Source organism: Mirounga angustirostris, unplaced genomic scaffold, assembly GCF_029215605.1.
Source record: "Mirounga angustirostris isolate CCGP_5_RB_7025 unplaced genomic scaffold, mMirAng1.0.hap1 SCAF_10, whole genome shotgun sequence".
NCBI lineage: Eukaryota > Metazoa > Chordata > Mammalia > Carnivora > Phocidae > Mirounga > Mirounga angustirostris.
Window position 1 is genome coordinate 32,066,381 of NW_026991718.1, and position 576,716 is coordinate 32,643,096.

At 39.2% G+C, this 576,716-nt stretch overlaps 1 protein-coding gene, 1 long non-coding RNA gene and 1 pseudogene across 12 annotated transcripts; 2 read left to right on the forward strand and 1 right to left on the reverse strand.

Moving 5' to 3' along the window:
• Positions 1–42,785: 42,785 nt before the first annotated feature.
• LOC123852266 (U4 spliceosomal RNA) lies at positions 42,786–42,866 on the forward strand (annotated as a pseudogene).
• Positions 42,867–47,298: 4,432 nt separating this feature from the next.
• Positions 47,299–426,575, reverse strand: SLC8A1 (solute carrier family 8 member A1). Of its 10 annotated transcripts, XM_064572156.1 has the most exons (10): positions 371,641–371,783; positions 353,293–355,124; positions 124,701–124,807; positions 121,456–121,476; positions 121,002–121,019; positions 117,063–117,131; positions 112,444–112,574; positions 108,433–108,532; positions 86,893–87,168; positions 47,299–63,466 (listed from the first exon to the last, which is right to left on the reverse strand). In XM_064572156.1, the coding sequence occupies exons 2-10, from the start codon at positions 355,089–355,091 to the stop codon at positions 63,090–63,092; spliced, it is 2,898 nt and encodes a 965-aa protein (XP_064428226.1). In that variant the 5' UTR covers positions 355,092–355,124; positions 371,641–371,783; the 3' UTR covers positions 47,299–63,089. The 10 variants fall into 10 exon arrangements, with proteins under 10 accessions (XP_064428226.1, XP_064428224.1, XP_064428223.1 ...); XM_064572154.1 differs by lacking the exons at positions 121,456–121,476; positions 124,701–124,807; positions 371,641–371,783 and adding exons at positions 124,054–124,157; positions 426,476–426,575 and having other exon boundaries at positions 353,293–355,127; XM_064572153.1 differs by lacking the exons at positions 121,456–121,476; positions 124,701–124,807; positions 371,641–371,783 and adding exons at positions 124,054–124,157; positions 426,476–426,561.
• On the forward strand, positions 425,788–447,008 carry LOC123851015 (uncharacterized). Of its 2 annotated transcripts, XR_010405538.1 has the most exons (5): positions 425,788–426,186; positions 432,153–432,240; positions 442,402–442,664; positions 445,181–445,333; positions 445,809–447,008. It is a non-coding gene; the product is annotated as an uncharacterized LOC123851015 (long non-coding RNA). The 2 variants fall into 2 exon arrangements; XR_008506850.2 differs by lacking the exon at positions 425,788–426,186 and having other exon boundaries at positions 428,201–432,240.
• Positions 447,009–576,716: the final 129,708 nt, after the last annotated feature.

Genomic DNA, 576,716 nt, shown 5'->3' on the forward strand with positions numbered 1-576,716 from the left:
TAACCAATTCCACAACCTTAGAGGTTGAAAGTTTATTCAATTAACAAATATTTATTGAGGTCCTACTATGTGCTACATGCTTATAATTCAGTAATAAGTATAAATATAACTTGGTTTTTGCTCTCAGGGCACTTATAGCCTGGTCATAACCCTCTGGAAATGAGACTAATTAATTATCCAAGACGATATAAAAATATAACCATAATAATTGCTATAAAGGGAACTGTATGTTGCTATGAAAGTTAATACAGTCTGGAAATGGGAGCTGGGATCTAGAGATGGGAAAGTTATAGATTACTGGATATTTAAAAAATATTTGGTTACAGCAGCATTTCTGACGTGAGTTACTAGTAGGAGGTGTGGTAACAGGAGGAAAGGCAACATATATTCACTAAACACCATTCTCTTGATAATTGCTTGTGATGTCACCTGATCTTTTGATTCTTTTTTTTTTTTTAAGATTTTATTTATTTGAGAGAGAGAGAGAGGGAGAACGAGTGTGGGCAGAAGGAGAGGGAGAAGTAGACTCCCCGCTGAGCAGGGACCCTGACTCAGGGCTCGATCCCAGGACCCCAGATCATGATCTGAGCCAAAGGTAGACACTCAACTGACTGAGGTACCCAGGTGCCCCCCTGATCTTTTGATTCTTAAATAGACTTTTCTCAGTAAAACCTCTACATGTTAAGGATTATTCACTAGTCCACTATCAACATGTATCATTCTCCCCAATTTTATGGATAAGCAGAAGACAGATTCATATTACTCTTATTTCTAGGTTCTAACATATAAAGTGCATGACCTACAGACCATGGTTCTGCTGCTTTCATTAAGGGAAATCCTAACAGTTCTATATTTCTTCCATGATGCCTGTTGGCTTTTAACTGAGTTAGCTTGGGAAAAGTAATAAAGGCTCTCTGATTCCTTCACTTATTATTATCAATACAGTTTCTGATTTTGATGGGCTGGCCTTTGTGTACCTTCTAGTTTATGAAAGCTCTTTTTCCCATCTCTGTCTTCTCCCCTATCGCTTGCGATATATTTTTATGCACAAGTGTGGCTCCTTCAAGAGCCTCCTGCTAAAAAAAATTAATAAAAAAGCAAGTGAACATTTTTTGGCTTCTTTTAAACCCATAAAATTTTCAGACCCATAGGGCCAGAAGAGAAAAACTAAATTGGTCCAAGCTAGCAGGCAACCTACTTCAGTTCTCTGGTGGTAGAGATTTTGCTTTGTTCAGCATTGTATCACAGCATCCTGAAGAGTGCCTGTTCTATAGAAGGCACTTAAATAATTGAATGATTAACAAGCTCCAAATTTGATTTGCTCATAGGCTTATTGGCAAGTTTTACTTCTTTCCTTTGGGATTGTGAAGATCTTAAAATATAACACAACACAGAAATTTGCACTTATTTTCTGTCTCAGCTATGTTGTATTTTTTTTCTCTACCTATTCACTGTTGATTTTTTATGTGTGTATCATGTCAGACTTTCCATTGTCCTTGGCTGCTTTATCAACTCACTCCCTATTTCCTCATTACCCTCCAGTTTCTCAAATTGAGCTGAAACTGGGCAGCATTTCAGGCTGGTTTTACTGAGGTAGAGAGCTAGAGGGTAGGGCTCATAAATACCATGATGGGAGCATGGGAGTGTGAGGTAGGAAAATGCATAATCAGGATGCCACTGGCTGGAGAAAACTAGTCAGTGCCTTTGAAGACAGCTCTAGTTAAGGTTCAAGAGCAGCCACTGCTGTCAGCATAATTACTATCAATGAAAGTGGCAACACCCATGGTGAATCAGGCCTTGTTTCCCAGAATGGCTGAGATTCTAATTGATAACACACAGAGAACACAAGCATATCAGGAAGGAAAGAAGGCTATTAATTTTAAGTATAAACTACATGAAAGGAAAATGAAGAGAAGGAAAATGAATTTTAACAGAAAGAAATGACTCTGTGCTCAGAATCAGCTTCTCCCTTTTATGGATAATTACGTTTTAGGATTATGCTAAGTGTTTTATAAGCATTATCTCATGTGATCGTTTAGCACTGCTATGGCCTAGGATTACTGGGTCTCCCTTTACTTGATAAGGAAACTGAGGCTTAGAAACTTTAAGTAGTGGACAGTGGGAGCTGGCAACCTAACTAAAAAAACCCAGATTGTAGCCACTCTGCCATTCTGGGTACCTTATCTGGGTCACTCACAGCTACAGTAGTACTTGATCACAGCTATAATAGCACTTTTCTTTCAGTTATTTCTTGTTGCTCATTGAGGATGACGTAGTTGTACATATTTTTGGTTCTTTTGAATTCATAGTTGCTTTTGGATTTAACCTCAAAATGGGTACTTGGGCAAAAGAAGTACAAGGGCATTTTTACTAGTTAACTTTGACTACCTTTCACTTAATAATTTTGGGTAGAGAACATAATACTCAATTTAGAGGATGGAGAACTGGGGTTTGAATGTAAACAGATGCACTAAGGTGTTACATATGAAAATATCTTGAATGGTGCCTGGCACATAATAAGACTAAGAGAAGGTGAAGTAGTGATAGCAATAGGAGGGAAAAGAAAGGAAACTGGAACATACGTCCAAAGATGTAGGACTCTATAAGGTAGGAGTCCATCAGCCTTCTCTGTCACTCCTTCACTGTTGTCTTCGCCAGCTCCTGTCTCAAGTCAGACATAAACACAACTGAAACATGAATCTCTTTTCATCTAGTAAAGATTCACGGTGAAATATAATTTTGAACTAAACTCCAAATGAAGGTGGTGGTCTGTGGAGCAAAGTTCCATGTTTGTAATCTACCCCCTCTTCCCTGATAGGGGAGCACTCAAGAGGAAGAGTGAAAAGAAGGCAGAGTGGGAGACTGAGGGCACCAGAAGAGAGACGAAATTTTGCTGACTTTCTTTCGGCAAGATCAGTCCTAAATGAATCCCGTGCTTCAAGTGCAATGGGAGATGGGAAGCATTTTCTGGAAGTTCTCAGTGCCACCAAGTGCCTGAGACTCTTTTCTGGGTGTTTAAAAAGCCATGAAAATGCTCACCTTATTTGTCAAGTATCTATTAGGTCATAATGAGCTAGTTTAAATGTGGAAACAAAAATTATAAATGTGTGTCTGACTCCAAAGTCAAAGCCATTATAGACTCCCCTCTCTTCTACTCAGCCTCCTTTGCTTTCAGGATGCCAAGCTGAAAGGCTCAAGTTACACACTAGCCATGGGGCAGAGGGACAGGACTGTTAAGTGGCTTCTGTGGTAGTCCGTATACTTCAGATTGCTCAGCATGCTTGGGGGCTTGCTCTAATAAAATGTCCTGGTTAACTGAGAGGTACTAGTTGTCCCCAGATGGACTGCCAATTTTTGAAAAATGCTACAATCAAACTTAATTCAATTTTTCTTTGATAGCACTTGAAGATCATGCAATTAGTGTTTCTGTCATCATTAGGAAGATAAATTCTCCTCATAGCAGCAAATTGTGGAAGCAGTGGCTCCTGGAGAGTTTATTATATTAAGGGAATGTCAATGAACCGGTATTTACTCTCTGAGGGTAGCTGACATTGGGGAGATTCTGCTGGTGGCAAAGGACGTGACAACTCTAGAGGGGATGGGCAGGAGAGGCCTCTTCTAATGTTTGCCATCATTGAAATGGTGCCCACTTGAACTGATTTGTAAACTAACAACATTGACTTCAGCCATCTTGTGTTCCTGGGTACTGTGATGAGTTACAAAAATTCACTGTCACTACACAGTGCCCTTCTAAGGTGCACACTTTGGTTGTGCTGCGAACAGTGACTCAAAGACCTGATTTTGAATCAGTGTTGGTGCTGGCTCATTGAAGAGAGCATTCAAGTTTCTGTTATGGCAATGGTGAATTAAGACCTAATTGACTTATTTCACTTAGCATAATCCCCTCCAGTTCCATCCACGTCGATGCAGAGAAAGACAATTATCATATGGTTTCACTCATATGTGGAACATAAGGAATAGCATGGAGGACCATAGGGGAAGGGAGGGAAAAATGAAGTGGGGGAAATCAGAGAGGGAGACAAACCATGAGAGACTATGGACCCCAGGGGAGGCGGTGGCAGGGGTGGGGTAACCGGGTGATGGGTATTAAGGAGGGCATGTGTTGTGATGAGCTGTGGGTATTATATGCAACTAATGAATTGTTGAACACTACATCAAAAACTAATGATGTACTATATGGTGGCTAACTGAACATAATAAAATTTAAAAAAATTTAAAAAAACATAAAAAATAAAATCTAATTGAATTCCACAGGCGTTGAATAGTGCCTCTAATGTGGGCAAGGCTCTATACTAGATGATGTAGAGGTACAGAGATAAAGGATAAGGGGTAGTGCTTGGTAATCCAGGTTTCCTGGTTCTGTGAAGCTCTTAGCAGAGCCCCCTGCATTATAGACACATGCAAACAAGCTCATGATTGTGAAATGTTGACTTTCTCTCTGTCTTAGTTCACCTTCCCCCCAAAGCAGACCCTGCTGGGAGTAGTTTATCTGGGAAGAGATCTCAGGAAACACAGCTGAGGAAATGGGGAAGGGAGAAAAGCCAATAAAAGGTATGTTGATGAGCAGGTCCCAGTCTGGACAGGTGGGGGTGGATCCCACTGGAGCTCTCTGAAGTACCCTGTGGTACACACGCCAGACTTGTCCTACCAGAGGATGGGGAGTTTAGATATTTACTGACTCCCATTCCCCATTAGTTGGGGATTGGCCCTGAGCTCAGCAACTCCAGAGCACTTCCACAGGCTGAGCAGGTGCTCCAGGGCTTTGAGAAGGCTTCCTGACAGATAAGCAGGAGCTGGAGGTGGGAGCTGTGGCAGGCTGGAAACCGTTTGTCGGTGAACTCACCTCAGCCTGGGAGATTGCTGTTTATTATAGCAGTTACATGTGTTCACCACAGAAAGTTTGGAAAATATAAAGCACATTTCATAATCCCACTTCTCAGAAGTAACTTCTGTCATCATTCTGCTGGACTTCCTGTGAAAAATTTTTTCCTAGTGTATGTGTGTATTCTATATATGTATATTGATGGGGTTTTCCTTTGTTTTGAGCTTTTACTTTGTTTTTCTTTTTCTCCACTCTTTAAAGCAGCTAATTCTTGATATTTACTTATCTCAAAGTTCTGAAGAATTGAAAGTAGACAATATGTGAGGTTAGGGCATCTTCCTGTCTTTTGTTAAAGACCTAAAAATGTTGTGGAGGTTATTTTGGATGTTCTGGAGGAAACGGTGGGGTGGTGGTGGGGGAACCAGGGAGCCCCTGGGTCTTAGTTTGGGCTATTATAACAGAATACACAGAATGGGTGGCTTATACTGAGAAATTTCTCTGTTTTGGGGGCTGGAAGTCTGGGATCGGGGTGCTAGCATGGTTGAGTTCTGGTGAGGGCCCTTGCTCGGTATGTAGGCTGCCAACCTGTAGTATCCTCACATAGTAGAGAGTTGTCTAGGGTCTCTTTTATAAGGCACTTATAAAATTCCATTTCATGAGAGCTAATCCCATTCATCAGAGCTCCATCCTCATGATCTATTCACCTCCCAAAGACCCCACCTCAAAATACCATCACTTTCAGTGGTAAGATTACCGTATGAAGTTGGGAGAGGCACAAACTTTCAGTCTATAGCACCTTGGCAGTAGCAAGGGAGAAGGAGATTCAACCAAAGACTGGAGGGATGTTACAGGCCTGAGATTCTCAGATACATCAGACCTCTTCCCAGGCTATGGCTCTACCCTGGGTAAATGACCAGGGTGGAAAGACTGGCCTGGGGCACAGTGGCTCTCAGCCAGACCAATGCCCCCAGGACCCCACAAGAGGTACAGAAGAAATAGATTTGCCTTTCTAAAAGGCTCAGACGTGTAGGTCAGTAGCATCCGGGGGTGGGGTGAGTGACTGATGCAGGCCAAGAGTGGTGAGTGATGACCTCAGAGGGCTCCCTGGTGCTTGGCTCTGCATAATGCTCTAAGACTTTGCCAAACTCCTGAGGAGGGGGACCCCTATAAATGACTGATACGAGTTATATCATCACCCCTATGGATGTGAGCTTATGATCAGCTTTAGTTTGATTAAGAGATAGAACAAAGTAAGGATTTAAATTTTAGATTTCTGTTGTTTCCTGAGGGATTACTTTCTCATGGCCTCTTTGGCTTCTGTCTTCTGAGTCCAGCCTACTGCCGCTGACGCAGCTCACAGTGACCCAGATATGTAACTCTCATCATTTTCCACCAAAAAATAAAAATCGCTTATTCTACTTCATCTGGTCAACTTTATTAAAGACTTGGGGAGTCAGAGGAAGATCACATTATCTGAAGTCCCATGCCATCTCTCCAACTATCTTTTTTCTTTCTATGTCTCCCCTTTCCTCTGGTAGCAAGAATGGGTTCCTATGGCTACCCCTGACTCTTTAGGCTGGTGTTTGTTCCTATTTGGTCTGTTCTGATTAGTTATTAAATATATTGTTCTTTCTTTTTTAAGATTTATTTCTTTATCTCAGAGAGCATACACCAGCGGGAGGGGGGAAGGAGAGAGAATCTCAAGCAGACTCCACACTGAGCCCGCCCAATCTCATGACCCTGAGATCATGACCTGAGCCAAAACCAAGAGTTGGACGCTTAACCAGCTGCGCCATTCAGGTGCCCCATACTGCATATTCTTGATCATCCTTCTAAGAAGCAAAACAAATTTCTCTTTTTCATTTTATTATAAGTTACTAATGACTTTTTGGAGCTTGATCATGCCCTTGAGAGTCTCCTATTCTTTCACAGTTACCTTAAGGAAATAGTTCTAGACCCTTCTTAAAAGGCATTCTGTTGATTAAAGTTACATTTATCCTATATAAAACAGCCTCTTTAAGAATTTTCAAGGTAAGTGATAGAGAGCATTATGGCAGAGACACCAAATCCCATTTCATTTTTCTCTTCTTGGGCACTCAGGAAGATGTTCTTTGGCTCCCCTTGTAGGTAGGTTGTAGCTTTGTGATTAGTCTGAGCTATGAGCCAGGAGCCAAGAGGACATGTGTCACTTCCAGGCGGAGTATTTACCAGGCAGTGTGCCGCCCTCCAGCGATCCCTCTGCCGCAGTGCCTGTGAAAGCTATGTGCTGAGATGGTAGAGCTGCAAAATGGAAGCAACCTGGGACCACAGGGCTGCCTTCCGGAGAACTGCTTGGCTGAATTGGACTTGGTGATCTAACTGGGAAATAAACTGTTATCTCAGGTCACTAAGATTTAGGGGCTATCTTATAATAGCATATTCTAAAGTAATGGTTAAGCCTTAATCTGATGAACATGACCAACTCTGGAATCAGACTTACTAGGCTCCATTCCATGCCCTACCATTTTCTAGCTGTTTGACCTTAAAAAAGTTAATCTTACTAAGCTTCAGTTTCTTCATTCTTCCATAGCAGGACCTTACTTACAGAGTTGCAAGGAGGCAACCAATATGAGGTGCTTAAAATACTGTCTGGCACATAAAAAATGTTCAAGAAGTAATAGCTTTTTGATGACAGTTATGCGTAAGGATGATTAAAACCTAAGACAAAATTGTTAGAATAAGCATGTAAATACTCCCAAGCAATTTCAGTGTCCATGTTTCTTGTTTATATTTAGAACCAATTATTCATCATAAGAAACGGCATCGGGAAAGTTATTGGTTGAGTCAGTGTATGTTTACTGAAGGCAGTAATCAAATGTTTGAGCCTGAGTTTTTCATATTTGTTGCCACAGAGTTGCACGTAGCACTATTATAAATATTTTAATCTTTTGCAGCTCTCACAGTGATGTGTCTTTATCATTTCTGAGCTAGCCTATTTTTGCTAATTTTTTTCTCTCTAAATCTGGCTGTTTTTCACCAGCTCCTTTTTCCATAAGTAGATAGCCTGTCTTGCCTTTTTTATGGGAGTGCACATGGCAGTACGTCCCTGATTGTCCACCTCCCTTTTTTTTTTAATGGTGGTTGTAGGGGTGATCAAGAGAGTTGGGGAGGCACCAGACAAGATGCTTCCATGGCTTAATGCTTGGGGTTGGGGGGAGGCTTGAGGTTTGGCAGTGACCGTAGTGTGAAGTAAAGGAGACGATGAGCTAGGTTTGTGTCTATTGGGTGAGAGTGGGCACTCGGGGGGAGTGGGATTTCTTAAACAGAGCAGTTTTGTCACATGAGTTTGTGGTGCTGGCTGAACATTAAGGTGGAGACATCCCTTGGCCTTTTAGAAATAAAGAACTCGAAGTTTGGAGAGGTTGTTCCTGTATTTAGGAATTACTTATTTTAGAAGCTAAAAACAAAGGGATTAAGAGAGAACACAAAAAGATTGCTTAAGGTATGGAAGAAGGAACAGGAACCAATTAAGAGGATAGAGGAGGAGCATCATAAGAAGAGATTGCTCTGAAAGCTAAGGAGGGAAAAGTTCATGTCTGGCACACGGCACTAAATATTTAATTATTAAAATAAATGGAAGGGCATTCGACCGTGCTAAATGGTACAGGCTATTTAAGAAGAATGCAGTCAAATCATCCTCACTCCTGCCTCTATTTTACATCCTTTTGTGTTCATTTGCTAATTTTGTTTCTTGTTTGGTTTGGTGTTTTCCCCCCACTTAGTTCTAATTTATTTTACTTGCTGTATTAACTCATTCTGGAATAAAGTAAGATATTTATAAAAGTATTTGTTCCCTAAGTAATTCTTTTAAGATTTTTTTAATTCATTTTTGCAAGAGAGAGGAGAGAGAGAGAGAGTGTGTGCACGCGAGAGCGCATGAGCAGGGGGAGGAGCAGAGGGAGAAGCAGACTCCCCTCTGAGCAGGGAGCCTGATGTGGGACTCAATCCCAGGACCCTGAGATCATGACCTGAACTGAAGGCAGATACTTAACTGACTGAGCCACCCAGGCACCCTCCCCTAAGTAATTCTATATTAGCAGGATTTGAGAAAAATAAATATTTACTATTCTAACCTCACCAAGAGATTTCTACTGAAAAGGACATTATTATAAAGCTCTGAGTAAGCACATTGTCATAAGGATTATACCCCAGATGCATCTGGATAGCAGTCATCATTATAAAAATAGATGTTCATTCATAAAATATTCCCACATAATTTCTATTCCAGTGAATGAATATAGTATTATTACATAAAGGTCTGTGTTTAATGCCTTGTTAATAAGAGTGTGGAAAATAAGTGATAATAGTGGTGATATATATATAATCTACATATATAGAGAAAGATAAAATTAATAAATCTATATATTGAGCATTTCTGGGAGAATCAAGACGTGACTGTTTATCCATACCTTGAAAATTTTCTTTCCTAGATATTGAAGTTAGGATTTTTATTTTGGCTGCTGCCAGTCCTAAGTCTTTCCTAACTCCCTCTCCACAAGCTGCCTCTCCTGCCTTTCTTTTGACTTAAAATCAAAGACCTTGCCTCCAGCCAGCTGAGTCTACAGACTTAGTCATTTCCCTCCCTTGCCGCACACAGGGGGCAGCTCCAGTTGGGCAGCGGCTAAGGGCTGCAGAACGAGTAGCTCTACCACTGGAGGCTGCTAGCTATCTACTTCCAGCCAGGGGCACTGTGCATTTTTATGTTTTAGATTTTTTTTTATATTTTATTATGTTATGTTAATCACCATACATTACATCATTAGTTTTTTTAAATTTAATTTTATTATGTTATGTAATCACCATACATTACATCATTAGTTGTTGATGTAGGGTTCCATGATTCATTGTTTGCGTATAACACCCAGTGCTCCATTCAATACGTGCCCTCTTTAATACCCATCACTGGGCTAACCCATCCCCCCACCTCCCTCCCCTCTAGAACCCTCAGTTTGAGGCACTGTGCATTTTGCTGCCAGAGGCCAGTTTCTCTCTCTCTGAAGGCTGTTATGCTCCTTTGGCATCAAGACCCAGAAGTTGGGTGCACTGGTAATGGGCATGGGGTGGATTGGAAGGGAGTGGGACTCTGGAGAGGGAGTCTCAGCCACACCCACAGAACCTCTTAAGCTTGAGGCTGTTCTCATTGACTTGGTATTCCCATTCATATCTGACATAAACAGCAGAAAGATGGGCTGGAGAGATCAAACTAGGAAGTGCCTATTCCTTTGATAGCAGATACTGCATCTCTGCCATTTTATGTTTTCAATGTACTGTTGACAGATATTAGCTTGAATAAATGTTTCTAATTCAACATATGAGTCGATACAAATGCCAACAGATATGACTGAATAAATGCAGGAGACGGTGAAATTAAAAGTATTTTACAAATATTCAAGATCTATATACTCTCATCTTTTTCCCAATTTGGGGTGGGTGAGAAACAGATAACATGTAGGAAAAGCACCCAAAATGAAAGAATATGATTTCATTCACATTTAACACTAGATAAGAATTTTTTCAAAGACCAAAATTACAAGTAAGTATTGTATATTACTAAATGATTCAAACTATAAGTTCCCAGAGTTCTTTAGTAATGGAGCTTTGAATGTGATAACTGAGCAGTCCCTGTTGCTGTTTAATTTACAAAAATTCCTTAGTGTTGGCAGTGATCTACCTGTTAATTCATCTTTTCTGTACTGAGTAATCAGCTGTTTAGCTTTCACATGGTATCCTTGGAATTAATAAACCAATGTCAGTACCTTGATGGATGGGCTGCTGTTTGACTTTTAATTTACGTGGTTAGTTACAGTGGCCTAATTGAAAACCAACTATTGCCATATTGTTTAACTTGGCAAATGGCTCTCTTATTACCCTCTTCTAGGAAGCATGTCTTCTCTAGATCATTTCAACTGAAATTTTTTTTTCTGACCTCTGGATCTTTTGCTGGCTGATATCACACCTGTCATTTTATGTTGGATCTACATTTTTTCAAGATTTTAGTATTTTTCTTTAAATAAAAGCTATTAACTTTAGAATTTTCACTAGTAAGCACAGTCTTATATATCAATGTGAAATAAGAGAGAGATGGATTGGAATCTCTCTGTGGTGCCTAGGATGGTTTTGGAATCCCAAAGAATTTGAGTGATCTATCTGCTCCTTTTGTCTATACGTTCCAGGATTTTTGAATATTTTTTTCTTCCATTGCACTTTTCAGTTATTCTGCACCAGTTAATCTCTCTGAATTCTGATAACAGTTGATTATATATGATTATCTGAGATAATCCAAGTAGTTAATCTTATAGAATATATTTTATGTTGGAAAGTAATTTTGTGATTAAATTTTAATTGCTGTATCGGGAGTCATTGGAATTCTCAGTATTTCCTCAAAAATAATGTCACCAACACAGAAGAATGCTAGGAAACATCGTGGTTCTCCTATCTCAACATTACTCAACAAATCCATTCTCTCTCATTTGTATTGGGAGTAGATCATACTATTCTTAGAAATAATGCACAGAACCAGTCCAACTCCTAAGTGATCTATACTCCTCTTCCTCTGTCCTCATCCTCATCCCAACTCCACTTTTTTTGTGTATGTGTATTTTTTTTCTTTTCAAATTTTTGTTTAAATTCTAGTTAGTTAACATATGGTGTAATACTGGTTTCAGGAGTAGAATTTAGTGATTCATTACTTACATATAACGCCCAGTGCTCATCATAACAAATTCCCTCCCAACTCAACTTTTTATTGGAATAGGGGAGAATATCAAATGTTGTTTCTTGAGTATTTTGACTGATGAGCTAAAAAGGCTTCATAGAAGATATAACAGGTTTCTGACTGTAAGCAAACCACCTTAACAAAAAGGATGCTTGCCATCATGTTGCTAGGAGGGAGTCCCTGAAGTGACAGGCAACTCATGAGCCAAGACTGGCAAATGGACAGCAGACCAAGGGAGTCCTAGAGGTATAACAGCCAGATACCCATGTGGGGTCACACTGCAAAGCCACTTTGGCCCAAGTGACACTGCTCTTCCGTCACTTCTGATCAATTTGACATCTAAATGTCCTTCCGCCTTGGTTATAGTTACTCAAGATTCTGGGTCCCAGGAGCAAGTCTCCAATTGATTGATCATAGATCCTATGAGTTTCCATAAGAGCCTGCTGGGGCAGGCAGGTGTTAGAAATTACCCTTCCACAAGGCCCCACAGAAAGATGGCGTGCTGATTGGAAGGGATATAGATAGATGCTAGACAAACACAAAGAAGTTAATATCCAATAAATAACTATATCAACTAAGAACAAAGACAAAATAATCTTCAGAAGCAAAAGTCTAGCAAACAGTACTTGAGGAAAAAATCTAAACTGTACAGCACTCAGAGTATTACAGCTAGCTGCCCAGCAGAGATTCCTCCTCAGGGCTGATCCAAACTCAGAGTTAAACCCAAACTGTAGTTGAGGAATATGGAGAGGAATCTTATCCACCCACATGTACAGGGTATCAAGGTTCCTGCTTAACCTTTTAAGCCATGCATCTGCTGGTCTTTCATTGAACCAAGAGGCAAAGGAGCCCCTTGCTCTGTTTCAAAGCCCTACTGCCTCCTCAGCAAGGACACTGTGAGGTCTGGCTCCCACCATCCCAACTCTCGTGCTTCATCTCACTATCCCAGGCATCCTCCCAAAGACAACCCAATCTGCACTTCTATGCTTTCCAGTAGAACGAGATTAAGGGGCATGTCAAAATTCTTAGAAATGTTGGAAATATGGGGCTAGTTAACTCAGATTTCCTTATAGGAAATACAGATTTACCCCATTTCAGGTAGGTCTCCAAATAACAGTCTTCGATGAGGGGCACCTGGGTGGCTCAGTTGGTTAAGTGTCCAACTCATGATTTCAGCTCTGGTTGTAATCTCAGAGTAAGATGGGGCCCTGCCTTGGGCTCCCTGCTCAGCAAGGAGTCTGAGATTCTCTCCCTCTCCCTGCCCCTCTTCCTGCTTATACCCTCACATGCTCTCTCTCTCAAATAAATCTTTAAAAAACAATCTTTGATGAAAACACTTTAAAAATATTTTTTCATTTCTACTAATCTCATCTCTGTGCCTACATATTATACTCATCAGCCTTAAGATCAGCCAGCTGGCATCTCATATCTCAGTTGGCTAGAAAAACTGAACAATGTATGGCATTGTTCCACATACTAAAAATGAGTAATTTATTATTTAAAATTCAGATAACTTAATATGCTTTCTAAGAAATTGTCTGGTTTAGACAATCATGAAGGAAAACTGAAGGAGAAAAACCACAAATAGGAAATGTTTCTGACATAAAAAGGAGAATAAAAGTTGAGCTTATTTTGATTAGATCTCTCTAATGAGGATTCAGAAAATGGGAGAAGGGCCTTTGGTCCTCCAATCTGTTCTAGGCACTGTGGCATTATCTCAGGTTCTGAGATTGTGTGGCCTTATTTTCATTCCTTTAGGCTTCCAAAGCATGATTCTGCTACTTCATTTCTCTGAGGCTTCTGTGTTTTGATTCCAGCACCCTCTAATCTCTATCTGTCTTTGCTATTATCTACTGACCATCTAGTTGCTCTCCTCATTGAGATTTTAATCCTGACTGTGGTCTCCCTCTGCTTCCAAAGTTCAGTCTTTATCCAGAGTGATTTTCATGCTGTGTAGATGACCCATCCAACACCTTGGTCTCTGTTTTTTTCTCTCCAAGGACCTCTACCTCCATTCAGTTTCACCCTTGCACACCTACAGTCTGGAGCCTGTCATCAGCCAAACCTGTTCCGAACTCATAATTCAGACTCATCATGACATTTATTCCACTACATCAGGACTTCTCATTCATTGACTCCTTTACCCTCTGCCTTTCCCATACTCTTATTCAGCTTCTACGCAATATTCTATCATTTCATCCACTCTCTTCTAACAACCTAACGTCCCATGTCTTATGTTCATTATAACCACTTGATGAAATCCCAAATCCCAGATGAATCTAACCACCCACTTCTCATGTACTTGTGTCTGTTCTCTTGGGTATCTCTTGAGAAAATGATTGGCACTGCTATAAATTGATGGTCATCATCTGAGTGTACAATACTACCCAGAATATTTTTTGAAAACTGCAAGTCTGATTATATTCCTCCTCCTATTGTAGTTTAAATGCCTTCAATGACATATATTTGCTCCTAAGATTAAATCTAAAACTTGCTTAAGCAACCTTTGCCCTCCTTTCCAATCTCAGTGCCCCCTGCTCCCATTTAGCCACTTGGTTACCTACTGGATATCTTTTAGTTCCCCTCTCTCTAGATGTTTAACATGCTCTTTCCTACAACACTCTTCGCCATGCTGTTCTACTTTGCTAACTTCTGTTAATTCTTTATGTTTGGTACTACTGTCTCCTTGCTCAGATAAGCCTGACTTGACCTCCAGGCAACTTTTGCCATTACATGCTTCCATAGCACTCTGCTGCCCATTTCATAGTACTTTTCACACCTTTAAAAATGTATGTAGTGCCTATATTCCACACTAGCATAAGATCTGGGACTCTTGCTCACTATAGTTTCTATTATACAGCATATATAATAGAAATCTTTGCTGAATGAAAGGATGGATGGATGAATGAAATATTGACCAATATGAATAATTCACACCATCCCACCGTACTAATATAGTTGACTTGTATATTCCCTTTGTTTTTTCTCCCTCTTTCTTTTCAATTTCTGAATTCTTATTTTGCCAGTCTATGGAGTGTGAAATAAGATGAGATAGACACAGGAATTGGAGATGTGATGTCTGTTTTTATGTTAGTAACCAAGATTTTTTTTTTTTTAATTCCTTGCAAGTCCTCTACTGAGACAGATTCTTCTGATCTTGGGCATAATCAGATCTGGAAGACCCTTGATTCTGTCGACTGATTCTTAATGCAAAGCACCTTCTATCCCTTTGTATGTGGTTGGCAAACTAAGGGTGAGTTTTTGAAATTTTGATAAATCCATCCATTTCGATTGTGGTTTAGATTAAATCATTTCCTGAAGGTTTCATTTTTACTGCTGGTTTCATTGGCAAATTGGCAAATTTGTCCTTGTATTAAACTATGTAAAAACAGTTCTAAAGGAATTGGCTTCAGAGGTCATTTTAATATTTTTCATACGAGAGGCAATTATTGGTCACATTGAACAAATAATTGGCCAACGTCTCTACTTAATGTACATCTCCAATGTTACCTTTGGAGCATTTTAAAGAATAGAAAGTTGAAAAATCTCTTGAGTATGATATATAGGTTTCCTTTTAGCCTCTTGGAAATGTCAGTGAAAAAGAAATTGGAAAGAGAAACAGAAAAGAAATTGTGAGAGGATAAAGAGATTATTTTTCTTTGTATAGTTGGCCAAATATCTTAACCTGACATTCTAAACCTTCTTTCAAAATGATTATGGAACTTTACCAGTAGATGAGTTTTCAGAAAAATGTGGGTATTGAGGCAGCTGGGGGGACTGATCAATCTTACCTTGAGGCATCAGGCTAAACATAGAGAAGTTTAGAGACTATTTCCCAGACTGGGAATCAGTAATGTGATGTGACTTCAGGGGAATCATCTATGAGCAGATTTCCCCCCCAAACTACTGCCATCACAAACCTACTATAGTGCCAGGAATTTAGCCATTAATTATTTATTCCTCTGGGATTAAGGGATTATATACTTAGGAGTCTTTGAAGATGCAGGCTTTTTTCCCTATGAGGTCTTAGGGGTGTGCACATATGTGTACATGCACCCCACTTACCAGTTATAGACTGGGAATTAATCAAATAGCTATCTTTATGGGAGGGAAACAATGGGAAGGACGTTCTGATAGGTGAGACCAGCACACAACAGTTCTTTGGATGGAAGCAAAAGAAAGTTATCTCTGTTAATAATAACTTATTGGAAAGACACTGGTGGTGCCCAGCATTAGAGGAAGAGGCAGGCAATCAGGCCTTAAGAAGGACAAAAATCAGAGTAAATCTGGGAACTTAGGTGAGATGACTACCTCCTCGTGCCTCAGATTCCTCATTTAGGGACTTTGGAGATAAATATAGTGCTGACTTTGTGAAGTTGCTATTAGGATGAAATGAGTTAATACTCATGAAATTCTTAGAACAGGGGCTCACATGTAGTAAGCACTCAATAAAAATTATCTCTTAGCCCGAACACAGAAAATCTGTGGGGCTGCCAATGGAAAGACTGGCTAATGGAGAGATGGCATGGGCCAGGGAGATATAGTAGTAGAGGTGATAATCAGATTCTGGACTTACATAGAGGTTAGAATGCCAATTGTATTTGCTAATGGATCAAATATGAAGTGCAAGAAAAAGAAGAATTAAAATGATGTCATGGTTTTGGGCCACAGCAAATGGAAAGCTGGTGGTTGCCACCTATTGAAATGTACATGATTGGGACAGATAAAGAGGCTGTCTTTAGATATATTAAATCTCAAATGCTTATGAGACTTCTAAGAGCAGGTATCAAGGTCAACAGGATATAGGAGTCTGGTGTTCATTAGAGAGATCCAGGCTTGAGTGGCAAACATAAGATGGAAGAAGAATACATATAGATGCTGAAATAATTCTTTACAAACTACTTGCAAGGGTCTAGCTGTTATTAATGAATTTTCTCTGACATTAGTGGTTCTATGTTCTCCCCACCTTTTAGCCAAAGCTTTAACTGGTTGGGTTTCTTTGTCTAATAAAGTGATCTAGACCTTTATTTCAGAGGTTTCTGGGACTTTGATGGAGCTGTAAGTAGTACATTAGCTAGAGTCCTCCATTAACATTTCCTGCTGGACATGGTAGATCAAGGTGGTACCCAGACGATCCTGCTGGTTGGAAATGTCTCACGCAATTTTCCAGAGGGGAGCTTGGCAAAATAAGGCCACAGGAAGCACCTTGGGAAAAAAGTGCTGGTAGTGGGAAAGGAGGAGGACAATGAGAAGGGAATGTTCTAAAGACAGGTTTTGTCTACTCTACTGATCACTGCTCAGTGTCTTCAGGGAACTGAAACAGTCTCAGACTACACCCAGTATTCTTTCTCTCCCCACCTCTGGTGCTCAATGGGAGACATGGCTGAGGGAATCACAGGAAGACCTGCCTCAGCCACCCTCCACTTCAGCACATAAGGTCAAAGCATGTTGTGCTTGACTCTTCTGCTATTAATCTTCATTACCCAAACAGTCATTAAATGAAACTCAGCCCACGTTTTTTTTTTCTGTTCAGTTTTTATTACCACCACCTGACTAATTATTAAAAAGCAAGCAAGCATCAATTAGCTCCAGACACATACATGACAGTTACACTGGGGAGACACGACAGGGTTGAACAACACATCCCCCTGGAGTGCATAATAATCTGGCAGAGACCAGAGCTCTATGTATAAGCAACAAATGCGTCTAATTGACTTCCTGGGAAGTGAGGTCCTCATGTCAAAACATCTGGGTACAATTTTCTGGGCATTTAAGCAACTCTGACTCTAGAGAGACATAGAGTAGGCCCCGGGCTGCATCTTGGCTGGATTTACACAACCCCCTAGCACCTTATCCTTGGTCCTTGCCCCACATATGCCCTTTTCTTTAGCTGTTGGTCCAATTCACCTGTTGTAGTTTGAAGTAATGGGCTTTTCTTCCTACATCTCATCAGCCAGTCCTGTGCCACACTGAATTTCTGGCCATTCTATGGACAGGAAAAGAGGGTCGGTAGGCACTTTGCACCTGTTCTTTGCCCCTTGTTTTGCTGAAAATGTGCACTTATTCTTCAACTCCTGGCCTAAATGTCACTGACTTAATGTGGGTTTTACTGACTGCCTCCAAGCAGTTAGCTGTCTCCCACTTTCTATCTCTGATAATACTTAACAAATTTGTGCTGTAATTTAACTGCTCAGGCATCTGTCTTTTCAACTAACATGTGAGCTGCTCGAGTTTACGGAATATGTGGTTCTGATTTTGTGGTCTAAGATCCCAGTACTTGAGCCATTCAGTGAATTTTATAGCATTAAGGAACTAGCTTTAGCTTGGTTAACTAAAGTAATTGTCAGGAAATATGGCTGAAATAAGTTTTTATTCAATAGTTGGCCAGTTTCCTGTCAGTGGCCCACTAGGAAATATTGATAGGTTTCATACCCTCCTCACATTTGCACTTGTGATACATGACAGATGAATGGTTCTCTGCGTTGTCAGAGGACCATCAGAATCATCGAGGGGCTTGATGGGCATGCAGATTCCTGAGCCCTATTTCAGACTACAGAATCAGATCCTTAGGAAGTGGGGACTGGGAGTCTGGATGTTCAAAAAAATTCCCTCAATGAGTCTTACAGACATATAAGTTTGAAAACCACTGTAGTAGAAGAGAGCGAGAGATAAGATGTTCCTTCATAAATGAAGTCAGGATGCACTATGGTATAAAACCATCAGAGGCCAGAAATTGAGGTGAAAAACCATATTACATCCTATGACAGAAGAGAGAGATCCTTTTATCCCCAACCTCTCTTACCTGTATTCTCATTCCCCACCCCTTCAGCCCTGATGCTGTGCATATATACTCAGGTCTATGTGCTTCATAAAATTTTTCATGAATGCTCCTAATAAAGGAAAATGAGGTTATACTTCTGGGGTTCTGAGGGTGGGGAGGTAACCCAAAGCAGCCTCCCAGAAAAAAAAAAATCTGTAGTCTTCAGTTTTATCTCACATATTCATGTTGCTTTTACATTCTACTCCATAATATACATATTTGTTTTAAAATAATGCTTTAAAGCACTATTGAATAAAATTTAAACTTCAAGAGGTTGTATCTGTTTGTCCTTTGCCGTAACTGCAGAGTTACTTTTTCTCTGTTTGAGAAGGGCATCAACTTAAAATATCAGTGGCTAAGGATTCTGGTAAGAGGAAAAATAGAGTTATAAAACAAATGTAACTATAACTTAGACACCTGGGTGGCTCAGTTGGTTAAGTGTCTGATTCTTGATTTTGGCTCAGGTCATGATTTCAGGGTTGTGAGATCAAGCCCCGTGTCAGGCTCCATACTCAGGAGTCTCCTTGAGATCCTCTCCCTCTCCCTCTGCCCATCCACCTGATCATGTGCTCGCTCACATGTGCTCTCTCTCCTAAAATAAATCTGAAAAAAAGATAATGTAGTGTAAATAGAAGAGCAAAATCCATAAAATATAAATGACCAGTCATGATGATCTTTGCTAAAGAACAAAACATCAAAAAGAGAGCCAATACTTAATGGAGAATCACAGTTGTTAAAATATACTATTCATTTAGCACTATTCAACCCTGTGAGGATAGACAGTATTAAATCACTTTAAAGGTGTGGAAATTAGGTTCAAAGAAATAGTGATTTATGCAGTTACCCAGCCATGTTAATAGCAGAATAAGGATTTAAACTCAGTCATCTGACTCCAAAGCCAGTGCCCCTCCTAGTCATCTTGCTCCACAAGAGTGATCAAGCTCATTCCTGTAGGCTCTTCTGCCACTTGGGGGTCTTACACCATGAGGACGTGCTCCTTCCTTAAATTCCTTTGTATGTATCTGGTTTTCTCTTTCTCCTTTGAGGACATCTTTGTTCATCTCACTGGGGGGGGGGCGGTGATTTTGTAGGATTATGGATGTTTAGACTTGATAACTTCAAACATGTAGTCCAGGGGTTTCTACTTCTGTTTTGTGGGATTTGGGTGGCATGGTAAGTGGGGACTCCACTCAATGTCTCCTAAAAAAGATCTGATTTTACTCAATATACTGGAATTCTGTGTTAAGATTTCATTTACAGAAAATAAAAGGGCGCTGCTGCTGGGAAATTAATCTATTCCAACTACCAGAATGACTCACCAGAGGGAAACAATTGGTGAGTGGTACAACCAGGAAGAGAAGTCAGATCGCTTTCATAGTTTCTACTGGAGTTTGCTGCTTTCTGGGATTCTATTTGCTGAATACCTGTAACCCTTTGGCCATAAATGTGGCACTACCTCATTTCTTTCCAGATTGATTTTTGCCTGTGTTTTTTCCTAAGTATAATGTCTTTGAGGGCATGTCGCTTATCTTGGTGTCTCCCTCTGGATAAGGACACAATGTTTGCATGTTTGACGGTTCGTTCATTCATTCCTTCCATATTGCAGTTACTTGTTATGTACCTGCCAATTATATGAATACAGTGATTACAATTTCAAACCCAGGTAGTCATTAACCTCGATCTCCTGTTGTTATGCTTGTCAGAGGCAAGAAATACAGGCAAGCCTTGAAAGTCAGAGAATTTTTAGAGCAGTTTCATTGTTAAAAAGTATAATTAACTGGAATATGTTCCCATGGTGAAAATGAAACTTGGCTCCTTGTCTGTATGGCTCTTTGGTGAAAACAGAGGGAGGGAAGTGGAAGATGGGGACTCTGGGGAATCTGTCTGGAGAGGGCTCCGTCTGGAGAGCTACATTTCGGGAATGTTCCACCTGGCAAACACCTTGTCAGGTGTTTCAGATTCAGTGAACTCTGGATGTATTTTTGCTTAACTGCCTTTTCCACTTGCTTCTCAACTCCTTGTGCACTTAAGTGGCAATTTAATCCATCTGCTTCATACTCATTTACACCTAACTCCTCTAAATGTTTGGAGGGAAAGCTGAGAAGCATCTTCTGGATTTAGTTAATACAGATTGACTTTCAATTCCAGAAAGGAAAGGCATAAACAAATACCAGGATCCTTTAGTCTAATTCATAGCATGGGAGCCCTCTCTTCAAGCCCTAGGCAACATTGTGACTAAAGCATCTAACTTTTACTATCTCTGGGTGTCCTCCTCCTCTGGGCCCCTTGTATGTCCATTTTCACGAAGTGCTCCAACCTCGTGATCCCCTAACGCAGTTCCCCATATTTTTGTAACTCATGCTTTACTCACTGGCAGACTATTCATCTGATAGAGGATTTCATGCTTACTTAGGTGTTCATGAAAAATACTGGGATGGAACTAGCAATACTCAAATTTTATTGAACATTTACTACATGTCAGAAATGGGATTAGTTCATTATACTCTCATAACCACTCTAAAAGAAGGTAGTCTTGCTATCCTTGTTCCAAAAATGGAACTTAGGCATGGAGAAGTTGAGTGACTTGCCCTTGGCCATATTGCTTGCACATTGTAGAATAGAAATTGAAAGGCCATCTGACTTCAGGCCTGCACTCCTAATCCCCATGCTCACTGCCTCTTATTGACTTACCACCTTCTCAATGTGTTTGCATTGAACTGGCACTTCTAGGATCTTTAATCTTAAAGAATGACTCTGATGGGTGTGGAGAGGAACAGGCACTAGGAGCTATAAAATAACTCCCCAGGACTCTTGAACCATAAAAGTTGGATAGGAGGATGAGAGAATTACTCCACATTCACCTGAGATTGACTCATAAGATGCAAAGATACAAAAATATTTTCCTTTGTGGGTACAAATCTACTTGTTTGAAGAATCTGCCCTGGTACTTTCACTGTAGACAATAAACATTAAATAATTTTAAAATGTGCACTGGATTTCCCAGGTGGTTTGAGTTTTTGCAACCTGAACTTGCCTGCCTTCCAACCTCCCCAGGATATCACAACCCTCTCCAACCCCCCACCCCAGCATGGTTATGTCAGTGTTGTGGTTCTCAAAGTGTGGCATCTTAAGTCAGCAGCACCTCGGAACTTGTTGAAAATGAAAATATTTAGGCCCTGTCGCAGACCTACTGACTCAGAGACTCTGGAGCTAGAGCTTAATAACCTATGTTTCAATCAGTCTGTCTTCCAGGTGATTCTGATCAATGCTCAAGTTTGCAAATCAGTGTCTCTGTGGCAGGAGTCAATAAAGTAAAATATGGATCCTTATTAACCTCACACTGTACTAAGAATGGTGGATCAACCAGAATATGGCTAGGTCTAGCTCTATTGGCAGCAAGTATACTTGAAATATCAACTATCAGATAGGAATCCAGATAGGAACATTAGAAATCAACATGAGGGAGGTAGAAAAAGCTTTAGCAGCAATAAAATACAAAGAAGTGAAACCTCTGCAGAGTCCTTATGGACCAGAACAAGTCTGACCTCTGACCCCAGATACCCAAGGTTGGGGTGGGAACCCAAGAGGAGGCAGTGTATGGCAGGAAAAGGCACATGGGCCAGAATACCAATGTATGGCAAACTGGGTAACCTAAACAGAGTTTGCGTCCCACAGTTCTGGAGGCCAGAAATCTAAAATCAAGTTGTCATCAGGGCCACACTCCCTCTGAAGGCACAAGGGAATGAACTGTTCATGCTTCTCTCCTAGCCTCTGGTAGCCTCAGGCATTCCATAGCTTCTAGATGCCCTCCTCCAATCCCCCATTTTCACATGGCATTCTCTATATGTCTTCACATTTTCTTCCCTCTGTGCATGTCTGTGTCCAAATTTCCCCCTTTTTATAAGGACATCAATTACACTGCATTAGGGCCCATTCTAATGACCTCATGTTAAACTGATTACTTTTGTAAAGACCTTATTTCCAAATGAGGTCACATTTTAAGGTAGTGGGGTTAAGACTTAAATGTATCTTTGTAGGAGAACACAGTTCAACCCATAACAGTGTTCATAGGAGGAAAGCAAAGAATCAGGACAGGAGAAGGTGTGGGGAGCATAGAGTGTGGTCCCTTGGTGGATATAGCTCAGAGAACAAGAACAAGGATCTCCCCAAAGACTGTGCCTTTAGAGCTTTAGTTGACCCCTTTTGTGCTTTTTTCCTGCTATACTTTATATGCTACACATTTTGGATCAACCCCACTAAAGGCACTGTATTACCCCTTCCCACAGTTTACAATACAGTTGTGAGAACACTGCATTAGGGACAAAGGGTACTAAACGGATACTTACTCTCAGCCTGTTTTCTCATCTGTAGAAAGAGAATAATACCTACCCTACCTCTTGATTATCTGTGGAATTGTGAATTTTGCTTATGGTAAACCCTATAAACTCTCTAAAGAATTTCATCATGTGAAAGTATCATGCAAACTGATAGCAGCTTAATGAGCCCTTCCCTATCTTCGGTTCCCCTCCTCACTCTGCAGGGGATGTTTAAGGGACATTGAGGTTTCATGCTAAAACCTGTATGGTGGAGGTATGGGTGGATGAGACAGGTCTGCTTCTTCAGAGTGCAAAGTTTTTTCAACTGCTTCTAGAACTCTTGAGAAGCCATGGAGAGTTAATCAAATAGTAGAGTAGGTTGCTAGAAGAATAACATCTGTTGCATCACCAATGTGTCCTTAACCCCTGAGGCCCCTACCTTTCTGATTGCCTGTGGAGATGGGACTCTATCCTAGCAAAAGAATGTCATCAATTGCTCAAGGACAACCAGTGAATTATCAACCATGACAGACTCACTGAGAAAATAACAATCCTATTCTCTGTTCTCCTTTTTCATCTAGGAACTTCTTTGAATTAAAGATTCTCTTCTAATCTGGGAAGAATGACAAATGCGAGCTTTAATTCTATCTCTTGCACTTACCACATTACATGATAATGTGCAAGAAGAAAGTAACTTCTCTGAGACCATTTATTAGAAAAAAAAAAGATAAAATATTTATAGATATTGGCAGAGGGATATGGGGCCTCATCTATCTGCAAATTTCAGTTTTGTGATGGAATTGTTCTTCTCAGGGTGTATATTGAGCATTACAGCATCCCCTAATTCCAGGTAAGGCCGTTAGAAATCCTGTCTCTAAGGGAATTTACTGTAAGCAGGGGCCTTCTTGATTCATGTGACCTAGATGGTCCTTCTTGATTCATGTGACCTAGATGGAATCATAACTGTGGTCAGGAGAGGGAGATACTCTCATGGGCCTGACCAAGTCATTTACCTCTCCTGTCATTTAGGGCACAATTCCATGGTAGATACCCCTGACAATAGTTTATTACTTTTTTTTTTTTAACTGAAAAAGTCTTTTGGACTTTTCTCGTCTCTTTCCAACATCCTACAGAACCTCTCAATTTACTGTCCTCACTACTTTCTCCTCCCACCACACTTGCTCCTGTCTCTGTGATGTTGCTCTGATTGAAAGGAGCATGTGACCTACACAGAGAACAGGGTTCTAATCCAATCTCTGCCATTAACTACTCTTGAGTCTTGATGATAACACCATCTCCTTGGGCCTCAGTTCTCTTAAATATGTGAGCACATGAGATGAGGAGGGTCTCAAATGACTACTATACAAGCATAAATATGAGGAGATTCCAAATATGGTGTTTCCCATTTTCCCATTGGGAAGTATCACAGGCACACAAAACAGGTTTTGTTCAATTATAATAAGTACATTTTTCAGGATGCAAGTGAATGTCAAAATATATTTTAGTTATGCAGACATATTAAAATAGCATATTTTATAAAGATTAGTCACGTAGTATTTTTACTCTCATGTTTCATAAATTTTAAACACACAAAATATTCAGCATTGGCATCATCATGACTAGAGGCACTTTTGAACCATCTCAGTTTTCCAGAGTATGCCGTCTTCACTTCCGTCTAAGACGTAGTCCCTTTTGAATCTGTATATGATGATTTAATTGGCATTTATTGTCCCTCATCACAAATACTCTTTCAAAAGACATTAGTATACCTGATTTTTATTTCTTTTGTGTGTGTTTGATAGTTACAATGTAACTTATTATGTTGATTTTTCAAATCTTTAAAAAGCTTGTTTATAATGGCATCTAACACTCACAATTATGAGCTCATGCCCTAGGAATAATTACTACACCTTTATTAGATTTCTTGTTTCCTCATTGTATGCAAGCTAATCTGTCATGTGACCTCTATAAACATTTAACTAATATTGGTTATGGGCATTTCAGGCTAGTGTCTTTAATTAAAAGATACTTTATTCCAAATAAAGTTTTGTAGAGTGTGCCCCCCTTTTTTGAGAATTTTTAAGGATGGGGTAATGTGACTCCCTCTTTACTAAGGAAAATTTGGGGGGGAAAAACCCTCACCTTAATATTTGTGATGGAAAGGGGAAAGAAGAGAGACAGCTGATTAAAGCCAACTTTAAAACTGCACGTGGTAGAGGAGAGGCAGGTATGATGCCAGAGGAGGACTCAATCATGCAGAGAATTAATCTAGAGTGACCTGCCTATGGACTGGTACAAAGGCAGGTATGCGCTGTGTTTAGCCAGCAGAAGCCTCAGAGGGACCACTGCCCCTGGAAGTATAGTTGGCATGAGTTAAAGGAAAAGGAAGAGAAGGTTTTACTCTCTAAGATCTCTCTGCATGGAGTAAGAACAGGAGAGAAACAAGTCACCCGTTACACCTCAATTTACTTCAATATTAACAAGTCCTTTCTGTAGGGCACTTGCTATTCATGAAATGTCAAATTTCAAATATGAAACAGTGTGGAAACTTTTGATGAATATCACTGAGAAAACTGAGTAGATGAATAGTGAATATAAGGAATATAATGAATAATCTATCTCATTTTCTGAGAAGCTATATGAAATTGCTTCCTGGATGTGGGGGGAGATACATGATCATCCACAAATGCCTGCTGTGTCTGAAAGTTAAGGCTGTTGAAACTCATATTTCACATAGGATGAAAGAACAATGGGCTGGACTTGCCTTGGTTAATTAGTACAAGCAAGGGAGGCATTTCTGTGACATCAGATGACCTATTGTACATGTAAGCTAGTGTTTTTTGAAAACTATTTCAGGGACCTAAATGAATAAAACAAATGATGATGTTTGTTGAAACATTTTCAGGAACATGATTTCATTTCATCACACAAACCTCTGAAGTAGGCAGGCATTATCATTCCCAGTTTGCAGATGAAGAGAAAACAGAGATGTGGAGTAGTTAAGGGCTTAAATCTACCTTTCAGGAGAACCCAAAGAATATTGGACTAGTGATGTTCCCTCTTATGTTGAAAGTTCAGAACCATTATATAGCCTGGCATCCAACACCAGGTAATAGCAACATTTTCCCCACCTCCTTTCCTCAGCAAAGTCCAGGTAGTCCAACTGCTAGGAACAACTTCAATTCTGAGGGAAAAATGCCCAGATAATAAAACTTCTACAGATTCAAAGGCAAGAAAATTACTGTATTTCAGAGTTTCTTTGTTTTGCTGTTGTTGGTTTTAGTAAGACATAGATGTGGCATATTTCAAGTAGTACAAGATGTTACGGTGAAAAATGTTTTTGTCTTATGTGCTCCTGACCTTACTCTTCCAGTCCCAAGAGGTAACTCTCAAAACACTCTTGTGAATGGTTCCAGAGAAATTCTCTGTATATCTGAGGACATCATTGCTTATCCCTCCTGACAATATAGTTTTTTTTTAAGCACAATTGGCAGCATATTGAATTCTACACCTTCTATTATATCTTGGAGGTTATTCCATATCATTAACCAAAAATTGACCTTATTCTTTATAGGGACTACTTAGTATTCCATTACATTTGTTCCACTGAATAGATGTAACATTATTTATGGACATTTGGATTTGTAAACAGTGCTGAACCAAATGTTCATATGTGGCCATATCATTTCAGAAAAAAATCTAGGAGTATAAATCCTGTATCAGAATGTCTGCACTTAAAATTTGGAAATTACCGAATTGTCATCCAAAGATGGTAAACTAACTTGCACTCCTATCATTTAGGATTAGAGTAATTGTCTCTTTCATCAATGTTGCACATTATGAAACTTTTGATTATGGCCAATTTGCTAAGTGAAAATTTAGTTTTAATTTGTATTTCATATATTAAGAGCATATCTGAAGATCTGTTTAACAACATGAATATATACACTGAACTGTACACCTCAATAACTAAGATGGTAAAAGTATAAATTTATATATTTTAATACAGTAAACCCTATAAGCATTTTTCCTGTCCTTTGTCCATTTTTCTATTGGTTTAATGCATTTTCCTTATTGGTTTTTAAGAGCTCTTTTTATATTAAGGATAATAGCTCTTTGCCATCTGCTGTGAATAGTTTTCCCAGTTTTTAATTTTTATGAAGTTTATAGCATTTTTTCAACTTAGATTAAAATTTGCATGTGTAATTCAAAACACCAGTTTGACATTTGATCTTTCAGAAATATTTTTGTGATTATATATTTTTTCTTTAATTTTACATTTAAATACTTAATCCACCCAAAATATTTTTGTTTTAGAGAGTGAGGCAAGAATCTAACATGTTTGTAACAAGAATCTAACATGAATGTGCAGTTGTTCCAATTTGTCCTATTCGATTTTTCCCCTGCCGAGTTAGAATGCTACCAGATTTCCACATGTAATTGACTTTATTTCTGGACTGATTTATTTACACATCCTACACACACTGTTTTTATTGTGATTTTATACATTTTATATACTTAAAAATTCAATATTTTTATTTAGTAAGTTATTAAGTGTTTTACTATGGATAAAAACCAAAATGGAGGCCACAATTTGAGTATACCTGTAAGCCAAGCTCCCATAGTCAAGTAATTAAAACTGCCCTGATTTCCCTGAAATCCTGACTCTCACCTTAAACAATAATGCTTCTTCATGTCAGCATGGCCTTGCAGTTTACTAGCTAATCAGCTACAAGCAAGTAAACTTAGTGCTATTAACACTAAAAAGAATGTAAATTTCAGGGGGCTTCTGAAAGATGGTGGAGTAGGAGGATCCTAGGCTCACCTAGTCCCAAGGATACACATAGATAACACCCACATCAGTGTAAAAAACCCAGAAAATCACCTGAAAACTGGCAGAACAGACTCCCCACAGCTAAATATATAGAAGAGGCCAGGAAGGATAAAGATGTGATCAGGAGCCAAACAAACCCTCAGGACTGTCCCTAGGAGGGAGGGATGTTGCATGGAGAAGCTAAAGGAGCAGACCCCACACCAGGCACCCCAGGCACAGGGGACCCATCCTGGGAAGATGAATCCCCATGACATTTGGCTTTGAAAACCAGAGGGGTCTAATTTTGTGAGCTATTACAATCAGTGGGACTTAACACCTGGAACTTAAAAAAAAAAAAAAAGTGGGCTCAGTTCTGGGAGAGCTGGAGGGTGATAGGAAACTGAGTTCCTGCTTTTAAAAAGCACAACAGCCCCACTGAGATACAGCATAGAAGAGGCAGTTTGAAAAACACCTGGGTGGGGGTGGGGGGCACCTGCGTGGCTCAGGCATTAAGCGTCTGCCTTCAGCTCAGGTCATGATCCCAGGGTCCTGGGATCGAGCCCTACATTGGGCACCCTGCTCCGCGGGAAGCCTGCTTCTCCCTCTCCCGCTCCCCCTGCTTGTGTTCCCTCTCTCCCTGTGTCTCTCTCTGTCAAATAAATAAATAAAAATCTTTAAAAAAGAAAGAAAAACACCTGGGGTACACAGGAAGGAGATTTATTTACTAATCTGTGTGCTGGAGGGGTAGGGAACTTTGGGAGACTCCTCTAAGAACAAAAGAGCTACCGGTGCCATTTCCCTCCCCCAGCCTGAGTTGCAGGAACCAGGACAGCACATATACTCTCCAGTTAGCTTGTTAACAGCATGTCCTGTCCCTGTGCTCTTAGAGGACTTGCCCTCTCCATCCCAGTCTGGGCAGTGTCCTGAGGGGCTGCAAGTTCCCTCCTGCAGCTGATGGCACAGACTTGCTGGATTCTTATGCCTTGCCCTTGTATTCTGTGCACCTGCCCCCCTTCAAGACACTCTTGGCCAGAGCCCATCCAAAGTGATGCCACAAGCCAGGCAATGTGTAAGCAGCCCCTACTGGGGCTGGCACCATTCCATTATGACTCCTGCCTCAGGGAGAGGGAAAGATAACCACACACACCAGCCCAACTCTATCCCCAGGGGTGGGCTGGAGGAAAACACGTCGTCTGACTGCAGGTCCCACCCACCAGTGAAAGCTCAGCGGAAAGTGCCCTGTAATTCGGTGCTACTGCATTTCTGGCAGATACCTGGTCTGACTCAACTCAAGCCCAAGGAGGCCTCAGACTGGCCCACTAACAACACAGGGACCAAATCCTGCCTATAATAGGCAATGAGAGACATTGCAGATGACTAGACTAAAGGCAAACACAGCTCAGCCACAATAGTAGGGTGCATGCAACACACACAGATGATACCCCTGGAGTGCTGGGTTCTGGTGAACAGGGAACATTGCAGTACAGGGCACTACAGGACCTCTTCTTCATAAGGCCACTACTTTCAAGATCAGAAGACATGTAGCTGACTTTCTTAACCCATAGAAACAGATACAGTGAGCTAGACAAAATGAAACAGGAATATATCCCAAATGAAAGAACAAGACAAAAATCACAGCAAGAGAGCTAAATGAAATGGAGATAATATGCCTGATAGAGGATTGGAAGTAATGGTCATAAAATACTCACTGGACTTAAGAGTGGAGGATCCCAGTGAGATCCTCAACAAAGAGAAAACATTAAGAAGAACTAATCAGATGAACAACTCAACAACTGAAATTAAAAATACTCTAGATGGAATAAATAGTAGACTAGAGGAAGCAGGAGAATGGATCAGCAAGCTGGAGGACAGAGAATGGAAAGCAATCAAGCTGAACAGGAGAGAAAAAAATGAAAATAGACTAAAGGAACTCAGTGACTCCATCAAGCATAATAACATTCGCATTAGAGGCATCCCAGAAGGAAAGGAGAGAAAAGGGGGCAGAAATTTTATTTGAAGGAATAGAAGAAAACCTCCCATATCTGAGGAAGGAAACAGAAATCCAGATCCAGGAGGCACAGAGAGCCCACAATAAAATCCACCCCAGGAGTTGACACACAGTAACTAAAATGGCAAAAGTAGTGATAGAGAATTTTTAAAGCAACAAGAGAAAAGAAAATGGTTACACAAAAGGGAAACCCCATAAGACTGTCAGCTTATTTTTCAGCAGAAATTTTGTAGGCCAGAGGAGAGTGGCATGATCTATTCAAAGTGCTGAAAGAAGAAAATGTGTAACCAAGAACATTCTATCTAGCAAGGCTAGCATTCAAAATAGGAGGAGAGAGAGTTTTCCAGACAAAAGTTAAAGGAATTCATCATGACTAAACCAGCCATATAAGAAATGTTATATGGGACTTGCTGAGTGGAAAGGAAAGACCATATGCAAGAGTAAGAAAGGTAGGAAGCACAAAAGCAGTAAAAATATATCTATAAATATCAGTCAAGGGATTCCCAAAAGGATGTAAAGTATAACACACTATACCTAAAACATGGTGGTGGTGGTGGGGGGAGGAATAAAGAATGAGTTCAAACTTCAGTAACCATCAACTTAACATATTCTGTTATATGCATAAGATGTTATATATAAACCTAATGGTAATAGATGAGCGAAATTAAAGAGAAAGCAATCTAATTAGATCATAAAGTCAGCAAATCATGAGAGAAGAGAGCAAGAGAAGAACAGAGAGAAACTACAAAAATAACCATAAAACAAGTAACAAAATGGCAATAAGTACATACCTAACAATAATGACTTTGTAAATGGACTAAATGTTCCAACCAAAAGACATAGAATGATGGAATGGATAAAAAAAGGACGACCCATCAGTATGCTGCTTGCCAGAGATCCATTTCAGACCTAAATGCACACTGAAAGTGAAGGGATGGAAAGCATTTATCATGCAAACGGAAGTGAAAAGAAAGCCATGGTAGCAATACTTAATATCAGACAAAATAGACTTTAAAACAAAGACTGTAATAGGACTCAAAGAGGACAATATATGATCACAAAGGGAACAACCCAACTAGAAGATATAACAATTATAAATATGCACCCAACATGGGAGCATCCAGATCTATAAAGCAGCTAAAAACAAACATAAAGGAAGTAATCGACAGTAATACTATAATAGTAGGGGACTTGAACACCCCACTTACATCAATGGACAATCCGAATAGAAAATCAATGGCTTTGAATGACACATTGGACCAGATGATCTAACAGATGTATTCAGAACATTCTATCCTAAAACAGCAGAATACACATTCTTTTCAATTGCACATGGAACATTCTTCAGAATAGCTCACATGTTAGACTATCAATCAAAAAGATTGAAGTTCTACCATGCATCTTTTCCAACCACAATGCTATGGAACTAGAAATCAGCCATAAGAAAAAATCTGGAAAGAACATAAATTCATGGAAGTTAAATAACATGTTAATAATGAATGGGTCAATTGTGAAATCAAAGAGGAAATGAAAAATATATGGAGACAAATGAAAATTACAACACAATAGTCCAAAAATCTTTGGGATGCTGCAGAAGCTAGTCTAAGAAGGACGTTTATAGCATTACAGGCCTACCTCAAGAAGCAAAAGAAATCTCAAACAACCTAACCTTATACCTAAACAAGCTAGGAAAAAAAAACCCAAAACCAGTAGAAGAAAGAAAATAAATATTAGAGCAGTAATAAATGAAATAGAAACTAAAAACACAATAGAACAGATCAACAAAGCTGGGAGCTGGTTATTTGAAAAGATCAACAAAACTGACCAGAGTCATTAGGAAAAAAAAAAAAAAAGACTGAAACAAAAGTAGAAGAGAATAAATAAGCAACACCACAGAAATATAAAGAATTATAAAAGAACATTTTGAAAAGCATATGCCAACAAATTGAACAACCTAGAAGAAATGGATAAGCTCCTAGAAACATATAACCTCCCAAAACAGAAGTAGGAAGAAATAGAAAATTTGAACAGAGTACCAGCAATGAAATTGAACAGTAATCAAAAAATTCCCAACAAACAGAAGCCTGGAACCAGATGGCTTCACAGGTGAATTCTAGCAAACATTTACAATAGAGTTAATACCTATTCTTCTCAAACTATTAAAAAAATAGAAGAGGAAGGAAAGATTCCAAATTTATTCTATGAGGGCAGCATCACCTTGACACCAAAATCACTTAAAGACATTATAAAAAGAAAAAGAAAACCACAGGCTAATATCTCTGATGAACATAGATGCAAAAATATTTCCTCAACAAAATATTAGTAAACCAAATCCAATGATATATTTTTAAAAAATCATTCACCACAATCAAGTGGGATTTATTCCTGAGAAGTAAGGCTGGCTCAATATTTGCCAATCAATGTGTTATATCAAGAGAAAGGATAAAAACCATCATTTCACTAGATGCAAAAAAAGCATTTGACAAAGTACACTACCCATTCATGATAAATATCCTCAACAAAGTAGATTTAGAGGGAACATGCTTCAACATAATAAAAACCATATCTGAAAAACCCAGAGCTAATAGCATACTCAGTGGTGAAAAACAGAGTTTTTCCCCTAAGGTCAGGAACAAGACAAGGATGTCCACTCTCCCCACTTTTATTCAACGTAGTACTGGAAAGCCTAAGCACAGCAATCAGATGACAAAACGCAACAAAAGACATCCAGACTGGTAAAGAAGTAAAACTTTCACTATTTGCACATGGCATGATACTAAATATAGAAAATCCTAACAACTCTATTAATAAAATACTAGAACTGATAAATGAATTCAGTAAGGTCATAGGATTATAAAATCAATATACAGAAATCCATTGCATTGCTATACACTGATGATGAAGTAGCAGGAAGAGAGGAAAACAATCCCATTTACATTCGCACCAAAAATAATAGGAATAAGCTTAACCAAGGAGGTGTGAAGGACCTGTACTCTGAAAGCTATAAACACTGATGAAAGAAATTAAAGATGACACACGCAAATGGAAAGATATTCCATGCTCATGGCTTGGAAGAACAAATATTGTTAAAATGTCCATTACTACCCAAAGCAATCTGCAGATTTAATGTAATCTCTACTAAAATACCAATAGCATTTTTCACAGAACTAGAATAAATAATCCTAAAATTTGTATGGTCCACAGAAGACCCCAAATAGCCAAAGCAGCCTTGAAAAAGAAGAACAAAACAGGAGGTACCACAATCCTAGATTTCAAGATATACTATGAAGCTGTAGTAATCAAAACAGTAGGGTACTGGCACAAAAATAGACACATAGATCAATGGTACCAAATAGAGAGCCCAGAAATCCACAATTATGTGGTCAATCTTTGACAAAGGATGCAAGAATATGCAATGGGAAAAAGTCTCTTCAGCAAACGGTTGGGAAAACTGGACCACTTTCTTATACCATACACAAAAATAATCTTGAAATGGATTAAAGACCTAAATGTGAGACCTGACATAAAAGTCTTAGAAAAGCACACAGGCAATAATTTCTCTGACATAAGCCATAACAATGTTTTTCTAGGCATGTCTCCTGAGGCAAGGGAAACAAAAGGAGAAATAAACTATTGGGACTGCGTCAAAATTAAAAGTTTATGCACGGCACAGGAAACAATCTGAAAGGAAGATGATATTTGCAAATGACATATCTGGTAAAGGGTTAGTATTCAAAATACATAAAGAACTTCTACAATGTCAAAAATCCAAATAAAAATGGGCAGAAGACATGAACAGACATTTCTCCAAAGAAGATGTATAGATGGCAAACAGACACATGCAAATGTGCTCAACATCACTCATCATCTGGGAAATGCAAATCAAAACCACAGTGAGATCACCTCACATGTGTCAGAATGGCTAAAATCAAAAACAGAAGAAACAATCATTGGAGAGGATGTGGAGAAGAAGGACCCCATGCACTGTTGGTACAAATGCAAACTGGTGCACCTGCTATGGAAAATAATATAAAGATTCCCCAAAAAATTAAAAATAGAATTACTGTACGATCCAGTAATTTGACTACTGGGTATTATCTTTTTGAATTAGTATTTTCATATTCTTTGGGTAATACCCAGTAGTCAAATAATGGAAAAAATATTTGAGATGCTGATAATGTTCTGTTTATTCACCTGATGGTAGTTACATGGGTATGTTAACTTTGATAAATGTATGCTCACTTTACTTTTCTCTGTGTACTATATTTTAACAAAAAGCTTTTAAAAATTAATGAGTTATGACGGGAACTAAAAGAATATTTGCATATATGGAAATGCCCTAGTCGTGTATAGGAAAACTCAGTAATAAGGTAAATTATACTTAACTAATCTGTAACTATAATATAATCCCAATCAAAATACCAACAGTTCTTTAGGCTAAGGGGAGGGTCAGTAGATAAAACTTAAATTCTCATGAAAAATACAGAATAGGGTAGGCTCAGGGTACTTTAAAAGAAAAATGAGATAGTTCTTCCTAGACAATAGCATCAAAAGAAAATTGAGAGAGCTGTACTTAATATGATTATTTTATTTATTGAGAAACAAACTCTGCTCTCAGCAATTACACCTCAGTTTAATAAAGCATAATGGGGAAGTACATTGTTTTCCATTGTGATCCATTACTAGAAACTCACATACTTTATATTTTTATTTTTATTTTAAATTCCAGTATAGTTAACATACAGTGTTATATTAGTTTTGGGTATACAATATAGTGATTCAACAATTCTATACATTACTCAGTGCTCACCAGAATAAGTGTATTCTTAGATCCCTTCACTTATTTCACCCATTCCCCAACCCAACTCACCTCAGGTAACCATCAGTTTGTTCTCTATAGTTAAGAGTGTGTTTTGCGGGGGCACCTGGTTAAGCCTCTGCCTTTGGCTCAGGTCATGATCCCAGGACCCTGGCTCAGGCTGAGCAAGGAGCCTGCTTCTCCCTCTCTCTCTGCCTGCCACTCCCTTTACTTGTGCTCTGTCAAATAAATAAAATCTTAAAAAAAAAAAGTCTGTTTTTTGGTTTGTCTTTTGTTTCTTAAATTCCACATATGTGTCCAATCATATGGTATTTGTCTTTCTCTGGCTGACTTATTTCACTTAGCATTATACTCTCTAGCTCCATCCATGTTGTTCCAATGGCAAGATCTCATTCTTTCTTACTGCTGAGTAATACTCCATCATATATATAAACCACCTCTCCTTTATCCATTCCTCTATAGATGGACACTTGGGCTGCTTCCAAAATTTGGCTATTGTAAATACTGCAATTAATATAGTAGTAAGTTTTATCTACTGACCCTCCCCTTAGCCTAAAGAACTGTTGGTATTTTGATTGGGATTATATTATAGTTACAGATTAGTTAAGTATAATTTACCTTATTACTGAGTTTTCCTATACAAGACTAGGGCATTTCCATATATGCAAATATTCTTTTAGTTCCCGTCATAACTCATTAATTTTTAAAAGCTTTTTGTTAAAATATAGTACACAGAGAAAAGTAAAGTGAGCATACATTTATCAAAGTTAACATACCCATGTAACTACCATCAGGTGAATAAACAGAACATTATCAGCATCTCAAATATTTTTATCTTATTTCTCCCAGTTACTACTCTGCATCTTCCTCCAAGATAATTTGTGTTCTGACTTGTAGCATTAAAACTATTTTACTTGTTCTTGGACTTATACAAATGAAATCATACAGAATATGTTCTTTTATGTCTGGCTTCTTCAACCTTATGTTTGGGAGATTCATCAAATCTTTGAATAGCTTTAGTTTATTCAATTTCATTTCTGTATTTGTATCCACTGCATAAATATACCACAATCTATGGAACCATTCTCTAAGAGAATCACACATTTTTTCCCCAGTCTGGGTTATTAATATACGTATGTATGAGTTTTGGTTAATATTGCACACATTTTTGTTGAGTACTGAGGTATAAAATCACTGGGCCATAGGATATGCATATTTATAAATATAATAGGTAGTGCTGAATGATATTCTGAAGTGATTCATCTAATATATACTCCTACCAACAGTGCATGAGTTTCAATTAACTCATGTTCTCACCAACACTTGACATTGTTCTTTTAATTTTAGGCATTTTGGGGGCTATGTAGTAGTACTACTGTGTAGTTTTAATACGCAATTTTCTGGTTGCTAAAGTAGTTGAGTGCCTTTTTGTGTTTTGTTTTTGCTAACTTGGATACCCTATTTTGCAAGTGCTTGTTCATACACTCATGTCCATTTTTCTGTTAATGTCTCTCTTTTTCATATTTACACATAGAAGTTATTGAGTTTTCAAAGATATATATTTGTTAAGGTTATTCTTATATTTTTAAACTGGCATTCCAAATAAGATACATTCTACTGTTATATATTCTGATTTTTTTTTTTTTTGCCAGAGTATCTTTGGATTTTTTAAGGGGTAGCAAGTATCCTTAAATCTTTTTCCTTTGATAGTTCCATTCGTGTCAAAATCTATTTTTATTTCACCATCTTCAGTTTGTAAAAGGAAACTCTTAGAAGTAGTGACTGACATTTATCTTGCTCAAGGCTTAACTTCTTCATACTATCCTCATCTGGACTGTTGTTTGACACGCATACCAGTCAATAGAGACACTTTTAGGAGTTTTTGATGTGAATGTTGGCTTACTCGCTGATTCTGCCATAATGGAATGTCCAACTCTCAACCCAACATGCCTCCAGTCACAGAACTAAGGTCACTTCAGAGCTCTCTTGGAATTACACACCCTAGTCTCTGGAATGAATTCATTCCTTAGCAGAGAAAACACTAAGTCTCTTGGATCCATAATTTGGTGCCAGAGTGAAGGATTTTACTTATTTGTGAATTCTGTTCTCACCTTCCTGCTCTCCTTCCACAGCAGTATTCTGTCCATCAAAACACCCATAGTGTATCATAGTAAACAGTTGGGTCCCTGTCTTGTTTACTTGAACTTGAGTTTTCTGTCTAAGTGGCTTATTAGATGCCCCAATTTCTCTGAAACTGGGGATTTTCTTTGACCCCCATAAATCTTTCCATGATAAGGTACTGCTTTGAAACCCGTATCCCCACTGTTGTTTGCCAAATCCTGGGTGTCCTGGGCATCCTTGTTTGTTGCTGTTGTATTTTCTTGATGTCACGCTCCACCCACTTATCTTAGTGTAATTCAATGGTTCTAAGTACTGTACATTAGAATGTATTGGGGAATAAGGTTGCAGATATAATAAGGACTCCCAGTTAAATATGAATTTCACAAAAACACATAGTTTTTAGTATAAGTATATTCTGTATAATATCTGGGGCATACTTAAACAAAAAATTCTTTAAGATTTTATTTATTTGAAAGAGAGAGAGCATGAGCGGGAGGCAGAGGGGGAGGGAGAAGCAGACCCCCCACTGAGCAGGGACCCCCCCCCAATGTATGGTCAATCCTAGCACCCTGAGATCATGACTAAGCTGAAGGCAGATGCTTAACTGACTGAGCCACCCAGGCACCCCTAAAAATGATTATTGTATTTATATTATAGAACTTGTTAACTCTACTAGGGAAAGTTTTTGAAAAATGCTTGTACCTAAGTTGTACCATTTACCCTTATATGTCAAGATTTTGATTTAATTGGTCTGTAGTGGGTTCTAAGCCAAGTATTTATATAAACATTCCCCTAGTGCTATTAATGTGTAGCCAGAGTTAAAACCATTTCTCTAATTGTATAGGACTGAAATCTTCCCAATAACCTGATCCACCACAGTGGCTCTCATCTTATCCTTAGATCCTGTCTCTTCCTGGGCTATCCATCCATCCACCCTTCCATCCTTCATTCATTCATCCATTCAATACACGAGTACCAACCCTAGGTCAAGCATATGGCTTTGGCTTAATTTCCTGAACATCTTCAGTGTGACTAAATAAGGCAAATTAGTAAAATTATCCCCCGGAGGTAGTCAAGAAGGACTTCTATACTCTGGCATATGGGGGGTGGGGGGGCGGGGAGTAAATCTTCTATTGGTTCTAAGATGTTTTAACTCATGTTCAGTTCCATTTAATCAGTTACATAAAGACAATAGTTTATTCAATGTTTCTAATTATAAGTAGATCAAAAGGAAATGCCCTATCCTGGTCAGAGATTTAGTCCTAAATTCGTATAAGCAGTCTTTGATGCAAAGTAATTAACCTTAAAGCACTTCAGCAATTAAACACATGTTATTCCTAAGAGATTCTCATATGCAGCATGTAAGGGATCATTTGTCATCTTGCTGGTTGGAGGAAATTAATCCCAACTTTGAACAATGACTTGCTCTCTTGTGCCTGCCATGGATATAGTGTCATCCCGTGGAAAGAAGGGGACACTGTGTAAGTTTCTGTGGATGATTAGTGACTCTGCATCTTTCTCAGGGATTTCCGTTAAGTTGCTTCCCAAAACATACTTCATGAATTTTATGATCACAGTAAACATGTTCTTTTACCTTCTGACCTGGTGCTATGGAAATATTGAAGGAGCTATGAAAAATTCCTAAGATAAGAACTCTGTCAGGTATGCCATGATGCAGTGTTAACTTTGACATAATTTTCTGCAATTAGTTTTCTTGTGAAAAAGATTTATATGCGTTTTAGAAAACCATGCATTTCAGCTTAGAAAACGATGTATTTCAGTCTTCTGGAATGTAATCATTTATCAAGCCTAAGTGCCTGTGGTTATAAACCTAACTTCCCATTTTTCACATTTTTCCCCATGTGGGAAAGTTAGGCTTGATTTACAATATTTTGATGTGTGGGACTAAAATATATACACACACACACACACATATATTTGTAATGTGAAGATTACTTTTATTCTGCTCATAGTAGAGGCCTGGTTCTGCAATTATGCTGCTTTCTGAAACACTGCTGGTTTTTTTTTTTTTTTTGCATAAATGCAGTAACAAATATAATGTATCCACAGATTCATTAAGACCATCAAAGAGGAAAAGTTCTTTGCTACTGGTGGAGTTTCACAATATAAAACTATTAATATAACACACACACATACAAACCTACAAGGAGGAGAACAGGAAAGAAGAGTTCAGGAGCAGGGTTTTTTTAATGGCTGTTTCCATCGAGCTCAACATTTGGATTTTTCCAGAACCGGATCCGTGTCCTGGTGCCTGCGTGGGAGCGCGTGCAGCCCAGTGGGTAGGGGTGCAGCCTCTGGAGTCACACTGATCTTCACGCTGGCTCTGCATTGATTATCACAGAAGCTCCGCACATTGGGAGCCTCTTTAATTGTCAAGTTTTTCATGTGAAATATGGGGGTAATACTATCGGACTCATGGGGAGACTTTTTGGGAGGGGTGAATGAGGTAATGTATGCGAAGTACCTAGCAGTGGCTGGCACTTACTAAACGTGAGCTCTTGGTATTATTTCTGTTTATTATACAATGATAAAAGTCATGGGGTACCCTAGCAGGCATCACTAATTGTATCAGTACTTTAAACCCACCAAGTTTCCCTCGTCACTTCACCCCCCTTTCCTTCTTTTACATTAAAGTGCATCCCTTTGGTGTCCATAGCATGTCACTGTTTTCTCTCACTTTTGTATTTTTCTTTTTGGCTCTTCCCAGTTGCGTCTCAGTGGCTTCTGTTCTTCTCTGCTTCCATTTTCCTAAACATTAAGAGTCAAATCCTACTTCACTATGGATGGAGAGTAAATAGAACCAATTACAGCTCTCCGTCTTCTGGCAGAGAAGGGCACTATGTGACATTTACCTGGCACGCTCTAAGGATTCTGGGTATCTTAACTCATTTCATTTTTACAAGAACTCCATGAGATAGGTGCCATTATTTTCCCATTTTACTGATGAAGAAACTGAGGCACAAAGTAAGTAACTTGCCCATGACCACAGAGCTTAGCAGACCCGGGATTTGAACCCAAGTACTGTGGTTTCAGAATTTATGCTCTGAGCCGTTACTCGATCGTGCCCCTCTGGAGGAATATTAGGAGTTAGGCACCCGCAATACGGTGACACTTGGACTCATGTGTTCCCCCCACACAGAACTGAGGCACAGCAATTTTTCAAAGGTCACAGCAGGTCAAGCACTAGTGCTTCCTGTGACTACAAAATTTGTTGCTCCCTCTCAGGCTTCCTCTGACCGAAATGAAATGAAGTGCCCTGGTTGACTGACCTTAAAGGGTCTGACGTTTGCCAATTTTTTTTCTATTTCATCCGTCACCAATTCTTAAAAGGCTCTGATATATATGTTTTTTGTTCTACTTGTAGCCATATGTAAATGTGTGTGTCTTGATTGTTTTTTGACAGTTGGACTTTCTGGGGTTTTTTTGACATCGGACTTTGCTACTGATCAGCTTTGGAAAGACATGGGCACTCTGGTTATTTTTCTATTGAATTGATAAGCCTTTGGCTAAGGATGCTTGAGAGAAGTCTCTGTTCTGATCTGTCAACAGAGGGAGATTAGTTAAGAATTTTGAGTTAATCTTTCCCTTGGAATTTATGGAACTCTGGCTTAGAAAGAACCCTCACAAATGTGTTGAGGAATGAGGCATTATGGAGGCTTCAGTCACAAAAATACAGATTTTCTGTAATCAATAACAGGAACCATAATTTTTACCCCATTTTTTTTTCTTGCAGTGTCCCCAAACATGAGTGAGCTCTGATCAATAAAGATGTGATTTTTTTTTTTTTTTTTTCCGTCTTTAGGTTCTGGCTTCTTTCGGGCTGGGACTTACATACGCTTGGAATTTGTTGGCTAAAATTTTAAAACAGATGGCCACATTCTTTTTTCCCTCTAGGAAACTTGCTTGGTTGTTTGTCCTCTAGTTCTCATGGTAACCAGAGAAGGCTGTTAACATTTTTCCTCACAAAGTAAAACCAGCAGAACTGTCAGAATAGGTGCAGCTGTTTGATGAGGGCTAGACCTTTTGTTGTATTTTCTAGTTTGTGTCGCTGGACTCTTATTGCACGTGGACCTTATTTTTAGTTACGTAGAGTAAGAAAAGAACATAGAATAAATTTTTTATTACATGTAGCCTATTTAATAATTTTTCATCACTATATGGAAATAAAAATTTCCCTGCAATATCAGATCTTTGGTGATGTAGGCCAGTGTTATTGCTCAGATGAAATGATCTCCTTTCAGTAGATGGGATATGCATGGGACCACTATAGATAACCTGCATATATTACAGATTTGTTATCTCAGAATTTCTGGTAATATTTTATGGAACTCTACTTTTAATCTGTAGTTGAAATGTGGAAGCAAAGGCCCTTAACAATCATCTGACTCAGGTGCCAAGTAAGGATCGAATATGAACTACTAAATGTATACTTACAGCGCATCCACCATTATTCCTCAAAATGTGGTGAGGTTTTATCTGCCATCGTATGGCTGAGCACAGATCCTGGTTCCACATACACAAGCAGGTAAAGTTGTAGGATCTTGAGAGTCTTCACTTAAACGTGTTTAATTATTGAAATTGAAAAGAAAACCAAAGGTTTACCGGCCCATCTCTGGATCTGCTTATATTGTCCTTCCCTGTCGGGGTGGCTCCATGTTATGCAGCCAGTCACAAAGAGACTGGACACAACTGGAGAATCACAGCTGTTCACAGATGACGGAAGTGGTGTTGCACTGTGGCCGCTGTTATGGACAGTCTTAGAACGAAATGGTCATTTACAGTAAGGGAGAACTCGTGGTATACCCAAGCACGTTTTGGACTGGTAATCGTGCCCATTCATGGATTATGCACATAGACATGGCCTTCTTGTTGCTCTGGATAATCTTGTAACTTGATTTCTTAAAAGAATTGTGCTTAGGGCGCCTGGGTGGTTCAGTTGGTTAAGCGACTGCCTTCGGCTCAGGTCGTGATCCTGGAGTCCCGGGATCGAGTCCCGCATCGGGCTCCCTGCTCGGCGGGGAGTCTGCTTCTCCCTCTGACCCTCCTCCCTCTCATGCTCTCTGTCTCTCATTCTCTCTGTCTCAAATAAATAAATAAAATCTTTTTAAAAAAAAGAAAAGAAAATATTTTAAAATAATAAAAAAAAGAATTGTGCTTAAATTTGTGAGCAAAATTAGACTTAGTTTTGTTCCCAAATCAGATGTCTACAGACAAGCATGCCAAAAGAGCAAGAAATAAGTATCTCTGTTCTCCATGGTTGTCTGAAATATTGAAGGTGATGTTGGATGATCTGTGTCTAAGGTGACTTTGATGAGGCATGAAAAGCTTAGTGAACTTTCCTTGCATCTGGGGGCTATTAGCTAGAGTCTCTTTACTGATACGACATTCTATAGGATTTCTTGTCACAAGTTATAAGACCTGTGATAATAATGATGTAGGATTGTTACTGTGGAGTTGTATATCAAATCTATGTGGAAATTTTTGACCTATTCATAGTGATTGCGTAGGTCGCATATATTGGTAGATATTGCTATCATTTTATGTCATCTTGGGAGTTTGTTCAAACCAAGTAGATACGTTAAAGATTAATAGAGGCAGAATAGCCCAATGATCATAGATTTGAGCTTTGGGGTCAGACAGACTTGAATTCAAATTCTGGTTCTGCCACTTAGTAGCTATGTGATTTGTGGCAAATATGTAAGTTCTCTCAGCTTCAAGTTTTCATGTGTAAAAGGCAGCAGAAATTATACTCTTTTCAGAGGTTTTTTCATGAGGAACAGGGATATAATACATTGCTTGGTTGATAGCAAGCACTCAATAAATGTTGGCTAAAGCTACTTGTAGTTAGAATTAGTTAGTAGTTAGAGTTAGAATTAATCTCATTTGGTCTTTTCGTCTCTCAGCATGGAAGATGTTGCTAGTGTTAAAGAAAAAATTATCAGACACTTGTTAAAGACAGGAAAGCTTTATTCAAGAAGGGGACTGCTGCAATGGGGAGTGGGGGAGAGAGACTGAGCTCAGCTCTGAATAGAATGAGGACAGTGGGGATGTATAGCCAAGAAGCAAGGAGGGGGTCAGTGGAAGGAACATTACTAAGAGGATACACCCAAGCTAGGTAGATTTTCGCTAGACTGACTCAACAGGATTCTCGCTGAAGGCAGGCCAGGGTGTTAAGATATCAAGGGTGAGGGATGATGAATTTGATCAGCTATCAAGGTGGGAGGATTTTCACTAAAATGACCCAGCAGGATTTTTGCTAAGATTGGACTAAGCTTAGCGCAGTGACAGTATCGTAGCCAATGAGGTTTATCCGAGGCGCGATTATTGCTAATTGAAAACTAAGACTGGACTAAGTGGGCCAGGGACAGATCCCAAGGTCAGGGCCTTCTCAAGAAGAGGTCTCACGGGCGCCTGGGTGGCTCAGTTGGTTAAGCGACTGCCTTCGGCTCAGGTCATGATCCTGGAGTCCCTGGATCGAGTCCCACATCGGGCTCCCTGCTCGGCAGGGAGCCTGCTTCTGCCTCTGACCCTCCCCCTGCTCATGTGCTCTCTCTATCTCATTCTCTCTGTCTCAAATAAATAAATAAAAAAAATCTTAAAAAAAAAAAGAGGTCTCACAGGAGTGCGACTTAAGTTTGGTCAAGGAGAGAAATTTTATCACTGGTATAAGGGACATAAATATTGTATAGGGCATAAATATCAACTAATATTTATTGAGTGGCTTATGCATATCAGGTACTGTGCCAGGCATTTAGTAAATGTTAATTATTTCATTGAACCCTTAGGATAGTCCTGAAGAGCAGGTGCTATTAGTCTGATTTTCTACACCAGGAAATTGAGGTTCTGAATGGTGATGGGATTTTCACAAGGCTAGACTACAAAGCTGGAATTTGAATCCAGAGTTTTCTGATTCTGCAAACCAGCATCTGTGAGCGCTGCTTTATCTTGTACATGCGTGGCTGTATGGATAGATCTACTCTTACCTCCAGTGAGTAGCACACATTTACTGCAAATGAATGACTGAATGAATATCTGTGAGAATGGCAAGTTACAATTGGTTTCAACAGGTTCAGAGGAACTTCAGATGCTGCCAAAATTAATTTGTGATACAGGGTCAAGGCATACAGCACCTGTCAACCTTATTACCCTAAGCACCACAGTGGAAGGAATCACGAAGTTTTATATTTCTTCCAAGTTATTCCATTGCCTTGGAACTTTGGGCTTCATTCTTTGACCATGCTTGATCTCCTGCCTTCTGACTTGGATGGATCTGAAGCGCCCTTATCTCTGTCATAGCAACAATTCACCCTGAAAGACAGAGGCAGCATCTCCTTGAATAAGAAAAATGAAAATGTGTCACATTTCAAATGTGAATCTGGCTGCAAGTGAGTGGGTGACACACACAAGCACTTTTAAAAAGTGGGAAACAGACATGGTACATGTAAGGAAATATGTCATTGAGCAAACATCCTAGGCGTGTTCCCTTCTGTGGTATTATGTAGATAAATATCCCTTCATCAGCCATTTTCCTCCTCTTTCACAGAATTTCTTAATCCCCTGCAGGGACACCATTTTAGGAAACGTTAACAAAGAACCTTAATGTTTTAAAACCAACACAATATACAGGTTTCAAGGGGAGACCTTTTAAGCATTTCTTCCAGAGGCAGGGTTAAATCCCTTAAATTGAGTTTTATTTTAATTTATTTTTAAATATGACTTTAAGACATTACTTCTGTGATAGTTGCATTTTCTTGAGCCAGATGGACTGTGTTTTAATACAAGATCTTTCCTTGGGTAATTTCTATCTTTGTTATAATGTAGGAGAAACAAAATAATTTCTTAATTCCATGGAGATTATGGAAGAATGGTCTAGGCGGAGGTCAGGAATTTTTCACTGGGAGATAGAGGTCTGTGATTTCTCTGGTTCTTGAGAATTCTCCTAATATTTGGTATAGAGCCTAATTCACAGTAGATGCTCGACAAATATTTGCTGGATGAATGAATGGATTTTTGCCTAGCTGAACTGTCCCTGAGCCTTGGACTGGACTATGACAAGGAAGGCTTTGATTCTTCTTTGTTTCAGGTTAGTTAATGGAATCACACTGAAGATAAATAAAAGTTGATTAAAAAAATGAATGGCTAATTTACAAACATTTATATTTAAGTGTTAGGAAATATGGTTAAGATTAGGAAAACAGTTAAGACAATGATTTGTACAGAATTGACTAGTTCAGGCAGCAACTACCTCGCAGATTACAGTTTAACAAGATTAAATGTCACATAGAACATGTATGACAGACAGTGCTTCTGATTTCATCAATTATACACATGAGAAATATTGCCGGTTCGATTTTGGGTTAAGAAATATGTAGGTTTTTTTTTTTTATAAGACATTTCAAATTACAACATATCTCAGGCAGCATGCAGGAAAAGTCATTTATTGTACATTTGTTAGGACACACCTTGCAATAAGCTTCCAGTTTTGGGTAGTTAGATCAAGAATATAGAAACCGTTGAAATGATAGTATGGTTGAAATCAGCAGTTGTATTTACTGACTGAGAGAGAGCATTTCTGGTAAAAATAAAACTCTCTGAATTCATTCATTAGGAAAATGCACAGTGAGCATAAACTCAATTCTTTAAAAATTTTTTTTTCCACAATTCTCATTTATTGGTGATACAGCAGCTGCAGGAAATCTCAATTCTGAGAGCTGGTTGTACATAACAGCAGGAATTTTGTGGGCTCACATGATTACAACAAAGATGCTTACCATTTGAAATCACATATTAGAACAACGGTGCTATACAAACATCACAAATATTTGGTGTTTAAGAGTCTTAACAAATATTATGCTGTGGTTATTTCACAAAGAGACTAGATTAACAGGCAGTGTAAATCACATATATCTTAAGATTTTAAAAATACATTTTATACAATAGGTTTCTAATTTCTTCACTAGTATTTAATTTTGGTTTTGTCTCATACTTAGAGTCCTTAAAGAAACTATGAATCTCTGGCTCATGCCAAGAAAGTCAATAGAACTGATATTTCCCCACAGGAATATGGCTGAGTGTACATTGAATTACAGAGTCAAAAAGCAACATCTAACTTATAACAGATTATTTTCAAAATTCAAATAAAATCTAAGTATTTTAAAAGATAGCAGTTTGAACAAAACTATAGGAATCAAAATTTTTATTTACAAATAGTTGAATATATTTTGTAAATGGCTAGTTCTTGCTAACTGCACAAATTAAATGTCCCTGGTACACATAGTCTGTCAGCCTTCTATGCAACACTGTTAGACCTTGGAGTTAACTTACACGAGATGATTAGGTGAGAAGATTAGATGGTAATTTCTATCCAGTCACGACAGTGCTTGAAAGGGAACATGTTAATGCCTTCCATGTTAGACAATGTTAGACAAGGTCATTCACGTTGGTGCCTTTCATTTAAAAGGATTAGCTGAAATTCCCAAAAGTGATTCATTGCAGTGTAAGAATTATAGGGAAGACTGATATATGTGCCCTTGAATGTTGGAATGCTAATCAGTATTATGCAGGTAATCCAAGTTACTGTACCTTTCATTCCCGAGGTGTCCATGTATTACACTGGTTTAAAGAGTATTTTCCTTGGCCCTCAGGAATACAAAACATTGATTTTCAAAAGATAGAGGATGATAGGGTGAGCGTTTCTTATAATTACATTCATAATGAAAGAAATGAACCTACATTTTCATTAAACAATGCTCTTTGGCAGAAGACTATAAATAACCTCCCCTTTTACTTTTCATTTAGAACATTTTCCCTCTTGGTAGTATCAGGGGGTGTGGTCACTTGTTCACTACTGTAAGTTAATAGGAAAACACCACAGATACAAAAATATTTAAGTTTAGCACTTATTTTTGAAAGTTGAATTCAAAATATATCGATTCATTGATACTAGAGAAGATATCTTACACAGGCATTTTTAACAGTGTTGCTTAAGATTATAATTTTAACAATATGGTCGGCAAGGAGGATATGAGAGTACCTTTATTCCCCACTACATGTTATCATTAACATACACTGAACGAATCCACTGGAATCTTTTTATACATAGTGTTTCCTACAAAATGAGTAATAGATGATGCATTTACCTTAATATCTGTGTGCATGTAGTTGCGTGTGTTTGTGCGTGTGTACTCAGAATGGCAAGTTTAGAGATAACATTCATTGGCATTAAGAATAAAACCCGAAAAACTCAAGTATCCAAATGTATTACTGCCATCCACCACTCAGGAATTTCTAAGTGCAGTGAAGTTACTTTATAAATAGCTTTAGACATGTGAACATTTTCAGGATCAACTAGAGGAGTATTAGGATTGCTTATTTCATTTTTCAGGGTAAAATCACCTCCTCTCCATTTTTAATCTCTCCTTCCCACTCTCCCCCTCTCTGTCTTTGAAGGTTATTTGTAATGGGTCCTTTAAACTGCACATACAAGATGTGAACAAGTGGTTTTTCCTTTTTTTGCCCTGTGCAGGTGATTTGTGATTACCTCCTCAGGAGAGGTGGTTTCTTACCCAATGGTCTGCCACTTTTTTCTTTATGGATTGCCTGTTCTGCCTCAGGATGAGTTCGGTTTACTATAGAAGTCTTTACCAGGCTTATTCAGTGGGAACGACTTGCCATCAGTAACCATCAAAGGCAAGAGAAAAGTTCTAAATTAGGTTCCTGCCTAAATCCTCTTTTCTCATTGGCCCCTCTTTAGAATACTTGCAGTGGTACAGAGCAGAGCATATATACAGTATGGACAATAGTCTAGTTCCTTTCCTTGCCCTTGTCTGGGAAGCTACCAATGTCTTCTCAGCGTGAGCTTACTACTGTCTACAAAAATTAATGGATGAAACCCAGGAAAGTCCCATTGTAATAAGTTGTGCCAACAATTATTATGGCTTATTGGAATAGTGAATTGCACCACTGACCTAGGAAAATCACCGAGAATGGCCCTGAAAGGCAAAACTGTTGGGAGATGAAAACAATTCTCTGTTACCTTCTAATATCAAGGCCTTTTGGATGTGCCTCATGAGTAAGAGTCTTTAGAGCATATAACTTTTCCCCCTACTCTTTCTGAAAGAAATTTTTATTCCAGGTTTTTTTTCGAGGTTTTAGGACTCGAGCCAATAACACAAACCATGGGTTGTGGACTAAAGCAAAGCCACCACTGTAACTTTGCCCTGGGTTTAAGAGTGTAAAAATAACACAATAGACTCTCAAGTTCTGGAAGAAGGTCAAGGCCCTCTGGAGAGGCTGAATCCCAGGCAATCTGATTCAGTGTGGCCGCCCCCCCCCCCCCCAAAGGTGTGCTTCCCATTACCAACGTCTTGACATTGGTGATTATTCTAGAAAGCATCCTCTTAGACTTTAACTTTTAGTAAAAGAATATGTAAATGGATACTATACAATTGTGGAGATGGAGGAAGGAGGGACTGCTTTAGCCGGAGCTATTTGGTGATCAGGTATGAAAGAGAAATAGGATAATGGGGAAAGAGCCAATGAGGAAATATTCTTGGAGACAGAACACAGACACTCAAATGCTCAAATTTTGACCAGCAACAGGAGAGGAGCACATATTTTTAGAGAAGCAGGCAGAACACATTATGATGTATCAGTTATTCTTTTTCAGTAATTCCTGAAAAAGCAGTCATTCCAAAATATCTGACAAACTGACTCCTTTGAAGGGAGGCCTGGAGTGAATGACAGTTATAGAATTCTCCAGAATATCATGGTTAAGCCTCCATTTTAGGCTGCCTTTTGTACACTTTGAATTACTTTTCTGGATCCCTCAAAAAGGGGGGCAAAATGTATATGGATGTTTTAAGTACCTATACGTGTGATCTTTACAGGTGAGATTTTAGGAAACATACACACATGTACACACACAATAACAATCTTAAGTTCTATTTTGCAAGACCTCTTTGCAAGACCTGACTATAAACGAAGTCACTTGCTGACTCTCCACTCCATTCCTGCACCAATTCAAATGACAGAGCCTAGAAAGGAGCTCCTGAGGGACTTGGGATGGTGTCTACACTGTCTGTGGTTTCCGGGTTTGATAAGCCATACTGACCTTTGGACCTATCTTCTAAACCAAAACTCACTCATAACCAGTAGTCATTTTAGGTTAATCAGTTTACACCCAGTCTTTAAACCAGTAGAATGTGTCATTAAGTATAACTTAGTACTGGTACATGGTGGTGTAGCATTAAGGCAAATGGTCCAGAGCTCGTCAATCAAGAGAAAAGTGTCCAAGGTCATTCTAGGGGCCCTGGGCCAGTCAAACAAAGCAGATTAGTTGTTGGTTTTTTGAAAGAACTAGAAAAGTTGATTAGAAATCTCTCTGGAGAGCCTGCCTGAAACTCAGTTATGCCAGGAAAGAATATTTGTAAGGAATAATTTGCCTCCAAATTATACTTTAAGTCCAAACAGTGAACATTTCTGTCCATATATCAGAATGTTTTGGGCCCACATGGAACTTGCCATTTTAGCTTTTAAGCTTTTTCCTCTGAGGAAGCAGAGTTTATTGGCAACATTAACTTTCCTGGACCTCTCAGAGCATTGTTCAGTAGCTCTCAAACTTGAATATGCACCAGAATCATCCTTAAGGGCTTGTCAGAGGCCACATTGCTGGGCCCACTTCTAGAATTTGATTCATAGGTCTGGGCTGGGGTACCTGGTAAGACCAGAGAATTTACATAAATAACAAATTTCAAGGTTTTTGCTGATACTGCTTTGTTGGGGACCAAATGTTAAGAATCACTGCAGTAGCTTATTCTAAAACACACTGTAGTTACCCAAATCACCTTAATGTGCTCCCAGGACAAAGCTTTTCCACGTGGAAGGTGAAGGTCGGTATTAGATCCCCCACCCCCCACAAGACATTTTTATAATGTAGGTAAGGGACAGATTCAATAGATGCTAATTTAATATTAGAGAAAGAGAGGTTCAGCAGTTTAAGTGCAAACCTTTAAGTAAAATGTGCATCAAACTTGTGCTCTAACCTATGACCTGCCTCTGAAGGGAATATTTTTCCATACCATTAAATTTGAGTCTCTAAAAGGCTTTTTTTTTTTTTTTTTTTGAGAAGGGGCAGAGGGAGAGAAAGAATCTTTTTTTTATTTTATTTTTTAAAGATTTTATTTATTTATTTGTGAGAGAGAGAATGAGAGAGAGCACATGAGAGGGGGGAGGGTCAGAGGGAGAAGCAGGCTCCCTGCCGAGCAGGGAGCCCGACGCGGGACTCGATCCAGGGACTCCGGGATCATGACCTGAGCCGAAGGCAGTCGCTTAACCAACTGAACCACCCAGGCGCCCGAGAGAAAGAATCTTAAGCAGGCTCCACCCCAGCACGGAGCATGACATGGGGCTTGATCTCACAACCCTGAGATCATTACCTGAGCCAAAATCAAGAGTTGAATGCTCAACTGACTGAGCTAGCCAGGCCGCCTTTGAAAGGCTTTGTAGGCGACTTTACAGTTTCCCTGCAGAGGGTATTATTTTAGTAATAGCATTAAGGTTCTCTCTTGCCACACAGGTGATATTCTCCCTATTACCTCAAGGTGATTAACATAATAGTAAAGTTTGTTCACAGCTTCTTCACTAAGCACAAAGTTTTGTTGATTTTTTTTTTCTAGTAAAATCTTTTTTAAAGTATATCAAATGTAAGGACCTACCTACATGAGTAAAGAGAGGGCAAGAACGTCAGAGAAATTCAGTTGATGAGGAATTAAGTTGAACAAACTGTCAGCGCACGTAGAGACTGCCATTTGTTTGACAGGTGGAGCTGGGTCAGTTCAAGAGACCGGATTGGTACAAGGACTTGAGGGGGAAGAGACATGAGGGTCTGAATGAGCAGGTGCCTATGCATAAGGGAGTCTCAATCTATTCACAGCTTCTCTGCCTTACACTAAGCACCTACCACTGATTGACAGAGCCACTTAGATGGCTTAAGGCAGTCATCTTTAGAAAATGCTTATGGTGCAGATTTGTTTAAAAAAAAGACAGAAAATCCTACCTTTCCAATTTAGGATCTCCTGATCAAACGTGAAATAGGGGTCAAAGTCAATATGAGGGACTTATCAAAATATAAAAATACCATGCCTACTGCAACTGAACAGCAGCTCTATATAAAGATTAGTAATGAGAAGGAAAAAATCATTCTCTCCCTAGGTGGAAGTCATAGACATTAATATAGTTACAGAAAAATATTACCTATTTTTTTTCTCTCAACAGGGAGGTTCATGAGATCACTTTATCTGTTACAGTGCTGGGAACGTTTGTTTACCTTTCCCCCTGACAAATTTGGCCCCCTCAGTGCTAATAAAGCTGGAATATATGACTGTTATGATGTTGAAATGGTTTTGCCATTTCTAATGACATTCTAACTGGGATTCCTTCAAGAGAAAGCTTACGTTTATTCCACTAAGACATTTTTTTGTTTATATAAGCAGAGTTCACCATGGTTGCTTTTTCTTTTCCCCATGGCAATGCCTACATTCTCTTGCTATATTTTCTCCAACTGTGTGTAATTTCAGATTGCTAATGAGGCAGTTGCACTATGGGCAAACCAGATGATTGCTAGGGGTGGGATTTAAGTCTTTAAAAGCTTTTTGAGTGGTCATTTTCTCTGTAACAAGGGAGGCTTGAGAAAGAGTTGAATTTGGAGCAAATAAAATTCCTTTTTCATCTTCCTTTACAGTCTTTTAATATCTTTCTCTCTGGTCAACACATATCCTGTTTGTATTCACTTACTTTAGTATAAAATAACTGCTGTCAGTCTCTCTCCTAAAAGGTTGTCATTGAGTACAAAGAATGAAAAGTAAGTGGAATTATTATGGGAAATTATGTGAACTTAAAGTTTACATTTAGAAGGATAGTGGATTCAGCCTTATAAAGGTCACTAATGTGGAATCCATTCCAATCTCATTAAATTTTCTATTGTAAGTTTACCCCAAAGGGAGAAACTTTTCACTCCCTCTTTGGGAAGGGAAATTTTTTTCTAGCAACTCACAAGAATTATTTCAAAATAAACCTTTAAATTCCCATCAGACTTAATGTTTTATTGGCTTGACACTTGTAATCAAGTATTATGAGGAGAAACTGATTCACAGTGGAAAGCACCTTCATCCATACCCAGTGGATGATAACAGGGAACCACAGATTATGTAGGGCTTGATGTGTTCTGGGAAAGCAAGCTAAAGGTAAAGTCCCTCCTTTAATGATGAGGGAATTCAAGTTCAGAAAGAGCCGAAGATTCATAACCCTCTGAAACAAATACTAATTTTCAAAAGAGGAGAGCCTTTGGGTCTCTTCTCTGATGACTATTTGATTTTGAAATGAAGAGAACCTTGTGTATTCAGATGTGGGGACTGAAGTCTCTTCTAGTTGGCTGTTAAAATATGACAGCTGGAGTTGTAACTGAAATATAGCCAGATGCCTCAAAGTCAAAAGAGCAATAGGCAGAGTAAAGAAAATCCAGTGATGTCTTAGTATCAACACCCAATAGAAAAAAATTCAGGAATGGGGAGACAAATGATCTTTGTAATCAGCTTTTTTCAACTGGAAATGTGAAAGACCATAGGTCAACTTCACACAGAGTTTGGCTCATTGTAGACTCAGGATCTGTTAGTTGAGTCTGAAATCATTTATCTCATTGGTGAAAGATTATGAAGTTAAGAAAATTAGTATTTCTATTTCTATTAAAGAAAAGCTTCTTGAAAGATTTCAGAATGGCTCCATTAAGCAGCCTGAAATTGGTAAAATGTCTCCAACAAAATGGAAGGTTAATTTGAGTGCTACATGGCCTCTTCTTAACTGAATTCAGGACTAGTGTTAATTTTCTTTCTTTCTTTTTAAAAATATTTAATTTATTTTTTGACAGAGAAACAGTGAGACAGTGAGAGAGGGAACACAAGCAGGGGGAGTGGGAGAGGGAGAAGCAGACTTTCCACCGAGCAGGGAGCCCGATGCGGGGCTCGATCCCAGAACCCTGGGATCATGACCTGAGCCGAAGGCAGACGCTTAACTATTGAGCCACCCAGGCGCCCCTAGTGTTAATTTTCTTAAAACTACTTTGTCTTGAATTCTTCATATCTTCTCAGGGTGCCTAATACAATACTTTGCACACAATAAATGCTTGAGGTTTGTAGAATTGTAGGATTGAAAAAAATAGACTCTGCCATTTGATTTAAAAATTGTTTCACAGCCTTGACTATATAGATGTTTGTTTTGTTTTTTTTTTTTAAAGTTTTGACTGGATATAAAGTGAATCAACAATTCTGGAAGACATATTTGCTAAGTTGACTAATTTTCTGCCCTCTTTGGTTTAACTTTTGATTTTTTTTTTCTCAGGTAATTTGCCATTTGATATTTATCTAGCCCCAGTATCCAGATCTGAATTTTAATTGATTAGCACCGTCCAAACACACTCTGCATCTCTCAACCCTTATTGATTTGTGAGGACCAGGCAGGAAGATAAAGTGACATTTAAGATCCTAGTGTCAAAGCAATTTCTGACTTTTGATTAGGAGTTGGAAATGTTTCCTCAAATACTTTATAAAGATCCTCTGAATGGTCTCCACTTCTGTACAAAACTTGTGAGTCAACCAGTGAGGCAGCTGTCATTTCTTTCTTGTTTCTTTGTATTAGAAGCTAAGGAAAGGCTGTTTCTCCTGGGAGAATTAGGAAATAAAAGGCAAAGTCTGGAGCTATGTTAGTATCCTCCCACAGAATAAGTGTGGGGAAATACTCCACTGGGAACCATGACAGATAAAAACTTACAAGGAAGAACAAAACATCAAGAGAGCCTGTCAGAAGCTCTGCCCTCCCCTTTAACCCAGAAGCCTGTGCCGAACCTTTTTCATTGTCTTCGAATGTTATTAAATATCTTGTCTGTTTTAAAGGGACCCAAACCAGTTCTGGTTTCTCTCAAGTTCTAAAGAGGTATGATTCCTAAATAGCAACAAAACTATTATTTTCATCTTACTAATGAAACGAGCTCTAGAGTTGGAGGGTTAGAGTACTGGCCAGGAAGAAAAAATACAAGATTGCACTCCTTTAAGTTTAGACTCCTTGCTAGGTCCAATCCACTTGGCTATGCTGCTTTCTTAGTGTTTTTGAAAATTGGGTCCATGGCAACCAGTTTGAAAAGACCAGTTCATTCTCCAGCCAGGCAACAAGTATCTGATTGAGCTGTATGACTCTGGAAAGATTTGCATCAAACAAAACAGCCTGGCTCAGAGCAGAGAGGAATCACTGTAGGTAATATTCACATGAAGTGAAAAGAATACTCTGGCATTGTTCTAATGTTCACAGACCATATCCATAATGGGGGTGAGCAAGGGTGGTGGTCAGACTCGAGAACTAGTATTGGTCCCATCTATTTTGTCTAGTTCCTGACCCCATCTAGTAACTGAATGGTGATATGACTTAGGACATTGATAGTGATTTCTCTCCCCTTCCCAACTGCTTGTTTGCCTCTAAATACTGTATGAATGGGATGCAGGGAGAGCAAGGGTTGGGCACTGATGTTACTAAATCCCATGTCTCAATAATTAACATACATTTTCCTTATGGCTTTGCAAAAAATGTGATCTTGACTTCAGAATTGGCATTTAAAAGCATCCCTCTTGGTGTTTAAAGTTTCAAAATTTAAGTAAAAGTTTCAAGGTGATAAGCAGATTTAGTCCATTTTGAAAGTGAGCACAACCCTTTTCTTTTGGCTTTCCCATCACCTACAGTTGTTTCTGAAAGCTGTGCCACAGGGATTAAGAGTCAGGAATATGCAAAGGGGCACAGAAGAAGGGTTGTGGATGCAACCCTACTGTTCACAGCTTCTTTGGGTGCTAGACTCTTTTTTTCAACAAAATGAAACCAGTGGTTGGAGAACTTCCCAATCCATTTTGATGAGAAAGAGACTCATTTTTTAAAAAGTAAATCTATGCAGATCTGTGAGGACAACCTGAGACTATCAAGAATATTTTAAGCCACATGCATACATTACCACAGTATCATCTGTCTCAAAGAAGACTTGAAGTGTCAAATTTCCGAAGGGATTACTAATGGCAGCACAATCCTTGTTGTTCTTAAGAACTTTAGGTTACAACTTCAAAGATAATATTTTCTTAGAAAATGTAACAATAACAGAGCTAATAAAGGACTTTCAGTTTTTGCATGATGTTATCCTTTACTTAGATCCAATGCCACAAAAATTTTGTTGAAATAGCAATAAGATAAAGTCCTTCCAGTATTTCTAATAGTCAGAGTCCCAAACGAGGTCCAATATGTAATGAAGCAGTTGGTTAAATAGGCTCCAATGACCTGACATCAATATTACTACCCCTCTCTCTACTCACTCCTCACCCTGACTGGACCCCTTGGAGAAATTTCATTACTCCTTAGTTGAAAGGGTTAGTTTGCCTATTAATAAGATCTTGGAGGGAAAATGCTAGGCACCACACAACCAGTGTATATGAAAGTTGAGGGTTGCTTCAGTGAAAATATCTAAGGTAAATTATAGCTAGTGGAGAATCTGTGGTGGTAAATGATTAGGATTTTATGGCAGAAGTGGGTAGGAGTCTCATTCCTTTGTTCCTGTTGTGCCAAAACACATTTCTAGAAAATGTCAAGTGATGTATGGGAGCCTGCCTGCTCAGTGCTATGTTGCCAGGGAAAATACAAAATCTCAGCCTTTTAGTCCCCCAGGATTTGACCTAGACGAGCATAATTTTTTTCAAGAGCGGTTTTCAACACCCTCCAAATAACAGAGGGTAATTGGAAAAGTCAGGGGGGTGCCCTAATTGATCCTAAAGACTTTCTATCAGAAATGCTTGCTAAATGAAGGGAAGAAAAATGATTTTTTTTTCTTTGAAAGATCTACTTATGTTTTTAGAAGGATCCATATAATTAATATTCTAGGCAGTTTTCAAACAACTTTGAATTTGCATCTTTCACAAAAAAGAAAATCAGGAATGTGTTTCCTTCTGTATTTCTCTCCCTTTTTTCATTTATAAAAGACATGTGATAAAAGGAATACTTAACCTGACATGACCTTTTAGGGTAATCTTAGACATCCAAAAATGTAGTTCAAGTTATTTGACATACATTGTCTGTTTTTGTATTTATGTATGTATCTCTGTGCCCTAGGAAAAGATGGGATAGAGGAGATTTAATGCAGAAACTGTGTCTAATTCTTATTAAAAAAATCTTCAAACTACCATTTCAAATACTTTTTGTTTTTATACTCATTAAAATGGTAACCTCTGGTAGAAAAAAAGAGGTCAAAACAGCCCTTCTATTTGCTTTGCATGAAAAGGCCAGTGTTTAAGAAGCCTTTTAACTACTGGTAGGTCTTTTTTGGGCTTTATTGTTTATTTGGGTTAGACTCAAGCTCAATATCCCATCTGATGATTATTTAAAATATTAAAATTCTGAAATGTTAATAACATCAAAATGGAGTCAGCCTTTTATAAATTAAATTGTCAAGTTCTAAAATTTAGAAACTTCTTGGCCTAAAAAAAAAAAGGGAAATCATTGAAGGCATTTTTATGAGACACCTGTATAGATCCAGTGTATTCCACAAAATGACTCAATAATATGGAAAAGGGCCAAAAGCATACTTTTTTGGGGGGGGTTTGCCAAAGTCAAAAGTTATGTATGCCCAGCTTTGATTTTCATATAAAAACAGATCACAAGCTGAAATTGTACTACTGTTTTTGGAAACTGGAAATTTATCTTCCTTAGGGTTAATGATATTCAAATATTTTAGACAAGAGTAATCTGTGATGAAATATTACCTCACACATTTGTGCTAAATTCTCTCATTTTTAAGTGTGTTCTGTCAAAACATAGATAATTGTCACCTAAAACACTATTTTAGCCATATTATTCACTTACACGAACATTATTAGAATGTAAAATCTTTCAAGATTTCTTCTTTGGAGCATTTTTCAAAGTTTAATGTTAAGATAAGTGTAAGAAGGTAGAGAAATGTACGTATAGAGAAAATTATTTTTCTCTGAACTGGCTAGGTCATATAACTTTTATCTTAAGTATTTATAAAGTTAATTTTTTAAGTGAAACATTTTGAAAAGCGGTTTTATATTTGGTTATTAGAATTGTTCCTTCCAATTGGAAAGAATAGGATCTTCACATGAGAAAATAGGGCCATAACAAACAGAATCACATTTTTAAGAAAGCTCTCCCTAGAGAATTGATCTCTTGTCCTACCATGTGGGTTCAAGGGGTCTAATAAAAAGTTCTGTGAATTTAAAGTGGGTTATTTCAACTTGGGAATGTAGAGAGAGGTCTTTGGAAGTCTCTGGGCCAGATCCTCCTCGGTGAATAAACAATTTCCAATATAGAGGGCTGCTAGTGTATTAAGTCCCCTGTCACCCCCAGTACATTCTTGGATTTGGCTAGGTAGATCTGTCTTTGCGGTCAACAAATTAGGGAGGGCTGGGCTGTTCATTAACTGTCAAAATCGAGTCGGTAAATTGAAGTTAGCTAATTTCTCTTTTGGTGTGTTTGCTTATTGTGAAATTTTACTATCATTTGCATATCAGGAATATAATACCCACAGATAAACATTTGACCCACTCATATTTTTTGGAGGCATGGAAGCTATACATTATGTTTTTCTATGTTTACATACTTCTTTGTAGAAACTTTCATAGGAGTTGAGTGTGAGTGTGAGTGTGTTAGGGCGGGCTCCTTAATCCTGATCCATACCTACATCTATCAATAGGATAAAAGGCGAGGTAGATGGCACTGAAGCATGAAAAATGTGATCCAGAAAGGAAAATCAATACTGCTGTAGTGGGTAGGTATAGGGTATAATCTCTCCTAAACAAACATGTAGAGATACATACCAAATGATTGTTTTCCAAGTAGAATGCCATTATATTTGTTTCTTCCTATGATAAGTTCACTTTCAGAAAAACATGCCCAGAGCACTTTATCATGAGCCTCTCTCCATTGCTGAGAGGTAATAGTGAGCATTACTAAGGGTGATGAATAGGATGGGAATAAGCATGGAAGAAATACAAATGTTTGGAATTAGGGAAAAGAAAGACTAAGATTGCTTATTTCAAAGTGAATCCCTCTCCAGATCTTTGATAAAGTTAGGACAGCATGATTCTAAAGAATGTGAGTAGGTCAAGTACTTCACTGATTACAGATAGGGTGATTCTGGGCAAGCGAGTCTTCCTTGTAAAGATATGAGTTGTGGTTTGACCTACAAAGTCCTGTTGCCTTTTGAAGTTATGAAGTAATGTTCTTTCCTACAAATACATCAAAATAGTAATATATAGAATGAGTGTTTATTTAAAGGTCCCTTAGATTAAATCAGAGGAACTTTGGCGAAAGTGAAAATTGGTAGAGCCTCTGAGGACATCTTTTTGGACATCTTGGCAGGCAGGGGGAGAAGTCATAGGAAGCTACTCACTAGTTCTTGTGGGCTGGAAAGCTGAAGTGTGCTCTCCCTTGGGAGACCTAGCTCTCAGTGGTTGTTCTTTCTATAGGACATTCTCTGCCTTGGGAGGTCATTAACCATGGCCTGATTAAGCTCCAACAATGAAATACCTAACTAGTGCAATTGTTTCCCCTCCCTATGTCCTTGTAGGTGGAATACCATCTGGACCACGGAACACTTACAATGTGTTGGGTGGAAGACAACATAGCTAGAAGTGATTGAAATGTAATATTGAAGAGCAGAAATACAGTCCATTAACAAAAATCTGTAGGTAGATCTGAATGAAAGCTAATAAATGCACTCATAGCAGCATCTTTCTTTCTCTGTAAGAAAAATATGATTGTGTGAAGCTCTTCTACATAATTCACTCGTTTATCAGTTAAAATGCTACATTTTACCAACAGCTACAATGCTTTTGCCGAGGGAATTGATTATTATAACAAAAGCTGTGAGTGCCACTTGTAAATTTGGGAGAGATTTAAGGTTGTGCATTGTCAATCATGAAACGGCCAAATGTTCTTGAAGTTACGAAACTATACTTGCTCTAAATGCAACTGCCCAAGATCAGAGACAGAAAACCAGAATCAAAAGAGACACTCTACTTCTTGAACCAGGAAACACTTTTTAAAAGAAGTCTTAAAGGGGCTGATTTACATTCTTGAGAAGGTGATGTTTTGTCGCTGTTAGAGAATGGAAGGCTTCATCATCTACGGGAGGAAATTTATTGTTTTTCTAATTGCAGATATGTGTAGAACAAACCAGTCAATCTCTATTTTGACAGATTAGGATCAGGGATCCTGGGCTGGGGAATCAACAAGGAATCTAGCCCTGTGTGGAAAAGGCAAAGTGCTTCTGTTACCTGTGAGACCACTGGGGGAAAGACGCTGTGTTAGGGATTGTCATTGTGAATGGGATCCACCTATCAGAATACCTGCAGGGTGGTTTAAAAGAACATATTTTTTTTTCTTTGAAAAACAGTTTTACTTGTTGCTTTTATTCTGTATAGAAAGCAAAGCTCTCTGAAATCTTCACTGGTGGTGGGCTTGAATCATTCATTATCTTTGAACTAAAATTAGCTTATAAGAGGTTGCGAATCATTGAGCCATGACATTTTGTTGAAGGGTAGTTAAACAGTGAAGACTACTCTGGTCATTGAATTACTGTCTTTGGTATTTAAAGAAATAAATGTTGGCTGCTCATTTTGTGTTAAACCAAAGATTGGTAACTAGGAGACATTAATTGTTGATCCAAGAAAATATTTAAATTATACCTTATTTCCTTCATATGTGAAAGCGTGCCACACATAATCATATATAGACATAATGAATTCAAAGCAAATTTTAAAAAGATGATCAAATGAATAAATTATCATTTACATGTATACAGTGGACGGATTCTATTATAAGAACTGAATCCACTGATATTAATGTAGACTTGCAAATAAGTACACAAACGAGAGGTCACTTTTTTTTTTTCACAAATGCTGATTTCTGGTGTCGCCTCTTCCTATACTATAGACTATATGATACATAAAGTCAATAACAGGTAATTAATCAGAAATTATTACAGGAAGTTCTTTTGGGAATCAAGAGGAATATAGTATATGATACTAAGTATCCCTTAGGAAACAACTAGTTACTTCTGATCAATTTCATTGGGCTTGATTTATTTGCTGTAATATTCTGCTAAAAAGTGGTCTGATGTGTAACTGTTTATAGGTTCATGTTCTGGGATGCAGAAAGGATAAAGTGGTACTAAAAGATGTAAAAAAAAAAAAAAAACAATTCGTGAAATGGAGAAACATCCAACATTTATCTCTGTACCATCAGATAGACACATATTCTCACACTCTGCTCTCTTGGGACATTAAAAAGGAAACCTTGTATGACCAAAGGATTGACATTTGCAAGTCTGAATACTGGGATCTATTTCTTTCTTTCTTTTGGATGAGGATACCAACTGCACAATAATACCTTTTTGGTCTTTATTTCTTCAAAACATGAAAACAAAAATGAAGTCAATGACAATGAGAGGAAACATTCCATACAGATTATGCTATATCACTAGTGATTAAATCAGAAACAATTAGAAACTTTATTTGTCTGTGTCAATAATGTGTACCATTTATAAGGAACGGCACAATTCGTGCACTTCCCCCCTAAAGCTGTGCACAATACACACAAAATAAAATGAAGTAATTTTACACAACTACAATTATTAACAACTCTGAACAATCAGAATCATATTTTCCCTATAACATGAAACTTGAAAAAGCAAACAAACCAAAAAGCTTTGAAATTAAAATTCAATGGTAAGAATTTCTGAAAGTCCTCTGTGAAAATTTGCTATGGGATTATCGACGTTCCAAATATGGCTAAAATTGAGTGCAAAATCTAATGTTTAAATAACCTACATCCTTGGACTATATTTACTTGGTGTTTTCTAGGCTAGCTTTCCATTTAATAAATCTTAAAAAAAAAAAAATGGGTTAGAATGTGCCCCCAAAAGACTTAGACCCACAGTGTTGGGCCATGGCCTGCTGGGGTGAGTCTCCTGGAGATATGAGGAACTGTAGACTGTGGGGTGTAGAAAAGTACTGTTGACCAACAAAGATAAAAGCTGGGGTTAATTGGACCTTTTCAGTCATCTGGATCACCAACATGATTGCCTTTCTTGGCTTACAATGGGGAGGTGTATATAGCTGCAAGATCAGCCAGGGATACATAGGATGCTTCCCCTAACCTGTGCTTTACCTCTTGGTTAAAATCTTAGATATTTGGACAACTATATTGGTACATTTTCAACATGTTTATGTTAAGAGTTTTGTAATTGTGTTTTTCCTTGCAAGATAAAACTGTTTCCATATGGCTGTGCTAACTTTTACCCATGGAAATAGCAATCACATTAGCTGTGAGCCCCCTGAGGGCAGGGATCTGGACTATCTTGTTCATGGTTTAGGCCCCAAGAGTAGCACAGTACCTGGCATATTGAGTAGTAACCAGCATTTAATTATTCAGTCACCAAATGTTTATTAAATGATGAATGATCATGATTACTGAGTAGAAAAAGAGGAAATAACTCTGAACAGCTTTTATCTCTTAAGCATCTTTGAATCAAAACAAAGGGCCAGTGGTGTCTCTGGCCTGGGATTCTTTATAGATAGAGAAGTCTCTGAGACGGGACCAACGTCTTTCCATTTTTCCTCATTATTGGATTCACTACTTTGGAATGTTGGGTTTATCCTTGCTCTTTGGTATTTTGAGATAGAAAGAGCCATTCCTTTTCCAGGGTGAAAAACCTCCCAGCGCAATCCTCCTGGGAGGCACTAATCTCATTTAATTGCTTATTCCTTAGTCATAAGTACAGAAGATGCACTTGTAAAGGCCCATTGGTCTCCCTGGCTCCTTTCCTACTCAGGAACTGCAGATACAATCAGAGGAGTCTGGGTGATGAAAGAAACAGGGCTCAAAATAGCCTTTTACATAAAAAAATAAAATGAACAAACCACTATCTACCATCTGTGCCAGACAGAGCAGAAGTGAAATAAATACTTTAGGGGCAGGGGTGTCATGGATATGGAGGCTCTCAAAGCCCGGGCACATAGAATCCAGCCACTGCTCTATACCTCTCTTCTTGGCCTTCCAGAATCAACAGGTGACTGTTTAGAGGCCTCTGGTGTATTCCGCATGGCTAATTTTCCATGAAGATACTTGGTAGTTTGCCTGCTGTCCTCTCAATAGCTTTAACTTCCCAGTGAACTGTTATTGCTTCTTAGAAATGAATGTGCAGGTCCATGAACAATAAGCCATTTTCTCCTTTTATCCCTAGTAAAATCAAACTCAGTAACAACACGAACGTTACAACTCAGGTGAAAAGGAAACTCACAAACTCACTTATGTCTTCAATGTCCAGTCAACATTGCTGAATGGGAGAACAGTATGCGCTATACTCTACTATATACAGATACGCTTATTTTGTTTTTCATCCATGCACTGTGTAACAGGTATCACAACAACATTCCCAAACAGGCACATGAAGAAGGAGCCAATGTTCAGTCATGACTGGAACAGGACTGTGCAAGCCATGGATGCTTTTGAAAATAAAACCGATGAATGATCCCAGGCAACAGCAAACATGGGACTGGGACACAGTGATGCAAATGGAAAAGGATGATATGCTTTTTGAGTGGGGTTATTCCTGTTTGCATGAGAGGTGGTGGGCAGGAGGAGGAGGTTTGGGATGGGGGCCTGGGCAGGGGGCGGTTAGCCAGGCTGGAAAACCAGAATAAGGGCCTTGCTAATCACAGTCCAGAGCTAAAGAGATAAGAAATAAATGATTTTGCATGTTCTTGGGAATCGAGGCACATTATTCCTGTACCTGTTGAACAAGAGTGCCAGGCATCGTATCTTTAAATATCCGACTGTATCTAGAACCATCACTCTTCCTGGCTGCATTCGAGCTCCCATGCTTCTTCTCAGAGGCAGCTTTACCTCTGCTCATGTTCCAGAGATAAGCATGAAATTTAGTGACCTAGTGAAGACATGCTGCTTTTCCATGCCCATATCCTTTCTTAACCCAAAATAATTTTTCAAAGTGTTTGGAGAGAGTAATTGTAATGATTTAAATTTTTACCAAAAACCCATTTGCATTTAGATTGGTCATCACCTCCCACAAGAGAAACAAAAACTTTGACCCTCCCAACAAAACGACAGAACACAAAAGTCAAACATCAGCCACCTCCCAGCCCCCACCCAAACCAAGCAGAAACAGAAAACAAAATCAAAGACTTAACGATTTATGAACCTGGAGGGAACACAGTCCTTCTAGGCTGAGCTGCACAGATGCCCCTGCCTCCACGCCTTTGTTCAATGTGACGATGCCCCTGGGAGTGGGAGGTGATGGTTTCTCACTTCGGCCCTAGCACAGTCTGCTCTTGAAGCTGGATTCCATCAGCAGGTAAAGTGAACATGACAAATGTCAGTTTCCTCTGTTCATTATACATAATATTTTATGTATATATATGTATATATATATATATAAATTTACTATATCTGATTGTTCCTTTAGAAGCCTTTTATGTGGCAGTAGGCCTCCAGGGAGGAGAAGAAAATGTACAAGAGCCATAGGAGCACAAAGAGGCAGGACGTGAGGAGCTTGGCAGTCCGGGGCCCACCCAGCTCACCTCCGATTTCCGGCCTCCTCCGATACAGCAGCACCCCCACATTGATGAAAGCAAAAATGGTGAAGAGAGTGACAGAGAAAGCTAGCGTGCCAGGGGACACTTTGAACTGTTCCCCATTGGCTGCATGGTAGATGGCCGCGATGGACCAGGCTACGCCGATCCCCAGGAAGACGTTCACCGCGTTGCTGCCGGTGACGTTCCCTATGGACGCATCTGCATACTGGTCCTGCGTGGCTGCCACTTTGCTTGCAAATGTGTCTGTGGAGGAAAAAGAAAAAAGGCGGTGACACTCGGTACTTTAAAGAGGCCCGTGGTGTGCTGGAAGGTTCAGCCACGTCCTATAGGATCCAATCCCCCCGTGGAAACCCAGTGGCCAGGAGAGGGTTTTGCTGTTCTCTGAAGTCCCGGTCCTGTGGTCAGGATGACAGGGTCGAGCCCTCAGAAATCAAAGGTTTGGTGTTGGCTGTGTTACTGACCAGATGATCTTGGTCAAGTTCTTCACCCACAAGTACCACAGTTCTTTGTCATATTGCTCTTGCAGGGCACTATTTTTCAGAGTGATCATGGCCCATCGACATCAGAATCATAGGAGTGAACAGCACAAGTCTCCATCCAGCTGCGATGGAGCAGGATCACCAGGGCCCAGGAATCCAGTTTTAACAACCTCCCAAAAGATGGTAGGTCGCCAAAGTTTGTGAATGGCTGCTGGAGGGTATTACTAAAAGGTTCTGTATCATCAGCTCTAGTTCACGGATGAGAAAGGTTGAGGCATCAGGAGATCTTTCCAAAAATTCAAGAGCAAATCAGCGGTGGAACTGAAGCTAATTGAACCATAGTAATAGCTGGCGTTTGCCTAGAGCCTTAGGGATAGGAAAGCTGACTCACCTATATTATTGCATGGATTGTGACAATTCTATAAGGCGAGGGCACTTTGTAGGTGATGACATTGGCCTTGGGACAATAAGTAATGGGTGCAACATCACGCAACAAGGAAGAAGCCATTTTAGGGCTGGCGCTTGGGTCTCCTGCCTTCACTACAAATGCTTTATCACTGTGCCATCTTACCTTTCACTATGCCATGCATACCAATGGCCATCCTCAAAGCTTTGTTCACCAATAATCCCGAGTACATCTTTTTCTGAAGGTAGGAAAATCATGGCCCATGCAAGGAGTAGGATAAGAAGTTTCTTGATGAGGAGAGCATAGGGATTTGGAGCATGTTTGAGCCACAAGGTTTCAAGTCCTGCCTTCACAATGGAATGTGTGATCCCGGGCAGATTACTTAATTTCTCCGAGCCTCCAATTTTTTAATCTGTGAAATGGGGATAGTGACACCCACTTCAGGGGGCTGTTAACCCGAAATACTATATGTGAACTGTTTATCTTTCTTGGTACAAAGTAAGAGTAGCTCTTTTTTGTTGCTTTGCAAAGACAATGTAAAGCAGGCTAGATCAGTTTACTAAAAGTTGAGGCAGGATCTGATATGGCTCCCTTTATTAAGCACGTAGATAGAGCTTGCAAGATATTCCGTTTCTTTTCTATATAATTGTCTCGTTAATAATGTCAAAGTCCTCTCAGCTACCTTGGCAGAATCCCTTGCACAGAAGGTTTATGGAAGATGTGAATAACTGTCAAATCGAACCCACATTTGCAGAGCCAGGAATGGCAGGGATGATATTACAGCAAGGTATCGTTGTGCCATCTGCTCTGGTCCTCTGGAGGTTCTCGGGATGCTCTGAGCACGCACGGGCTTGTGGGCCATCGGGACTACTTTTCTCCCCTCTGTTGCTATTCTGTTGCCACCACTGACCTTCGGTAAATCCCCAATGGGGATGATACATAAGGCATGTGAGCTTCTATCAGCTTGTAGATTTTTGTGCTTTACTCTGGTAAGTAAGTTATTTAGGCTGCTCAGAGGTTACTGCAGAAGCAGTATCCACCCCCCACCCCCCGTTTTTTGAAAGGAAGTCAGGCAACATGGAGGGCCCATCTCATTAATCCTGACCTTTGCAATGGAAAAGCAGGTTTTACTTACTGTTCTATAATTAAACTAAGGCAAACGCTGCTTCCTCTGTACCAGGCACCATCCTACACATAGTATACGTGCGTTCCCATTCAACCCCCTTCTCAGCTTTAAAGAGGCTGCTGTTCCCCTTCTATGATTTGGGAGCACCTCTGGGACAGGTCGGTAGAAGAAGGGTGATTTTAAGCCACACTGATTCGCTTGTGGAGCCCATTCTCCGTCCGCACCACACTGCAGCCCCCAGAAGATGAAAGTTCCCCTTCCTCGGTTCAGACTGCCCTGTTCCTCCCACTCGGAAGCTCCAACACAGGTTCTTGCAGGCTGCTCTTTCCTGCCTCGGAGCAAAGGCTGCACAAGGGGTCGGCAGTCTGCTCAGCCACCCGCCGGGACGTGCGCGGCTCTGTGTGTTCAGATCACACGCTGCAGCCCAGTGAGGACTGTTTTGGAGGCTGGTGAGTCAAAGCCCAAGCGAGACCAATCTTAATGGTCCCTTGCACTTCGTTATGAAGAGTTATCAGAAGCCGCAGGAGCAGCCTCCAAAAAAAAAAGAAGTCGTCCTGCTTTTCTTTTTCAAGGCAGTTGAGCAAGGAAAGTAAAGGAGAAGAGTGGAAGGCGGGAGAAGGCAGCTCACAGCTCAGCTGCTGCTGAGGAACACCTGAGATGCTGTTCTGCGCTGACATGGCAGCCGGCACCTGCTGGTGGTGAACAGATGGCCGGGTTAGGCTGGGCCGTCGGGACGGGGATGTCCCCTGCCCATGCTTGCAGGGGCAGGCGGCCTGGCGCTGGGCCACGCCTGCTTACCTCCCCTGGCAGGTGCTACAGGGCACACTGGACTTCCTGGGTGCCCAGTCTCCGCTCAACCCCTCGACTTTCTGGAGGTTTCTGCCACTGTGCCAGAAGGGAATGAGGCATAACATCAAAAATTCCTGGGCCCGGGGACCCTGAACACCCAGACCGGTCCTTTTGCCTGAAACGCAGGGCACACCTGGGTCTGCAGGGGTGTCTCCCTGCCTCATTTTCCCCATAGCCCGTTGTGAATATTGAAGGAATTCTTGTCATAACAGGCTCCTGTTTTCAAATGCCTTTCTCTGGCTTCCCTACAAAATTAGTGGCCAAAGTAACTAGCTTGTCACATAAATGAAACCTATTTGGGGCCTTCTGGAGTCTGGTAGGTTTTATTTACCTGGGTTCTACATCAGGCCTTTTGTCTGTTTTAATTCACAAGCTACGCAAAATTATAGAGACACATGCAAATCCAAACCATTAACCTTGGCTCCATCAGAGACAACTCTGTTTTTCAGATAAAGTATGATGGAATCTCCCCAAATTACCTTCTATCACTGCTTTGCTGCTTCGTGCAAAGAGCAACATGTCACGCACCATATGTCAGGCGCTGCCAAGCCTTACCCTGAACACTAAGCCCATAACCTGCTTACGGTTGAACAAGGCAAAAGCCACTTATATGCCATTCCCCAAAGTAAAATCCAAGCAGTAATGACCGCTGTGGTCTCAGAGGGGTTGTAATCATATGCAGAACTTGCCCATTAAACAAATCTGTACAAATCAGATTTCCCATGTGATTGGCACAAACTAAGACATGTTGATAATTATATATACATTTATATATATAATATGTACATATTATATACATATACACCTTAGATCAGATTTCTAGTAGGAATTTTTGCTTTTAACTCTCGCCTTGAATTCTAATAAATTTTGAATTAGCCATACAGTCTTAGACTTTTGGTTCTGCCTCCCGGTACCTATGACCATAAATCAGTAACAGGGAATATTCGGCTGGGAGACAGTGTGGCTGGAGCTAAACCATACGTCACAGAGTCAGGACATCACTGTTCTCTGCAGACCTATCTTGAGTTTATTGTGTGTAACCTTGGCCACGTCATCTGGTCAATGAGCACAAGAGGTCAGTACACTCCCCTTTCCTCCAGAAATTATTTTTTACTTGAATTTCTCAAACTTTACAGCTACATACAGACTTAAGTGTCTCCTCTGTGAGAAGGATACTTATTATATTCCTACAGGTCACACATAGGGTTTATGATCTAGAGCAAGGGTTTCATCTCAGATGATTTATTCTTTTTTTTTTTTTAAAGATTTTATTTTTTATTTATTTATTTGAGACAGAGAGAATGAGAGACAGAGAGCACGAGAGGGAGGAGGGTCAGAGCGAGAAGCAGACTCCCCGCTGAGCAGGGAGCCCGATGCGGGACTCGATCCCGGGACTCCAGGATCATGACCTGAGCCGAAGGCAGCCGCTCAACCAACTGAGCCACCCAGGCGCCCTCAGATGATTTATTCTTGACTCTGCATATTTGGGGGGGCAGCTATTCAACTCTAAGGCAGTCTGTGCTCAGGAACTGACACTGACAGTGATTTTAACTGGGATCTCGCCTGCTCCTGCCCAGCCACCTGTGAATTCCTGACAATATAAAGACAGACCAGGGGATACGGAGCTTCATTAAGGAGACAGTTTTAGCTCTTCTGTGTGTTCTTGGGCAAGACAGTTCACTTTTTCTAGGTTCTAGTTTCTTCATCTAAAATAAAGGCTTTAGACTAGAATATCTCTAAGACTGTCCCTATTGTTTGGGTGGTACACAGAACACATCAAAATGCTAAATTCACATGTATGATTTCGGTGTTTCTCTTTTTTTGTAGGAGTTGGTACGCGGGCACCCTTATTCATTAGACTTGATTAACGATAATATCTTCTCCTTTTAAAGAACGGCCTAAATGAAATCTTCAAAGATCCTAGGAAGATCTCTAGAGCTGAAGAAGTTATTGCCATTGATCAAATTGTGACAGTATTTATGAGATTAAACCATACCGCACAGAGTCATTTACTTTTTCCAAATAGAGAAATGTTGGCAAAATTATTTACTTGAAGTCACTTTGACCAGCCGTCCACCTATAGGAGCAAAACCGTGGTATACACGGTGGCAGTGACGACTGGTGGAAACAATGCGTGTAATGTCAAGTTTGCACACCCCTGGCATGGGGAATACTGGGAGAGCCTGGTTATAAGATCTGGGGCTCCACCCTCAACCCACGTAATCAGACTCTGAAGAAAGGACACAGGAATATTCATTTTAACAAGTGCATCAGGTGATGCTCCTTGACACCAATGTTTGAGAACATGGCTCTAAGGCATGGAAATGGCTATTGTTCCAAATGCCCAGTCTGCCTTGCTGAGAGGGATAGATGTTTCAGTTCTGAGGAAGCAGCTAATTTCTCTTAGAAACAGTGATGCCCTCAGATATAGGGAGGGGCCACTTGGGTCGGCTTGGTGGAGGGGCCGGGGCTGCTTAACCGTAATGTCCTCCCACTCTCACGTTATGCTATGCTCTTATTACTATTTTTTAAAGGTTGGTTTGTTTTAGCGCAAAAGAGCGCATGGGTGGGGGAGGGGCAGAGGGAGAGAATCTTCAAGCAGACTCCCTACTGAGTGCAGAGCCCCTGGGCTCCATCCTGGGACCCATGAGATCATGACCTGAGCCAAAACCAAACCAAGTGTTGCACGCTCAACTGAGCCACTCAGGTGCCTTAATGCTCTTATTATCTTTAAACCTTGTTCTAGCATAGATGCTCCGAAAGGCCAGAGGAGGAGGGAAATTTACTTTAGTTGAATTCTGGCTCTGTCATTTGCCAGGTAAGAAGCTTACCTACTTCATAGGGTTTTGAAAGAAATGTGTTAACATGAACAGCACTCAGATGAGGGCCTGGTAACTAAGGAGTGTTCAGTATTATCAGCTATTTTTATAATACAACAGCACCAGATCCCAAGAGAATCAATAAGTGGTAAGGAATTCTGACTTAATGTGCTAATTCTAAACTTTTAGGGAGTTATTGTATCCTTTAAAGACTTACTCTATGATCCTATGCATTTAAAAATGTGGTAGAGCATAAAATTATCCTTAAAAATCAAAGAAATTTTTTATTTTGAAAATTCTATGTCACCTAAGTCATAAAATGACATTGGAGATGTTCTGGTTTCTAAGGCCCTAATCTTACTGAAAGGCAGGCATCTCTGCTGAAACAGTGCTCCTATTCCTCTCTCGCTCCTCTCCTCTACACATGTTGTTCTCTTGCTCTTTTAGAATTCAAATGGAAATAGTTTATGTACTAATTCTTCTGTCACTAAGGACTTTGAACAAGGTTTTGTCTTTACTTGTGACATTTACCCAAGTAAATACGAAAACCACACTGCCTCACACACTCCGCTGGTTCATCTCAAAACAATCCTTATTTGACTTCCAAGCGAAGTTCAAGAGATCAAGGAATTACTAATGTTTTATTGACTAATGACCAGTTAGGAGTTGTAAAAACAGAAAAAGGGAAAAACACATAAAAGAGATTTCTGCCCATAAAAGCTGCTCCTGAAAGAGAGAAAGAGATAGAGACGGTGACATGACCTATTTTTAGAAAAGAAGAAAACGGAGGTAAGTAAAAAAACCTCCAGAGGACTCGTGTTGGCAGATCAGAACACCTGCTTCTAGTCATTTTTATCCCCAACTGCAAATCAAGCAGCAGGGCAACTTCTGAAAAATACCAGCTTTCTAGCCCCAGCAGAGTTTCTGCTTCATTGGTCTGAACACCAGTGTTTTAAAAAATTATTTATTCATTTATTTATTTACGGAGGGATTGGGGGCGGGCAGAGTGGGGGAGAGAATCCTCAGCAGGCTCCACGCCCAGTGCAGAGCTTGACGTGGGGCTCGATCCCACAATCCTGAGATCATGACCTGAGCCAAAATCAAGAGTCAGACACTTAACTGAACCGAGCCACCCAGGCATCCCTGGACACCCCAGTATTTTTTAAAGCTCCCCCAACTAGATTGAGATCCACTAACAACTCAGAGCCTTTGTTTCTTCATCTGTGTAAGGACAATGGCAACTCTTACAGATTAGCCCAGATAACCTATGGAATAGCCCTGATACCATTTTTTTTGTTGTTGTTATTGAATAACTTTTTGTTTTGATATGTTAATGTGAATGTTTGCACTTTGCAAGGGTACCCTGGGACTTAATTTTCCTATTATGTATTTGAAATCCTGGTAGATTTTAGGGGTGCCTCATTTGGTTAAGCATCTGCCTTTGGCTTGGGTCGTGAACCAGGAGTCCTGGAATTGAGCCCTGCATTGGGCTCCCTGCTCAGCTCTAAAATTTTCTAGAATCCCTGGTTCTAAATCTTTGAGGTCAATAAAAATATGTGAGTCTCTCAAAGAACTCTGTCTGAGATGGAGCTTATTCTATTCAATCACTCCATCACTCTCCCCACCCCAACTCTTGATCCTGAAAAAAGCCCCAAGCCACTAGCTGGGTGTGGAGCAAAGAAGTGGTGGTCTGACCTGGTTGTCTCTTGAGACTTGGTTTAACATAGCTCTGGAGTGGACTGGATTATGTATGTTGAGCAGGGTGGGTCCTTTCACTTTGGGAGTCCTGCTTGTTTCCTTCCCCAAATTAAAAGGTTCATGCATATTACTGTGGTGGAAGTTCCAATGTGTGCCTGAAAAACTAAAGGGTACAGGGTTGACTGACTTGAGAAAAGTCTCCTGTCTCTGGTCAAGTGGTGAACAGGCAGCTTGAGGATGGCCATAATATTGCACAGTTCCCAGTGAATTCCTGTGAATCAGAGGTTCTGCTTGGCATTGAGATATGTAGCAAGCTGAAGTTACTGTAAGTAGCTCATTTGGTCACCTGGTTCCATGTTACTCTGTAGTTAACCATGGTCATGACTGAAGAATACTGGTCCTGGTTCCTGTAGACTGCATAATGTCTCTAGTTACAGTAGTAAGGAGCCTAAGCTATGGAGTAAGACCTGGTCCTAGTCCCATTTGCCATGTGCTGGCACTGTGGCCTTGAGATAACCTCTCTTTAAGCCTCTGATATCAGTAAAATAGGGAAAATAAAAGTCCCCATTTATATAGCCATGAAGATAATCAAAAGTGCTGCAAAACAGCTTAGCATGGTATCCGGAAATTAGTAGGTGCACAGCAAATGTAGTTATATTTCAGAATTCTTTGTTCTGGTGATAACAAAGGGAATGTTAATGATATTAAAATCTTTCATTATGGTTTCCTTCAGCTAGGTGATTTAAGCTTCATAGATCTTACGTAGGATTTGGGGAGAATGTGTGTCTCTTTGATGTCCAGAAATAATGGTGGTGAGAAGGCAATAATAGTTACCATTTATGGGGCTCCTACATGCAGCTCTACATACGGCTTCTCATTTAATCTACAAAACAACCATATGAGGTAGGAACTTCTATTATCTTCATATGATGAGAAAACTGAATCCCTGAGTATAAGAAATTTGTCCAAAGTTATATAGCCAGTAAGAAGCGAAACTTGGATTGAGACCAAATGAATGTGATCCTAGCTAGAGTTTGTGTTCTTAACCACAGGTCCATGGTGGTTTATTTTCTATGATTTATTTATTTTAGGGAGAGTGAGCATGCAGGGGAAGGAGCAGAGGGAGAGAGAGAATCTTAAGCAGACTCCGTGCCGAGCACAGAGCTGGACACAGGGCTCAATCTTATGACCTTGAGATCATGATCTGAAATGAAACCAAGAGTCGGATGCTCAACAGACTGAGCCACCCAGATGCCCCAGAGCACAAGAGCATGGGTATTAACAAGGACTAAATAATATATCTGAAATTTGAAAATGGACAGAGGTTCAAAGAACATATCCAGAAACTTCATCATGTTCACCTCTGACTATAACTACACAGTATTAAAATAGCTGATCAGTTGAAAGAAAAGGATTAAAATCATTGTACAGAGAAACATCTGCCTGACTCCTTTTTTTTTTTTTAAATTTTTTTTTAAAGATTTTATTTATTTGACAGAGAGAGACACAGTGAGAGAGGGAACACAAGCAGGGGGAGTGGGAGAGGGAGAAGCAGGCTTCCCGCTGAGCAGGGAGCCCGATGCGGGGCTTGATCCCTGAGCCGAAGGCAGACGCTTAACGACTGAGCCACCCAGGTGCCCCCACCTGACTCCTTTAGAAAAATATTTGCATGGGTCAGAAACAGATTAAAGAAGGGGCTATTTTCATGGACGACCTTTCATTCCTTTAGAACAATGTTAGAGATCACTGACAAAGTAATTTTTTCAATTCCTTAAGTTCCTGGTTTCTCTCGGGTATTACATTTACACTATCTTTCTAGTACATAAAAATAGGCTTGAGAGAACCTACTTTTAAAATAACATCATGGTTCTGATATTTTCAATTTTGAGCCATAATTCTGTTATTTGTATAATAAACCTTTATTTTTTTTAAAGATTGATTTGAGAGAGAGCCTGAGTATGGGAAGGGTCAGAGGGAGAGAATATCCAAGCAGACCCCCGCTGGACATGGAGCCCAACTGAGGGCTGATCTCGTAAGGCATGAGATAAGAACCTGAGCCAAAACCAAGAGTTGGATGCTTAATGGACTGAGCCACTCAGGTGCCCCTATAATAAACCTTTATTCTATTAATCCTCAGTCCATGAGGGTAAAATATTGTTGAGATTTAGTCAAGCAACATTTTGCTAATTTTGAAAAGCAAAAAAAGGGCATGTTTGGGGCTAAAACAAATAGCTGTCATTTTCCCAAACCATTTTGTTATTAGATACAACTGGAAGTGCTTGCCTCAAACACAGAACAGGGCTGCCCTGCACGAAACAGGGTCCTTCCAACTCGCTTCTTCCTTCCTTCCCCATAATCTCCCTCTTTCGCTAAACCCTCTTTGCCTTTGAAGCCTGGTTTGTTCTTTTATACTTTGTTCTATTTCTGGAACATCCATCTCTTCTCTGAATCTTCTCAAGTCCTACTTTAGAGATGATGAAGCCATAGGTGTTCCAAGTCTTGCCGGAACTAGAGGTGGCTGAGTGGGATGTGATAGACTGTACTATAACTTGGAGAAAACAGACACCCTTACTCTCACTTCCAAGTAGCCTTACTAGGTTAAAAGAGAACTTCCCAGTCAGCTGGGCTATACTGGTGTAATTCAAAGTCTACTGAAGTAATCCTGCAAGTGTGAAAGTTTATGTAGAGGGGTGGTCAGTGCAGAATTTTTATGTTAGAGAAAAATTAGAAACCTATTGTTTCTGGTAAAATTACAACTTTAATGTGCAACTGTTAAAATTATGGTTAAAGGTACAGTAACGAAGTAAAATGTTCATGACACTGCTAAGTGAAAAAGGTTCTGAAACTATGCCAAATGTAAGTCCATTAAAAAGTGTGGGTAATTAGATATATCCTTGTATATATTTTTTTGTGCAGTTTATTTGAATGTCCCAGGATTTTAAAATGAAATATAGATATAAGAATGCAAATGGATGGTGGGATTGCTGGATGATTTTTTTTATTCTGTGTTTATTAATATTTCCCATTTTATTTGCAAAGATTTTGTTTATTGCATTATTAAAGGGCTAATCTACATTTTTAAAAAAGTCTCATCTACATAATAGAGTCTGGGAAGGGATGAAAGCTGATTTTCAGACTTTTGTGGTCCTTTCAGTGGTCAGGGCTGTGGTAGCGGGATGCTAAGAGGGAAGGTATCATACGTATGACACACAAAGCAAATGCATTTTAACGGGCGTCAGGGTTGGCGGGGGTGGGGTGGGGGGGGGATGGAGGGGGGTGGAGTGATGAAGAGATTTCCTGGCCGTCAGGGGCTGGCCTGGAGTTCAGAGTCAGGAGGGTGCCCAGGACAGGCCATAAAGTGGAACAAGGATTCTGAAAACAAACTTCACCCATTATAAAAGTTTTCTGAGGGCCAACTGGGAAGGGAAGAGATGTGTAGGTCTTAGTTTCCTTCCAACCATTCCTGTCAGGTACAGATGGACTGTAGAGCAAGGCCAAAATCCTCTCAGTTTTGTATTTTTGTTCCAGCAACACCATATTGTATTTACTAATAGTATATTCCATTGACTTCAACCCACAAAACTACCTCGCATATTCATTTGTTAAGAGCTCTGTCCCCTTGAGATTTCCGGGAAGGGACATGATACCCAAGAGTTCATTTGTCCTTGGGCTCTTAATAGAGATGGAATCTGTAATGCAGAGACTAGAAAAGAAGGTGTAGAGCTGTATCCAAGCTGCTAAGGATACGTGACAAGGTCTGAACTCTAATGTCAAGTTTTGTCCTTGTCTCCCAGGCACCTTGTATAGCTCTTGGTAGATACTTTTAAAATGTCTTTTGACAAAAATTTCTTATTTTTACATCTTAGAATTTTCAGAGCACTTCCATAGATGTTACACTATCCGCTCTTTCTGACAATTCAGTGGGTGGGTGGATGGGAGCAGCTACCATTAGCCATGATCTTTTCAGGGGAGAAAGCTGAAGCTCCCTAGGAGTCAGATGGGGTGGGGATGCAGGTCCTCATGCTGTAGGCTTGTTTCCAGGACCCTTCATCAAATCCCGTTCCTTGTCAGATATTATCCCATGCTCTGAACCGGATAACACATCTAAATTGCCTAACTTCTAGGGCTGCTGTGGATATCGAAGAAATAAATTATCCAAATGTACTTTTTAAACAGTGAAACTATGCAAATTGGTTCCTGTTGAAACACTTTTTGTGTTAAATGCAAATGCTCTGCCCTTATGAAATCATCATGAATCACTGATGCCTTTATGCATCCATTTGTTGGATATTCTGAAGTAATAACTAACACGGAACATTTCCAAGGGGAGGGGAAGAAGTGTTGGGGAGAAAAAGCCAGGGCACTTGGGTACTCTCCCGTAAGAACAGATGTGGTAGGAGGTAAGAAGAGAGTCACAGCTGCCCAGAGAGAGAAGTAAACCACCAAATAACTCAAAGGGATTATTTAAAGGGATAGGCCAGGAAGAAGTAACACCTTATCATAATTTCTAAGATTAGAACTGCCTGGTGAATTTGCAAGGGGATAACTAGAGGTTTGAGTGAGTAGGTATTTTGCTGAAGATTCGTGGTATAAGGAGTCATACCACCCTATTAAAATCCTCCTCCATGTGTGCAGAACATACGTGCTCTTGACGCCAGGATTCCATGATTCTGCTTTATTTTTCTTCTCAACAGTGTTCATCCTCATTGCGGTCTGAAACTTTATCCTATCTTTGTGAAGCATCCATTTTCTTCCACTGGAGTATGAACTTCGTGGATTCAACATAACAGAGGTCTTGTTTATCCCTCTATCTTTACTGTGTCAAACAGGGCCTACTGCTTAGTGGGTACTCACTAAATATTTGTAGAATCAACAAAACTGAGTGCAGAATGGTTCTGGATCCTATGCTATGCCCCTTAGCATACTGCTTCCTTTAATTTAATGTTTAAAAAATGGCATTAATCTCCTTTTTAAGGCCTGATGACTAGTGTAGAGAGAAGCACTTGAATATTTGATGATCAAGAATGCCATATTGTCTCACTCAGTTTGCACATCTTGGCTCCTGGCATCATCTGTCAGAACATAGCTTTTTATTTTGAAGATTACTTTTCACTAATATCCCGCTGTGGACTCAACCCAGGTGTAGAAGTTATAGAAGAAAGGGCTTAATCCACATTCTCAGGACAAGAAGACTGGATACTGAAGTTACCAATGGCAGGTTCTTCTGGGTGGTTTGACCCTTGTCTCCCTAAATGTGAAATTCTAGAAGCACAGAAGAAAGGACAGACAGCACTTGAGCCACTTCTGAGGCAACCTCACCCTGAGTGTTGATCCCTCTCTGAGCAGCCTGACCTGCAGTCCTCTAGTGTGACAATTGGGTTAGTTAGGGGTTTTGGCTTGCCATATTTCAGCCATCTGAAATATCATCATACACGGAATCCTTCAGAGAAGGACGTTTTATGATCCTTTTGCACATTTGTGGCTATGTGTTGTTTTACAACTGGAATGCAGGAATGAAAAGGTATAATTAGTGCTCTGCTGGGTCCATTTGTAGACCCCACTGGGGATCTTTGCAGTTCGGGACTGCAGCAAGTCTTGCTTGTTGTCTCGACCAACGATTTTTTATAGTGATAACCTAATAATCATTTACAGTTTACGGAGGACCATGTCAAAAAGCCCCCTGGGCTCCAGAGGGCAGGGGAGGGGAGAAAGAAAACAAACACCACACATAGTTTCCTGGTTATAAATAATGGAACCAAAGTAAGCTATTTTCTCCTTAGCACAAAATATAGGATTTCTATGTGCTGAGCTAAACAAAGGTTATCAAATATGGTCACCAATAGATCTGGCATTTCTGGGTCACATGCCAGGAAAGGTGGCCGAAGAATGTAAGGCGTTTTATGGATTTACATCCCTTTCTGGAATGAAGCAGAATATGAACTAATAATACATAGTTTATGTTTCATTCTTGGGGAGAGGCAGGATGGGAGGTCTGAGTGCTCAGGAGTGTTGATGGCATTCCAGCTGGCATTGTGCACAAATGCCAAGGACCACGATTTCATGTCTATAATATGCACCATCCCCAACAGATAGTAAAATGCTTTTACAGTCACATGTAAGATTTGCTTTTTAAATTGAGTCACACTTTATTTGCCTTCTTTTCTAAAAATACCAATGGGCCTTAAATGTGTTGCTCATGCAGTACTCATGACATGGCAATTAAGTTCTGCTCTTTTATAGCACGCTTTTTTTTCTTTTGAATTTATTAATAATATGTCATTCTGTGCGTAGGGAGATGGTGCACATGGCCTCTGTTCAAGGCCCTGGTCTCTACTCTCTTCCTAATGGATCCAGGGGCCAATGACCGGTATCTACAGGGTGACATGCTGGGGCCAGGGACAAGGGTCAGAAGGTGAACCCATGAGAGTTGCCTCCTTAGCACTGTGTTATGGTTACCTGACTGGGCCAAGGATATTTAGGCCCTATAGGTCATTAAACAGGGTATTACCCCACAATTCATAATGCTAATTCAGAATACCATTGTGTGATATTTTCCCCCAGCGATTTTGAATATATGAGCCAAGATTACCGTTGGGGGGAGGATAGTGGGATTGCTTTAAAGGGTGCACAAATCCATATATGCACAAAGCAATGAAGACCAAAAGCATCTCACACTTGTAGTTTGCAAATGTCTATGGAGATTTTGTGGTGGACGAAACAAAAATTATTTTAAAATCTTACAGAATCTGAGGTAAATTCCTACATTTTGTATTAGTAAAATATAATTTCTATCATGTAGAGAATCCATGACCTTTTTACATTAAAATTGGTCCTTGTAAAATGTTGAAAAAAGACAAATCTGTGGGTCAGGAAGTTACATTAGTGGTTGCCTGGGGCAGGAGGTAGAAGTGGGAATTACCTCTCAGTAGGCAAGAGGGATCTTATTGGGGTGATGAAATGTTCTAAAACTGGATTAGGGTAGTGGTTGCAGGACATTGTAGATTTGCTAAGAAAATCACTAAACTGTATCCCTCATTTCTGGCATATAAGTTATGTCTCAATAAAGTTCTTAAAAAAAAAATGCAGCCCGAGGCCTGAATTTGAAAGAAAAGAAATGCAAAAGAGTGGTTCTTGAAATTTTTCATTTTCATTATCTTATTTTCAAATGGGAGAAGGGAGAAATGAAAGTTACCACCTCAACATTATTTACAAATCACTTGTAAGAGATCCGTGCTCTTGTTAATCCCCTTGGAGCAAACAGGCCTAAGGCCTTCAGTGCACTTGATGTTTGCTCCCTTTGGAATACACCTTGAGACTAAAAAGGAGAGGAAATTTACATTCATTCACATTGCACGTTCATAACACCAGCTCTCTGAACACACACACATACACACACACCCCCCTGAACGGGGTGATGTTTCTGCCAATGTCCTTGCTTTGGCTGACCTGGACTCTTATAAGAAGGCCCAGATATGACCAGGATGAAATATTTTTAGCTTCCCTTCTTTTACACTGTGATTTTTGTGGGACCGAGTGAAGGTGGCTGGTATGGGATTGGGCCACTAAGGACTGTGGAGCTTCAGATTGGTCATGACACGTGCTGAATTCTCAGCTTCCTGGACCACCTCCCAGTAGGGGACCTCATGGTTAGCATCTTGGTCCCCCTCCAGCCTTGTGTTCCATGCCTGCTGCCCCTGGAGACAAATCAAGGATTGTAACTGTCAATAAGAAAACTTGAAAGTACTGAATACAAACTCTTCTTTTGCGCCATAAGAACAAAGGATGCAAATAGTTGTGAAATGGGTCTTTCCCAGGTTTTTACAAGATGCTTTGGGTCTGCTGCGTGTAGTCTATTCCCCGGTGTTTTTTCAGTTTCAGATAACAGGCAGTTCTTGTGCCATTTATGGAACAAATCTTGTGAAATCTGGTATCCAGCCTTCCTTTGTTTTGCTCTGTCCTTATGTTTGCTTTTGTAAGCTGCTTTCAACTCCTATGACATCACCTATTCGTAAGAAAGTGTGCTGAAACATACTGAGTGTTTGACCTCCAGCTAGCTGGTCCCTGGCATGAGGTTGAGATAAGGTCCTAGGGAAAGCCCTCTGATGGATTAGGGCTGCCTGGTGCTGCACTCTGGGCATGTCCCTGGGTGGCTCTGCCTCTTGGCCTGACTACGATCAGAGAGCCCATTTTCAGCAGTGCTGACCTTTCTTGGTGGCAAAGAAACTGACTGCTTATTAGGGTATCTAGAAACGAAATATATCTGCCCTTTAGGATCCTCTTGGGGGAACAGACATTAAAGCCATGGGGAAATCGTGGTGTAGAGTAAAGCGATTCTGTTTTCATTCCCATTTAAGCTGATGTGAAATGTTAATCATCCAATTAAATATGTATACACACTGTAGCTATGGCACTTCCTCTTCAACCTGTGGCTGAGTCGAAATGCCAGTGTTCAGAGGATTAAGCTCACAGAGAGTAAAATTGCAGGAAACCGGAACACAACTGGGAATGTCTACCTCACCAGAATTCCTAACATAGGACCATAATGAAGATAGGCTGAGAATTTACTTGGTTTGCTATTTTCACTTGCTGTGATATAGCTGAGCTAAGTACTGACAGGCCTAAACCTACTTATCAGTCTACTTAGGTAGAAAAGAAAAGAGATCTAACATCTTTTTGAGCAGCAGTCATATGCGAGGCCCTGTGCTGGGTGCTTGGTAAAGGTGCTCTCGTGTCATCCTCACTACAACTCTGAGACAGATTTTCATGTCCCCATTATTCAGGTTAAGGAACTAAGGTTGACAGGAGTTAAGCAATTGGCCTCTAGGGGTGTCGTACATTTTGTAAGTGGTGTGGGTGGGTTTGAACTCCTGTCTATCTGACTCTAAAGCTCATGTTCTTTTATACCTCCTTGTGGATATCCATTAACGCTGCACTAAGAAGATTTTGCATAATTTTTCTGATATTGAGTTAACCAGTTCATCTGTGAGCCCAGAAATGAGAACACTAAATCTGTCTCGAGTAGGATGGAAGGAGAGGAAATGATTGCATCAGTCGGATTCCTTGTTGTTCTCCAGGGTAGATCAGATGGCTGTGGGATTTCAGAATGGATACAATTTCCCCTGAGAAGAATATCTGATTTGCGCGGGGTGCTGTGTTTCCTTTTGACCCCATCTCTCTTGGTAAGTAAGGGGTAGGCTGAGTGTGTGTACTGATAGATGCCTTGGACAGTTACCTCTAGTGATCCTATTCCTGGGCTCCTACTTCTTTCTGCTCAGACACTTAGAAGACTGGGCTTGATTTCCAGAATTGTCAGTAAGTCTTTCCAGAACATGACTGCTGGAAGAACATCCTCAATATGTCCTTCTTGGGTCCCACTGACCCCAGTGCCTGGTCAGCCATGTATCACAGGAATCTTTGGTCTTGGCGCAGAATGACCAAACCTTGTGGTCACTTCCATTAGCAACACATGGCTATGCTGATGAGATTATCTTGGCATTCTTTTTTTTTTTTTGACAGGTCAGAGCTGAATATGTTTAAAAGGGTTTCCGTGGTCTTAGTGTTTTCATTTTTACATGTAGGAAATGCTAAGTGTATATTGGTATAGAAATAGGCCTTTATCGTTTCTGAAATTTTTTGAAGCTTGTACCCTACTAGGTGTTTTCCATGCCAAAGGGAATAATGATAGTGCTTAACCTCAAAGAGCTTGAATATAATTCTGCATGCTTTAAAAGTAGGGAATACTAAATTGAAGCAGAGAGAGAAGTAATTTCCTCAAAATTATAAGATATGTGGGAAAGAATGTATGGATGCTTACTTTAAAAATGAATCCAGGTGGAATGACAGAGTGGTTAAGTACAGATTATAATAGAGACACAATTTATCATTGATTTAAATTTGAACTGAATACGAGCAAATCATTTGTTCTCTTGGAGCCTTAATTTCCTCATGTAACTGAAGATATTGGTGCTCCCTTTCTTTATGTGATAAAGTGACTTTTAGACAGGACCACCACTATATTCATCCATGGGTATGATACCCCATACATCTCCAGGGGTATCATTTAGATTATACTGCAATCTCAAAGGACAACCATACAAGTTACTTTAGGATCCACTGAGAAATAAAGCAGCAAGATATAATAAATTGCAATGTCCGATTACCCAAGTGTACTATACAGTATTGTAATTTTTAGAGTTATTAGAGGTCAGGAAACTAAAAACTAAAATATGTTAACCATCCATAGTGAACTTTTTTCTGCAAAGACAAATGTTTTCTAGCACAGTGTCAAAGAGGTAAAAAATAAAACTCATTTTTAGGAGAAGGGTCTAAGGAACAACAAAAAAATAAACCTCAGAGAGACAAAACCACTTCATATCACTTAATGATATAACCTAAATAAGATAATATAAATACAGGGTGCATGCCTAGCACACAGTGATGTGGTAAATATTTTAAAATTTCCACCTCTGCTCATAAAACATTTCCCATTCATTCTCATTTTGTGGTGGTTTCTATTCCTTTCGACATTTTGAGAGTTGATGTCAGTGTAGTCAATGATAATTATTTCCTGGATTTATACCAATTTTCAGTTGACCAAGTGCTCTGAGGTCCATAGTATTTAATCCTCTCATCAACTCTGCTTAAATTGCCATGTATTATCATGCCTGTTTTACAGGCAAGAAAACCAAGGCTGAGTCAAAAAATTGATCCCAGTCATACAGTGAGTAATGGTTGGAAGTTGGGCTTTCCTGGATTCAGTTCTAATGTTCTCATCCTTATACCCCCTCGATGTGCTGTCATTGACACTGCCCTAAGAGAACATAGTGAACAGCTAGGATAACCAGTTTTTTGTCAAATTCTTCCTATGATAGTTAGAAAGCTGGAAGTAATGTAACTTAAAAATAGCACACATTTTCTCTAAAATAAGGCTTTATTTTTAACATAAGTCTCTATATACAGAGTGGGGAAAATGCCTAAAATCATCTATTTTCATGACTTAAAATTTCTACAGTGAAATAATTCCTACTTGACAAAACTCAAAGGATATTCAAAACACTGGAAATTAACAGAAAACCTAACAATGCCAGAGGCTAAGAAACAGCCATAGGATACCCAATTTTTAAAGTGTTGTGGTCCCAGGAGTGAACAACTCATAACGGGAAGTTACAGGGGGTAGCAGGCAAGATTCAGGCAAAAGCCTTAATCAAGATGTATGGAGAAAGGCCAAGGTAGAACTGAGTGAGGTAAAAATATTCCCAACTCATAAACATCTAAGAGTTTTCTCTGTAATTAAGGAAGAATGCTTGATTCCATTAGGAGCAACAGATGAAAGGAAAATCCATGTTTCAAATGTGATATAGAAGCTGGAATGTCTTGACCCAATATACCCAGTTTTAGCCAAGTAAATAATTGTAAGCTAAAAGAGTGTGTGAAATAGGTAGTCCCTAGTACAAAAATGGCTGGGTTCTAAACTTCTTGCATTAATTTCTCTTGAATTTTGAGCCTGTTTTCTTTAGAAACAATCTGATATAACATAGTTATGGACCCAGGTCAGACTACTGCAAAATGCCTATTTAGCACTACCCAGAGTATATCTAAAGTTTTAAAAGTATTGGCCTGAGTTCTGGATCTCAAAAGCAGGGATGATAGCAGACAAAAGAATGAAGAAGAGACAACATATCTCGCTCCTCATCACACTTTCCACCATAGCCAAATTGTGAAAGAGGGGACTCAGTGCTCTTAAGTTATGCTTGCCCTTCTTGCTACAATAAACTACCCACATATATTCCTCAAGAATAAGCCACACTATAAAAGCATCTACTGCTCATCTCCCTCAACCATAACTTTAATTCTTTGCTGTCTCTAGAAGGTGTTAAGAAAGCCATCTGATTTAAGTAACTCATACTAATGTGTTAATGACTGATTTGTACATTCATTTATAGACACAGCTCTCACACACACACACACACACACACACGCAAACACATGGGCATATACAACTGCATTACTTATGTATTTTAGGAGCCAAAGATATGAGAGATTGGAAGGGCAGGGTTTCTGCTCCCATGAAGCCTACGTTTCAGTGGGGAGAGGTAGACAATAACATTCAAAAACAAACTAAATTGTCCGGAAAGTAATAAAGACTCTACAGAAAATAGGGTGATATAACATACTTCACATTGGTGGTTAGGAAAGGTCTCTTTGATGAAGTGACATTTAAGATGAGATATACTTGAAGACAAAGAGCCAGTCTTGTGTAAATGAAGGGAAAGAGCATTTTAGACAGCTAGTGCAACCTTTTTTTTTTTTTTTTTAAAGATTTTTATTTATTTATTTATTTGACAGAGAGAGACAGTGAGAGAGGGAACACAAGCAGGCAGAGTAGGAGAGGGAGAAGCAGGCTCCCCGCTGAGCAGAGAGCCCGATGTGGGGCTCGATCCCAGGACCCTGGGATCATGACCTGAGCCAAAGGCAGACGCTTAACGACTGAGCCACCCAGGCGCCCCGACAGCTAGCGCAACCTTGAGAAAGGAGTGAACCTGGGGCATGGAGGACAGTGTACAGGCCAGTGGGGCTGAAGAACAGTGGGCAAGGGGGGAAAACAGAATGGAAAGACGGGCAGGGGCCAAATCACATAGGTCTTTGTAAGCCTGGGGGATACTTCTGAAGTTTATCCTAAGTAGGGAGCCCTTGGAAGACTGTAGGCAGAAATGTGGTCTGATTTACAACTTAAAACAATCCTTAGCAGAAGCATGAAGAGAGACAGGAGGCCCCTGCAGAGGTCTGAGAGAACGGCCTACCCGTTCTCTCAGAGAGAGATGCAATGTAGGGGTAAGATCTGCAGGAGTTATGAATGGTTTGACTGTGGGGATGAGAAAAAAGGAATCAAGGACACTGGCTAGATGATGATATTGTTTTCCAGAAAAAAAGGCAAGATCTGGAAGGAATAGGTTTGGTTGAAGGATGAGGCCGTGGGCAGTGGAAATAAGCAGTTCTACTTTGGACATGGTGATTCGGAGCCCCACATTACACATCCAGCATCAATAGAGGGAAGGAAGTTGGCATGTGAATCTAGAACTCGGGAAAATTGAGGCTTGGGATAAACATCTGGTAATCATTGGCGTGTTGGCGGCATTTAAGTCATGGAGACTGGTGTGATGGGCCAGGGAGTGAGCCCAGATGGGGAAGAGAAGAGAGCTGGAGACCAGGCTCTACTTACTTCAACATTGAAAAGTGGAAGGAAACTATTCAGGAAGCCCCTCTTCTCCAGACAAGGAGCTCTGCAGAGGGTGATTCTGGAAAAGAAGGCTCTTGCTCTTTTAACAAGTGTGAGTCTTTAAGGTTGAGCCCCCTCATTCCCCATGAAGACCCTCAGGAGTCCTCCTCTGCCAACAGATTATAATGAGCACTTGATTACCAGTGGTAGGAGGAAGAAGCTCTGTCTCACCCGGAAAGGCATAGCTCTTTTCCCCATAGACTTTGAATATGATAAAAAAAAAAAAAAAAACTTTAAATGAGATATTTAAATATTTAATCCTGCCTTAGGGCAGGCCATCGGAAGCTGAGAATCCAAGGGTCTCACCTACCAAGAGGCAGCAATACAACAATGCTAGCTCGGAGCCCTTCTACTTTAGGAAAAGGTCAAGACATCAGCCTAGAGAAAAAGCTGGGCCTCAGGACCAATGATTAGTAGTAAGCTTTGAGTGAAAAGAATTAGTCTTTTTTGTTCTTCCACCTGTAGCAACTGGGCTTTGTCATCTGGGAATAATAGCATTTTTTTTTTTTTTTTAGGAGTCAGGAGATAAAAAAAAGCACTGCTCTGAATCATCAGGGTTCAAGAATAAAGTCAGAAATATGTTTGTTCAGCATCTTGTTCAATTTGCACAGCTTTTGGGGGGATGTATGTTTATATATATATGACTATGAGATTACCTACAACTATATCGTGTGGGGAACATGCTGCACAGCTCATATCATAGCAAATTACAGGAATTCTCCTGATAACAGAGCATAGAAATCTGTTTCCTGATGGGAAGAATTTATGGAGGTGAAGGGAAACCATTTTGACAGCTAATGATTCTGTTGTATTCTCCCCAACAGGCTTTCTTACCTCTTGATGCCCCTACCTGGGTTCTGAGCCAGTTTTAAGTGGCAGAACAAATGAGGTTTGTACGCTAAGGTTTAGTGTAATCCACATTTCATGTACAGAAAAAAAAAAAAAGTTAATGATATGGTATGGCTGCCACACTTTTCAAGAGAGTTTAATACAAGAGATGCACAGAGCTACTTTGGAAGACTAGTATACAGGAAAAGGAGCCAGTTTTGAGGTATTGAGATGAGGAGCAGGGAAATTTAAAAAACATATATATTTTTAGAAACAAGGATTTGATGTAGTAAAAGCATTTTTTTGATCATTTGGAAAACAAGAGATGCATTAGGTAGGACCAACTGCTGACTTTCCAGAGAAGTAGGTTGATTTTGAGTCCCTCTAATGAGAGACCTAATTTTGCTCTCATTATCATAATTTGCACATATTCTCCTTAAGGGTTAAACCTGGGGCCAGAAGTGTGTGCTAACTTGGGTACCATTTGATACAGTGATTTCAGCCTTAGGGAGAGTAGACTCCAAAACATATTCCTACAGTAACCTGAGAGTGATGGGTATAGTAACCTGAGATAGAGGAACTGTTATGTTTAGTTTCTTTGGGTATATATGTTCTCTAAACAAAATAACTCACAGTATGAATATTTTAAGGTTTTCCTCCTGCTTGCTAAATTTCTGGTTATTTTCGGAAAAAGAATCAAAATAAAGACCAAAATTGGAACTGCTAGAAACAGCTGGTGTTGAGAGGGAGTCTGATCTCCTCTGAGGATCAGCAGTCAACTGGAAGACTTTGCATAGTTCTACTCACTAAGACTAAGTCGGACAAGGACCCCCTAAATCCCCTGAGTCCTCCATTAACTCACTTACACCAGAACCCCGTCAGGCCTCTTGACCAGGACTCCCACGTGGTCGATCATTTGGATAGCACCATGGGCAATGGCTCACCACTATAAATCTGGACACTTTATTTCTGGTTATTCAAGGATGAAGTATCCAAATCTATACTGGTCAGATCATCTGCAGCTATTCATAAATAATAACAAAAGCTGTTGTTTTAATCAAATTCCTTCTATGTTTCAAATGCTTTACTAGATGCATAATTTATAGGTGTTTTCTCCAGTCCTTGCCACGATTCTGCAAGTTCAATATGATTATCTCTATTTTACAAATAAAGAAAGACTCAGAGACACTGAAGTGATAAATACCTGAATGGAGAAGAACAACTAGTGAATTCCATTGAAGAGATATATGCATGATTTAAACTGCACTTCTTTTCAGAGTCAAAACCAAAAGCCAGGGTTAGCTGTATATCTGTCAAGATGTCAACTAGCACTGGGCCTGCATCCAGAACTTTGGTTACAGTAGGCTCCCATGTGCACCAGAATCACCTGTGAGCTTAAAACACGCATGTCTGGGTCCTTCCTCTAGATCTTCTGATTCCACATGTTGATGGTGGGTTGCAGGCATTTGTATTTTTTAAACAAGCTCCCAGGTAATTTTGATGCTCACCCAAGCTTGAAAATTACTGCTGTCAAGGTCATGTCTGGGAGGATGATTTCTTAGAAGTCTGGGCAAATATAATGAGCTACAGTTGTAGATTGGAAGAAAAATTTAGCTTATAAGGAATGCATGAAGGGACATCCACGAAATGTGTCCTTGGCCTGCTTGCTTTGGCTGGGATTACTTTTGCCCTGATCAATGTCTACCTTTATTTTTTTTTAATTTACTCACATTAACTTTTGGGTCAAGAGACTATTTTATCAGGTCTTCAGTAGGTACTTATCTCAGTTACTCAACCAATAGAGTTTCATGGAAATTATCCAAACGTTAGTAAATATAAAAAAGACAGATTTTGTGCTTGAAGAGGATTCTGTAATTTTGTTTTGTGTTTTAGAAAGTGCTAACTGTAATGGGAAGCTGATCTGTCAATCTAGCCATCAAACCAATCTATTCTCACCAGGCAGTCCCTCTGGGAATGCTTTTCTGTCATCAAGATGATACTGACCAGCCTTCTAACCTTGAAAAATGCCATGACAGTCTTCTGGCAGTGACATTATTTATATCTCTGGGCTCTTGCCTTTCATAGGCCTGTTTGTTATCACAGTCCTTGAAACTGTGAGAAAGAAAAGGTCAAGAAGGCGAACGGGCTGCCACGGCTGGGGGAAATCATATACAAATGTATTCTCTACCTGGTACCGAAGTGCCGAGGGCGACGAACACTACTGCGGTCACAGAATCTTTCAGGCCAATGGTGCATCCGAAGTGGGAAGCCAGGTCTCCGATGAAAGCTGTCAGTATGCCGATCATGAGGATGGAGACAATGAAACAGGCCCAGCCATTCCAGTATTCTGTAGGGGGGACGAAGGCGAAGAGGACCTTCCAGAACACGGTCAGAAAATGCATCACGTAATCGAAACAGGAGGGCAGCTTCTCCTCTCCACATTCATCGTCGTCATCATCTTCCCCTGGAGGGAGGAACGAAGCACATACTGTCACAACCCGGGCTCAGCGGGGTCTTCTTCTCTCCGTCTCCCTCCTTCCTCGGCCTTGTCATCCCTCCCCCATAAGCAGGAGGTCATTAGAGGTGATTGAAGCTTAGGGTTTTCTAAGAGTCCATCATAATTAACCAATTAATTATTAAGCTACTGACATACCCCCTCACTGTGGTTGACGGGTCAATGGCAAAAACTTAAGCCCCCAACCAGTTTTGGTTATATGCAGTCAACACACCCTTTCTAAGGTCCTATCAACTCCAGGGTGAGTTGTCATTTCAGGGAAATGAAAAAGATTTCTTCCAAAAGACTGGGAAGCCCTGTGTCAGGCTCAGAAAGAAGGCTCTTTTGACAAAAGATAACAATGACAGAGTTTTCCTCACCAAGGTTCTTCCAGCCTGGAGCCTGGCTCTGGGGATTCACCGTTAAATAAGCACCCATAGGACAGTGTTCAGACAAGGTCTTCAAGCACAGCTCTGGGCCCTACAGATTTCTCCAGCTTTATCTCTTGCAATTACTTCAAACTCAAACTTCATCCTAGCCAACGGAATTATCTGCATTTTTTTTTTCCAAACTGTAAGTACTTTCTCCTACTTTTATCCGTTAGAACTAAATGTGTTTGGCATGTCCTAATCCCTCCCTCCCTCCCCTTCCCCACTCAACCTTTAAAACTCACTTCCTTCGTGAAACCTCTGACGGCACCCTTGCCCTCCAGCCAGGGCTGGAAATTCCTCCTCAGAGCTTCCGTAGCCTTCTGACACTTGTGACGCTGAGTCAGTGGTTCTCCGACTGGTCCCCAGACCAGCGGTATCAGCCTCACCAGGGAACTTGTTGGAAGAGCAAATTCCTGGCCCCACTGAATCAGAAACTAGAGGCCTGGGGGTGATTCTGATGCATACGCAACTTGGGAACCAACCTCTCTCTAGACTGCCCGTTCATTTTCTTCTCCAGTTGACCGTGAGCCCAGCGAGGTCAGGAGTTTGTTCATTTTTGTGTCCCTAGTGTTTGGTCCAATCTCCTGCACATGGAATAAGCTGGCTAAGGGCTTATTAAATGAATGAATGCATGCATGAATTTCCACTGACTTTATATAACTGCTTAATTATGTAACATACACACATATAACCCAATTCTGCCAATTACATCATATAATCAGTGCATAAAGAAATGCACCAAGCTTACTACTGAAAGGAACCAGGAAATCAATAATAGTATCCTAAAACAGAGACTTCATTTATAATGGGATATAATCCCCACTCACATATTTTAACATTGGGGTACTGAATGTCAACTCTTCTTGAAGTGGTGGCAAAGAAATTTCGTGTGTTTTGTGCCATTTTGGAAAGAACCCCTTGAGGACTTTGTTCACTCCCCCACCCCCAAACCTTGTCACCAGGGATCTACTTTCCTTTGTCCAAGTAATGCCGTTGGCAGGTGAGGCTGTCAGACTTTCCAGCTGATCGTGTGACCTGAGATTACCAGCAAGGAGCAAATATGTGTGTTCTCTGTGAGGCACTCAGTGGTGAGGCCATCTGGTGCAAATCATTACTGGGAAAACCTTAAGGCAGAGGAGCTTTGAGGGAAAAGTGCCTCTCGCAAAACACGAAAAGAGGAATATCTCCATTTGTCACCTGTCATGTCACAGGAAGAGAGACGAGGCTATGGCTTGCTCTGCCGTGAGCACATGGTCAGAATTATTATGCAAACAAACTTTGGGGGTCTGTGGAGAAAACAGCTCCCCTTTCAGGCTTTGGACTGTCTCCAGCGAAGTCTTGGGAGGAAGCCCCCAGCAGATGAATAGAATGACCTTTGGAGACTAGGTAGGTAGGGAACTCAAGTCAGGCCAGCTGGTAGAAAAGTGTGTGACTCACTGGAGTAAGAAAGCATTGTTGACCATGTTAAGTAACTGAGATGGCCCTGATGCCTTGGTGATCTATGAAGGCAAATCACAGCCTAAACCACATCAATTTCATTCAATACACTTGCATCCGAGAAAACACAATTTTAGAGCAACCAATCACAAGCAGCCACCTAGGCTTTACCAAATAAGGCACCCACTTAAGCTACAGCCAATCAAATAATTTCCTTGCTTTGCTTCTGCCTCTGCTCCACAAAAAGCCTTTCCCCTCGCTCCTGTCCCTAAACCACTTTGGTGTGGCTCTGCCTGATCTGAATACATATTTGCTCAAATAAACTCTTAAAAGTTTTAATGTGCCTCAGTTTCCCTTTTGATAACTGTTTCCTATAGTGTCATGCTGTATGGCTATTACATATTTCTAATATCTTGCCTGAAAGCAGAAGATGATTTTAAACCAAAGCACACATTATGGGCTGAATTATCTCCCCCAGATTCACCTGGTGAAGCCCTAAGCTCAGAATATGACTATTTGGAAATAGGGCCTTAAAGAGATAAGTTAAAATGAGGCTGTTAGGGTGGAACCCTAATCTAATCAGGCTGGTATCCTTGGAAGAGGAGGGTACTGGGACATATTGACACCAGGGGTGCATGCATATAAAGGGAAGACCACGTGAAGACACAGCAAGAAGGCAGCCCTTCTCCCAAATCAAGGAGAGAGGCTTCCGGAGAAACCAAACCCGCCCACATGTTGGTCTTGGGACATTTATCTTCTGGACCTGTGAGAAACTAAATTTCGACTGTTTAAGCTACCCAGGCTGTGGTCTTTTGTTACGCAGCCCTAGCAACCTCACACCGTCCCTTCAGAAGCCTCCTGCGGTGTGACACTGATACTTAAGGCCAACCACTTGGTGTTTCTATCACCCATTCCTTTCTTGTTTGCTCGTCCATTGCTTCTTTGCTCCTTCTTTTACTTTTCTTCCCATTTCCCTTTCGCCCTATGCTTTAGCTCCAGAAGAACTTACTGTGAGAGCTGCAGTTGTTAGGGCTTATTGGAGAGAAAGAAGAAGAGAATCATGTTAATCCTTCCTCTCACTTCTCTCCTCCCCCACTCCCCATCCCAAAGAGGGGAGAGTTGCTCATACCCTACAAAAGTTTGGGGAAAGCACTAGACCTTATGGTTATATTTATTTTGAATATGATCCCTATAAGTTCCTATATTCTATATTTTTGGACATTTTGTAACTTCATATGGTATATGATTAAAACAATTTGGAAAACACTGAATTTTAATCGTTTATGGAAACAGATCATTCTGCCTCTAATTCTACGAAATTGCTTAATCTGGGGTGTCTAAGACTCACAGTGTGAAGATGAGCAAGAAAGCAAATAGTGAAGCTTCTCAGAAGAAATGACACTTATAAATTGAGAGTAGATATTACATTTGTTTTCAAGATGGAAATAATAACACCTTTCCCATGAGGGATGTGCAAGGGAATAATTAGATCATCTCTTCAAAGTGAGGATAGTTCAAGATAATGATGAGCGTGGTAGTTAGCGTTATTGTCCTCCACTTAGGATTGTACTGTGTTTCCCTGTCATTACATAATTGCTTAGTCAACATGCTGGGTCCTACGGTTACAGCCTAGGCTTTTAGAAACAAAAGTTAATCTTGCCCTCTGGAATTAGCTTCATGATCTATATGTGTGCAATGCAAAATACGTGTGTGTGTGTGCAAGAGAGAGAGAGGGACAGAGGGACAAAGAAATTTCCTTCTGTAGGTTTCCAGCATTACAAGGTATCTGAAATATTTTAGCACTTCAGTCTGGAATGGGAGGCCCATCTGTTTTATTACATTTGAAAGTAGAAATGCCCTCCTATCCTCTTCCCTGGGATCACACTGTTCTTTATAAATTTTAATCTCCAACTCAGATGTCATTTAAATATTAAAAATGACCATGGGCTGCCACGTATGATGCACAATTACCTTGTCTTGGAGAAGGAAAAAGAAATGGGATGTTCATCCGCCACCATCAGGACTATACTTAAAAGTTTGTTCTTTGCAAAGAGCAGTGGAAGATTAAAAACAAAACATCTGGAGCATTTTTATGTGATGGCAAAGATAGTGATCTGCCAGTTCTGTCTGTACGCCAGCTCGGGCTTACTGGAGGCTAGTAATGCTTTCAAGTCCCTCCTCCGCATTAGCAAAGAAACAGGCAATGGGGGAGGGGGCTTCCTTTTATAGGATCCCAAGCGAAGGATCTTCTTACCTCAGAATCCTTCTTTCCAGCTTTATGGATTCCCCTAATGGAAAGATAAGAAGCTGCATTCGGTTAACCCTTCCCATGGCCCTTCAAATGGTTTCCTTGAGACATGTTGGGACTTCCTAAATATAACTACAAAAATAGCCAAATCCTTAAAACCACCAATAGAAAGAAGAGAGAGCATCACTTCAACTACTGACCTAACAGAACCTGCACTGACCTCGCTCTGGAGCATGAGAACAAAGGTGGCGTGAGCACAATTGACCATGAAAGGGAACCCTGGGCTTGGCACCTGCAGATAACCGAGCATCTAATGTAGACCAGGTGTTGGTGGGCATCCCTCCGGAGGCACTCAGGGTTTGGCCTCAGGGAGAGCTTTGACAACCGGAAAAAGAGGCGACTGAGGTGTAGTGGACATTTAGGTCAGAAAACTTAACAAAATTTCTAGTTCTCAGAGCTTGTTTGGGAGCAGGACTTGACCTTCCTGAGCCTCAGCTCCTCGTCTGTCAACTGAGTTTCTTAACTCCCACATTACTGATCTGTTGTGAGGACCGGAAGAGGAAATGTGAAAGGCTTTTGTAAAACTGTGAACCCCTTTACAGACAGCTGTGCCATAGTCCATCACTGTTACTTGTCAGAAGGCAGGCAGCAAATCAATACGATCTGAGTATCCTGATTTCACAGAATCTATATTCTGTTTGAATGAGTCATTATCACCACTGCTTCCCCAAGCCCTTGATTTAAAAAAAAAAAAGAAAGAAAGGAAGGAAGGAACAGAGGGAGGGAACATGATAGGGTGTCTTCTAAGTGACGGGCACTAAACTTTTTCACATACCTGATCTTATTTAATCCTTACAATAATGCTGCAAGGTAAGCATTATTAATCCCATTGTACACAGAAAAAACCTGAAGTTCGGACAGTTTATGACTTTCTAAAATAATCACATAGTTGGTAAGTGGCTGAGTTGGGATTTGATCTAACAGCCCGGGGAATATTCTGCTGCACATGATGTCTTGCTGAAGCAAGTTGAATATAATATTCACATCTTGATTCAAAGTTTGAATTTGAGAATACTTTCAATGCCTAGTGCCATATAGATACAATGTTGCCTTTTTTAGGAATTTGAAAACACTGATGCACCATGTTTGTATTGTAATTTCTTTTTTTTAACCAATCCATTTTTTAATTTTTAAATTCTTGACATTACAGAACTAAACTGGAATTTATTAACATTCCACTCTTACATTTCTTCTCGACAAACAGAAATAAAATTCATGAGCCAAAAACCCAAAACAAAACTAAAAACAGGGAAAAGCTTATAAAACTAAATATGGATCCCAGCATTAACAGCTGAACAGAGAATGTGATTTTTAAATTCTTAGCGGATGATAAAGTTGTGTAGAAACTGAACACTTAAAAATTATTTAAAACCTGGAATCACTGACCAGAAATTACACAGGTGGATCATGGGAAAACAGCAGAAAGGGGTTATAAGTGAACCTACACTGTTCTAGCTGCACCCCATGCCCTTCTCAGAGGAAAGCCTGGCATTGATTAGATACTGGGCCAGACTAATACTAGCAGCAGAACCAGTGATAGTAACCTGCCTACCAGAGGAGCCTTCCACTGGATTGGCAATTTTGATCTGGGCCCCGGACATCTGGCGGATCTCATTAATGTTGGCGCCTTGGCGCCCAATTATGCAGCCAATTAAGTTATTTGGAATGGTGAGTTCATGGGTGGTTTGAGTAGATGCATCCAAACTTGCCCAACAGCCTTTCACCTCTGGAGAGCTGGAGTCAATTCCGGCGAATCTGGTCCCGCCGTGCATCATGGCAAAGTGAGACTGTTGTCTTGCCTGTAATTTATTTTCTAGATATGATACATTTTTGGTACAGTCAGCCATATGATCTTTCTCAAGACCTTGGGGACCAACTAAACACAGAAAACAATAAATGAATGGAGGGCATCATGGCTGTGACCATTTTGGAATCTCTACTTGAGTAGAGCAAGTTCTTATTTCCATTTCTAGTTGTCAAAGGTCAACCATGTAGTTTTGAATCAAACACCCTGGTTTACATCCAGCTCTTCACTCTAGAATTTGGGAAACTGGCCTACATTGTCACAAGTCTGTAATGGAAAGCAGTTTGGGGAATCCTTGCTGCTGTTAATCTGAGGAAGGGTCTGACTTTCAATTACTTTTAGGTATTTACCTATAATTAGTCCATTTTTATTTTGCAAGAGTATCCTCCAACTAAGGGATTAATGAGAATGATCAGATGCTTTCCAGGAGTATGACAGAATGGATATAGAATGACATCTGCCAACCACACTGTCATCCATATGATCCGAGCCCAGCAAATGTTACTCAACTGACTCCACACAGAGCACCAAGACTGACACGGGGCTTGATATCATGACCCTGAGATCATGACCTGAGCTGGAAACCAAGAGTCAGATGCTTAACTGACTGAGCCACCCAGGCACCCCGCAACTGTACAATGTTGAATCTGTGCTTATTAGGCTCTTTAAGAGAAGAGACTCCTTACTGTCTTTTCAGAACAGTAGAACTGTTATTAGAATACCTGTAACGTTGATATCACGCCAGCTCTTTCTAAGAACTTTCCTTCTTGAAGCTTTCTCCGAAATGGATGTGGACTGTGGAAAAGTTCCTAGGAAGCTAGTCGTCCTTGGGGAAGGTATGAGGCTCGCTGTTGGTCTCCCATCTTTCTGCCCTAGTGCCTGCAGGCAAAAGCCTGTGAGCGAGCCTAGGGGTATACCAAGGGCTCCTTCTTCACTAGCTAGTGGGGATTTGAATTAGTGTGGATACTCGATGCCTAGACTACAGTGTGTCTGCATGCCCACATCTAAGTGTATGTAGTTTACTCCTGGATACTTGACTCATCTCTAGTTTTTATTCTATGTCCCTAGGTAAAGAAATACATTGGACAGCAACACCACTGTGCATGAAATGTGAGTTCAAGATTGCTATAGATTTGTTACTTGGACTGATGGCCTGTTCTGGGATGGAGAGGACACCTACACAGTCCCTGTTAATCATCCCCATCCCCCAATTCCAAGTCAGAGACAGCTATGGGCCATTCTGTTCTATAGGACCAGTGCTGGTTTCAGTCCATACTTGGGGGGCTAGGGACCTGTGATGTGTGACAGGGTTGGAAGGGACACAAGAAGGCCACTCACTCTCTGTGAATAACTTTCCACCATGTCTGGAACAAATGAACCCCCGGATGAAAGAACAGAATCCTTACCAGCTTAGGCCATTGTGGACCTTGTTAGGATGGCTGAAGCAAGAGATACCTAACGTATCAGAAATATTTCTCAGCAAATGTGGCCAGTGTCAAAGCGAAAAACGATCCCCTAAGGAGTTTCAGTTCTATGTAAGTTTGATTTTAGCAAAACGAATCAGTTTAAAGCTGAAAACTGTGTGCCTTCTTTCTCTTCTTAAAGACTTCTTCTGTGTGAACTGAGTGTTCCTAAATGATTGTAGGTTGACATAATTAGTCATGTGGTTTTGCCCCAAGCTTTGTTTTTGCAAAATAACTCCAAGTCAGGCTAAATATCTTGAAATTCAGTGCACCCTTACCCTTTATTGATTGTAGGATTAACAGAATTCCAGGCTCCTGCAATAGGGAAGCATATTCCCTACAGACGTGAGCACCTAAGAAATACACCTTCAACAAGTAGAACTGATACTCAGCAAGTGTAGATGCCTCCTGCTCGTTTCGATGGTTTAGTTATAGTGGGTGGTTTGTGTGCACACCAGGTTCTAAGATGGGCCTGAGGGCTCTGATAACACTTTGTAAATAGCAGCAGCTGCGTCTGAATTAGCCTCCTAGAGTGTAGGCAGTTGAGCTTTGGAGGACCTGTTTGGGCAGCAATAACCCTGTACTTTTCAACAAAGAGCTCAATCTTATGTCCTAGGAAAATGCTGAAATTTATGTAAGGTTAGATGTGTACTAAAGTCTGCCCCACATGCAGAGCAGCATAGAGACTGTCCAGATTCTCTTAAGATGCTGCTATGATCAAGCTAAGAGGTCTGGTTCCCTTACTGAGTGCTTATCCCCAGCACGTGGGTAAATATATGCATCCCACCTAATCTTCATCCTCCTAGCAACCTGCTCAAGTGGGTATTACTTTCTCCATTTTAAAGATGAAACCAAGGCTCGAAGGCTTTAAGTGACTTGCTTATGAGAGCTAAACCTCTTTCCACCACTTCGCTGAAATTACTTGATCCACTGTTGCCAGAGAAAAAATTCTCTGTGGTTTGTCCAGCAGAAATCCATTCTGATAAAATCTAAGCTCATTTGGCATTGTTTTATGAAAAGTTTAATTAGAAAATAACTACCCTTCTTTTTTTGAGAGAGAAAGCGAGCATGTGTGTGAGGGCAAGGCGGGGGAGGGGCAAAGGAAGATAGAGAATCTCAGGCAGACTCCATGCTGAGCGTGGAGCTGAATTCTGGGCTCGATCTCACGGCCCTGAGATCATGACCTGAGTTGGATGCTCAACCGACTGAGCCACCCAGGCACCCCAAATAACAACCCTTCTTTAAAATAATCCTTTGCATATATAATTTTTAAAAGATTTATTTATTTATTTTAGAGAGAGAGAGCACGAGTAGGGGAGGGGCAGAGGGAGAGGGAGAGAGAAGATCTCCAGAAGACTCCCCCCTGACTGTGGAGCCCCAGATGGGGCTCAGTCTCATGACTCTGGGATCATGACCCTGAGATCATGACCTGAGCCAAAATCAAGGGTCGGACGCCATCCAGGCGTCCCTGCATATATCATGTGTAAAATACTGAATGTTCTTTCAGGGAATGAATGGATGGCTCTAGTTTCTGCTTTCCCAACAGTCTGAATGTCCTTTCATCTTAGGCAAAATCCTCAATGGGTGGTTTATATTGGTCCTATTGAGAAGTGGGATCCATTTCATTCTGGTGGCTAACATCTCTCTCTCTGCATAGCCAACAGAAGGAATCCAGCTCCTCAGCAACTGCTCCCCACCCCCAGCACCCCTGCTCCTTGCTTGCCTTCCTGGTCTCAGGATCACCTGACCAGACTTTGTTCTGATCGTGAGGCTTGTGAGTTGATGTGCTGGCCAAGTGGCAATGTAAGTTGAGTATCTAAGATTTTTTTTTTTAATTTAATTTTATTATTATATTATATTAGTCACCATACAATACATCATTATTTTTTGATGTAGTGATCCACGATTCATTGTTTTTGTATAACACCCAGTGCTCCATGCAGTAGGTGCCCTCCTTAATACCCATCACCGGGCTAACCCATCCCCCCACCACCCTCCCCTCTAAAACCCTCAGTTTGTTTCTCAGAGTCCATAATCTCTCATGGTTCATCTCTCCCTCCGATTTCCCGCCCTTCATTTTTCCCTCCCTTCTCCTAATGTCCTCCATGCTATTCCTTATGTTCCACAAATAAGTGAAACCATATGATAATTGACTTTATCTGCTTGACTTATTTCACTTAGCATAATCTCCTCCAGTCCCATCCATGTTGATGTAAAAGTTGGGTATTCATCCTTTCTGATGGCTGAGTATCTAAGATTCTAATCGTGGCTTTGGTTTACACAATCCAGAGTGATTGCAGTGACTGGGCACCCCTCATCTGCTCTCCAGGGTCCCCTTCTCTCTGTTGTGATTTTCAGTGAGCCCCTAGTAAAGAGGCCTGCCACTGACAACAAAGGGACTTCAGTGATTTACATGTTCTTGGGCACTTCACAGATTCTCTGTGTGATTTGTCTCCTAGAAACTGAGGAGAGCCATTACTAACTCCTTAGTGCTGAGGAAAAGATAAACGAGATTTTTAAGAGAGGTTATATGCTTATATGTAGTACAATCTGTTTTGGATGGAGGATTAGCTCATTCAGACAGAGCATGCTCATGTACACTTCTCTTAGAGGGCAGGCTGGCCACTACGGAGGTTGACAATCAAGTCTGTCTGCCATTGGCTTTTTAATCTCTCATAAATAATAACCTTGAATGGAGCTGTTGTGATGGTTTTCTTCCATATAAACTATCTTAAAAATATCTCTTTCCCTCTCATCATCTGTAAGTCTATGGCCTGTTTTTCTTATCTGGTTAAAGCACGCAACAATGCTATTAAGTTTATAGGTCAGAACTCTAAAAATATTTTAAGTCACTCTTTTGTACCACAAGCCTGGGCTGAACCCCTCACCTGGACCAATATCGGCAGTAAATCTTTAAAGGGAATGGAGTGGTTGAAAGAGTGACTTTATCTGTACCGTTCATTTTTTTCAGTGAATAGTAATAATTTATGTGTCAGGCACAGTTCCAGGCATTGGAAATGCAGACAAATACTCCATAGAACTTCCATTCCATCCAGGAGAGATCGATAGCGATCAAGTAAAACAAACGAACAAACATGATGATTTCAGATACCGATGTGGGCTATGAAGACAGTGAAGTCAAGTGGCGTACTTGTGCATGGGTGGTTGAGAAACTCCTCTGAAGAGGTGACTTGTGAGCTGAGACCTTAATGGTGAGAACATCCAGACAGAGGGAAAGCCTTCCTTGGGATGGGGCAGGGTGGGGGTGGGTGCAGCTTGTGCAAAGGCCCTGAGGCAAGAGCATATTGTGAAGAATAAGAATAAGCCTATGGCTTACAGGCATTAAACTCTGGGAGGCACAAGTGTGACAAGATGGAAGGAGGATTGAGCTTGGAATCAGAACCTGTAGGTCGGGGTCTGAATTCCAGTTTCTGTTTCCCCATCTCATAAATGGGTTCATGAATACCTAATGCACAGGGTTGCCGTGAGGCTTGTGTGATCAGGAAACTGTCCACCAAGGGTGAGACCATTCACTCATTCTGTGCTGCTAAGTAGTTGGCTCAGGAAAGTTTTGGTCTTTGCTCAGAGGTCCTTAGGGAAGATCAGGGGCCAGGCATGGATGGACCAAGGGCTAAGGTGCTGGTTCTACAAATGCCAACTTGAAAAGAAAAATGAGAGCAATGCTGTAAAGTCTGGCAAGAACCAAGGATTCTAAAACAGGTCCTGTGTGACCTTGGATGAGACACTTTTCCTCTCTGGTCTCAGTTTCTTTATCAAAATAAGGGGAAGTTGGAATAGCTGATCAGTAAGCTCTTGTTTTGTTCTGTGCTGGCTTCTGGTCTAAGATGCTCTAACAGGGCATAAGACACGACCCCCAGCCAGATGTGGTCAGGCAACTGCAAGGTAGGAGAGATGAATGGGGTGGGGGGTCAGGGGTTGGTGTCAAAGCCTGTTCGTTCAGATAAGTGGCTTCTGGTTGCAGGAATCAGAATGACAAGGTCTTTATCAAGAGAGCAGACTGTGAACAGCAAGAATTGATGTTGCAAGTCACTTTGAGGAGGCTCCCCTCTGCCTTTGGGGTGCGTGTATGTGGTGGGGGGTGGCTGTGTTTTCTCCTCCTTCCACCTCTTTGGATTATACTGAAATGTTTCTCCCACTGTAAACTGTGTACAAAGGCCTTGCCTGGGGAAGAAAAGCCCCCCACGCCTCCAGCATTGATTTGTAAGCAACCACTAAAACTGTATTCACAGCGAAGCAGCCGGCGCCAACAAAAGAGCTACTGGATCCAGTGATGGCTCATTGTTTGCAGAGCAGCTCGGATGCCACTCCACACAAAAGCTGCATCAGAGGAGAGACTCTGGCTTACAAATAAGAGCGCCGAATCATTCTGGAGCCCTTCAGCACAGTGTTTCCCTCAAGGTTTTGTAATAAGCAATTTAAGAGAAAAACAGCTCAACAAGCCAATAGTCTTTTCAGAAATATCAGCTAAAGCATATCCAAGGGCCAGAAGATAATTGCCAGTTTCTCCTGCCCTCTTGGACTCCCACCCCTGTGTGGCTGGCCTGCCTCTTTCAGAAACAGAGTTGAAGCTACCTGATTTAACATTTTATCCTGCTACCACTGACATTTTTAAGTTGATGGATATTCTAGAGTTGCCTTGCCTACCTACCAATATGGCCCCAAATAGTTTTCTCTCTGTAACTTACTATAACCCTTTCTTCCTCAAGCCCTCTGCTTTTCCTCTTTCTCAGTTAGCATCATGATTATCAGCTAAACACCTTTGAATCTTTGGCTTCTCTGGAAACTTGAGTTCAAGGGGTCAAAGACCCACCAACTAGTTGGATAGCTCTGGACAAGTAGTCCTCTCACTTCCCATGTGAAATTGGGGGATTTGGGTAGGTGACCTCTATCTCTGGAACATGGAAATACTGAAGGGTCCTCTGAAGGACCCTTTGTTTTCAGCAATAGATGTCAACTTGCTTTCCCTGGTCCTACTCCTTGAAATTTAGGGCTCTGACTTTAATCAAGTGGACTATCTGCCTTACAGTACCTGTTCGATAAATTGGGTAATTACGCCAACTCGGCTAAAGCTCATTTAAGACATCTAACGCTTAAGACACACCATTGGGGGTCACATTAACTAACTTTAGTAGCTGCTCTTCCTTGCTTTAAAGTAGATATTAAGAAAGTAAAGCTTTCACTAAGAAATTTCACTAAGGAAAACTGATAGACAAGGCCACTGTAAAATACAGATTTGCAGATCCAATTTGCACATACAAAAAGAGTATTTTATGTGTACAGATACATGCATCTGAGTATCTGCATGTCCTGTGCATATGTATTCATTATACCTGAATTACATATGTCTGGAACTTTTTGAAACATGGCATATGTCTGTGTGAGAGCATGTATTTATACAGATTTTCTTCTAGATCAGACATAGCTGTATGATGTAGTGAAAACAGGCTTTTAATCCAGTTACATGTGGATTGAAAAACACTGACACATAAATTCATTCATTCTTTTCCCACAAATAACTTATCATTGCTGAATACTGACTTAAGTGCTAGGGAAATAATGGTTAACAGGACAGATTTGCTGTTATTTTTTATTTTTTATTTTTTTTAGATTTGCTGTTATTTAAAACAAAAAAGGACTTTAATTTAGATTCTTACTACTTCTTAGAGGACTTGAACAGATCTGTACCTACCAATATAGCATAACATACTTTAAGATAAAATGGGACACAAATGTCTGAAGAAAACAGAAATAAAGGATGCTTTCAGACATCTGAATTGAGTGAATTTTGACCAGTTGGGCAAAAAAAAAAAAACAAAACAAAACTGAGTAAGCTTTCTGATGGCGAAAGCAAATAAAAAAATATTGAATTATACACTTATGATTTTCTAACTGCCAAAGTGATAAGAATTAACTTGCTGGAAAAACTTCTTTTCTTTAAACTAAAGTAGGAATTGATCATGTTTTCTTTATAGTGAGTGACATCATGAATAATTATCATAACTCTAAGGAAAGATAAAATAACACTTTTCAAATACTATATTTTAAAGATAAAAATTAAAACTGTAACTAAATTATAATTCAGTGAAGTCCCTTTTGAAAAGGGCTCTGATAAAAAGTTAAAGCAGCTTTACTTTCTTAATATCTACTTCAAAGCAAGGAAGAGCAGCTACTGAAGTTAGTTAATGTGACCCCTGATGGTGTGTCTTAAGTGTTAGACGTCTTAAATGAGCTTTAGCCGAATTGCCGTAATTACCCAATTTATCAAACAGGTACTGTAAGGCAGATAGTCCACTTGCTTAAAGTCAGAGCCCTAAATTTCAAGGAGTAGGACCAGGGAAAGCAAGTTGACATCTATTGCTGAAAACAAAGGGTCCTTCAGAGGACCCTTCAGTATTTCCATGTTCCAGAGATAGAGGTCACCTACCCAAATCCCCCAATTTCACATGGGAAGTGAGAGGACTTGTCCAGAGCTATCCAACTAGTTGGTGGGTCTTTGACTGCTTGAACTCAAGTCTCCAGAGAAGCCACAGATTCCAACATATGATTTTTACATGAAATGCTTTGTCATCCATGTTACATGCACTCTCTATCACAATGAATATAAATATTTTAGCTGTATACTAGAAAAAGGAACGAAAACCAAGTTGGATGACAGCAGTGAGGTTCACATCTCCTGTTAGAGTTTAAAATAATTGCTATTCCTCTTAGTTCAAGCATGCTAGTGATTCAGAGCATGGAAAACCTACCTGAATAACTAATCATACCACCAGGAAACAGCAGGAGCTCAAAAAGAACAAAAGAAAAAAAAAAAAAAAGGATGTGCATTGATTCTTTTTATTTCTGAAGACCTGACATGATTTCTAGCAGTAGATATAACTACAGTTCCAAGATCACAAAAAGAATCAAGAAGTGCTTCTGGCTTCCTCATGATGGGATTAACCTTGCAGTGACGGATCCTGTCCACTTTCCACAACTGGTATGCTTTCTGGTCCTTCGGCACCTCTGTCCAGTGCTTTCACGCTCAGTTCCAAACCCTTAACTTCACAATGTGTAACTGAGAGTGAAGGACTCATCAACGTTGTCTCTTTCTCCTGAATTAACTCATTTGAAATCTGGCCACTTAAGCCCTGAATTAAGATGGTAGGAGGGACACCCAGGGTTGCACTAAAAGCTTACAAGCTTTGGACTGACAATAATGGGGCTTCCTATTCTAGCTGACCACATGCTAGTTGTGTGACCCTAACTAAATATGTTTATGTAAGCACCCTGGGCCTCAGAGTTACCAATTCAGGAAAAAAACCCCAAAAAAACAAAAAAACAACTTACCTCAGGGTATAGCTGTGAGGGATAGAAATAATATAAATAGAGGATTGGCCATGTAGAAGACAGTCAACAAATGATAACATTATTGAAGCAGAATGTGAGCCATAATTTCATACACAGGTATTTGATAGACTTTCTTTAAGGCTGTTGTACCTACTGAAAAACCAGCATGAAAATAACACCCTTGTTCATGAAATGAAAAAGTCAGCTTATGATTTTTAGATAAAGGATAATTAGGAATCTGTATAGTCACATAAGAAACAGGGCAAAATGAAAACTCCTACTAATCTCTAGCACCTTCTCCCTCCACTTTGCTTGCCCTTTCTTCCTTCCTTCCTTCCTTCCTTCCTTCCTTCCTTCCTTCCTTCCTTCCTTCCTTCCTTCCTTTCCTTCCTCCTTCCCTCCCTCCCTCCCTCCCTCCCTCCCTCCCTCCCTCCCTCCCTCCCTCCCTTCCTTCCTTGTCTTATAGTTATGCTGAGGCTGTGCCAATGATGAGCAGCATTTTCCCTAACTGCTTAAATGGGATTTTCAAATGACCCAGGGTTAACACATTAAGTAACGAGAGTGTCTCCTCTGTAATGATGTTCAATAACAGAAAAGATGCTAGAAAGATTCCTGCTTAGACCCGGTTGCATGGCAATCCCGTGAACCTCATTTGAGGCACCATTTTTATTACTTATTATTTAGGCTTCTGGAGTGGGTCAGTCTTCAGGTTGACAGTATTTTCTAGTGAATTATTTTCTGGGGCACCATCGAGTTGACAGTTTCTGCTATTAAATAATTCAATTTAATTGATAGCACTATTTCTCCACATAGCCATGGATGATGACCTGATGATAGAAACATCCCCCAAACCGAACTAGCCTCCAAGTTGGTTTGGTAGACTTGGGAGAGCATGCCCTCATTATGTGGCTGAAGTCGGGTCTCTGGCTATAATCCACCGAAGCAGGGTGAGTGTGGACAGGCCAGCTGCATCTACCAGCCTGGCCTTGTGTTGAATGTCTGCCCTTCTACTGTAGAGGATTTCGCAGGGCTTTCTGATTTCCAGTTAAGGAGCAGGAAGAAAATTAGGCATTTTCAAAGCATCATCTCACTTCGTTTTTTTGAGGCTACCTTTGAAAACTATCCTCCCATCCCTTTCCTTCTAGGAGGATAGATGTGAACCGGATGCTGCTATTGTGCTAAATACCTAACGTAAGAAAGCTGGGTGGGTGGGAAGAGTAGACGTGTCCATGCCAAAATCAGATGGGCCACGAAGCACAAAGTCATCAGGGATATCACAGAACGATACCGGCCACTGACAGAACTCCCAAATTTCAATACTAGATGGGATCTTAGAACTCACCTAGTCCAACCCTCTCATTCTGCCGCTGCTGAAACAAAAATTCAGAAAGGTGAAATACTCTGTCAAAGTTTTACAGTTGGTCAAAGACAGAACCAAGACCACAAAAAGGCTTTTTTTTTTTTTGCCACTTTGAGGTGTTCCTTCATTATGAGAACGCCAATAGATGCTCTGTCAGGCAAACTCTGTACCAGAAGTAGTAAAAGAATTTCAGAAAAAACTTTGGTGCTGGATACCTAAAATTATCAGGGAAAAGAGAGGGCAGTGTGTTGACTTTCTTTAAAGAATGTCACTAATTACTGGGCAGGAGAAGACTATGGATGCATTAGGCAAAGGCTTCCCTTGGTACTTTAGGGAACTGGCTGGTATTCTCCATGGGGGCCTCTGAATGAGGCTTAAGGAGACTGAATGAATATTAAAGGAAAATAGCCCTTCATATTTTAAGCTGTGGCTCAATTGTCCAAATGAATAAAGATACATGCTAAATAAGATAATGTGCATGTCCCTGTGCGTGAATTGTGTGTCTGTGTGTGCACAAGCATGTCTGGGCATGTGTGTCTCTGTGTGTTCATGCGTGTTTGCGTGCACACATGCATGTCTGTGTGTATCGAAGTATGTGTGCATTTGTGTGTTCTACATGTGTGTCCCTGTGTGTATTGCACGGGCACATACTCAGCCCCCGGCTGCAGCAGGTGAGTGCACTCTTGACACTGGAGAGAATTCTGGGCTGATTTGTATTGTCATTTACCCGCTTTGCTTCTTGAGCAAGTTACGTTGTTTTTTTTTTTTTCGTTGTTTTTCTGAACCTCAGTTTTTTACCTATAAAATGGTGTGTGTATGTGTGTGACTCTCACTATAAAAGGGAAAAGCAGTGTGTTTAGTCACTTAGTCATTTTAGTAATTAAACTGAATTGACTCTATTCACACAAGATTTGGTTATCTTTTATTGTAGATTCTTCAACAAGATTGGCCTCCCAAAGAGCCAATTGTGATATCTAAACTTATCGACAGCCCTCATGAAAATATGAATTGCCTTGATTAATCCTTACAGCAACTCCATGAATGAGGAGCAGTTGTCTCTGCTTTACATCTGAGGGAACAGAGATTGAGAGGGGAGGTAATCTGTCCTGAGTCACCCAGAGAATTTCTGGAGATCTGGGACACAAACACCTGACTCCAAAGCCAAGCTTGCAACCGTTCTCCTTCACCTCACCACAGCCCAAGACTGTTGGTGGTTGTGCAGTCGGCAGCATTGGTATCTGGTTCTCTTTACCCAGCTAATGTTTGCCCTCTTCCTTGACACATCCGTTTCTCCTCTATATCCCGGCTCATCCACAATTTCTTAAGGTCATCCCTCCATTCTGCCTGGGTGGCTCAGTCGGTTGAGCGTCTGACTCTTGGTTTTGGCTCAGGTCATGATCTCAGGGTCATGAGATCGAGCCCTGCATTGGGTTTGGCACTCAGCGCTGAGTCTGCTTGAGATTCCCTCTCCCTCCGCCCCTCACCCTGCTCCTGCATGTGTGCATGCGCACGCTCTCTCTCTCTTCTAAAATAAATAATTTTTTTTTTTTTTTAAAGGAGGACTTGGGGACAATTCAAACTGGACATACAGTGAATGCTAGCCTCACTTGTCAGTGCATCTGCTGACACATCTTAGAAGCACCTGATGGTACTGGACTCGCCTCGCAAGTATCTGACAGCTGCCTACCTGGCTGCGGGCTACTGCTCCTGGCGTTCTACCCAGGAGGCCACCGAAGGAGAACCGCCGGGACAGGACTGTTGGATCCCTACCGAATCTCCAGAGTCTCATGAATCCTTGAACTCTTCAAACATTAGACTCTACCATTTGGGTTCCCAGAAACAGTACGGTCCTCGGAGGCCCAGATACTGGGCTATGAAGTTTAGGAAAAGCAGGGGAACAAAAAGACTGCCGGGGCGGGGCGGGGGGGGGCGGTTACCTCGAAACTAATTTAAATATAATCAGTGAGAAATAGAAGCAAAATCCTATTTCCAAAATTATTATTTTTGTTTAGCAAGATACATAGACTCAATTTCGCACAGAAAATTCTGTAGGGAAAAGCCTCTCAGTAGAGCTGTTTAAAAGCAATTTAATATTTTTAATAAGGCAAACGGTTCTGATTCTCAACTCTTTAGCCATGAAATCTTAAAATCTAATGAAAGTCCGTTTTCAATAAATGCTGCTTTACAAATTTTATTGCCCATTTAACAACTAAAGAATATTAACATTCTTTAGACACTTAAATTTAATCATAATGACAAATATTGAGCTCTCTAACTGCCCTTCATGTGATTTAGTGCCCATAAAATATGGGTTTGCTTTTCTGATATTTTGTCTCAAAATTGTAAATAAGGTCAATTTACCCAGCAGCCTGCAAATTTCTGAGCAATTTTGTATTATCCCCAAGCAGTCATTTAGAAACATAAAACACAACATACTGCATGACAAATAAGAACACTTGAGAGGTTTTACATTTCATTCATTAACAACAGTTCTTCAAAGGATTTGGGCAAGAACTTGTCCCATAGAGAGAGTGCTGAGACTGTGGTACCAGAGAGGTGACAAGACCAGTGTCCCTCAAGGAGACACAGGTGGCAGAGGTGGGGAGCAATTTTCCTCATTTTGAAACCTCTCTCTCTTAAGGGAGGTAGTCAGCCCACTGGACTGGTACGTGGTAGATTAGGACTGAGCGCTCTTCCAAAGCGAATACTGCCTCACCAGTCAATGCTCAGGTTCTAGAAGATAAGGATAATCATAACACCTATGACCCATGATGTGGAGAGGATTTAATTCAACATTATATATGGAAGTGTTTGCAAACCCAAATCCGCCCCCTTAAAGTAAGGGAGTATTAACATCTTTAGCATTGTTTCACTCTATACCTATTTTGACCAGGATCACAACTTTGGTCTTGTGCCTGGCATAATCTCTCTCACTGTTTAAAGCTGCCCTTTGCCACCATAAAATGTCTCCTCTGGTCTCTGGGAGTTACTAGAATGTGTAAATAAAGCAACACAAACCCACTCCACTGCTAGAAAACAAATTGCATCATTAATGGGTCTGTCGATGGTGTCTTCTTGGCCACAGCCCAGTGCGGCCCCTACACATACTTCTTGTCTCTCTCCACAGCTTTGTTGTTCTCCACGACAAGCTCACCGTCATACATACACTTTATTTCCCTATTTGCCTTATTCGCTATCTCCTTCAGCAGGATATAAGCTCCACTTGGGTAGGGCTGTCTTTCTGTTTCACGCGCTGTCGTATCTCTTCCACCAAGAACAACGATTGACATATAGAAACATGAATTAATGATCTCCAGCTTGTGACCATTATATAAATGCTCATATATCTTCAGCCCAAGGAAACCTGGGAACCATTGGGAATGGTTCATTAAAGTTTGTGTTGCTTTTAATGTTTTTAATGTGCTGATTCTGGTATATCAAAGCTCATAAAACAATTTTATTATTTTTAATGTTTTCAACTGGCCTCATCAGCACTTTCTTATTTGAGCCAGTTTTGTCCTTTTAGTTTTTGTCTCTGTGAAGATGGAGTATAGCTCGTATCTCAGATACTAATGTTAGATTTCTAGAAAAACATAAGCCATAGTGAGGGAGTGCTGTAGACTGACTGTGGCCCCCCCACCCCCAAATTCATATGTTGAAACCTAGTCTCCAATATGATGGTATTAGGAGGTGGGGCCTTTGAGAGGTGATTAGGCCATGAGGACAAAGCCCTATGGATGAGATTGGTATCTTTATAAAAAAGACCTCAGAGATCTCTCTTGCACACTCTTCCATGTGAGGACACAGTAAGAAGACAGCTGTCTATGAACCAGGAAGTGGCTTCTCACCAGACACCAAATTTGTCAGTGTCTTGATCTTGGATTTTCCAGCCTCTTGAGCTGTGAGCTTGTTTATATGCCATCCATTCTCTGGTATTTGGTAATGGCAGCCCAGAGGGACTAAGACAGGGAGTTTTCCCCTCCCCTAAGTAGAATTTGCAGGTAAACTCTAAATCTATTCTCCAAGCAGTTTCCCACCATTTAATGTTCATAAATTTCCTTTGTATACTCAATCTCAAGAAACCAAAGTGTGATTATAAACAGCACTAATAATAAAGAGGCATGAAAGTTTTACCACCCTCTGTTCCCACAGTGCTTCAGAGATCTGTCAAATGGTTCTGTGGCAGATTGGAAAGAGGGGGTTGGGTTAGGAGTCATGGCCCAACCACCAGTGATGCTGGCTCCGTACTTTACGGTGGGAATCACTATTTTAAAAGTTCTAGTTTTGTTCATTAGTTGCACCAGAAGATGAACCTGTGGGGAATGTTAAAGAGAAAGAACGAGTAGAGATAGAGCAGAAGAACTGGGGGGTAGTGGAGCCCATAACGGTGTTGCTTTCATGTATCTTGGAGAGAGACTTTCCTCTGTCTTTATAAAATCACACAGACAAGGGACAAGGTTTGACAATCCAGGAAAAAGACGCTTCTTTCTGTTTTTAATTCCCTCAGGTCTCTGACTCCTTGAGCTTGAAAACAACTTCATTTTTGTAGGATTTTCCTAAATAAGACTCTGCTTGTAGAGGAAGAAACAGAATGTGATTCTATTTCCACTTCTAGAGCCAGTGCAGAGGCTTATTTGTTAGACGTTGTTGAAGAGTGTAAAATGACACAGATGGGAGTGGTGAAGGGTCTTAAAGTCCCCTCATCCCACCTGGGAGTTTGCTGCCTCCTTTGTGACCTTCACTTGGCCACTTCTCCTGCCTTCAGGGAATTTTCCAGACAAAGCCTCGTGATTGGCTATCTGTGAGGTAGAGACAACAAAAGCCTTTAAATTTATCTCGTCTATTTCCAGAGAGAAAGACACAGCGTAGATGGAGAAGAATGCCACGTTTGAAGACATTTGCTTCATCTAGAAAGTCTAAATCAGTCTCCGAAATGTGCAGCTGTGCTACAAATACATTTATTTCCCTTTTCATTTTATCCTGGAAGTTCTCCGGTGCTTTGACACAGACCAAGTGATCACAGTGGGAAAAGCAAGTGCAGTTTGGGTGGTGGTAATTGATAGCATGCAGAGAAAGGCACTCACCAGCACTGACAGTGATTGCTTCAATAAACTGCTCCCTCCAGCTGTTTGTCCCCACCACAAGGGCTAAGTTTGTCTTCTTAATAAGTTTGTCCACGGTACTCTAGAAAGGTTGGAAAGAATAAGATAATAACTGCTGGGTTGGTTAAGGCCTCGGGAAATCTAAGGCCTTGTTAATTCTGAAACCCCAGAGTTCTACAAGGGATGGCGGATGTTAAGCTCGGAACAAGTGTTGACATCAAACACTGTCACGATTATGCAAACAAGCATAGTCCTTGCTTGGAACCCTTCTGAAATAGAAATTTCTTCATAGCAGATATGAGCTTCCTTCACTGTCTAATGGCCAAGGAAGAATGGCCTCAGTGTTTAAGAACAGCAGATGTTGCAAAAGCCCACCCCTTCCCCTTGAATGCTTTATGGATTGGCTTCTCTCCTGGCTTCATCTGTAGGATGCTGCCTACAACTGAATTAAGATATGACCTGCTCAGCATTACATATCTCAGAATAGCCGCAGTTGGTAGATAGATTATGAAACTAAAAACCATTATTATTGTACTTTTGTTTGTCAATGGAATGCAGCCAGACAGAAGAGCTCCAAGGTTGCTCCTGCATGCTCATCAATAAATAGATTTTTCTTTGGCTACTGATTTTGTCAGCCAGGCAGCTGTTAGAGAATTCACTCTAACTCTACTTCTGTTGCAAGCAAGAAAAGAGGAGACAAGAACAGGTGAATTCATAGGGCTTAGGGCCCATGGCAATTGGCGTAGCTCTGAATTTCCCCATGCTTTACTCTTCTTTTTAGACTTTATTTTCTCTTTAGACTTTTTTTTTTCTTAGACTTTTTTTTAAGCACTTGGTTTTATACAATTAGCACTCTCTAGCTTTCTAAATGTCAGTTAAGGGAACAACAGGAATAGCCAAACGTTCACAGGAAAACTAAGCAAGCAGATGCACCCAAAGCGCTACCACAAATCATAGTGACTAGAGGGAGAAGGGTCACTTCCAGGACATGAGGCCACTCTTCCCAGAGAAACTACCACACGGACTAGTCTACCACACATCTACACTTATTGTCAGAGCATCCTCGAATTCCCACTAATTGCAAAGAGGCAGAAAACACATATTATTTGTCTGAGGTCAAACTCTGTACATGTTTAATGCAGTGTACCTGAATTGACTACGGTTTGGGAATAGAGCAAGTTATCAGCAAACTGGGAGCAAGGAAAATGGGATCTGAGCAGCCTGTATGGAAGGCCAAAGCTCAATCAGAATGTTAAGTGGGTTCGTTCAACAAGGGTCTTGTGAACATAGAGATGATAAGCACCAAAAGGCCCATCTCCCACTGGCCCACTCTGTATTTTCAACATTCTTTGCTCAGTTGTTTCCTCAGGGCGGTGACCTCTCCACTCTGAGCATGTGTCTCGAAATGCCAGTGCCCCTGATAACAGCTCTGTCACTGCTCTTGGCCACGATAACTTAAAGCACATGACAAGCATGTCTTTTCTCTCTGGCCTCAGCCCCATTTCATCAAGCACTCTGAGTATCTTGGCTGATGCCAGTTCAAAGTTCTGTGGAGAATGTAGCAAGAAATGACCTTGATCTTTCCTAAATGTCTTGAAAACGTGGAACAGGCCTCCCCAAGGGAGCCCTCTGTTCTGATGCCAAGGCAGAGAATCCCATCACCTGGCAGATAAACAATGAAGAGAGAAACTGCTGTAAGAGCTCAACACACAGACTTGCCTCAGGAAATCTCTCTAAAGAACAAAGTTTTAAAATAAATGAAAGTTAAAATTTATGTGGAGGAAAAACCCAGGGTAGATTATAAACTTTAGTTCATGTTGACCCTGGGGGACTATGGGATAGCCTGGGTTCTACCTGGGACTTAATTTGCATATGTGTCCTCCCTTGACCTATGGGAGGAGGGGGACTGACTAAGATGAATTTGAACTTGGACCTGTTCATCTATATTCTCCTGGAGGTTTCCTATATGCCAATGATCAACTCTCACTGCCCTAGACCTGGAAGCGACTGTTGTAACCTCACCCTCAACGGTGGGTATTAGGAAAGTCAAGCCCTTAGTCACAACATAGTAAAGAACCCAGTGGGCAAAGACAGAGTGGGACATTGTGAGGTATCACCCAGATTTGGGTCTTCAAGCAGTTCTGAGAGCTTTGAAAAAGGTCTTTAAAAGAGCTATGGTCTAGAAAAAGAAATTTCTTAAAAGGATGACATAATATCAAAATTGATATCTGAGGGCACCTCAGGGACATGCTCCCAATTTCCCTTTTGTGTTAACAGTAACTACTGATGAACTTCGAGGAGGTGGGAGGAAATAGTCTATGGGAGCTATTCTAGGAAGATAAGAACCCTGAACAAGCGAACTTAGGTAAAGAGACTGGGGGACTTTGAAATGTTCAGGCCATTGGAGTGGTTACCAGAGAGAACTCTGGACCCAAGAAAGCTTTGCTGCCTAGGAGACTGTGCCCTGCCATGCCCAACCCAATGCTTCCTCCAGAAATTTCTGTGATTGCTCCTCTTAGTCATGGGTACGTGGAAGGGGAAGGTTGAGGGTTGTCCCATAAGGGAGAGAACACACAATTACTCCCCATGAGAGCCCTGGGGGTGGGGGCAAGCTTGCACCAGGCCCTCTGATTCCAGATGAAAAGAGGGTGAATGAGGAAGAGGGAGGTTGAATACGTCTGGACAGACTGGTCCATAGAAATGGACAGTCTGAGTCATCTGTACCCCGCGATCACACGGAACCTGTGTGTGTATGTGTGCCAGTCTTACGTGTAGAGTGAGGCAGGTTCTAGATCGAACAACAGCTGAGCTCTGATAGTTGGGGTCTGCCTAGAAAGCACTGGTCCCGGTCTTTACCCCTGCTCCTTCTTTCCGTGGGAATGAGTGAAAGAAACAGTGATTTGTAGCAGCCTGAAGGGGGAAGTTTAATTGCATTTTTATCTTAAAAATTCCACTTTGATTGCAAAAGACATTTTTTCTTTCTACCTGTCTCCTATCAGGCACCTCACTTTGTGGACCAATTTTAAAAAATAATTAATGGATCCAGCTAAAGGAAAAGAGACCACTGATATGAAATATCTAAGATAAAATACTGAGGCTTTCAAGTTTCTGGCCTGCTTCTTTCTTTTGAGATCCTCATTCTGGTTTTGCAAAGAGGAGCAGAGTCTGCTTTTGAAAAATAAGTGGGGAAAATACATCTGCCATCTGGGTTTGTGGTTCTGGAAAACCAGAGAACAACGTTCCTTTTCATGTCCCACTGCAGAAGTCAAGTGTGGCTCTCCTGAAGGGTCTTCTCAGACATCAGGGCTGTGTGCACGCAGTGGGATGGAAGGTGGGATAGGGGGCAGAGGGAGCACCTAAGATGGACAGGAAGTTTCACCTCAAAATGCTAAGCTTACCCTAAGGTCCATCTGATTAACTTCTGAAAAATTACTTTCATCACCCAGAGAACCAGGAACCCAATTTTATCAGCTCAATTGTAAACTCTCTGGTTATAGGCACTATATACCTTCGGTATGTTGACTGTGCTAATAGGCCCTAGGATCTGAAGAGGACTAAATATAAATGAGAACTTGTCAATGGGATGGATGTGCTATAGGGAGAGCTTACCATCTCCCCTCCACAACAAAAGCCTCCTAATTGTCAGCAGTGCGAATGCTTTGCTTCTGATAGATTTATTCCCTTCAAATACAGCCTGGTCCCTTCCACACAGAACAATCTCTACCTTTGCTTCTTCCTTGCTATCCCCTCGGACAACGTCCTCCCTTTGGGGCACCCCTGACCCTATGCAGGGACAGATGCCACCCTCTGGACCCTGGTTCTGATACTGTTTGGTTTGCAGGACCTCTTGGTTTCCTACCAACTTTCCAATTCTAGTTCTGCTCTGAAAAGCTTCTCGGTTAATGAGCCGGTTCCCGAAATTGCTAACACTATGAGTAGTCTTGGTTCCAAACTAGGCCTGGCCTCCCCTGTGGGCAGTGTTGGTAAGCATACCTTGAATTCATAGGATTCTTCAATGATCACTTCCAGCTTGGTGTGTTCTCCCAGAATGGGGCGCCCCATTTCTGCAATGCGCCTCTCCTCTTCCTCTTTGCTGGTCAGTGGTTGCCTGTCATCACATTCCTCTGTGAAAGGGAAGGGCAAGAAAGTTAGCAGTGTGCTCAATCCTCTTTGGAAATCCCTGTTTTCTGCTACAAGAAAACCAAGAAGGAAGGAAGCCCTGATGACCCACTAAAAGTCCCTCGGGCGAGATCATCAGTCGAGGGGAGAATTGGACAGAGGCTCTGGGCAGGTCAGGCAGCACATCACTGTTGTGCTTGTTGACCGCAAGTGGATATGATGACCCACAACCTGAGCATAAGCCAATGTGCAGATCAGGAAAGCAAGATATAGACGCATGTCACCGAGAAAGTCTCTGCCTGCACATTGTCCCTGTTGAGGGAATCACCTAATTGTCCCCTGTGATGCTGGGTCATCTGGCTGTTTGCACACATTCCCTTAGCAGGTGACCAAAGGAACCACAATGAAAAATGCTAGAGTCACACAAGGGATGGAGGAATCTGGCCTCTTCCTCTCCACTTTCTAGAGGCAACAGAAAATGCCCCAGGGCCCACGAGTTGGAGGAAGGGAAATTCTGATCTTAGCCAGAGCCCCTGTTGCAAGTTAAGAAGCAAAACATCCATTCCATTTCACCAAGATGCCTGTTTGCTCTAGTGCTTCCTCTCTCTGGTGGAAAGTTTGCATTTGTTAGGAAGACCTTGACCACGTTCATCTTAAAGTAAATAGGGAGGGCAAAGGTGAGGCCTTTGGGAGTTAATACTACTCACCATGTAAGCGTGATTATTTCCAGAACCACCATGTAGCTGACACTCCAGGAGAGGCTAGTGGGTGTTAAGAAAATGTTAATGGACTTGAGAGTCCATTAATGAGAGGAAGCTCACAGTTGGCTCCTCTCTGTGTGAAGATCATTAGGATAAATCCCAGACTGAAAAGGCCATGCACATGTGAAGGGCAAACAATGTTCCTATAATCACGCTACCTCCTTATCCTTCAGGCCCAGGATGCTGGAACAAGACAGGCTACTTTCCCTCAGAGTCAAGTCAAATGTACTTCATCTCCAAGGAAGTAGTATGGTGGTATGGAAAGACCTCAGCCCTGATGCTTTTGCTTCTAGAACTTTCCAGGCAAACCGCCTGCAGTAGGAATCTGTTGACTGAGGAAAACATGAGAAAGGGAGGGACTTCTAGCCCACCCTTCTTGCCTTTTGCCTTTAGGCATCAGCTCTGTAGGAGTCCACACCTCTCATTCCCTCCAAAGACATGGTTTCCCTCTGCTGAGGACCTTGCTGTGGTGGTTCCATTTGATGCTCTAGCAAATTTTGTAGAGAACTGGTTCCTAGGCAGGTGGTTCACTGCTAGGGCACGGAGCAGAGGGGCTAGGGATACCGCTAGCATTTTATATACCAAGTGTCAAAACCTACCCAAGGCAGAAGCAGAATGGAGCATATTAATTAATTCTTTAGTATGTACTCAATAGTGTCTTCCTAAAGGAATATTTTAGAATCTGCTTTTCTATTCCCAGTTTTTACGGGGCCCCAAGGAAATTAGATAAAGACTAAAAAATACGTGATTTTGAACTGGCCAGAAACTGCTGAAAGTTAGTATATGCAAAGGAGAGGAGATTACTTTTAACTGTAAAAGTAGTAATGTGTTTTATAGTAGGCTCGGGAAGTTATGACCCAAGAGAGGGCAAAGGGTTACAACTGGTGTGCGTAGGATTTGTCCTTGAAATTATGTGTAGTCAAGGAAGTGGGACGCTGGGATATGTGATGTCCAATCTACCCAGTGCTCAAATCAATCATATTGTGATTCCCACTGCTTTCTGATCCTTGAACCCAGGATAAGGTTGTTGGTAGTTTCTTAGCAGCAGGTCACATTAGTGTCTTTGGTCAAAACCTTGGCTGAACATGGATGTCTTAGAGACGTACATCAAATGAAAATTATTTTTCCAGAAGAACAACTGGGTTTATTTTTGATTTGCAAAGCCATTGGGAGAGAATATTTATTATGGCTTCCTTTTCTGTCATTTACTTATAAATGGTAAGTTGCTTTAAATGGGGTTCAAGGCAATTTAGGTAGAAAACTGGGGAAATTACAAAAGAAAGGTGACGTGGTAGCAGTGTTTAATACCATATTTCACAAAATGAAATTATTTGGAACATGGTATTAGATAAATGGACATGGTAGTAAATGAAATCAAATCACAGTGATTAAAAAGGTTATTCCCTTTTTAATCATCTTTCAGTCCTTTGGATCAGGAAGAAATGCTTCGTTTGGTACCATTATGCCTGTAACTAGTTCCTGACATTTGTTCTATGCATATAAAGATCCTTTGTTCATTGCTCACATGGGAGGTGAGGCAAAGAGATGGGACAACTTCTAGTGCAGCAAGGTAAGGGCTGAGGGGTCAGGGTGGGGAAGCAGCTTGCTCTGCCTAAGGGAGTCAGGGAAGACTTCAGGAAAGAGGACATATTTAAAACTGGCGTTGAAACCTGCAGAGAAGCTTGCCAGGGGAAGGTGGTGCTAAGGTTGGGGTAGGAGGTGGTAGAGTAAGAAGGGGCATTCCACAGACAGAAGTCAAAGCACAAAGGCATAATGTCATGGAGGGGTCAGGGCTATTTTCACTTAGTAAATGTCACGAACATTTAAGGGAAAATTCTATGTAATGGAGAGGAGACAACTGGATCGTTGCTCCACAACGATCCTGATAAATTAGTATCTATGGTGCAGATTTTTGATACTGGCAAAGAAGAGAGCTGGGACTATGTTTTAAAAAGTGTCCTCTCGGGCGCCTGGGTGGCTCAGTTGGTTAAGTGACTGCCTTCGGCTCAGGTCATGATCCTGGAGTCCTGGGATCGAGTCCGGCATCGGGCTCCCTGCTCGGCAGGGAGCCTGCTTCTCCCTCTGACCCTCCCCCCTCTCGTGTGCTCTTTCTCTCTCTCTCTCTCTCATTCTCTCTGGCTCAAATAAATAAATAAAATCTTTAAAAAAAAAAAGTGTCCTCTCTTTAGTATCTTTTATTGATTGGGGAAATAGTTGAACACCATTTTTTGGGATCGTCTATTATGTTTGCTTCCTTTTCACTTTATTTTTGTTTGTTTTGTTTTGTTTCCTTTTCACTTTGAACGCTGGATCAAATGCAGCCCATTTCACTCTGGCCACGTCAGTTTCACCTCCTTATTTATGCCCCAGTGACAACATGCTGCCGTTTTAGTTTTGCTTCTCAGACAGAAAAGTCATTCTCTGTTTCTGTCTCTCCATACAGATACATGTACGCTTTTTAAATTCACCATATTTTACTGAGAAGTTGATAATCAATCACATAACATCACGGTCTTAACTAACTAACACAACCTAAAGATCAAATGGATAATTCATACCCCCTGCCAAAATCTGTATTGACAGGACATAAAACCAGCCTGTGATAAAACCACCAGTAGAGGACGTCCCTTCTTTTGAGTAATTGATTTTGCAAATGACAAATTACAGAAGCTCCTAGGTACCTGGGATGTCTGAAAAGGCTGCTGCTAATGCTTTCTGGCTCAGCTGCTCTTTGAAGGGGAAGGGCTCAGAGGGAGAATCCCTATTAGAAAACAGAACAACCACAGGCAGATCTGCACCTGAGGAGCTACTGTTGCTATTCTTTCACGTCGTGGCAATCTTTAATCTTAACCAACAATGTCAAATTCGGAAAGGGGTACAAGGCCAGCGGTGGGACACTTTGCTCAAGGTTATTTTAATCCTTCACTCAGATCTGTGCTGTGACAAGTCTGAGAGTAGAGACCTCTTGACAGTTTTCAGCACCTGACTGGCCTTGCTGGTTAGAGCCTAAGGAGACTGGTCTATTTATTTCCACTAGGAATATTCTGGAACAAGTCTGCAGTCAGGTCTTGGTATCATGATTATCGAGTAGGGAAGTGGCATGTGAGGATGAGGAAAGGAAGAAATGTGTCTCCCACCATGGCCAGTGACGGCAATGGGGATGACTGAGGAATGACCATCCCTGTCCTCACGCAGACTTGGAGATGCTGCCTGGGCTCTAAGCTTACAGTAGACCCGGGATGGTTGTGTGATCCTCTAGTCACCCTGGCGATGTTCCCTCTGAAGAACCCCCACAGATGTACTATCACCCATGCATATGTGGCTAACATTGCCTGGAGGCAAGAGGGCAAGTTCTAGAAAGAAGTACAGCTTGCTTTTAAAGAAACGCCATTATACTTGGAAGGAAAGACCCGTGTTTGAGGAGGGAAATTTGGAAGAAATCTGGAATCTATTGAAACTTGAGAGCGAGAGGTCATGGCGGTCAACCTTCTTTGCAGGCCCGTGCTGCTCCCTCCACCAGGCCTCCTGTCCTGCGTGGATGCGCGTGTGTTTTGTTACGGACCCACCATGCTCGGAGCTTCAGAGAAACCACTGCACCATTTAGCAATGTTCTAGTGGGGACACGGGCCAAACTGTGCTACTTTAATGTCTAAAGACTTAAAGGACACTTGAAGGCAGTTAACTTCAAGCAAATTAAACCGTGGTTTTCAAAGACCATGATGCACTGAGTACCTGCAATGATGATTACAGTAGAGGGAATAGGATGTTCTCTAGCATGAACTTTCCGGAAGACAGGTTGGCCTAGCGAAAAGGACAGGCAGAAAATCGTTAGAATGGACTGCGTTGGTTTGCTACCAGAGCTCTGTGGAATTAGTCGGCTAAACATCGCACCCAGATGCACACATCACAAGCAGTGTTAGTTTGGGGGTTGAGTGGTTAGAGGCCACTCCTATGGAGGCCACAGAAGTGAGCAAATAAATGGGTCAAGTGTGCTATGAGCCAAACCAGATTATGTGAATGAACCACACACTCCTCAAGAGGGGGTGCAGCTAGGTTCCTGCAGGCCTCTGAAGTGGGTCCTTGTCCTTCAAGTTACTGCTTCCAGAGGCCTCGTGAAACAATGGAAAGCACTTAGTGTGATGACAGGTAACTTGGTTTTGAAGCCTACTGTTGCCAATGACATAACCTTGAGCAGGCCATTTCCCCAGTTTCCCCACAGGTAAATGGGGATATTAGCACCTGCTCCATCCATATTACAGGTTTGTTTGAGGGTTGAGTAACTTAGCATCTGGGAACATACTTATCTATTTCCTGAGCAGTCCGACTGGGAGAAGATTTCATACACTGGTAGGCTTTGCAAGGGTCTGCCATCATCACAGTAACCATTGGGTTACCTAGGCCGAGGGTTTTCATTAAACTTCTGGCTCAGTTGACTGCCAAATCTACCTGCTGTTGGCTTCTACCAAGAGCTACCTTGAACTGATCTGAGAATCATGAGATTGGGACTTCGTGCCAACTCTGCCATATGTTTGCCATCGAAATTTGGGTAGAGCAGAGCATTTCTCTTCTCTGAGACTCAGTTTCCTCAATTGTAAATGAAGTTAAAGTTGAAGGGGATTTGTTCCTCTACCCCGGATACTGGAGTGATTGAAATGTTTTAAAAAAGCCATGTACCTTGTTAAAGTCTATTATATGATGAGCATAATATAATTGGGAAAGCAACTTTTAAAGAAGTATATTGACTTTTAATATATAACTCTATGGCTGCCTGTTTGGGGAATCAGACATGCCTTTCTCCTCTCCAAATTGAACCAGAACCCTTAATTTTTTTAAACAATACAAATTAAGGTGCTCTAGTTTCCCTCTTCCAGGGTCCCCCTCATTTCTCATTTGACTGGCATTCACACTGATGGCATTTATGTGGCATAGCTGGGCTTTGGATTGCCAAGGGGTTAAGATGAAGGTAGGAATAAAGAGACTGAAAGGGAGGAGATGAAAGTGCTGGGGTTAGAACACTCATCAAATGGCTGTGGACTTAAAGTCAGAGGGCCAGGCTCTGAATCCTGGATGGGTGATTTGGGGTAGATTAATTAATCGCTTTCAACCTTCATTTCCTCCCTATAAGTGAGAAAAATAAAATCGTACTCCATAAGGCTGAAGATTAAATGATATAATGAATACGAAATGCTTTACAAACTCTAATGAGCTATAATGTATAGGGGGTTATCATGTTATATGCCGAAAAGGTCAAGGGACAATGAGATCATAGGTTCCAACAAGGGCCTTTCAAAGAGGCAAGGTCTAGGAGCAACACGTAAAGATTTGCAAATTCCAAAATCACCTCCAGCACTTAATGTCCACCACTAATGAAATCTCTGAAATATATTGGGCTGTGGACCAAATGACTTTTTCAATTTCCATATATCCTGTTTCAAATTTAGATTTTCACACTCAGCTGCACAAAACCATATAAAAGCCGCAGGCAGAGTCCAAGGGCTAGATTAATTCTTCTCTATTGCCCCTGCATCTCAAAGCCTTGACTTCAAAGCCTCAAATTGACTTCAAAGAAAAGTTCTTTAGACTTAAAGCTGCTTTTCACTGTGTAGACCTAAGTTTTTGAACCTTCCCCAGGGCATCTATAGAGAGTGGATCCCAGGCATTCTGACCTGGATTGGGAGAAGAAGGGTCATATACTGTGAGAAGAACAGGCCAATGTAGAGATTCCCAGAGAGTTTTTGGAACATTGACTTGTTCTAACTGTATCAATTTCAAGTGTTGGGAAAAGGTGGTAACAATAGACAAACATTATTTCAAATTGAAGCCATAAGAAAGAACTTAATGAAGTAAGTACACGAAATGATAGGAATCTTTGGAAGAAGCGATTCGGTTCTCTTGAATGCAAGATGTGTCCTAGGCAGGGAATGTTGGACATTACCAGACAGATATTCTAGAACATGATATGAAGAATTCCTGAGAAAAGAAAAATAGGATTCTGTTACTACCTAGATACTTCAAGTGATAGGGAAGGAAGACCCTAAAAGCAAAATCCTGACATAGTCAATAAGGAAAATAGGAAAATATCTAAATATATCAATGCATTTTAACAAAGCATTCTATAGCCCAAGATTTTTGGTGAGGATCTCAGTATCAGGCTGCGTAAGGCTGAACGTGTTGCTAGACACTGTACTATTTCTAAAATGGTTGACTTTTTCTTTCTAATTACTTCAGAAGCCATGAAGGTTGTCTTCCCCAATTTCTACCTTCCTCAAATCTCACAAGGATAACCAACTTAAAATAAATGGAAATTCCTGCATTAGATTCAAAAATAGCGTCTTCAGCAGTGCACAGTGAGGGAGACTTGACCTGGGAGAACTTCAGATGGCTCAGATTTTAAAAATCCTCTATGAGGACTTGTCCTGTTTAACGTTTTTATCCTTTTCAATTTCTGTGTCTCTGAGAGTCTTTGGATCATTTCGTCATTAGATGCCATGTCTGGAGGGAAGCAGTGGAGAGCCAACAGCCCCTGTGAAATTGCTCGTATTCAGAAAGTTCTACTTGGGATAGAATCATCCTGGAACTACCTGATCATGAGTTTACAAGAACAGTGGTTTAATTAACCCCCAACTCCCTTACCACAGCCTTTGCAAAATTGGAATCTGGGGGAATATTTCCTCCTTTAAGTATTTTGGTTCAGCTGATTGCAGAAAAAAGATAATTACAGTAGTGTTATCTGCACAATATATAGGAAAATGCCGTGGCCAGTAGGATGCCCTTAGGGACATCTTTAACCTGCAGTTTCAGACACATCACGCTGACCATTTGATATTTCTCTCTCTCTCTCTAAATCTGCCTAGATGATTCTGAAAGGGTGGGAATAAACTTAGGGTCAAAAGGGAGGATACCATAAGGAGACACCTTCTTCCCTCTGTACACAAGAAAATAGCTTTAGAGTTGTGTTAAGTGACGTGATCAACGCAGGATGGATGCCAATATGAATTTAAGAGTTTTAAACCCTTTGAGTGGCGTTTTGGGTTTGTATAGATCACTGTGTAATGCACTTCTAGGGGTCATGTTAATAATGCTCAAACCGAAGTCCCAAAAGAGGGGCTCAGACTGGTGTCGTGGAATGAAGAGAAGGGACGGCTCTGCCCTCTGCTATCAGGGCATCATATAGTATTAGGAGACCGAGCTTGGTCCTGGATGTCAATCCCTATGTTTCCTTGAGGCCAGCGATTGTCTTATCTAATCTGGTACCCTGGAGCATCTAGCAGAATACACTGCACATCATCAGCACTACATGAACATTTTCAAATCGACCAGTATCAAAATGTGAACAGTTACAGGTTCTCCATACAGATTTGCTTGTACATAAACACAACACACACATTGTTAATGTGTACAATGTTAAGTGTGTAAAATCAGCAAGAGCACACCTTGTGCCACAGCTAAATGTTAACACAGGTTACATAAAATGTGGTTTTGGTTTGATTTTTAAGGGCATTTGGGGGAAAATGAAGAACATTAAAAAAAAATCTGTCTTACCATATAGGTATTTTCCTTCGTTCAAAGCAAATAAAAAAGAGAAACAATTTTTTAAAATGTAAACAACATATGGCGAAGACAGAAAGCAAAAAAATAAAAATTGACGTCATTAGCTTTAAAAATTCATACCTGTTATTGTGAAGCCACCTAAAAAAGAAAAAAAAAGAAGAAATGTTACAATTTATTTAACTTACATTCTAAATGACAAATACCAGTGACATCGGACTGCCTGGCCACCCATCCAAGATACAACAACTTGCCAAATTACATTTACAATTAAGAAAAATCGGGTAACATCCATTCGTGATTTAATCACTACTCATTCTTTTAAGATTATGGGACTTAGTGCACACATTTCATTCTTGTGCAGACCTAAGCAATCACTGGTTTTTAAAAAGATCATACTAAGCTAAAAATGGAATATTAACTATCTAACCTACACAAAAAGGAGGCCAATGGCCCTACACAACAATCCTGCCAGTAAATCAATAGAAATAAAGGTCAGAAAACTACTGTACCACCTGATATTCATGGAAAATCACCTAGAGAAATGGAAAGGAAATGGAAGAAATGAAATGCTTACCAAGCTCATTCAATAACAGGGCTGTGGAGGAAACAGACAAAGACAACACAGAATAAGAGACCAGATGAATAATGAAAGTAAGAGGAATATCAGCAGAAAGAAATCCAGGCAGATCTGATTCCAGTGGTGGGAAGGCCCTGCTAACGTGGGTGCCTCCGAGGGAAATGTGGCATTGGGAATAATTTCTAATAAACAATCCCAACACTAAGTTTTTGCAAATGTGTGTGACTTATTATATATGGATACAATTCCCCTTATCTGTTATTTCTTGGCATTTAATAAAACATTTCTACTATATATGTTTACATATAGTAAATGTATCTAGTTTACCAAATAGAGTAGAAATGTTTTATGAAGTTAATCTTAACTTCATTTGAGTGAGTCTTCCTCATTAAATATTGCCCAGGAGTTACTGAATTCAACATATGGAAGTCTTAAATCATCCAGGATCTCAGGTGTGACACCTTTCGTTCAATGAAAACAGATAAAACATCTTCGGAAATTCCATTTTGGCTGCCCTGCCTGAAGGAGACTTTGGTCCAACGTAAAGCTCTCCCTGGAGGTTCTATTTGCATGGTATTCCTTGGCCGTCAAGGGATGCTTATGTTTTTTAAATCCTCAAAATTTGGGTGCCAGGAATTTGCATTTACTTGTGTGTCCTCTATGACTTCTGCATGTTATAATTAGACAATCACAATTCTTCTTGTGGACACATAATTCCATGGAAACTGACAAGGCAGGTGGTGGGGAGGGGGCATCGCATCCCATAATTTGTCTTCCAAGTTATGTGCTTTAAACCCAGACTATACAGTAGCACTTTATTTTGGTGAAAGCTCCCTAGCTAAACATATTATATAAATTTCTTCAGGAGCTGTGGAGGGGAATGCTACAATTCTGTTTTCCGCCCCATTTTCCTGCTAACGGTTAGTGGCATTAGAGGATACTTTCTAAAACAAGTCAGTAATTTTATTTATAGTGACAAGAATCCACTTGGAGGGTGTGAAACCAGATAGTGCTATCAAGGAATTTTAATTTGCTTTTACATGAGGGCATATTTTACTAAAACGACAATTGAAAGAGCTGTATCCAAGATGCTCTTCCTTTAGATAAAAGACAGTGTTTTGGAGGAATACATTTAGAAGTAAGTGCTTTTTTCCTGTATGCTAATGACGCATTTTTGATCCCATCTTTGTAAGAAATCAGCTCAGTTTTCTAGTGCCTTTTCCTTCTGCCTACTGCCTATGAAACATATTAAATAGCCGCATTAAAATGGGTCCCCAGTGCTCCATTCTCCATCATTCCAAACGGCTCCTGTTACCATTTGGGACATGATTAGGTCAGAGACATACATTTTTTTTTTTTCCTTTTTCTGATGGACTCTGAAGTCAGCGAGTTCTTACAAATGTGAGATTAAATTCCCCCAAATGTTGGGTCCATATAGGAATTAGTCCTATATATTTGATATTTTTCCTTACATGTAAAAGTATAAATTTCTTACAAAGTGGTCCATCTAATCATCTTCTATGCCAGTCATCAATTGTTTGGTTGCAATGAGTAAGAGCTATTAATGTGTAGTAAGCTCATTTTACATGTATAATTATGTAATCCCTTTAAAGTGGCCACTGTTAGAGGATAATTGTAGGAAGCCCTTGTAAAAATTCAGAATAAAAAATTATCTTTAAGGGTGGTATAAAATTCTTGTCCTTCCTTATCAAAAATAGGTGGCAGAAAATAGAAATAAAATCAAAGAGGACAAAGAAATTGGCTTCTTTGTTCAAATATTTTCCTAAAAATATATAAGTACAAATCAACTAAAAGAAATCTAGTTATGAGGATACTGCTGTTTATTTCTTTTCTTTTTTTATTACACGTATTAGAAATTTGTAGATTCTATAAGGATCAAAACACTTCAGAGCATAAGGCTGGTTAGGCCTTAAGCAAGGGCTAAATTCTTCCTAAAGGACTATATCCTTCCTACTAAAGAAAATTTGTATGACTGTAATTTCCTACATCTGGTCCCTTTTAAATGTCATATTTGATGATATAAAAAAATCTCAGGCCAAAATGAATGCTAGAATGTGGGTAACACTACTCTTCAAGGATCTTTGTTCTTATTAAGTATATATTTTTTGAAAATTGGGTTGTCTAAAGAAGCCTAATTATTGAATTCTTCTGAAAGTTCCCATTAGTTGCCATTAGACTCATCGGTCAGTACTAATAGGTATTAAGTAGTCTTTATCATGAACGTTCAAGGGGAGATTTAGTAGTTGGAAGTACATTTTAGAACGATCCCTGAGTAGTAAATACCTGAACACAGAAATCATGCTTTTAGATCATCACTTCTGAATCACAGAAATCTCTTCTAGTATTTCTTCAATCTGCTTTCAATCAAAGTTAGTGGGCATTTCCTTGAGGAAAATGGGCATTGTTTTGGTGCATTTGTGAATTAGGGAAGGGAGATGAAACTGTTAAAGCTTCAAAGGAAATGAAGGATAGTACTTGGAGCCAAGGAAGAGGAGAGAGTTAAGTGTGAGAGTAGGAGACACGGAGAGAGAAGAGTACAATTTCTCGCTGGTATGTCTTTGTATACTCTCACACCTTTCATTCCTCTTCTTATCCATTTTGGTTCCTCAAGCACAAGGGAGAAACTGCACTCTTTCTCATATTCCTCACGGTCAAATATTCTAATGGTAATGATCTTCCTGTGGGAACACAAGACAAAGGCAAAACAAATGGTTGGAGTCACACGCTCATGCTAGGTGTTCACCAAGCTGCATGTTACCGTGATGTTATGGAAGGGAGAACTGGCAACACATGGACCTCGCAAGTATGTAATAGGGCATGGCAGCTACTCTCAGTGGGCCCCCATGACCTTGTCTCCTCGTTTGCCACTTTCACAAATGCTTCCTGCTTCAATGAGCTGGCAGGAAGCACCCCGACTTAGGAAGAGAAATCAGAACGTGGGCTTCATTTTGGTATGGCCAGCATCAGGACCACCCTTCCCAGAAACAGGCCGGATTGACTGCCCTGAAAATTGGTCTCTCGGATCTGCCATGTGCAGAGTGGCCAGAATTGGCCGATGGAGCTACAGGCTGGGCCCGCTGGGGCCCGGGGGTGAGATCTATGCCCTGTTACATAGGTGGAGGGATGTGTGTGTTGTGAGCCACGTCTGAAGAGTGCAGGCATCCAGGGGTGGCACAGGCCAGCAGAAGCTGTTGGGCTCAGCCCTGGAGCAGCTTCCCCACCTTTCTTCTCACTCATCTCCACCAGGCGGGGCTCTCCAATCTCAAGGAAGAAGGTCTTGTTTTTCTCATACTCCTCATCATCAATTACCTTGACTGATATTGTTTTGCTGAAACAGAGAGAATAGAAATTGACGAACAAGGGGAAGAGGAAAGAGAAGAGAAGGAACATAGAGAAGAGGAAAGCAAGGTTAACAAGTTGCACTTCCAGACAAATGGCAACTGAGAAACTTCTGTACTGTGACTCTCTTCTTCCAGGAGGGGTATGGGATAGGTCTGGAAGATTGGAGAGGTCACCCAAAGCACAGCTCCCCTGCCCAAGGCCATGGAATGATTTTAGGTAACATAGAGCACTCAGGACTCATAGGTTTATCATCACCATGAGAAGGAAAAGCAGAAGAACACAGATCACAATAATAAGAAAAGAAAAATATATTTATTTAGTAAATGCCTTAACCGTAGGATTGTCTGAACCATGCCCTGGAATTTACTCGATTAGAACAAATCAGTAAATCACATCAAAATATCAGAAGAGGTTATCTGTGAGTGATAGGCTTATGGGTCATTTTTCTTGGCCTTCATTCTGCTTTACTGTATTTCCAAACATAGTATTTTTGTACTAAAATGTTAGTAAAGTAATAAATGTATAAGACCATCACAAAATAAAATCAAACTCTTTAATCTTACCCCACCCAATGTCCCAGAATCGAACTCTTATTCAGGCTAGTCAGATTTTCCACCTAGATCACAAAGGGAAAATGTTCAGGTTTTATTTGTCTTTCTAAACATGGAAGCTGAGGCTTCCCAGTAGCTATTTTGAAAGGTGGGGGATGGGGAGTCATGATGCTATAGTGATTTTCAACCCTCCAAAGCTGAGTTTCAACTTTGACAAAATATACTATTTACACCACTTTCAAACCCCACCCACACACCAAGGCATTTAGTTAAGAATTTTTCCCGTAATCCATCTGTTAGCACTTCTAGCCTTAGGGTCCTCTGGTTGTGAGTGAAATGGCAGACTGTAGGACAAATGCAAATATTATGCAAATCTCAATTTCCCATAAGCCTGATGACTCTGAAGATATATCTAATGTTACCTTCTAATTAATAAGGGCTTAATCACTTCCTATATTACCACTTACTCAGAGCCCCCTAAACACTTATTTGTCCTTGAAAAAATTTTTTTTTCCAGTAACACTGGCCAAGAACATTTCTGACTAAAGATTTTGAAACACTGAGTTTACACAGACGCGTAGTTTTAGTCATCGACATTATTTAGTTTGGGTGGAATTTTCTAGGTCTTCTGGAAGGAAATTAGTTTGTAACCCCCCCCCTTTTTTTTTAAAGAGAGGGAGAGTGAGGTGGGAAGGGTGTGAGGGGGAGGGAGAGAGGATCTAAGTGGGCTCCACCCTGAGATCATGACCTGAGCTGAAATCCAGAGTTGGACACTTAACTCACTGAGCCACCCAGGTGCCCCCCCTCTTTTTAAAAAATTATTGATCAAAGCCACCAAGTTTTATTTATACCTATATATGCCAAAGAGCATTGGTCTTCTTTCCTAGTATAAAGGAGAAGAAAGGTAGAAGTTGCTTTTAATTCTCTGAATTTCCTAGCCCCTAATGCTAAATGCTTTAGTCTTGCTTTCTTGGGTTAATACTGTAGAAGTGAGATCAAATGCTTGCTTCTGGTCCTCTGGAGCCCCATAGCCAGCTCTCTGCTCCTCAGCTTACGAACATCCCCATATGATGCCCATATCCGATTTCTCATTACTAAGGAGTTGGACTCATGACAGTGCCTTTTCTTTCCTATCTCAGCTGCGTCCTCAAAGACTGAAATACTAAGGCCAGATGAGCAGCTGTATATGACTAAAGCAATAATCATTTTTTCAGAGTAGTCAGATATTTACAAACTTCCAACGGTGTGACAAAGTCCAACTACATGTACGTAGTGAACAGTTGCTGTCTAACTTCTGAAACTATTCTCTGGAATTGATTATTTACTATTGATTGATTATTTACACTATTTACTCAGTGTGTGTATGTATGTGTGTGTGTGTATAAATGTATATAAAATCACTCTACCCTGACTACACTAGGATATCTGATCATTCCTCAATCTCCAAAAGTTACAAATTATTAAAGAAAGCGCAAGAAGATATAAGAAGTGATGATACATGTGCTCTTTATTTCAGAACTAGATTTGATGTTATAAGTGAAATCAAATTTATTCTACAAAAACCTGCCAAAAGTTTATCCTTTTTGTCATCAAACTTATGCATTTTGGATTTCTATCTTCCTGCCTTATAATCATAAACTACAGTTGTTCAGCTCTACTAAAGCAATCAGCCATAAGACCAAGTGTGGAAAAGCATTAATGGGCATCAGAAGGGCCATGCTACCATCTTTTGGAGCTCATGGCCCAGCATTTGTTATCACTTCATGATAGGGTACACAAAGGTGGATGCCATGTTGCAATGTTCTTGCTTATATTACCTAAAAACATTTGACTTCTCTTTCTCCATCTTGTGCTCCCAACCCAACCTACATCACATCACATGTTTTATTAGATTGAAGAAATAGAGTACAGTAGAGATGGCTGGTGGAGCCTGGCTAATAGGGTGCCTTTGTTTAGAAAAAGCTTCCAGTTTTATTCCCAAAGAGCAACATGACAACTCATTCAGAAATAAATAGAAGCAACCAAATAACATTGTTTCTTATTCTTGGCAAATTTAATCCTCTATTGTCCTAACAGCTTTATTTTCTATACTCTGAGTAGCTGATGAGTGTGAGATATATGAAGCCCCACACAATTTGTTTGCATAATAAAATAAGCACTGAAAGTTTATCTTTAGATTATCACTATTTACTAGGATAATAATCCTTAGAAAATGTTTCAGTATTTGATAACTGTGACACTGGAAAATCAAAGAAGAAGAAAAAGAAACCAGTATTTCTGTAGGTGCCTGGCCAAGACACCTAAAATAGATGGGATTTGCATAATGGCATATTTCAAAATCATTAATAATACCATCAGTAGTGCCCCTGACAGGGGGAGCCATTAAATTAGAAATTGATTTTGGTGCTCTTGCATAGTAAAATGATTAATAGGAAGCTTGCTTATTAAAGAACATTTCAGTCCATTTAAAGAGGCAGGATAAAGTCAATCCTTATGAATTAGCCCTTTGAATCAAGAGAGGTAAAAATCAGAAGGGATTGCTAATGCTCAACTTTCGCTTCTCCCCCCAGCAAAGGTAGCAAAGTTGAAATTAACCAATGTAATTTTTAAAGGAACAGATCCTTAGGCTGTCCCTAGCTCACTTCCCAGAGCCTAATGCCACCTCTTTCATCACATGGGAAGTTACAGGAGATGGGGCACATTTGGTGAGGACTCCAGGTATAGTATGATAATCAGCAGAGGCATGCCTCTGTTCCTCACAATTCCACAGTGGATATAAATCTCAAGGATTGAAGGGACCTTAGAGGTTCCCTCCATTGGCACCCTCTCCGCCTCCCCCCTCCCCCATTGCCACACCAATCCCACAGTCACTGAGCTTTTGCTCTGTCATAAGGACTCCTTCTCCCTGAGAACACAGATTCATGCTGGCTATCTTTTGTTCTCTTTACCAACGGGATGAAGTCATGTTTTTTTTCTTTAGATTGACAGGTTAACCCAAACAAGACTGGAACAGTAAGGCAGACACAGCCCTTCATCCAATGGCAACTCTTATGCTCTTATTGCCCCAATAAGGAACAAATAGAAAAATTGATGTCATGCAATTTTCAACTACCATAATTATGAAGAAGGTAATGAGAACTTTTCACTTGATTTTTTCTAAAAAGTTCTAAAGTTGAATAGTGTACTATAAAAATGATGTTTTCTGGAAACTAGCAAAGCAGTTAACAAATCTTATGATAACACTAAATAATTTCTCAATGTGGCCAAAGTTTTTATGGAAATCCATCTTGGTTCCATTTCTAGGGGGAAAAAAGGATTTGATTAAGAAAGACCAGTTTATTGAGTGGAAAAATGCAGGTCATTCCTTTGATTTTTTTTCTTTTTTTTTTTTTTTGCAGTGCTTTTCCTTTGGTAATACTAAACCAACATCTATCCTTGACTTCTCAGTCTCTCTCTTATCTGACGGGTCTCAAAGACCTGAGAACCTTCCAACATTTTACCAAGGAGTTCGTATGTCTGGTGGTGACTCAGGCAGATGGTGGAAAGGAAAGAAAGAGGTGGTTTTATTAGTGGAGGTAAAGAAAAGAAAAGAAAATTTTGTTAAAATATACTCCGATCTCTCCTCAGTAAGCCAAAGTAGCATCTGGGCCTCTTTTTCTATTTCTGCCTTGATTTGCCCTTCTGTGGTTTCTTTTTCTCAAGACTGCCCTTGATGTTAGAAGACGTGAGACAAAGATAAGTTTGGAACGTTAAAGTGAAGAGACTCTTCTTTTAAATCCCCGTGCAAAAGATTTTAGTGAGGATTTCACATATTTAGATGCTGCAATGGCTGCTTTAAAAATTATTATTAAAAAAATTAAACTCTCTTTAGGCATACTGAGAGGTCAATGGACCTATGAGCACTTTACATTTCTTAATTCACCTGTCTTCATAACAGCCCTAGAAGTAGCTTCTGCTACTTACCATTCACAGAGGAAACAATGACTCAGAAGTTAAATAACTCCCAAGGTCACACAGTGAGATTCCTGTAACTGGCTCCACAGACTGATACCTTCAATTATATGACCCACAAAGTTCCTTATTCATTCAGCTGTGCAGTATTTTTATGACCACTTTAAAGGATCTGGATCATTATTTTAAATTAATATAAAGGTTTATTGTTTTATCCTTATGTTAACAAGGACTGCCTAGATTAGCAATGATAGAATTTCAACTCTGTTTTTAAAAGGAGAGGAGCACATCTATTTTATGACGGCTGTCCTAAAAAGTTGAATCCTTGAGGAGATAGAGGTCCTATTAGAAGTAATTGAAAAGTGCCATGAATATGTAGGGGCTCAGCAATTCTGAGAACTTTGAGGCACTAACCAGTAGCCTCCACTTCCCGGGGGGCTTGTTAGAACTACAGAATCTCCAGGTCCGCCCCAGACCCACCAAATCAGATCTACATATTAACAGGATACCCAGATGATGCAATGCATGTGAAAGTTTGGGAAGCATGGATCTAGAGAGGACAATGTGTTCTTTTATTAAGTCAGAGAATGAATTAAGAGGCTGGTAAAAGCTGGGCTTGTGTTTTGGACCTGTCTGCATATTAGAATCACATCTGGAGCTCTGCAAACTTTGAGTGTGGGGCAGGACCCACTCAAAACCAGTGACATCAAACTCTCTGGTTATGGGGCCCCAACATGAAGATAGTTTTTAAACAATTTTCAGGTGGTTCCAGTAGGCAGCAGGGACTGGCAGCTGGCTAATGGGGGGCAAGAATGTATGCCTGATGTTTCAAAGAATGTATTAAATAAAGAACAGAATTGTGAGAAAGTCTGTCAAAACTAAATTTCAGCTCTAATTAGCAATCTAGACTGAAACATGGGAGAACCATTTTGCTTTGTTCTTCACCAGTGTTCTTTTCTGGATTACACAGAGTATTAAAATTGTTGTTTTCTCCCCTGAGGAAAGGCTGGTCTCCCCAGGCCACCTTCAGAGTATAGGTGAGAAAACACTGTCGGCTTTCTGGCAGCAGCGTTTACACTCACCCAAAGTGACTTCCTTCCCCCCAAAGTGACAGGAAGTCTGCTGATAGGCTTTTACACAATGGAAGTTCTATTTGGAGAGTAGAAAAACTAAGGATTCCAACAGCCACAGAGGACAGTAACGCCTCATATCCCCGCGCTCAGCGAACCTCTGAGCTACGTCAGCGAGAGGCCACGTTTGTGGAACTGGAAACTTTCCCCTTCAGGGCCACCACACTTAGACTCAAGAAAGAAATGACCCAGGATTGATCACATCTGAAGGCAAGAGATCTGGCAACTTCTCTGACCGCACGGTGATGTCATCAGGTGAGGCAAATTTGAAATTTCATCCCCAGTACACCTGGTGTTAAAAGCTTCAGGATAAACTCCTATTACCCAAAAAGACAAGCCAACTTAAAAATGGGCTAAAGATCTGAATGGACACTTCTCCAGAGAAGATCAACAAATGGCCAATATGTATGTGAAGAGATGCTCAACATCATTAGTTAGCGGGGAAATGCAAATGAAAGCCACAATGAGATACCAATTCAAACCCACTAAGATGGCTAGAATCAAAAAGATAATAACAAGGGTCGTAGAGAACATAGAGTGATTAGAACTCTCTTACACTGCTGGTAGGAATGTAAAATGCTTGCAGCTGCTTTGGAAAAACCTAGCAGTTCCTCAGAAATTGAAAGATAGAGTGAACTTATGACCCAGCAATTCCACTTCTAGGCATATAAGAGATTTAAAAACATATGTCCACATAAAAACTTGTAAATCAATACTCATAGCAGCATTATTCATGAGAGCCCCCAAATGGAAACAACCTAAATATCCACCAACTAATGAATGAATAAACATAATGTGGTCTATCTACACAACGGAATATTATTCAACAATGAAAAGAAATGAAATTTTGACACACATTACTGAAGGATAGCAGAACACGCCGTCCCAAAATATGCCACTTTGGTATAATGATAATTTGGAGCTCTAGGCACCTGAAAAACAGCAGATGTAGGGAGAGGCTTTCTCTGAACTCCCCTGTCTGCCTAAAGACCAATGCTCCAAAATGAACTTGATTATCACAGATCCTCTCCCTGGGAATGTCGTCAGCCGTTATCACAGGAGAGGAGACTAGAAGTAGACGCCACATCCTGACAAACTTTGTCACAGTCATACCTCCCATCTGTTCTTCTAAGGATCTCTTCATCTTTCCTAAAAATCATCTACTTTCTCCTAAGAGGCCTTCATCCCCCACCCCATTTCCTACTAAGATGGTATTGAAGCCTACATTTCAGCTACCTTAGAGAGTGACTAATTTTTCCCTGGGTGTCTCTCACGTATGCATGAGGTGTACGTGTTAATAAATTCGGGTTTTTCCCTCTTGTTTATCTTTCTTTTATTACCTGGTCTCAGCTATAAACTCTAAAAGGTAGAGGGAAATTTATATTTCCTCCCCTACACTACGACACAGATGAACCTTGAAAACATTACATTGAATGAAAGAAGCCAGACACAAAAATTCTCATATTATATAATTCCATTTATATGAAAAGTCCGGAATAGGCAAATCCACAGGGACAGAAACTAGCTTAGTGGTTGCCTAGGGCTGACGGTTGGGGGGTAAATGGGTGGTGACGATCAATGGGTATGCGTTTTCCTTTGGGGGTGATGAAAATGTTCTACAGTTGATCGTAGCAATGGTTACACAATTCCAAAAATACACTAAAACTCATTGAATCGCATATTTTAATTAAGTGAATCTATGACATGTGAATTATATCTTAACAAAGCTGTTATTTTTTAAAAAAGCAAGCTTCCACATAAGTCCCTTAGAAAGAACTGTTTCTTGGGTGAGAAAAGGTGGTGTGAACGTTTAGGCTTTTCAGTATGGAGTTACAAAGTTTGCCAGCCCTCCAGAGGGCCGCATGCCCCAGACTGGGAGAGCCACGGGCCCCAAAGCTAAGTGCCACTGCTCAGCCTGTCAGCTCTGCTGGCCTCAGTCCATCCCTTCCCCCAGGTTCCCCGCAGAATCCATCCCTCCAGCATCAAGGGCTACTGACGTTGTACTTTAACATGCTAAGCATTTCTGGTGGCTCCGGCCTCAGGCTTGCTTCCTTGGCTGGTTTCTTTTCCCCAAAGTACAGAGTGTTATAGAAATGTCAGAAGTGGTATTTCCTTCATGGCATTTATTTAAAAAGAGAAGGAAAGGGCTGTAATCCTAGGTCATGCTGCTGCCCCCTCACAGAGTCCCCAGCTCCGTTCGCATCACCTCGGGCATTTCCAGTGCCCTTGCTGGCATTCATTTCTCTCGGCCTGTGAGGAAAGATGGGCTCACTGTGGATGGCCTTTTTATCCCTTGGTTTACATGCCTGGCCCATTTTCAGCTTTTTTTTTTTTTTTTTCTTAAAAAATTGGTTTGAGGGCGCCTGGGTGGCTCAGTTGGTTAAGCGACTGCCTTCGGCTCAGGTCATGATCCTGGAGTCCCGGGATCGAGTCCCGCATCGGGCTCCCTGCTCGGCGGGGAGTCTGCTTCTCCCTCTGACCCTCCCCCTCTCATGCTCTCTCTCTCTCATTCTCTCTCTCAAATAAATAAATAAAATCTTTAAAAAAAAAAATTGGTTTGATGAGTGGCTTGGAAATTTGGAGTTAGGGGAAGAAAGGGGCAGTCAGAGAAGACCCAGGCATTATTCTCCTCATTTTCTGTAAGTGACCCAAATCAACTCCCCTGTCCAATGAACATTCCAAATTAGGATAAAACAGGCTGCTATTCATATTATTTCTAATAACATTCTCCCATCATTTTTAGCTTAAGAGAAACTTTGGGCATGGACTCACTTGGGAATTTGCTCAAGATCCCATGTTAAGATGGGTCATAGAGGAGGGGCCAGGCCATGACTCAATCTGTTGTGTCCTTTGATGACATGTCAGGAGCATCAGACCGGGATGCAGATTACCCAAGTTCTTCTCTTGGTTCTGCCACTTTCTAGCTGAGGTTTTTGGACCAGTTCTAGCATCTTTCTAAACATCAGTGTTACCATCTATCAAATGCGGGTAATACAACTCACTTCACAGTGATGGTGAAGATCAAATCACAGGTGTCATCATTCATCAACTGTAGATGATACAACTTCACAGCGTGTTGACAAGATCAAATAATGCAATGCATGCCAAATAATTTTGCAAAGGACTGTGAGATATTAGGAACAGTTGTTATTATTAGTTGAAAAGGAGTGGTTTACTCTCTAGTTCTTACTTGCATGTTCTCCCAGCCACCAAAAAGGGTAGCAGGCTGATGGCAGAGGTGGGGGTCAGGAAATATTTGATGGAGTGATGGGCCATAAGCTCAAGTTCACTCTCAAATGTAGCGAGGGATTATATCCCATATAATGGGCTACCCAAGTCAGGACCCTAAATTCAGAGAAGCAAGGGGCACAAGGGCTACTGGTCAGCTTCTCAGTCCCAGCTCCTCTAGGTCCCCTTTGACCACATCACTAGTTATGCGGAGGGGATTGAAATCATGCTTTTCCTGGAGCTCCTGCTATGAAGCAGAGCCTGATGAACAGGGATAGTACTATTCTGTAATTTAAATAGACTTTGAGGTTCAGAGTTGCTAAAGTAGCTAAACCAAAGTAATTCTCCAGAAGGCCTTGTCCTCCGTGCACTGAGCTCTGCGTTATCAAGTGGTAATTGAAATGATTGCTTCAAGCAAGGCAAGAGGCAGGGACAGCGAAAATCCTGCTGTTCTCTGGGGTCACCAGGAGAATTTTACAGAGTACTGGAGTGGGGCTTTTCCAATAGAAACTTGCTCTATTTCCTTTTCTTCTGCTTACTTTTGTAACTGAAAGGCCACCAATTTCTTTTTTCCAAATGCAAAATAGGAACCACTGTAATTCATTTTTGGTCTCTCCCCCTTTAGCATTGTCAACTTTAGTCTCCAAAGAAAAACCTGTGAGCTACTTTCCTGTTCCTAGAAGACTCCCTGGTTGACCACTTGAAAGAGACACTGCAGGGATCCTAGAGTTATTGTTCCAATTAAGAATATGCTAACAATTCTAGTATCCTCCAAAGTTCTAGCCTATTATGGCAGGCTAGTGTGGAAACCACATGAGTAGAGTGTTTAAGAGAAAATGATACGAATGTGTTAAAAAGTGACCATCATTTTGTGATATATAAAATCTACACCTGACTATTGCCCTGCTTCTCTGCAGTCAATAAACTACAGTCTTAAGGAGGGTAGAGTCATAAAAATCCTGGGTTTGTTACCTAAATGTGCATGCTGAGACAATTTGTCAACTTAGTGAAAAATAAAGTGGATCAAGCACTGGACATCATGCTGACTACAGATCTTTGTCTAGATTTTTAAAAATTGTTTAATAATATTGGCATTGTGCCATTTCCATGAGAGAGAAACTTTTAACCAAACGGTGGAGGGTCCTCATCATCTTAAAACTGCTTCCTTAACTTCCTTAAAAAACTTCCATAATTGTCTATAATCTGAGATCTTTGCTGTACTCCTTAAAGGGAATGAGAAAGGTCAAACTCTCTAGAAAATGTTGTTTTGACAAATCCCTCAAAGGTGAGGATAATGTTGAATACTTTGTGGCATGAAGCATCTTTTCGTTAAACTGAACACAAACATCTTTGGTTCCATTTTAGAAGCTTCTGTGAAGTCCTCGACTTGCCACTGCCCTTTATAAGAATATGGAATTCAGTGGAATTGATGCGGTTGAAATGCAAAGAAGCTTTTGGAGTCCCATCCTTTTCAAAAGCTCTCTTCATATTGGACATTTTATTTTATTTTATTTTAAGATTTTATTTATTTGCGAGAGAGAGAATGAGAAACAGAGAGCATGAGAGGGAGGAGGGTCAGAGGGAGAAGCAGACTCCCCGCTGAGCAGGGAGCCCGATGCGGGACTCGATCCCGGGACTCCAGGATCATGACCTGAGCCGAAGGCAGTCGCTTAACCAACTGAGCCACCCAGGCGCCCCATATTGGACATTTTAAACATTCCTGGGTTTTACTGAACTCCCTCCAGAGATTATTTATGCATTTGGACCTTCCTCCTTTGTCAAGATTCTTTGTTCAAAGTGGAGTACCCCTGGAAGACAGTGGAAAGATTTCACTCCCAGAATGTTATAGAACAGCGGATAGCGTATGCCGAAAGCATCTCTATCCAAGAGAGGCCAGCTTTAAAAATAGAACACCCAGAAAGAAAGCCAAGCTTTCTTCAGCTTTTTTTATTCACATTCTTTCTCTCTTTTCCTTCCTCCCCTTCTTTCTCGATGGCCACAAAATATTCGACGGCAAATCAGTCTCTCTCTGCATGCATTCATATAAAATACTCTAAAAGACAAGATGCCACATATTTTCTTGAACAGAGCCAAACGAAATCAATAATTAGTGAATTGTTGCTGATTTTTTTATTTCACGTTTCTGTTGCACGTCTAACGTTTTATTGCTATTTTACATTAGATTAAGCAATCAACCCTTATGTGTTCATACTATATATTCTATAAATATGTTTTGGTTTTAATTTTGCATTTCACAATGGGGGCTTTGGGTTTACAAAAAATCAAAAACGGCAAATAATAATAATATTTATTGACTACCTACTCAGTGGGGTGTAATGTTAGAAATGCAGATTGGGCTCAGGTTTGTTTATACCGAAGATGTCATGTAAGAAGCTTCCCAGAAAGTCTATTAAACTATTACAATGTTCATTTTTTTCCAAAAATAACAATTATTAAGGCGAATCAGGACTCTGTGACCCTATCCATGGCTCTGAGTCATTGTCATTCCACAATATGGGTAGAGAAAATGACCTCCTAAAATGCTTTCTTACGAAAGAGAATGAGGGGGCGCCTGGGTGGCTCAGTCGTTAAGCATCTGCCTTCGGCTCAGGTCATGATCCCAGCATCCTGGGATCCAGCCCCTCATTGGGCTCCATTGGGCTCCCTGCTCCATGGGAAGCCTGCTTCTCCCTCTCCCACTTCCCCTGCTTGTGTTCCCTCTCTCGCTGTCTCTCTCTCTCTCTCTCCGTCAAATAAATAAATAAAATCTTAAAAAAAAAAATAAAGAAAGGGAATCAGGTTGCGAAATTCTCCCTCTGCCATTTACTAGCTGCACCTATATGAATTACTTATTCTTTCTAAGGCTCAAACTCCTGCTCTGCAAAGTGGTTAAAATGATGGTATTTATCTCATCTGATTGCTGCAAACAGTAATTGTGATACTGCATACAAAATGCTTAACACAGAGGTTGGCATATATTAAGTGCTAAATGAATATTAGCTATTTCTATTATGACCATGATCAATATTGTATCAAGTTAAGAACTGGGACTTTTGGGAATGAACTGCCTATAACTCTTGCAAGTGGCTTAATCTACGCATTCGTTTTCTCCTCTATAAAAATGGAATAATTAGATCTATATTATAAGGTTGTTGAGAGGATTAGAGAGGAAAACAGAATAGTAAGCAATCAATAAGTGATGGTTATCAAAATTATTATTATGGAGAGCAAGGAGAACTAAAGTATTTCAGTGAAGCTTATTTACTAACATGAAGGGGTAGGTTAGTAGAAATCGATAATACAGTCCTTTTAAAAAAAAAATCAAATTTTCAGTGTCTATCTTTGGCTTTTGCTTTCCCCGATAATCTAGAAAAAAAAAAACCACTTGATTCTGAACAGAATTCTGTCCTTGTTCATGTGAAATATCAGCAAGCCTGTATTTCATGGGCTTTTTTCACTAAATACAGCTAAAATAATATGAATTGCTTTCAGATAATGTGTGTTATTTCTCTTAAATTGCTTTTCCTGCTTATTAAAGTAATCTTTGCTCATTGTTGAGAATTTGACAAATGCAGAAATGAAAAAAAAAATAAAATTTACCCGTAAGGTTACCACTAGAGATCACCATTTAACATTTAAAAATGTTCGCTTTTTGCTTTTAAAATACACAACTACAGAATTTGGACTATATTGCGTTTGTGTGTGTGTAAATAAAATTCGGTGTCATGATTTTTCACCCAATGTATTTTGAGTATTTCCTGTGGCACAAAATTTTTAAACCTTTCCTTTAGAATGGCACAAGGTATTCCATGAAATGTCTTTACAATACTATAACTCTTTATGAATAGATTGTGAGTCATTGTTTTTCTCTTTGCTGTCCCTATCCATCTAGACTGATCTCTATTTTATAGGGGGAAATAAATAAAACAAGCCAAAAATATTATGAACATTTGATGCTTTCCTGTGGATGCACTACTTGGGATTAGTTTTGTTAGAGGTGAATGGTTATTTTCCCTATAATCTTCCTTACATGTGTGGGTTCCACTCTGGACTCCTACTCTAGGTGGTAACCTTCCTCAGCTCCATCTTCTGTTGGCCTTTTTTGAAGTTCTTGTCTGCCCTGTAGAAAAATTGTACATCCATTTTTAAACAGGGAAATTCTCTTCTCAGTCATTACTAACCGTCTGGCTAGTTTTGCTGGAAAATTTTTTCAGGAATCATCTGCCAATGTTGTTTCCCTAGAAGGCCATTCTGGCTACCTCACTAAGCTCCTGTTCATTCCGTAGCAAATAATTCCTCATGCTAAATAACTCACAAATACCCACGATTATGCCCTTCTCCTAATCATCCACTCCCGTTTGTCATCAAAATGGCATTAGTCATTTTCTACTCAAATTCAGCCCTTGCTTTCACAAACCCCCCACCCTCCAGTCTAGAAGCACAATCTTCCAATCCTCGATCACAGAAAGGCACGTCTCATGATACAGATGAGCAAACAGACGCAATGACATTGGCCAACACCTCAAAACTAGATAGCAGAGTCAGGATTAAAATTCATCTCCAGACTTTCAGTCCACATCTGGCATTTGTTTATTCTGTTATTATCCTAGTGTTTTTCTTCTCTGGTGCTTAGCTGGAATCCTATTCACCCCTCTGAGGGAAATCTTTCTTTCCCTACTCTCTTTTTAATGAAGTAAAAGCTGATGCTGATAATAGAAGGAAATGCATGATTTTCTTTGTTAACTCTCTGCCTTTTTATTGTCTGTCATGCGGATGAATGCTTTATGAAGTAAATGGCCCATACATTGGGAACACGGACTTCCTTTAGTAAGGATGGCTGTGTATAACCGTGACCTGGTGAGTCTCTGACATGGAAACAATCTGCAACATCCACAGAAACACTCAGTGAAGAAGAAATCAAAACAAACCCATGGTCTTAATTGTATCCCAAATCTTCTGGGCCTCACCGTTAGCAGCCGTCCATCTTGGCCTTTGTCTCTGTTTCCTTCCTTCTTCCCACCAGAGTCACGGCGTACCCCGAGTAGCTACTAGATAAGGAACCCGAAGATCTCTTTGTACCGAGATGAGAATGTTCAATAATTATGTGTAATTTTTTTCCACTTCAGAAGATCAATTTTAAAGGGTCCCCATTTTCTTAATTCAAAGAGAGTAATTATGGAAGGCCTTGGTTTTGCAGCAATGTGGTGAGCCGTAAATGCTCAGAATCGTGTGCCTCTGTGTGGTGAAGTCCTTCCTCAGTGTCTAATCCAACCAGGCAAAAATTAAAAGTGATATAAACTATGAATCAAAAATTATTACCAGCAAAATATCAAGGGCCTCAGTATGCCCCCTGCTGCTTTCCACTCTGTGCAAAACACGATTCACTGGCTGTGGACGCTCGCTGAACTTTTCAGTGTACTTGGATGTTTAAATCTTTCAGGTATCCCACTTGGTTTAAAACTGCTCCACACAGTTATTGTTTGGAGCTCATATTCTTAACAGAAGGGACCCAAGGCACTTTACAGGTAATCATCGCAAGAGAAAATCAGCAAGAAGACAATTTAGCTTCCTATTGATGTCAGCAATTTAAAGCTTAAAATCAAAATTAACCGAAAGCAGAATAGAGTTTATTGGCTTTGAACTGAAAATGCGTTTTGCCTTTTTCCCTTTTATGTTTTTTTGTTTGTAATGGAAGTTTTCCAGTTAGACTTTCCAGAACCAGAACAGGTTTACAGAACGTGAATAATGCCATTGTTTAGCAAAATTGAACCGCTAGGCCAAACACAGTGAGAAAGTACTTGGTGAGCAATTCTTGGATTAATTACAGGGCTTCTGATGAGATGCGTTTAAAAATGCACATCGATTTTGGGAGGAAATCTGTAAGTAGGCTTTTACATTTTTTTTTTTAATTTTTAATTTTGTGATGGATTGTATGTTGTTCACGGTTAGCGCTCAAAGAGCAAATCCTCATCATTATTTCATCTTAGGTGTAATCTTCTTACAGGGAAAGGTTATTGTTGTGATTTGTGCTATTTGACAAATTCTCTAGAAAGTCTGCACTTTTGTTCAGAGACTCTGGTAGGTGGAGAGGACATACAATATCTTGACCCGTACTGGTGGCACTGATGGACTTGACTTTGTAGCTGTTAGCTGTAACTATATAAACGTAGCAGCTCTTAGCACCATGACCTTGGTCAATTCACTTTCCCTCTCCAAATTTCTTTTTTTTATAAAGATTTTATTTCATTCATTTGAGAGAGAGAATGAGAGAGAGAGCACATGAGAGGGGGGAGGGTCAGAGGGAAAAGCAGACTCTCCGCTGAGCAGGGAGCCCGATGTGGGACTCGATCCTGGGACTCCGGGATCATGACCTGAGCCGAAGGCAGACAACTTAACCGACTGAGCCACCCAGGTGCCCTCCCTCTCCAAATTTCAATTTCATCAAGTGTAAAGTGTGAACCCCCCAGGGCTGACATGAAAAACAAATGAAGGGTGGGGTGGCTGGGTGATGGACATTGGGGAGGGGTATGTGCTATGGTGAGCGCTGTGAATTGTGTAAGACTGATGAGTCACAGAGCTGTACCCCTGAAATAAATAATACATAATATGTTAATTAAAAAAAAGAAAAACAAATGAAATACTGTATATGAAAGAGCCTTTCCCACTGGAAGCATTTTCAAACGTCAGGTGCTTTTATTATTACTACCTAGTTTCATCTTCTTATTTCACAACTGAGCAAACTTGGGTCTCTTGATTCCAACCAACCATTTTTCCATTAGAGCTTCCTCAGCTCCACTCTAAAATATGGATAGGGTATTAATATTAATCTTCCAATATTCATTTTGGAAAATAACAGTTTACTGTGTGAAAAGTCAGGCACTAATATCAGATGCCTATCCATGGATCTCCTTTCAGAGTTGTTTTATATTTATATCACTAAAACATAGAAATTATAGCAGCAGATAAAATTGACTGCTAGAACATGAGCTAATACTTTATTACATATGTATTATGATACTGTCCTATTGGATTTTAACACTTCTATTAACTTTTATTATATAGAATTAGATTTAACTCATTATTAATTATAATATATGGTTCATTTAATAAAATGGAGAAATAAGGGAGGCATGAGAGTACATCTCACAGACTGACCTATGTATCCTGAGTAAATCTTACTAATTCAGTAGAAATAAGAATTTTTTAGTATTTTGTACTAATTAGATCAGAGAAGCCTTAAAAGTTTATTTATGGATTTTCCTCGTTATATTAACTTGCTGTCTCGGTGTAACATTCCTAGGGCCGGAATACTTTTTTCTATTAAATCATCTTTGAGTTTCTAGAATAATCAAAATGTTCTCCGTAGTTTTAACTAAATTTCCTTCATGAGGTCAGACTTCCTGATATAGGTATTCAAAGTTTAGTGAAGATGGTGGTAAATTGAAGAGAATCCATAAAAACACAGTTCTGGGTCTTCAGAGCCCCCCAGATGTAAAATTTTTTGTCCAAGCCACCCATGCTCTATAGCAACGCAGGTGCCAAGGGCCAGGATACCAGTAGGTATGTCACGTGCGTCCCTCATGACAGTGAGCCCAGTGCCTGCATGAGTGAGGTATTTGCTTAATAGACATTTGTGATGACACAGCTATTCTCACTGTCACACATTTGTACTTGAGTCTGTATTGCTCTATCAAGGTCTCTGAGATTTCTTGGTAAAAAGCAGCCCACATATTTTTTAGATGAAAAGACAGGCTCCTTCGTGTGGATTTGGCCATGAGAGTGAGCAAAATGGGCAGCGTGTAGGTGATTCATGCTCATGACTTGGACCTCACCATGAAGGGCCAGGTGAAGTTATCAGGCATACTTCAGATTCCTATGGCATGTTATTCCATCCAGCCATTCCACAGACCTTTACCTAGTATTCAACTATGTGTCAGATCCACAATTGGTGTCAGGGACAGAAAGAAGAATAGGAAGCCACAGCTTAGAGAGGGGACAGGCATGGAAACCAAAGGTCACCTACCTCCTTATGTGCTACGTAGAAGCCAGGGCTTTGTGCAGAGGGAGCTCAGAGCGTGGGGAATTTCACAAATGACAGGAATAAGTGGACTGGGTCTTAAAGGAAGAGTAGAGTTTTGCCAGGCAGAAATACATTTAGGCTCAAAAAGAGGAAACACAAACAAACCTGGTGCAAATAACAGAGAAATGAAAAAGCATGAGAAGTGTGAGGTGCTGCTGGGCTCCTCTTTTGGTGCTCATGTAGGTGGAGGAGGATTGATGGGAGACGAACCAGGAAAGAGGGCTTGGAGTCAGAAGAAATGCTGTCATGTGGGCACAATCTTGTAACAAAGAGCCAATGGACCTTTTTGATTATGGACTGCCATGATCAATTTTGACCTTAAGGACAATCAGTCTTACTGAGTTGAGCTTATGTTGTAGGGGAATAGAATGAAAGTGAAGGAGAGCACAGAGAAGCAGCCATGGAGAAAATGCCATGGATTTCTGGATGGGCAGAATCTAACGTCCCTGCCAGATTAGCTGGCCAGGTACCCTGCCTGCAGCACGTTTTGAGAAATTGGCCCCCAGCCTCTAGTCTACATCTGTCAGAGCTGAGGAAATAGAAATTGTTTTAATGTTTTAATTTCTTTTCTGCAACCTCTCCTTCCTGAAAACTTGTCTGTGGGTTAGAGAAAACAAATTGAAATTCCATGAAATGGTCTCTCTGAGCTCCTCCTTCCTCATGCAACAATCAATTTCTTACAGCAAGGAGGGCGTCATAAAGTACAAATTCTGCTGGAGAAAACATTAGATCGTAAAGCTGACCTGATTTTCATGAACAGAAAATCTAATTATCTGCCATCAATTCAGGTCTGGGCACATATTTCATTTTATTTTTATCAGGTGTGAGCGGTTTTGGCAAGCTTTATGACAAAATATCTAGATGTACACATTGAGTTTTTAAATGAAAGTATCAAAAACTAAAGTCTCAGGTTAATGAATTACATGGAAAATTGCTGTCACATTACATTATCTTATACAGTATTGGCAGGAGGATTGGTGAGAGAATTACAACCAAAATGATGTAATGAATTAGAAATTTACAAGTTGGGGTGTGGAAAGGGTAAAAAGAATATGATTCTGCTGCTACAGTGAGCAGTCACTAAGAAAAGTGATTGATTCTTAAGTTACTTAGGAGGCTGTGTGTGTGTGTGTGCGCGCACACGTGCATACAAGTGCACACAGAGAGAAGAGAGAGAGGGAGACAGAGAAAGAGGAAACAGAAAGAATAAAGTGTCTTGAGGTTTCTGATGAGAAATTGCGATTTACTCTAGGAGGCAAATGAGATGTAAGAAGATGGAAGGCATGAATAAAATGACATCTGCTCCTTGCTCTTCTTTGTTTAGGCAGACAGGAGCAGTGAGAGGTTGAAGGCAAAAGAGGTAACAAGGGTTCAGCAGCAGTAGTTGGGGTCATGTCCGAGGGCCTGACTTGATCACAGACTGGACTATTGGGACTGGGGAAGAGGTCAGAATCTGATGATCAACAAGCTTATTGTGATGCTAGGCTAGGCTAGGCTAGAGGGCTAGGCTAGGGTTTCTAAAATCCCTCCTACTTCAGGTGGGGGTGGGGCGGGGGCTGAGAAAGCCCTTTGGGGTCAGCCCAGGGGTGTGGAGAACTGAAGAAAGAGATAAAGCTGAGAAAGAATTTGGCCACCACAATGCCTTCTCTTGGACTCTTTCTACCTGCTGCCTCTCAAATCTCTTCTATGTGGTTATATCTTTCTTTGTGATTGTTTAATAACTATAAGATATTTATATAAATGGTGTTTTCAAGGGTCTGAGCACCGGAGATAGCTGACATAATAATATGGAAGGCTAAGGAATTTTGTGGGGAGGAGATAATAAACTCTGATCTTGATATATTTAATCTAAGCTATTATGGGAAATATCTTATTCTATGTGTGGAATATGGGCCTTCAGTAAAGATGAAGTGTCTAAATGAGGGGTCTCTGTCATGCCTATTGAAATAGAAACTGAAGCCCTTCATGTGCGCTGATGGACTTTCCTTTAAAGAGTGAGCTCAGAAAAAAAAAAGCCAAGGAATGTAGAACCTGATACTGTAATCTCTTTGGTAACAGTGTGAAAAAGAGGAGACACTCGCACACGCACACACACACACACATCAAGGCACAACAGTCATGGGAAGGTGGGAAATTGAAGCTTTAGGTAGGATGTCCTTTAACTTGAACAGGGAAACTCTAGCATGTCAAAATCAGAAGATCCACAATTGTAGAGAAAAAAAAAAAAAGAGGTCATGGTTTGGGCCAAGGCGAGACTATTGGAAATAAAGCCGAAGAGCTGGTTTGTGTAGTGATTTGAAGGGAGATAGGAAAGATTTTGAGTTAGTAATGTTCGTGGTTTCAACACAAAAGAGAAAGGGAATGAGATGGCATATAGCAGGGGTAGTCATAGTGAATGGTGACTTTCTACATAGGAAGTGACCTGAAATGGATTCCTAGTGAAAAGAAGACTTGTGGCATCTTGAGAAATCAGATTGTAAACTTGTGTGGTTCTGAGGCCTATGGAAGGAATATTATATTAGACCAATAGGTCCTCAGCTCCAGCTGACCATTAGAATTTCCTGCAAAGTTTTAAAAAAACAAACACTTAGATTTCTTGTCCTTACCATAGACTCAGATTCTCTGGATGTGTAGGGCAAGGGTGAGTGGGGGGCTCTCTAGAGTTAAAAAGCTCCCCTAATAATTCTACAGCAATGATCCATTCACTGGCATGAGGAACATATTTTACTAGCCCTGCTCCCATCCTCAGCTTAAGGGACCCAACAGCAAACATCATTAAGAGAAGAGCTTTTAAAAACCCATCTTTCATATCATCTCACTTTCCATATTTCAACAGTTCATGAAATTTATCCTCTTCTGTAACAATTTCTTAGATTGATCGGATCTCGTATTATCTAGTGTTCAGGGTAGAAGCAAAAGGTGGTCCTTTACAGCCTTTGTGGATTCTGCCCACTGTAACATAGCAGGTAATTTTTCTATCAAGTCTACTCTCAGTACATTGATTAGTGGTAACATCCATTTATTATCTCATTGAATTCCTAAGTCTATAAAGCATTCTGCAGAGGGGGTATTCTTTCTGGTAGACCAATTGGTTCTGTAACCTGTATAATTGTCGCTTAGAAGCTCTCATGGAAATGCTCCTGGAGGTATCGCGCACATCAGTGGCTACAAATAAAATGAAGTCTGGCATTTATTATTGTGAAGTTGTACCAAGCTTGTCGGGCATGACTCCACACAGTCATTTGCCCCAGTTCCTACTTGGGGCCAGATGAAATAACAGTCAGTGTGTTTCAGTAGTGATATCCTTCCTGATAAATTTAGCATTTACTGAGGGATCCACTTTCCACACATGCGGTAACGGCACCATTTTCTCTGATTTTTGGCAGAAGTAACAGCTGGTGCCTCAGGATGGAGCTATAATTTTATGGTGTGGTGTCCAAGGCTGGAAATGGAAGTAGTAAACCACAAATGCCAAAGACAGCATAAAGAAAAATGTTCCTTAGGAAGAACGTGCCAATTTCCGAGCAATCAATTATCCCCTAACCTACACACTGACTTTTATGAATAAAACAGCCCAGGAAAGGCATTTAATTAAGCAGACAGTTATGATAAAATGAGGTGCTTTTCCTCTTTAGCACGAAACCTCTCTTTCATCTCCTCCTCTGGCTTGCACCCTTGCTCTCTGGTAGATACGCTCTTGGGTTCCTTCCATTTCACAAACTCTTTTATAAACAAGGACTGTCAGGCCAAAGTGAGTGTTTGGGAGAACGGGAGAGAATGGGGTCTTGAGAGTGAAACGGATTGTCTCCAAGACTCTTTCCCCTTTGGAAATCTTCTCATCTGGCTCTTTTTTTCCCCCACCTCTGTGGAACCAAGAGAGTGGTGTTATCTGTGAGGTTCAAAACTGGATCTATTGCCAAAGTTCCAGGAGAGAAAGACTGCCTAAGAGTGCTTCTTGGGGATGGCTTTCGTAGGGGAAAAGTAGTGCCTCTCTCCTGTATCTTCGGCTCTCTCACTTGCCTTCTAGTGCCAAATAGAAGCCAGGTCAGATGAGGGCCCATTGGCACCAGCCAGAGGGGGATAAGCAGTGGACCATACGATTTAGGTCAGCTCCAAACTTCTAGAAGGACTTGCCAACTCTAGTTGGGCCTTTGAGAAGAAGGAAATATTAAGGATCTTTGAGTCTATTACTGTGAAAATAGAAGATGAAATTATATAACTAAAATTTATTGCTACCTTAAACAACTGACAAAGTTGTGTGTGTTAACTTCTCAAATGAATTTGTGGTAGTTTCAATGAAAGATATAGGTACAAAGAAACCATGTCAACATGGGTAAAACATAAAAATGAGAAATAAATGAGTTAGTGGTAGAGAAGATAATGGTAGCAAAAAAATCCCTTCACTTGGGAAACAGTTGTGCTTGAAATGGAGGCTTAGTCACATGCACACTGGCTTAACTGGGTGGACATTCTTCCAGGGGATGCTACTAACCAGAGATGGTACCTACATTTCCCTAGCCTAGAAAGATGACAAATAAGTATCAGCATTCTATATTTACGGACTATAATTTCTTAAATCCCCCAAACACTTGGTGACATATTTAACTCATAGAAGTTCTATAAAATATTTCAAGTGTTATTAATTTCATTTGCTATGAGAAAATTATTTATTGATTTTTTTTTTTTTGGCCAGATGGCATGTAGTAAAACTGACTCAAGGTGTAAATATAGAACGTAACTCACAGTGAAAAATGAATTCCACAGTGGTATGGAAAGTAAGGAGAATAAGACACCAAGTCCGAGACCTTGATGTCGGATCTACTCTCCAGTTTTCACCGGAAGCAAGCTTTGGAAGTATGTTAATTACACAGGCGTCGTGTTAAATAGTGCCCTATTTCAGGCACTAACCACGCTGAAGTTTAGACTGCCTCTAACGTGGAGCTCCCAGACCCTTACGCCTGTGGCAAAATTCACATCAACTCAATCGTCAGTCCTTTTCATTACGGACATAGGGTTGAAGGAATTTCTCAGTGCTCTGCGCTTTGAGCTTCTAGAGGAACTGCACAGGTTTATGGAAAGCCAGTTTTCATCATCAGATTTAAGGTCTGTGATGAGGCCTGCTTGGAATCCTGGAAAACAGAGGAATTAAATAATATAATGTGCATTACACAGCTCCACAGCAGCGGTGGAACTGGAAGCTACTCACTTTGGAACCTTGATTGCATTAACATTGGGTCAGTGGTTTGCTTAGGATGGAGCTTGGGGTGCAGGAGCTGGGTCTCCTGAAGTAGCACTCCTCTAGACCAACACATGATGCTCTTCATCCGTCATGGTCAGACTACAGAGAATAGGCCTCCATAAGGATAATAAGTAGAGTCTGTCCATACTAGACCACATGTGATCAAAACGTTGGCAGCCAATAGGATTTCTTTTCCAAGGGATAGATTCTACTCCAGAATAATGATGAGATGACGAAGGAAGGCTTTAATGATTAGGCAAACTTGTTTAAGGAGCAAATCCTTAGGCAGTCTTTCTCTCCTTTCCCAAAACATTTGAATTAGGATTCTGGAAACAACCAGAGCAAATTCTCCTATACTACTTGCCAGGAAACTCTGTCCTCAAACTTCCTCTCATTTAGAAAAGCACAACTACAGAAATTCAGCTTCAAGGTTTGTGCGTTTTGATACATGTTGATGATTTTACATGGGAATTGATCACTTGGAAATTGACAGGACTTACATTAGGCTCTTGTTCTTAGTTCCAGTCTTAACAGGAGAACAAGGAGAGGCATAAAGCATTACTCATCAGTGGCCGTATTTGGCAAAGGCAGGTCTCTCTCCCCTTCTATTATCATCCATCCTGATAGAGCTGTGACACAGACCAGATGTCATTTCAATGTTAAAATTACATTGTTTTCATAACAAAGTCAGCTTACATCACTCTTAAATAGATCACACTAATGTTCCTCTGTATACTGTCATGGAGAGAGTGAGCTAGATCTTTCCAGAGGACTTGCCAAGCACAAACTATAGGAGGAGTTAAGATTTTCTCAGGGCACTCAGCAGCTGGCTCAAAGCCTATATATCTCCATATCTCTCTGCAGCATATTTCAGGTCATTGCAATATAAAATGCCCTTTCTACTGATTTCTTTGATTCCTGGAGGAAATTACAGGTACTTGTTCTTGTGGTAGGTAGAAGGCCAAAGTTTTCATTGGCTGGAGCTCTTTTATTGCCTGTTTCCTTTGCCCTTCCTTCTTGGGCCCTGAATTAATTTATAGTCCAATACTTAAGAGTATCGTGTGCACTATCTTTCCCATTTAACAGTTGGAACTTGGAAGATAACAACTTTAAATCCAGGGTCAGAACACATATTTTTTGAATCAGAATATCTCATGAGAGCCATACATATGTATTTTTTCTTCTAGGCTAATACCATCCCCCCCACCCCCACCCTCACCCCGCCATTCTAAAAAAAGCATTTGCAGAAAGCACTGAGGCTCACAACATGACAGTGGCAAGGTTTAGAAGTACACTGGACAGCCAATGTGTCACTTCATTAAAAAGTCACTGTTCATGAATTGCAATTACCATTTGGTTTGAAAGCATAATGTTCATGACTAAGAAACTGTCTCTAGGCCCAGAGAAAGTGTCTTGCTGGCTTTTCTCGAGGAAGGGAATGCCAACCAGAATGGCATCTCTGTAAGCAACTTTAGGCATTTTTAAAAAAGTGCCCCCACGAATGAGCCACGAGAGCGGACACGCTATGTGAAAGGACTCAGGGACCCTACAGCCGTGCTCTGCTCGGAGTCGGCTCAGACATCTCGGGACTGTTGCCCTTCCGCCAACTGCTCACATTTGATAAAACAAAAGGGTAACTTTAGGCAGCCTTCCCTCATTCTCCGTAATTGACTGATGTTATTAGTGCTGCTTTTTGCCCAGGCCCCCCGAAGCATGTTTCCTTGCAATTCCTTCCAAATGTCCCTTATTAGAAATTCTGCATTCCTGATCCTGGAGGTAATAAACCTGGACACACAGCTTTCATTAGCAAATGGAAAGATGCTCAGAATGTATCCAGAGACAAACAAGTCAAAGGGCGGGGAAGATTGGGGCAGCCTGAGGCTACAGAGCATCACTGTCATCGATTCAGAAAAATCAGGCATTCTGCTCCCCCATAATGTTTCACCACTACTAGCTCTTTATGCTTGCCCGGCTGGGTTGCCAGCAAACCTAAACAGAAAGTGTTGCACATCCATGAACCATTCCCAAATCACTGGCCTGAAAAAAATGCCATTCTGTAGGATGCCTACTGCTAAGGCTTCCCTTTGTTGCCCAAGAGAGCTGCAAGAAGAGCTCAGAGAAGTCGTGGCCAAAAATACACAATTACAACAGAGGGAGGAAACCAAAAGAGCAGCGAATGGCAAAAGATGAACAAATTCACTGCGGCTAATGGGGCGGGGGGAGCTTTAACCTAAGTTCCTTCATTCTGACACGATGAGGGTCCAAGGCAATTTTATAAACCTAAGTTTAAGGGTGGAAGGGAAACAATTCAGAAAGATCTGTGTGTTCTTTAGATGACATCTGAAACACACTTGCATGTTTTTAAAAGCCATCTGTTGCTGTTGCTACTCAGGTGGTATGCTCGAATGTTCAGAAAACATCTTAAATGTGGGATTTGTTGTTCTGTCCTTTAAGATTGCTTTAGATGGCTACTTTATAATAATTGGGGACTTATTCCAGGTGCAACATTTATATATAATAAATTATATAAATAAATTATATATTATTTATAAATAATAAATATATAATAAATTCCAGAATTTATAGACAATTCTAAGGTCTGAAAATTCCTGTAAGGAATTTTAAATTTGTCCTAATTCCCATGATCCTTTAACAAAATCAACTACAGATTTTCAGATCGTTTTTCCATCCCAACTAAGGGCAACCACAATAACAACTACGTACTTCAGTTTTTAGCAGAAGCGACCACACGTTTTTGCCCTTAACTGAAGGGAAAACAACCATATGGACCTTGTTCTTAGCCAGCACTCCATTAGCTAATTAAATTTACAAAGCCCAACCAGTGAGAGACCACGGATTAGCTGCATTTTAATGATTCCACCCCTCTGGCCGAGCTAATGGTATCTTGTTTCAGAGCAACCTGGAGAAGTTTGCCTCATTTTGAACAGGTTGGACGGATGAGTGCAAATCACATATATAACTTTTCTTAAGAAAAAAGAAAAGGCAAAGTTAATTATAGTCACATATTTTATTTACCCAAAGTGTCCAAAATATTATCATTCTAACAGAGAATCAATATAAAATTTGTTAATGAGATATGTTATATTCTTTTTTTCGCATGAACTCTTTGAAATCAGGTATACGTTCTACAGTTATGACATCTCTTAATGTGGACTGGCCACATTTCAGTTATTTCATTTTTAGTAGCCACCTAGGATTAGTGGCTAATGTATCGGATGGCATAGGATTGAGTGGTAAGATGCAGCACTCTGTATCTTTCTATTGCTCATACCCATAGTCTTTTTCAAGAGTTTAATCCTTCACTCTTCACACCTGAACATTAGCTAGACGTCTAGCCATTCATAGTGGTAAGTTAACCTAAAGATACAAGAATAAAAGCTAGCCTGCTCCCTATTAAGGAAAACATCTCTAATGAAAACCACATCGTATTTTTTTTTTTAGGTCTAAAAAGTGCTAGGGACAGAATACGGCCCAACCCTTTAGCTTGCTGACCCATTCTGAAGTAAGGGATTACAGAACGCTTCAAGCACCTTAAGGCATGTTGTGGAAGTTTGAGTTTGAATAAGTCTTTTCCAAAATTTTGTCAACTTTCTGCTTCAGTTGTGTATAACTCGCCTGTGGGTATTGTGATCATAGTTTCCTACCTAGAAGTAGGGAAACATGATCTGACAAAGGAATGAATTGTGCCTGTGTGATTTGTTGACATAAAAATCCTCATCCAGACATGGGAATAAAATATATTTAGTGAAAAGATTTGACTGGAGCAAACAAAATTATAGAAAATTAGTTTGTTTTCAGAGAGTTCGCCAAACTTAGGGAGAAGAAATAACTAAGCTTGTACTTGGCAGTGATAATGGGACAAAAGAATTGGGGCTATGAAGAACCAAGATAGAACCCATTAGATTGCATCCTCACCTAATTTCTGGAAGGCCAGTGTTAGTACAAATACCAGAGCTGTGGAAAACCGTTGAATTTTAGTCTTAAAGTCAGGGTACCTGCCACTTCCCTCAATATCTACTTCTAGAATTAAAAGATGTCATCTCATCACCTTGGGACATTTATTTTAATCTGTCCTGAATGTAATTATTCCATCAAGCTATTGTCACAAAATCCTATTAACTCAGAGAGTGATTGCATTATTCACTCCCTACTCATTCCTTGATTTCAATGCCTATTAAGTGCAAGTTTCAGGCAGCCAATATGAAGGATCACCTTAAGGATTCTTAACATCTTTTTGATTTTTAAGAATTGTTTTCTACCTGATGTTCTGAACATCAGCCTCAAAATGAGAATCGGATAATATTACCGTTCATCATAACGATATATCTAGGCTTAAGAAATTCAGAGAAGGTCTGAGGGTTTTAATACGAATCAAAAATTAGATTCATCAAATGACCTAAATACTGCCTTTGATTATCCTAAAAGGCAATCATCAAAAGCACGAGATTAGAACCAGTATAATGATGGATGCCTACACAAACAATGGGATTCTACTTCTTGAATAAGCTCAACAGAAATCAGGATTACACTACCTTAAACCTCAACAAGTGATCCAAGGTAAGACAAAAGAACTTTTTATTTCAATTTTCTAATCTAATTACTTGAAATGACTTTGAATACTATACAAAATGGATTCTATTTATACATTTAACAAAAATAATATGACATGATTGCTCAAGAAAATAGGAGACATGAGGTCCCCCTGTCATAGATGCTGGTTCCAAGTTTCTAAATTAGAATATGGAATCATGACTTCTGGAATGTTTGGTTTAATCATCTATACGGCTTGTCCTAGGAAATGTGTTAAGTTGGTGAAATGTAACCTCCCTTTCCCTTTTTTAGGATCGATGGGGTACTGCTCTCTGGAGCTCCCACTAGTTGCAACTTATTTTATTTGAAAGGTTTCCAAGGACAAGACCTGAAAATATGTGCTAGACCTCTTTTCAAAGTATGTTGCAGCTCTTTTAAATTGGCCAGATTGAAGTAACCTTAAGGTTTATGAACCAGACCTCCTTCATTGCCACGTCACTGGAAAGACTTTCTCTCTAGAATCCAACCTGTCCAAAAGAACTGTTGTAAATGTTTTATGCACCTTGAGTACCCACAGCCAAGGAAAGAGAAGAGAACGTGGAGGATGAAGGGAGGGGCAGGAATAAGAAAGACAGTAATAGTGTCTATTTTATAGAAAGAACCAATTTATGCCATAAGCCAGTAAGTATTGTAGCACATTCAAAAGTTGGTCTCCTGGGCCTCTCACTTTCTAGTTCTAGACCTCTCTCCCTGGTCAAGGTCCCAAAGGCCCACCTCCTGTCTTGCTTATCAAATCCTTCTTACAAGAATAGATCTAAATATCATTTACACACATGACAGGTAACTGCTTAAATCTCTCCTGGGAATCACTAGGCACTTGTACCTCAAAAGGGAGTGAAATTGAAGTCAAGTCAATACTCTGAGTGTTAGTCTTTCACGTACCACTGGTCAGGAAGGAAGGGATGGGAAAGAGATCCTGACACTGTTTCAGAGAATATGGCAGCTTGTCTGGGAATGCAACAGGAACCGCACCCCCCCCCCCCCTTTTATTTTCATGCTGGGGCTTTGGTTGCTATACTTGGAAGTAAAATTATACAGAGGGCAACAGGTTTCTCTTTGGCACATTAATCAATCAGCTCTGCTTAGAAGGTCCCATAAACAGGGAAGAGCGAACAAATTTGGGTACCAGAGGAATCCTCTGGGCCTCAGCAGTCAACTCCTCTTACCTGATGGGAAGCAAACAGGAGCTGAAATGAGAAACCAGGGAGCAATGAGGGTCTGTTTCCTCTTCTCCTCTCATATGCCCACTTAGGCTTAAATGTCTTTAAAGAATTCAGAACTCTGCACACTAAATGCATGCTTACTTTTGAGGGGAAAAGAATCAGAGAATGTCAAATTTAGGAGGCTTTGAGATTGTTCATTCCAGAGATGAATGCTTCCATTTTCCCTTCCCCCACTCATGCCAGATATCATCCATTGATTCATTCATTTAGCAGCCATAGAGACTGTTCTTGGAGCTGGATACAGATCAGCAAAACAAAAGAGGAAAAGGTCCTTGCCTTCTCCTTGAGGTGAGACAGATGTAGACAATATATATAATAAATAATTAAACTACAGAGTATGCTAGAAGTGCTATGGAAACCATAGAGGAGAGTTAGAGAGAGGAGTGCTGGGCAGGGGGTGGCAGTTGTGATTTTAAATAGAACAGTCAGGGTAGGCCCTATTGAAAATATGGCATTTAAGAAAAGACTTCAAAGAAACAAAGGAGTTCGCTCTCCAGATTTTTTCCAGCGGGGTGTGGGGGGGGGGGGCGGGAAGCAGAGGTGAAGAAGGTCCAGCCAGTACACATATGTCTTAGGGTAGGAAAATGCTTGCCTTGTTTATGGTTTAAGGAGGTTTCTGTAAATGATCCAGAGGTAAGAGCACAGTTGGGGAGGAGGGTGTTTGGTGAGGCCAGACCAAGTGGGCCATATAGACTTTTTTTTTTAAGTTTTTATTTATTTATTTGAGAGAGAGAGAACGATTGCACCCAAGAGCAGGGGGAGGGGCAAAAGGAGAGGGAGAAGCAGACTCCCGCTGAGCAGGGAGCCCGATGTAGGGCTTGATCCCAGGACCCCAAGATCATGACCTGAGCCAAAGGCAGATGCTTAACCAACTGAGCCACCCGGGTGCCCCCCCCACAGACTCTTGAAAGGACTTTGGTCCTGAGTGAAATCAGGAACACTGTTTTGAGCCGAGAAGGGATTTAATTTGACTTGAGCTTTAATGGATCACTCTGGCAATTTGTTGAGAATAGATTGTTGAGATAAGGATGGTAACCAGGAGGCTACGGTAGCTTCAGGCAAAAGACAATGGTGCCTCAGAAGGGAATAGCAACATTTAGGAGGGCAAAGTGCAGAGCTCTAGATGCTGGCAGATGGGTTGGCATGGTGGTGGGAGTCTATGGAAAGTCTATTCTGATTGCTTCTCTTTCCTCTGGGAGATAGGGAGCCAGATCATCAGCTGGGGGTGGGGACAGAAGAGGGGAGGCCCTGGACATACGAGTAAGGAAAGGGCTGGACTGAAATAGCTGGATGGTGGAGAGGAAATGAAAACTAGGGAAATACAGAGTGACTGATGGCATCATCAATGCTTACTACTCAGTATTGCCTCCGTTCCCACAGGTATCAAAATCTTTCTCCACCGCAGAACCTTTAAACAGCCCTGTTGATTGATCTGAGTTGGCAGATGAGAGAACGTGTATTTGCCGGTTTTGATCTCATCTAACCTACTTCTTTGGTAAACTGAAGTCCGGAGAGTATGTTTTAAATTTCCATCTTTGAGGATCCTTTGAATTACCAATTAGCAAGTGCCCTAGTAAGGAAAACAATTAGAATGCCTATCTAAATATCATACACCATGGGGGGCTTGATAACTATGACTTTGGGAAATTCAGGCTATAGGATAAGGGTACCAAGGGCTGCAGCTGAGTGTCTGAACCAGGTTTCTGTTAATGCCACAGGAAGAAGACACTTGCTCGACGGATTTCTCCGTAACTCTTAGCTCTTTACATTCTGGTTCAAAGTTATATCTTCTGCATATATGGGCTTCATTTTTCAAAAGGTGCCAGGGAGATCAGCCAGGGTTTTTTTTGTCTTTTGAATTGACTGGCATGACTTTTAAACAGGACCCAATAGTCACATCTGATTTCAAGAAACTGAGGAGACAATTAAGAATGCGGTAATCACTACTGAATGTAGAGTGGATATGCTTGCTTCTGCAATTTGGGGGCGGGGGGGGAGGTCTATTTAAGTCATCCTAAAAGGGTTCCTGCTATAAAATAGAAGTTAGGGAAGGGGTCAATCTGAAACACAAATAACCTTCCTGCTTTACCAGTAATTTAGTCTTACCTAATGAATGCTGAATAACCAAAGCATTTATTGACATTTCTGCACCCACACTGGGAATTGGTTTGTGACCTTCAGAACTCCCCACTCTTCTGAATTGCTTCTCATCAGTTCTCTCCCTACTCTCCTTCCCACTCAGTTTACTTCTTGGAAGGCTTGTTGACCTTTACAATCATTTCCTCTCTCGCACCTGATCTCAGTCAGCTCATAAGTCTGTCCCTTTTCTCATAGAGAGTTTCTTAGAATGGGTAAGTTCACAAGGCACCATTAACCCCATAAAGCCGCATGCAGTTCTAAACAGATGCCCAGGGGCTAGCTCACACATGGCAGAGCCCTTGTTGGATTTTACCAAGACCCTCATTTTCAAGTGGTCTATCACTTTTAGAAAAATCAGGCCATTCTTAAGTAGATCTTTTCTTTGTTTTTCCAGTCTGGAAATAATTGCCGTGTCAAGTTCAATAATAAAATGAATGGCTGCTGTTGACTGAGGACCCGCTCTGGGGTGTGGAGCTAGTGAGAGTGTCTCCAGCCACCCCCCCAACAACCATGCCAGCCTTGTCCCTTTCCATTTTTTTTTACTGTGGATACTCATTGGATCTGAAATTCATGCAGACTGGCACCTCTAAATTAACTGCCATAGTTTGTCCTATAAAAATTGTTAATGATGTTGGGACTTTTAAATTCGGTTTTTGACATGTTGTTTGTCACGGTGAAGAGCCAGTGGGACCCATAGTCGGGTCAAAGTAGACAAATACTAATGTGAACCTGACGTTTACCACAAAGACTGGGGCTAAAGAGATAGATGAGCAAATCGTTAATGCTAAGCAGAGAGTGGGAGGTGTAGGTCTAGCAAAGGAAAAAGACCCTGGGAGGCACAAGATGTGGCTGACAGCAGCATCTTGGGAGATTTTCATATTTAGGTAGTAGGAAGAGAAAGACAAGCCATAAAAGGATCCGTTAGGGGCAATGGAAAAAGCTAAGCAGCGGACTTCTGAAACTGTTATGAAAGTCAAAGGAATAGCTCTTGAAGGTACTTCAAATGGTCGGGGCTCTAGGGGTCAGTACTGTGGAACTCTTACAGATCTGGAACAGGAAAAAAAATCAAATCATCCTTAAGAGGGTTAACTCAGCAACATGATGGGTGAAAAAGCCCCATTCCAAGGGACTAATAATCCTCTTTTATTTCACAGGAGTGGACAGAATCGTGGGGACAGGTGAAAGAATGTTACTTTTAGAAAATCAGTGAAGTGTTGAGCGATTCATGAATACCACCATAAAAGCCTAAAAAGTGACACATGAATAAAATATGGAACTGTATATAATAACATGATTCTATACTAAATTAAAATTCAATGAGCAAAATTTAAAGCAGAAATCAAAGATGTGGCATATACACACAATGGAATATTACTCAGCCATAAAAAAGAATGAGATCTTGCCATTTGCAACAACATGGCTAGAACTAGACTATAATGCTAAGCAAAATAAGTCAGTCAGAGAAAGACAAATACCATATGATTTCACTCATACGTGGAATTTAAGAAACAAAACAAATGAACAAAGGGAAAAAAAAGAGACAAACCACGAAACAGACTCTTAACTATAGAGAAGAAGCTGACAGTTACCAGAGGGGAGGTGGGTGGGGGATGGGTGAAATAGGTGATGGGGATTAAGGAGTGCACTTGTCCTGATGAGCACTGGGTGCTGTATGAAAGTGCTGAATCACTGGACTGGACACCTGAAACTAATATAACACTGTATGTTACCTCTACTGGAATTAAAATTAAAAACTTAAAAAAAAAAGATATAAAAGGAATTTTGAATGAATTCATAATATATTCTCCAGCACATTGCATTTGTCTTAGTTTTTAAAATCTATAAATATTTTATGTAATTTAAATAAGGAATGAAGAAGAGGAGGAGGAGGAGATAAGAATTTCAATACGACCCAGAAAGGGGCCTGAGGAGAGGACATAATTCCTAGGCATCCTAAGGGAGGACATGTAAGGGATAGCGCCTTTTCCTCATGACTATCTGCTACTTATCACCAAGTGTTAGTGAGAAGACATGCAGGATCTTGAAGGCATCATGAGCATCTCGAAGAAGGAAGGAAGGATTTAGAAGCACTAAAGAGTAAATACCTCTAGCCCCTTTCTTTCCTCTAGGAAACATTAACATTTTTCAAATTCCTAAGCAAAGTGTCTTGGATTCAGAGTTCCTCTTTATTCGGCTGTGCTGTCTCCTTCCAGCAGCCACATGTCCCATGGATGGATCTATAAGTTTGGGACAACAAAGTGTATGTGTGGAGGCAGGGTTGGGGGTGGACAAGAGAGGTAAGACTCAGTCAGGGCCAGCAGCTGCCTCCAGTTAGCTCAACAGAACACTCACGTCTGATTTGTGGAAGTGACACCATCATTAGCTCCAGATCAATACTGGCCAAAATTTAAGAACTCAACTGTGGTTTGCCAGCTTTAAATCTTTATAATCTAAAGTAGATGACCAAGTTGACTCTTCCCTGCAGGCCCCCTCTTTGACTTCAGAATCGATGGCACATTTTCATTTCTAATTTCCAGCCTCATCCAGTTCCTGGTGATATTAGCATGTGTAGATCATTTGCTGGGGCGATCACAAAGTGACTCAGGAATGAAGGCTACTGCTAAAGGTTCAAGAGGTCTATTTAGAACTGTATTCCTTGCTCTCCCCCATCCCACCCCACCCCACCCCACCCCACCCCCACCGTACATATGGTCTACAGCCGAGAGAACCGGCCTTTTCAAGACAGAATGTGTTTTACCAGTAGATGGAGTAAGTGGTTCCCAGAACCCTGTACTTGCTAGTTACTGCTGTAGTCTTTCAAAAAGAGACAAAGCCCTCACCAACAACTAATTATGGAACTTAATGTATAATGTATAATTGCAGCTGGTGAATGTAATCAATGACATAGATGGCTCTTGCCTGCAATGTTTTGTAAGAGGGAGGCATTCATTCTGTCATATCGATATCTGTATCTGTATGGATGTATGAGTATATATCCATATATATATATATATATATATATATATATATATATATATATAGATATATGAGTAAATGAAGGGAAGTAGTAGGGCACAGAGTAAACTTGGGGTACCAAAATCCCTTCATTTCTACACAATTTTGCCTAACTCCAGCCCAGCATCTGGGAAACAACGCCAAGTGCATTTCCCCCCCCCTTCATCTTAATGTTTTTCAAAAGTGATCATTTTATTCTGTGGTTTGGTAAAAGGGCGGGATGGGGGGAAGTCCTCTTCGCAGCTGGTACGACACAGAAGAGAGCTGCGTCAACTCTCAAAGGCTGCCAAGCCTTTCTTTTGGCAGAAGCACTGGGGATATTACACTGGGGATAATTTATCATGCTTGCTTTGGATGTTCCAAATTTGCAAGCTGTGGCTAATTTCCAGAGACAGCAGGGCAATAAACTCCACTTTCCTAAAAGAAAAACAGTAACCGCACCACCTTTCAATTAAATGGGCCATGGAAAATGAACAGCCACAGATGATCATGGATATTCAGAAATCCTCAGAAAGCCTGAGTGTGGCCACTAGTGGTGGGAATAATGACTGTGTGCCCGGAGAACCCGGAGAAGCCTGGTTTCATGGGTATTAGGAATTGGCACGCGCATCTGCTTCCACATCTGTCTCTTTCTGTACATGTCCCTACATGACTATGTACACACATGCACATGTGAGCCCTCACACGTGCAAGACCAAAACACACCAGTGTTGGATGCTGATGGAGGAATTACAGCCTCTTCTGTTATGAATCAGGTGAAGTTTTCCTCACCGTCTCTGGGGTCTGCTCTTTCCTCAATCTCCCGGTGCTCTCAATGTGTCTCCTTGATCATCCAAGGCCCCTTGGAGCAGGAACCAAACAGCACCTCCCTCTAGATCAGTGAGCCCTGGTGGGGAGTTGTCCTCAACCCCTCAACTCTCCCTACATATGTCTGTTGTCTTTTGTGTTTCCTGAGCCAGGTGTTCAGAAACTGCTTAGCAGGTCATCTATTGGTATATTATGTTAATGGATCAGTATTTTACAGAGGATTTCCAGGCCAACATTCAAAGGAATGCAGTTGGTGGGCATTTTGAATGGGTGATTAGTGGGTAAATGGAAGGATATCAGGGGCTCAGAGTCTAATCCTGAGTAGGAAGTCACTTTCAGATGCTCCTACTACTTTTGTGATCCAGGACCATGTCATCTGATTATGTTAACATGCCAAGTATGTGTTCATTACAGAATCCAGACCAGGACCACACTATGCCTCTAACTTCAGAGAAAGCAAAGCAACCCCAGCAGTGTGAGGTTTGCACAATAGAACACAAATGTCAGCTAGGAGTCCATTGTTCCTCTCCCCTCTCCAGTTCACACAGGGTAGGCTGCTGGCTTACTTTTTGTCTCCTCATTTTTTGTTTCTATGGATGTGTTGATGATTACAGGATCAGTTGCTGGGGTGCAGAGGAGTAGCTTGGGTCAGTCTCTACTTTCAAATTCAGGAATGCTGTAAAGTTAGGCAGGGTCTCATGAATTCTGAAATGCACTAGAAATATTTTCCTAATTTCTTTTTTGTGCTGATTAATATGGGTACTTCAATGGTTTCCCTTTCTTGCCCTGCTAAAACATTTATAAAAGTATGCATATAGAAAGAGCTCAATATAGGTTAGTTCTTATTATTTTTATCCAATAATTGCTGAAGCTAATCATATTTCATGGCTCCCAGCCCCCAAACCAATGGAAGTTCCCTTCTGTTCCTCATGATCCTTTTTGTTTTTAAAGATTTTATTTATTTATTTGTCAGAGAGAAAGAGAGAGCATGGGCGGTGGGGGGGGAGAGGGGAGGGGCAGAGGGAGAGGGAGAAGTAGGCTCCCCACTCAGCAAGGAGCCCGACGTGGGCCTCAATCCCAGTACCCTGGGATTATGACCTGAGCCAAAAGCAGACGCTTAACCGACTGAGCCACCCAGGCTCCCTGTCCTTCATGATCCTAACAAACTCCTCTGTGCTGGTCTGATACCTGACAAAATAACTTGCCCTAAGGTGTTAATGGGTGATGGTGGGTTGACATCCATGCCTTCCTAGTGCATGTTATTTCACGACCTGACCTCTCCTTCAGGCTTCCACTGCTTTCCGGCTTCTCTTCTGTCCTGTATAGTTTCTCAGATGCCTCTCTTCCTGGCCCTAAAGCTTCTAATGTTTAGGTAAGTAGCCGTCATCTTCTGAGTTCAGAGGATTCACACTGTAGAGGGAACTGTGATCCCAACCTCCACCCTAGACCATGTGCGGAAGCCAACTTAAATAGAACAACAAGGTAAGGCTCTGCTAAAATTATCCCATCTGTCAGTCTGTGAAACCACTAGTTTGAAGATTTTAATCATAACATTGACACACATAATGCTAATTTCATACAGTTATGTAACTTAACTGAGAAGCCCATCGAAGTCATACCTGCATGGCAACAGACCTGAGGTTGAAAAGTGAAGCATGTTAAGTAACCATATGGTTAATTTATATTTACCTACCAGCAAGCATTTCTGTATTCTGAAACAAACATGTGGTGAATGGATTGCATGAAGGCGTGTCCTCACATCGAGAACCAGTATTAAGAGGGAGGGAACAACTAAATTATCTCATTGGGGTAGCAAAGGGACAAACACTTCAGAATGTCATGGGAGGTCATATTTCAACTACTTACGGTTCATTTGAAAACTGACTTAATTCTGGCACTGTTATTAATGAAAGTTTCAATTAATAACCATTTTGGATCTAAATTTCACATTATTGGTATTTCTCCCCTCTTCTACTTATTAGGATGCCTAGACTACTTGACTTACATTAAAAATATCCTATTTCCTGATGCTAGTTGTGTTTTGCTTTGATAAACTCGTTGCAAATTGTGTGTAATTACTGCATTGTGAACAAGGGCATGGCAATAAATTAGGCATAGCATTTCTGAATAAAATATAAGCAGCTTGAAAAAACGGTCTCTGAATGACAACAAATTTGGCATGACCAAGTAGGTTAGGATTACCACTATACATTTTTATTTATTGAATGTTATGTCTATAGAGCAAAGGGGAAAAAAGAGGAAGCATACTGCAGGCATTAGCCTGTGTACTTTTCCGATTTTATGGATGATCACATTTATCTAGGGCCTAGAATGCTTTATAAAAGATGAAAACATTCTTGTGGGAGGAAAAAACCAATTAAATTCCTTGCTTGCAGAGATTGGTAACCTTGTTTCTTGTATCTTAGATTTCACCAGGACACCCCCATCTTTGGATGAAAAATGCTGACCAGTGTGTTCTGGGAATCTTGGCTCACCCCAAGGCTAATGAGCACAGTGTCCTGGCTGCGTGCCCAGCTTTTGTGAAAGGGAGTTACCCCCGAGTGCTTTTTTTAACTTACGCTAAAGTTTTGACTTAGAAAGCAAGATCTGCCAGTGCATCAGAGGGAAACTGGGCTTTCCTTTCTATAACCGTCAAACTCAAATCCTATTTCCACCTGCAGTCAGGGATCAGCCTGCTTGGGCTGATATCATCGCCATACTCACACAAATCTCTGTTGGCGCAGCTAAAGAGGGAGGAGTGCAGATAGGTCCCTCCTAGTTTGGGGGAACCCAATCGATGTACCCCTTTCAAAAGGGATGCAGGAGAGGGGTGGGGTGGTAGAGATGAATCCTAAGGGGGTGTGTATGTCCACAGAGGAGGAACAGCAGAGCATGCCAAAAAAGGGAAAGTGAAGAAGAGTAGCTCTCACTTGACCTTGTAGGCTTCCTGCATGGAATTGAATTTCAGAAACTGGCAGAGGCTTACAAGGAATAATCGTAGCAATTGCCTCATCCCCTCCTGTCAGCACATGGCAAGTTCGCTGTGGGTAGGACAGCAGGGAGTTCTTTCCAAACATTCAAAATATCGGCAACATTTTCTTAAACTTCTCATCAACCCGTAGAGATGACTGGACACATCAGAAATTCTCTGTCCAATTCAATGCTCACGAAATTTTCCCAAGCAGCAGAATGACAAATGCAGTTGAAGTGTATGCTTACAGTCTCCTTCAGCGACGCTTGCTGATCTACGATAGAACTTACTGGCATTTTTTAAAAGGCCTCAAAGACCCCCATTACAAGGCATTTTTTCCCCTTTGGTCTTCATTCTAAATAAATTATTAGCCTATCTCACAAGTAACGTCTTCTGAAGTCACTTCAGCCCGTTTTCTTTTAAGTTTTAGAATAGCCATAAAAGAGTCAAATCAGTATTTTCACTAGTCTTACTAAGTCCATAGGAGAGATGTCATCTAAGTCAGTTTGCCATCCACGAGATGGCTTGGAAACTGGGATGCAGCCCCAGCACAGCTCCCCTATGACAGCATGATTTTTTATCTATCTTTCTGGCCAAGTTTGGTTAGGCAGAATTTGACCGAAATTGCAAGTAAATAAGATGATTTTTGTCTTTTTTTTTTTTTAAGATTTTATTTATTTATTTGACACAGAAAGACAAAGCGAGAGAAGGAACACAAGCAGGGGGAGCGGGAGAGGGAGAAGCAGGCTTCCCACGGAGCAGGGAGCCCGATGCGGGGCTCGATCTCAGGACCCTGGGATCATGACCTGAGCCGAAGGCAGATGCTTAACGACTGAGCCACCCAGGCACCCCAAGATGATTTTTGTCTTGCCTGAGAGAGAGGGATCACTATTTCTTATGTTTCCTTTTTTCATCTCAGGCAAATGAGGCCAAAGTCCCTTGGCTGTTCTTATATCTTTGAACCTGTGACCTTGCAACTGGCTAATAATGAACCAAAAAGAGTATCCATGGCCATGCCTTGAGAGGCTTTTCTTGAAGAAAAAGAAGAGACTGGGGCGCCTGAGTGGTTCAGTTGGTTAAGTGTCTGCCTTCAGCTCAGGTCATGATCCCAGGGTCCTGGGATCGAGCCCCACATTGGGCTCCCTGCTCAATGGAAAGTCTGCTTCTCCCTCTTCTTCTGCTGCTCCCCCTGCTTGTGTTCCCCCTGCTTGTGCTCTCTCTCTCTCTCTCTCTCACTCTATCTCAAATAAATAAATAAAATCTTCAAAAAAAAAAAAAAGAAAAAGAAGAGACAGAAACAAAGGACGAGGAGAGAGGCAGGGAGCGAGGAAGAGGGAAGAAAGCGGTGGAGAGAAGAGAAGATGGAGAGGCAGGGAGGTAAGAGAGAGGCAGGTTAGAAAGGAGGACAAAAAAAACCAACTGTGGCCTCAGGGCTCCCAGGGGAGTGGAGCTCTGACTCCTGAGGAGGGGTCTCCAACGTGGCTCCTTCACTCCCCGACCTCCACCCCAAGTGAGAGAAGAACAGCAGTGTTTCGGAAGGACATTAGTGAGTCAGGCTCAGGCTTGAGGCTCTAGCCATCAGGGCTGGGGTGCCTGCTGGGAGGGCCCTAAGCTGGGCACAGGTCTTCATGCATTTGGCTTGCCACTTGCAGGCCAGCTAGCCAGCTGATCCAGAGACGGGTTTCATCTCCCGGCCCTTCTGTTTTTTTTTTTTTTTTCCTGACAGAGCAGTACTTCATTAAGAAAAAGGCACTCAGCTATTAATTTCTGCTCACTCTTAACCTGGCCAATGAAATATAAGCATGTGCCATTTTGCGTCTATTTTAGGGCCTGGATGTGGGGGCGGTTAAAACTCTGCTTGGCTTACAGCTCTCTGCATTCATCTCCCTCTTCCCCGATCTGTCTTCTTTGTTCCTCCTTCTTCTGACAGGCTGCCTGATGGGTATAAGAACGGTGTAACAGGCTCAGACTGGATGAAGGAGGGAGAGAGTTCAGGAAGAGCCCCCTTTCTTCTTAATAGTTTAAAAAAGAATGTATATATATATAATGTTTTCTTAAGAGAAGGTCTGAGCGCACTTAAGTATTAGTCGCTGCTATTTGAATGCTCTTATCTTCCTAGGGGAAAAATTAAAATCCTCTTGCGCCCCTTACACCCTCCATCTCTTCCTAGGTTATGCAGATGACTGGGGGGGTGGGGCATTGGCAAAGACCCATTTGTAACTAGTCCCTGGTGCGGTACTAATCACTACCTCAGATTATCTAATGCATTAAATGTTGGCCTCAGGAAAGCAAGCAGCAGTGAATGGGTTATATATACAAATGATTAAATATCTGTTTGATTCATTTCCATTAAGTATTTTTATCGCAAGAACGACTTTTTCGCTGATCTGTTGGATTGTCAGTGTATTCGAAGTGAGCATATTCTGATTTACACTAGGAAAATTGGGGGAGGATGCGCAAGAGGTTTGCCCTGTCTCTGGAACTGTCAGAGAAAAAGCAGGAACAAGCCTCCAAGAACCAGAGTGGGTCTTGCCCAGAAACTACACAGAGAGCCACCTAAGTTGGTATGGGTCCAAAGTAGCTCAGCTATAAATACATCCACCACAAAGAAGAAAGGGCCTGAAATTTTCATTTCACGGGAACTCATACATGATATTTGGCAGGGAAATGATAGCTAATTGTCTAGTGAGATAGAGTCATTTTAACGGATCACTTAGCTCTATTTTAACTGAACGGCAAAGATCTGGGCTTAGCATGAGATGACGCTACGTCCTAGAGTCTGGTTGGGGTCCTGGGGAGGTTAAAAAAGACTGAGACTCTGTTAATGAGAGGTTTCAAGAGAGGCAGAGTCAGAGAAGAGAGGCTGTGCCTTGCCTCTCTTGCAGATTTGGCACAAATCAGGCTTTCCAAAAAGCCCTTCATAACTTCACTATTTAGAACTGGAAGATACCAAGAGCTACAACTCCATCACTTTATGAGAAAGGGAGCTGAATCTCATGCAGGTGTTAAAGAAGTCACAGCTGGAAAAGAGGAATATTTTATACGTGCTTGGCACTGGGCTAAGTGGTTTGAGGTGCGCATACCTCATCTAATCCAGTGATTACCAGCCATGGTGGTGCATCTTAATCACCCATGGCAACGAGAAAATACCTAGTTGCTTATGTGTTCCAATCCACCACCCACTAGACACTCAGATTCCTTAGGCTTTGGGTTAGAGCTAGGACAGTATAGCGTTTTGGTTTTTTTGTTTTGTTTTTAGTTGTGCAAATGATTCTGAGTCACTGCAGGGTTGAAGACTATTTGTTTAATTCTGACAATTCTTTGAGGCAGGAATATTACCCTATCTTCTCCAGAAGATGAAAGTGTAGTTCATGTCTTCGGGGGACTAGAACCCAGGTCTATAATTTCTCGTTCCTTGGTTTTTTCCATTTAACACAACAGCTTCCCAGGAGGTTTGAAGTCTTAGGTTTAGAGCGGATAACAGTTGGACTTCCAACTGTATCCCAGTTTATCCTCTGAGTGATTGTTTCATGAGAAACCAAGGAATATATTTGCCAGCAGCAGGGTATACAGAAAAGAGCATAAGCATTTGCATTGTGGTGCTTCTAATTTTGGTTTGTTGGGTGACTTAATGACATGCCACCTTGCTAAGCCTCAGTTTTTCATTTGTATAATGGGAATGGAAAACAATATCTCAGATTGCATCAGAATATTAAATGAGAAAAAAAATGTATAAAATAGTTAAAATAATGCCCGGAACATAGTAGTAGTGTGCAGACAGTTCACAGCACCGAACAGGTCCTAGTGCTTATTGCTATGTTTATGGCTACTAATAACTCTCTCTTTGCCAGACAATGGCGTTTAGCCCATTCTCTTATTCTTCCCCTTTTTCTGTAAATAAAAGAATGTGGTGACTGGGGAGAAGGCATGAGAGGTGGGATGGAGTCAGAGATCCCAAAGAATCCTGCAGAATCTCTCTTAGACCCAGTGCAGGATGCATAATTTCTCTCCATGGGGTTCAATGGGAAAATCAGGTGGGACGCATCTTGAAGCTGCTGTCTGTCTCTGCCTATCAAACCCTTTATTTTTTTCTCAGATGGAAACTGGTGTGGGGAGGTGAAAGTCCCTCCCAAAGATGGCGCCTCTCCTTAAGCATCACACTTTACCTCTGCCTCACTTGGATAAACAGATTCATCTGGTGTCATCCTGGGAGCTGCTAGACATAGACAAGTACGTTCATCACTTGAACGGTGAGCTTCGGTGTTAGCATTACTCTATTTATACTTTGCCAATCCTGATGCTTTCACAGAATTGGTGAGCTCCACTAGCTCAGCGGAGAAGAAAGTAAGATGGGAAACAGTACTCTCTTTTCCGTATAGGTGTATGATGAATTCATGAGCCAGCTCCCCTTCTAATTATTCTGGCTAACTTGCCTGTTTTAAAGTACATGAGATGACAGTGGGTTTTATTGTTTTCCCTCTAAAAGTTGGGCCTTGATAAGATGGTTCATTTACAAACACAGGGGAGCCTGCTGGATGATAGGTGGGGCAAGGGACGGCCTATCAGTCTGGTTCAACTCTCGAAACATAATTGCTCAAACATAGCCTTGCTGAGACTAGACTCAAGACTCCAAGACTCAAGAAGATGGAGGTTTGGAGGCATTATATACCATGTGTACTCTCTATACTGCAAACTTCTATGGTTTCAAGGGTTAGCTTTGTGTTCCATACAAAACTGAAATACAAAACAAAACATAGACCGCATGTGGGAGCCACACCCCTGCTCAGGCACAGGAAAGGCCTAGAATGTCAAGGTACTTGAGAAAAACCTGGTTTCTGCATACAGACCTTACCTCTGGATCCTTCCTCCACAGAGGAGTCAGGTATAGACACTTAGGATTCTGGAAAAGACCTGGATTCTCCTACCCTAATCCCTTCCACTCTGGGGGCAGAGGAGAACCAACAGTGTGGGTATTAGACTGACTTGCATTTTGTTTCCTTGTTAGACATGAAGTGGAAGCATCCCTCACTAATGTGTCCACACTCGAATGTCCATAAAAAGTAGCAAATGCCGGCGTCCCACTGTTAATGAATGATCTAAAAGATTACTTGGTGGCTTTTAGTCTAATCCTGAAATTAGTTAATGGAAGTGCCACTAATGAACATCTATTAATAGGGGCAACTGATGTAACACAGCTAATGTAATGGCCAGGAGGTGTAATAAAACATGTGGATAAAGCAAATCTAATACTGTTTTGTATCAAAGTAGCTCGCTTGAAAAATGCAAACCTGGAAAATGACCACAACGGGGAGATATTTTAACAACAGGGTCATTGCTTGGAGGGCGCTCACCATTGAGTTTTAAATGAAGTAGCGGACAGCTATACTTTGAGACCCTTATTCTCCGTAGGACCTTTCTTGATTATTCTTACTGGGTGTCAAAGCTCTGATCATTTCTTTGAACTCTTATTACATAACAAGGAGCTCATGCCTTTTAATGCAACACTTAAGTTTCTTTATGGTTCTTTGTTTTATGGGTGTTGTAAATTATTAGCAATAGAAACTAGGGACTCTATCCATAATAGGATGTCCTCCCTCACTCTTTTCCTTCTCACCAAACTGCAGCTCAGGCTTGAGTGAGTTCCATACTCTGTGTTCTCATAGAGTGGTTTGTTTCTTTCTTTATAGCTCAATCATACCATGTGCAAATAACCATTAATGTATCTCCGTGATGAGGTTCTTTGGAATCAGGGATTGGGTCTTTTATCTCTGATCCCCTACACCCAGCACCAGGCTCTGCAACAAGGCCAGGGCCGTGCTGATTACTGTGACCAAAGAGATAATTGTGTTGTTTAGACTCAGTTTGTGCCTAGTTTGTAGGCAACTCAGAGAACAAGGAGCTGCTCCCTGCCTTCAAAAGGCTTAGGGTCTAGCCATACATATATGGAATTCAGCTTATGCTGGCACATGAATACCCTAAAGAGGAAATGTAACTAGCATATTTGTAATGCATGCTTACAATGACTTTTCTCTCTCCAAATGCAATCATTTATTTAAAAAAAAATTGCCTTGATTACTGCTCTTAGCAAATAAAATTATTGACAAAGCCCTGATATAGCTCTCTGCTATGAAATACGGAACTCTTGAAAGTCAGTCATTCTCCATCTAATTTCATAATGTAAAGGATACCCAAGTTCTGGGATCATGTATGTGTTATCTTTTTTTCTTCCCACAAGAGATCCTGGCTTTAGCTATGGCTGCGTATAGACAACCTACACACAAAACAAGAAAGAACCAGAGATGCCTACATGAGAATTCACATACATAAAGCAGCAAGATGGAGTTAGTTTTAGCTCTTAGGGATATGCGACAATGTGGAAAAGGCTGCCGTCTACACTGGCATGACGCTGGAATTAGAGCCAACTGGAAGCAGCTGCAGCTGCCTGAGAAACAAAGCGGGGTAATTTGACAGCAGGGGCCAACGGTTGCAGCCCAAACCCCAGGGTGTCGAAAGCTCCGCTGCAGGGCCTGGCAAAGGCACTGGTGGATTGGCATCACTGAACTGCACTTAATGAAAAGACCCCTAGGTCTTCATCGTGGGCCAACTCCAATATTGCCATATTCTGGTCCTCATTAAAAGTTTGGGCGGCAGGGAGCTTTTCACATTCGCAGAACTACTGGGGTCTATATGGAGAGCACAAATGGGGGTGTGTGGCTAGAAGTGGTTTAAAACAAACCTGTTTTGCTGCACAAATAACAGAATTCTAGACTATATCACCAAACCATGGTGGGGATGGCGGTGATGGAATGAAGTGACACCTAGACTTACAGACATTATTTGCTAAGTATTTTCCATGAAGGGTGCTCACTTTTTAGTTCTTGCAAATAACGTGTTGTGCTAAATTGCTTCCCTTTTATTAATCTTTAAGGAAGGGAAAGCAATTGCTCTTTCACGTATGCACGCCATTACTGATTGAAAGGCTACGATGTGGCAGTCATGATTAATTTCATAACGGTTATATGCTACAATGTTCACATGTTAATATGTTGTATTTATTTTTATATGTAACCTAATAACCATAATCACCAAGCTGACTGATTTTAACCTTTCATTTTGACTGTGTTCCAGAAAGCTGTTTACCTGGCTACTGTTCATGTATCACTGAATTTGTTCCATGTGCAATTAACAGGGATAAAACTTGAGTTGAAAAGGTGCCAATTAGAGATAGCTAATGGCCTCTGACCCCACTAAGTTGCAAGAATACCATTTACATAATTATAAAAAATAGGAAAATAAAAATGCCACTTCCGAGAAATCTATTTTCCCATAAATAAATATAATCTGTATTTAAGAACACAACTTGGGAACGAATTAAACAGAGAAACACTTCAAAAAAATCCATTGTCCAAGAAACCCCTTAATTCTTTTCAAAGCTAGGAGAACTTGTCCTTGTATTTCTCTCTCTTTGGTTCTTTCTATGCAGCTACAAAACTTTATTTGTGTAGTCAGTCAGGAGTCTGCAAGATGCTCTGCTGACAAATCTCCGAAGCAAATACTGATAGATCTCTGTTTCCACAGCACTGCATCATTGTTGTCCCTGCATTTCGGAACATGAAGCCATACACACTATCTTTTTGCCCCGTTGTATTCTGTGTTTGCTCCCTTAAGGAGCAATTATTCATGGGTAAAAGAAAGAGCATTAGGAAAAAGTATGTAGGTTGAAGTTGTGAATAACATACATCCATGACAGTCCAGTTACTAATGACTGTGACATTGGTACAAAAAGCTGTGTTAGTTCCTGTCTTACTCGATGGATTCAGACACTTTTGATCTGTAAAAAGTCTTAAGAGAACAGCCAAACAAAACTCATTATTCAGATTTGGAATTAAGGTCTAGGAAGATGAACTGATTTTTTTTTTTTTTTTTTTAATAAGTTCCAAAGTTGGCAACAGAGCTGCAGCTACAATATATCTCTAGGTCCCCAGTTTGGGACCTTTTTTGCAGACTCCAGGCTCAAAGACAAACCACTGTATTATGAGAAGGGTACTTGCTTATGGTGAGTCCCAGCAAGTTCAGAAACATTATGGGTTCCTTTAAAGATTCAGCTTTTGCTAGGTTTGCCCTGTTTCCCCCATTTTGTATACAAATCCTCAGCTCTAAACAAACCCGGGGCACTCCTGCCTTCCTGTTGTTTTGACTTTGTGCCTTTCCCACTTCCTAGAATGCTCTGACCCTCATTAGTTCATTCTAGTTCCCTTAATGTACATTCCAGAGGATGGCTTTCATCCTAACAACTCATGCATTACATCTCAGGTCAGATGAGAAGCACTACTTCGATCTACAATGTAAAACAAGATAAACACTTGCCCTTATCTGTTTTACAATCTTAGCTCAACAAATGAGGTAATTATAACTTTCCATCTCCACTTTTACTTGATCACTAAAAGGATGTGCGTGACAGGCCGGAGCACGTTATGAATGACTCAGTTAATGGGAAATGTTCATGCATTGTTCAATTTTCCTTTAAAATTATAATTAATTGAATGCTGTTTAGGATTAATGAGCCTATATAGATATTTAATATAAAATTCAATGCAAATCTGGTATATAAATGAAATCTGGCTCTTTACCATATTTACTTTATAGCCTACAAGAACAAGAGCTAAATGTACTTTTATAAATAAATTAAAAGGATGACTTTGCTCTCCATTTAGAAGAGTCCCTTTGTCTTTGTTTGAAAGCTTCATGTGGGAGGGAGTTTTCCATATGCAGATATCTGCTGCCATATATATGGAAGGCAGAAATGATGGATATGGCTAGAGGCAGTTTAAAACAAACCTGTTTGGAGATGCAAGTAGTGAAATGATCAGACTGTATCACCAAACAAAGAGGGAAGGTGGAAATCAAGCCTGAACTTTAATGATCTGCCAACTTTCAAGTCTTGCTTGATTCTCTGAACTGGACCCACCACTGCTTGCTAAAATCTTCCTGGTCTGTTTCATCTTAGGACACATGATAAAGAATACTCAGTATTTCCACAAGAGTAGTAAATGCCACTTATGCAAGAGACGTACTGGTTCTTGGTAGTTTTTTTCTGAACTGAAAAAAGGTGGTATGAAAAATATAAAGCAAAAATTGAGTTAAATTTTTGAAGAGTTTAACATACATAAAAGAAATGGAAAATATCCATTACCCTTTTAGCATTAACCTCTAATTTTGGTGGGAGTACCTGATACACAACTACAGATCTTTTTGGTGGCTCAGGACTCCGAATCTTCCCACTTTATCTTCATGGGTGACACATAAGAGGAGTGACTGTCTATTTCTCTCAAAATGGCTGTATCCGTGCTGTTTTCATCCCCTCTTTTTCTTTCTTCTTGATTCGAGGTCAAAACACCCATTCTTTTCTTCCGGGATTCGCTTCAGATGGGTTTCCCCATCTATTGTGAATCTGGTACTCTCACTTTTCTCTTAACATTCATTCTTCTGCAGAGCTCCTTACACGGGTCTCCTCCCCCGAGCTTTGGACAATTACATTCTCTCATCTCCTTCACATAAATCTCACTTGGAAGACAAACCCCTCGGGTTAGACTGCTGTCGGGTGTGTGCATTTCTCATGGAGCACCAGCAGCACCTACCTTCACTGACACCTGAGAAAGCATCTTACACTTTGGGAAACCTATCTTCTTTTCTTCAGCATTCCTGTTTGAGTGTGAATCTGGCCCAGGACAGGGACACTGGAGCCAGGTCTGGCTGTCCCTGGGCTCTGGCCTGGGCCCCCTATAATGTGGGAGGCACTGGACTAGGAACTAGAGGGGTGTGGTCAACAGGAGTAAGATAAAGTTTCTGAGATGCAGAAGCTCACAGTCTAATAGAATGATTCTGTGTCCTAAGAGCAGGCCAGAAAGGTGTTAGCAAGCAATGAATGGGTCCAGTTCAAAGAGTAAAGCAAGGCTTGAGAGAGGTGGTAGATCGTTAAAAGTCAAGTACAGGAAGGGTCAGAATCTAGTTAGGGGTTTGTGGAAGTAGGCACCCTGAGGAGACCTTGGATGTGACCCAAAAGACTATTTGTGCTCCGTCTTTTGAACCTTCAACTCTATCTGGGCACCTAAGTCATAGGATAGTAATGAAAGGCAAAGAAAATCAGGGGCATATAGGTAGGGGGGGTCCACTTTTGGTGGGCACATAGATGTTCCAATTACAGACAAAGTATGTTATTTTAAGAGAGATGGAGCATGTGAATATGGCACAGGTCACTATTGTTTTGGTCTCCAACTTATTTTCAAGGAATGACAAGGTATATATATTCAGAATGATGTGCTGTTTAGATGGCATCTATCTATGCACACAGACTGAAGATTAGGAGAGTAAGATTAGATAGAAAAACAGAGACTTGATGCATATCCTCAAACTGAATGGCCTTTGTAGAAGCTGCCCTAATCACTTTGTTACTGTCCAACTTCCTCTTCTGTTTCTTGCCGGCAATACCCCGAGTCGCAGCAATGCAGTAAGTCTTCCAAATTCCTTAAATCTGCATATTCTATGAAGTTAAGTGTGTTTCTATTACATAAAGTAACTCGAATATTGTTCAAAGAATTTCTTTTGTGAAAAATTTTTTTCTTCTTGAAGAGATTAATGTATGTCATTAGCTCTAGAAGCCCTTCTCTCCTAAGAGTAACAATGTAGTTACTTAGGTGTTATTTGCAATGCAATTTACCTTACAGTGATAATTGCAGTAGCTTTTTAAAGGAACATATGCATACACCAGAACTTGCACCTGTCATTGTTGCCATGGAAACAGCTCCAAAACATAAGACACAATTCTATTATTGAGGCCCGTATAGTTTCCCAAATAAATTTTAATGAAACTGTAAGAGGAAAAAAAGGAAGAATTTTATGGAGACTAATTTTAAACTATTTAGTGAAGTTTGTGACTAAAATCTTACTAAAACCACACCGGTAGCCTTCGTCTGAATAGGAAACAACAATCAGTAAATGTCAAGCATACATAAAGGAACATCAAGGCGGTTTGTTTAAAGGTAAGTGAAGCACCCAAATGCTACCTTTTTAATGTTTATCTTTAACATTGTCTGTTTTCAATCACTACCCCTATCATTGGTTGAAGCATAGCCTTAGCTGTCAGGTGGCGCATACTGAGATCACGGAGTTATCTGAAGATTTTTCTAGTTTCTGTCTTCTTTGGTCTTTCTGTTATTAGAAAGTAAACAAATCTAGAGCTACAATGTTTTCAGAGCTGAGAGACCTAAAAGATGTCTATTCTAGCCCCTTACTTTCCAGATGAGGGAACCAAGGTCCACAAAGGTAAATGACTTGTCCACGGTACACAAGTTCGTGTGGCTGGACCAAAACGCAGGTCCCTGACTCTCCTCCCCGCACTCAATCACTGTGCCGCCTTGGGAATACTGCCCACCTCCCCACCAGTTAAAGCTGGTGCGTTCTTTCATGGAGCGAGAAAATCAAGCTCTGGATTTGAATATCTGGACCTTTATTGCCCACTTCTGTCTTCAAATGAACTAGTCCAATTTGCTAAATGAAATAAAATTTCAACTACTCCCTTAAAGTATGTGTCTCCTCACAAAATCTATTGATTACGTGGGGATTACTACTTTGCACTTTAGAAACTGAACTAATACCTTAATATAATAAAAAAGGGAACAGTTTTTTTGATTTGTAATCATTGCTTCACCTCTTCTGTACTTTGATGTTGTGTGAATCAAAAGTCCCAGGCTCATAACAAAGCCAACTGTGAAATCGGTGTTCACTTCCAAGTCAAGAGCCTGGGAAACCCATCGGTAGGGCTGAATTTAAAGCTATCTGATCATGGTTGGGATTTCAGTATATTATTTTGAGTGCATAGTTATGGCATTATATGTGGGGAAAGAAAGCCCTCATGGTCATAAATTATGAGTAGGAAATGGGTATTCCCAGAGACAGAGAATACTTATTATGTAACGCTCATTAAGGGCTGACGGTGAGGCAGGCTCTGGGCTGAGTCTCTGGCAGAGCGGAGGACTCCCCAGGCTCTAGGAGGCTCCTGAGACAGTGTGTCATGTGGTGATGATGGGTGGAAAATACTCTCACTGTTCAAGATGTGGATTGTTCTGGCTTCCTTTGGGTTTGGCTTTTGGCACTTGAACTGGCCCCAATGTAACACCACAGCTGGAAAATGATATTATTTGGATTGGTTAAGAGGAGTTTTTGAATTGAACTCCACTGCAGCAGTGGAGAAGGAAAAATGTGCCGGCCACATTCAGCAAGGCTCAGAGGAGACATCTTTCTATCGTTCACGTGTTTGCAGATGAATGTGAGTATAAACACTTTTTGTATAGATATAGAGGTATAGACGATGCTCAAAGTTATATAAATCTATATTCCTAGCATAGTTCATCCCATAAATATGTATTGAGCACATACTCAATGGAACACTGTTCCAGTATGTACTTGCATCTACACACACATACAGATGCACATGTGTGTCACTTTTAAAACAGAGATAATGAATTCTTTCCTCACAGGTATTATAAGACATAGCCTGAGTAAAGTATACGGGGTGTAGAAGGCTGCCATAAATATTAATTCCCTTTACATTTCCTTTTTTTTTTTTTAAAGATTTTATTTATTTATTTGAGAGAGGGAATGAGAGACACAGACAGCAGGAAAGGGAGGAGGGTCAGAGGGAGAAGCAGACTCCCTGCTGAGCAGGAAGCCCGATGCGGGACTCGATCCCAGGACTCCAGGATCATGACCTGAGCCGAAGGCAGTCGCTTAACCAACTGAGCCACCCAGGCGCCCTCCCTTTACATTTCTTCTTTGCCATCCCCCAGCTTTGGGATATGAATAACCTTTCTATCCTTCCAAATTCTGCAAACTACCCTCCACATGGGAGACAGGGATGGGTGTGAGGGTGATCTGTTGTAAGCCCAATTCCGAGCCTGTGACAGCTATGAGAAACCTTCTACTTCTAAAGAAGGTGCCCACAGACTCTGGCTTGTCACCTTTCAGATTCAGAAGGGGTGGGAGTTTTTCCAGCATAAATATCTGCTAATTTGTCCAAATCCAGTGAGACCAGACAGATATAGGTATTTTTTTTTTCTAACTATGAAATTAATACATTTGTGTTGTTGAATATTTGGGATAGAAAAAAAATTATGTATAATTCTACAATTCAAGCAATGTTCCACTCAACAGTTTGGTGTATTTCTTATAGCTTGCTCTTGACTTTGGGGCAGACTCCCAAGAAATGAACATAAAGGGACTATACAGTCTCAATTTTGACTACAGATATTGTTCTATTACTGAGTGCAGAAGGTTCTGGAGTCGGAGGGCCAACTCTCCATCAGCAGCCCGCCTTCTCTGATACGAAAAATGAACATTTGAGCAATTTAATGGAAAGCAGCAAGGTCTTATGACTTCCTTAAGCAGAGGAAAAGATGTGTAGTGTGTGTGTGAGAGAGAGAGAGAGAGAAAAGAGAGAGTGAGAGAGGTGAGGAGAGAACGTTTATGTGACTATTGAGGAGAAATGAGTCCACTAGAATTTCACGACAAGCCAGAACTGAAAACATCAAAGACATTTAAGTAGGCCTGTCTAGGTCTTTGTAGATATCATTTTAGGAAATGAACTAAGACAGAAGGGTAAAAAGTCTACATTTCATTTCATATTTGCAAATAAAGCCCATTCCATCAGTAGTAAAATGGCCTTGTGTAACTTGGAATTTCACTGTCGTCCTGGATATTCCCCCGTCAGGCTGCCTGAGTTTACGTAGCTTCTCCCTGTGGCATGCACTCGGAGCAGAAAAGGATATCATTATAAATCTCCATCCACTACCAAGAACAATGGCTGCCCCCAGCAATGGGACGCTCCCTCTGTGAAGCTCTACATAGGAAACAGAATGGCGTAGATACTGCTTTGAATGTCAAAGGCCTAAAAATGTTAGGAAACCAGCTGCTGCTGGTTCTTTGCGCCAGGCGCCTCTTTTAACATTTACTCATGGTATCACTTTATCCATCCTGTCAGGAGCAAACTGAAGAGCAGAGATTTTTAAGAGACCATGCCTGTAATTACTCAGTAACAGCAAAAGACAAAGAGGGATGCAACCATCACGCGTTTCAAGACTTGCTAGGCTCGCTTAGAAAGAAAAGAAGCTAAATTTGTGGCTCTGAGCCAAGTTAGCCAGACTGGAAGGAGAAACTTGAAATGCAGAGGCTACTTTATGCTATCTCCATTTGAGAAAAGCAAAGCTAAACGGGCTCTGCTCTTTATTCCACGGGGGTTAAGATTATTTTTCTAAATCTGGGATCTCCGAAGAGATAGATAGTGCAATTATGACAAATCATTTGTTCCTTCAACGAACATGCATACAAGTGCCTACTGAATGTCAGTAGGAGCAGGGCCAGTGACATGGAGGAGTCATTTCACGACCTGTAGTCTCTACAGTAAGTAACCACAATGCTTTGGATACCAAGGTAGCCCCTAAATTTTAAGACCAAACTAAGTCAGTTACTTACTGGAGTTCTTTTTGACTCGTGGAAAGAAACTAGGACAATTTCTGAACTCTAAATTTCAATATCAAAATATTAGGGACATCATGGCTTTAGGGTTGTTTTTACCTGTTTTAGACTAAGAAGTCGATTCAAATGGAGCCTGCGGCCCATAACCTCACTCTGGGAAAACCATCAAAGGAATGCAAAATGACACCAGGCCTTATATCTCCTGAAGGGAAGTCTTGAGCTTCTCCTTTGTGATGGATCGGCCCGTGAACCTGAAATATATTCACCATGGAGAAGGCACCAGCTCTGCTGTGCATTATAGTTGAATCTATTTTTCTTTCCCTGGCAGATAAAGATATTCAGATGGGAGAAGAATTTCCATGCTCTAGGGCCTCCCTCTGACATGTCTAAGTGCTGGAGAAGCATTTCCAAGACCTCAAGAGGACCACTTGAATCAGGAGCAATGCAAAAGGAAAGTAAGAAAGTAGAATGGGGACAGCTTGCAGGCAGATTGTGACCTTTCGGAATAATTACTGAGTGCAGAAGGTTCTGGAGTCGGAGGGCCAACTCTCCATCAGCAGCCCGCCCTCTCTGATACGACAAATGAACATTTGAGCAATTTAATGGAAAGCTGTGAAAACGCAGCTGCAAGCGTTACATTCCAGGGAGATTGCTTCCTCTAAGATTTCCGATTTAGAAAATCTGAAGCCTTCCAGACCTTTTCCCTAGGGGATTAGAATGTAAGTAGAAGCTCTGGGCCCCTGGATTAACAGTGGGAGGTGAATCAGAAGAGAGTCAATGTGAACTAGGAGGGCCCCAGGCTAACCACCACCGTTTCATTCATTGAGCACCTACTATGTGAGAGTCTCATTCTGAGCGTTTCACATCTGTTATCTCTTTAAATTTCCCAACAACGCTAAGGTAATGACCGCCTTTCCTGCCAACCTATGAAGCCCAGGCTGGGAGTTGTCCAGTGACTTTTCCTGTATAATCTCGCCCTAAGGGAAGACGTTACTCTGATTTTTCCACCTCATGTTTTTCCCTGGCAACTGCTGTGAGAGAATGTTGTTTTTGGAGTTGGGTAGGCAAGTGTGGTGCATGATATGAACAACCAAAAAAAAAAAAAGAGAGAGAGAGAGAGAGAAATCTGACACAAAGCACTAGTCAGTTTCAGCCTCTCTACTCATGATCAAGGCCTTTTTCCTACTGCAGGGTATTTTTAAAGATCAGTTACACTGTAGAGCAGCCACAGGGGGGCACTCCTGAGATCCTGAGGCAGCTTCCTCCCCAGGAAAGAGTCACTAGAGTCCCAGAGGAGACTGTGGGTGTGTTTAACAAAGGGAAGGAATGTCTGGAGGATAAGACTCGGTGTGCTCATTCTTTGGAAAATGTCTGTTTTATATATTGGCCAAGTGATAAGGAATCTAGGAAATCTAGTAAATCAAAGGCCACTTGACTATTTACAGTGTTCAAAGGTAGCTTCCTAGCTCTTGAAAGAATTATATAAATGGCTATGTTAAAAATAGGCAACCAGGGCGCCTGGGTGGCTCAGTTGGTTAAGCGACTGCCTTCGGCTCAGGTCATGATCCTGGAGTCTTGGGATCGAGTCCCACATCGGGCTCCCTGCTCGGCAGGGAGTCTGCTTCTCCCTCTGACCCTCCTCCCTCTCATGCTCTCTGTCTCTCATTCTCTCTCTCGCAAAAAAATAAAGTCTTAAAAAAAAAATAGGCAACCAATATAATGGAGTAACCTGAAATAGGCTGTGATACACATCATATGAAACGGCCATGGAAAATCAAAAGAAAAGGAATTCAGTATCAGTTGAGAATCATTCCCGCTTGAATTGACCCAATCTCATGGAAGTGGCACATTGATTGGAATTCTATGCCTTGTGCTGTTCTACGTACAGATCTTTCTCCCCAGTATGACACCCCCCTCTTTAAGTTTTGAGAGTCTATTGCCTGATCCCTCCTCTACCCCTCCCCGCTCCCAACACATATTACATAGTCACATTAAGTGCCTGTAAATGAAGAGAAATGTTCAAGCCATTTTTATCTTGTGACAGAATTAACAGTAAAAGTAAACATAAATAGTAAATGCCCACCTGGAAAGAATAATGTGTAAATTTAAAGTAGATTAGTGAGAATTTCTCAAGACAGAGTGCTTGGGAGGAAAATTTAGCAAGCATGGAATTTGACAAGGTAAAATTTTTGCACGTTCTGACTGTATGCTCTACATATCTATTTGTTTCTGCTTGGGAAAGAACCATTAATATACGAGACCCACTTGAACCACGTAATTTAGCAGAAGAAACCAAACCAAAGAAGGCATGTCTTTGCATTAATATTTTCATTTGGTTTCCTCTTATTTATAAAGGTAACTCATTTTTAATAAAATAATCACTCCTTATATGTATGCACCCCTATGTTTTTTACAGCATTATTTATAATAGCCAAAATGGGGAAGTAACCCACAGGTCCATCCATAGATGGATGGATAAAGAAGATATATATATATACATATACACACATATATATATACATGGACTATTATTCAACCATAGAAACGGATGAGATCTTGTCATTTGTGACAAAATGGATGGACCTGGAGGGTAATATGTTAAGTGAAATAAGTCAGACAGAGAAAGACAAATGCCATATCATTTCATTTATATGTGGAATCTATGGGGCGCCTGAGTGGCTCAGTCAGTTAAGGATCTGACTCTTGGTTTTGGCTCAGGTCATGATCTCAGGGATCTCAGGGTGGTGAGATTAGCCCTGAGTTGGGCTCTCCACTCAGCAGGGAGTCTGCTTCCCCACCTCTCTCTCCCTCTGCCCCTTCTCCCACTCGTGAACTCTCTCTCTCAAATAATAAGTATTTAAAAAATTTTTAAAAATAAAAAACAAGCAAACAAAAAGCAGTATCAGACCTATAAATACAGAGAACAAACTGATGGTTGCCAGAGGGAAGCAAGGGAAGGGACAGGGCAAAATGGGAAGGAGAGTAAGAGATATAGGCTTCCAGTTATGTTATGAATAAATCATGGGAATAAAAGGTACAGCATAGGGAATATAGTCAATGATATTGTAATAGTGTTGTATGGTGACAGATGGGAGCTACACTTGTGGTGAGCATAGCATAATGTATAAACTTATTGAATCACTATGTTGTATGCCTGAAACTAATGTAACATTGTGTGTCAACTACATTCAGATTTTTAAAAATAAATAAATCACTCCTTCCCTGCACTATTTGCTGCTCTCTTGAGATGTACATTGTGATAAACGCAAATAAATGTTTTAATAATGCCAAATGTCCCCAAACAGACATCATGTCCGGTTTCTAAGCTGCAATGATGCCTTACATTTTAGTATAATACTTAATATAATTACATAATTATGTGTCAGAGAGATGTTGAATGTTTTATACATATTACCTTATTTTATTCCATAAAACCCATTTTATAAATGAGGAAACTGATGTTTACAGAGCTCAAGCAACTTGTCCAAGTTTGCACAGTAAGGAAGTAGCTGAATTGGGACTTGATAGGTTTGTCTCAGCAGCCCAAGATTGTATTTGTTATCCTACATGACCTATCTTGGACTGGTTCATAAAATAGCTCTTCAGTTAACCTCTCTTCTTTTAACAGTTTTAGCAGATTTTAAGTATTTCTTTTCCTCGCTAGTCAATAATTTAATTTTTAAGCTGCACACACACGTTAAGTTCAGATGGGGGCAAAACAAAAATAAACCACCAAACACCTGCTCCAGATAGAGAGTATAGTTGCATTTCTTGCTGACGGGCGCTTACACCCACACTACAAGCACATGATACACATCCATCCAGACCTTCCTTTAGAAACCCATTTTGAACAGGGAAAACTTGAACTATGCAGACTCTGGTCTTGACACCATTTAATAATGTCTGCTTTTATTGGGTTTACCCTGTAATCATGAAACTTTTAGCCAGAGTCCAATAGAGCAATGATGTTTTTCTACTTGGATTTTATTCAATATGGTTCCTTTGTCAATGCTTCCAACCAGCCCCCATGACCGATTTTGCTCATTGCAGTTCCTCTTGACTTTCCGTAAGCAGAACCTCAGATCAGAGCAGGAGGGCCCAGACACTGGGCTGATCAGTCTGCTCAGCAGTCGATCCCTCTGCCCATCACCCTTAAGATCTGCCAGTTGAGTGTGTGGTGTTTCCATTACTGCCTTCCAAACAGACCTTTTATATGGAAAAGTAGCTGCTGTTTAATTCATTTCAGAAAGAAGATGGTGAACGCATATTGCTTTGATATGCTTCCACACTCAGTCTGTTCACGGGAGGTTTGGGTTCTCTTAAGCATACCAGTTTTTAAAAATTCTGACTACTTGTTCATGGGCTTCTATTACGACACTTTTGAGAACATACTTTTTTATTTGTTTTTAATTCTGTCACTTCCGAGGAAAATGGTCAGAGGTGACTAGGGCTGTGCAGACCCAGTCTTGCTGCGAGTGCCCGACAAAGCCTGCAGCCTAACAGATTTCTGTTGGAAAAAAAAATGAGCATTTTCCATCATTGCCTCAGAGTCTTCCTTCTTTCCCCACATTTTCTGAAATGTAATATCTAAAGGGTAGAAAGCTGTCATTTTTGTGTGAAAACATGCTGGAGTGGAAAGGCCATTTCCTATAGATTACCCCTAGAGGAGAATTTGGTCATCATTCTGGGCAGCAGTGGGGAGTTGGTACCTTAGAATCAGCTCTGAACTATGTGAAAGCTTTGAGCCTTGGGGAATTTTCAAAGCACAGGTCATTGGCTTTCTGTAGCCTGGAAGGAAGAAGTCTATTGCCCCCAGAAAGCATGGCAGGTGCATGAGAGGTACACTGCTTAGCTGAGGCCCACCATGGTCCCGACCAGTCAGTCTCCAGGTTAGGCCAAATCCCAGAGGGGCTTTGTTTCACACCGATTGACAGGTGATTGAAAATGCTTCATGTCAGAATGCAGAAGAAGCCTGACCGAAGCAACTTTAGAACACAGCAAAGGTATGGTGAGCGCTGTGAATTGTGTAAGACTGATGAATCACAGACCTGTACCTCTGAAACAAATAATACATTATATGTTAAAAAAAAAAAAAAAAAGGAAGAAGATAGTAGGAAGGAAAAAATGAAGGGGGGAAATCGGAGGGAGAGACGACATGAGAGACTATGGACTCTGAGAAACAAACTGAGGGTTCTAGAGGGGAGGGGGGTGGGGGATGGGTTAGCCTGGTGATGGGTATTAAGGAGGGCACATATTGAATGGAGCCCTGGATGTTATACGCAAACAATGAATCATGGAACCCTACATCAACAACTAATGATGTAATAATGAATGGTGGCTAACATAACATAATAAAATAAAATAAAATAAATAAAAAAAATAGAACAAAACAAAGGTGTGTGTATATGTGTATGTGTGTTTCTTGGGGGTGTGTGTGTGTGTGTGTGTGTGTAGAGATGGGTCTGAGGCATGGATTTCACTAATGTGATTATTTCAATAAACTCTCCCAAATGCTACAGTGGCAGATGGTGCTACAAAAATGAAGAAAAAAGACTCAGGGCATATATGTCACATTAGCTATATTGGCCTGCATTCAAATGATAAACATTTTAATCACTCCAGATTATAGCTCTGTTTTAAATTTTTTGTTAATATGTTAATAGAAAATGCAAATTCGCACACAGAATTCTAATAAAAATGCATAAATAACTAGACTTAACAAGAGAAAAGGATCTTAGGGATTATTAGCTCCTCCAGCCCTCATTTTAAAGGTGAGGTCAAGAATTAAACCAAATTGCAGAGAAGTTCAGAGACTCGCTAAAGGTCTTACAGGTAATAAAGGGTAGAACGGTGATTAAAATATAGATTCTCTGACTCCATGTTCAGTGCTATTTCCACTATCACCTGTAATAGATTTAGAGGCGAAAAAATTAACTTCTGTCAACTATGTTCAATTCCCATAAAATGCTACAACAATATTTTGTAAGTGTGTATTCCCTGACTTCAAACTTGTTGCAAGGTAGTGATTCTGAGTCCATTAAAACAGATTGCTTGATTTTTTTGAATCTTAGTTCTCTATTCCACCAAAACTATTTACAGAATTTTTTTAAAAAATCACTTTCTAGGGGATAAATAAATAAAATCTTCAGTTTTTGAGGACACTCAGGCATATTAAGCAAACAAAATGTTCCAGAATGTAGATTAAAAATAAAATACAAACTATGGGGTGCCTTTTTTGTGGTCATTTGAAATTTATTATAAGGTTTTCCTATTGAGGTCTTCCTGGGGGGATTAAAAAAAAGTCAGTTTTTTTCCTAGGTTTAATAAATTTCCTTTTAGTGATATGTAGCTGGGAATAAATTGCATATATATAAGCAAATTAAGACGATGGTAGCCAGGGAGAAACCTGAAGGTGGGCCTACTGCTTACTGATAGAGAAGATCTAGCTCTAATCTTAGGAACCTTAGGTTATTTCTGGTTTTGAAAGTATTATATTATTTGTTCATTGTAAAGTAACATTTTGGTCATAAGCAATTTCAAAACAAACAAATCTATACCTGATGATGTCTTCTATCTTGATTCCACATTACCAGGGCAAAAGATTTTTATTTCTAGGGACATTCAGCAAGAACAAGAGGACTAGCAGAGCTGAAGATGGGATAAGCTTGCCAATTGTCCCAGGACTGGGTCCTGGAGGCCTTTGTGACCTGCTGCAATACCTCTAGGAAACACACACAGATGAAACCCGAACTTCACAAAACTCTATTGCTCTGGAGATGGAATTATGGCTCCTTCCAATTTTCTTCATGATTTTATAGACAGATGAAAAAAATTATTTTTGAAAAAAAATTTTAATAAAGCAAAACAATGACTGCTGAAGGAGACCAAGCTAAGAGCTGCATACCACCCTGACAACTTAAGCAGATGGATTCATTTGGTGTGGCGCCTCTCAGGGCTGCCATTAGCTCATCAGAAATATCTCTGTTACAATGTCATCCAAATGGAAAACAGGCCTATTGCTCTACAAATGCCCATACATTCTTGGAAGTAGTTTCTCTCAATACCTTTTGAAATAAATAGAATACCAGTTATAAAATTTTAAGAATCTTTACTTGGGATAAGTGCTAACAAGTAAAAAAAAAAAAAAAAACCAATGTGTCCCATTACACACTGGTTAGTGCCTGTGTGGTTCTTTCCCATCGTTCACCATGTTTCATATTTTCATAAGCCTTCGTGCTTCTCAGGTAGGTGGAGAGGCCTGGGCTCACCCTCCCAGTCTCCAACAAGGTGGTAAGAGGCAGAGGAGGTGTTGCTCTTCTTCCATTTCCCACCCTGAGAAGCATTTTTCTAGATGAATCCTCCAAAAATATCTAAGCTTTTAAAAAACTGGTTTTTAAAAAAATGTTTTTATGTAAAGTTAGGGTGAATATTACCATTCTTTTGTTTCTCAGGTCGTATGGTAGTGAAAATTGCCTAAGAATCATTTAAATACTGAGAGTACTGACAAACTATAATGTATTCTGTGGCTCAAAATGCTTCCCGATCTGATCAGCTACCAAGACCTTATTTAAGACAAGGAAGGGTGGAGACTTCACTGGACATGACTCATGATGTTCAATTTGTGGATTTTATTTGAACAAAAAAAAAAAAGGTGTTTTGATAAGTACCAATATTTGTTTTAAAGAAAAGTATTGAGCCTGTATTAAAAGTACACATCCAAATCTATTAATCTAGGTATCTACTCTCAAAACGTGTGTGTGCATGTGTGTGACATTTTTAAAGTAATTCAAACCGAGCCATTTTTCTGTACCCCGACTTAACAACTTATGAAACAACTCCTTAATTGTTAAATGGATATTGTGATGAATATTAAAAATGTTAGCAGAATAAATATTGTCTGGAAATATAGAGAAGGGCTTCTTTGGTATTGCTTTGTTGTTGGGGGTGGAAGAAATTTAATATAGTGTAAAGAGAATAGAATTTTGGAATTAGGTTGAGTTAAAATACTTGCCCTATCAGTAAGTGACATTAGACAAATCACTTACCATCTTGAAGCTCAATTTCTTAATCTAGAAAGTGAAAACAACATACACATTATGAAGAGATTATAAGTACTAACTAGGTGAAACTATGTAAGACATACTTGGCCAAAAACAGGTACTTAGCATTATCACTGTCATTAAAATTGGTGATTATTAACTAGTGCTTTACACTAAAATAATCTGGACAAATTTTCAACATACACATGCCCTGGTTCAACGACAGGAGAATCTGAATCCCAAGCGTTACTTATGTGTTTGGAGAAAGCTCCCCAGATAATTCTGATGTGTGCTTCTGGTTAAGAATGACCGGTCCAGTTAATTTCCATCTTTTCAATAGAGATGCATTTGGAATATTTTTTGGTCACCACTGCAGTGATCTGCTACTGAAGAAACTTTCTCCTAACCAAGTCTCTCTATGGCCTGGATTTAACTTGGAGTTTGGGGAAGGACAGACAGGATGTTTTCTCAGAGTACTTCAGTGCTAGATAGTTGAAAAAAACCCTGAACTATATTTGTATGCAAAAAAGTGCCTATGGCTATCCAGTAGTTCCACTAATGGGATGATAGAACTGAGGGAGGTAAGAGTTTGATTCCCACTAAGGCTCTTCCATTTTCTCGGCTTCTCGGGCCCTGGGCCCTATAAGCCATTGCATGAAGGCATCAGGAAGCAGAATAGGTGCCGATCTACAGAACCTCCTGAAATTACTGGGAAGAGTTCAACATTAGCAAGTTGTAATAAGGAAGAAATGTGTTATTCCATAAACATTTTGCAGGTTTCGTTTTAAGGAACTCCCTAAACTACTGGATGTCTGAATGGGATATTACTAAAATACTAGGGTGTGAAAATAATTCTCTTCTTAAAATTAAAAAAAGAAAAAAAATCCCACTAGAAAAAACTCAGTGTGTGAGGTGGATAAGCTTCAGACAAAGGGAAAACCAAACCTGCTAGTCAGTGATTAAAAAAAAAAAAAAAAAAATCAATTTCTACTTCATGTTGCCAAAGAGACCGTGTAAACAGACTTAAACAAAGAGAAGTGGCTGGCTGGCATCAGGCTAACGTGGACAACCTCCTCCTTGTCGTGGGGCGTGCTTCTTTTCAGAAGAGCAGGAACAGGTGGCCAGCAGAAAGGGAGAAAAACAAGAATAGAAGAGTCTTTCTTCCAAAGAGGGGCATTGGAGTCCCTGAGGGATAAACTTAGCCCACCCGGGTTGACATCTTGGTCAATCACTTGGAAGGTCTACGGATTATCTCACGATTCCCCTATTACTTGAACCTCTCTTCTTTAATCAGCTGCACGAGGAAGCAGTCTCATAGGGGATTTTTTCTTTCTTTCTTCTTTCTTTCTCTCTCTCTCTTTTTTTTTTTTTTTTGAGAGGCGGGGGGGGGGGAAGAACAGAGGGGGAGGGAGAGAGAATCTCAAGCTGACTCCTCACTGAGTGCAGAGCCCAAGAGCCTCAATCTCACGAACCTGAGATCATGACCTGAGCCAAAATCAAGAGTCAGATGTTTCACTGACCCAGTCACCCAGCCACCCACTTCCCACATGGGGGATCTTTTAATTCGAGCTTTCAGCCTATGTTTACTTTGTGTTTTCCAAATAGGGGCAATGGCTGGAGGTTGGGGGAAAGGGTGAGTAACTGAGTCTGTCTGACTGATGGAGGTCACCATTTAATAAGTAAATACAAAGTAAGCCTCATCTGACTTACATCTCTTTCCTCTTGGAAGTTTATCTAATCCAACCACATATCCAAATACAATTATTTCCCCTGCGTTAACTTCAACACATACCGGGTATTACACACAAATGCAGTGGAGTTTCAGATGATCCTGTTCAAGACATTTATAGTATATGGTATAGAAAAATGCTCCCGTTATAAGCTCTAGCGAGAAGAATGTTGTGTTTTTCCACCACCATATATGCAGTATGATTACACATCTGTAAAACTCTTTAGCAAACAATCAATAAGTAAATAGGGATCATTAATGATGGATAGGAAAACTAGGGATTCTTGTTTTCTTCCTTCTTTTAATTTCTGTCTCCAAATTTTCTATAATGTGCCCATATAAGAATTTATAGTTTCTTAATGTGAATCTGGTTTCAGATGTTGAACTTAGTAGTTTATTCTTGTATTAAGTCTGAGGCGAGCACAATGAAGTTTGACAAAACCAATATATAAAACAGTTCTTTCTACACCTGTAAGTTTGTTTGCAAGTTGTTTTTTTTTTTTTTAAAGAAAAATGCCTTTTTCTAATGTGTCTCTTCAAACCTGTCACCGTAGAAGTTGCTTGTTTTGAAGGGGGATAAAATGAGATTGCAAACCAGCTCTAACTTCCTTGGAAAGTTTGCACCTAATCAGAAGGCAAATGTTAGCACTAGTAATTACACATTAAAAAGAAAAAAAGAAGAGTTCTTTCCAATTGCTAAGTCATCAATAGATTAAAAATAGAAATGAGATTGGGGTCTTAAGTCATTTCCCTTCATGGGAAGGATCAAAAAGAACACCACTTTGTAAGAAGGCAGCCAACGCTCAGTGCCCAGACTTGGCAAGTTGAATTAATAACACTGCCTATCAAGCTGCTCTTAACTTGAGTTGTTAAATAAGATGCTTTTTTCCTTGCAGGCTGTTCTGCTGCCCCATCATACAGACGGCCTCTTCAGAAAGGTCATCAGAAAACATGAAGTTAAATGTAACAAAGAATTACTGTTTTCAACTCTCAAAAATATCATTTTCTTTATACCACAGGGTGAAACATTACCTTGTTTTTTGTATTTCAAATTTCACTCCAGAAAATTGTGTTTTAACCATCAAGACACACACTCCAACGTAATGCCACCCTTGTGAGATCTAGTCAGTCTGCATAGTTGGTAAACGTCTCAGATCCACCCAACTCTCAGGAGACTGTGAACTTCTGTGGGCATAATGGTTTCTGTTCATTTGCAGCAAGATTGACAGGCTCATTATGGTAATATGGACATCTCTACTTGAGAGCTCACACTGTGCAACTGTAATTTTGCATATGTTAGTGAGGAGACAATTATATCAAAGAGTGAACATTTGGGCTGATGCGCAAGGCACCATTTAATTTTAAGAAGAGTATGGGATTGAGCTCTGTCATTCCTTCTTCCATTCCTTCCATCTTGTCTTTCTTCAAATTCTTCTATTTCTTCCTAGATTTCCTTTCTTTTCTGCTTTCTTTCTCTTATTCCCCCCCCAATAAATGACAGATTTTTTTTTTTTTAATGCCATCTCTATGGCTGCACTTGAAACAAGAAGTCTTTCCTCCTAGTTGTTGGTTAACATCTGCAAATGTGAGAGGATTTTAACATGACAAACAACAAGGAATTAGAAATAAACTGACACGAAACAGTGGCTCTTCTCTCCCCCACCTCCATGGTGGAAATGATGATATCCTCACCATCTGCACATTCGCAGGCTGTGAGTGGGCAGAAAACCAGCTGGAGATGCAGCCCATGGCAGGGATCCAGAGCCTCAGCTTCTGGGAGGTCCTAGAAGCTCACGATGCCTCCCAGCTATTGGAATATCTTTTGTCATGTACATTCAAAGGGACAATGTGAAACATTTTCCAACCAATTGTGTATAGAGAGGATCTCCACTAAACAGAAGGCTAAGGTAGAGTAGGGGATGGTGTTCTGGACTCAATGTCAGGGAACCGAGTCCTGGGGGTCTTCTGTTCGCAATTTTGGGATCTTAGGTCTGTCGCTTCACCTCTCTGGAGTTTGGTTTTCTCATTTCAAAAGGGACAGCTTCCAGCTTTAAAATTCCATGATTTTGTTATGGAAAAGATGTGCAGAATTAAGAGAAGAATGAAAATAATTTAGGGATGTTTCCTTTGCCTTGGTTGACAAATTATGTTAAGAGTAACTTCCAAAATATGGCTTTGAGGCAAGGGTTGTGGCCAAAAAGTAAACAAAATGCCATACTCTTCCCATCAATTAATTGAGGAAATGTGATTACTATGAGCCCAAGAGACTCCACTAAAAAGATGGAGGCAGTGACTCCATTTGGTGTCCTCAGTGGCGCCAACTTGTGTCCATGTGTGTGTCAGAATGGAAGTTCGGGCCATGGTACGGTCATCCCTGTTTGCAAGCAGGGAGAGTGGGGCTGACAGGCCCTAGGCGCTGTTTCTGGTGCTAGGCTGGAACATAAAAATCTAACATAAGCCACAGGGGGGATAACCACAATGGAGTAGCGACATGGCAATATTTGTATGAAAAGTCACCTTGTAATCTTGTAAGAAATTTAATAAAACCATAAGATACACAACATTTTAATTTAATTCCTAAAAGGCACATCCAGTGATATTGGTCCCTCCCGCTCCTAACTAAATGTCACGTCAACATTCAACACAGTCTTAAGGACACTTCACAAGTTCTGGTGAAGAAGCCAGGAGAGATAAGGAATATAAAATTACTTTTTGGGGTGGCTGCTTGGAGTTCTAAGGGGGTAACTCTAATATGTTTTAAAACCAAGGCTCATTGGTCCAGATATGCTTTCCTGAGTTTGAGAATATACAATGGTTATGACATAGCCCTCTACGTGTGCATGCATTTATATGACAAAAATGCCCAAGTGAATGTAAAAGACAACCCTTGTTTCAAATGCTCTTTTTTTTTTTTAATTTTATTTATTTATTTGATAGAGAGAGACACAGCGAGAGAGGGAACACAAGCAGGGGGAGCGGGAGAAGCAGGCTTCCCGCCGAGCAGGGAGCCCAATGTGGGACTCGATCCCAGGACCCTGGGATCATGACCTGAGCCGAAGGCAGACGCCTAATGACTGAGCCACCCAGGCATCCCTCAAATGCTCTTTAATGGAAATAATTCTGTTTTTACCATCTATAGTCTTTTATTGGATCTATGTGGTATTCTTGTTTCTTCTTTATTAAATTATACATTCCCTTTTGGGCACATTTTGTTCTATACTTGGTAAGTTTTTTTTTGTTTTTTGTTTTTGTTTTTGACACACTCAAAGTTTCCTTTTTTTTTAAAAAATTTACTTATTTATTTATTTATTTTAAAGATTTTATTTATTTATTTGACAGAGAGAGATAGTGAGAGCAGGAACACAAGCAGGGGGAGTGGGAGAGGGAGAAGCAGGCCTCCCGCCGAGCAGGAAGCCCGATGCGGGGCTCGATCCCAGGACCCCGGGATCATGACCTGAGCCGAAGGCAGACACTTAACGACTGAGCCACCCAGGCACCCCAACACACTCAAAGTTTCCTCATTTTTAAGCCAAGCAATCAAGGGAAACATATAGTCTGTAGAGAAGCCAGAGAGCCTGCCCTCAGTCCTGAGCTGGGCTTTCTCCAGAACACACCCAGACCTACTGTATCAGTGAGGCCAAAGGCACTTCCTGCATCCACAGGGTTGGGAACACTGGGTCTGTTCCTCCAACATGCCACCTGAGACGGGACGGCCTGTCAGACCACACTCTGGTGTTGCCCTCTCTGTTGTTGGGGGTAGCAATGGGGGTGGTGGTGGAGGAAAAATAGTGCTACAATTTAGAACAGTAGATGAGCCCATCGAAAGTCCAGCCCGACCATCCACCTGCCCAAAAATGGGACTGAGTCCATCAATAAAAAAATACATTACTTATATGTATGTGTATATGTATATATGTGCCCATATAATTTATATATATGTGGGCATATAACATATTCATAGTTCTCAGCCTAAATTTTATAGTCTGTTATAATCTTTCTAGTTGCATTTTAGCTAAAGGCATGGTGAAAACTGCTTGCAAATCTTAGCTCATTTTATTTTATTATTTTTTAAAGATTTATTTATTTTAGAGAGAGAGAGAGAGCATATGAGTGGGGGGAGGGGCAGAGAGAGAGGAAGAGAAGCAGACTCCCCGTTGTGAAGGGAGCCCCAGGGGCTTCATCCCAGGACCCTGAGATCATGACCTGCGCCGAAATCAAGAGTCTGCTGCTTAACCGACTGAGCCACCCAGGTTCCCCAAACTTAGCTCATTTTAAATGAACGCTGGTGTACTATGGAGGCTTCCTAACACACCCACACTCTTTCATGTATTTCAGAAAACCTTTTGAGATATACTGCAGGGGAATGTCTTTTAAACAAGTTCCCTTCATGCAGCTCCTAAACAGATGATGGCATTTGACTCATTATGTCCCATTCACTTGTCATCAGCTCCTGGGGGAGAATTAGATGGGCCAAAGTCAGAGGAAAAGTTAGAAATAATAACAAAACTCCTGGTTAAAAAAAAAAATCAACGAATCAATGACAATTACGGAAATGAGCTCTTTACCACCCTTTCTGTGACCTTTCTTTCCTTCTTGTTTTTTTTTTTTTTTGATCCTCCTCATAGGAAGCCTTAGTTTATGGCAGGAACATCATCAAGTGAGGTCCCAGAGAAAGAAAAGTGATTAGAGAGATAGCTACTATTTCCAAGAGCATATCAGATCATGGCCAAGCACATTATGTCAATACTCCCCCTGCGACAATCTAGTTTTTACTGGAGTTAATTAAAGCAATTAATTCCCTTCCCTTTCAAAGCAGGGTGATTACATAAATAGATAATTTCCCAATCCATACCCATAAGGCAAGTGATTTCTCCACACTTCCCTCAGTGTGTCAAAGAACATAACTGAACTGAATTATCCTTTTTTAAAATAGGACCTTGTGGAAATTCTCCATTAACTTTTTCTGCTTTGTCCTCCTATCTGGTGGGACGGTAGAACCACATCCACACATGGACACAGGACTCCAAGGTTAATTAAGCCTTTCACATAGCAAAGACCAGTGACGTGCAAAAGCTAACCCCAGTGACAGGAGCAGAATGGCAGATGCACACTCTGACAGTCACCACTGAGCTCTCTTCAACAACAATTTACCAGTGTGGGTGATGCTGACAATAATTAGGCAAACAGAATGCCAAACAATTGTAAGAAAAGCTGTCAAACATTTTGTGTTATTATCCCCTGCGCAGGCCTGTGATTTATCATCCAGAAAAAGTGCATTAAAAAAAAATCTCTATAAACAGTGACATTTTGTTCAAATTACAACCTCCAGCCTTCCTGACTGCCTGCAGGCTGACATCTTCAATGTCGGATGCAATGCTCAGCAATTTTTTCCCTCATTCATTGAGCAGGTCGCTGGAGTGGGTTCTAGCCCTGTCGGGGAGAGTGGGTGTGCCTAGAGCAGGAACAAAGCACCTCTCGATGCATGGGAAGCCGCTTGCCTTTCAGATGTCAAAATGAAATAAAGTAACTGTCATCCACATTTCCTTCTTAGATTCTCTGGGTCACACTGGTCCTAGAACTTGGAAATACGGTCTTTTGCACCAAGGTTCCTACCATCACTTCTTCCTCCCTTTCCACCCAAGACCCAGTTTGGGGTTCTGGACTCAGTTAAAGTGTATTTTAAGGGCTTTGATCTTTTCAATATAAAATCAAACTTCCAAACGATGTCCCCAATGGCTGTAATTGAACCAGAAAGAAAAAGAAATGGAAACAATGCTATTCTAATCTAATTTGTTGAGAGTTTGGCTCAGTTCTACAGATAAATTCTTATAAATTGAGAAGTACTGCAAGGAGACCTCCTTCCAGGGTGCTGGGCCAATGAGACAGACATAAGGTACTAATATGATGATTTAATAGAGTCCACAGGCAGTCTCTAACTTAGATGTCTGGACCGCTAAGTGTTGAAATAGACCTTGGAGGTCATATAATTTACCTTTTCAACTAATGAGAGAAATCCTGTCTATGATACTTCTGGCTGAGGTTCTGAACTGGAACATTTCCAAGGATGGAGATGAGGCAGCCCTTCCCTTACAAACAGTTGGCTGCTGAAAAACCTAAGATTTGGATCTTTCGTGTCTGCGATGGCCCCTCCTACCCCATCCTGACATCAAGATCCACTCAAGGGTGAGATCTATCTATCTACCCCCTATCTATTGCCTTGTTTGAATAGCCATTTCCTTCCATCCTGTTGTAAGGGCTCCTTTCCACTCCTTCCTTCACCCTTCTCTCAATCTTTACACCCACAAGAGAACCATTCTTTCTCTTGACCCACTTTTGTGACAGTTTGGTTGGTCACTGAGTATCATCAGTAGAGTAAATCCTCATTTTATTTAGATTTTGATTTTTAGAAACAGGCAACAGTCATTCTACTTGGAATATAGCAAATCATGTAGGTTAGCACTCAGAGTAAATGAGCTCTAATTTCCCCCTGACCGTATATCTTCTTCTATTAATCTTTTCATAGGCATTCAATACCTTCATGCTCACTGCTGGCTGCCCAGGGACCCTCTCACTAGATTAAGCCCTAGTGGATGGCACTTAGCACCTTTTCCAACAAGCTTTCCTACCAAAATCCATGTGTCCTAGGTCTCATATCTGAGAAAGTTGATAATAAATTCAATGGACTAATTTAAACTAGGGTGTTGACAGCTTCTATCGGAACACTTAAAAAAAAAAAAAAAAAAAGAACGCTTTAATATATTGCAACCCAACTAACATTTACACATAAACAGTAACTCATTTCCTTAGCCCAACAAAGGAAACAGAGGTTTCATTTTCTTTCTTTCTTCCTCTCTTTCTCTTTTCTCTTTCTCATTCCTCTTCATAGACAAATGTGAGTTATCCCCCACAACCTGTTCATCTAATTCTGGAAGCTGGCTTCTCAAGGGAAAAACCTATAAGGAAGGACCAGGTAAATGATGTGCAGAGCTCACTGAAAACCCATCTCAGCTACAGAATGCACAACTCACAGTTTCTTGACCAACCTGACCAGATCAATTTTAACACCCTTTTGTCCTGTGGGCTTCCAAACTACCCCGATTGATCTAGGCTGATCAGACACAAAAGCAAGCAGTAAAGACCAAAATAAATGAACTATCTTTTAGAAGCCTTCTCTCTTGTTCAAAAACATTAAATTTATATCAATTATACCCACAGTTACTGGAGGAAAGGTAGTATGAGCTCACACTTCTAGTAAAGAAGAGACCGAGATGTTAACTTTGGGTTCCTTTCAAACCCTATTATGACATAGTCTAACATATGATAGGACTGGAATATGTTATCTTTCCTTTCTGAGATAAGAAGTTTAATGTGTGTGTGTGTGTGTGTGTGGTTTTGCTTGTTTGTTTTAGATCTTCTACAGGAAACAAAATGGCTCCTTTTATATATCTGGACTCTTACAGGCCACAGAGCTAGGTATACAGTTTTCTTTCCGTCATAATCAAACCTAAGACATGTGGCAAACATTTCAGAATTTGAAGTTTTTTCATGAAGTTTTCATCTTGTTTCCATCCACACATTAAAAGGGGTAGAATTACCCAATGTAGCCACAGCTGGAAATAGAGTTTGGTGGGAGAAACAGGAAGGGATAGAAATTGAAGGACTTCTATATATTCTTCTTTACAATCTAAATATGTTGTGCACATGAAGATTGCAACAGAACCACATCAAAATGGCCCTTCCTGTGCTTTGGGAAATCTTGGCTATAAGGATTTTCTGTAGTAGAAAGGTGCCACACTATCTGGCAGGCCAGTCCCAGGTGTGCTCACTGGAGGTGTTGAGATCAATTACCCACAAGTCCCCGTGGAGCTTCTCTTCGGTGAGAACAGGGGAAGCCTGGGCCATTGGTATTCTGCGTACACACACACTAACAGCTTGTGCTCACAGAGGCAATCATTTCTCAGCTGCTTTCAGATTCTATTTATTGTTTATTTTCCCCCTTGGCTGAAAAGGTTTCTCCTTTATACTAAGCAGAGGCACCAATCTAAGAGAATGCATTAGAATCTGCTCTATTGGTATTTTGCTGGAGTTCTACTGGGGTTGAAAGGCTCAAACAAAATGTGATGAAAATTTTAGGGTGTTTTGGGTGACTTCAACTCCAAGGTCTCACTAGGGGGACTTGATTTCCCGCTCTTAGAGATTTAGGCAATGCTAGTTTGAGACAGGAGGTCTGGTAGACCCTGAAAATGAGGCAGCTTTTACATCAGCCATTCAGTGGTGGAAAATCCCATGCTATTCTGGATGTCAAGATACAATGCCTTCATTTGTGTGCAGGTGTGAATGAATGATTTAAAGGGGAAAATGCGGGAGTGGGCACTGCACAGCAATGCAACTCAGTCTCTGCACTGGATTTTTCAAGAAGTATAAAAGATTTTCTTATGTATTCCTAAGACAAACAAAAGATGATGATGGGGCAGATATAAAAGGAGCTTTGGGGGTAGATAAGACAAGGACATTCCTTTATTACTCTTACTGAAGTTTACAATTTTGTCTTCCTTTGTGTCCTATTTGGTGCTTGCTCCACAAATAAATTCTAAGCTCCATGGAGACAGGGAACATGTCTGTTCATTACTATATTGCCAATACCCACCACAGTTCTTGGCACACTGCAAGAAAGGACAAATACTTTGTCCCCTTTAAACCGCTGGTTCTCATTCCTCTCCTAGTGTGAAGTTGGTATGAACTTTCTTGAGGCTTGATGATGACCAAAGCCAGTAGTGGAATGAAGACTAGCTGGTAAACATGATCTCTGACTTATTGGGAATTCTAACAATATCTGACTTGGCTATCCAATGAATAAAATTCTAGTATTTCCTAGTCCATTTTGGTGTCCTGGTTTGTAAACCATTCTTGAGCCATAAAATAGAAACCCTAACTCTGTCCTTTTTAAAGATAAAATATAACAGCATTCATTTATACAGTCAAGAAATATTTTTCTGAGCCCCTACATTGTGCCGGGAACTGCTGTTGATTCCTGATGAATATGGCACATGGTTGCTCATGGAGCGTTCAGTCTCATAATGCATATATGATAGAAACTGGTGGGCATGGAGTCCAAAATAGCAGTTCTAAGCCAAACTGCTCTGAACAAATGCTGTGGAAATCATGGGGGAATGGCTAAAATTTTGAATATATTTAGCTCTCCTGCCACCTCGCTCACCAACTAAGTTGGATAGGAGGAGGTGCACCTGGAAATACAGAATGAAGTGGGAAGAGAGGTGACTAGGGATCAGTGCTGTAACATTGTTCTTAGCAAATGGTTCTCTGGTAATTTCAAGATGTTAAGCTATTTATGTATTGAACTGATCTCATGATATGGCCATGCCAACTCTATTAAAGTGGTTCCATGATGTAAACCTCCCTTCAGTGAATGATGTAAGCTTTGAACAATCTACAGAGCAGGTTGGGGAATCAGTTGGCAAGGATAAATTGAAGTCATAGCTCCACTATTTGCTGATTGATTCATGAGAAAGTTACTGCACGTTTCTAAGCATCAGTTTCATATGTAGAGAGGAGATAATAATACCTAGGTTATAGGGTTGTCGTGAATACAATATAAAATAATACAGTGCATTGTGAGCAGGGTAAGTGACACATAATAGCAGCTGAATGCGTTATTATTCAATAGAGATAGAGCCCACATTTCATTAATCACAGCACTCAGAGGAGCGCAGTATATATAATTGGTAGGTAAGAAAATTGAGGCTTAAAGGGGTAGAACACCAATGCTTTCACTGCTCTGGGCACAGGGGAGGTTTGCACTTCACCTTCCCATTGAAATGAGACAAGGCCAGATGACTTGCTTTGGCTAATGAAATATTAGGAGACAGACATGTGTTGCTTTTGGGTGGAAGCCTATAAAAGCCACCTTCCCTTCCCTGTGCCACCACGAACAGTGAAGTGTCAGAAGAAGGATGGTCCAGCATCTTGTGTCTCGAAGTGAGGACAGTGCAGAGCAGAGCCCCCAGCGGAGGCTGATGGAATGCAGCATGCACAAGAAAGAAGTCTCTGTTGTTTTTGCCGCTGAGATTTTTGGAGTTGCCTATTACTGCAGCAAAACCTGCGTTATCCTAATTTGCCCGAGGTTAAAACTATCTGGATCCAGGATTCAAACTCAGGTCTTAGGATACTAAGGCCAATGCTTCTTGTAGTCCTTTGCCGATACCCTTATTGCTTATTACTAATAAGGCACCCAGTAGCCTGTAACTTCTTCAGGGGAAAATTGACTTTCCTATTGCTCTTATCCTTGACTTGGAACAAAATTAATTTTTTTCTCCGCACAGATGCAGGAAGAAAATTCTCTGAGCAAAGGTCAACAGAAGGTAACTAAAAAGTTGGAGAAAGGCGGGCAGATCATAGAACTGGTTGAAAAGATTCATTTGTTTTGCAGAACTCTTTATTTCCTACAGGTTCATGACCCGAAGATTACACAGGATGAAGGGAGGCCCTTATCAAAAGCCTGAAACTCTGCAGCAACAAAATCAATTTTTCAATGATTTATGTGATGTTCTTCAGGACCAAAGGCAGTAATTCATTCCCCACGTGGCATTCAGGCTCCTGCTTAGATGTTGAAAAATGATTAATTTTTATTTACACCGTGCCTCCTCTCATACATTACTGGAAACAAGATTTGAGAGCATGACATTTCTATAGCATGAAATTATTTATTTAGGGAAGTCCCAGGCAAAAAGAAAAAAAAATCTACTAAAAGCCAAAGATCTCAAGATGCACTAAAATAACCATTATAAAAACTTTCCAAGGCCAAATCTTCCAATCTATTCAGTTCAATCCATTTAAGGTAAGCAGGCTAAATTAATTTCCCAACAGGAGCCATTCTAATATCAATTCATACTCACCACTAACTTCAACAAGGAGAGGATAAAGAACTTAGAATTCCTATGGTTTTTGTTCCCCTAGAAGACTGAGTTCAAAAAGTTTCTAGAATTTGGTGCACATAGCATATTTCAACTTAATTTTAAATAAATGTGGCATTTTAAAAAAATGCTAAAAGGATGTCTCTTCTGGGCCACCATATGTAGGTATTTCTTTTTTTTTTCAAAACTGCAGCAGAACTATATTCCCAGGCTCCCTACTTTTCAGCTGGCCAGCCTGAACCCAATATGTCTATCACTATCTGAGAATCAACCACACTCAGTGCAAGGTTCAAATTTTTCTCATCGACCATATTGCCCTGAAATTCCTAGCCCAAGGCCCACAGTCATCTGATAATGAGGAGTCACTTTGTATTTCCTTTCCACCTGTGACTTTCAGGTTTGGGGTAAGGACCTTGTATAGCAAGGAGGGAAAACAGAAACAACTCTGAGACCATTGGAAAGAAGTCTGCCCACTGCTTCTAGACACTAGAAAGTTAGAAGGCTGTGGAGAATGGTGCCTGCCATTTTATCTTCTACCATCATCTAAGACAAAATTTCCCAAAGGAACAATTAGGAGAAGCCAGGTTGGTTAATTACCAGCTCCATACCGGAGACCATTCACAGATTCGTGTACGTTTCGTACCACATCCTTTTCCTCAGATCATTGCACACTTTCTCCTCATCAGGCTAATGACATTGGCTAAGCTGCAGGTTGATGCCTATGGATCACTATTTCTTGCATCATTAAGCATGCCATAACCCTCAAGTGGGTTATGGATCAAATTAGTACTCGGCCTCTACTCTCACTAACTTGGATTGTTTAAAAGGCATGGCTAGCTCATCAGTAAATGGCTTGAAATGGTTTGACAAAGGATGTGATATCCTGTCAACACAGGTTATTTGTTAAGCCCTCTGGAAATAAAAGATGTACTACCAAAGGGCAGAGGCAAGGGGCTTTTCTTCTTGTTTACAGTTTGTTTTGTGATAGGGTTCATCACCTATCAGCAAACTTTAGGAATCCCAGTTCATTAGGTTTGTTGGGCCAAAAGGTGGGCAAAGTGGTTAAAAATAGGGTTTAAAAAAAAAAGAGGACTCTTCTACCACCAGTGATGTTAAGACACTTTCTTTTTTTTTTTTTTTTTAAGATTTTATTTATTTATTTGAGAGAGAGAGAGAATGAGAGAGAGAGCATGAGAGGGAGGAGGGTCAGAGGGAGAAGCAGACTCCCTGCCGAGCAGGAAGCCTGATGCGGGACTCGATCCTGGGACTCCAGGATCATGACCTGAGCCGAAGGCAGTCGCTTAACCAACTGAGCCACCCAGGTGCCCGATGTTAAGACACTTTCATTAACTGGAATATAAAACAAGAAAACAAAAGAGCAAGGGCTTTGCTGATATATTAAAGAGACCCTGCATCCTTGCCCTGTGGGACAAAGACTACCTTCGCTTGAGTCACCTCGATGAGTCTTATGTCTCCAGATAACTTCAGCTATAACCCTTATCATCTGTTAAGTAAAAGAAGTACAGGGATGTAGGCTGGGAGACTATATGGACTGACATCCTAGAAACTTAATAATATTTGCTTAGTAAGTGAGCTCATGACACATACAAATTTTTTTCATTCACATTTTCCTGCCATGCCACTTTTCTGCATGCGATGCTTTTCTTCTCAAGTCCTAGAGTTGCGTCTACTATTACCAGTCCAGAGAGAGACACTAAGTACTCAACACACAGTACTATCCTAGCCTACCTGTCCCCACTCAGTTGTAAGCTCTGTGAAAGCAAGAAACACTTACATTGACTGTCTATCCCAGCAGTCACTGTAGTACCTGATGTGCAGAAGGTATTTAGCAACTACTTGTTCAATGAATTAATGAACGAGAAAAAAATGATAGAAGCTGCCACTGATTAGGCACCTACTACGCAGGGGTGGGGAGGGGGATGCGAGGCATTTTACCAACCATATTTTGAACTCTCAGAACAACTCTACAAAGTAGATATTATTTGTCTTGTATTATAGGAGGAGAAACAGCTTCAGTGAGTTTCAGGAGTGTGTCCAGCACGTGGGGAACTGTTGGGCAGCGATGCTCTCCCCTGTGACAATCGGGGCCCTTCCTGCATATTTTCCTGAGTCCCTGTGTCCCGTCCGCGGGATGGCATGAAAACGACAGGTTAAAGACAGCTTGCTTTGCCTGTTGAGCACTTGCCTCTTGGTCAATGGGATGGGAGGGAGAAGGAAAGCACAATTATTGAATTGTGGTGGGTGTTTTACATACTTTATCACTTTTAATCCTGGAAACAATCTTATCGTGCTGACAGTAGCAGTCTTATAGTCAAATGAGCAACCGGAAGTTAGGGGAGAAATGGCTTTTCCCAGACTCCAGTCCACAGTGCTAGTGCTATATAGGTGCTAAAGATGAAGGTCCCTGGGCCCTGCCTGAGACACTACAGTGCAATTCCTGAAAATGGGGCCCCAGAATCTCCATTCTTAGCAACTCACTAGATGGTTCTAATGGCAACCCAAGTTTGAGAAGTGCTGATCTATGTCCAGCTGCCTCTAAATGCATATTCTTGGGGCAAGAAATTTTTCATGCACTTGCACAACACGAGGAGCCAGACGCTCTATAAATGGAAGAAGTGTCCCTCTAGCAAGCATTAGGGTTGCATTTGCAGCTCAGAGTATGAGGAATGCATTGGTACTCCCCATTAATGCTAATGGGAATCATGTGGCTAATTCTCTATATTCCATGCTGGAAAGTGTTCCCGTTAGAACCAGGAGAGGCTATATTTAATCAAACCATCTGGATTCCTATGCACATGTATAAGGGCAGAAAATAGGTCACAGTTGGTAAGCTACTTTCTGGAAACAACTGCATTGTATCAGCAAACTCCAAAGTCCTGAAAGGCACCCTGCTCTCCTGCTTCCCTCAGTGAGTGACAGTCCCAGAGCTAAGAGAGGTGAGAGAAAGTCCAAAATTTAAGGAAATGAAGTTTCAATAGCAAGAAAACACATAAAGCAAATCATCCTCAAAAGATAAAGTATGGAATAAACTTGTTAAAAGCTATTAACCTCCCCAAAGAACACATTGCTACCCCAAATAACCTCGCTTGCAGTTTAGAGGGCAGCATGAAATTAAGAAACACAATTTGGACAGCCTAAGAACTCCAGATATGAACACATGATGTCTATGAGGTTTCCAGACCCTCAAGGTCTTATGAAAAGCGTGAGGATGATGGGTCTATACGCCCTGAGAAAGTCAGGGAACCTGGCAGAAAAGAGTAGTGAGCATTCACAAGGCTTTACAACTCAACTCTATTATTGACCATTTATATTAAAGGAGAGAAGTTCTAGAAACAGGTGAGGAATTTTAAGGCAAGAGAGGACTTATCAAGATCAGTCTGGATATGAACCTCAGTCAGGTCTTGGAGCAGGGAGCTACTGATTACAATGGAGCATGAGGGCCGGTGAATTCTGGGCTCAGCAGAATTTACAGGTTGGTACTCCCCAGCACCACACTGCCTTTCAGTTACTTCTCATGGGTCATGTTGACTGGTGCTCTTTGTAAAGCACCGACTGAGCTGAGCCATGGAAAGTGTGAAGTCTCCCAGGGCACATGGCATGGAGGATGAATGGCATATCTTACACCATTTGCCTTATGGAGTGTCTGAGAGCCTGAGGGCTCCCTAACGAAGAGTCCCTAGACTAAAGCCCCTAGTCTATACAACCCCCCCCAAGATAAATGATCAATAGGCTTCCAAGCCAGCCTGGTGTGAACCATGCTATCCTTGAGGCATCGGGCAGAGTGCAGAACCCCATAATTACCACCACTGTGTCTATGGGGAAATTCAAGAGCCCAGTTTTTTTATGCCAGGATCTTTTCACTTTCTCCACCATAGGATCAAGAACTTTCCAGCTCTAGCTTCAGGTCCAAGGTGGTGGCCAGGAGCTCTGAAGAAAGGGAGGGTATAGGATGTTGTATTCATTTTCTAATGCTGCTGTGATGAACCCTCAAATGCAGTGGCTTAAAGCAATGCAAATCTATGATCTTACAGTTCCGTGGGGTGGAAGGCCTAGACAGATATCATCAGGTTGAAATCAGGGTGTCAGCCAGGCTGTGTTCCTTTCTGGAGGCTGGAGGGGAGAATCTGTTGTGTTGCCTCTTCTACCTTCTAGAGGCCACACATGCATCCTTGGCTCATGGTCCCTTCCTCCAAGCCAGCAGCACTGTGTCTCTCTGACCATTCTTCCATAGTCACATCTGCCTCTGAGTCCAGACAAGAAAGTTTCTCTGCTTCTAAGGACCCATGCAATTAGACTGGACCCACTGGGAAATCCAGGAGAATTTCCCCATCTTGAGGTCCTTAACTTAATTACATCTGCCAAGTCTCCTTTGCCAGGGCAGGTAACAGATTCATAGGTGCTGGGAATTGGGACCTGGACGTGTGTGTGTGTGTGTGTGTGTGTGTGTGTGTGTAGGGACATTACTCTGCCCACATGGGGTAAAACGTGTTGAGGAGGGAGGTTCCCAGAGAGTCAAAGAATCCAGATAAGAAGCTAGCTGGAGGAGGCTATCTTTGTGGGGCCTCAGGTTGGTTCTATCTTTCCAGGACCCTTTAAATAGTTCAGGCTGGTTTTCTAAAGTCCCCACTTTTTAAAAATCATCTTCACTGCTACTACTGTCATTCTGGCCCATCCCTTCTCAGCTGGATTATGCACTAATCCTTCCTCACTGGTTCCCTGTGGCCCTACACCCACATGTGCCCTGTCCCCAGGTTTATTCTCCGCAGAGCAATCGCAGTTAGCCTTAAAAACTCAGTCATATTCCATCACTCCCATGTTCAAAACTCTTTAATACCTTTCTCTCACATTTACAACAAGACCCCAAGCCCCTCACCATGACCCTCACTCCACTGCCTCCGGGGCCCCTGGGCTCCAGCAGCACCCCTTCTTTGATGTTCCTCAAGCTCCCCAAGCCAGCTCTCACCTTGGTCCCAATGAGCCCTTCCCGTGGTTTGTTCTCTCCCTTCTTTCCAGGCCCAGATGACATATCACCTCCTCGGAGGACTCTGACCACTCTCGCTCCCTCTGACCAACCCCTTCCTTCCCTCTCTATCCCCGAAACTGAACATATTTATTTATTTTTCATGTCCCTTGTGCTACCTGACATTGCATTTGTTTGCTTGTTCTCCTCGTGGATGATGTGTCTCTGCCACCAGAATGCAGAAGAAACACGAGGGCAGGGAATTCCCATAAGCCAACCACAGTGCCTTACACATTAGAGGCCTGCAAATATTTGTTGGGAGAATGGATTCGACACATATGTGTTGAGGACCAATTTTGTGAAAGACACTGTAATACGGCAATGAAAAAGACATACATGGTCAACCCTTCTCTCCAAGTGTCCCACTCACTCATTGGTTTTCCTGCTGAGTCAACTTTTACTGATGACCAGAGGTGATTTTTTAAATCCCCTTTCCATCTCATGGCTCTCCCCTGTGCTCATTCATTCTTTTATTCTTTCATCTCATCAACATATATTTAGTTGGAGCACCTAAGCTAGAGCCATACTAGGTCCCTGTCCCTGAAATCAAAACATTATCAGGTAGGGAGGTTACTTTTGCTGGTGGCCGTGATGAGAAACAGATAAGGGATAGAAAGGTTCTACGCACACGCCTGCCATTCTCTCCCTCCTCTAATCCTCCGTACTTCCTCTTTTCTCATATGAATTCCCTGGCAGACAAAGATGAAAGCATGTTGAAATGACAACAGTGACTCCCTAGATGATCCAACTATTTCAGTAATGTAGGAGGCAAGAGACACGATCCTGGTACCAACCATTCAAAGACTGTGCCACGTGGATGGAGGCAGGTCACTGCGTCTCGGCAGATCCCGCCACATAGGTCTCGAAGGTCACCCTACTTCACCACTGGCCAAGTTAGAATAGGCGTGCGATCCTGATTTCCAGCCCAGCCGAGGCGGGAGTGCACCAGACATTGCCCTTTTAACATCTTCCACTTCTTGTTCACCATTATGCTTGTAATTCTGCTTTACTTACAGAACATATGCTAAATAAGTGGCTCTAAATTAGCCTGAGCTCATTTCAACCTGGAGCTCACTCCGTTGCCTGTGGCAAATCAGATAGGGAGCATTGACCCACGCCCTGTGCGTACTACGAGGTGTGTTATGCAGAGTTAGTTTGGGCTCTGTGTGGGAAGAGGCACATATTTCAAATACTCTTAATAATAACATAACACAATAAAATTTAAAAAAAGAAAAGAAAAGAAAAGAAATTTGTCATGCAAAAAAAAAGACACACAAGGAGATGCTTCCTAGGAACAGAGGAGCCAAGAAGAAGTTGCACAAGCCACACACATCCTAGTCCTGCTCCCTAATTTGTGGTTAAAAAAAAAAAAATAAAAGCTTGATGTCAGAAACTTCATTTTGAGCATAAGCAATGTGAAAAGCCACAAAGCACTTTATAGGGTATCCAAAATGTGGTATCATTTCGTAGTTCTAATAAGGACTGATAAGGGCCAAGCCTAACTTTGTACTTTGAAAACAAGGCTCAGTAACCGGTAATTCACTAAGTAAGTTTGTTAAATAACACCACAGCATTTCTATGAACTTTTCCTCTTTCTGATTTAATGCCTCAGGATGGGGTGCAATTTCTAAGTCATTCATTCAGGGTCAGGGACACTCACACAGCAGAGGAAGCTGAAGGAATAGCTCATACATCATGCTCCTCTCCTCATTTTTAGCTCAGTTGGCAGATCGTCTTCTGTCTTGGCTGGAGCACAGCGAGGTGGTCCTGCTTCTCTGGGGGGGCTCCGTGTCTCCCAGGACTGCTGGGTGTCGGTACTCATGGAAGGGTCTGTGTACCCCCATTTACGGCCCTGCCCTTCAGCTCCTCATAAAGAAAGCACCGCACCGCTGCTCGCTCATTTTGTCACATTGGCACATTTCCTTCACTGAGCAGTCTCGGACAAGAGGACCGTAGGAGGATGTGGAGCAGTCCTTCTGGATAGAAGACACTGGGGGCCACTGCCTTCCGGGCTGTTTGCCTTCTTTGATGGCATTCCCATACTGCCTTCCACCAAAGAAATCCGGCGCACAGCATCTTCTGTGCTCAGCCCCATCTACGTGTGTTGATTTATCCAAATTTGCTTGTTGTGTAAATAAACATAATGTCTAGGGTTAAAATAAACGAGTCATGCCAAAGCTAGGCTGTCCAACTTCCACACTGAAGGGCTATGGAAATTGTGTCCCAAGACTTTCCAACCACAGCCATGTGAAAAGCCACAGAGTGGGGCTGGCTGGAAAATGAGAATATCAGAGAGACCTAGAGACTGTGTGTGTGTGTAGGGGGGATGTGATCAAGAGATGGGAAACTCTCCTGACCATTTGACTTTTTAAATGCTCATTAACAGTTTTTTCACAAAAGATTAGGTAATGATACGTGCGTATCAGCAGGCTTCTATTCGTGCTGAAGAGAAGCCAGATATAGGGATTCTTGTTTTTTTCATCAGAAAACTAATTTCACTACTGACAGTAAATCAAAATGCTCCAGGGACACCTCAATAAATAAAAATGACTATAAGTTACACATCTCCATAGAAAAAAGAACAGCAAACACTTAATAAAAACTCAAAGTGCTCCTACGTATAATCTGATTGTTTTCAGTGAGGACTGGTTTTCCAAAGGTCCCTCAACAAATGGACAAAGGGCTGAAGCTGTGTTGTGCATGGACCATTTGGTTTTCCTCTTATATTAAATTGAGGCTATATATAGATATGAAATTATAATGGCACAAAGTACCTGTTTTCCATAAGCAGTAGGTAGATTCTGAAAATATGAATTCATCCCTTTCTTGACTGCAGAAGGGCAACATCTCTGAAACATTTTTACTTAATATACAAAGTTTAATAAATTGGTATCGAAATATATGACAAATGGCTAAATTCCCCAATACTGCCTTATTTTAAATAAATGGAATAGGAAATATATACTTGTGTTTTATAATTAGAGCACATTAAAATTGAGTTGAAACTATTGTATTACAGTTTTTATCTTCTTGGAACAAGTTAACAGGCTGAAGAATCTGTCCACACCACTGTATTTAAGTTACTAATTCTGACCACGAGGTACCTACAGGATGGAAAGGCTGTGAGCCTCAAATCCTTATTATGTGCACAGAGGAGAGAACTGTTTTATGTGAAGGATCCACAGAGTTAGCCATTGGCTACAAATGTCACTCCAACCTTAAATAGAGTGTGCATGTTTTTGCAAAGAAGCCAGTCTACTACCTATGGAGAAAATTCTTAATTTCCAAAAGTGATATATTCTATGTTGCTTGGGGTGCAGCCTGCTCTCCTCCACAGTAGCAGATTGTCTGGGAGTCTGGAAGGAGAAGGCGACCTAAAGCCAGAAGGCCCGGGTCTGAGGCCTCTCTCATCACTTGGCCTTTATGTAAGCTGGGGTAAGCCGCAGTCCCCAAGTAGCCTGATTTCCCTTGGCTTTACAATGAAGACAGAAGAACCTAGCACTGTCTACCTTGAAGGGCGGTTGTGAGGATCACATGGGATAATTATGTGAAAGGTACTTTGTAAAGTGAGAAATACATTAATAAGGCAGGGCACTGGGCCATCCAGATTCGAGTCTGGATGTTCTTGAGGGAGGTCAGCCCAGATGCACGTGAGGTGAGGGGTACAGAGAGGAATGCGTTAACTTCTCTGCCTGATAGTCACCTCCTTCAAGCTGTGGGGGCTGAATATCCCTGGGCTGGACCCTGTACACAGCACAGTATAGCACCTCTGAACGAGTCATCCGCCATCGCTTCTGTTATCCATCACGAGAGCTGACTGAGCACCAAAGATGTCTCTCTTCTAACTGATGAACAGATCTATACGGCTAGTTGTAAAAATCAAACAGGTGAAATCTGGTCTAAATTTTGCCAATCCGATGGCTTTATACTGGCAAATTTGGCAAATATTTGGGAAGTGTACCTTGGGGACCTACTTCACAGTGGCTTTCCCTTGCTTCATGTTCTTGTACCTGTTCTAAACCAGAGGAAGAAGAGAGAGCAGAGAGCAAGGGGTCTTGCCGCCTGATCTTTAGGGCTTCTCCTTGTGACGACATGTTCCTTAAGAGGAGGTCTTCATAAGAGAAGTCGGTTAAGCTGCTTCTGCATGTGGTGAAACCCAGAATACAATAGTGAGATTAGGCTCCCAATCAAATCTCCACGGCTTCATGAGACAATGGGTGAAAACAAAAGAGCTTTAAACAGATTCAGTGCATTTTCTTCATTTCAGAGAACATTTATTCCTGACGCATTTTTCTCTAGCCAACAGAAAAAAGATGCCGGCTCATTCTTTCTTTTTTTTTTTAAGATTTATTTATTTATTTATTTGAGAGCGAGAATGAGAGACAGCACGAGAGGCAAGCGGGTCAGAGGGAGAAGCAGACTCCCCACCAAGCAGGGAGCCCGATGCGGGACTCGATCCCGGGACTCCAGGATCATGACCTGAGCCGAAGGCAGTCACTTAACCAACTGAGCCACCCAGGCGCCCCTGGCTCATTCTTTCTTCATGGACATGTGGCTTTAAAGGACAGAGACTCTCAGCTACCAAAACAATCTAGTGATTTCAACTCATATCAAGGTCAGCAAAATAGAGGATATAAAATATTCAGGTAGGGGTGTGATGAAGAACAGGACTTCTCTTTCTTTGTCTTATTCAGTGTGTTGATAATTTCAGGAAACTACTACTTCATTAATCTTTCAAAATGCGTTTTAGACAGGCTGTTGTTTTTCCTGGATCTTTATTCCAGAGTGCAAGGATTTTTTGTTTCTCTGCTTTGCTTACATCTATACGAGGCATTTCTCATGGTTAAAATGATTCACTTTAGAAGATTTATTCTGGACACTACCAATGCCCAACTTACACTGAAAATTTTATGGGGAAAGCTTAACCTTTTGTGGTGGTTGAGCTTACAATGGCTATTTTGAGTGACATGGTCTAGTTAGAAAGTCTCAATAGAAGGACAGTGAGATTCTACCCAGCGGCCTAAAGTTATTCAACCAAACATAATGTGACACGTAAATTAAAAATCAGCAATGGAACCCTGCTGCATCAACATCACAGCACAAGGTGCCAGGGTAGAGGCAGAGGAAGCTCATATCACAAAAGTATAAATGGCTTCTGCTGACAAAAACAATGACCAAATGGGCATATTCTGGTTCTACTATTACCACTCGCTAGCTCCGTTACTCTGACAAGTTACTTCCCCTCTCTGTGCCGCATTTGTAGCTTTTTCATCTTTCAAATAGGGACAGTAATAGAAGCTACCTCATGAAGTCATCATGAAAATTAAATGCAAAAATCACTGCCAAGTATTTAGCACAGTGGCGGAAATATTGTAAATGTTCAACAAACATTAGCTGTGAGAAGATCAGTAACACTTATTCATTTGACTGCCTGAATAAATAAAAAACTAAGAATGAGAACAACAACAAGCATGTAGATAGTTTGCTCCTTAAGTGCTGGGCACTGTCCTAAATACATACAAGTATTGTATCTAATAACGTATTTAATTCTGACAACCAACGTCATAAGGTAACTATTATCCCCTTTGTACAGACAGGGAAACCAAGGCACAGAAAGGCAAAGTGACTTACCTAGCTCTCCATGACAGAGCTAGGATTTGGCCAGGCAATCTATAGGTACCTCAATTTTTCCTGAAGTGAATTAGCATATCTTTGTTTTTATAATCTTATTTATCACATCACTGGTTTCTGACTTTTAAAATATGCAATGGTTATTTATAGCAGCCATCAACTCTCCAATTTGTTTACTTGTATCATTCAAAATAAAGGCATCACAAAAATGATGATATGGGGAAATTAGAGTTGTTTTGTATATTATTCATTCACAAGTGGGGTAAAAAATTATCTCATGCCACATGTGGGCAAAGCAATATCCTTTCAGTGTTGGAGAGTGAGCTTTGGAGATTAAGGGCATTTTGACCTCTCTTCTACTTTTTCATACAAGGCATAAACTGATGGGATGCCTGGACTTATTACAAGGTAGTCCTTTATCCCTCTTTTCTTTCTGTATACATCAAGCTCCTATTCTGTAACTAAAGCCTATATAAGAAAACAGAAACACACTTCCCCCCGCTGCCCCTACTTGACAACGGCGCTCTTAAAAATCTTGTACAGTTTCATCAGTATTCCTTTTTTACAGCTTCTTTCCCTTTTATTTTATAATGATTTCCCCCTACATGTTTTTTTTTTTTTTTTTTTTACTCGTCTTCTAAGCCCAGATGCTTAAATATTGGTTGCTCTGGGTCTTAATGGTTACTCCAGAGCCATGGAATTTTAAATTTGATCTCAGACTTTTAAGACGTGACAGCTTGATTATTTTACAAGGCCAAAACCCTGAATCAAGTCTGTAATTTTAAGAATCAAAACTGTTTTCCCACTGATGTAGACATTTTGAAATGTGTGGTCCACAGCTATTTATGAGTGGTTTACAGCTGTGGTCTCTTTGTGCCCGACATCACGGAGAGTCCAGAGCTGATCCTCCTGGGGCTGCTATTAATTTTATTCTGATTTTAGACAGCTTTTCCTTCAACAATCAATTTTTGGCTCTCTTATGCTTACTATAGCCTCACAGCATTCAGACATTCACAGGGCACTTGGGCAATTTAGCGATGATCTATAATACAGGTTTTTAAAACGAACGACTTAGTCAAACGCTAGTGAAACAGAAAATGACTCTTGGCTAAAAAAGCAAGTGCCAGAAACTGAGAGAGAAATCACATAAACTAGTGTCGGGGTGGGTAACTTCTTCAGTGTAAGGAGACGTGATTAATACAGTATCAGTTTTGGGCATTGTGATATCTGAGACTCAGTGGAATGACTCCTAATGTTGTCATTGAGGAACAAAGCAAGGCTTTTTACGGCAAACTAACCAACTTGTATTACACATGGATATGGTTTTGGAAGTGTTCTATCCGATTCCATGTTCGATAGGGTCTGACACCTCTCTTTCCAAGTGTGCACTGGAAATCCTGTTCCAGGCCTTCTTTTAAAGGGAAAAAGTCATTATACCAGTCTTGAAAATGGGATAAGCCTGGTACACAGGTCGTGTATACACTGGTATACAAACTAAAATCTGTTACCAGGGTAAAAAACGGACACATTCTGGTTTTTGGCTCCAACATGCCTCCAATATGCAGACGTCACTAAAGAGCTCCAGCTCCTGACCCTCCTATTGTTTGCATTTGCTTTTAGCCTTTGCTCACTTATGCTTCAATCCTCTGACATTAACATTTTATGCCTAAGTATACTTATCTATAAAATGGTAGCAGTAAGATCATAGGATTGTTAGAAGCGTTACATTCATTTATATTTGTAAAATGTTAGAATTATGTCAGGCACAGAGAAAGCACTGTATAAATGTTTGATTAAAAAAAAAAAAGTCCCCTGCCTCTTTTCTATTCTGACAAAAAAAATTACCCAATTAATACACAATTGTATTTGTATGTGGTATGCAGACCATATGATATTTAAAATTACGGAATCTGTTTTTTGTTGTGTTTTTTGTTTTTGTTTTTGTTTTTTAATGAATAAGGCATTTCTGAATTGCAAACTATGGACAGTACTGAATGCCATATTGAGAAGTCAGAGGAGGACAATAAAGAATTGGAAACCTTAGACTTTGGGATATGGGTTGCAGCTTTTTAGGATTATCTCTGGCCCACGTAAATTGCAAAAGCAGACATGAACATTGACAATGTAAACCTGACTAAAACAGGACCCTAAAATATGAATGTCTGCTATTATAAAAGAATCTAGTGATAATAAAACCTGAGGAAATATTAGAATGAGAAAATAGCAGGTTATTTTCTCTTCCTTAAAAGTCCTGAAATTTAATTTCACCGTGCGTAGTCACAGAATAAAACATCTGTTCTAATGGAAAAATAACAAAAATCCATTTCTGAAAAGCCCCACGGAGAATTTTTCACATGCGTAGATGGAAATATGTATTCCATTTTGAGATAACTACTCTTTCTTGATGTTAAAAAGACTCAGTGGTGAAAAAACACAAATATCACATTTGCCTTCAATCACTAAAGTCTGATAAGTCCCAGGGTTGCAATGCCATCCTTCATGCTTCATAAACTCATTCATGTATTCATTCTTTCCTTTTGAAAAGTGAGCGACATCCAGGCACTGGGAATGCCTAAATAAAAAATGTAATCCCTGCTCTGAGGAGTTCACACTTTAGCCAGGAAAGTCAAGTACCACACAATCAAAATATGATGCCATTAGCTCTGTGATAGAGATAAATGGAGTGAATGGAGGAGAGACAAGGAATCCAGATCAGCAGTATTGGGAAAAGCTCCTAAGACGAGGTGACATCTGAATGGTGTCTTTGGAGGCTCTGTAAAGATAGCCAGGCAGAGGTTCTCTAGGCAGGAAGAATGATTTGTGCAAAAGCACAGATGGGTAAAGATGCATTTGCCATAATCATGGAACACTACATCAAAAACTAATGATGTGATGTATGGTGATTAACATAACAATAAAACATTTTTTTTAAAAGATGCATTTGCCATTTCTCAGTGAGAATTAATCAATCTCACATACAGCACCTCAGCACGTTGTTTATAGCTCCGTTAGCACCAATCTTGGGCCTATTTCCATTGATCTACATGTCGCCCTTGGCAGACAGTAAACTCTTAGAAGCGAGCCGATCCATCTTTGTACCTCCTATTTCGTCTGGCGCTTATAACTTGCCAGCATAGGTTTGATGGAAAGAACAAATGAATTACCGTGAAGTTTAATAAGATCACCTGTGAAATATATACTTTGCCCAAACATCCACTGAACCACTCATTAACAAGGGAGACTCTTGGTTTCTGCAAACATGGCTCCATTCCCAGGGCAGGGGCAGGAGAAACTCTTAAGTCTTTTCAAAGACTCTCATCCCCAAGACATTTTTGTGGTCATGTGGAAAAAGGGTCTGGGAAATGTGCTCTCAGATGGCATGGCTGGAATGAGGAATGGGAGCTGTTTTGCCTTCTACACAGTATCTGGAAAAGGCAATAAGAACAAAAAAAGCATCAGTGTTGGTCAGCATTCTCAATGCCTGAGTCGAAAGGTGCTATAAACAGGGAAAAGTCTGAAGACCATGTCCACCCAGGCCCCATGGCCAAGAATAGCTCCAGGGTGGCAAATCAAATCAGCCAGTGCTGGTGAGCTCTGTCTCACCACTTTGGAGTCCCAACCAGCATTTGTGAAAGTCGCTCTGAATGGAGAGCCACCTTCTCCGGCAGAGCCAGGGTCCTGGCCAGGTCCCACAGAGAAAGATGTTCATTTCAGAGCAGAAGTAGGGCTCTGCTCTCTTTAGGCAACTTACAAAGGAAAGCGTTAAGCATATGGAGCTGGGAATTTCTGGGAAAGAGGGAGGCCTAGCATCTAAAACAGAGTTCTCTTTTTTTTAAAGGAAGTAAAGCAGAGAGCAGAGATTATTTCCACACCAGTTCTCAGGAGAATTTCTGTAGCCAGGATCAGCTAATGATGCTTATTAAAGGTAAATGTTCCCTGATCTTCAGGAAGTGATTTTTCATCCTGGTCCTTTTGAGGCTTTGTCTTCACTTGAATCCTGGGTAGAATAAAGCCCTCCTGGATTCTTCCTAATCTAATACTCAAAGCTGGTGATTCACAGGACTCTGTTTTTTCTTCTAAGTGGTATAGTAACGGTAGATTCACTCCTGGCTTCTATGCATCAGTCCAGTCACACTAACAGAAGAGTACAGCTTTATGACTAGAGTGGGCACGTCAGCTTGCTTCCTTTTAACAACAAAATAAAAAGAGGCAATAAAATGCCACCATTTCTGCTTTTTTCCCCCTTTTTTTCCTTCTTCTTCTTCTAGGGCATTTATTTTCCTTATCTAATTCAGAAGCATGCTGGGAAATCTAAATCTGAAAGGAAACATTCTGTAAATCCTTAAGATTGGAGTAGTAGCAGGAAGTAATTTCTGATCCAGGATCAACTCCACTAATAATCAGCTTTCTTACCCCAGGTACAAAGCACAGTAAAGCCAACCAATATTTGGAAGAGGGAAGAACAGGTGTTACAGTTGCCGATGAAGTCTTTTTCACACCCAGCAGGGGGTACAGACTACAACTTCTGTATCTCTGTGCTAGCCAGAACACTGAGTATCATATTGTGAGCAAGCATCACACTTACTGAAATGCAAAGGCTGTCTACTTTTGACTTGCTTATGTACATTTGGTCATGCACTCCGGCACATACAGGCTGCTAACATTATTATTATCTGAGATTAAAAATATAAATGGAGGGCGCCTGGGTGGCTCAGTTGGTTAAGCTACTGTCTTCAGCTCAGGTCATGATCCCAGGGTCCTGGGATCAAGTCCCGCATCGGGCTCGCTGCTCTGCGGGGAGCCTGCTTCTCCCTCTCCCACTCCCCCTGCTTGTGTTCCCTCTCTCGCTGTGTCTCTCTCTGTCAAATAAATAAATAAAAAATCTTAAAAAATATATATATATAAATGGAAACTGGACAATTTTGCTCTCAAGAGAACTTCCTTCCACCAACTGCCACGCTAGGTAAGATGTATCAGTTTCATTTCACACCCTTCTTTTGCTTGATTCAGTCTAGTACCAAAAGAAAAACATGTTGTAGCTTTTGGGGGAAAGAGTGAGGTCTTGTTTGCTCTGGGTGGAACAAGTCACCAGGAATTTTAGAAGGGATCATCATCTTCTCTGCCCAGCAATAAAGGACAGCTATTAGAAGTATCCAAACCCAGCCACCCCACCCCTCCCACCCACCACCACTCCAGCAGCCCTCAGTTTAATGATGTAATGTATGGTGATTAACATAACATAAAAAAAAAAAACTATGCCCCCACCCCCCAAAGTATCCAAACCCTGACTTGCAAGGGAAGCTTGACCTCTGAGCCAGTATAAACCCAGGAGATGCAAATATCCTTCCCACACCCCTGACCGTGTGCCCCTCCCCTGCAAGAATATTGAAAACCTTGGAGCTAGCCTGATTATTTTGTCCGTGCAGCGATGGCCTGAGCGTATGCCCCATGGGTCCTGCCTCATGGAAGCTTCTTCCTGGAAGGATCTTATTTTCATCAGTTTTCTCTCTCATTCGCTTATTCTCAAAACAGTCTTGGTTCTTGATCAAGCCACTAGTTTTCTTTATTAAGTTAAATATTCTCCCAGATCACAAGACACTTAAGGAGCTACTGAGGTTGTAACATGATGTTCAAAAAACCGCCTATTCAGTGAAAACAAAAGAAAATCCCAAAACTTTATACACTTGTCCTTTTCTTCCCCCCAATGGGAAGAGGAGGATAGGAATGTGAAGGACATAAAGCTGGTGTTTCCACTGATTTCATGACTTCTCATCCAGTGGTATTGGTGTCACAATGAGAGCTGGATGCTAGTACTATCTTTGCTTTTTTCTTGATAAAGCTGAGAAAAAAGTTAAACAAATGGTAAAACACGTGGATCTCTGACAGGCAATGACATAAAAGAGAAAAACAAACAGTTATCTGGAGAGCGTTTTATGGTTCATCAGGGACGGCTTTAAACGTGTTTGTTCAGAGCCTCCCTCTCAAAGACGCCTACACAAGAGCTGTCAGCTTCCAGTGACACCGAGGAAGTTTTACCTCATCCCAACATGCTCTATAGGCCTGCCCTTTCCAGAATCACACGACAAAACAAAAACAAAGGCAAAGCCTGAAGAGGGAAAATGGACGCTGCTTCATTGTCTCTTGCACCCAGTCCTTGAAAACGTCAAATCCAGAGCTCTTTATTCTGGGCTTCACTTCGGCTGTCCTTTTTGCCACATGCAAAACAACTCCATCTCTGGAAGAATCTGAAGGCCCTACTCGAATCCGTAAAAAGTCTTCCCAGCAATAGACACTGAAGATGAGACAGAGTTAGGCTTTCGTGGACGAGGAAGGCTTTGTGAACAGAGAGCTATGATCAGGCAGAAGGAAAATAATTGGAACAGTCAGTGGTTTGGCAGAGTTATCCATCCCCTCCCCCAATTTTTTTTTTTTTCCTGAAAAGCAGAGCTGTATGGCCATGCACCCAGGGATTTTGGCGAAGTCCAGGAAAAGTGGACTTGTAATTGTTCGTGTAATTCTAGTGATTTAAGAGAAGCAGTGGTTTTGCCCATATTATAGACTACCTCTGAAAATATGTATTGCCCAGATGCTCAGGAGGTTAATTTTGAAAACATATTTTTATCTGTATAAAGCCCTGCACGTGCATCTTGTTGCCATTTCTTCTGAAGCTTTCGATTAAAAAGTTATTTATTATTTACATATATCTATTATAAACATAAAAAAATATATATATGTATATTTTTTTCCAATTGAAAGACTTGCCTACACAGTAATGGTTGGTCTGTAAGATGGCAAGTGTAAGTTCTAAGGCAGCTGGGCTGAAGTACCAGTCTAATGAACTCTGCATCAAGCAACTTATACTGGTGTCTTTGTCCACTGATGACCTTCTACATAGTCTTGAGCTAAGATGGACAACTACATTCACACACAGTCCACTGAGAACCATCCTTAAGGTAACTTCCAGTTGAAACCAAATAACCATGGACCTACCATGTGCAACTCAGAGCAACTGATGATTCTCAGACTGCATGGATCATGTCTTCTAAGTCACGTGGGTTTAACTGGTCAGACCAAAGTTATGACTGAGCCAGCTCTGCGCATGTGTTCTTCCTTGAACTTTCCACTTAGACATCCCTCAACAATGGGCAGGATGGAGTCACGCCTTCAGGCCGTTATGAATGCCATGTGGAGTCAGACTTTAAACCGTGACTTCCAAGGGTGCGTAAGTAATGTCTGTCCTCTTCCAGAGGTGGAATAGGCCATCGGGCTCCCCTCCCCCACTTCTTAAAAGATATTTAAAACAACTTGGAACCGAATAACTGATGTTATACTGAGCTTCCAAATCTTGTTTGTCTGGCAGAGAATATTTAAAAGGATGTGAGACTCACCATGTTCCCAGGCTGTCAATAAACCTGTACTGAACAATACCACCTTGGGACAAAAGCACAGTATAACGTGCTGTACTGTGGTGTCTAGTTGAATAGAAAAGACAAACACAAATGTAATAATTATAGAGCAATACAAGCCAGCCTAGCTATAGATCTAAGTGGTTGGTTGAGATGTCAGTGAGTCAAGAGCATATAAAACTGTTCTGCTTCCAAAACATGTTTGTGGGTTGGCAGCAGTCTATATATGTTCTCAGAAAAAATAGTGAGAGCTAGGCACTTACAAAAGCTTACATTATATATAATGCCCCCGAACCAGAGACTTAAGAATACAAACTCATGATGTTTTATTGTTCCAAGAGGAAAAATACCTGCAATGCCAGGAATATTCCTGCCCAGAAGCTTGCTGCTGAGGATAATTCTATTCCTTATCCTCTCAGCCAACCAGGCAGGGGAAAGGTTGTGTGTCTGTATGTGTGTATATGAACAAGGACAAGCGGGTTCGTAACTCCAGCTCGCTACCCCAGGAGGACAGGGGCATGAGGCTGGAGTGAGGGACAGGGTGGATGAGAGATGAAGACGGAAGGAAACTAAAATGGGGGCTCTGCAGGGTGTGATCATGAAGAGCCATCCTGGCAAGTGGGAGGATTCAAGTTTGTCTCCTCTCCTCCCACCTGCTCTACTTAACTCGCAGTGTGACTCGGAGCCGGGCACTTTCTCCCTCTGCAGAAAGATGGAGTAGTGCAGCAGTTACGAGTCAACCCTTGGTTACTTCTTTAACTCCTGGCTGGTTCTAGAGGGCAGACAGGAAGGATGGAAACAGAAGGCACTTTTCCCTTTGCTTCACCCTCATCATTGACACCAGCTCTGCCCCGCCAAGCCCAACACTTGATTACGGTTCCTGCAGGGATTCTGGAAAGGGAAGGAGCACACACCAGGTCATAAAACTTTAATGGCTGGCGGTCTGAAGCAACAAGGACAAGAAAAAGAAGTGGAGTGGAGTGTGAAAGCAGGTCCTGATCCTTTGGCTTAGAAACCACTTCTTTCCCCTTCCACCGTCCTCAGCCCTACTGCCCCCTGCAGACTCTGCCAACCATATGTGCTGCTTAAGGCAAGGTGGTCTGTTCTGATAATAAAACTGCCACGGAGTCTGGATTCATCACAGTGTTCTCATGAATTCTCATTTAAAAAGCAAATAAATACCCTCCTGGAGAATTGTTCCTAGGGCTTCGCACACGAAATGAACTTTTCATCTGCCTTGTTTTTATTGAACAGAACCATATTTCGGGAAAGCTAAATCATGTGTCATTAAAAAACCTAACACAGAGAAAAGGGTTTTAAAAATAGCCTTCAAAGGGAATGTATGTTCAGTTGAAGAAAAAGAGAAATGACAGAAGTTCCACCGGGGAAAGTTCTGGTTTCGGCGTGGCTCCCAAGAATGAGATGAAATGTTCTTGTTCGCCATAATTTGGGCAAAGTTCTCCCCGACCACCTGCCCCCTGACTTCATCTTCTCCCTCAGCTGAAACACCCACACGGAGGATATCTTCAAAGTGAGCCTAACTCCTGTGTTGTTCACAAGCCAGAGTATCCTGGCTCTTGAGAATCAGTTATGCATATCCCTTCCAACTCTGTGTTCAGTAAATTCATGTTGGGAGCTTGAAGTCATCCATCACACGAGTATTGACATCATGGGAATAGACAACTGCCACAAATCTTTGGAGGGGACAGTCTACCAGCATACCACTGGGTAAAAGTAAAAACAAAAACAAAAACAGAACCACATTTTTTTCCCCCAGAGAACCTCAAAAAGTACTTCACTTCTAAAATACCTCTACTAAATGACCTGATATTTTGACTTAAGACTATTACTACATGTTCTATAAAAACATAGTCTAAGAGCTAAATTTAATGCTCAGCTACAGTGATTTTTTTTCTTTGTCGCTCAAATGCATTATAAAATCATAAACGGTATCATTTTTCCCCTTTGGGGAAAGTACAGGAATAGAAGCTATAAAAGAATAGGAAAGCAAGTAGATTAACCAAATCCTAATTTTTCAAATAATAATTTGATAGAATCTGATAAAAATGTTAAATTATTGGGAATACTGTTTCTGGTTATAAAATTTATGAGTATGGCTTGTGTTACGATGCAAACGGCAAAATCTTTCCTCTTTGAGTTACAAACATAATTTCACGTTGAGGGGGCAGGTGAGGGAATCCCAAAGGGCCTCTAATGAATTTTTTGCCTGGGACCTGTAAAGCCCTATATGCTTTACTTGCAGATTATCTGCAGCATTGAACTACCGTGTCCAGACGATCTCACTAAAATACACACTGGTACCCTGCAAAGGTAACATGGCAATAAAAGATTAACAAAAATTATATATTTTTTATCAGATTAGTGGACAGAGATAGGGCTTGAGGAGTGGGGTGGAGGACAAACACATCCTATAAGAAGTCTTGAGCAAGTGTTTTCTTGTAGGATAAGAGATCCAAAAGAGCGCATCTGGGACAATGTAAGGGCACTTGGAGGGAACCGGAAGGAGGGAGAATTTTTGCCCTTGATTCGGTCTCAGTTTGCAGGCTAGGCAGTCGGCTCCACTAAATCAAAGACTCTGTGTCTTCCTCACTGCTATGTCCTGATGGCACTGGATTGTATTAAAGTTCAAATATCAGTTGAATGAATGAGGAATGTGGTATGAAAATCAAAAAATTACTATTTTTCAAAAATTTTCTGTTTTTATCGTAGTTTAGAACATAGGTGAGATAATACAGTTTTAGGCAAATTATTTTATTTTCTTCAAGTTTTTATTTAAATTCTAGTTAACATATATGGTAATACTGGTTTCAGGAGAGTTTTAGGCAAATTCTATGTCTTCCCTTTGACCCACTTATAGTATTAATTCTCACAAGGTGTGGCGAGAACACTGGATTTTAAACTTAGGTTCTTTCTATAGTGATGACTCCTTCTCTTCCTATAGATGAGGAAGCCAAGCTGATGAATCATCAGAGAGAAAGACCATGGCAGAATCAGGGCCACATTTGCAATAATGTATTTCCTGGGAGGTCTTATTGCTTTCTCATTATCCAGGTTCACTGTCCTATGAGGCTTTGTTAGATGCTCACAAATAAAAGAATTCCAGCAAAGGGAAATTGGGTCTCTAAAAAACCACCATGCATTTTTTTAAAAACTAGAAGAGGATTCTAGTTGCTGTAGGTAATTTTATGTTTTAGTCATCAGGATTTGAAGGACCCTAATGATCCCTTTACTACATTTTATAATAAGTAATGGCTTTTCCTCTGTTTTCATAGATATTTGAAAGTTGTTCGTATCAGTACCTCCCTGTCTTCACCTTTGATACACAGCAGTTAAATAAAAATGAAACCAAAAATATTTCAAGCAACTTGGTTAAACTCTAACTGACTCCCCCGGCAACTCTGATATTTACCCCCATGGTTTGTGCCCATGACAGAAATGTAGAACCGCTGGGCAGATTTTCTAGACATAAAAATTCAGTGTCATATACCGGCAGGCAAAGTTTATGCCAACTAAACATCTGTGTTTTTTATTATAAGAAGTGCTTTCTCAAACAAACTTGCCAGCCTACAATGTAAAGCCACAGAGGAAGCAAAGGGAAGGCGAGTCCACAGTGTCACGTGAGTGACTTTGAGAGTTAATGACTCCACGGCTTTGTATCTGAGGGCCTTACTGTGTTGAACACAATTTTAAAAATAAAAACAAAGTCTGTCCATGAGCAATAGCGAGGTGAGTTTCCCTGCTAAAATTCTGGTCATTACCTGGATCCCAAACTAAAAGTCCCTTGACAAAACCCAGGGTTCCACTGTCACGATATGATCCATTCCCGTGTGTAGATGAGTCACTGGGGTATTTTCCCCATAGAGGCAGGAAAGTGGGGTGCACGTCTATCAATGTCATAATGGGGATATGCATTTTGCAAAGGCCTCCTAGTGACTCTGCCACCATGTCACTCCAAAGTAGTGTTGCTTCAGTCACCTTTGAAAGCACCATAGGACCTCAAATATTTAAAGAGTAACTTTCCATGTCCCTCAAAAGATCCTTTGTTATTTTACATTAGTGTATTTATCCATTGGACCTTTCAGTTAATGTAAACTTCTTATCATAGTTTCATAAAACAAGCTAAAGTAGATTCACTCTTAATTTTGACCGTGAGATTGAGGTCATACTGACTCACAACAATACACTGATGGTTGGAAAAGGCAGCTTTATCTTTATCACCCCCCACCTGCTCACTTTTAAAATCGTACATGTTGAAAATCATTAAGAACAACTATACAACACACATGTCAGCAATCTGAGGCCACATTAAACTATAGCACCATATGGTTAGCTGTTTATTATTTTACCTTTAATCTTTACATGTACTTTATGAGTTAAAGATAAACTACATAAAGAGTGTTACATGGGAAACAGTGGAAAGCAATCAAGAAAAGAGGAAGGAAAACCAAAGAATGAGATCAATATACAGTTTTCTCTTTCTATAACCTATGTGCTCTCATCAAGGCAATGACAAATGAAAATAGGTTTCTTCAGGACTTTTTTACCTCCGACGCCAACACACACTGGAGGAGACTTCAAATGCCAATGACAGCCAAGTCGGACTATTGACCCATCCACTCTGTCATTTTTCTTCCTCCTGCATCATAAGGCGATGGCCTTCAGAAAGTGAGGTGATAGAACTTAAGAACCCAAAGAACCAGGGAATCTCATGTGGGGCTTTGGGCTTTGTCTCCAGTATCTGAGCTGGTGTGGAGTCGTGCTGCCGTGGACAGCTGTTTCCAGAGACAGACCTGGTCACCTGCCATGATTTACATGATTATCTGTCATGGGGATAAATGCATCCAAGGAAAGCTCATTTCAGAACAGAATATGGTATGGACAGAAGACCTAATAGAAGTGCACCCAGAGGGGTGATTGTGATCTTTTAAGTCAATAAAACCTTGAAAGCCTCAGAAAATCATGGTTCCCTTCTCAACACACCACTTGTATTTTTTGATTTGTCTTTTCTTAAGCCTTCAGAGCAAAAGGCTGGGCCAGGGGATTTTAGACCTTGAATAGTGTCAACAGGGGATAAAAAGAATGTTCTATTATCTTGCTTATTGTCTTATTAAACGCAGTAATCCAAGCTTCTCTTCCTTCATCTAGTGACTTTCAGGAAAGGCAGAGACAATAGGCATTTGAAAATTCATCCTCAACAGATTTTGAGAGACCATCAATCACGTGAGAGAGGGCCTGTGTGCTTCTCCATCTTAATTCTGGGCTACTTACTCCATCCTTTTGTTCCAGTGGCCTTCTTTCCCTTCTTTGAGTAGAGCGCATTTTTTTACTGCTACAAAATCTTTGCACATGCTGTTTGTTCATCTAGAATGCTTTTCTTCTCTACTGCTCATTTTCCTGAATCTTACTTGTACTACAGGTTTCCATCTAAATACTACTTCCTTAGCAAAGGAATCCAAATCAGGTGCCCTGTTCAGTCCTCTCCTGAACCTTTTAATTTCACACATTTTTTCACTGCATTTATACTTTAGGCTTGTCTCCTTTCTTATTTCTGTATATGCCATGGGCATGAAAGCCTCACAAAGGAACATGTATGCTAACATACAGTAGGAGCTGAGTACGGAAGAATTTTTATTAAAAAAATAAGTGAATAAATAGAGTTTCTGAAAAAATAACTGGCAGCAATAATTGTGGATTTTAAATAAAGTTGTGGGGACGTCATTGTGCTCAATTAAGTAAACTTCAAACTAGGGGTTTAGAGTTTGTACACAAATCAGGGGAAGACTCAATCATGCATATTTAAAAATCCAGTTTTTCCCAAAAGAAGCACGTCCTCTAGGTGAAATTTATACACTTCTATCTTCCCTTAATATCGGAGAACTTTTAATATCTAGCTTTATAGGGCTTTGTAAGAACCAGAAAAATCACTGTATTGACACTAAGTGAAGGGTAAAGAAAGCAATTCTATTAAGCTGTTGACCTACTTTCTTTCTCTCTGGTTTCTTGAAGGCAATTGAAAAGTCCTCAACTGGGTACAATTTGAAGGTGGCTATTGCACTCTGTCCGGTCAGAAGCATATAGCTAGAGTAGGTTTTATAGACTTACCTATGTCCTATTCACTTACATAATTTTCTGCCATCAAGAAGAAAAAAAGGTCAAACTCTTGATGTTATTGAATCTGTTGTAAAACAAGGCATCTGGATATTACTTTAGAAACAGTATTGATTGGTACAGAGTTTAAGGCATTATCGATTATTATATAAAGGTTTATGTGGCAGGTTTAGTAAATTTTGTGTATAGAAAGTGTTGGGATTAATAGAATCCATGACAAGCTGTTTAATGTTTTATTTTAAGATTTTATTTATTTATTTGAGTGAAAGAGAGAGACAGAGAGCATGAGAGAGAGCAAGCATGAGCACGGGCGGAAGGGCAGAGGGAGAGGGAGAAGCAGGCTCCCCCTTGAGCAGAGAGTCTGAAGCAGGGCTCGATCCCAGGACCCTGAGATCATGACCTGAGCCGAAGGCAGACGCTTAACCAACCGAGCCACCCAGGCACACCCCTGTTTAGTGTTTTAAATAAAGCACAGAATGGTACGAGAGAAACCAACTAAAATGTGCTATGATTTGCCTACAACTGCAATGAGATATCTTTATGGTCAAAACTAGCAAGGAGATTATCTATGCATGCCCTGTAACCCAGCAATTCTACTTCAAAGACTTTATTTTACAGACTGTTGCATAAGTGTATAAAAATTCTTTATGTAACATTTTTGTTTAAAGACAAAAACCCCAGAAACAACTTAAATCTCAATCAAAATATGGGACTATCCCCCTACCATACATTGTTTGCTCTCTGCCAGAAATTGTTCTAAGTATTTTTCATACACTCAGTTAATCTTCATAATGACAATCTTCAGTTATTGTCTCTACTTCAAAAATGACGTAAAGTAGCAGAGATATTAAGTGGCTAAGCTAGCGTTTGAATCTAAGCAAACATTTTAAAAAAGGAGGTAGACCTAAATTTACTGACACAATATCCAGGACACATTTTTGGGTTATAAAAAAGAATCCAGTTGCATATTAAATATCGTGCTAAATAAACAGCACTCTATATGTATATCTACATATGTATATAAGTGCCTAGAAAAGATCTAGAAGCATCTATCCAAACCAGTGAGCTGTTAACTCTTCTTTTTTTCTTTCTTTTTTTGTTTTTAAGATTTTAAATTTTTGACAGAGAGAGACAGTGAGAGAGGGAACACAAGCAGGGGGAGTGGGAGAGGGAGAAGTAGGCTTCCCGCTGAGCAGGGAGCCCGATGCTGGGCTCGATCCCAGGACCCCGGGACCATGACCTGAGCCGAAGGCAGATACTTAACGACTGAACCACCCAGGAGCCCCAACTCTTATTTCTAAGCAGAGTTTTAAAGTGGAGTTTCATCTTTTACGTTTTTTACACTTCTGAATTATTTAAATTTTATATATTTAAATGGCAAAGAAATGACTTCCTGGGTTATTAAAATAAAATCAAATGCAAATCACATTCCCACCCCTGCCCTAAAGGCAGTGATTAAAAAGGTATAACACTTACTGGTTGTATTTTTGTTTCCTAATTATGAAAAGATGTTATGAAAGAACCCAATTTTAAATAGTCTACCTTTGCATGTACATGTATTCTGTATGTAACAAATGTAGAGTCCTAAATAGATGACTTTTGTGGAAGAAAAGAAAGAACACAAGGAAAGTTAGATTATGTTAAGTCCAGAACTACTCCCAAATTTCTTTAGATACACAGCATATATATGAGAAAAATGATGACATGATGAATCCATAAAGATAACAGTATTAATAATGGATTAAAATAAATATACTGAATGTGAAAATCATAATGGGAGTTGTAATGATTTAGTATATACTGTCATCATGCTTACAGGATTCATTTTTAAATTTTTATTTTTTTAAGTTTATTTTTTAAAAGATCTATCTATAAACATGACTAAAGAAATGGGAAATTGTGATATTCGCTGTGTTTATTTAGTGTGATGCTCTGAAATCCATCTATGTGATGAATGCTAGAAGGCAGGATGATAGCACAAGATTTTGATCACAAGAAGGAAATATGACACAAGAAACACCTGTGAATCATGACATGTTGACATGGAATTTTGATAAGTCCTATCTTGCAATAATGTGGCCAAAAGATTATTAACCCTTTAAATTCAATTTAATAAGCTCCCGTGAACATAAGCACTTTATTATCAGTCCATCCACAAACAATATACATTTAGAATATATTATATCTAGAGAGACAGCTACAGTAAGACTGAAAGGCAGAGTTCTTACTCTTGTGAGCAGGAGATGGGGGAAAGACTCAGGGTGTGCCTACTGGTGGTGAAGAGGGAATTGCAGAGTGTTCAGCCACCATATTGAGAATTTGGGAAGTGCCCTTACTTCGTGTAGAACTGGTCACCGCTCTTGAGTTTTGTCTAGAAAACCTAATCTTTTACTCAATTTTGCAAAGAAATGAGGAACAGGCTTCAGTCCACTCTCCTAACCCATTTAGTCAACTCTGGTTTGCCTTGTATATTAGTACTCAATCTTTGGCAACTGAAGAATATTAAAAGTGATTTAAGAAAAAAAAAAAATATGCCAGGAAGTGCTTCAGGTATTTTTTCCTTAACTAGGAGAGCCCAAGGGCAGAATGAGTAGGTCCCCAAATTTCTAGGAATGACATCTCCTTGTTGGGAGCAACCTAAAATATGCAGTTGTGACAGTCTAACTCCTGAGACACTCTCAGTTATTTAAAGAGAGAGTAAAGATAACACCAGCCAAGCAATAGCAGTAAACTGATTTCTTTTTTATAAATATGTATGCCTCATTTAGGAGATCTATTACACTTCCAGTTAAAATGAGACTTTGCTACTTTCCATAGCTTTAAGAAACATTTACTTATTTTCCCCTATTAACCACATGGGTGGGAAAAACTCATTGGTGGTCTCTTCAAACTCTCCATTAACTTTTGGTGACTTTTGGTAACTGGACATTTGATGTTGGACCTGAATGCTAAACTGCATGTGTTCTATAGACAAATGCATGCGAACGAATGAAACTCAAGGCGTAGCTACGATGTACTTAAAACATCCACCATTTCTTCTGCAAATGTCTTGAAACAAAATACTGAATATAAAAGATTTACTATCAAATGTACAAAATTCAAACTGTTGCTTTAAGGCAGCAATAAGCTCACCCCTTAATATATATTCATAGTACAATTTCCTACATTTTACTGATTCTTTTTTATTTCTCTTTTTATCAAATAAAACAAAATAAAGACAAAACTCTGCTAAAAACATTCAATGGAAATAAAACAGCTAAGCCTTTTTAATTAAATGTATTTATTATCAAATTAGATAGCTCCATGTAGTATTTTATATTTATTCCTGTTACTTCTCCTTATTTTATTTTTAACTCATTTTCCCTTCCGTGGGAATTGTTTGTTAATACTGAAACCGTCACAGAGTTTTTGCTCTCTTTCTTGTATGTTATCATCAAGTTCATTATCAACCCGTATTTTTACCCAAATAATTGACAAAGCATTAGATGGACTTCTCCAAGTACTCTTCTATGCCACTCCACCAGAGACTCCCTCTAAGCACCACACTTTGGTACGGTTGTCCCTTAATAGTCCCATAATCCAGCCCTCCCTGATCTCATAGCGCTGGTCTTGGTTATATGACTATAAGGAAAGCTTTTTTTAAATGTTGTACTGAACCGAAAGCCCAGGATACATGTGATGTTCTCCTGGTCTTCCCACTAGGAGCTAGGTCAAAGACATAGAAATAGCAGGTGGATTCCTTGAGGGCAGACATTATATCCTATCCATCTCTGAATTCCCATTTTCAGACCCAGTGACCACATGACATTAAATATGGGTTAAATAATATTTTTATTGGGAGACTCTCAGGCTTTTGAAGAAGTTGCTTTGTGGTCCTAGCTATGTCATCTTCTTGCTGTGTGACTCTTAGTATCTAAGAATCTAATTCTAAGATCTCTTTCAGATACAAGATTCTACCTAGACTGAGCACTTTTTACCTTGTAACAAGGTGGAGCAGGAACCTGTTTCCCTAACTCTATGTATTTTTCTGAAAGAAATTTAAAAAATATATTTTTAGGGGTGCCTGAGTGGCTCAGTCGGTAAGCCTCTGCCTTCGGCCCAGGTCAAGATCCCAGGGTCCTGGGATCCAGTCCCGAATCGGGCTCCCTACTCAGTGGGGAGCCTGCTTCTCCCTCTGCCTGCTGCTCCCCCTGTTTGTGTTCTCTCTCTCTCTGTCAAATAAATAAATAAAATCTTTAAAAAATATATATATGTATTTTTTTTTAGTTTGTCAATAGATCCTGAGATAAAAGCAAGTATGTTATTTCCACATGTGTAAAGCAAATATCTAATCACATGTCTAAAGACAATATGGTGCCCATCATTTGTAAGTTCGGGAAAATAATGCAGTCTGGATCTTTCATCCAGCTGTTTAACATATGTAAATATGAACTTAGAAACCCTAAAACACTTTACTGGAAGGGAGATAATCTTAGCATTAGACTGATATAGATTGACAATTTCAGGGAATGAGTGAACCCTTAATGACTCATCTTCAGTCAATCCTTTAAAGAGGAAGACTACTACTGTAATATGTAAACTGAAGAAATCTGTGCTCAACTAAGAGAAAGAGGTATGCTTTAAGAATGAGCTTCATACAGAATGGGAGAATTATGAAATCCACATTCTAAAAAACCCTAGTGTCTGTTTACTATGGCTAATTAGTGTGTGGATGGTAGAAATGGGGAACACACCCCAAACATAAAATGGCTACTCTGTCCAGTAAATTACTCCCACCTGCTTCCTACTGGGAGTCACACTGACTTCTTGGCTATTTTCTTCCCATAAATGGATTTGGTTATAAGGTTTGGAAAACTGGATATATTTTATTTTCAGCAGCTTTAGCTTAATTGGGCTTATGAATGAAATCTTCTGTTTTTATTAAAAAAGAGCATCTTATTAGGGGATGGAGCGTGAGGCATATGGGGAATGGATGAAAGTATTAATTTCAGGGGGAAAAGAAACCCTATACAGACAATAATCACCAACATTTTGCTGTCCCTCAAACTGATTAATTAGTTTAATCTTTTTTAGATTCATTCCAGAGAAGTCCTACCATTTACTCCATTTTAAAAGAAGTTAAAAAGCTATGGTTTCAACATTGTGGTCAGCGTTGAACTTGTAAAATGGTAATAATTTACATATTCTGGGGCACTATTGTAAGGAAGGTGTGAGAGATGGCACAGGAGAGCAGGCTGAAGGCTATAAAAACTTATATGATATATTATATATAATTGCAGAGTACTATTATTGATGGTGAAATACAATAGATGATAGTTTATTTAGATTTTAAAAATATTTATGTAGAGCACTCCGACTGAATGATTTAGACGTTTACAACAACTATTCAGTTAGTCCGTACTCTGCCCTGGGCTCATACCGTCCTGTCCCCCACCACCCCGTCCTGGCCACATATAGGGAGTAGGAAGAGTGGCAATGAACCTGGATCGACTGGACACAGAGGTGTAGGCTATTCAAAGAGTAACAAAATGCAAAGTTCCAGACTCGATTCCCCAGCAAGGCAGTTAGCCAGGCATCTCTCCCGGGGTGACCTGGATCTGAAGCTGGGGGTGACCTGGATCTGAGGCTGGTGGGCACCGCACAGGCCAGCTCCCTGGGCAGCAGAGCTATGTGAGGTGCTTGCACTGATCCTACTAGCGAATGTTTCTGTGGCTCTGTGTCACAAACAATTTGTTTCTACATCTTGTGCCATCAGAATCCCGGGAAAGATGTCCATACTCATTATCCATGAAAGGAGTTGATTGCCTAAGTGATTTGCCTGCTTTCCACAGAGTGGCGAACAAATATTAAAGGCACTTTTAGCCACAAGATTGCACTGTCAGCAGTCAGGCTCTCCTCCTTGATTCCTCTCTCTCACCCTCATTCTCTAGTAGACACTGTGGATCAACTCATTCCCCGAGTGGCTTGTTCATCGAGAGCTCAACATCCCTGGGACGTCTGTTAATCCTGTCCTGAAACTGGATGTGACATGAAGAAGGGGAGGTAGGTGTAGGAAAGTGACACGTTGCTGGCTTGCTTCTCAGGAAGGGGGACTGAGAGGTGATGAGGAAACATCTGGACTCGCAAGGGTGGTCATCCAGGGAACTGGAAGACTGGCTTCTCGCCTCCATCCTCCTTCACCTTCAATTCCATCACTCTATATTTTTGCCTGCAAACAAAACAGTGACAAAGTCTCCCGAAGAATCTCCCTGTGAGCATTCCTGAGCCTCCTGAACTCCTGAGCCCCATGCACACATAGCTGCTTCCATCACAGTCCTGGCCCTTGGGAAAGAAATGAGCACATTATGCTAGTACTTCCAAAGGGAAAGACATAAAACCAACTACTTGCTTTGGTGACAAACATCGAAAAGAAGCATGGTTTTCTTTTCTTTTCTTTTTTTTTTTTTAAATTCCCCATGCACCAACTGCTCTCTCAATAAAATCTAGGACACTTAAGTTCCTCTAGCATATGCCAGATGTGTGTTGAATACTATCTCATGTTATCCGCACAGCAATCCTACAAAGTCATTATTGCTATTACACCCACTTTACACATGAGAAAGCAGGCTTTGAGAGGTCACATAATTAACAGAAAATCAAGCAATTAGTAAGCTGTGGAGCCAGGGTTTCCCATCCAGCTCTGGATGGTTCCAAAGTCTTTCTGTTTCACTGCGTTAGAAAGTTGGATGCTTGAAATCTAGAATGTTCTATTTTACAGAGAAGACACTATACATTTGCTATTCATTCCCTAGGCTGGCTCATGATAAAGTATTGTTTCAGCTCCTCAGAAGAAGGCTGAAACAAGGGATGCACAGGAGACTAGAATTCTTCCGAGTCCCACTGTACCCCACAAGCGAAGGAATTCTTTACAGTTCAAGCCTCAGACACAAGCTCTGAGCTGCAGCTTTGAATTTTGCCACAGCCTAGAAACTGAGCTCAAACTTGGGACCGGAACCCCAGTCATCCTGATCTCTGAGAGGGACTGGGGTATTTGACGGCTGCCCAGAAGGAAACGGGCTAAGCAGCCTCCTCAGGGAAAGGCTGAAGACAGTAGCCAATGACAACGATGCTCATTCTTTAGTTAGCCTTAGACGGAATCTTTCTGCTTTGATGATCTTAAAGAGCCATATGGAGAGCTATTTAACCAAATATATAGACCAAAGAGCTGGGAAGGGGTGACCAACGTATGTCTCTCACTGGTAGGTTAAGGCAACTTGTCTCAAATTCGGGAAAAATCATTATTTAATCATCATCCTTTTGGAGGACCTAGATTTTTCAAGGTGAAGAGAAAAGGAAAATGTGATTGGGCCCTACAATTTTGTAGGAACAGAGTGGGGAGAAGGAGCAGTAAGTTCCCGTGACTGGGGGTCAGGCGGTCCAGTTTTGCAGCCTGTCTCTTGCACTGACTAGCTCCATGACCTTGCACAATAACAACAATAAAACAGGGTTAACCTTTGTTCCTTGAATTCTGTATGTCAAGAATTTGCTAAGTACTTTATATATATTGTTTCCTTTAGGATTTAGATCAACCCTATAAACTAGGTGTTATAAGGCCTTACTTAGAGATAAAGAAACTAAGTGTGGAGGAGTTGATAGAAATTGTCCATGGTCACAAAGCCAGTTAGTGGCTAAGCTGGTAATGAATCCAACACTCAAACTCATGGCCTCTAGGCTACTTTGACTTCAAGTCTCTGTTTCCTTATCCATGCCATTCTGAACTTGGCTCCACAGGATCGGAGAGCTTGCCAGCCTAGCTCTGGGAGTCCATGGAGATCTAAACATCTGAAAGAGGCAAAGCCAATAAGGCATTTTCAAATTCTTCCCTCTTTACAGACTGTAAGCACTAGCAAAATGAACTGAATCTGGGTACTGTGACTCTACTCTGCCAGAATCTGATTTATTTTGGACAAGTGTCTGTTTCCAATGGTACCATTCTCAGCTGACCATGGGATGCTAGGTTCCTTCAAGTAACTCAAGTGACTCTACTAAGGGACATGGGTCTTCATCCAGCCACAGTCTGGCCAGCTGGCAACTCTCCTTCATCTTCCAGAGCAAGTAAAATGCCCAGGCCATGGTTAGGCTGTGACAAGAGCCTTGAACCATAAGATGTCATTTACCAAGAGAGCTTGATTAAGTCACCATCGCCTTAAAAATTGGCTCCAGTGGCTGGTGAACAAACACACAATATCAAAGTCTTCTAACATCTGGCATATGCTTTCATAATGTCACAATATTCCAAAACAGTGGTAGTATTTTGACCACAGGCAAATACAAAAGGACTGCTGGGAAACCTGACAGATGCTACCAGAACGAGCCCCTCAGAAATTTCCTGCGTCTAGTTCATATTTGCCCTTTCGCTTGGATTTTTAGGCCACTTGATTCTTGGTGAAGGAAATAAGGAGGATGTTGGAATAGCAATTTCCAATATCCAGATTCCAGACATATCAGCCTGCTACAGACAGAACTCAAATCCAAGGCATTCCTGGAATCCCCATGTTAATTACCACATTATCAGGTCCTGGAAGGACTGTGAGCTATTGTATAAGGATTCTGAGTAACTCGATTCCCCTAATGAACTCAAGCCACCCAGACAATGGAATGAACGGCCTGTAGCCAGTCTGGGCCGCTACCTCTCACCCCCGCAGTCTCAGAGCCTTGGCCTCTCCTGGGTTTGGCACACAGCCTGTCCTTCCCCACTGTCAGCCTCCTTGGCGCTGCTTGGCAGTCCTTCTCTTCCACACGGACTGCCCAGAGTCTTGTCCCACCCCTTTCCCTCCACCCAGCCACGGCCACTTGCGCCTCAGCGTCTGCCCATTCATCACCACCCTGGCCTTCTAGTTTCTTGGTCCTGCATGGTTACTCCTGGGTAACTGGCTGTGGCTCTCAGTCCCCAGGTCCAGCTGTTTTCCAGGCTGCACCCATGCTCACCTAAACCTCGAGCTACACAGGTAAATCCAGGCGGAATTCCTGTGCTCCTTGCTGCCAGATGAACTTAGACCTTTGCTTCTGAGCATCTTCAGCCTATCCACCCATTTAACTCTAAAACCCTTTTGGTCAGGGCTTCTCAACCTTAATGTGCGTATGAATCACCAGAGGGTTTTGTTAAAATGTAGATTGGGCTTCAGTAGGTCTGGAGTAGGGGTTGAGATTCTGCCTTTCTAAAAACTTCCCAGGTGACAGCAATTTGACTGATCCAGAATCAACCTCGAGTAGCAAGTCTCTGGAAAAGGGGCTTTGTCCTATTCCTCTTGGCACTCCTGGAATTTCAACCTTATTATCACAGCCACCACTACGTGCGTGGTAGCAGAAATACAAAATGATTGCGACACACATTGATAGATGAATGGATAAAGATGTGGTGTGAACTGCAATGGAATATTACCCAGCCATAAAAAAGAAGGAAATCTTGCCACTTGCAACAATATGGATGGATCTACAGAGTATAATGCTAAGTGAAATAAATAGGAGAAAGAAAAATACCGTGTGGTTTCATTCATTTGTGGAATTCAAGAAACAAAATGGACAAAAAAAAAAAAGACAAACCAAAAAACAGACTCTTAACTATAGAGAATAAATGGATGGTTACAGAGAGGAGGTGGGGGTGGAGAGATGGATGAACTAGGTGTTGGGGATTAAGAGTACACTTATTGTGATGAGCACTGAGTAATGTATAGAATTGCTGAATCACTATATTGTACACCTGAAACTAATATAACACTGTATGTCAACTATAGCAGAATTAAAATTAAAAAGATGATTATGACACAGTCCCTGTTCCCAAGAGCATATAGTCTGGGGTGGGATTCTCACCCTCAGCATTATTCACATTTTGGGCTGACAATGCTTCGTTGTGGTGGGCTGTCCTGTGAATGGTAAGATGTTCAGCAGCATCCCTGGCTTCTAACCACTATACACCCATAGCACCTCTACTCACCAGATATCGAAGCCCCTACCAATTGTGACAATAAAAAAATGTCTTCAGGCATTGCCAAATGTCCTCCGGAGGAAAAAACTGCCCCTGGTTGAGAATCTTTGGTCTAGGTGGGAGACAGACATGTTAATAATAAGTGAAATGAAGGATCAAGTTAAAGAGCACAGTTTAGGAAGAGGGATTACTCACATTTCAGAGGGCGTGATGAGTATCAGGCACACAGTAGGTGCTCAGGAAAAGTTTATTAGGTCAACAAATGAACTGCCAATGTCCTCACATTCCCTGGTAACTATAACAATTTACCTTGCTGGCCTCAGCTAGTGTTAAAGATACTTGCACATTCCAAAGATAAACATCTAACTACTTTACTGACATAACGAATTTCCATGGATATATTTATTTACCAGGTACATTAAAAGGGAAGAAAGAAAGCTTATCTTTCAGAATAATTCAGATGGAGTAGGGTTATTCGTAAAAAGATGAGACTCTTCCCATAATAAATAACAGTTTTTTTAAAGGAAATTTTTACTGATTTTTTTTTTTTGATATTATAAGCACATTCATACTAGAAAATGACAAAACGGAGTGTGTGTACATATAACTCTGTAAGTGAATTCAAGCAGAATCGTGCATTTTGTAGCTTGGCTCACCTTAATGCATTCTCTTAAGCAGCTGTGTCTTTTCCCCTACAGGTTTTGTGAGGATGAATACATCTCCAAGACACTCTATTCTGAGATGTTCATGTTCCTACACAGATGCATCTGACATCTGACCATGCATAAACAGGATGGCAAGCCGGCAAGCAGATAAACTTAGGGAACCCAAGTAAGAGGGAAGCCGGGGAGAGTTCACATTTCTGGAATGGAGATGAGGAGCAGAGCTGTAGGGTTGGGGTCTTGGCGTCAAGTGGTAGAGCAAAAATAATGTCAGCATTTGGATTCATGTAACAGGGTCGCAAGTTGAAGATGTTTGGGTGATTTATCTTATTAAGGAGGCAGGAAGAGAGAAGAGTGTAATTTGGAGGCAGAACAATGAGTCTGTGCCTGGAGAATACAGAGGTGCAAGGGCATTCGAGGACATCTAAAAAGAAGAGGAATGGAGAAGGGGGGTGCATAGCATGGAACATTTCAGTGCAAATTTTTTAGACACGTACTTGGTAGATGTTATTATCCCTTAACATTTTGTAAATGGAAGCCAAAAAGAGGTCCACAGGGAAAGTTCTTGGAGATATATACCAATTGGACTGGAATACCCACAGTTGCCAAAGGAAAGTGTGACACTCAGTCCCATTGCCAAAGTCAGTAAGCCTTGGCCCAAATAGTGGCAAACCTTTCCTTTTAGAATACAGTTTCTTAATTTAAACCCCAATGTCAGTTCCTGCACAGAAGTGGAAATTGGCAGATCTGATGCGGAGGCCAGGCTCCATGGCTGGTTGGCTATGAGAAACAACATCGTTGCTCCAGTTTTCCTATCTGTAGAATGGGGAAGCTAATCCTTTCCACCAATCTATGCTAAAGGAATACTGTTATAAATCAGAGGGCAAATCTCTGATTTTTTTGGTTGTTATTTAATACAGAGTGTTCCTGCATTTACTATAATAAAGGCTTCTTCTGTTTCAATCCATAAATTTTAAAAACAATAATATAAATAATTCAACCCAAGAAAACCCAAAACCCTATAATAAGAGCCTTTGGTTTTGGTATCAGAAATTGGATAGAAGGATACAGTCTCTGGTTAGATTTCTTAGCAAGGGCAATCTAAGCTCCTGTTTCCCAGAGGAGTCTGGTTAGTAACACAGTTCATATAAAGGAAGCAAACCCACAAATGTCAATTTAGGACTATTATCTCATGTTCTATCTATTTTGTGTCTTTCAGTGGCATGTGATAACAGCAAAGCCCCTGGAACCATCCAGAGGGGAAGATGGACAGTCAGTACTGAGTCTGGGTTGGCTGCCATTGACAGCACAGGGTTCTGACTATAGAACATCCAGAGCAACCAACTCTGAAGACAATTGCCAGTTCTGTGTCATTAAGAGCAAGAAAAACAAAACAGAACAAAATGCTCAGACACTCAGAAAAAAGAAATAATGAAACGAAATGACACAAATCAAAACAAACACTATTCAAGAGGGTTTTGTTTCTTAACGTCTAAGAAACCCGTGTTGGCCCAATATACCAGAGAATTTCTGGTCCCTACTAAAGCAAGAGGGGCTCTTTTTTTGTGGCATCTGCCTTTGGCTAGTTTTGGAGCAGAAAATGCCCACATTTTGCTGCAGTGATATCATCTTAGCAATTCTTACTGTTGTGAAAGGGGCATGAATCTAACTGGCATGATGGGAACGCAACGGAATGGCGGCATGGCATGCCAGGAGTAGGGAGCCTCTCAGTTAGCGCCTCAAGATCTGGATCTCAATCAATCACTACTTCACTGGATCATCCTGGGCAAGTCTGCACCTCACCTTAGTTTCCTCTTCTGCAAAGTGACAAGACTGTGCCTGATACCTTCCAATCGGCCAGGAACAGATAGAGAGGGTGACGTGGAAGAGTCAGTCAGAGGATACAATGAGGCAACGTGTGATGGAAAGTAACCAGCGACTCCTCAGCTTGGGTGGACTTGGGTCATTTGTGTGGGGCAGTGAATGAGAAGCAGCAGCTTGGGAAGTGAGGCTGTGAAGCTCCGAGCCACCGGGACTCCTGGGGAGCATCACCGATATCCTAATGCTGTACTTGACTCCGTAAGCAGAATTTCTCTGTTGGAAAAATAATCAAAACAAAATAACAACAAAGCCCTAAAGGTATATTGGGCTCACAATTCTGAGAGCAGTTCAGTCCTGTGGGGGAGGAGGGAGCCAGGTAGACGCCATGGAGATCAGACACCTGACCAATTAGCTCCACAGGGAACGCTGCATAGGGCAAAGCTCTGTCATCCCATCTCTTTGAAGAAGCGTCTTCTCTGGAGGCCTTTAAAAATAGGACATGCTCTCAGCAGGTAAGATGATGAGGTATAAACCTACCTGGGGGAAGTGGATAGGGAATATGGCCTTCCAAAATATTTGGGGCATTGGGTCTCATAGATAGCTGGACTCTAAAGCTAACTGAAGATACTGAGATTATGTTTATTCAACCTAAAGCTCTGGGACCCAGTGAAATATCCAGCTGAATCAATTCTTTTGAAGAAAAAAAAAAAAACTGGCCAGTGAAATCCAACTTGTTTTTGTTATGTTGATGTTGCCTTATCTATCTATCTATCATCTATCTATCTATTTTGCTTTAGCAAAATATCTTTAGCTTTAGCTTTGAGGGGACAGATACCAAGGGAACTATGCTTCAGGCTGAATCTCATTTCTTGCCTATTTACCTTCTTAGTCAAGATGCATTTTAATGTTTTAGACAGGAACCACATTATCAACCCAGGAATAAAGTTTATAGACATTTGCTGTGCTCTCTCAACAGTAACAAGAGAAGTACCTCCCTAGGGAAGAAGGATGTTAGGCCCTGGAAGGCACCCAGATAAAAAGCAGCTGTGTTTCTGGCTGTACCTACATGGTCCTGACCATCTCCCTAAAATTGGTTGTTGAAATATTTCCAAATGTCTAAGCAATTCATATTATATAAATAAAGATTATCTGAATACTTTAACCAAATTTTCTTGAGATATAATTTACATACCATAAAATCTACTTTATTAAAGTATATAATTTAGTAGTTTTTAGTGTATTCACAAGGTTGTGCAACCATCATCACTTTATAATTCCAGAACATTTTGATCACCTGAAAAAGAAAGCCTTGTACCGATTACCAGTGACTCCTATTTTCCCCTTCCTCCAGCCCTAACAATCACTAACCTACTTTCTGTCTCTATGTATTGACCTATTCTGGATATTTCATGTAAATGGAATCATACAGTATATGGCTTTTTGTGATTGGCTTCTTTCACTTAGCATAATGTTTTCAAGATCATGTTATAGCATGTGTCAGTACTAACATCTTGTAAGCAATTACTATGTACAAGATTGCTAGGTGTTGAAGCTTTTCTTTTCTTCTGGATGTATGGAGTTGAAGCAGACCCAGCTTACCCTCACCAGCCTTGGATGCATGGGTCACAGGCTACATGTTTGTGGTACAGGCCAAGGGTTACCAGGACCAAAACTAGTTGGGTTAACCCAATGGGACATGGCAGGTTTCATAGAACATAAGCAAAAGACAGGGCACAACTGGAAAGTGAGGTAAGAAAGAGCAAAATAAAGGAAGTATCCAAGTAATATTCTATTATATATATATATATATATATGTATATATATATATATATATATACACCATATCTTCTTTATTCATTTCTCTGTCGATGGACATCTGGGCTATTTCCATAGTTTGACCATTATGGACGTTGTTGCTATAAACATTGGGGTACAGGTGCCCCTTCAGATCACTACATCTGTATCTTTGGGGTAAATACCTAGTAGCACAGTTGCTGGGTTATAGGGTAGCTCTATTTTTAATTCTTGAGGAACCTCCATACTGTTTTCCAGGGTGGCTATGCTGAGTGAAATAAGTCAATCAGAGAAAGACAATTATCGTATGGTTTCACTCATATATGGAATATAAGAAACAGCACAGAGGATCATAGGGGAAGGGAGGGAAAACTGGGAAGAAATCAGAGAGGGAGACAAACCATGAGAGAATCTTAACTCTAGGAAACAAACTGAGGGTTGCTAGAGGGGAGATGAGTGGGAGGGGATAGGGTAACCGGGTGATGGGCATTAAGGAGGGTACGTGATGTGATGAGTACTGGGTGTTATATGCAACTGATGAATTACTGCACTCTACATCTGAAAGTAATGATGTACTATATGTTGGCTAATTGAATTTAAATTTAAAAAAAAAAAAAAAGAAAGTATCCGAGGGGCACAGTTATGATCTAGGTACCAGAAGAGAAACCAGATAAGAGAGAAAAAACAGTAGATAAGATAAGGTCGGTGGCCAGGGATACAATCCAAGCAGCCAGGGATGAAGTATCTGGGTCTGTAACAGGGCCCTGACTAAAGGCATGGGCTCCAGGGTTCTCTATGACAGAATCATAGAATATTTGCACTGGAGGAACTTAGAGCTCCCTTCTCCAACTCCATTTTAAAGATGAACAGTCTGGGCCCCAGAGAGGCTGAGACCTCCCAAGTTCACAAACTTTAGAGATTACCCCCTTAGTCTCCTTCCTCTCCATAGAATACATTTTCCACAATAGCTCATTGCCACATGGGCAACAATTGGATTTGGTCATATGTTAGTGTCAAAAAGCAGCTTAGCAGGCATATACCCTCATGGTATGCAAGAGCCAGCTAGAGATCTTAAGATATTTTTACATTAGCTTAAAAGAAAAACTTGGTGTCCTTTGACCTAATGTTTATTGGCTAATTGTCTAAACAGATAAGGTTCCTTTATATTTAAAATAAATTTCATAAGTTAGTATCAATGTATAGACTTAGAAACTGAGGAAAAATGAATGGGGTGTCCTGAGAGGTCAGCCAAAGAAAAAGGCCTAATTCTGTTACTGTGGTTACAACAGTGATGCCCAGAATTTGTACATAAATATCATGTAATGACCACTAAAAAGCGCTTAGTGTTCAACAGCATTGTAAAATTAACAGTTCACCAGGCATGACTCCAAAGCACTTTGCCATTTAAAATTCAGAACTGTAGTTTTTTTAATCTATTTTTTGCTAGAATCATGTGATAGAGGAAATCTTTGATCCTTCAGAAAAATGAAAAAGAAATTAAACAGACCTTAACAGCCTTGAGATTGGTTAGGAATTTTTTGGTGTATTCATATATAATGAAACAATTGAAGGCATTAAAATGGTGGTATGGATGTATATTTATTGACATGGAGAGTTTGATAATTTGTTAAGAGGATAAAGGCTATATTTAAGGTTTGATGTCTATAGATAGATAGCTATAAATACATATGTATATATAGATAGATATACAAATGTATATACCTAAATATAAAATATATATAAATATATATAATACATAAAATATATAAATACATTTTATATTTAGGTATGTATGTGTGTGTGTGTGTGTGTATATATATATATACGTATATATATATATATATATAAAGAAAATATCTAGAAGGACATCCATAACGTATTAAGACTTGTATCCCCACAGTGGAATTACAGGAGGGTCTAGGTTTTGCTTTGTTTTGTTCTCTTACCTTTATCTTCTAATTTTCCCTCAATGAAAACAGATCCTTTTCATAATTGAAAATGTTAAAAATAGACTTAATTTTGAATATTCTGATTGTCAGACTGGTTCATTATTACTTGTTCCTACAAAAATATCTTTTAGAATTCACAACAAAACAAAACCTAGTTGTCCTTATCATCTTTGGAAACTCAGAAAATACCCAATTCTTCTACATCAAATATGAATCAGTACAAAAGGAAGCTTGTGAAGGAAACAAATGCATGGGATCTTGATTTACTTTTCTCCCCTCCTTCTTGGTGCCCATGCCCTTGTGGCTCAAAGAGGTACAGCTTCTTTTCATTGATTGTGATTTATTAAATCAGCATCTTCTCTCTAGACCAGCCATAAAATTCATGGTTTAGAATTTATTCTCAAGCTTTAGGCTGTTGACTTTACATCTGAAACAAGAAAGTCACCTCTGCCCTGTTGCAAAGTTTACAGGTGCATCACTTCCAAAGGCATATCTGCTGAGCTTGTTTTCACCAAATGTTTACCTCAGAGAAAAGTCCTATTAATAACAGGGCACTTTGAATCACCCCATTTCCTTCCTAACTCATGAAGTTGAAATCTGTAAAAATAGATCATGTTTATGTTCCAGGGTCATCATGATGAACAATTTTGAGAGGCACCATTTTCACCATATATTACAGTGATGGTTTTCTCTAGAGTTGTGGAGTGTACATTCTCTAACAGTGGTCCAGAAAACTGCATTCTGTAACATTTTAATTTAATTCCATTTTTATTCAGTATTTACAGGCACATTCTCCTCATGTATCCTGTAAATTTCACAGATATTTTTAAGGATAGACTTCTAATTCCAAAACCAATGGACCACATTCGTTGAAAAATACAAGATACCACTGGATAGCAAGCTGATCATATAAACAGAAACAAAAGCTCCTACTTTTAGATTTAGAATCATGGCTTGTCAGATATAGTATTAGGTTTTATTAATTGTAGCAAATATAGATCAGTTTTATATCTTATAATTTTTCATAATTATTTTCATATCCTCAATGTCTATAGCTCCAGGTTTTTAATAAACATCTTTATTGATATACCACTAACATACAATAAACTGAACATATTTAAAGTATTCAATTTTACAAATCTGGTAAATTTTGAAATATATATCTGTGAAAATACTGCTTCAATCAAGATAATGGACATAACCAATCACCCCCCAAAATTTCCTCAGACACCTATTTGTTCCCTCCTCAGGCAACCACTGATCTTTCTGTCACTATCGGTTAGTTTGAATCTCCAACAGTTCCACAAAAATAGGTTTAAATTTTATCGATTTTCATCACCTTTTTGGTGAGGCGCCTAAGAAGTTTTTGCTTAACGTAACGTCTCAAAGAATTTCTCGTTTTTCTTCTAAAAGTTTTATAGTTTAGGTTTATATCCATGTTGAATAAATTTTTGCAATATAGTATGAGGCATCTTTCTTTGCATATAGGTATCCAATGTTTTCAGCAATATTTGTTCTTCACTGAACTGCCTTTGCATTTTTGTTTTAAAAAAAGTTTTTCATTAAAAAAAGTTGTTCATATGTGCGAATCTATTTCTATTATCTCCATTTTGTTTGACTGATCTTTTATTTTTATGCCAGTACCACACTATCTTGATTACTGCAGCTACAAAGTAAGTCTTGAAACCAGGTAGTGTTAACCCTCGAATTTCGTTCTTTGTTTTCAAAGCTGTTGAGCTAGATCCTTTGCCTTTCCATATGAATTTTAGAAATTCAGAAAGAACTTGACAATTTCTACCAAAAAAAAAAAAAAGGCTACTGGGATTTTTGCTGGGATTATGTTGAATCTTTAGTCAATTTGAAAAGAACTAATATCTTAAAAATATTGATCATTCATGAAAGGTACATCTCTCCATTTATTTAGGTTTTCTTTAATTTCTCTCACTTAGGTTTTGACGTTTTTAGGGTATAGGTCTTGCCCATCTTTTGTCAGATTTATCTTTAAGTATCTCATGATTTTGTAAATGGTACTGTTTTTCCAAGGTCTATTTTCATTTATTACTAGTATATAGAAATACAATTAATTTTTACATACTGACCTTGAACCCTGCAAACTTGTTAAATTCCCTCACTAGTATTAGTTCTACTTTTGTAGATTCTGTTGAATTTTCAATATAGATAATCATGTTTTCTGTGAATACATAGTTTTACTTCTGCCTTTTTGATCTGGATGCTTTTTTCTCCCCTTTATTGCACTGGCTAAAATCTCCAGTATAATGTTGAATAAAATTGGTGAGATCAGATATCCTTGTCTTGCTCCTGATCGTAGGGAAAAAGCAGTCTTTTACTATTATGTGTGATGCTAGTTGTAAGTTTCTCAGATATACCCTTTATTTGATCAAAGAACTTCCCCAGTTTCTCTGAGTTTTTATTAGGAATGGATGTTTTATTTATTCATTCTTTTTCTACTTCTATTAAGATGATCATATGTTTCTCCATTTCAATTTGTTAATATGGTGCTCATCAGCATAATCATATGGTTAATTTATTATTTTTGCTGCTGTTAAATTCTAAAACAAAGCAGTTTCTGAATAAGCAGAAGGTTAATCAAGGTTGCTGCCTCCATAACATTAGATTGGCCTGAGCTAAGTAAATAAATAACTACTTTCTATCCTAGGAATGCTTTTGAATTTCAATTGTCTAAATCTGTTATAACTGCCTTTCTGTCTGAATTTGCTAGATCCAAATGAATTAGTTCTGAACTAGCATTAGCAAAGGGAAAATATGCAGTCAATTTTAAAGTTGATATTAACTTTAAATGTAGCCCCAAAGCATGATTTCTGCCTGAAGAACTGGTCAAAATAGATAATTACAAACAAAAATGGATCACATATCTTTAATGGCACTCTCTTACCCAAAATAAACCTTCTGGAATATTTATCTAGAGTCATTTCGTGAAGCTAGAGTAGCAATCATCTTAGAAAATGATTTTCCAGTAACAGGGTCCTAGAGATATGAATTTATCTAAATTTTACCTTGGTTCTATGTAGCCTTTGGCACATGCTTACAATACATTAAGAAACAAAAGTGGGGGGAAGTATTCAAAAGTTTCTTGCAATGAGAACATTTATCACTGGTCTGTATCAAGAAATGAACCTGGGCATGCAACCAAAATAAGTAATTGCACTGGTCCCAGGCCAATTTAAATTGTGTACTATAGACCGTCTATGCAGAAAAAAGTTCACAAGCTTTGTATTCAAACCTTATGTGGAAAAAAACATGATATGAAAATCTTTTGTTCTCCAAGCAGGACCTGAGTTTCTGTTGGCAAGACAACCTCTGTGGGTGTGCAGAACTCCTTTTACATAGTATGTGTGGTGCAAGGGGAAATGTTGGTTTGTGCTGATCACAGTCAATAAAAACATATTTGGCCTATAAGCCAGGATCCATTCATACTGGTATGATTCTGGAGTAAACCAGACTTTCTTTTGCAGTTCAAGGGCATAAGGAGACTAGGAGGTAAACTTGCTAGAAAAAAGTAATTTACTAAAAGGAACACCACTTGAATAAGTTTAGATACCTCTACAAAGCAATGTGTTCACTTTACTGCAAAACACCTAGAGACAGTCAAAGAGCTTAAGGGATTAGAAGGATTTTTTGCATTAATATGAGCATTGTGTATGAACACAGAATTTCGATAAATACTAATAAATACATTTTACATAAAAAGTCTGCTTAGCTCATTATAAATATTAAAATTAAGAGCATATTTTCTTTGAGCATGATAACAACTTAGCTGAGATCATGAACTTCCTCAACAAAGGATTTTCCATTGTCAAGTTTGTTTCTCTTTTAAAATAGCAATAAGCATGAATTCAAGGACATCAACTTGTAAAGAAAATTTCTCCACCACTTTTAATGACTAACCAGCATTTCTAAATTAATTTTTGATAAAAAGTCTGAATTCTTACATAGGTCATATGGGATTACAAAGAATACAATAATAGTAATGCCCACAACACTCAATATAAACTAAAAGTTCCAGAACTGCATATATCCATTTAAATGTTCATTGATACTCAACTGTTTAATGAAAAGGAAATGCTTGCTGCTGTCAGATTGTACTTTTACAGAATTATAGAGACCAACATTTTACCCATGATCATTCATTCAGAAAAAAAATTTCTTTGGTAAAATTACTGATATTCCTATAAACCAACAAGTTATTAGTGACGTAGAGGCCAACAATGCCTGGGAGGTTACATGACGTTAATGAAAAACACTGCAATCAAGACTGTTGTTAGTGAAATCATTACAAAGGCCGAATAAAATGATTCTAAAATCAATATACAACTACAGATTAACAGAACGAGGAGGTATACTTGTCAAGTTATTCCACTCAATTCTTTGGGAAAAAGCATGCTTTCTCTTTAAATTTCGCAAAGAAGCTGCAGACCCTGAATATTTCCATATATCATTCTTAAATGACTTGTGAACTTAAGTGAGTTTAGTTAATCTGAAAAAAAACTCAGCCAAGGAAAAAGTGGATGTTCCCTAAATACTTTTTTATAAACAAAATGAATTCAAAAGCAAACAAAAGGAATTTAGAAAACAGAAGACTAGACTACCTTATCAGGAATATTAGAGAGGATAACCCTGGTTGATTTGGTCAGTAGGGTCTTCTAGGGACTGAATTATATTTTTCTCAGAATCTGCCTGCAGCATCTCCCAGATATATTTGTGAATGGAAACGCACTGGGTTGAGAAGTTCACTTGTAATTCCAAGGCTACTGATTCTTGAGAGCCTCCGGGCCCCCCATTTAATAGATGAGGTTTAAAAAATTACCAAACTTGAGACTACTCACTTCTGATTCCCCCTCTACCCCCTTGCCAGTTATTACCTGGGTTTTGAATGTAGTCTTGGGAAGTAGTATAGTAATATATGGGTTTGTTTTTCAGGTTTTCACACCCTAATTCAATGAAAAACCTGGAGAAGTCTGCTTAAAGATAGCTCAGTGAAAAAAGGCATAAAGATAACCAGTGTGCAGAAAGCTAACATAACTGGAGTATGATGTGTGATGTTGTAAGCCTAATGACATTCTGGATTCTTAGAATACCATCTACCGCCATTTTGAGAAGTCTTTCACCAAGTGCCAATGAAAGTCGCCATTACTCTCTTACCCTCTCTCTCTCTCTTTTTTTTAATGAAAGCCTCCTCCGTTATATGGTTCCATCTGCTGCACACACAGGCTTGTATGTCAGTTCACATTATAGTGTATTGCTTGCACCTTAAAACACAGCCCTCAGTCATGTGCACCAATGCAAGGATGTGGCAAGAGAAAGGAAGGAATACATGCCAGTGTTAGAAATAGACAAGTAAATAGAACAACCCCTATGCTTCATTTTATTGGTCAGAGAGAGACACATCATCAGTGTAAGCGGGTGAAACAGGAGCTTTCAGGGGAGAGTCAGGAGAAGGCTTCACAGAGAGTAAGGCATTGAAGTTGTACCTGGAAAAATGAAAAGGTGTTTGCTGGCAGATAATTCAGAAGTCATTGGATATTTGGCTTCGAGATGTGTTTCTATACTACCTTTGAATAATGGTGAATTTAAAATTAGAATTAGAACAACATTACATTAATGTGTAATAATAGTTAAGCCACACTGTCTGGTTCTATATACCGGTTCTTCCACTAAGCTAGTAGTATGGTCTCGGGCATGTTATTTAATTTTTCTGGGCTCAGTTTCCTCATCTTCAAAATGGGAATAATAATATATTATACCTAACCTACAGTGATGTTAGTAAGATTAAATGGCATATGCATTGAACATGCCTAGTACAGTGCGTGGTACTTAGCATTCAACAATGAACTATTATCATCGTTATTAACATTATCCTCATCTTAAAGATGATGAAACAGAGCCATAGTGCCCCCATTTCCTAACCTGTAAAATATGTTTGATAAAAATTTTATCTTTTGAGTGCTGCTATAGAACAAAGGTTTGAACCTAGGCAGTTTGAAGCTGGAGGCTGTGGACAGGACAGCCACATTCTAATACGTTCTCAGCACATCTGGCTGCCCCAGCATTGTGGGCACAACTGCTCTGATGTGATGTGCCTAAGAGCTTAGCAAACCTTGGGAACTTCAACCTAGCTTTGCCTCCACAGGTGCTTTCCATATTGGCCCATTTGATTGTGTGCCTTTTTTTTCCTTAATCCTTGTTTCTTTTCATTCTAGGCTTCTCTGAATGGAATCATATAATTTTATTAACACTTGAGTAGGTTTTGTTATGCTATGGGATGGAAAACAAGAAATGGTGTACCCAAGTCACCCACAAGAGAGACTTTTCCCCACCATCAGATCCTTAAAGATCCTACAGACAACTTCAAAGAGCTTCCTTACCTTAACGAGGGGGTTCTTGGGGGCTGGTCAACAGCCCTATTTAGTGAAATTGTTCCAAGAGAAGGAATGGAAGACAGAATTAAGCTCCTTCACAGGCTAGGAGCCTCTTCAAAAACAAAGTTCTAGAATGACCTGATGGTCCTGTCAGACACAGACTGCAAGGCTCCACCTCCAGAGTTCTTGATTCAGTAGGTCTTGGATGGGGTCCGGAATTTGCCTTTCTAACAAGTTCCCCCCGCAGGAAGCAGAAGAAAAAAGAAGCCACCACGAAATGAAGACAGTAATCAATGAGGCCGATGTCAACTCCCCTCCCACAGGTTTTGCCTGATAGTATTCTTACGCAATCCTCCTCACTTCCGCTTCTTCTCAGATCCACTCTGAGCATATTTCCAAATGGGAGTCTTGCCTTACATGCAGAGCCCTGCATGGCTGCCATCCAAAACAGTTCCCTGCCTCGTTTGGCATTTTCTCTCCACATATTACCCCGTCTAGCATCTCAAAGTGGCCAAGATCTAATTTCAGTCTCATCCGGATAAGAGAAAACAACCAGGTTTCAGGGTCTTTGCCATCCCTCAGACTCTCTGTATCCCCCTTACCCTGCCTTATGGTTTCACCACCTGACCCATTTATTTCTTCCCCCTTCTACTCAAATATAACTCCACAGGGACAGAGAATTAATTTTGTTCACTGGCTTGCAGTAGGTGTTCAAAAATTTTGTTAAACTGGTAACATTCATTTTAGTAGTATTAATCAGTGAAATACTACTGAAAATAAATTCTCCCAGAATTAAGTTGGTAAGGAACTAAAAAGTTCAACTTTGAACTTGAGGTAAATCTCCCTGACTCAGGTACAGATATCATTTTCAAACTTCTCTTGCTCAACTTCTCCCTGATTTTTGCTCCAGGTTGGAGACACACAGTATCCATCATTTCTCAGACTGATGCAAGGCAGTGGGAATAAAATAAGCTACCCACATCATGTAATCATATTGGTTTTATGATTCATCTTTTTCTGAGTTAGGAAAAATAGCTGTTTTGGTTTAGGCTAGAGTAGAATTCTGACTCATGTCAACAAATCACTGACAAACCAGGCACTGATAGAAAAAAAAAAAAAAAGACTGAAAGCGGCTTTTATTAGAGAAAACCTGCAACAACTCTACACAACTATTGGTTAATTTACAGGTTGGCTCAATATCCTTTAAAACAAAAACATACATGGGCTATGTGCCAATGATTTAAAAATAGAACATGTAATTAGAAAGATAAGAATATTTATTTAAAAGGTTATTCTGTATTGTGCTTTTTTTAAAAGATAAAAACAACTGAAAAATGAAACAATCTCCATTTGTAATTTGAATCCAAAATTCCTCAAATCCTTTAAGTCTGTCACTTTAAGTGATCCTTATTCAAAAGGACTATTTTTGTCTGAAAATCATGGCAGCATGTAAATAAGACAATAAATTGTCCCATTTCCTCAATTTTTTAGAAATTGCATTTTATTTTCATCATGCCAGAAAACTGATGTTGGCATTTGCTTCCCGCCTTGAAGCGGGTTCTGCGTTCTTTGAGGTCACTGCATGGATATTCAGCGTACATGGACAGTGCAGATTTCCTGGTGGGGTCAGGGCTGAGAAATGTATGAGAGCCACAAGGGGCCAACCATGATTTGGTTGGAAAAGAGTGGTTTAAATATGGATCCATGGTAACAAGGGCTAAGTTTTGAAGGGCAAAAAAAATCCAAATCATCAGGTGAATTTCAGACTCTGGTGTGCATCAGAATTTCTGGACAAATGACTCAAAATTTGGGCATCTGAGCCTCATCCCAGAATTGCCTAATCAGAGACCCTTGTGGAAGTGGGGTGGACATCTGTGCTTTTTTTTTTTTTTAAGATTTATTTATTCATTTGAGAGAGCGAGAATGAGAGAGAGTACATGAGAGGGGGGAGGGTCAGAGGGAGAAGCAGACTCCCTGCCGAGCAGGGAGCCCGATGCGGGACTCGATCCCGGGACTCCAGGACCATGACCTGAGCCGAAGGCAGCTGCTCAACCAACTGAGCCACCCAGGCGCCCCATCTGTACTTTTAAAAAGCCATTCCAGGTGATTCTGAGACTCAGCCCTCACTACAACTCTATGAGGCAAGTAGTATTATTATCCCCATTTTGCGGAGAAGGAAACAAAGACTTGGTACCTTTCCCAAGGTGACATGAGCAGTAAGTGAAAAGACTAGAATCATCTGCTCCAAAACTCACTCACACACTTAACCACTATACAAAATTGCCTCCACCCATATGGAGTTTAATGCCCCATATAAATGTAGACCATTGCTGTCTAAGTAAAACGTAGAGCTATTCATGGGAACTGATCCAAAATAATGCTATTATTTTTATCTACCAAGTGTAACCAATAAGGAAAAAATACCTGTATTGAAAGTCAGTCCTCAGAACTCTTGAAGGATCAGGCAGGAACCTAACTGTTGTATTAAGGGCCTTCTTTGTGCAGTGCTTGAAAGGTTATTATTTGGAAGTTGTTTTGTTTCCTTCTCACCCTTTTAATGAGATGTTTGAATGTAAGATTGGTGCCCGAGGTATAGAATTCCTATGGATGTTAGAGTGACTCGGATTTGAACAACCATTCCATGGCTTTGTCAGTACTATAAAAATGCCCACTGGAGGACTTTCGGCTTCCAGGAACCTGGATTGGAAAGTAAGGCATGAGCAGGCAGCCGAGTAGGGAATACAGGTAGACACAATGAGAGGGCCTTTATTTCCTGGCACACTCCTGTTTATAGGGGGTTGTGAGAATGGCTTCCTTTCACATCAGAGAGAAATCAAAGTAACAAATCATTTTACGAGATGCATGTGATTACAGTGAGAATTTCCAGTCTCCTAAGTGGAACAATTAGCAGGTGTTCATGAAGCCTCTAGCAGGTAATACCATTTAGAATAAGACACAGATTGCTCAACATTGACTCTATTTAATTTTGCTTTCCTTCACTCTGCTCCGAGGTAGCTGGACTAAGGGACCAACTGTGCCTCACTTTACGTCATCAGGCTTTTATTCCTCTCTCTGGTTCCCTGCAGCATGGATCTTTACAGTTGCTATTCAATTAATTCTTAAGAGCTTCCTTTGTTACCTGGTTGCTCCAGCTTTGGCAGTATCGATCCTTCCCTGGGCCATATGTTCTTTATAGGAGATGTTCAATACATGTTTCCTGAATAAATAATTAAATTAATGGAAGAACGCATGCCTCACTAAGCAGCCCGTGCCGTAATCCCAAGTGTGAGCAATTCTGCCTGTCATAAAGCTGCTCACATTACACACTACTCTCCTTCATTCAGCCCTCCATTAGCCACCATGTGCCTCTCTGGAGCTACAAACAACTTCTCTAGAGAGCAACTCTTTTAATATCTGAAAGAAGTTACCATGAACTCCTAAGTCCTAATTCTTTGTCCAAATTTCTCATCAGTTGTTTCTTTCATAACACGACTTCTAGATATTTCACAATTCTGATCACCTTTCTCTGGAGAGAGGTGGCCCATGTCCCCATGAAAACGTGGTGCTGGGGCACCTGGGTGGCTCAGTCGTTAAGCGTCTGCCTTCGGCTCAGGTCATGATCCCAGGGTCCTGGGATCGAGCCCCGCATCGGGCTCCCTGCTCAGCGGGAAGGCTGCTTCTCCCACTCCCTCTCCCACTCCCCCTGCTTGTGTTCCCTCTCTCGCTGTGTCTCTCTCTGTCAAATAAATAAATAAAATCTTTAAAAAAAAAAAGGGGGGGGGCGCCTGGGTGGCTCAGTCATTAAGCATCTGCCTTCGGCTCAGGTCATGATCCCAGGGTCCTAGGATCGAGCCCTGCCTCAGGCTCCCTGCTCCGCGGGGAGCCTGCTTCTCCCTCTCGCACTACCCCTGCTTGTGTTCCCTCTCTCGCTGTGTCTCTCTGTCAAATAAATAAATTAAAAAAAAAAAATTAAAAAAAAAGAAAACGTGGTGCTAAGAGCAGAGCACAGTATTCCTGATGTGAGCTGAACATTGCAGTTTCCTTTGAACCTTTACATTTCTTCTCCTCAACACCCTTGCTGCCTCCAAAAAAATAGTATGTGTTATCAACATAGATTACAAGAATTTATGAGTTATTTTAGGTGAGCAATGGCTTACGATGGACTAAAATGTCATTCTTCTTTAAAAACATGGGACGTAAATATTTTTTCTGATCCCTTACCACGTGCAACATACTAGGAGGTACACTTAGCCTGTGTGAAGATAAATGGTATAACACAAGGAACAAGGGTAGTCTCAGGATCCAGGAAGAACTTTCTCTATCATTCACCTTCAGTACATTGACCTTTGTGTCATTTGAGCAAAGAGGAAGTATTCAATCAATGTTTTCCTGAGTAAGTGGATGGTTGCTCTATCTTTCTGTGGGGATTAAGGTACCTCCCTTGTAAGGTTGTTGCAAGGATGCGGGCTGTAGATAAACTGCCAAGTGTAGAACCACGCATTGAGTTGGGATTCAATTAATATTAGTATTTGTTGTCACTGTTGTCACCATCATCACCATTATCTAAGTCACAGCCTACGCAGTTGCAGTTGTTTTTTATTTTTAACTTAAGTGCCATATAATATATTTGCATGCATAACACATATATATTCAATTTATTCCAGAAAAAAATTGAGTGATTATTCTGTTATTCAATGCAAACTTAATAAACATCCAATGTCTTCATCAAAATACTGATTAAAATATTGGCCATGCTGAAGGGCGGCGGGGGGGGTGGGGGAGGAGACAACCTTATCCTCCATTATTACATAATTCCCCAAACCATTATGTCCCATAGCACTCCAGTGCTTAGTTGGCTGGTCCACTTTGCCTGGGATTAGCTGATGCCTTTTTGACCCTATAGTCTACTTTCATGTATGTTTCAAGATAGCTTAGGATAACCCGAAACAAATCCACATCAAACTACAACTTCATGTTAAAAATGAAAAAGAATGGAATCTTCCTAAGCTCAGAAATTTATTAAATACAGTAGTCCTCCCTTATCCACAGGGATACATTCCAAGACCCCCAGTAAATGCCTGAAACCTGTGGCTAGTACCCAACCCAACTTACATACACTGTTTTTTCCTGTGTATACATATGTATGATGAAGTTTAATTTATAAAGTAGGCACAGTAAGAGATTAACAAAAATAACTAATAATAAAATTGAACGATTATAACGATATTCTGTAATAAACATTCTGTAAATATGGTCTCTCTAGCTCTCAAAATATCTTACTTTATTGTACTCACCCTTATCTTCTTATGATGATGTGAGAAGATAAAATGCCTACATGATAACATGAATGAAGGTGAATGACATCACATTAGGCTACTACTGACCTTCAGAAGTAAGTCAGAAGGAGGATCACCTGCTTCCGGAACCCAGTTGACAAAAGTTAACTGGAACCATGGTAAGTGAAACTGAGGATAAGGCCGGGGGGGTGGCGGGGGGAACTAGTATAATAAGGAAATCACTTTCAGATGAGCAGTATTAGGTTTCTTTAAACTCTTTAACATTTCCTCTTTGAATCACTTTGATGTGTGTCTCATTGTTAAGGACAGTGAGGAATGGCTTGATCTTAAATGGATCATGTAACATAGATCATACTTAAAAGGGACATTTTCCTCCATTTTCAATATTTATTAAACTTGATCTTTTAAGACTCTCCTCAAAAAAGAATTTGGTGAACTAATGAAAATGCATTAAAATCACACGTGGCTGACTTCTTTCCTCCCTGTGCCCTCAGAACATCCCATCAGAACAAAATTAGCCAATTTAGCTGTTAGTCATCAATAGCTTTTATTCCCCATTCTAATAGTCTGTCCCACCGGCCTTCCTATTTGAATCATGCAGGTGGAGGGACTGCGAGTGAGAAAGAGCCGTGCAAATCAAAGGTAAAAGTCTGTAAAATCCCTAGTCTGAGAGTTGGAAAGCCTGTGTTAGACTTGGTTCTATATGTTTTTCAAGGTTATACATCTACTTCTGGTTCCGCTGTCTCAATTTCCTCATCTACAAATTAAAAGCATATGAAACTCAATTTTTCCTACGTCCCAGGATATATCTCTTTTTGTCATATAAATTCAATAGCTGGATTTTCCCTTCTGAAATAATTACTTTAACATTGCACAAAAAACATCTGTATAAGAAATGTACTTGATTTTTCATATATGTTGGTGTATGGTTTGCACAAGTCAATTATCTAAGACATTTATGACCATCATGACCATTTGCATCAGTTGTAACTGGGACTCTGTTCATCAGAAAAAACTGAGCCTTGAGATTGATATGCTCAGACAGGCAGTGATCTGAAACCAGAAGGCTCTCACTAAGGCACAGGGATGGGTTATATTTCTATGTCATGAGTCACTGGAGATACAGATATGTAAAGTATTTCCTACTCATTACATCAATTCACAAGCATTTATTAAGCTTCTACTGTCTGCTTCAACTAAGGAATCCTGTTACTCATTGATCATCTTAAAATTTGCTGCTGAGGCTCTATGGAAATGGAAAGGACCGTGATGTCTGCTACTGGAGCTGATACAACATTTATTCATAAAATTCACACACTCTTAAGCAGTAAATCAATTTCTTTGACTTTCCTTACTCCTGTTATACTTCACCGAATGAGGTTAAAAAAAAACTGCATCAGTAATGATTTCAGGAAGGCTGCTTTGTGGCTTTGCATAATATAAGAACAGGGTTTTCCAGGTATCCCCCTTGGTTCAACAGCTAGGTTTCTTGAATCAGAAAACTATTTTATTCATTTTTTTTTTTAATTCTAAGGAACTATCCCACAGTAAGTATGGTTAATCCATAAATGTTTGTTGAAGGACAAGTAAGCCATAATTTTCTCACATGTAATACTTCCCTAGTTGCTATTAAGCCAAGTTTGAACAATATCAATTTAATCACTTTATTATGAAATAACATCAAAGATGATCATATAAATGCTACTTGTATTGAGCCTGTTATATATCATGTATTGGGTAATATACATATATATGTGTGTATATATATATACACACACATATACACATATTGCTATATACACACATGTCTACCATATAATCTTTTAAATAATTATGTAATATTCTAAAAATATAAATGTATATATATTTCCACTTAATCCTTAGAACAATCCTTTATGATAGATTTATACCCATATTTAAATATAAATAAATTGAGATGTATTTAGCATTGTTCAAGAAGGAGGAGTCATAGTCCATTCCATTCCTACTAAAATTTTAGTGCAAGGGATTTTATAATTTAAAACTCAATTGATTAACAGTTAAAATTAATGACAGGTAGATTCTAAGGTTACTGACAGAGGGGATAATATTTATAGAAACATTCTCAATTCTTTGGTTTTTTTTTTAAAGGTTTTGTTTATTTATTTGACAAAGAGACACAGCAATAGAGGGAACACAAGCAGGGGGAGTGGGAGAGGGAGATGCAGGCTTCCCGCAGAGCAGGGAGCCCTATGTGGGGCGCGATCCCAGGACCCTGGGACCATGACCTGAGCCGAAAGCAGACGCTTAACGAATGAATCACCCAGATGCCACAACATTCTCAATTCTTTGTAAATACCGCATAGGCACCACAATGCTTTCCTTCTACTCTCTTTATCACAGACAAATTACAAAATTGATAATTATTTTCCTTGAAAAGCTATAAAGATTGACATTCATACACAGTAGATATTTGATAAATAATCATCCTGATTTTTATCAATACTTCCTTTCAGGATCTGAAATACAAACAGAAGGAACTTAAGACTTTGACCCTAATAAAAAAATTGTCAGTGAAAAGTTCAAAGGTCTTGGAAATAGAATTGTCTTTTTTGAGTCTCAAACTATTTCATCTGGCTTACAAAAAAAAGGTCAATTTCCTTAGCTAAAAATAACCCTGACTGAATAATCTATTGGACATAAAACAAATCTGGATTCCTGGCTCACTCGCTTATCATAATCTTCTTTTTAACATCCCCAATTTAAGAATTCTATTAACACCCATTCCACAAATATTTGTATGGCAAAATTCAAGTACCAGGAAAGAGCATAATGCAAAATTAACAGAGCAGCACTATAAAGGAGCATACGGCCAAAACAGCTGCAACTCGATGATCATTTGTCCCTCTGCCCAGTTTCTGGAAGGGGAAATAGAACAAAAACGAATTCTCCTACCCAAGCAGCCTCTGGGAGTGTTGAACTAGACTCTAAATGCCTGGTAGGGATTTAGAAATATTCCAAATTGTTTAAGTGATTTGAAAGGATGTCAGATAGCTCTCCTACCAAGGGGCTTATTTTGTCTGTGAATCAGAAAATGATGAGAGAGGTAATTCTAGTTTTGTGAATGTAATTTTTTTATAAGAATGATTAGAATAAGAAGGAGTCTGTAAAAATATCTTTCTCATTTCCATGCACACTTCGCTGATAAACAGTTACCATATGACTTACATTCTAAAATAGGACACTTGGTAAGTAAAAGGGGCACTATTAATAATTAGAATATGTGTAGGGCGCCTGGGTGGCTCAGTTGGTTGAGCGACTGCCTTCGGCTCAGGTCATGATCCTGGAGTCCCTGGATCGAGTCCCGCATCGGGCTCCCTGCTCGGCGAGGAGCCTGCTTCTCCCTCTAACCCTCCCCCCTCTCGTGTACTTTCTCGCTCTCAAATAAATAAATAAACCTTAAAAAAATAATAATAATTAGAATATGTGTAAACCGAGACTGTCTCATGAAATTGAGATTGTCTCACCTTATTTATAAATAAACTTACATAATAAATAGACAGAGATATCTAAATAGAAATCTATGAGAATGAAATAGGATGAGCTTAAAAATCAGTAAAGAGCTTTTAACATGTAAACAGACGCCGGATTGGAAGTAAAGAGGTGGCACTAATCAACACCATATAGGCGAAGGTAAGAAAGGCTTACAATTTAAAACAGGGGAAATGTTCACAAAAATCAAGGAAGGAGAATGAGAGTCGGTCTGGTTTTGAACGGACAACTGTAAGACGGTGTTCAAGGTTAAAATGAGGCTATCTCAGAGGCACTTCCTAAATCCACACCACAGGATTATTTAAATTTCCTGTTGTACGCCTAAATAGGACGAAGCATTCCATTTTCTTCTAACTCTGCACAAGTGTCCTTTCTCTTTCTTGTCACTATAACAGGAAATGTCAAAAATTCCTGTTCTAAATATGATTCAAAGTGAAGTAGCTCATGCATTTATTAAGAATGTAAGGTTTTAGTTTCCACAATATGGCCGCTTTCTGTTTTCTCTCTTTTTCTCTTTCCGTCTCGTTCTCTCTCTGTCCCCCTGCCTTCCACCCTCCCTCCCTTTCTCTCTCTCTCTTTTTTTTTTTTTTAAAGATTTTATTTATTTATTTGAGACAGAGAGAATGAGAGAGAGCACATGAGAGTGGGGAGGGTCAGAGGGAGAAGCAGACTCCCTGCCGAGCAGAGAGCCTGATGTGGGACTCGATCCCAGGACTCCAGGATCATGACCTGAGCCGAAGGCAGTCGCCTAACCAACTGAGCCACCCAGGCACCCCCTTTCTCTCTTTCTCTTAATTAGTAGCATCCAAGTCTGAAATCTGAAGCTCATCGGAAACATACTAAAACTTTTGATTACTCACAAAAGCTGTATCTTGCCAAGCTCTTGGTTTAACCGGAAATGTCACGGCGCCGTGACTTGTTATACAAGCCTCTCCACAGCATCTTCGGAGGGTGCAGGTTGTTTTCAGGTGAGTGTTGCCATTACCTCACCTCCTGCTATGGGAGGACAGCATGGCATGGCGACCAGACCATGTGGCCCACAGTCTGTGCCACAAGCTTTAGTCCCTGCTTATTTCTTTCCTATCCTTCCCTGCAGACCCTGACGGTGTGCTCAGCTTAGTCCTCAGCACTGAGCACTCTAAGGCCCTTTCTTTATTCCCTGGAAATTCCCAACACATCCCTTCCTACTCTTTCCTTAAATAATGACCCAATTTATTTATTTAAAGGCCTGCTTTCTCCCTACAAACTCTGTAGAGAAAACCTGCCATTAATTCTTGTATGGAGAATATAATATATTTTCTGTTTCAGGACCTGAAAAAAGCAGTTTACTTGTTAGGCTCTTGGTTGATGCTTGGTGATGTAAGGGAAACACAGCTCTGCCCCTTCCAGTAAATACAATGAAAAAAACCTGACCTCCTGAGATAGGTCAGAAGGAGAACATTTTTTTTTTTTTGAGAGGTCTGTTAGGCCCCCGGAACTAGGGAGGAGTCCCAGTCTAGCCCAGGGCCGTTGCTCTTTCCTTTCAAATGGGGAGTGCAGATCAATAATTTGGCTAATGGCGCGCCTGAAAAAGTCTAGGCGGAATGGCTACTTCCTCTAGAAGGCTATTAACCAATTTATGAGCCTCGTGAGCATAGAAGAAGGTTGTACCTATTTAATATTTCATTATTATACATTGTAATACGTATTTTTATGTCCTAAGAATACCATTAAAAAAACAAAAAAACAAAAAAAACCTTGTTTCAGTTCCCTTCAGATCCAGTCCTGAAACCTGAATTGAGAGGTACCTGATTTACTGTCATAAAGAATAAACACCTCTTTGCTTTGATACCCTCTTGAAGTTTCGCTGACCTTTATAGATTACCTAGAGCAAGTAGTAAGGTAAATGCACAGTAATGTCTGTGCTGGGGCTCCCGACTGGGCCTGCATTATGTCAGGAAGCATGGGCTGTCTTCTTCAATAGCCCAACAGAGAAAACCTGCAGCTCTAAACTGAACCTACTCGATTCACAAGCACATGTTATGCACCTATATGAGCTGTCATGCAGTTTGTGTGGTGTTGGAATCAGGGATCATTTGTTCTGGATTTTTCAGGCAAGCCTAGGTAGCAGAGATATAGAACCCGCTCATCAGCACCTTTTCAAATTCAGAGCTAGGGACCTTATGTGGTAAAGGCTAAATGGTGTCTGGGGCGTGTGTCCTATAGTTTACCTATAAGCCTACATTCTCATTTCCCCTTCCTATTATGAGTATTCTGTTTACCACGTTATTTTGTCCTGTGTCTTGGCTGTGAGCCTGAGGTTCCCACTTCTGGTATAGTATACTCTGCGACTGAAGAGAGTAGGTCTCTTTCTTGTCAAGACCACATCAGAATATTGATTAGAGGAAAGATCAAAAATAGTCATGGCTTTTGAAAATACAGTGCTTCTGTTTGAAAGGCTCCATTGAGCAGCAGGGAAGAGATTTTTCAGAGATGGAGAAAAAGGCATCAGAGGGAGGCAGACACACTTAGAGTGAAAAATCTTTCTTCTTTGCTCTTGGTCTTTTCTTGTCTCTTCCTATTTCTTGTACAGCCCACATATTTGCTTGCTCCCCTCTTCTTGGATTTCCACCCTCTTTACTCTTCTTACTTTTTCTTTCTCTTTTGCCCTTAGAACTGCCAACTGTTAGGGGACAAGATGGTCACCCTGTCCAACATCATAAGCTGAAACAAATTGGTGGTGCAGCTCAACAGTGATGGTCACTACCATGGGCCAGTAATGAATCCTGACAGCCTGGTACGAACTTGTATATTTAAAAAGGACACTTTTTGGATGAGGCAATGGGGGAAATAGATAATGCAGATTAGGAGTACACTTAGCATGATGAGCACTGAGAAATGTATAGAATTGTTAATCCTGATATTGTACACCTGAAACTAATATAACACTGTATGTTAATTATACTTGAATAAAAATAAATATATAAATGAACAAACAAACAAATAAATAAGACATTGAGCCACTTCCAGAAAGGTCTGTACCTTAAGTGTATGGCCTTAGTCAAATCTATTTGATCTATCTGGATCAACAATGTGAGTTTAAAGATGAATGTGTGGAAATAAGAGAGAAGGGTCTTAACCAGAGTGCAGAGGTATTGATCCCAAGACCTTGGTTCATTAACAGAAACCTCTGATGGCCCAAATAACCTTCTAAGTTCACTGCCCAGTACTAGGTCCTTCATAGGAAAACAAAACATCGTTTTGATGTATGATGACTTATTACAATAATATATTACAGCAAATTTTAAAAAGAAAAGAAACCACTTACTTGGAATTTTACCTCTTAAAATTTATTTTTATCTATTCTCTTCCAATATTTTCCTATGCACATTTTATACATTTGAAACCATAGTGCACAAATTATTTTGTGTCCTGTTTTTTAAAAAAATAATAATCACATTTCTAAGTTGGTAAATAATCTTAATGGTTTTTAACAGTTGCATAATTCCATTGAATGAAATATTTATATAATTCACATAAACATTCAGTTGTTATAATATTGGACATTTGAACTATTTTGAATAGGACTCTGGCAAATATGTTTACGTGTATGACATTTCCACATTTCATATCATTCTTATAAAATATAATCCCAGAAGAGGTATTAATGTGTCAAAGGTGGTAACCATTTTATGATACCTAACACATATTACAAAATTTCACATCATAGCTTTTTCAAAAAAAAAAAACAAAAAACAAAAAAAGTTTTGAGTACTTTCTTCATACAAAAGCATTTTACTAAACTTTGAGGCAGAAATGAATGAATTTAAAATACAGACTTGGCCCTGAAAATCATACAGTCCAGTTGGCGAAATAAGACATACACACGTGAAAAGAGAACTAACTATATCAACTACAGGGATTCCGGGAAGAAAGAACAAGATCATTTTCAGCAAAAGTAGCTGAAGAGTTAGGCTTTTGAGTCTTAGGAATTCATAGGTTTGGATTATTAGAGATGAGAGAATATCAAGGCTGGTAAATAGTGTGGTAAGAAAGAACATTAAGCAATCTAAGGAATTCCCTGTGACTCAAAGCACCATATGAATAAATATAACTAATTAGCCTGATGCACATAAATTACAAACTCCCCAAGGGTAGTTCCATTACTAGGAATAGTTATTCACCCTTGTCCTTGAAACTTTCCCTTCCCTTGTTACATTTGATGTGCTACTACAGAGGTTCACCTCACCCTGCCTCTAACCAGTCCTTATCTTCTTTCTTTCATTTTCTTCCTCCAACAACCCCTGTAAATAAAGCATTTCTCAAAGTTCTCTTCCAGTCCTTTTGTACCTTTATATTCTTTCTGTAGGTAATGTCACTTCATCTGTTGGCTCTAACTATAACTTCTCCCTTCTCACTCCCTAATCTCAATTTCCAGCTCTCAATTGTCTTTTTTGGCCTGATACATACATTTCCACCTGCCACTGACAGCATTTGAAATCCAACATGTCCAAAACTGAACTCTTTCTGTGTTCTCCAGATCATTTGAAAGCACTGCAGTTCAGAAGAACATCATCTTTGTTGGCTCTTTCATCTTCATAGTTCACATTCAGTCAAGTTTTCAGATTTGGTCCTAACAACACAGCAAATCCAATTTTCTCCTATTTTAGGCCATCAAAATCCCTCACCTAGACTATTGTGAGAATTCGTATCTGATCTGCTTGCTCTAGCCTCATTCCCTTCAATTTGTGCTCCACGCTATTACCAGGTACCTTCCTAAAGCATAGGGTAGATTATGCCACTTGTCTACCCAAGGACAGATCTAATCAGCAGGCAGAGTTGAATCCAAACACATTGATGTGTCTCCCCTGGTCCTTTATGATTTGGACCTACTCTACTTCTCTAATATCATCTCCCTACCCTACAACTGAAAACAGACATGGAATTTCACCAAGCTGAACCATTTCTTCTACAACTTCCTTTGAATTGAACACTCTCACACACTCTGGCCAACTGAAATTATGTACAATCTTTAGATCCAACCAACTTCCAAAAAATCTTCCTAGACCTCCATCTCCTTTCCTGTATTCTACAGAACAAAGTAATTTACATTTCTATCTGTATAACTACAACGTTCCCTTTCTGAAGGCCAAGTCAAGAAACTCAATAAATGCAGGTGTGTTTTAATTTTTAATTTCTCTGGCCAAAGGCTGAGCTTCCTCCTGCTACTTGATAAAGTAGCTATTAGAAGATCACCAGCTAAACCTAAAAGCCTTCAAGATGTTCAATAGAATCTTTATCTAACAGGTGTGGAAACGAGGATGGGAAGAAAGAAGGAAAAGCTTTGAGAAGTTACCAACGATTTTTCTTTCGAATCAGCCCTAGGACATGTCTTCGAAATGAGCCAAGACCTCTAATCACTTGTTCTAGTGGGTTCATTAGCAAAAATGTGGCATTGCAAATTCAAGTTCTTGTGCCTGGCTCTTTTGTCTCCATTGAAGGCCCCTGCTTAGTTTTGAAGTGAAAGCTTTAATTTCACAAGACTCCCAGGTTGCAAGGGTTCCCCAATCCCTTACCACTCCACGTGAGGCTGATTCGTGTCCTTGCACGCTGTGGGATGACGCCCTGGTCTACAAATAAATCTGAGGTAGGATAGAGAGGAGAGAAAGGAAGGGAATTTGCAACTAACACTCCAACTTTATCGCTTACCCTGGGAAAGTACTGAGCTAATAATAAAAGGAAAAAAAAAACCAAGTTATTTGAAGAGCAGGAGCTAAAACATCAGAAACATAAACTAATGTTTCTAAATAAAAAAGGGTGTGGAGCATGAGTCTTTTTTTTTTTCAAAGTAGATGCCATATCTTAAGAAAGCTGAGTTTTAAATGATATTTTTTTGAATGATCTATACAGCCTTGTTTATTAGAATTCAGGGTTATTCCCAAGACCCATTTCTGACTTCCTGGGTTCACGACATTAGGTGGCAGTGTGTTTTTTCCATTTGAGTAGTAGAGCCATGATAATGATAGTATCTGCTTTTGCCTGAAGCGAGACTGGTAGAAGAAACACATTAAAATGATGAGGATAAATGGTCATGTCTCACTAAGACCAGTTCTTCCTGCTATTCTTCAGGCTAAACTCCCTGAAATTTAGTCTTATTTGTTCAAAAACTGCACATGTTGTTGGATTAAATGTATGAAAAGAATAAAATAACCAGTGAATGAGAAAGGTAATCTCAAAGGCTGATTACATGTAATAAGCTAAAATGAAAAAGAAATGGCACCTGATGCTTTCCCGGAATTACCAAATCAGCCAGTTACTCCAACCTGGTGCAGGTACACCAACAGATTACAATCCCAAAGACAGAAAACTGTATACAGAACGTCTCATGTTTTGAGTCTGTTGCTTGTATTTGCAAAGTCGAATGCAGAAATTGTCATCATTTCACCAAGAACTAGCTCAGGGAAGGAAAGAAAATGAAAATATAGTCCCTTTTTTGCATTGACTGCTAAGGAACTGACTGTTTATGATTCAGTAAATTAAGACATTCTGGACAAATGGCTAAATTCACTAATTTGTGATCTAATGAATGCATTTGCTAAACCCAGGCCAATATAAAGAGATAAGTATCTGATCTAATACTATCCAGTTATCTGCAAATAAGAGCCACATACAACATGGAGTGGATACACTTGTCTCAAGACAATCATAAATCATTTTTCTTTTCAACTATAGTAAGGTGCTTATTATGCTGTTTGGAGTCATACAGGTGCAGGCCATGAGCCCTGGCTTTGTATGCCCACAGTCAAGGTTCAAATCCTGCCTTTCTCAGCACTTACCAGCTCATGATTTCAGGAAGTTGACCTAATCACCTTGTACCTCAGTTTCCGCTCTTGGAAAATAAGGGCGATAATATCAGTGTTATGGGGTTGTTATACAAATTGAGAGAATGCCATAAATCATGCTAAGCTTAGTGTCTGACACATGATACATTCTCAGTAAATGTGGGCTTTTTATAAATATTATTATCAGTGAAGCTGAAAAACTGAACTGTCTAGACAGTGCTCTTAACTTGAGATTCTACAGGAAGTTCACAGAATAATCTAGTTCAAACACACACACTGAAAATATTTCCACCAGTGCTCAGCTGTGCTTGGTACTTCTCAGATTCACTTCCATGGCCCATTCTGAAACATACACAACCCTACAGCAAAGAATCCTCATGAGAATCAAAATGTTCTATGTATTAGTGGGGTTTTGTGTGCGTTAACTCCATTAAATGGAATGGGCTTTGTATAGAACCTTATCAGTTATGTTCCCTTATGATGGTTTTTCTAAACAGAGATTTACTGAAGGATTTCTGTGGTGACGTGGCAAACTATACGCATTTTCTTTCTAAATCCTTTTATGTCTTTGTAAAGGTCATGGGCTGGATCTATGTAATTCTCTTCTCAGCACCACACGCAACTGGCTGCTTAGGAAATGCTTTTTGAGATGGTGAAGAGCTTCTGTTTTTCATTAAGTGGCTTTGAACCTCTGGCACTACAAGTCCTGACTCTGGATTTACCCTTCACTTCACCACATAATTCAGTTCAAACAGCAACGTGATTATCCTCACTCTCTAGTACACATCAGGGGGAAGAAGGCTGTTTCCCCTTGTACCTTCCTATGTACCTTTATCAAGCCAGTCCATTCTAATGAAAGGGTTCCACTCTTCCCTAAACTTCCTTATTCTGACTCTTTTAACTTTATGCTTCAGCACTGTGTGGTGAAGCTAGGGTGGAAAAAAGATCAGCAAGTCAAAAATGGTTAGGAACATAATTCTCTAGAATGCTGCAGAAAAGAAGAACAAAGTTGGCTGAACTCCAAAGGTCAAATATATACAGACTTTCTTATGGGAAAGGAATTTCAAACCTGTTTAAAAATCTTCTGAAGTGAGTTTATAATCCCAGACTACCAAAATTAACCATCCAGTTGAGTCACTCTGATATTTCCCTGAGTTATGTTAGACTGATTAGCTTTTCCAGGGCTATCTGTTATCAGATAAACAAAGCAATATATTTTACATGAATACTTTTGACCAAAATGGCAATGTGGAGCACAAGAAGCTTAAGAGACACCCTTGGGGACTGCCCAAGTTTGTTCATAGACAGAAAAAGCCAACTAGCCTCGTGAATGTACTTTTCAACACCATACTATACGAGCTGAAACAAACACACAGTCTTCTTTCCTCACTTTTTTTTTTTTAATGCTTCTAAGTTATGTTCGAATTTTAGGGCTTCCAGTTGGATTGAAGGTTGGCTGAGTAGGATGATAAATTGTGGGGGAGAAAACTCTTAACAAAAATGCTTGTTGCACTCAATAAAAAGTCTCTTTCATTCCAGAATTTCATTGTCAGAATGGTGAGGCAACCAGTGATATGGGGATTCTCGGGTCTATTTTACTCAAGACCCAGGCCTCCCATTTGAGTATATTCTGCTTTGTAATGGAAAACATACATTTTTCTGATCACCTTTATTTTCTCAATAGTATAAGGAAGAACGACGACAAAAAAAAAACACACCAATTTTTATTTTTAGGGCTTCCATAACTTAGTATTATTTCAGCACATAATCAGTTGTCCCCTATTAGCTTGGAGTCAGTAATCATCACATTATAAATATATCTATCTGCATACTAATAGATATCCCATTTTGTTGTACCATCATCAACATATACATAGAGACACAGAATGTTAGAGTTAGTTAAAAGGAGCCTTAGAGATTATCCAGCCACCTTATTTCAGAAGCAAATGAAATGGGGTTCAGGGACATTAGTCATTTCCCCCAGAAAAGCTTGTATCTGATCCTCCACCCCCACCCCAAGTTCCAATCCAGTGTGTTGTTGTAGATGGAGGAAGGTAATACTACCATGTACTGAATATTGTATGAGGCTTTCATGCCTTTTAGCCCATTCAAACTCACTCAACAATGTACTATCACATGTTTTGTCATTTCAGCTTTATATATAGATATCTTAGCATAGCTTAAGGTCACATATCTGGAAAAGGACATTTTTTACAGTCAGTGGGCATATTTTAAAAATAATACTAAAAATAAAATTTATAATCCAATTTAGTTTGTAATAAATAATAAGTATGCATTAACATTCTTAAAAGCTGTTTTTTATTGGTACCAGTACCAAAAGCACTCTCTGTGATTTTACTATGGAGAAAGAAGAAAAGCCCTCTAAGGGCAAGAATCACTCTAAGAAGAATGCCTTTAAAATGTCCCCCGAAACATTTTTATTAAGCCATAAATATGAATGCCTGAAGTGGAGGATTATAATGACAAAATTCTCAAACCATTGATGAAAGGATGTGTCCTATTTTCAGGCAGGTAACACCAATATAGTGAAGGGAAAAGATATCTAATTTGTGTCTGGGACATTTAAATTAAATCCAATGACAAAGAACTGCTGAAGTGTCCTTCCTATAGTCATTCTCTCTCATTCTGATCCTAAAACTCATCCCTCAGCCTGCTGGGATTGGGTGGAACACTTCATGCCATCCGGCCACTATCTTTTTCTCTCCCTGACCTCTACCAAGGCCTCAGTAAAAGTTGCTTATCCCTCCTGTCACCAAAAAGCCAGAACACTTATTTATATCAACTCATGGATCTCAACCTCCAGGTGGACACCAGTGCTCCAGGTTTGTAAACAGCCATATTCTGAACCCCAAATGAGTTTCTAGTTAAGATAAATAGATAGATGATAGATGGATAGATAGATAGATAGATAGATAGATAGATAGATAGATTTTATATATATTTTTAAAGGTCTTTTTTTTTTTTTTTAAGTAAACTTTACCCCCAACGTGGGGCTTGAACTCACAATCCTGAGATCAAGAGTCACATGTCCTACTGACTGAACCAGCCAGGTGGTTGGATTTCATATATATTTTTTATATATATATTCATCTTCCTACAGGTGGTTTTCATTCCTACTATCTTAGAAATTTAAGTTGTTGAGAAAAAATACATAGATATATGCTCAGAAAGTTAGCAACATGTTCATAAATTTTTCTAATTTCCTAAAATATCAAAGCATAAATAACCACTCAAAGAACTAACGTCTACCGCTTATTTGATTTCTTTCAGATTCAAATATGGCTTCATCTGGAAAACACACATCCTCTAATTAAGTAAAAATGGTCACTCTGTAACTGTGGTGAAATTCACATTGTTTGGTCAGGTTAAATCTGCGAAGAATGCTGTCTATAAACAAGAAAATAAGAAATGATAGTAAACTAACTTCTTTTAAGAAATATGATGAGCATAGCTTTCTTTCCCTTGTATTTTCTTACAAATTATGTGAATAATATAAAAGTATCTTCTCTTCAAACTTAGAAATGTGACAGCCCTTGGGCGCCTGGGTGGCTCCGTTGGTTAAGTGACTGCCTTCGGCTCAGGTCATGATCCTGGAGTCCCGGGATCGAGTCCCGCATCGGGCTCCCTGCTCGGCAGAGAGTCTGCTTCTCCCTCTGACCCTCCTCCCTCTCATGCTCTCTGTCTCTCATTCTCTCTCTCTCAAATAAATAAATAAAATCTTTAAAAAAATGATTAAAAAAAATAATAAAATAAATAAAATAAAATAAAGAGCTGAATAAAACCAAAGATTAGTTTTATAGGGTGGTTAGGAAATTGATATGTTTGTTACCCAAGACATCATACAAGTTAAGAAAAACACACTCAAGGGGCGCCTGGGTGGCTCAGTCGGTTGAGCGACTGCCTTCAGCTCAGGTCATGATCCTGGAGTCCCGGGATCGAGTCCCGCATCGGGCTCCCTGCTCGGCAGGGCGTCTGCTTCTCCCTCTGACCCTCCCCCCTCTCATGTGCTCTCTCTCTCTCATTCTCTCTGTCTCAGATAAATAAATAAAATCTTAAAAAAAAAAGAAAAGAAATGTGACAGCCCCAAAAGAAGAGTGGGAATGGTTCTTTTCCATGGACCCCAGATGCAGCCCAGGATCAGCCTTTCCTACAAACTGCCGGGCTCACAGAATTTTAAGTAATTTGGAATAAGCTGATTTTCTTTTCTCAACAGGAAATGAATGTGTTTTGAGCCTCTGTCTTTTGCATGATTAGCTGGCTCTATGTGAATGTAGGCTCTTTGAAATCTGACCTTATTGGGGTGAGTGGAATGGGCCTATGGAAAAAGAGTCAAGAAAGAGATAAATGAATGAGTTGGGAAAACACCGCTAGTTGGTAGATGAACCAAATGCTTGAGAATCAGTGGGAAGGAAGAGTCCACAGAGAGGGTAATGTTTGAGCTACATCTCAAAAAAAAAAAAAAAAAATGGGATTTACAAGTCAGAGAAGATAGGGCTGTATATCTCTACAATGGCATGCTATGGTGACAAACTAAAATCTACCTATGGCTCAGGGCAAATGGCTGGTCTCTAAGATTCTCCACTTTGCTCCAATCTCAAGGATGACTTTGGCCTCCCTAGGACCAGTTTGGGTGGAACCCTGAAGATGTGAGCATCTCTAGTACGGTGATTATGCTACATTGTAATGTAGCCTTGTAATCATGTTTGCACATCTCCTCCACTTGAAGACAGGGGATGTATTTATATCATACTGCACCAGTGTCTGACATATTCTACACACTCAAATGGCTAAACAGATCAGTGCATGAATGAAGATGTAACCAAGACAGCAAAGGCCTTGCAGGGGCCACTCTGCCTGCAGTTTATAATGATGTTCACTAAAAAAGCTCAGAATGCCCCACGCTATAGACAGTCAGTTCTGAATACCCTGGAAGGTCTAAATTAGTTCAGAGGGCTCCCTAGAGTTCTAGATAAATCTTGTTTAACCAAACTTCTCTTCTCTGAAAAATAACTTCACATCCCTTAGGGAGGTTACTTAAACTGGCCCTTTCCACTGGGACTCCTCCAGCTCCTGGTCTAGACTCCATTTCTGGAGATGCTAACATAGATACAGGTTGCTAGGTTCACTTTGGTTTACCACCAAAACAGGCACAAACCTCTGTGTCTTGCCAGTATGTTCCATTTTAGGACACCTTAGTATTTTTATTCCTGCTTCCTTTTTAAATAAAAAAATGAAAAAATGTAATATTAAATTCATGGAAAGATCACAGAGTTTGGTATCAGAAACCAGAGTTTTCTTCTTGACCCTGGTTAAGTTAACTCCCTGAGCCTCCATGTCCTTATCTGGAAAATGGGGATAATAGTGTTTACTTCATAGCGGGTAGTGAGCATCCAATATGATACACCAACACAGTATACCAAACAGATATTCAGTAAATAGTGACCTTATGCCAACTGGACTTTCTGCTTTTTAAAATTTCCTAATAGGGGCTGATAAAATTACACTATACACTACAGGAATCCAATAAAATTCCAACATTTTTGTAATGCACAAAAGCCAACCAATTTCTCTCAAGATAGTTGGAAACAAGGCAAATGTCTGTTTAAATAGAAACATGGTAATTGTGTTAACTACTTAATTAATGTACTGGGTATATTTTTCTGCTATTGTTTATCTTTAAAAACATAAAATAAATTTTCTTTTCTTTTTACTTGAAGAATGGAGGGGGGAAAGGAAATAAATTCACTGTCTCAGAATGGTATTTTGAGATTTATACCTGAATTGCAATAGTTTGTTAGGAATGACTTTCCAGGAAAGGATGCATCATCATAAAGAGTGATATTGTTTTATAAATATTGGAATGCTACTCTGAGCAGCTGATTCATGCAGAATAGTTTTACTTTCTTGCCTTATGGCACTGAATTCTCTAAGCTTTAAGAAAGTACCTGACTCAATAGAGAGCCTATCAAGGGGTAAAAAAGCAAGAAAAACAACAAACTATTCATTTCCATCCAGCCCATCTTCAATAATGCACCCATAGTTAGTAGATCCAAATAGCAGGAACTCAGGGGTAATATTTGGTATGGATTAATCTCTCACTTTTCTTTTTCTCTAGATACTTTTCCCATCATCTCTTAGATGTTTCCCCCTTGGTTTCCATTCAATTTATTTTTCTTGTTAGTTATATTCCTGTATTCTTATTTATGCCTTTAGGAATATATGACATTCTTCTTCCTATTTTTGGAGAAATATACCATCCTGATGACTCCAGGAAGTCTGCCTCTTTTAATTATTGTAAGTTTTCCACAATACATATTCACATGAAATTCCTTGATTCCTTTTCACCTACCAGTTCTATCTCTCATTCAATAATCCTAAATCATCAATCATCAAAATTATATCTGTTTTACTAGCATTTAGCTCACAAAATCATATTTAATTATGAGACAAGTGTAAAGGAGAGGTCCGAGGCACAGAGAAGTAAAGTAACAGGAACAGTATCACCCAGCTCAGATAAATCTAGAAAATATGGAAGTTCAGAAGCTGTGCTCTGTTTTAACCTTCTCTCCCAACTTCTTTATCTCTCTCTCTCTCTCTCTCTCTCTCTCTCACACACACATACACATTCTTCAATGAGGTTAAAATTCAGCCAATGGATAATCCTAGTGGGTCAGTATCTGGTAAATTTCCCAGAAGGCAGGAATATTTATGGATTTACAATAGAAACACAGCTATCCTAAAAAAAAAAAAAAAGAAAAGAAACACAGCTATCCTGCCTGTAAGACAAATCCTGACACACATAAAAATAAATTTGGCACCTACTAACCTGTAAAAACAAACAATAGGATGTGTGTGTGTGTGCGTGAAGGCCAGTTTTTTTGTTTGTTTTGTTTCGTTTGATAGAGAGAGAGTACACATGTGCACTTACTCGAAGTGGGGGAGGGAGGAGGGGGTAGAGGGAGACGGAGAGAGAGTCTCAAGCAGTCTCCACGCCGAGCGTGGAGCCTGTCTCCCAGGGCTCGATCTCATGGCCCTGAAATCATGACCTGAGCTGAATCAAGAGTCCGACACTTAACTGACTGAGCCACCCAGGTGTCCCAAAGCCAGCTTTCTACAAACTGGATAATATGAATGAACCCCAGCTATTCTGAGAACACTGAACCTGATGACTGAAGATTACTCTGGAATGGAATGCAACTCAAGTCAAAGCTTCTGGCCCACAAATCATGGCTTTGATTCCATTGCTGCTTTGTAAACTTCCTCACACGGCATCAGATCCTACTGAAAGCACTCAAATATATGTGAACGATTATTGAGAAGCAAAATTAATGACTATGGGCATGTTTGTATCAATAAGTCACAATAAAACAAGTTTCCATCACAAAAACTAGTGACGATTCTTACTTTGAAACTAAATGGTGAATGTCTTCAGCAACTGGACTTTCTGCTTTTTAAAATTTCCTAATAGGGGCTGATAAAATTACACTATACACTACAGGAATCCAATAAAATACTAGCTTAGCCTGAAGTCATAGCTGTGTTTTGAAAGACTTGGAAACAATATGCTATACATGATAAATATAAGTAAACATAAATATAAAAATAACTGAAATGAAAAACAGGGATGAAAATTTAAATGACTAATACATGATCTTCTGATGGAACTATCTCTAGGCCAGAGACAAGGAGCTTTCCTGGAAAGTAAAATGTTGGCTTTAGATAATGGACTCTTCTCATATTCCTAAGGCAAAGAAAATTAGCTACCCCACAACAGAGATCCCATACACACACACAGAATCTGTCCAAATTTCAAGAACCAAACAAATTAATAAACAAATGCAGCTACTTCTCTAAAGCATCTTCTTCCATGTTTCTTTGTTTAGTTCTTAGTAAGCATGGAAACAATAGGTCACTCATTCCCAAGATGCCATTACCAGCAGCAACTGCTATCTCGAAGGCTGTCATGCTTCATGTGGGACCGAGTATCCTGTTTAAAGATGGCCGGGGATTAGATAAAGGTAACATGCATTCTCTTGTTACATTGTACTTAGGTAGAAGGAGCAGCAATGCTTTGAGCCTCTCTCAGGAGCTTTAGTGATCTAGTTACAGAGAAGCCAGGGTTCTCTAGAGTTAGGCAGAGCCAAAATGCACTCAGAAAAATCTTGAACAAATATCATGACGCAGAAGTAATCAATATACAATGTACCCTGTTGTATACCTATTGTGTATATCTTCACAAATTCAGTTGAAAATGCTGGTCAGTAAAGATAAATATATTTAATTACTTCATGACTTTTCAGTTTTTAACCTGCAGTCTGGATGTCTATTGAGAATAAATAGTTACATGAAGCAGAACAAAAATGTTCATATGCAGAGAATAGAACCTCCCATTGTTCATTGTGGCCTGTACCCTTGGTAACTTTTGGCCAATTTGCGTTTTAGTCAAGATAAATTAGGTACTCATTGCATATTAAAAATGGTGGTCTGTGATTCCGACCAACATATACCTTTAATAGCCACGAGGAACATATCCATTTCAAATACCCTATTTCAAATTTCTGGGGAATCACTTGGGCAAATTGGTCAAAAGAGGAGTTGGGATGCTGGGTGTATCTCCCATCCCCTCCTTGAGAATCCCAGGTTTAGGATTTTTGCTCTGCAATCCTCTGCCCAGCAGAAGGGCCCCACAATGTTCAAGGTTTACTGAATTTAATTCCCAAGTCTGGCCTGGGCTCATCCATTTCTTGCTAAATAGCCAGCTCAGTGTGGGAGTAGGGAAAATGCAAATTCATCATGCTAATCAGCCTTATGGGTCTTGAGGGTAGGAAGAAGTCTAAAGCAGTTATTTCAGAGACAATGAGATCTCTGCCCAAAACACACTGGAAAGTTATGCTTGAGTTTTTGTTCTTTTTGCTTAAGTCTTCAATCCCTGCACAAAGACAAATTACCTTGAGCAAGTCTACCTTTTGAGCTATTACCAGCCATTTTAAACCTACTATGAAATGTTTTATGTGATTCATATGGGAGATGGAGCTTGCAGGGGCTGATGCCCAAGAGTAGAAAGGGGTGGAGTGGTATGGAGAAGAAAGGGATGGAGTGGTACCGAGGAGAGGGAGCAACCTGGCCCATTTCCTTGTCTGGCGCAGTACTAGTTTTGCTTTGTGTGCTCCCAGGTCCTTTGTGCCTATGTTTTCATATGCAGAAAAGTGAGATCAGCAATTCATTGGTTCCCTGAAACAGGTTAATTCATCTTCTGTTAGGAGCTCAAAGAGCACTAGCAAGCACTCCTCCCTGGGGTTAGCTTGCTTTTTAAAAGCATGTCTCAAATTTGGATGGATAAATAAACAGGATAAGCAAGCATGGTAGGGGTAACAGTTGCCTTCTTACCTGGCCTTGACTGTCCTGCTAATTAGAATCACAACATCACGACTCATATAGTTTACTCTGGAGTCCAAGTCAAGTAACTGAGATGGAAACTCTGGGCATTTCTGCAGGTTACTTTATAAAATGAAGGAGAGCTCCTTCTATGACTGCTGATTTTACAAGGTCTTTCCTTAACTTACCCTCTATGAATTAAGGATGTTTTCTTTGCTAGAAGTGACAAAAATGTCTTAGTGTTTCCAAAATAGAAAACAAATCACACTATTGTGTCTTTGAGGTCTTCTGAGATTCCAGAAAATATCAACACACAGTTAAAATATCACGCTTCTGGATCTAAATTCTAGTCGTAAGCTTTGCCACATATTAACATTATGTTTTGGGGAAAGTTCCTTCACTTCTCTGAGTCTCTCTTTTTTATGTATAAAATACAATTTTTTATGTATAAAATACAATTACTATCACCTACTTCTTAAAATTGTTTTTAAGATTATACAAGTGGTATGTGAATATATTCTTCTAAACTATAAGGTTATTTTTAGAACATTAGTATTAATGCATGACTTCCATTTCTGACATTCATAGGGCAATAGTGATCATAGGTCAAATCCCACTGCATGGGCCACCAAGGAAGAACACAATTCTTATCCTTGAAGTAGATTTGCCTGTAAGTGAATCCTTCTAAAATTATGTACCCTATCTGCCTAGAGCATGGACACTGTTTATGATATTAAGGAAAAACATTTATAACGTTAGAAAAAGGCAAATGTGAGGGCGCCTGAGTGTCTTAGTTGGTTAAGCATCCGATCTTGGTTCCGGCTCAGGTCATGTTCTCAGGGTAGTCACATCAAGCCCTACATCAGGGCTCCATTCTCAGCGTAGAGTCTGCTTGAGAATCTCTCTCCCCTTCACCCTCTGCCCCCTGCCCCTACCCCAGCTTGTGAGCGCACATGCACTCTCTCGCTCTCTTACATAAATAACTAAATCTTTAAAAAAGAGAGGGAGAAGAAGGCAAATGTGGGTAGCATGTCCTTTCAGTAACATATGAGGGCAGAGACCTAATCAAGGGTTATCAAATTATTTAGGGAAAGTGCATTTTGTTGACTCACTTTGTTTATTTTTGATGAAAAGTACAAGACTTAGTGAAGTTTCATATTAACCTGGAAAATTCTGTCTGGTAGAGATACAAATAATTTTTGTCTAGAGGTAAAGATACCCCAAAGCTTGCAATTTATTTCCCTGTGAGGTATATATTAACCACTTCTATATCTAACACAGCAATTTTATTCTAACATTTATTAAATGGACTGCACATACTTGGCTCTTTAAAATGATCCAGCCATCTTACTAGATCCCTAAAATGCCTTTAAATGAGTTGAATGAATTTTTTGACATATATTCATTTTATGTATGTAAGTCATGTTTTAAATTTTTTTACATTATACTTTCACTGTGATAAAGACATTTTGTTTTTGTGGAGATAGGTGTAGTGGGATTAGGTAGATGATAGCATATATTCTGGTATTGGAAAAAAGAGTACTAGAATGTGAATAGGAAGAGAGATGGATGAATGGCTAGTTGGGAACACAGTTTCTGGAAAATTTAAATGAAAAATGTTAAAATTTGCTCTCTCTCTATTTCTCTTGGGGGGGTGTCAACATGCTATTATATGGTTTATGGTCACAAGTTGGGGAACTTACTAAAATAGTGGCACCTTCTGACTAATAACTGGAATATACAGTATTACAATTGTACTTGGAGATTCTAAATTCTCACAGAATAAACTTCAGTGATTATCATCTGCTTACACTTTATGTCTGAGATGGTGGAGACCCAGAGAGTTTTGGGGGTTACCAAAAAGGCTGGTCACTGAAAATACAAACAGTATGCAGTATCCTTGATATTGTGCTCAATGTATTAACCATGTTTAGATTTATACCTGGGTGAGATGTGTCCCTGCAGAGGTCCTCACCATATTATAATAAGAGATTGTACGAATATTTCCAGTTGTATCCTGAAATTTCCGCATATGCGTGAGCTTTTAAGACTTAAGTTTTCAGGACCTCATTTCAATGATGAATGACATGAGGATATTGGGCTACCTCAAATTTCTCATTCCTCTGTGAAATGTTCTATACAAAAAAGGGAAGGCAAAAGATATATGATCGAATGTAAAACCTGGGAAACATCTACTTAAAAAGAGAGTCAGAGCAACATCTAGTCAACCTTCTAAAGAGTTCAGCTGCAAGTTAACCTTTTCAATTCTGTTTAACTACTCATTTCCTCAATCTGGCCGTAGGCTGACCCCCTCCTGCCACACCTTTTCTTGTCCAACACCTGGGAACGTGCCTATGAACGTGCCTATGAACATTACCTATGAACTGAAAACTCAGGTTTTAAGCAGCACTTTAGGAAATTCTGGATTCATCCCCTCTAAGGTCGCTTGAGATTCTAACCAGCACAACTACTTACTTAATCTGTATATAGCACTCAGTAGCTGCCAGGCACTGCTCTGTTCACTTAACAGGTATCATCCCACTCAGATCAGCTTGCTGACTGCACAAGATGTTTGGAATTTTTTGCAATATTCTTTTATGGTGACAAGGTCTGAGTCTATACCAACACAGGTGAGGTAAGACGCATTGAAGGGAGGGATTCGGTGCAAATTTCTAGTGGTTTCTACCCAATCCTCCCATGCCCCCCAAGGACACAAAAGCAAAGTGACAAGACACCAGGTCACTCCAGGTGTCCACTGCAAACATGCCATAGTGGCTCTGGCTCTAAGAAAGTTCATCTTTGAGTAAGACACCCAGATCTGCTATTTATTTTAATGTAAACTATCAGAGAGGAAAACATCTGGGAGAAATGCACTCAAAAAAGCATCTGTTGAGAGTAAGCAATCTTATGAAGCAATATTTAAATGCCATGAGGAAAAAGAAATCCCAAAACTTCAGGTCGCCCAGTAGCCTGAGTTTTGGCCAATCTAGCCCAATATACACAAACCTAAAATCTTGTGGTTGGGCCTGCCAGGAAACTCTTATTCAGAATTGGGCGTAGGTCATGTACCTAGCAGGACCTAGATTCCCAGACTGATGCCAAGAATTCTTGAACCTGACACTCAAAACCAAGTATTAAACACAGTAATAAGCATGTAAGATCCCAGGGCACATAACCATGCTTCTCCACCCCATCTCCCTTGCCCTGACACCCACACCAAACCAATGAGGACAGGTCAGGATGGGCAAACTATCAAGAGCTCTGAGAGTCAAGGTCTGTGTTTTGTTTGTCTGTTTTCAAAAAGGGGCAAGATGTTATAAGCCACAGATTTTCATCTTTTATAACTGGTTCAACTAGAGTAGTCCAAGCTTGAAAGGCAGCACTTTTCCAATATTGTTTGCTCTTCCAAAGTCCAGACATAGTCTTCGTTGTGTGGTGGATTCCCATGTTTTGTGGTGATGACAGTGAATGCTAGATATTTTAACACTTCATCTCCCTTGGTTCCAATGCAAGCACAGCAAAAAGCATTCACTCTGGGTCCTGCTACTCTTCCCAGATCCCTACCTCCTATCACATGCCTTAAAAGGAATTACTACACCCTTACCTCAATGACCACATTTTTAAAAATAAACATGCTTTAAAAATGTTGGGGGTGCTTCATAAATTGTATTTCCATTTTCCTGTAAAGGAAGTTGGAGTGATGGGGAAGAAAACATGTTTATATCTTAATTATGCAGGAAAGCAGTCAGAGGATTACTCTGAGCCCAGGGAGAATGTCAGAGAAAAAAAAATCCATACAGCTAAGAACAAGAAAAATGATACCCTTCAATTCTGACAGGGACAGGACCACCGATTTATTCCCAGAGTTGTTAGCCTATGAATAAAAGAAAGAAATGAAGCAAATTTGGGTCTGAGTATCCCGAACTCTGAACCAATATGCTTTACACTGACTAGCAAGCAAATCTGTATCTTGAGAACCTCTAATTTTTTGTAGGCTCTCAACTGTAATCTCCAGAACTAACAAAAGCTGGCTTAAGACTCTGAATCGGTTCATTTCTCAGGAAGCCTGGCTATACACCTCTATTTGTGGGGTCACTGTCGTTCCCCTGTACTGCCAACAGTGAGTGATTGATGGAGTGAGTGATAAGATAGCTAAGCCTTCCCTTTCCCGAGTTGTTCTTTTGCTAGAGTTGGGATGGGCCGTTTCCTGCCACATCATGAGTAAACGCACCATACCCTGGGCTCAAGTGGATCAGCAGCATCACCATCACCAGGAACTTGTTAGAAAGAGAAATTCCAGGGCTCTCCCCACCATGAATTCGAATTTCTGGGAGTGGAGCCCAGCACTCGGTGTTGTGACAAGCCCTGCTTTGCGGTCATAGCCCCATTCCTCCCAGGGTCACAGCCTGCCATCAGTTAATGTGACCCTTTCTGGGAAAGAGAGCAAAGCTTGAGTCAATGTTTTATTCTCTTCCACCAGAAGTCATGCTATGACGGAATTTCCAAGTCTGGCCTTTCAAGGGCAGTCCCCAAAATGGAATGCAGCACTCAGGAAAGCAGAGAGGGAAAAAAGTCCGAGTGCCAAACAGAGAAGAATGACCTGTATGGCTAAGTTGTTTTGTCTGCATCCTGTCTAAAGGCACCAAAATTTACAGAGAATAAACTGAGGGAAGGACAAAAAAAAAAGTCTTAGAGCTCAGTGATCTTTCAAGTTTGGAGTGATTTTAAATTGAGCAATAATCTGAGCATATTTTTAGTCAGCATGTGTGCTCTACCAAGTTGCAGAATGGCTTTTACTCTCCTGAGGAATCAGCCCGCATACAGACAGGTTAAAAGGTAGACAAACACATACATCATTTTTTATTTCCCATGTGTCCTTTTGTATACTCAACCAGGTATAGCATGCACCAAGATCACCTTTCACATCCAGGTAATAGATAGCATTTTAGACAGACTTTGGGTAGTGTTCTGTGCCTGGGTTCACATTCTGTCTCTGCTACTTACTGGCTATTTGAATTGAAATGTGGCAACTAACTTGCCGACTCATTCATTGATTTATTCATTCATTCAACAATGATGCTTTGAGTGCCTATTATGTACCCCAAACTGTTACATACAGAGTGCATACACAGTGAACAAGAATGATGCTGTCATCTCATAAAACAAACATTCCAGAGGAAGATTAAAAAAACAGTCAAATAATAACATATATAAAATAATATCAATACGATAAATAAAAATAAAGCAGGGTAGTGGGGACAGAAAATGGGTGATGGTGAAGGTGTCATCTTCAACATAAATGAGCAGTAAAAGCCTCCGATACATGAGCAGAGAGCTGAATAAAATGAGAGACATCATGCTAGTTGGGAAAGAACTTACCAGAGAGAATAGTAAGTGCAAAGGTCCTGGGGCAGAAATGAGTGTGGAGTGGTTGGCACATCAAGAAGGCCAATGTAGCCAAGAGGCATAAGGGAGGATGAGAGAGCTAGATCACATGGGCCTATAGCCAATGGTTATGGATTTTTATGTGTGTGTGATAAGAACACTTAACATAAGATCCACCCTCTTAGCAAAGCTTTAAGTAGACTATCCACTATTGTTAACTATAGGCACCATACTGCACAGGAGATATCCAGGACTTAATCCATGTTGCAAAATTGAAACTTAGTACCCTTTTACTAATACCTCTCCTATTTCCCCTCCCTCCACTCTCTGGCAACCGTATTCTACTCTCTGGTTCTAGGAGTCTGATACTTTGGATTCCTCATATATGCAGTATCATGTAGTATCTGTCCCATGTCCAGCTTTTTTTTTTTTTTTTTTTTTTTTAAGTGTGATAGAAACACATTGGAGGTTTTTAAGCAGGAGAATGCTGGGTCTGGCTTGGACTTTAAAGGATCATTCCAGCTGCTGTGTAAGAATTCACTGTGGAGCTGAGAGGAGGGAGTGGATCATGGGCAAGAAAAGAACTGGGGAGACTGGAGAGAGATGGCAGTGTCTTGGACAAGCTGTGGAGGAGATGAGAGATGGATAGGTAGGGCATTTTTTTTTTTTTTTTTTTTGTCAGAGGAGCTAACCAATTTACTGATGAAAAGAATCAGGGATGACTGCCAGGCTTCTGCTCGGAAGAACTAGGTAAATGGTAATCATGTTTGGTGAAATCAGGAACCTAGAGAGAGGAGCAGGTGTGGGTAAGAAAAGGAGTGTAATGGGTTTGAATGGGTTAAATTTGAGATACCTATTTCCTAATCTTTAGGGGTATCACAGACACATCCTAGAGTGTATAGAGCATTGAATGGATATAGTACTTATGAAACCCTTAGCACAATATAAGGCATATAAGAAACATGCAGTAAATCAATAGTAAGGGGAGACAGAGTATCTCAGTCCTTCAAGGGAAACTTGTGTGTTGTTATTTTTCTCAGGCTAAAATAAGATCATTTAAGAATGATGTGACCAGGTGTTGAAGTTGCAATAAATAGTTAAACCAGTGTCACCTCAACACTTCTTAAAGAAAGCCACACTTCATGCTTCTTACCTATAAATTTCAGCTCATGAAAGGCAGAATCTTTTTGAGAATCTCCTATTCCACGCTTTCTCCCACCACAGGCCCTTTACACATGCTATCAAAGAAGTCAGCATGGAACAATGGGGAGAACCCACAGTTCTGAGCCAGACTACTTGAGTTCAAGGTCTAGCTTCACCTGTTGCTGTATATGTGACATCAAAGAAGTTACTTATCTAACCTCTCTGACCGCTAGTTTCCTTACCTATAAATGAGTATAACACCCACATCACAGAGCTCTGGGGAACGTTCCATGAGAAAACGTCATTTTCCTTCAGTGACACTAAGATTTTCTTTTAACTGTGTATAACATCTACTAGCTTTAATGAAACTCTCTGCTAACAATTTCTAAATAAAGGAAACTAAATACTTTCAAAATATTGTGCATTGCATTAACTTATGACCCCTGAAAAAGAGGTCGAACTTTATTGGCCAGAAGAGAGATCTTTATTTAGTCCCCACGTACTTATATTTTGTCTGTTACATCCTTTATTTTAGAAGACAGAATTAAATAAATGCATCGATTCATTGTCAAGCACAGTAGCCTTGTTTAAAAGGAAAAAACAGCAATGAAATCTGAGAGAAGAACACACACTTCATGGTGGAGACAAGGGAAGATTCAAGGGTCAGTAGGAGAGTAGAAGAGTATATTGAAAGGAAATAATACACAATTAGGAAATTTTGTCTTTTTTTTTTTTATCCCATTTAGGGAGTTGTTCATAATGAGATTTTTGCCCCTCCCTCACCTGTTATATACAGTTAGTGAAGTAAAAGTTACTATCTTCTTTTTTTTTTTTTTAAAGATTTTTTATTTATTTGACAGAGAGAGATACAGCGAGAGAGGGAACACAAGCAGTGGGAGTGGGAGAGGGAGAAGCAGGCTTCCCGCCGAGCAGGGAGCCCGATGTGGGGCTCGATCCCAGGACCCTGGGACCATGACCTGAGCCGAAGGCAGACACCTAACGACTGAGCCACCCAGGTGCCCCAAAAGTTACTATCTTCTATAAGGCAGACTACCAGGTGCTTTCCTAGATCACCTTCTTTATTCCTAAGAACACAAAAATTTATTATTATCCCCATTTTACATATTTGCAAACCAGCTTAGAATTATCAAATGTGAAAGCCAACAGAGATATGTGTTTAACCCGAAGTTTAAACCAAGATTTCTCTACCTTTTTTTTTTAAGATTATTTATTTATTTATTTGACAGAGAGAGAGACAGTGAGAGAGGGAACACAAGCAAGGGGAGTGGGAGAGGGAGAAGTAGGCTCCCTACTGAGCAGGGAGCCCGACACGGGACTTGATCCCAAGACCCTGGGATCATGACCTGAGCCAAAGGCAGAAGCTTAACTGACTGAGCCACCCAGGCGCCCCAAGATTTCTCTACTTCTAAAGCCCATGTATTTTCACTTTTTTATCAACCATGTGGTTGATTTATTTCTTTTAAAAAAAGAAATAAAACAATGGCTCACAGTAAATATGTCCTTTGTGTGTGCGCATGCTCATGCATGCATGTGTGCATGTGGTCTAAAAAGGCACGTTCAAATTTATAAATAATTTGAATTGGAATTTTTAAAATGCAATCTAAGGTTTTAAAACATAAGCTGTATTTGCTCTAACACTTATGTATCTACTGAAAGAAAAAGGTCAGTAATTTGGCATTCATTTTATGTGTATTATTATTTTAAGCTTAATGTATCTCTCATACAAAATTAAAAGATGTTATAAATTATAAAGGCACAAGAACTAATCTTTGGGTAACGAGTATAAACTACCATTTTCTGAATGCCTGTAACGAGCCGGACTCTCTGGTAGGCACTTTCTACAAATGATCTCTAATCCTCAAATTATTCCTGTAAAGAAGATATTATTACTGTTGCCATTTTATAGTTGATGAAATTGGGACTTCAAGAGGGATGTGACCTGTCCCAGGGCCCAGGGCTATTACGTGACAGAGCTGAAAGCAAACACAGATCAACCTCAACCTCACAGCCAAGTCCTTATTCCGTTGCCTGTAATGCACAACATTAAATCATCTTCCAAGTAATATTGAATACACCAAGAAAATGTAGACAATCTTAGGTAAAGCATTATTACTGAATTTTCTCTGAGATTGAAACCTCTCACTATACTTTGTATTATATTTTATAATATTTGTATGTTTGTTATTTATGTCAGGGGCCACGTCTTACCCACTTCAGAAGGCAGAGATGAAATCTGAATTATGTTTCTGCACAGAGTAGACATCCAAACTCTGAGGATACAGGTTTCATCCAAACTCTATGAAGACAGCGTTTGCAATGGGCAGTCCTAAAGGAGGGAAGGATGCACCAGCCACAGAGGCTCCAGCACAACACATCCCCTTCCACGTGGTTTCCTGGCAGCCCGGGACTTACGTTCTGAGATGCCTCAGTGCCCTAACCTCCACTCTAGTATCTGTTGTCAGCAATGCATTAGATCTGAGGAGATCGGTCTACTGACTCCTGCTTTCATCAAAGAGCCAGAAAACCTATATTTTAGTCCCATTTCCACCCAGGACAGACCAAACACTCCCCAGCAACTCTACATATGCTACAATCTGCTCCTTTCTCATTAAATTGAAGAAAGACAGGGCGGGGAGATTTGATGGTGACAGTGAAGAACTCCATGTATTATAGTGAATGGGTGAGCTTGCCTGAGTATTTGAGTTTGTGCAGATTATCTGAATGATCCCCTATGATCCAAAGGCAATGGACAACAAATACAAATTAAGGGGTTTTCAGAGATCTCTCTCGTACTATGCAAAATACATATACGTGTATTTATAAAGAATTCAGCTCTTATCCAAAAGAAGCAAAAAGCTAATATAAGGAAAATGGAAAGGTTTTTTAAATGGACATTGCTTATATCAATCTACCTAATAATTATACCTTGCACCTGGGACAAGTTATTCCTTCAGAAATAGATTAAATAAGTGGTTTTTGTGTGCTTAGATTGCCTTTTTTTTTTTTTTTAATTATTCACAGGAATTCAGAGAAGAAACTTGCAGTTGTATTAGGGTTTGGAGTCAATGTATCCTGTGAACAATTCAATTTAAGAACATACTCAATTAGGGGCGCTTGGGTGGCTCAGTTGGTTAAGCGACTGCCTTCGGCTCAGGTCATGATCCTGGAGTCCCAGGATCGAGTCCCGCATCGGGCTCCCTGCTGTCAGCAGGGAGTCTGCTTCTCCCTCTGACCCTCCCCCCTCATGCTCTCTCTCTCTATCTCATTCTCTCTCTCAAATAAATAAATAAAATCTTTAAAAAAAACAAAAAAACATACTCAATTAGGGAATTAAAGTAGCAAGAGCTAAACTTAGCCCAGAAAATTAAGATTATTATCTCTGAAATAATATTTTCCAAAGCTAAGAACAGTCCATTATGGTTATTGTGGAGCATTAGATTCCAATGAATATCTCAAATAGCTACCATATGTGTTCCCATGTTGTTCCTTCCACTGGGGAATGGACATCTCTCCTTGTTAGCCAAAAGCTGGTAAATTCTCTTTCCATAATCTTTGGGAATTCAAGGAAGCCTATGAGTCATCAGAATTCATTATCACAAATGGGAGTGAAATCTAATTTCCTAAACGTTATGAAGACTATAACACACAACTTTGGTCTCTAAAAATCTGGGTGCAATTTTGGCTACAGGCAAAGAATGACTTAAGTGACCTTACTGATATGGTCACATTTTAGTCAGAAAAAAAAAAATTATTTTTTCATACAACTTGACTGACTTAAGAAGGAGAGTATTGCTTTAAATTAATACCAGAGTGCTAAGTCATTAAAAATAGACACTGATGTTTGTCTGTTGGATCCAGGTGGGCTAGTCCCCACTCTCCAGTCACGTCTATACAAATAAGAGTCTTCCAAATCTTTGTAGCTTATCTGGTGTATCTACAAGAAACAGGAGGGTGTTGAAAGCTGGCAGGGTGTAAAGCTCATTTACGAAAATTCCACACCCCACCTTATTTTTCATGTCCTTATCTTTGACTTCCGGAAGGGGTGATTTCATAGCCATGCTTTTGTGTTCAACTTCTGACTTACTCCTGATTCATCTAGAACTTTCTAGCATCAATTATGAAGTTATTTGGGGGGAGAGGGAGTAAATCTCTTTCAGAGCTAGATAACAAAAAATTTTCTTGATGAGAATTTTTTCTGGAAACCTTCTGCCTGCTCAAATCCTCCCTTCCTCAAACACGTGCTGGCTGTCATATGGCTAGGTCTCTGAGTCTCCTTGGAGGCCATCTTGTGACAGCTAAAAAAAAAAAAAAAAAAAAAGATGAAGCAAAGAAAGCAGTCCTCCTCCCAGAGCCCTTCCTTGTGGCCCCATCTTTCTCCTGGTCACTCCACCATGAAAACCTGGCTTCATCTGTGCTCCTCCCCTGTTCTTCGCAGGTTCTCCAAGGACTGCTGGTTTTTCATTAAGGAAAATGGCCCTAAACCATTATTAAACAATTTCCACCCAAACCTCCCTTCTCTCATGTCCCCACTATAATGTTACTAACACATGGAGTCCAACAGTCTAATATTATGAGTACAAAACATTCTCTCTCTGGAGCTGTGAACTGCGAGAAGAATCCCCAACTGTAGTGTACTTTGGGCATGGTATAGTCCACCCTTCTCCCTTAGTACTGTCCACACACCTTTCTACTTCCTCTCCTCAAGTCCCCTCCTACTCAGCCCTTTAGAAGCTTTTGTTCCATTTTCATTTCCCGAGTCGGTCCCTGATGGTGGCAAATGACACTACCTTAAATACAGTTCCACCCTGTAAGCTATACACCCTTCAACACAGGTAAAGCCCTTTGAAAGGGAGGCAGGGATCATCATAGGAGCCCCTTGCTCAAGGCTGCAGACTCTCTGATTCAGAGAAGGGAAAGGGAATTAGACATTTAATAAGCATATCATTTGACTGACCCGATACACAGTAAGTGGTCAAACAATGAAAAACAACACCCAATTGAAAAACATTATATATAAGTCATTTCATTCTTGTGCAGATGTTTTTATAGGACAGAGTCCCAGAAATAAGGTTGCCAGGTCAAAGGACAAATGCATCTCTAATTCTGTTAATTATTTCCAGATCGTCCTCCATAAGGGTTATCCCACTTTGCATTACAGAGATGTACAAAAGTGCTTGTTTCCCTCCCAGCTTTGCAACAGAGCGTGATGTCAAACAATTGAATTTTTGTTAGTCTTATGAATGAGAAATAGTTTCTCAGTGCGGTTTGCATTTACATTATTATGAGTGAGATTATCATATGTTTATGGGCCATTTGTATTCTCCCTTAGATTTCCACATTTGACAGAAGGCATTTTTCAGTCCAAAGCACTGTTTCTTTACCTTCGAGTCACACCCCATGGGCAGCTCACCCATCTGCGGTATATAAGGCCAATGCTGCTTATACATGTTCTGGGAATTCCGTGAGAATAGATTGACATATGTGTCAAAGGAGCAAAGGGACCTAAAAGCCTTCATACTTCTCATAATCAGTCACTAGTTACTGATTTGGCAGAAGCTGAATGAAGCACGTGAAGGCAACTCTGCAGGCCACAGTAAGAAGGGATGGCTGGTTCTGTAAATCTATATGCTGTGCTATTTGGGGATCTTGCCCTGGATGATTTGCCTTCTCTTTTTTCTAAAATGTAGTGTTTGTACTTCTGAAACTTGTGCAAATCTTAGAGAGAAAGAGAAGGAGGGAGTGAGGGAGGGAAAGAGAAAGAGAGGGAGGAAGAAAGGAAGGGAGAGAGAGAGGAAGGAAGGAAGGAAGGAAGGAAGAAAAGAAAGAAAGGGAAAGAGAAAGAAGAAGAAATAAAAGAGAGGGAGGGAGGAAATATTAAGAAAAACTTCTCACATCTGACCTTCAATGTGGTTTATGGCATTTCATTTGCAGACACACCTCGTTAAGTTTTGTTTATTTGCTTATTACGTATTCCTCTGGTTGCTTCTGCTTTTTTAAAACTGAGATATAAGTGACATATAACATCATCTTAGTTTTGTATTGTAGTCTAATTTTGACAAACATAGGGAGCTTGGAGGGCCCCGATGGCACCCTTTCCCCTTCAGACTGCCTCCAGAAATCCCTGGAGAGCTTTGGGAGTAAGCAGGTAGCATGGCATAGAGAAGTGCCACTTACAGTGTTATACATTATAAAATTTCTATTAGCTATTAATAAGTACTTCTTGAAAAAATAAGTGTTCTGTTGGCAAATATATATGGGAAGTGCTGGATTGAATAAAGATATGAGCAAGCTCTTTTATTGCAAGATCTCTCAAAGCCTTTAATAGGAAGAAGCCTTAAAGTAATCAGCTCCTCCCAGCAGAATCTGGCTGCAGAATCCTTGTCCCGGAAAAACAAAAAATGAAACAACAAACAAACAAACAAAAAACAAGGATCTAGTGTTTGTGGTAATGCCGGGAAAGGGTGGTATAGGGACAAAAGCATCTAACTAGGTGATCCAGAGGAGTCGCAATTGTGACAACAAGACGCTTTGTGTCTTGGCCTCTCAGGGCTCAGGTTACTCATCTCTAAAGTGGGGCTTTCCTACAAGGTCACCTTCAGTTCTCACTGCCTTTGACCCACAAGGTGGAGTGTGGTGCACAAGACATCCTAATGGCCTAGCCTTCCGTTCACTCAGCAAGTGGCTCCCTTGGTCCATCTCAAGGGTACTATTGAAAGGGAGTAAGTCAGCACTTCTGTAACGCCGTAAGAAACAGCTGAAGAAACAGTGAGGCTCTTCTCTCGCACGATATCGTGGAGAACTTGACACTTATCACCATTCTTCTCAGATGGAGAGCCTGCCCTATTCTTACTGATTTTCTGGACTTACCTGTCTAGGTAACAGTTCACCCTAAGATCGGGTCACCGTCAGTCAGAATCCAGCTTTGCTTAGCTCGCGGTGCACGCACATAAAGTACACCTGTCCTCTGATCCAGCTCATCAGTTAAATGTCAAAACAAACCCACAGGTGGTTCCAATCATTCTGTGTCTTTGGTATTTGCTCTTCCTGGTACTTTATGTTGTTTTATTACAACAGAGATTCGAATCTGTCAATGTCACCAATTATTATGATGTAACCAGGTTCTATAAACACCTGAAGTGGGATCTGTTGGAAAAGCCTCATGCTCTGCTTGGCCCCTTCACTCCTTCGGTCATAAAATGCATTGAGCCTACGGATGCCGGGCACTCTGCTGAGGGCAAGGGATGCAAAGGCATTCGTGGTGGTGCACACACTGTCCTTTCTCACTGCTCTGCCACTCTCCCTACAGATGCAGCTAGGAGGCCTCCTCCTCCAGGAAGCCTTACTGAGCTTCACCTCACCTCAGTCTGGATCATATGTTACCCACTCCACCCCTCCAACACCCCTGCACACACACATTCCCAAAGAGCTCCTTCTACAGATACATCACACTTATACTACTGTATGCCTGCCTCCCCCCTTAATCTCCATCACCTCAGCATCGACAGCATGACTGCCACGTAGGAAGTACCCAGATTTACGGCAGATTCATCGATCGAGGTCTGAGCAAACACTTCTTGTTCTCAAAGAGCACATAAAATCTAGTTCAGCTTTTCTAAGTTACTTAAAAAACCTAGTAACGTAATTATAACATCTTAAATACAAATTGTACGAATGCCTCTTAAATACATAGGTATTTTTGAATTATGAAACATTCCAATTTACCTTTCACAGAGAATTCGCAGTGTTAAAATTATCTGATGTTGGTCTCAAGCTCAGTCATGGGTTCTGGACAGAGAAGGACCCAAAGGTAAGACCAGACTAAAACACAGCTGAGAGAGACCTATGGCACATCCCCCTGTGTAAATCTGCCTGCTTTTGGGGGGCTGTCATCTCTTCCTGCTTCCGCTTTCACATGCCTATTAACGTGGGGAGAAACCAGTGTTTAATTACAGAAACATAAGCCTTACATCTCTGTAAGCCCCAATTATTAAAAAAATGACAAAATGTCCTCTCTGCTTCTCATCACCGACTGCCTTGACCTATTGTAAACAAGGATGCTGCACATGTCTTCAGAGCCTAATCACACCACACCAGCCAGCCTGCCAGGTGGGTACACCTGCAGAAGCCTGCAATGGGCCTTTCATAAATGGACGCTGGGAGGCATTTAAAAAAGCGTGCTTGCTTAGTCTGAACAAATCACCCGGAGAGTGTATTTTTTTATGATAACCACATACCCTTGAAATGACATTCTAAAAGATACTTAAATGTATTTAAAGAAAGGATGAAAACAGCAATATTTCTGTGCTCAGTGTGGGAGCCCCTCCTCACATTACTAACCGTCATAGAAAATGCCAGCTACGTCACTGAATGCTACTCAAATAGATTCAGACCCCGGTGGCTTCTGTGGCCTTCCTTTGGTGCCCATCATTCCTCTTAAGGGAAGTCCAGCCTGATGGCTTCTTGCTCCCCGCCCCCTCTCTCCTCTCGTGCCTGACTTTAGGGAGATTTCAGCTGTTAGGAAGACAAATCTTTGTTTTTGAGTTGCACAGTTCCTCTCTACTGTCAGATATTTTATCCTGATGTGTTTGTGAATCCATCACAAAATTATTTTTGCTCACTGAATGTTAGAAATTATATGCAACTGAAGCAAAAAAAAAAATAAAGACGGGGGTGGGGGGCGGGGGTGTTGGTAGTGACCTAGCCCTCATCCCTGTTATGATGGGGAAACAGGAGGGAGGCCGAGGAATGCATTCATCCAACCATCCCCATCCCCCATTCATTCATTATTCATTCAAGCAAGATTCAGTAACTAGCAGCAGGGTTTTACATCATTCCTCAAATGCATATACTTTTTAAAATTAAAATTAAAATCCAGGCAGAGGATTTAAAAAAAAAAAAGCCTACCACATGGTGCCTATGTTTAAATATGTCCTAAAAAGTGTGGTTGCAGAAATACCCATAGTCCACATAAAGCATATTTTCATAGACATCCTGATAGCTAAAGAATTGGGTGCTTGGGTACTTGGGAAGATCAAAAGCAATGAATATATCAGAAAGTTTGCAAGTTTGGGTTTTCTTCTTCATTGCAGCACCACGGAAAGAACAAGGGGTTTGGAGTATGAAAGTCTTAAGTTTGAGACCCAGCCCTATCTCCTCCTACTTATTCTTTTTACTTTGTGGAACCGAACTGAGGATCAAAAAAGTTAACGCAACAAGCGTTTGGTTCATGTATGCATGCATGCATTCATTCATTCATTCATTCATTCATTCATTCATTCAACAAGCCCTACAATGACCAGGGTACTGTTCTAGGTGCAGAAGAAATACAGGGTGAAAAAAACCAGACACAGCCCCTACTCTCATGGGGTTCTTCATGTCTTAGGGAGCCAGATGCTGATAAAATAACCACACCAATGAATTCATAACGACAAATTAGAGTGTGTGCTCTGATGGAGGGAACTGCTTCTCCAAGCTTCGCTTTTTAAATGCCTCCCAGCGAGGCAAGCTTCGCCTCCAAGCCTCCAAAGCGAACCAACAAAGACAGGGACACTGGGGCAGGCTTCACTAAGGTAGATACTTTGTACCTAAGAGGTAAATGAAAGAGCACTGGGTGAAGGGGTGGAGATGGGTGTGGGTGAAACAGCATGTGCTAAAGCCTCACAACACGACAGAGAGCAGAGGTAAGGGGGAACTGCGAGAAGGTCAATGTGGCTGGAAGGTCAGGAACGGGCAGGAAAGACGAGAAAGTGAAGGTCGAGGTGGGGCGGAAGTGTTCAGCACATATGTAGCTGTTCAAAGTGAAATGGGCTGTGAATGTCAAATTCACACTGGATTTTGAAGATGTAGCATGAAAAAATGTAAAATACATTAATATTTGTGTATATTGATTACATGTGGAAGTGATAACATTTCAAATACAATAGGTTAAAGGACATTATGAAAATTAATTTCACCTGAATTTTTTTACTTTCTTGAGGCAATTACTAGAAAGTTAAAGGTACATACATGGCTCACACTATATTGTTATTGGACACCGCTAGTTGTACACTCAGAGTCCTTTAATTCTGGACAAGAGTTTCTATCCTGAGCACAATGGGGAGCCCTAGAAAGCTTTGGGCAGAGGGATGACGGGATCGTTCCAGCTTTCCGGATGGAGAACAGATCAAAAGGCAGCCAGAGGGGATACAGAAAAGGGGCCATGCACTACACCAGACAGGCGAGAAGCATCAGAACAGCTTGGTTTAGGGTCAAGAAGTACAGAGACGACGAGCAGAGGGAATGGAAAGATATTCAGGAGGGACATAGTGAATTGGATATGGCATCAAGAAACCGCGTGAGGGAGATGGGCAGCTGGGAATACGAAGAATATATATGGAAATAGAAAACGTGACACCGTGTGTCTGATAGCAGAGGTCAGAGTTCCGGGCAGTGGGAGCATGAAGTGGGAAGAAGTGCTTTACGGCATCAGCTCTGCTGTTTCTGCTTCTGTTTTATGGTGGGCTTCACTGGAAGTCAGGGTCTAACATCACATCAAGAAATGGCGTGCTGGTGGGAACATTAAATATCTTTTAACCAGAGTTGGTCCCAAAGCAACAGATACCTAATGAGTGTCAACTACGGGCAAGAGACCCTGAAAGGGCTTCAAAGGAAAAGAAAAAGGAACTAACATGTATTCTGGGCTCACTATCACGCGCCAGGAGACTTCTCTGTTTGACTCATTCAATCCTCCTAAGAACTTTAGGAGGTCGTCTCAGTATCCCGTTTTAGAGATAAGGAAAATGAGGCTCCAGGAGGTTAAAAAGTTGGCTGAAGCTCCGGACAGACAAAGGACACTTTGATCTTGCACCCCACTATATCTCTGATGCCCCAGTGTACCGCCTAGTATAGAATAAATTCTCAACAAATATAGGCGGAGTGAGTGAATAAAGGCTATCCAGGTCCTCAGGGGTAGAACCAGCTCTGTTGTGTTTTCACTCAGGCACAGGGTATCAAAATTGAAATTTAAAAACCATAGAGGCAGAGCTAGCTTATATATTTGTATGTGGTTAACAGGTATTTATGTAAGAGCTCTTTATCAGACAGATGGCAATCCCACACTTCGTTGAATAATAAAAGCTGTCAACATTTCCTGAAAACGTACTGTGTGCCAGACACTGTTCTAATCATTTCACTTGATTTATCTTATTTATGCTTAATTCTTACCAACTCTGTGGAGTGGGTACTATTATTTTTCTCATGTTATAAACTGGGAAATTGAGGCACAAAGAGGTTCAGTCATTTGCCCAAAGTCACACAGCTGTCAAGGAATTAAACCCAAGGAAGCTGACTCAAAAGCCCCTACTACACTCTTAGCCACTAAGAGACTGAGTCCTCTACTCCACGGGACCCTGGTTCTTCAAAGACCTCCCAGGATTAGGGCAAAGTCTGCTCTTCTGGCATTGGTCCAGCACCTCTCCTGGGGCCACACAGTGTGATGATTTATTAGGACACACCCTTCATGAATCTAGGAAATCATTCAAAGCTAAATAGTGAGTCAGACATTTGGAGAATCAGAGCAAAACGAGTACAAAGAGAGCCTGTGGATCTGTGTGCATCTCATTCAGTGCAAAGAGCACATTTTTCCTGGGTCTTGAAATGTCCACTGGCAGGAAGCTATCAATTGTCTCTGATGGCAGCAGATAGAGCAGGAAAAAGAGGTGAAGCCAGAGCCTTAGCAAGCTGAAGATTTCCCAACAACAGAGACCATCTCAGTAGGGTGTTAACAAGTGAATTCAAGAGACCCTTGTTCACTAATGGAGCTTAATAGTTAAGATACTCTCTAAGCACACTGGGCAATAAGTGCTTGCTAGCAGTTCAGATAATGAACTAGATGGTTATGACCAGCTATCTAGGCATTTTATATGTGCCATTTACTTCAAGTGTCAAATTATAGATTGATTCTGTGATGGATAAGAGGGCTTAGGGCTTTGATTTGGAAAAATCTGTTGGCAAACTATGGACCTAACGTGAACATTTCACTTCTCTCGAGACTTTAAAATTGCCATGCACATTAGCAGAGTTCCTAAAGGAATCACATTTTGTTGTTTTTGTTTCTTTAAAAATAGCCTTACTAATCCTGTAAAAATTTTAGAATAATATTCAGTATCTGGCAGTTTGATAGAAAGGGGTCCCACTGGTGCCCCATCAAGATGGCCTGAAGTGCAATCAAGACTTCATTATAAAGTGGTCTAATCTAAGTGCCTCACTGCCTATAGACTGACAGCAACATGATGCTTCCCTACTCATTGATGTCATCTTCGGCCACTATAGAGTCATGGAAGTCGACCAATGCTCTATGTGCTAAGTGACCATACAGAACAGATGAGTGGGGGGGATCTCTCCCAGGACTGCCCATGCCCACCCAGCAACCATGAGAAGTAATTCTGCCAAGATTCCCAACACTTGCTCTGTCAGAGAACTTATTATACCATATTATAATTGCTTGTCTAATTTTCTCTTCTGCTAGACTAATAACTCTGGGAGGGCAAGTCCTGCATCTCTATTTTAATTACTACACCCCTAGCATCTAGTACAATGCCTGACATATCGTAGACAGGCAACACACAGTTAATTAACGAATGCAACTACTTTTGTATGTTGCATTAGATGTTGTCAGTAAATTAAGAGTTTTAGAAGAATGACAATAGTGTTCTAAAAATGTGTTCTCCACAATGTTCTCTGATGGCCTTTATAAGTGTGCTAACATTCAGACAACATTCTAAGACCAGAAAATGAAGGCTGGTAATAATTGGATTGGGGTGAAGAGAGAGGAGGTAGTAGGGAAAGGGGTAACTGAAAGTATTTATTTGAGAATTTGTTACAGTGAAGAAATAAAAGAGGCATTCAAGAATAGTCAGATATATTTCACTTGGAGAGAAAAGATCAGGAATTGATACAATGGGGGTGGGGTTGGGAGGTTTTTTGTTTTGTATTTTGTAACACGGAACGAAGAGGGACACTACATTATTTTTACACGATTATTTTTATAATTCACCTAGGAAAAGATTCTTTGAAACACGTATAGCTTCCTCTTTGAATATTGCTTATTTCTTTTAAACATCATATCAGCTGTTTTTAATTTTATTTCAGTCAAATTTAATGCAGCAGTGATTTACATTAGTGCCTCAAGGGTAACTGGTATGGAATATTCTGGAACTCGTTCCACACCATGGAAGGAGGAGAAGATGAGAACTGATGGGACTGGATAGTGGCCCCACTTCACATTGCCCTCAGGTAAAATGACAGTTGTAGACAAAACCAATGACTATGGCAAACTTGTTCAAGTGGAAAATTTTAAAGAAAGTTACATAAAAACTAGGTTTTCTTCAGGTTCTTTTCTCTTAGAAGATCCAATGATTTGGAAACTTGGATTGACTTCACAAGGTAGGTAATGTGCTTTATGTTACTTTTAAGCTTTATAGGACATCTCCACTATCTATCTCCCAACCTTTCAACTAATATGGGAGTAGTTCACACCTCTATCTGGATGTCCCATAGGCACCTGAAGCTAAATGGCTCACTTGCCAAACTAACCCAGCAGAGCCCCCGAGATCTCCTTACCACCCAGAGTTTTCTACCTTGATGAAAGACATTTACTCAAGGTGGAAACTTCGGGATCACATTTACTTCCAGGTCTTTCTCCTGCTCAGTTCTCTTTTCTGGATATCTTTTAAATCCCTGTCCACATTTCCACCCCCATTAGCACCTGTTTAAAATTTAAATAACTTACAAACTGGTTTCTTTTCTCCCAGTTGGCTCCCAGCTTTAAAATGTATTCCCCATTATGGCATGACTATCTTTGTAAAATAAAAGCTTCATCCTGTCACCTCCCTGCTTAACAAGTTGTGTAGCCCTGTGTCGCTTAAACTGAAGCCACAACTCTACAGAACAGCATTCTCCAAGTTCTTCCCAGCCTGGCCCCACTTGTCTTTCCAGGCTTATCTCCTCTCCATCTGGCAATTTACCTTGGCCAGGTGTGTCCCCCAGACATGAGTCTGTAAGTTAAAACAGGTCCACACCAGCAGGAACCAACAGTATTTCTACGGCTCTCTTAGAAGGAATGGCAATCCCTTCAAATTCCTCACAGCCAATTCTTGGAGATCCCAAAAGGAAACTATATGTCCCCATATGAACTATAATCCAATTTGATAATCTTTTTATCCCATTCAATACCAGTTCCATACATTTACCTCATGAAAATTGTTCCCTAGGAAAAAATAATGATGAATGAATGTTTAAGGGATTGGTTCTAAATTAGCAGTGTTTCCATAGTTTGACTTTGAATGGTGTCTATCGACCTTATCAGATCCAACTCCCCTTTATAACAAATGTTTTATAACACCCTTCTTCATTATCCTGAAATGAAATTCCCAGGTAATTAAACTTACCCACATCCCTAATCAAAGACAAATATATAGTATAATGTCTAGCTTGTGATATAAATGAAAAATAAAAGAAACTAATTTATAATAAAATATTGTATAATAATTTATTAATAAAACATGCAATTATTCACTGATTTCACTAAATAGCCAGATGGTTATGCCTTCCTATAATGAATAGTATGGATGTAAAAGAAAAGATTAGAAGCTATTCCTGTCTAAAGAATACTGAAAAATAAAAAACAGATAATATTGAGGTGGGTCCCAGAAGAGAAAAGGAAAACAAAACCAAAAGCCAGTATTAGGATAAGTAGTGACAGAGAGATTTCTGTCTATGTGAAAATAAAGAAATGCAAATAATCTTAATTTAAGTAGGAATAATATGTCCAGGACAAATTACCAACCCCAACTGAAGAAAGGAAAGATTTGTCATTGTGCCACCAATTGTTTTTTAATATACAGGACAGCAAAAACCAAAATATTTTTAAACGCTTCATAACTTAATATTAACAATATACCCTGTTAATAAAATTACCTATTTGCCTGCGACAGTTGTAACTGCCGAGTGATATGGATGTATTGCCTTGGTGACTCAAATACCATAGCTGGTGGGGTTGCCAGGGCCATGTGATTTTCCAAAATTGTGAGTAATTCTTGGCACAATTCTAAACCAAGTCAAGTAGAATCTGCCCTCGATTTACATGATAATGGCATTACGCAAACATTTGGTATAGATTAAAACACTGCCAAGACTACTCTGTGTTTTGAATTCAGGTTCTATGGATCAGATACTTATAAACTGAATTTTTACTTGTGTGGATTTCTAAGAGACACTCAGAGTGACCTAGAACTCAAGGAAATGTTTTGTCATTTGAGACCACACCATACAACGCCGTTTATGAAGCCACCTTAGCCCCCACTCACTAACTTCGCACTCTGCTCCCTCATGGTCACTGGGATAACAGTAACAGGCCCCCACAGATATCCCAAATCATCCCGCCCCCACATCGGTAAGCCTCGGAGGTGCTGCCTCCATTCAGGAGTCCTGGCTTAGGACTCTTCTGTATCAATCTGCACATCCCATCTAGAGGACTGAGATCATTTTCACTGGTGAAGGTTAGAATGAAATGAGTGTTATAATCATTCTTCTTCATGCAAATAAAACTCAGAGGCACAAAACCCTACTTCCAGTCAATGAGATAAGCCATACATTCAACATAGTTTCTTTTTCGAACTTACAGCTTATTGCCCGAAGGATAAAAAACACAACTGATAGCAAAAGCTGTCTTCTTGCCCGTTTCCTGCCCAACGTTTAGACGCACTGACATGATGAGGATGATTTACGTGACAATAGCTAACTTCTATTTACTTGAACACTTATTTTGTGCCACAACTAAACTAAGGGCTTTAAAATGCACAGCCCCCTGAGCTCGTTGGCGAGGTCTCTGTGAAGACTCAAGATGATCCACGAGAAATAATCTGACATACCATCTCACGTGTGGTAAAGGGTTAAAAACCCAAAGCTATTATCATTAAATCCCAAAGTACCCTGAAGCAATAACTCAAAAGAAAGCACGGCTTACTGTCAGTTGTTCAGTAATTATTTATTTATACCATGAACAATACATTTCTTAAAATATGCATGGAAACAAGCCCATCAGAACCCGAGACTTCCTTTAGATTTGCACCTCTCTGGCAGGCAATAATCCACGGGCATGGCTTAGGTTATGTATAACTGGTTGTCGTTTGGACTCTGCCTAATGCAGCGAATGGTAGCTTTGTGTTTGGGCCCTGAGTTGTAACATTCGTTTCTTTATGGTTGATTTGATTCTGGACATTCACATTATTTGCCTGTTCAGTAGGGCAAGAAATTTTCCAAGGGAGATTTTTTTGGGGGTAGCGTTTACCTGTGTGCCTGTGATTCTGTGGAGAAAAAAATTTGTGAGCACAATGTAAGTTGTTTTGAAAATGACTAATTAGAAATATCCTGGATTTTTTTTTTCACCTTGTTACCTCTGCACCCACAGCACTAAAGTTTTTATAACAGCAGCTTTTATTTCTCTCTATATAAGATAGTATAAAAGTATAACTGCTTGATAATAGTTGGCTCGTATAATTGCATACCGTTCAGATTTTTAAAAAAGAAATAACAGTTGATAAAAGCAATTAAAACATATCAGTTGATATGATTTTTCTCAGTGATCAATAAATGAATTAAAGGATGGAAACATAAAGAAACAAAATAATTTAGAAAAAATAGTTCTAAAACCATGAGGTCTTAACTTTATCAAATTTCAAACTCATTGAAATCATCTAATTACTAAGAGCCGTGGGGTTTTTTTAGGGTAATAGGCTTTACTGATTCATTTACACTATGAATAAAATAAGCTAGAGGGTATGGTAAGTAGAACTAAAAAAATTAGAGCCTTTCCATCTAAAAAGTTCACAATCTAATACAATTGAGTAACTTTTTTTTGTCCCTTCTCTAAACAATTACTTTGTTCCATTCACATGTATGTCCACCAAATATTTTCAATATATTTTTCCATCCTCCGGTACTTAGATTACCTTTGTTTGGGAGATGACAAAGGTACTCGCTGCTCTTACTACTAAACGCCCCCCCCCCATTCATTTACAAATACACAAGGGGGAATTTTTTTTTTTTAAATCCATCCCCAGCTTCCTCTCCTCTGTCTGTTAAAGAAGACACTGCCCTCCATGAAGATCCCCACTTGCCAGCCTTTTTCTTGGGTTATTTTTATGCGGAAAACTAGGAGGAAAGAATAAGGAGGTAAGAAAGAAGAAAGGCAACGGACACAATTTTTTATTCCTTTTAACTGTTTTTATTCAGAGAAGAAAGGGAGCAGCTTGAGGGTTTGTGCAGATAACAGAAGGGAGAAGAAAAGGGGATTTTAAGTTTATGGCTAGAGCACATGTCTCTTTAATCAAGAAATCAAGTAAGGGACTTGAATTATTTTATGCTATTATTATACTGCATGGCGTGTATTCTTTCAAGCCTGCCACCACTCTGGGACTGGTCCACACTGGCCATGTTCTCAATGAGTTATTTATGGTACTTTACCATTTTTAGACTGAAAACCATAGGGTCAGCTGGGAAAGAATTACACTCATATTTTACATATGACTGGACCAAAAAGATGAAAGTGGGACAAGACCTTCTTTCTAGCACCTGAGTTGGTGGTCCTTCTATCAGCTATATATTGATACATCATATTTTGATACTTAGCTTAATGTGGATTTGCCTCAGAGATATGTCATTATAAATTCAAACATCTAAATAACCTGCAGAAAATAAAATCAGTGACTTCTGTGTTTACAATTATCCAAATCTTTGGCATTCACACACAACAGAGAAATGATTAACTGCCCATTTCACTTTTCACCTAGATATACTGGCCAAATAGTATTTTTCTACTCTTGGACTTAATCACACCATTTAAGAATTCCTACGTAGGGAGGCTCTGAGTCCCCCCTTTGGAAGATCTCTTCAGGAATAGTCCTTCTTATGCAGATGACACAGGTCAGGTTTCCTGTTTAGCTAACCACCTGACCATACCTACATTTACACCCACAAATATGTCATTCATTTGCATTGTACTTGAGGGTGTAAGAAATGCTTTACTATACCTTTAAAAAATAGATTTTAAAGCCAGAGAACCCAGTCTTCATTCTTCCCCAGCACATTATAAGCTCCCTAAAAACAGGTAATGGATATACCTCCTTTATCTCTATAATCCCTGTTTGTGAAATGAGGATAGTAAGAGTACCTGCCTCCATGAGGGCACTATTGAATGCGCTAATACACGTATGTTCTGAGAGCAACTTATAGTAAGCACTCCATAAATGTTAGCTTTTAGTTTTATTAATATTACATTTGCCAATGTTTCTTAAATATTCTAGCACACAGTAGTCACAAAAGAAATTTGTGGGGCGCACATTTTATGAGTCCCAGTTTTGCCAACATGTGATCTGTGGGAGAATTATTTCATCAGGAAAATAAGAATGTAACACCAACAATAATGAAAACTGCTTCACAGGGCTATTCTGAAGATCAAATGGAATAATATCTGTCAGGAATGCTTTATAAATTATGAAATGTGAAATAAATGTTAATTATCATGTTTATACTCCATTTTCATCCTCACAAATACACTGTTCTGCAGATGTGATTATCTCCATTTTATAGATGAGGCAACAGGCTTAAAGAGGATTATGTAACTGCTCAAGGTCATTTAGATGCTTGGAGGACTACTCAGACCAAAAATAGGTCTTTTTTTTTTTTTTTTTGTACCTCCAGCTCCAGGATCCTTTTCACTACTTCCTAACTGCTTCATACAAAGCTATGATCTCTCCATAGCATTATTTCTATGCTTGTGTTTTTTTTTAATATATATAAATGGCATTTGATAATGTTGATAAAAATAGAGCTTATATTTTAGGGATATTCTGTCATCATCAAGGAATAAAAAAAAGTGTGTGGCAGCAATCCACTGACAGTAATTAAAAAGTTTAATCAATCTAAAGCGCTCTTAAAAGGGCTTCATCTATCAGTTTTAGATTACAAATATTAAAACTGAACATCTTAAAATTTCACCTGACTTTAACCTTCGGCGTCTGATGTTTAAAGGTTTGAAGGCAGGGTTGTCAAGAGAGAGAGATGAATTGCTCCGCTTCTGGGTGATTTCAAAGGGATTTTTCACGAAAGCAAACTGGTAGAGTTTAAGGCTGGTCCCCTTAGAGAGCCCTGGCCCCTGACAGTGTACTTGTCCCCAAAGACAAGTTTCCACGTGGCAAAAGCTCACACCAACTCTTGCTTCATCAAGTAGATAGGACCACGTAGGATCTGTAGTCCTAGTTCTCTCACTTGTGCTGGACTCTGAGCTGCGACTTCTGGTCTCCTTGTTCCTCCTCCTTGTCTCTGCTTCCATCCAGTTCCTGCACATCAAATGTCGAGTCTCTAGTTCAGAATCTGCTTCAGCCTCTGTCTTCCAGCCAACTCGGAATTTCCTGACATTGGCCCCAGCTCACCTTCTCCACCACCACACTGTGACTTCTAACATCCAACTCTGACCTATTCTTTGCCCTCTGCGTTCATGGTACCTACATGTCCCCTTTGCCCTTACTGATTTCCCACCAAGTTGTGGCTTCTTGACATAAAAGTCCAGCCCCGTTTCTATCCCTGCTCTGTTGATTTCTGATAAAGGCCGGGAAATTGCTTCTTCCAACAGAAACACAATTTACTAAACTACAGCAGGTCTTTTCTTTACCCTGTTGAATACCAATCACCCATTCTCCAGTGAGACAAATGTGCATGTATTATCAGCTTGTACCACTCTGCTGTAATTGGTAAACCATCCATCGGGATGACATCTAGACTGTCAGTGACATCTGAACACGCAGGTCCACAATGGAATTGAATACGGGAGCTGTGGTCTACCCAGTACAAAGGGTAGGTAGGGAGACAATGACATCTAAGGGTTCTGGATACATTGCTTCTGTTAAAATGCCATCTAGGGTTACACTAGTTTTGTTCACAGACACTTTATCCCATTGACACACATGAAGCTTGAAGGCAACAAAACCCTCCATATCTTGTTCACAGGAATTGGTGCCAAGAGTCTCCCACATCCTTACTATTCACTTGCCGTTTTGTTAAAGTCAAAATTCAGTTCTTTATGTGTATCCCACATTCTTTCTATAATCTATTTAATATTAATTAAATATTAATTATTAGAATATTAGTAATATAATTTAAGTAATATTAATTTAATCATTAACATAATCCTCATTCTTTCAATATAATCTAGCTATTATTAATATTCTGACTTTGAAGTTTATTGGGAAGAAGTAGGATTTGTTAATTCCGAGATAATTCCCTTCTCTTTCATGAAAATTGAGGAACGCTTTCTATTATTACTTGTTTTTGCCCCTCATGTTGTCATCATCCAAGATGAGTTGTGTCCTCCATGTCTGCAAACCTCCTTGATGCTCAGGGATGTAACTATACGACAGCCATTAGCTGAGGACATACAGCATTAAGCTGGGAACAGAAACATCAGCACATAATCTCTTAATGGTTAATGTGCACAGGCTTGAAGAGCTCCACTCTAAGAAAAACTGGATAGTGTTAGCAATGCTACTTTTAGGAGTTTGTCTTATTTTTCAGCCATCATTTGTCCTGGGGTGTTTCACTGTACTCCAGCTAAATCTCGGTTGTCTTAAGTCATGCTTAGTGGGTCATGGACTAGCCAGCCCCAAGACCCCTGTCCTTCTATCTGTGGCTGTCAGCCATTTCAATAATGGCTAGTACCAATAATACGGAGTACGCAGGCAACAGTTCTGGCAAATCCACTTCGATTCTCTTTAGCCGCTGTTACATACGTCTTTCCGGTTAAATTGTTGAGCCATTGGCTGGAGCCAATTTGCGGAATCAGCTATAAGTTAAGCCTGGCAGCCAATTTTGAGAGATGAGCATCATGAGAAGGAATGGCGCTTACTGCTGCTGGGGTAGAACAGAAATGAGGCAAAACACTGGTCCGAAACATTGAAAACATAATTCAAAATTTCCCCTTTGGTTTGATATCTTTGTGATATTTCTTTAAGGGGGAAGATGTATGAAATAAAGACCACAAAGCTGTAAAGTTGAGATAATCATAAAACCTGCTGTGATGCTGTTAGTCTTAGAAAACACGGCATGGACCAACGGCATTGAAACAGCTGCGCATCTGTAATTCCTGGATATAAATTCTCGGCAACAGATTCAACAGAGATATAGCGCATCTTAAAATTAAGGAAAAGGATCTCTCTTCTCTGTGTTTGTCACTGAGTCACTGTATGGGCCAGAGTGATAACCCTTTCAGAACTTCTGCTAGAACCCTACCATATGTTAGTGAGTTCTTAGGGCTCAGGCATTTTTCTAAAAGGTAAAGAGAGGACAGGACACCAGATCCCTCGGAACTCAATTTACATTTCCAACCTTCCCTGTGGTGTATACTGCCCCCCCAACTTCCTGTATCAAAAAAACCCTCTCAGATGCCTTCTTGTCTCATTTCCCCTTCATTTCACCTCAAACTTGTGTGTCGGCCTCACTGGTTTAGTGTTTTTTGTTGTTGTTATTGTTGTTTTTTAATTTTTTATTGTTATGTTAATCACCATACATTACATCATTAGTTTCTGATGTAGTGTTCCAAGATTCATTGTTTGTGCATAACACCCAGTGCTCCATTCAGTACATGCCCTCTTGAATACCCATCACCAGGCTAACCCATCCTCCCACCCCCCTCCCCTCTAGAACCCTCAGTTTGTTTTTCAGGGTCCATCGTCTCTCATGGTTCGTCTCCCCCTCCGATTTCCCCCCCTTCATTCTTCCCCTCCTGTTATCTTCTTTTTTTTTTTCTTAACATATATTGCATTATTTGTTTCAGAGGTACAGATCTGTGATTCAACAGTCTTGCACAATTCACAGCGCTCACCGTAGCACATACCCTCCCCAGTGTCTATCACCCAGCCACCCCATGGTCTAGTGTTTTTAAAGCAACTTTGCTTTATCCTGTGTAATTAATGGCCTATCCTATTCTTGAGTCTAACACAATCTCCTGGTGGAAATTTTATTTCTTAGGTATCTTATTCTTATTAGACTGACTTGAGCTTCTCTTTTTTTAATTTATTTTTATTTTTTAAAAGATTTTATTTATTTAATTTGACAGAGAGAGAGAGAGCACGTGCGCACAAGCAGGGGGGAGGGGCAGAGGGAGAGGGAAAAGCAGACTCCCTGCTGAGCAAGGAGCCTGACACAGGACTTGATCCCAGGACACCTGAGCCGAAGGCAGACGCTTAACTGACAGCCACCCAGGCATCCCATGACTTGAGCTTCTTGTTAAAAAAGTGTGTTTATCTCTAATAATGAATTACAAAATAAGTTAAATCTACAAAGTACACTAAGATAATAAACGTATTACAGCGAGAACAAAGAGAGCCTCTATTGTACTCTTGGGTCAGTATCTCAAGAAATTAATACCAACTCTAGTGTTTTACAATTTACCAAGCACTTTCACATCTGCACTTGGATTTAATGATGATGACCATAGTACTAACAGTGTGTCTAATACCACATTATTCTTATCATCTCCATTTTACAAATAAAAAAAACAGAAAGTCAGAGAAGTTAAGTAACTTGGGATACTGGGGAATTGAACCCCAAAGCTCATGATTCTAAATCCAGTGCATTTTTGGTTTTTGACCCAGCTCACTAGTTAGCTATCTGAAAGCACACCACCTCCACAGCTATAAGGACTACCTGAATTTCATTTCTGGTCTTACGAGGCTTAAGACTCTCAGCCCCCTCCAAGTTTCAGAAAGGTTTGGTTTTTTTTGTTTTTTTGTTTTTTTTTTTAAAGATTTTATTTATTTATTTGAGAGAGAGAGAATGAGAGAGAGAGAACACATGAGAGGGGATAGGGTCAGAGGACGAAGCAGACCCCCTGCCGAGCAGAGAGCCCGATGCGGGACTCGATCCAGGGACTCCAGGATCATGACCTGAGCCGAAGGCAGTCACTTAACCAACTGAGCCACCCAGGCGCCCTCAGAAAGGTTTTTTTTAAGGGGGCAATAACAGAGGGGTCTCTTTTGGCAAAATCCCAGTGTTTAAGGATTTCTAAGTATGATACTGGTAGTCCTAAACACACCCCTGGAATGATTCTAGTTTACCTCATTTCAGGGTCTTTACACAAGAACCTGAATTTCAAGTGTAGGGCTCAGCTTTGAAGAAAATTTCGCAGACTAAATTTCTACATTGTTGTGGGGGCACCTGGTTGGCTCAGTCGGTAGAGCATGCGACGCTCAATCTCTGGGTTGTGAGTTCAAGGCCCATGCTGGGCATAGAACTTACTTAAAAATAAATAAATAAATACAATTTTAAAAAGTTTCTACACTTTTGTCTTTCACCTAAACATCACAGCCTTAGAAATCAGGAAGCTGGGCGCCTGGGTGGCTCAGTTGGTTAAGCGACTGCCTTCGGCTCAGGTCATGATCCTGGAGTCCCTGGATCGAGTCCCGCATCGGGCTCCCTGCTCGGCAGGGAGTCTGCTCCTCCCTCTGACCCTCCTCCTTCTCATGCTCTCTGTCTCTCATTCTCTCTCTCTCAAATAAATAAATAAAATCTTTAAATAAAAAAAAGGAAATCAGGAAGCTTGGGGGGTGGGGAACAAGGGAAAAAGGACCAGGGGTCCAGAGCAGCCCTGTCAACTATCATGGACCTGACTGGGAAAGTTAAGTATAGTTTCTGGTGCTTCCCAACATAGGCTTTTGTGTCTGGCAAAGCTTGAGTCCCAGTTTTCTCCAGCCTTACTTTCCCGATTCATAAAGGGAACAGAAGAAAAGTAGTATCTTCTACCTCAGGGTTTTTGTGAGAACTGAAGGAACTACTGAGAGTCGAGCACAACGCATACTAACTTGTACAGAGTAAATGCTCAATCAACCCTAGCTCTTTTTATTATGATGAGATGTTATCTGATTCTGGAGCTAGAACAGAGACAAATATATTTAAAGAGAGCATGTGGAAAAATGAAAGGTTAAGCTATAATTCTTTGGAATGGGGGATGCCAAATTGTCTCTGTGTAGGGTTGACCCTATTCTGTGGAAAGGCTGTCTCTGGCAGGCAGATTCTGAGCATGTGACATCCCTGGCTCAGTCCTCTGTTGCCCTAGCAGCAGCCCCGCGGCCAGACAACACAGTTTTACAACAGAACAAGGCTCGGAGTCGGTCTCGGGGGGCAGGCACGGAGAACCAAAAGCAGGGCTATATTCGTCCATGAAATCGGGATGCAGTGTCCTACCCATTTCTTAATTTCTAAGCATTGTGTATTCCCTTCAGAGCAAATTCAATGCTTTTCCAGGGCATGGTTGCGAACTCCAAGTAATTTAAAAAGAAGAAAATGACGATAAGCCCCTCGTAACGCAGGAAGGATTAGACCGCTTGCTACCGGAAATCGAGAAATATTTACAATAATCACATTCAGCTCCAGACTTTCATCTATGAATCTAAACAGAAAACTTTAATCCTACAGACTGTAAACTGAAGCCATGGCTATATATGGTCACAGAACTCCTAAGGGGAAGAAAAAGGAAAAGAAGGAGGAAAAAAACCTCAGATGCCATGTCTCATAATTTGTGTTTATGCCCCACCATGGGGACCTGTTAACTGGAGCAAAATTTACAAGAGGTTCATTAATCAGCTTTACTCAAGCACACGTAGTGCTCTCCATTTTAAGAAGCCACAAACTCCTCTCCCTTTGGGAAATCTCCCTGTTTGTCATGCTTAAGTATTTTCTTCACAGATAAAACTGCTACAACGAACATCAAAGACAGCTGGATTACATATTCTATGGGCTGAAGAGCCCCAAAGAGGGCCAAAGAAATTAATTTTTCTTGTGGCCAACTTTATGAATACTCTCTCTACTCTTCCCCCACCCCCCTCCTTTCTCTCTACCTTTTCTGGCCTTTAGGTTCAAAAGAACGTATCTTGAAAGTGTTCAAATATTCTTGGAAATGGCCACATTTTCCTGTATTCTTTCGAGGTTGAAGACATTTCCAGGATCAATTTGGGTTCTAAGGAATCTTGCTGGAGACACTTCCTCCCCTGCTGTTAACAATCCATTGTTTATAGGATGATAGTTTGTTGTTTCATTTCCCCAGTGTAACAATGGAAAGTCATTATCCCTGGCTTTGATCTTAACATAGGAAGGGATGGCAAACTGCTTCACCTAATAGTAAATGGAAGGGAATCCCAGGTGGTTTATAGGGAGTGGTGTTGAGGGAATGCAAAGGAGGAAGAATGCTAAAGGGAAAAAAAATGAATTCTTACAGAATATCCCTATCAGCTTTAGAGACTGAAACTTACCCAACCAACTTAGAAAAAAAAAAAATTAAACTATGTCATCACCTGTAAACTGAAGAACAGAGTCCAGAAATGTCAAAATGCTTATAGCATCAACATTTTTTATTCCTTTTTTGCTCTGAAGAATGTCCTTTTAAAAAGCTATTCTTAGTAGATTTTGTGTTGTCACAACATTAAGAGTGAGTTTACAAAGCTGCAAAGGTCATGTTTCCTGATTTCAAACTATACTACAAAGCTATAGTAATCAAAACAGTATGGTACTGGCACAAAACCAGACACATAGATAAATAGAGTAAAATGGAGAGCTCAGAAAAACAAGCAAACAAACAAAGCAACAAACCCATGCATCAGTGGTCAATAAATCTATGACAAAGGAGGCGAGAATACACAATGGAGAAAAATCTCTTCAATAAATGGGTGATGGAAAAATGGGACAGCTACATGCAAAAAATGAAATTGGATCACTGCCTTACACCACGCACAAAAATAAATTCCAAATATATTAAAGAGTTGAATTGAAGACCTGAAACCATAAAACTCCCAGAAGAAAACACAGGCAGTAAAGTCCTCGACATTGGTCTTAGCAATATTTTTTCCTGGACCAGTCTCCCCAGGCAAGGGCAACAAAAGCTAAAATAAACAAATGGGATTACATCAAACTGAGGAGCTTCTGCACAGTGAAGGAAACCATCAACAAAACAAAAAGGCAACCTACTGAATGGGAGAAGATATTTGAAAATCATATATCGATAAGGGGTTAATATCCAAAATATATAGAGAACTTACACAACTTAATATCAAAAAACAAACAACCCAATTAAAAAATGGGCAGAGGGCATGAATGGACATTTTTCCAAAGAAGACATAGAGATGGCCAACAGACATATGAAAAGGTGCTCAACATCATTCATCAACAGGGAAATGCAAATCAAAGCCACAATGAGATATCACCTCACACCTGTCAGATTGGCTAGTATCAAAAAGACAAAAAATAACAAGTGTTGGTGAGGATGTAGAGAAAAGTAAACCCTCACGCACTACTGATGAGAATGCACATTATTGCAGCCACTATGAAAAAAGGTATGAAGATTCCTCAAAAAATTAACAATAGAACTATCATGCAATCCAGCAATTCTACCACTGAATATTTACCCAGAGAAAATGAAAACACCAATCCGAAGAGATATGTGCTCCCCTATGTTTACTGCAGCATTATTTACAATAGCTAAGTTATGCAAGCAACCTAAGTGTTCATCGGTAGATGAATAAACAATTGAGTATCTGGTGGTACAATGAAATATTACTCAGCCATAAAAAAAAGAATGAAATCTTGCCATTTGCAATATAGATGGACCTAGAGGGTATTATGCAAAGTGAAGTGAGTTAGACACAGAAAGACAAGTACCATATGATTTTCTTATATGTGGAGTCTAAGAAACAAAACAAACAAAATAGAAGCAGAAACAGACTTGTAGATACAGAGAACAAACTGGTGGTTACCAGAGTGGGGAGGGGTGGGGGGGGGAAATGAAATAGGTGAAAAAAACAGAGTGAATTTATAAAAGGGTGAATGTCACTTGCAAATACGGCTGTCCTTTTGCTAATATACAAAACTGTCTTATGCCTAGTTTTCCACCCACAGATCCTCTGCTTGGGTCAATCTCAGCAAAAGCATGTATCTTCAAAAATAGATAATCACGGTTTTCATTAAATCTCCCATGCTCAAAATTTACAGCCTGTAATTCAGTGTCAATATGAATAATATCCTAAGTCACCAATAATAAAGTTATAGTCACTCTCCTTCCTTCCTGCTAAAATGAGTCCAAGACTAATGTAGAGTTTTTTGTTTTACACATGCGACAATATTTACCTGGAATAGGTATTAATATATCTAATTTACAGATAAGGAAGCGAACGCTCAGAGAACTTGAATAACAAACAAAATTGCACAGTAAGATCTGGAGCCCAGAATTCTCATTTCTCCTGCCAGCAAACAAACAAACAAACCAGTAGATAAACAAAACAAGGTAAGGATCAATGGCAAGTGGTGTAGAGATACTGGATTCCATCATATATATATCCCTAGCCCTCCTTTCTCCCTCTCTTTCCTCTTTATGCTCTACATCTCCTAACACTGCCCCGAAAGCAGTAGGTTTAGGGATTCTTCATAAATCTTCAAAGGAGTATGGATCAGATGGGATAGGAGGCAACTTGAGAGAAAAATAAGTTCACGTAAGCTTCCCAAGGAATCTCAGAGATACTGGTCTATTTACAGATATACTCCTTGCCTGACCCAGTATGAAAAAATGAAGTAAAAATCTGGGCTTTTTTTTTTTTTTAAAGATTTTATTTATTCATTCATAAGAGACAGAGAGAGAGAGAGGCAGAGGGAGAAGCAGGCTCCCCGCCGAGCAGGGAGCCCGATGCGGGACTCGATCCCAGGACCCTGGGATCATGACCTGAGCCGAAGGCAGACGCTTAACCATCTGAGCCACCCAGGCACCCTGGGCTTTTTTTTTATGCTGAGGGCATCCCCAAGTTCACTCAGGATTCACAACAAACATCCGGAAATAATGTTAAGGTACAGAAAGAACTCTTTAAATGCCAAAAATCATACAGACAATAAAAGGGAAGTCACTTTGGGTTCAGGTGATTAGGAAAACTTTAAAGAAAGAACAGGATGAATGAATAGAATTTAAAAGAATTTCGATACAGAAAAGGCATAGGCTATTCTGGGGTGTGTGTGTGTGTGTGTGAATAATTTTGCACAAGGAAGACTAGATCATAGCAAGGAAGATATGAATTCAGCTATGAATTAGGCTTATAGAGGGGGAGAACTGGCAAAGAAACCATTTAGAAGCTATTATCCAAATCCAGCCTTGCTGAGGATGAGGTGTACCAAGGGGGCAGCAGGAAGAGAAGGAACCATCAGCTTCCCAGCCTGACTCACACACAGGATCTACAAGAACCCCATCACTCCACATTGTGATCATAAGGCAGTTCCAACTGCTTTGTGAATAACCAAAGATGACAGATGTTTAAGGAGGTACTTTGTTTTTTGGAGTTGAGGCACTGAAACATAGACATGGGTTCTTTAAAAAAGAAGCATCCTTATCTTTTAAAAAGAAGCCCCTTGCATTGTCATCTTTTTTATTTACCAGATCTAGCTTCATCAGGATGAGGGAGAAAGGTAATTCCAGAGGACTAAATCTTCCATGGAAAGCTCTCTACCTCTGGCTGCTTGATAATGAATTTAATCAGTCGGGAGAAGGGCCCTGTCATTATGGATTAATCACCAAAGACTCTGTTTTGGTAAGTTAATTGATGTTGTGTTTGCAGCTGATGGTGGTCATAAGACACACTTGATACTTTAAAGAAATTCAGAAATTGAAGGAGTGCTCAATCAGTTCATTAGCAACCACAAAACACAGCAAATAGACAAAAAAATGGAGTTGTAGAACAGCAAATATTCAGATATCTATGCCTTTGGCTTTGATGAATGCAAGATATTGGTAATATTTCTCTTCCTGTTGGTTTGTTTTGTTTCTTTTTCAACCCAAGTAGGCAATTATAAAACAATGGAGTCTGGAGCAGGGGTTTTTGTAACTAACAAATTTACAATAAATCCATTTTGTAAAGTACTGCTCATTTTTAAAAGATATATTGTAACTGGACAGTTTTAGAAGATTTTTTATATGTTCTATTTTCAACATGATGTCAAATACTGTTCATCCTCATTAAACTTCCATGTCTAACATATGACTCTGGATCATTACCACAGAATTAAATGAAATTGATTTAGAGTTTTCTAGCCAATTATTCTCTTAAAAGGTTTAAATAGGGTGAGAGCCATCCCTCAAGAAACTAAAGCAACTGAAAAATTCAGCAACTGTATGGACCCAGATGTTTAGGTTTATAGGTTGACTTCTTCAGCAAGGTATTTAGAACTCTGAATAAAAGAGGCAGACTTTCCAACTTAAGTTTCCCCAGAGTCCATTTTTCCAACATCATTATCATGCTATTTTTAAGTTTCACTAATTGCTACACAAATTTGTGACTTAACCATTAACCTAGCCTTCTAGTATTTCTTGGCAACCTCAAGTGTGTGACAATGAACAATGTTAAGCACCCTAATGAATTCTTATATAAACTGACCTAAACCAATTTGCTCCTTAATATTTTGGGAAAGATTCATGGTCACCTGAAATTAGAGGTAGATGGTAGCTATGGTCTCTTCTACAATTTCACTATCAAGTGGGCTTTTCCCTGAAAGTGCATCTTAAACTAAATTCTGCTAAACTTTAAATTCTTAGTCATAGGGATGCCTAGGTGGCTCAGTCAGTTAAGTGTCTGCCTTCGGCTCAGGTCAAGGTCCCAGGGTCCTGGGATCGAGTCCCTCCATTGGGCTCCCTGCTCAGGGAGGAGCCTGCTTCTCCCTCTGTCTGCTTGTGCTCTCTCTCTCTCTCTGACAAGTAAATAAAATCTTAAAAAAAAAAGTTTTTAAAAATAAATAAATAAATAAATTCTTAGTCATAAGCAGGCACAAAAATGGACATTGTAAACCCAGGGGAGGCCCATTCTGTTGACACTCTGTCACGTGCCTCATAAGAAATGCTCAGGCTGAGGCCAATGTAACCATCTTGTACGGCAAAACCAGGCAATCATATAGGCAAGTTGAGCAGCAGATCCCCCATGAAATGGGAGATAATGGGATAATTGATACTCTTTTTTTTTTTTTTTTTTTAGCGAGAGAGGCAGAGGGAGAGGGAGAGATGCAGAGCTCAATCTCACAACCTGAGATCATGATCTGAAGCGAAATCAAGAGTTGGATGCTCAACTGACTGAGCCAACCAGGCGCCCCGGGACCAATGATACTCTTACCAAGAGAACTATTTCAAAGATGTTGGGCAGCTGGGCTAGCTGCTTCTATACATGCTTAATATAGGCACAGTGGGCCCATAATATCTCTCAGATCCACCATATTCTGAACAATTCTTATTTTCAAAATGGAAAGGTATTTCTTCTATCTCATGATAATCACCAAACTCTCTATTATGGTAGGACAGGCAAAATTCTAAGATGACCCCCAATGGCTTATTCCCCTTCTCTCCAGCATGATAATTACTTGCTTCTAACCAAGAGAATATGGCAAAGGTGATGGGATGCCACTCTTAAAACTAAGTTATATAATATGGCAAAGATGAAGGGAGTAATGCAGATGTATTAGGTCCCTAATAATTTGACTTAGACTTAATCAAAGAGAGGTTTTCCTGGGTGGATCTGATCTAATCAGGTAAATTTTTTAAAGGCGGGGTCCAGGCCTTCACTGAAAAAAGATACGCCGTGAAACTCTCCTCCTGGCCTTGAATAAGTGAGCCATCATGAAGTCTATGGATGCAAGGAAAAGAATTCTGCCAACAACAGCATGAGCTTTGAAGAACACCCCAAGCATCAGAAAAGACCCCAGTCTTGGCCAACACCTTGACTGCAGGCTTGCGAGACCCTGAACAGAGGGCCCAGTTAAACTCTGCAAGGCCTTCTAACCCATGGAAACTGTGAGGTAATGAACGCATGTTGTTATAAGCCTCTATGTTGCTGGCAATATGTTATGTGCCAAAAGGAAACAGATACATATGGATTATGAGAAAGAGATGTGAAGTGCTTTCCTTAAGCACAGCTGCTGGGATGGGTGCTTCAGATGCTAAGTAAGAGCCTGGAGCAGAGCTCAAAAGGAATCAACCCACATGCGCCACACTGTTTATTCTTGGGTGTGTTTCACTCAATGTCCACATAGACACTAAAATATTCGGTTCCACATATTTGGTCTTTGGGCTTTAGGTGTTACATTACAGAGTGAGAGCTGGAAGCATCCACAAACAGTGTTTAGTCCCCTCCCTGCCTCTCCATTTCTACCACCCTTTCCCTATTATAGACAACATAGAGTCCTGGAAAGTTGCAGTGACTCAAGGTCATGCAGCTGAAGACTAAGACCAAAGCCTCACCTCTTGAAAGTCTCAGGGCCATCTGAAACATTTCTTACTCCACCCAGCTGTAACCCTTCTCACTGCCTTATAAATCCCACCCTAAACTCACCTTCAACTCATAGGCTTTGTAGAAAATAAGCCTGTATGTCTTGGCATCCATTCGTTTACTCATTGAATATTTATTAAGTATCTACTATGTTCCAGGCATTGTTCTAGGAGCTGCTGTTAAATAATGAAGTTCTCAGGTTAAATTTAATGTAAAACACATACCTACCGAAAAGGCTTAACAGCTCCCTCAACTATTTTGCCCATGTGGAACTATTAAGAAAGAGCTCTGGTAGATCTAATACTGGTTCAGGTGTGAACATTACTAAAGCATTTCACATCTGGTTTATGGAACTCGATACCACACACCAGCACTGTGTGGCACTATAATTGTGTCATAATGTCCACAGTAAGGGTTATGCAAAATTGCAAATTAATACTTTTAACTTGCTTAGCGCTTTGCAATTTGCAAAGCACTCTTTGTTGCTTCATCTTAATAGCAGTATTAAGAGGTCAGCCAGACAATTATTCTTGTACTTATTTTCCTTATAACAAAACAGGGGTCAAGCCCCCCACCCCCAGCCAAGCTGATAGGCAGTAGGAGTTAAACTCAATTACATGTCAAGGGTTCCAGGTCCTTGCTTCCAAAGAGTGTCACAAAACACCCTAGAAAAAGGATAAAGCAATCATAAGAATTGCTATGAAAGGCCACAAATGCAGGCATTAATGGGTGACGGATGTGTGACTTACTTGATGTTTTCATGAGACTCTCTAGTCTCCACAAAAAAGTTTCACAAGGAAAAAAAAAACTTATCTGTGTCATCCTACTCTTTTTTTTTTTTTTTAAACCAAGGGCTCTAAGACAGATGTTTAGATAATTCTTTGATTTGTTGGTCAAAGTTTGACTGAAATCATCACTAATTATTCCACACAAGTGGGTTCTGCCAGCCATACTTGAAGCATGCTTCATCGTCCTAATAAAGCAAAATAAAGTAACTTGGCAAGTGATGAATGCCTCAATTATTTTATTGCTACACTTATTAGGATTTCAATGATTATACTTAATAGAATTTCCTGAGTAATGAGGGTCCACATGGATCTAAGTGGGCTTTTCACAACTTCAGGAAAGCAGAAATCACTTACTTATCTGGCTATAGCCAAATTTGGCCTTTCTACTAAAATAAGGGTTACCAGGTGTCCTACTTCTTTAGGGAATGTGCTATTTTTCAACAAATCACCCTGCATATCTGACCCAAAGTAGGGCAGTAAAAATGTCTCTTTTTCTGTGACATGCCAGATTCTTTCCCTCCCTCAGCTTTGACTCACTGAGTTTCCACACCTCTCAGTGTCTGAGTTTGAAGCTTTCCCCAGGATGAAACTACCAGAATCCACAGGCCCCATGAACCTCTTTATTTCCTATAAGAGAATGTGACTACAGAGAGAAATTTTTCCAAGCAGGTTAGCCAAGCTCATCAGTTTGTATATCCACATGAACAACCTCTATGGTTGCTCCAGACATCAGAATCAGGGGTTGGCTGTCCTCTGCAACACCACTAGTCCTACCCGAGATGGTTTACTGCATGATTGTCACCTCCTCCAGGAAGCCTGCCCAAACATCACATGTTCCACCCCTTGGACCCCCCAACACCACACGCGCAGCTGGAACTAACTTTTCCATTCCTTTGTCCTTCTATAAGTTTCCTTTTATACTTCTCTTCAAGTGATTATAATAAGCTGCCTAGAATCATAGAGTTTCCAGTGCAATAAACTTCACGGCTGCTACTTCTTATGTTAACTCCATGAATTTGTAAACCCTCAACCTTTATTTCTAGAACAGACTTCTCCCTCTTCAGTTTGCCACAATTCTATTCATTTTGCAAAATTCAGGTCAAATGTCCTCTCCTGTGCCCCATTCCTCCTGGTGCCATACAACGAGTCTAACCTTACTCCACAATTTCAGACACTTACACATCCCTCTATTGAAGCACTTAATACTATATTGTAATTATTTCTTTTTTTAATTTGAGTATAGTTGACACACTGAATTGTAGTTATTTCTTTACATCTCTATCCTCACTAGATTATGAATTCATCAAGGTAAGCTAAACCCAGTGGCCTTCCACAGAGACTAGCACATTGTAGGTGCTCAGTAGGACTTGATAGTAGAAGCTCCCCTAACCAATCTCTACTTAATGATGAACTGATCATGACCTTGATGATGAGCTTAATGCTCTGCATGGCACATTAAGCACCTGCACCTTGTAGATTATTCTCAGGTATGCCTGAGATGGCAGACCCGTACAGTCACCAAGGGCGCATTTGTTTATTCCCAATATGCTATGCCCCTTCTCTTGTTGTCATCACATAATTTGACCAAATGTTATATGAACTAATGCAAAAGGACTATTTAAAAAGACAGTTAATCCTATGCCAATCAAGTAGCATGCTTTGTAAATACTCAACTAATACTAGTTTTTTAAAAAACAGTCTAATTTTGGGGCACCTGGGTAGCTCAGTGGGTTAAGCATCTGCCTTCGGCTCAGGTCATGATCCTAGGATCCGGGGATCGAGGCCACGTCAGGCTCCCTGCTCAGTGGAGAGCCTGCTTCTCTCTCTCCCTCTGCCCCTCCCCTCCCGCTTGTACTCTCTCCCGCTCACTCTTGCTCTATATCAAATAAATAAATAAAAATCTTTAAAAATAAATAAATAAAAATCTTTAAAAATAAAAAAGCTTATTTTATGTAAGCAAGACAATTGTAAGAGATTGGGAAAAATATGGATGAACTCTGCCAATAAATTGCCTTGCAACTATCTTTAAAGAAACTGAAACTGAAATCATACATTATGGGTGTGGTTTAAGCAAATAAGAAAACAGAATTAAAACTGCTGGATCCTTACTTACAGAAAAATTTTAATTATTCTTTTAAAATATTAGAAGGATTCTACTGCAATTATTTTATGTCCATCTTGATTGATTCATTTGACTAACTGATAAATTCTACCATATATATTATTAAATGCACAATCTTATGTCCTATGGTTATAAGCATGTTGACATATGAGTATGAGATATAGTGGTTGGCAAGTTAGAGGTACTCCATGGTTGAATAATTAATGAATTAATGAACCTGTTGATCCTTACTTTGATTCTATGTTTTTAAATGTGTCCTCTTTTGACACATCCTCTTACTCAAAAAAATGTAGTTGACCTATCACCCAGGGGTAAAGGTGGGAAGAAACAAGTTTTTCATGAACTGGCTGAAGTATTCAAACTTCAAATATGTTTTTCCACATTTTTACAAAGTTAATTGAAACCAGACACATAACTTTGTAGCCAATCTACCTAAGAGGGGTTGATTGTTCCTTTTTGGTTATTTCTGACTTTCACTGCTATATATCTGCATAAAGGGGCACCATAGAATTTATGGTTGTATTTTCATAATACAACTAGCTAAGCTGATTGTGTTGAGTTAGACTGTTGCCAGCAGGATATTAACTTAGAGTTAAGAATTAGTTGAGACTGATGGGCCACTAACTAAGGGAATCCTTCACGCTAATTAATCAATCTGGCCAAACTGATATATAGATGAAATTACCATACAGATAAAAGCACAATCCTGGTAAAGCATCTCAGATTGACCCCTGGCAATTGTGACTGAAAACTATATGATCATTTTTCAAAGACAGTCACTGTGAAAAATGTTTCCTCTTAGGCCAGATAAATAAATGTTTATGTTATTGATGAGTGGAGCCACTTGGAAATCATTGTAACTTGCTTTAGGGATTGCTTTTACAGACAATGATTAGGATACTGCATTTGAGAGTGTAATTAAATGCATGAAAGTGATCAAACCTGAATTGCTACAAAATATAGCAGCCATTTGGAAGTGTTTATGGATCATATTAATGTGTGTGTGTCCCAAGTAAACATAAAATATATATTTGTTTGTTGCAGGATGTGTTCTGCCAGTCTACTTCCTAGAAGATGACATTATCACATTAGTACTGTAACTCTCACTCCACAGTATGCAAAAAAATAGAGAAAATACTGGAAAACATCTCTTTCAATACTGACTTCAAGTTTCTAGACCACAAGAAGGGTCTACTTAAGATTTAAATTTAAGCTCTTTTATTGAGGAGAGTGGGCAACACAAAATCACCCTATACATAAGCAACGCTGTGTAATATTGTGAGTAGTTCATGTCACCTTGGTAATTGCTTTTGTTAAACCCACTGCTCTCTGACCATTTTTGTTAAACGTTTTCCTTTCCTAAATGTCTTGTTTTAGGGGTGCCTGGGTGGCTCAGTCAGTTAAGCATCTGCCTTCGGCTCAGGTCATGATCCCAGGGTCTTGGGATCTAGCTCCACGTCTGGCTCTCTGCTCAGCAGGATGTCTGTTTCTCCCTTTGCCTCTGTCTAACCCTCTGCCTACTTGTGCTCTCTCTCTCTCCATCAAATAAATAAATAAATAAATAAATAAATAAATAAATAAATAAAATCTTTAAATATCTTGTTTTGCTCAGAAGTGTGGGCCAAATCAAATGATAACTCAAATGAATTATGTGTATATATATTTAATTATTTATGTATTTATATTTATTATATATGTATATTTCCTCCCCCCTTACCCCTTAATGTTTTAGCTGCCCAAGAGAGTGATCGGAATCCCTTATCCCCAATCACCTGGTGAATGCCCTGTGTACTAAGAGGGTGATCTGAACACCCAATTCCTAAACCCTTTGGTGGCAATCTTAAACCATGAATTCACAATATTTCCTGTTTATAATCTAACCTAAGCTTCCAGGGTTTTCTCACCCTGATAGATACAACAGGCATTTAAAAATATTTACCATGATGCCTAAGTTTCAGGAAATGAAAGTGTTCTAATATGGATGGGACTCAACGAGGTTACAAAATTCTGTCACTTACCAAAAATCACAAGTCTACCACTTAGATCTTATGTCTCACCTAAAAACACTTACTGTCCCACCCCATCCAACTGTAGGAGCAGCCCCAGTTCCTCCAGTGTTACTCTTTTCCTAACCCATGTCAGTCTGTGAGTCTCATAACCAGGTGTAGGGGAGCAAAGAAGAGAGGTTTAAATTATGAGAAATTGTTTTCACATAAATTTTTTTAAAGATTCATTTTATTTTTTGAGACAGAGAGAGAATGAGCAGGGGAGAGAGAGAAGCAGACTCTCTGCTGAGCAGGGAGCCCGATGTGGAACTTGATCCCAGGACCCTGGGATCATGACCTGAGCTGAAGGCAGACGCTTAACTGAGCCACCCAGGTGCCCCTTCACATAAATTTTTATTATGAAACTTTAAAAACCTCGGAAATATGGAAAAGTATAATGAAGAAAATTATTGTTATTATAATGCAGTCTCCCAAAAACTACCACAACCAATAACCTTTCTTCCAATTTATAGACACACACACACACATGCACATGCACAATTTGGTATTCTACCAGTTAACAGCCTGTCATGAACATTTTCTCCTCATCATTCAAAATTCCTCAAAATCATGCTTTTCAGTGGCTACATGATATTCCATTATATGGATACAACATAATTTATGGTTGGGCAAGAGTAACGGAAACATTTTTCTGGAGATCTGGGTTACACTACTTTGTCACTGTAGTAAAGTAAGTATTCATAGAAAACTTAATATTTTCGGATGTTGTTTAAGTGACAGATTCAGCTGCCTTTCCCTGCTCTCTTCATTGGTGTTCCTTAAATGGAAGATTCTGTTTATCTTGCAACTATCTCTTGGCTTAGAATCATATAATTATTCACCGCTTTTTTTTCAAAGTTTTCCATTGTGAACAAGGTGTTATCTTAAATGGGGCTGACTCACCTCAGCTACAAAACTTACAGCAATTTCTCACATACTTCCTGCTAATTATTCTAAATAGCTACAGGAGCATAATTATGATCCCAGTGGTCCTCCAAATGTAATCTCTGGACCAGAAATATCAGTTACCTGAGAGTTTGCTAGAATGGCAATTCTTGGGCACCATCCAGACCTACTAAATCATAAACTCTGGGGATTAGATTTCGCAATCTGTGTTTTAACAAACCTCCAGGTGTTCTTGATGCTTGCTTAAGCATTATCTTATACATAGACCATGCTGTTGAGTAAGGCATTTTCACACAAGCTTAACCCCACCAAGCCATCCACCAATTCTTTTAACAGTCTGATGCATAACATTCCTCCCAGCAACATTTTAATATCACTAGTCTGCATTTATCTTAATCTGAATACTTTGGTGTGAGCATTCCAAACAAGCTGCTTAACAAAATGAGAAGTACATTTCTTCAAAGATCTCAAACCAATTTGATAGAGGCTTTATCATATCCTAGCATTTCTATCCCCAGGTAGGAAACTGCCTGAAGGGGCAAATAGTAAATATGGAAGCTACTGAGTGACTCTTGGTGCACGTATCTTGAGGCAGGTGTAGAATGCTGTGGAGCTATATCTAGATAGTTCATTTTACAGAAACTGTCTTTATTTCCTTTTGATTTTTTTCTATCTTGAAAAATGTGGCTCCTAAAGAGTACTGCTCTACTGTTCTGCCAACTGTTCTTTTCTCCTTTAAAATATATGTATATGTATCATAATATATCTTAAAATATATTATATATAAATAACTCCATTTTAGGGGAACGGCTACTTTGAGGAAAAGTAGTTTATTATTCAGAATGAGAAGGTGATGCTGGTATGACCTTAAAGGATTTGTATAAGTAGAAATATGCAACATTTTGAAAAAGCAGAGTACAGAACTAGAAATACTTTCTGGAAACTCTGATCTCCTATTTTAAGAAAATCCAATTGTCCGGGCTAATGGTAAACCAGGAGCTTACGCCTAATTTCTCTCTTCCCACTCAATGTGGGGAAGTCATACAGCCATGAGGAATTTGACACTAACCATAAAAAGCTCCTCCTGTAAATCTCCCAAGATTTATGAGGGCATTATGTCTTTCATGCTCTTTCTTTCCCAGAGTTTTTACTTCAAAGTCTTCTGGGACTAGAAGAGCCATTTAGCAATCATCCCGCTTCCACACTGTAACTCTTGAGTCCCAGACTCTAGACTTATCGAACCTTAGAGGAAATTTAGGGGGCACTGAAACCATTTGTCAGCTGATAAAATGAAGTCAGGTGGACAAAGAGGTTTACCCGTACCACACAGTGACAAAGAGGCAGGGCTCCCCATGGTCAAGCAGAGCCCATAGTCTCAAGTCACTATCCTCCATGGCTACCAATATCATCCCAGTGACTAAAGGTCTGTACCCCTAGGATATTTTTACACAGAACTAAACTAAGTTATCCATGACCATGTTCAGCATCATTTCTTCTCATTCAGTCTGCAAGTGGAGACAGCAAAATGCTGGTAAATCCATGAACCTCAAGATCTTTTATAATAACTTATATCATAGAATTTCAGATCAGAAGACATCTCAAGAGGCCATCTTATCTACCCCTTGCACCAAGACATTACTGAACAGAGAACAAAAACAGAAACCTCTCTGTTACTAAAGATTTCCGGAAAGGAGAAATGCCTTGATAAATTCAGGACATATAAGTGTGTAGGCTTATTTACTGATGAAAGTGAGCAAAATGAACTCACTCTAGGCATCTCAGTAACACCTATGTGGTATCATGTATATCTCGATGTAACAAGCTGGCATCGATTATAGGTAAGTGCTAACTGCTAAAGAGCTACCAAATTTGCTTGGTGCATTTGTTAAAACATCTTGGAAACTTCCAAGACTTTTCAAGATTTTACCTACTCTGTCTATCCTGTCTACCTTCTTCACATTCACTCTCGTGTGTTGGCAATGACATGCTGATGATCAAAGTAGTCAAGGAAAAGATAGGAAAAGTGAATAAGAGGACAAGGGAAACATCATGGTTATGATTTACGGAGCAAAGGAGGGCTTCGGGCATTACCGTGTACAAATATTGAGGCAGATTATACTATTCATCTCTGGGTTCCCTTATTATTACCCTGCATGAAATTAAATACTCCTTTGTGCCTCGTGAGAACCCTAATTTTAATTCCATTAAAAATGGAAAGAGGTAAAGATTTGGAATATTATCCCTGTGTTCTTTGATTTGTCAAAATTCACCTTGTAACACAATTGAATACCACAGTTGGAAAAAATCAATCATTTATTTATATAATAGGCTCTGTCATTAGACAAAGAACTAGTGTAATCCAAGTGGGTTAAATCCCTGATAGTCATCATCTGAGTCACCCAATCAACCAGAAAGTTGAAAAGTTCAGCATTCATACCTAGGCATATTGCCTTTGGCATGGCAGTGGGCTCCTGCAGATACTACAAGCCCTGGGAACACAAGTAGGTTACTCTAAACCAGTGGTTCTAAACCAGTGACCATTTGCCCCCTAGCTGATGTGGCAACGTCTAGAGACATTTTTAGTTGTCAAAATTTGGGGGATGCTACTGGCATGTAGGGAACAGGGCCCAGGAATGCTGTGAAACATCTCAAATGCACAAGACAGCCCCCATAACAAGGGATTATCTGGGATCAAATGTCAAGAGTGCTCAGGTTGAGAAATCCTCTCCTAAACACTAAGAAGAACTGGACACCCAATGCCATTGCAACGTGTTGTACAAATCCCTACATTCTGGGGGGGAGGGGGTTGGGTTTGGGGGAAGACAGCTGTTCCTCCCATCGCTCTGATAATAAACAGACATTTGTTCCACTTTGGGACTTCTTACCTCTAAACTAATAAGATGTTTGCTTCTCCAATGTGAATTTATCAGGGCAGTGAAATGTAACTATTGTATTTAAAATATGATGTGTGTTCCTTGTGGTTTTTGTATGTGTGTGGTTTTCTGCAATAGAGATCACTGTGACAAAGCAAATGACATTTAAGTTTATCATCAAGTTTCCACTGCACTCTTCAATAAGATCATAGAGATCATATAGTAGAGATCTAGTAATGTTTATTGATTTGTGGGGGGAAAAAAGTTCATAAACTGATGTCTGCTCTCTTCCTTTCTAGAGAACGGTGATTGCATTTTCCCTCTTTTTCCAATATGTCTAGAGTACCTGCTGCCATAGCAACCACTGATCTAGCACAACAACATGTTTTTTCCTCCTTCTTTTAAAAGTTAGTTTCCATTCCTGCCAAGAAGGAACATATTAATCTACCCATTATGCTTGCTTAGGGAAGTTGAAGGCCATAGAAGTTGTCACTTACGCAAAAATTCCAAAAGTTAATTGTTAGTATCTTTTGTGCCAAGAACTCTACCCCAGTCCCAGAGAGGAAATGGGACACAGAAATAAAAGACTCTGGAGCTAAGGAGGTGAGATCTCCCTTCTTTCCCACAAAGCTTCCCAGCAGGGTGTGAACCCTAAAACTCCCTGGTACAATATGATGTCTGCCTCCGGGATAGAGCTTTAAAAGACCATTGATGTCCAGAAAACAGTGACTAACTACATAATACTTTGCAAGACAAAAATGAACCTTAAAAGTTAATCTACTTACCTCTGAGGGTAGAACGACAACAAGAGCAATAAAAACAAACAAAACAATCCTTTGAGGTGACGGATATACAAAGTAGGAAACCCTTGTTGAAGAAACCAAAAATCAACTGATCAATTCTTGATAAAACAAAATATCCTGCTGGAGTCTCCTGACTGACTGAATTCTTTCTCGTATTAGGTAATCAGATCTTAAATCTGATCTAGTCTTGCTATTCCGACTGTGGAATGCCTATAAACATACCTACCCAGAACTGTGTCCAGGCCTGTCTCATGACAATGGTCTGTGCTAACCTAAATTTTTATAACTGATACTCCAATCTGCAAAGGCCAGATTCTTCCCAATTTTTCAAGACAAATCCACTGGCTCTTCTGTCTATGGTGTTCCATATGTGTGCCCAAGGCCTGATGGGAAATGCCACCAACTTGGGCCAGAGCATTTGAGCCAGGGGAAAAATGAACAAAGGTTGACCTCAGACTCCCTAAAATTCCAGACCTATTTACTGTTCTAGGAGAAGAAAGGCAGTGGAGAGAAGAGAAACAAAGGCATAATGGAAGGATTTTCCATATTCAGAAATGTCTGCTTATTATCAGAATGATGGGAACTCAAAATTAAGGTGCTGGGAAAGAAAAGATTCAAAAGGGAGAATTAAAGCCATCACTTACTCAAAGGCTTTCCAGAAGTGGATCCTGGCTTACACAGGAGGCTCAACCAAGAAAGACCTGCTGTAAATGAGAACAGATGAAGGGCAGAACCACTCATTTTTTACTAAGAGTATGCATGGAGAATGAACACACATGGCCTTTTAAAGAGAGCCTTAGAAGTATCCATATTGTCCTATAAGTTCAGCACGTTTCCTATTGTTTTCCCATGCATTTCCTTTCAACTTCATGGAAATGGGCAAGGGTTTAAACGGAAGATACTACTTCCTGAAACCTTGGATGTTTTGCTGAAATCACTCTTAAAGGAATGAATCTCTGCTACAATAACAAAAACATTTGACGAAATGTTTTTTAAACAATCGGTCTCTAAGGGAAAATGTGAGAACTATGTAATTGGGAGCAAATATGCATTCTAGGGCAGTAAGTAAGACCACTATTCTGCTTTAGATCCTCCGTTCAGACAGGAAGTATTTGTTAAGTAGGGCAGCAACCTGAGAGGTTATCACCTTTCCTCTGGATGTCAGTTGTTAATTCATAAATCTCCAAGATTACATGACTCTATGGATGGTCTGCAAACCATCTGTAGGCCTACCTTCAATTCTGTTGTCAGTAATAATAATAATACCACCATTCTATTCCAGTAATCCTTTTTTTTTTAAGATTTATTTATTTATTTAGAGCGAGCGTGAGCAGAGGCGGGGCTGAGGGAGAGGGAGAGAATCTCAAGCAGACTCCCTGCAGAGCACAGAGCCCAACAGGGGGCTCCATCTCCAGACCCTGAGATCACGACCTGAGCAGAAATCAAGAGTCCCTCACTTGACTGACTGACACACCCAGGCGCCTCTCTATTCCAGTAATCTAATACAAATTAAAGATCATTAGAAAACAATGACAGAAATTTGAAACAAACAAAACAAGCCTGCCTACAAGGATAACAGTCCACGCAACACCTTTCCATTGACTACACAGCCTGAAAAGAAAGAGCTGACAATGAAAAGTGTGATAAGAAGTACCTGATTAACTCATTATATTTTTCTGGAACCTGATGTTTCATTAAAAAGAGAAGTTATTGGTGTAAATGAGCTTTGATCGTTGTCAGGCAGCATCTTTTAGCCACCATGATCTCTAAAAACTAAGTAAAACCCAAGAAGAGATATAAAAGAAATAAGCCAAAGAAACTATAGGTGGCCGTGTCGACAGCAAGTAATCCAGCAGTGACAGCTTGACTTTCTAGGTCAGTCCTCCAGCTAGTCTATAGGGACTTACCCCTCAGGATAGTGCAGGCAAAGCGTGCTTTGTCAGTCTCCATACGTTTTGACAGGTTCTAAGCAGAAAGACCAGGATTGAAATCTACAATTCCTATGGCCCTGTGAAAGTTAATATCCTTAGCTTCTGTAACTGAAAATGGTGATGGGCATCCTTCGGCACTTCATGTAGGTCCTGGATCAGCAAGTTTTATTAAACTGAAGAAAACTGAACTGCTGTTTTATGGATTAAAGAAAAATAAATACATAGTATTTAAAGCAATTCCTGAGACAGAGCAAGTGTCTAATAACATGTCTGACTCCACTCTCTCCCTTTCTCTCTTTCTAAGCCACACTCCGGTGTTTGGTATCAGTGGTGTAAACATGTCATTAGCTAATGTGTTCATTTGATGGTCTAGCTTATGGCCATCAGTCCAGTTTTCTCAGCTGATAAAATGAGAATTATGGACAATAAAGTTCAGGATCAGTTCCAAAAAGGATTAGCTGGCTTGTCTTCTTCCATAGTTGATGGAAAACTCAACCAAGTTTTCCATCACTTACAGTGAAGACAAGGGAAAAGACCTGCCACAAATCTGCTTTCCCTGGTGGAAAATCAAGCAAGTAGCATTGCCCACCCGTCATGAGCACCATCTCTGCACTTGAAAGTTTTTATATGCTCATTATTACATATCTGGATACATTTGCTGGGCATGACTGTTCCAGATGAATCTTCTCAATACTGGCTGCACATGAGAATCACTAATGCAGCTTCATAAACATGTCCATGCTCGGGCTCCACCCTGAGAAAAGTGGAGCAAAGCTTTCTGAAATGGAAAGGATTCTCACCAAGATGACCACCCTGAGAATCAATAGAAATAGAGATCACGGGTCAAAGGAAAATATTCTTTCTCCTCTGGGAATCACCAGCATTTGCACAGATCTCTATGGCAGGCCACATAACCCAGAGCCCTTTCGTAAAGTGGGACACAGTGTGCTCTGAATCCAGACCTGACTCTGAATTTATCATGCTTGGGTAGCTGCTGCTATGGCCCATGAGACCCTGAACTTACACATCACACAGCTGAGCCAATGGATGCTCCAACAGCCAAAGAAATCACAGGATGGGGAGACCCTCTGTGCATCTGACATGGGTGCCCGCTTAGCAGAACAGCATTTTTTTCCATTGCAGCTATTGAAAGATAATCTAGCAACACCCATAGCCTTTTAGCTCTTAAAATACAGAGCCATGGTTTCTTTTCCAGTTTATTTTCAACCCAAACCAGATTCCAGGTTCAACAGGAGTAAAGAGTGTGACTTGGTGCCTCTTTGTTAAGTCCTGATCTGCTTTTTCAATTCCTCTGACTGAACTGGGCTCCAACCTGGCTGGCTTTCCAGAGAAATCTATCAGCTCTATCAGTAGAGTGGCCTTCTGAGCTATGTTGCTAACAAATATACCGTATTATCTAGATCCTTTCCTGTTCCTGATTACTGGTAGTATATTGATTTTTTTCTACCGTATGTTGTTAAATTTTAAATAACTTAGAAAATTATGATATCAATACAAGTTCATTACAAAATTCATAAATAAACAGAAAGAAAATGTCCATTATCATACCACCAAAGGTTAACAACTGTTAACGCAACTTGCCTATGCTTTTCCTACATACGTACTTTTTCATTTTTACAAAAATGCAATCACAAAATGCTCAATATTGTATACTCTTCCTTTTTCATGAAATCAAATATATGAATATCTTTTTGTCAATAATTATTCACTTAGAATATTATATTTCCTGGTTGTACAGTTTCTCCTTGTAACTTACAGAATCATCTCCACATCGACACTTAGTTGTTTTGTATATTCTGCTGTTAAAAACTATGCTTCGGTGATACTCATAAGCTCTTCAACTGCTCTTAAGCCATCACGACTGGCTGATGGCCTAGGAAGAAGCAACAGATTCTGATGTTTACAAAGCCTGTCACTGTGGCTTATCAACAAACAGGCCAATATGTATTATCTTCATAGCCAATGCTTAGGAAGAAGGAAGCGTTGCTGTTCACTGAAAGGAGAGTTTATGTGTGTGTATATATATTTTATATATATTTATATCTATATATCTCAAATCTCCTATTTGTCATTATTTTTTCACTATTAGCTGGGGAAATAAAATGGGTGAGGAGAGCCAGTCTTAAGTTCTTGCCCTGTTACCATTTAAAATTTACATTTAATTTTTCAAATCACTGTTGGTGTTCATCACTGAAGCTATTAATTTGTTCTATTTTTTTTAAGATTTTTTATTTATTCATTTGAGAGAGAGAGAGAGAGCAAGAAAGAGCATTGGGGGGGGCAAGGGAGAAGCAGGCTTCCTGCTGAGCAGGGAGCCCGATGCGGGGCTCCATCCCAGGATCCTGGGATCATGACCTGAGCCGAAGGCAGACGCTTAACTGACTGAGCCACCCAGGCGCCCCTGTTCTATTTTTTTCTTTTTTTGATTGTAACACATATTTATCCTGTGAGTAGGTTTGGGTGGTGGATAAATGTGTTCAAGTGGGTCCTGTTTTTGCTGTAGCCATGCATGTTACAGGCCTAGAGCTTGCAAATCCCTTTTTACTGTGGTGTTAGAGTAGGACAACAATAAAGTCCACCATAATGCAAACATATATCTGATATATGATATCCATATTTGGCAAAACAATTTAAAAACTGACTTTTAAAAATGAAATGAGGAATGTGGAGGTACAAATAGCCCAGAGCCCCAATTGGGAGAGCACCTCTCAGAGATTCATCAGTTGGGATTAGCTGCTATTTAGAAAGTCCACTTCTATTTGCTAACATTTCCGTGGGTATAAAAGCAGAAAGGACAAATATGACTTCATTCCCTTTGACTGGGTTAGACCAGAGCTGCAGAAGTGCTACAAGATTTGCCATGAGCTTGAGCTTCTTAGCAGGAAACAGCAAACTGTGGCTAACAAGACACCTTGGGGAAATCAAAGGCGAGATTGGCTGACATGACTTTTGTGAGGGCCTCCCTCACCTCCCCTTCGTGACATCCCCCACCTGGGGATCAGGGTCCTTTGGGGAACAATGTCAGCAGGACCACATACCAGACTGGTTGTGGTCCCTGGGACTTTGCTCCATGTCAGGGCTACTCTAGCATGATTTCTGCAGAACCCTTAGAGAAGAAATCAGTTGAAGGAATTTTACTCAGGTCCAGAATGGCCCAGTATCTCAAGGTCTGGATCCAAAAAATAAAGAGACTGCAATTTTTTATCTGACTCTCACCAGAATGAAAAACTATCTAAATGTTCCCTAGGGGCCTTAAATTGTTATGTTTCCAAAAATGCTATACTGTGGGAAACACTAATATTCAATAATAGCCCCTCTCTCTTTTACTCGGAACACTAGAAAAAATAAAATCACTGGTGAAGAACTGGATGCTATTTTAAGCTGCTAAAACTGACAAAATGAAAACCGTCCTTTTTTTTTGAAATTCCGTAGCCAATTAACAACCTATATCACTAGTCACTACATTAAATTCCATTTCACAAATAGGTATATTAAGTTTAAGGAGAACAGACTTAGAGGCTGAAGGCAGATCCTAGAACGGAAAGATGAGGGTGGATAATTGAGGGGAAGACTCACCTAGCAGAAAAAAAGAAAAGGAATCAGACTGGGCTATCTGAGAATTCACCAAGGAAACTAGAAGTTACGCCAGTCATAATGTCCCTAGCAACACGGAAAAGTCATCTGCAATTAAACCATACATTCAGGGGCGCCTGGGTGGCTCAGTCGTTGAGCGTCTGCCTTCGGCTCAGGTCATGATCCCTGGGTCCTGGGATCGAGCCCCGCATCAGGCTCCCTGCTCGGCGGGAAGCCTGTTTCTCCCTCTCCCACTCCCCCTGCTTGTGTTCCCTCTCTCGCTGTGTTTCTCTCTGTCAAATAAAATCTTTAAAAATAAATAAATAAATAAAATAAACCATATATTCATTGGATTCTTCTTTTCCAATCTTTTGTTGTCTCTTGGCCTCTGGGTAAAGGTCATCTGTAAAACATTCGTGGGTCAGATGGGGAGGAAAGGGGAGAAGGAGAGAAAGGCAGGAAGGGAGGAAATGAGAGGGTATTCCTGCTGGCAAATTCAGCAGTGAATGAAGTGGGAGGGACAGCTTACCATGGGAGAGAAAGGCGCCAGGTTCCTTGCAAGTAGGGGACAGGGGAGGGCTCTTCTCTGAACACTGGGAACGATTTTGGTGGTGATGTCAGAAGCGGAGCATCTGCCTTCTAAGCACTTGCCAACTGGCAAAGGGGGCACGGTCCAGAGTGCCAATTCCCTTTGTAATAAGGAAAGGCAGGAAATGGGCAGGAAGCATTAAACGCAGTGGGAAAAGCCACCTTTGAAGGACAGGAGAGGGGACAGAAAGGGAGCCCCCACCGGAGTCTTGGTATCCTCAGTGAGGAAGACATCCATATTTTATATTTGCATGGTGCGTTACAGTTTACAAAACACACACACCCTCATGTTGAAACCTCACAGTGATCTGTAAAGGCCGGCAGAATTATCACTATTTCCCAGATGAAGAAATGATCACCCAGAAATAAGTGATCCACTTGATTGCAAGTCTTCTCATAGAGGTCAAATGTTCTAATGCTCTTTCTACTCTGCATATCTGAGCAGCTTCTCTGGGGCAGGTCTGCACTGAATGAGTACGGTAAGACGGGCTTTGTAAACAGTAATGTATTCATAAATTACTAGTTATTTCTATTTGCGATGTTATTAGGCCAGTTCACACTTAGAAACAGTCAATCTTTCCATAGGTAGAAGGAAAGAAGGCACAAACTGAGTTTAGAAGGAAAATAAGGTATATCCCAAATATGTCATCAAGGGCCTAATTCATCCACTGACCACCAGAAGAGCTTCCTTTGACCTCTAAATCTAAATCCCAAAGAGGATAGATCTTGGCCTCTCTTAACTTCTAAATCATCTCATCACTTTGCTACCTCCCAACCCCACCTTCCATGTACTGTCAGCCCTCTTTATGAATGGGACAGGTAAGGGACAATTCTGTAACAGCAGGAAATAAATGGGGATACAGTATCAAATCTGAGGCTTCTGCTGAATCCAAGTACAGCTTTGATTTTGTTATGTGTTCCAAAAAATACACATTTCATTGGGTTTGGGATCCTCATTTAACCTCATCCTGTTCCAGAGCACACCGAGTTTACTGTTGAGAAAGGCCCTGGTTGAACATGTGGGTTTGGGCAGCTTTTGCCTCTCTGCAGTGAGTGGACACAATATGGCATCACCAACAGGCTGCTGGACAGGAAGGATAGAGACCCAAATCTCAGGTCTGATTCCATCTCCACCTCCTAGTGACATGCTAGGAAATCCTAACAATGGCTCTCTTTGAGGGCTTCTTGGGTGCCATGTGGTTTACATAGAGCATCTTTAACCCTCATGGTAACACGCAAGGTAGATCTAAACCCCATCACGTGGACGAGAAACTGAAGCTCATTGAAGTTAGGTAACTTAACCAAGTTATCTTGACAATCAGCATACAGGGAAGCCACCCTTCCCAACATCTAGAACAGCAAAACTTTCAACTTTCTCCACGACACCTGAAAATCGTTTTTCCCTCATCTAATTTATAAGCTTCAGAGATGATGGACAGTATCTTTTGAAGGTTGCCCTTTTTTTTAAAAAAAAAAAAGATGTATTTATTTCTTTATTTAGAGTGAGGGAGGGGCAGAGGAAGAAGGGGGAGACAGAGAATCTGAAGCAGATTCCACCTTAAGCACAGAGCCCAACAGGGGACTCGAACTCACAACCCTATGATCACAACCTGAGCTCTGAGCTGAAATCAAGAGCCAGAGGCTTAACTGACTGAGCCACCCAGGTGCCCCAGAAGGTTGCCTTTTTTATTTTTTTTTATAAGTCTGACAATCCATACACTGATCAATGATGGTTTATGCATTGATTCCACAAATGTTTACTAAGTGCCTACTGTGTGCCAGCCCTGGGCGCCCAGCCAGGAATGAAACTGACAACTGAGTGTTGCCTTTAAACTAAGTTTGTATTCACAGAGTTCTATCCACCTATCCACCTGTTCTTTGGCTTTCTCCCCTGCATCATGAACCCGTTGCTTAGTCTAGGGCTCAATTCCACCTGCGGCTCTGTAGCCTGGCAGGAGAGACCACACTCCCACCCAGTGCGGAGTCACACTTTTGTACAGTTTACTTATCACTGCAAAAGCTGTAACCTACACAGAGCTGATGACAAATAACTACATTTATCCCTCATCTACATTTCTTAATGAAATTTAGCAATTAAAAGACTTAAAAATCCTGTTCGTCATTGTATGCAATGCATGTAACTGTAGTTAATGAGGCATTTCAGGTTGAGATTCTTACAAATTTGAATATAATCACAAAGTAAGATGTCCAATTTTGGTATTTTCTGTTTTTATTTTTATTCATTTATTTATTTCTTTGGTAGTTTCTGTTTTTAATTATAAATTTCAAATGGCAGGATCAAGAACCTTCTGGTACCCTGGCTTTGAAGTGGCTTGCCCTCCATTCCAGAGTCCTTCTCTTTATGCTACTGCATGCATGGACGGCCATCTTTCAGGAACTGATTCAAATCCAAGATCTGAAACGCTAAAATTCCCCCTTTCTACCTCAGCTTCCTTTCTGGTTATTCCTTACCTGTCTTTTTTATTGACTTCCAATTGGTTGCCAAGCCCTATAGGTTCTTAGAGTTCATAATATCTCTGAATGCCACGGGATCTTACAAAGGCATATTCCTTCTTTCCATTCTGCCTTCCTTTGATGTTTAAGTTTTTTTTTTTCCTAATTCTAATCCAACTAACAAACTTACACTAAAGTTCCATCAGATTAACTTTCATAGAACATGAACCTAACCTTAAGGTCCTGCTCAAAACTGCTCAGCCACTTGCCCTCTGAAGAGCAAAATATCAAGTTGGCATTCAAGGCCCTTGAAAAGCTGAGCCCAACTAACCTCTTCAGTGTTATCTTCCAGACACCATTTATTTTCAGGATCCTATCCTTTAGGCAAACTGTATGAGAACCATTCTTTAAACATGCTGCAAGTTTTTCTGCCTTTATGCCTTTGCTCATGCTATTTTCTGCCACCTGAACTCGCTTTGCCCAATCTGGATTGTTAGAATGTTACCCATATTTTTCAAGGTTTAAATCTCCACATTAACTGTTTTTCTTTGATGATATTTTTATCATGATTCTTTGTATTATAGATATTTATATATATTTCTTCTCCCATACTAAATTTAACATTGTAATGCTTACTAAAACTCTTTGCATACTGTAAGAATTTAGTTTTGATTGAATGGACTAGCAAAAAAAAAAAAAAACAAACCTTTTTGAGTTTTTAATATGCATTTCCTTGTACATTAAATGAAAAATATTCCCTAAAACCAGATCAGATTCTATTTGCAATTAGTGTAAAGTTTTACTAACTGAATTTCATATCCCATATTTATGGAAAACTATCTGTATCTATTTCTATATAATGACACAACAATTTGTGTGTGTGGTTGTAGGGTTCTGTAATTCATTAAAATGAGTGGAAATTTTTCATCTTTGTTGAGTTTATCAGTCATGTCTAAGTACAGAAGCCCATGCTCGCTGAAACAGCATATGCAATCAGGTACTGAAAATCCAAGTGCCAACTGTCCCACATCTGGATTTCTAGCTTCAGGTGTACAATTCTAGGCTTTTGTTGATTAAAACGTAGGTGCTAAACAGAACCACAGATTTCACATCGACTTCTGTCATGACCCAGACTGGTATTCATTTTTCCCCCTTCACCATGGCTGCCATGTTTCCAGGGCTAAAGAAAAACTGTCTCCACCACACCTCACTGCAGTGCTTCCACCCTACCTTTCCCAGCACAGGGAAGGGAAAAGAAAGCTTGCAGGTGCTATTCTAGAGTCATCCTTCAGCTACTCACCTTGACTATACCTCCTCACTCACGCCTGCAACTCTGCGCTCAGTCAAATGCCTCTCTCAGATCAAAGCCTTGCTGCTAAATACTGACACATCTGCACGATTTATAGTTGTTATTTGTGACTTATGGCTCTGAATCACAGTTCACAAAATTTGAGGCCATGGATTTCTCCCCCAATTAGGCATTTGCGCCTTTCACAAATGACACTCGAATGTTATAAGATAGAGGTTCTATGCACAAGACACATCAATAGCACCACATGAAATCATTTTGGAACTTAAATTTAGATTCAAATTGGTATTTAAAGTTAATCCTCACTGAATAGGAAACATTAAAAATGAGGCAAGTTTCAAAAATACCAAGCAATTTGGCATTATTCAGTGTAGCATGCCAATTCCCTTGATTCAAAAGCAAACATTTTCCAAAGCAAAAAAATCTCCCATTAAATTCAAGCATTAAGAAGAAAGTAGAGTCTTAATTACTCAAGGAGGAAATTCATTTGCTCCGTGGTTAGCTGTGTAAACAGCCCAGCGAGGGTTCTCAGTGGCTGCCCTTCTAAAGAGCCCCAGTCAGACTCCACTCCCTCATTCCCCGCAAGCCACAGGAACTAACACCTTTGTCCATTAGCCACAGTTTCCCATATTGAGGAAGACATTACTGTCTACCGAGGGAGAGCTTAGGACTTTGCCCTCACTTTCCCTATAAGAGGAAATTCAGTGTAACCCTTTAATTGGTCTGAAACAGTCAAGTCATTGACCATCTGACTCCTAGCTGTTTTAGGCAATCTTCACAGTAATCTGGAAAACGCTTCGGTTACAATTTCCTCTCTCTGTTATTTCTCTGCTCATACGGGGTTAGCTTGAAATTCAACATTAGTTTCAACCTAGTAAGAGAACATTTATTGTGTGAGATTGAAAAAGTACAGAACCTATTCATAGAAAGCACTCTGGCATCCAAAACAAATGTGTAACTAATAATGAATAATAATAGCATTGTCTCTGAAAGCAAGAACACGAATATATAGCTATGAAGTAAAAATAAACTCCTGACAGGGCCATTATGTGACCTCAAGGAAATAAGTGGAAAGCTTTTGTTGCTTTTGAACATTGCGTCACTATTTCACTTGATTATTTTAAAATGTAACGCTTCATAAATTTAAGATAAATATGCATTTACAGATCCACTGGTATCTAATAGAGCATATTAACCCGAGACTATCAGGATAAAGTAGATCCACGAATTTTAAGATATTTCTCTACAGCTTTCTCACTTATCAATTATTAGGGAGAGAAATGCTTCTCTCTATACATATCTGACAACAAATCTTTTTTCTCTGTTTTTTGTCCTTGTGTGTATATGCCAATGATCACCAAACCTGGCACTATTTTTAGTCATTTGCAAACACTAAGATCACTTCTCCACTCCATCTGTGATACATGCCTTTTGCTGATGCCTTCAAGGAATATACTTTCTGAAATAGATATGGTAAATTGAAAAGGCCATACTAAGATATATCATTTTACGCAACAGCGATCAAATTTATAAAATTCAATATCCCAAAGAGTTTGTGCATATTGGGGAAACAAATCCAAGAAATATTTAACTAAATTAATGAATCATCATTTCTCCCCTGGTCATCAATGCCCTAGATTCACTAAAAAATAGAATACAGGCACTGAGGCCCACGGGTCTGACTTACAGTGACAATTCCTGTATTTTCATGATTGGAAAGTAAACTAAAGCATTTCAGCAGTTTTAGGCTGGCACGAGTACTTTGCTTCCTGGCTTGAAATGCATAATAAACCAGAAAACTAGTTGCTGAACAGCTAAACAGACTGTGTAAAAATGACCCCATTACTGTTCAAATGAATGCTGAAAAGTAGGGTGCCATGGTGATTTTGCTTTATAGAGAAGCTAAATCCAAGCAATTGACAAAGACTGTTTTTTTTCCTTTTTTCAGAAGCTGATGAAAGCTTATGGGTAACAGCAATTATCTCTGTTTGTGGATTTATAATCCCATGAAAATTCTGTAATTTACTGAACCACTAAGCAAGTCCATGCTACTCCCCCTCCCCGGCCCCATAGGATGTAGCTCATTTCAACAGAGAAATGGAGTCAATGATGTAAATGAGGTAGTCCTCATAGGTGGAAGGCAAAAAATGTTAGGAAAACATACTGCCCAATTTCCATAAGAAATACCCCAATTGTTGGACAGAATAGCCATATTTCAGAGCACAAATGAATCTCATTTTTGTTGCTAAGTGAAGATGTCAGGGCAGAATTAGTGGCTTAGAATTAGGATGGGCCATATACCTATATTTGCTAAAGCAATTACTACAACAGAAGATAAATATGGGAAACATTGTAGAACAAAGCCAAGGAATGTCTTAAATAGACATTGCTTAAGAAAAGGACATGGATGTTTCCCTATCTTGTAAATGGTAGTTTTTAAGAAGTTATCTTTTAAATGGATGAGTCATGATATAACAGCTGGCCCTTTTCCAGCACATTCTACAAATGAGAATTCTTGTGAGACCTCGTGCCCCAATTCATCTTCCAATTTCCAACAGAGAATGTACTTCACCTTTTTACATTGCATTTTCATTGCATTGCAGTGCTTGAATGATGGTTTATGGTTGGTCTGGGCATGTTTCCTCTTTAGAAGTGTAAGAATGGGAAGGATGAGATTATTCTTCAACTGTCTCAATCTTTAACAATTTTAAGAAAATACAGTGTTTACACTTGAGCGAACAGGTGTTTTATTTTTTCCCTGTCCACTCTAATTTTTTTCCTACTCTGGTCAATCCATGTAACACACTAGCTGCAAATTATTCTGATTGTATTATTAAGCTTTGACATGAAATCTAATTTAAATTTCCATAAATTTGCCCTGTTTCTTGAAAATATTAGCATGAGTTCGAAAACGCGGTTAGGTGAGTTCTCCAAGACTATCACGATCTTGACAAAATCACTTTATACAATACATCTTACATCACGGTATGCTACCTATACATCTTCCTCTTTCCACAGCTTAGAGCTTCTAAATGTTTTCCACTCCTGGGAAAATGCAATTAATATTGGATTCATCTGTCGTCAGCTATCTTTACAATATATGCATGTACACAAATACACACAGAGAAGCTCCAGTTTTTAAATAATGCATTTCCTCAAAAATCCATACAAATAAGCCAAAGATTATGCTAAGTAGGGTCTCAGGGAACGTTTAGAGCATGCTCCCTTTAACATGCAATTTAAAGATAATAGAAGATATCACTGCTCTTGGAGCTTTGTGCATTCCTGGACTTTCTAATTCTTCGTGAATGCATAGTTATTTTGGCAAGATGCCAGAATGTTCTCCCAAGCCATGTGAATGTAACATTAGATACATAAATGCCAAACGGGACATTTTAAAACTTCTAAATGAGTTGCAGAGCTATCAATGTCCATAGCTTTTCACTACCAGACAGGTAAGTGTGGGAAAGGATGCGAACCCATGCCCTGTGGTAAGGGCTGAGTGTGGAGGGTATGCCAATAAGCCCGAGGAGTGGAGTGTCTTCCCAGACCTATTGATGAGATCAGTGTGGGGGAGCTGTGAGAAAGCCAAGGGGCTCGGCCCCCCATCACTGCTGCATGTGTGGTACTGAGGGCCTGGCCATGAAGACAGAGCCCGTGTGGTTGGGCATTTCCACCAAGCCTACAATGTAACCATTGTCAGCTCATCCTCTGTTAGTTCCATGCAAAACCTTTTGGTGAGTCACTTCTCTGAAGCTCAGAGACATCCGCAGAAGAACCTAATGTCCCACATTTCCCACTTAGGGTTTAAACTTAGGAAAGTTAGCATATGATACATATTCCCCATATCTATGTCACAGGCTGACTGCATATACATAAAACAGGAAAAAGTCAGTCCCTCTCTGCGTTGTGTTCTCCCACTTCTGTTTAGTTTTCTTACTTCATCATGCAAATGCAAAAAGTGGACTGAAGGTTAGGCTAAGTGGGTTCTAGGCAGTTCCTATTGTGTGATCTTAGTAGGTCACTTGCTAGGCTTCTTTTAAGACTGTTCCTTATCTGTGAAAGGAGATGTTTAACTCAATGCTATCTATAGTTCCTTCACTTCTAAACTTCAATGGTTTCTCCTTTCTTGGTACTTTGCTCTCTTCCTGCCTGTTGCCTGTGTCCATTTCATTTCTATTTTAGGAAGTCATAAATCCTTCACCTCAGTGGAGCCTCTCCCACCCCATACCCCCAACCCTGGGAAAACACCACTGCTCTATAACTGCAACTCCCACAGCTCTGGGCATGCTGCATTTCGATTGCTCTGCTTCCAAAAACGTCAGCTTCTTTCAACAAAGACCTTCTCCATTTTCCCAACTTTGTGACACTTAGCATGCATTTAATAAATATCTTTTAAATAACTGACTTTCTTAACCTTCTCCTGGAGGGTCCCTTTCAGCAGAGGGAAGAGTCAAGAAGAGTCACACTTTGCTTTTCTGGCCAATTCTCTTCACAAAGAGCCAATCTTGTCTCCTGTCTCTTCTGAGGTGACTTTTTTGAGCTGTAGATCTTCCCTGCTGTAATGACTGACCACTTCGCATTTATTCACTCACAAGGGTAGGCAAATAACTGTGTCGGCACCAAGGAGTATATCCCATAAGTAATAAAGTCACAAATATGTTATCTCTGTCTGTAACAATTTCATAATCTTCTATCATACTGGACCATGAGATTGGCCATGGAAAGGGCCATATTTTCTTCATCCCTCCAAATTTCCTTCTCTATCTCTTTTGTCCCAAACATCCAGCTCCTGACATAGTCTGGGACATCAAATATTAGGTTTAATATATTTTTAATAAAAGTTTGTTTGGGGTTGACCCAGATCCCATTCAATCTGAACTTACACCCTTCAAAGTCTTTATCTTATGTTGCTCTCTGTACGATATGCAGGCACTCAGACAACCCCCCTGGCCTTAATTTATCAACATTTTCTTTTATCTATTTTTGGGGGCAAGAGTATCATGCCTGACTTGTAACGATGCATTAGTTGTAGATGTACAACCCAGGGATTCACCATTTACTGTGAAATGACTGCCACGTAAGTGGAGAGCATTCATCACCACACACAGTTACACATTTTTTTTCTTGTGATGAGGACATTTAAGATCTACATCCTTAGCAATTTTCAAATATACAAGATAGCATTATTAACTCCAGTCACCACGCTTGCCGTACCTTATATTATGTTTTATTTTCTACATTTCCCTTTGCAAACCACGAGGGGCTTTGGTACTTGGGACATTCCCTTCACACAATAAGACATAATTCAACTGCCTGAAAATCAGGGCGAGGGAGACAGCAATTAGGATAGCTTTGGGAAAGAAGACAGTGACAAGTAGGTGGCCTAACTGGGGGAACTGAAACGACAATGACAGAGCTACTAATTAACAAACCACGGCACACTGAAGCATGCCTTCGTGCTCACAGAAGAAACAGGGCAAACAGCACCAAAGGCCCGTATTTTGGAGTGGCTCTAGTTAGATACTTAAAATTCATGAGCTTGATCAAGGTTTAGCAATATAAATTACTTGTCCCTTGGGCTTGACCAATTCTGCTACGTGGAAAGATACGGCATTGGAACACATTTTAACTGCAGAACTGAATTAAAAGACATAAATATGAGGAATAATTTACAGCCTCAGGATGCCTTAAAAAATGAATTCTCCTTGGTAACTTAACTGCAAATGCACAGGAATGAAAAATATGTTATAATTATATAACATGTTTAAATCAGAGTAAATGATTACATTTAAAGATCACTTTTGATATGATTGCAAAACACCAATTCAAGAAAGGTCTATAAAATTCTTCCTATTTTTAAGACCCTGAGCAAAGAATGCAAGGTACTTTTCTCAGAGAGATCAAATCTCCCTGAAACAGTCACACTGTTCAGCTTCTGGTACTCATTTGAAATTGCCTATTTGGGGGCGCCTGGGTGGCTCAGTTGGTTAAGCGACTGCCTTTGGCTCAGGTCATGATCCTGGAGTCCCTGGATCGAGTCCCGCATCGGGCTCCCTGCTTGGCGGGGAGCCTGCTTCTCCCTCTGACCCTCCCCCCTCTCATGAGCTCTCTCTCTCTCTCATTGTCTCAAATAAATAAATAAAATCTTTAAAAAAAATATTTAGAAATTGCCTATTTGTTGAATAAAATAACACCTATAAGTACCTCGTCGTATTTTTTTATAGGGCTATTCTCTGAACTTTTATTCTATTAGGAAAACAAATCTGCAGATTCAGGCTTAGAAATACACTTGGAGTCAATAGAAAAATCAGGGCTTCTGCCTTGCTTCATGGCCAAAAGATAATGGATTCTTAGGCAATTTGTCAAGAACTCCTGCTTCAGAATTGTCCAAAGCAAACAGCTGGCCAGAAATAAATTTGAACCCCCCCCAAAGATTTTTAAATTCACAAACCTTCAGAAACTTGTCCACAAAATACCACATCAGAGCTTCAGTTTATCCTGTGTGGGTATGCAGTCAACAATTTAGAATACTCATTCTCACAGCATAACCTCCCTCTGTCTTCTAGCTTGCTGAGGAGAAAAAAAAGTTGGAGGTGGTGGCAAATAATGTGGCTGGAGGGTGCAAAGGAATAAGAAAAATAAGATGCTCAGGTTTTTGGAAGTAATTACAGTAGAAATCATCTTGCTCAGAATACAGTAGAAATTATGCATTCCGGTGCCATATTGTCCAACAGCTGCCATTATCAATCTAAAGAGCAGAAGTGGTGATGAGAATGTACTCTTCCATATATGGGCCCCTTGTTCTTGCTTTGCCTTCAGTCTCACAACTGCCTATCAACCAACCAATTTAGCTGCACATTTACTAGTGGTGCTATTGCAAACCTCCTGTACATTCACCACCAAAAATGAAGTGCTGGGAGCCGTGTGAAAAAACAGCCCCAGTGTATAGGAACAACCATGGGATAAGCGTGAGAAGAGTAAGAAGGGGAAGGAGCAGGAAAAAGAAAGAGAAAATGGAGAGGCAACCTGTGAAAGCAAATACTAGAGGAAACCTACTAAATAAAAACCTCCTGGTTTAATTTCTCAATAAATCATGGGGTAAGGGAAAGAAGGCATGCCTGTTTTCACGAACGCCTCTGGCAGTAAGTCTTAGAGATGCTTTCTTAGATTATGCTAGGACCCCTCTGAGGGCAATAAAATGATGCAATTAAAAAATCAATATCAGAGGGCGCCTGGGTGGCTCAGATGGTTAAGCGTCTGCCTTCGGCTCAGGTCATGATCTCAGGGTCCTGGGATCGAGTCCCGCATGGGGCTCCCTGCTCCTTGGGAGCCTACTTCTCCCTCTGCCTTTCTCTCTCGCTCTGTCTCTCATGAATAATAAAAAAAAAAATCTTAAAAAAAAAAAAATCAATATCAGAACACTAAACTATCCCAACTTACAGAAATCATAGCAAAACCTTTCAATTTGACTTGTTACTGGCTGAATCAGGGTGAAGTCAACATCTAATACTAGAGATCACACTAAAAGTAGTTTTATTTGGTTTTCATTAAAAGCTTTCTAGATGGTGACTAGTAAAAGAGGCCTATATATTCTACCAAAGGTTTAATGTTTATGTGCATTACAGGAAAGAATAAAACTTTGCAGATACCTCTTTGCAGAAATCGCAGTGGAAAGTAGAGTGGTAAGTGAGATTTTTGTACTGTATAAATATAATCCTCATAATTCTAACATGCCATTTTAACATGTCTTTTCACTCTCTGAACTCACCTACAAATTATCTGCAATATTTTCCAAAAATAATATTATCAAATACCATTTTCTCTCATTTCTCATTTTCACATACCTTATCTCATGACACTCATTCCAGCACTTTGGTTAAGAACTAATTGCATGATTTTTCAGAAGGAAACTGAGTCTAAGAACACATAACTAACTTAACTATGCCCCTAAAGCCAGCGAATTGAATTCAAAATGAGATTTTTCAACACCAAAATGTTCCCATTCTATAATACTGAAATACAGCTGCAAGCTTGATACATAATTTTGAAAAATAATAATTTCCTTAGATTGGATTTGATTTGGGGACCAGCCTAAAGTTGTTTGGCACTAAGACTTTTGAATAAAGTAAATGTGCAGGTCAGATAGTGCCATATGAAATTTTTAAAAAACAGATATTATCTATGGTTCTCAACATAATTTCAAGAGAGGAATTTAAGATTTCTGAAAAATAATGGTATATTGGAAACTGGGCACACTTTAAAGGTAACAAATTTAAAGTATGATAATGACTGGTACAATATTTTGCACATTGTAGGCACTCAATAAATACTAGGAGAAAAATTTTAAAGGTGGCACTTCCATATATAAGCACTGATAAGGTTTTCTCTTTTTTTATGATTTTATTTATTCAAGAGAGAGACAGAGCAAGCGGGGTGAGGGGCAAAGGGGGAGGGGGAGGGACAGGGAGAGAATCTCAAGCAGACTCTATGCTGATCATGGAGCCCCCTGTGGATCTCACGACTCTGAGATCATGACCTGAGCCAAAACCAAGAGTCGGCTGTTTAACCCACTGAGCCAGCCGAGTGCCCCACTGATAAGGTTTTCTAGTAAATAATCAGTTTCATCAGAAAATTATGCATAGACAGTAGAAATGCAAATCGATACAGATGCTCTTAAAATAACTCAGTAAAAGTTATTAAGAGCCTTAACATACATTTTGGTCTATTTATTCCAATTTAAAGATTTAACCTAAAGAATTAATTTAAGATGTCAACCAAGATTTTCTTTTCTAAATGCTCACTATGTTAAACTATTAAATGTACTAAATGCTATTAAATGTTTAAATAATCACACATACTCATTATTTATGTGTACACACTTGTGAAAAGAAAACAAAACAATATCAAAAGAAAAACCAAGAATAGGGGATTCAGTAAGTAAAACTGTATGTATATAAAAGACTATTATTCAGCTTTAAGATATTATTTTAAAGAATTTTATTTACGTAAGAATACTTTATACACAGACCTGCAAGAGCAAAACAAAGATTACATATACTAAAAGGTAAAAGGTAATCTCTGGTTTGTGAGATTATTTACAATTCTCTCCTTATCTTTTGAAAATGTTTTATTTTTATACAGACACCTAAGTTATTTTAAAGTCAGGAATTAAACAATGGTCAACATGGATTGAATTTTTACCATGTGTCAGGTATGGTTCTAACCTTTTTATACGTATTATCTCATTTACTTCTTATAAAAATTATTGATTTAGAGCTATTTATCCTGTTTAAGAGATGAGAAACCAGGGCAGAGAAATGCTAAGGAACCAGCCCCACATCACCTTCCAAGCAAATACGTGAGCTGGGTTTTGAACCAAATCACCCGATTCCAGAACTCATACTCCTCCTGGCCATCCTATCCTCTTCATATTACACAGCCTGTTTAGTGATGTGTCGGAACACATTAAGGTCATGGAGAAAGTGATCTCTTACACCTGTGACCCTTGCCTATGAAGTTGTATAACCCTATTGGTGAGTTGGCTGGTGATTCTGATGGTGTATTGTGTATTTTACTCTCTATATAACCAGTTTTCATGAATGTGTTACTTCTTAATCCTGAGAACACCAACGCTGTTTTACGTGGAGGGACATTAACGTCCATTTAAGTCCATTTTGCGATCATCTATTTACCGTATATCAAGCACTGAACTAAAGTCGAGAATAATTAGCTAGTGATAGCTCTCCTTGCCACAAATTTAACACTACCTTGGAGCGGGCATGTGCTCTTAACTGAGGCTGTTTCTTGTCCATAGGAAAGAAACACTACTTTAAGAGCAGGGAGATTCAGATTGTTTCTTGCTAAAATAGCTTCTTAGGCATTACTGCCTGAATAGATCAAAGACAACACGGTAATTTTGTTGGTTTCAGAAATTCCTGTTAAATTCACCAGCAAACATGTCCACAAAACCACAGCTGCTAAAATTGCAAAGGTATAAATCAGTCATAACAATAAAAATGGAGTATGATAATGATTGTATCCACTAGGAAGACACAAACATAATTTTACTAGGGATGAAAACTACCGATGGACACTTCTGTTGCTACTGATTCCATTTAAGTGCACTCTGAAAAACTAGAGACTGATATAGAGTGGGGTTTTTTTCTGGTCATTATTGTTGGTTATTAAAATTATCTATTTACAACCAGATCCCTGTTTTTCTTAATAAAAAAAAAGTCAGGAAGAATTCAGGTATTACTAGCATGGATTTACTTTAAACCTTGTATTCGTTTCTTCTCTCCAAATACCATGTGAGTCTTCCATCAAGTGCAAGTGAGAACACTCATGTCCTATAGCTTGTCTGAAGCTTTATTATATATAATATCATTGCACAGCATGCTATAAATCAACATCTTTTAGGTAGGAACTCAAAGGCATACAAAGGTGTAATGTATGTCAATAAGTTTTATTCCAACTTTCTTTGTTTATAAGGCAGATATTTATATTTACTCATTCCTGGATAAGTAGGTAGGAATATAAAAGATGTAAATAGAAGAAGATGCGTTATGTTCTCATGAACTGACTTGACCCACTGCAGGCATATGATGAGATATTTCACTGCATGTTGCATGTAATAATACATACTGGTTTACCACCTAAAAGCTGCTAAGAAAATTTGTTTCTTGAGTACTATTTTATACCAGCTGAAAAAGAAAATTCATGACAATCATGCAAGAGAAATAACCTAATGTCTAAATGGCACCTTAACTGTATGAGCAATTTACAAACAGAAAATTAATATCTTGATTTCTACAAGGTAAAAATATTGTTCATATCCTTCAAGTATTTTATAAAATGAAACACAAATTGAAATGTATACAGAACAACTCATGACTGAAATTGCAGTCTTTTTTTTTCCTGTCTTTTATTTTAGGTATTGATTTTATTGGAAAACAATATCCTATATTGAGGTCAAAACTCTGAGAACTATTGAGGCTCTAACCACAGAGATAGCTAAACTGTGGGGATGAATATCTGTACACATCTGCATCCATGGAAGTCCCGTATGAGATGTAGCAACAACCTATGTCTTAATGAGACAGTGTAGGTGATGTATGCCAAGCACATTGGGACCATTACATGGTGGTACCCATGCACTGTGCTGAGTAACTTCAAACCTGTGGTCAATTAAAACTCTCAGGTACTCTTTTACTTTAGAATATTTCCAGGTCTACTAACTCTGATTCTTGCCTGATTGATTTAAACTCTGTATTGTCCACATCTTTACCGATCTACAATTACCTATCACTTCATTAATTAAAATATTCCATTCTTCAATTGTTTTTCTGTTCCATCCACACTCTTATGTTTAAGTAAGGACTTGTTTTAGTCTCTTGGAGGTTCATTCATTGTTCATGTACTTTTGCAATAGATTTTCCCTTTTTTTTTAAATAAATAAATAAGCTTCATTTGTCATACCTTTAAGATAAGTCAATATATATGTATTACAGAACACAGAGCTAACTTGATTGGAAATGAATTGGCTTATGCCTAGAGATCAATTTATTATTCTTTCTACTCCTACAGCCATCTTGAAACATGCTATTGGTTAAATAAAGAAGGTAAGTAATGATGTATATTTATAAGAGGACAATAGGCATCAACTTGAGAAAACCCTTTGCAGATGGCAATATTGGGGGAGAAAAGACAGAGATCTGTGTCCTCTGAATATCAAAGAGCACGGACTATCTGGCTCAGATAGTTGTGGTAGAAGAGAATGGAAGAGTATTTAAGGACAGAGCCCTGAGGAATGTCTGTGGACATCAGCATGAAGAAGCTGATGGGGATAGTCTAATGGTAGATTAGAAGCATACCAGGTATATCCCTACCCTTGGACAACCAAGACTAAGAGCAAGATAAGGTAAGACAAGGTCATGGGGTCTCATGAGGGTGTAACTGCAGAATAATTGCATCTTAGAGCTGGAAGAGACATAAGAGTTTTTGGTTTTTTTTTTTTTAAATAAAGACAGAATTGGTAACTTTTTGAGTGACGCAGAGAACACTATACTGAAAATCTCACAGATCTGTTTCGGCTGCAACCCTACAAGTTCCCTGAAGTCACAGAAGAAAAATCAATTATTTAATCCATGTGAAAAAAAAAGAAGAAAAAAAAAAACCCCTGCCAATGTGGTTTGACTAGCAAACCACTGGAGTTGTGGTTTAGGTATAATGGATTCCCTCTTCCATTGCCTTTAATCTAATTAATTCCTCATATCTGTCTCCATTCCAGCAGACGTGTTTACTAGCCAAGTTGTATTAAGATGATTTTTGAATAGCTTCATTGAAAAAAATGGAGAGGATGTGGGCAAGAGAAGCAAACAGACAGAAACATCAAAGTCTTTCATTTCTTAGGACTATTGCTTTCTTATTACAAATGTCTTTAACAGAAGAGCAATCTCTACTTTTCTGAGACACCACACACATAGCGAGTGGTCAAAATAAGGTTGGCTCTACCACATTTCCTAATTATTATACCTGCATAATTTATGTGCCCCCTTTTACTCGAAAAAATGCTCTCATTTGGACAATAAATTAAGTGGCTTCCTTAGATATGTTGTGACAGGAACATCAATTTACATAAAACATTGAAACAAACTTGATATGACCTCTTTCATATATCTATGCCAGTGGACGTACATAATTTTGCAAGTTCAGAACTTTTCAGGGCTTCCTAAGAAAGGATGCAAACGTCTCTTACTTGTTTTTATACTGTTTATTGTCTTTCAACATGTTTCTTTTTTTAAAAAAAGATTTTGTTTTTTTATTGAGAGAAAGCACGCATGAGCACAAGGAGCGGGAGCGGCAGAGGGAGAAGCAAACTCCCCACTGAGCAGGGAGCCCAATGTGGGGCTTGATCCCAGGACCCTGGGATCATGACCTGAGCTGAAGGCAGATGCCCAACCGACTGAGCCACGCAGGTGCCCCTCCACATGTTGCTTGTTAATAAAAAATTATGTCAAGAAAACTAAGGCAGGGAGTGATTTAAAAACACAAATACAAATCAAGTTTCTTCATACTTGACTGTAAGTCTTACTCAGTGTTATGTGATTTTTTTAATGTTTTCTCCCAGAAGAACAACAACCATTTCGAGATAGAGGAAAACCTAGAACATTTACTTCAACTCCTTGATTTTGCTTTCAAGAAAACCAAAGCTCAGGGAAATGAAATGACTTGCCCAAAGCCACGCGTCGGGTTAGTACAGAGCTAGGTCTGAGGACTCAGGTCCAAACATGTGTGCTTCCTTCTGCATTCCATTGTCTCCTGCATTATACTCTTCACTTATTTTAGTACTGACCATCCTCCTGGCAGGGAGAAAGTCATCAAAATCTAGCTTTTCCCTAAGCAGTACCTTTTCCAATAGGGAAAGGGAGATAGAAGAAGTGAAGGACCCCAAATAAAAATTTTAACTTACCAACTTCTCTCTCAGGGGGCAAGGTAAAGTAGTGACTGTAAATCAGCATTATAAAATTTCCTAGACTGTTGATATCTGGCTGCTTCTTGAAATAATGCAAAGCAGGTTCTCCTGGCTCTGCATCTTGTCCCTGGTTTTAATGCAACAGACTTTAACATGAAAGAGGAGCAGGGACTTGGGGAGGACTGGCCCACAAGCCATCACTGGGAATTCTGAGTTTAACTAAGAAAAACAGAGCCAAGATTTATTTTTAACTCAGTGTAATACAGAGTTTAATTGGTTCTAAAGCAAGTGTTAGGATTAGTTTTGCTGAAGAATTTAAAGGTAAAATTTTGAAAATACAAATGTGTTCAAAGCAATGTACTCTTTAAAACAAAACTACTATAGTTAAAAAAAAATTTTTTTTTAAGTGCTTTTATTTCCTTCCTAACACAAACTTATGTACTATGTTAGTTATTTCAGGGAAATATGTTTATTTACAGAATTTATATTATCAATAAATTCGAGGAGAAGCAGTTTCACTAACTGGATTTCAACACACTGAAATTTCCTACATGAAGGTTTAATATATATTTGACGACCCCATCTGTCCTACACCTATACAAGTTTAGATGAATCATGTTTATTTAGGAATTATTTTCCATCAAGGAATCAGTCAACAGGCTGTGAATACCCAGTACGGTCATAACTGTGAAAAAATTTATTACATTTCCAGACAGCTCAGATGAGATTTCCACATATTTTCCACAATTACCAAGAGGATTTAGTTTTTTATAACAAACATGTCCTGGGATCATTAAAAAAAAGAAAAAAAAGAAAGACAATAAATTAAAGTAGTAAATTGCGGACCAGAGTTACTGAACCCCCCTAGCATTTTGTTTATCTCTCTATCATCAGAATTACATCACTTTGTATTATAACTATATTTCTTTTCCCCCCACTAAATTCTGAGCTTGGAAGAAAAAGGGGACTCTCCTGATATTCTTCAAATCTCTAGATTAAGTGCAAAACAAGCCACAATTAAGAAGTTAATAGATTTGTGCTGAATTAAATGGTCCACTAATACATGGATGGATGCAGTATCACAGTTGGTGAGGAATAAAGATAAATTTAGACAGTAAGGACAACAGCGGCATGTCAGGCATGAGGAAGATTCATGGCTAAGTTGCTAATGGAACTGGCTTCTTTTAAGGCAGCAAAAGGAACAGGAATCACCCAATTCCACAGACCTTTTTGTTCTGGGCTAAGAGTAAGAACGTGATCCTGGCAGCGTCACATGAGCAATTTCATTTCATAGAAGCCTTAATAGAAGTGAACATCCCACTACTTTGATAAATATATTATTATCCTTACTATTTCAATCATAACCCTCCCCAACTCTAATCCTGAATGATTCGATATGTCTTATGAAAATTTCTCAGGCATATTTATATAGTCATCATAGACATCCCTCTGAGTCAAGGAGATGCAGAACACAGGGAATCAAAATGCAACACATTCTTCCCTCCTTGGACAAACAATTCAATCCAGATGGAAACTTGTTAAAATACTCTCTAAAAGGATAAGGCAAATAGATGCCATGAAAGGTTTGTGGGAATGAGCAGGTACCCAGCCAGGCAGCTTGTCCTGAGTTGGACGTGCTGCAAGCGTGTGAAAGAGCTGTAGGCTAAGTCCTAGACTACTCCACTTGGGGGAATGTCAAGATTACCAGAGGAGGTGTCAATGTAATCAGTTTCTAGTTTGGGCTCTGCCATTTAGAACAATTCATCTAACTCTTTGAACTTAAATTTCCCATCTGTAAAAGTCCTTGTTGCTTCCTTCTTGCTTTCTGCTGTCTAATAAAAAACCATTTATGAGCTTCTATTAGGTATTAATCACTGTGGTACTCCTTGTACCCTAAAATAGATGTGCTAATGCCTGGTTGGTGTGAAGATGAAACAGACATGCAGGCACCTTGTAAATAGCACAGTGTTATGTAAAAGGAAAAAGTCGCATCTCTGACCCTTCCCATGTTCCCTCGCAGCTCTAGCTCCCCGGGCTCCACATTTTATCTTCTTTCCTCCCCTTCCCCACCAAAATGAGGATTGCATTCATGGGGCACACACTGGACAGCATCTTGTTATAATTTTGATCACTTTCCATAGCTATCCTTTTTACTAGCCTATTAGAAGAAAACTATACACCTTGAGTGCCCCTACCTTAAATGTAAGCACGCACATACACACTCATGCACAGAATCACAAAATACACATACACAGAATCACAAAACCCAACAAGGTGCTTTTTTTTTTTTTTTTTTTTTTTTAAGAAAAGGAAGATAAGAGGAGAGCACCTGTGCCTAATTCCCAGCAAACCTAGATGAGACTTGTGCAAACAATCATCAGGAAAGGAAGTAAAAGCAAGAACAGTAACAACGAACATTTGCTAAGTACTTACTATAAGGCAGGTACTCGCTAACCAAATGTAATCTTTTATAACAGGTACTATGACCTCATTCTATAGATGATGGAGCTGAAATGGAAAGAGGTTAAATATTTATGCATTTATGCAGTTTATGAGTGAGAGGGAGGATTTAAACCCCTGCTAATCTGGCCCCAAAACCTATGTTCTCAATAATTATATTGCTGTAGAAGATGCCTCTGGGTGGCCCTAACAACTGTCACGAAACCCATCCACTAAGAGAAATGCTAAGCACTTGACTTCATAAGGTTGTCATTTGTGTTCACAATGAATACCTACCATTCATTCTTATTCTATGCACAAGTTTGGGAAGCAACAAAATTAGAAGGAACATAGTTAGAATTAGGCACACTCATACCCTGATACCCTGTAAAAAAAGGAAAAAATATATTTTCTGTATTTATGTTACATATGTAATAAATAGATATATAGCACATGCAAGGACTCAAAACTTAGACCAGAAGACTGGAAAACTTTACTGTAGGGCCCAAGGCCTGGATCCATCTCAAAATACCTCAAGGGCTTCCTATGCAGGAATGAGTCATTAAATTAAAACCCAAATAAAAAACAGATTAATTTAAGAGACTATATAGTGTACAATGACTATGGAAGTCATGGAATATTAAGAAAGATGTTCCTTTCCTGAAAGAATTCAAACCTATAGAATAGGCCTCAGTTACTCAAACAATTAAGTTTTGCAGGATATTTTAGCCATAGCCTTCAACACCATGTCAGGATATTCTGAGATGCTAGCCTGCCAGAGTCTGAGACCCCAAAGGCACCAAGCCCCAGTAAATTCCTGGCTAGGTAGCTATGGTGTCTGTAATAGCCTTGCTTGTTCATGCCCGATAAAACCATATCATTTAGAAGAAGGACTCAGACTGAGTGGCATAACCTCCCTCAGTAACGCACAGGATGAGGAAACAGAGGGAGCCAGGTGAAACCAATATGGCTCACATCACACCCCTCTGAGTTCATCACTTCTATGAAAAAAGAATCGGATTTGAATTGCTCCCAATATCTACTGCTCTGATCTCCATTAAAGAGGGCAGCCAAATGGCGGCGAAAAGAGACATCTGGGCTGGAGACGGGGAGGGAGAAGGCTCTCCTGGGGAAGAGGAGGCAGAGTGGGCTGCTTTGGTCAGAGGTGGCCAGGCAATGCTGCCAGCTCATTATCATTTGCTCCCAGCCTAAACACCAGCAGCAAGAGCCCCATCAGTGCTAAGAGCACTGAGAGAATGATGCCAAGGAAGGCACAGAGGTAGTGAAACATCCGCATTGGTGCTTGGCTGAGTATCTGCACCTCCACCTCAAGTAGAGGAAAAGACATGAGGCTCTCCATGGCAGGGACCATGCCTTTGTCCCCACTGTTTTCCCATAATCTCGCAAGGAACTTGACACAGAACAGATGCTCATAAAACATTTGCTGGAAGCAGCAACCAGTGGAAAGGTAGCAGCCCTACCCCTTCTATCAAACCTGGGAAGATTCCACAAGCTTCCTCTGGCTCCCCAAACATACTGAGGCAATTGAGTGTACATCTGATTTCAAGGACAGAGTTGCTGTCTATTTTTAATAAAGAAGCAGCTTGAGTGAATCCCGGTACTCTCCTACTGCCTTTTGTTTGCTTGAGCAAGAATCTGGACTAATTTCAGGCTTCACTTCATTTTAGTAATAACTGAAATTTAATCAGGGTTGCAAATTCTGTGCCTCTGTCTCTGTCCCTCAGCCTGCCCCCCTTCTTCCCTCCTCCCTCTTTCCCTCCTACCCCTCCCTTTTCCTACTCTTGGAGCCTCCCCTCCCCCCCCCGCCCCCCCCATTATCCTCCTCCTCCCTCTGACTCAGTGTACTTCTCTGCCTCTCTTCTCTTTCCTTCCCTCTTCCTCCCTTCTTCCCACTCTCTCTGTCTCTGCTTCCTCCTTCTGTCCCTTTCTCTGTTTCCACATCTCTGTCACCAGACCTCTCTGTCCCCGTTTGCCCTCCTTCCCTACTCCCTCTGCCTCCTGCCCCTTTCCTGATCCCCAATCTGACCCCCTCTGGCCCCTCTCCTTCCCCCCATCTCTCTCTGACTCCTCTCTCTCTCCCTCTTTCAGCTAATACCTAAATCTCACACTCAGAGATACACACATTGAACTAAATAGCTCATTTTAAAAACTGTGTCAAGATTATAACATTTTGTGTGTGAGAATGAAAGCTGTCCTCTGGGAATTTTTTTTAATTGCGCCCTAAAAATTAAACTCTATGTAAACAGGAATTAATTTTACTTCCCCACCTTTATCTTGGTAAATGAGTATGTGTGTATCTGATTTTATGTAGAAGTTTTTTTGTTACTGTTCTTGTACCCTAGAGAAAATGTAGTTTGGAAGCAAGAGTGACTTGGAATTGGACTTTTAACAAAGTATCTAAAAATTCCATTTGCCCTGAGAAGGTTTATATCAGAGGAACTGCCACGTGGGTCACTTGTTCTAGGAAACTTCCTAACTAAGAATTCTTACCTTTTCTGGGGGGACAGAGAATTGATTTTTGTAACCTGTTGGTTGTGCTGACACAAGGTAACAAGCATCCTCTGGTATTGCTTCTCTGTTGTCACTAATTTACACTGTCTTGTAATATACATAAGAAAGACGGACCAAGAAACTACTATTTTAAGTATGGAGAAAAGCTACATTCACTGTTCAGCCCTATAAGGAACTTACATGGTACAGGGCCAGGGCAGGCCATGACAGGAAGCTACTAATAAAGTTTCTTTTTCATTTAGGCACTAAGGGAAAATAAATACCACAAGAGACAATAATTGAGCCAGTCAGGTACATGGAAGAATTTTAACATTAGCATTTTTTTTTTGCTTTTCACGCTCAGTTTAATCATGGCCCTTCTGGGTTAACAGAGAGTGTGGGTGGGGTACAATGTGGTTAATGCATGTTCAACAGTTCCAGAAAAGATAAATGGCTGCTCTAGTTTCTCATCTTCTGAGCTGCATGAGTGAATGCTGCAGTCAGGGTCACCGCACTACAAGCCCCCCGCATGCTCATCCTCACCTGGAAAAGCCGTTCAGAAAAGGAACAACCCCGGATGAAGCTGTGCAGGTTTTATGGTCTGGCAGTCCTACCGCTAAATTCTAGATCCAGCCCTATTAGCTGCGTGATGCTAAGAAAGTTAGTATTCTCGAAGCCTCAGTTTCTCCATTTGTAAAAGGAGTATGAAGGCACCTAGCTAATGTAGTTGTTGTGAAGATGAAATCAAATGAACACTGTAAGAAAAACAGCATGAAACCTGGCTCTCAATACATCTTAGATCACTACCATCTCCGCCATTGTCATCACTTCCTATACCACCACCATATCCAAAACCATTACCTCCAACAGCAGCACCATCACCTCCACTGCCGGTACCACCACCATATCCAAAATCATCACCTCCAACAGCAGCACCACCACCGCCGGTACCACCACCATATCCAAAACCATCACCTCCAACAGCAGCACCATCACCGCCACCGCTGATACCACCACCATATCCAAAGCCACCACCACCATATCCAAAATCACACCTCCACTACCACCACCACCACTACCATCATATCCCAAACCACCACCTCCAACACCATCACCACCACCACATCTGCCTCCACCACCCTTGCCACCATCTACCACCATCATCCTCATTTTACAGGTGAGGTAAGCTTGAATAATCTCCTGAAAATCACAAAGCTTGGAGGAAACCAAGGTAGAGCTCAAACTTGGGTGTGGACTCCTTCTAAGTCCATCTTTATCTCAGGGAGTCTAACATGGAAAATGGAGTGGTCTCAGTTTCAAGGGTCATCGCAGGGCTTCAGGAGTACCCAGAACTCCAGATCCCTCACGCCTCAGCCTCCTGGAAAGAAAATATCCCAGGCTGTTTCATTAATATCTGAATCACCAGGTACAGTGAAATTCCCCCGGGGTGCCTTGCTGTGAACACCAGCCTGAAAGGCGAAGTTCTGTGCCGGGCTCCGTTTTTGCCCCCTACCTCCATCTCTTCAGCTGTCACCAAAGAACACAATGTCCATTCCCCTATCTGGCCCTGCAGAGACATTGTGAGAAGGAAAGAAAATGTCATCGAGAGCACAAATCCTCAGGAAAAGGCAGGAAATGAAAAGGCATTGGCATTGTTTATTTCGCCTGGCTCTACAGTGAGACAGCTGTATAGACCTGGGAAAAGAATGAGCTGTGGCTGGCTCAGCCTTTGGCAAATAGATGGGTATTACGTAGGCAGTCTGTCGAGCCAGGAGAGGAAGCAAAGGAGATTTCCTTTAATTCTGCCCGTATTGTTGACTGCTTGCTTTCCCTCCCAGGACCTTCTGGACTCCCCCACTACCAGAACAGAAAGTGCAAGGCCGTGTGGGAAGCCAGCAGCTAAAGCCACTCGCTGCCACAGCTATGTGCTTCCTTGGTCGGCCCCTCCCACAGGGCTGCCCCCTGCGGGCTCGCCCTGAACAGTTATAAAGATCATTGCTAGTGGGGCGCCTGGGTGGCTCAGTTGGTTAAGCGGCTGTCTTTGGCTCAGGTCATGATCCCCAGGGTCCTGGGATCCAGTCCCGCATGGGGCTCCCTGCTCGACAGGGAGCCTGCTTCTCCCTTTCCCTCTGCCTGCCTCTCTGCCTACTTGTGCTCTCTCTCTCTCTGTCAAATAAATAAATAAAATCTTTAAAAAAAAAAAATCAGTGCTAGTGCCATTCACCCTCCTTACATTTGGCTGTCCTCTCTTCCTTTCCTGCCACCTGGCCCGAAGCCGCTTCTGTTCTATCCTTGCAAAGATGACACTTAAGAATCGCGTGGCGTGTATAATGTAATAGGAGCCTAACGGCTTTCCCATGTCCCCAAGATGAACCTCCCATGAGCAGATGTCAGGAACCATGACAGCACATGATGGAGATATTTTATGGGAAAGCCTCTACAGTTCCCAAGATACTGTAACCCACAGGCAAGTCTCCATACCTCAGCTAGTAAGAACAGAGCAGCATAACAACAAATAATCCCATGATAGGTGTTAGACCCCCAAGGTTGTTCCATTCAAAAGAATTAAGCATGCCTAAGTCTCTTTCCCTGGGTTACCAGTGTCCTCAGGAAAGAAACAAAACAAACAAACAAACAAAAGAAGAAAGGAAATATGTTCCCACTTCACCATTTAGTGTAAAATCTGCTCAGGCTTTACCAAGATGGTGGCCGTGCCCGGCTAACTGTGAAAAAAAGGGGACAAGAGCGGGAGGTGCAATGAATTAAGGGCTGCTCAAGGGGGTACAGGATCCATGTAAGTCAAAACCATCCCTAGAGAACAAGCACTCATTCACAAAGTACAAAACAAAATATTGACCAGTGTTATTAGAAATCTTGTAAATTTTCTTTAGAAATACAAGAGGCAATCTGGTAGAGAGGGGCAAGCACATGAGCTTTCTTTAAAAAAGTAGATCAGCTCTTTTATTTATATTTACTTAATTTAATATAAAACTCTTAACATGAGATCTACCCTCTTAACAGATTTTAAGTGCACAGTACAATAGTACTAACTATAGGCACAATGTTGTAGAGTAGTTCTCTAAAACTAATTCATTTTGCATTACTGAAACTTTATACCCGTTGATTTGGACCCCCTCCCCATTTCCTCCCTCCCCCTGGCAACCACCATTCTGCTTTCTGCTTCTAGGAGGGACTATTTTAGGTATCTCATATAAGTAGAATCATTAGGTGTTTGCTCTTCTGTGACTAGCTTAAAGGGACACATACTCAGATTAATTTAAATACCTTTGTGACTATTTAAAATCCCATTAAAGAAAATCAATGTTCATTGAGTCTTTCATTCAGTTTGATAACCATCCCATCTATTTAGTGAAATGGTCCATACTTTCAGGTTTACCAAGATAGTACTCCATCTTAAAAAACACCGTATTTTTCTCTCCGGTTATGCCTTCTGTCCTTCAAAAGCAACTGCAAATATTTTGTCCAAAATTAAGACTTCTGCTACAGCGCCCACCATGTCTTCATAATGATGTGTGTACCTATCAAAACATGAGTTATCTCATCATCTCCCATTTTAGAGTATAAGGAGTAGATTTCTTCTGTTCCCTTCATAATAACTAGCCCAGTACTGGGCACAACTCAGTTAGCTTATTAAGCATGTGCAGAGTGATTGATATATAAATTCTTTTCTAGCCTTAACCAAGTGAAGTAATCATCCCCCTATGGAATGGCCTTGAATGATGATACAGAAAAGAGTCCATAATTTAAACACTTCAGTGTGTCTAAACTACGATATCTCCTCATTTGCTAAGATAAAATTTCTTTACATAGCTATATTATAACCCTGAACTCTAATTAGCAGTGGGAAAATGAGATTACAACAGTAAACATGGCAATTTGGTTGACATAGTAAACAACCCTGCTGCACATAATCAATTTAGGTTCCTGGCAATGTTGAATGGGAAGTCAAAATGTTTTTTGGCTCTTACCCTGTCTTATGTTTGTAATAGTTCTGCATTCATGAAAACATATGCATTTATAAAAACACTTCTTGTAGTTATAATTTAGATTTGCAGATGATACTACATGTGATTTGGATCTAAGAAGAGATAAATATTCCAGTCTGAAAAGCAGAAAACCATTAAAATCCTAAAATCATTTCATCTAAATTTCTTACATTAGCATATTACCTAAGGAAGTTTTATGTCAATATAAAATCATGGTTCCATCATTTTAAGAGGTTAAATGTAGCAAATAAACTTCTTCTTCCATAAAGTAAATCTTGAGTATGTTGGATTCATACACGTACTAATGGCCTTTCTTGTCTAACATTATTTTCTGTAGTACTTTTCATCGTTTCTGATTCCCCCAAAGACACAAAATTATTCTTCTGTTCTGACCACTTCAAGTTTTCTTACTATTTTTGTTTCATCTCTTTTTTTTCTTTTTCTTTCTTTCTTTCTTTTTTTTTTTTTTTACAGCTGGCTGCTTTCTTGTATTACACATTTGTCCTACTCTCCGAACTGAATTGCTCTCTCATAAAGCTAGGTCTTTACTCCCTGGAATTCTATACAGCAAGAACAGAATACTGGTAATATAGGTAGCAAAAACAAAGCATTTATTTTCCCTGGAGTATAATAATAATAATTCCATACAACCTATATAATACCAAAATTTTATTTCTTTTCTCTTTCTTTCTCCAGAAAAAGCAATATAAATATTTAGTGTCAAACAGCTATATTTGTTAGGATGTCTTGCATATCATATTTCCTAAAATTAATGAAGTCACAATCATACTTGAAAACATTAATAGTTGTGGAAGCAAAATTAATTTTGGACAGGTCCATTGATTAATAAATTATGCTGTAGCTAGGAGCCCCCAGGAAACTGATTTGCTAAGCAATATACTCCATGCATTTTCCAACCTGCATACCTCATCTTTCAACTCTGTATTTTAAATAGGTAATAGTAAATGCTCATGATCTTTTGAGTCCTCTTCCAAAAGTATTGCTATTGGGTTATAACTAAGTAATTGAATTTGATTTGTATCTACATTAGTTAATTAACCTTATTATTTTCCAGAACAGTCAAGCTCATGTTAGACCCTGGAAGACCAAACAACATTTTGTAATAATCATTACCACTAAACTAGCATCATTAAAAAACAACCATTAGTAGCCCTTCAAATTTGTGAATATCACCTACCAAACCACAAATCAAATTAACATGCTCTTCATTTATTTTTTATTAGCTGTTAACATTAGGCAGAATTCCGTGTTGAAAGTCAAGATTAGCTGGCATGGGCTTAGTATTTGTCATTGTTTGAGTTTATACAAAAGCACGTGCTAATTGTTAATTATATCGATTAACGTGTTTTGCATTATAATTTTAAAATGTCTTGCCGAGAATACACTTTATTTAAGACTACAAGCACCACTTATCACTTATCAGTATCTTTCTCAGATACAGATTTTGATCTTAAAAAAGGTCAAGTTGAAATAATTCAACTCATTTATATAAAAATGTGAATGAATAGGCAAAGATATGCTTAATTATAAATTTAAATGACTTCTACAAAAATAAGATCAGGAATAAATAAGATTAGGAATCTATCTTGCTCTTGAAACCGAAGAATCAATAAAGCTGACTGTCTGTTGATCTCCATTCCTGATTACATTGGACCCAAGGTAGAAATATCTACCTTCCTTAATGGCTTTTTAAAATAGGTAAGCTTTAAATCCAGGCTTTTCCAAGCATCTCTTTATGGTCCTCTGGAAAGAATCATAAATTCTGGCTTTGTGTACAACATTAAACAAAACAAACAAAAAAAAGATTTTAATAGTTAATAAAGTTCACTGGCATCAACAGTCCTCTCTATATATTATAGGTTTTTAAGAAAGTCACCTCTCAAGATTAACTATGTAACTGGATGAGACATAAATTCATTTTTCAAGAAAAACTGGGTTGAAGTCCACATGGTTCAGCTTCACTGCCTGATGACAAACTCTGTCGCTTGGGTCTGACTGTGGGGACCTGGCATTAGAAACAACTTCCAGAGGAAGAATGATCCATGAAGAAGAAGGAGGAGGAGAAGAAGAAGAAAAACAAGGGATCTTTGATAATATCATGTTTTTCTAGAAACATTATGTTGTAATCCTCGGTGCCTAGCTGAAGGCTACGTCCCAGTCACCTACACAAATTTATTTAAGCAGCAGATGTAGTAAGCATCTACAAAGCTTGTCAGCACTCTATAAGGTCAGGATGAAGACTCTTTAAAATTAAAATTCTAGAAAAAAGAAAAAAATGGAGGGCTATAATTTTATTCCACTGATAAATAAAATGTTTGACATCTCTAAAATTTCATATTTCAACTTAGTCAATAAAATACAGTAAGAGTTTTATTAAACTAGTAACTAGTGATTGATCTAGAATACTCCTAAGAACACACACATACACACAGATGGCATGCCAATAATTCTACCCATTCTTACCAATCTTCACAAGATATTTAAATTTCTGAAGCTGGAATTTGGCAATATTCCTTCCTTAGCAAGAATTAAATCAATTTAATGGCATAGGGTGAATGTTTTAAATGGAGCTTGGCAGAATAAATTATTCCATCAAATCACTGTCAGTCTTTTTTTTCCTTCTTCTTCCTCTTCTACACTGTGTCCAAAAAAAGGTTATTTATTTAGTTTGGTAATGTCCTGGACAGCAGAATAGATAAGGAAAGACTGCCTCTCAAATAAACAAGTACAGAGCCATTATTCTTAACAAAAAGCAAGACCAAATTTTCAGGAGAAAACATCCTAAATAAAATGAATACACAAACAAGACAAAACACCCATTTGGTCATATTTTAGTGCTACCCTTGTGAGTTCATTTAATAATATTCAATACTCCTTTAGTAACATGCAATATACTTTTACATGGATTACAAGTGCTATCTAATACAACAGGGTTTAATAACTGAAAGGATTAGAAAATATAATGAGAAAGAATTCCTAACAAAGGAATAAAGTTTATGAGCTAACATGGGCAGGCTCCCATTCAATGCAAGGCCTCTGGGAAAATCCTTCCTTAAGTATGCAGGATATTCATTTGCTTTTATATTATTATCTTTCAGTAAAATACATGTCCAACAAAACACACTTCAACACGTGGAACATTAACAATATAAGAACCAACATAAAATAGATATTCATCCAAAGTTACCCCCCACACATCTAAAGGTGGATATTATAATCTCTGCTTTGCTTGATTTCATCATGATATCACACTCAGTAATTGTTCATCTCTATAACACAACATCAAAGAGAGGTAAAGAGGAAGGCCTCTGTAGGAAAATCTCTTCCCTCTGCCCATTTCCCCCCCGGCCCCCTCCACCCTCCACGTTCAGCAGGAGAAATTTCATTTTGCAGTCAAATGCTCTACCACTGAGCTATACCCCCAGGAGAAATTTCATTTTGGAGAGAATGTACTTGGCATTTGACATATCACATAACATTTACTCAAGAGTTAACCATTTTTAGAACAAACTGTGCTATATGTACTTTTTTCTTTCCTGGAAATTCTTAAGTTGCCAGTGATTCGACCAACATAATCATTCATTTGAATGTCCTTTGCTGTACTACAGATATCATAAATAATTTCCTTCCTCCCTTCCTTCCTTCCTTCCTTCCTTCCTTCCTTCCTTCCTTCCTTCCTTCTTCTCCCTCCTTCCTTCCTTCCAGTTTGGACACTGCTCGTTGAGTCAGCTTTCTGGTTTGCATTTGGTGAGGGTAATGCCCCCTCCCAGACAAGGAAGAAGGAATAGCTCTGAATAGCAGCTGTCATGGTAGAATCATTGCACAACCAGGCACTTGGTGTTACAACATTGGCAAGTGTCACTGTAAAGTGTCAATAGGAAGAGTAAATTGTTCCAGTTCTTTTCTTTGACCTGTTCCCTGTCAACTAGGATGCTTGGACAGAATCTTATTCTCTCCCCGTTACTGTATCAGTAGGGTAAAAGGGTTTACTTAACCACGGAAAATAAAAATAGACTAGATCTCCATAACAACTATATGACTTTTCCCACATTGGCATAAGACTAAAAAAAGCAGGACTGGTCATCAAGTCATAATTAAGCATTAGCATGTAAGCAGAAACATTATCTTAGATTGTCACAAAAACACAGCATCAGATAAAAGCAGCAAAAAAATGTTCCAACCAGCCTTGGTAACCAGGAAATTCTTTTCAAAGGTGTTTCCTTTTTGAGCTTTCCCAATTTGTACTCAGTAATAAAGTTGGGGACCTAATGTGATGTTCTAAATGTTCGCTTTCGATAAATAAATAAATAAATAAATAAATAAATAAATAAATAAATATTCCCTTTCTGTGTATATATTATGTGATTCAAAATAGAATATAAATTTTCCAACCCATCATAAGCAGTTTGATAAATTGTGTCACAGAACTCATTTTATCATAATTCCTATAATGTACTTAAAATACGCAAAAGCACGGAAGTTAAAAATAAAACCAAATTAAGATCTCCGTATGGAGCATATTGGTAAGTGTGGCACAGCAGGGATAGTTTTAAAGTGGTCTTGTATAGCAAATATTCCATTCTTTGTGTACCATTTAGTTTAAAAAAAAAAATCGCACCCACTCTCCCATCCACCAAGGCACTCGACCCCACATGTATGTATAAAAAGAGAACTTACACAATTTCATCGTTCTGGAATTCGAGCTCTCCACAAGTGTCCTCAAAGTCCTCCCCTCCACCTCTGGCAGTCCCTTCGATGGTTTTATAGGGAACGATAACATTTCCTCGAGCTCCAGATGTTCTCAGTACCTTCACCTCCATAATGCCAATGCTCTCACTCACGTGAGTCACGGGCTCCTCAAAGGTAAAGATGCCTGCGTGGTCATCATCAAAAATGGTCACAGTGGCGGTGGAAGGAGATCCGAGGCAAGCGAGTGTAGAAACATGATTTGCTTCCAGGATGCCATCTTCTGAGGCTTCCAAAGATACTTTAACATTGCTCAAATGCACCAGGAAATTTTCATCCTCCTCAAAGATATCGTCATCGATGATGCCAACTCTGATTTCCTTCTGGGTCTCACCAGGCTTGAAGACCACAGTTCCTTCGGTAAATTCATAATCAGACCCAGCATTGGCTGTGCCATCCTCTGTTCTGAAGTCAACAAACACAGTGTTAGTCAAATCACCACCTCTGCGGATAATGGTCAGGGCGACGGTACCACAGTTCTCCAGACACTGATAGGTTCCTTGTTCAAAGAAGATCTTACTCACAGGGTCATTTTCAGCCACTTCAGTGTTGACCTCATGCATGCTGACAGCCTTCCTCGCCTGGTCGGCTGCATGCCTCTTTAAAATGTTGCCAGCTCCAGTCATCAGGCGAGTAGCTTGGATGCGGTAAAATGCTCGACTTTTTTGCTGCTGACTTAGGACTTGGTAGTTAGCTAGTTCTATTAATTGCTCGATTTCTTTCTCTGGATGCTTCTGCTTGAGCTCCTTCAGAATCCGAGCCATTTCTCGCCTAGCCTCTTCATCATCTTGGTCCCTCTCATCGACCTCCAGAACCAGAGCACCATCTAAGAAATTGTCAACATGGGAATTGACCACTTTCCCATCCATTTCAATTTCGGTCTTGGAAGATGGCCTATCTCCTTCATGCTCGATAATCATTCCCCTCTGCTTGCCAGCCCGATACCTCTTGTAGACATATTTGTAAAACAGAAGCCTCCTATCTGCTACCCAAGCGAACACGACGCAGATGGGAAAGAAGAAGAAGGTAAGCAAACCTTCCCAGACCTCCACGACCCCAGGAGAGATGACAGACAAAATAATGTAAAGCCAGGTATAGGCAAAGATGCTCCAGGCTGCCGTCACAAAGAACACACGCAAATGCTTAATCTTCCTCGTCTCTCCGTCTGGGACCACGTAAACACAAAGTGCGATAATGATGAACATATTGAATGCAGCACTTCCCACAATGGTGCTAGGACCCAAGTCTCCTGCAGTGAAGTTATGGCCACACACTTCAATTACTGAAAGGAGAATCTCTGGAGCAGAAGATCCCAAGGCCATCAAGGTCAGGTTGGAAACGGTCTCATTCCAGATCCTCACAGTGGTCTTGGTGGTCTCTCCATTGGGTTTCTTTATGGTTATTTCTTTTTCTTGAGATGTGATGACTTCTATAGAGGACATGAACCGGTCGGCAATGATAGAGACTCCGAGAAACATGTAGACCATGGCCACAAAATACACAGTAGCTCTAGCAATTTTGTCTCCAAAGGAAGGGTCTTGGGGCTCCCAAATGGGTAAAATCACCCCTTTCTTACAGTAATACGAGCCAGTACACTCGCCGGTTTCATTGCCTTCTCCTTCCATTTCTGTCTCAGCACTTACAAGGTCCACGTGGGAAAATAAGAGAGCCACAATGGCTAACAGATGACATCCCAATGAAAAGGTAGGTGAGAGTCTTAACGGCAGCATGTTGTACAATGGTAGACTTCCAAGTGTCCCAACCTACTGGTAAAAATAAGATGGAGGGAGGGTGGGGAAAAAAAAAATCACATCATCAGAGCCAGATCCAAAACATGACCAATTACTGATTTTTATTGCTTTTACAAATGATTTGTTTATATTTGACTACCATCACACCTGTAGTGAATCATTAGTCTAAGTATCCATCAGTGATTAAGCAATCCTTTGTACCATTTATAACTCAATGTCTCCACGTATGGATTTTCTACCTGTAGTCTCCATTCACTGAGCAATGTACACAATTGACTTATTGGAAATGAAAAGTTCAATTATAGCCTTGCCCTGTTGAATACATAGTTATGCATGCTAAGAGCCAATAAGGGGGGGGGGGGACCTTTTGATGCATTAAATAATTTTCTCCTTGTTGCTAATGCAGATTTTCTTTTAAATTTTGGTTAGTACAATCACCTTCCAGAAACTGTTTCATTACCAAAATCACCTTATTAAGATTGATGCTTTAAAGTTCAGACTCTAAAAACCAGCACAAGGCCTCCTGATGATCTTAAATTCTGGAGCAGACCTTATACCTCATTTTTTGAAATCATGTCCTATTGCTCCAAACTTACTTGGAAACACAGAGATATCTTCAAGGTTTCCTACAAAGTCAATGGTAGTTGTACTTGAGGGGGAAAAAAATCTTCTGTAATGCAATCTTTCCACACACTAAATACAGTTTTTAAAAGCATATATTTTTTAAAGATTTTATTTATTTATTTGACAGAGAGAGAGAGAGAACAAGTAGGCAGAGAGGCAGGCAGAGGGAGAGGGAGAAGCAGGCTCCCCGCTGAGCAGGGAGCCTGATGCGGGGCTCAATCCCAGGACCCTGGGATCATGACCTGAGCCAAAGGCAGCCACTTAACCGGCCGAGCCACCCAGGCGCCCCTAAAAGTATATTTTGATGAGAGCACATTTCCTCCTAATTTTCAGCAAGCCCAGTGCTCCTGATATGTTAGCAGCCGGGCATCTGGATCCTGAAGCACAGCTCCTCACATCTGGGGACAGATCTCGCTTTAAATCTGCAGGCTGTCCACAGCAGGAAAGGGAGATAAATAGGCCTGGGTCTAGTTGTGTGTTAGGACTCCTGTCTGGCAGGCTGTGAAATCAGCTTTACCAGCCATAAAATGTTCCTTCTCAGTGTTGATGTCATCCTTTCCATGGTCATTCTAAAACACATATTAGTTCTACAGAGGGTTCAAGAGACCAAAAAATACAGGAGCAATAATTCCATCTAAATTAGTTCATGTGGCAGAACAGCAGTGACCACAAAGTATACATATGATGAAGGGCTGGAGGCAATTGGAAATAGAGCAACAGAATCACTGAGCCGCACAAAGCTTGGTAAACAAAGCCAAGTGGCGGACTGAAAAACCATGGTCTGAATTCACCCACCAGCTCAGGCAAAACGCCACCCTGCCCATACATCACTTCTGCCTCTAAGGCTTGAAAGGTGCTGACAGAGAGGAGGGTCTGCTCCAAGTCAGGGAAGCAGTTCGGAAGGCCAGTTCAGACATCAGATAAAGTGGTGGCAAGAAGGGAGTCCTAAGTCAGAACGTAGCCTTGTGGCCTGATAAAAAGTTCATAGTGGAGCTAGACTGGAGCCTTCCATAGCCTGGGGTGGTCCGAGAGCCACCCACACACTCACCTATGTTCGCTGCTCATGGCATGCAGTGGAAATTCACCAGGGCCCGGGAGGAAGCCCCTGGCCCAGCACATTCTGGCAGACCCTCAAAGAGCCCACCATTTGCCTAAAGCCCCTTTTAGCTCATCACTATGAGTAGATGAGCTTTGACATTTTTCCCAGATGAACACACAGCAGAGGGCTGAGATGGCACAATTACATTCTGCATAAAAGGCTGAAAAATAGAAAAAGCGTATTTCCAAAATATGCAAGCTTCATGGTCAGTGAGTCTACTTATTCAGTCACTACAGGACTTGGGTGGGATCACCACCTAAAACAAGGAGACACTGAGGCAACCTACAAGAGTAGTGGAAGGTCTAGCTCTAAATCCATCATGCAGCCATTTATTCCATAACTATTTATGAGTGCCGCCTAACTATGTGTTTTAGAATCACTTGCTAGGCTCTCTTCTAGGTCCTAAGAGTTCATCAGAGAATTAAAAAACAAAAAACCAAAAAAACACAAAGTCTCTGTCCTTGCAGACCTTATATTCTATCGGGGAGGAAACAAACAAATGAATATAAATGTCAGATGCTAAAAAGTGCTGGAGGGGTAGGGGCGGAAGCAATGTTAATTAGGACAGGGAGTCTGCCTGCATGAGTGTGTGTGTGAGTGTGTGTGTGTGTGGACACACATGGCATGCAGGATTTTATACTGGATGGTTAAGGAAGGCCTCTCTGATAAGGCGACATTGGAGCAAAATCCTGAAGGAAGGAAGAGACCAAGCCTCGTGGATATCTACAGGAAGAGAATTCCAAGCAAATGCCAAGACCCTGTGGGACTTGTCTTTGCATCGTCTAGGAAACACAGAGGAACCAGTGTGATGAGAGGGCCATGAGCCAGGGGAACAGGGCTCCGGAGCTGGGAACACACTGGGGATGGGTTATGAGGGGCCTGGAGGCTACCACAAGGCACTGGCTTCAATTGTGAAAGAGATGGGACTCACTAGGAGGTTCTGGTCAGAAGTGTGGTATCAGCTAATTTTCCTATTAAATACAGCTTTCTGCTGGTTCCGTAAAGAATAGAGTATAGGGGCATCTGCCTTCGGCTCGGGTCATGGTCCCAGGGTCCTGGGATCAAGCCCCGCATCGGGCTCCCTGCTCCGCGGGAAGCCTGCTTCTCCCTCTCCCGCTCCCCCTGCTTGTGTTCCCTCTCTCGCTGTGTCTCTCTGTCATATAAATAAATAAAATCTTTAAAAAAAAAAAAAAGAATAGAGTATAGGGGTAAGAGAGGAAACAAGAAGACCTGTTTTTGCCTTTTATAAAAAAATCTGAATTATAAATGATCCCAATGCCTGGCAGGTATAAAAAATGATACAGTAGAGATCTCAAATTTAGAAAAGGAGAAAGAAACAATTTGTAGTGACCCTTTGGAAGATTTACAACTTCAAATGTCTTGGGAACCTGTGAGAATCAGAAAGGTTAAGTATTTGCTCTCAGAGAGTAGTATGGAAAAGAGAGAGTAAACATAGAACAGAGATTCCAACCTATGCCTGTCTCTAGGACTGATATAATCAACCACTTCCTTCAAATTCCTGCCAAATCTCATCATTCCATTTTCACATTTCAGCCAAAATGAGCTTCCTGAAGTACAGATCTGACTCTCTTACTCCCCCTTAAAGCTTTTCATGGGTTGCCTCTTGCCCTAAAAACAAGCCCAATCCCCTCAATAAGCTGTTCAGACCTTTTAGGATCTAGCTTCTGAGTTCTAGAATATGGAAATTCTTTCCATTCACCAAATCTCTGAAGGTGAATCAGAATCTGGGAGCTGGGACTAGGCATTTGCATTTAAAAATGTGCTTGCATGAAGCAGACGCCCCTAAAATGAGCAGATGCCGCTGAAAAGCCAATGGCAGTACTAAGTGGAGGAGAGGAAATGTGACTCAGGCTCATGGGCAGAGAACCTCAGGCTGGAAAAACTGACCTCCAGCATAGAGGAGATGGGGCGCTGACATTTCCCCCCACAACCTGGGGGCGGGTCCTCCTCCATGAGCCCTAGCTTGCTGATTTCTTTTGGAATGCCAAGTTCATCTGCTCTGCTGAGAGGGTCCTGATATTTCGGACATCCTCAGCAAAGCATATCTTCTCCTTCCAGTGCAATAAGAAGACATCTGGTCAAGCACCAACCAAAAACGAGCTCCATTATAGAAGCCTCATAAAAGGGAAAGTGCATCACGAATTTAAATATATCCACTCTGCATACCGGCATGGAAATAGGAGTAAGAGAAAGAAAGCTGGGGACTAAAGAGAGTCTTTCAATACTAAATAAATAAAGAGGAATTCAAAGGGAAGCTGCTCTGCTAATCTTGGGCCAGGACTGTCCTCAGATTCATTTTGCCAGTGCCAAGGACAGAGTAAGGGCCCCACTTACTGTCATAAATTGGCATTTATGACAATAATGACTGAAACCATTGACTGAGCACTTGCTTTGTCCCGGGTGCTTCACTGACTGCTTTGCATTCACTGTCCCTGACCTTTCTAACAATACCGGAAGGAGGTATTATCGTTCTCATTTTAGAAATGAGAAAAATAAATGGTTCATAAAAGTAAACTGACTAACGTCGTACAAACAGAAGGGAACTAGGATTTTGATCCAGGCGCTTCGCATTAGTTATGCCATCGTGCTTTCCAAAATGGCAGCATCTTTTTGTTTGTTTTTGCTACCTAGGTGAACAATACTGTTCTCTGGTAGCAGAGAGCTCCCTATTTAGATACTTAGTGCAGAATAACCTTTCCATGCTGCCCTGCTTTGCCCCTGAATAAATGTATGTAGTTTGCACTACCTTCTCAAGAGCCTTCATGTTTGCCTCTCCTGTCTCATGCCTCCCCACCCGCTGAGTAAGGGTTTTGTAAACACTCCTATTCATCACGTAGCAAGGGAAAGATGATCCATTTGGGGGATCATCAGCTAAAATCTGAGGTCTGAAATCACTCCAAAGTCATGTAATAATCTCAAGGTTTTTCCATTTGGTCAGGAGAAAAGAAAAGAGAGAAAGGAATCCTAGCAGTGGGCAAGCAAAACTAAAATAAAAGATGGGTGGAGTTGGGGAGAATGATCCTGAATTTTAGCATAACAAGTGAATACTTCGCTCTAATAGCAATAAGTCAGTATTTTTTTTTTTTTCAAGAATTTCAACAGAGCTCACAAATCTACTGTCTTGGGGTCAAGACTTTTTTTTTTTTTAATTTTAAACCAGTAAGTAATTCAAAGTGACAGGAAAACAACACATTCATTCATGGTTTTGTCTGCCAAGCTTTCTTAGCCACTCACATATGCCAGATACTGGGTTAAAAAGATGAATAAGATAATATTCTCCAAGAAGCTCACATTTTAGTGGGGTATTACAAAAGTCAAGGTGTGAGTCTCCTTTCTGGTACAGAACTCTTTCATTGCTAGAGAATCCCAGAAAAGGAGAGACCTTCCGGGCATTCAGAGAGTGAGATCATGGGTACACCTTGACACACTCAAAGTGGACCACCTCATTCCCAGGTTAATGCACCTGAGCTCTTGGGTTAACACAACCAGGCTTCTAGAAACCTCAGACTGCTCAGCCTACAGTTCTACCACCCAGGGTTTTCAAGTGTCATGCATGAACTCCCGGAGTCAGGGCCTTGGATCACCTTGTCTGTACTCTGTGCATCTTCCAGGAGCCTTGTGATGGACAATAATAACTATTTCAGATAATAATTTGTTCACCATCCACCATGAAGAGAAAGAGCAACTTTCTTTGATGTCTGACCTTCCACGCTGGGAACTAAAAAATGAGGTCACATGCATGCGTTTGTATCTAGGTCACCAAAAAAGATTTACTACCTAAAAATATTTTCCACGCTAGCTTGTTGACATTTCACCTTAAGAAACGTGTGTGTGTTTTTTTCTGAGTGAAGGACAGCCCTCTCTCTATTTCTTCTTCTAGAAAGTGAACCAGTCATTTATTCATCAAGCATTCATTGAGTGGCATCTGTGCGCAAAGCACCAAACCAAACACTGAGGGGCTTACAGAGATAATTGCAGTGTGCCTAATGAACTGAGTGTTCAAGCAACTCAACTAGTTACTCAAATGGCCATGAGTACTAGGAAGGATATGGAAGATTCCCTAAAAGGAGAGGATTGGAAGCATGACGAAAGCTGGAGAGAGGGAGAGGACATTCCAGAAGGAAGGAATGATGTGCATAAAGGCATAGAGCACTGCTTCTTCAACTTAAGTTCACCTAAGGATCACGGGGGAACTTCATTAATATGCAGATACCTGGATGCCAACATCAGACATATGGCAGCTCTAAAGAGGAAACCCAAATCTGAACTTTAAGAAGCACCCCAGCTGATTTGATATAGGCAGTCTTGGCACCACCCCTTAGGGGCACTGACATAAAGGGCAGAACTGGGTAGAGAGAAGAAGGGGCGTGGGGTAACTTTAGCAAATACAGACCGCAGAGCACTGAGACAAGGTGCTTGACCAAAGGTAGTGCCTAAAAATTAGAAGATAGTGTTTCTTGCCGTATCAGTAAAATGTCAATGTGAAATAATATATCAGAAGGGCTTTCCTTCTCACAGCTGGGACTCCAGACAGCATCAAAATATGGAGCCCCTTGGTGAGTTTGGGGGATGACAGGAGAGAGGACGACGGAGAAGAATGGACCCTAATTGGAGATCACAGGGGCCCCAAAAAGAGGAGGTTAAAGCATTGGGAGTAACTTACACCTACTTCATCATTTTGCCAAGGGCTAGTTCTGCCCTCTTTAAATAGAAACAGCTAAGGACTGCTAGGACACTACACCAATACGTGACAAAGACCCAGGATAAATGGAAGTCTTTGGAGACCTTCTATCCAGGTTCCATGCACAATTCCTGAATAAAGTAGACAATATGTAGAAACATAACCCCCAAACCTGAATCCTTGGGTGGTGAGGAAAATTGTGCTCTTTATTTTATTTTTAAGATTTTATGTATTTATTTATTTAATTGACAGAGAGAGAGAGAGAAACAGTGTGAGAGGGAACACAAGCAGGGGGAGTGGGAGAGGGAGAAGCAGGCTTCTGGCCGAGCAGGGAGCCCGATGCGGGGCTCAATCCCAGGACCTTGGGATCATGACCTGAGCTGAAGGCAGTCGCTTAACCAACTGAGCCACCCAGGCGCCCCAAAAATTGTGCTCTTTAAATCGTAAGGTCTTTATGGGGGTATCACCACTCCCTTTGTTCACCTCAACTCGAGGGTAAATCTTTGTAGTCACTTTCTGCATTCTAGTCTGTCTCTTGGGACTAGAGATGTTTAATACAGAATCTAATTTCAAAGTATGTGATAGGAACATCCAGAATGCCTTAAAAAAAAAAAAAAAAAGCTTTCTTAACAAGGAAAATGCTGGTTATGTGAGCAGAGGCTGGTGAATTTCATCAGCTTTTTCCCTGAGTCATTAAGCTTCATCTTCAAGTAGATTGCTTTTCAGGAGATGGAACCCTATCAACTTGAAGTTTGTAAGTCTTTTAAATTTTTCTGCATAGTGTCAAATCACAGTCCTTGAAAGAATAAGATGCTCTTGAAAAAAGCAGAAGAAAGAAGAAAAAAATATTTATTTTATTTTTTTATTTTATTTTTTTTATTTTTTTAAAGATTTTATTTATTTATTTGACAGAGAGAGAGAGACAGTGAGAGAGGGAACACAAGCAGGGGGAGTAGGAGAGGGAGAAGCAGGCCTCCCGTGGAGCAGGGAGCCCGATGCGGGGCTCGATCCCAGGACCCTGGGATCATGACCTGAGCCGAAGGCAGACGCTTAACGACTGAGCCACCCAGGAGCCCCCAAAAATATATTTTTTTAAAATTCAAGTTAATAGATGCTCATGTAATGGTGACCCTTCGTCAGTATTCTGTGCAACCATTTTCTAAAGTTTCTGACAATATACACAGTGACATGGCTCTAAGACCAGGTATTTATATACATAGAACAAATAAATTTTTTTAAATGGAAGCAGCTTAGAAAGGAACTGGCCAAACTTTAGTATTTATAGGAATAATTGAGTAGCTTATAGGAAAACATGAAATTTTTATATAAATCCCTGAGCACAGTTTATGAAACATAGTTTCTCCACTAGATAAAGAATCTAATGAATATGCCCTTTACACTAATCCCATATACCTGTATTTGAAGAATATTTGAAGAATCCACCTTCTCTGGAAGAGTTGAGAAAAAAAGTCAGTGGAGGAAGAAATGCCAATCATTTAATTATTTCATTAGCAAGTGAAGACAGTAACTTCTGCCTTTTAAGCAAGGACTGCTTTGATCGATATCAATGACTTACACGAGAATACTCAGTTACTCATTCATTCAACAAACCCTGAATGTCTATTACGTGTCTGGAGTGGGAGAGACACTGGGGCTAGAGCCATGAAGTAAACAGACACAATCTCTCTCCTCCTGGAATGTATTATGAAGCTGGGAAGACAGAAGACAGACATTAAGTTATTTCCAAAAGAAACATCATTATCAACTCTGCTAAATGTTGTAAAGGCAAAAACACTGTCCTCCAAGACTAAGTAATGGAGGACCTGACCTACTAGGGTATTAGGGAAGGTTTTTTGCTAAGAAATAACATGTGAGCTGAAAATAAAGATAGTCAGCAGGAAGCCAGGCCAAAGACTGTTGGAGGGCCAGGTCTTGGGTTAAACTTTTTGCAATTCACCTTCTCTGTAATGGGGTTACTCACAGACCTACCTTCTTAGATATGTTGGGGGAGGGGGAGATGAGATCATGTTTAGCAAATACTCAAAGCGGGGATGGGGAAGCAGTGCACAGGGTGGGTGGGCACCTGGGTGGCTCAGTTGGTTAAGCAGCCGACTCTTGACTTCAGCTCAGATCATGATCTCAGGATCCTGGGATTGAGCCGCACATGGGGCTCCTTGCTCAGTGGGGAGTCTACTTGAGATTCTTTCTCTCTCTCTCTCTCTCTCCCTCCCCCTCCTCTCTCTCTCTCTTTTTCTGGAATAAATAAATAAATAAATCTCTTTTTAAAAAAAGAAAACACTCAAATTGGCTTCTGTTATTTTTTTGAGACTTGCCCCTCGGAGGTCACAATCATGTAATTGCACTTAATTTCATTCTACCACTGTGCTGGGGGCAATGTGGTGGACAGAAGGATCATTGGTCTGGGGTCCAAAAGAAATGACTGCTGGTCTCAGCTCTCAAGTACCAGTCCTGTGGCCTTGTACAAGGCATTTTCCCTTTCTCAACCTGATCTGTAAAACTGGGGAATTTTGCTAACAATAGGAATACCTAATACCCTAATCCCTCAATTTGGCATTCAGGGTCATCATCCATAATACAGCACATGTCTACATTCCCAGGTTACTGTTCCTAGTAATCAACTGAGCTACTAAATAAAAATTACCCAAATATGTACCATGCTTTTCCTTTCTCATGCTTTTCTACCTGCCCTCCATGATCCACCTTAAATGTCCAATTTCCCTTCATAAAACTGCTTTTACTGCTAGGAAGGCCCCTGAAAGCCACCTAACTCTGCCTCTACCCCCCTTTTCCCAACACAAAAACTCAGGCCATGATAACTTTAAAGACATTTTCAAAGGCACACATCTCAGATTTGACAGAGCTAGGCTCTAAAACAAGGTCTCAGTTTCTAGGCCACCTCTCTTTGCATGACACCAACTCCAACTGCTAGGATTCTTCAAGCTCACTGATATTGCCTTTGTGTCTCTCACAGTCTAGCTGTGTGTCAGGAGGTGGTGAACTAGGGCCAACAGGTCAAACGTAGCCTGCCACCTATTTTTCTAAGGCCCATTTCATTATTTTTTTTTTACTTTGTTAAATAATTGAAACAATGAAAAAAAACAATGTTTCATGATGTGAAAATTATATGGTGTTCAAATTTCAGTGTCAATAAATAATGTTTTACGGCACACAGCATGCCCATTCATTTAAGGATTGTCAATGGGTGTGACAGCTATGTCGAGTAATTGTCACGGATCCTGTGGTCCACGAAGCCAAAAATGCTTACTATGTGGCCCTTTGAAAAACAGGTTTGTGACCTCTGGTATATGTCATTATATGTGTCCTTATCTTCCTCCTCTGCATGGCAACCTCCCACAGTTAGCATGTTCATATAAAGGCACACAGGCAGGGACAGAGACTCTCTCACTATTCATCTCAAGAACAAATCCTTATTAAGCACTCACGTGCCAGAAACTGTTCCAAATGTTTTACAAGTATTAATGTAGTATTCCTCAAAAAAACCCCACATGGCTTTTTACTATTGTCATTCCCATTTAATAGATGAGCAGAATAAGCACAGAGAAGTGAAGTACCCAGCACGATCTTAAATATGCCATTTGTTGAATCCAAATAAATGTAATGACTGTCATGATATGCCTGTTGACTTCAGAGAACTTTAGCCTGAGTATTCCAGGGTCCCTCACTTTGTTATCAATACCTTCAATCTAGAAGCCAAAGTCACCATTCTCTTTCCACCTTGGGGAATCATTAGGAGACATCCAGGGACTCCTGAGGCCAGAAAACACAGATGCATTCCTGGAGGCCTTCCACTTATCAGACAAAAAAGGAAGATGTGACTTGACCTCATGACTTGTGACATGACCTCAGAACCCTAGATCTGAATTCAACTATCTCCTATTTCACTCTCAAAAGTCATTTATTTTCATGTGGCCTTCATTTGCTCATTATTTAGAAAGAACTATTTGATCTCTGCTGTTCCTTCCAGAGCTAGCTGTGGTTCTAAGCAGCAAGAGTACAGAGAAGGAGACGCTCTTAGAAGGGGTTGTTGACAGGTGCAGGACCAGGAGGAGAGAGGCAGTGAGGAGTCAGGGGAAAATGAGCCACCAACTCTGCCCAGGACCAATTCACAAATTTCATCTTTAGGGAGCTCACATCCCCCAACATCTGGCAGGTAGGTTATTTTGGAAGAGTGACTTGGAACTTCTGAGAGACATATGATATATGACTTAGCACATCTCCAAACTCTATCCTTTTACCTCTGCCCAATGCTGTTCACTTCAGGGGCTCTACCGTGGGTCTATGCCAGAAGTTTAGGTTTGCGGGCAAGGGTAAGCAGTCTGATTCTCTAAACTTGGAACTAGATGCTCTACATTGAGCAGGGCAGACAGAGCTGCAGCGGGCGCTGGGTCCTGTGCTTTATGGGGAAGTGGAAATGAGCAGGAGTTCAAGAATCTCAAGGGAGAAAGCACGAGAGCCATTTGGTGCCAAAAAAAAAAAAAAAAAAAAAAAAGGAAAATCACCTGTAATGGCCCAGAAAACATAACCATCAAATTTAAGGGAGGAAGAGGATGGCAGGTGGTATGTCCCTTGTCTGACCTCTCAGACTGTTACAGTATCTCTCTTTAAAGGCCATGCTGGAAATTCACCCTGAATTTTGGCTTCACTTGTAAAATGCATGTGAGCAGTGGCGTATGTTATCCTTTGTTCCAGATCCACGGTTCCCATGGCATGGTTCTGATCCTGGGACACACAGCTGATCTGAAAAGCCTGGAAATGGCCCTAATGTTGCCCCAGGGTTGTCCTTGTCATAAATTAGCTGGGGCTGGTTTACATGCTTCAAAAATAGCTAGGCTTCATTTATTTTTTTTAAAGATTTATTTATTTATTTGAGAGAGAGCGAGTGCCTGTGTGCGCATGGGCAGTGGGGGGTAGTGGGGAGGGGCAGAGGAGAGTCTCAAGCTGAATCTGATCACGGAGCCCCACACGGGGTTGGCCACGGGGCTGGATCTCACGACCCTAAGATCATCACCTGAGCCGAAACCAAGAATCGGGTGCTTAACCGACTGTGCCACCCAGGCGCCCTGGCTTTATTTATTTTAGAATCCCTTTTCACTCTTGGAAAATAAACTGAAATGCCTCCTCCCCCATGAAGCCTCTTCCAATATTCTCTTCTTCCTTCCAACTCTACAGCATTTTGCTCATTAGACAGTTGTAGCAATATTTCCCAGTTGGCTCAGCATTTAGGTGTTCTAGACCATGACATCCTTAAGAATAGAGAACATGGCGCAAAGAACATGGCTTCTGAACAGCATCAAAAACTCGTACTATCACCTATTAACCGGCAAGTAAGTTATTTAACAGAGCCATAGTCTTCATTTTTATATCATGATAAGGATGCTTCCTTGCAGGGCACTTATAAGCATTAAATGAGAAAACACATTCAGAGTGCTTAAATTGGCCCTGGGCATACAATGGGCAATCAGCAAATGTCAAATAACTCCTCTTCATCATCTGCATTCTCTGAAAAGCCCAGGGCAGTGCCTTGCATACAGTGAGCGCTCAATAAATATCACGGTTGGTTTGTAGTAAATTGCTGAATCACCCTCTTGTCTGTCTGACTTCATCTCACATTAGATTCCATGAAGAAATTATTAATTATTCTGACTTCACATGTAATGACATCCACTGAGTGATTATGTTTTAGGTCTTTTTTTAAATTAAGATGAACTCTAATATTTAAATTTATTTTTCTATCTCTATTATATATGCAAGAAACCATTTGTCTGAATTGGTATCGCATGTGTATTTTATAGGTTACTGGTATGAATATTCCAAAACAGCATATAGTAGAAGCCATTCAAGATTTTAAGGATATCATTTCTCACTGGGGATCATAATTTGCCCATTCTCAGAAGAATTCGAAAGGCTACATTTTCCAGAAAGGATCAAATTTTTGATACCTTTGCTGCCCCAGAAGTAAAATTTCAGTGTGGGAGTGCATCACTGTCTCTGTCTGGCTACTCTCAACTCCCTCCGTCAGCGGCCCCGTTGCTGGGCACACAGGTCCTCACGCTTCCCCACCAGACGGAGCCTCTGAGGGCACAAACTGGGCACCAACCCAGTTTCAAACTACTTTCACTTCCTCTGTATCTTCCTGTGTTCCAGGCCCTCAGGACTTTTCTGTCAGCTGACCTGATAAACCAATACAAGTTAGCAGACAAACAAATGCCAGTGGTCTATAAGAATTAAAGGTAGCTCTTTCCTAAGTGATGTCATTGCATTTTATTAGGGATCTACTAGATAGAATTACTTTATTTGAATCAATGTCTAATAGGGAGAATTTCTGATCTTATGTTGGTGGATGGATAAATGCTTCCACCCCAAGGATGTTTTGCCCCCCCGCCCCGATCACTTTACAGTTGGCTGCCTATAATGCACTTGCCCTTGACCCCAAACACATTTCCTTCACTTCAGCTGCCAGTCAGGACTTTTCTCCTTCCACACGTCCTCCTCCTTCTCCTCCTCCTCCTGAAATTGGCTAGAAAGTTTCAGATAAAGAGAAAATGTGATTCTCTTGAACCTTTGTCTCTCTTGTTCTGTACTACACTCTCTTGGCTAGGCAGATCAAAGGACTATCACAGAGTGGATATAAAACACTTAGAGTTCAATAAGAGTCATCAGCAAGGAGAGTCTACACAAAACACTTGAGGCAGCAAGGGCTGCAAGCAACTGTCTTCCAAGTTGAGTCAACACACTGGAAGAAGGCACCCAATCTCCTCATTTGTATTCTGACCTGCTCTTGATGAAAACATGCCAATGAGAGTAGCTTACCCTAGAAGTCTCCAGTTCAGAAAATAGGTTGTTTGATTTACAAACTTTACTGAGAACCTAATTATTGACTGAGTTTAAGTCTTCAAAATATGTGTTGTAGAAAATATATTTTGTGTTGTGTGTGTGTGTGGGTGCGCGCACATGCGCACACATTAGAGTCTAAGGAGGGAGGGAGGCAGTGAGAGAGAGAGAGACACACACAGACCCAGACACATAGGGAAAGAGGTATCTTTTGGAAGAGAAAGAAAGAAAACTGAAAATCATCTCACTGCATTTAATGAGGCCCCACCGGACTAGCTCTGAGTCCAAATCAAAATCTCAAGAGCCCAACTCTGAAAGCTCACATTTCCCGAATCTATTCCATCCTAATGGGTCACAAAGCATCTGACATTTACTTCCACTAAATCTCAAGTATGTCTCCAGGGGATAGACATCCCTTTGTTCAGAGAGAAAACTTGAAATGGCTAGTTCATCAACCCACTGGCTTGGTTAGTCACAAGTATTACTGAGATTAGAACCCAAGTGATAGGCAGCTAAGGGAGCTGTGAATGATGTTAGTTAGCTGTGATTCTGAAATCTAGGGAAAGTCAGGGAGAATATTTGCCACAAGAGGGAGCAGGAGAATTTGATCAGATGGGAGACTATCTGGTAGAGGTTATGATGAGGGGTCTAAGTATGAGGTATGGGCAATACTGGAAGATGTTTTGGCAAGAGACATCTATCCCTTATAAGAAAAAAAGTGGCGGGGGATGGGGGGAGGATGAAAGGAACAGGAAGAAGAAAGAGATTGCAACACGTTGATTCCTAAATTCTCAGCAAATGTAAAGCAACAATTTAATTTTTGGTTAGAAGCAACATACATTCACACTGTAAAAATACAAAACATGCAAGATTGGTGCTCTACCACCCTCTTTTAATCGTGTATTTCTTTTTCCAGATTTAATTTCTATTTCAGCCTGGACCTTGGTTATTTCCATGCTGATGGGGTAGACCACTGGCTACTTACCTCCATGCTTGCTCTCTCTACCTGAAGGTGTTATGGAGAAAGGGCTCCTTTCACTGAATTGCAACACAAAAATCAGATGGCAAAGTCCTATAATGCACTTACTTTGGGAGAAACACATCCATGACCTAAATGAATGCTTTAACTTGCTTTAAAGCAGGAATGTAACCTCATTGGATCTGCAGAGCTTTTATCATCATTTATTTATTTTTTTTAAGAAACAGATTAAATACTGAGAGGGAAGAAACCATGCGTTTACTTTGCAAGATAAATAAAGTCTATTTTTGTCTGATAAAAAACATGTTAAATATAGCTTGCTAACAAAATGCTGAAGCTCTCTTGGAATTTTTTTTTTTTTTCCAAAACAGTAAGCTTGAAAAAGCAATTAATGTAAATCCTGCATACAGTCCTGACTATACTTCATCTTCCTTTTGTAATTTTCGTTGGAGTAAAAGCACTGCTATCACTTCTCTTCCCCTTCATGGTCAACAAAATGGTTAGCTAGCTCTTAATCTTAAATCCAAAATGATATAGCAGAAACCATTCAATAGTAATGATAAAATAGAAAGAATAGAAAGACAGATGGATAAATAGGTAGGTAGTTAGGTAGATAGATTGATAGACAGATAGATATAAAGAACAGCCTTCATATTCTTTTAATTCATTACTCTCCTCTTCCAGCCCTGTGAAGCTTTCAGGACAGAGTAAATGAAGTCTGATTGTCATGGACACTTGCATCCTTTGCAACCCTGCACAGCTCAATAGTCAATAATGGTTTACCTCTATCCAGTTCTTTAATTCCCTAGTAATTAATCATTCCATATTTAATACAAGACAACAGCCATTTTAGGGAGGAAAAAAAATAAGCGCTCTTTTTTTAGTAGGTGGGAGAAATCTTAGCAAAATAGCCCTCAGAATCAAATGGAATTCTTCAAACAGGCGGGATTTGTAAAATGAAAACCATTTAAGAAAACACATCCTGCTTCTTGATGAAGTAAGTGGGTCTTCCCCCACCTTCTCACTCACAAGGCCCCAAAGATGGAGCTAGCTCTCCTTTCCTTCCTCCTTTCACACCAGCCTAAGCAGCCAATTAAGCAAGTTTAGCAAACCCATAGAGCTAAATCCAAGTAACACAGGATTTGAAAGAGGAACCTAACAGCTGTCGCCCCTATTCTGGTTTTGCTTTCTTATCTGAAATGAATGAAACATCTAGATACATTTCTATCCTCCTTTCCTGACTTGCTGCAGGAGTAGCTTTGAGAGAGAAAGAGAAAACACGCAAGTGTGTGCATGTGTGTGTTTAGGGGGGCGTGGGTGGGAGGCATACTTGCAGAATGCCCTCCTGGTTGCTCCCCATTTCCCTTAGCAAATCTTCCCACAGACGCTGGATTGTGGGTGCTCCAATTGCTCATATTTGGAGATACTCAGCCTATGCCTTTAACCAGATCTGATCAGAATCTCCACCTACTCTGCTAGCTCCTCCACGATCTGGATGCCAGTACTGTCTTTACATCTGTCATTTTTTAAAAAGCTTCTTCCACTACACCTCCTACTGATATCCTTTTTTCTCTTTTTAGTCTTTACACCTCCAGCAGGACAAAGTTTGTATTGTTATAGTCACAACCACTAGTGGCTGACTAGCAGGAGAGATACAGAGCGCCAGCAAGGGAGCCAGGCTAAGGGGGTGGGGGGGCGGTTAAAGAGATACCTAGTGCAAAGCCTGACTTTCTTTCCGATGAATGCGGACACCACGCACTATTGCTCTCTTCAGAAAATTCTTTGTTAAATTTGATCAGTCTGCTTTCAACCCAACCACTGCCACTTTGTCTGGAGAGGGAAATACAAATTGCCAGCCCCAGTCATTCATCAAATAGTCAACAGAATCCATGGGCGGGGGGGTGTTGAAATCAAGGATGCACACACACTGTATTTTTAAAAGCATCCTCTGGGCAGATTTGGTTTCTTTAGCTGACTGTCCACCCATAAGACCTCCCTCTTCTTCATTAAGGAGGAGCCAAGAAGGATATCCTCACATCTCAGAACACAGACCATTTCCCCAACAGCCAGCAAAGCTCCAGAGGCAGATAATGCAGCTGCAAAGTTCCCTTCGAATCTCGTGGGGGAGAGATGCCTGTGCGTGCAGAATGCCCAACGCGTACACCCCGGCATAGTGCCCAAAGACCCGGACCCTTCAGCCCACTACCCCCCACCCCCACCCCACCCCCGTCCCGCTGTAATCCCCCCTTGCCTGTTCCTCCTGCCCCGGCCACAACTCCCTCCTCTCCGCAGTCCGTGGTGAAGGAGCACCCAGACCTCGCCGGAAAAGAGACTCGCGAGTGTGGCCTTGGGGAAGACCCCAAGGATTACCAGGAGGTGGGATGACCGTGGAGCAGAGCCCAGTGGGTGGGGACGCCTGGATCCCCAGCAGCGCTGCATTCCGGGTGGACTTAGCTCTTCGCGCCCTGAAGCCTCAGAGCCCAGCGCCGTGCAGGGTGCAGCATCTCTCCTTAGCAGCCCTTTCCTCCTCCGGCAGCCGGCACTGGCAGGCGGGCACACTCACGCCCAGACGCACCAGCCCGAGCAATTTCGCTCCCCGAGAAGCGCGGACACCCCAGAAAACGTGTAGGGACACACGCGCGCGCGCGCGCACACACACACACACACAATTCAGCAGCCGGTCCTTCGCCCAAGCGGGTGGGAAGTGTAGCCTTACGAACAAGAAATGGAAAACAGTTGGCGGTAGCTGACCAAATCCCTCCTGCTGCCCATCATAAGAGCCTACCTGGTCTGGGGGAGTGTGGATGGATCCTTCCCCAGTTCCTCCACGCTAGCTGGCAGTACGGCGCACTCTCTCCTTTTAAATAGCTCCCGACCGGGAAGAGGTCGCTCCCATCTTCGGGGGGAAGCACAGAGCGGGCGGCGGCGGGCAGACTCCCGTGCAGCGCCGGCGCGAGCGGGAGCGGCGGCTGCGGGCAGCCGGTGCGCGCGGGCGGGAGGCAGGCGCGGAGGCCGGGAGGCTGGGAGGGCCGGGGCCCGGGCGGCGCGCGCGCTCCCCCTCCCTCCCGCGCACACTCGCCCGCCCGCCGCCCGCCCGCCGCCCGCAGCCTCGCACTCGCTCACACGCGCGCTCGGCCCCGCCGCCGCCGCCGCCGCCGCCTCCGCGGCCCGCCGAGCCCCGGCGCCCTCGGCGACCGCCCGGGAGGAGAGCCGGCGCGTTTCTGAGCCTCGAGCGGGCGGGGAGCCTTTCCAGCCTCCCAGCCTCGCAGCCGCCGCCGCCGAGAAGGTTTTTCGATTTGCTCCCGGCCCTCGGCCCCGCAGTGCGTTCTGGCCGCGCGCTAGCGCTCTCCCGGGCGGGCACCCAGCCCATCGATTACACGCGCAGACGGGCGCTGCAACTTTTCTTTTCGACCTTCCTCGCCTCTCCCACAGGCAGAACCCTCACCCTGACTTGCCTACCCATTTCTCACCTCTGAAATTGTGCATCCAGATATATCTTTCTTCCTCCGCTTTCTAGCCCTCCGCGAAAGGAAGCTTTCGTTTAGCAAAGGGACCTGGGGATGTATCAATGATTTTCTCTTATATCCTCACTGTGTTTTTCCTACGTATAGACATGCACAGCAGTACCGTGGCTAGAAGCTGCTGACACAAGCAGATAAGGATGTGGGGGTGAGGGGAGAGGTATTCCCCAGCCAAGATCTCGGAAAGATTCTCCGTGTTGGTATTTCCCTCAAAGATTGCAACTCACCTGGGAATAAAGACCAAGAAGCTGTTTAACGCGAAAGCCATGCCGCTTCTAAACCACACAGAGGAGTAAAAGCTGAGCATTAAGGTTGAGTTGGGAAAAATCTAATGCAGCAATCGACGAACCATTCATTGGCCTTTCCAAGAGAAGCATTATCATTGCCAATACATCACTTCCCCATAATTAATAAAGGAGCACTGCACCAGGCCCTTGCTTTCTTGACAGCTCATTCATCCTTACAAATCCTTAATGACTTGGCAGGATGAAAGGCTAGACCCACTGTGGAGTTCACAAACCTGGCTGCACATCAGACGCACCTGGGAAGCTTGTTAAAAATGCAGATTTTAGGGGGCGCCTGGGTGGCTCAGTCGTTAAGCGTCTGCCTTCCGCCCAGGTCATGATCCCAGGGTTCTGGGATCGAGCCCCACATCGGGCTCCCTGCTCAGCGGGAAGCCTGCTTCTCCCTCTCCCACTCCCCCTGCTTGTGTTCCCTCTCTCACTGTATCTCTTTCTGTCAAATAAAACTTAAAAAAAAGAACCACTTTTTAAAAAATGCAGATTTTAGCATCCCATCTTGAGACTCTGATGTTGTAGTCCTCAAGGGTGACTCGGAGCTTGCGTCTTTAAAGCACCAGTGGACATTCACCACTGGTGTAGTTTGGCAGAGGGGTGAGGGGTCAGGGACAGCTGTGTGGAGAAGCTGAGAGGAACAGAGCACCAGGCAGAAAGTTAAGTCCTTAGCGGAGATCTCCCCACTACTTACTCTGCAGCTCTCTGGCTGCCAGGCCATGGGGGAAAGGGAACTCTGACTCCAGGAATCCCACTGTTTGACTATGAGGCAGGTGGCTCTCAACCCTGACTGCTTCAGAATCTCCTGGGGAGCTTTTAAAAATCCCAGTGCTTAGGCCACACCCCAAACTGATTAACTTGGAATCTCTGCGGGTAGGACCCAGTCATCAGTAACTTTTTTTTTTTTAAGATTCCCAGGTTGATTCTTACCTGTAACCAAGGTTGAGAACCACTGTTCTGCGCCAATATCCCTCAACCCTGAATGTGAATATGAATCACCTGGGGATTGCAGGTTCTTCTGGAGCTGATCTGGAGAAGGCCTAGGATCTGCATTTCTAGCAAACTTACAAGTGATGTTGGTACTGCCTGGATGAGGACTGTGCTTTAACAAGGGTCTGCTGCGTCCATCTAATGCTCGGGGATACCCAGCTTGATGGAGGAAACCAAGCTTCTTCTTGTCTTGTATATTCCCAGGAATCATTCTCGCCTAAGAACATTTTCCTTTCCTCTTAGGAAATAAATGTTCTTGACTTGCCACAGACTTTTTGTTAGACTGCACTGACTAATGGGTGTAAACAGAATGACGTGGGGAGACACAGAAGGTCACCATCTCTGTAAGAGTATGTCCTTAGCCAAAAATTACTTAGGGTACTGATTTCAAGGGAGTGTGAGAGGCAGACATTTGGCTCACACTCAATGAAAGAGACTTAGAGAGAAAAGTGGCTGTTTTCTAAATGGCCTGTAACTAAAAACTCTCCCCCCCCCCGCGCCCCCCCCCACAGGAAATAGGACCAGGCTAACTGAAGGAACTGAGCAAAAGAGCTGAATGAAAATGTGAATGGACTACATCTCATTGGAATACATTCTGTGGAAGGGGCGTGGCCTATTCTTGCTATTAAGGACCACTTGGTGAAAGCTCAGATTTTCTTGGAAGTGTAAGCATGCTTGTGACGTGGGTGACACCAGCCTGGTTCTTAAATGTCTATATTCCAGTGCTGCCCAAAGTTCACCTTGTCGGTAGCTGAGAAAGCATTAAGGCTTCATCTTGGTCCTCTTTATTCCTCTTCTTTTCCAATCTAGTCTGGTATTAGATTAATTTGAATTTGGGGGGGGAATTTACATTAAGGTCCTCTCTTTACCTAGAACCATTAAAAGGCAGCCTAGTGCCTAGTGATTTGGCACACCCTTTCTGATTTGGCTCAATTTCTGAATCCTTATTTTTTTTTTCCTTTCATTTCTCATTAAAGGCATCTTTATAAGTGTTCCGGGCCCCACGGCAAGTCAAAGCTTTTGCTCCCTCCTAAATGTCATACATGACTGGATTTTTATTGCAAGAATTATCAAAGGCTACATCACTGGCACAAGGCTCTAGGTAAGGAAATAGAGCGGTTTCTGCAGGCTGTGGCTTTGGAAAGAAGAAATATTGTATGTAGGAAGGTGGTGATTTACATTCCAATGCCAATAGTTATTTCTTAATTGTATTCTTGAATCTTGATTGCCATTCTTTTCTTCAGGCTTAGGGTTCAGAGATATGGGATCTGGGTCTCTTCTGTTATGTATCCAAAGCAATAGGGCATGACCATTTTGGGGACTCCGCAGGGAAATCACTAAGATTTGATATATTCTAAAGATGGTTCAGATTTTCATGAACTAATTCCCTGCAAACCTTCAGGAGATCTTTTAGCAAACTCATTTTCAGACCAAGTATAAATGTTGAGAATTAGGCCCTACTTTTTCATCCAGTCTACAGAGAAACTGGACATATGATCAGGGCTATGAAAATTTTTTATAATATATTTAGTATTTTACTAAAGCTCTTGATAATTTTTCAACGTAAGAAAAACAAGTACTTTCTTGTAATTTCTTTCATTTTTACTTTGAATCATGTAGGTCAGAGTTACCATTCTTGTTTTTCTAGCCTTGGGTCTATGCAAGTGTGTTCATACGGAGTTAGTATTCCCCACCTCATTTCCTCCTCTGCCAACCTTCACACTCAACTACCTGCTCACCCTTGAGCTCAGTTGGATACTGACTTCCATATAAGAAGACAGTAGGGTAGCAAGCACACCACGTGGAGCTCAGCATTAGCCATTCTTCCACACCTAGGAACTCCAACTAGATCACTGACATGATTTGTCTTTTGGGTTTCCATTGCTGCTGATTGGATCCAGGGTTTTTTGCTTCAAGTGTGACTGTAGGGAATTTTTTGTTGATTTCTAAGCACTATTATTTCTCCTCACTGTGATCTTGTTCCTGCAAGTAAACTTTTACTTCTCTGTTTTGTTTTGACTAGTTCAGCACCACCCTGAATTTCCACCCCAGTAAGTGGGCCCTACTCTGGGGCCTTACTGCCTCCCCAGTAGACTCACAGTTATAACCCATACTTTCTTCACTGTGGGGGTCACCCACTTCCTCTGAATTTGTCACAGTGTTTGGATCAGGGACCTGCATTTCCATATTTGAGCAATTTATGGTCAAGGATTGGGCTTGTACAAAATCCTGACACTTTTATTTTCCATTTCTGCCCCTTATCACATTAAGGACATTCTCTAGTCACTGTCCCGCAACTTTATCAGTGACTAACTTCATGGCAGAATCATTATCTAGAGCAATTAGTGGGTCAGAAAAGAACCAAAACTGGTTAAGAGTTAAGGATTTGGAGTCAGAATATCTGGATTTGAATCTCACCTCTGGCCGTGTGATCTTGGGGAGGTTCTTTAATCTCTCTGAGTCACAGTATCTTTGTCTGGAAAACCTAGATTGTAGAATTTCCTTAAAGGAGTTATAGGAAGGATAAAATGTATATAATGTGCTTGACATAGTCCCTGATTAGAGTAATTATTCAATAAATGATGCTGTTGTTATTTCTATTGTTGGTAAAGTTCCATAAAAATGATATTCATAAAATTTAAAAAAAGTATCTATATAATTAGGTGGCACATAATCAGCCATCTCATTTTCAATAATGATTATGCTATCATTTGTACTATACAGAATTCTATGCAAGAAATAAATCCAGGAAAGTGAATGCTCTACACTTTGAGAGTACTTTCCTTCTCGGTAATGAAAGAAGCTATTGCGTACTTTCTAATTCTGTAAGTAGAGAATGTAGTTATATGTTTGATAGAGGGGGCATCGCGTCTGTTGTATATTGGTTTGGTACAATTTTCAAATCCACTTATTTATGACAAAGACCAAACAAATAGTTGTTTTTAGAAATAAAGTTGTTTTGATATAAGAATGAAGTAAGTTGTGTCACGAAATCATCATCTCATCTCTTGTCACCAATAAGAACTCAGCAGTTCAGCTGCTGGAGGCCACCACCCTACCCCCCCGTGGGAGGGGGGGAGCTTCTCGATAGAAACATATAAAGAATCAACTATGTCAAGGGGACATTTAGACTATAAATACCGAGAGTTTGTGAGGCTTATCTGAGAGTGTTCAGTCTGGGCAAGGCCACTCATCTAAAATAGCTCTCCAAAGACCTTGGGGCATTAGCTCTTGCCTTGGTCAAGGCAACTCTTATTGGCAGAGGTGAAAACCATGCAGCAGCTCTTGGCAAAGCTTGTCTTGCCCATCAACACCAGAGCTACCGTTCCCTAGTAACACGCTCTAGCAACAGGGGACTTTACCTTTTGCACTGATAGCTGGACCTCAGCTCGCAGTTGGCTAACCTGGCTCTCCCAAGTACTAACTCCTATAAAGGTTCAACCCCACTGAATGTGGACTTTATTCCCTTCCTCTCCTCTTGCCTGGAACAATCACGTGAGTAATCTATCATTGATTCGGAGTATATTATTTCTTTATTGGCTTATTAAGAGACATCCTGTATCTTATTGACTTGTGAAAGTCCCGCAGTGAAGCTGTGTTAAATAAATTGCTGGCAAAAAAAAAAAAAAAAAAAAAACCCTCAGTCTCTGAGCATTAATTTGCTTTCCAAAACAAAGCAACATTCTTGCTGGGTCACAATATTTCTTTTCCTTTATGTCTGGGTATTAACTTCATACCATCTCTATTATAATCTGGGGGTGTAATTTCCAATAGAGTTAAACAAATTTCACTACAATGAAGATTTTGCTTGTCCTATCAGTTATATATATTTTAAAGATTTTATTAATTTATTTGAGAGAAAGAGAAAGAGAGAGCATGAGCTGGGCAGGTGGCAGGGAGGGAGAAGCAGAAGCTGAGCACCCCCAGGAGCAGGTAGCCCGATGTGGGACTCGATCCCAGGACCCTGAGATCATGACCTGAGCCAAAGGCAGACACTTAACCGATTGAGCCACCCAGGAGCCCCTGTCCTATCATTTATATTAACAGATGACCTTATCTGTGACATAAACTTCTTTGCTAAGTTTGCACAAACTTTCCTCAACGTCGATTCAAGGACTCTCTACCAAAAGAGACTGAAGATGAAGCCTCTGGGGTGCTTTGTACCAGTTATTTGTGTAGATATTAAAATTATTTGCCATCTACAACCTAACTTTTATTTAAGAAATCCTTAGGAACTAACGAGGGAATTATGATTACCCTCATTTTACAGATTGAGATCAAGGAGATTTGTCCCACCCTGGCTACACAGTATCAGTTATATTGTTTCAAAATATGGAAGCCCAGACCCACTCTTGGAGATTCGGCCCTCATTGATTGAAAGTGGAGTCTAGGCATGGGAAAATTTTTAAGTTCCTTGGGTGGTTCTAAGTTTCAGCCAGAGCTGAGAACCTCTGGCCTCAGATCAAATAGCTAATTAGTGGTAAAGACGAGTGAAAACAATCCCTTTACATCTGCCACAATGCTGCTTGTATTCTGCTGCCCCATCAAACACTGATATTTAACAGAATATAAAAATGGGGACTCTTCTTGGAAACTTGAGAGCTTACAAATGTTTGAGGGCCTTTTTACATTTCTAAGGGACCCAAGTGGGTTTTGTAATTGACAAAGATAGATAAGTAGATTGGAAGAGATGATCAAGAAAAGTGAGTCTGTTGACTGCAGGGCCACTTTCGGTTTTGTTGAACACTCAATCCCTAGCATGTAGAGCAGTTTTGGGTACATGGTTGATGAATTAATAAAGCACATATTGTGCCCTGTAAGGGACTGCCCTGTGTTGACAAAAGATGGATTTGGGGTCTAGGGTAAAGGAAACTCTTTGGCGCCTGTCCAGTGCAAATTGCAACTCAAGAGCAAACACCTCCTTGTAGCTATCCTTAGTGCAGGCCCTGGTTAGCAACTGACGACTGCACCATATCCTCCCACAGTCCTGCCTGGCCACCTGCTCTGTGATGACAGACAGATTGTCTGTGACATTGCAGGAGGCCAGACCACACAGCGATGGCAATCTGACCGAGCCTCAGGCTTATGTGGGTAAGCTGACCCTTTGTCAATTATCTCAGGAATTACTTCTAAGCTCATTTGGCCCACTTTGTAAGAATGACAGAGAATCTCTTATTTCCTGTTAAAAGAGGTTCTTTAGGCACATAATTTATGGATATGTGCTTGTTTTCTCATTGACTATTTTTCAAGAATCAAGGGACCTGTGAATTTTCTGATATGCTCAAAGTCAGTCACCAAGCAACTCCTATTAAAGGCAACAAGCTGGGCAGAGCAGAGACAAACAAAACACAGTTGAGAATAGTCATATTAATTCATTTTCTCATTCATTCCTTCATGTATTTATTCAACAACTATTGATGAGGGCCTACCCCAAGCCAGGCACTGTCCCAGACCTAGACATACAATGGAGAAAACATCAGTTAAATTCCCCATCCTCTGGTACTTACATTGCACTGGAAAAAGAAGAGGCAGTACGCAAAATAAATGGACTCATGCTAAGGTATCAGCTGGAGATACTGCTATGGAGAAATGAAGCAAGGAAAACAAGCTAGTGACTTGAGGAAGCAAGTATGAGTTTAGGTGGTCAGTTTTGTGGACACCTCAGTGAAGTCAGAATTTCTCATTGACCGGGCCATCCCTCTTATGAGAGTACCACACAGAAGAAACAATAGAGCACAATGTCTTGTTTGTTTGATACTTTGTTTCTGCGGTGAGTGAGTCCCAGTTCCTTGAGGAATTCCCACCTCAAAGCAGCCAGCCTTGATCAAGCTCAGCTGCAGAGCCTCAACCACACGGTTTGCGCCTCTGCATTCAGGTGCATGTTCGTCCGATATAAATCCAAGTGTCGTTCCAAAACCACAGACAGCTCCCAGAAGCTGCATATAAAATGATTGTATTCTTTCTAAGGCAGAACTGTTGCAAGAATTCTTTTTTTTTTTTAAAGATTTTATTTATTTATTTATTTGAGAGAGAGAGAGAGAGAGAGAAACAGCATGAGAGGGGATAGGGTCAGAGGGAGAAGCAGGCTCCCCGCCGAGCCGGGAGCCCGATGCGGGACTCGATCCCAGGACTCCGTGATCATGACCTGAGCCGAAGGCAGTCGCTTAACCGACTGAGCCACCCAGGCGCCCTGTTGCAAGAATTCTGACCACCCCTTTGGGTTTTATTTCAAAAGTGGTGCTTTAATGCAACTGGATGGCAAACTTCACAAGTGAGCTCTCGTGGGGGAAGCGTCTTCCCACAAAGTCAACAGCACTGGTGAGGAGGGAGGGGAATAACATGTGTGTAGCTTACTGATGGTTCCAGTGCTTCTTTCCATGAGTTTGTCATGCCTCCTGTATCCTTCTTCCTATATTCTTCTCTGAGATCACACAATACACAGAGAACGTACACATACACACACATACACATTGCACTCCTACACACCCTCCTGCACAAACTCACACACTTGCATACACAAATCTTAACTGTGGCTAAGTATATAATTATTGGAAAATCACTATTTGCAAATTTGCAAAAACATGGAAATAATAGCTGACTTCTTGTTTTTTTGTTGTTTTTTTCTAATTTTATTTAACCTTCATGGTCTTTTATTGGCCAGATCTTATATACTTGATTTCAAGTCTCCTTCGAGGCTCAAAGGCTAATGCAGAGTATGACCCATGCACTGCTCTCTTTCAAAAAGAATGATGACAGATTTGAGACCTAAAAAAGATACTTGGTTCATGTATCATACAGATCTTGAGAAACATTTGGTTTTTGTCTTCCTGTTTCTTTTGTCAAAAAAAAAAAAAAAATCTCTGAATCCAGAAATTGCTCAAGGAAAGATCTTAGATGGAAATATTTGCAGCAAAATGCCAACCTAACTCAAAAGAGGTGATCAATAAATATGTGTTGAATAAATGAGGCAAATTAATGGAACATGCCTCATTATAGGGCAATCACGTAAAGGAAACTCTGTAGCACGTTTACTGGCTGAACTTGTAAATCATTCAGGCAGCAAACAGTGAGTGACTACTCCATTCAGTGCCATGAACTAAGTCCTGGGATGGTTAAAAACATGAATTAGATACCTCTAGGAATTCAGCTTCCTAGTAAGAATTAGACTCTGAAGATTTTTGAGCACATGAGTGCTATAGCCAAATCTGCATTTCATGAAGGTACATCTTGAAGAAGGTATGAGATGTGTCAAAGTGACCATGGTCAGTGATAAAGAGACCAGTAAGGAGATGATTATGGTCATCTCGCAGAAACCCCAACCAATACGAGGACTCTAAGCAATGACTGGAGAAGAAAGGGAATATAGTTATTTTTCTCCTTGGCTCAGATCTTCAGCAGAGTCTCGTTACTGCTCCTTTCCCAGCCCAGTACTTTTTAAAATTACTGAGTTTTCACTTTCAGGGGAATCCTTCTGGATAGTTCCAACTGGAAACATGGTTTCTGTAAGGCTGCTAGTATTCTAGGAAACAAGTCTCCTTTGAGGGTGGCATGCTAAAGGCGGGGAGTGGGGAGGTCATCTGCTCCAGCAGACAAGGAGAGTATTTCATCACTGCGATGGTGCATGGTGAAGACTGGACAACCCTTAGTTGGTTTTGTTATTGTTTTTAAATTCTCTTCAGACAATGCATCCCCTTATTCTTTGTACCTCGGAGTCACTCCTCCCACTGCCTGACCCCCTTGATGTGTGGCTGCCTTTTTAATAGGTTATAGGAGACTAGGAGTATCTGGTATCCTTTCTATAACATAGATCTGACTTGTAGGTGGGGAGCAGGTGGGTAAGATCCTTTCCCCCTTACCCCACCCTCATAGCCACTCTACTAGTAAATCGCCAGACATTTAAATCTATTGTGTGGGAAAGCCAAATGGAGCTAAGTTTGACGAAGGATGGCCTTTATAAAGAGCCTCTTGCTTCCCCTAACTATAGCTGCTTTTAATATTATTTTAGAAATATACAGAATCAATGAAGGAAATCTGAATGTAGTCAGAACATTTAATCAAATATCTATTGTCTTTTGAACACACCCACATTCAGAAGAACACTGATTTGCTAAAAGCAGTCTTATTTGTTGAATAACAGATCCAAGATGAGCCAATTAGCTTGATTTTTCCTATGTATTTCTGACATCGCTTGTGACACACCCATATTCTGACACAAACTAAAAGATTGTACGTTCGTCATTAGGAGAAATCTAGTGTTAATTTACACTAACACTACTTGACATTGTAGGATATATTTTTAAAATAGAAAGCATATGCTAGATTTTTAGATATTCATCCCTTTCCTTTAAAGTGAAATGTTATTTATTTTATTTAAATAAATTTAATACATTTAATTATTAAGATTAAGTTTTAATACATTTATTTAAATAAAATTTCATTCACACTAATATTAGAAAAAAATGCCTAATGAATATTTCTGACAAGTTTGGAAACATCTTTCTTTTTTTTGTGAGAGAAAATATCTTATGGTCAGAGCAGATGTGTGCTTGAATTTTGTGGAAATAGGCTTGAATTTTGGAAGTAACCTGCTAGCTATACAATCAAAGATAGAAATCATTTATTCATGCAATCACTTATTTATTGAGTTTTTTAAAAGTAACTCTTAAGCAAGGGACTATGTTAGACATAGGAATCATCAATGAACATATGAAAAATGGGGCTTTCATCTTGGGGAAGAAAAGAGACATTAAACAAATTATACAATTTCTAATGCAGGAAGATGACCATTTTTAGAAGTCTGTTCTTTTTTTATCTACATATCTTCCAGAAATGCTCTTACAAATTACTCTTTTATGGATAAAAAGAAATATTGATAGCCTAAGTGAACAAATTAATTCTGGCTTAATTCTGGCATGGAGACAATGCATTTCATAACTAAAAGATTCCTATATTTCTACCGAAGTTAATATTTCTGCATTATGGTATATAAACAAATAAGCAACTACGCCTGGTGTGTTACACACTGTCAGGAGCTGTGGGAGGACAATACTCAACCAGGTCCTCCTCTTTGAGGTAAAGAGACGAGGCTCCCAGACGAATTGCTTTAAAGACTGGAAGAAGCAGAGACTGCTAGCTGATTTCCGAGTCTTAGTCTCCAGTCTACTTTTGCATTATATAGTCCTGGGATGGTGGAAAGACCACCTGGGAGAAATGGGGTTTGGTGGTCTCAGAAATGGGGCTGCAACAGGGAAATGAGATTGGGCTGTATCCCTGCCAAGGATTTCACCACAGGAACTAAGACCCAAAATAATAATCCAATCACACAGAAGTTGCTCAATGCCTGGAAAAGATGCTGAATAAAGGGTCCCTCCCCAGTGGGAACAGTTGAGGACTTTACCTAACCACACTGAACATATAACCAATGAGATGGCTCAGCAGCCATCCTTCTTCTCTGCTGGAACAGTACGGGAATGTAGAGGAAAGGGGGTGGGCAGAAGGTAGACAATATCCCCTTCCTTCCCTAAGTCTCTAGAGCACTGGGTCTCAGTTGGGGTGGTAGGGCTGTTTAGGGGCAATTTGGAAATTCACGGGGATGTTTTGTTGTTGTCACAATAATGTGGAAGTTGCTACAGACATTCACCGGACTAGGGCCCGGAATGCAACACATCTTACAATGCATGAGCCAGTCCCATACAGTGAATAATTGTCCTTCATTTCATATAACTTTCAGATGTTCCACGAAGCCCTCATATAGGCGAAAAACTTACTATCTGAGTCTAGAAGCTTACTCTAGTTTTTGTATAAGAGCAAAGTTTTTTGGCATGTTTTAACTTACACAGATTTTTCCAGGAATAAAACTATTGTGTATATTGAGGAAAGATTGTACCTTGTTTTATTTGAAATTTAAAAAGAGCTGCTCACCATTTTGGAAAATCACTTCACTGATGGCAATGTTGCTTGTTAACCAACATTTTATAAAATTTTTTAAAATTATGTGTGGACTAGGTTATAGTATCAATTAATTTTATTTCAGAATAATGAAGAGGTTGCTGCTGCATATTTGTTGGAAAAGAGGGAAATTGGATCTGAAGGAATCAATCACCTCTCCAAGTTCATAACTGTCCAGTACTTGGAAATATAGTCTGCAGTGTCAAGGGCAGGAGTTGTGGGAGAAATTTGAATCTATTAGGAGATTGAAACTTAGCAATACCTATGAAGGAGTCAATTATAATAATGAGGCTCTTTCAAGAATGGAAATCGACCAGAAATTTTCTGAACTGGTATTAAGGAACCACTGCAGCAAAGGGCTGCCCCAGAGCTCCACTGGAGGCAGATCATTCCAACATGACTTAAGGGTCTTCCCTGCAGCTTTTATATCCAACTGGATGATCACATACTGGAAGAGCGGAAAGAGTGTGTAGTTACAGTTTTGCTACTACCTAGCTGCTGCCAACTTTGTCTCCTTTTATTTTTTCTACAGAACAGTGATTTGCTACCTTTTGCTCCTTCATTAAAGATCATAACAGCACTCGGGGCACCTGGGCGGCTCAGTCGGTTAAGGGACCGACTCTTGATTTTGGCTCAGGTCATGATCTCCTGGTTGGAAGACTGAGCCGTGAATAGGGGTCTGCTTGGGATTCTCTCCCTCTGCCCCTCCCCACTCACATTCTCCCTCTTTCTTTCTCTAAATAAATAAAATCTTCTTTAAAAAGGTCATAACAGCACTGAGCTTTGCTTCTCTTGCAAACTGGAAATACTAATAAATTTTCTGTCTCTTTCAAGATTATTCCGAGAATCATTTGGTCCAATAGACATGACAGGAAATGTGATTCTGTACTTCTTACATTCCAAAGTACTCAGACCTATAGCTCATTTTGGTTAGTTGGTTGAATATGTCCTCCTCCCCTCCCCAGCCCAACAAGCACAGATGCTGGGAATTTTGACTTGGTCTTTATATTTCCGATGGATGATTCTACTTTATTTATTCACATGTATGATGTACCTGAAAAAACTATGATTACTTCACATCATTAACTCTTTTATAAAGGGCCAAAGAAAGCACCACGTATAGTAGTGTCTAGATATTGAAGCGAATTAATCATGTATTTTATAGGAACAGGTACTCTAAAAACAAAATGTACAGAGAAAGAAAGAAGCTGGATAAGTGTTTTAAAAGATGGATTAATCTGAGAGTGAAATCCCACCAGGGGAACCGTTAATTAAATCCTGTGAAAGGAGTGGAGTGGATCCCCAAGGCTGGCTGGAGTCTAAACTGGTAGAACACAGTGTTTATTGTGCCCCTTACAGTTTGTATCTGACCTTCAGGAGGGTTGTTGAGCTTCAATTTTTATCTGTCCAAAGACTTCACCGTTAAGCCCAAGCTGCCTGTCTCGGAAATGTCTGCTATTGCACAGAGCTGAGAGCGTGATGGGGGACGGAAGCAAACCCAATACCACTGCTAAAGACCAGCTCAAAGTGAAAGGATCTGTTTTGTAAAGTGTGGCCAGTAGATCATACAGCAGCACTGCCCTCCTAAACAAAGGTCAGCATCTTGATGGTTAGATTTGCTTCTCATGAGAGGTGATGGTGCTATTAATTGTTTAAGTACAATGGAAGAAGGACCAACTCTAAACTGTTCCATTCACTTCCCTGAATTCTCTCTCTCCTCTCAAAAACATTGCCAACTGCCATCTTTGTCTCCTTTTGCCTCTTCTACAGAACGATGATTTGCGACCTTATGCTCCTTCATGAAATGTCTCTTTGCGTCTGACATTCACATAAACAACTTCTGTCCTTGTTATTCCCTCCAGAATGCTGTTTGCTTTAATTAAATCCTGATTAATTTCCACTTTTTCCCAAAGAAAACAATAGCAGTTTCCTTTGATATTTTTGAATTTACTATGTAAATTCACCACCTTTATCTATTATATTCATGATATTAAATTTTTATGGCTATCACCTTGTAATCTTCACAAAAGAATTTTTAATAACAAAATTGGAATGAGGACTTTTTCATATATGACTATATTACTGTGCAAAATTAATTTAATTATTATTAACCATGTGCATAACAATAAGCAAACTAATTCAGGATCTTAGATCTCAGGTTGAATATCTGTAAAATGGGTATCTGGAACTGATTTTTCCTTCTTTCTTCCATTAAAACGTTAAGATTTCAGGATATAAAATCTCAGTGCTTACTCTAGGTTTCAAAGCTCATGTTCCATCATTTGGTCTATGCTGCATCTTATAAGAGAGATGATATGGAATTATCAGCAACCTCCTCCATGATTGGGAATCCTCTTTTTCTCGTTAAAAATATAGTCATTCATTTTCTCTGGAAAGATAACTTTCAGATAATACTGAATTCCTGGTATTGATTTATTTAAAAATAAGCAGTGTTCATGTATTTTTTACTGTTTACTGTGATTGCTTTTTACAGAAAAGTGTTCTTTCTTATCCATCTAAATAAAGTCAATAATCACTCAATTATTTTGATTATGAAGACTTTTCATGTCTTTCCACATGGTTCCTAGCGTTGCCCATTCCTCCTGAAACCAAAAGAATTTTTAGAGTATCACAATTTTCTATTTTTATTTTATTTTCTCTTAATTAAAATTAGATTTTCTTTTCTGCATTTCATGAATTCCCAGTGTGCATAAATCTTTTGTATAACAATAATCTATGTTTAAATACATTCCTCACTTTTTATCGTAATAAGTTTCAAACATAAGAAAAAGTAAAGAGAGAAGTAGAGCTAATCCCCACATACCCACCTTCAGTTTCACCAGTTAACAACAAATTGTCAATTCTGTGACATCTAGATCTCCCTCCACTGTCCAGGTTTGATATTTCAAAGCCACTCCTGGATATTACATTACTTCATAATTTACTAGTTGGAATTCTTAAAAGCAGAACTTTCTCTTGAAGGGAAGCAGAATTTGCCACCCCAAAATATGTTTTGGTACAAGGATTATTTTAGAGTGATGATTTTTCAGAAGCAGGCAGCACAGGAGAAGCTCTGAAAACTGAATAGAAGCTACCATGTTGTAAGAAACATTTACTTTTATAGGGAAATCTCCATTTGTAAGAGTGTCTTACTCTCTATACTGGAGAAGGGGGATGACCAAATCTCTAGAAACTCTTATCAATGGAGAAGCCTTGTACTTAAATCCGAATAACAACAATAAACTTGATTTCTGTGCTTTTCTTGATGACCTTCCATAACTGGCTGCATTCCGCACCCCCCGCCCAAACATTTTTCTTTTGTCTTTATATGGAGATGGCATTTAAGGTGATGGTTTGGGCCATTCTGGGAGTTAGTCAGTTTTTCTGCATATCCTATGTACACAGGAGGTATACATGTTATTAAACTTGTTTGTTTTTCTCCTGTCAATCGGTATTTTATTACAGGGGATCTCAGCCAAGAACCTAGGAAAGTAGAGGGAAAATTATTTTTCCTTCTTCTACACTCTCATCAACTATTTGGTTACCCTGAAGTTTGATTTGAACAGTTTTAATACTTTCACTAATCCTGCTTATGCAATTCTTTCCCTATTTGCTCTTACTTGGCTTAATCCACTTTTTAATGTAACCCACCCCTTTAAAACAGCATTTAATTAAAAATTTTAAAACAGCTTTAATTCAGTTAGAGCTCCCTACTTTATAGAGACTTAAAAATTTCCTCTATGTTTAAGTCCAAGCAGTTTTTCTAGAGGACAAGCTGACAAACATTTTATTTGTAATGTACATGCCTTTAGTCAGAGTAATTCTACATCAAGCAACTTAGCCAAAGAGAATAATTAAAAAGTATGCACAAATATAAATGCACAGAAATTCAACACAGCATTGTTTATAATAGCTAAAAATTATTGCAAACAATCTAAATGTCTACCAATAGGCTGTGTAACACATGTTAACCATGAGTAGCCATTAAAAATGGAATTCTAGATCCATGTTGACATGAACAGAATGATCTATGGATCATATAGAATATAGATCGATACTGACATAAACATATATTATGTTAAAAGCAGGTTACAAAATATCATGTATAGTTAAATGCTATAATTGTAAAAAGAATAATTTTGTAAGAATATATATATATATATATAAATTAAGAAAGCTTATCCTTTCCAATGTTACTTATATTTATTGATTTCTGGACTGTGACATTTGAGTAATTCTCTCTTTTACTTTACTTACTTTCATTAACATGTGAATTTTTTCATAATTAACAACATGATTATGATTAAAGAAGTATTTCCAACCAACAATAAAAAACATTTCTTTAATCGCAAAAAAACCAATAAATCAATTTTCAATTTGTAAATAAAGAAGATCCTGTTCATTGTCACTTAAGCTAACGTGCCTCACCCGTTCCTCTTCCCTTAAACGTCATGGTGCAGATTACAAACAATGAAGTGGTTTTGCTATTGCAATGATTTCTACCTTCCCACTTTTAAAATTTTATGTCTAGGCGCCTGGGTGGCTCAGTTGGTTAAGCGACTGCCTTCGGCTCGGGTCATGATCCTGGAGTCCCTGGATCGAGTCCCGCATCAGGGTCCCTGCTCGGCGGGGAGTCTGCTTCTCCCTCTGACCCTCCCCCCTCTCATGCTCTCTCTCTATCTCATTCTCTCGCTCAAATAAATAAATAAAATCTTTAAAAAAAAATAAAATTTTATGTCTAGACTCGATGCTTCTTATCATCTGTGAAATTGCTGCTTTTATACCGAACTGGACTGCTGGAAGCTTTACATTGAAGGTGAAGTTTCTCAAACAGAAGCCTCTGCCACTGCTAATGTTCTGTGGTCCACGAAGACTCTATACAATATAGTACGCTATTTAATCTTTAGAACCACTCTGTGGTGTTAAGTATCAATAACCTCACTTTACAGATGAGAGGAAAGCCCATGTTTACACAGCTAATAAACTCTTAAACTGGGAATCGGACCCGGGACTTTCAACTCTCAAGTCCCTTCTTTGCCTGCTTGACCACTGCGTCTCCTCTCGGTCGCATTCACCTCTTTTCTACCTTGAAAGTCTTATCTGACAAGTCTTAACCACACGGAGAATATCTTACTTAACTCTCTGCCACCACATTTCTGTTGGAATAGATTACCTTATCCATCATTGTCTAAGCTCTTGTGCACTAGCTCAGCTTCAGCTCCTTTGAAAGAGGCACATTCTACTTCCTCCACCACCCTAGGTACTGAGACGGTCATAAATTGTGAGCCAAGCACACTGAACTGCTATTGCTGCCTGAACACAAAGGTTTTCCATCAGTCACATAGAGGAAGCACACCCTTCATCACAGTAAGAAGTAACCGACCTTAGGTATCGGTCTGGAAATACCTATTCATTCACCCCAAGGCAAGAAAGTTGACAGGAAATCTGAAATGATTACTGCAATTGCAGTGTGCTGAAAACAGGTTGTTTGAAATTACAAATAGTGAAAATATCAGATAAGTTTGGCAAGATAGGGCAAGCTTCGTTTTTTTAATCAAAACATTCTAAGACAAAACTTTAATATACATGTTTCTATATCACACTGGCAAATCTTTAAAAATTAAGACATTGTGAAAGATGTTTATCAATCTATGATGCATCATCTGATAAATGAAAAGGATGGGGCATCAAGTATATAGGAGAGAGCACTTTTCTGGCTTGGGGCAGGAATGTCCTGAGATACACCATGAACATACCTGACCTATGTCTAAGACAGGAGGATTAGAAGCATGGGCATGAAAGCAGAGGAATCAAAGTGGTATAGAAGGCCAAGTGTTGTCAACAGCGACCTTCTGACTTACGTATGATGTTCTTGCCTGTTTCAAAGATGATTAATCCTCCAACAAAGGTTTTCTGAGTGTCTAGGACATACCAGGCCTGTTCTAGGTACTGTGAGTATAGCACAAGAAAACTTAACTGCCCTTCTGGAGTTTACATATCCAATCAGTGGAGAGCAAATTATAGACTACTAGATTTGTAAGGGATATTAATTCATCCAACTCAACAAATATTCCTGAGCACCTCCATGCGTCAAGCACAGTGATGGACTAGAACGTACACACTATCTGTTGTGAAGTTTTTTGTTTTGTTTTGTTTTGTTTTTAAAGATTTTATTTATTTATTTGACAGGGAGAGACACAGTGAGAGAGGGAACATAAGCAGGGGCAGTGGGAGAGGGAGAAGCGGGCTTCCCACTGAGCAGAGAGCCCGATGCGGGGCTCGATCCCAGGACCCTGGGATCATGACCTGAGCCGAAGGCAGACGCTTAACGACTGAACCACCCAGGTGCCCCTGTTGTGAAGTTCATGGCTTAGAAGACAGCCTGGAGTCTGCCAAGTCTAAGATGGGCCGTGATACAGCACAATACAGCTAAGATAATGCAACGAGGAGACACTTAAATCAGATTTAGGAGTCGGGAGAGCATCCTGAAGGAAGTACTGTGCATGCTGGAAGACAGAACACAGAAGACAGGTGGTGGTAATTTTCCCATTCTGCTCTGCATTTTTGAGTATAGTGTTCCTGGCTGAGAATGTCCAAGGGACAGACCTGAGACAAAGAGGATCTACAAGTCCTAGCACATGGTAAATGATGACAAAAACTGAAGATATTTATCTTGGACTATTAAAGACTTAAACCTAATGAATACCTAATTATAAATAAAATAAATTTATTTGGTGTGATTTCAGATAGCATATTTCAGTCAATGGCCAAATATAAATCTTCCTAAAATTCCCGCTCCCATTTCTTCTATTTCCTCTGGAAACATCCTTCCCTCACTATTTAACCAACTAACAACCCCTCATCTCCTTTCCGACATTCCTTATCCTCTTCCCCGCTTTGCTTTTCTCCAAAGCACATACCACCTTCTGAATATACATATTTGACTTATTAATTATTAATCCACCTTGTCTCAAAATAATATGTCATGCAAAGGCAGAGATTTTATGTTTTGTTTACAGCTATATTTAACGTTCCTAAAAGAATGTCTGCCTTATAAGTATTTGTTGAATCAATGAATGAGAGTTGTCCAGAATATGAAATGCCACATAGAACATTTTATTTCTATTATAGACAACTGAAAGTTTAATGGGTTTGTTTATTTGAGTATTAATGCTATGAGTAAGGAGTATAATCAGACAAACCTATCATTTTTTTTCCTGGTAGAAAAATACACTTTTCCGGGGCCTGGGTGGCTCAGTCGTTAAGTGTCTGCCTTTCGCTCAGGTCATGATCCCAGGGTCCTGGGATTGAGCCCCGCATCGGACTCCCTGCTCTGCGGGGAGCCTGCTTCTCCCTCTCCCCCTCCCCCTGCTTGTGTTCCCTCTATCGCTGGTCTCTCTCTGTCAAATAAATAAATAAAATCTTAAAAAAAAAATACACTTTTCCTTTTATACATCCAATGTTGGGGAACTCATTTCCTCAGGCAAGGTGGGTAGACAACTCTGATCTTTCCTGTTTTCTTCTTACACTGAACCAAATTCTGCCACTCTGAAATCTCTATTTAGTGATCCTAATTCCAATATGAATTGATATTCAATATAGAAGTAGATATAAACCATTTTAGGACTGAAAACATGCCTAGAATATAACTTTTACAAGATATAGTCATGGTACTAATAAAAAAAATTTACGTGATCTAGAGCATTCCATTTAAGATTATTTCCACTGCTGTCCTTTCCGTAGTGCAAATGATGAGACTGGCTCTCTCAACAGGCTGTCTTCCTCCGAGGTTGGCTTTCACTGACTCCCATTATCCTTTACCAAGACAATTGCCCTCTAGCCAGATGATTTTAAATATGGTGTTCTGGCTCAGGAAACAATGTTATCAGGAGATGATATTCTTAGCCTTAACAGATTATCTTTTCTATAATTACTAATCTTCATAATACACAGTCTTTGTTTTCTTCTTTGGGGCATACGTTTAATCTGCATAATAAGGCATTATCACAGGGTTATGAGAGAGTACCAGAAAGGGAAATTACTCTTGGACAAAAACATATATGATTTCTCAGAAAAGGATACTGTCTCAATGGTAAGATAAAATTTATCTTTCAATTTCTAATTACTTTGAAATCTCAATACGTCCTAAAGTGTTGGTATCGGCTTCCCTTTTTTCCTTCACGGTTCCTGCTAATATTTTGATATTATTCTCAGTAATGTTTATAATGGTAGCTACTATTTCTATATTAACTATAATAGTAGCTAACACTTACTAAATGTACCTAGCACTGTTCTGGACACTTTATAAGTATGAAATTATTTAATCTTCTTATCAGCCCTTCAATTTAGGTACTAATATTATCTACATTTTAAAGTTAAAGAAACTGAGGCATAGAAGGGTTGAGTAAATGTAGGCAATTTTCGGGGAGCCTGTGCTCATGACCACAGTGTTAGATCTTCAGATTTCCTATGGGTTCCCACTTGGATTCATGTTTGCAAAGCTTTAGTTAATTGCATGTGCAAATAAGCTGAAACAATTGTCTTCAGTATACACTAAAAACCTTGTGGAAAGAGGTAGACATAATGAATTCAAAAAAAGAGAAAAATCATGATTTTCTTGGAGTCCCCAGAAATGTATTTAACTAAGGTAACCAAGGTATTGAACTATATTTCATCATCACTCCTTTATTTATAACTTAAATTTAAGTTATAAAATATTTATTGAGGAATCTATTTTGATAGTTTAGTGTCTTAGATCAGCAGTTCTCAAACTTTGTGGACCCCATTATACTCTTAAAAATTAGTGAGGATAAACAGATCTTTGGTTATGTGGTTATATCTATAGATATTTATTAGAAATTAAGAATTCATTATGTGGTTATTTATTCAATAAAGAGAACAATAATATACCTATTACATGTTAACATAAATGATAAATTTTTACCCAAATAACTACATTTTCTATAACAAAAATATTTAGCAATGAGAATGGTCTTGTTTTCCATATTTGCAAATATTTCTACTGTTTGGCTTAAGAGAAGACAGCTGGATTTGCATATCTGATTTTCCATTTAATCTGATTTGTCACAATATCATATGTAACCTCTAGAGAACTCCAGTGTACACTTGTGAGAAAACGAGAATGACAAAGGAAAATAACATCTTATATTATTATGAAGAAAATAACATTGACCTTATGGAGCCCCTGAAAGAATTTCTGAGATATTCAGGAGCACCCAGATCACACTTTGAGAACAGACGAGGAAAAAAACAGAAGAAACCTTAGGACTTCCTTTAGATAATTACATAAGCTGTAGATTCTCCTACTTTCAGTTCTGTTTTCAAAAAAAAGAAACAACACATAGCTTTCTATGATGCCTCAGAATTTTTGAGGAGTTTGGAGGAATTTTGCTCCCCTCAGCAATTTTCTATTAAAAATATAGTTAACCACCTTAACATATTCCCAGACTTGTTTTATTTTTAAGAGCCTTTGTTTTGTTTCAAAGGGTGGGACTAAATAAGTAATGAGAAATTAAAAGCAATTTTTAGAAGTCAGTTGTGTAAGATTCTCTTTTAAAAACTATGACCTTGGGGCACCTGGGTGGCTGAGTTGTTAAGTGTCTGCCTTCGGCTCAGGTCATGGTCCCAGGGTCCTGGAATCGAGCCCCGCATTGGGCTCCCTGCTCAGCGGGAAGCCTGCTTCTCCCTCTCCCACTCCCCCTGCTTGTGTTCCCTCTCTTGCTGTGTCTCTCTCTGTTAAATAAATAAATAAAATCTTTAAAACAAAACAAAAAAACAAAAACTATGACCTTTTCCTATGTGCATATTCTTCATATCATCCAATTTGCAACAACCTGCTTTCCCTTGTTTTCCTCTGAGAGGACCCTATAAAATTTCTGGGCCTAGGGCCTAAAGCAGAGTGCTGTCCATTTCCCGAGGACACCATGTGCTCTTGTCCAGACTCCTTTCCCTGACTGCATTTGCAAGGAGGCTGAATTCTTTTTTTTTTTTTTTAAAGATTTTATTTATTTATTTGAGAGAGAGAGAATGAGAAAGAGAGAACACATGAGAGGGGATAGGGTCAGAGGGCGAAGCAGACTCCCTGCCGAGCAGGGAGCCCGATGCGGGACTCGATCCCGGGACTCCAGGATCATGACCTGAGCCGAAGGCAGTCGCTTAACCAACTGAGCCACCCAGGCACCCCAAGGAGGCTGACTTCTTAATACCTGCTAGATTCAATGCATTCATTTAGGGGTAGAGAAGTCGAGTCTTACCCTTCTGAGGTGTGCGTTAGCTGAGGAAGACTGACAAGAAACACATATATAATCTAATGTTAGATAATAATAGCCCTAGAAAAAACTTAATCAAGTTATGGGGATAGAGAGGGACAAAGGAGGTTTTCAGGTAAGACGGTCAGAGAAGGCCTCCCTCAGCAAATAACATTTGCCCAGAAATCTGAATAAAGGAAGGAGAATGTCTGTTTCTGGGGCAAGAGCGGTCCTGGTAGAGATCATAGAACATGCTGATTCCCTCAGGTCAGAAGAAATTTGGATTACTTGCATTTGAGGAAAGAGCAGGAGCCAGGGTGGCTAGAGCAAAGAGAACAAGTGAAAGAGATAGAGAAAATGAGATGAAGACCAGAAGAGGTTGTTACATTTTTTTCTAAGAGTGCTGGAAGCTCTTGGAAGGTTTTGAGTAGAAGAGTGTTGAGTTTAAAGAGAATCACTCCACTGTGGAGAACTGCCTCAGGAGCATGATGGAAGTAGGAAGACCAGCGTGGGGAGAGTTGCCAGTGACTTTCACCAAGACGTCAGAAGTGGGAGAAGAGGGATCTAATTTGAGATCTTTTTGGATGATAGAGACAGCAGAATTAGTTGATGGATCAAAACTGGGACATATGAAAAAGTACGTCAACAAGGTAAGTGGATTTTTCTGTTGAGCAACTGGGTGAATGTGGGTGCTATTTACTAAGATAGGGAATCGAGGGCTTAAAAACGAAGTTTTGTTTTGAATGTATGAAGTTTGAGATCCCTACTAGGTATCTAAGAAGGGATGTTGACTTCTCAGTTGAGTATGTGAATCTGGAACACAGAGTTGTGGCCTGAAATAAAAATCTGAGCATTATTGACATGCAGGATGGTTGTTAAAATCCATAACAAAGTGGGGAGCACATTGGAGGCTCCACCTCCAGTATTAACTTCTGTCCTAATGGTATGACTATATCAAGAAGAGTAGAGTATCTTACGAGAAATGTACATTTCTTTTCTGTCCAAGAAAAGCTAATTGGGATGGAGGACATGCATTATTCTCTTGATTTCTGAGTATCTGGGAATAGTGATCATCCATTTCAGATGGTCTAATATAATCACCTTTCCATAGTCCGTCTTGTTCACTCCTTTGTTAATATCTCCAAACCTAATGCCCACTGCATATTAAGTACACATTAAATTTTTGAAGGGGCGAGTGAACCATTAAATCAATGAATAAAAGTTAACAGTCTATTTTCTCTGATATTTTGGTCTGGAAAATATGGTTATGATTAATGGATGGGTGCATCTTACCTATAGTGAACATAATATTGCAATGACAGTGTCATACAATATTTGTAACATTCAATGTTTAAAAACATATAATACTGTTCTCTGAAAACAGGAATAGAACGCTTGTTAAACAGGTAAATTTCTTGGGCAACATAACCTTTTAAAATTTATTCTTAGTAGGCTAAGCTACCATTGGAGTCTGAAGAAAACGTCAGGTTTCTATTATCTTAAAAGATGAAAGATGTTACGATGTAGTCCTAGATTGGGAACTGAGGTTTTGTAACTCCCTATTCTTGGAACCCTCTGAATGCATGCAAGTAAATCAATTCAATCCTCTCTGCTTCAGGTGGTTATCTGTAAAATAATCCATCTGCTCCTCTCCCCCAACCCCCTCCCTATTTCTTTGTCTCACATTATTAAAAAGAGGTAATTTCTTGCCACATAAACAATATTTTAGAAATGATTGCTCAACTTTATAGTCACCACCCAAATGAAAAAGACTCTTGACCTTTTGCTGAAGGAAGAAAAGGGGTCAGCTGGCATGGAAAGTTTCCTTCCTCTGGCTGAGGATGAACTTCACGGAGTTTTTCTCTGCTCTGTACACTTAAGCCGCCTGAGTAATTTACCCTTGAGTTGAACTGCTGAGTGTCAGTAGATGCGGGTGTGTGTGTGCACGTGCGTGTTTGTATATAGGGGGAGATTTGGCCAACATGGGAACTGAATGCAAAGACATTGGTTAATAAAGTTCCAAGAGGCCCAGAATATGTTCGGTAAAGGTCCATTTCTGACTTAGAGTAGCTTGATATGGCATAGCAAATTTCCAGAATAGTTGTGATGCAGGACTTTTCAGGAGCTGTTTGGACTGCAGCTCGGGGAAAAAGCCAGAGATGATCACCACGTGTTAACAGCTTTCCAGAAAAAAATGCTGTATTAATACATGGCATTGTTATTATCCCAGTCTGCCTCCTTTGGCCACACATTTTGGTATCAAACTGTGAAAATCCAGTGTTATAACTTCTGGAGGGTTGTTTCACTCTCACTCTATTTTTCCTGTTCATTAATATTGTTTGAGAGGTAATTTCTTTATTCTGATAAAAGTCCTTTTCTCACTCAGTTTTTCTACTCTCCACACACACATTCCCCCTCCTTCCCCCCACCCCAACCTCCAACGGCCTGTGCGCACACACACAATTACCATTTTTCTGCAAAACAAAACAAGCCACCTGTTTAAGGCTGTTCTACTTGTCACAGTGAGGACAATTGTTATTTAATCAGCATAGTACTGAGCTGAACCAGGTGTCTTTCAGTCCCTGTTTACATATTGCTGAGGCCAACTAAACTCAATATGACCTTTACAGAGCTAAACTATCCCTAAAATTGCACTGGGTAGTCATCTTCGTATTTATAAATCCAAACATTAAAAAAAAGTCTTTAAAGCAACATGTGTTAGAGAATCAAATACACTGTCCATTTAAAAGCCTATGATTTTGTTTGAGTAGTAAAACCCAGGTGGCTAGTTTTCTCATTGAAAAACTCTCCTATACATATAGAGTGCATTTCTCTCTCCTTAAAAGATCAGTTTCTAATGGGTTCCAAAGGATCTCCGAGATAACCAGATTTCAATATGATTTTATTCTTTGATGGACTTTCTAAGGAAATTCACATCCATTTCACTGGATGTTGTGCTTTATTATCGATCAACTAATTTCACATTTCAGGAAAACTTTCAAGCTTCGTCAATTGGGACCACTAATTCAGAATGTGTAAACATTTAGACATGTGGTTATTATTGAATAAACATTTAAAATATTTGACTGATTTCTGAGGTCCTTTTTTGGGGGAATTCAATTCTAAATCAGCATTTTAAGAAAATAAATGTTCAAGAGATGTCAGAATTTGTGGGCTTTTGTATGTAATTTTAACTTACACATTTAAAATTACTTTTTTGTGTAATTTTTTTATGTTTATAGCATATAATCACAATGAATTCCATTGTTCCTCTAGAATCTGAACTCCACATTTTTGATATACTATTTATCTTCTAATCATGAATTTTCTTAGGCTTAGGAAAATCATAAATATTCATTAAACTCATAAAAATCTTTCTCTTGGTTACCTGGCTGGATACCACTTTTTTTCTCAAGGTTTCCTGATATAGAGATAATAGTGATAAATACTTCTTCTATTCCACGGATGAGAAAACAGAAATTTCTCACCCTGCTTAGAAAGAGAAAACATGGGGCGCCTGGGTGGCTCAGTTGGTTAAGCGACTGCCTTCGGCTCAGGTCATGATCCTGGAGTCCCGGGATCGAGTCCCGCATCGGCCTCCCTGCTCGGCAGGGAGTCTGCTTCTCCCTCTGACCCTCCCCCATCTCATGTGCTCTCTCTCTCTCTCTCTGTCATTCTCTCTCTCAAATAAATAAATAAATAAAATCTTTAAAAAAAAAAAAAAAAAAAGAAAGAGGAAACATTCCAGGAGCAATAAATAGAGGTTTCATGTTCCTATTTCTGAAAACACTAGTTTCATTTCTAATCGAGAAATTTCACTAAAGTAGTAATGATAAATGTTTCCATCTTAGCTTTGAACAAGCTGCTTTGACATCTTAACACTCTGGATTTGTGGAAACCATTTTAAAAGCCGTGACTATTGGGAGAAAAATACAAGCCTATTTAATATCCCTTGTGTTTTTTGTCTCTTCATAGTGGTCCTTTTAATAGCTGTGTAAATGCTAATCCTCAGTCCCCACCCATGGGTCGTTAATTAACGTAGCAGGGCAATTTCTTCCTGATGCCACATCTGTTGATATAGCTGTGAAAATTGACTGAGGGCACATGATAAGGTTTCCATAGTGACTTGGTTTTACTGAGGAATGGGAGAAAAATGGGAGAAGGAAAGATCATAAGATAAAAACTGCATATTTTCGTTATTGTTTTTTCAAATTACGTTCTGATTTTCTGTGGGGCCAGTAGAGAGGCTGCAAATGTGTATTGTTTAGAACCAAAACAAAAAGCCTCGTGAAGCATTGAAAAAGGAAGCCAAATGTTGCTCTCTTCCCCAAATGAAGTGCTCTTGGTTGCCTAATGTTAGTTGTTAGTTGCCCTAATGACGCTTTGATGAAGGAGGTTGAGTGTATTAGTTGAATCCTACCAACTGGTCTTGTTGGGGTGAAAGGGGTTCATTTTCAAGTTGTGCTGAGTAATTGACCGCTCCAAAATACACCCCTTTTCCCAGTCCATACCTTGTCAGGAATGAATGAACTCAATGATATGCTAAGAGATGAAGACCACGGTATCTCACAGCATTTGTCACCAGCACCCACTATGTAATCCTATATTTTGAAGAGATTCGTCACTGTCTAAAGCTGCATTGATGCTTCAGCACAAATGCCTAGCGATGCAAAGCATCCCATCCACAATCTTCTAATTATGGAGATATCCTTTACGTGGGAGGGGGCGAAACGAGTGTATTCTTTGCCCTTAGATACAACTGTTTTAGAAAGATGGCGTCATTCAGAGTCCTTTTCCAAAAGAAAGCAAATGTTCTCCTTTTGTGTGTGTGTGTGTGTGTGTGTTTGCACAAAAGCATATGCTTTTAGTATTTTAAAGAACATGAGTTGCCATGGGGAGCAATAGACATTAGAAAGAGGGCAATTTATTAGATCTGAGGTATATCATATCATATCATATCATATCATATCATATCATATCATATCTTTTTAAGGTTTAGGCTTTGAATGTCACTGCACATACAAATGAATGCCATATTTATTTGTAAGTGTCATGGTGTTGGGAGGACAAAATAGGCTTTGAATTCAGTCATACCTGGGTTTGAATCCCTGCCATATGTTAGCTGTGTGATTTTATGCAAGATTATTTTATGTACTTGAGCTGTAGTTTTCTTATTCATACAAATAGGAATGACCCCTTTCTTGCAGGCTAGCTGTTAACATTCAACAAGATCACATTTGTAGAGCATCTAACAGTGTGTCTGGGAAAGAGTAACAGTAACTCTTAGATCCCTTTTCTCTCCCCATAAAAGAACATAGCTTGATTTGGGCTAATAAAATCTCATCTTGCAGAGAATGATCATAATCTTTGCCACTGGGCTTATGGGTAGAGGAAGGAAACGAAGTTATTTATTTATTCTTGAAAATAAACCTAAGGAGAACTAGTGGTTCACAAGTCTTAACACTTGCAGACAAGTTGTGTTTACAGGCTGGAAAGTGGGATCTCAGCTCTTCATAGCTCCACCCCTGTCTGTCTCTCTCAAAATACAGAGCATTCCTTGCCTTGGGCAAACTCCGAATGAGGGGGCCAGGTTTCTGATTCTTCCACACAATCTTCTGATTCTTCTTTTGATTGGTGATTTCTGAATCGAGATCATGTAGTTCAAAGTTAGAATTTCAGAGTTGGCAGAGCTATTACAACAGAGTGTCTTAAGTTTTGAGGTACATTAGAATCACTTGAGAAGCTTGATCAAAATGAAGATTTGCAGGACCTATCCCCAAAGATTCTCATTCTGGAGGTATAAGCCCCGAGTTCCTATATTTTTTTTTAAGTTTTCATTTAAATTCCAGTTAGTTAACATACAGTGTAATATTAGTGTCAGGTGTGCAATTCACTGATTCAACATTTCCATACATCACCCGGTGCTCTCCTAAATCTCCAACACCTAGTTCACCCAACCTCCTTCCCACCTTCCATCTAGTAAACAAATATCCTAAGTATCTCTGATTCAGTTGCCCACACACCCACATAGAACAGCCCCTGACTTAGGGCTGTCTAATTCAAGGTTCTAATCAGTGTGGGGTCACATGGGTTCTGATTCAGCTGCACGGCCAAAGGAGGCATTGGGTTTTGTGGGGACTGAAGTTTCTACAGTTTGGGGTCTGTCTTAAGAAAAGAAAAAAAAAAGATCTTACTTTTGTAGATGTTGCCAAAGCATACGGTCACATGAGCCTATTGCCGGGACTTCTCTGGGGGCCTGGGAAGGGACCCATGGCTATGAGGGTACCTGGACATAAGCTTCCCCAGCTTCCCAGGACATTGACTTCTGAGTACCAGCATAGCAATGCATCCTCGTTATTGTCTCTATTTTACACAATGAAGAAGAAGCAAGGAGACATGAAGTAACAAGCCGTGGTCAAAGAGCTAGTAAGTGGCAGAGCTCGGGTTTGAATCCAGGCCGCCTGTCTCCAGGGCCTTTGTTCTTTTCATTATGTTTTCACCATGACAACATAATGTCTTTTATAGATACTTCCTGTTTTCTGAAAACCATAGAGAGACAATACTTCTTATTTCCATTACAGGACCCACTGTGACACTCTTACTGGATGAAATAAAGTGCTGATGACAATAAATAAGATAAAATGATTAGTCAAGTAGTTTTGCATTGTTAAGTTACTATGAAGTTACTCTATTTACTTGTATATTTTTATATTTTAAAATCTAAATTTAAAATACACAATCACTCAGAATATATATTGAGGTATATATATATGATATTGCATATATTTTATATATATATATATATATATATATATATATATATATATATATATGATAAATAGTGGATCAAGTCTCTGGCTGATTAAAAGTAAAAGAAGATACATCTATCACCCCCAGAAATTTATAATCTAATAAGCCAAGGGTGTGAATAGAGGGGGTGGTATATCTCAAGGGTGAGATAACCATGAACTTTGTAAGCAGCATGAGGAAGTATGTGGAAGGCTTCAGCATTTAGAGAGGGGAGAAAGTAGGATCCTAACCTCCGCAAAAGAATAGCTACATTAAACAAAACCAAAACAGAACAAAAGAAAAAAAAAATGAGACGGCTAATTGTCTAGTCCAATATTCTGTTAGCAACACACCCCTCAATTTTAACTGCTTAGAATAAAGATGACTTTGCAGCGAAGGGTGGCCATGTGACTAAGTTCTGCCTGATGAGATGAACAGAAGTGTCATGTGACAACTTCCAGAAAACCTTTATAAAAAGAGAGCTGCCATGCTCCCTTTGTTCCTTTTTCTCTTTCTCCTTCTGCTGGCTTGAATGCAGACTGATGGCTGGAATTTGAGCAGCCACCATGGTCCATGAGACAGTGCACTAAGGTTGGCAAAGAATCAAGAGAGATAGGAGTCCTAATGACCATAAGGCCTCTCTATCAGCCCAGAACTGCTTATTTCCAGATTATGTTCATCAGAGAGAGACAGACCATTATTTTTTTAAGAAATGTTTATTTGGGGTTTCTCTCATTTACAGCTGAATTTAATCCCAACTTATAAAAACCTGGACTGAGAATGCTAACCCCAGCCATCATTTTCTTAAGATTTCATGGTATAGAGCAGGTGTAACTAACATTATACAACTACACTTAAAAAAAAACACAAACACATCATTATTATGTATCCATATAAAATTATCCCTTACAAATTTCACTCTGGGAGAAAATATGATTATTCCAATCATACCACTATTAGTCAAATTAGCATTAAAGCTTTTCCTTTGGATGTATGTTCAGATGATTTCCATAGACACCTTCTTCTAAATTAGGTCCCTGTAGTGGATATTTATTGTATTAAAGGTAGTTAATAAAAAGTAATTCTGCCAATGCTGGAATTTCTAGCAAAAAGAGAAGACATTTTCTATACAGTACCTTTCTGGCGATGCTCAAAAAAAATATGCAGAAAATTTCATATACAATCTGAGCATGTCAGACATTTAGTGTTTGTTGAATGAATAATTTGACAAATAAATGCTATTCTATAAGTAGCACCATTGGTGGACGTGATGCAAATGCAAACATATGAGATATGGAGGGTGTTGGTGGAAAGTGTGAAGCAAATCACTTTCATGGGATAAGAAGAAGGTGTGTAGAAGGTAGGAGCAGATGTTTGACCAATGGAGCAAGATCAATAATTCATGTTGGAGAACCAATACTAGTCATGAAAAATCAGCCATATTGTAAAATAATTACTTTTGGAGGGATTAATAATTAATTAAGCCAACAAAGCATTATCTTCCAGAAAAGAGAAAATCTGTTCCTTCTAAACAAATTAATTAATTCAAATATTAGAGAATCAATTGGTCAATAATTATATGTTGAAATCCTGGTAAGTGATCAACACTGTGGAATCTAAATATGCCTCAGCACTGCATCTATTACTTTAATTTTAATGCTAATGATTCAAACATTTTCTTTTTTTTTTTTTAAGATTTTTATTTATTTATTTGAGAGGGAGAAAGAGAGAGACAGCACACAGAGGGAGAAGCAGGTTCTCCTCTGAGCAAGGAGCCCTATGGAGGGCTCGATCCCAGGACCCTGAGATCATGACAGCCAAAGGCAGACGCTTAACCAACTGAGCCACCCAGGCGCCCCCCACAGTCAAACATTTTCTGTATTTTTCCTAATTGGTTGCATTTTTGTTTGTCTCATAGATACCATAGTTTTATAGATCTCTTATAGAAGAGATCTTTAAGATCATTTCACTAATGTTTAGCCCAAATTTTGCTAAATGTAATTTTTTACTTGCAGGACATGTGTTTTTATCATAAACAAGTAGATTATACATGATGATGATATAATATAAATAGCATATGACTATATTATATATATATTTAACATGTCTTCCCATAGTGCCCCATGCTTTTCTGTTGTGCATATTTATGCATTTTTACTTTTTTGGTATAGAACTGCTATATTCATTCCACAAGCATTTTAAAGTTTGGTTGCTATTTTCTCAACAGTCAATTCATTAGGGAAAATGTTATTTCCTTAAGAAAACTTTCCCTGATTACCCAGACCAGATCAGATCCCCTGCTATACATCCTGTATTTTAGAAATACACTTATCATAACTGTAATGAGTTAAAAATGTAATATGTGTTTAATATCTAGCTCAGCAACTGCCATATAAGCTCATCGAGGGCAAAGAATGTTCACTCTATTGTTCCCAGCATCTTAGTATAGTCCCTTGGGCAAAGTACTTGCACCTAGAATATTGCCCGGCCCTTTTGAAGTGACCAATAAATGACCACGTGCATGAATGAACACAACAACTAATAATTGAGAACCTACTATGTGCTTCCCTTAACTGTGCAAATTATATTATAACAACAGTTTGATTTGGGGTCATTTTTCTTGGCCAACCCACTATTCTGCCTCATCTGAGATTGCGGATTTCCTACTCAGGTCCCTTACAAATAATTCTCCTTTATTCCTTCAATTAGCATCTGGTTTTCACTTCTTATGTGTGAAGCTGAATTTATCTTCTTGTCTTCCATTTTTTGATAACTTGCTACCAGCCAGCTAATCAGATGAGTTTAAATTATTTGAGTTGGAAGAGCCCTTAAGTCTATATAGTCCAAATGCTTTTGTAATAAAATATTTCCTTCCCTAACACATCTGAAAATTAGTTGTCTGGCACTCTTGGAACACTTTTAATCACCCTTAAGAAACATACTTCTTTGCAAGGAAGTGCAACCCCTTGCTGTACCTCTCAAATTATTGGAAACTTCTTTATGTTGTTTGGAGCTCTTCCATGCTATAGAATCTCTGGTGGGTGCTGTTGTTACACTCTAAATAAAACCCTCAACTTTTGGATGATGGACCCTTCCATATGGGAAGGAAGCTGTTAGGCTTTGTCAAATAAATTTAAACATCCCTGGCTCCTTCATCTGTTTGCCACTGATGTTCATCCCAGATGTTTTGCCTTCCTGCTCATTTATATTTTAGCTCTTTAAATATGTGGTGTCTTAAGTACAGTATTCCCCCGGAGAACAATTTAGCACTTCAACCAGTGGGTATGTTGCCTTACGTGAGCTTCATAAGGATCCCAGGATTCAATATTAACTCACTGGTAGTTTGTCCTAAGATTACAGGGCATGATCAAAGCTCTATTTTTATTAGGCTGCGCCTAATGCCACAGAAAAATGAATAGCTCGATCACTGGCAAAGGCACAGTTACATTTTATCAATTCATTTCTGTTCACAAATGTCAATGACAATGAACCAATCAACCACTGCTTCGGATTGATCTATGTGTCCGCCCCACCTTCTCCACTTTGACAGGCTGATGATACAAAGCAATAGAATTGTTTATGCTACAGATTTTTAAACAAATGATCTACAGACTTATTCAAACAAGGTCTGCCAGAAAAATATGTAAGAGGATATGTAAGAGGAATAATATAGACTGTGAAAGAGAGTGTTGATATTGTCTGCTTCATTCTGAGTATCAAATATGATGGAATTTATTTCAGCAGGTTCCTGAGTCTGGATGCTTTATTAGATCATGTGCCTTGAAATGTAATTCTGCTTGCAGACAATAAGATATATATCCCTCTTTCTAACAAATAATTCTCATACTCCATAACGTGTATTATATGAGCCATTCTATGTTTTAAAACTTTTGAAAACTGTAACATTTTTGTAAAACACAGAGTATAACATATCAATGGGGAAAAGTTTGAAAGAATATGTAGAAAATGGGAAAATATGTCCAAAGACACCATAGTAGTGAGGTTTCCTATTAGTATCATCCTAATCATTGTATATAATATTGTTGCATAAATCTTTTTTGAGAAAAAGATGGCATAAATAAACCAAATATTATTGAAATATACACTTCATTTTTTTCCCCAGTTATTCAATCTACACCATGCATTGTGTGTAGGAAATATGTCAGGCTATCAAGTCACTAGAAGTGAGAAACACATTCTGTCAGGCTTCTTTGAGAAGGTGGCATTAGAAATGAAATATGTAAGATGTAGAAATCCATACTTCTAAACACTGACTTTACCACTACTCAGATTTTTTCCTTAATAATTGGCAATTTTCGTATTGATAGTATTTGTCAGCTTTTTAATAGTTGTGGGGGTTTTTTTTGTTGTTGTTGCTGTGATTTCTTTTCCTGGTCTAAATAAATATTTATTTTCATAGTTAAAAAAATAATTGGCAATTTTCAACACTTCAGATCCATAACATACATTTTCTCCAGGTAGCCTAGAAATTCCTTTAGTTATAGAAGATAGCTGATTGAGAAGAACATTTCACATTCCTCTTTTTTTTTTTTTTGATTCTCCAATTGACACAGAGTCTAGTTTGGATTTCCTTTCTAAAACTAATGTCTCCGAGCTCCGAATCACCTTTCATTTTCCTTGAATACAGCAGTATATAAGCCTTTATTATTCCTGAGGTTTTGGCAACGACAATTGGATATATTGACACAGCACACGGAGGGGGAAAAAGTTGATTCCACCTCACTACTCAAAACAGACAACCAGCAGTTCAGTTGAGATACTTCCTTTAAAATAAGCAAAACTGCCAACTCTCACTACTTTGGTGTTTACTCTGACTCCAAGGAGAGAGGACCAGGAATGAAAGGAGCCCATTGCGGTGCCCGCTGACTCAGACTAGTTTTCCCATCGCTGCTAGAAGGGCAGAGAGGGTTGCACAACTGAGAAAGCTTAATGGTCAGCCGTGGCGTTGACACAAACACTCGTGCTCAAGCCCTTTGTTATGCTCCGGTAAGTAAATTGTTAAAGGACAGATAACACCATCTTAATCTCTGATACTACTTCATGGAAAAACGATACACCCAGTCCCAGGGAAGCAGGATTTTAAAATAATAATTAGAGTAAGCGAGGTTAAAAAAGTGGAGAGCCAGCAGACTGCCGATCTGGCTTTGAGTTTAGCATTAACCTTCAGATAGGAATGGGTATTTGAATAAAAGTTTACCCATCTAGAGGCACGAGCTATTAAAGGGTGGATAGACAGAAAACGAAAGGTCTTGGTACATGTGTGAAATATCACAAGATTAGATGAAATGCCAGACTAGCCTTTGCTGTTACCACAAGGGGGACACCTTCTGTGGACAGAAATAAATAGACGAAAAGCCAGTGAAGGCTTTTTTGTCCATAATCCTCCCTCCCTTCCTCCCCCAAGTTCACTGTGAAAGCTGGCGAAAGACTCTAAATGCCAGGGAACTGCCATGAGATCGACTATAGGAGATTTGGGTCCATGAATAAGCTCCTAAGGTTGACTGTTGCCGGCTCCCTTCATAGCTATGCAGGCAAATTCTCTTGAAACAGGATTCCTAAGCTGCTTACTCTCCAGTTTTTTTGTGGGTTGTATTTTTTGTTTGTTTGTTTGCTTGTTTTGTTTTTTGCATTTTGGGTTTTTTTTTTTAAGAGCTGCTCAGCACGTGGAAAGAATCAGCATGTTCCCTTTTAACTCTCAAAAGGGAAGTCTCAGATGACAGTGTACTTTTGAGCAAAACCAGCTGCTTTTCTTTTTAAGTGAAGTGACCAAAAGGGGTGGGGTTGGGAGGAGGAAAAGAAACCCAAGTGTTTTGCACTAAGCCATTAATCTCCTCATTCATATTTTGTTTTCTTCCTAACCGAAAGGTGACTCAAATTCACACGAGTTCTCTCTTTGTGCCGTCTTAGTATTAAGTATAATTTGATTTCTTTACTTGACTGAGATTTTTCAGGACTGTGCTCATGTCTTCGCATTCTTAATATCTTCAAGAGTAGCTACTCACTGTAATATGTCAGTGAGAGCAGACAGAGGATACACACTGTTCTCTGATGGAGCCTTCCGTCAGCCCCAAGGTGGACTGCAATGCTGTGTGAGTCTCTGGCCCCGTGACAGAGAAAAGAATGGTGGGTTTGGAAGCAGAAGATCTGTGCCAGAATCCCATCAGATGATCATAATTGTGGAAATAATAACCCTCTGACGACAGCAGCCGTTGTTGATGGAGTGCTTCCTCGGTGTCAGGCAGAGCATTGAGTGCTCTGCAAACATCTAAGGAAGCTGTTGCCTCGACCTGGGAGGGATCTCAGGATCTCTGTTTTACAGAGAGGACACTGAGGCTAAGGGGACACACTTCCCGGCATGTATAGCAGAGACAGAGTTCGAAATCCAATCTCTCTGCTCAGTTTCACCATCTGTAAAATAAAGGTATAATTTCCTCCAATGTTGCCGCGCTTAACTGGGAGTACCTGAGCCTTGTAGACCCCAAAGAAATATATATGCCAAAGCATTTGTGTGAAGGGCAACATGACCTATAAACCAAGTGCAGAATGGAAAATGGACTCCTCATAAGGTGGGGTACAAGGCAGAGGAAAGCAGGAGAAACGTTCCCTCCCAGGGTCATGGTTCTATGCCTTGTCATCAACCTAAAAGTCTCTTCTCACTTTTCTGATACTCAGCATTACTCTCTTGAGATGCCAGAACAGCTTTGTCCCCTCTGCTGGTAAGGGGACTGCAGCAAATTGCTGGAAGGGGATGTGGGATGGAGACTCAGTTTCACTTTGGGTTTAGAACACTTCAGTTGGAGGGGCGCCTGGGTGGCTCAGTTGGTTAAGCGACTGCCTTCGGCTCAGGTCATGATCCTGGAGTCCCTGGATCGAGTCCCGCATCGGGCTCCCTGCTCGGCAGGGAGTCTGCTTCTCCCTCTGACCCTCCTCCCTCTCATGCTCTCTGTCTCTCATTCTCTCTCTCGCAAATAAATAAATAAAATCTTAAAAAAAAAAAAAAGAACACTTCAGTTGGAGAAAGAGAGAGGATAGAAGAAGACTGGAGGGCCAAGGAACAGACAGATTCCGTTTTCTCCCTTGAGACAGACGCAGCACTTAACTCCCAGCCTTCCGCTCTTACAAGAGCCATTAAGTAGCTTCCTGACAACCTTCCTCTGTGGGCCTGGTCTCCGAGCAGGAAAAGGATCAGGTTTGTTGGCAGAATTCTCTCATAGGAACAATCCCCAAAATTTAGCCAATAAAACACTTTTCTAAGTCCCCAAAGAGCCAATAGAGTATCACCTTATTAAAAAGCCAGTCCTCAGATTTTTCCAGCCCCATGTGAAAGGGAAGGAACTCACTCAGCCTCACAGGATGATACACTTCTTTTAAAAATCTATTTGTTACAGTAAAATACACACAACATAAAACATCCTATCTTAGCCATTTTGAAGTGTACAGCTCAGTGGTGTTAAAGATATTCATGTTATTATGCCCCCATCACCATCGTCTATTTCCAGAATTGATGCGCAACAGCATGGATGAAACTGGGGGACATTATGCGAAGCGGAATAAGCCAGACACAGAATGACAAATGCTGTGTGATCTCCCTTATGTGTGGAATACAAAAACCCAAATAAACACAAAACCAAACCAAAGCTCCAAACCCAAACTCATAGAAAAAGAGATCAGACTTGCGGTTCCTGGAGGCAGAGGGTGGGGTGGCGGGGGAGGGGAGCAGGAGGAAGGGGTCAAAAGGTCTACACTCCAGTTATAAGATGAATAAGTTACTGGGGATGTGATGTACAGCATGGTGACTACAGCTGACGCTGCTGTATGGCATAGGAGAAGCCGTTAAGAGCGTAAAATCCTGAGAATTCTCATCACAAGGAGAATTTTTTCTTTTTTGTTTTCTTCTTTCTTTCTTTTTACTATATAGCAGTATGAGATTATGGATGTTAGCTGAACCTACTGTGGTGCTCGTTTCACATATATGTAACTCAAGCCATCATGCTGTATGCCTGAAATTTATACAGTGATGTATGTCAATTATTTCTCAATAAAACTAGAAAAAAAAAAGATGAATTCATAGTAACACAGTGTAGAAAGGCAGTTACCAGAGACTGGGGAGGGAAGGAAGGGGGTGTTTTAAAAAGGTTAAAAAAAAAAAAACAAACAAAAAACAAGGAAGGAAAGTAGAATGGTCATTGCCAGGGGTGGGGGGAAGGGGGGCATGATGATACACTTCTACCATTTTACATTGTGCCATTAAATCTGTGTTAGAAACACACACACAGATATATTACCCTTACCTATCAAGACACATTCATGAGAAATTTGATGACATTAAATATGTATAAGATTTTTTTTTCACCAAGAAACTGGTGAAAGTGTGGATATTTTCCTTGTACCCAAGAAAAATATGCATCATTTAAATATCATCAATCACTTGAAATGTGCAATCACATATTTATGAGGGCAGAGATACTGTGCTTGACTTTAAAACGTGTGGCTCATTGGAAAGTATGGAGAGATAGGTTTTTTGTTATTATTTTAACCTTTGATTATTTTTTTTAAAGATTTTTTTTAAGTTTTTTTTTTTTAATTTGAGAGAGAGAGAATGAGAGACAGACAGCACGAGAGGAAGAGGATCAGAGGGAGAAGCAGACCCCCTGCCGAGCAGGGAGCCCTATGTGGGACTCGATCCCGGGACTCCAGGATCATGACCTGAGCCGAAGGCAGTCGCTTAACCAACTGAGCCACCCAGGCGCCCTTAACCTTTGATTACTGATGTGGATTCTAAACAAAAACTTTAGTATTTCAGAAGGTAATAAGCACAGAATAATTTTGTTGTGAAGTTTTCAGATCTTCATTTATTCCTTTCGTATCCTCTAATTGTTTTTCTAAAGCTTCTGCTCATATATGGAATGCATATACTATGCTTCCTTTTATAAATATGAATACATCAATTTATTCAAGACTGATTAGAACCTCCTAGATACCTAGCATCTCAATAAGTGTTGAGGAAACAGAGATGAGTATCTTCTAGGTATTTAGTGAATCTTCATTATGAAAAATTCCAGGTATATGCTGAAGGTGCGAAGTTGAATATAACATAGTAATATTTTGAGTTGATTTGTAGGGAATGAGATGGAGTCCTAGATTCACAATTACCTACTCAGATAACTAGGGATGTCGAGGATAAAACTCAAAAGGGAAGACGTCTGATGTCAGTTTGGCAAAGATATTGAACACAAGGTATTAGTAACATCACTGAAAAGCAAAAATTATGAAGTACAGTAAAGCTTTATGATGGCTGACATCTAGTTGGAACATATGGGCAAAGATGCAAATCATGTTATAGAGAAACATGTATTATACTAGACATAGAATAAGGATATTTACAAATCAGTAACAATGAGGGATTGGTGATAATATTTTCTTGAATCTGGGCTCGAAAACCCTGCCATTCACTCTATTTCCTACCATAGTGATACTTCTTCAAATAAGAATGTGAAAATAACAAGCCTAATGCTAAAATACAGAATTTCTATTTTGAAGTTGTAAGGCCAAAAGACAAACCAATACAAAAGAGATTCTCTCCATATAAAAAGGGTATTTCATAACATTATCTATGTTCCTCCTGTGCATGCAATTTAACAGTTGTGAGGGAACTTTGTTAATCATCCCAGTCAAGCCCTTATTTTATGGCCAAAGAAGCTTAGATCCAGAAAATGAAAATAAATTTACCAAGATTCCAGAACTGGGGCGTTGGAGAACCAGACCCAGCTCCATTGTAATCCAGCAATCTTTCCCGTATTATTTACGCCAGTGGACAACCAGTCAGTAGCTATGTTCTGACTTTGTGACCGGATTTCCACTTTCTTCATTTTCTCTCTCCCAAGTTGGTTTTTTCTCTAATACGCTTGATACTTTTCCCCTTTCTGCTGCTCTGAGAAACTTCAGGTCAGACCCGATCCCCCCAAATGTGTGTGCCTTCTCCCCTCTGCAGGCCTCTGCAATCACTACGATCAAATAGTTGAATCATTTGGCCCAAATTCGAATAACAGACCTGACAGGTCTGGCTGTCCCACTGCCTTTTGGTGACTCATCCATTTAACTTGTAATTTCTTTCAGGTACCTGGACATTTTTGTCCTCAATCCAATAGCTTTTTGGAAAAACCTTTTTAGCGCAAACACTAAAAATAAGCTCCAGTTTCCAAAGGGGAAGCACAAGCATGAGAAATTGTTTCTGAGACTAAATAAATTACAATTATGTAAAGCCAAATGGAACCTAGAGATTATTTAGTTCCACCTTTCCTTTGACTGATGTTCAGAAAAGTTCATGTCATTCATTCATGAATGTCATTTGGGTCAGCCATTGAGCTCGGATCAGAGGCAAGTGCTTCTGTCCTTCTGTCTGATGATCTTAGTTGCATTTTCTGAGGAAAATATGGGTTCAGGGGAATGAAAGAAAACTCTTTGTCATGTATCATGTTTTTAAGCGTTCTCATCCATTATTTCATTTGCTCACACACCCTCAAATGCAGGGAAATCATTATTGTTATCATTCATTTACAAAGGAAGAGCTGAAGCTAAAACCGAACTGAAAAGTCATACTATCGGCAGATGAACTTTGATGCTAGATTTATCAACTTTGTATTCTGTTTACTTTTTATGAAATACTATGATAAATAAAGTTGAAAAGTTATGTATCAGCTGATACACAATTTTATGATTGCTCATAGACATGATTTCTTCAGTGTTTATGATAACAAAAGCTGCCATTTTGAATGATGATTATCCAGATCATAAGACATATGGAAAGCGCATAGATTTTAATGTCAGGTAGACATACATTCAAATTCTGGCTTGTCTACTTCCAGTGTAGTAGCTCAACAAGTGGTAGTCATAATAATTTTTATTATTATTCTATGTCTGAAAGTAAACCATCTTCTTTTTGGGGGGTGTTGTTTTGTTTGTTTTGTCCTTTAGATTCCACATATAAGTGAAATCACACAGTGTTTGTCATTCTCTATTTGATTTATTTCACTAAACGGAACACCCTCAAGGTCCTTCCATGTTGTTGCAAATGATTAACCATCTTTTGAGGAACAGCATATCCTATATTAAATATATAGGACAAAAGAGCAGGGTCTAAGTCAGGACAAACTCTTAAAACATGTTTTTATTTCTTTTCCACTTATGCCTTCTTATTTTTCATCAGATGACAATGACTAGGACAATTTATATAAAAATCAAAAGCCATACCAAGAACAAAAAGAGGGCTTAGGAGCAAATCATGGATGTATCCGTGAGTAAAAAACTAACATGTACCATGAAAACCTTCCTACAATTCTATTTCTCCCCTCTTGCACACACTTTTGACCATAAACTTTACAGCACGAAGGCATTCCAGTGGTTATAAAGTCCAACTTCCTCATCCCATGGAGAAAACAGAGGTCTGGAAAAGATTAGCAATTTGCTAACTATTTGTTTTGTGACAGAATTGGACCTTAAAAACAGGACTTAAGATTTTGAGTGTAGTAGTTTTGCTCCTAGTCTCCAAGTTGAAATTAATGCCTGTTTAAGGATTTACCTCCTATTTTGATAGACTTAGCCTTTGTCATAAAGGGCTGTCAGTAATTATTCAGTGGTTAGATGCCAGAAATTATTGGGTTCTCAAATGGTATCATTTTATCCCTTTTTAAAAAAAATAAAGCAGACCCATTCAGGGGCTACATTCAGGCATCTATACCTTACTCATCGTCATGTTTTCTTCCCTGGCAAGAAGTACTTTGACTCTAATAAATGGAAGAATACAAAACCTGAGTCATATTTTAGATGCTATCTAAGTTTTTAGATGTTACCTAAATGGGATATCCACAGTGGTCTAAATAAACAGATTATTTGACGAGGCACACTTGGCATGTCTGCTTGTATACACAGGTAAACTGAGATAAGTTTCTGGATCCAAATGGAGGCACTACTCAAGTGGTGTCTGGTGTTGTCAGATTAAAATCCATTTCTAAAAGTAATACCCAAAAGGATTTCAGAACTATATAAAGATAGAAAATACCGCTCTATGGCAAGGATTTCAAATAGTTGGATCAAAATCTGGATAATGTTGCTAAAAATGCTAATGGAAGCTTCTCACTATCACCAGGTATTATTTTTGCCCTCATAACCAGATAAACCAGCACTTGATTCTTAAAAAATTATCCTCAAAATACTTGTGGGTATTGGAATATAAAATAATGAAAAAAGAATATTCTTTTTTTTTTTTTTAAAGATTTTATTTATTTATTTGACAGAGAAAGACACAGCGAGAGAGGGAACACAAGCAGGGGGGAGTGGGAGAGGGAGAAGCAGGCTCCCCACCAAGCAGGGAGCCCGATGCAGGACTCGATCCAGGGACTCCAGGATCATGACCTGAGCCGAAGGCAGTCGCTTAACCAACTGAGCCACCCAGGCGCCCAAAAGAATATTCTTCTAAGAAAGATTTTAATTACCCTTTCCTCCATGTAAATTCTCTCATTTTAAGGCTGGTGAGGTGGATAGCTTTTGAGATTGGTGAGTTTGGATAGCCTTACAATAAATGGACTATATTTTGGAGCTAATCAACCACCAAAGCCTTTAACATGTGAATGAGCAACTTGGGGCATGTGGAAGACAAAAGAAACACGTAACTCTTGAGAGAACATTTTCTTCTAGTTCTCCATCCGATGAGAATTATTTTGGCTCATTTGCTTCATTATTCAATAAGCATTTATGGACTACACCCACTGTATGTCAGCCACTGTGCCAAACCCTTCGTATACAAAGATGAGTAAGATAAGTACATGCCCCCAAGTTGCTTAGATTCTAATGAGGAGGCAGAAAAATACACTTCAACAATACTGAACATGATCGTGGAGATCTATGCATGGCGCAGTATGAGCCCATGGGAGAATACAGATCAGAATAAGACTGGGGAGGAGCATTACAGAGAGAATTGTTCTTGTTTTGAGTCTTAAAGCAAGGGCAAGGTTTGTTAAGTGAAAAGATAAACACACGCTGAAGGAAGAAGGTATGAACAGGTAAGAAAATGGAGATCAGAGTGGCTTTTGATTGTTTCAGTGAATCATAAGTAGTTTGGTAAAGCTGGGACAAGGAACATTTCTTGGGAGATACAGAAGAACAGGCTTAGAGATGTAGGCAGGCCTACAGTTTCAAGGGTTTTTGGCACTAACCCAGTGAATTTGGATTTTATCCTGGAAGTTATCATTAAAAGATTTTACAGATGAGGATGTCTGATTAAAATTGTGTTTCAGCAAGAACACTTTGGCAACTGAGTGGAGGATGTTGGGAGTGGCCAGGCTGGAGGAAGGGCATCTCGTAGCATGCTACTGCAGTAACTCATGTAAGAACTATAAAAGGCAGTGGTGATGGATATGAGAGACATTCAGGAGACAGGAACTACAGGATTTGAGGACTGATTTGTTGTGGTAGGGAGACAGCAACTCAAGGAAAGGAGTCCAAGTTGACCTTTCGGTTTAAGGTTATTAAAAAAGTTCAATAAACCAGAAAGATCAGTCAGATGGGTAGTAAAAATGATGAGTGTAACTTTGAAAACATTAGTGTGAGTCAAGGGATCTACAGACATGGGTTGAATAGACCGTTGGATGTATGGATAGGAGGCTGGACGGTAAACATTAGTAATGGGAAACTGGAATCAAAGGTAAAAGTGATGGTAAGATAGTACCTGGTTGCTCCAAATTTGTTCAGATGCTTTGCATAAGTAAATTACATACCAGTGTATGAAAACTTTTCAAAAGAGAACCTTCAACCAATCAGTAGCCTGAGGAACTCTGGAGATATGAAGAGGGGCCATAAGATTGCAAATAAGCCAATATAGTTTCAGTGTCCAGAGTCAAGTCAGCCTAACTTCATAACATGTAGGGATCTCAAACTAGCCAGATAGAGAAATGCTGTTGGCACATGATTTCCAACTTTCATCATGATATTTTACATAACTACACAAAATTGCTTTGGACCAAATGGAGAAACATGGACTGATTGATAATGCAATTAGGTGGAATCCTTACTAAACAACTGTGCTCAAAGACTGCTGACTCAGGATGGATAGAAAGTGAGTGGTGTGCTGCATGGCATTGTCCTTGGCTTTGGCTAAATACTCTGTCAGAGTAGCAGATAAAGACATAAAAGCCACTCTCACTATGTTTGCAATAGATATCAAAGTTGAAGAATAAAAACAAGCTGGATGACATTTAGGATCCACAAAGATCTTAACAGATGAACTTTGATAGAGGTAGGTTTCAAGGTCCCACACATGGAGCTCTCAAAATTATTTGCAACATACTTGTTAGCTGAGTTGTAGTTATCAATCCCCTCAACACATCAAATAAATAAATTAAAAAATAGAAAGAAACTAGTGCACGTTCAAAGAAGAGTTTTTAGGCTTTACACTAAGGTGGAATTCACACACATGTCATAGGAGAATTCACTGGAGAAACTGGAGCCATAGAGAAAATTTGAGGGAAATGTAGTAACTGCTGGTCTTCAGAGACTTCAAGGGATGTCAGTTGGAATAGGAATTATGTTTTGCAAGATTATAAGGACTAGTAGTAGCATTACTAGATACAAGAAGTTACCTTTCTTTATTAATCCCTGTTATGCACTTGCCCATAGTGGAGTGGATAATATCATTGACTCTGGAGCCATATTTGTCTGGCTCTACTATTTACTATTTATTAGCTGGGTGACCTTGGGCAGATTTCATTAGTCCCTCCCTGTCTCTTTTTCCTCATCAGAAAATAAGGATGATGATAGGCTCCAGCTCATAAGGATTTAATGAGTTACCAAGAAAAATGCCTGGCACATAGAAATTGCTCTATGTGTTAGCTACTATTGTTATTAGTAGTTACAGGAACATAGAGGACAATTGCCCTCCACCCCCAAGGAAATACTAGGTAGAAAAAGAGATTTAGAGAGGTACTCTTTAAACAACTTTTTAAAATTTATGAATTATTTCTAAGCCAGTGTCTAGAAGTTGGTGACAGTTTTTAAGTCTCTGATTGCTGGTTCATCTACACAACTCCCGTCGGATTATATGGGAAGTCAGCTACACGTGATAACTCCATCCTAGGGCCCAGGACAAATTTCTGCTTGGGCATCTGACAAAGTTAGGTACTTCTTTTATTTCTAAACTCATCTTGCCTTCATACTTTACATACTTTAGATTTCCATGCGAGTTTTTGACCTCTGTATCAATGGCAATTCAGAATCCTTGGCTGATTCCAAGTCCTTACTCAGGGAAAAGGAAAGGGCCCCAAGAAGCTTTTACTTTTAAAAACTCCCAGGCATACACTGAAGCCCATAGAACCACAAGCACAAAGCAAATACTAGATTTCATGGAAAATGGAAAAAGACTTATTTGTATCTCCAGAAGATCAGAGCAACCTTGACATTTTGGTAGCAGCTAAATCAGTGTGAGCCTGCTTCTAAATTGTGGTTTGCAGTTTTTCATACCACTGAGTTATCTACCCAGTAATCTAACTAAAACTACTGCATCAAATCTTGAAATCACATTCATCACCCATTCCATTCTATCCCTGAATGATAACTTTCTCCTAGAACATTATTCCATGGAAGGCTAAAGCCACAAGATATTATCTCCTTGAAAAAATAAAATCTAAGGACAAATGACTTTGAAAAATACTATATACCATAAGGAGCGCCTAGATATTCTGAAGGCAGATTAGCTTATTAAAAGCTCCAAGAATCGGGGCGCCTGGGTGGCTCAGTCGGTTGGGCGACTGCCTTCGGCTCAGGTCATGATCCTGGAGTCCCAGGATCGAGTCCCGCATCGGGCTCCCTGCTCGGCAGGGAGCCTGCTTCTCCCTCTGACCCTCCTCCCTCTCATGCTGTCTCTCATTCTCTCTCTCGCAAATAAATAAAATCTTAAAAAAAAAAAAAAAAAAAAAAGCTCCAAGAATCAATTTACCTAGGTTTTACATAGTGGTACCTAGTTTATTCTTTCACAGAATTATTTTTAGTCAATAGCCCATTAATATATTATAAATCTTATTTGGTGAAAGAGTTCATAACTATTACTTTTAGCTGCTTTTCCTTGAACACCTACTCCGTACTCATTTATTCTTGAAAACAGTCCTTAATTAGGGCAAGCATATGTTTCAGGTTGCCTGGGACATTCCTGGTTCACTGCCATTGATCCAATGTAATTATTAATAGTTCCCCCTTTTATTCTCAAGAATGTCCTCATGACCAATTATTTAGACACTCAACCTACAAGGTAGCTATTATTATCACCTACTTTTTTTTTTTAAGTAGGCTCCAAGCCTAGCATGAAGCTGAACTTGGGGCCTGAACTCACAACCCTGAGATCAAGACCTGAGCTGAGATCAAGAGTCAGATGTCCAACAAACTGAGCCACCCAGGCACCCCTGCATTTTTTTTCTTTTGCTTGCCTTTCTACAGTTTATGCTCCCTACTGCAGCCAGAATTAACTTAAAAAATATACATATCAATTAGTTCATTTCATTTCTCAGTCCATAATCCTCCGATGGATTCCTAGCACCCTCAGAATTAAAGTTTGGGTTTCAAAGACCTAATGAACTGGCTGCTGGCTAGATCTCTGATGTAATTTTTTATTTTTATTTTTTATCCCTCCTACTTTTTATCCAGCTTCATTGGGCTCCTGTTTGTAGAACAGATCAAGGATGCTCCTACCTCAATGCCTTTGTACTTGTTGTTTCTTCCCTCTGTTGAACATCTTCCCCCTAGTTATTCACATGACTTGTTTCCACACCATACTTAATTTTCTGCTTGAGTTTCATTTCCTCCAACCACCCTATCTAAAAATGCTTTCCCTTCTTTTTCTCTATCTTCTTACTGTACTTTTTATTTGGTGTTGGTATTGTTTGAGTTATACCTCTGATGCCCCACTTCTATTAGCACTGTGCAACCTCCTTTAAGGTGTATGTATCCTCCTCATATACAATTTCTACTATGTTTAGTTCTTCAACATAAATCAGCAAAATAACTGAAAATAACTCCACACACTTCCTTACTTTAGAAAACTGACATTTTAAAATTATGTTGCCAATTTTTCATAAATTGCCCCCCCTCCCCGTTCTAGGTGCTTTGATTGGCAAGTACTGTCTTTTGATATGCATGCAGTCTTTTAAAGAACATGGATTCAATCTATGTTCTTCATTTTTGAAAATTGACATGTAATTGAGCCAGAGACACTTGGAGACAAAGAACTTTCAAGAGATCACCCAGTAAGGCTCCTAGTAAGATAGGGAAAACACTCAGGAAAAGAAGTGTTCCTTTGAGTCCTTGACTGGGTGTATGGACATCTGTCACCTTTGGGTTTGTTCCTTATCATGCCATTTGGGAGCTGCCCCTTGCCCACTTGGCAGTAATTTCAATCCAATTCATGTACTACAGGTGGACCTGACCAAATCTTAATAATAAGAATATACCATCCAAAGGGAACTGTAGCTTTGACCTTCCTCAACTCATAGCAGCATCCTTACTGGGGCCCTGTGCTGAGAACCCTTTCCTCTGCAGAGACTGCTGGCCCGAGGAGTCCTGGGGCCCTCTGACCTCTGGTCCCAGCCAGGACAAGCTGTGGTCTCCGTTCCTTTGTGTTGCTAAGACTTTATCTTTGGTGATTGACTTCCCATTTATTTTGAGAAAAACACTTGGCCTGGGGCCTTTTGGTTAAGCAGATTGCAAAGATGCATCTGATACCCTATTTAAAAAAAATGTTTAAAATAGTAAGACAAAAAGAGAGAGAGAGAGAATCTTTCATTCCCCCCGCCCCCCGCCCCGCCCCAACCCCCCGCCTTGGATGCAGTGAGGGGCACAGGTTTTGGTGCTGTAACCAGGGAATGAAAGTATCAAGGAACTTCTGTCTTCCCACTCTGCTCTAATCTTTACCCTAAACCAAGCTCTTACCACGAAGCAGCAAAGATTGCCTTCATGATCTCTAGACATTATCCTAGTACACTCAAATAGACTGTTGAAGGGAAAAAAAAAGAGCTTTGGGACATACATTCTCTATATTATTTTTTATTTTTATTTTTTTTTTAAGATTTTATTTATTTATTTGACAGAGAGATAGAGAGCACAAGTAGGCAGAGTGGCAGGAAGAGAGAGAGGGAGAAGCAGGCTTCCCGCTGAGCAGGGAGCCCAATGTGGGGCTCCGTCCCAGGACCCTGGGATCATGACCTGAGCCGAAGGCAGCCGCTTAACGACTGAGCCACCCAGGCGCCCCCATTCTCTATATTATTTATTTCATCTGTGTTCCCAAGAAAGCATGGACCTGAATTTTGGCTTTGGGACCCAGGGACTGAACTTAAGCTAAGTATATAGTGTTACTTAAATTTAGTTCTTTAATAATGAAAATTTTGGTGTCTGGTTTTTAGTATACTGTGTTTTTATTTTTGTTTTTCCACACTCTGAATTGCTCAGGAAACTATGCGATTTAGTTTAATCAATTATTACGGCTGTTTACTGTTGATATGGTTGTTGACTGTTAGTAGTTTAAAAATTGTATCCTATTAGGGCTTATAGGTTTATGGGGCCTACAGGAGCCCCATTTTTTGCTTGCCTCTGATCTTATTTGCTTTCCCTTTCTCCTACCTGCTTCAGAGTAGATATTTCTCTTTCTAAGGCAAAAAAATATTTAAATTAATAATAGCAAAATCATCTCAGGGGAAACATAAATGATTTTTCATGTGTGGTAGAACAAAATAGAGTGGTAGAGAGTGGATTTGACCTCTATTCTTCTGCATATACATGATGAAAAGAGGAGAAAAGAGATGTTTTCATTACACGCTCTTTGCAAAAAATAAAACAAATAAATAAGTAACCAACTTCTGTATAATTTGTATTTCCATAGATAAAATAGATTTCATCATAATTTTCATGTAACTAAGACATAATTCTGCAATATTGTATGTTGAATTCCGGAAGGTCCCATGCTCATAAGCATAATCTAAAATGTAAGTTAAATGTCAAGTGGAGTTCTTGTTTTTCATTTTAGATTTATTAATTGGAATTTAAATGCAATTTAACATGTATGTGAAATGGATCCCTGAATATGATACTAACTTTCATTTGGATGATTCTTATCTCATTTTATGATTTTTGTCTAACTCTTCTTTGCTACATAACAGTGAAGAATGCGGGGGGGAAGGATGTAAAAATTCTGACACATATTTATTGAAACATAATATAATGAACAGAGAGGGGAAGAGGATGGAATATAGTCACAAAATAATAATTTAACATCTATGTCTGAAAAATGTCCAATCAACAATTTGGAAATGTTAGTTTACAAAGAACAATCAATATTATTTCTTATTCAGAAATATTAAATAGTATTTAATAAATATTTAACATTAATAAATAAGACTAAATATTAAATATTATTTATTACTGTTTCTTATTCAGAAGCACTATTTCAAATGATTAGCTTACCCATTCAACAGATTAAGTTAAATGAACAGTAATCTGAGAAGAATAAGTTTGCTTTTCTTATCAGACACTACACTAAATACTTTTCGACATTACTTTTTTCATACATTAATTTATTTGTTTCCATTTTTAAAAGGCCAAGAAACAATTGTGAGGCAGTGTAATACAGAGGCTAAGCACAGGTTTCAAATCCTGCCTCTTCTATTTACTTGCTGTGTGACCTTGGGCATATTACTTAACCTTTCTGTGTATCACTCTTCATAAAATGGCTGCTTATCTTACAAAGCAATTGTCAGATTAATAAATTAATATATGTGGCTTGCTTAGAAGCATGCTTGGAAAATAATAGGGCTCAACACATGCTTGCCCAGTATGGCATTAAGATGCACTGTTGGGAGTTAATAGATTTGTCTGAATCTAGAATTCAGTGCTTTAACCAAAAAAAAAAAAAACCAAAAAAAAAACAGAAGAAGAAGGCTTTTTATTTCATAGCATATATTTTGTCCATATGGGTAAAACAATGGTAAAATAAGGTAAGATTTAGAAATCACTTGTTAAGATTATATTTCTTTAAATGAAATTCAAGAATAGCTTGCAATTGATAATGTCATTCCATATATAATCACATCTCATCTCTCAGGGGCAAGCTGCTAGACAGACTAAAGGACTAGACTTATAATCACTATTATATATTATTATTAATTGGAACATAATGCATTACTATGAAAAGAGTAACTATTCAATGGATTCTTCAATTTCTACCTAAAACACACCTTGCTCAGAAAATGATTCAAGAAGTGTCTTGTTAACTGGTGCCCTTTTCTATTATGATATGAGTTCATTTTGAAATTCCTTTTCTATATGTCTCTTAATATTCATGAGTAAGTATATATCTGTATTTATTTATTCTTGATATATTAAATGGACAGTTTCCAGGCTCACCTTCACGGTATGATTTGGAGGAGAGGAATTCAATGCTCATAATCAACTAGTCAAAGAGTATTTAATCAGTACCTCCCAAAGCCTCAACGTTAGTGCTGGGTTGATTTTAGGAACTGGGTTGAAAGGCATTTAAGAATTCATCTAGGGGCACCTAGGTGGCTCAGTCAGTTAAGTATCTGCCTTCGGCTCAGGTCATGATCTCAGGGTCCTGGGATTGAGCCCACCAGGGTGGGCTCCCTGCTCAGTGGAGAGTCTGCTTCTCCCTCTCCCTCTGACCCTCCCACCCCTGCTCTTGTGCTCTTTCTCTCTCAGATAAATAAATAAAATCTTCAAAAAAAAAGAATTCATCTATACTCTCTTTGAAATATGATCACTCTTCTATTTAGTATTTCTAGTTTCAGAGACTTCCTCAGGAGACTGATTTGATTCTACTATTGCTTACAAAGATGGTACCACCATTTATTGGCCACTATGCTAACCAAAATGCAAAATGTTTGCATTTTGCTACTTAATCCCTTCACCGTGGTTTTTGCTGTTATTGTCCACAATTCACAGAGAAGGAAATGGAGGTCACACAGCCATGAGTACATTGAAGAGCCAGAATGAAATTCCGTGGTCTGACTCCACCTACTCACAGCAGTCAGAACTCTGCTCTCTCCTTCCACCCACTACCTTGAATAGTCTTCTTTAGCCTGAGCTGAAATCTGAGAGTTTTAAATTTTATTTACCTGCATTTAGTCCAGACTCTTTCCTTGCAGGGTTTGGACAACCCAGTCTTCATTTCCCACTTAAATGGAAGAAGTCTTATGTGGCCCTACATATCCTCATCATATTTCGCTAGTGTTAGTTTCTTATTCATATACTTTGATATGTGATAAATTAATATATATTCTGCATAAAATCATGCACCCTCTTTCCAAAGGTCTTGCCATTTAGAAATGGAAAAGTAAAAAAAAAGACAATGATTTGCTTATTCCTTAGAAAACGGTTGCTATTCAAAATTAACAAGCCTTTTTAAGATGGCTGTTTAATAGTTGCTAAAACAATATAAAGTTTCATTTAACATCTGTAGCTCAGAACCCTAATGTTACATATTCATATATGTTTTACCTTTCAATAATTGTGGTTAGAACACATATGTTTCAGGCTAAAGAAGTATGTGAGATGTCAGATCTATATCAATCCTTTGGCTTAGAGAAAACTTCTTTTTAAATATGCTGAAACTTTAAAAGAGGAACTCCCTGTCAGCAAAGATTACATCAGTAAAACTTCCAAAGAAGTAATCTCTTTGGGAAAGAGCTCATTTTTAATCTTCAGCTGTGGTTCTGTTAATTCCCCCTGTTGAAATAAATTTTGAAATGGTTACCACTTTTTTATTACAAAAAGGAAGTGGTTCTTAACTTTGGCTGCATATTTAAATTTCATGGGGTAGATTTAAAAAATAAACTACCCTTGCCTGGACCCCATGAGCATATGTAGTTCATCAGGGGTGTAGTGTGGACTGCACTCATCCCCAGTGATTCTAATGAGCAGTTAGAGGTGAGAAGCATGGGAAAAAGTCTATGGGAGAGGAGAGGGCATTTTCTCTTCACCAGCACTAAGTGCCACAGGAATTCGTCACCTTCTCATTACTTTATTTTTTTTTTTAAGATTTTATTTATTTATTTGACAGAGAGAGACACAGTGAGAGGGGGAACACAAGCAGGGGGAGTGGGAGAGGCAGAAGCAGGCTTCCCGCAGAGCAGGGAGCCCAATGCGGGGCTCGATCCCAGGACCCTGGGATCATACCTGAGCCGAAGGCAGACGCTTAATGACTGAGCCACCCAGGCGCCCCACCTTCTCATTACTTTCTATACCTTAAAACTACCTTTAAAAATCCTCTGTCATGGAATTCTTCTCATATCTTGCCATGCCACTTGAAAATATCGTGTAACTTTAAGATTAAGAAAGAAGTGCCGCAAGGACAGGCTAGTTCTGATCAGAAAACCAAATGATTTGGATTCTGGGGAAATTTCACTTCCCACTGATGAACCTTGGAGAAAGTCGGTAGCCTCTCTGGTCTTCAAATTTGTTCCTTAGTCTCAAGCCCGCTTTAAGGTTCTTGCAATCATCAGTGGTTGGTCAAAGACCACTCAATGTACCACAATTTTTAATCATCTGAGACAATCTTATTTTATTTAAAGTTCCCAAAGGGATTTTTAAAAAAGTAACCAATGCTATCATTTCCTTGAAACTTAACGACCTTTCCTGTAGGTCAAAATCTTTCGTACCTCTGGAAAAGTAAACCTCTATTCTTACTTTCATACAAACTCCCCGTTTAGTGTTCAGGGAAGTTGTTTCCCACCGAAGCCCCTACAAGCACTTGCTCTTCCCGCTCTTTGGAGCCAACTGACCCAGTCCAGGAACTATCGTGTCTGCTCTTGTCAATATACACGGGAGCCTCGGATCTGTGCTCTAGGCTCTTAGGATCAATTTCAACTTCTTTGTCATTCTTGGTCACCATGAATTTCCTTCATATCTCAGCTAACTATGGCATAGAACATCCAAGTCTTTTTTTTTTTCACATGAGACTGTCAATACTTCCAATTTCCTTCTCAAAATATGTTCTTCCCAAGATTTTCTACATGTAGTGTCATCACTGAGCACTGCAGAGGTCATAGTCAAAAGATCAAATAGTTTAACTATTTGTCCATTTTTTTCCATAGACGTTTACATACTCCATATCAAAATAGTAGTAAGTCACTCTTTATTACTTATATTACACTTCTCAAATTTGCTTGCTAAAGAAAAACAGGAATGGGCATTTCTCATGAGGAATGCACACTTGAAATGTACTTGGCAGTGAGCAACTGAGAAAACAGCCAATGATGTCATCTATGCATCGCATCTGGTCACAAATATTAGTGACATAATTTATAATAGCCTTCTAGTTATTGAAAATTGCCCGGACTCCTGCTGTGCCGTTCCTTTAGAAAAGCTAGTTGGTATGTAGTGTTTAATTAAATATTTTAAAGCCATCCTTTTGTAGGCCTGTTCCACTTTAGCTAAAGTTATGACAGCTTGTCTCTGTTGGTTTAAAAAAAGAAGGCATAGTTTATTGCCTGCCTTTCTCTGTCTCCCTCTCTCACGCGTGCGCATTTACAGAATATTAGTATTTTTAAGTGAAGTAACGTAGCCTATTTTAGAGATGGGTGAAAGGTAAGTTTGAATGTGTTGTTAATTTAACGTGTTGTCAGTGTAAGTAGTCTAGACATGAAAAGGAATAATTTGATGAAAAAATCCGTGTTTTGTATTATAATTATTTTAATAATGATGAAGTATTATTATTGGAATAGAACCATGTTTTCTCCTTCTCTGCTACTTTTTTTTTTGTATTACACAACATTAACAATTTGAAAGAAGCCACTGCATAACTATAGTCATCTTATCTATATCCCCTAAGCGAATTGCTTTCCCGCTACCTAATTTATCCAAAGAACATCTCCTTGCTCAGTGTTATAAACCATTTTATTATTTTCTTACACTTGTTTATTAATCATTTTGCATGTCATGCTTTGTCATCAGGGAAGGAAAAACCACATTCAATTTTTCTTTTCTTTTTTTCCTCTCTGAAGCTTTATTTTAAGATTGAAAAGCTAAATAACAAGGGGGTTCAAATCTTGCTTAAAATATAGACACATTATTCTCAACAACAGGAATTTTAAATTTACATTTCACTTTCTTGCGAAAAAATTCTTTTACTTCAATATTGGAAAAACACACACGTTTTACAGATATGACCTGTAAATTTTTCCTTTGACTTTAGTGAGTGTTAGGTAATTGTTCCCAGATTTTGCCAACAATTTTAAAAGGACAGCTTTAATGATCTAATTATTACAATTTGGTAATTAGCTAGAGTAGCATTTCACAGTGTTATTGATATGACTTGTCTGGGTTAACCAGTATTTTTAGAAAATAGACTAGAGTCACATAGATACTGGTATTGTTCTTGTCTACACGTTTACACTTCTCCTTTGGACCCCTGAGACACGCAGCTTTTGTGGTTCTGCCACAGTCTAGAATTCTCAAACAACCCTGACAGCTAACCTAGAATAATCTTTGGGGAAATCTCCCCTCAAGTTCCCGTGTTTTCAGTCATTAACAAAAAAGAAAGAGAAATGTTAAAGGTAGCGAGAAAAGTCCAGTGTTACAGCTGGTTTCAACAATTGCAACTTGCGCAAGACCCGTGTTTGTGAAAGCAACTCAAGAATCTTTGAACAGGATGTAATCAACCTCCGATCTGCTGAGAAACACTGCAAAAATGACTTCCTCTGCCAAAAATAATAATGTCGTTTACAAGCAGCTCTTCCATGTCTAAGGAAGAACTAGCCCCACGTGTGAGTTTATGCTGGCTTCGGGGGAGCAAGCAAGGAAAAGGGCAAATCCTACCAACCCCAGCCTAAAATACCCCGTATCAGAATCCACGGGAAGCTGTGGCCCATTCCAAAGGTGCTGGCAATATCCAGGAAGATTCGTATCCACAAAAATCCAAAGGGTAAGTGACCCCGGAAAAAGGGATTATATTTGGCAGCCATTCTGTGCTGTCCCTTTCCCTCTGTAACCAAGCTGCCCTGGTTTGTGAAGGCAGAGCTGTTAAATACCTCTTAGTCACCAGCCCCAACCCAAATCTTTCTTTCTTTTTTTTTTTCTTTCTCTCTCTTTTTTTTTTTTTTCAAAATATCATCTGGCAGCTTCCCTTAAAGGACATCAAGAGCTCTCTCTAAGGAGGGAATATTCATGAATGATCCTTTAGATAAGTTTCATCACAAAAGCCCTGCACCTACCTCTGTCAAGTCTGGGCTGTTCGGTCCGCATGGGCTGGATGTGAAAAAAGACACGGGATGATGGCTTCGCCGAATTTACCAGAAAGAAAGGACCTGGGATGCTTGTCCTTTAAGTGTCTCTAAACATGGTTTGCATAGCTGGATCTCTGCTTATCTGTGCCTTTCGGCTTTCGCTTCCATACATGGATCTGTTCCCAACAGTAACTCCAAGCTGTGGAAAAGCAGCTATCTGGCAGCTCTCCGCTTCATCCAACACATGGATGATAAAAATACACATATAGAGATCCTTCCAGCCAGGCCCATTTTCCACCCTGCCGTCCTGCCACTACGCCTCTTTGGAAATACGCTTTCAGATTGGCATTTTTACTCCCCAGACGTTTAGAGAACAATCGCTTTCCCCCTGATTCCCACATAGAGCTTTTAGGATGTGGGTTTGCTTAGTTTTATGAAAACAGAGGCATGATTATTGTTCCTGGCCGGGGTCTTCAACCTTAAAGATTTTAGAGATAAGATATGTACAGGACCTGCGCAATGTGTAGTGAATGGATGACACATAAATGAATGGCTGAACAAATGGACATTGTGTGTGAATGAATACATACGTATTTAATGTATTTATTTAGTTAAGAATAGTTGCTAACACTCTGAATTCTTTGTCTTAAAGGATCAGGTAAGAGCAGAAGGTCAAGGTAATCAAAATCTCTAAGACAGGAGAGGTCAGGTTCTTCCTTAAACAGCTTCTCATTTAGGATATAGTGGGGCAGTTTCTAATAAGCTACCATCTAGCATACAGTGTGAGATACAGAAAATTTCTTTTAATGTTAAAGAATGTAAACTTGAATAGAATGCTAATTGCTACATTTGTTAACTGTCAGTGATACTTTAAATGACATAAAGCTGTGACCTAAATTTTAAGGGTGGTGGTGGGGAAGGAGAAATCGGCTCTGGCTAATAAAGATGTAGGTGAGAGGTACTCCTTCAGGGGACTGTGGAAACTCCACTTAGCCTTCTAGTTCCTGGAAATTGGACTTTTCCGTTTTAAAATTTCTCTCTCTCTCTCTTTTTTTTTCCAGTCTGTTGTTACTCTTGTGTGTGTGTGTCCACATATGTAAAAGAGAGAATTTCCAAATAACATTTTTCCATTCGCCATTTTTTTTCAGAGTCATGTTAAAACTCTTATAGATTCTCTTGTTTGAAGAAAAAATAAATTTGAGGTATACAGGGATAATTCATTTTTGTGTACTGAAATGGAACTAGTTTGCTTAAAACATTCCAGAGGAAAAGGGGAAGGATAGATGAAACAAGATTGGCAAAAATGATAATCGTCGCAGGTGGTTGAGTGATCAATAGGGGACTCATTATATTATCCTCTCTACTTTGTGTATGTTTTAAAATTATGGACCCCAGGAAACAAACTGAGGGTTTCAGAGGGGAGGGGGTGGGGGATGGGGTGACAGGGTGATAGGTATTAGGGAGGGAACATGTTGTGATGAGCACTGGGTATTATATACAACTAATGAATCATTGAACACTATATTAAAAATTAATGATGTACTATACAGTGGCTAACTGAACATAATAAAAAAAAGAGATTACTTGAAAATAAACCCTTAAAAAATAAAATTTGTATAAAAGAGAAGAGAGAAGAGTACAAGATAGATATATTAGGGGCGCCTGAGTGGCTCAGTTGGTTAAGCATCTGCTTAGGCTCAGGTCATGATCCCGGGGTCCTGGGATTGAGCCCCGAGTAGGGAGGGGGCTCTCAGCAGGGAGTCTGCTTCTCTCTCTCCGTCTGCCCGTGCTCTCTCTCTCAAATAAATCAGTAAAACTTAAAAAAAGAAAAGAAAAGAAAGAAAGAAATCTGAAAAGGAAACTCTTTTTCTTTTTTCCCCCGCACTGTCCCTTGCAGCTAGGGACAACCATGTAACGGGGTTCTGGCCACATAGGTATAAATAGGAAATCCCCTGAGTGACTTCAGGAAAGTGTTTATTTATCTGTTAAAAAGGGACAGATTCAGCTTTTGCCCCTCTTGTCCCTCTGCGTCTTCCACCTATTTCCTTCCCACAGAACAGACTTGACCCCTGAAATTGCAGCAGCTGGTCAGTGACCAGGAGGGGACAAGCAGGAGGACACAGACCTAAGAGATGAGGAAGCTGGAGCAGACAGACAGAAAGAATTTCAGCTCTGGATAGCATCATCCAGAGGCTGTAGCAATGAACTACCCACCCCTGGACTTCTTGCTCTTTGAGAAAAAGAAAACCAGAATTAATACAAAAAGTGGATTTCATCCATTTTGAGAGATCAGGCTTTTGTCGGGAATTCTTTTTTTCAGCTTCAAGTATTTCTGTGGATGATGGTAACATTCAAAATCAAATTCTGATATTTCCCCTCTGTCCTCAGCACTGTTTGATCCTTCCCCAAACCATTTAGGATAAAATATAAATTTCTTAGCTCAGTTCTCAGATATGTTTCAAAATCTACTTGCAATTCACATCTTCATCTCATCTCTGGTCACTCCCCCACCAAGGTCTTTTCATTTCTGCTGCCTTGAATGGCTGTCGTGTATGTGCAGCCCGGCCAGGTAGAAAGCCATGGTTTTCCTCATACTTCTTATGCTATTTTCCTCTGCCTTTTCTTTCTGCATAGAACATTCTTCATTCTCTTCTGTATTTAGCTAATTCTCCTTAAATTTCAAGGCTCAGATCAGCAGTTTTCTCCTCTGGGGAGAGGACCCTCGCCCTTCCCGTGTGGTTTAGGTTCTGGAACACACATTGTACAACCCTTCACTCTATAATTGTGGGGTACCTGCTATTTCACTGGTTTGTTTTTCAACTCAGCTTCAAGTTCTATATGGTCAGGGAACAGATTTCATGTATACTTGTATTATTAGGACTTGGCATACAATAGGCATTCAATACAATATTTAAATGAATAAATGACAAAATGGATAGATCAGTAAATTATCCTTTGTCAGAAAAATAAAGAAAGACGTCATGGATTCATTGCATGGCTTTGAATGAGACTCCTCACTCTTGAAGTAGGGTTAGAATTGAGACAGGCACAGAGACTGGCCCAGACCAAGTAATGAGTACATATGTCCTAAGTTCCTGTGTGAATAAATGGGTAAATGAGAAGGCAAGAATTCCAGGGGGGACAGAGTTTGAGTCATCGCCAAGAAGCAATATGGTTCAGAATCTGCTTGACTAATTGTGAGGAGTTCACGTTGGCTGAGGCTTGGGATGGACAAAACCCAAAGGACCTCGAGTGACAGGCTTAGCATGTGGTTTTAGGTAATGTTAAAGGGAGGAGTTTTGGCACAATCAAAATTGTGATTCTTTTATGAGACTTAGTTTTCCTTCTTGATGAGACCTGATAATAGAATACTATAGCAATCTTGAAAGCAAATGTTTACTGAGACAAACAGGTGGGTGGGTTCTTACCTGGCAAGAAAATTCTTTTTTTTTTTTTTTTTTAAAGATTTTATTTATTTATTTGACACAGAGAGAGAGAGGCAGAGAGCAAGTACAAGCAGGGGGAGCAGCAGACAGAGGGAGAGGGAGAAGCAGGCTCCCCACTGAGCAAGGAGCCTGATGTGGGGCTCGATCCCAGGACCCTGGGATCATGACCTGAGTCGAAGGCAGACGCTTAACGGACTGAGCTACCCAGGTGCCCCTGGCAAGAAAATTCTTAATGTCTTCTTTGTTTCTAAAGGGACATCTTACTTTCTAAGTCAACTATTGAATATGTTAGAAGAGAAGAAGGAAGAGGGGGAGAGGTGTAGAATGAAGTGTTGGGGCTTCAGCTAGTTTAAAAATTGGTCTGCCATGCTTATATGACCACTTGGATTTTAAATTCTGCCCAGCGCATTGAAAAGCAGAATCACTGTGCTTAACATAACAGATTGCATCTAGAAGGTCCCTTAAGTAATTCTAATAGCCCTATATAACAGGAATATTTAATTCATTTCATGTTTTTATTGTTAAAATATTTGATTATTTGTGTCATATATCCTTGTATGTCAGATTACATGATCTGGTGCTTTGAAGTCATCAATAGCAATTTGACTCTAACTGAGCTGGCGGTATCTGGGGAAATGATCTTGGGTAAATTCATCTCATTTTTACTCTCTTCACAGGGTTTGATTTTGCTCTTCTGTGCCATTTGTAAATGATAGGCCCTCTTGCCTCTACTTCTTTCTAAACTCATATCCCATAATTTGCAAGAAACATTTTTTAAAAAATTTTTTGCAAGCAAATTTTTTTTTTTTTTTTTGGTCTTCCAATTATGAGCCCCTGAACAACAGAATAGAAAGCCCAGATTGGTCTCATATTCCTTCTGGGCTTTAAGGTCTCAAGCTCATCATAGGTGTCCAGTGATACTTCTTTGACTTTATGTGGAACGTAAGGACCTCCTTCCAGGAGAAAGCACACAAGTTGGGATAGCCATAGTTACTTGAGAGTTTAGTTCTATATCTCATTTAAAAAATAAAACAAGGCAAAGCAAGATGAAACAGTATTCAATTACTTTTGTTCTCTAATGAAACTGTAAAGTGGATTAGAATATTCCTGACTTCAGGAACTCAGACTAGTATATACTACATAATCTATTTATAGTACCTAATATAATGTTCTATTCCTAAATAAATTCCTAAAGTGATATTTCTAAATAAATGAATTTTTAATAAAAAAATTAACATTAATCTACTCAGATTTTGCTGTTATTAGGTGGGTTTTTTTGGTCATAGTGACTATAAAAAAATCAGTGACTATAAAAAAACCAGTGTTTAAAAGGCTTTACTAATTGTAATAGTGTATCATTTAAAGTCTATTCTATCTTACTCTATCTTCCTATGTAGACAGCCCAGTTAAGCGTGATCATGTCCATGGGCTTATCTCTACAGAACAGGCAGAAACATTAATGTACAATGAAGAAGTTTTTTGTTTTGTTTTGTTTTGGTTTTGCAAATGTTTCATTGAGCTACGGGCAGAGCTTGAAGAGATGAGCTGAAACAAGGGTAAGCAATTTCAATGTATTTTGATTACAATTGTTGGACACCTGAGTAAAGAGAAAATGTTGGAATGCCATAGCATTCTCTCTCACTTGGAATCCAGTGAACATTTTTGCAGGAGAAGGTGATTTAAAGGCACTGATCAACTAGGAAACATCCTGTCAGTTTAGTGAGCCAGACTGAGCAAGGTCAGTAAGGCTGGTACGGACATGGAAGTACTGAGTGGTGAGGCTGTTAAGTCACGGAAGCATTTCTCAGAACACACTTGGCCATTGGTCCAAAGAAAAGTTGAGAGACTTTGCAAAAGTGCGTGTTACTACGCATTTCTGAGGAACTAACCACGTCCAGAGGCTCACACAGCCATTGGAACCCATAAAGTATTGTATACAACATCTAAGCTAGCCATTAACATAGGAAAAGGCATGACGAGTGTTTAGAAAAATGCCCAGACATTACAGGGAGATATATATTTCTCCAAACCTGAGCTTATTTTATTTGTGATACTTTAGAACTACCTACACACTGCTTTAATGAGATTGCTTTCTGAAGGCAACAAGTTCAGTAAATCACTCTGCTTTTCTCCAGTCTTTTCATCCCGCATGTAAAATTTTAACCATGATGGACAGAGAGTCTCTGGTCCAAAAAGCTCACCATGTTCCTTATCCACAGATACAGGTAAATGGAAATCGCGGCTCTTTAACCACAGCATTACTCACTGTGATTTGTTTTGAACTCGTTGCAGAGTCAAATAACACTGGTAAGTGTAATAAGATGTTTCAAAATCTTCTTGTGCTTGTTCATTTGCTTGGAGGACATAAAGAGGCAAATCTTAAAGCAATGTGTTCTGATCAAGAAACTGCTGGAAGTGGCAGCAACCTGATACGGAGCAATCAAGAATGGAAGGTTTATTTTGAATGAGAGGTGTTGTCCAACTGTGAGACTGAGTGATTGCAGCTGAGAATAAGTGCAAACACAATCACTATTGGCTCCAAGTACGAAGTTATCGAGAACCTGTCTGGTTTCATGTCTTTTTCTGCTGCTACGTTCACATTACATCCATAGATTGCAATACTGTCTGTGGAGGAGGAAAAAAAGTTCTTCAGTTTACTCTTATTCTTAATGACAGCTTCTGAGCTGCCATGATTTGAAATTACAGTGATAAAAATGCTCCTTCAGAAAAAAAGAAACAATATATTCCAAAGCCAAATTGTGTATCGGACAGGTAAGAGTGCCTCATCATTAAAGGGTCTTGGATATGCATTACCTCTACAGCCTGCCATCAGTTTTTATATTGGTTATGCTCTGTTTTCTGGACTTGTATAGCTATGGGCAGAGTCATTTCATTCTTCCTGGTCCCTAACAATGTTATTATTTTATTGAGATAGATCAAAGGAGCTGATCAATAAATATGTGCTGTTGAGTAATCTGTAATTGCAACATTTTATGTTTGGATGCCACTTGAGTTTGGGAAGCACTTTAGTGTGCCTTATTTAGTTAGACTTGACTTCAACACCAATATATTGTCCAAAACATGTGTCTCTTTCAGCCTCATTATTTTATAGTTACACTTTCTATATCACACACAAATATACTGCAGACACATAAAGACAGACACATAACTGTATTCCCCAAACTTGGGGCGTCTGGGTGGCTCAATTCCTTAAGCGTCTGCTTGGGCTCAGGTCATGATGCCAGGGCCCTGCTCAGCGGGGAGCCTGCTTCTCCCTCTCCTTCTGCCCCTCTCCCTGCTCTTGCATGCACTCTCTCTCTAAAAAATAAATAAAATTTTAAAAAAGAAATATTCCCCAAACTTAAGCTTTGTGCTTTGTTTAGTATATCTTAATAATATAATTTTTTAAATAAAGCTCTTTCTCCTGCTTATATCACAAAAATGACCACTTGATGATTAATTAAATCTTTCCTTTCTTCCTTTGTGTAAGGCCTAGACGGGGCCAATAAGCACATGGAATACAAACATGAATAAAATAAAGTTCTTGACCTCAATGAGATTGAAATTCACTTGTTTCTTCACTCAGTCCTTCCCAACTAGCATTCTCATTAGACAACTTCAGAAAAAGCAAAAAGAAAAAGCAAAAAAAAAAGCACTTATTTTAGAACCTTGGGAGTCAAGCTGGAGCCTGGGCAACCTTTCCACTTGTTGGAACTCTTTTGTCTATGCTTAGATGTACAACACTCTTTTTCATCTGGTTGCTTTTATAATGCAAAGGACAGAAGCAAATTATTTGGAGTACAAGCAGTGGGTCCAGAGTATTGAAACACTCCTCTTCATGACAATGCTAAGTTACTTTATTTGTTCATGAAACACTTGAAAAATGAGAAAGAACACCAGGCCTTCAAGAGAGAACAGAGAAAGAGTTGGCTCCCAATGCTTTCATTACCAAAAGAGAGTGTTAAAATGCATAGAAATGTTAAATCTCTACTAAAAAAAAAAAAAAAAAATCAGTGAATGACACATCCAGTTGCAGCTCACTCAACCCTGATTTCACAATCATAGGAGATCTTACAAGAGAATGGTTCGGAAGTATAAAAAGTATTTTAATTTCACCTGCTGAGAATTAATGCATTTGAAGCATTGGAGGGGAAGCTGTCCAAGGGAAATAGAATATCTGTACCATCACCTACACTCTCTCAAACAAAAATGATAATGTATGTGTATGGAAGGAAGTCTGTTCTGTAGGACACTTGAGCCTGGCAAACAGGAGGATGATGACCCCTAAACCGAGGCAACCCACGGCAGTGTCTTCATGGACTGTTGCTCCATGGTGTAGGGACATTACTCAGAGCTCCAACCTCAGCATTGGTGCAGTCCGCATAATGCTCTGCTAAGTAACAGATTAAAAGGCCCAACTCCTTTGAAGGTCCAATGTCCATACTCAGAAATGGCAGAGGGTTTATTCCAAAATGAAAATCTGGTGAAAAGGCAACATCAGACTTTCTAGCATCATAGCAATATTTTAATTTAAAAAAATGTTCTATTTAGAGCATTTATATTTCACATCAATATAGTTATTTTGGGATTGAGATGCCATAGTAGAGAACCATTGGGTCCTTATGATATTAGAATTTATGCAAGCAAGAGCACATTGTTGCCATGGGGATCGGTAAATAGTCTTGATCCGAGACACTAGTTCCCACTGCCAAGACATGGGTGGAAGAAGGTGGTTCCCACAGACTCTGTTTTCTCTAGACTAAAAATATAGCCTGATTTCTATTAAAGGGCAATTAAAAAAAATTCTTGGTGATGTAGTCTAAAAGAAGCATACCCTATCATTTTCAGAACAATTAAGCAGTGAGCTCACTATCTAATGCTTCGAGATTGTATTTGTATGCAATATTAATTATGTTCATGCTCGGTCACATCAAAGGTGGTGTTGGCAACTGCAGCTTTTCTTAGTGTCGTTCACAGGGTCTTAAAAAAGAAATGGTTTATGGAGATGCACATATTACAGACATAAATTACTTTCTTTTAAGGGTTACAATATAAACTTAGCACTTTGAATTTAACTCTTTAAAATCATTGTTTTGCTTTGGGAAATATTGCTCCAAATGGTTGTGATGAATGTGAATTCTATGACTTCCAGTTTTTATGGCCCTCCTAGTCAAGAAATCCAAAACATTAGAATTTTTCCCTGAAGTTTATTATGAAATAATATGTCCAGATACCTATAAGTAACCCTTGCATTCATAAGGTGCTATAGAGTTTGCAAAGTGATTTTACCACCCATCATTTTGCCCAATGTACTTCACAATCCTGTGAGATAGGCAGGGTTTATAATTAGTTAATCGTCTCCTTTTGTATGATGAGATGGAAGCTTAAAAAGGTCAAAATGCTTACCTAAATCTCCATCGATAATACGTGTAGGAGTGAGCAAAATGTCTCAAGATGAAAAAGACTTTTTCTTCTCTACTGTGGTATTAGGAAAATGACACACTTCACCGCATACATTTAGTCCTATAAACTCTATCATTCCATCATCAAGACTTCTGGATTTAATTCTGTGACAATTAACACTAAAATACCATCTGAATTATTGTCTGAAAATTTGTTGAACTAAATAGCAGTTAAGGAATGTTATCCATTGGCTGGGGCAGGGTATCATTCACAATCCGTGTAAGGGTATTTATTTTAAGAAAATTTGACACACATGGAAAGGAACTAATTTTCCGTTCATTATAAATTCTGCCAAAATAAGTTTTATTTTACCACTTGGAAGGTAAGTTTCCTCCTCTTCCTCCCCCTTCTCCTCCTTCTCCTCCCTCCCCTCCCCCATGACTTCTTGTGACTTGTCAGCCTTCCTAAGTTTATCATTGCACAACTTAACCTATTTTTTTACATTACTTTGCTGGATCTCAAGATAGCACAGCCAGGTTTACAAAATTATTATTATTCCTCATGCTGTCTTCCTCCAAGGTATGTTCCTTATATAGAATATTTGTTGGGCTGTTTCCAGTTTTAAATGAGTATAATTCATCAAGGGATCAACACTCACTAAAGAATTAAAGTACATGCATTTTGAATGACTGCTTCTCAGAAGTTCTAAAGCGCGCTTTCTTCTTAAACATCACTCCTTTTCATGCTGGTTCATTCCTCCATGAACAACATTTTTTTTTTTAAAAGATTTTATTTATTAATTTGAGAGAGAGAGAATGAGAGAGAGAGAGCATGAGAGGGGGGAGGGTCAGAGGGAGAAGCAGTCTCCCTGCCGAGCAGGGAGCCCGATGCGGGACTCGATCCCGGGACTCCAGGATCATGACCTGAGCCGAAGGCAGTCGCTTAACCGACTGAGCCGCCCAGGCGCCCCTCCATGAACAACATTTTTAAAAGCACTCGATTTGGTAAGAATTTCTCTTTTATCAACTGCCCCTTGGGAGAGACTTCTGTTGGTTCCTACAGCCCAGGTCCCTAGAGTCAGATGTTTTACGTCTCCATCCAGCTTCCTTGTAATCTTACCCTTTATTCCTATGAGCCACCCCCATGACCTTCCACAATTTTTATTTTCTCCTAAATTATAAAGTTGGTTTCTTACATTTGCCACAGAGAATCCTGCTTGCTATGCAAGAATGAAAAGAAAGTGTTATAATTACTGCTCTTTCCTCGTTTGAGCAATACTGTAAAATAACCAAATATTTTTGTCATCAAGCATTATTTACTACAGCAATCTTATATTTCCTCAAATCACTTAGCATTCATTTACCAAGATATGGTATGTTTTGCTCGAGAATCTCACACTGTTTTTCACAGGCTGTGCTTACTCCATTTTGGAGGAGGGAGCCCAAATGAAATAGATCTGTTCTCAAAAGCTCCCTACAGTCTTTATATTTGGAGCAGTGGTTCCCAAACCACATCAACATCAGCTGGGTTCGAGACCCGCTCATTTGGATGGTGTACCCCTTACGAGGCTCATGTAGGAGACAGAGAAACTGAAGTACTGCCTAGGTAGTTTCTCTAGGTCAAGGACAAAAGTCATTTAGCCTTTTCTCTAGTCTCGAAATCTCTTTGCTCTGTTAATTGAACTACCCTAATCAGATCAATAATGTCCCTTATCTGCAGTGGGGCAGGTAAGAAATCCATTCCAAAATGACGGGTGAGTTGCTTTCTCCTCCTTCACCCTGCCTGCTTACTGTGAATCTTGGTGCAACAGACACTACTTAGCAAAAGGTAAGTACACCAAAGTAAAAACCATACTCTCAGTGAGTTCATTTATTCCTGACCGAGGCTTAGGTTTTCCCCATCAAAGATCATGAAGTCACTGGGAAGAGTTGCCTTCCTATCTTTAGAAATCTTGAGGAGTGGAGACTGGAGAGAACGGGGTGAGACCATTGACCATCGGGGTCCCTCAGTTCACGTCTTCTGCTTCTGGGGATTTACAATAAACACAATTCCCTGGAAGCCTACGTTCTGATCAAGACCAGAAAATAAGCACAAGCATATTCAAATCCATTCTTATCAATTATACTTATCTTCCTTCTCCTTATTAATATGTTAAAGAAGGGAGGATGAGAATTTATCATGGGAAAATAATTAGGTTGAAGACTTATTTTCTCTAAGCCCACTCCTCGTCCTGTGTTCCCCATGTCAGTAACCATGACTGACCAGTTGCAGAATCACTCAGCTTTGGAACCAAGCTTCCAACTGGTCTCCGTGCCTCCTGCCTGGAGTTCCTCCTGTGTCTACCTCACATTGCATCCAATATAATCTTTCCCAAGCTTGTCTCTGATTTTATCACTCTGCTGATTTAAATCGTAATAGTGGCTTCCCAGAGGTTTGTGGTTCCTCGCAAATTCCCTAGCTTCTGCACATGGCCTGGCACCTGCCTGCTTCTTTTGGCTCATCTTCCGTTCCAGTCCCACAAGTATCCTCTACTCTGGTCCCTCAAACTCGTTGCCTCTGTTCTCAAGAACTTCCCAGGTGTCATTCTCTTTACTTAAAACCTTTATATTTTTTTTCTCTCTACCCATTTAATTCCCATTCTTCAAGACCAAACTCTTGAAAAGGACTCCTTCTGACTTCTTAGTAATGAGGCTATTTTTTCTCTATGTCTCCAAAGCACCCTCCTCAGCTATTTAATACCCGTCATAGGAGATTACACTTGCTGGTTTATGGCTGTGTGTCTTCCACTGGATGTAAAACTCTATGAGGGGAAAGAGAACATTGCTTTGTCTTTCTATGCCCAGCACCTAGAAGTGTGCATGGAATATAGAAAGTAATCAAATTTGCTTTTGGAATTAAAAAAGAAATTGAATGAGTCAATAAAGCAAGTTGATAGATGATGTAAATAAATATCTGAAGTTTGCCAGGAAGGCAGACTTGCAAAGCACACTTTCCCACAAACAATTTCTCATGGCTAAATATCTCCTTTTGCAATCTCATCTCCAATCTTTCCATCCTGCTGAAACCACATTTTTCAGGCCCAGCCTGCTGACTCTCCCCAGGACTCTAGGTGAGATTCATTTCCCTCTGTCATAAACATCGATTGGGTATCATGTACTCTTGTTTAATCAAGCTATCTCATTTCCCTGAACCAATTAACTCAAAATTTCTGTCTCTTCTGATATGTTTTTCTCAATTAATTAGAAAAGAAAGCAGATTCCCATTAGTGCTCCTGTATCTAAACATGGAAATCATCAGCCACCTCTTTAGCCCCAACTATAGGCAGCCCCACTGCCTCGGGATGCTTCTAGCACATTAAGTGATGAATGAGAGCTACGGAGTCCGAGACCTGAGTGTGAGCCCCAGTCTTCCCACTTTCCAGGTCATGTAGGCTGTGTTACCTCCTCTTTGAGCTTCAGGCTCTTTTCCAGAAAGTTGTGGATTGCAGCCTCTTCCAAGTGCAGTTTTGATAGTATGGCGGGACGTGGTCTGGAAAGCCCCTAATCGCTATCTAGCACAATAGGCTCTCTGGAGATGAGTAGTAATTATGTGTGTCAATATGAAGAATCTTTCAACTGATATTGAATATACCAAATTGCATTGAGTTTTGCACTCCTAGGTCATGGAGTTTTCTTTTTTTTCTTTTAAAGATTTTATTTATTTATTTGACAGAGAGAGAGATAGCCAGAGCAGGAACACAAGCAGGGGAAGTGGGAGAGGGAGAAGCAGGCTTCCCTCCGAGCAGGGAGCCCGATGTGGGGCTCGATCCCAGGACCCCAGGATCATGACCTGAGCCGAAGGCAGACGCTTAACGACTGAGCCACCCAGGCGCCCCGGTCATGGAGTTTTCAATATTTTAAATCAAATTAAATAAAGTATGCAAGCAAGGGTCTCTAAGTTCTAGAAAGTAAAAAGGTATTTTTTGCAGCTAACATCACATTATATAAATTGATGTGCAGATCGAGATCACTTGATTTCTTGATTGGAAATCTATTGCTGTCCTTCAAACGCAGATGTGGACTAAATGTGAGTGACAGCAAAAGATTCAGGCCTGAACATTTGCCTATATTGTCCTCCCCTTGGCTCATTTACTTAATTTTTGCCATTATTTCTTCTTCAATCCCATTTCTAAGTACTCCATGTTCTTTCTTTGCTCATATTTGGCCTACATCATCATTGAGAAGGCTTTATTAGATTCCTTTCATTTACTAAATTCAATCTCCCATGGTTTTCTTGTGTAAACCTTTTCTTTCTGTTCCGATTGTTCTCCATTTACATCACTAGATCCATCCTTCCTTTTTCTATTCCCTGCTCAGTGACTTGGAAGATTGACCGCAAGAACATAATCACCGGGATTCCCTTGCCCTCTGGCTTTCAAATGGGCTCAGTCCTTTAAGAGCCTCTGGAAACATAGTGATGGCTGGAAGAGCTAGATTGGTATAGGAGATTGCTCCTGCCACAGGCTCACTCCCTGCCTGGCCATAGTCCTGGAGGTAGTGGCCACAACTCCTGTTGGACAGACCCACACCCACAGCTCCATTTCTCAGGAGGCTTCCTTAACACTATTCCTTCCCCTTATCTTTTCATGTGAGGAGTGGTAGAGGCTTCCTGATATCAGAGTTCCTGGGTGCCTCATAAAATCTTGTTGGACCCTGAGCTCTGCCTCAATATCTATAAAAAGCCCCTTTATAAAATCTTTTTTTCAGTTAAATCTCTCCTTTGGAATCTGCCTGATTGATTTTCCATATATCCTCAGTTCAGGAAAAAGATATTTGCCTGCTGAGAGCTAACTCCAAGGGCTTACAGTGAGTGAGGGGATGAGGTGACTTATTAGGTGATGAAATTGAGGTCTATGGTGGTTAAATTATTTGTCTAACATCACATGGCTGGTCAATTTATGGGCAATTCATTCAAATATTTATTGAAACATAGAATTAGTTGGGCAGTGGAGATGAAGATAAAACATTGTTGCTGCCCTTAATAATCTGTATTTCAGTATAGGGGAGAGATATATAAACCAGTATTTAAAATGTAGCAAGAGCCGAGGAGCCTGGGTAACTGATTCGGTTAAGAGTCTGACTCTCGGGGCGCCTGGGTGGCTCAGTCGTTAAGCGTCTGCCTTCGGCTCAGGTCATGATCCCAGGGTCCTGGGATCGAGCCCCGCGTCAGGCTCCCTGCTCAGCGGGAAGCCTGCTTCTCCCTCTCCCACTCCCCCTGCTTGTGTTCCCTCTCTCGCTGTGTCTCTGTCAAATAAATAACTAAAAATCTTAAAAAAAAAAAAAAAGAGTTTGACTCTCGACTTCAGCTCAGGTCATGATCTCAGGGTCAGGGTCATGAGATCAAGCCCTGTGTCTGGCTCCATGCTGGGTGTGGAGCCTGCTTAAGAGTCTCTCTCTCCCTCTGTGTGTGTGTGTGTGCTCTCTCTTTCTTGCTCTCTCAAAAAGAAATAAATTAATTAAATTCAAAATAAAAATAAAATAAATAAAAAAATATTTAAATATTTTAAAAATGTTAAAATGTAACAAGAGTAAATGCCCAATGTTAAGAATACTGAAGTAAGAAAACCCGATTTTAATCTAGGCCTTGCAGATGAAACCAAAAGATGAGGTGGGAAGAAGATGGTTCTTTGAGTGGAGGGTAAAGCATGCTGTGAAGTTGTCTTCTTGCGCCATTTTTCTTGCAGCAGATCTAGTGCGTAGAGCCTTCTCCAAGCAGCATCTGTTTCCTCCTGGACCGCTGCAATGGGCTTCTGGAAAGTAGTATGTGGTCCATGCTTCTCATCCTCTAATCCATCCTCTACATTGTGGTCAGAATATTCTTTTCAGAAGCAAATCTGAGACAATTCTCTCCCTAAAAATATTCAAAAACTCTCAGTTTTCCTTAGGATTTTTAAAAAAAGAAGCAACCATGTCTAATAAGTACTTAAATGAACTGGTTTCTGCCCCTATCACTAACTTTATCTCTGGCTACCCACCCTTTCTCTCTTTTTGTCTTCACCTCTACAACAGTCCTCCCTGATCTCTGGTTTTGCTTTCCACAGTTGCAGTTACCCCTGGTTCACTGCCATCCAGAAGTAGGTGATCCTCCTTCTGACACATCATCAGAAGGTCAGTGGTTGCCCAACACTACATCGCGGTGCCTACGCCATGCACCTCACTTCATCTCATCACGTAGGCATTTTATCATCTCACATCCTCACAAGAAGAGCAAGGGTGAATATGGTATAGGAAGATATTCTGAGAGGGACCACATTCCCATAACTTTTATTATGGTACATTGTTATAAGTGCTCTATTTTATTATTAGCTATTGTTGTTAATCTCTTACTGGGCCTACTTTATACATTAAACTTCATCATAGGTATGTATTATAGGAAAAAATATATATAGGGTTAGTACTATCTACAGCTTCAGGCATCCACTGGGGGTCTTGGAAAGTATCCCCAGAAATAAGGTGTACCGCTCTATGCATTTCTTTCAGTTCCTTGAAAATGTTGTTCTCCTCTCACCACTGGACCTTTGCATATTCTGTTCCCTAGCTTTAAAGGCTCCTCTGAACCCCCTGCCATTTCTTTTGTAATTTCTATAAAAACTTAAAGCGTTAGCTCAAAAATCACTTGCTTGAGGAAGCTACCTCTGAAAATCCCAACATAACAACCTATGACTCTTTGCAGCATCTATCACAATTCTAATGAAGTTAAATATGTTCATTTATATATTTTCCACCTTTTGAGAACTGGTATGGTTTCCATTTCTTCACTGCGTTATCGGCAGATTTAGATCCAGTGCTGTATAGATGGTAGCAGCTCAATAAATAATTTTTGAAGTAGTATGGGAATGATTATAAATGGCCTGGACTCCAGGAAGGCATTGTGCATTAGGGGAATGTGCACCTAAAGTGGAGTGATGGTAAATGAGGCTGAAGAAGACTACAAAAGCCAAATTTTGAAGGGCCTTAAATGCATGACAAATCTGGATTTACTCTTGAGTGTGATAAGCAGCCATTAATTTTTTTTTTTTTTTTTAAGCTTGGACTTGTTCAGGTTTGTTGACTGGTGGAGGAGTGGACTGGTACAGAAAGAAGCTGGAGCCAGGCAGAACAATTAAGAAACAAATGCAAATATCTGGGAGAGGAGCAGACACTAAAGCAGTGTTTCTCAAATTTGTTGCATATCATAATCACATGGACAGCCACTAAAGCCCACAGAGGTCCAGGCTCCTTGAAGTAGGAGAGCTCATTTGGCCTTTGTATTTTTACCAATACAAATTTCCTCAGAGGACTCTGATAGCGGTACGTTTGAGAGCCACTGAAGTAAATTTAAGATAGTAAGATGCAGTCTTGATAAAGTTGAATGATTTTTTTTGAGGTGGGGAATGGGTGCAAGTGAGTCCATATTAACTTTTAGGTTATGGGCTACAATGGCCAGTTCTGCCATTGGCTAAAATGGGAAGAGATGATCAGTTTTGCATCTTTATTAATGGGATTAAAGTCAGTCTTTTTCTCCTCGTTTTATTGGTCTCGGTGCTCTGCAAAATCTATCCCAGTTGGTCAGTGAAAAGCTGAGGTCAGAATCCCTCCTGGTACGATAAAAGAGATTATGATAGTTCTCAGTCTATGATAAGGTCTTAAAAATCACAAGTGCATCTTGTGAATCTTAGAATATATTTTTTTCCCCTCTAAGTGTGTTGCTTCACTGTCAACTTGATTTATCTATGAGAGAAAGCTTGTGAAAATCACTGTAGTGCTTTTTATTTCGGTAGTGTTAAGTATTTGCCCATTTGTTGCCAAATCTTTCATGATTCACAGAAGTTTAGTATTAGTACCCAAACTCTGGATAATATTAAATCTTGTGAAAGATCAACTGAGAAAGTGTTTATTTATCATCTGACTTTAAAGAGGTACCACCCATACACTAGTGTGGTGCTAATATTTGCTGATCCTTAATAGTACTACTGAAATTAAAAAATGTGTTGCAGATTTAATATTAGTTCAGCATCTTTATGATGCCTGGAGAACAGTAGATTCCCTGGGATTTGTACTTTAAGAGTAAATATGAGAACCCTCAGTTTGTTTTTCAGAGCCCATCGTCTCTCACGGTTCATCTCCCCCTCCGATTCCCCCCCTTCATTCTTCCCCTCTTGCTATCTTCTTCTTCTTTTTTTTTTTTTTTAACATATAATGTATTATTTGTTTCAGAGGTACGGGTCTGTGATTCATCAATCTTACACAATTCACAGCGCTCATCATAGCACATACCCTCCCCAGTGTCTATCACCCAGCCACCCCATCCCTCCCACCCCCCACCATTCCAGTAACCCTCAGTTTGTTTCCTGAGATTAAGAATTCCTCATATCAGTGAGGTCATATGATACATGTCTTTCTCTGATTGACTTATTTCGCTCAGCATAACACTGGTTCTAGAGGGGAGGGGGGTGGGAGGATGGGTTAGCCTAGTGATGGGTATTAAAGAGGGCACGTTCTGCATGGAGCACTGGGTGTTATGGGCAAACAATGAATCATGGAACACTACATCAAAAACTAACGATGTAATATATGGTGATTAACATAACATAATAATAAAAAAATAAATAAATAAAACTATGGTGACTTCTGGAAAAAAAAAAAAGTAAATATAAGACTGGGCAATATCCAGGAGCAGGAATCAGGAAAGATCCAAAAGATGCAATGGTCTGTGTTGTTAATATTCCTGTACCTAATTTCACCACACAATACAGTTTACCCTAAATATGTTTTGAAGTAAGATATTAAAATGTCCCTTCATATGTCATAATGACAGACAACCTGGAATAGTAGAAAGGACTTGAGTTCTAATCCAGACACATAACCAACCATTGGACCTTGAGCTCTTCACTTAGCATTTTGTGTGCTCTGATTCCTCAGCTTTTAATGATGGGAATGGCTATTCTCTAAAATTGGTTCTTCTCGTTCTGCAATTCTGAGATTCTGGGTTCTATCGATTGAGCATCTGTATCTTTTTTAATAGAAATGTGATTCCATCTGGGAACATCTATTACAGTTTATAACATATTTTGCCAAGTCCTTGACCTTAATTTTATCATAGGCATCAGATGTTCCTTCACAGATTCTACTCTGCATATTACTGAAGGAACATCAGTTATGCTTATGTCTTGAGTAGTGTTAATCTGGCTCAAAAAATACGCCAGATTTGCTAACATGATCATTAAATGACTTCTTAATTAAGATTGTCAATACCACCAGTGATATAGTTCAGAGCTATTTTAGCATTAGAAATTACATAAACTACTCATTTACATTTTTATTTTTATACTTAATGCAAAATAAAAGTATTTTTGTCAAAGGCATCATACTTTTTCCAAATAAACATGGATTCTAAAATAATTCTGTGATACACGTATTAATTGACTAAATATACTGCTGTTTTATTTCTTCTAATGAAACAATATTCCCTTACTAATAATTATACTTACTTCTATTATTAATTTAGAAACCTGCTTCTTTGCACTGGAAATTTTATTTTTATGATTTCCTGGTTATAAAAGTTTAGTTTGGGCCATAAAAGGCCCCCAGTTTTTTGCTTACTCGAAACCAAGGAGATAGAGATAGATTTTTTTTTTTAATCTTTGCTTTTACTATTTGTTCATTAAAAGAAAAAGTGCAGTCTTCTATGGTGAATTATTAAACCAAGGCAAATCTTTGATTCCGAGGGGAAGAAAGGATAATAAGCAAAGAGTAAACAAACAACCCATTAGACTCAGTGCACTTTGGTGCTTTGCCTCTCTGAGTCTCTGTTTTCCAATCTGCAGATGGTGGTGGAAAAGCATGAAATAGTCATCACCTTGTGAAATGTACTGCAAATGACTTGAGATAACAACAGTACAGCTCTTGACCAAGAGTTATAGTTGCCAAGAAGTATCTACTATTTGATGATTAATTTAATATGTAGAAGTAAGTGACAGGTAAGAGGCTTCCCTAGGCTCATGCTATTTCATGATTGCATGTCAGAAACATTCATTTTATGTCACCTCATCCACTTTCCTTTACAGTGAGTCAGACAAATGTCCATAAGCATATTGGGCCTCCTGACGCTGTCTTCCTTCTTTCAGTTCCTGGCGCTGTATTGTTGGTCATAATCAGTCGTGTGTTTTCAGCATCTGGGGGTCAAATGTTGATTTTCTCTCCCAATATGGTCTAGTTTTTTCAAATGAGCTTCCTATTGTAGCTTTTTGATTAGCCTTGTCTCTGTTTCTTCTTAGAAACCCTTGATTACTCCAGAAAGGAAACTTAAAAGTGTCATCAAATACATACCCTTACGAGAAATAATTTCAATATTTTGCAAAAGAAATTCCAGAAAGCATAGTGGAGGCATGCATTACCTGTCTCTGATTCTTTCGCCCTATCGTATCACTATCTTCTCTGATTCCTTTACCCCAGGCTGATCTCTGGCCTCCGCCTGTCTGTACTGGGTGCCTTGCTCAGCTACTTGGAATCTTCTGCCGCAACGGAGCTTAGAAAGTCCCAGCACCTGGCGGAGAGGGATGGAGGCGAGTGACAGAAGGAGAACAAATTCATCCATTTGCACTGTACTTCGCAAAAGTAAAAAAACGTGCCTCCAAAGAGGGCCTCTTACATGCTCTCTTTATCTCTTTGTGGTCTGACTGAGGCAGGAACTACCATCTCCAAAAACACTGGGACTCATACGTGTTAAATGATCTGCTTAAGGTCACGCAGTTTGGAAGCATTTCAAATCAGTTTTAGTCTGTATCTTCCAAATACAGCTCCAGGATTCTTTCCACTCGTTCATTCCAACATCTCTATTCTGGGACTATTATCAGAAGTGCCTGAACTTGTCTTTGGGAAATCCCGTCATTCACTCAAGTGCTTCATGAGGCGCTTTGATTGTGAAAACAGAAGAAATCCTAAAGCTTTGCTATGATAATAAATAAGAATGTTAACAGTCTATTAAAATAAGATGTAAGGATTTAGGAAGATATGTATACCCTCACCGTATCTTCTCAAAAGCAGAGTGAGTAATATTGCCAGAAGGTTCACCCATAACAGACAGGAGGAAAATAATAGCAGTAGACAGTTCTGTCTCTGGGATAGGTAAGTTTTTTTTTCCCCCAGGAATGTAGAGAAAATGATGAGATTGTCTTAGGCTTAATACTCCCTAATTTTCATTCCATACAAATAGCATAGTACCAACTGTGGACAAGATAGTAAAATCCCTTTTGAGAAGTGCAATGAAAAAGGTATGATTTTAGACTTTGGATCAAAGACTGAATTCAGGCTAACTAGAGCTCCTTGTAAGGTTGTCGCTAAAATGAAATAAAATAAGACAAAAGTTGTTACAGAGTGCCTTGAACGTTTGTTACAATTAAATAGGTATTTTTTGTTGTCAGATGAATGAAATCAAAGCATTCAGAAAATGCCCCTGGATTTCCAGGAAAGAAGAGCTTACTGGTTCACAATAGTCAAAATTAGTAATTTTAGCAATAAATAAGCATGCAGCATATTTTGGAAATTTTTTTTTTTTGTAAAAGTGGTCCTAAGCTCCAGATCACCTTATAATCATTTAGGAAGTAACAAACAAACCAACAAACAAAAACAAAAACAAAAGAACCACAAAATATCAAGGCCTATTTCAGACCAGTTAAATCTGAATCTCCTGGGGTGGAGTCTGGGTTGGTTTGTTTGTTTTGTTTTTAAGATTTTATTTATTTATTTGACAGATAGAGAAAGAGAACAAGCAGGGGGAGTGGGAGAGGGAGAAGCAGGCTTCCCGCTGAGCAGGGAGCCCGATGTGGGACTCGATCCCAGGACCCTGGGATCATGACCTGAGCCGAAGGCAGCCTCTTAACCGACTGAGCCACCCAGGCGCCCCTGTTTGTTTTTGTTTTGTTTTGTTTTGTTTTTGTTTTTAGCTTACCAGGCCATTCTAACATGTGGCCACAGTTGAGGAATGTTGGTTTGTAACATCAATGGTCCTGAGTAGCAATCACGGAAAACTTCTTTTGATGATGACTGTGACATACGTGTGTCTTTTTCAGTAATAATGGCCCCTGGTGTACCCTCCTTTCCTGCTCATGATGGCCCTATTCATAATTTTTTAGTTTTCTGAAGAGGCTCTGAGGTGGACACATCAGCCTGCGGTGTCCCGAGCAATGGTAAGTGAAGTGTAAGAGAAGTAACAGGAGAGCTGGTCCAGAGCCCATGTCTTGCAGCTGGAGGGAGGAAACCAATGAGGAGCTTCTTACTTCTTGATTACAAGTTACTGTGACTGTTTCTTGTGTTTTCCTTGTCTCCCTGGGTCCTTTCCTTTCTCCTTTTTCTCTTTGCCTACCTTATTTACTCCTCTGTGCTGCTCAGTTTCTTATCTTCATTTTATTTTTTCTTTCGCTCTCTTTCTCAGAGAAAATACACTTTCTTGAGGATAAGAAAATTAAGCTGACATGCAATCGGTTGTCATTGCCCCCTGGTTCTACCAGCTCCACTTGATGTTTGGCTCCATAACCATTTTGGAGTGGCTTAGATATTTGTACAATTCCCAGCCATCCTAGATTCCCATAGCACACCCTAGCTTTTGCATTAATGTCCTGTATGAGGAATACTTACCAAATGTTAGTTGGTTAAATTTTAGTGGTTATCCAATTTGTTGGTGTACAATTGTTCAAAATACTCTTAAGATCTTTTTTACTTCTGTAGAATCAGCAGTAGTGTCCCAATTCTCAGTTCTCATTTTAGTAATTTGAGTCTTCTCTTTTTTCCTTCTTAGTTCACCTAGCTAAATGTCAATGTGTTAATCTTTGCAAAGAACCACGTTTTGATTTCATTCATTTTTGCTATTATTTTTCTATTCTCTATTTCATTGATCTCTGCTCTAACCTTTGTTATTTCCTTCCTTCTGCTAGCTTGGGGGTTAGTTTGCTCTTTTTCTAGTTCCTTAAGTTGTAAAATTAGGTTGTTGTTTTGAGATCTTTCTTGTTTTTTAATATAAACACTTACAGCTATAAATTTGCCCCTTAAGCACTGCTTTTGCTACATCCTGTAAGGTTTTTTTTTTTCATTTTCATTCATCTCTAAGTATTTTCTAATTTCACTTGTAATTTTTTTCTCTGATCCATTGGTCACTTAAGAATGCTTTGTTTAGGGATGCTTGGGTGGCTCAGATGGTTAAGCCTCTGACTTCAGTTCAGGTCATGATCTCAGGGTCCTGGGATAGAGCCCCCTGTCAAACCCCACAACACGCTCCATGCTCAGTGGGGAGTCTGCTTCTCCCTTTCGCTCTCACTCTGCTCACCCCAACTGCTGCTCTCTCTCTCTCTCAAATAAATAAATAAAATCTTTTTTTTTAAGGGTAAAATCTTTTTTTTAAAAAAAGAATGCATTGTTTAACTTCCACAAAACTGTGAAATTTCCAATTTTACTTGTTTTTGATTTCTAACTTCCAAGATGGTGGGAAAAGTTATTCCCTATGATATCTGTCTTTCTGTATTTATTGAGACTTAATTTGTGGCCTAACATATGCTGTATCCTGGCAAAAGTCCTACGTGCACTTGAGAAGAATGGGTTTTGCTATTGTTGTGTAGTCTTTTCTGTACATGTCTATTGTATTGTTAAGTTCTCTATCTCTTTAGTCATCTTCTGCCTGGTTGTTCTATCCATTACTGAGAATAGGGTATTGAAGTCTATAACTATTTTTATAGAACTGTCTATTTTTCTCTTTAATTTTGTCAGTTTTTACTCCATATATTTTGATGGTCTGTCATCAGGTGCATAAACAATTATAATTGTTGTATCTTCTTGCTGTATTGGAGTTTAAAAATATATAATGCCCTTCTTTGTCTCATAATCTTATGATTTAAAGTCTGTTTGTCTGATATTAATGTAGCCATCCCTGCTCTCTTCGGTTACTATTTGCATGGAATATCTTTGTCCTTCCTTCCACTTTTGGTCTATTTATTTCTTCGGTTCTAAGGTGAGTATTGTGTAAACTGAATATATGTGTGATGGAGCATGTGATTTTATCCGTTCTTCTAATCTCTGTCTTCTGATTGGAGAGTTTAATTCATTTACATTAGTAAAGTAATTACTGATAAAGAGGGACTTCTGACATTTTCTTTTTTGTTTTCTCTATGTCTTGTAACTTTTCTTGTCTTGAATTTTCTATATTACTGCTTTCTTTTGTTTAGTTGATTTTTTTGTTATTGTTTAATTTCTTTTCTCATTTTCTTTTGTTTATGTTCCATAGCTATTTTCCTTGTGGTTACCTTAGGGATTATATTTAACATTCTAAGGTTAAAACACACTAGTTTGAATTTATACCAGTTAACCTTCTATAACATAACCGTCTATAACATAACAGAAGAACATATAACCTTCTATAACATGAACAGAGTCATACAGAAACTCTGCTCCTTCATAGCTACATCCTTACCCATTTAGGTTGTTGATGTCACAAAATTACATCTTTATACATTGTGTGTCCAAAAACATAACCTAATAATTCTTTTGAATGCATTAGTCTCATAAATTATATAGAAATCAAAACTTGGAGTTACCAAGCAAAGTTATAGTGATACTAGCTTTTAGACTAATAATTGGGTTTTTTAAAATGAATTAGTCTCATAAATCATGTAGAAAACAAAAAGTGAAGTTAACAAACTCCACAGTTGTTAAAAGAATAAAGTTTTTATAATTGCCCTTGTATTTTCCTTTATTGAGATCTTTATTTTGCCATATGGCATTGAGTCTGGTGTCTTGTCATTTCATCCTGCAGGACTCCTTTGAACATTTCTTGCAGGGCAGATCTAGTGGTAATGAACTAGATCTGGGAGTATCTTAGTGTCTCCCTCACTTTCAAAGGACGATTTTGCCGGATGTAGGATTCTTGATTGACAGTTGTTTTCTTTTAGCACTTTGAATATATCAGTACACTGCCTGTGGCCTCCAAATTTTGTGGTAAGAAATCTGCTGACAGTCTTATTGAAGATCTCTTGCCTCTCTCTTGTGCTCTCAAGATTCTCTTTTTGTCTTTGTCTTTCTAAAGTTTGATTACAATATGTCTCAATATGGGCCTCTTGCAGTTCATCTTACTTAGAGTTGGTTGAGCTTCTTGGATGTTTATATTCATGTATTTCATCAAATTTGGGAAGTTTTTAGCCACTGTTTCTTTATATATTCTCTATGACCCTATAACTTTTTCTTTCCCTTCTGGGACTCCCACAATGTGTATGTAGGTCCACTTGATAGTGTGCTATAGGTCCCTTAAGCTCTATTTACTTTCCTTCAATCTTTTTTCTTTCTCTTCCTTAGACTTCATAATTTTCATTACCTTAAGTGTGCTGATTCTTTCTTCTGCTTACTCAAATTTGCCTTTGAATTCCTCTAGCAAAAAAATCATTTTGATCATTGTACTTTTCAGCTCCAGAATTTTGTTTTGGCTTCTTTTTAGGTTTTTTTCTTTATTGATATTTCCATTTGTTCATGTGTATAGATATAGATATAGATATAGATATAGATTTTTTTTTTTTACTTGCTCCGCATCTTCTTTAGTTCTTTGAGTATCTTTAAGATGGTTGTTTAAAAATCTTTGCCTAGTATATCTGCCATCCATACTTTTGCAGTGACAGCTTCTGTTGATGGATTTTTTTCCTTTGAATGGGCCATACATTCCTATTTCTTTGTATGCCTTATGTTTTTGGATGAAAACTAGAAATTTGAATCTAAAAATGTGGAAACTCTGGAAATTAAGCTGTCCTCCTTTCCCAAGATTTGTTGAGTTTTTTGTTGTTGCTGTTTGATTGCTGTAGACTAAAAAGTTATAATGATACTAGCTTTTAGTATCAGCCTGAGATGTAAACATAAGGTCATTTCAGGTCTTTTCTGAGTCTTTTGCTGGTCATGGGTGGTTAGTTTCTATTATCTCCTATATTTGCAGTTATTTTGAATGTCCTAGTCTTTAATGTCTGGCTCCCCAAAAGAGGGAAATAAAAAAATGAAGGGGCAGGGAAATGGGGATAAAGTACAGCAATAATGGCTGCTACCTCTTTGTCTGCATCTGTATGATCAGGAGCAGGAACCAGTGGTCAGAGCATAGATCCCTAATATTTGGAGGACAGGGTCTATTTTGCCCAACTTAAGCTGCTTCGGGAACATGTGCAATGCTTGCCATGCAGCTGGGAGGGGGATGGGGAGCTGCTACTGTGCTAAGAGTTGAAACAGACTGAAAATAACCACAATTTACTGTCCATGCCTTCCTTTGGAAGTTGCAAGCTTTCCAGAGAGTCCATCAGACAGAGTCTGCCAGTGTAGTTGTGTAGGTATGAAGACAGATTCCTGGCGCTTCTTATTCCACCATCTTCCCAGAGTCCCATGAATGGCTAATTTTTAATCATCTCGACAAGGGTCATTTTTTATTAATTTAGCTTTCTAATAACATGATTAGTCTGAAATTTCAAGGAAGGAACACTTTTCAAAAGAGATTTTTGATCATCTTAGAGTCCTTTGTTCCGTCCTCATTGTCCAAAAGCAAAGTATGTATTGGAGAACAAATTTCACAAGAGACTTTTAGCCTTTTCCCTGTGACCTGACACGCTCAAATTTCAATATTCATATGCAAGCATTATGCACTAGAGATGGTCACAAATAGCTTCCACCAAATTTCCTTCCTTTAATGTTTAAATTTATGTCAATAGCAGTGTCTGAGCAGTATACAGTTTTTCTTCTCTTTAACTCAACAATTAAGCTCAAGATCAATTCCAGACACTCCGTGGCTCTTCCAGGTCATGTTGGGGCTGTAAATAGGAGAGGAAAATATTTCTACTTCAATGGAGATTTTTTCCTAAGGATGCACCTCCGTTTCTCAATCCACGTTGAATGAAACATCTATGCATTTAATAGTTCATTCATTAATCTATAGTCTGAGTTCTTGTTTCCACTAGCACTTTTTAAGACCCTCATCACAGTCTAGTGAGTCTGATTTCTTAAGGAAACCTCAGGCTATTGGGTGAGAAAAACATTCTCGATCAATTATATTAAGGCACAGTTAAGTGAGATATTACAGAGCACAGAAGGGGAAAGGACAAATGCTGCTCAGAAGAGTCAGGAAAGGACATCACAGGGATGATGCCTGATCTCAGACTTCAAAGATAATTAGGAGTTAATGAGGCAAAGAATATGAAAATAGTAAAGCGAAGGGAACAGCATATGCAATGACACGTTGGCATGTTCAGAGACGTGGAATTCAGAATGCTATCAGGATGTTTATAGAAAGAAGGGGTGGGTGGAAGGAAGATTCTGAAAGCTGACTTTTGATTTTTAGGTCCTCTGACCTAAGGACATTGGACTTGATTCTGTAGGCAATAGAGCATAAATAAAGGGAATTTTAGAGCAGAGAGTGGTTTGTGAGTACTTGTTTTTTGGAAAGTTATTTCTAACAGCACACAGAGGATTAATTAGGCACCAGTAACAAGGAAAGTAGTGCAAGAAAGAAATGTCCTCAGCCTTGGAGAGAAGATGGAGAAGGGGATTCATGCTTGAGAGACCTTTATGACATATTATTGACAGAGCTTGCTATTGGTTGGGCTTAAAGTGTAAAGGAGTTTGCTTAGGAGAAGGTTAACTTTGAAGTAGCTGAGGTCACTAGAGGTACTGAACAGGTCACTATAAATTCAGACTTGCTGTTTGAGAGACAGTTGAAGTCATCTGTATGTATGAGGTAAAGGAGAGTATAGTTGGAATGGAAAGATAAGTTAGCCAAGGGCAAAACTCCAGTGGCAGGGTTTCCATTTCAGATCTTAGCTAGGTCTTAGTAGACTCTACATGTTCAGAGTTTAGTGGGATTTCTGCAGGTTTGTCGGGATGACTTATCTTCTGAGTCCTCTTATATTAATCTATATTACATATCTTTTGAATTTCTGGGCAAAGATTGGGCCTAATTAGTAGTATATTACAGCAGTCCCACCCCCCTCCCTTATCCATGGGGGATAGGTTCTAAAATCCCCAGTGAATGCCTGAAACCATGGATAGTACGGAACCCTGCATATGCTGTGTTTTGTCCTATACACACATACCTATGATGAAGTTGAACTTATAAATTAGACATAGTAAGAGGTTACAACAATAAGTAATAAAAAATTAAATAGTAACAATGTACTCTAAGTACTGTACGCACCTTTCCTCTTGTCGTGATCATATCAGATGATAAAATGCCTATGTGATGAGATGAAGTGTGGGGAATGACGTAGGCACCGTGACGTAGCGTTAGGCTACTACTGACCTTCTGATGATATACCAGGAGGAGGATCATCTGCTTTTGGACTGCAGTTGAGCTCGGGTAACGAAAACCATGGAAAGTGAAACCACGGATAAAGGGGGACTACTATATTCTTTTTTCTAGTTATTTTTTAAAAGAGTAAAGTATTAAAGCAGCAGTGATTTGTTTCTTATTAAGAAGAACTGATCATCATTTTTACATGTTTACTAGAAGAGAAGTGCGATGATAAGTGTTATAATCACAATCCTATAAAGTAAGAACCATTCACAGCCTCACAGTACAGAGGAACATAAAGCTGAGAGTTTAATAATTGGGGTTCCAGTTCAGGTTCCATCTCTCCAAATCCCACGCTCTAAGCCTGTGGTTTCAAACATGACTGATGCCTACATTCACCCCCCAGAGATTTTGACTTACTCGCCTCAAGTGAAGCTCAGGCATTGGTCCTAAAAGCTCCCCTGGCAATTCTAATTGCAGCTAGAGATTCAAACTGCTGCTTCACATCTTATTACTTTACTTCCTTCTGTTTAGGAAAATGCCACACTATCACACTATCTCCATGCTCCCCCTGGAGCTCAATGCAGATGGTGCCCCACAGAGATGTATAGTTTGGCAGCTGGGCCTCAACGCATATTCAGTCTCTGAAAAAAAAAAAAACCCTTCAAATCCAAGAGTTTTAATAAGTATAATTAATTGGAATCCTTTGTTTATATGAAGCCAATCAGAGCCTGGAAAGGTTTTCTAACTCTTTAAGGATTATGTGATAGTTTTTAACAACTTCAGAGATCCTATAGATGTATCCAGAATTACCATAATCGATATATTTATTTGATTGATCATACATATAATCAGTAGAATCACAAATACAAAACTGGGTAAAATGCTTTAATTTCTGAGATGGAGAACAATGTCGTGGTATTACCATTCAGAGCAATATTACTAGGGGAAGGTAGAATCATATGGCCATCGAAGTAAGGAGGTTCGAATAAGCTGCCATTCTTTTTTTTTTTTTTTTAAAGATTTTTTATTTATTTGAGAGAGAGAGAATGAGAGACAGAGAGCATGAGAGGGGGGAGGGTCAGAGGGAGAAGCAGACTCCCTGCCGAGCAGGGAGCCCGATGCGGGACTCGATCCCGGGACTCCAGGATCATGACCTGAGCCGAAGGCAGTCGCTTAACCAACTGAGCCACCCAGGCGCCCATAAGCTGCCATTCTTAATTCTTACAGTTTTCTTATGATTTTTGAAAACCTTTGACTTCATTTACTCTTGTGAGGACTTCACAGAGCTCCTTACCAACTCAAAGTGGTCTGATCTCTTGGAAAACAGCAACAAAAGCAAGGGAGGGGCAGGATGGAGGTAGGCTAAGAGTGTAGATGGAATAGGCTTTGCCGTGATACTGGGTGGGTATAGTGTCATCCTCAGATGCCACCCAGGAGATTCCTGAATGCAGGCAGTGGGAACGGAACCAGAACAATACGAACATTAGTTCTTCTAGAAAGAGAATGGGCACTGGAGACAGTCCGGTCCGTTCTTGCCTGGTAACTTCACTAGCTGTGTGACCTTGAGCAAAATCACTAACCTCTCCGAATTTCAGCTGCTCTTCTACACAAGGAGATGGTGATGCCTTCCTCCCAGGGCTTAAATGAACTATTGAATGTGACAGTACCTAGCTCAGAGCCTCTTTATTGATTTCTCTTCCACATTGGCCTTGGCTGAAGGACAGTGGTAACAAAAGCAGATAGTACAAGGGAATGGCCGCCGAGGGGGTAGTAAGTCAAAGGCCACGCGGTGCCAACGAGGTGGGCTGGACATGGAGCACCGCTGCGAGACTTAAAGCCTCCAGTATGGCCACAGTCGCACAGAATCAGTTCCATCTGTTTGCCCAAAAGGAACCACCACTAATGCCATACTCTCCTATGCACCAGGGAATAGTTCAGCGTGGCCTGCTTTGAGCAGGTCAGCTCGGTACCCTGTAGGGTCTCCTCAGAAAGAGCACAGGCTGTAGTCGTTTCATTTTATAATGCTGCTGGTCGAGGTTTCATTTAATTAAGAAGACTGACCTTTAGAAAGAGAGTTTATTTTTTTTCTTCCTCTAGCTTAGCTTACTATGATTCTAAGGGAAGCCGAAAATCTGATGGTAAAGAGTGCCAAGTTTGCACTGATAAGGCTAACACATTGTTCCTATCCTTACAGAGAAATTAAATAAGCATAATTATAGATGCATAAGCCAAAATCCCTTCCAGATAAACCCGACCTCAAGTAGATGAGAAGGTGGGGACCATGGGAAATGAAAGATAAGCCCTAGAGGAATGTATACCAGGAAAGAAATATACCAAAGAACTGAGGACCCCAGAACACATCTCCTTGTAATTAGCCTTTATCCCAAGCAAATTAAAGTCAGCTTCTTACCGAATCCTTTAAACCTCTGGAGATGGAGAAGTAGCTACTTCAAGGCTCTGTTGTGTACAGCACTTGGGCCACACGAACCGGTGAGCAAGGGGACAATGACCTGTCAGAGTGACTGCAATAGGACTGCAACACTGCGCACTCCGAATTTGCCAGTGGTTGATGATGTCGTGCTCTACAAGGTTAGCAAGAAGATGGGGACCTTCAAGCTCCACTGGAGTCTGGAGAAAACTCTGGTATTTGCTCTGCCCTGGATTTATCCACATGAGCCCGTCTCTGCTTAGGAGAGCTCATGAGCTTCGGCCCTGACCCTATGATCGCAGCCCCTGCCGCTGTGTGTGTGGATTCTTTATTTTTGGTGCCCTTTCTCCTTTTTGCTAGAGAATACATCGGTCTTTCCAGAGACCAGTGAGAATGAGATGGTGTTACCAACACAGACTGCCTGACTCTCAGCCATGTCCTGACTGTGTCTGGTGGCCACCTGAGTGCACGGTCATCATTCAGCGCACAACCCCACACCAATGACAACTCTTTAGGGGGGGTGATGGGCTTATGCCCCTGGAGTTTACGACTCGCTTCCCAGTTTCACCTCATCGGTAAGCAACCTTTCTTTAATCAGCTATCATTGGTTTACTGACAGATTAAACAAAACAATATGATGTTTACTCAAACTAAGGCTTTAGTCCCAAGGAATTCTGGTTTGTGTCTCCCCGACTGTGAGCACTTTTACTTCTGGTCCTTTTAAAGGTTGTAAAATATCATTCAATACGAAATGGAGCAAAGAGATAGAGAAACAAAATATGAATGGGATCTTTGAATAAATGCTAATAGGTTAAATCCTAAATCACATTATTATGCCCCCTAGTTTTCTCTCAGTGTTAGTATCCGTAGTAAATCGGCTTTACTTTCCCAGGCACATTTGCGCCGCGTGAGAAGTGAGACTATTTCTCATGCTGCTAATTTAATAGCCTGGCTCTGGGCATTGGCATCATCTTAAGTGAAGCAAAGGTCAAGAAAGTATGAGACAATAAGCAGCGTTTGTACTTACAGCATCTCTTTCTACCTTCCCAGGGGCCTTCCCAGCCTTGGATATTTTTAGTCCATTATACACGAATTCAGTGCAGGTCACAGAATTTACCGCATGCATGAGTGAACTCAAGGAAAGAAGTGTTACCAACAAAATTGCTTTGCGTTCCTACGGGCGTCTATCTCTAGACACGCACGTGCGCACACACACGAACACATGCATATGTCCTCATTTTAACATAGCCAAGAAATAAAAGGCATTTTTCAACTTGAAGCTCCAGTATGTAACAGAGCCCTTCTCACCTCAGCTCATTATATACCGTAAGGGAAATGTGAAGCCAAACAGCAGACCTGTAAGACCTGCCCGCTACTCCTTCTAACAGCAGAGTCTGACTATTTTTATGTGAGCTGGCATGGCATTTACGTGCATTCTCACTTAAGATAATAGCAGTCATGGGGCGTCTGGGTGGCTCAGTCATTAAGCATCTGCCTTCGGCTCGGGTCGTGATCCCGGGGTCCTGGGATTGAGCCCCATGTCGGGCTCCCTGCACCACGGGGAAGCCTGCTTCTCCCTCTCCTACTCCCCCTGCTTGTACAAGTTCCCTCTCTCGCTGTATCTCTCTCTGTCAAATAAATAAAATCTTTAAAAAAAAAAAAAAAGATAATAGCAGTCATTGCATACACCAGAGAGGGAATAAAATCCGTCCACAAGGAGAATACTAGGTGGAGGAGGTGCATGTCCTTCATAAAGGCTGTGGGGAGAATCCTACAAAGGCTCTCACTTCTATTTTTAGTAGGACAGACGTTCTCTGATAGAAGAATTTTTCTTTTTTCTTTCTTACCTAAATATATATTTTTTCAGATATGGACAACACCCGCAATATTTTCTCCAGTTGATGTTATGATCCATGGGGCCAGTTTAACACAACGCCTGTCAGTTGTCCAAATCCTCCCAGGAAAAGGCAGTTTCGCACACACCTCCTTAGGTATCATCCTCTCTCTTATTTCTTTTTCCAGATAACAGCCATCGCTGCTGCCCTAAACTAGTAACACTAGACTCTTCCCCAGGGAGCCAGCTACAGCTATTTAAAATACACCTTGGGGTGACATCTTTGCTATCGAGAAGGGCTCTTAAGAGAATGCAGTCATTTCTTAAGAGAATGTTGGCCTTGAGTGCACAGGACAGAATCGGGGTTTGTGTCGCATTGTACATGAAGGTCAAGAGGATCTAATCTGGAAAGACAGTGACATTCTTTTCTTTAGCATCTGATTGTTACTAGACTAATAATACCCAGGGAGAGGGGAAAATGCGAAAGAGGCCCTATTTTCCTTCCTTGGTAATGACTGCTTGTGACCTTGAGCATCTCATAGATGGACACATAGCTGGAAATCTGATTCAAAAATAAATTTTTCTTGATTATTTTTTTTGAATTAATATCTGAATCATTCTTTTCCAAAGATACATGTTCCATTTTCAATCTCCCTTCTCTTCTAGTCCTTCTTGCTTAAAAAAGAGAGACACCGTGGCTTCATCTCTTAATTGAATCCGTACCACTGCTCTTGGCAAAGAGAGATGGAAAGAGAGAGACATACCAGTGGCAGAATGTCAGGTGTGACAAGATGATACCAGCATAAGGTGTAGTGACAAGGAGAGGGAAAGAAAGGCCCATGGTCAAAGGGAGGTAGAGCTAAGGAGGATAATAGGATGGAACAGAGCAGAAAAGTTCACACAGGTTTTTTTTGTTTTGTTTTGTTTTTCTAACAAGTTAGCGTCCCGTGATTGGCAGGTACTGTCTTCAATGCTGTGCTAGAAAGGGCTATAAAACCCAGAGGACCTCACAAAGGCAAGAAGTACTTGTCACAGCTATTTCTTCGCATCACGGAGGGAACAGTGTATGTGCCTGCCTACCTCCCCCAGTAGGCCACTGGAGCAAATGGTCTTTGGTTTACTCACCTCTATTTTCCCAGAGCCAGCAGAGAGCCTGGCGCGTGATAATCGCCCAACAAATGTTTCTTAAATTGCGTGTTTGAAAATCGAATCAAAATGAGTTGTTCTTCTAGAACTCTAGAGGTAAGACAGCATAGATGAAGACCCCAGATTCCAAGGCCTGGGGCTTACCCCCAAAGGGGCCTTGCATTTGATAAGAATGTTTTCTGTAGGCTTGGCCAGGGGCTATGGGAAGAAAGTTTACTTGTTATTCAACGTCAGGAAATAGACACAAAGCGTTAAAGAGATAACACAGGAATTTGTGCCGGGAAGAGAGGACATCGAGGAGAGTAGAGCAGTCTACTTCTTGTGCAGGAGTTTGGGAAAAGACAGGTGCAAGAAGACCACCATATGAAGAGAGATCCTGAGAAACTCACAGAGATTCCTTAGTGAGAGAATAACTTGGGCTGTACAAACGTGTAGCCGTCAATTTCAGAGGCCAAAAACACCTGCCTACATATCCATGGCCACTTATATTGTAGAAATTGCTAAAAAGAAAGAAAGAAAAAGAAACTAACAGGTTTGAAGTGGATGTTTGTATAATCTATGATTGTGAATGGGAGGAGAGGGGTGCAGGCGGACATAAGGAGGGTGTTGAGAGGGGGAGATTTAAGTCGGATCCATACATTTCACAATGCGGCACCATCTTTTACTTCTCCAAATTTTTCTTCCAGTCTTGCCAGTGTCTGTATATTTGCTTCTACCTATATTCAATTATAGTCTTTAATTTATGCCATTTTGCTATTTCACCCCCTATGCCATATTTTTAAAAATCTGCCCCTCCTTTTCTGAAATACAGATTTGAACTAACATGAAACTATAAAAGCATTGGTCTGTATTTTTCAAATATAGAGTTGTTTTTTTTTTTTTTTTAAGATTTTATTTATTTATTTGTCAGAGAGAGAGAGAGCATAAGCAGGGGGAGTCACAGGCAGAGGGAGAAGCAGGCTCCCCTCCGACCAAGGAGCCCGATGCGGGACTCGATCCCAGGACTCTGGGATCATGACATGAGCCCAAGGCAAACGCTACACCAACTGAGTCACCCAGCCATCCCATACATAGAGCGTCTTAATTGTAGAGCAATCTTATAATCGTATTTATGCTTATCTCACAGAGTGTAGATAGTCAAATGAGCTCTGGCCATTTTACTATTAATCTATACCAGGAGGACAGCAACATGATTAGTGGGATTTTGGCATTCTCTGTGGATTTGTCTGGCATTCAAGTAACTGAAGTCATCATCTTCTGGATCACAATTTCAGAAAATGAAATAGCTCCTAGTTTTAAAGCCACAAATTTGTTCTTTGTCCTAGCTCATCCATTTCATCAAGTTGTTCATTATCAACTGGCTTCTGATTGAAAAGTATGACTTGGAAAATATGAAGTAAAAATTATTTTCTCCCAGTTAATTTGTGCTCTGCCTGGTTTTAGTTTTTAGGAAAAAAAGGTTTGAAAATTATTTTGCATTTAATCAATATTCTTTCTCAAATGGAAACAGAAAACTATTCTTTTTGGTTTACGGCAGATTTTTAACTTTTTAACAATGGAATTTAGCCTCAGAGTTAATATTTTGAATGAATGATTCTTATTCCTAATTTTTCTCATAGATAATATTAAGTATTTTATTAAACATTTTTAAAAGACAGAATCCACTTCAGCAAATATTTACATTTTTAAAAACAACAATATAATTTCCTTAAATAGCTGTTCTCATTTTTTTGGTATGGTCTGTTTGACATAAATCTTTCCTTTCTTTATCTTCATTTGTGAAATGATCATTATTATTGCCATTAGTATTTTTAACTCATTTTCATGTGAAAGCTCCCATCGATTCTCATAGGATCCATGAATTTTACATTCTGTGAACAGAAATGAATGACTACATCAATATGCATTTATGCAAGTTAATATTTAAAAACTTGTTGACAGCATCTCTCCGAGCGCCAACATTTCTGATGAGTATCTCTGTTCGGCACTGAGACCAGAGCATCACTGTAGACCTGATTTCAGAATCAGGGAATGAATAAAAAACTATTTTGCCTTTTCTATACCCACAGTTATTTAGGACAAAACTCTGTGCTAGTATGTCATGCCTTATTTGAACAATATTAAATAAGTGGAATTGATACTTAAAATTTTTTTAACTTCTAGACTTTAGTCTTGAGAAGCCAATACCTAATCTAATTATGGCATGAAAAACAATTCAAGCACATTTTGCATTAAATTTGAATATGGAAAAGTAAACTCATGGGAAGAAGAGCCACTGTAAATAGTCTAAAAGCCCAGAAAACAAATGTATCAGAAGAAGTAGTTCTCTTCTGATTCCTCAAAAGTTTTTTTCTAGTTCAGTATTTTGTTTTTTTTTACAAAGATCTCTCATATATTTTCTGTTGCTGGATACTCAATTTGTGACTGTGTTGATTTTCTTTCTAGGGTAAAGCCCACATGTCACAATCTTACAGTAGATGAATATACGCTATAATTGATCATTTGAGAAGTAATCAATTAATAATGGATTTTATTAATAGAATATAGGTCTACTAAGCTCTGACTATATTTATAGATCTATGTGAGGTATCATATAATATATCAAAGGTATAGCCAATGGTCTTTGTCTGAAGAAGCTGCTCATTTTGAGAAGAGAAAGCTGATTTATATGGACCATAACACAAAGTGATATGAACAACAACAGTGTTTAGGTACAGGGCAGGCAAGATCTATGTTGTGTCCCACACGATGAGGCAAGCCATGGGACTTAAGTTGTTTCTGTAAGAAGAAATATGCTTTGTATAGATGGGGAGTGGGCTGGAGAATATTTTGGCCTGAAAGAATAGTAAGAATGTGGGAGGAGTGATATGAATGTGGGTGACAGGTTTGGGGGGCTGTTTGCATTAGTACTTGGAGCAGAGGATGTGATGTACATACACATGTGCAGAGGAAGATGGGAGTATAGGGGAGTATTGGAAAGAGGCAGTGGATGATTATGGAAGGCAGGAGGGTCAGTTGGACCTTGAACTTTATTATGAACTCTATTCTATAGATAGTACTGAAACTCTTAAGGACTTCTGAGCTAAACAATTGGCTCAGACGAAAAAGTTTTTTGGAATATTAATCTGACACTGTTTTGCAGATTGCTTTTGAAAAGGAAGAAGAGAGAGCTCAGTGAGGAAAGTATTTAATACTCAAGGCACAATGGATACAAACCAAAAATAGTATGGTGGAATGAAAAAAGATAAAAATTCTAAGCAGTGGTTTTAGATTTTTAGTTCAAGGCAAAGCGGAGGGCTATCTTATGAGATTTGTCTGCTGTTTTTAAAGGCAGCTTCCCCATTTTCTTTCTGCCAATCTACCTGTTTATATTCTGACCTGATACTCTGATAGAGAATGTATTTTGGGATTGTTCTCTGTCTTTCATCCTCATTACAAAGGATTGGCCCAGTGATTGGGATGCCTGTAAAACTCTTGAGCCAGTGTGAGGACAAAGAATCAAGCTCGGATGAAGGAAAATAGATCTGTCTGTCTGGATGTTGCAAAATATTCCATTTTTAGTGATCTTTAAACCCATTGGGCCACATAGATTATAATTTACTTCTACAGGTTTGTGAAATTCAAGAGCTCCGAAGCGAGGCTACCTCCTAGATTTACCCTATTTTATTGGTGGCTTTGGACAAATGAGAATTTTTTATTCTTTGACTTTGTACTTCTAGCTTCTGTCATGGCCTTATCTAATAGTGTTTGAGAAAAGGCACAAAGAAGTGTATAGCGAATAGAATGCTGACTTTAACATGTCATTAAATCTTAAAGAAGACCTGTAATAACCTATCTCTCCTACCCCAAAGCTTTCCATAATTAACCAACATCTAAGTATGAGCCAGCAGGTACTTGCTGATACAACGAAGTGTGTGTTGACAGGAAAAGCTAGGTTTCAGTTGATCAATGGAAAAAAGTACTCAACTCTGCTTGCTTCTTGCAGCTACTAGAAGCTAGAGCTAGTTGTGCTGTGGCCTGTGTCAATGGTTTCAAGAGGCACAAGGCCTCCAGGCAACCAGTTGGTAGGGTCAGTGGAAAATATGGGAAATTATAGGTTACTTGTATGTAGAATTTATTTTTACAGGAAATAGAGGCTAAGTAGTTCAGCCATAGAGTTTATAGAAAATAGTCTGAAATCTCTTATTAGAGTGATTTTGTAGTATAAATCTATGATATTTGATTTTTGTGTTTTTGAAAGGTACTCTTTTTTTTTTAAGATTTTATTTACCTATCTGACAGAGAGAGACACAGCGAGAGAGGGAACACAAGCAGGGGGAGTGGGAGAGGGAGAAGCCGGCTTCCCGCCAAGCAGGGAGCCCGATACAGGGCTCGATGCGGAGCTCGATGCGGGCTCGATGCGGGGTTCGATCCCAGGGCCCTGAGATCATGACTGGAGCCGAAGGCAGATGCTTAACGACTGAGCCACCCAGGCGCCCCTTGAAAGGTACTCTGTAAAGCAGCAATGAGCTCAAAAAACACAGATGCATGCAAAATTTAAAAATAAGTACTAACTTTGCACTTCTCTAGAAAGTTAATGATTAGTGATGAATTGCACAAATTATTTGTCAACATTAATCGTTCTTCACGAGGGCTGTGGTGATGTCACTTGACACTTGAAAAACAGAAATCCGCTGAATAAGCATTTGCATCTACTTCAAAAGCTACCAATTATTTTAAGAAGACTTTTTAAAAGGAATAATTTTACATGTGGAACTGCAGAAGGCACATGTTCACATCACTGCATGTCATTTTTCATTCAGATCAAAGAATTATTCTTCTAAATTTCACTCATTTTTTAAAAGACTTTATTTATTTATTTAGAGCGCCCACGCAAGTGGCGGGGGGGCAGTGGAAGAAAGAAAGAGAGAGAATCTCAAACAGACTTCACTGAGCACATATCCTGACGCCGGGCTCAGTCTCACAACCCTGAGATCATGACCTGCTTTGAAATCAAGAGTTGGTCATTCAACTGACTGAGCTAGTTAACCCAAGTGCCCCAAATTTCATTCATTTTTAATTTCAAGTTTTCTTATGCATGTATGAAAAGTGTTTGCATGTTTGTTCCATTGACAGAAAAACTTGACATTGTTAAATGATGTCAGTATTATATCAGTGGCATCTGATTCCAAAGAGAAAGTGAATTAATCCCCCAAATAATTCATTTTTTAACTCAATTCATAGAATTTAAGTAATGCTTTGGAACTTGATTGAATAAAAGGTGAAATATTTCACAATTACAGATGCTATTGCTAATTTTTGAAAACGAAACTTCTGATTTGGGTTGCATTTGTTTTGAAATTTTGGAAATCTTTAGCTAAAGGATTCAATGAATAGAGTGCCAAAATTTTTCAACTTCTGGAACTTTAGTGAATTGCAAGTTATTGAAAATAAAGCAAAAAAGACATATTGAAATATATCCCTACAGAAACGAAGAGGAATGGAAGAACTTAAACCCAGAAAGCAAAAAGCATATAGAATTTTATACTGAAGTCACATAATTGTGTTCTGTGATATCTTGACTTTTGGAAAAATCTTTGAGTGAAGCTCATAGTTTTAATTGGATTCGTGTCCACTTTGAGAAGACCTTTGATTTTTGTGGCAACTATATTTTGCTAATAATTCAAATCAATCATGAATAAAAATCATTTGATGAGTTTTGACTTATATTTGTCTAAAACAGCAAGTTGAATGGAGGTAAATGATGGTACTTATGAAAATATTTGACCTAAAATATTTATGCATTTTAATTGAAAATTGAATTGAGGATATTCTTTTCACACAGTTTGCTCTAAGATTACCGGGTATCTCAACACCTGCAGCAAGAGGATATATAATAAAAACTGTTATGTTCTACAGGGGGGAGTTAATAGAAGATATCAACAAATAATTTCAAATTCATTAACTCTAAAATAAATCCTTGAGATGGAGATCTTGCCAATTTTATGAAAAATTAAAAGAAGTAAAACAATATTAAAAATGTATTCTTTAGTAAAAGATCTCAATGTTCCAGTGTAAGAGAAATACAGCTAAGAGATTTATTTAGAGGCAATGTGATTAAGTGCCAAAATTAATTATCCTGCTGATATTTAATTTTTCTTAAATTTTTAAATTTTATTTATTCATTCATTTATTTATTGAGAGAGATAGGAGTGGCAGAGGGAGAGGGAGAGAGAGAATCCCAAACAGGCTCCAAGTCCAACACAGAGACCAACATGGGGCCTGATCTCAGCCCCATGAGATAATGACCTGAGCAGAAATCAAAAGTTGGACGCCTAACCAACTGAGCCACCCAGGTGTCCCTATCCTGATTGTATATTTTTAAAATATTTTGGGGGGGCACCTGGCTGGGTCAGTCAATAGAGTGTGCAACTCTTGCTCTCAGGGTTATAAGTTTGAGCTCCGTGTTGTGTGTAGAGATTACTGAAAAATAAAATCTTTAAAATATATATGTATTTTTGGATAAATATAAGTTTCAGTTTTGTTTTGTTACATATGCTATTTTTATTTTTAGAAAGAATTTTATCATTGAATACTATTGAATACATCGTTTTATGTCTGTCAACATAATAAAACTAATTTACTGTCAAAAATATATCAACAATTGAACAATTTTCATTACTTTTAGTACACCTTTCATTTTAAAAACTGTGCTAATTTGAAAAAGATAAATCTCTGGAGCCCAGCTTCCTGGACCTAATATCCTATTGTGACTCTTACTACCTTTGAGAAGTTAAATAGTTACTTAAACTATTGAATTGGCTTCAGTTTCCTTATCTATAAAAATGGAGATAATAAGAGCACAAGTTTCCTAGGTACGTGAGAATTAAATGAGCAACTAATTGAATGCTAGTTGGCATCATTGTCCTCATCATCATTGTCATCGTCATCATCATCATCGTCGTCGTCATCCTCATCGTCATCATTGTCTTCATCATCGTCATCGTCATCGTCATCTTCATCATCATCATCATCGTCATCCTCATCATCATAATTGTCATCATCATCATCATCATCCTTATCGTCATCACCATTGTCATCGTCATCATCGTCATCGTCATTGCCATTATTGTCTTCTAAAAGTTTTGCCTAGGTGGCCTAATTTTATAACCTATTTGCAATTACCCAAAATTAGCAAAGTATCCTTTGTGTATTGCAAAAAAAGACAAAGAGGAAAAAAAAGGATGCTAAATAAAGAGTAACAAGTTACAGATAAAGTATGGAAAAAATCATTTGGTGCTTTTTATAACCTGTGGGGTTTTTTAAAAAAATATTGTTGCTTCTTATTTAATAATGTGTAAATGGAGTTATTTTTTTCTTTATGTATGCCAAATGAATTGTTTTAAATAAAAATATTAAATAACTATGATAGATAACATCCAATGCCATAAAATAATTGAAATATTTGAAGAACTACTTTAAAGTAATATTTATTAAAAAAAGAAAAAGTCACTTGTGATGGGCACCACGTGTTGTATATAAGTGACCAATCACTAAATTCTGCATCCAAAACTAGTATTACATTGTATGTTAACTAACTGGAATTTAAATAAAAACTTGAAAAAGAAAAAAAATAGCAAATCGCACATGGTACTTCATAGTCTTTGCCTAAAGGAGGATTTGCTTGAATAACAGGGATCTTAGGCACTAGTTACTGTTCCTCATAAGAAGCATAAGATTATGGGGGTTATATTTCTTCTTTGTACATCTAACAGTTAAATAAAAGAATGGGGATTACTGTTTGTAGTAGAAAGGAACACTGTGCAAAATTACTCCTCACTTCAAAGTAAGTTTTTTTTTGCTTAGTTTGTTTCTCTTTCTCTATTGCTAAATGAAATGGCATTTGCATTTTACAACTGTAATTAAAATGTACCAGTTTTATATTTCATTTTACAAATCTAAGCCTCCTAAACACATGAACTAAATTTTAAACTGAGGTCTTAATTAAATCTTTAAATAATTAGTGTTCAAAGCAAAAGTGTGAACAGAATTAATGTTAATTAGATTGTTCATTTATCTATTTCTTTATAGACAGGGATATAAATTTGGATCTTAACCATAAGTTTTTTTTATAGAGAGGAGACAGATATTAGAGAAACATAGTAGAAATTATTTATAAATCTATAGTAAAACATAGCTTTTTTCTGCTAGGGCTGCCAGAGTTAATGTGTGGGTGTGGGTGTGTGAGCATGTGCGTGTGTGCATGGTGTATGTGTGTGTGTGTGTGTGTGTATGACTGTTAAATTTGAATTTTAGAAAAATAAGTTGTAAGTTTGGGGTAAGTAATTCTAAATATTGCATGGGACATACTCATACTAAAAATTGTTTATCTGACATTAAAATTTAACTGGGCTTCTTGTATTTTATCTGGCAACCTTGTTTTCTGCATCTTAAATACATTTATTCAGACACTTTGGATTTCTAACCTAAAAATCTTTTGATATAATGTAATGTCTTCCAAGGGTGGGTGGGTTGAGAAAGCCAGAATTTATTTATGGACCACAAAGACTGTTTAGTTGTAATTTTAAAACAGTTTGGGGGAGCCTGGGTGGCTCAGTAGGTTAATGTTTTATAGGTTGCTTATATAGAGGTCTTATGCATCTATCATTAGATTTGTGTTTTATATAAATACGGATTTTTATAAAATATTTTACATTTTTGATGTTATTAAAAATGGCATATTTTAAATGTCTTAATAGCTCTTTATTGCTAGTATATAGAAAAACTATATTTGTTTTGTTTTGCATTACAGTATACAGCAACCTTAAAAAAACAATTTATAACAATTTATTATAGCTTCTTTTATATTTTCAATATTCATATGCACATTGGCTGTGCATAATGGCACTTTTATCTCTTCCTTTTCAATCATTGTACCTTCTTTTTTCTCACTGTTCTGTCTAGGACTTTTGGCAAAATGTTTAATGGATTTGTGAGTAATGAGCATTTGTGTCTCATTCCCCATTTCAGGCAAAGAACAACTTATCATTTATCATTAGTCATGTGCTCTAATGTGCTCTAAGTTTATCAATTACTTTTTCTTGATATTTTGTTTGACATCTCTTGATATTTCTAATTTCCATGAATGGAAGTAAGTTTTATCAAATACTTTTCCTGCCTTTATTAAAATGTTGACATGATTTTTCTCATTTTTAAATGTTATTTTATGGTTGAACTATATTGATTTGATTGGTTTTTTTATTTTAAAGATTTTTTTTTAAGATTTAATTTATTTATTTGACAGAGAGATAGAGAGAAAGCACAAGTAGACAGAGTGGCAGGCAGAGGGAGAGGGAGAAGAAGGCTCCCCGCTGAGAGAGGAGCCGGATGCGGGGCTCGATCCCAGGACCCTGGGATCATGACCTGAGCAAAGGCAGCCGCTTAACCGACTGAGCCACCCAGGTGCCCCATATTGATTTGATTGTTAAACCAACCTTGTATTCTTAGTATAAACCTACCTTGATCATGATGTCTTGTTATTTTTAAGGTATTCTGATGAGGATCTGTTGCAGTTTTTTTTTTTTTCTGTATTTTAGGATATGTCTATGTGGGTACGTCCACGAGAAACATCAGCCTGTAGTTTTCCTTTCAGTTTTTGATAACAAAATTATTTTGGCCATATGAAATGAGTTAGGGATGCTGTCTTTTTTCTGTTATCTGAAAGAATTTATGTGAGATTGATGTATTTCTTTTTAAAATGTTTAGGAGAGTTCGCTGGTGAGGCTTTATTATCCTGGAGTTTTTATTAAAGAAAAGTTTTATTTACTAATTAAATTTCATTGATAGTTATGAGATTTTTAAAAATTTTTTCTCATGTCATTTTATGAAGTTGTGCTTCTTGTGGAGTTTGTCAGTTTCATCTAAATTCCTCCATTAATGGACATAAGGTCCATAATTTTTAGAATTTTATTAGTTTTTTTATGCTGACTTTTGAGATTGCTGTATGCACAATCTAATTTACTTTATTAAGTTCTGGTTTTTTTATCTGCATTTATTATTTCTTGTGCTGATTTTGCCGATTTTTAAAAATTTTCTGTGTTTTAAAAATTTATACACTATAGGGCATATGTTCTTTTGTGTGCATGTTGCTCTCAAATTTTAAAAAAGTTAGTAAATGTGTTCTGGTGTTTTTCTCTATGGATATAATTTAACAATGTCTACAGGTCCCTATTTTCATATAGCTCCCATGGGATCCTTATTCTAATGAATCATACAAATGTTTTATTTCCTTTACTACTGCACTTATTCTGTTCTCTATCATCCAACTTTAGTAAATAATGTTTTCCTTTTCAATGTTGACTTTTGTAATGCTTGGCATTAGTACCTTATGTTTCTTGGTTTAAATGGTATCCGATCTCCTCCCAGCTATCAAGGATGAGACAGTGATCAAACATAAATGGTGTCTGATAGTCTTCCTCTCTTTCCTTCCTAGTTTTACTAGTTGTGTCATTTTACATTATCAAGGAACACAATCCTTAAATTCCAGTCTTCTACCTAAACCTCCTAATTTGTTTGAGTCCCACTTCTTACAGCAGCTCCTCACCACCAGATTTCCCGCCACATTTCCTACGGTCACCTTCTGCAATGACTGACTTTCTACTGGTTTCCTCAAGCATGCCAGGAAATCCTGGCAACAATATTTTCTAAGTCCTTGTGTATTCATAATTAGCCTAGTTAGATATCCTTAAAATTGCATTCTACCTTGTCATCCTTTCATCAAAGGAAACGAGACAAAAAAGGCCAGAGTTGAACTTGTGATTGATACATTTGCCTTGATTTAAATACATTCCACACAAGTTCTACAGGGTGTTGGAAGAACAACACTCAGCAGCACTCTCCCAGCCTGGCCTCTCCTCCCCAACACGGGGACAGGGCCTGCGGCTGGCAGGGGGCCGGGCTGTTCTGTGAGTGCCAACTAGAAGGCTGCCCTGGCACTTTGGGCCCCTGGCTCTCCCCAAGTCCACATCAAGGCAACCTGAGTACAGGCTTCAAGGAGAACAGAGACATGCCAGGAAAGAATGCCCATATCCTTGCCTGCCGGGACTGGGGCCAGCCCCCTCGTACGTTGGACCTAATTTCCTTCTCATCACAGAGCTGGTCTGGATGAGGGCTAGCCTAGTTAAATATAAAATTCTTAACTCACATTTTTCTTTCCTCAGATTGACCAAAACAGCCTTATCATTCCCCTCAGTTTGACTAAATTTTAACATGCTTCTTCCTGATGATAGGCTCCTGAATTCCCTTTTCTTAGAGCATTTACTTTAAAGACTTTCAATTGCATATTCTTTCTCTGCCCCCTTTGAAATGTAAATTTTCTCTTAACCTCTTGCCAGTTTTATAACCCAGAAATGTCTTTCTCAAGGACCTGGGAGCCATCCTTTGAAATATAATCATCAGGAAACATAGAGCCTCTATCTCCCTGTCTTTGGGGACCAGTAGGGGCCTAACTTCAATACTGGCCAACTAGCAAACACGGATGTCCTCACATTGACCATCTTCCTCCCTGATGTCCATCAGTACTTTGGCTCTAGCTTGCCTCAGTGCTAAAAAACAATCCCACCTTTTGCTTTGGAAAGGTTGAGTTCAATTTCTCTTCACTGTGGTAATAGTTATTGAATAATACTTTCTCTGCCAATTTATGTCTGGTGAAATTTTTCTTTGGCAATATATCTTGTAAGTGTTCTTCCACTGTCTCTGTTATTGTATATTTCTGTGGCAAAATCTAAGGTCAGTTGGACTATTCTCCCTTTAAAAATGTCTTGAATTTTTACACAGTTGTCCTAATATAAATCTCAATAATTTTACCAAGGCATGTTGTTTGAACCTTCACAGTCCAGTATTCGCTCCAGTGGAAGGGTAAATCATTTATTATAGAAAAGTTCTCTTTTTTAAAAAAAAATTTATTTATTTATTTATTTGAGAGAGAGAATGAGTGAGCAGGGGGAAGGTGAAAGGGAGAGAGAGAGTCTCAAGCAGACTTGGTAGTCAGCATGGAGCCTGACACAGGGCTGGATCTCACAACCCTGAGATCATGACCTGAGCCGAAATCAAGAGTTGGACGCTTAACAAACTGAGCTACCCAGGCACCCCAATAGAAAAGTTTTCTTAATGCATGGTTTAAATATTTGTTTGGTTATTGTTTTGATTGCTATCATTGCTATCTCCAATCATATCTACATTTGATCTTGTTTATTTGTCTCCTATTTAGCACACACTCTGCTCCTTTTTCCATCTTTATTTCTGTTTCATTTTGCTCAATTTTCCAATTTTCATACTTCCCTCTCCATGGTAGTGCCCTACAACTTTTTATACATTTACATGTGGGTTTTGTTTTCCTTTCTATTTCACTTTTTGTCAACTCACATTTCAATGTCTTCTATTTTTTTTTAATCACATTTACGATGATCTCTTGCATTTTTTGCTCGGTTGTCTTCTTCCAAAGACATTATTTCTTCTTTATTTAAACAAATTTTATGTCAAAATGTTTCATCTTAATTAATCTTTTCTATTTCACCATTTAAAATAATCTTATGCATGATAAAACTATAGAGGGATCTGTAAAAAAAATTTAAGTTTTTATCAGTCAGGGTCCTTGTTTGAAGCATCATAAATTCATTATGCCTAAATTAATCAGAAGTGGATTGACTCAAAGGAAATTAGGTAGCTAATAGGAAGGTTGGAGACCAGGGATCAGAAAATCAGCAGAAATCAAAGGGAATTTTATGGCCAGAGGCATACTCACTGTCATACCACAGAACTCATTTATTTAGCACACTTGTGCTAATCCTGCAAAGAGAAACTGGAGCCGCCACTGGATACCAGATTCCATCATCAGCTGACACAATGAACTGTAATTTATATCTATTTCTTGTTTCTATTCAACATCTCGGGGAAAAACATAATCACTTGAACATGAATCACTTGCCTGCCCCTGACTGCCAGAGTATAGGGAGAACAACCATTTGGCATTTTGGATTCTATGAAGACTCACATTGTGAGAATATCTAATTATTTGTTGGGGCTTTAGATTGTGGGCAGTAAGTAATATTGGTATATGACCATTTAAAAAGTTATATACTAGAATCATAAAAATGTGACTTAAAATGCCAAACTACTAAAGGAAAATAAAGATATAAATCACAAAGAAAGTTCAATCCAGTGTAAGAAAGGAAGTGAGAAAGAAATAAAAGAAACAAGGTACCATAGGGTAGTGAACAGTTATTTTTTGTTTTGTTTTGTTTTTTTGTTTTTTGACTACTGGCACCAATTTTTCCTTATTCTGATAGTAGCATCTGGATTTTACTTTGAGAACAATTGCACCACTTCTAGTCTGTATAGGGCAGGTTAGGATAACCCAATCCATTTAGTGATAGGCCCAGTCAGGACTTGAACAGTCAGGACAATCTACCTCACTGGAGACTGAGAGTAGCTCGGAGCTGGGCATGTTGCTCACATAAAGCAAAGATCTCTGAGAAGGAATTCATGACAGACAGTTTTAGGAACTATTGGAACAGAGATACTTCCTTTTCAGAATGGCTGTTGTTTGTAATAGAATCTTCACCCTTCTGGTAGCCATCTTGATCCTGTGAGGGACGATACCATACACAGATGGCTTAGAGGGAAGCCAAGGAGAGGAGGTGGGGACCAGCTAGATGTGGGGGGACAGATTCCTGACCATGTTCATTGTAGTTAATTGCAGTCCCTGCCTGAAGGGGGCAAGATTCTAAGCTCTATTAATTTACTGAAAGACATATAAAAGGAGGCTTGAATTTCCAGTAATATTTTTTATTTCATAAGTGAAATCTTATAACTTCTAAAGTTGATTTCAAAAGCAATTTGGATAAAAATAGCCTAGAAAATTTTAATACCCATAAGATGGTTAATAAATGTCAAAGCATTATTTCTGGAGTATACTCCAGAAATTAAAATACTCCAGAAATTAAAAAATGTGGGTCTGGTGCTGAAACTAGTTAATTAACGGGATAGAAGAAAGTGCAGATAATTCATGCATCCACTAAATTATTTTATGCTATTATATTGATACTTCATATCAGTAAGTGAGAAAAGAATGGGATTCAATAAATAGTATTGGGAAAATTATATCAACATGGAAAAATAAGAAGTTAGGTCCATGTTTCAGAAAACTAATTCTGTACAGATAAAAAAATAAAATTCCAGATGAATTAAGTGTCTGTTTAAAAGAATCAGAAGACTGCCTCTTTGTAATTGCTATGGGCTGAATTGTGTCCCCCACAAATTCGTATGCTGAAGCCCAAATCCCCAGGGCTTTGGAAGATATTTAAGATTCAGTGAGGTCATAGGGTGAGGTCCTAATACAATAGCATTGATAGCCTTAGAGAAAGAGATCTCTTACACAATGCACATGCGAGGAAAGATCATAAAAGGATACAGTGAGAAGGTAGTCTTCTGTAAGCCAAGGAGAGAGCTCTCACCAGAAATTGACCAAGCCAGCACCCTGATCTCAGACTCCCAGCCTCCAGAAACTGTGAGAAAATAAATTCCTGTTGTTTAATCACTGGTCTATGGTATTTTGTTATGGCAGCCTGAGCTGACTAATGCAGTAAACTTAAACTGAAGATCTTTCAAACATGTCATAAAGACTGAAAATCAAAAATTAAGAAGTTTTACAAATTTGATTACATGGGATTTTAAAACTTCTGTATCATGGAAACTGCCACATTCTAGGTAAAAAGAAGCAACAGATATGGACAAAATATTCATCGTTTTCTATATATAATAAAACTAAGAGCAATAATATAAAGAGCTTCTGAAATAATTAAGAAAATGACATTTCAATAGAAAAATGGACAATTAATGTAAACAGAACATTTGCAGAAGGAAAAAAGATTAATAAATGTGAGACAAATTGTTCAACCTCATTAGTAATCAAAGTAATGCATAAAGAAATAATAGTAAAATGTTTTTCCTTGTCAAGTTCTAAAGAATGAGTTGAATGGCAATATCTATTATTGGCCAGATGCAACAAAATAACATTCTCACATATCATGGATTGGGGTATCCTTATGTTGGTATAGTGCTTTAGTATCTATTACAATTTAAAATGTGTATCCCACTGATCCAGCAATGCTCCTGTTCAGAGTTATGACAGAAGTCCCCTTATGGTGAACAAATACATATTCATTATATTATTCACATAATATGCATACATATTATAATAGCAAAAATAAATCTAAAAAAAAGACTAAACATCCATCAAAGGAAATAGATAAATAAGGATACATTCCTATATGAATTACTTTGTAGGGGTAACAATAATATTTTCTTTGTATTTGTGAGAGGAAGTTCCAGTAGGAATTGTAAAGCCTAAAAGTACTTCGCAAATACTTGTAGAGTGTGATGCCATTTACCAACATTCTAAAAACCTATATGTGTATGCGCGCACGTGTGTGTATATACACACACAAAAGGAAAAAAGAACAGAAAGATAAATGCCAAACTTTTAAGTGTTTACCCTAGAGAGGGGAATAGTATGATCGAAATCCTTTTGCTCTTTTAGTTTCTACTGCTCAGCTTTATTACAATGAGTACTAACAGAGTTTGAAACAAATAGAATTAGCACTTATTCTGGAAAAGTCATGGTAAAAAAACAAAAAAACAACTGTTGGTACCATTCTAAAATAGTTCTCTTTTGGAAGCAATAATTCATATAGTAGGAACTATAAACTTATTCACAACTTGTTATAAAATAAATCGGTTTTATACATTTTGTTATGTTACTTTAATTCTACTGAACAATTGATATTAAAACTCTGTTTTATCGATGAAAACAACTTACGTTCAAACATTTACTTCAGTAGTAAAATCTCTTCAACATGTCCCTTTCTAGCTACTTACTGTTCCCTTAGTTCAGACCCTCATTGCCTGCCAGGCTTATTTAAATGGACTCCTATGTGACCTCTCTGCTTATAGGCTCTCTTCCTTCTAATCTGTTCTAATTGTTGCTCTTAGTGTTGTCTTTATAAAAACTAAATCTCATTTACCACCATTTTATTCAAAATCCTTCAGTGATCCCCATATCTCCAGAAAGTATTTGAATTCCTTAGCATAACATTTACGTCCCTTTGTGATCCAGTCCCTGTCACCCTGTCTTTACTCTCTACAGTCTGTCAAGAAAGAAGTGTGGCCGAGCTGAAGATGTAGAGGAACTCAGCCCATTAGGGGCTTTTCAGTGGACGTTCACAGCCACAGCCTAGGGGAGGGAGCTGGGAGATGGAGACGAAGCAATTTGACTTTATTGTTCTCTCTTCTCTCAATGCCTGCCATGCTTCCCACTGGGAAAGTCCAGCTGGACACTGGAGGGCTAAGAGCCTGGTTGAGGCAATGTCTAATGTAGCCCAAAGGCAGTTCTGGGGCCCAGAGCAGGGAGGGGAAGAGGCATATACGGGTATGGAGTAACACAAGGAGAAGAACCACCAAACAACCATACACCCAGGGACACTGTCCATGCCTTTTGTACTTCCTTGTTTCTAGAAACGCTCTCCACAGAACACACCTACATCTGACTAATTGTCTTTCAAAACTGAGTTTAGCCCATCTCTTAAATTGCGAAGGTCAGGTGCAGCACTCCAAAAAGAATTAGAGTTCCAGGCGTTGGTGTATTTTTCCTATTGCTTCACACCTGGAACAAAAGGTATCCATTACAGCTCCAGAAAGAAATGCAGGTGCCAAATGAAAAACCTGGAATTTGTGTTCTGAGAACTATGGAACGAGAGAAAACTTGTTATCAGTGCGTAATTCACTGTGACCTCAAATTTTACCAGTGACCTCAAAATTAAAATTAAAAAAGCCGACCTTTATGTTTCAAACTAAATTTGCAGGTAATTTTGCAATTATTAAAGACAAGAAGGAGGATGGCTAAGGATTACATTTAAAATCCTCACATATCTCTGATACGTTTTTAAAAATATTCTATGGAAGGAAAAAGAGACTTTTTTTCAAACATGTTCTCAAGAAAGCTTGAGTATTTACATATGGCTCCTGGCCTGGACTGTGTTGTTACTCTCGCAGGTTTCCCTCCTGCTAATGATGCATGTGACTCAGCATGGTAGCAGGTTTCCCCTTGTTTCTAAAGGGAGGACCCAGCATCCAGGAATAGACTGATTTTATGCTTAAATACTGAAGTAATAGTTCTGGGAATAAGAGCCTTCAGAGTCTCTTAAGTTTCTTTACATCCCTTATTTTATTTGCTAAGAATATTATGGAAACTCTGCCAATACCCTTTGGTAAGAAACTAATTAACAATGAATGAGTATAGTCAGTTGAGATATTGTTATGTAAGCAAATAGAACAATGCCAGGTTACATTGTTTATTACCAAACATGTCTCAATTAAAATTTCATGTGATATAGTGCATGCAGATTTTCTAGGATAAACAGCAATGTTTTAGAGACTAAAATCCTTTTATAATGTGTTAGTAAACCCTGAGACAGCAAATCAATAGACTATTCAAGTCAAGCAAGAGAGTTTCAGAGAAGGACAAACTATTAACTTTAAATGTGAATGCATTTGCATTTATAAATTTAGCGCTTAAATCAATTTGTATCTCATCTCCTTGTAATTATATCCTGTTATTTAGAAATCATAAATATATTTTTAAAACTCTTTAATTGACATTGTAATGATCCAAATTTAATTCAGAGTGGCCTTTAGTATATTCTTAGGGAGCTAATACCAAATTTGAACATGACGACTACAACTTGTTCAAACTACCTGGTAAGTATCCATGATGAAAATTACTTATAAAATTTTGAGCTCCCTGGATCCACCTTTTCATGCTTGGTTTGCCAAAGGTGTCCTTTTAGTCTTTTATTCCTTGAGATACAATTCACATACCACAGCATTTATACCCATTTAGTGCTTTTAGTATATCCACAGTGTTGTGCCATCATCACCATTTAATTTCAGAACGTTTTCAACATCCCCAAAAGAAAGCCCATAGCAATTAGCAATCACTCCCCATCACCCCTCCCCCCAACCCCTGGTAACCACTAATTGGTATTCTGTCTCCATGGATTTGCCAATTCTGGACATCATATTTATATAATCATATAATGTGTGGCCTTCTGTGTTTGACTTTTTCAACTTAGCTTAACATATTCAAGGTTGTCCATGTTCTAGCACCAATCATTACTTTATTTCTTCATATGGCTGAATAATATCCACTGTATGGATAAATCACATTCTGTTTATCCATTCATCAGTTGATGAATATTTAGGTTGTTTGCACTTTTTTGCTATGATGAATAATGCCACAATAAACATTTGTGTAGAAGTTTTTATGTGGACATATGTCTTCAGTTCTCTTGGATATATATCTAGAAGTGGAATTGCTGGGCCATGTGGTCATTCTATGTTTAACTTTTGTGGGATTCCCGAAGAATTTCCTATAGCACTGCATCTTTTTACATCCCCACCAGCAAGGTATGAGGGTTCCAACTTCTCTCCATCCTCGTGAACACTAGTTATTGTTTGTCTTTTGGATTATATCAATCCTATTCTTCATTCTTAAATAAAAAATCCAATTAAGCCATTAGAATGCCTTTTCCATATTGGCACAGACTAGCCTAGATAACTCCGTGACTAAAGCTTTTCTCTCTACTATTATTTTCATCATTTTGAGCAATGGAAATAGTACAACCTTATTATATTTATACTTAGATTATTACTTTTATTAATTTATTTAGCTAAAGATGGAATGGTATCTGTTTATCACACATGAAAACCCAACATTCTTAAAGGACTATACAATTCCAAAGCCAAAGTATTCTGGTTTTGCAGTTGGCTACTTATGGGACCTTTGGCAAGTTAAATAAATTATTCTTTGCTTCATTTTTGATAACTGTGAAATGGAGAAAATGTTTCACACGTGAAATGAATTTGTGGAAATTTCATGAGTATATTGGTTTTCTGATGATGTTGTAATAAATTAACACAAATTTGGTGACTTAAAACAAAGGTATGATCTTTCTAAAGGTGAATATTCCAACATGAATCTCACTAGGCTGACATCAAGATGTTGACAGAGCTGCATGCCTCTCTGTAGGTCTATTTCCTTGCTTTTTCGAATTTCTAAAGGCCATCCCCATTCCTTGACTCATGGCTTTCTCTCTCCAACTTCAAAGCCAACAAGGGCAGGTAGAGTCCTTCTCCTGCTTTCATCTCTCCCGCCAGAAAAGATTCTGGATGCAGGATTAGAATGCACCCACACAGATAACCCAGGAGAATCTTTCCATCTCCAGGCCCTTAATTTAATCATATCTGCAAAATCCCTTTTGCCGTGTAAGGTAACATGTTCATGGGTTCTGGGGTTTGCAACATAGACATCTTTGCGGGACCATTATGTGCCTATCACAGTGAAATAATGGATGTCCCATGGCAAATACAGAAGTGGCACACAATGCTGCATAAATATGAATTTCCTTTTTTATTGTTTAAAATAGGTACTGTATGATAAAATGGCAATGGACTACACTTCGGCTGTGCCAAGGAGATGGATGACCAAACCTGAGAGAGCTATACTAAAGACTTAAAATACAAACACTACTGTTGTCACAGAATAATGCCTGTTACAGGATATGTGCTGGATGAGTATGATGGCATTAACCTCCAGCACAACTGTCTCATCTTTCCTTTGGCCCGGCAGCCAAGACATCTCAGTGCCATTTGGAGATACTTTGTTTTTGTGATCTGATCACCAGTCCTTTACCTAAAACAGAAAAGACACCAAAGAGACATTGATAGAGGAAAAGAATATTGAGACAGTCCTAAGAATTGGACTGTTGGCTCTGTTATCTGTGATGACATTTCTCCTTCATTTATTCACATCTAATGTTTGATGTGTACCCATAGCTTTCTTTTGAAATGGGAATAATGGTCCCAATAGTGTTTAGTGAGCAAGGACATGAGCCACATAGTTGCTAATTACCCTATGATGAAGAAAGTCATTTCTTTTTTTTTTTTTAAAGATTTTATTTATTTATTTGAGAGAGAGAGTGAGAGAGAGAAAGAGCACAAGAGGGGGGAGCGGGAGAGGGAGAAGCAGACTCCCTGCTGAGCAGGGAGCCCGATGCGGGACTCGATGCCGGGACTCCAGGATCATGACCTGAGCTGAAGGCAGTCGCCCAACCAACTGAGCCACCCAGGCGCCCAAGAAAGTCATTTCTAATATATCTCTTGGATCTCTGCTACACACACACACACAATATTTTCTTCTAAATACCTGGTGCCATGACAAGAGTTTCATTCCTTGACAACTTTTGGGTTTGAAAGAAGATTGGGTAACATTAATATAAATAAATATTAATTATCTTAAAAACCACCACCACCACCACAGTTAATAGACCTCTGTTAACAAAATAAAATAAAATAAATTTCCAGCTCCACAGGAAAACAAAATGTTGTCTCATTGGTGGAGACCAGAGACAAAGCAAATCACTTTACTCATAATAACTGGAAAAATCAGTTTCTCCCTTAGGATTAACTTTTCTCTTCTGTAATCACAATCACTTGTTGCCCAAGGGAATTAATTCTGAAATTAAGACTAGCCATTTTGTATCATTTTTCATTTCTTTGAACAAAAAAGGCAATTACAGACTCTTTGGGGTTTTTTTGTTTGTTTTTTAAAAGATTTATTTATTTATTTATTTGAGAGAGCGAGTGAGACAGAGAGAGAGCATGAGAGGGGGGAGGAGCAGACTCCTCGCTGAGCAGGGAGCCTGACATAGGGCTTGACATGGGGCTCGATCCCCGGACCCTAAGACTGTGACCTGAGCCGAAGGCAGATGCTTAACTGAGCCACACAGGCGCCCCAACAGACTTTTTGAGTTAAAAATAATTCTTGATTTTTTTAAAGCAATTCTTGCCCTAGGTAAGTTAGGAATTTTAGTCTAATGCCACCAAATTTTTAATAAAATAATTGCATTATCAAAATAGCTACAAAAGTTCTAGTGGGGAGGGGGTGAGGGGATGGGTTAGCCTGGTGATAGGTATTAAAGAGGGCATGTATTGAATGGAACACTAGGTGTTATACGCAAACAATGAATCATGGAACACTGCATCAAAAAGTAATGATGTAATGTATGGTGATTAACATAACATAATAACATAAAATTAAAAGAAAAGAAATAACGTTTTCCTTATTTTGTGGACATTTCCTAAGTGCCTCTAAAAGTTTTGTCAATATTTGCCAGTTTCAAAATATGTTCTAGTAGAAATTCAGCTAGTGGTATTTTAAGCAAACCCTAATTAAAAATCATTTAAATGTCGGTGATCAAAACATAGGAAGGGAAAGTTGGTATTTAATGATGATATGGCATATTTATAGAATACCTTTTCCTGAGAAGATCAAAACAGATAAGCCAGGTTTAAGTATCTGTTTAACACCGATACTTGGGAGTTGGGCACATACACTGCCTTTTCCAGGTGGGGCTAGGTGGAGAATTGTGTATTTACCTTGTACATCTGACAGCACAGGATCAGGCTTGTTTTATTTAGTGGGGAAAAAGTGTCTAGCCAGGGGTGGATTGACATGGAGGAACAGATAGCCTCAGTTCAGATACTGTTTGCCTCTGAAATCAGTGTTACTGTTGATGTCTTCTGTCCTTTGTGGTCAATCCCTAACAGAAATTAAGGATTTTATTCCCTCAGAAAAGAAAGCTATAATTCATTGCTTCATGTATTTTAGCAAAACACTTCTGCCAAAGGCTGTCTCTGAAATACTGCAGGATAAAGACCTAAATCAATAAAGGAGAGAAAAATGAAAATAATAAAAAAAGAAGTATTAATCATAAATAAGAAAAATGTAAAGATGTCCAGCAATGCCATATTCTATTTAAGAGTCAAGGTGAAAGTATGTTGTTGATACAGAGACAAGAAGGGAAGTCTGTTCTCCAGTGCCCACTACTTTTATGGTTGCTGATTTACAACAGACTTTTAATAAGGGGGTGTGGGTAAAATAAGAGAAAAGGAAGCAAATAAAAATTGCCTACACTCTCCTACACCCTGCACAAACTACTGTACGTCTTTTGGTGCATTTACTTTGTTTCTTTTTCTGAAAATTATTATATTTTTGCTCATAAATTTTTATTTTGATATGATTTCAAATTTACAGAATATTTTCAAGAAGTGTACAATCAATCCCCCGATACTTTTAACCCAGATTTAGCAACTGTTAAATTTGGCCTAATTAGCTGTATCTCCTTCTCTCTCTTCAGACCTGTGTGCATGTGCAGACACACACACATCTGTGTTTGCATAAATATTTGTAACCGGATACACATGCAAACATATTTTTTCCTGAGTCATTTGGAGGTATTATAGCTTTACTCCTAAATACCTATAAAAATCAAGAACTTGAACATGGTCACAATATATTGTCTAATCCACATATTTAACTTTTGCCAGTCATAGTTCTGTCCCCTTAATACGACATCTAATCTAGATCATATGTTGCATTTACTTATCATGTCTGATTAGTCTCCATTAATCTGGAAAAGATTCTCATCCTTTCTGTTTTTCTTGACCTTAATATTTTTAAGAGAAACTATTAATAATAGTAATAGTAATAATAATAATAATAATAATGATTTTGTAGAATGTCCTATAACTTGAGTGTTTTTAGTGTTTCCTCATGATGTAATGTGGGTTATGCACTTTCTTTTTTTTTTTGCAAGAATACCACAGATATGGGGCTGTGTTCTTCTCACTTCTCAGACAGGAGACACATAATGACTGTTTGTTCCAACATCAATAACATGAACTTTGGTCATGAGGTTATCAAACTTTTTTTACCCATTAAATTTACCAAATATTGATGATTTCTTACCCTATCATTTCTACTATATTTATTAGTTGGCATTGATAGAGATTTCTTATTTCCACTGTAATAGAAAATAAAAGTTCAAACCTAGAATACAGAAAATGGTTTCAAGATTGTTGAGGTTGCTTTTATTAACAGCTAGAAAATCAGTCCATCAATAAAATAAAAAGAAGTAAGTTGTGTTTGAGTATATATGTACATACTATAACATTTACTCTTTTAAAGTATACAATCCAGTGGTTTTTAGTGTATCTACAAAGTTGTATAACCATCATCACCATTTTTTTTTCCACATTTTATCAACCACAGGAGAGAGGCCTCCTCCCTGTCACTGGAGGTGCTCACATTTTCTTCAGCCACTGCAAGGTTGGGCCCTTGGGGTCCTGGTGGTCCTGGGGTGGCTGGTCATGCGGGGCTTGTTCCCATCACCTCAGAGGGGCACCGGATAGTTGTAGGGTGTGGTCCGGTTGATCACGGTGGCTATTGGTGAAGGGACTGAGTGGGGGCAGAATTCTAGTGAGGCTTCTGCTGGTGAAGGACGCGTCCAGTGCCTGCTCCCTGGCCCAGGCATTCTTGGGGAAGCAGTGAGTCTCTCAGCCATCTCGGTTGGTGGCAGCCACCATCATCACCACTAATTTCAGAGTTTATCACCCTCCCTCAAAAAAAAAAAAATCCCACACTCATTAATAGTCACCCCCCTTATCCCTCTTCTAACCCCTGGATAAATGAATCTGCAGTAGATAATATATAAAGAACATACCAGTAGCACTTCCAATTACTGCAGAAACAATGGAAAGAAAGAATGGCATTCATGTCCTTGACAAGGCAGAGGGTTCTTGAAGAGCACATGGTAGGGGAAAGGTATCCAACTGCGTTCATGTTTCCACAGCGTCCTCCCAAGTGGTTCTTGCTAAGGAATCTAATGAGAGTGAGTTTTCCAGTTGAAAAAAATATATAAAGATCAGATGCGAACCTTCCTTCATGGCAAACTGAAGTAATTCCATAGCAAAGGTAGTCGCTGTGAAACAGGAAGGAAAAACCTATTCATGAGAGAGAAGAGCAGCTCTGACGGAGCAAATTTCTGAGTATTTTAAGAAGATGCAATGTCTCAAATACCATTCCTGAGCTAGGGGATGGGATGTCTCTAGGGATTCAGATATGATGAATGCCTAGTGTCTGGACCGCCCTGATGGATTTGGATTTCCTCCCACATTGCTGGCTGGCCATTTTCTTAATGGTTAAATCTGAAGGAAAAATGGAACAAGAAGATTGGAAACATTCAGTGGGAGGCACACTTCTTCCCCACACCTGATGTTTTCTTCCCCGGGGGAAGAAATTCAGTGAAGTTGAAACTCCTGTGCTTCCTCCATCCATTTAAGCGTCCCAGGGATGGAGGAATGCATTGATCGGTGAACTTTGGACCAGGGAACTCATATGCGTATTTCTTTGTTCTTTGGGAGCAACCCTATCCATAAAACAAGAATTGTGCTTTGCTCTTTCATGCTGAGCAAAGTGAGCGTTTAGAAATAATTTTCTTCCTTGTGTAGTGCCCTGTACTTGTTCCATGATGGTCATTTGACCGTTGAATTTTGAACATCATTATTGGAAGCCCATTTCCTTAAAAACACAAACCAAATTCTTCACATTTCATCAGCTGGTGGTTTTTTTTTTTTTTTTTCCCCCTCTCATTTCCCAATCGGTTTGGTACTTTTGTAGAGAAGAGTTTATTATTGGTTTGGGCCACCTCAACACCTCTCACTTAGCATCCCAGTGTTGCACTCTGAGGCCCAAGTTACCATGACATCTCTAACCTCAGCTCGTTTACTTTTTATTTTTCAGAATTATGCCCAGGATTCTTACCACATTATTTTTTGAAGTGGGTATGTATGTATCTCTGTGTTAATGATATAAAAATGCTTTATCATTGTAATGGTTTTGATGCAGTGCTAGAAGCCTGCAGTGCAATGTGGTAAAACTGGAATTCCCACCTGGTTCGTGTTGTTGTTTGGCTTTCTTTCAATTATTTTAATATTAAAAAACCTGTTTCTTATTTATACCACTATTATTAAACTTCTTTGGTTTTGTTTCTACTTATATTTCATCCTACATTCTAAAACATGATGATGTGGGGCTTTTGTTCAATACAATATTTTCTTGCACTATATAATTTAATCATATCCATACCTTTAAAACGTTAATTACAGCAATGTATCCGTGTAGTATATTCCTTTCAAACTTCTGACTTTTTTCTTTAGTCTCTGCCTATGTCTCTGCTTTCACTTATTCATTCTTTCTTAAAAATGGGGACATGGTAGTGGTAGGGAGAGGCATACAAAGATAGGGGTCACTTGCTTTTTCTTGGTTTTTTTGGTCTGTACTTTTGATAACTGGATATATTCACAGGGCAATCCATCAGGATATGATATTGACCAAATATCATTGAGTGTAAAGCAAGATACACAAAATATTCAGCAGTACAAAAAAAAATGAGAGTATTTTTTGTTTTGAGAGAGATTTTAAAAGTTCCTAAGACCTTAAAAATCAATATGCATAAAGAGGTAAGCTCATCCATGTAGATTAAATGGGCATAATCATTTTGGAAAGCAATTTGGAGACATATATTAAGATCTTTAAAATATGCACATACTTTTCTCATTTCTGGGGCATTGTTCTAAATAAAGTATTTTTAGGGGTGCCTGGGCCACTCAGTTGGTTAAGCATCTGACTCTTGATTTTGGCTCAGTTCATGATCTCAGGGTCCTGGGATGGAGCCCCGCTTCAGGCTCCGCACTCAGAATGGAGTCTTCTTGGGATTCTCTCTCTCCCTCTGCCCCTCCTCGAGCTCATGCACTCACTCGCTCTCGCTCTCTCCCTCTCTCTCAAATAAAAAAAATATAAATCTTTAAATAAAGCATTTTTGATTTTTTAAAGAAGACTTTATGCACAAAAGTTTTTATAATATTCTTATTTAAATAGTAAAATATGTAAAATGACTAAGCTGTTTGAATAAGATAACAATAAAGCATGTTATATAAACATAATAGAATATAATAGAGTTATTAATTTGTGTTATTGAGTCCATCTTAAAACACAGGAAATATGAGCCATAGTAAGAGGAAATTGTGGAGTCACTATGTTGACAACAATATAAAAATGAAAAAAAGAATCCAAATCTATGAAATTTAGATATATTGAGGAGGAAATAAGGTGAAATATTTCTAGTGGTTGTCTTAGACTGATTGAATAAATATAATATTTTTCTTTTTTTTTAAGATTTTTATTTATTCATTTAACAGAAAGACACAGCGAGAGAGGGAACACAAGCAGGGGGAGTGGGAGAGGGAGAAGCAGGCTCCCCCTTGAGCAGAGAGTCTGAAGCAGAGCTCAATCCCAGGACCCTGGGATCATGACCTGAGCCGAAGCAGACGTTTAATGACTGAGCCACCCAGGCGCCCTATAATATTTTTCTTGAATCTTTTATTTTTTAATCACCATTTCAGTGGTTATGAATTGTCATGTAATAACACTCAACAGCCTTTTTATTTTAAAAATGAATGTCCAAATAATAGTAAATGTAAGGATTTAAAAATGACTATATATGTAATTTCTTGCATTGAGTTAATCCAAGGAGATTTTTAACAGAGTTGAGTTTAACTTAAAATTTGGAAGTGGGGATAGAGAGGGCTGAAAATTAAAAAAAGAATTTTTTTAAAGACATTGTAAGTTCTTTTTTGATGCTTGTTTAGTAGTTTTTGCCCACAGGAGCATGAGGGGGACAGTATGGATGGACTAGCTTTATTCTTTCATGTGGATTAAAAATAAATAAAAAACTTCTGTAGCTCAAGAATCATTTCTATCAAAAACTATCAGTTTTTATTTGCTTTTTTAAATTATTGCTTATAGCCTTGAAATATATTTTTTCTTCATTTTTAAATGCTATACCTTCAAAGCATGGCCAAATACAAATAATATAGTACAGATAATACAACAATGTCTGAAGTATCCAAGAGAATACTCTATATTCTCACATTCTAGAGATAATGTTTACATGATACAGTAATCCTATATGATAATGTCTATATATATATATGCATGTGCTAGATATAATGCATCTTGCTATATTTAATTTAAAATATCAAGAGTAAAGGGGCACCTGGGTAGCTCAGTTGGTTGAGCATCCGACTCTTGGTTTCGGCTTAGGTCATGATCTCAGAGTTGTGGGATCGAGCCCCATGTTGGGCTCCTCACTCAGTGTGTAGTCTGCTTGAGGATTCTCTCTCTCTCCCTCTCCCTCTGCCTCTCACCCTGCTCGCTTTCTCTCTCTCTCTAAAAATAAATAAATAAAACTTAAAAAAATAAAATATCGATAGTATTATAACACACATACTTTTCTTTAAAATATTTTTTATTAAATATTTCCTGGTTTTATTTTCCCATGTCAAAGTATATGGAGCATCTTCACTGTCCTTAAAAATGATCTTGTGTTCTATTGTGAGAATGAACCATAATTAATTTCTTCAATTTTCCATTGATGATCATTTAGATCATTTGTAAATTATGGCTTTTTCTCCATAATAAACAATTCTGCAATCACTCCCCTGCTATATATGTCTTTACTCTGATTACATTTTCAAAGCAGGAACATTAAATGTAATGGAGAGGTAGTTATTGATTTAAGCTTGTGCTATACAAGTAAAGGATAGACAATATATCAAATGCCAAATGACAATATATCAAAACAAATTGTTTTCTCTTTAGACTTGCCCTTATAGGAATTAGATCATAAGAAAATAGTCCAATCAAAGAACTAAGATATATCTCTGTGATCCTCAATCAAGAGAATACTGGTAATGATTATAATGATAACTTTTATTAAAAGGTTAAATTTGCAAGTCAGTGAGTTAAACCATCTTACATTAATCCTACAAAAGTCTTATTAGGGAGATGATGTTGTTATGCCCATTTTACCAATGAAGAAATGAAGGTAAATTAATTTGACCCAGGTCACATAGTGAAATCTATCTTCAGGACAAGAATCCGGTTTCATTATGTACAATCCCACTCACAAGCATAGCATACATAAGCAGAAAGAGCACTAAACAGAAATATTTGCATCTCAAGTCCTTGTTGAGGTTGGGTTCTACCTACTGAGATGACTGGGTCACAACCATAAGTGACATTGTATGAAATGAGAACTCCAGGCATTGGGTCAGAGCTACTCAGTAGCTTCACCTCAGCAAACACTTAGTTCAAGGTACTATTTTGCTGTTTAATGAGAGGAAGTATATTCAAATGTTTTGTAGTCTGTAAAATTGGGAAGTAGGGAAAAGATAAGAGATTGTGATGATTGTGTATATTAATTATTATCATTTTCATTGATCTCAGCTAGAAAATCATGAATGTCCAAGAATGTAAAGGTCAATTGTAGTTTCACTGAGCCAATTAATTCTGCCAAAGTATTCTGTGATAAGGTCCCTTACTCATACCTGAATATGTAAAGGCTGAAATAGAAGGGAAGTGGGAGAAAATCTATAGGGTAACTGAATCACTACTCAATCTTTCTTTAATTTTGCATATACAAATACTATCTAATGATGGTTACTTTAGCTCAAATATTATTTTGGCCATTTAAATGATTTTGCAATAGACCACTAGTGAGTGAAGTCTTTTGTTTTGTTTTGTTTTCCTCAGTTACACATTTTAGTTATTTATTTATTTGTATTGTGTTATGTTAATGACCATACATTACATCATTAGTTTTTGATGTTGCCGAAGTCATTTTTAAAAAGCAAAGTGCATATATTGTAAACTTCCATAACAATTATTTAGATATTAAGCTAAAATGTTTGATTCACTGTTGATTTCCTTCTTCTCTCTTATCTCCCACAGTCATAGGGTCAAGTCTGATTGATTTTTCACCTCAAAAGGATCACTTAAATCTGCCACTTCTTTTCTACCATGATTAAGAATTCTATGTTGATGACAGAAGATGAGGAATGTTCTCCCACTCTGGAGTGGGACCCATGGAAACCAGATAATTTACACTGAGGTAGAAGTGAGGCAAAGGACATGTTTCCTAAATAAGGAACATGGTAGCTGAAGTTGTTAGAGAGGGATTTTAGGGAAGATCAGAGAGAAGCTTCCTTGAGCAACTTCCTTGAGCAACTTCCTAGATCCCTCCCATGGTTCCCAAGTGAAGAAGAGGCAAAGAGCTAAAAAGTAGTAGGCATGGACATGGATGAAGTTAACATGTTTCAAACATGTTAACTTGTTCAAATTCCCAATACTTGTGACTCATTACTATTAACATTATATTTATGTGGACTCTTTATAAGAATACATCCAATTCAGGGGCCCTTTGAAAGAATTTGTCCTGGAATACAAAGCTGTTTCTGTCTCCACATATATCTATATATTTCTATCTATCTATCTATCTATCTATCTATCTATCTATCTATCTGGTTATTATTTGTTGGGTTTTTTGTTGTTGTTGTTTTATTTTATTTTTCGATGCTGCTATAATGATAAATATGTTGCTACTTTGAGCTGCAATGTTTTTGGAGCTAAGGAATAAGGGGTAACATCCCAGACCTGATAAAAGCAAAGTAAATGATCACACACTTAAAGCAAGCTCTTTAAAGGATGAGAAGTAAAAACACTGTGACGAGAGGAAACTTTCCATGGACTCTTCTTATCAGCCACATTTTATCTGCTGGCTATTTATATTTCTACCCCCTGTGGCATCAGCAAGCTGCAGCTTGGGAAAATGACTGCTTTAGAAATGCATTTGGGGCTCCCTCAAACTTGATTTTCCACATGGAAATGTAGGCAGATTTATCAGGGAAGGACAAATGAATATCACTCCCAAAATAATAGAAATAGCAATCTCCAAATACATCACTGGGAATGACTCCTTAACTTGGATTTTTCTGTGTTCAGAGATGTGATCTTCTCCAGTACGTGGACCTTCTCTGAGTTGCGGTGGCTACATCTGGCATTCCTTTTCTTTTTTTTTTTTTTTTTTTTTAATTCATGAGAGACAGAGAGAGAGACAGAGGCAGAGGGAGAAGCAGGCTCCCCACGGAGCAGGGAGCCGGATGTGGGACTCAATCCCAGGACCCTGGGATCATGACCTGAGCCAAAGGCAGACGCTTAACCGACTGAGCCACCCAGGCGTCCCCTGGCATTCCTTTTTGTGTGCTTGCTAAATTCTCTTTAAGGAGTTTAGGGATGGTTGTTGGGAGAGTATGCATGGGAATGGTGGAAAAGAAAAGAGACAAGGATAGAAGGAAAGGTGGAGGAAGAAGAAAATCTGTGTCTCAGAAATTCTCGAGGCTGTTACATTTGAGAAAAAAAAAAAGAAACCTTTCATTTGAATGACTTTTCAAATGAAAATTTGACATTAAAAACTGGACTGTCTCAAATACGTACAGACCAAGGAAAGGAAGGGGGTATGGTTTTATTGTTTTCAGTTAATTTGAATGATCCTGGAAGGAGTTTTAAACATGTTATGAATGCCATTGATGATTGAAAATATTCTTGTTAGCTAGACAAAAGTAACATTTAAATATCTTAATTATTCAGATTAAGTCTACAAATCCCATGTATTCTATTTTCCTGTTTTAGTAAGGTTATACTCTTAAGGGCATCTGGTACAAGTTTTTTCCTTGATTTTCTCCCCTTCCTTTCCCACAAAGGGTACTCATTTCCTTTCTCCTTTATTGTCTTCCCACTGCCATTAAACTTGACTGGAGTTCTGGCAGGGGCATGCCCAAGGTTAGGAGATGCTTGGACAAGCCTGCAGCTGCAGCTCTAGGGCATCCCAGGCAAACTGTCACAGGATAATGAATGTGTCATTCATCTAGAAACATGGGGACTTGATAAGTCTGTCACTAGGAGAGTGTGGTACAAGGGATAGGGCATTCCAATTCCACAAAAAAAAGTAATTTGGTTTATGATGAGGCAAGAAAATAAGTACATGGCAATCTCAGATTGTGTTTCTTCACTATAATGCCTACTAGGTATCTGTTACTAGCCCAGATGAGAATAGAAAGGCTATAATTCTAAGTCATCATTGTCAGTTGTCTTGTATATTAAAGAAAAGAAAAATGAAGACAGATCTCAAAAAAGAAGAGCTGTGACCAGCTCTGCTCATAGACTTTAATTGTAGACTCTCTTCTATTTGTGTCCCTTAAAAACAGGGCACATTTTCAGTCTTGGTCATCTGACTGAAAGAATTAAAAACGAAGAGAGTGAGAGAAATTAAGGAAGACAATAAGGTCATGGGCACTGAGAAACACAGAAGGGTAGTTTGATAATCACTTAATTTTATACTGAAAAAAAGGATTTTACTGAAAGATCTTTTTAACTTACATCGTACTTCTAGAATTCTGAAAATATCACCTTCACTGATTTTGAAAAACAAAAACCAAAAAACAACCCCATTCATTAATTTGGGGCATAGTAAGGAGAAGAATTCTCTAAAAATATACCTATTGAGTGGGCAAAATCTGGGTTACTGACGATGTCAAATATTGGCAAGGATAACAAGAAGTTTAAATGGACTCCTTTCAAGTAGAATACACACATACATATATATTTAACTAGAATATACACACACATATATATTCAAGTAGAATATACACATATACATTTATATATTATATATATTGTACTCATATAATATATATTCTATTCTCTCTATATATATACATATATGTATGTATATATATATTGTATATTGAACTTCCTCTGGTTTTCTCCACTGAGCTTTGTTTTATAGGCAAAGCAGGCAAACATCACCATGAAAATAATGGAAACAATCCATCGGACCCACCTGTTGGGGATAGCCGCTCATGTCTGATTTCCAGGGCAGAACTGCACTAGGAAAGGTCTGTTATGTTATAAAGGTACCTAATGAAACTTGTTTCTGAGGGTAGTGCTTTTGCACTGTAGAATGAAACTATAAATTAAGTTTATAGTGAGTCAAAGACGTTTGCTTGATCTCTAGACATATAGAGTTTGTCATATAAAACACGTTAACTATGAATTTTGATATATTTAAAAGTGGCGTAATATGAAATTTTACTTTGTTCCTCCAATATTACAAAATTTGGAGGTAAATGAATGATCTTGACAGTGTGGCGACTTGTCAGCCATGCTTGTAGAGGGGTCAGCATATAAAGTTGAGATGGCTGGAAAAATGCATGCTCTTATGAAAGGCACGCATTGATTCACTGGTCACATCCTGGTTCTCAACCATTTCCCCACAGGTCCTGTGATTAAGTCAGAGGCCACAACCTTTTGGCCATTAGCAGAAGAATCTCTGACTGATTATTTCAGCCTTTTCAACTTTAATAGATTTCTTTTTTTTTTTACCATCAATACCACAAACATTATGGGATCTGCTTGAGGGTAGAAATGCCTATGTGTTACTAAATTTGTTGAAGACTATTGTAGAAATGAGTGAGAAAAGAAAAAAACCTCCATAGTTTAAAAGTGGTTGACGTTTGACCCAATTGCCTTCCAAGAAGGGCAGATTTTCCCTTAGGAGAGAGCTTCCCTTTTATTTAAGAAATCACCTTTTTGAGTAGGAAAATGCCGTGCCTTAGGGCACTGTGCAGAGAAGGGGGAGAAAGAGAAAGATACAAAAAAAGAAATAGCTTGCTCAGCAAAAGCAAGAATAATAGTCTGCAGGCTTTGGCTGGTAGGCTAAAGGATTGTAGGAATCAAGAATCGGAAAGAGCAGGATTGGATGAAGGGTCTAAAACAGTCATTTCCAGGGCGCCTGGGTGGCTCAGTTGGTTAAGCGACTGCCTTCAGCTCAGGTCATGATCCTGGAGTCCCGGGATGGAGTCCCGCATCCGGCTCCCTGCTCAGCGGGGAGTCTGCTTCTCCCTCTGACCCTCCCCCCTCTCATGTGCTCTCTCTCTCATTCTCTCTGTCAAATAAATAAATAAATAAATAAAATCTTAAAAAAAATAAAACAGTCATTTCCAACCTGGCTGTGCATTAGAATTAACCAGGGAATCTTTTAGAAAATACTCATTTCTTGGTTCCACTCCCCAAAGGTTCTAATTTACTTGGTGTGGGTGGGGCTGAACAATAATAGTTTTATAAAGTCTCCCCAGGAATTCTAATTCTCAGCCAGGGAAAGAATTGTTGGGGAGAAAGTGACCACTTCTGAGGATGGAGTTTATGACAGAAGATGGACAGTAAGAAACCCAAAGAGGGTGCTGGATATGCCACCGAAATCTTTGGAGCTCTGGGCTTCCCAGGATATGTGGCATGGAGTCTTAGGATTCATTATTTGGATATATAATCTCAAAGAGAGGGAGGATGTGGAGTTAACCTCTTGACAGAGTCAAGAGTCAATTTGAGTTTAGTAAGTTTTTATGCACCCCTTAGATGTTAGCAACTACTTTGACTCATCCTTGTTTGCATCCTCTTCATTAATCCTTGTTTGAATCCAGACTTCATCCCTTTTCATAGCTGTGCAAGCTGGAGCAGGTTAATTTTCCTTATTTTTTTCTTGTGTGACATGGGGATAAATAGTGCATTTTTGAAGTTTGGGCATGATGTCTACAGAGCAAGCATATTTCTGAAATTAAAATTTGGGCCAGCACTTTTCCTTTTAGAAATTTATCTTGAAGGATTAAGCATATAGGTATGCCCAGGTATACAGATAAGAAGCTTATTGATGCATTTTTGACAGCAACAAATTAGAAGTATTTTAAATATTCAACAGTAGGAGCTATGTTAAATAAACTGTAGGGCAACCATATAATGAAATGCTCTGTATTTATAATGAATGACTATATGTTTATACTTACAGACAAGATGTCCATATTGTTTTCCATATTACTGTTACATGACAAAAATGTGTGAAATAGTCCAATCCCATGTGTGTGTGTATGTAGATGTCTATATGTATGTGCAAGTACATAGAAAAATGTCTGGAAGGATATATACAGAAATAGAAATCTAATCATTTTGTCAGTTTTACGTCACCTTTCTTTTTAAAATTTAATAGGCTATCTAAGGCAGCAGGAACAACAACCTTGCAATAAAATCATTCACAAACAATTATAACACACAGATATGGCAGAATGTTTTTGAGATGTAATTGTACAAGATTTGGGTATCTCTGGGAGATGAAATTTTGATGGGCCTATTTACTTCTTCTTTTGTCTTATCTATTTTTAAAAACAGTAAACATGACCATGTATTATTCTATAATAAGAACAAAATTAAATTGTTTTTATTTTGAAAAGGAAAAGGTATGAAGTCAATACCTGGCAAGACCAGATCTCTCATTGTATATTTGTTGTTATAATTATCATAGCCAACTCGTAGAGGTGAGGTAACTTGCTGTCCTATCAAAACATAGAAGAAATAATGTTGACTTAGCTTATGGAGTTTGAGGGTGTGCTAGCAAACTACATTATACTTATAAAATTTAAATAAGAAGGTATAACTTAAGTAGTACAGATACGTATTTGCGTTTCCTTTTGTCTGAAAAACTCATGTAAGAATTTTATTTTCACTGTACTGAAAGCCGTACAGTTAAGGGACTTTCCAAAACATCCTTACGTTTTCCCATAAATAATATATTTTCATGGCAAATCACATGATAGAATTTTCCAGGGGCATTATAAGAGTTGGTGTCATGATCACAATGCTCTTGGTCACTCAATAATTCACAATCGCAGGTCCTGCATACCCTGTCTGTGGGGCTTGTGTGTTCTTTGTGGGACTGAGCTCCACACTACTCACTGAACAACCAGCCTAATAATAGCAAACGAAGGCTCTCTGTGCTTGTCAGGTGGTTGCCAGATACTCTGCAAAAGGCATGGGGGAGAGAGTTGGGAGGCATCGCGTCTCCCGTCACTGTGCGAGGCTCAGACAGAAGAGGCGTGAATCTCAGAGAAAGGTGCTGGCTGCTTCCTCATCTGGAGGACTGGATTCCACGTGGACGCTCTGCAATCATGGTCCACTTTTTTCAAAACGGCCTCTCCGGGCAGGAGGCCCACGACCTGATTAATCTTGCATTCTTCAAAACTGTTGGCAACCAGAAAAACATTCCACGTGGAATCTGTCTGAGCTTGCCTGCTATTTGGGGAGTCAGAGAGCAGGTAGACTTAGGGCTCTGCGCACGGGGCATTTGTTCTGAAGAGGATGACACATGGATTTTGCACTTGAAAGTGCAAAACTTGCTTTGAAATAACTGGCTGAGAGCTGACTAAGGCAATTGCAAGGATATCCATTAACTATCTTCAGGTCTGACTGCAAATAATTATCACCTGAGAATCTTTTTAAAAATACGGATTTTTAAAACTGCTGATGTTCACGACCTTGTGAAGTCTTCCTGAGTCAGAATCCCCCGGGGGTGGGGCCCAGCAATAATTATTTTAATTAAAAAATATCTCACTGATTCTGATACACAGGTTTGGAAATCATGTCTTAGTCTGAGATAAACAAACAAAAAAATCAGTAGAAGAATAACAAACCAAAGAGAATAGATGAAACAGAAAGAGAGGGCATGAGGAGAACAGGAAAAGAAATAGCTAAAAAAAAATAGTAATGGGAAAGAGCGCGCGACATCCCCATTAGACAGAAGGAAATATTAAGCATCTCAGCAAGCTGCAGTGCCAGCTGCGGTTTGTACTGGACTAGAAGAAAGGGATAGATGGAGAACAATGTTTCCTAATCTGCAAGAGCTGCAATTACTCTTGCATTCAGTCATTTGTATACTAAAGTCAATTAATTGTAATAAGACTTTGTCACCAAACAAATGTCCCCTGCTTGGAAAACCAGGGCTTCCGCTCTGCACAACCCCCTTTTATGCTGCAGCAGGAGAGCTGAATGTTATCTTGAAACAATGTTCTATTCTGCTGGGGTATTATCATTTCATTGTAGCTCTCTCACACCCAACCTTCAGCTTTTAATGAAATATTTCCTAAAAATACATGCCTTTAATAAGAACGTGTAGTATAGAAAAGTAGAAATGTTTCAAATCCAGAGAACTCAGAACACCACTTAGGTCATGGGACCCACATGGGTGGTAGAAAAAGTCGTCATGTTGACTGCTATTGAACAAAATCTAGTCAACAGTTCAGTCTGAAAATAGTGGGCAATGGGAAAAAATGGGTCTTTAAAATACAAGACAGAAAAAAACCAGAAGTGCTTTCAGGTTAAATGTCAAAATGAGAAAAAATATAAACGAAGCTAAAATTACTTTTATAAATGTGATCAGGTAATTCACATAGAGGAAGCAAAATGGACCTAATTTGACTTTCAAACATTCATTTCTGCTGAAAGTTTTGTTTTCTCTCACATCAAAACTCTATCTTGAGGGGCGCCTGGGTGGCTCAGTCGGTTAAGCGACTGCCTTCGGCTCAGGTCATGATCCTGGAGTCTGGGGATCAAGTCCCACATCGGGCTCCCTGCTCGGCGGGGGGTCTGCTTCTCCCTCTGATCCTCTTCCCTCTTGTGCTCTCTGTCTCTCATTCTCTCTCTCTCAAATAAATAAATAAAATCTTTAAAACAAACAAACAAACAAAAAACAAAAAAAACTCTATCTTGAGCTCTAATACTGTCCTTGCAAAGTAATCTGTATTCGTTTCTGCCTTAAAGTCAAGACCATCTACCTCGGAGCCTCATTCATGGTCTCTAGCACAAGACGATAATTAATGTAAACTTTCCTCATTTGTAAAATGGGGAAAATAGTAGTATCTACTATGTGAGAACTGAGTGAAGTAATATGTATAAAGCATTCGGAACGGTATCTGGCTTTTTATAAACCCTGCACAAGTGTTTCCTATGACTATTGTGAAAACGAAGATTCTTCTATGGCTTTTGAAGTTCACTGAACACTTTTTCCCTCCATATCTCCGTATTTCTTCCACCGATTGCCCGGTAGCAATACATCTTAAAGTGACATAATAGCTTATATAGTAATAACTAACCAGTTGTGTGTCAGGGGTAGTGCCAGAGATCAGCAGTCTCTTATTCCTAATGCCTCCTGGTGCATTTGTGCCAAAAAGTATCAAGTAGAAATCCTGTCGCAGACTTCAGTACTAAAGATAACAATGGAAAGTCAAGGAAGGGGAAAATGAGTTGAGAGGGAGACAAAGGAAACGTGTCCCTACTGAAAACATGGCTCCCCTCAGATGGGATGGAAACATCACAGAGGGGAAAGAGGGGAAGGGCTTCTCATTCATGTCAGCCAAATCCACTCCACTGGCCACAGAGAGACAGACACTGCTGCCAAGCTGCTCTCCTCTCAGAGCCGTAGAATTTTTTTTTTTTCGTCTTCCTCCATTCTTCATATGTGTTTTTATCTACTTTACGGTTCTCTACAGACTTCCCTTAATACCACTCATTTGGCAATATTAATATAGTACCTGGAGATTTCTCTCTTAAGTCATTGCTGTATCATCTTACTGACCCCCGACCTCATCCTGCCATAATTAATTGAACTCGCTGTTTTATGGCACCAGAAAGAGAGGATGCAGAACGTTTAGTGAAACTGTGGTCAGAACATCGATGATTTTGTGTCCCAAAAATAATGAACACCAGGTTTTCTGATGACACCAATCGTTTCCCAATAATGTATGCCTGGCTTTTTAGCGTTTTATCTTTTAAGAAGTTAATTATTATTGCCATTAATATTCTGTCTCCTTTTGCTATGCCTTCCCTCTTCCACTGCCCTATAAAATTTATGTTAGTTTCATCTTTATCATTTGAAATGTCAGTTTACTTTTCAAAACAAAATCCTCTTCATCTAATGGCATCAATTAGAAAAGGAAATTTAAGTAATGTATATACTACATCACAGAGACAGGTACAAAGTGAAACGGAGATAATTTTAAAAGAGCGAGTGTAACTGAAGTGAAAGCTTACTACATTTTCTTGAAGAGAACAGGGCTCTTTTTTTTTAATCAAGAAAAATAATAGTACCCATGTTTAAGACTTTTAGTTCAACGTTAATAATTTCCCCAAGAGAATAAAGTCACCACCTTAACTCTAAGATATGGAAACTTTCCAGATATTTCCTGGAAAAAAAAAATAGAAAACCTAGATGTCTTTGAATATGGGGATGGCTTTTAAGATACAACAACAACAGCACAATCCATGGCAGAAATCACTGGTGAGCTGGATATTGTTAAAATTAAAAAAAATAATAATAATAAAATAAAAAAACTTTTCCTGTGTAAGAGACAATGTCAAGAGAATTAGAAAACAAGCCACAGACTGGGAGAAAACCCTTACAAAATATTTGAAAACACCTGATCAAACTGTTATCCAAGTGTACAAAAAACTCTTAAAGCTCAACAATCAGAAAACAAACAGCCAGATTAAAAAAATGGGCTAATGGGTGCCTCAGTTGGTTAAGTGTCTGACTTCAACTCAGGTCATGATCTCAGGGTCCTGGGATGGAGCCCCACGTTGGGCTCCCCGTTCAGCAGGTGTCTGAGTGTCCCGCTCCCTCTGCTCCTCCCCGCTGCCTGTTCTCTTTCTCTTTCTCTCTCAAATAAGTAAATAAAATCTTTAAAGAAAATAATAATAAATTTAAAAAATTAAAAATGGGCCAAAGACTGTAACAGACAGCTCTCCAAATAAATATACAGATGGTAAATAAACAGATAAAATGATGCTCCACATCAGGTTATCAGGGAAATGCAAATTCAGATGACAATGAGATAGCACTACACATCTATGTGAATGGCCAAAATCCAGAACACTGACAACACCAAATGCTGACAAGGATGTGGAGCAACAGGAACTCTCATACATTGCTGGTGGGAATGAATGTGGGTACAGCCACTGTGGATTCTTACAAAACTAAACATACCCTTACCATGTGACCCAGCAATCACACTCATTGGTATTTACCTGAAGGAGTTGAAAACTATGTCCACACAAAACCTGCACACAAATGTTTATAGAACTTTATTCACAATTTCTAAAAACTTGGAAGCAATCAAGATGTCTTTCAGGAAGTGAACAGATACAACAGTGGTCCATCCAGACAATGGACTATTATTAACGCTAATAAGAAATGAGCTATCAAGTCATGAAAAGACATGGAGGAATCTTAAACCCATGTTATTAAGTGAAAGAAGTCAATCTGAAGGAGCTACATATTGTATGACTCCAATCATAAGACATTCTGGAAAAGGCAAAACTATGGAGGCATTAAAATGATCTGTGGTTGCCAGAGTTGGAGCAAGGAAAAGGAATAAATAAGTGGAGGAGAGGAATTTGAGGGCAGTGAAAATACTCTGATGATACCATAATGGTATATACATGTCATTATACATGAGTCCAAATCCATAGAATGTGCAATACAACACCAAGAGTGAATCCTGACGTAAACTATAAATATGGGGTGATTGTGACATGTCTATGTGGACTGATCAACTGTAACAAAGGTACCACTTTGGTGAGAGATGTTGGTAATGGGAGAGGGTACGTATGTGTGGTGGAGGGCAGAGAGTATATGGAAAATCTCTGTGTCTTCTGCTCAGTTCTGCTGTGAACCCAAAACTACTCTAGAAAAATAGACTAATAGAAAAATGAATAAATAAAATTAACAAATGTCTCCTCAAAGCACCAAATGAAAGAAGACTTGATGCTATGTGAAGAATCAGCCAAAGCTCTCTATTTATCTACCTTGGCATCAATGCCTGGTTCCATTTACAATGCATTGTTTGCTAGCAGCTGTGGATTCTCCTGTTAGGCCACAGTGTCCCATTCTATTTGGAACTATTTGCATGTCATTTTTTCCCATCTGTGCATTCCTTAATATTTCAACTGATCATTTTTTTTTTCTTGAATTCAGTCATGATTGACAGTCCTGCTTCTGTCCAGTTAGTGAAAATAATAGGAAACTAATATGGGGTAGATGAAAGAAGAGACAGTTCCCAATGAAAATAATAATGGACTAAGAATTTGGAGCTGAAATTTCATTTTCACTATGCAAAAATCCATTTGTGTACACTGTCTAAAGCCTATTAAAATGGGGTTTTATAGTCAATCACCTGATTATATGGTCTACACATGTTGAATCTTAATATTTAGGCTGTCCTATTCGTAGCATTTCATAAACCCATGTTCTTCTGATTATATTTTTAAGGTGGATTTATGTATAAAACTGTTGTTGAATCCCTTGTCTCATATTTTATCTAAGGTTAATTGTACACAGAACCACCTAATTAATTGTTCAAACCATGTTCAGCTAATATTTGAGAACCTAGGTGGTGGAAACTAGCTAACAAGAGAATCTTTCCTTTTTTTTTTTTAACATTTATTTATTTATTTGAGAGAGGGAGAGAGAGTACAGGCAGGGGGAGGGGCAGAGAGAGAGGGAGAATCTAAAGCAGAATCCCCACTGAGCATGGAGCCTAACCAGGCTGGGCTGGACCCTGGGCTGGACCCAGGGTTGGATGTGGGACTGGATGCTGGGTTCATTACAGGGCTTGATCTTAGGATCCTGAGATCATGACCTAAGCTGAAATCAAGAGTCCCATGCTTAACCAACTGAGCCACCCAGGTGCCCCAAGAGCATCCTAATCACTCTTACAATCTAGTAGGAAAGAGAGTCAGTAAACAAGTGAACAAATAAATAATAGCAGTAAAAATATTAATCTCCCTTGCTGTCCTGTCAAAATTCTTTTATCAGGTTATAAGAATTGCATGGCTTATTATATTTCCATTTTTGCCTTGGCAGATTAAAAGGCCAGAATTAAATGTAAAGTTTCAAGAGGGAAAAAGAAAAGACAGTCAACCAAAAATCAGTGTGACTCTCAATTTTTCAGCTTTAGTTGTGAAACTACATCTCTGAACCTTTGAACTTGACTTTCTTATCTCTGTTTTCAGAAACTAACGACACCTTATATATGAAAGGTAACACAAGTAATTTTTATAATTTTTAAAAAAGACACTGAGGAATCATTTTTCAGTGAAATAAATTGCACTAAATTTATTTTCTCCCTAAAAGCTATGACTGATATTTTCCTGGATATATAAAAGGAGATATATTTTATATGTTTTGCTAAAGTTTAGTTATATGTTTTTGAAATAGAATATTATATTCTAGGATTAGAAAAAACCTTAAAGATTTTCTAATTTGACTACCATTTGATTTTTAAAATCTTATCTATAACTTATACATAATATATGAGTTTAATTAAGCCAGAGTTTCAATTCCTCCAACGATGGGGGACTTCAAACTTACTGAAACAGTTCATTCTGACTGTTAAGAAGTATGTTAGAAATGTCTTCCTATTTCAGAGCTGGAATGTCTCCTGGTAGCTTCTGCCAAATATTCCTGAATTACAAAGACACTCAGTATGTATGTACACGTTATGTACTGTACTAGGGCACTGATTAATGGGGCATTGTTCAGATCCAAATGTTGGGGATTTGTCTGTTTATTAAGGTAATTTTTCTGGTCAATCTACATAAAATAAATTAAGAAAGAAATGCCATTTAAAAGTTATCGCGAAGGTACAATTTGAGTTAACAGCAGCCCTGCTTTATCATTTTTAGTCAGATAGATAATAGCCCATTTCTCCTCCTGTGATGGCCCTCTGGATATTTTGTTTTGATTAGTATAGTTCTAAGAGCCCACAGAGGGGCTCTCTGAGAGGGACTTGGGTTTTCTATTTTTAAATCTCAAACTACACTGGTCAATATAAAAATAAACGTCAATATAGAAATTTTTTTAAAAGCATTTAAGTACTTATGACAACATGTAATATTTTCTTTTCACCATCCTTATCGTGGAGTTGCATTGGAATTGTAACACGTCACAATATTTTGAAGAATTGGATATCAATAATACGATATTAAAATGTAGCAACTTCTTATGAAATTTCTAATATTATCCAGTTAAAACATAAAGGCACTTCTTATAACATTCCCACGTTGTCATTTACAATATCACAGGAGCTTCCATTGTCTGTTAAAAAGAAATTCAAAATAGCACCTCCTGAAAGATACTCTAATCCACTCTGTGCATATCAGTAACATTTCATGTACCTTAGGCAAATTCATATTGTTAAAAAAAAACTGTTCTGATATTAAAATAGAACCCCTCTATATCCTGGTTTTGAATCTCACACATCTGGTTTTAAAGAGACAATGAAGAGGGTTGAGCAATTTTATCTAACACATATAGCATAAAGGGAAGGGGGATGGGGTTTGAATAAAGGATGGAGGATGGTCACTAACAAAGATTTTATTACACTCTGCCCATCTGTCTTTAGCTAAACCTGTTCCAGTTCTTGTATTTTTCTATCCAGTAATCTGTGTCTGAATTTTTTTTTCTAGAACAGGGCATGCCACTTGTAAAAGCTTTATGTGTTAAATAAGAAAAAAAAATGATACAATTTCATTGCAGAAGTTAACTTAGTTCCAAAGCATTGTGAACATGACACATAATTAAAAGTGCAAATTCACCTCCTTGCCAGGCCATCCATCCAATTTCCCAGGGCCAGTCACAAGCTTTATTTTTTTTTATCTTTTAAGTCATTTTTTGAGCCTATGCAAGATCTATATTTAAACACACTGACACTTAAAAAAATTGAATTCAGTCATTTACTCAACAAAAATAGAATCTACTCTTTCTAGGCAATGTTTATTCTTATACTTGGGGATAGACAGAAAATGAAGCAGAAGAATAAAACAGTTCTATAAGGCCAATAAAGTAAATAAAACAGGGCAGTGTGATGCTGATGGATGGAATGGTGTTTCATCAGACTGGTGTTCAGGGAAGGCCTCTCTGACAGGTGGCATGAGGACAGAGCATTCCAGGACAATGAAATAGCTCATGCAAATGAGCTTAGGCAAATACACATTTAGCACTATCAAGGAACAAAATCAAGGCCTCAAGTGGATGGATCAGAGTAAGGAAAGAGAAAAGGGAAGCAAAAGTAGTGTCAGAGAAGTAGTCAGTATATGTAGGGACTTCTAGGTTAGGGTGAGGAGACTGGATTCTATTTTTAAGTGTGATGTGAAGTCACTGGAGGGTGTTAAAGAGGTAGATTACATGGTCTTACTTTCATTATTTTTACTGAAGTGCAATTGACATACAGTATCCTATTAGTTTCAGGTGTATGTCATAGTGATTCGATATTTTTATGCACTACGAAATGATGCCCCAGTATGTTGAATTACTATTGGTCACCGTACAAAGTTATTACAATATTATGAACCGTATTCCCTGGGCTGTACGTTGCATCTCCATGATTTATTTATATTATAGCTGGAAGTTTAAAATGAGCACTCTGACCACAATGTGGAGAGTGGGTTGCAGATGGAAGCAGAAGTCCATTGGGATTTATCATGGTGGCAAGATGGTATTGGTACTCGGACTATGAATAATGGATACGTGAGAGTGCAGGAAGGGAGACCAGTTGGGAGGGGTGATGGGCATCTGGAACAGAGTGGCAGTTGTTCGGATAGAATCAGACAGAATTGGTATATATTTTACGGTAAGAGTTAGCATTAGGGTGTGGGTGAGGTGAGAGAATGAGTAGAATATTTGATAAATCCTAGAATGGTGGCTTGGGCAAATAATAAATAGTGTATTATATTAGGATAACAAGGATTAGGAAAGGGGCCCATTCTGGCATGTTAAACTGAAGCCGCCTCTTACAAATGCAAGTGAAAATGCCAGTTTGTAGTTGGCTATAAAAAATAACCCCTGGAGTTTAGGGAAATTCAGAGAGTATGGGTTAGAGGCATAACTTGGAGAGTCATCACCATCTTTGGTACTTAAAATCAAGGGTGTGGCTAAGGAATCCTAGTATATATTTTAATGTTAATTCAGTCTTTGGTTTTTTTTATTTATTTTATTTTATTTATTTATTTTTTTAAAGATTTTATTTTTATTTTGAGAGAGAGAGAATGAGAGACAGAGAGCATGAGAGAGAGGAGGGTCAGAGGGAGAAGCAGACTCCCTGCCGAGCAGGGAGCCCGATGTGGGACTCGATTCCGGGACTCCAGGATCATGACCTGAGCCGAAGGCAGTTGCTTAACCAACTGAGCCACCCAGGTGCCCCAGTCTTTGTTTTTTATTTTTGCTTTATATTTTATAATTTCTTCTCTCTTCCTCTTATTTGCTGATTTTGAAGAAAGTTGAGTCAAGAATTTGTTCTTGACTTTTTTTTATTTTGAATTATTTTCATTTCTAAATAAGACATAAATGTAGTAGAACAAGTGTTTTTCTAGAAGTGCAAATGTACATAGGGTGAAAAGTAAGCCCCTTTGCTTACTCTGCGCCCTAGACCCTCACTTCCTCTCAGGAGAAGCAATACGGTCTCCAGCTATTGTATACAAATGGGAGTCTTAAAAATATATTCTTCTATAGATAGTAGGAAGGGAAAAATGAAGGGGGAAAATCAGAGGGGGATGAAAGACTATGGACTCTGAGAAATAAACAGGGTTCTGGAGGGGAGGGGGCTGGGGGTATGGGTTAGCCTGGTGATGGGTATTAAAGAGGACACGTACTGCATGGAGCACTGGGTGTTACACGCAAACAGTGAATCATGGAACACTACATCAAAAACTAATGATGTAATGTATGGTGATTAACATAACATAATAAAATAAAATTTAAAAAATATATTCTTCTATACCATGTTTATTTCCTGGAAATTAGCTGTTGAAAAAATTTCTGTATGGTGTTCTATTATATGGTGTACCATAATTTATTTAACTAGTCTACTGAAGAGCATTTGGGTTCCTTTCATTCTTTTGCTATTCTCCCCTATTTCCTGTGTTCTCCATTTTTCTGCTTCTTTACTGTCTGTTTACCTCTAGCTCCTACTCCATTTTTTGGATCCCATGATATACCAAATTCCTTGGAAATGTTCATCCTAATCACTAAAATCCTTCTCTTCATTTTCTCTGTTTTGTTACATTTAATATCTTCACTGTTCATTTCCGTGATGATTGTATTGCTACCTTGAATTCTTTCCTGATCCCTACTTCCTCGGTTACCTTTTACTTGCTATGCTCCTTTTCTCCCGTTTGCTTTACATCAACGCTGAAAAAAAGCCCTCTTCTAATCCTTCCTGAACTTTCTTGGTGTGTGAATAGAAGCGTCAATATTCTGGTCCGCTCTTTGTACAAGGATTGGGAAGAGGCAGTCATAGCTTTCCAATTGGGCATGTTTTTTCAGAAGATTTTCCAAATCGATGTGTTCCGTGTCCCGTCCTGGGGACACACACTCCCAAGTTGCTCCTCCAGAGGGAGCAGCACCGCAGACGCCAGCCAGTTCAGCTTTGTTCTGAACCAACACGCCTGTTCAGGGAAATGTTGCTAGCAGATGCAAGATGATTTCTGCTTTGTCTTTATATCCTGCCTCATTTGTGGTTTATTTCTCATAGTAAGAGTCATGGTTAGTGACATAGATGGGCATGTTTGACATCCCGCTTCTTTCTCTCCTTGTCTGAGGCTCTGTGCTGTAGAACCGAATTCCCAAGTTACGCTTCTCCTGGTCAGCGTCGTGTCCAGCCCTCATCATTCTAAGAAATGAATCACGCATCCTTCCGGATGGCATCGTTTTCAGGGAAACACAACACTCTGCTTGGGAACTAGTGGGATGTTTTACAGGCATGATGGCTTTCTTGAATTTAGATGAATTTTGGCGGATAATATTCTTACCTTAGCGGTTTCCTACTTTGTTCATAAAAGGGATTTTCAAAATAATTTTTGTTTCTTATGTTAATATAAGTTCTTTTCACAAAAGAGCAAAAACTTATTTTTTATCCAGATGTTTGCTGGTCTTCAGTAACCCACAAATTCCTCAGTAATCTAGGTATTCTTTCTCAGCCAAAGAGCTCATTTCCTACTACGCAGAGGAAACAGATTTTAATTTCCCAGTCTCCTACCTATATAAGTATCCACACTTGTTTCTATCTCTACGGAATCTGTGCTAACATTTTGTATGTATCACTTTATTTAATCATTACCCCTTGCGAAGCAGAGATTATTATTGCTGGTTGCACAGATCAGGGAACTGAGGCTCAAATAAATGAAGTATTCAGAAGTTACACCAACGGGCACCTGGGTGGCTCAGTCATTGGGCATCTGCCTTCAGCTCAAGTCATGATCCTGGAGTCCTGGAATTAAGCCCCCATCGGGCTCCCTGCTCAGGGGGAAACCTGCTTCTCCCTCTCCCACTCCCCCTGCTTATGTTCCCTCTCTTGCTGTGTCTCTCTCCATCAAATAAATAAGTAAAATCCTTAAAAAGAAAAAAAAGACGTTACACCGATAGTTACTGGTAGAACAGTAAATGAGCCCAGACTTGATTCTTAAATATTATGCTCTATGCAGCATAAAGATCATATAAATAAAAATATTAGACTCCCCTGACATTTTAGAATTCAATTGATATTATACAGACAACTTTCTACTTACTCAGACCTATCTTTGGGAGGTATTTCAAGTTTATACATTAAATACTCACAGCTTCTAACACGTCAATCATACCTCTATAAAGTGGTTTTAAAAAGTATGCCTTGGGGGAAAAAAACAAAGATCACCATGGCGTGTATGGAGGACGGGGTCATATCTGAATTGTGAAAATCGGCATGGCATCATGGGCATCATAAGAATCTTGGGATTAGATACATGGGGGTTTGAATTCCACATTTGTCATTTATTAATTGTTTGGAAAAAACACTTTACTTCTCTGAGCTCATTGTGAATTCTGATTGTAAAGATAAAATTAAAAAACCCACAAGATCAATAAGAGAACGAAGTTGTAGAAGGTGAGGGAAAGTGTGTGCACAAAGTAGGCATTCAACCAATTTCCATTTCTTTCTTAAATGCTCATATCACATCTTTTGCCATCCAAGCTAATAGCTTTTTTTTGTTTTGTTTTAATCTCTGACACCCAATAAACTGATATAATTTGGGGGCTTTTACTATTATGAAATAATATAACAGGGGATTTTAAAAGACTGGGAAAATATGATACAAAAATATTTTAGTCTTTAAGAAGTGCACCAAGGGCCATGCATTGTGCAAAGGGCTTCACCTTCTGATAAAATTGTAACATTAAAGAGCTGTAGGCACACATTCAAATACTAATATATTTCACATACATATATATTAATTTAGCTATTAATTCAACTAAATTGTACAATAGAGATTTCTGAAAGCAGAAGAGAAAAAGATAGCATTAGGAATACTTCTTCAAGAAAGTAGGAAATTTGCTTAAAGCCTTTCAAAAAGCAAATCTGAGAACCCTTCTCCAAGAAAAGTTACTTCACTGCTTGAGGATTTGTTAGAAGCCCAGTCAAGGAGAAATGAAAGGAAATGCTAATACATATGGTCTTGAAAGGAAATCTGTGAGGTAAAGAACATTTCAATTTTTAATTTAATATTTAACTGAAAGCTATGTCATATTCATAACATGATGGAAATAAAAGAGTGTCTCAGCTCGCAAAGAATTCTGCCATTTGTGGTTTTGCATTTTTATGTAGCACAGAGTGACAGCATTTAGTTTGCAGGGGTGTCCCAATTCTCTTAGCGCCAATCCCACATGGACACTGGAGGAAATGCTCCATTGGATCTACCAGTCAGCTCACACCGACTCTGTACTTGCAAGTCCCGGATGCACAGTACAGCAGATGGAAGCTGTCTTAACACAAAGAAAGTCAGCACACTGAAGACATTCTTCATGAAGCAAAAATTCATTTTAATATCTCAATGATTCATGTTAAACATCCCCCAATATCACGACATCTCTTGCTGGCAGTCCTCTGTCTGTGGGTCCCATGGCGTTTGCTAGTAGATTCTCTCTTGTCCTCAGGTCATCTCAAGCCTGGGTGCTCGACTGGTGTGTGCTCAGCAACATCAGTCTCTGTTAATGCATCTGCAGAGCTCCTGTTCTGATGTTTGCTCCTAACCACAGTCTTTCTCAATCATCCTGGACTCCCAGAATGTTCTCTGAGTCCCTTATACATTAGCAGGGGAAACTTTAATATCTCTTTTGTGATCTGGCCAGGAATTTCGAGTTAGCAAAAAGACCATTGGGATTGGACACACAACAGTTGTCTTTGAGTCCTGACTGTGCTCCTTCTTCTTGCTTGGTGGCCTCAGGCCCAACAGCCTCTCTGAACTCGTGTCCTCATTTGTGGAAAGACGATGATTATGCCTACCCTACAGGACATCTGAGAACTAAATAAAACCATGTTATGATATATAAATCAGTTTTTAGGGGATCATCCACACAGTTCTTCCAGCTGCCCAAACCATAGTTACCAACCATCACTGAGTGTCTCCTTCTGAAACTTATTCATCCTATTTACAATTCAGCTACCTCTGTACACATGAAGTTTTTCTCACTCCTCACAAAGTAGCAAATTTCTTTCATTCAGACATTTTTAGGAGAAGTACCAACTATTCACAGATAAGGAGACTGAAATCTCACTTGAGTTCTGGGGTCTTGATTACTTAGTAGAAATAAGACCAAAGGACTCTTTCATTCTTTTAATTTAAGTTTTAAAAAATTTTTAAATTAAACATTTTTTATTCTTTTTTTAATTGAGGTATAATTGACATATAATATCAGTTTCAGGTGTACAATATAATGGTTCAGTATTTGTATACATGGAGAAATGATCACCACAATACATCTAATTACCATCCATCATTTTACATAGTTATAAAAAATATTTTCCTTGTGAGGAGAACTTTTAAGATGTATTATCTTAGCAACTTGCAAATATGAATAAAGTATTATTAACTATAGCTCTTATGCTATACATTACATCCCCATGACTTATTTATTTTATAATTGGAAGTCTATACCTTTTGAACACTTCACCCATTTCTCTCCCACCCCCTCTGGCAACCACTAATCTGTTCTCCGTATCTGTGAGCTTGACGTTTTTTTTTTTTTTTTTTTAATTCCGTATATAAGTGAGATCACACAGTATTTGTCTTTCCCTTATTTTACTTAGCATAATGCCTTCAAGTTCCATTTATGTTGTTGTAAATGGCAGGATTTCCTTCTTTTTTTTATGGCTGAATACTATTCTATTGTGTATACATACCACATCATCTTTAACTCTCCCTACTCAAATTATTCCTACATTTCAGTAACGTAGGAGCTTGCCCAAGTCTCACCTCCTCCATACTAATTTTTCTTTCTTTGAATTCTTTTTTTTTTTTAAGGTTTTATTTATCCATTTGACAGAGAGAGAGAGCATGAGCAAGGGAAGCAATAGGCAGAGGGAGAGGGAGAAGCAGACTCCCCACTGAGCAGGGAGCCTGACCTGGGGTTTGATCCTAGGACCCTGGGATCATGACCTAAGCCGGAGGCAGATGCTTAACCAACTGAGCCACCCAGGCACCCCTCTTTCAATTCTTATAACACTTCCAGTAACTTTATAGTTTGGTGCCTACTGCATGTCCACATAGAAGATTATTTCTGAATAATAAATTTTGAAGGTAATTTATAAATATATAATGAACAACCATTTTATTCAAAGTAAATAATTACCTATTGTTCAAGTAGCATGCTTTTGGTTGTTGTTGTTGTTATTTTTAATCTTTTTACTTTGTTTCTGAAAAACTAATAGGAAGAAAAGTAATCCATATAATCTGGTGAAGTGCTGAGTCAAATTCTGAGTTCTGGATCTCACCCTTGATATTTGGGCAGGAATTGGGAAGAAGGCCTATGTTGGCAAATGGGACAATAGGTGAATAGACTCTGTAGGAGTCACAAGTGAGTTAGGCAAAGTGTTGCTATGTCCAAACAATGGTGGTCATGTATCAGGTGAGGCAGGGTGGATGAAGATAAGAAAGAGCAAACTGAACTGTGAAGTTTGAAGATTCAAGGGTCACTTGGCCACTTAGAAGTAGGGCCAAGGGTTTGAGAGTAAGTATGCAAATGAGAACCATAATTGGGAAATTATACATCTTCCTTCATGTCTCATACAAACTATTTAAAATCCATTGAATATGTAACAAAGAACAGCTATAGATTTTAGTACTGGTTCAGAAAGAATTGTCTCTACCTTCACTTTTCAGCACTATTTGAAGAAGAAAAAATAATCTTGAAACCCTATTCCTATTTTCATACCCAGCCATAAACCCTACATCACCTCTTTCTTCTCCCCACATTGATTAGCTTATATTTTTTTTACTGTCTTAAATAGTTCCCAGTTTTCTATGTACAATTCCCATTTTCATACTGTTCACTTTTGCACTTAACTGGTAAGAATGAACTAAGGTGGGGCTTTGATCTTGCCCACAGAGCTCTGCGGTTAATACCATCTTATGCTCTCTCTTTGTTTGGCATCCCTCAGCCCGGCAGCTTCAACTCCAGTTGTTTCTTATCATATCCCTGAAGCCAATTTGCTGTCACTGTCTGAGCCAGAAAACAATTCTCCAGATGCTTATGAACATGTGGTTATTGCTTGCTCTTCCCACCAACCTCAATGTTCATAATTCTATCTAAATTGCCATCAGAATTTTGGTCTTAGTTTGTTTTCAAACCATGTGTTACAATTTCAATAACTGCCTCACACTCTGCTTTTGAGATGTTTTGTTCTTAATTTTGTTAGATTTTTGAAATTTGCTTTCAAGAATTTCTGGTATGCTGCTTCATTTCCTCTTAGTTCACATATATTAACTATATTATAACTATATTAAGTATTTAGTATTCACTACACTGTTAGGATCAGCAGTTGTGGACTCTTCTCTACCTTCTGTTCCACCTGGTGGGACTATCGGACCAGGTCAGGCTAAGGGAATTCCTCCATTAATCATCCCAATACTTCATTCCTCATCTATCCTTTTTTATGGGTGGCTGAATAATTCTCTTTTCAGCCATGGTTTAAATGGGCTTAAATAGGAGTTTACCATATCACATTTAAGATCTATCTTGTCTAGACCATGATATCATCAGACCTTGATAAAGGCTTAAAACATTGATTATCTCTGCTCATCTTTTTCAAAGGCCACTTTCTGATCAGAAAGGCTGCCCCCAGATCGAGAGGCCAAGGGCAGGAAAAGATTCTCTTCAAGCTTCCTCCCATTTTCCCCTCCAGTTACTGTGATTATATGTTTTATATAAATCTTGGGGTTGTCATATTATAATAATAAGTACTCATCTCTGAGGACCCTGGACGTTTGAATAAACCAAGAAAGGGAGGTAAATTTTGATATCAAGTTATCCCAGAAAATCAGGAAACTAATGGAGAACTATAAGCATAGAGACCTATTACTCTGACACCCTGGACTTGAACATGGTACAGGCTAACTGGGGGGGTCCTGACTCGTGGAAGCCGAGCTTGGCAAGAGAAACCACGGAGTAAACAATAGCCTGGAAATGAACAAAGTACACATTGCAAAGCAGATAGTCTAGATTTATACTACTCTCTGTGTTTCTTTTGCCTTGGCTGTTGTTTACCTTTCGGCAAATTATTTAAGTGACCCCCTTTATCTCAACAAAATGTTTTAGTTTTTTTTTTTTAAGATTTTATTTATTTATTTATTAGAGAGCGAGAGAGAGAGAAAGAGCATGAGAGAGGAGAGGGTCAGAGGGAGAAGCAGGCTCCCCGCCAAGCCGGGAGCCCGATGTGGGACTCGATCCCAGGACCCTGGGATCATGACCTGAGCCGAAGGCAGTCGCTTAACCAACTGAGCCACCCAGGCGCCCCAAAATGTTTTAGTTTTAAGCATCATATATGCCTAAACTTAAACCAACATGTTTAAACAAGAGAATTAAGACCAGGAGGTCTGTGAGACAGAGTGAGTAGGAATCAGTGAGCATTCGCCAGGATATGGGGAATGTTTGGAGAGAAATTGGTGTTGTGTGGTTTAGCTGTCCCTCTCTACATGGCCATTCCACTTCTAATGTGCACTCTGAAAGTTCTGGGACACGTTTTTACTAAGAAAAGAACTTTAATTTGTAGAAAGACAAAAAAAAAAAAAATTAATGGAAAGGAGACCAGGTTAGGGAGAATGGGTTGCAGCAGGATGAAGTTGCCACAGCCATATGAATTTCCAGCACATCTTAGAGGACCAAGCCCTTGTTGCCTTCAACATGCATTCCCCAGCACCAAGAAAATGCTCATAAATGTTTGTTGACCTGCTTCTGTAAGTCTTTATTGTCTCTTTGGCTGCTCCCGGCTCTTCTATTTGTTTTGTCGTATCTTTCTTCAAGTAGAACATTCTTCTGGATACCAGCCCCTGATAGATGAGCACTGGAATCTGACACTTACAGTCAATTCTCCAAGATGTAAGGCCATATATCTAGTTTGTGACTTTGCCTCCAATGATCCAGTCAGTTAGAGGGAGCTCTAAGAATCTAGTTGGTGGGCTGCCCTCCTGAGACGCATCTTTCCAAAGAAGAATGCTATCTTAAAGTAAACATTCCTAGAGCATTCCTCTGATTGCCAGTATATTTCAGCAAATCTGAACAAATAGAGATAAACATATAAAAAATCGAAACAAGCTAAGTGTTTAGTGACATATGTAAATACATTTTTTTCACATCTTTTGCATAGTTTCAGCTTTCTTGATAGCCCTGGAGTTCCATTAATCAATTATTTTAACATTAGATGATATATAAGTGGTGATTTGTAATTTTGGCTTGATTTAACTGATCTGAAATCATCTCTAGAACATTCCTAAACAAATACCTGAAATCATCATAGCATTGTGCTTAAAAATGCTGACCCTGATGTTAATTCTTCCCTGTACCCCATTTCCACTGTTTCATCATTGTTATTTTGTGCAATTTATTTAAATATCTGTGTTTTTTCTTTCCTCAGTACTTACTTCACACATTAATATAAGTAATTAGATTAGAAAAATGCCAGGTACATGGTAAGTAAGTAAATATTGTCTCATATCATTTTAATAACAGTTTAATTTTATGTCATTATTTTTCCTCATATATGTGATTTCATTGTGGCTATCTAATAAAACTATATTCATAAGTAATTGTCAGATAAAACATTTAAAACAATCTATTTTCAAGCCTTATTTAATACAAAGACATAAAATTAAATTCAATATATTGGGGTGTTATTCCATGTGAAAGGGGGTAAATGGGGTTATTTGAAAAAACCATAAGCCACAGGGACTATACAAAGTTAGTTTTCCCTTAGACAACTCAGTTATGTGATATCTGCTTTTGGAATAGTTGAAAGTGAGGTACAGCAAGGTGCCTCTATTCAGAGAGATATATACTAGATATATACTCCATGAGGTAGAGGTATTTGTCTCTTTTTTTCACTGTCCTACCCCAATGCCCAGAAAATTTCCTGGTACGTAAAGGGTGATCCCTAAATACCTGTTGTGTAAAGAATATGCCATATCATCAAGGCCGTACACTGAAAAGACCATCAGGGGTTTCAAATAGGAGCCATAAATCAAAATCTTACATGCAGATGCTTTGGTTGTTTTTGAAATCTGTTTCTCAAAGGGGCAACTCTCAATATAGCACATTCCAGGTGGAGTTGCAGTGGGTGGCCATCAATTAGACTTTTATCTAAGTAGTGATTTTCTTGAAAGACACCGCTTACAGATGATATAACCCTAAAGAATCCTTAGTAGTACCTGGATTTTTTAGCACTGTCATCAGGAAAGGCAAGAAGACATTCTTAAATTCTAAGAAACAGAATAATAAAAGTAAGGCAATATAGATATTTTGAGGTAGGAAAATATGAGTACCAAATAAGAAAAAAATTTATGCCAAAAGAAGAAAGACCAATCACAGTGGGGGTGGATATTACAGTTACAGGATATTTTTCTGTTGCACAACTGCCTTTCTTAAGCTTTTCTCCTCATGAAAACTGGCTCGATGTTGTAGGAAAATAAAACTGCTGAAAATAAGAATTTTAGAAAACTTCCTTTGTGCTTTTTTTAAGTATTCAAAGAGCTAAATAATTCTGGACAGCTACATTTCATTAATATTTTCCTTATGCATTTGTAGATACTCATATTTTCTCAGAGTGTCATCTTTTATTTTCCTCTTTCATGCCCCAATCCACAAAGCAATAAATATACTTTAATAGAAAACAAGGAAAGGGTCAAAAACAAAATTTTCACAGAAGAGCCCAAAAATGCAATTTAAAAATTGACCAAACAATCAGAGAAATATGTAACACTAATATGTTTCTTATTTATCAAATTAATGAAGATTTAAGGACATGACATCTAATGTTAATGAGAGATACAGGGGCATTTATAAATCTTCTGCAGGATGGCAAATTGGTATACGTTTTCTAGACATCAATATGAGGACATATGTGAATGGTCTGAAAAACAGCCTTATCTTTCATCTAGAAAATTCATTTTTATTTATCCATATACTAAGGAAATAATCAGATTGATGTCAAAGGTTCTTCCACAAAGATGATCATGATAACTTTATATTAGTATTTGAATATAACCTAAAAGGTAATGATTACATTTTCTATTTTTTATTAATATTTATTGACATGTCTTATTTAGGAAGTATTTAAAGCAAATGAATAATTAAGTTAAATATAGGTCATGCACCTGATGAATACTATACATCCTGAAATGGTATTAAAATGTATATGCATTGATGTTGGAAAATGTTTTTATTGTTAACTGAAAACACCGGGAATCACAATTTAATGTATTATTAACTACAAAAAAATAAATGTATAGAAGAAAATAATAAATGAAAGGCAGACTCCATCCAGAATGTTAAAAGTTGTTGCTTTTGGGTGAAGAGATAATGAATGATCATTTAAAGAACACTCCACACAGCAATAGCAGAATACATGTTAGCTATACTTTATAAAGGAGTATTTACCAAAATAGACTGTATTCTGGGTTTTCAAAAAAATCTCAGTAAATTGAAAATGATTTAAGTTATACAAGAATAGCATACAAAAATTGTTATATAATAAAAGTACAATAAAATTAGAAGTCAGTAACAGAAGTATATCTGTAAAATTTGCCAATTTTGGAAACTAAATAATATCCTTACAAATGATCTATAGATCAAAGAGAAAATAAAAAGAAAAACTAGAAAATAGTTGATACTGAATATAAAAGCTCATGACATGCAGTAATTAAAGGGAAATTTATAGCATTTAATGTCTACAATAAAAACCAAATTTAAATACTTGACATCTGCCTTAAGAAACTAGTTAAAGAAGGCAAATAATATATAACACAAAATATAGCTTAAACAGAATAAATGATATAATAAAGACCAGAGTGAAAATTAATGACCACAGGACAGAAAAACAATAAAGAAAATCACCAAAAGGTAATTTTTTGAGAATATGGATAAAACTAACATAACTGGTCAGGAGGAAAAAAGAGAACTCAAGTGACTAACATCAAGAATGAGAGAGGTGACATCATTACAGATTCTACAGATACTTAAAGGAATACTTAAATAAATAGAAAGATACATCGTGGTCATTGATCATAAAATTCCATTTTGTTAAGCGATTAAGACTCCCCAAATTGATCTATAGATTTGATTCACTCATAATCAAAATTCAAGCAAGATTTTTTGATATGAATTAATATGCTGATTCTAAAATTAAAATGGAAATGCAAAGGACCTAGAATAGTTAAAACAACTTTGATTTAAACAAATTGGAAAGAAAACCTTGGAGAATTAAGCCCATCTGACTTCAAGCCTTATTATAAAACTATGGTAATCAAGAAAGTACGGCACTGACATCAAAATAGACAAAGAGATCAATTGGGATGAATAAAGAATACAAAAATAGATCTACACATAAAACATCAATTGGTTTTTTATGAAAGTGCAAAAGTTCTTGGTAGAGAAAGGACAATCCGCTTGCAAAAAAATAAACATCTATCTGTACTTTGCACTATATACAAAAATTAAGTAAAATGAATTATGGATGTTCATATAACACCTAAAATTATAAAACATATAGGAGAAACAAAGAAGAAAATATTTGTGTGGAGGTTAAGCTAAGATTTCTTAGATTATACACTAAAAGCAAGACCCATAAAAGAAAAAAACTGATTAATTAGACTCAGCAAATTAAGAACCTCTTCTCTTCAAAAAATACTGCTAAGAGAATGGAAACAAGCTGCAGTGCAGGAGAAAATATTTGTAAATCACATATCTGATGAAGGATTTGTACGAAGAATATATATAAGAAAATGTTCAAAACTCAGTAAGAAAACAAGCAATCAACTGAAAAAAAAAATGGGTGAAAGATTTGGACACTCCACCAAAGTAATATGTGGATGACAGATAAGCCGAATTATCTTTTGAGATACTCCACACTAATGGTTTAGAAAATGCAAACTGAAACCACAATAAGATGCCATTACACACCGATAGGAATGTCTAAAACAGACTGGCCATACCAGATGTCGTTGAGGATGTGGCGCAATGCCAACTTTCCATTAATTTCAGGAATGTAAAATGGTACAACCACTTTGAAACAAGTTTGACAGTTTTTTTTACAAAGTTAAACATACTGCTACTTAATTACCCAGCCATTTCACAACTCAGTATGTACATCCATATAAAAAAACTTACACTTGAATGTCTATAGAAACTTTACTTACAATAGGCAAATACTCAAAGCAACAAAAATGTTCATCAACAAAGGAATGGACAGCAAATTGTGGAATATCCATACGTTAAAATCCTACTTGGGGGCGGGGTGTGTGTGTGTGGGGGTAAGAAATTGAACTAGCTATACACACAACATGGATGAATCTCAAAATAATTATACTGAGTGAACAAAGCCAACAAAAGACAGTATATACTCTATGATTTTATTTGTATAAAATTCTAGAAAATGCAAATTAATTCATTCTGATAGAACACAGATTAGTGGTTGCCTGGGGATGTAGGGAACAGTGAAGAGAGGGATAGAGGGACAACAAATGGGCACAAGAAAACTATTTTGTGTTATGGATATATTCATTATCTTGACTTCTGATTATGTTCTTATGGGTGTACACATATGCCAAACTTATCAAATTGACACTTTAAATATGAACAGTTCACTGTTATACAATTATACAATTACACCTCAATAAATCTGTTTAAAAAATTTTTTAAGTAGCCATAATATTCCTGCAGAAGAATAAAGTGAGTGGGTTTGTTCCAACCAGACTTTTTATAATGCTGCTCTAAATAAGATAGTGTGATATGCATGTAAAGATAGACAAATAGAGCAGTGGAATAAAATAGAAATCCCAGAAAAAGACCCAAGCATATGTGGAGTCTTAATTTATAAAAAGAGTGCTACTCCAGAGCTGGGAAAGGAAAATATTTTTCAATAAATCATGCTGGGGCATTTTATTTCCATAAAAATAAAAATGAAATTTGGCTCCTACTTCATGTTATACACAAAGCTATCTTTTATGTAGAAAACAAATCAAAATGTGAAAAGCAAAACAATAAAGAATCTGTAGAGGACAATCAAGGAGAATATCTTTATGATCTTAGATAAGAAAAACATGTCTCAAACAAACCAAAAACTCTAATCAGGACATTAAGATGAATAAACCTGAGTACACTAAGATTGTTCATCAAAAGATTCCATTAAGAGAGTGAAAAGGCAAGCTATAGTCTTGGTAAAGGAATTTTCAACACATAAAACATGAATATATCCAAAATACCTAAGACCTTAAAATCAGTAAGAAAAAATAGACAACTAAGGAGAAAATAAGCAAATGATTTGAAGAGGCATGAGAATATTGAAATGCCATAAGTCCAGGAAAAGGTGATCAAGCTCATTGGTAATCAGGGAAATGGAAAATAAGACCACAATCTCATACAACCATATACCCTCTAGAATGACTAAAATTTACAGTCTGATGTCTGACACACAATGGGAACTCTCATGCACTGCTGTAGGGGTGTAAATTAGTACTATTACTTTTGTAAACTGTTTGGCATTATTCAGTACAGTTGATCATGTACATAGTTTATAATCTAGCCAATTCCATATATATATGGGAGTGAGTATAAGTTCAAGTCAGCTAGTTCCGGTTCAAAGACCCAGCTGTTAAATTTTCAGAAACCACAATCTGACTTAAGATCACGGTAGCTTAAAAATGGTCACAGTGATAATATTTACATTAGAATCTTGTTGAATGTCATTAATTGGGGCTCTTTTTATTGTTCTATAGAGTACCAGTACATGCCATGTGCAAAGCAACATAATGTGTAAAGCAATTTATAGTAGTAGTTTATATTTATATTTATAGTAGTAGTATTTGCAATAGCTTCAAACCAGAAACAATCTAAATGTCCATCCAAGGCAGAAATGATAAACTGTGGTATATCTATACACTAGAATATTTCATGGCAATAAAAATAGGTGAACTACAGCTACATGCAGCCATAATAATGATTATAATCATAAAAAAGTGCTAGTAGTATCAGACACTTAATATGTGCCAGGCCATCGCTCTCTCTGTCCCTTTCTCCCTCTCTTTTAAATATATTTATGTGTTTGCAACCTTAGAAAAATGATGTGACTACATATTGAAGTGCTATCTTTGTATGATGACATTTTAGGTTATTTCCTCTTCTTTATTTCTTTTATACCGATAAAATATTGCTTTATAATCAGGAAAAAGCAATAGAATTACCTTGGTTTTAAAAATAAAATGTAGGGGTGCCTGGGTGGCTCAGTCAGTTAAGCACCTGCCTTTGGCTCAGGTCATGATCTTGGGGTCCTGGGATTGAGCCCTGAGTCAGGCTCTGTGCTCAGCGGGAAGTCTGCTTCTCCATCTCCCTCTGCCTGGCTCCCTGCTCCTGCTTTCTCTCTCTCTCTCTGTGTCTCTCAAATAAATAAATAAAATCTTTAAAAAAATATATATATAAAATGATGGTCATGGTGGCAGGGGTATAATATCTTACATTTCTCAGGTGGTATCTGTAGATGCCGGGGGCAGATGGATTGGATTTGAAATCTGGTATATGTCTTATGAGATGTGTGACTCTGTAGAAGTTATTTAACCTTACTGAAATTTGTTCCTTTCAACTGTAAAATTGAAGTAATGGCATAGCCTACCTCACAGGATATTTGTGAAAATAAAAATGAGATCTATGTGCCTCAAAGAGTGACCAGCACAGAACATGAGTGCAATATAGTTTATCTAGTATATTAATGTTTGTTTATTTCCAGCTCTTTTAAGCAGTGTTTAATCTACTAGAAGTGCCTCTAAAATCGTGTATTTGGACTGTGATAAAGATGGAACACCTTTGTAATTAATAGGGTACCATCATCCTTTAGCTTATAGGCACATTGATTGAAAATTCAATAGTAGAATTCTGGAGGTACCCAAAGAGGAAGGTTTAATTGAATAGGTAATTTGTGCCTGAGTTTATTCAGAGAATTTTTACAATTTTGTGTGCGTGTGTTTGATTTATTTACCTGTGTTAAGTCCTTGAAATGTGAGGGCATTATGTTCTCTGACATATGCAGCCCATGGAGGACAGACATGTTTCTTTATCAGCTCTGCCATATTGGCTAATCCTCTCCTCTGCTCTCGCTGGCTTTCTATTTTGAACAGACACAGCCCATTGAGCGAGTTTACTGTGAAGGGATAGTTACTATCACTCTGTGTGCAATTAGGTTCTGTTAGTGTAAGCTCTGACTCATTAAATGCTACACCCATGCTTTAACTGAGAGAATGCATTTAACTTTGATTCAATGAATTGTTAATTAAACCTCCCTGATCTTTGTCAGAGAAACATCCCACCAGGGTACATAAATTGTTTAGTTATTTCGAAGGTTTTTACATTTCTTTTATATTATGTACAGGACTCTGCTAACCACATTAAAAGAGGAAAGAAAGTATTCTAATGAATATTTACCTATCCATGCGTGCCCATCAGCAACATGAGAATTCTGAAATCCTGGAGTAGAAGCAGATTTGGGGGGGTTCATACAGGAAATGTGGTTTGGGTTTTTGTTTTATTTTTATTTGTTTTTTGATTGTCTTTGCTTTAAAAGCAATTAGAACTTCAATTACTGTATTTTAAAGAGTGCAAAATTTCAGGGGATACTATAATTAAAAAAAAACAAATGTTGGCGCGAGCATGGAGAAATTAGAACTCTCATACATTGCTAGTGGAATATAAAACTGTTCAGCCATTATGGAAAACAGTTTGTTGATTCTTTCAAAGTTAAACAAAATTACCATGTTACCCTGAAATCTCACTCCTAGATTTGTTTTGCAAATACATATGGCTTTATTTAGTTTCTCTGGATTGTAGACGTGTCAATAGTGGGCTGAGACCTCCCTGGAGGGCAGAAGCAGGTCAGCAGCCCCCAGGCCCTCTGGGGAGGGAGGGGGGAGCAGTAGATAGATGTGATGTCCCTTGCAGCTCCCAAGGCCAGCCCCTTCCCCAGGCTCCCAGGACAGGGAGGGGATCAGAGGCCAATAAGGGCCAGATATCCTTGAATTTGGGGCCAAAGTATATGGGCAGGCTGTTTGTCATACTAAGGCATGGATTCAGGCAGGAGTGCTCCTTCTACCTGGTGACCCCCCAAAATGATTGCCACAGGGAGCCGTATGCACTTTTAAGACTTGAGCTGTTTCATGAGGCCCCTTGTGCCTGGGAGAGGCAGTGAGGTGTGCTGAGGGCAGGGCAACATTTCCAGTTTTGCCCTTCTCTGTTTGGGCCCCTGTCTCCTGCTCTGTCACACCAGGGGTCAAGACTAGATGATTTCTCAGTGCTTCCAAATGCTATGGTCTAAAGCTCCTTCCTCAATTCCAGGATGCCCTCAGGCTAGGACAATGCTTTAGAAAGGGCATTTTTAAGACAAGAAGAATGGGGCAGGCAAGGGTGGTCTCATCCCCCAGAGAGATGTTGGAGTGGGCAGTTCTTTACCCCCAGAATTGAAAAGAGGTACTCAAACGAAGACACCTGTGTGCTTGCTCATGGCAGCACTATTTACAATAGCTAAAAGGTGGAAACAGCTGTAAGTGTTCATCAGGGATCAATGGATAAACACATTGTGGCATATACATACGATAGAATATTATTCAGTCATAAAAAAGGAAGCAGTGATACATGCTGCAACATGGACGAACCTCAAAAACACTACGGTAACTGAAAGAAGCCAGATGCAAATGGCCCATATTGTATGGTTCCATTTATATGAAATGTCTAGAATCAACAAATTCTTGAAGACAGAATGCAGATTGGTAGTGATCAGGGGCTAGGAGAGGGGAGAAAATGGGATAAAACTGCTTGATGTATATGGAATTTTCCTCAGGCTCAGTCATTAAGCCTCTGTCTTCAGCTCAGGTCATGACCCCAGGGTCCTGGGATCTAGTCCCACATCGGGCTCTCTGCTCAGCAAGGAGCCTGCTTCTCCCTCTGCCTGCCGCTCCCCCTGCTTGTGCTCATTCTCTCTCTGTCAAAAAAAATAAATCTTTAAAAAGAAAAAAGAAAAAAAAAAAGAAACTAGCTAGAAGTTTCCTCAACACTGTATAAGTACTACGTGCCACTGAATTGTTCACTGAAAATGGTTAATTTTATGTTATGTGAATTTCACCTCAATAAATTATTTTTAAAAATGTCAGAGGCTATAAAATATATGTTGACCTATAGAAAAGTGTTTCCTATCAAGCAATCTATTAAGTAACTGAGCATTTCTATGGTAGTAAGCACAGAATGTAGAATCAGTAGATGCCAAGGAACAGAACAAAGAATCAGACAAAATGACTTTAATATTCAAATTATTTTTATTCAATTTATTTAAACAAACAAACAAAAAAAACATTTATACTCATTTCTCCCACCCCATATCCCCCACCTTTGGCAACCACCACATTTTGTATCTATGAGCTTAGTGTATATATATATATAGGAAATTCTACTTGATCTTGGTGTACAATCCTTTGAATGTGTTGACTTTGGTTGCTAATATTTTTTTTGAGGATTTTTTTTCATATTCATGTTCATGGGGAATACTGGCCTGTAATTTTCTTTTCCTGTGGCATCCTTGTTTGGTTTTGGTATCAGGGTAATGTTGGCCTTGTAAAACAAGTTTGGAAGGGTTCCCTCCTCTTCTATTTTTTGGAAGAGTTTAAGAAAGATTAGCGTTAATTTTCTTCGAATCCTTGGTAGAATTCACCAGTGAAGCTGTCTCGTCCTAGACTTTTGTTTGTTGGAAGGGGTTTTTGTTTGTCTTAGAGATTTTATTTATTTGAGAGAGAGAGAGAGAGAGTGCTCAAGTGGGGGAGGACAGAAGGTGAAGTAGACTCCCCGCTGAGCAGGGAGCCTCACTTGGGGCTTGATCCCAGGACCCCGAGATCATGACCTGAGTCGAAGGCAGATGCTTAACCCACTGAGCCACCCAGGCACCCCTGTTGGAAGGTTTTTGATTACTGATTCAATCTCCTTACTAATAATCGGTCTGTTCATGTTTTCTGCTTCATCATGATTCAGTCTTGTCTGTTCCTAGGAATTCATAATTTCTAGGTTGTCCAGTTTGTTAGCTTATAGTTATTCATAGTAGTCTTTTATGATCCTTTGTATTTCTGTGGTATCAGTTATAACATTTCCTCTTTTATTTCTGATTTTACTGAGTCTCATCTCATTTTTTTCTTGGTGAGTCTAGCTAAAAATTTGTCAATTTTGTTTATTTTTCCAAAGAACCAGTTCTTAGTTTCATTGATCTTTTCTGCTGTCTTTTTTGTCTCTATATCATTATATTATTGGTATGTTCCAATTAAAAAGGACCCAAAATAGTAAATTTCTAAATTATAAAGCAAATGAGAATACACAAAATCTGAGTTTATTGTGACTATTTTCATTACTGAAAGGCTTTTAGCATTATATATTAATAATTTTAAGCAGAACATCAAAACTTGGAATTATAGTGCTGAGGTATGACTAGCTTTTAGTAAGTTCATTATTTGTACATGAATTTCTTAAGGAATCAACTCAATCCCTACAGGGAATGACATATAGCAATAGCTCAATATAAATATTTTTAAATAAATCAATTGGTTCTTTTAACATACAGCATGAAGAGCTGTAAAAGAATAAACACAAATGAAGTTAAGTTAAACATTCTTCCATAGTATCCATAAACATTCTTCCATAGTATCCATCAACGGGACAGTATTTTTCAATTTATATAAACATTGCGTTTAGAGGAAAGAGCTAATATCATATAATATATGATACCCCAACGAAATATGCCTGTCTAGTTCTTTAAATGGATCATTTAACAGTGAATAAAAATACTAGCTTTTCTCTGGTCTCTCATCATGCCAATTGTAGAATATTTTCTATGTTGGAAATAGATAAGAATTTAAATTGAAATAGCACTTTATATTTTTTAGTATTGTTAATGTACTTTCCTGGGCAGTGACTTAATGAGGTGGGCTTACAATGATCATGTATGCAATGGCAAAAGATACTTTTACTCACTTGGACAGTAAAATCATTTTACTGTGAGAATAATGTTAGAACATTAAGATTTATGTCTACAGGTCATCTGATTCACGGATCCTGAATTTTTATTCTATGTGGCATGAATCAATGCAAAAGTAGTCTATTACATTAAAGCCCATCTTTAAAACTTTCATATTTAAGCAGTCGATTAACTATATTCCATCATTTGATGGAATAAAGTTTTTTTCATCATTTGATGAGCCCATGACTCAGAAAAGAGATCTTAGCAACGTCCCTTAGAACATAGACTGTAGTCATAAATTACAGTTTTGCTTACATTGTTGAAACAATTTCTCTCTAGTACACTTCTAGTGTGACAATGACAATTGCGTTTGGGGAGTTAGGGGAAAACAAGGGTTGAATTATCACTAGATCACTAAAAATCTTTAAGACATGTTATGAATTCATTTTTATGTCTTTGTTTTAGTTTCCACAGATGTACTATGAAAATGATATTAGTCATCTCATAACTTCCTTTTTTTTTTTTTTTGAGATGTTTGGAGGATACACACATTTTTTTTTTTTTTAAAGATTTTATTTATTTGACAGAGAGAGATACAGCGAGAGAGGGAACACAAGCAGGGGGAGTGGGAGAGGGAGAAGCAGGCTTCCCGCCGAGCGGGGAGCCTGATGCGGGGCTTGACCCCAGGACCCTGGGATCATGACCTGAGCCGAAGGCAGACGCTTAACGACTGAGCCACCCAGGCGCCCCTACACACATATTTTTTAAGCATCTGGGAGTTAGGGAGATGATACGCAATTTAAGTCTACCTAATAAGTGTAAGACAGTAATAGTAAAAGCTACATCAAACTGCAGGTGGCTTTTAAATTTGCTCTCTCTTCTCAGAAATTTTAAAATTGGTAACAAAGAATTTCTTGGCGATTTATAAAAGGAAAATTAATCTTAATGTTTTGTGTCTTGGAGGTAATACTCAATAATAAAAACCAGGCAATATCCAAACTTTTCCACCATGATCTAACTGCCAGAAAATCGTTTGTGAGGTTTTGCTCTGCTAGTTCTTTTAGAAGAAGTGAATTTGCTTATAGGTCTGTGGAAACCTTTTTGAATATAGCCTCTTGCCGGAAGCTCAAAATTATTTAGTGCTGACTGTAATTGCATCTTGGAGGAGGTAACTGACAGCATGTTGACGAGTATTGCCAAAAATAAGCCTTTTAGGTTTCCTGAGAACACATTTTAAAATACTGGTTTTTGCTTGAAGATTATCTCGCCTGCCAAAGAATCCATTGGTTTTTTTTTTTTTTAAATAAGAAAATATATTTATAAGCCTGAGGTGTTGAATTTTCTTTAAAAAAATTTCCAATAAATTGGAAGCTACAAAAATTAGAAGGAAAATGGTTTAAGGTAACTCAAAACCATTTTTGCTCATGCTGAGCTGTAAATTTCCCTTCAGCATCCTTTGTAACAGTATCTTTTGCAAACAAAAATTGCAAAGTCATCAGGATATTCAGATCTATGCAAATATTAAAATGATGGCAATTTTTGTATTTTTGTCATATTATGTCTGATATTCTTTTCTACACAATAGTAAAAATCATAATCCTTTCTTTCCCCCTGATAACTGATCTGTTTTTGTCTCAGGAAGCCTATTCATGTCTTATGTTAACTATGTCCTGCTTATGGTTTGCACTACCTGCCCATATAGGAGAAAAATCAGCATAATCCTGTAGAGTATACAGTAATGAGTTTATTGTATTTCATTTTTATTAACAAATACACTCAGAACTAATAAGAAAATGAATCATCTGTCATCATCACTTTCATGGAAATGAGTGCATTTCCATCTTGAATCCATTATTCAACCTAGTTATGAATCATTCCTGGTAAGTTTTTGGTGGGTAAGAAATCACAGACATAGGCTGAGCTTGGAAGCACAATTTTTCTATAAAACTAGGTCTGGAACTGGAAGCTAATCATTAGAGAGCCATGCTATATTTCTGTACTTTAGATTCATATCAAATCATGAAATGTATTTTATTTTATTTTACTACATTGGCTCTCTCTGCCCTCTCAGCACTATACATGACTTATGTATAAAAGTACTACCAGAAATAAGTAGAAAATTTGACATTATGTTTTTCGAAATTTCTAAGAAGTATTTTGTGTAGTCTTCAATAAATTATGCATGGATTACTCATGAAATAAATTAACTCCATTGTACTGTATTTGTGTGTGCATAACTATTCTTCTCTATTATCTATCAACTCTTCCTACTACCCATTTTAGCACACTTAGGAAATCTAGAGTAGAAATAAAAACACACTACTGAGAAGATCTACTGCAAAGTATTAGTAATATTATCCTAAAGAGAGAGGAAATATGTGTGTGATAATGGACCTTGTCATTTATATGATATATTGCTAATTTTAAAATTTAATATTAGTGCAAAAATGCATGTATATTGCATATATATATATATATATACACACACACACACACAGAGACATAAAGGTAAAGATTCAAGCTAAGAATATTGTTAATTCAACTCATTTATAATCCATTTGGATCTCACATTCTCTTAAACCTGGTTGTTTAATGGCATTAAAATGTTTTCAATAGCACTAAAAATAGTGAAGGTATTAAAATGAAAAAGAATCTTCTTTAAAGGTTTAAAATAGATAGAAACATTATATATCATGTTATTTTGTCTTATTTTGTGTGTGTGTAATTGTGTGATTTGTAGCCAAACATCATTTTCTTTTAGGTATAAACCAAGAAGTCACTTTTGTTTACTCGAAATTTAAAATATGTTCTATAACAGAGTCTACTCCTTTTAGGAAGGTTCCTAACTATTCACTGATTAAAATTTATAAGATTCTTAACACAAAAATTACATAAAAGCTTTTCAATTCTTGGTCCCAAACCATGGTCTTTCTTGAAGAAAAACCTATACTCAACTACCAAAGTATATATTTCTTAGAAATAGTGATGAGAAATAGGCAACTTTCACTTAAAAAAAAAAAGCAAGACATTATATGTTTGTAAATGCTGAATTACCCTCAAAAAACATATGCAAAATATCAACTAACATAATGATATTAGCATTTAAAAAACACATTAAGGAATGATCTAGAATATGATGAATATGTGTAGATCTACGTATATGAGGTTTTATATACTTTTGGGCTCAGTGAGGAAGTTAAACACACTTGTCAGCTGTTCTTTGCTTTTTCTCCTTCCATACAAACATCTGCAATATCTGTTCCCGGTTGCACTTAGGGTTGCATTTATTACTTCTTGTGAAAAATATTTAAATTACATAATTATGAAAAATCTTTAAATATATAAATAAAGCTTACTTCCTCTCTGATCAGGCACAAAATCCAGTCTTCTCCCAGGACATAAGCACTGTTAGATTGCTATCTTTTCTTACTTGTCTTTAAAAAAATAAATGGGGGACGCCTGGGTGGCTCAGTAGGTTAAACGTCTGCCTTCGGCTCAGGTCATGATCCCAGGGTCCTGGGATTGAGTCCCGCATTGGGCTCCTTGTTCCGTGGGGAACCTGCTTCTCCCTCTGCCTGCCTCTCTCACTCTCTCATTCTCTCTGACAAATAAATAAATAAAATATTAAAAAAATAAATGGTATTATTCTGTGTAATTATTTAGAAGATGTGAAAAAAACCTCTTTTGTCAGATATTTCTATGTCTGAACATGTCAATCGATTTCATTTTATTTCCCTCTCTTTAGTTAATAATTGCTGTTTCTTTAGGGCTATTTTCTTTTTTTTCTAGTATAAATAACATTGCAATAGTGTTCTTGCAGATGGGTCATAAGACGTGCACATTTTTTTTTTATTTTCTTAGATACTACCAGATTCCCCACCAACTTTGCCTTCATCTGTATCCTGGCCCCAGCAGTGTGTGAGAGGATTCTTTCTTCACATCCTCATCCACACTGGGTGTTATTTAACTTTTACACTGAAGAAAATCAAATATATTTAAAAAAGTGAGAATGATTTACATTTCTTAATTACTAATGACATTAAATTCATTTTTCTCCACGTTTATGGTCATATGTGAATTGGACTGTCTTTTCTCTATTTTAGCATCTCTCTTTATCCTTGATGATCTGCAGCTTCACTACCAAGTGTCTAGTGAAAATTTACTTTTATTCATCATCTTTGGTATTTTTTAAAAAAAATCTTATTTATTTATTTGAGAGAGAGAGACAGAGATAACAAGAGACAGCACAGCGGGGAGGAGAGGGAGAAGCAGGCTCCCTGCTGAGCCCGATGCGGGGGTGGGGGGATTCGCGGGGGTGGGGGGTTGGGGGGTGGGAATCCCAGGATCCTGGGATCATGACCTGACCCAAAGGCAGAGGCTTAACTGACTGAGCCACCCAGGCGCCCCCATCTTTGGTATTTTTAGTGCCTTGTTAAAATCTAAAGACTATTCCTTAGTTTAGGTCCTAAGTAAAATTTATGCTGTTCCTATTTTGTCTTTAAATATTTCTTCAACATATGTCCACCTTTCTCTTTTTCCAAAAGCCCTCTTACAAGTACATTGTAACTTCCATCTCCATGCTTCTTAAATGCTCCTTCAAATTTTTACCTCTTTGTCTTTCTGGACAGGGCTCAAGGTGACTTCCTCACAGCTTCCTTCTAATTACTAATGCTTCAGTTGAGCTCAGTCTACTATTGAAATTTTGAAGTGTTATATTTCAATTTTTATATTTTATGCTCACAATTTCTAATTGGCTGTACACATCACTAATTGGTCCTATTTTACCTTTTCTTGTGTTTGTAGCATATGTTCCTTGGCTTTGGGATGAAAATCACTTCTTTATTTATCTTTTATGGCATCTGAAAGAGACTGGTTAAAAAAAATTTTTTTTTTCCTCCAGATCATTCCATAAATGTGCCTAATTGTGAAATATTTTGTTTGTATTTATTTCATTGTATACTCTTTTTATTTGTGAATTACAATATACAAAATAATTTATACAGAAAACTGCATAAAAAAACAAATATGCACTTTAAATAATATTTGTAAAGCAAATGCCCATGAAAATACCACCCAAGAAATGGAAATGGGACTTAATTTCTCTTTGATTAAATCAGAATGGAAAAGAAGTTTCTTCAAAGGATATGTTAACTATAGCAATGCTCTTATGTGAGATTTATTTTTTTTTTGAAGCCTGATACAGAATAAACTTCTGAAAATATTTCACATGAGCCTCAGAAAAATATTATGTTACAGAGTTCTATATATGTCTTTAAAGTAAACATTAATTTTAGTGATTAAGAGCTTCTCCTTTCTCTCTCTCTTGCCTCTCTCTCTCATTCACTCCCACGATTTTAATCTAAGTTTGTGAATGCTTTAGAATAAAAGCATGGAGATGGAAGTTACAATGTACTTGTAAGAGGGCTTTTGGAAAAAGAGAAAGGTGGGCATATGTTGAAGGTTTAGGCAAAATTTTTTATTCAGTGGACTATAATGATAGGTTGAAAACAAGCATGTGCTAAGACTAATGAGGTAAGTTGCAATGTATTTGCTGGACATTCTTTACAGATAATATCACAAGGAAATTATGTACAATGATCTCTGTTCCTTGCATCTGACTGTGGCCTCAGGACCTCAATCAGCTGTACTTGCTAATGCCCCAGAACTCCATGACCAGCTGAGGGGGTTGCTGAGTACATACAGATCTAGGGTGGAGCAGGGTGTTTGTGCTCTATTTAGCTGAGCCACAAACCTGCAAAACTTGCCTTACTTTGCATTGTTACACTATCAGATCCCTTATCCTACTGGTGATTAACATGAAAACTGCTACACGACCTTGGATTATCTTTTTAAGAATTAACTCCCCTTGGGACGCCTGGGTGGCCCAGTTGGTTAAGCATTTGCCTTCAGCTCAGATCATGATCCCAGGGTCCTGGGATGGAGTCCCACATTGCTCAGCAGGGAGCCTGCTTCTCCCTCTGTCTGTCCCTCCCCCTGTTTGTGTGAGTGCGCGCACTCTCTCTCTCTGACAAATAGTGCGCGCACTCTCTCTCTCTGACAAATAAATAAATAAAATCTTAAAAAAAAAATTAATTCCCCCTGACTCCCTTCTCATTATCTTGGATTTCTGTTTATTTTCTAGAGCTTCGGTTTGAAGACTGTGGTCTGTATGCAATTGCATTGCTGAAGGTACAAAGAGAGGAACTGGATATTTTGGCTAGGGCTCTGAGCAGTTGTGGTTGACAGACTTGGTCTTTGCTTTTCCTTCTGAAATTGTTTTTAAAAGCTTGTGCTAGTGTTCAGTAGACCTATTGGTTGTGTTTATATGGGTATTCCCCACAGACTTCCTGTAATTCTTTCCAGTTCAGGATGAAACGCATGGAACCTTCTCCAGACAGATAATCAGCTTCAGAAGTTCAATGTCCTTCACTACCTGCCTCTCCCTCTCCAAGAGCTTTCCCCAGTCCTTTCCCAGTTAGGTGATGAAATGATAGATAAGCATGTGGGCTTGGGTTACGCTGTTCTTCCATGGTGAGGGATCTTATTTATGATACTCATTCTTCCTCCGCCTTTCTTTTTGCTACGTCTTTTCTTCCTACTGGGGATAATTAGCTCTGGGCAATTAGGATTAATAGCGAGCTCCCTCTAGCTAGCTTCCCATTCTGGAAAAAGCTGATGGCAAGCCATGGCAATTTTCTGACTCTGGTAAGTTGCTAAGTTGATCCAGCACTGCTTCTGCACTAAAGGAATTACCTGAATATTTTCTCTGAGCTTTCTACACACCCTGCCATTCAGCTGGTCTCCAAACTGGGGAATTGTTAGTGAGATTTTTAAATTATGTCCACTTATCTTCAACTCCACCACGTATTCTTTCTTTGAGAAGAACTATGGGGAAAGAGTAGTAAACCCTGGAATCATTTGTCATTTTCTTCCCCCCCTGGAAAACCATTTTTCAAAGACTATAGTATGAAACTATTTTCTTTCCTTTGTTAATTGCTAGTTCGCAGTAATTATTATTTTACTTTTTAAAAAAATTTTTGAGGGAGGGTCACCAGGGTGGCTCAGTTGGTTAAGCGTCTGCCTTCGGCTCAGGTCATGATCTTGGGGTCCTGGGATCGAGCCCCACATCAGGTTCCCTGCTCAGCAAGGAGCCTGCTTCTCCCTCTCTTTCTGCCCCTCCCTCCTGTTTGTGCTCTCTCTCTGACAAATAAATAAAAAAATCTTAAAAAAAAATTTTTTTTGAGGGAGAATCTATGATTTAGCTTTACTTGATTATGTAGAATCACCAATGTGTTAAGTGAACTTTCCAAAATCATGCTTTTGTGGAGTTCAGTATAAATGTCTGACAATATCCAGTCATCTAAATTCCAGAAGGGATGTGGTAGTCAGACTTCTGAGAATGACCCTCACTAACCCTTGTTCTTTATAATTCTCTCCTCTGTGACATAATGGAACATCTCTCCCATGACTATACATGTTACCTGGCAAAGGGATTTTGCAGATATAATTAAGGTTACAGATCAACTGACCCTATTTCCTTAAGATAAGGAGGTATCTAATGAGGTGAGCCCTTTAAAAACAGAAAGTTTTCTGGGTCTGGTGCCAGAATAGGAAGCCAGAGAGATTTCAGTTGTGAAAAGGGCTTAATGGACCATTACTGGTTGGAAGATAGAGGGGGTCATATAAGGAATGCTAATGGCATCCCAGAGCCAAGAGTGTCCCCTGACTGACAACAAGCAAGGAAAAAAGGACTTCAGACCTACAGCCCCAAGGAATTGGCTTCTGCCAACAATCTGAATGAGTCTGGAAATGGACTCTTCCCCAGAGCCTCCAGATAGAACCTAATCTGACTGAAATTTTGATTTCCACCTTGTGAGAGCCCAAGCAGGGAACCCACACAAGCCTACCCAGACTTCCAACCTACAGAATTTGAATAAACAGGTTTTGTTTTAAGCCACTACATTTGTGGTAATTTGTTATGCAACAATAGAAAACGAATAACCGTTCAAGACAGTCTGCAAGGAAACTTGCAAGGCACACACCTAGTCCTGGAGAAATATCTTAATGTCCAAACGATGCTGCACATCAGATTTAAGAACCAGCTCCCTATTCCATGTGATCAGATTTACTTCCCGTGTTTTCTACCTTCCACCTCCCTTTTGATTCTTCTCCCCCACTCCGCTCTTACCCTGATCCACCCAGCTGATTTTCCATCAACCCTCTGGTTAGATTTATAGCTCACTGGGAACTGGCCCCATCCTTTTCCCTCCCTTTTTTGGACCTATGTATTCCTCTTTCTTCCTTTTTTTTTTTTTTTTCCTTTCCTGCCCCATAGCTCTGTTGAATAAAGGGAGTACTAAGTTTATGTTGTCACTTTTCCATAAGTTTCATTCTTATAAATAATAAATCTTGCACTCTGATAATATATATAAAACAACTATGGGAATTTAAAGAAAAGGGCAGTGAAGCCCAGCAGGTATTACTTTTACAAACAAGGCAGAACTTTTATAAATTTAAAATAAACATCTCTAGTGATAGATATGTAGAGCTAATTTTATTCAATAAGAAAATATTTAAATCCTTCAAATTGTTCAAATAGGTATTTAGGACGCTCTGTGAGACACACATCTTCATCATTCCCTATGTTTATGTTATTTAGTTCCATAACTTTTTTTTAATTTATGCAAACATCATACTCTGGGCAATGTTTCTGAGTGGGAAAGAAATTGCAATGAAAATAAAACAAAGGAAGCAGTAAATTACCACATCTCTGACCCCTTTCTTTCTCTTTCCTCCATTACAATCTACAAAATTGTTTAAATAGGGAGTAAGTACAAATGTATAAAGATCACAAACACATATGGGAAAGGGATAAAGAAGGCACAAGGAGGAAATATTTTTATTTACTACCAAAAATTTGTCTTACCAAGTCTGGAGGATTCATTCTTAAAGGAAAAAAATAAAAGATCTAATCGACAAACAGGCATATGGGGAAAAGTGAGGTTTCTGACAGCTGACTCGTTTTTGAAATCAGTTTGTGTAAACAAAGGCTATTTCATGGGTTTTTGATTCTTTAAAATTAATCCTATCTTATTCACGTACAGGTTAAGTGTGGAAATGTGGCCCATTTAAAGGAGCATAATTATGTTTTACAAAAATAATATCCACATATTCTATTTTCCTTGATTATATTATTGCTGGAGTCATAGGATATTGGAGCTAATGTGAGGCACTATAGGAAATATTTTATAGAAATGCATACTAACATTCTGATTTCTCTCCAATATGGCCTGTACTATGCCAATACCGATCTGCAATAAAAATTCACAAGGACAGACTGTGTTGACAGAATGGTACTTGGGAAGGAAATTTAGTCATATGAATTACAATTTGTTGGGAACAAAAAAAAATTTGCAAAATAATTTAGTTGGTCTCAAAAATGAGACAAATTGGCAAACTTATCTGAAGGATTTCTATCTTAGAACCATTGATAATTGAAGTTGGGAACCTTAAAAATCTTTAAGATGTCACCTCCTGTATGCAGGGCAATCCAAATGACATGCAGCAGACCTCCTCCAAGGAGAGTCCTCAAATCTAAAGTGGGTGATCATTTCACACATTACTTCCTAGGATCCTTTAAAGGTCTTTTTCAAAATCTACGCCATCTTTCCTAAGCCAGGGTACCCTGGAGAGGAAAACTCTGTGGGGCTACACCTGGATCAAAAGGGGACAGGAGCCATGTAGGAGTCTACAAAACAGAAATGATGTGTTAACTCCTTCAGTTATTCAGCACTCCATCTGGCACTTAGATTACATGGGTAGTTCTGTTGCCATGAAATGATCAATCTAGTATAGCCTAAATGTGTGTGTTTTTATTCTCCTCTTAGATTAAAAAGTCATAAGAACAAAGGTTGACCAATTCAAGTTTGTCTGCGTATAAAGCTCAAGAGAAGTACGTGTGATTCTGTGTCACATTTGTATATCTTCAATTGTTTGCTTATAAGTTGTTACTTGCCATCAATTACGAACTTCCAAAGGGCAGAGAGCATAGATATTTAACTCTCTTAGTACAGTGTCATAATGAAATGAACACCCATTAAGTAATTTTATTTATGACTTATGCCTTTAGTAGGTTTGGTAGTCTTAGAGGCAGAAAGAAATATCAGCTAAGGAAACTTTGCCATTCTTTGTCTTTGGATAACACTCAAGATTTCACATAGACATTAGTCTAACTAATTTTATTGAGGACTTCCACATTTCCTGAACAAATGTGCAGTGACATTTCTAACATCCTACTTGTGTCTCCTCTCTAGCCACATCTGATGGCTGGAGACAGGAGTACTCTCAATTAAGGTCTAATTTATCTCCCCTAATGTATTGCTCTTTTGACTAGAAGTACATAAAGATAAATAGAATATGCTGGCTGTCCTTGAGGACTAACCCAGTGAGGAAGACAAACAAGTTAATGTAATATTATGCAAAATGAACGTTTACCATGGGGCCTTTAATCTTAGTGCACCATGGCTAAAATTCAAGCCACATATGTATTGGATAAAAGAGCTAATTTTTGCCATGATTATATATTATTCCACTTCTTTTAAAATTCTGTCTTGTCGTTCTTTCATCTAAGCACACTTCCTTGATAAAATTGAGTTATCTTTACCTCTTTTAGAGTTAGTCTTCAATTTTAATGTGCATCAAAATCCTTCAGCAAAAATATTGTATTTCTTGGGAAGAGGATGACATTTAATGATAAACTCCTAACATGCCCTCAATTGTTCCAAATGTGGAAGCATTGTTAAATTAAGAAATTAAGTCAAAAGACTATAGCATGGAGTTGCTTACATGTAGAATCTTAAAAAAAAAAGAGAGAGAGAGAGAAGTGCAATTCATAAAAAGAGAGAGTAGAAAAGTGATTGCCAGAGGCTGGGGGGAGGGGTGGAATTAGGGAGAGGTTAGTAACAGGGTAGAAAACACTTAAAAAAAAAAAAAGACACTCAAATATAAGGATCAGGTGACTGCCCAGAATTGACACATAGGTCATGGCCAAACCTTCTGTAGAATCATGTAAGTTTAAATTGCTGTTTACTAAATAGAGGAGTACTTTCTTTGGAGTAGAAACAAATAGACTAGAGGTATGTCACAGGAGCATAAATTCTAACTCCCTAAATGGTGTCAGGGTGAGCCCTTGAATGTAGATGTGGCCCTTCCTTCAAACTAATGATACGAAATAAAGGGCGTAGTTCTAAGGTCCTCCGACATAGGAGATTGCCCTCAAACCAAAGCATCAGCACCGGGAGTCAAGAATTTTGTACGGGCATCTGTGAAGAACTGTGGAGCAATGGCATGCTACATCTGCTCCCTCGTGTCTTTGATCTCTTTTATGTCCTTTGCACCCCTAACCGCCTCGCTCGGTTATAACTGAGTCTATAGTCGTCATTCTCTCCACTCTTCCCTCCTGAACCAAATTTTGTAGTTTGACCTAACTCAGTTCAGTATGACAAACCAAAGATGTGTATTCTAGGTTAATATGTCAACTTGCAGTGAGTTACTTTTTCCTTGGAACAAAGTTTTGAAAATGATGCTAGTATCGAAGAAGAGTATGCATCTTCCTCCTCCTCTTTCTCCTCCTCCTCATCAACTAGGGTATTCCTTGATTGGGAATCCTATTTTTCTCTTAATATAATTTCAGACACTGATTCCCCAATGTCATTTCAAATGTGCCAAAGCAGAAAGAATAAAATATTTGAGTGCTTAATGGTGAGCCTTATGGCAAAGTCTTAGTGAATCAGATGAACTAAGATTTTCAAATTTGCCCAAATCAGCCATGCTTATAAAACACTAGGGGGTGACAGGAACTAAAGAGGCAGTTATGGAAGACTGTGCAGATGGCTCCATCCATCAAGCATCAAATAGTTGGTCCTCAAATGCAGAGCTCTGTACCAACATCTGTTTTTTCACAAATGATACTTTCCAAAAAATAGCAAAGACAGCAGTAGCACTCCTTTTTCCCACTGGGATAGTTGTTGAAATAAGAGTCTGATTTGATACTAGACTAAATATCAATGAAAGATGGAAAAAGAGTAGCTGTTGAAAGTACATGTCACAAGCTTTCAGAGAATAGAGCTGGGGCTCACAGAAGGAAATTTCGGGAAGACATACTTCAGCTCCGTGTAGAACACAGTTTTGTGAGGTGAAGAGCTTTCTGAACCTGCATGCTTTAAGCATGGACACGGTGGTCATCTCTGTGACTTACAGAAGCAGCTTCTATAGTATGGTAAGTACTGGAATGGATAAATCTTCAAAGTCACTTTCAACTCTAGTATTTGATGACGTTATGCTTTCATTTTAGTTAGTATATAATTAAAACTAAGAATGACATTGTGTATCTGGCAACTTTAAATGCTCAGCTTCTCGGGGCACCCAGGTGGCTCAGTCGTTAAGCGTCTGCCTTCGGCTCAGGTCATGATCCCAGGGTCCTGGGATTGAGCCCCACATCAGGCTCCATGCTCGGCGGGAAGCCTGCTTCTCCCTCCCCCACTCCCCCTGCTTGTGTTCCCTCTCTCGCTGTGTCTCTCTCTGTCAAATAAATAAATAAAATCTTAAAAAATAAAATAAAATAAAAAATAAAAATAAATGCTCAGCTTCTCAATGAACCAGATACTGGTAAGAAGCTAAAAAAAAAAAAAAAATAGTCCCATTTATCTGCATAGTGCCAAACATTCCTTTATTTTTCTAGTGATTTTTGTATATTGGTTTGATTTCATGCTACAGACTCATGGGTTTTCTATTCCTTAAAAAGTATACATATGTGTTTTAGCAAAAAGAAATGTATTAAATTTTTTCTTTTTTAGGGTTTATAAATTATTTTTTTCTTTGACTTATTACTTTTCCTAGAATATCTAAGACAATATTAAGTAATAATGGTTATAAAATCACCCCTGCTTAATTCCTGACCTTAAACAAAGTGATGTTAGTGTATTATCATTAACTTTTAGTATTGTATTTTAATATTTTTGTCATATTTATGTAGTTCCATCTTTTCTCATTTTTTAAAAAGATTTATTTATTTTAGAGAGAGAGAGAGCACAAGTAGGAGGGGTAGAGGGAGAAGGAGAGAGAATCTCAAGCAGATTCCCCACTGAGTGTGAAGCGCCTCACAGGGGTCTATCTCATGATCCTGAGATCACCACCTGAGCCAAAACCAAGAGTCTGATGCTCAACGGACTGCACCATCCAGGTGCCCCTCATCTTTTCTCATTTTTATTAGGAATTACTTCTGGATTTTAGCAAATTCTTTTTGGCATCTATTTACATAATCATATTTTTTCTTTTTTGTTTAGATTATGTATTTAATAAGCTATATTGATCAATTTCTTGTTGTTCCACCCACTGACATTTCTGGAATTAGCCCTTCCTGATCATAGTGTAATGATCTGTAGATACTTTGCAAGATTCTATTTGAAGTTTAAAAAAATAGTTTCTGTTTCTTTATTCACAAGAGAGGTAGGTATATAGCTTTTTTTTTTTTTGGTATTCTAACAGGTTTTGGTTCTGAATATATGTTGGCTTTATAAAATAAATTGGACAGCTTTCCATTTGCCTTTTATTGGAAGAGCTTTAATAATTTCAGAATGATTTTTTATTTAATAATGAAATTCAGTTGTGAACGCATCTGCTCCTGGGGTCTTTTCCATGTTTAGAACTTTGATGACTTCCCAAATTTTTCATGGAAATTAACATATTCACATTCTTTCACTTCTTGGGTTAATTTTGATAATTTATATTCTGCTGGGAAATCACCTATTTCCTTTAGATTTTCAAAAAGATTTGCAGATAATGTGCTCCTCAAGTTTTATTGATTTCATTAGGATATGTGTTATGTCTTTTAAAAAGTATTTACAAACTTGTCATTTTGCTATCTATTTAATCAAATTTTAAGAGGTTTCTATAATTAATGTATTTAATTCAAATATTCAGAAATTAGTGTTTAATTCACTTGCTCTTTTTCTATTTATTTCAGTTATCTTTACCAATTCTCTCTTATTTTGTTGTTTAAATTTTCTTCTGTTTTTCTTTAATGCAAAAGCCTGATTACTATTTTTTCCATAAGTTTTGATAGGAAGTATGAAGCAATATTCATTTCTTTAATTGATTTATAGATGTTTTTAAATTTCACATTTGATTTCTTTTTTGATTCAGGAGTTATCAGAAATATTTCTTAATTTCCAACTACTACTCTTCTGTTAGTTTTTAATTATTTTAAACTTATTGAATCATGATAAGACGAAACAGTTTATAAAATCTTCACTTCTTAAATTTTATCAAGATTTAATCCCCATCTAAAACCTTTCTTTCTCTGAGTTGTCTTTCTTGCTGTCAGGAGCCCCTGCCCTATTGTATGAACCCCTCTAGAACTGTAGGGTGAGTTCATCTCTTTGGTTTGTTTAAGGAATAAAATCCGGCCTTGCTGCCTGTGACTGGTCCCTGCTCCTGAAAACCACTCTACTGGTTTCCTGAGACAACTCAGTTCAAAATTCCAACATTCTTTTAGAGTCTACTAAAAATCAAAACTCTCCCTATTGCTTGATTTTTTCACATTCCCACATCTTTCGACAAGTCACTTTATCATTCTGTGGCTGACCGATCACTGGGTTTAATACTCTTCAGTAGACTGGCTTCATTCCAAATAGGCCAACCCAGGCATAAGACCCCAGCTTGTGTCCAGCATCTGTAACTAAGAGAATGCTAGCTAGAAGAGAAAGGACATGATGTCTCTTTTCACCGTTTTCCTGCAATTGCTTATTTTCTTCATTCTTGGCTACTAACTTCCTCAGTGGGCTGATACTGAAGCAAGATGCAATTAACTTGAAATCTTTATTTTACTCTCCGATGAATGTTCCTCTGAACTCATTTTTTCCAGGTACATGTTGATCTTACTATCTCTGCACTTCATGAGTTTGTGGAGTTGACAAGCGAGGGGAAAAACTCACAAACAAACCAGATTGCCTTGGTATATCAGATTTTGCCATGAGGCCAAAAAATACAGGAAAACTTAAGGGTTTTTTTGTCCTAAGATTTTAAACATGGACATGGTTACCTTGAGAATAAGTGATTTTGATGGGAATCTATTTTTCCCTGTATCTCTTTTTCTTCAAATCCTGGGGATTCAGTAATTACTTTTTTGATGAGAGAAGGTAGTTTCAAATGTTATTTTAAACCACTTTCGCTTCATTTTATATAGAATGCTTTAATTTAAAAATATTTTTCAAAATATCAAAACCCTGGCCCAGTTCATGCACATTTTCTGACTCAGAAAACCTTGCCTTGCCACAATAATAAACTGCATTGATGAAAAGGACTTGCAGCGAGCTTAAAAAACACTGCCATATGGTTAACCTGACCTGGTTTTATTTGATCTGACGTTTCCCGAAGTAATACAATACGTGGTTTGCTATGGTTCAGAGAGAATCCAGGCTTATTCGTGATTTGGGTCCAGCTCATGTGGGAGACTTACCGTGGGGGAAGGTGGGGAGATGAGCCGCATTCTAGGAGACCATGATAAAACATAAACCTTTGGAGGCTAGTGGTATAATTTTACATCCTTCATTTGTCTAATTTGCTATAGTTTTCAAAAGTATCTGCTCTTGGGTTGCAAATTATACAGACTTCTTTCCCATTCCTTCAATTTTTATTAGAAAATTCCTTCATAAATACAATTTAGTAACCAATTAAGTAAATGGTGATATAGGTATATAACGATATATGCTATAATTTTAAATGATTATACCTGTGTTTTAGAATTATGGATAATTTTTACTTTTCTTTATTGCAAATTTTTGTATTTCCCAATAATAATTAGCATGTATTATTTTTGTGGCCAGAAAGACACAGTGTTTTGAAACACATTTCATGAAAAATATAGCACTGCATTTCTTTCCAAATATTCATAATTGCCAATAGTATGTAAGGGAATACATGAGAAAATAATATGCAATTAATAAGTTAAAAGTAGCTTATTTGGCTTGTAAGTTATTATGGAGCCAGGTTTTTAAAAGTAATTATTAAGTACAGATTTACACAAATTATTTATTTTTTACCCTCACAGTAATGATCATTAATATTTTATAGAATTGATTAAATAAGTATGTCTTAGGAGTAAATTATTGTCAAAAATTATCGTAAAGGGGCACCTTGGTTGAACATCTGACCTTGATCTCAGCTCAGGCCGTGATCTCAGGGTTATGAGTTCAAGCCCCGTGTTGGGCTCCATGCTGGGTGTGGACCCTACATTAAAAAAAAAAAAGATCATAAAGCAGCAGTACGTTTATAAGAGAACTGATCCTATGGGCACTTATTTAAAAATCACATGTCCTCATTGATCAGAAAATAACTTTCAAATGCTTTTTGTGCGATCTGCTACATGAATCTAAATTATGTTTCCCCAGCACTCCATCTCAAATGGAATCCTAGCATTACCTTTCAGCTGTATGGCATTTCCCAGGCAATTCACGAGCCGAAGCTCCAGGATCGCAATCCAATAAATCAGATAGCAGTGATACACAAATACCATTTCTTACCTTCTCTTCTCTCCTTTGGCATCCTCTGCCAACACTCCCCTCCTCTCTGCTTGTTCTTCTGCGATGGCTTCTCTGGTTTCTCGGAGCAACTAGAAGCCATCAGAAGAGAATTCCCTTATCTTCCCATGACCATATCCTCTCATGCTCTGCATTGGTCTTCTCTCCTTTCCTAAGTCCTTGTTCCTTCCTACTTTCCACTGGATCCCATCTCTCTTTGGATACACAATCATTTCTCCTGCAATTACCCACTCCCTTTACAACTACATCATGAGTCTTTCCTTCTTTACAGTAGGGGTTGTTTTCTATAGAAACAAACAGGAATGGCTTTCATTTATACAAGCCTCCCTGGAGGTCAAATTTCTCTCTGGTTATTGCCCAATTTCTCTTGCCAAAGGGAAAAAAGAGTAGTTTAAGTAATTCAAGTAAAGTTTAAAAACACACCTGCTGCACATCAGGGAGCATCTGAAAAGCAGGTAACTCACAGAGTTAATGCAAAATTTTTGTAGGGAAAGGATAAGAGAGGGGGACATGTGGTTTGGCTCCGGTGGCAGCTTTCACCTCCAACTCCTGTAAAACTTGCTGTTGGGACAGCAGGAGATTGTCCCAGTTTGTCATTCCTCCTAGTTGGTATGGTTGGCACAATGACATCCCAATAACTGTCAGAACAGGTTTTTTTTCAAGAGCTGCTTGGTAAGCCTGTGGTTTGTTAGTTAGACAAGATTCGAGGGTGAGAGATTTAGCAAAATGGAGAAGAGGAAACAACAACCCAGAAACAGAGGGAATGGTTGAAGTCAGGGAAACTGGGGGTCCCCGTCATGTCTTTTTTAACCTTTGCACTCTCTTCTCCCCTATAGGAGAATTCGATGAAATTGTTTTCCATTCTCTTTGTTGTCTTTTGTGCCTCACCTCCTGTTTTCTCTTAAACTGATTAAGCTCTCTTTCTCAACCCTCCCATGAAAACCTTCTTGCCAATGTCTTCAATGACAGTAATTTTATTAAATCCAATATTAAACATCCTCTTACCTAAATTTTCAACATCCTACAATTTCTACTTTGTTTAGAGATTAAGATCCCTCTGGAAGGTGATTTAAGTTAAAATTACATATACAGTCCACCAAAATAAATCTTTAGGTCACCAGTGACCTCATCATTTATAAACCCAAAGGTAAATTCTCTGTCCTTGACTCACATTTGACTCCTCGGGGAGGGGGGGGTCTCTCCCTCTTTGTCAAAACACTTCTTCATCTCTCTTCTGGGATTCCTCGGGGTCATGGTTTTCCTGGACATGTCCTTAAGTTACTCACTGGCCATTTCTTCTCAATCTATAGCACCTCTGCCTTTTCTTCCTAACTTTGACATGTTGTGGATCCCCAAGGCTCACATTTTCTCCATCTTCTTCTTTTGCTTTCCCTTACTTTCTAGATGATCTCAGCTAGTGCTCTCGTTTTAAGTAAAAATCTACATGCTGATGCCTCACTCTCAAAGTTATATCTCTAGGCTGAAAATTAACCGTGAGTTCCCGACTCCAGGCTTTCTCTTTCACTCCAGAAGACCAGGGCTTTGATTGTCTGGCTCACAGCTCTATTATTAATGTCTAAAATAGTACCTGACATATGGTATGTATTCTATACATTTTTGTTGAGGAAATGACTGAATGAATCTTCTGTTATTCCTCTGGCACATGACCTATTATCTATTCATAATAGTTTCATTGTGGATCATCCTATCTCTTATCCCTGGGTAGTAATCTGTAACTCATTCTGAGAAGTCTTCTACATCTTTCCCCAAACATTGGTCAAAATTACTTGATCATTCCTTTGTCATTCCACACCACTTTGCACCATTCCATTCCTTTGTCATTCCAAATATTATTATTAGACTGGAATATTACAGTAGTCACTAGTGTATATATTGGTATATCATATTAGGATACGAGCTATTTGAGGACTGGAATCATGTCTTATATACCTTCTTGCTCCTGCCACAGAATGCCATATTTGGCATGTTATAGAGGCAATGACATTTTTGTTGACATTATAAATACCATTTTCTTTAGTTTGCATAATCAGAATTTAAATTTGTTTCAAAATTTCTTTTCAAAGCCTTTCTTTTTCCTGGTTTATCAGTACACTGAGCTAGCAATTTTTCCAGATTCCACAGCCAATTCTTTTTTGTTGATTTTATAATTCAAGATGTTTATCCCATCATCCTACTGGCCATGAGTCCTACTATAGCCATTTATATCTCCTCATAAGAGAAGAATAATTATTCTGCCTTGGGGCCAATTCTGATTTAAAGGCTTTTCAGGTAGAAACGACCACAGAAATTAAAATACAAGGCAAATATGGGTTATGAGGTTTAGACTTCTTTGTAAATATGAATTAATTTTTAGGTGCTGTGGCATTTATTCCCTAGTAGGTGCTATCCACTCCCCCCCCCGGAAACAAACAAAAAATTCAGAAAAAAAAATATTTATATATAAATATAAAATATGGTATACCTTGACAGGGAGATGGTTTGAAATTTTGGCCAAATGAGATTTAATGTATAAATTATTTTAAAAATATTTTTAAAAATGCATAAAAACATGAGAAAATGTTCACGACCAAAGCTAAGGGAAAGAATGAAAATCTAAAATTATTTTTCCAGTATCAACTCTGTCATTTACAGGTTGGCACATGTCTACATGAATAAACATATTCACACATACTTATGGTATAAGAATGCATGAGAAAATTGGAAAGAGGGACGCCTGGGTGGCTCAGTCGGTTAAGCGTCTGCCTTCAGCTCAGGTCATGATCCCAGGGTCCTGGGATCGAGCCCCACATCGGGCTCCTTGCTCAGCAGGGAACCTGCTTCTCCCTCTCTCTCCCTCTGCTTGTGCTCTCTCTGCCAAATAAATAAAATCTTAAAAAAAAAAAAAAGAAAAGAAAATTGGAAAGAACTACATCAAAATAATAGTTGTTCTCTCTGGGAGGTGATTTTATTTTTATTTATATATGTTTTTCTGTATTTATTTTTTGTATTTAATGTATTTTCAATCATCTTGTATGTTTTGTCATAAAAATATATTACTCTAAAACCAAAGAGGAACTATAGAGTTCCTGAATCTTTAAAACATCTAATTTAATTATCTGTTTTAATTTAATACTAAAATTTGCATTTTCATTTAGGAATTTTTCTCCTGCTTCTCAAAAGTGACAAAACTAATAGAGTAACAATGGAAGGTGTAGTGAACAGAAAATTTATTGACTCAGAAAACCCTGATTTTGGTCCATGGTCTGCCACAGACATGTGTCATTCAGAAGGGACTTAACCTTTGTGGCCATCAGTTCCTCCATCTATGAACAGAGAGGGCTGAGGCCGATGACTCCAAAAACCCTCCTCTTGTGGACCTAAGAGTTCATCATATAAACATGACTCTCTGAACTGTTTTGTACCATGTTACTTAACTCCCATGAGAAGAAGACTAATTTCATGCATTTCTGAGTACGATTTGAAATAATGATCTCAAAGTGTCTGGAACTTAGAAAAATCCAATTCTACAAACTGCAGTGTGATAAATGTGGCAGAGTTCAACATCAATCTTGAATCTTTTGTTGGGAATTTCTCATTTAGAGTTTCTTGTGGGAACCAACCCGACTGGCATATTTTTTTTCTGTATCCCACATATGCTTCACATATGATTCTGAACCTTCCTAGGTGCAAGCTACAATTAAAATGTGTGTGGGAGGACATTAAATTTTGGACATCATAACTATAATTCCAAACACTTATTTTGAAAGAGAAAAAGAAAAGATTCCAAAAATGTTTCTATAAGATGGGCTCCCTTGGGTATGGAGAATTGCGCAGGAGCCAAAACGAACGTGAATAAGTTAAGATGGGCTACAGTTGATAAGTGTTCATCTCATTGTCCAAGGCAGGTGGTTATGAGGCAGCTGCAGGCACTGGTAAGAATGCCTGAGGAAAATTTAAACTCCTTGCCAGCTGACACCTTTGGGCTGCTGCAGTGTGTGGGAGAGACGTACAGTAACATGTGCACCAGGCAAACTCTTAAAAACAAAAACAAACCCCCCAAAAACCCCACATTTTATCATGGGCTAAATCCAGCTATTTTTACCAAAATTGCTACTTTGATTTGTTCTGAGATTTCCTGCCTGATTGGCTTCCTCTCTAGGGATCGACCTTCTGTGAGAAGTGGGAGGGTGAGCTCCTTGAGAAAGCAAGGAAACTAAAAACAATGGAAGTGAGATGCCCTGCGTGTGGAGGGAAGTAAGGAGGAGGGTAAGCTCCTCTGGGAGGGCAGTAGAGTTGGCTGCTGCCCACCCACTGCCTCCAGAAATACATCAGCTAAAACCAGGGCTCAGCTTTAATAATAGTTTTAATAATGATAGTTTTGATAAAACATATCTCTCTAAAGAACTCAGAGCACTTCTCACTCACAATCTTACTGTGTCTGGGTGACCCCAAATACTCGACCCCAGTTAGACAGGAAGCATAACACAGTCCCGAGGTTTAGCTTTTGAGGACTTTTTTTCCTCCGCTGCTGTAGAGTCTCGAGCCCAAGGAAGCAGGAAGCATAGGAGCTTCGGTAACTTTCTCCTCCTGATGAACTTACTTCCTCGCATTCCTTTCCATTTTTCTTCTCCTTATATACAAAAACAAACATTAAAAAGAAACATGTACATTTTCTAAAATTTCATACTAATTTTGCAATGTTGAAAGGAAATGTTTCTTGTTTCTTAGCTTATTTCTCCCGTTCCCAATGTAACTTCTCTTTTCCTGGGTATAATTATACATTGCTTTTCTTTTTTTTTTTTTTTAATTATACATTGCCTTTTGAATGGCCTCAGATACATAAATTGTGCCTTATAGACTCTGTATTAAAGAGTCACTCCCGGGGTGCCTGGGTGGTTCAGTTGGTTAAGCGTCTGCCTTCGGCTCAGGTCATGATCCCGGGGTCCTGGGATTGAGCCCTGCATCGAGGTCCTGGGATCAAGACCTGCATCTGGGTCCTGGGATGGAGCCCCACATGGGGCTCCCTGCTCAGCGGGAAGCCTGCTTCTCCCTCTCCCTTTGCCTGCCACTCCCCCTGCTTGTGTGCTCTCTCTCTGTCAAATAAATAAAATCTTTTTAAAAAATTAAAAAAAAAAATCACTCCAATTTTTAATTTCGGTTTTTAAATCTATTCATTCTCATGCATACTACACCACATCAACCACTTTTCAAGAATCAGAGACTGACAGAATCAAAGAAAAGATCAATCTTTAAAATTTTTCATAATAATTATGAACATTACCAATAACACAGGTATAAATATAACTTCTGGCTTCTTTTTCAATATTTACACAACCTTCAAAAAATAGTCCTATATAATTTTTTTAGATTTCTGTCCTCTGATACTCATTAATATGCTATTATATTTCTTTGAAATCCAACTTAATATGCTTTATTTTCTCCCACTGAAGTGTTGTTTTACTCTCCCATCTGCCCACCTTGACAGCGGAGAAGTCAAGACTACGAAAGAGCGGAAATCAGTTCAGTGACTCATTTTCCAAATTCTCCAAATATGCGTCAAGGAATGAATACATTCAGTGAAGAATGTTGACTAACAGATGATGAGTGCAAGATGATTAACTTTTTTCTTGAATTTGGCATGTATATACAACTTAACGGAGAAGCTTTGCTCAGTGAGTGGCTTGGAAAAGAAATCATGACTACGGGACACTTCCTGATGGTTTCATTTGTTCTGAGCTTGCAGGTAAAACACTGGAGAACACGTAGCCTAAATAAGATGTGAAGATGTGCCCACACACAAGTAGCTCATGCCTGTTGCTCACTGATTTTCAAACTATGGATGCTATCTGTAAATATGACTTAAGTTTATATAAAAACGAAAAAACTGTTTATCTACTTAAAGAACATGTTATTTTGGACCTAGAAGAGTATTTGAAGAGCTCATCAAACGGCCTAATTTTATGCAAATTTAAATGTCTGGCATAGAAATGACTCTTGTGATAGAAATGTCAGTCTCAGCACACATCAAGCTTTATCCTCACAGTGTTCTGCCGTTCACGCGACCGCAGGAATGTTGGTGTGAAAATACATAGTTACATAACATATCATGTACTGAACCATCTTGGGGAATTGTATAACACATCATTTATTTATTTCTGAACATTTTCCTGGATGCTCTTCAGAAGTCACTACTAGAGCCAAAGCTGTCCTTGTCCCTAGACAGCCCTTGCCCAGTGTTCAATAAATGATCATCTAAATGTGAGCATGATTTTTAAAAATTCTAATATTTATTTCCTTGAGTCGATCTGGATGGAAGAAGAAAGTGAACAAAATTGTTCCAATATGTTATTAAAATTCTCATCTTCATGTGGAAATTCTTATTTAAAAACCCCAGAGCCATATTTTTGGCAAAAAAAAAAAAAAAAAAAAGAAGAAGAAGAAGAAAGAAAGAAAGGGAACAGATGTATCAAGATTCTCTCATCTTGATTATGGTATTAAGAAATATAAATAGCTTTTTTTAAAAAACTAGAGCTTAAAATAATGATTCTTTAATTGGAATTAGCAAAATATTTTTTAGAATTCAAAAAGAAAAAAAAAACGTGAGTTTTTTTCCTCTTGAAAATAATATGCGGTATTCGATGTGATTTTCCAAACAAGATCACAACAATTTCTTAGCTTTCATCACATTAATATCTCTGTATCAATAATAACAGCCGGTTTCCAGGCATCATTTTCACAGCAGGGTTTTTCCAAAATATTTGCTTTGCTAGTAACTTAAGAGAGGACCTGTATTACCTCTTCTTCCTTATCTACATTTCCCTCAATTTACCTGGTTTCCTGGCAAACAGCAAGACAGACTTTTCGTGGTTTATTTTTTTTAAAGATTTTATTTATTTATTTGACACAGAGAGGGAGAGGGAGCGAGAGAGCACAAGCAGGGGGAGCGGCAGGCAGAGGAAGAGGGAGAAGCAGACTCTAAGCAGGGAGCCTGAGGTGGGGCTTGGTCCCAGGACCCTGGGATCATGACTTGAACCAAAGGCAGACGCTTAACTGACTGAGCCACCCAGGCGCCCCCAGACTTTTCATTAATATCTTTTTTTTCTTTGTCTTTGTCTCTCTGCCTATTTCTCTCTTATATATAATACATGTACTATATGCAGATATATCTATAATTGCTTTAATTACATTGTGACTTACATATATTATCATTATCATACATCATTGAATTATTTAATAATAATTAAAATCATTTTCATTTTCTAATCCAAAATGAGTCATCTTTTTAGAATTAAGTTGCCATGGCAGTTTTGAAAAAGTATGATTTATTGAAACATAATTCTTATGCTTTCACAGCTGGTAGTTTTTAGGCTAACCACGTGAAATTTCAAAATTAAATTATGCATCTTGCATGGAAGACAGCTTTTAGTTAAGACCAAGCTATATCCTGAAAATCAATGCCACCATCTATGCAGTTTATTGACTTAAATATGTATTATTATGCTGTGTGGAGTCATGACCTCAAATATCTATCTTTGAAAATAATCTCAGGAAACACTTTAGGAGAAACCCAAGTAAACTCTAGAACTGCATCACCAAATCACTCATATACATCCCAGATTGGGCCAGACAGACTCTATAATATGTAAATGTGAACATTTACTGACTGCTCCTTCAGTTAGCTACCGATTTTTTTTTAAATTTTGACACTTCCAACTGTGAAAATCATTTTAATAGCACAAATAAGTATTTTAAAATTATAAAAAGTTCTTATCCTTTTTTTAATACTCTCAATAAGCACTGAATATTAATACTGTTTTAATTAATATTAAAACACTTCTTGAATATTAATATTTTGAGATGGAAATTATCAATTTGATCTTGTTTTTAAAACCTTTTCCTCTGAATTCTTAATCTCAGGAAACAAACTGAGGGTTGCTGGAGTGGTGGGGGGTGGGAGGGATGGGGGGGCTGGGTGATAGACATTGGGGAGGGTATGGGCTATGGTGAGGCTGTGAATTGTGTAAGACTGTCACAGACCTGTACCTCTGAAACAAATAATACATTATATGTTAAAAAAAAAAAAAGAAGATAGTAGGAAGGGAAAAACAAAGGGGGGGAATCGGAGTGGGAGACGAACCATGAGAGACTATGGACTCTGAGAAACAAACTGAGGGTTCCAGAGGGGAGGGGGGTGGGGGGATGGGTTAGCCTGGTGATGGGTATTAAGGAGGACACGTATTGAATGGATCACTGGGTGCTATACTCAGACAATGAATCATGGAACACTACATCAAAAACTAATGATGTAATGTATGGTGATTAAAATAACATAATAAAATAAAGTAACTTTTTCCTCTGATAGTGACTTTGCTTATCAATAGTATAAAGTATAATTAAATTACTTTATAATTAGTATACCATAAAATTAAAGTTCCTTGACAGTTTAATGTATGCCCTCCTTCCAACTTCCTCACTTAGAACTAAATTTTAACAACCACAGAAAATTAGCAAGAAAAATAAGTAGAGAGTAGAAGAGCCCCTGTCTTCATTGTGAGGTAAATTTTACAATATGCACTGAATAGCAAATGGAACAGTATTGTAAATATACGTGGTATAACAAATCTGAATGTTACGAATAATATCGATTTTGAATAGAATATTCTCACTTACAAATTTTATGATGTAACCTCTGATTTAAGATGGCAGGGTGAACACAAACATTTATTCCCTCTAGAAACCTCACTCAAATGTCAGCCAGGGGAAGGATTTTTACAAAATGAACAAATAATCAAAGACAAAAAGAATGGGAGAGGACATAAAGCTCACACAATTTCAAAAGCTAAAAAGCAGGTGGCCAAAATGGTCTTGACTCAAGAGGATTAGAAATCTGATCTCAAAGCCAGCAGGAGAGAAAGCCACAAAGCAACCAATTAAATACCATTTAACAACCCAAACACGCAAAAGCTGATAGCACTTGTAACTTTGGAAACGGCAATGAGTTTCCCATTTAATTCCCATTTAAATGGGATTAAATATAGGGGGATTGATGAAAAGACTGCTCAAGAAGAAATTAAAATGAATTAAGGAGAAATGTTCAGATTCTCTTCCACGCTGAGCAGTGAAGTCACAGCAGCAGAAAACTGAAGGTTTAGCTTCTGGAAAAGGTGAAGAGCATATCTGCTTCTGGGGACAGCAAACAGAGCTGAGGGTACAGACACATTTTGAAAATTGGGGTACTGAATGACTGCTGAGACCTCCTGCCTTCTTCCTGAGTTATTATGGGCTGCATGGTGTCCCTCCCTTCACTACCCCTTAAAATTCAAATGTTGAAGTCCTAATGCCCAGTACCTCAGAATGTGACTGTATTTGGAGATAGGGCCTTTAAAGAGGTTATTAAGTTCAAATAAGGCCATTAGGATAGGACCTAATCAATCTGACTGGTGGCCTTCTAGGCAGAGGAGACTGGGACACACAGAGAAATATTAGGGATCTGGGGAAAGACCATGCGAGGACACAGCAAGAAGGCAATCACCTGCAAGCTAGGGAGAGAGGGCTCAAGAGCGAACAAGCCCGCTGACACCTTGATCTTGGACTTCTAGCCTCTAGAACTGTGAGTGATTAATTTATGTTGCTTAAGCTACCCAGTCTAAGGTATTTTGTTATGGCAGGCCTAAGAAACTAGTACAGCAGTTAACTTCAAGACACTGGCAACCTCTCGGCAAAAATGTATGAACCTTCTATGGGGACAGTGTTTATTACTACAACCTCTTAATTTTAATTTTAAAAAATCAGAGAAAGAGTGATACATTTATCATAACTTGGATGATATGCTCCAATATTTTTAAAGTGGTAGATACATAATAAATATATTAGATTTCAAAAAGTTAAGAAATTATAATTTTAATCAAATTGATCACTAAATCATCAATTTTCTTATTTTCTAAACTTTTTTGTGTTATACATAAAATTTCTTGTGAAATTCTTACACTATACTCACTTAAACATTTTACTACATTATTTTGGTGTATATTTTAGAAATTAAGTTTTGAAACATACTAGAACTTTAAGGATTCCATGTGCCTTTGATAATCTATCAGATATCAGGTTGTATGATTAGAAATATTATTAAGAGAAGTATTTATAGAGCACACTTTAATCAGAGCTTTGTAGGTCATCTAAACCAAAATGCAACTAATGGATCATCTAATCCAGCTGTCCCAATTTAAAGATAAGAAAACTAGGATCGGGAGAAGCATGCAGGCAGAAAGTGGTAGAAGATCTAGAAATCAAGTCTTTGGGCTTTTGAAACAAAATTGGTCTGATCACTTAGAAAAAGAAGTACTCTATATTTTATCAAAGTGTCTCTTAGTCTTTCTCCATATTGGGTCTGATGCAGATTCCATGTGCTTGTATGATTTTTGTTTTCTAAGGATTTATGACTTTATAAAAAATGTTAAAGATGTCAAAAATAAAAGTATACAAAAATGTCATTGTTGAGTAGTAATTCCCTGTACCTGAGCACACAACTTTCTACCATTTTCACCTTTGTATGTTATTCTTCCAGAAATTTGTGTATGCATCTCCACATATTTTGTACAATGCTCTATTAAATTTTGTTTTGTCTTTACTTGGTGTCTTCCTTACTTAAAATACAATTATCTGCATGTATATCTTATCTGTATTATAGCTAACACCTAATTAGAATAGATATCCAGTCTTATTCATAATTGCTCTTTCAACAGTTTCAGTAGTTCTTCACAAATTATTCATCCACTAGATTATTACATACAATTAAGAAGTAGACTGATGGGATTACTTGAAGACATGTTATGAGCCAGATAAATGAAATTAGAATTCAATGCACCTGGGCCGGGTAGTTGTAACTGTTAAATCAAGGCAGTAGGGTTCAACACATCTTCCAGAGACCAGACAAGTGTCAGTTTTCACCGTCTGACATGTGTGGATGCATGAGAGATGCATCAAGGGCAGGACCATGGAGAGCTCTATGGTGGGCAGTCCGTTTGCTCCAGGCTGCAGTTGGGTTCTTTACCCTTCCAGAGTGAGGTTCAACAGACTTAAATGTATTCCAACCAATTAACACAAACACTGGGCCTATTGAAACAGATAACAAAACCAGGAATCTTTTCTTAAATATAGGGTTTGCTCCAAAATCACTCCTTTCTGGAGAACTTCAAGTGTAAAATCAGTTTAGGAAGATGGGGGTTGACAGAATGCAAGTAAACCTATGGAAAGCCTTAAGAATGTGTGCATGTGTGTGTGTGTGTGTGTGTATGTGGTTTTAATTTAAATAGAAAAGTAAAGTAGCACATAATGCACTGAATGGTCATCTAGAGATTAAAAAATAAGAGTAAACGTAAAATTTATTTCACCTCTTGCTTCCTAGAAAATTTTTAGTATGTCCCTTCTTTCTAGGTTAGAGATGATTTAAATTCATTCTGTGTTTTTGGAAAAAATATATCATGAGATGTTTGTACATGTGTGTCAGTTCCTCTCTCTCTCTCTCTCTATATATATATATATGGCCAGAAAACATGAGGAACTTGAAGAATGTAAATGACATCCTCCCTTACACATGACCTTTACTTGTTGATGCTTAAAGAATGACTTGCTCTGGCTTTCAACTCATGGAACAGGGAGGATCTGCTTTCAGTAGCCTTGGGATTAACACAGCAATATTTGACATGGGGATGACAATCACATTTATTAAATACATATTGTGTGCTTGGTGCTGTGGAGGACATGCTTAAGGACTGGATTTTATTAAGAGTGAGATGGAAGCCACTGGAGAACTTTAAGAAGGAGAATGGTAGGTTCAAAGGCTGTTGATGGAGTGCTTAATGTTATGAGCCCTAGTGTTAGACTGCCTGGATTTCAATACCCATTTTTTAATTTGGGTAACTGTGGAATCTTTACACAGTTTGGTTTCCACATATGTAAAATGGGACCTAATGAAAGTGTTGTTTTGAGGAGCAAATATTTAGAAAGTAAAATGCTTGCAACAGTATTATCACATAGTAAACTCTCAATAATTATTTAATATCATAATGTAATCTAAATTTTAATACATTATTCTGACTGCTGTGTGCAGCATGGATTATAAGGGAGTGAAACAGAAAGATCAGTTCAGAAACAATCACAGTAGCTCAATATCAGATGCTAGAAGCATAGTGAAGAGACAAAGTGACCTTACTCGAAATGTTTTTTGAGGTAGAACCCACAGGACTTGCTTATAAATTGGATAGGAGTTGAGGGAAGAAAGGAGAGAGATAAAGGTTGACCACTATACTGCTGCCCCTGAGAACTGTGTGGGTAATGGTGTTATCTTCTGAGATAAGAAAGACTGTGGAAGGAACAGGTTTTAGGGAGAAACAAAACTTTCCTTTGGACCAGGTAACGCTCAGGTGTCTACTAGGCTTCCAAACGCAGATAATTCCACCACCCAGAGATTTCAACTGTACAAATAATATTTCACAAAAGTATCGAGTGTGTTTAGATTTTAGAAAATCACTTTTTTAATTTACAGGTCTTGTGTATCTACAACTTTTTTTTTTTTGCAGAGAATGAGAACAATGGGAAGACTTTTTAAAAAACTTCTTAATTAAAATTAATATTTTTATGGTTAAAAATGTGCCTTTAAGAAAAATCATTTACAGTAGCATACTATTTTCTAACCATAGTTACTTTTCCCAGAAATCATTATTTTATGATGTAGGTAACTGTTTTATGAAAGTTTGAAGCAACTAAATAATACAGAGAGTTAATATATATTTAAAAACTACCAAATTTATTAACACTAGAAAAAATCTTATTCACTTTGGTTTTCAGGATGTGAGAATGATAAGGTCAAGGGACAAAAAAGCTGACTTCTATCCTTAAAGACAGCATTCATTTTCTAATGTTATATTTTCTTCATAAAGAGAGGCTGATATTGTTTTTTTTTTTTTCCCAGAAAATGAGATTCAAAAACAGGATACAAAGATTATGACTGTACTAATTTTGAGCCAGACTCAGTCCTTTACAAGAAGGGTATTGCAGGAAGGCAGGAGGAGAAAGTGTAGATTGAGCCCTGTGTCGGGCTCCGTGCTCAGTACAGTCAGCTTGAGATTCTCTTTCTCCCTTTCCCTCTGCCCCATCCCCATTCGTGTGTGCACTCTAAATAAATAAAGAAAGAAAGAAAGAAAGAAAATCAATCTTAAAAAAATACTTCCAAATTTTATTGTTATGAATGTTTTGATATATGGAAGTTTTAAAAATGTATTTCAGTATATCAATATTTCCTTTGTGGGAGGCCAAGGCACAAGAATAAATGTGAGTGTGTGGATCTCGTTGAACAAGGCAATAGGTAATAAAGTATAACCTTGAGTTCTGCTGAGCCCTTGCTCCTAGCCATTCATATCAAAAGTCATGAGTTGGGGATCCTGCCCGTTTGACCCGGTACATGTCACACTCTGGGCCAGAAGCATGACCCACACACATCTCCATGAGGAACCAAGAGAGACAATGCAGGGCTGCATCCATACACTCCTAGCTTGAACTGAGTCCACACCAGGCTCTGAGGTCTGTCCTAGCTCATCTTCTTGATTTATCTAACTTTTTTTGGGAATACTTACAAAATTTATACCTGAAGATAACAAATAATCAGTCATGTTATCTTTGGCACTTTTATAATTTTATTTTTTAGCCTTTTTATTTTTAATATATCTGTAATTTCTTTGATGTGTACTATACAAATCTAACTTTTTTTCTTTAATGGCTAGACAATCATTCTAACATAATTTATTGAAAATTGATTCTTTTGCCTTTTATGTAAAATAATTTTATTCTAAATCCATATTCATTCTCAATCATTGGGGACTTTATATTCTGTCCCACTGATCTGCCTATTATTGTATCTGTAGCACAGTGTTTTGATTGTTGTAGTTTTAATATATGTTAGGATAAAAACAAAGTTTAAAAAAAAAGTTAAGATCCTATAACGAAATGTATTGAACTCTTTGTCATAGAGAGAATTTCTTTATCTCTACAGCATAGAGATGATTAACTTCTGTTGTGTTCAAATATTGCCTTCTTTGCTTGATTGTATACTCATTTTCAATAAGCAAAAGCTGGCAGAAAAAAACATGAGTTCTTTGTGTTAATTCTTTTCTTTTTTTTTTTTAAAAGATTTTATTTATTTATTTGACAGAGACATAGAGAGAGAGGGAACAGAAGCGGGGGGGGGGGTGGGAGTGGGAGAGGGAGAAGCAGGCTTCCTGCCAAGCAGGGAGCCCGATGTGGGGCTCGATCCCAGGACCCTGGAATCATGACCTGAGCCGAAGGCAGATGCTTAACGACTGAGCCACCCAGGCGCCCCTCTTTGTGTTAATTCTTATCAGCATACTCTCCAGGTATATCAGTAAGTATTTTTAAAATATGCTAATTTAGGTTAAAATGCTTTGCCTTCTAAAGCACATAAGGTATTATTATTACTTGTGACTTGTTGAATTGGGTCCTATAACTGGCATAATGAAAATCTGACCTTTTTCAGTGACGATTTCCACATTGCAGATTTGGGTATAGCTTCCTTTTCACCTCATATGAATCTAGATGTCAAAACAAACACCTATAAAAAAGATTGGGGGAATAAATTTTTGCAATTAGATTTTGGTAATAGTTTGATAAGTTACAACACAATTCGAAAATCTACTGATTAGAAACACAAACAAGTTCTGCCTTATTACAGAAAGAAAAATGTACTCATTACCACAGGTAATTTTTAAGTATTTATTGAAGACATTTTAGTGGTTAAGTGCAGTGGAAAGATACATCCAGGTTTAAATTTTTACTCTTTATTATCTTGAACAATTTTCTTAATCTCTCAGTTTAATTTTGGTCATCCATAAAATGAGGACAGGTATACCCCTATACAGTCATTGTAGAGATTAAATGAGAAAATAAACGTGAAAGGGTGCAATCCTTAAGAGGTTCTCATCACTCATATGTTAGATTCCTCCACACACCCTCATTCTCTCCAGTAAGATGTGTCAGAAGAAATTGTAGGACTGTTTGCAATTCCCTCTAAGATAACTCAGGTTGCAAGGTAGCCTTAGAGAATGTGAATGAGTCCTTTCAGGGCACAGGGTTGGGCCTACAAAATACCATAAAGCAGATAAAATTCATCCATTTCCCTCTGCATTCCACAATTCTGTGCCCCCACATGACACAATTTGTTCTCTCCTCAGGCATCCACTGGTGAGCTCTGTTTTTAGGACCTAGTGATTCTCCATTTATCTGCCATATTGACATTCTAATAGGGAGCAAGTTGTCATGACTCCATCTTCAACCGATGCCTGTTATTCCCAATGGGCCTCCATGTCCTCATTATTAGAATGAATACATAGTTGGGGGGTGGAAGTGTGGTTACATTAAATTTCATTTACCTTAATGGAAACATAGGCAGAAAGCAAATATGATTATTTAAAAGGATTGAAGAGAAATGTGAATTGATATTGATATATTTTTTTAATTTAATTTACTTTAATTATGTTATGTTAGTCATCATACAATATATCATTAGTTTTTTTTAAATTTTATTTATTTATTTGACAGAGAGAGAGAGACAGCGACAGAGGGAACACAAGCAGGGGGAGTGGAAGAGGGAGAAGCAGGCCTCCCGCTGAGCAGGGAGCCTGATGAAGGGCTCAATCCCAGGACCCTGAGATCATGACTTGAGCCAAAGGCAGATGCTTAACGACTGAGCCACCCAGGTGCCCCCATCATTAATTTTTGATGTAGTGATCCATGATTCATTGTTTTCGTATAACACCCAGTGCTCCATGCAGTACCTGCCCTCCTTAATACTCATTACTGGGCTCACCTGTCCTCCCACCCCCCTCCCCTCTAAAACCCTCAGTTTGTTTCTTGGAGTCCATAGTCTCTCATGGTTCGTCTCCCCCTCTGATGTACCCCCTTCATTTTTCCCTTCTTTCTCCTAATGTCCTCCATGCTATTCCTTATGTTCCACAAATAAGCGAAGCCATATGATAATTGACTTTCTCTGCTTGATTTATTTCACTTAGCATAATCTCCTCCAGTTCCAACCATGTTGATGTAAAAGTTGGGTATTCGTCCTTTCTGATGGCTGAGTAATATTCCATTGTATATATGGACCACATCTTTATCCATTCATCTGTTGAAGGGCATCTTGACTCTTTCCACAGCTTGGCTATTGCGGACATTGCTGCTATGAACACTGGGGTGCATATGGCCCTTCTTTTCACTACATCTGTGTCTTTGGGGTAAATACCCAGGAGTGCAATTGCTGGGTCATAGGGTAGCTCTATTTTTAATTTTTTGAGGAACCTCCACACTGTTTTCCAAAATGGTTGTACCAACTTGCATTCCCACCAACAGTGTAAGAGAGTTCCCCTTTCTCCACAACCTCTCCAACATTTGTTCTTTCTTGCCTTGTCAATTTTTGCCATTCTAACTGGTGTAAGGTGGTATCTCAATGTGGTTTTGATTTGAATTTCCCTGATGGCTAATGATGATGAACATTTAATAGTAACCACTGATAAATAGCTGATTATAGCAACTAATAAAATGTGCTATCATTTCCTTAATGTCCATATTCTTCACTAGATCATAACCTTTTCCACAACAGGATTTGTGTCTATTTTACTCACAAGTTTAACTCTCTACATGGGACATGTAGGCACAAGATAAACATTGGTGGAATGAATAAATGTGTTCATAGATACATTAGGAGTTAACATGTATAGCTAGTAAAATGATACATGAAATGAAAATAATGTGGGAAAATGGGTGTTGTGATCTTTTAGCCAAATTTAAAGTGCTATATTTCTTTTCCATATTTTTTAAAGATGTTAATAAAATATGAGATGAAATCTAACTAGCAGGTTGAGAAATTTTGGACAATAAAGGTTTCTTTCTGTCACTTCTAAAATCACATTGTTGGTCATCACTCAAAGAACTTGCCTTAATAGAGAAAAAGTGGTTTGCCCACATTCCTACAACTGTCTTCCAAGTCACAGGGTGTGAGACTCATCTTATAATACTTAGGATATACTTTCCCCCCAGATTGTTTCCATTATGAACTTACAGTTCTAATTTGTTTTCTTATATCAACATCTTCAAAATCTCAGCCTTGATGTTTCTTTCCACTAAGCCTTTGCTGATGCAATCTGCCTGTTGTTTTATATGGCAATAAAATCAGCACATTTAGATTGCCATTAATCCTTTTTAAAAGCTGAAGAGTACCAGGGAGAACACTTTTATTTTTGTCTCATTTGGTATGTTGTTTGGGTCCAGGAATTTCCTGAATGTTTCTACAGCAACATATCACCAAAAAAGGAAAGAAGTATTGATATAAACCTTGCCTCCTGCTATTGAGTTACTGGCCCTGTTAAAATTGTTGATTCTTTGAAATTAGATTCAAGTTCACAAAGACTTTATCATTCTTCCTTCTGGAAAGCTATTTGACAAATAAAGACTATCCAAAGATAAGAAAATTAAAATTTATTAAGAAAGTTAATTTGTGTATTGATAAGACTGATTCTTAAAAATATTATCATCAAGTAAGCTCATCTTTTCTACAAGTGTCTTTGAGTCAAAATCATTTTTCCTAAGTAATTCATTTTAGTGTATTAAAAATAAAAAGTTTAAAAATTGTTTTATAGATAGCCATTTATTTTAAATAATGCTCTTTTAAAAAGTAAGATCATTCATTTCAAAATAAGATATTAATTAATGTGATTAAAATTAAAGTGTGTCTAATTTAAAAGTAAAAATAAAGGATGTTGATTTACAGTTGTATCCAATAAATACATATTATCTTAAACATTACAGTTATAAAATTATAGAGTGAAGTTATCCTGGAAAACTTTTACATAAATAAAATGTGAGCATTTTTTGCTTAATGGATCACTATTAAATGATTGATATAAGACTGTTAAAACAAGAGCTTGGTTTTGTGACTATTATATGCCTGCATTGGTGAGTTTGTCGTGTGTTTTACTCCATTTTGCATTAAATGTGTACACTGTTTCCTGGACAGGAAAAGCTTGTGGTCTATTAAGTAATTCATTTCTTTAAATGCAGAAGGCAGTTTAAAAAATAAAAGGAAGAATCTATTCTTAAATATACTGTAGTCAGAGAACCATGACAGATATAAGTAGACTGGTGTGGAAAATATGTGATTATAGGCAGAATAAAGGTCACTCTGCTATTTCTACTTTTAATTTGGAGGAAGTTCATTGGGGAAGGAATTCAGTTATTGATGTAGTATGAGAACACTGTAGAAGTTAAGAAGCACAACTTATGCCCTGTCTATGTTTCTTCACTGTATATAGAATTATAAAACAAGTTGAAAGAACAAAATAAATAATATGTATTATTAATTTCATTTTTACAAATGGATGACTATGGAGTAAGCAAGTCCCACTGAAGATCTATGAAATCTTTATTGCTTGGAAGAGGACAAATTATATTGCAAAAATTCTAAAGCCTCTATTTTTTAAATCACATCTCTTCACTATGAAAATATTTACATAAAGTCTTTCAATCAGTACTCTTTTCTACTGTAAACTATTATTTTTCCATAATAACTACAGAGAGAGCTAAAGACACCCTAAAAATTAACTGAAATTTATTTATAACAAGAACTTCTGTTAGTATTACATTAAAATAAAATCACAAAGCAAAATTTATATATTTTTTATTATGTCAATTGGATAGGTGGGGACATTACTTTTTCAGTATAAACTTCATATTTAAATGTTTTATTATCCCCAAAGTAGATTTTTAGTCTATGGTATCTTATCCATTTTAAGGTATATTTTGAGATATGTCTTGATATAAAAATAAGAGTGTATGGTTTTACATTTTTCCTGTGATCCATATGAAAAATTCAAATATTCCATTATAAGGAGCATAAGAGCAAGCTAGGCAGCCTGAAGAGGCATATAAAGGTGGGATATATCGAGAAAAGAACAAAGAAAGTGGAACCAGGAATCTCAGGATGCAATGGGAGTCATTCATTCAGAAGCAAATTTAATACTGGTTGCAGTGGGCTCTGTGGTCAGAAGCTCCATCTCAGGGACCACGTCCAAAAATGAAGTCTTCTGTTGGCCCCTTCCTTGAGGGTCTAAAGGTATCATTTGAGTGTTTTCTCTATTGTGGCCTCCTGTCCACAGGATTAGCTGGTATCATCTCGACAACATTACCAAGTGATGCCGTTAGCCAGGCTCTCCCAGAAATAGAGAGATGAATTACAAACCCCTTTATTCTGCTACTGGCAGCAATAATGAGTGAAATGTGTTAGCAACACAAATGCAAAAGATTCTAAGGGAGCTCATGTATGTCAGATGTATTATTTCCTTAACAATTTTAGTAAAATAAAGTTGAGGGGAGCCTGGGTGGCTCAGTCGGTTAAGCGTCCAACTCTTGATTTTGGGTCAGGTCATGATCTCAGTGTCATGAGATTGAGCCCCACATAGGGCTCCTGGCTGAGCATGGAGTCTACTTGAGATTCTCTCCTTCTGCCTCTTCCCCCACTCAAGCTTGCTCTCTCTCTCTCTAAATAAATAAATAAATAAATCTTTAAAAAATACAGATGAACCATGAGAGACGATGGACTCTGAAAAACAAACTGAGGGTTCTAGAGGGGAGGGGGGTGGGAGGATGGGTTAGGCTAGTGATGGGTATTAAAGAGGGCATGTTCTGCATGGAGCACTGGGTGTTATGCACAAACAATGAATCATGGAACACTACGTCAAAAACTAATGATGTAATGTATGGTGATTAACTTAACACTAAAAAAATTTAAAAATATATAAAACAAAATAAACTGCAGGTTTGATATTTGTAAATGAGTATTAGTATCCCTTTATATATTCATGAACTGCATTTTATCTACATTTCTGACTGGAATTGGAAAGGGAGAAATAATGAACAAAGGGAGAGGAAGGTCTGTGCTGATTTCTGTGAGGAGGCAGTAAGAATGTTCTTCCTTATTTTCTTACTCTCCTAGACTTCCTAAATAAAGAACTTGTTTCTACATAAGTATTAGATTCTGGGGTCCTGAGAACTGCATAGGAGTTTAAGCATTGTCCATGGGGTAGAGATCTGATAATTCAAATATGGCTAATTTCTTTCTTCCCTGTCTCATTTATTTGGGGACATTTTAAATCCAACAACACTTAATGCTGGAAAACCAGTGCTTATTCTTAGGTACCCAGAGGACTAGAATGAAGGACATATTTGTATGAAAACACATTGTTCCTGTACTTGGAATTCACATTTTCATTTGGTGCCAGAGATACAATTTGAGTAAGATAAAGTCCCTGCTTTCAAGGAACTTGACAGATTTCTGAAATAGGCAATTAAATTTACAGTAAAAACTGTTAATTTCTGGCTATGTGCTGAGGAAGGATAGAATAGGGACATTTTTATTTTTAATAATAGGGACATAAGTATTTTTCTAATACATAGCTGGGATTATTAATTTCTTATTTGTATCTGAAATCTGCAAAATCCCATAAATAGAAGTTGCCAGAATATACCTAATTTTTGTAAGTTAAACTCTATCACCCCATGAAATTTTATTGTAAAATTTATAATGTAATGCCAGAGAAAGCCAAGAGAATGACTCAAACTCACTATACAAGAAGCTTTGATAGTAATTTAACTCAGTAAATGCATGTACACTTTCTACATGTTCTTAGTTCAGGCACCTTTTAATGCTATGGTTTTTTCTACTCCAACCTGTGGAAGCTATCATAGCACATATGTGAATACTTGCAGGACACACAGATCTTCAAGTATAATTCCCTTCATTCTTTTTAAAAATATTTATTTATTTATTTATTTGGGGGAGAGAGAGAGAGAGAGAAAGGCCAGAGAGAGAGAGAAACTCAAGCAGACTCCACGCTGAGCATGCCGATCCTGACACCAGGCTGGATCCCATGACCAAGACCACGACCTGAGCTGAAACCAAGAGTCAGAGGCTCAACCGACTGCACTACCCAGGCGTCCCTAATTCCCTTCATTCTTAAACCTGGGTTCAGGAATGGGCTGTTGTGGCATTTGTCATATTCTTGTGGCCAAAAACAAGTCACAAGCTCAGTCTAGATTCAGGTTGTAAAGAAATAAACTCTAGCTTTTGATAGGAGGAGCTCTGAGGGGACATTGCCAAAAATGGTGTCTATAGGAACAAGAATGGTTACAGCCATTTGTGCAGACAATCTACCACAATTTAATTTTAGACTCAAATTTTCATTTTTCTGAATATAAGGTGTGACAAACAATTCTGGGTGAAAATGAAGATCAGCTGCTTTTCCATGTTTCAAAAGAACATGTCATGAGAATGTATAGAACTTTAATACTAACTCATTGAATACTTGTTATTTGAATTCCCACTGATATAGTGAACTCAATATTTAAAAATTGTTGATTAATAGCTCCTACTTTTTTGTATTTGTTGTTAAATTTCTAAGTCCTGAATTAAGGACTGGCTATTGGCTATTATACAACCAAGGAAGGAAGTTGTCTCCAATTTCTACGCTTGAGAAGCAAAAAGGCAACAAAATGTATGAGACAGAAAAAATACATTTTTGAAAAATGTAACAATTTTCATTAAGCTTCTTTGTGGTAAGATTGAACTAGAAGAAACATTTCTGGATTTGCTATTAATATCTAACTTAATTATATACTTATTTGGAATATTTTATTTGGAAGGAGATAAGACTATTGGAAGAAAAATTGCCCAAATACACTTGCAAGTTCAGAGCGCTGTGTAAGTTGAAACTACGTCATTTTCTTCTGCAGAACAGCTGAAGCATGCATGCAAGTAACAGCACAGATTGTTAACTTTTTAAGAGATTAAAACTTATTTAATGAATAATATGAAAAATACTAGGGAATGTGTGTTTACTCAGTGGGTCCATTTCAGCATTATTTTTATTTTGCTACAGTTTTAATTCCTGGGGGCGGGGGTGGGGGGGCAGGGCCGGGAATGAAACACATTGTTCTGTTGAAGTCCAGGTATTTTGACCTTGCCTTTTTCTAGACCCTTGAGTAACCACTACTTGTTGAACTACATCAAAGATAATTTCCTTAAATTGATATACACTAAAATGTGTCTTTTTTTTTTAAGATTTTTTTTAACTTTTACCCATTTTTTTATTCTTTTTTTTTTTTTAAAGATTTTATTTATTTATTTGAGAGAGAGAGAATGAGAGACAGACAGCATGAGAGGGGGGAGGGTCAGAGGGAGAAGCAGACTCCCTGCCGAGCAGGGAGCCTGATGCGGGACTCGATCCCAGGACCCTGGGATCATGACCTGAGCGGAAGGCAGACGCTTAACCATCTGAGCCACCCAGGAACCCTAAAATGTGTCTTTTTGAAAGGGCACCATTTATAAGGCTCTGCATCTCACAGCAGTGTCCTTTGGCATATGAGTGCTGACAGAGCTTGGTGGAGGGTAATTACAGATGTGGGTCTCAACATAACGTGAATTCACATACTCTGGAGTTGCCGTTCATCTCTGGAAGCCTCTCAAGGGCATGCATTTGTAAAATACTAGGTCTGGTTTTCCTCTGTTTAGATTACATTTGTTAGTCATTTTCATTTTAAGGCTGTTAAACCAACAAATTAATATTTAAACATAGAAGTGTCAAAACGTATCTGAAGAGCCCATGCGGATGAACTGTGATATTCCACGTCTCCTTTAGACCCTCCAGAGGTGCTCTGAAGCCGCGCTACGTGCTTCAGTGTATTTGCACGCTGTCAAAGCACAGCCCCGACGAATCTCGACTATCAGGTCATTCTTTCAGATCATGAAAAAACTGAGAAATAACAGAAGGAATTACGTACAGAGATTTGGTACTTTGCTTACACAATGCCATTACTCTCAATTTGCAAAACTTTCAGCTTCTTGGTTAGCCTCATACTTTTAAAACTTGCATAACTATTTTCCACTCCGTCATCCTTATTTTCTCTTCATGTGAAAATCCTCCTTTGACATGAGTGATGGGATCAGCAGAAGGAGACAACTGGCGCAGATAATTGTATCAAAATGGAATCATTATGATCTTGGGTTGCCAATCAACCTTGGAATGCCCTTGGATTAACAGGACCAAAATGCTGTTGGTCCCAACTGCCAAAGAATATGAAAATGGAATAAGAGGCCAGGATTATTTTTTTCATACTCTGATTGCTTGACTTAAATGTATAAAATTCAGGGGCGCCTGGGTGGCTCAGTTGGTTGAGTGTCTGCCTTCGGTTCAGGTCACGATCCCAGAGTCCTGGGATCGAGCCCTGCACTGGGGGCTCCCTGCTCCGTGGGAAGCCTGCTTCTCCCTCTCCCACTTCCCCTGCTTATGTTCCCTCTCTCGCTGTGTCTCTGTCAAATAAATAAATAAAATCTTTAAAAAAAGATAAATGTTTAAAATTCAGAGCTCACTTATTTAATGAAAAAACCAGATTCCAGAAAAGTTTTTGTGAACGACACATCTTTTCAATCCTCCCTATATCTCATTTGATTGTATTTTTAAACAATAAATAAAAGATTTTTGATCTCTGGATATAATAAAATTACACAGACAAGATGCAAAAAAAAAAAAGATATAACTTTTTGAGATATATTGGCTGTACTTGTCAATAAGATGCTTATATTGGCTGTAGTGGTAATTATCTGCTTCTTTCAAAATATAACAAGAGCACAGTACTGAAAGTGAAATACTGTAGAAGTAGGGAAGTCTACGGTTTCATAGCTTTTGTTCTCACTTGAGAGATTGTAAATCTTTAAGACCACAGGGATTTGGGAAAATTTTTTTTACCAATCTCAAGGTATCTTAACACTTCAAATTTTACATCTTTCCAAGCAGTGGGGCATAATGGAAAGAGCAAGGGTTTAGGAATCCAAAAGACAATTTTAAGCTCTATCTTGGCCTGTGATCTTTGACTATCAGCTTTTCTGAGCCTTGGTTTTTCTTACCTTTAAAATAGAAGAGTACCTATCTTGTGGGGTTACTGTCAAGTTTGAAAAAGATAACTTATGTAAAGCACTCTGAACAGAAACTGTAGCATAGCAAATGTTAATTAAATTTACCATTTTATCTATGTATGGATGTGTGTGTGTTGTCAGCAATTTATTCTGTAGGCAACATAAGAGTTTCTGGTACTTCCTATAGTCTCTCAAGTGCCAATATTTTCCTTCTTGTCAGGAAACCACATGTACTTTGTAAATAACTTTATTTTCATCTTTCATGTATCACTAAATTTTACTGAGTGCCTAACTAGAATTAAAGTTAGCACACACATTAATCAGTCTGAGTATCCACCTGACAGAATTTATAGTACAGTTAGAGACATAATATATGTACAAATACAGCTATCATACCAAATGTGAGATGATAAGCTTAAATAGTCACCAGCAGAGAGACCAGTACCTGCCATTTGGAGTAGGGATGGGAGGTGTCAGGGTGCATGGATGAAGGCATTTGAAGGTGACTTTGAAATAAAGCTAAGATTTGAGCCTGTATCTTTGGAAAAAATGGGGATTCCAGACGGTGAGCATAGCATGAGTAGAACAAAATAACGTACCCTATACAGGGACTGAAAAGTATTCTTAATTTGCCTGGAATCAGAATGCAAGGAAAAAATAAATAGGTTGGAAAAGAAGGCTGAGGTCAAATAGTAGAAAACCTTGAATGCTGGGTAAGGAGTATCGACTTTTTCTTTTGATTGACTAAATATAATGCCTCTTGTTTTTATTGACTCCTCTCTACATGCTCAAAGTGGTTCAGGTCTTCCCTGGGCCACCTCACTGATGGAATATGACAATGGCAGTTCAGACTTAGCTTCCTTTCACTACCTTTGTGTTGTGTCTCCCTTTCCCCCTCTGTTTTAGCTCACAGGCTTATCGTATAGGTACAAAACCAAGGTTAGGGATAAATAGCAACCAGCCTTCTTGGTCTCAGAATGAGTCAGGGCCAGTTTATCTCCTTCCCTCTGGACAGCTCATAAATGTCACGTCAGTGGAACTCACCAGCCTAACGACAGGCAGAAGGACAGAGATTCTGAAAGGTGCCAGGAACACACTCTTCTCAGCACAGCAAAAGGTGGGAGGAATGTATGGTTGGAGAAATCAAAACAAAATGCATTTGCTCACCTCTGTGCTTTTGTTTTGCTTCCCATAAGTGAGTGATGTGATATTTTGCCAGTTTTAAATCAGACTTCAGGTTAAAGCAAAAAAAGAAATTTTTTTACCAGAGGCAATAATGTCATGTGAAAATCACTTTAGCTGTTCCTCATACGCATAAAAAGCTTAATAAACATTCACTACACATGAAAATTCAGAAGGTCACAGAGGACAGTGAATACCAAGGGTACATAATACCCTTACCTGCTGCAGTGGAGCTCAACCTGTTCTTTGAAACCATGTGGGAGGCCTTCAGACCCACTGATGCTAGGGCCTAATACCCAGATTGGGTCAGTGAATTTTAACCCCACACATCACTGTAAAGCCCAGCTGAAGCTGAAAGCCATTCAAACCAGAGCCTCTTGTTTTCCTCTTTAGAAACCTCAGAGTTGGAGGCAGTAAGAGATTTGCTCATACTGCTTATTAATAAGACACCTAGGCCTAGACACATTTCTCCAGATTACCAGTGTTCTTTCTTCCAAGTTTATTTTCATACATCATGGAATTTGGGGATTTATTATCTATTTATTTCTAACACTAAATTATTGAGTCAGTCAACAAAATTTTACATGCCATGCACTCTTTCAGGTAAAAGGAATATGGCACAGAACAGAATTCCTGCATGTAATGAGGTAAACTTTGTGAAGAAAAGGAAGAAAAAACTCTTATAATTAACATGAATAATAAAGTACAGAAATAACTCAAGAGCGATATGGGGTGTAGGGATGGTAAATTTGGGCAGCTTTTGTGCTAGACACTGCGGTGGATGCTTGATGCTTCCTAGGCACTAAGGACATAAAGATTCAAAATAACTCCCCCATGCCAAATAACTGGACTTAAAGGTTCAATGCAAATTGCCAGGAAATAAACATGGAAAGAAATTTCAAGTTGAAGGATCATTTTGTGCAAAGGGTAAGTTTGTGAGAGAAAATGGTACCTTGAGAGGGTTACAGATCTGTTCAACAGTGATGGGACGGATAATGAATTAAAAAAAAAAAAAGTATTAATCAGATAACGAAGGGTAATATATGCCTTGCAAGTGGATTGGTTGCTTTCCTGCTGAGGGAATGTTTCTCAAACTGAATTACGTGTTATGTTATTACCTGGGAAATTTATAAAACTGAAAATTCCTGGTCCATCTCCAGTCTGTCTGATCTGATGATTCTGTCGGTGATGGTCTGTACTACATGAGAAATGCTGCTCTGGATGATGGGGAAGCATTAAAGGAATTTAATGTGGGAAAAACATGATTGGATTTTCATGTTGTTAACAATGAACACTGGAAAAGTCTAGAGGATATATTGGGGGCAGAATGATATATTTGGTAAGAAAGTTATGACAGTACTCTAAGAGGGAGGTAACGAGGGCCTTCACTAGGGCAGTGGTGGAAATGAATAGAAAGTAGAATGTGGACATTTAAAATATTTAAGCGCTAGAATTGACAGGTGACAGGATTTAGGAGCTGAATTAATAAAGTAAGGAAGACGATGAAATATACAATTGCTTGCAGGCATTTGATTTGAGTAATTGGATGGGAAAACATTATCAGCAAAAAGATGAGTTCAGATTTGGGCATGTTCAGTATCACCTGAGCAGGTAACTTTATATACCAACCTGCATCCCAGGAAAGAAGGATGCTCCACAACATTGATTTGAAGACTGTCAATATATAGGTAACCATTAAATTTCATAAAGTTCAAGAAGAAACAATGAGAGAGGTAGAAAGTATAAAAACCGAGAGAAGAGAGAATTTCAAACAAGTGCTCGATTGTGATAAATACCCAAAGAGGCTGAGTAAATATTTTGAAATTGGCAATTTAAAAAACATTGGTGAACTTAGTGAGAAGTAAGAGTGATAACCTAAATTTTGTGAATTAGCTCTCAAAGGGAAGATTAGTGGTAGTGGCAACAAGTAGAATATATCTACATCCAAGAACGAGGGCTCTTTACACACACGCACATACACACACACAAATGCACACACCTTTCTGTTATCTATTATAAAAGTTATTCTTTCTTTCTATACACTTAGCAAATTGAAGTATGAAGAATGCAAGTAGCATGAAAAGAAGAAAATTCAAATAATGGTGCTAATCCTCATAATCCAATAGAATAGTAAATATTTGGGTAGGAAATTAATGGACCCATAAAAGTGGGTTGATATACTTTAAAAGAAAGAAACTAATCTGAAAGCTTACTTTGGATATTTACATCTTCAGTTTTTATTCTTGATAAAAGAAAAGGGAAAACATGGAATTATATATGTCAAATATTTCAGGAAGAACAAACATAAATATTCAGAATGTTTTCAGAAGTTTAATGCCTAAGTTTCCATAAACTTTGGCATGACAAACATTTTCACGACTTAACTGTAGTTCATTACAATACACTTCAGCAAGCTTTACTTTTCGATCTGATCCTTCCAATTTCTTCTTGAGGGTGGGGGCAAATCTATTTACACATTTTCTAACATCTCTCTGTATTTCAATAATAGATTATACCCTAAAAGGATTTAGGGAAATGCTGTTCAATAGAAATACAACACATACCACAGATTTAATTTTATATTTTCTAGAAGACACATTAAAGAGTCAAAAACACATAAAAACAGACAAAACTAATTTTTAATAATATATTTTATCACAATATATCCAAGATATTATCATTTCAATATACAATCAATATAAAAATTATTAGTAAGATGCTATATTTTCCCCCTACATCTTCAAAATCTGATGTGTCTTTTACTCTTCCAACGCATCTCTATTAGGACTATCTACATTTCAAGTGCTCAGTGGTCATCTGTGGATAATGGCTGCCATATTGGTTAGTTTAAAGTTCAATAATTTACTGTACAGACTGTATCTCTTATAAAGAAAACTGAATCATATAGCTATATAGTCAATTTTCACCTAAGTTAAATTTTTTTTTTAGTTATTTTACTATAAAATATCCCAGTGTGAGTAGCTGATGTGGGAAGATAAGTATTTGATAATTCATGAGTTAACTATTTCAAAAAAGTCATTTAGCATCTGTCATATGCCATACTCTTGATAGAGTTTTGGAATATAGGAGTCAATAAGACAGCTGTGACCTACAAAAGCACACCCATTCTAGCAAAGAAGATAAGACCTATGTATAATACTGATTTGAATGTAGAAATTTAAAATGGCACCTAGTAAGCTATTGCTTCCAAAATGACACAGTAGCAGTTTGTGTTCAAGTGCTCTGGATATTCAGCAGAGAAAAGGCTCAAATATGACAAGATTAGAATAACATTTGTGAATATGACAGACATTGAACTAATCTTCAAAGCATGGGTAAATTATGGTTTGGTAGAAAATGGAAAATCTAGATTTATGGAACAAAATTAATAAAATCATGGAAGTGGGAATGCATATGACAGGGAAGAGGAATAGGAAAACAGTCAACTACCTGGAGGGGATGGTTAACAAATGAAACGTAAGGTATAAAAAATGATTGGAGCTTGGACAAAGTAGGCATTTTCCCTTGCCTTGAACGGAAACCTATCATAATACTGTTTATAAAACACTGCTTAGAAGATTATAATGTGGAAATTTTCATGCATTGTTGCCTTGAATAAACCCTTGATGGAAAAATCTCATGCCAAAGGCAATATACTTTAAAACAAATATCTTTCGGAACTTCTTGAGTACAGCATGGGGCAACTCCATATTTATCCCAACTCCTTTGGTTTTATATTATTGTACGGAAGATAACCTAGAGATTAATCTTCAGTAAGCATCAACTCTCTAGGGGACAATTTGTTATTTATACCAAGTATGAAGTACCATACCAGCAATTTCTGAAAAACTGTTCCTAACTGTTAAATATTTCCACTTCTAGGATTTTATGAGAAGGAAATAACCAGAGAGATCCACACTGAAGTAGGTACAGGGATATACTGCATTTATTACAATAACAAATTCTAAACAATGCCCAACATTTCATTATTAATTCAATATATTTGGTCCACTAATACTATGTGCTATTATGAAAATAAATATCATGTTTTCAAAGATTATAGGAGATAATACTCATGATGTAACTTTTATTGAAATCACAAGCACTTAAAATTGTATAAATCATAAGGACACAACCGGATGATTTTTTATAACATTAGAACACATGTGTGACCAGCACTCATATCAATAAATAAAATAATACCAGCTCACCAGAAGCTCTTCTTATGCTGCCTTCACCCTCACTTCTAACAGCATAATTTAGTTTTTCTTTTTTTTTTCCCAAAATTTTCTAACTGAAATCATGGAGAATGTGTACTTTTGTGTCTGACTTTTTACTTAATATTATATTTGGCAGATTTAATCCATACTGTTGCATGTGATTTAATTCCTTAATTCTCATTGCTATAGAGTAGTGCATTACATGAATGTACAAAATTTTACTCATTCTGCTTTTGAAGGATATTCAGGATATTTTCAGTTTGAACTATAAAGAGTAGCATTTTTAGAGACTTCTTTTTTTAGTGTAACTTTCAAGAAAGATATACATATTTCCATTGGGCACTTTTGCAGGAATGAAACTCCTAGATCATTGGGTATGAATAGGTTCAGCTTTCACAGCTATTGACAGCAATTTTCAAAAGTGATTATACCCAGTGTTATTTCTTTTTTTTTTAAGATTTTATTTATTTATTTATTTGAGAGAGAGAGAGAGCACAAGAGGGGGGAGCGGGAGAGGGAGAAGCAGACTCCCTGCCAAGCAGGGAGCCCGATGCGGGACTTGATCCAGGAACTCCAGGATCATGACCTGAGCCGAAGGCAGTCGCTTAACCAACTGAGCCACCCAGGCGCCCATACCCAGTGTTATTTCTACAAGCAGGGCAATTTTAGTAGGTAGGAACTAGTATCATATTTTGTTATTTTGGATTTCCTCTAAAGTCGAATGAATTTGATCACATGTCTATAACTGTACTAGTCATTGTGAAATCATATTTGTTATGTGGAATTTCCTCTAAAGTCAAATGAATTTGATCACCTTTCTATAACTGCATTAGTCATTGTGAAATCAGCCATGTGAAATGCCTGTCCAAGTCCTTTGCACATTTTTCTGTTTGTGTCTGGTTTTTTCTTCCTTATTGACACGTATTCTGAATATTAGTCTTTTGTTGGATATATGCATTACAATGTTTTGTTCTTTCTGGAGCTTATTCTTCCATGTCAATGGTATTCCTTTATATCAATTACACAGAACTGGATAATTGAAAGTACTCACAAGACTCTTCAGGGGTTACTCACCTAAGGCTTTAATAAAGGTAAAGGCTATGGTTGAGTAGGAGAAAGAAGGCGCAGGCTGGCACTGGTATCCCAAGAGACTTCCAGATGTAGCCCTTCAAGGACCTTTCTGAGTCACACAGGATATAGTTGGTCCTCAGATCAGAACCAGTAACATATCTATGAGGAAATTTGTCAAGTGTCAAGTTCTATACTGAGAGCTATAAACACAGTATCAATTAAAGCAGACAAATTCCTTACTTCCATAGAGTTTATTTATATTTCAATTGGCGAGAGGGAAACAAATGTATAAACAATATGCAAACCATCAGATAATGGTATCTACAATGGACAAAATAATGTGAACTTTTGTGAAACGGGCATGTCTGCTGTGGTAAGAGGAGGAAGAAATAAAGCTTCCTTGATAACATGAGGTTTGAGTGGAGATCTTAAGAAAATGATAAAACAAGCAATGTAATTATATGTGGTGTGGGAAGGCTTCTCCAAGCAAAATAAATAGAAAGTGAAAATATTCATTCAAGAGCAAGTGTGGAATTTTTGAAGACAAGCAAGTGTAGTGGAAATAGAATGAGCTGGAGTAGGGTGAGAGAGTCATAAGAGATAAGTTTGGAGGGATAGACAAATCTAGTAAGACACAGTAGTCATGGCAATAGCTAGTTGAGATGGAAAAATCATTGCAGTGTATTAAACAGAAGAGTAACATGATCAGAAAGATGCTTTGAAAGGTTACTCTGGCTCCTGCTTGGAAAAAAAATTTAGGAGGCAAAAGGGGAAGCAAGGTGTTTGCCTAGATGCTATAGTGATATGTGTAATTCAGGAGAGATATAATGGTGGTTTAGATCAGGAGGGAGTGGTACAGATGTGTTTTGAAGGCAGAACATTTGTGGCTTGATGATGAATTGGAATCACGTAAGAGAGCAGTTGATGTGAATTCTAGGTTCTGTTCCATTCCACAGGTTACTGGAAGAACGCACTTACCATTTCCTGAGATGGGAAAGACTAGAATAAAGATGTTTTAGGAAAATGGGCTGGTTAGTGGAAATTAATTAAAGGCTAAGAAAAGTCCTACCATTTAAGTTTACCAAGTAGGCTACCAATTTAAAAGCGTTCAAGGTGACCTGGATTATCTTTACAATAACTGAAGTTTAGGAAATTTCCTGGAGATAACTCATATTAAAGAATTTAGTGTCAATTAGAAGAATTTTGTTTTTTATTTTTATTTTTTTTCCTTTAAAATTTCCTCTTTTGTAAGGGTGCCTGGGTGGCTCAGTTGGTTAATTGTCTGCCTTTGGCTCAAGTCATAATCCCGGGGTCCTGGGATTAAGCCCCTGGTGGGCTCCCTACTCAGTGGGGAGTCTGCTTCTCCCTCTCCCTCTGCCTGCCACTCACCCTGCTTGTGCTCCCTCCCTCTCTCTCTCTCTCTGTCAAGTAAATAAATAAAATCTTCAAAAATAATTTCCTCTTTTGGGCACCTGGGTGGCTCAGTTGTTTAGTGTCTGCCTTCAGCTCAGGTCATGATCCCAGGGTCCTGGGACCAAACCCTGCATCAGGCTCCTTGCTCTGCAGAGAGCCTGCTTCTCCCCCTCCACTGCTGCTCCCCTTGCTTGTGCTCTCTCTCTCTGTCAAATAAATAAATAAAATCTTTAAAAAAATAATAATTTCCTCTTCTGTTAGAAGACTCCTATACTTAAAAATGATTCTAAAATTGTCATTTTTTTTTTCTCTTTGGAAATTCAATTACTCTGGCTTGTATCCACTTTGGTGTCTTCCAACATTTCTGACAGATATATGGAACTTTTATCACCTGTCATGTCTTATAATTTATGATAGTTAATATTTCATGAAAACACAGGTATTTCTTCCTTTTTTATTTCTGTCTTTTTATGTGTATCACATTTTATTATAGAATTTTTTAGTGTTGCTATAGTTAGCACTTAGAAGAAAATGTATTTAAAGGATGATATGATGAATAAATGTGTTAACAGCTCTGATCTCTCAAATTTTTAACACAACTCTGGCAGAAATGTAGTTGCTCACTCATAGGCTGTTAACCACCATTCACTTCATGAATAGTTTAATCCTAAGAAGGCCAAGTAAAGAAAGAAAGTTATAACAAGACAGTAACACAAAAGTAACCCCATTATCTCCAGTCACCAAGAGGATTGCTGATTGATGCAAATAAGTCTCTATGTCCTATATTATTTATTTTTAGGATTTCTCACAACCATTGTACACTTTTAAAGATACGGAGTTCCCTAATATGAAAAGAGCCCAAAGACACCAAATGTCCATTGACTGATGAATGGATAAAGAATGTATATGTATATGTATATGATAGAATATTATACAGCTATAAACAAGGAAATCTTGCCATTTGCAACAATGTGCATAGAGCTAGAAAGTATTATGCTAAGTGAAATAAGTCAGGCAGAGAAAGACAAATACCATACGATTTCACTCATTTGTGGAATTTAAGAAAAAAAATAATCAGAGTAGGAAAAAAGAGGCAAAATAAGAAATAGCCTCTTAACTTTAGAGAACCAAGTGACGGTTACCAGAGGGCAGTTGGGTGGGGGAGGATGGATGAAATAGGCGGTGGGGATTATGGAGGGCACTTGTTGTGATGAGCACTGGGTGTTCTATATGTTAGTGTTGAATCACTAAATTGTACACTTGAAACTAATATTATACTGTGTGTTAACTAACTGGAATTCAAATAAAAACTTCAAAAAAGAAAGGCTTCCCTAAGCTTCATTGAGATTACAGCATTAAATCAAATCAAAAAGTGGAATACATCTAGTTTACAGGACAATCCCAATAGCTAAATGTGTGGGGTCATAGCCACAGGAACTAAAACCTTTTATTTATTTTTCATTTACATTTATTCATCTATCCATGCAACCACACACTTCACAAAATTTAGTGGGGATCTAATCTAATCTGATCTAATGCTCTTCTGGGATTTGGGACTATGACAAACAATAGAACAGATAAATATCCACACCTATATGGAACTGACATTCTGGGGAAAAGGGCGTAGAATAAAAATGGTCAAGTAAATAATTTACAGCACAATATGTCAAATATGATAAGTGCTATTTCAAGGGAAGAGAAGAGAAGAAATGCCACAATGGGGCATGGATGGGTACTGTCTCCAGTGTGCTTAGAAACCAATGAGAACCAGATTCCTGGGAATGAAAGGCAAGCTGGGATTTGTCCTGATGGTTTCAGGTGGAGAGTGGAAGCAAGACTGTAAGTGCTATGAACAAGGAACAGACAAACATCTTGCCAGGATCTTGCAGAATTCTGACAGTCACCTCTTCTCTTTTGCCAGAAAGATGTTCTTACTCAGAGCTCACAGAGATTTTCAGCTCCCTTTTGACTGCTCTGAGGGGAAGAGGGGGGAGGAAAAATACATTTTCTGATATCCAGACTTTTCACCTCATTTATATAATCCTTCTATTCTATTCATTTTTTTCCTGTTCCATGTGTGCATAAAAGCATAGGAGTTCATCTTTGCCCTGAATTTTTCCCAAATTATAGAGCTCAAGGGACATATAAGCTTTCAGTTCTTTTAGGGAAATATAGTAGATGCAATCAAAATCCTCAGATTAAAATCTCTATAGAGGAAATTTATCCCTATCACTGGAGGAGAAAGAATTGTAATAAGTAAATCAAATGGGGGAAGCATTTGGAAACCATTCATAATATATACACAAAGGTGCATTGCATTTTAGAAAGAGACTATGATAGTCATCTTGGTACAAAATATTTCCTGCTCTCCAATTTTAGGTTTATGGTACATGCTCTAGTTTTTTATTGCTGCATAGCAAATAATCCTAAAAGTTAGCAGGGTAAACCAACAATAATTTTATTATATTTTCTATTATGTGGGTCAGACATTAAAGAAGGGCTCTTTGCTCTATGATTACTGGTGCCATTTCAGTTGTGGTGGCTTCAGTGGCTGGACACGGCTGGGTCACTTGACTGGAGCCTTAAAGCTGGGGCCTTAGATCAGGGTGTTGATGGGTTCTTTAGTTCTTCTCTACATTATGCCTAATGGCCAGGCAGCTTTCTCCATATATCCTCTCCATGGATCTTGCTTTGGCCGGGGTCTCACAGCAGGGGCAGGGTAGTCAGAAATGTTGCATAGCAACTGGCTTCTCCCAAAGTGAGTATTCTGAGAAGGAAATGAAAACTACCAGTGTCTTCAAAGCTGGGCCTGAAAACGGGTACAGGGTCATTTCCTTATATTCTATTCATAAAAGTAGTCATAAAACCTTCCCAGAATCAAGAACAGAGGTCATAGAACCAACTTCTCAAGGAAAGGAGTGCCAAAGAATGTATGGCCCCATCAGGACCACAATTTTTGACCTTCTGGGAGTTGAGTGGGTCCTTCTGATTAATTCTGGCCAAGGAATTGTGGGCAGAATAGCCTGTGTCACTTTCAAAGTGGGGCATTCTTCTCAGATTAAAAACCTTCAAAAGTCTCTTTCCCAGGGCGCCTGGGTGGCTCAGTTGGTTAAGCGACTGCCTTCGGCTCAGGTCATGATCCTGGAGTCCCGGGATCGAGTCCCGCATCGGGCTTCTTGCTCGGCAGGGAGTCTGCTTCTCCCTCTGACCCTCCTCCCTCTCATGCTCTCTGTCTCTCATTCTCTCTTTCTCAAATAAATAAAGAAAATCTTTAAAAAAAAAAAAGTCTCTTTCCCTTAGACATAGGACCTGATAGCATTTGAGATATTGAATTGAGGCAAAACTGAAGAGCATGGAGCAGAGGTCTCAGGCAACTTACAATGGATGTGTGGTATATAAGTGAGAAATATACTGTACCTTATTAACTTAAAGTACTAAGATTTGAGAGTCATTCGTAAGTGTACAACAACCTAGTCCATCCTGACTGATACACAACTGTGCATCTGCTTTCCTTATTATCCTCCCTAACTACTGAGATATGCTAACTTTATTATCAGATTGAACTTCTAATCATTTTTATATGTGGAAACAGATTTATTCAAAGAAATTATTGCTTCCTAGACATATCACATATGGCAAAACAACCAGAGAACAATTCAAATATTAATTCATCCTTTCTCGAAAGTAAACAGAGAAAAATTGTTTTAGGCAGTATTTATTTTTCCCTAAATAGACAAAGCATCTCAAGTAGAATTTATTAAATTCTACTTGTTTTCTTGGCATTGTTATATTCCTGTCAATGTTTGCTAATTCATTTTCCTTCCCACTTTTTTTTTCCATTTATTTCATCTACTTAAAGTTTGCTTCATGGAGGAATAAATTTCCAATGTTTTATATTTCAGGAAAGCTTCATGTACTTCTAGGAACTATAAATGACAAGGAAGTTACTTCAGTTTTACATTTAAAAATAATTTGGCCAAATAAGAAGAAAATAGTATGTTTTTCAGGGCCCCTTTTTGTACTTTAAGTATTTAATTTTGGAGGAGTGAAGTGCACAATGACCTTTCTTCCCATATTTTTGCAGCTGACCTTCATGTACAGCATTGATTTAAATTGTACATTCTGACCTTTAGGTCAAAGGAGCACCTACTAGATGACAACACTCGTTAGATTTTCATTTCTTTAAATGTCTTAAATTTGTAATCCTTAAAGCAGAGGTGAGAAACTAACAAGGAAGCCAGAGCTTCAAATCCTGAACAAGGTATGACACATCCCCAGCAAATGTTCTATGTAACAAGCAGGAGAATGTTCAGGATGACTTTTATCAGGTCAGTTGAGCATGGTTAGAACAAAATCCTTGAATTATAAAATTCAAGAATGTCAAAGGGAATTTACCAAAGTCGTACCTCCACCCGCATCACACATTCTTTCCATAGTTCTGAATGGTGATCATCTAGAACCCGCTTGAATTCTCGGGTGACAGGAAGATCAAAGGACCGGAAGCAACTCATTTTCTGTATGGATTGCTCTAAGTATTAGAAAGTACATTCTTCATTGGTATGGAGTTTGTATCACTGTCAGCAGGTACTCCAGCATACAATTTCCAACCCTTACATGATAGAGAACAACTATGTCTTCTCATGTTTTTAACATTTGAAGTGATCACCGCTTTGCCTACATGGTCTCTAATTATAACACTAATATAGAAGAGTGTACTGAATGATTCTAAAGTAGGCATACATGTCACCACCATACAAATCAAGAAACGAAACCCTGTCAGCACTCAAAAGATGTGTATGTGTTCCTCCCATCCCACTCCATCCTTTTTCTGTGGAAGTGGTTGGTATTCTGACTGGGTGTGTAAGAATTTCCGTGTCTTTCTTTTAATTTTACCACTTACACATTTTATCTGTCTTTGAACTTAATTTAAATGTAATCATTCTATTTGTGCTATTTTGTGTCTTGTTTTTGAACTCAGTTTTATAGTTGTAAGAGTTGACCATGATGCTGTATAATAGTAGTCTGTTCATTTTTGGTGCACTATGGTATACTTTTGTATAAATACACCACAATTAATTTGCTTTTATTCCCAAAGCCACTAAACATCATTGTACATGTGTCTTGAATATGTAAGTATATAATTTCTGTAGGATATATACCCACAACTGTAATTTCTCTGTGATGGGATACATGTATCATATTTTACTAGATATTGCCAAAATGTTCTCTAAAGTTTTTATTCCAATTTTCATTCCCACCAGCAGTGCACAAAATTTCCTTTTGCTTTACATCCTTCTAACATTTGTACTATTAGATTTAAAAATTTTGCCCTTTATAGTGAGTATGATTTTAATTTGCATGTCCTGAGTGATTACTGTAGTTGATCATATTTTCCTCTGTTTCTTGGCTGTTTGAATTTTCTTTTTTGTAATATGCCTTTTTTCTTCTATATGGCAGCATTTTAAAATGAAGTCAACCTTCAGGTTTTTGCTTAGTTCTGTTCTTTAATGTTCATTAAATTATAGTTTTTTGGATTACTTCTTCTGTAGGTACTTTAGATTGGCTTCTTCCTTATTATAATACAACACTGAGAATGAAACTCAACATGATCCGAACAATGCAGAATAAATCATAGTTCTACTCCCTTTAATCTGAAGACTATACTTAGACTATGCTTTACATTAGCAATTTTAGGTGCTTTGTTAGCAAGTTATAATTTATCCCACAGCATTGAAAGCCACTGTTCTGTTAAGCTTGGTGGTATTCTTATAGAGTGATCTGAACAGGTGGGTTAATTTCTCCTATTCACTGAGGTCAGTTAATTGTTGTTATAGTC

Coding starts and splice junctions, on each gene's coding strand:
- SLC8A1 (XM_064572156.1), bottom strand. CDS start 355,091: ATGCTGCCGTTAAGACTCTCACCTACCTTTTCATTGGGATGTCATCTG. Junction 124,808..353,292: donor TTCCAGAACGATGAAATTGT/GTAAGTTCTCTT, acceptor TCTCTGTTTCAG/CAAAACAATATCAGTCAAGG. Junction 108,533..112,443: donor AAGAATCCTATGAATTCAAG/GTATGCTTACCA, acceptor CAACCTTTCTAG/AGTACCGTGGACAAACTTAT.